Consider the following 429174-nt stretch of genomic DNA (forward strand, 5'->3'; position numbering starts at 1 on the left):
GTAAAACAGCCAGGAAAGCTACTATCAAAGAATCTTATTGTCCTCTTCAAACTTACAGAAAACATTTAAACTTTAGAAAATGTATATTCAGCTTCTTATATTTTACTACTATATACACAAAGTTAAAAGCAAAAGCAAATAGCATGGAATGGGATTTTGTTCATAGTGAACAACATTATCTCCAACTAAGTGGATTGTACTGAAGATGTAGAGGGAGAGGAAGAATCTCCCTTAACTTTTTCAGTATCTGGCCATAAACATAAACATCTGCTGCAACTGGCAGCACCAGAGCCAGCCCGATTCTTCTGTAAAGACAGTGGAAGAGGAAGGGCCAGCAACTCAACCTTGCAGAAGAATCCAAAGGGGACCTAACTCAAGCTTCCAGTTCCTAGCACCAGCACCACCCTGCAGAGCTTACAGCCCTATGTTTTGTATGAACAAAAATCAGACCAAAATTTAAAAAAAAAAAGTGATTGAAAGAGAAACCCAAAACCTATGAGAGCCACAGGTACTGAGGTATCAGGAGGGGAACTCGGTACATTCTGAGCTTACTGCATTAAAGAAGCAGCACTATCGACCACATTTCTTTTATGCTGCAGGATACACACTTCTTTCTGCTTTGTTTGAAAGCTGCATGTATACATATCTTGTTATACACTGGAAAACATTTTTTTTCTAAAAATCCTATGTTCAATGCCTATTTATTTTTTGGCTGTTCTTCAGAGAAGTCATATGCAAGCCTGTGTGCACATAACATACAAATTACCATGAATATTACTCAATACAATCGTATAATCTACAGAACAAATGTTTCATGAATATATGCTTCACCTTGTAGAGATAGCAGCTCTGGTCTTTTGGTTTTTCATGATGCCTTCTGTCACAAACCATAGTTCTGAAGTAGTAGGGAGTGCTTGGCAGGCCATGCTGCCATTAACATTAAGAGCTAAGTTTTCTTTATTTTTTTAAGGGATTCGTCAAAATCAATTAAGATAATCCGTTGGATTCTTTTGGATTTGGTGTCCTTTGTATCTCTCAATTACACATGCAGCATTTAAAAGACAGTCTGAGACCCTACCAAGCAAATGAGGGACTAAGTACTTCTAGTCATCCAAGAACAAAATACAGTGTTGTATTATTATTAGATTTCATATACATTTGAAGCGATGCATTTCAGCTTTCTATACCTTGATATTTGTACTGATATCTCCATATTTTTCTGTTACATTAACAAGAAAATAAAAAAAGCTCCAGCAGCTAGAAGAAAACACTCTCTAATTCCTCTCATTATTTGTCTGAAAATAATTGTTTTACAGATCAAAAATTAGTATGTATTAAATTTTTATGTCTGCTTCTGTTGTTTAAGCACCATTTCACACTAGGTTTAAGAAATAAACACAGTGGTGGAAAGCAAGATGTTGGAGGTGTTGCCATTCCCCAGCACCCACACAAAGCCGATTGTGTAAGATGACCAGTACAAAGTCTTACGCTTGAGTGGGCTGCTCCTTCTCCTGGGCACAGAGCAGCTCTGGTGAGTTAAGTTTGGTGCTCTCAACCAAACCTCCAGCAAACTGTGTCTGCTGAGGCCCAGCTCTGGGGAGACCAAGATGAACTGAAGGAGCAGAAGTAGCTTCTCCATTTTTGTGTGGGCCCATGGAAACATCTTTGCCCTCTTGGCTCCCTGCTGAACATCACCAATGAAGCCTGAAATTCCAGACAGCCCTGACTCAGTGGTCACCTTTGTAAATAAATGACTTTTGCAGGCCTGTTTGAGCTTTCAGTAACTCAACAGTCATCAGAGAACACGTGGACAAAGAAAGTTGAAGAGGCTATCAAAAACCAGAAATGTTTTGCTATAAACACTGAGGCTTTTTTGCTGTGGCTTTTGCAATGTGCCTCTTACAGATGAAAAAAAAAAGAAAAAGAATGTTTTAAACAAGTTATTGAAGTGAGAAAAAACGATACCTCACACTGTGAGTTTGCTCGTTGCGTTAACTGAGGCATGCCTTCCAATTAAAAGCTCAGGAAAGATAGCCTGCTATGCTGTCCTCTGCTTATTTATAGAGCTGTATGGAGCATTATTATAAGCTTACACCTTGTCTTTCCTTAACTGGCAGGAGGCAGGTCTGGCTAGTGAAGTATAATTGGTGATCTATTTTATGTATGAATAAAATACTCTTTGGAATGCTTTGCTGCAAGGTTCAGTTCTTGTTTGCTAGTCGTAAAATGTATTGTTTGAAATGCTACCACCAGCTATTCACTCTTTTTCTTAGCAGAATACCATGACAACCTTCACGTGACTGGCTACAAACATACCACAAGTCTCCAGGGCTTTGCTTTAGGAAGGCTCAGGCAGATATTACTCATGCTTTTTTTTTTTTTTTTCTTTTCTTTATTTTTATGTTTTTCCCTAAGCCCAGGCTCGGAGATGCTTTACTTTGTGTAAAATGCACTGAGCCTACCAGACAATTTTACCTTGTAGCAGTAAATATCTTCAGTTAAAATCGGACAAAGCAATGTACAAAGAGCACAGGAAAAGGGCAGGCACAATTGTTTGATAAAGAACAAAAGCCTTCATGAAAGAATAAGCTTACCTAAAAGCTTCAGCTCAGCTCATTCTTAGTACTGTTACGGAAGCTAACAGCCAGCAGTAAGTTACAAGAGACGTGTTTAGAGAATGTCCTACAAATATAGGTATGCTTTTGTGTCCATCTAAAATTGTCAGGATGATGTTCACCAGAAGTGAAAAAGACTGTCAGTCATCCGCTCCATAACACAGTACTGCTTCCTTTTGAAAATACATAAGCAGTGAATACAATCAGTGATGATTCAACTGTATTGCTACCTTAGGAAGATTGTATCACAATATAATTAGCTTTAATATGAAGAAGTAGTTCTTCATTATTTCCAGACGGGGTCTGTTTCATTAACTGTATAAAAATATCTTCCTTCCTTCCTTCCTTGCATTGTTCCCATAATTTGACTTGCAGGTGGAAAAAAGTTAAAGATGAGGTAGAGAACTGAATTTGAGATATTTTCCTAATCAAATTGACAATATTGAAATAAATAATTACATTTCCTTCTGGGTAAATTAACCTTGAGAGGCTTGCTAGGACGTCCGTAAGGCCGCTCAAACAGTGGCTCTTTTAATCCGAGGCACTGGTTGGAGTGCAGCTGAAATGCTCCCTGCAGCCATCATGCTTACAGATCTCTCCTTTGTTTGGCGCACAGAGCACTGCATGTACACACAGGGGCATTCAGAGGCCAAGAATAGAGGTTAGATATCGCAATGCTATATAGCAAAGAAATGTATTTATAGAGAACAAAACATTTCCCATGACTCAACTGCTCTTGGAGTAAACACAAGTGATCATTTCTGAATTTTTTCTTCAAGGAAAGCAAGTCACTCTAATGTTGGGCACAGTGTGGCCTACCAAGTGCAGGGTTGTGTTCTTTGCTGTGGGGTTCTCATCTGAAGCAAGCAGTGCCCAGTGGGACTGGCCAATGAGTATGTTTTCCAGGTACCCCCTGCCATGCTGGGGACACCGCAGGTCCCATCTGGCTGCCCTGAAGTTGCATCATGTCAATGGATAGAAAAGAAAATAATCATATCACTTTCACAGAAAGTAAAATTATGCTGATATGAATTCCGAAGAAATCTTGTTTCTAAAATCACTTCTTGCTTTCAGAGGTTGAAACAAACAGTGTATCTGTACATTAAAATCACATCTTGCATAATTATCACATTCTACTCTTCAGCCTGTTGAATAACAACCTCCTTTTACAAGGTGCATTTCTTAAAATTATATTTTTAGATATTTCAGTAGAGTAGTAACTCAGAGTGCCTAAAGAAACAGAGGAGATAGCAGGGCCAGAAAACAGAACCACCTCAACTCTCAGAGACTTGCCTAGTTCAGTTCCACCACCCAGCACAAACAGGTTACCTGCTTCTCTGCAGATCCACTTTCTTAGAGACAACTGCCACAAGCAAGCAGCTGAATGTTTTCACAAGAAGTTGAGAAGTTTTTGGACAAAGTTGGAAACTGCAGTGCACAGTCCCGATCAATTCTGTAAATTATCCACCTTGTTTATCACAGGCATCTCATGACAAAAATCATGGTATTGCTGCCATCCCTGCAGAAATCCAGCCAGAGATCTCTCTAAATCCTCTCACTCCAATCCCCATTGACACCATTTATTCCATGTGGTTTCTTCAGCTCAAGAAGACTCAAACTTTATTGCTCCTCCCCAGGTACTGCTATTGTTTTAACTCCATTAAAATAATTAGATCCAGAATTTGTTTTTAATGGTCTTTTTAAAATGCTAATAAGAAGATGCCTGGGAATAATTTCAGCACGAGTTGCTTTTAGTGCTATGTGCTGCTTCCTGGCAACATCCTGAATTTGCATCCCTCTGGAAAACCTGGCACAGCTCAGGAAACCTGGGGCTTTCTTACACTAGCTACAGATAATGTAATGTAATGTAATGTAATATTTATTTATTTATTTATTTATTCCTGCTGGTGAGGAATTATACCATTATTCATGGTGAGTCCACATCTGGGGTACTATGTCTGGGCTCTGGGCTCTTCAGTTCAAGAAAGACAGGGAACTGCTGGAGAGAGTCCAGTGGAGGGCCACAAAGATAGTGAGGGGCCTTGAGCACCTCCTGTATGAGGAAAGACTGAGACACCTGGGGCTGTTCAGCCTGGGGAAGAGAAAGCTAACAGGGAATCTTATCAATGCATATAAATATCTTGAGGGTAGGTGTCAAGTAGATGGGGACAGGCTCTTTTAGGTGGTGCCCAGAGACAAGACAAGGGGCAAAGGGCACAAACTGGAACACAGGAAGTTCCACACAAACACAAGGAAAAACTTCTTTCCTTTGAGGGTGACAGAGCACCAGAACAGGCTGCTCAGAGAAGGACTATGGAGTCTCTTTTTCTGAAGATACTCAAGACCAACCTGGACTCCTTCCTGTGTAACCTACTGTAGGGAACCTGCTTTTAGCAGGGGGGTGGACTAGGTGATCTCCAGAGGTCCCTTTTGTGATTCTGTACTGAAAACTGCCTGCCTTCTCTTAGAGTCTCCTTTATCCTAACATCACCACCACTGGAACCTGACTGCACCAGCAGACTTGGAACAGCCGCCTTTAACATTTTAATTTCCCACTACTCTTCTGAGCAAGTCTGGCTTTGCTGATATAATGAATCATATGTTTAGTAGGGTTAGTGCTGGCTAGCAGAACAGAACATGACAATTAAAAGATTTCCTGTAATGATATGCAAGGGTATTTCCAACAAAAGGGGATAAACATTCCTTTTCTGTTGCAGATCCAGGCAGCAAAACCCTTAGTGGACACAAGTGCCCGTGCAGCACACAGCCACCTTTATCTGAAGTGAGGGAAGCTGAAGGTGTTGTATTGGGTGTTTCACTACCAGGCTTACCTTCATCATCTCCTGTCATGGGAAACAAAGAGACTACCAGATGGCCAAAAATTTCGTGTTCTCCCTTCCAGTGACTGCTGTGACACAACTATCAGGAACCGTGGGTGGCACACTCCCAGCTGTACATTATTTTAACTTTTTGATTACTGATTTAATCAAACTGCTTCAGATTGACAAGCACTAAAGCATTCAAGTATCCTTTTAAAAGGTACTTCTGCATAATCATGGAAAAAAAATCACAAGTTCTTTTCATGTAACAGGAATAACACAATCATCAAGACGCACATGGAGCAATGAACTGAATAATAGGATGTTAACAGATTCAAAGCACGAGAAATAACAAAGGGTAGCCTTGACTGGCAATTATCCTTCAAAATCTTACTGCTCCCAAGAGGTGAATTTTTATTAAAAGATGAGAGTGGAAAATAAGTTGTTACCTAATTAGCTGCTTGTGAAAAGGAAATAACAGTTTAAAGAAAATAATTTTAAAAAGCACAGTAAAAAAAGATGACTAGCTAAACCCTTTTAAAGACTCAATTTATAACACGGTGCCCCTCAGGCAGTGGGAGCGCTGCCCATATAAGGACTTCAGAATTAATTTCCTTAAAATTGTTTATCATCACACCATGTGACATAATAATCCCCAGGCACTCTAAAATCATTTCACTATCAAAACAATTCATTTTTTCCCTGTGCATAAAATCACACGCTAAATTAGGATGTGGATTCAATTGCTGTTGTTACGTTTTTCTATTGCTGTAAAGATAGCACTGTTCAAATTCCTCTGAAAATGGAGAACTGCATGTAAATGTAAACTCACTATACATTAACAAAAGTAAACTGAACAGAGCAGGAACCTACTACTCCTCAACTAGTTCCTTTGACCTGGAAGTGAGACAATGGTCCTGATCTCCTTCTCATCCTACTTCTAACCAGTGTGGTCCAGAAAGAAAGAAACCACCTCCGAATGATGCAATCTTCCAGTAACCAGTCCTCTTCTTTACAGTCATTCTGTCCAGGTTAATTCAGAGTCTGAAGGGATTACTTAACACGTAAGAATTTAGGTACACTTATAGTACCTGCTTTGGTTACAAACCCTAGCAAACAAGGTGGGTGTAGTAGATGCATTAACTTCCAACTCTCACTTTTGACACTAAGTTATTTTACCCATTATAGTTCATTACAGGCATAATTGAAATTATTAACAGTGTCCATTTTAAAACTAAAGTGAGAAAGGCTAATCAAGGAAATCCTTCTAATGAAACTAGCTTGTACTGCCTCATACAGCTCCTTCCATTTGTTCCTAACACCCAGTGGTTGCTTCTCTTCCTTCATTAGCCTGCAGCCCTTCCAGGACAAAAATGGGCTGCAACTGGGCTGAATCTGAACATCATTTAATTCAACTACAGTTTGATCCAAAGCCCACCAAAGCAAACAGAAGGATGCACATTGACTTCAGAGGAGCCTAGATAAGTCCCATCAATTGTCTGTACAATGTTCATCACATTCCCAGGTTTTGATGAGAATCTGTGGACACTGCTATAGGCACAAAGAATAAAGATATCTCAGAATATACATCGACAAATATTTACAGAAATTCTGCTTATACTTATGAAATGCATTTACTGCGACTACAGGGAGGAAGTTTAGGGTCAAATTCACAGCACTGCAAAGTGTTTGCACTCAGGGGGTTACCTATGCAATGGTGAAAGAAAGGTTCTCTCAACGCTAGCACAAAGTTTGATCTAAGCACTGTCTGTCACGCTCTGTGTAAAGGTGATGGGGTGAACACTGTTAAGTACACACAATACATCACTGCTGTTTGCTGTGGTCTTGTAAAACCAGAGGTATTTCTGTATTCCTTCTGTACACAAAGTTGAAGGAAGATTGACTTTCAGTCATCAGAATACACAACCATTTGCTGCTGGAGAACGTGTCCTGCATCAAGAGAACAAAAGGACAAATGGACAACAAAAATGACTATGAAGGAAAAACATCAGCAGCACTATTTCTTTCTAATGATCAAGTTACCTTCCCAGTGACAAGTGTAGATAAGACAACCTGCCTTGTGAGGACACATTTTAAAAGACAGCCTTAGGTATAATCAGCAATTCAGCAAGCCATCTGCTTGCCCTGCCACACAAAATCCAATGCCTTTAAATTAGTTTCTCAGCTTAATGTAAGGAAATGCAAATATATATATATATATATATATATATATATATATAAGAGGAGAAAGAGAACATTGCCCTACTTTCAGGGAACTAAGTGAGGCAAACCTATTCTGCCTCAGCAAAGCTGTTGTTTTACTGCTAAGTGAGTCATTGCTTCTGACTTTGCCAGTTGTTCCTACAGACATCACTGGAAAGAGGAAGATCCAAAGCTTACAGATGAGCTGAAATAAAAACAGAGGGGAAAAAAAGAATTAAAATAAAAAAATATTTAAAAAAACAGGAACAGGAAGCATGCAGAACCCAAGATATAATTTACTCCTCAAAAGAGACTAAACAAAGTATACATGGAAGATTAATCACCACAGAGAGCCACCTCACATACTTTTGATTCATGAGGAAATTCACGTCAGTAGAAGTGTGCAGTAAACTAGTCAGCAGCAGGGACAGGCTCCTGAAGTGAAGGTAAAATCCAAGTTGTACAACAGAGTATAGTTTATATAGCTTAGGTGGTAGTTGTTATCTCTGGTGATTCATTTGCAGACTGCTTCATCACAGACTGAGTGCTCATCAGGCCCTAAAGTATTTCCAGACAGCAAAATGCAGCTCAGGTGCTGCTGACTTAGATACAACTCACTGCACTCAATGCTCAAGAATATCCCAACATTAGAACAGCGCCTTGGGAAGACAGGCATGATCTGAAATGAGTTTGTCATGTCCACATCATGCAAATCCACATCATGCCTTGGACATCATCCTCTTGTCACTAGTGACTAATACCCAGACCAGCACAAGCATCAACAAGCATCAGTAAACTGTGCTGCTAAAGGTATGATTCCAAAAGTTATGGAAGGAGAAGAGCATCTTCCTTCTTCCCGGTCCCTCCTTACAGAATTCAAGTGGCAAACTTACACTAGATCAACTCTGGCTTTTATCAGATCTCCCCACTACTTGACAAAACTTGAGAAAGCAGCAGAAATCTAACCAAACTATCCTGACAAAAACAAACAAACCTTTTCTGCCACTTTCTGCAAAGGCTCTGATGAATTCCAGGGATAGAGAAGACCACACAGCTGACAGCAGTGGGGAAAGGAGCAGGGAGAGAAAAGAAAAGAGCAAATCCTTCCTTTTCTGGTGGCAGTGGGAAATGTCAGCCTAAGAAGTCGCAGAAATCTTCCAAGGAGTTTGCAGTAATATGCTTATCTTGATTATCTTTGTATTTCCCATCTCAGTTCATCAGGTTTGTAAACAAAATAAAGGCATAAACCAAAGCAACTGAAACAGATTATTAAGCAACTCAGACACCAGTCATGTCCTCACCTACATTACAGCAATAAAGCAATTTCCAGGCTGTAGGGCTGGCACTAATTCAAGATAAAAGATTAAGCCCGCAGTTTTTCCTCCTGTAAAATGTACCAAATCTCCACATAGGCAGGGCTCTGTTTGGAAGGCCATGAACAAAACCTGTCCTTTTAAGGAGGATAAAAGGATTGGGTTGTAAATGTTGGTTAATGCAGATCACAGAGGAGAAAGTCCCTGTAGGAGAGGTATAAAAGAATTAGGCAAATGTTCCAATGACAGAGGATTGACAGATGTTTCATATTCTGGCTTCCTAGGCGTGGGAACATGAGTAACTGTTGAGAAGTTTGATTCTGTTTATATGTTTTTCCTTTCTAGTTTAAACAGAGACAAATGAAAGCAGAAGCTGCAAAGAGTGAACCTAGAGAACCATGCCGTGCTGGATAGAGTTACAAACTCCAAGCCTCAGTATCGAGTTCAGAGATGGCATGAGGATTGGCAACGGGCTGAAAAATACATGGCCAAAATTGCAAGATATCCTTGTGGGCGGTGTATATTGCAGAGCCAAAAGGTAATCCTGAGCTTCTGTTTTTCCTTCCCGTTTATTTCTGGATGGGAAGTGCACGCAGACAGCATTTTGCTGTGCTTTTGGATTTATATAGTCTCTTCCAAAATGTCCAGCAGACAAAAACATAATGGAATGGGCTCGCAACTGGCTGAAAGGTTGGGCTCAGAGGGCCTCACGGCTGGCTGACATGTTGCAGAAAATGAGGTCACATTAGGCTGGTGGCCACTCACTAGTGGGATTTCACAGGGTTCCATTTTAGGGTCAGTTTTCCTTAATGGTTAGTGATGGTGATAGAACAAGGGAAAATTACTCTAAACTAAGATGGGACATTTATGTTGGATCTTTGGAGGAAATTTTTCACTCAGAGAGTGGTGACACACTGGAATGGGTTGCCCAGAGAGGTTATAGATGCCCCATCCTTGGAGGCATTCAAGGCAAGGCTGGATGTGGCTCTGGGCAGCTTGGTCTAGTGGTTGGTGACTCTGCCCACAGCAGGGGGGTTGAAACCAGATGAGCTTTGAGGTCCTATTCAATCCAAACCATTCTATGATTCTGTGATAATGGTTTCATCTGTGACTGGGGGACAAGTGTATTAATTCTGTGAATGTGAGCCAGCAGTGTGCTGCAGCTCCCACAGGGAGCAGAGGGGCAGCGCTGAGCTCCGCTCTCTCATGACAGCGACAGTATCCAAGAGAATGGCATGGAACTGTCAGGGGAAGGTCGAGTGGGGGTTAGGGAAAGGTCCTGCACGAGAGGGTGGTGAGCATGAAACGGGCTGCCAGGGCACTGGGCACAGCCCTGACCTAGGGTTTGGATTTTGGGTGGTGCTGTGTAGAGCCAGGAGTTAGACTGAATAATCCCTAGAGGCCTCTTCCAACTCAGGTCATTCTGTGATTCAATGATATCATGACCCTCGAGTGCTTTTCAGATTTTATTTAGTTTTAGATTTTAAGTGCTGTACACTGTCAGACTATAATCACTTCTTATTTTCATTAGTAATGGAAATAAGTTTAAAAGCAACAGCAAAAACCAACACAAAACAGCTATATGTGGTATTAGCAGGCTTTCCCAGAAATAGAAAATTAACAGTCTTTAACTTTCCATGACTGAACTCTCTGGCTTTGAGCCTGCCAACTCACAGGCTCCCAGATTTCCTTGAAAACCAGAGGGAAGCAGTGGTGGGCAGCACTGCCCAGCAGACAGAGAGCTGGCATCACTCTGCCTTTACTCACCCCCTGCACCACCTTGAGCTACTGGGCCTTCAGGTGGTGTGTGTTTATTTGTGAGATATGTCCTCTGTCATGAGAGAATGATTCAAGTACATGGGTGTGGTTCAGACCCCGTACACCATACATTACCCTTTACCACTAGCCTGAGGACACTGAATTAAATCTTTTTGAAGCCTGTTCCTTCTGAACATATGTAGAAAGATTTTAAAAGATGCAGCTCATTCAAATCTACCTGAGGCTTCCTGAAGACAGTGCATGCCATTTCTTTTATCCCAGGACTATCCTTTTGCCATAGGATTTGGTCCCAGTTCTAACTTCAAACGATCTGCTCAGGAGAGGCAAGGCACTTGAAGGAAAACGCAATAAAAATAGTTCAGCATTAAAAACAAGAAACAGAACCTCTCACCAACTTTATTCTGAGACCATCTTGAATGCAACGATATCTCTTTTACTAACACTTCCCAAAACTATACAGTGTGAGGCAGAAAGCAAGGTAGAAAACATCAACCCAAACAGTTAGGACTTGATAAAGAAGTAAGAAATAATAAGAGAGACTTCCATTATAGAAAATACTAAGCAGCTTTAATTACTGTGGAGGTGTCATTACAAACAGAAGAATCATACTGAAAATAGTATATACGCCATAAAGTCAGGTGCTCCATAGTAAGAAAAAAATAAAAGTTATGGTAGTAAGTATTTTTCCCAGGGATTTCTATTTGACTGTATTTTTATTTTGGCTGATTTTAATAAATGTACAAATAAATTCTTATAGAGAAGTAAATGTAACCTGCAACCTTTCCTGTGTCAACTGTGCTCCACAATCAATTGGTACTAGAACATCTGTAAGGAGTTACCACTAGTAAATCCTTTTACCAGACTCCACTTCAGAAACTGCTGAGCCATTGTGAAGAATCATAGAGTCATTAAGGCTAGAAAAGACACACTAAGATCATCTTGTGCAGCTGTCCACCTACCACCAATGTTGCTCACTCCACATCCCTCAGTGCCACATCCACACAGTTCTTAAACACCTCCAGGGATGGTGACTCCACCACCTCCCTGGGCAGCCTGTGCCACTGCCTCACCACTCCTTCTCACAAGAAATTATTCCTAATAGCCAACCTGCACCTGCCCTGGCACTACTTGAGGCCACCACCTCTCATTCTGTTGCTGTTACCTGCAGAAGAGGCCAACCCCCACCTCATCATAAACTTTCATGTCACTGTAGAGAGAAGGGTCCCCCTTGACCTCAGCTGCTCCCCATAACACTTGCATCCCAGACCCTCATAGCTCCGTTGCCCTTCTCTGGACACAGTCCAGGGCCTCAGTGTCTTTCTGTAGTGAGGAGCCCAGAACTGAACATGGTATTCTAGGTGTGGGGTAACAATTACCTCCCTGCTCTTGCTGGCAACACTATGCCATCGGCCTTCTTACACAGCTGATCACACTGCTGGCTCATGTTTAGCTGAGTTTTTACTAACACAGCCAGGGACCTTCCAGCCAATCCGTCCCAAGCCTGTAGCAATACATGGAATTCTTGTGAAGAAAGTGCAGGACCCAGCACTTCATCGAACTTCATCCCATTGGCCTCAGCCCAGCAATCCAATCTGACCAGGTCCCCCTGTAGATCCTTCCTTCTGAGGCAGATCAACATTTCCTCCCCAGATTGGTGTCTTCTGCAGGCTTTCCTGAGGGTGCACTCTGTTCCCTCATCTTGGTCATCAATAAAAATATTAAACAGTCGCCAGCTGGATTTAACTCCATTCACCACCACCACGCTCTGGGCCCAGCCCTGCAGCCAGCAAAAACATTTGAAGGCTGATGGAAATATCTGCCACAGATTTCTTAAGCTAAACAGAGAAATCCAGTAAAGTTAGAGCTGAACACAGGATTGCTGGAAGTACTTGACAAGATCTGCAATTGTGCTACCAGGCAATTTCTCTTTTCTTTTATAGTTCACCAGTCTAGGGTCAATCTTTAACAGATGACAAGTCATGCTTCTCATAAGCCATTCTGCTCTCTCTCTGTTGCAATTTAAATACATAAAAGTAATAAATAAATAAATTTTAAATAAATATATAAATGTAAAGTAAATCATAGAGGCTTATGAAATCAAGGCATTGCCATGTTCTTTATTTTGTATATATTTATACCAATTTCTCTCTTTTCTGGCAGAAGGAACCATTTAAAAAGAAAACATCTAAAGAAGACAGAAAAAGAGAAAAGCATCTGAAAGAAAAAAGTGTGAAAAGTAAGATGACAGAAAAAAAAATGAGATCATCCTGGTCACCGGATTGGAGAAAAAATAGATTTGATGGATGTGCCACTAGCTGGATAAGGAAGGGAGGATAAGGAGTTGGCTGTATGGTTGTACAGAGAGATGCAGTCAACAGCTCAGTGCCCAGGTGGAGACAGGGGATGAGTGGCATTCTTCAGAGATCAGTGCTGGGGCTGGTGCTATTTAACATCTTTGTAGGTGACATGGACAGTGGGATCAAGTGCATCCTCAGCAAGTTTGCAGAGTGGTGTGGTTGACATGCCAGAGGGAAGGGATGCTGTCCAGAGAGACCTGAACAGGCTTGAGCAGTGGGCCCAAGCCTACCTCATGAAGTTCCACAAGGCCAAGTGCAATGTTGTGCATCTGGATTAGGGCAATGCCAAGCACAGATACAGGCTGGGCAGAGAATGGCCTGAGAGCAGCTCTGAGGAGATGGATTTGCAGGTGTAAATTGGTGAATGATTCAACACAAGCTGGCTATCCTCGGTTACATCAAGAGAAGTGTGACCAGCAGGTCTAGGGAGGTGATTCTGCCCCTCTACTCTGCTCCTCTACTCCGCTCTTGTGAGACCCCACCTGGAGTACTGCATCCAGTTCTGGGGCCCCCAACACAAGAAGGACATGGAGCTGTTAGAGCAGGTCCAGAGGAGGGCCACAAAGATGATCAGAGGGCTGGAGCACCTCCCCTGTGGAGACAGGCTGAGAGAGCTGGGGCTTTTTAGCCTGGAGAAGAGAAGGCTCTGAGGGGATCTTATAGCGGCCTTCCAGTACCTGAAGGGGACTACAGGAAAGCTGAGGAGGGACTTCTTAAGAGGGCATATAGCAAGAGGACAAGGGGATATGGTTTTAAGTTGGAAGAGGGCAGATTTAGAATAGATATTAGGAAAGTCTTCACTGTGAGGGTGGTGAGACACTGGGACAGGTTGCCCAGAGAGGGTTGCCCAGGCCCCCTCCCTGGAAGCATTCAAGGCCAGGCTGGATGAGGCTGTGAGCAACCTGGTGTAGTGGGAAATGTCCCTGCCTAGAGCAGTGGTGTGGAACTAGATGATCTTAAGGGTCCATTCCAACTTAATTATTCTGTGATTCTATGTCCACCACTGAAAGGGAAAAGACCAACTAGAATAAGAGAGTTCCAGAAATAGTATTATTCCAGTTGTCTCCTGTGAAAATTTAGGAAGTAGCAAAGGGCTCTTACTCAAAGTCCCTCTTGGGTAACTACAGGATTTGGAAATGTTGCTGTCCTCAGCTTTCTGCTTTGACCCTATTCTGAAAGTCTCTCCTTTTCTGGCATAGTCAACCAGTAGAACAGGGGTTCATGAATTGTTTTTGGGATTGCAAATCAACATACTTTGCATTAGTATTATTTGACTCCCTGGTCTTGTGAGGGTGATAACCTTTCATCTACACAGCTACTTGCAGCAAAAGTTGTAAAAGGAATTCCAGCATGAGCTGGGCTGCCTGGGGGAAGCAGGTAGAGTGAGCCATACAGTTTAGGATGCTGTGGTTTTAAGTATCCTATAAGAGAGTAGATATTAAATGTACAATGTTTTCATTACAGTGAAAAAAAGCAAAAGGCAAGATGACATAAAAGCCATTTCCTTTTATAATTACCAACAAAACTACTTTGCATTTACAAACGATGACGAAGGAGCCTTACTGGGAAAAGAACCATCACTGAAGAACTGTAGCATTACTAATAAATTAATCTGAGTAAGATTAGGGCTTTCTTTTTTCCTTGTGATGGTTTTCATCTCAGTATGAAAAACTCCCCAGTGGGAAGACCCAGCTGGAAGAATATAAATACTTCAGAGTGAGGGTTTTGAAATGTCTTCAGAGGCTCAATGAGCCTCTTCCTGCAAGGAACAAGGCTCAGTGGACCAACACCCTCCCAGCACAGCTACAGAGACCACTTCCTTCTTTACTCATGATTGTATGCAATTTTTGTGTCAGTCATGGTGATTGCATTCCCAGAGAGAAAATACTAAAAATACACAAGTTTTGTTTCCAGCTTCCCTTGTAATGGGATTTAGCAGCTTGAAAGAAAGAGAAACAGAACCACGTGACCCATAAGCTCTCTGCATGTTACAATCTACCACTTCTAGGCCATCACTGATTCAGCGTTCAGGTCACAGAAACTCATGTTCTCAAATGCACATTAGTCACTTTTTTAATTACCCTAAAGAAAATGTGTATTAAAATCCCAAAACAATCTCAGCCAAGCAAGGAAGCATCAGTCTTTTCAGACGAAGTGCCAAATGGAATGAAGCAGGAAGGAATAAACACCAGTTCTTGCTTTAAGTAGGATTTCATCTGTAATCATTTTGGAGGCTCACGACTTTTGAAATAGACATCCCAGCAATAACTGTTTGGCTCCTGGAACTTGAGAATGCTTTCTAAGACATTTTCTCCTTTCTTATTTTTACTTCAGTTCAATTAATAATATCCAAAGCACAATTGGTGACAATCCATTTCCTGAAAGCACAGAACCTCTGAAATACAAGACTACTGCACTGAATCTACTGTAGGAATTAAACAGCTATCACAGCCAGTCAATCTGCTATATAACAGGGAACTCCAGACTTCAGAAAATTCACAGCTTCCCATGGCAAGATCACACTTTGAGAGAAAAACTTCATCTCACCTGAGTGCCTGGGCCAAGAGCGTGAGAGGATCTCTGTTTGCCCAAAGCAACAGTGGGACTGCTCCCACGTGCTGTGGCAGTGCATCCAGTATGCCCAGACTCAGTACAGGTGGGGTGACCCCATGTCCAGCTGGTTGAGGCTCATCAAAAGCCACTGCCATGATGGGAGAGTGCCAGGGCGGGCAGGCTCATCCTTTATGGTGCTCGCCTATTCCCGCAGTCACATCAGGCAAGGAAAAGCCAGCTCTTCCATTCAACTGCAGTTTGTTTCTAAGAGAAAGGTCATGCATGCTTTAAGCAAGAGCCCACAGGACAGTAATTTAGTGAATCAAAGCTTCCCTCAGTAGCAGAAGGAAGAGGCTGGCTTGGCTTCGACAGATAATACTTTATTTTCTTCTTTTATGTAAATGTCCTATGTCTTTGTGGCTATAGTTAAACATGCACAAAGTCCTACACTTTGAAGGTTGAATCATCAGGGCATTCTGTGAGGGGCTTGCTCTCCTCAGCAAGTTATACGGACAGAAGCAAGCTAAAGCTTGAAATTGGAGGATAATAAGTTTGGCTGCATGCTACTGCTGTATAATTGAGTAAGTATGTTACCCTCTTGAAATCCGTGGCTCCAAAGTTGAAACATTCTGCTACTGAAACACTGGCGTGATTATAAACCAAACGCTTGAAACAAAACAGAACTAAGTTTCACTATTAAAACTACAAAAAGGTGTTGGGTTACCAGAAATGTTAAGCTGGGTGTCAAATTCTGCATCTGTTTTTACTGCTGCAAGTCCAGGCTAACAGTCTCTATTGCAATTAATGTGGATATAAAAACCTTACATTAAGAAATCATATCAAAAGAAATTTATAAAAAATGGGAGAGAATAGTTTTCCCCATGTTAGTGAGTGGAACCAGTTTGTTGAAGATGAATTTAAGATAAAGGCCACAGCTGATGCAATGAAGGAGTAAAGCCACTCCTTCAGTAAAGTGGAAAATAGTTACTCACTGCCTGGCAGTATTTAACACCAAAATAGCTCTTGTAAGGGTCAATAGAAACACATGGAGCATGGCAAAAACTGTCACCACTCAATAATCCCTACCGGTTACCATGGAAAAACAATGACTATGGACACAATCAGGGACTGTCAAGTTAGGAATGAGTAATCTAGTATTCACCACCACCACCCCTCTTCTACCTGGACAAACACCAAATACAAGTATATTCATCATATAAAAAAATATATATAAAAGTATATTCATTATTATTTCTTCAGACTTATCCCCTGTTTAGGAGGAACACAGCACATGTGCTTATATGTGCACTGACACAGTTTTAACTTGGATGTATTTTAAAACTTCAGCTGCAAATAACAACAACAACAACAAAAAGTGTAAAGAAAGCAGCAGAGTCTTGCAGCAACAGCCAGGGCTTTCTAGGACAGAGAACAGCATGGTAGTTTGTTGACACCTGCAGTTTATGCTGCTGATTTGGCCCTTCAGCATTAAAACACGTTTATCCCTCCATAACGTCTACTATGAGGGATGGAAATGTTACCTCTACCACTGATAAGAGGAACTCGGCTGTCATTTTAATCTGAGGGTCACACATGCACCTGACTCCCAACTCCCCATTTATACCTGCTTCCTGAAGGCCAGCTTACTTTTCAGAACAAGCCAGCTCCAAGCAAGGAGCTCTGCTATAAGAATTCAAAATCTACTCTTAAATATGAAACAAAATCAACTGTTCCTAGCCACTTGATTCTGCAAATTCCAGCACATTAAACTATAGGCAGGCAGCCACAAAGTTCAAGGCCTACATTCACAAGTCAGTGAGTGCTCAGAATACCATCCACAAACACCACTTCCTTGCCAACCAGAGATCCTTTCCTTTTCTGCAGACGGAAGTCTAGAGTCTGAGCAAACATATGGACCACAATGTAGGGAAGCACTAGAGCTCATTGGGCTACTGGAAGACACTACGTAATTTGTCATCCTGAAGCACTGTTACTGCTCTCCAAATTACAAGCCAACTTTCACAGGGACTTTGAATCAGGTAGCTATAAAATCATGCTGCTTCTATTCCTACTGCAGCATTTTCTTTCCCAAAAGCAGAGGAGGCTGCTTGTGCAGATCAAGGGCTGAGCACGTTAACAGGATGGCACACAGTTGTGTTCATGGCTGTGTGCACAGTGCACCAGGAGCAGAGATGGGCTAGGTGCAGGCATGTAGTGACAGTGACAGATTTGAGTCTCAGCCCCATGGGGCCGGGCAGAAGCAGAAAACTGGGCAAAAAGAGCAGGCATGGGGAGAAAGAGTGCTGCCAGGCTGGGAAGGAAGAAGCCTACAGGAAGGGAGATGGAGGTGTTGCAACCGCTCTGCTACTACTTCAGAGGTGCAGGCAATGACAAAACCTCCATGCCTACTGTTGTTTCAGCCCTTATGCATCATTCTATCCACCGCAGCCAAAGAAAAGTTAAATGAGGAAGGAAAGCTGGGATGGAACGTCCTGGTCACCTCCACATCTGGCGTCATCCACCATTTCCTTACTAGCCAAATATAACTCAGATTTGTTTCACTGTGGTATTTTCTTTTGAATCAGCAGATTCTTTGTTGTTCAATTAAAACAAATCCTGTCAGATCTGTAGGAAAACACAGAAGCTCAAGAGGCAAGGTTACCGCCACTAAACATGCACGTAGAAGAGATGTATTGCATTACCACCTCCTGGCAATTCAGCTGTCTGAAAAAGGGGGAATATTACAAAGTAGTAATGTCGACATATTTCTTCAGCCTACAGGTGTTTGAGATTTACATATGTTGGTAATGGAAGAAAAAGCTTCTTCACCTTCTTCAGTAAAAACAGAGATGGAGCCTGCACGGTAAATCACAGCTACTGTGTAAAAACTATCATAGTGTTTTCTTGTAACTTTTGAGCCCTTTAAGAATCTGATTAAAAAGAATCGCAAAACAGACAAGAAAGATGAGAGATAAGAAAGAACAAAAATCTTTATTTCAGCGATGCCCATAACCTGCCCCAAATTAATCTTCCATTCTGCATCAACCAGCAAATTTTGAGTTGCATTTCAATTTTAAAACTCAGTTTTCTTCATGAATTAAATATGGCACCTAGTAACATAATCACTGCAGCAAGGCTGGAATTTTCGTTTCAATAATACATTGATTAAACTCTGCCCCCAAGAGTTTCAGTTTTCCATATGACAAAGATTGCTTTGATTATCACATAACTGCATTATCTATGTATTAGGGTTTAAGCACAGAGGCATGATTTGGAAAGCATTTGGAATTGTGCCTGTCATATATAATCTATACACATATGCACAAATTAAAGCCCATTGAGCTGGATTCCCTGGTGCCTTTCTGGAGCTCAGCTGGCATAGCTGCACTGAAAATTGGTGCCATTATGAGGAGACAGACGACTGCTCCTGGCCCCACCTCCCCCTCCCTAGAGCTGTCCTTCGTGGCTCTGCTCGCTGCATCCTTTGTGCACTGCCAGCTCTTTGTTGTGGGGACTGTGGCCTTTGATTCGATCCCGCCGCTGTGTCAGAAACAGAAACTGGGATTTGCTGAACAGCGTGTTACTAATAATTACTTTAATTTCACATCTCCATCTCTGCCAGGCTTCTCATGCTCAGCAATGCTGGCTGGCTGCACAGCACAAGCTTCATTTTACTTCTAGAATCCTTACCGTGAGACTTAGCACAAACCAGAACACACACATACAAGTAGCTAACAGCACAAAAAAACTGGATCTTCACCTTCACATAACTTCATTCCCAGGGACAATGGGAACTGAATTTGGGGCCAACTGCTGGGGACATGTATGTAGCTAACTGCATGCAGCTGTAGCTGGGACACACCTGTGAGAACCCACTGTGAAAGGCAAGCAAAGAGGCTACAACCCTCAGGAAATACTGGTTACCCACTAGCCAGAGTCTTTGCAGCTTTGCTAGCTTACATCTTTTGCAAAGGTTTGATCTCCATTTTGCTAAGTGTGTTCATACAGTCCTAAAAGCAAGCTTCTTGTGTGAAATTAAAGTTCATATTAATTCATCTTCATTGCTGTTTTAACCTGAGTTAGTTAACTTGGAATAACTGGATAAAGCTCAGACCTCTAAAGGGGTTTTGCAGTACTCTTAAAACCTATATTGGATTCTGGATTATATTAGCAGCCAATAGCTGAAGTGTTTCACTTTCAGAGCTACAACCTAGGCTACACAAAGCACAGTCAATTGATTAACCTAACAATGTGAGAAGATGCACAAGTAGGCAGAAAGAAGCAGTCCAGACCACGGAACCAGTTCACATTCAGTGTTAGTGAACATATACCTGAAGTCAGCTCCCTGTCCCTCTGATTATGTTGGAACATCAGACAGTGAGCCTCGCCTCAACTGTGAGAAACTTTGAAACTGTGAGACTTCGCTGAATGTCGAAGAAGATGCCAGTAAATGGGTGCTAGCAAACGGAGCTGGCCTAGACTTGAACTAAGAGTGGTTTAAGTGCTTCAGGGATCTGAGCTGACTGCTCTATGCAACTAATTTCAGACTTTGATTCTGTGAGCTGTAGGCAAGAGTCGATTTCCTCTGTGCTGAATGCAGGTAGTAATAGCTGTAAAATAGCACTGGCTGCCTGACAGGACACAGCACTTTTATCCTCTGACCTTTCTGAGAGAAGGACCAAGGCTGGCATAGGTGCACACTTGCACATTTTTTCCATTGTATAACATATTATCCCAATTCAACTAAGTATTACACTGTAAACACGACTTTATGTTCATCATTTCTCAGACACTAAATGTCTTCTGCTTCTGAGTTTGCAAATATGTTCCCTTTAAAAAAAATCCTGCTTGTAATTGGGTCTTCTGAGAAGTTTAACTTTGCACGCCTTTGTTACCTCCAATATTAGAATTCAACACATTAATTTGGTCTGCATATCCTATGCAGTGAACACTCTCACCACAGTATGCCAAACCATATGAAAGTTAAAGGAAAAAGCAATCTGGAAGTTTAAAATCAGGTGCTCAAGTAAAAGATACTGTTTGAGAGCACCCTGTGCTTCCAGACCGAAAGCAAAACAACATCACACTAGCTTTTGATGGCTGGCTAAATATGGTTCTGCATCTTAATTAGATAATCAAATTCAGATTAAAACATTTGCCTCTATTTTCAAAACATTGCTTATCTGACCACAAGGAGCTCAAGCCATGAAAATCGAAGGGCGGGGAATTACATTAGGTTAAATCAGGCAAAGTTGACTTTGCCATCTCTTCCAGTACAGAACTCTCCTTGACTGCAGGGAGGGGAGGGACTGCAGGTCTTGTGGGGGGAAGAGGCAGTTGCAGGGGGACCTGGGACCTTCACAGTTCCTTCACATCTTTTCTGCACTCTCCAGGAGCTAGGTTGCCATCTGGCATGGGCTCGCAGCAGCTGCACAAAATAAACTTGAGCAAACATATGGGGACAGGTGTAACTAACAATTAGAGGGAGAAGTACTACATTTCAGTTTACCTAACAAAAGCTTAGGGGAATCTGTGCCTCTCAGCACGTGTCATGTCCCAGCTTTCAGCTTTATTCTTTGACCTTAGTAGTCATGAGGAGGCTTCAGCCACTTCACTGCTCCCAGACACATTTTGTGTTAAACTTTTAAGATAAAACTTTTTCCCTTAAAACATGCACTGTCTGGTCAACGTCAATACAATAAGCAGTAAAAAGCCTTGGATTTTTCTTGTTTACTTCAATTTATTAAACTTTAAAAGACAGCTCCTTGTCCTCTCAAAGAAGCATTCTGTTTAACTTGAAATATAATTTGGCTCAATTATGCAAATGGAGAAATAAATTTATTTGCACAGAAGAACACAATGAACAGTTTACAATTCTGGAGACATATTTTAATGCCCTCAGAGGGACTGGGAAGTTACTAAGTATAGCCATATTGTCTACAGAGGTGACTGAGATCGTTGCTGAATGCCATGTGTCTCTTGAAATACATATTGAGCAAATCTCATAAATAGAAGAGGAAATGACCATTTTCTCTTTACACAACAGAAATAAATTCCTTCTAGATTCCTGATTAGTGGGAACAGATTAGTGACTCACTTCTACAGAATGACCCTGTTAATTTGTGGCCAACGTGTGAAGGTCTAGGAAGTGGTTTTCAAATCCACAATTTCTGCAAGGCTAAGCACTTCAACTTAGCAGAGTTCACAAGAACGAAAAGCTCGAATACCAGAATGAGCTCATTCAGAAGACTGCACAGGGCTGCTTAGGCTTTAGAGACTGGGACAAAAAGTTGGAGAAAGCTGCCCCATGTGCATGGTTTTGTGTTCGGACAGGCCTGTCAAATCTGTTCCTTCCACCTCCCACTTGATTGCTGTTGTGGTTAACCTAGCATAGCCACACACGTGCAGTGACCTTGAGATACGCTGTTCTCAGCCTCAGTCCTTTCCTGTCATCTGTTTCATGCAGGAGAAGCAAAAATGACAGAGCATCATACAGAATCTGGCTCTATGGCAACTGGAGTTTTCCTCCTTCAGTGGAATTTCCCACTGGCTATTCGTAAGCACAACCCAATCCCACTCATCAATTGAAAAAATGAAATCTGATGATATAAAGCTGGCAACAAGGGACAGAACCCAGGACCTCTCTGCAGGCCACTCCTCAGATGCACAGGCCTCTAGACATAACCTACTGGGTCTGCAAAATCCCCAAGAAGGTTTTAAGCAGTTTAAGTTTTAAGCCTGCCTAGGGAGGTGGTTGAGGCACCATCCCTATTGCTGTTCAAGAAGCGTTTAGATGAGGTGCTAAGGGATTTGATTTAGTAGTTTAGTGGGTAGGGATGGTGATAGGAGGATGGTTGGACTAGATGATCTTGTAGGTCCTTTCCAACTTTATGAACCTATGAACCTATGAAGCAAGGTCCAGACAGAAATGAAGATCTGTATGCACTGTAATATTGGCTGAGTGAAGTCCAGTCAAATTAACAAACAGGTGAGGGCTTTGCCAGAACCAATGGGTAGGAGAAAGCATGCTAAAAGTGAGTCACTTAGCAAAGACCACAAAGCATACAACGGACGCACACAAGGCTGCTATATTATGCTTCCAAAGGAGTGCGTTACTCTAGAGGCTAGAACAACTAAGTCTGTAGTTAGAAAAAAATAGCTCTTAAGACTCGTGCCAAACCAACAGAAATGCCACTTATATTCTTGCTACCAACATCCAAATAACTGATCACATCTCATCACGAAGAAACATGTTGCTATCGCCTGAGGCAAGCACAGAATCTACTGAACCAAACAGGAACAAATGAGATATGAAGTCTGAACTCGACAAACAACATTCCAGTTGCTGCCATATTATTTTGGTGAGACGTGTTTTAAGAAGGCACATTCTTCTATTGGTTACTTTTTGTAGACTGTTTCTAACTGCAGTGCACCCCAAAAGATAGGTAGCTATGCATACTCAGGCACGCGTGCCCTTGCAAGCACCAGCAGCCACAACACTTTGAGAAATAGCACTGACAGGAGTGAAATGAAGCAATTCCAAGTGCATGTTAACCTAAGGCTCACAAGTCTTGCTTTGAAATAGTATGCTGAATAAAACATGGAGCTTGCTCTCAGCCCAGGTAAAAAGTCACCTGTTTCACATTTTGTGATCAGGATGAGTAGTGAAGTATGCTCCTATTTTCGTTACCAACTCAGAGACAGAATCAGATAAAACAATTTAAATTGCTCCTACAGTAAATGCAGCCAGTAATCACAGCTACAATATTGTTATTCTTTTGTTGTCTAAAAGGAGTGGAAAAATATCCTGAGCTTCTCAGAGCGCAGTGAATTAAACAGCTAAGGGATTACAGACTAGCAGCATTTCTAGGACTGTATTCATTACACATACCTCTGCTGCCTCCAGAAGGTCCCTGTGCAACTCTTCCATCTCCTTCCTGCCTGTGTTGAGCACTCGGTGTTTTTCTTCTTACTTGTCATACTTATTTCTCTCAACAGCATTGTTTTCTGTTGGAAGATAATGTAATCGTAGGGTTGCCATGTAAAATTTCAAGAACAGATGAATTAAGGATCCTATAAGCTGTCCATCAAAACCAGGTTTTTCTCTATAGACCTCTGTGGAAATGCCTGAAGCAACGATTGTCTCTCATCTCCTGTCTAATGGACAAACCACTGCAGTGACTCTACCCACTGACGCCTAAAACATTCCCTAAATTTTTTGTATTGATTGGGCATAGCTTTTAAGTCTAATACATCCAAGCTGACAGAGGGATAATACTATCTGTGGGGCCTCACAACCATGACCAGCAAACAAAACAGAGGCCTCACAGCAAAGCCTTGATGTAAACAGCATGCCACAGCCTTGGCTTTCCTCATGAAGCAACCACACATTGCAGGCACTGTGGGGCAGGGCTCCGCTATTTCCCTGCTCATTTCTCTTTTAAAGATCTCTAATATCACAAAAGATTGTCAGCTATTCACTCAGTTGCAAAATGCCAGGAACACTTGAAGCTTCTGACAGCAGTGTTTATACACAGTGCTGCCCCTTCATCCATCTGGAACAGAAGACAGGGGGTTTCACCCCAGCACAGCACTGGCTGTGCATCCCACCAGGTCTCCCCTCTCCCTCCACTCAGCACACAGGCAAAAAGGACCCACACTCGCAGAGGCACTTTCTGGGGTTGCAGCCCTCCCCTGCAGTACATCTTGATCACACAGCATAATATTGCTGAGGAAAGGCATATGACCCAAAGAGGTGTGCCCTCGCAGCACAAGCCACTGCCTGCAGCTTCCCACACTGCACAAGATGAAAATAATAAAGGCTACAGAAAGCTTTCTAATTTCCCATGGTACTCAGGACAAACACTTGGGGCTGATGCAACTCCCATTATCTGTTTGCCTACAAAAATAGAAGTGATTATTTCCAAACCTAAAACACTTGTGAAGAATTCATTAATCACAGTCAAAAAATGAAATGCCCAAGGAGCGGGGCTCTGCCTGCTTGGCCATGCAGAACAGGAGCTGAAGGTACCACTGCTGCGAGACCTCCTCGCCCCCTGCTGGCTCATGTCACTCCGTGGTCCCGTTTGCTTCCTGCACTCAGTGGGAGATATGATATTTCTCTGTTTGCTCACCACAAGAGGACAAGAATTATTTGTATGATCAGTGGATGCAGTGTCAAACAAGCACGGAAGATGGCAAACAGAAGTTATGCCCTTGTAAAGGCAGCTCTCAGATCAGAAGAGAGACTTTGTTTCCCATGCTCAGTCTTGCTTTCTGTTTGCTTATCTTCCTTCAGATGAAACAGAATTCATCCAGCTCTTGAAATTCTCAATATATCGATGTGAGGAATGCAGGTCCCGTCCGTAAATAAATCGCCTCAACGCTCATTAAACGGCGTTTAACAGTGACCCCTAGTGTTGTTCGGCACCACCTTGGCTTTCTGTTGGAGGATTGTTCCACGGCTTAACAAAAATTAAAATAAATGAAACGAAACGAAATGAAACGAAACGAAATGAAACGAAATGAAACTAAATTAAAATAAAATAAAATAAAATAAAATAAAATAAAATAAAATAAAATAAAATAAAATAAAATAAAATAAAATAATACACCAGCAAAAATTCTATTGGCACATAATATGGATATCTAAATGAGATTTAGATTACAGATTTGTTGATGACATTTTATTTTAAGAAAGAGTCACTATCCAATTCTTCTTCTTTTTTTTTTTTTTTCCAAGTCAGGCCTATTGCTACATATGGATCTTAATATTAATATTTTTATACCATTTATATAGTGCAACATGTCGTGGCATAATTATCTATAGTACAATATTTGTGGATAGGTCTTTCTGATGAAATACCAAAAAGGGAGAGTCCAAGCTGTATCAAAGGTATGGAGTAGGAGAGTAAAAAGCAAGAGAGGAATCTGGCAAGTCAGTAAGAAAAGAAACTTCAGTTCCTAGGCATAATGGCTGCATAAATAAACATACTTCAGTGGCAAAATGAAGCTTGAGAAGATCATCCACTACAATATTTTTGTTACTTGTGAGAATAACTGGGCCTACAGGAAAGCTGGGGAGGCACTTTTTATAAGGGCATGTAGTGACAGGATGAGGAGAAATGGCTTTAAACTGCAAGAGGGCAGATTTAGACTAGATACTAGGAAGGAATTCTTTACTGTGAGGGTGGTGAGACACTGGAACAGGTCTCCCAGTGAAGCTGTGGATGCCTCCTTTGTGGAAGCATTCAAGGCCAGGCTAGATGTGGCTGTGAGCAACCTGCTCTAGAGTGAGGTGTCCCTCCCTACAGCAGGGAAGTTGGAACTAGGTGATTTTAAAGGTCCCTTCTAACCCAAACCACTCTATGATGATCCTTTGAAACATTAAAGACAATAGGTACAGTTCTCCAAACACAATTGCCATTGCAAATCCACATTAAACGTGTAGCCATAACCTCATGTAAAGTATCTGGTTTGACTTGAACTTAACAAGGACTGCCATAAGCAAACCACAAGTAAAGAAAGAATGAATAAAAACACAGCAAAAATGTGGCTGAAGACAAGAGTCTGAACTTGTAAAGGGTGCAGCATTGCAGTCAGTACTGACTCCAGGGCAAGTGGAGGGAGATATGCTTCACAGGCACAAATGCTTGAATTTGTGTTGCCTTCGCCAGCTCAGCTTCAGTTCATTGTGCTGAGCTTAAATATACATTTTGCTATTCCGTGCACTAAAAATATGTAATTCCTAATCTTACTAGTCTTCATTTGAAAAGGATGTAAGGTGATCAGTACATTAAAAGCCTATGCAGTCTCTGCAAACAAAGGGTAAAACTAAAAATGCTGCTTTAAAAAAATACAAAAAAGTGGACAAACCAACAAACCAAAGCTAGCTAGTCAGGGAAAGGGAAGCATTTTATCCCTACAGCAATGGTCATAGCCCATTAGCTTCAATAGGAACAGAATTTCATTATTGGTTGTTGCTTTCTCATACGACAACTCCTTTTATAGCTTTAACAGAACATTTTTTCTTTTTCTTTTTTTTTTCAGCTCTTATTCTTCCCTCAGAAGCACTCGGTAAGTTTCCTCATTGCTGATGTTGCCATCAGTCAGGTTCCCAATTTTTCCTCTGTGTTCCAAAGGCAAGCTTAGTCAGTATGGATAAATAGCACTCTCTCAGTTATTCTTGGATAAGAACACCAAAGTTCATTCTTTTACTTCCATACAGTTGTTGCTTTTTGTTTGTTTGTTTGTTTGTTTTACTAGACCTATTCTGCTGTGTGATTTGCTTTGACACTTACATAGCAATTTGGAGCAATAGAAAATTTAATGCTATTATATGTCATCTTGTTTTGTTTTGTTTTGTTTTAAAATCACTACATAATAAATATCTTCACACATCTATTTGACCTGCTGTGGAAAATAAGTTACAAATGTCATCCTTCTTGAAAGATCAAGTGTGAGAGGGAACGTAATAATGGTTACAAGAAAGGAAAGTGATTTAACTCTGCAGATGACTACTGAAGGCTCAAAACAGCTCTTCATCTCCCTGTGTCATTTTCCACTTAGAATAAGGATCAATTTGTAAGTTTTCAGCTTTTCCAAAGACAGCAGAAATTCTCTCTCTCTCTCTCTCACACACACAATCGGGCGAGACAAAAATTGCACAGTAATCAGGAATGGCTTTAACACTAGAGGGCAGGAGAGCATCCTGTAAATCAAAGTCTTTCAATTTCAAGTTAACCCTCACCGGCAAAACTCCTCTTTGGACTGACAACAGAATGGAACTAATACTTCTAACCTTATGGCCTACTTACATCTAGTAAAAGTATCATGATTTCTACTTCTATTTGCTAGCACAAGCAGAGCTGTGCCAGCTGGAGCTGAATAGAATGAACACTAAAATGAAAAATGAACATTACAACTTGCTGTTTTTATCTCCAGCCAGCAATGTAACTTATGCAGTCACAACAGGCAGATTTAGTTAATGCTTAGTAAGGCTTCTCCTACTGAAAAGGATTTTTATATATTGTTTACATATTGTTGTATATTGTATATACATATCGTATGCATATATATATATACATACATACAATATAATATATTGTCGCCAACTGCAAATAGGTCCTTAGATTTACTGAACTTCCTTCCTTGTGCAGAGGACAATCAGGTTCTCCTCTCACTACTCCTTGATACAGATGTTCAGGACTGACACATATCAGGGACTGACAGCCTCTCCTGGCTCACAAGCACCTCTGTGTGCTGTACAATAGAGATGTGCTCTCACTCGACCTTGCTGAGAAGTTGTGTCTTTGACAGAACGTCAGAGTAGTTACTCATTTATAAGATGCAGAGACATGCCTATCTGTTGCATCAAGCATCTTTAAACCTGCAAACTGGCACTAAAGCAAAGAAACGATAAACAGTTTGGAACTTGAGGTTAATGTCTGCAGTAGTCAGTGGTGCCTTAACACAGGAGTCAGCAGAGCCCCCAGTGCAACCTGGGCTAGGGAGCTGCTTTGGCAGGGGGTTGGACTCCATGATCTCTAGAGGTCCCTTCCAACCCCTACAGTTCTGTGATCCTGTGAGGACTCCACAGACTCCTCTGTGAACCGAGACACCTCCTAGCCTGTGTACAGACACTCCTTAAACACAGCAACCCACGGTCAGTGTAGGAGCTACCGTGGACTCATTCAGGCTCCTGAACCAAGGCCAGTGGCATAATCTAGACAGGCAGCAAAGGAAGCCAGGAGCATTTCAGCTGCCTCCCAGCACATCCAGCTTGGCTCATTGCCTCAACTTATGGATTTTGCCTCTCCTTTGGTAGCCCGTATGGAGCCACATTACTTTGCATACTAGCCAACATAACCAATTCATATGCTTTACAGAAGAAATCTGAGGGACACAGAATTCAAAAGAAAATTTAATGAAGTAGAAAATATCTCTTAGAAGTAAGTCTTACTTCTATGCTACTTCTTTAAACTCTACATATGGAGGAGCCTATCCGTAGACAGTAGTAGAGCTTTGTAATAAATGTTGCCTTTTACAGTGCACTTTTTTTTTTAAGTTTATCTTGACAGCTTTATATTTTATTATGAGTAGCAAGAAGAAGTGAAAGAAGACTGAATTTTCTTTATGTATTTGAAACAACTTTCTCTGTAGACTTTTGAGCAAGAAAGATTAAATATCCTTAAACACATCTCTGGCACCTCTAGTAACCATACTGGGCCATAACTGCATGTGTGAAACAGAAGTCAGTTTGGAAGAGGACACTCTAAAACACTTCTAAAAAAAAAAGTATTGGAAAAACTGAAGCCAAATGTGATTTTGGCTATTTATGACACCAGCCACAAGACTCAATGGAATCACACTACGCTCACCACTACTGCAACAAATCAAAGCCTGCTGCAGAGAACAAATCTAAATACCAAGATGCTTTATTTTGGAAAATAATAAAATAATAAAATCAACAGGTTTGCATCATTCAGATAGCCATAAACAGCAAGCAGCAGCAGACCCAACAAAGGCTAATTTCCTAGAGACTGAGTCATGCATCCCCACAAGCTATTTGCCAAGCCTTAGCTTAAAAATTAGGGCAGTAAAAGGTCACTCACATGCATCAAAATCACATAAGATGGCTGGGGCTAGCATGGTCCTCTGGGTCCCTCTGGCCCAACCCCACTCCAACAGGCCCAGAGAAGGTTGCCCAGGCCCATGGTCAGGTGGCTTTGGGAGACCCAGCCTGTGCCAGTGTGTGGTGGAGCAACTTCTCTCCCCCTGTTAGGCTTCTTGGTGCTCGATGTGATTCATCTCCTTGGGCAGAATGTGGAGGACCAACATGTGAAGGGACTCCTTGTGCCTAGCTCCCTCTTGCCCATGGGTTGTGAGGGTTTAGATAGATTAGAACATTAAGGCATCCCCTCGTTGCATCTGCCTCCTGCTTCTCATCCCATTGCCTGGGAACAGTTGTGGAGTCAGTCATATCTTGACAGCCTAGTACATCTGTACCCAGACTGTGGCCCAAGGGAAGCAGTAGGAATTTGTGAGTTCAACATGTTCTGGGGTTCATGCAACTGGTGGCAAATACGAGAATGCTTTGCCATCCAAAGGGGCTGGTATGGAAAAGTATCTGTCAAAAGTCAATTACCTTGGACCCTATAAATAATGATTCTAGGGGAGATTCTTTGAGTTCTCATAGATCACAGTGGAATGTGATCAGTATCGCCCTGATGCTGGGACACCTCCAATGTACTAAGAAATCCTCAGGGCTCTCTATCAACAGTAGCCAGGGCAAAGTTGTCTCACTATACTCAGCCTCAGCCTTCACCCACTGAGGACTGCCAGTGTGTTGTGAGTACTCTTCTGAATTTGACTAGAGAAAAATATTAAGTATAGGCTAACTTACCCTTCTTCCATCCACCTCCCTACTCATATATGTTCTTTATTGATACCCATTTGTTTCCCAAGAGTGGATGTTGAGTTGTTTTGCTGGGTCCACATATCTCTGGTCATCTATGTGTGCTCATGTACTGAGTATCTGTTTCACATCCGTACATTTAGGATATCCAGTTAGTAAGTTAGTGCAAGTCTTGTCATTCATAAAACTGCAGTCAAGTTGCTGTTTAACTGTTACATATTTCAATAAATAACCTTATTAATCTCTAAATTAGTTAATGATTAAGCATTGACAGAATTCAATCCTTTGATCTATCTCATATTAACAAAAAAATCTTAAATCACTGCTAAACATAACTGGGTGAAATATATCATTTCATTCATATGTCATTTCCTGTGATGACACAGTGCTCTGTCACCTGCACAGCACAGAAGTGCTTCCTGATGTTCACATGGAAATTTTCTTCTTATCTGTACAAAACAGCTGAGTTGGAACTGCCTCTGAAACCATCCTAGAAAAACCATCTGCTGCTGAAGCATTTGAGAAACCTCTCCCACCACAACAGTCTTCTATTCCAAAGCTATAACGTACCACCTCACTTCAGTTAAAGCACCAAAGCCTGAAAAAACCCTTACTCTTCCAATATAAGACTTGTTCACATAAAAACATAAAAAGTGAACATGCACACTTTAACTGGAACCAGTTTACATGAATAAACACAAAGCTCACTCAGGAAAAAAAAAAAACTAAAGCATCAGCAGGAAGCTGTGTGCTAGTATGATAATATTGTACCTAAAGATATTTTTAGAACAAAAGAAAAAGAAAAGAAGAAGGTTCTCAGTGCAGATAAAATATGGAAAGTACCAAAAGTGAGGAGGTTTTAATATGACTGCGCAGCCCTCCCCCTCCTCTCAAGATCTGAGATGCTAGAATGCAAAGTTGTAAAGCATTTTGTAACTGACTCTCCCTGCCTTCACATCTCTGAGTACTACTAGCAAAGCAAGTATATCAACACCACTTAACATTAGAATAGTTTAGCACATCACAGTTTCCATTGGGACAGAGTTGATTTTTCCTTCATGGTGTCATGTTTTGGCTTGCAGAGAAAAACAAGGTTGAGAACATATCAATGTTTTAGTTGTTGCTGAGCAGTGGTGTACAGAGCCAAGGACATTTTGTTTTTTTCAGCTTCTTGCGCTGCCCTGCCAGCAAGAAGGTTGGGTGTGGGGGGGTTGGGCACATGGAGCTGGGAGGGGACAGAATCAGGACAGATGACATAAACTGGCCAAAGAGATATTCCATACCATATGACATCATGTGAAAAAAAAACCTATAAAAATGAGGGGAGTTGGCTGGACCAGCAGATGCCGCTTGGGGACTTGCTGGGCATTGGTCTGAGGGTGGAGAGCCATTGTATATATATGCTATATATAATCATCATTATTATCCTTTTTCCTCTTCCTTTTCTGTCTAAGTAGATAGTTTCTTATCTCAACCCACATATTCTACCCACAACAGCATATCACTATTTTTGAATTTGAAAGAGAAACTGATACAGTTGCGAAAGAACTTGAAATTCAGTTTTTTGCTCTCAACCAATACCTCTCAAATACAGTCTCACAGTTTGCTGTTGTCAGTGCCGTGGGTCAGCCTGCTTTGACCACACTTCTCCATCACTCCCAGAGAAGGACAAGCCTGCCTACGGACACTCTTTGAACAACAAGGTACTTCATGATCAGCAAGGCAAAGGCTCCCTTTTGTAGAAAGGAGCCTGCATCCTGCCTGCCCCAGCCCCACAGAGCTGCACTGCCTGAGCCCCCTTGAGCAGCTCAGGCACTCATGTCTCAGCTCCCACAGCAACTCATTTGGATAAGCCAAGCTTTCTTGAGAAAACAAGAAAGCAGCACAGAACGCACAAGCATTGCAGAGCAATCTGGGAAGATGAACTCTGCTTTGACAACATTAAGAGCTATAGAGATAAGAGAAGAACACATTTTGTGTGCGTTTCTGTGCCTCAGTTTTCTCACCTGAGCAGAGCACTCCTCGGGCCTCCCCAGGATGCTGTAGATGGCAAATCTTCTTCCCAGATCACAGCAGCTCCCCTTGAGAAGCTCAACACCTTCAACCACCCCAACAAGAGCAGACTCTTCCCTTCCAACCCCCACACTTCCTGTGTATCTTTTTTTTCTTCCCCAACCAAGACTTCTACCTTAGAGGTGTGCACCGGCTCCTATCTTTTTCTGTTCTGCCAAGACAGTTAAGTGTCCCTTGCTCTGTGCTCTGGGATGCATAGACTAGATAAGGTTGCCTGGGGCCCCATCCAACCTGGCCTTGAACATCTCAAGGGATGGGGCATCCACAACCTCTCTAGCAACCTGTTCCAGCACCTTAATACCCTTCTCAGTAAAAATCATCCTCCTGACATCCCATCTAAATCTCCTTCTGGATGCCACCCACTGCTTTACCAGCCGCACTGCTCAGCTTGGTGTCATCAGCACACTTGCTGAGGCCACACTCCATCCCATCATCTGTGTCACTGATAAAGATGTTAAAGAGCACCGGACCCAAGACGGACCACTGAGGTCCTTAAAAGCTGTAGACATGTGATCACAGAACTGTAGGGGTTGGAAGGGACCTCTAGAAATCATGGAGTCCAGCCCCCTGCCAGAGCAGCTCCCTAGCCCAGGTTGCACAGGTAGGCGTCCAGGTGGGTCTGGAACGTCTCCAGAGAAGGAGACTCCACCACCTCTCTGTGCAGCTGTGCCACTGCTCCCTCACTGCACTGGGAAGAAGTTCCCACAGACATTTGTGCAGAACCTCCTATGCTTCAGTTTGTGGCCATTTCCCCTCATCCTATCACCACACACTGCTGAGAACAACCTAGTCTCATCCCTTTGCCTCTTGCTACTTAGATATTTATAGACGTGGATCAGATCCCCACTGAGTCTTCTTTTCTCAAGGCTGAACAGACCCAGGTCTCTCAGCTGCTCCTCGTAAGAGAGGTGTTCCACACCCCGTATCATCTTTGCAGCCCTCTGCTGGCCTCTTTTCAGGAGATCCCTGTCTTATTAGCACCAGGGAGCCCAGAACTGGACACAGTACTCCAGGTGAAGGCTGGAGGGGGAAGGATCACCTCCCTCGACCTGCTGGCCACGCTCTTTTTAACGCACTCCACAGAGGTGAGAGGTCGGCAGAGCAGCAGGTATAAGTTAGAAACGAATTAACCGATTCTAAGGGAAACTACGGGCGGCCTGTAATACCCTCAACTCGACGTGAGCCGCCGCATCCCCGGAACGCAGTGTTCGGGGCGCGGCTCCCGTCAGGAAGGGGCCGGCGGGCGCTGAGCGTGGCCGGAAGGGGCGGTTCTGAGCGTTACACGGCACGGCGGGAGTGCTGCCATCGCGGCCGGTACGGGGGCGGCCCGCGGGAGGATGAACCTGGAGCGGCTGCGGAAGCGGGTGCGGCACTACATCGACCAGGTGAGGTGAGGGAAGGCGGCCCTTGGGCTGGGGCCTCACCGAGGCTCGGCGCGGGGTTTCAGCGGGCTGAGCCCTCGGCCCTGAGCGGAGCTGGAGGAGCGGGAACCGCCTGCTGGGCTGCCCCCGTCTCGCGTTGCTCCTCGGTGTCCTACGGGGGCTGTAGCACTGCCCCTTTCGCCCTGAGTTTTGGGCTTGTAAGGAACGCGAATGTCATTCACCATTCATTAGGCGCTGCCTCCGTAATCCGGCAAAATGCAAGCGAAGGGCAATCTGTTTCAAGGTAAGCCAGGAAAACAAGTTTCCAGTAAATGGTAATTATTATTTTTGTCCTTCCTTTACAGCAGCAGTATCAGAGTGCTCTGTTCTGGGCAGACAAAGTAGCTTCATTGTCTCATGGTAAGCGTTAGCATATTAGGTTGTTGTCCAGTAACTGCTTTCTGTCGGCATTGTTGTGTTTCCTGATGTTTGTTCTGAGTTGCTTGGCTGCATGTTGAAGCTTTGTGTTTGGGGCACGTGTTGTTCTGTGATCTTCAGGATGCCAGTTTTGTTTTTTTTTTCTTTCCTAATAAAGCAGGGCCAACCTTCCTTCTGTTCTAAAACAAAGTTCCAAACTAGTGTTTGGACAAACCTGCACTATGCCTGCCTTAATAGACCCCCCAAAAAGGGTGGGGATCTATTAAGAACTGCCACTGTGGTAGACAGTTCACCCACTTGGTTGCTCCAGGTGGCAAGTAAAACCCAGGTTTGCAGTGTGTTAGTGCTGGCAGCCTGTTTCTGCTTAGAGCCATAGCCTTATTAAATTTCTTAAAATGACTGTAGGGGTTTGATCACAAAAAAACCCCAAAAACCTAGGCTGCTAATGATTTAAGGTATTATTAAGCTCCGCTTTGGCCAGTATGGCATAGAGGTGCAGAAGTCTTATCAGCTTTCACTTCAATTAGGTTTCCACTGTGTTTAAAGATACTGTATTAATTGATGGTTTATAATTCCTTTATTTTTAAGAGGAACCCCAAGATATCTACTGGTTGGCCCAGTGTCTTTACCTGACAGCTCAGTATCATAGGGCAGCACATGCCCTCCGGTCACGTAAATTGGATAAGGTAAGTCACTTGTGACAAATTACTTTTGTTCCTTAGAGTTTGGTCTGCTAGGACGGAGTTAGTCTGCTTATAGACCTCTACTGTTAACCACAGTAGTTCTTCTCTGTCGGAGGTTAAGGCCTGCAGGAATATTGGTTATGAAACCTATATAATGCAGTTTACCTGAACCAAACATAGTGATAAATTTCAGACTAGATATAAGGAAACGTTACCATGAGGGAAGTGAAATGCTGGAAGGCTTCTTCATGATATGGGTGATGATCCGTGCCTATTGATGTTGCCAGGGCATTTGGGCAATGCCCTCAGTAGCATGCTGTAACCTCTCTTTAGCCCTGAAGTTGTCAGGTTGTGAGTGATCTTTGTAGGTCTGTCCCAACAGAACTGTTCCACGTGACCAAGGTGGGTCACAGAGAAGGTAAGGGGTCCTAAGATGGAACAGCAATAGGTATGGGGAGGTGGGGTGTCACTTAAAGTGTAGTTACTTCAGTTGTCTTTCTGTTCTGCAGAAAGTGTGGTTAAGACAAGAGTGAACATAGTGTTGAGTATTAGAAGTTACAGACATAAGTAGTCATTCTAATCAGGAAAGTCTAATTGGGTGAGAGCGTGGGAGAAGCTGTACAGTTATTAAATGAGAGAGCAAAAAAGAGAATAGCAGTGTAAGGAAATGTTCTCTTTTATTTACTAACATGAATGCAACTTCTCTTTCAGTTATATGAAGCCTGTCGCTACCTCGCAGCTAGATGTCATGTGAGTACACATTTTTATCTCTATTGGAGGCAAACTAAATATTCGGTGTGTCTTGGGAAGCTTAACTACCTGACTGACAGTATAGATGTTTGAGGCACTCATTAATGAGTTTAAATTTTGGGACAGTTGATTCCAACCTTTAGCTTTGTTGGAGTATTCCTTGTTGGAATATCCACTGTGGATAGTGCAGAAATCCTATTGACCATTTGTCCAGAAAAGAAAATATTCCTCTAATATTTTGTGGGGAAAGCATGTGAATGGTTTGGGTTTTTTAATTCTTTTTCAATGTCTGCATATTTCTGTTTTTAATCGGTTCATTGGTGTCCATCCAGAAGAGATGTGTTTAAAAAAAGTGTTTTCACATGATAGGTCTGTGCCTTTGAAACGTAACACTAGGTTTATTGATGCTTTATGTACAGATGTTTCAAATTCCAACCTTGTTTTTACACATACATGTTTGTGGTTAGTATGCTGCCAAAGAACATCAACAGGCCTTGGATATTCTTGATATGGAAGAGCCAATCAACAAAAGACTCTTCGAGAAGTTCTTGAAGGATGAAAGTGGATTGAAAGACTCTACCACAGACTGGGAGATGTCACAATCTTCTGTAAGTGACATTTTAAAAATAACTACTTTTATAAATAAAAAATACATGTGAAGTTGGAAAGCAGTTTTGCAGCTATATGAATTTTGAAAGTCTAGGTGTCTAAGTACTCCTTTTTGGATAACGTGGCTTTCAGAAATGCTGAATCTTTCTCTTTTCAACCCGTAAGTGAGGTGTTGGCTTGCATATATGAGGGGAAAACAAAACTTTAACTCTTCATTTTTGCAATGTCATTTACAAAAACATCCTGCAAAGTGCCTGTCAGTAATTTACGGAAGGATGTTCTTGATCTAGCATTGATTTTTAAAGTCTTTATAGTGCAGTTTCTGTCTTGGAAATGTGAACTAACATTACTTTAAGTTGTACTTCAGGTTCTGAGATAATGCAGGTTTTCCTCTCCTGTAGGTATTTTTTAATAATAGAGTTCCTTCCATTCTAATGTTCTTCTCAGTGCTGCACTGTCACACTTAGAAACGATGTGACAATTGAGTGAAGTTTTTTGAAGTTGCGGAAGAAATACTGCAATTCTCAATGGGATTCTCAGTGTGTGCAGGCTGAAGAGTATGAAGGGTTGTGCATATCTTGAATCATAGAAACATTAAGTTTGGAAAAGACCTCTCAGATCATGCAGTCCAACCATCAGCCCATCCCCTTCATGCTCACTGACCACGACCCTCAGTGCCACATCCACATGGTACTTGAACACCTCCAGGGGTGGTGACTGCACCCCCTCCCTGGGCAGCATGTGCCACTGCCTCACTGCTCCTGAGAAGGAATGTTTCGTATCCAGACTTAACCTCCTCCAATGCAACTTAGCTTGCTTGTCAAGTTGTAAACTGAAGTTCAATAGCTGCAACTGTAGTAGAGGGACTGACAAACAGACTTTTACCTGTAAAACTGAGCAGCAAAATGAGTTGAATTGTCACTGTGAACTGATTTCAGTTGTAATACTGCCTTATGTGGGTTTTACATTAAGTGGTTTAAACCAGAAGAGGATTAGACTTAGGCTGCAATGCAATAATTCATGGATACGTTTAAGCTAGCCAGGCTAGCAAAGTTAAAAACAGCTTTGGCTGTTCACTCTTTCTCCTTTTCTGTTTTCCCCCATTTTGTGGTACTCTTGCCCTAGCATCTAGGTGACTGACTGTTGAACTAAGAGCAATTATCTTGACTGAAAAATAACCCAGTCAAAAAACTCAATTTATTAGCCCTTATGTTCGTGAATGCTTATGATAACATAGTTCACGAATGCAGGGAGGGTAGGTTTGGTTTGCCAAAGGAGGAATCTAGTGAGGTTGGTACAGTTACAAGGAATTTGCATCAAACTCCTCACTAGATCGTGGCTTTTTCAGAATTTACTGATTTAATTGATTTGCACCAGTGCTTGTTCTAGACTTAAGAGTGACTGGCCTGTGAACTGGGAACAATATTACCCTTTATTTCTTAGCACCCTAGGTTCTATTTCATTTGTCAAAACAGCTGTACTCTTTCTAGTATCCAGACTTCTAAGGTAATTAATTTGCCTGGTTAGTGTGACAACATACATGCATAAGTTGCAACTTTTCTGTAAGTAATTTGGTGACAGTTCTGTAGCCTTCTGATTGAATTAAATTAAATTAATTTTATTTTGAAAGAACATGTTATTTATTAGGTGTCCTAGCACTTATTTGGTAGTAATTATATTTTCACTACTCTCTGTGTTTTAGATGGAGAAGAAAAATGTATTTACCTAGAGTAGCTGAGTCCACTGAGTTGGCCTTTTTCATCTTTACCTAAGACACTCTTGTCATACGTGAAGTGTGTTGCTTAAAAAGAAAGAGGTGTGTAGAAGTGTTCATTTCCCTATAAAGTGTGTGGAGAACGTAGTTTTAACTAGCTTACAACTCAGTGGCAGAGGGTTGGATGCTCCAAGTAGGAAATACAGACTCCTATCCTCCTTCTACATATTTCAAGCATGTATTTGTTTGGCTGTAAATAACCTCAAAATGTTAATTTGCTCCTTAAGCTCATAGAAACTATTATATTCGAAAACAGCTCTAGAAAACCAGGTTCCATCATACATGAATACTTTTTACTTTTCAGGGAGCCCATATGATTTGTGCTCAAAAGCAAATTGCAAATATTGATTGTCTTTGACCTCCAGCCCTGCTTTTCCACCAGATCAAGAGCTCTATATGCCTTTTGCGAGGGAAGATCTATGATGCTTTGGATAATAGAACCCTAGCAACGTACAGCTACAAAGAAGCCTTGAAGCTTGATGTTTACTGCTTTGAAGCATTTGATCTTTTAACGTCGCACCATATGCTGACAGCACAAGAAGGTCTGGATAGCAGTATTTCTCAAATACAAGTAAAATTTATCTGCTTTCTTAACATACTTCTTTCCTGCATTTAAAAAAAAAGAAAATACAGAGTTTAAAAGATGAAGTGAAAATTGTCCTCAGTTGCTAGGAAAGTACTAGATGATGGTTGTGTTAGAAGTTTAAAAAAATGGAGTATAAAAATTATAAGTTTGAGCAGATGATAATTGAACGTTAATTTCTAGTCTTTCAGTGCTAAGAATTAAAAAGAACAGAGTAACCCAGCTGTCTCATTTGTTAGCTGCAGAAGCTCCCCTGCTTTTTGCTCTGCCTGAGCAATGTTTTCAACTTTGCACCCTCTGGCTTCACAAAATTCTGCTGGTTTTTGCTTCTCTCTGTAGTAGGTGTTGTTTGATAGAGCATTCTGAGTGGTAAACTGACATCTAGAATAAATTACTGTAATGGCGTGTTATGTCACTAAGTTTCATTTAGAAGTCTAGAAGGAAGTAAGAACTTGATAATTTCCATAATTAATATTCTCATTTGAATGCATCTGACGCATCTGTACTTTTTTTTTATCTGAGTTCTTATATTTGATCTTGCCATGTTTTCTATAATATGACATTTTGAATTGTTCTTTAATTCCTATAGAAAAAGAACTTCTTGAGTCTCTACCTCTTAGTAAACAATGTACAGAAGAAGAACAAGAATTGCTGCACTTTTTATTTGAGAATAAGTTGAAAAAGGTAAAATCATAAGCTGACTAAAATGGTGATGAACTGTGTTTAAATCTTGACTCCAGGTTTGAATGTTCTTTGCTACTGTTTACTCTGGACTTTGGAAATACAAGTGTTTTGCAGTTTTGGTTATTATTCAATTTATGATGCAGTAGGTATCATTTTATGAAAGCTAGTATAATAGTTTTGTGTGATCCCATCTGGTTTAGCTTTATTTTCTGAGAAATTTTTAGGTGGGGAAAAGTACATTAACAATGTAGGCAAAATGTCAATTACCTGAAAATAATAGGTTATAACAACAATCTTCCAAAATCTTTTTCTCTGAAGAGAATGTGAAGCACTGGAAGCCAACTTTATCTAAGTCAATATTCATTTGTACAGCTTATACTTATATATAGACATTGTCAATGATCTGTTAATCTGTCATGTTCCAAATGAGAACCATTTTATCAAATACAGATTTTACACACTCAATTTAAAACAAAGAATGTTAAACTTTATGTAGCTATATTCTTTTAGAAATAAAACAATATTTATAGCATCTGATATTATACTGGATTTGCATGTTGTGTTTCTTTTGTCTTGCAGTATAATAAACCCAGTGAAACACTGATTCCTGAATCAGTAAATGGTCTTCAGGAAAACTTGGATGTGGTAGTGTCTTTAGCTGAAAGACATTATTATAACTGTGATTTCAAGATGTGTTACAAGCGTACTTCACTGTAAGTATACAAAGTGATTTTTAAGAGATTTTTGCAATATGACATGGAATATAATTATAACTGGACTGATTGCTCAATTCATCATAGAGTTGTTTGAGTTGGGCCCTTAAAGGCCATCTAACTCCTCTGCTGTGAACAGGGACACCTCAGCTCAGTCAGGGTGCTCAGAGCTCTGTCCAGCCTGAGCCTCAGTGTCTCCAGGGATGGGGCATCCACCACCTCTCTGCAACCTGTGCCAGTGCTTCAATTATCCCTGTCATAGAAACATCTTTTTTTTTCTTACATCCAATCTAAAACTTCCCTCTTTTAGTTTCTACTTGTCTTGTCACAATAGTCCCTGCTAAAGATTCTGTCTCCTTCATGCTTAAGCTTGATACAAAATTTCAGGTAGTTAAAATGGGTAATTTGTTCTCTTTCTGTGCAAAGTTATCACCTAAATATGAGCAAAATTATCCTAAGCAAAACTTCAGCTAATCAGCACCGTGCTGTTTTCTTCTGTTCATTCTCAGTTTTTCTTGTTATCTTCCTGCTTCTGATCTGGCCTGCAGAATGAAGAGATCTGGTTCAGTTGTTTAGTTAAGGGGTATGATTTCTCTGGCTTGTTAATTTAAATGTGTGGTGGAATTCCCTGTCAGTTGTTACATAGCCAAGGTATGCCCAGCTGTTGGGCTGTCAGATGGATCAGAACAGGGACTGTTTCTTAGCACAAGGCTCAAAACTTCTGGAATTATTTCATCTGCTGGGCTGATAGCTTCCTTTTTAAGAAAGCTATAGTTTTGTGTGTGTGCTGCATAGTCCCAGGTTGTGAGTCTTGTAAAATAAAAGGTTCAGTTTACAGAACAGCTTTTTCTTATCTCTAACAAACTGTCAGTGTAGAGTACCCTTTAGAACCCAGCAGAGGCAAGATTTAGATAGAAGAGAGGAAAGGCTGCAGAGAATGCTGACCACTTTGGGGAACTTTAGTATCTGAGAAAAAAACGTGATCCTGTTCAAATAAGTGACTCCAGTGAAGTCATTTAAATCATACTTTTTTTCCCTGAAACTTCATAATTGCCACTCCTCTAGCAGGAAATGGCAGGAGTACATGACTGTCAAAGAGGAGACTACCACAGATTCTACAGCTTGGAAATGGGAATCTTAGAAGTCCATAGAGTAACAAATGCTTAAAATCGTACAGGGAGCTTTTAATATCCATATTTTTCTAATTTGAAGTATTTTGAATTATTTTTAAATGTCAGCCAAGCTCTTAATTATGTGAAGGTGCAGTTCTTGGAGAACGGAGTCATAAATGTACTTCTGATATAAAAGATTCTGCAGATTTCGAGACATTTTCTTCCCTCTGCTTACTTTACTAGGTACTAGAGCATAGAAGAAGGGCACAAGCTTACAAGCCATGTCCTGCATGTAATCCATTTCTAAATGCCATTATGAATAAAAAATATTAAAACTGAGCTATGTTTCTTCTGGCATACTGCTTAATGGTGTAGAGCTATTTCCAGAAGCTCAGGAAGTACAGTAGTATTGCAGAAAAGTTACTGTCAAACCTATGGAACTTACAGAGCATAGAACAGTAATACTGTTGTCTGTTAGTTATATTAGAGGTGACCTACAAACAAACATACACTGTATTCTGTTGTTGTTTTTCTAACTGTATATTCAGCTTGCTAAAATGTTGTGTTAGTCCTGTATGCTAAATGAATGAATATTTTCCTTGTCTCAAGCCTTTATTCTGCTGATAATGGGTACAGCCTCGTTACAAATGGTTGTCTAATGCTGGAAGGGGTACTTAATTGGAACACTACACACTATAAAAGCAGCCTATTTTGAACACATTGAAGTTTTTGAAATGTACATTTCAGGTTTTTGTTTTTTGTTTTTGCTATTTTTTCAGAGTGATGGAAAAGGATCCTTTCCATGCAAACTGTTTACCTGTGCATATAGGGACACTTGTGGAACTTAATAAAGCAAATGGTAAGAAACACAAGGTTTATGAAAGTTAAAACAACACTGCCAGGCTTCAATTTTATGAAAGATTCAAATAAATGCCACGAAATCCCCCTATAAGCCATTTTAAAAATAGCCACTCCTAAGATTTGATGTGAAAAATGTGAAGAATTTTACTTCCTATTTGTAGTTTCAAAAGAGTAACACTAAGTAGAAAAGAAGGGAGTTGTAGAGCTAATGGTGAGGTTCAGGGAAGTAGTTGTGCAATGAATCTGTACACACTGGTGATCATGACTGTCACTGTCTTTTAACCACTGGGCTGTGTATCCAGAAAGTTTGTGAACCATGCTGCTTTGTTTCACTTGTTTGATTATGTTTTCAGTTGATCTTCCTAGAGTATCTACGTGTACTTTTCCCCAGTAGCAAAATAAAATATATGAATTTAAACGAAGAGGAGCTTTTCAGCAGTATGTGTGCTTAGGTGGTAGTGCTTTTTCATATTAAAAAGGTTTTTGTGCTCTCTCCTTGCCTTTGCTATTGCAAAGGTCTGTTTTTAGTTGAAATAAATCTATAGTCAGAGAGTGCCTTTGTCATTATAAGAATAGCTCACTTGCAGCTGGGGTTACTTTTTCTGGTTTTTAACTGCATCTGAACAAGCAAATCAAGTGAAGATCCCAAATGTCTTCAATACCAATTGACAGAATAAAGAGCTCATGTGTTTTGGAATCCCTCTAAGGATAGTGCATTGTAGTACACAAATAGGTCATTAGGTGTTTTTTTTACTTCCAGTGTTCAATTATTTTAAGTCTGTGTTGAGTTTTTTGTAAATAAACTGATATTTTTAAGCAGTTCTTCATATTTGTTTTTTTCTGAAGCAAAGGAATTGATGCAAAGCACTCAAGTACAGCACTCATCAATTTAAGAGGACCATGCTCCAAGGAAACAGTTGGCTTATGTACTCTAATGCAATTTCAGGAGGCATTAAAGTTGTTATCCTGTATCCAATTGCTTCCTGTAATCTGTAGACAGTTTTCTAACAGAAATGATTATAGTTATTCCATGCAATTACTTCTTTGAATAATGTAGTTGTTTTTGTCCTGTCTTTGGCACGTTAGTGCACAGGACTCTCATTTTGAAATTGATCTGGCCAATATGTTACACCTTTTTGGATACAGAAAGCTGAACTGTTTTACCTTCACACAACAGATTTAAGTGCAATTCTGCAGGCATTTAATTAATATATGATAGTGACCCAAGTTGTTGCAGAGCTATTAAGGAGTGGGATGTATAACTGCCTGTTTATGTATTGCAAAGGCACGTTTGTTTTTTTATCAAGTTGCAAAAGTGCCTCTATATTGAGTTAATGTGAAGCACGACCACTAAAACATTTTTGTCCATGGTGGATTAATAACACTAGATGTGCTGCAAATTCATGTAGGAAGCTAAAAGGCATGAAACATCTTAACATTTTAGCATATTTTAATTTTCTTTTCTTGCTTCTTCCCCTTTGCAGAACTCTTCTATCTTTCTCATAAACTGGTGGATTTGTACCCAAATAATCCTGTAAGTTGTTCTAAGTCTTCCTTACTAGGTAGTTTTCCTTAAATAAAAACAGCCAAGCTGGTAATGGTCAGTTTGAGATATGTATGTGTGTGTTGGAACACACAATTAGAACTGATTAAAATTGTTCACATCTTTTTCTGTGCATTGTAATTTTCTTACATAGAGATTTCTTGGTGTAAGAGTACTCATAAAATATTTAATATGAGGATTTTGCTTTGAATAATAGTAAAAAATGTGTTACAGTCATAAATAGAAAAGCTTTTCTGGGCAAACTGTTTCAGTGTTCACCTTCATTGTGAAAACTGTTTTCCTTTTATTCAGTCTGAATTCCCCATATTACAGGGTGTCCATGCTGCCTCCCATCCTGTCACTGTGCTCCCTGTGGGAAGAGGCTGGCTCTGTCTTCTGTATTCCTTCCCTATCATTAGATAAAATTGAGGGCAGCAATAAGCTCTGCACTTAACTTTCTCTTCTTGAGGCTGAACAAACCCAGTTAGTGATGCACAGCATTCTGTTCCCTGTTAAATATAACCTGTGATAATGTTTCACTAAAATCATTGTGGTGTATCTAATAATACTCCATCTTGGCTTGTGATTTGTAGGTGTCATGGTTTGCAGTAGGTTGCTACTATCTCATGGTTGGCCACAAAAATGAACATGCCAGAAGATACCTCAGGTAAAACTTGTTTTTCTAGTTTGCACATCTGTTTCTTATTTGCTAAGTAAATATTTAGTGTTGACAGTTGTCATAACTCAGAGTAAGCAGAAGACTTCATATGGTGGTTACTACTGCAGTAGTTCTGTTGTTTACTCTGTTCCTATGTCAATTTGTTGTTTACTCTGTTCCTATGGCAATTTAGATCTCAGCCTTACAGATAATTTAATATTTATTTGCAGACTTATTTGCCACTCACCTTCCTAATAAGAGAAAGTGTAGTCCTTTCATTCACTCATGCCAACGAGCTAACTACAGCTAAGTTATCCAGCCTCAGCTTTTAACTTTAAGGACACTTGGACATTCTCCCAGGTCCAAGTTTCAAATCTAAAATTGAAGAGTTAGACAGCAAATCCTGCCATTTGGCTGTCTGGTTCTCTGTTTGCACTAACAGCTTTGAACTTCTAGGCTGGCCAACCAGTTCCCTGCACTTCACGTGATGTGTATGTGTTGATTGTCAATGCTGGTTGGAGAGTGGTGAAGTATGGCATTTGTTTTGGTACTATAACCTTAAACTGAGATTTAACCTGTAATTGATTGATTGGGCTGGGGATAACTGTAGGCTAGGCAGTAGTTTGTTAGAAAAGTATCTGGAAATGCCATGGATAAAAACACAGGCTCCTATCCATATCACTGTTTTGGAGTCACAGGACATCACAGAACGGGGTAGAAGGTACATCTGAACTGTGCCCAGTATTATGTAAGGAAAGTGTCGTTCCAGTTGCTCTAGAAGGAGGTGTCTGCATGCTCATCTGCTCCTTCAGGTCTGGCAAAAGGGATAGGTTTTGACAGAATGTAACAACAAAGCTGTACTGTAATGTGTAACTGTCGACAAGTCAACGTGTAGAGAACTTGAGAGGAATCTGAGACACTTGAATTTAAGAGAATGCAGCAAATAAGCATTCTAAATAAAGTGGTTTATGGAGCAAGTTTTTTGAAGCAATATAAGCTGTCTAGGATATAGAGTTGAAAGATGCAAGTGTTTGTGTGTTAAGTTTTGTTCCAGAAGACAGAGAAAACTCTCCTCCAGGATCTGCAAGGTAGTAAGTTCAACTGTGACAAAGAAGATTTCGACACAGTGGTTGTTAAGGATGGCTTAGTAATCAAGTAGTTTACTTCTAAAATATGTCAGAAGCTTTTAAAAAAAATTTGACATGCTGTCATTAAGTTTTAATTTAAATTAATTTAATACACTGAGTTACTACTGACTTTCTATTGTTTGCCTGATATAATTATTTCTTTTCAGTAGTGTCAAGTAATTTTGATGTCCATGAGCAGCAATAGAAATAATACAGTGAATCCTTGAAAATGTATAATACTAGTAAGTGTTGAATAGTTCAAGCTTTTAAAATGATCTTTAAAATGAATATTAATATATCCAGTTGTTAAAGATTATCCTAATAGATACGTATTGTCATATGATGTTGCTACGTAAGTACTGTCTGAAGGAGGTGAAATTTGATTTCAAATGTTTGCTTGTAATCTGCTCTTATTTTTAGCAAAGCTACTACACTTGAGAGGACCTATGGACCTGCCTGGATAGCCTATGGACATTCCTTTGCAGTTGAGAGCGAACATGACCAAGCAATGGCTGCATACTTCACAGCTGCACAGCTCATGAAAGGGTATGTCACAAATGCCATATTCAGTAAAGTTAAAGCTAATCTGTAAGTACTGGAGAAAATTGACCTGTATCTTATGTATTTTCTTTCTAGCTGTCATTTGCCTATGCTCTATATTGGACTGGAATATGGTTTGACCAACAACTCGAAGCTAGCTGAAAGATTTTTCAGCCAAGCTTTAAGCATTGCACCTGAAGATCCTTTTGTTATGCATGAAGTTGGAGTGGTTGCATTTCAAAATGGAGAGTAAGCTTGCAAAACAAGATTAAATTGTGTTCAAGAATATTTAGATGTTGTACTGAGGAATATTGTTTAGTGGGAAATACTGGTGATAGGTGGATGGTGGGCTGGCTGATCTTAGGTTTTTCTCTTTTCCAACCTTGGTGATTCTATGGATCTGTAAATACAATTTTAAGAACAGATTATTCTGAAACATAATGTGCCAATATATCTATTAGAGTACTTTGTATGTTACAGCTCAATGTGCAGTATCTCTTGGTTTTGTTTAGGTAATGTTTTAGGTAAAGGCTTGCTTTCTAAATTGTTCTTCCTTGTTTAAGATGTAATGAGGGAAGAACTTTGAGCTTGAGAAACAGAGATGATTACTTTGTGTGTACTTTATGTTCTTGTCATTGAGTAGTTGCATGCCCAGAAGAGTTACATTTGCACACGCAAGTGTATACATGCTATCACATTTTGTGCAGCAAAGCATTTTGTCAAGACAGGAGACTTCAACTATATTCTGAAAAGATATAAAAGCCATTCACTGAACATCCTTGCTTTGCTTCTGGTTTGGTTTTGTGTTGTTTTTTTTTTTTTTAACTTATCAGCTATTAAGATGAATTGGCAAAATTACTTTATTTTTAATGATAATTGCATTCATATAACCAAATACAAACCAAATACAATCAAAGAACTGTTGATTGTAATACAGTTTTCTCATATTGCTAATTAGAACTCTGTGCTAATTTTCTTTTCTTTCTTTCCCACGCAATATTTAGCTGGAAAACTGCAGAAAAGTGGTTTCTTGATGCACTGGAAAAAATCAAAGCTATTGGAAATGAGGTATTTTTACTAGTAATATACATGATCACAAATCCATAGAACTGCAGGAAGTTTTGTACATTAAAGCATAAGCAACACAGTATAAAATTGACTTCAAAACCAGGACCATCTAGTTGTAATTATGTGTTCAGTTTTTAGATAAGAGTCATCCCACGTTATTTTCGGTGCTACTGGAAATGGCCAAAAGTATATTTTTCTTTGAAATTAAAAACAAATGACAGCAAAACAAAGCCCTAAGTGTTGACTGGGAAGTGGAACCCAGGTTGCATTTGTCTCAGTAGATGAATGATTTTTTGGCCTGAAGGTGGAACTGGGTATGTGTGTGGAAGACAGCTTCTACCATATGGAAGTGCATTCTTGAATCACTTCCAGTTTTGTTTGGAAGCCTGCAGGTGTGGATTTGATTTCTTTCTGCCAGATGGAGACTGTGTGGGGTGGGTCCAGGGACGCTTAACTAACTTCCTGAAAGTTAGCTGAGCTGTGAACTTACAGATAGCTTTCTAATGATTTTTAGCTTAAACGTATTTAATGAGGACACTACCTCATGTTGCAGTGGTTATTACCAGTGTATCTCCTGCCAAGATTATAACCTTGCTTCTGGAGCACAGCAAACCTTTGTCAAAGTAGAAAGCACTAAAAAACTACAGTCCTATGTGGACAAGACATAGATTTATTAAAACAAACTGGACAGATACTAACGTATGAACTTGCTACGATATAAATTGAGTTGTTTTATGTTAGTTCAGGTTGTACTGTTGTATGTGCAAAAGCCACGGACTATAGATCCGGCTTGAATTTATGCAGAAGCCTCAATTTTTCTGTGTGACACTTCTTTTTTACAGAATTATTAATTTTACACATGCATAAGTGCACACACAGGGTCTCAGAATTAGAGTAGGAAACACCTAAAAGAAATAGAGATAATATTCTATTGTAATACTTCAAAAATTCTCAAGTCAAATGACTTTTTAATTTCAGTGAAAACCATTCTGAGGATTTTGTTGGCTTACATAGTTTTCTGGGTGCTTTCTAAATGAGCTTATTTATTTAGAGCAGATGAAGTTAGACTGCGGAGAGTAGAAAGACTCAGCATTTATGGTTAGTTTGGTTTTTTAATCTAATTTGTGAATCTTAATTCTCCTAGGCTATGAGACCTTGAAATATGACTTGTTACTTATTTAACTAGAAAACAAATTTTGTTTAGTTTGTATTAAAGTGTCAGTGATATTACAACTTGAAAGAAAGGTAATCGGGTTTGGGGAATTAGTTATTGAGAATGGGTTCATTTTGAGTTTCAATACATTTATTGAAACAACTGAAATTTTTTGTGATGTTTTTCTTGTTTGTGATTGAATTGACTTGTTTGTTAGAGGGGGTGGAGTTTTCTTGTTTTTTTTTTTTACGTATTCAATCAGAATTTAGTGACAATCTTGCAAACTGCAATTACTTGCATTGCTGATTGTTTTGCAGATAACAGTTGATAAGTGGGAGCCTTTACTGAACAACTTAGGACATGTGTGCCGAAAACTAAAGTAAGTAGAGGGCATGGGAGCTTCAATTATCTGTAGTTGAACAGAAAACGTGTGCTCTGGGCCTCCTTGTTTTCATCAGGACTGTATACCACATGAGGGCAGTGTAGAAGCACCTTTATAAGAAAAGCAAGATTCCCTAGATCATTTTCTACAATTAGTACACAAATTGCTCCTTATATACGATCTTTCACATGCAAGATAAAATACTTAATGCAAAAGCCTTTCCCTAATTGTTGATGCATAGATAAAATTTGGTCATAGACTTTTAGCTCTTTGGATGGATCTGAAATCAAACTGGCTACTGTTGCAGTCCTACATTCTTGACTATGTCCACTGATCTAATTTAGCACAAAACTATATTTGTTGCTTGGATCAGTGCTTAAGCTTCTATTTTATTTTAGAGCAGTGTTCAGTGACCTTAACAATAAAATGTTATTCTATGGCTTTTAAGGACAGAGTTGGTTTGTATTTCAGTTTTTATCTGCATTCTGGGAAGAGAAAAATAAAATTCAAAGTACATATGAAAGCCTCAGCAATTTTAACATTGATAAACGTTCTCTCCTAAATTACAAACCAGTACCAGATATTTTTTAATGCTGTGGTTTTAACTGTAATTTGTGTTTCTAAGATGCCAATGGAAGAAATTCCAGTTAGATATAAGCTGTATGTCTACTCTGACAGTAATGACTTTGTGTTAGAATTGCCGATTCTTCTTCATTTTTGTTGGGAAATAGTGATGTATAATAGTTCCCTGCTGTCCCAAAATCAAGGAAAGAAGCACTGGTTCTGTGATTTACTCATAATTCCAGTTTTTTTCAAATATGTGCTTCAGTTATAGTACCTTTTGTTGTTTTTGATTTCTTGCAGTAATTTCTTAACTGCTCACATCACGCTCAGTTGACTTACATTTTACTCTTTGTTCAGGTTCAGAAAGCCAATCTAATATATTTTCACACCCTTGTAAACTGTCTTTCAAGAAAATGAGAGTTTAGGCAGCTGTACATACACTTTGGTGAGGTAGAATATATATCTGAAAAACTTACTAGTCTGTGTAGTTTGAAAGCAGCACATGAAAATACAGTGGTAGTTAGTTTGAAATTTTTGTTTCAGTCACATTTACCTATGTGAAAGTTTTGTGCAGCAGGGAAGCAGCCACAAATTTTTATGCCTTCATTTGTGCCTTTAACAACAACTGTGTATTGATGTTTGCTTAATTTCATTACAACTGGAGACATCAGAATTTCTTTGACTAGACAGTTGCTGTCTTTATTTTTGACAGATTGGTATTAAGGTGCTAAATGTGACACTTAGATTTTCCAGAGTAGTGTCATAACGTCCCCTTAATCCTTTGGTTTGAAATAGCACAGGCAATAAGCAGTCTAAGTAAGAGAGAATTTTCAAAGAGAGCGTGGCTGGTATTTGAAAGAAATTATGAATGTGTGTAAATCTTGCTCTTCTCTTGAAAACAGTGTCAAAGCAGAAGTAACAAAAGTACCAATATATTCAGCACTTAAGGGTTATGAAATTTCTGCTTGGGGAGCTTTTCTCATTTCAGACAATGAGCGATTCAGTCTCACATTGCTCCTTTGCTCCCCTGGGGAGGAAAATGAGAGCTACAGAAAGAAACCTAATTTTGCAGTGAGCAGCATTAAATATCTAAAGAAATTTACCATGTCAAATTGCTAGAATCCTCCCTAAATGGGACCTAGCTGCAGACAGCTATTGCACTACGTAAGAGGAACGGTGATTTCTCACTTATGCTGAGGCAGAAAATTATCAATATCCGTGACTCTTGTGCGTTCTTTTATGTTAAGAGTATGAATCAAAAACTTCAAAGTTCTTGACAGAATTGTCTGCCGTTCAGGTAAGGAAATTAGAATACAATAAAAACATCTTCCACTCTCAAGCTTGCTAATAGATATTCTGTACTTAACCCCATCAGGAAATACGAGGACGCGCTGGAATACCATCGCCAAGCTCTGGTACTAATTCCTCAGAATGCTTCTACTTACTCTGCCATTGGCTACATACATAGTCTCATGGGCAATTTTGAAAGTGCAATTGACTATTTTCATACGGTATGTATGCTGGAAGTGCTGGTCACAGGTTCTGTATTCACTGTTTCATTCTGTTTAGGTTTTGGAACATAGATGGCGTGTTTTATCCAACCCCCAAATTACTGTTTATTATATAATCTTTTTTTAATTCTTAAAATATTCCTTGGTTTTCTATGGGTTGAGTTTAAATATTTTTTTATTAATAAAAGCCACTTTTAAAAACTTTGTTGGTGGCTCCTTCTTCTTGTAAACCTTGAATTATCCTCTGCATAGTATGTACATTAACTTCTTTAGCTCAAATGGTTTGCAGTAATTCCAACCTATGCTTCAAAGAAGAACTTTTACAGTAAGTGCAGATTTTAAGAATAGGCCACTTTCTGTTGTCATGGCTTTATCTTTACTGTGTGATAATTGTATTCTGTTGCTTCCAGGGCAGTTTTGGTGATTTAATGTTTTCATAGGGTAACGGTGAATTTCAGTGAGTGCTAAATTTTTCAGCATTCAGGTTGACTAGGTTGAGAACTTAGCTGCAGTTATATTTACTCAGAAGCTTGTATCACATACATTTAGTTGTAATTATTTAAGTATGTCTCAGTCTATTTCATTATCAATTGTAGTGTAGCTATGCAAAATTAAGTTCCTGACAGCTTTTAGAATTATTTTAGTAGTGCATCTTCATGACTTAGAAATGTTTCTCTGTCTGGATACGTGCCCATTTCTGGTTGTTATTTTTGTGGTTTGCTTTCTTAAGTCAGTTCAGTTGAAAATATTTTGGTTGCACAATATTCTGATTTTACAGTAAGGACTACTTTGATCACACTGTCAACCAGCAAACTCAGAACAGTAGATTTAAGATGCAAATGGTTTTATGAGGCTAAAGACTTGTTCCTTTTTTTTTTTTTTTTTTTTTCCTCAATAGGCCCTTGGACTTAGGAGGGATGACACGTTTTCAGTCACAATGCTTGGACATTGCATAGAAATGTATATTGGTGATTCTGAAGCTTATATTGGTAAGTCATTGAATCCTTTGAGAGAAGTCTTGCATCAAGAAAAGGCTGTCTACCATCATCCTGCTTTTCCAGCACATTTTTCACACAATAATAGCAAATGTTTCTTCTCAATATTATCTTGTCAGTTAATACATCTGGAAGAACTGTGAAGCTTTGTTAAATACCTTGATGCAGACCATGTTGCATGTAAATTTAAACAATGAAGAAACCTTATAGAAAGCTGGGAAGGGAATTGATCCTAGTAACAGACTTTGAATCTCAATTTTACTTTTTATGTTTTGTGGTTTTTTTTTTTTTAACTAGGAGTTTGACAGATTTTGTCAGACCAACTCTTAGACTTTAGTTGTTAAGCAGCAACTCCTTATTCTGATTACAGAGGACCATAGTAGTTTCTTGATAATTATTTGAGATAGATAGGGATAGATAGGGAGTGTTCTCTTGGAATAAACTAATGGTTTGTCTGTTTTCCTAGGAACAGAGATCAAAGATAAATTAAGATGTTATGACTTTGATGTACACACAATGAAGACCTTAAAGAACATAATTTCACCTGCCTGGGATTTCAGAGAATTTGACATAGAAAGACAGACTCTGGATGAGAGTGGTATAGTAACATTAGAAACATCACATCAAAGGACAAATACGGATACCAGCCGTCCATTGGAAGAAACATTTGAGATTGAAATGAATGAAAGCGATATGATGCTAGAAACGTCAATGTCAGACCATAGTACATGACGGTAAATTCTGGCAGAGGGCACGTTTTGTCTTTGTTTTTGTTATAGTGTTATACTCCCAGGAATTTGCTATTTTTGTATGAATTTTAACTACCATGCTTTATTTAACACCAGAGGAAATAATGCTTGCCTTAGGGGTGATTAAAATATACACGATGAACTTTTCCAACTTTATTATTTCTACAAAATTAATCATATGTGATAAAGTTAAAAAAATAATTATTATTATGAAATCACAAATAAGTTTTTTAAACTGTTTACTGATCCTTGTGTCTGCCATCAGTAAGACTGTGAAGGTTTAAAGATAGTACCTAAAATGGAACAGTTTACACTATTGCTGAATGGATGAGCCAGGGTCTAATACAGTATTATTGTAGCTTCTGAGATTTCATCCTGTCTGTGAGGAATGCTCTCTTAGTAAATAGACCAAAAAAAAACCATGAGGTTTTACGCTTACTACTTCATAAATATGTTTTTCTTTACAGAGTGATTTCATTGAATTTCCATCACTTGACTCCAATTGGACATGCATTAAACTGGTGACAAAGCATGTTACTTTGTCTTCTCCGAATTATTGTTTACTTCTTTATTATTATTCTATATTTTGCTACTGAAAGGTCTTGTAAGAACTGTTCTTGGTAAGCTGATTGGACAACATGAATGGCAGAAATACCAAGATAAATCAGTGCTTCCTGCAATTAATTATATCTGAACTATTTTTTCAACAGTGTAATAATGAAGTTGTAAGCCACGGTGTACTTCTGTAGAAAACGCAGTCGTTCTCTTTACACACAGTTGGTCTATCAAGGCAGAGAATTAACTGAATAATACACATTTTTACAAATCTGTAGACACAGATTTCTAAATGTCATTAGCTCACTGAAAAATAATGAAGTAAAGCATATGTTTCTGCAGAAAAGCAGTGATTTGTCCATCCACTGAACAGAATAGGGTCTCTTTGCCTTCTTAGTATGAACATACTTTGTGTAAATTTCTTCCTTCCCTTTGTGCCTGTTCCACCTATGTCACTGTGAGGGGCTTAAAATTAAAAACATAATGCTACAAGCTGTCAGTGCTTTCTTCTGTGACTTCTTGCTAGATTTTGGCATTTAATGTTTAGAAAAGGTTCTCTGAGGTTTAGTAGCCCAGCCTTCAGTAATAAGTACTTCAGTGCTCAAAAGCTAACTTTTTTTTTCTGTAGATAAGGATTTTTCATTAAATTGGCCTTTTTAAAAATTATTTATCTTTTAATAAAATAAAAGGGCTGATTATAAAATACTATTTTACACTGTATTTCACTACATTTTCAATTTTATCTTTACCACAGAATGTGTGATTGTATAATTTTCATCCATTTTACTGGGACATGGTGTTAAAAAAAAGTCCCATACTGATGCAACTCATTACATATTTCCTATACTTTTTATTGATGCTTTACACGAATAAAAAAAGGGATGAATCCAAGCACATACATATTGAAATACTGCCTTTCTTCTTGCTTTCTGGCAGTCCATCTTTCTTCATTAGAAATCTTATGAGCTGTGACTGATAATAAGTTTGTTTATTTTTAATCTAGAGTAGGTAAATTTAAGATTCTAGTAATACATATGGGAAGTGGTTTCTACAGACATGTTGGCTAAACATTCTGGCAAATTTGGCCTTTTGCTGATGTCAGCCATTGACATACATCTGTTGGATTTTTTTCTCTTTTTTTTCCTACATTGTCAGTGAAACAGTAGCAAAGTATTTTAAAAAAATTGATACTATTTGATATCAGTTATGATCTGATGGTGTGTTGGCTCTGATGGCAATCCTTCTTAGTTGTATTTCCTGCACAGCAGTTGACTCACCCCTGTGCCACTTCCTCAGTTGTAATGTAAATTTGTGTGCTTGGGTTGTGAATCAGATATGAGAACTGGCCCAGCATTTAAAAATGCTTTCTGTCTGATTTCTCAGGTTGAGAGATTGTGTGAACTGCTGAGCTGAAGTGGGGGTTAGTGGAAAGAAAAGGGAGGATACAGAAAATGCTCCTGCTCTAAAGGCAACATGTCTTGACACCTCAGTTCTGCAGCTTTTTTTGGCTTTTTCTGCAGTTTTTTGGCAGTTTTTTCCAGTTTTTTGGCTGGTTGGTGCTAGCCATTCTTTATTGGCAGTAGAAGCTATCTAGAAGGAAATATTTTCAAAGTGTCTTAGACTGTAAATGATTTTTCCTGGACAACATCAGAGGAATTCTTGATGAAGCTTGGTTTGGCTTCCAGCCCTTCAGGCAGATATAATTAGGTTAGTGCTTGTTAAGCTAATGTTGTGCATGTCTCAGAGAGGACTTCAGCAAAAGCTTCTTTCCTTATTTCTGTTCAGTGTTTGCCTGTTCATGTTCTGTCCAAATCTTCATCTTTGCACCTGCAACTCCTGCTGTGCCTTGTAGCATCTGTCCTGCTCCAGTCCATGACTGTAAAAGCAGTGTTTTATGCATAACCTGCTCTCATAATCTTAACCCGGGGGCTGGGAGGACCTTGCTGTTGCCTTCAAGGTTTTAAGGGTAGATTTGAAAACTCATGGTCCCAAGACGTGTGAGCTGATGCAAGAAATAATGGTCCCTTTCACCACACTGGTGTCCATAGCACTGGCCTATTTTTCAGCCCTAGTCCCCTAGGACTAGGACAAAGGGGGATGGTTGGAAACTAGGAGATTTAGATTAGATGTCATGGGTTTTCAGCGAGAGGATGATGAGGCGCGCTGGTGTAGCTGTCCAGAGAAGCTGTGCTGCCCCATCCCTGGAGGTGCTCAAGGCCAGGTTCGATGGGGCCCTGGACTGGTGGGGAGCAGCTCCGCCCACGGCAGGCTGAGCCTTGAGGTTCCCTCCAACCCGAACTGTTCTGTGACTGTATGACTGCTGCTCCCATCCTGCAGGCGACAGAGCTCAGGCTGTGGCAGCTAGGGCAGAGCCGAGCATCCGCAGCCTGCGAGGTAACTGCGGGCTTGTGGATCACGAGGCTGCAGAACGAGGACGGGGATGCGTATGCATAAGGACACACGCGGTTAGGGATGCATACGACCACCGCCCCGCCACAGAGCGAACGTCGCCCCTCAGCAAAGTCTCGCGAGATTCCGCCCGGCAGAGGTCCAGATCTCGCGAGGTTTCCGCCTCGCCGCAGGCGGCTGTTCCATGCGGTCGGAACGGGAGCCCGTGCTGGGGCTGGGGCTGGCGAGGGGCGGCGGCCGCGAGAAGCGGCCCATGGAGGTACCGCTGCGGCGGGAATCGCCGCCGCGCCGCGAACCGGACACCGCACCCAACCTGCCGCCGTCCCCGGCGGCGCCGCTTCCCCCGGCGCCGGGTAAACAGCGAGATGAGAAAAGAACGGCGCTGAGCAAAGTGAGGGGCGCGGCGCGGCGCTCGGGGCGGCGTGGGGGCGCGGAACCGCCGCGCTCGGGGCGGGGGTGCGGCCGCTGTGGCACCGCGGCCCCGTGAGTTGCCGCGTCGGTGTGACTAGGAGCGAAATTGGCGTTGGGGAGCGGCGGGAGCGGACCGTCAGCATCGTTGTGGCCATTTTGCTGCTCCGTGCGGTGCCGTTATTCCGTCCCACGGCGTCTGGGGCGATGGCACGCCCCTTGGGGTCGGGGAACCGCGCTGTCGGGTAGACCCGTCTCCTCTCCTCGTTGGGACAACGAGGCTGAGGCTCCAGCCGGAGCTCCCGCTTTAAGGAAGAGCTTGTAGAAGGGGACTAACGCGATTTGGGCTTTTTTCACGCAATTTAGGCTGAAGATAACTCACTCTCGTATCTATGCAGGTGGTTATTCGACGGCTTCCTCCTTGTCTAACCAAGGAGCAGCTGGAGGAGCAGCTGCACCCTCTCCCCGCCCATGATTATTTTGAGTTTTGCACTGCTGATCCCAGGTGAGGATGAGCTGTCTGTGTAGGTTTTCAGGTGCTGGAAACCTGATTAAGGTAGTTTGGACATGCTAAAATACTTATTTTGTCCATGGAGCCCGTTTTGCCAGTTAAGTTAAAATGTTTGGATATATAGATGTCCAGACATAATGCATTCCTGTCCCTTCCTTTTCTACTTACAGTTTTAAAACAAAATTTCTGTGGGTGAATAGAGCATAGTTCTGTTTAAAACCCTCATCCTGCTTTTAACTTCAATTGGTGAAAAGCAATAGGCTGTTTATCAGCTGTGAAAAAGATGACCAAGGGAAACTATCATCAAATGTTTTGTGAGTGCCACTCAACCTTAATTTCTTTTTTGCTTATGTGTTTTTTTATTTATTTCATAGTTATTTTTTTTCTGAGTATTCCCCTTTATTTTTGTCTCATTCAAAACTAAAAAAAAATGAAACAGCGTTTGCCTGGCAGTAAGGTAGAATTTCTGGTGTGCTTATTTAATATACTGAGTATCACAGTGGCAAAGTACCATTCCCTTTTGAACAGAAAGATTTCTAGAACTTAACCATAAAAGTAAACAAAGCATCCTATGTGATATATCTCCTTGTGCTCAGAATAACCAAAGGATGTGATTCATCTTGCCCAGCTTAGCCTATCTTGGTGTGCGCTGAATCATCCTCCACAGGCATATATATATGTGCATACATACGTGTTCTCTCAGAGTCAGTTCTGCAAGGAGAGAGGAACCAGTATCTACTCAGTGAAGTTTCATGGCAGTTTGGTGCTTGCCTGACTCAGCCTGTTAGGTGTATGCACAGCCTCAGAACAACAAAGGATGTTAAGAAGCTAGACAAGAGCAGAATTTAGTCAGATTGAAAGCCTTTTTAGTTGTGTACATTTTTCTAGTGAGCCAAGTCATCCATATTTCCAAATGCTTCAGTCCCAACTGTTTATTTGAAAAGGGAAGAAGAAAGGCATGTCAGACATTCTCCAAAGAGTATATTTGTCCTAACTGCACAAACATCAGAAATAAGTTTAGAAATTAAAATCTTAACTTTCCAAAGCAGTTGTTGGCGTAAGAATCTAGGTAATCACCAGTCTTAAGAAAGGTAAGCAATGGGCAACAGTTGCCAGTATATGATTATTTGTTGGTTTACTGACCAGCATCATTTTGCCCATATTGCCCACCTCATGTTGTGTTTTCTATACATGGTCCTTCTGTCTTTCACTGATTAGTTCTTTGTAGGTCTCGTACCAGGCACATAGTAGCAGTCAGTGCAAAAAATTGAATGACAGTGAATTCACAGAGATTAAATGCTCCCAAGCAGCTACTCGGAGAGGAGGATGTTTTTGGAAGAGAAGGGTGCAAACAAATGGGCAGGCTACGATTCAGAAGCAGACATATTTGCTCTTAAATGCTGTTAGATGTCATTTTAACCCCATCCGTGGATTCCAGAGAACAGAAGTTATAAGAGGTTTATTCAGATTTCTTCAGCTGTGGAGTGCAAACGTAGTACTTTTTCACTCTTAAACTTTGCAACTCTGTCTGAAAATGGTGTCAGAAATGGAAGCTCAAAATGGTTCAGAAGCAGTTAGTTAAATACTTGGGCAAGAATTTATCCATGAAGACCTATTAAACACAAGGGTGCCAGTTCTGAATTACAAAGTCCCTGGGCTGCAAATGGCTGAAATGATGCACTAGGTAAAGTGTCGCTTTGTAGTATCCTCTTATTTATAGATTTCCTCTAAGCATCCGCTACCAGTTACACTCAGAGAGAACTTCTACATTTTCATTAGCAAGGTCATCTCGCCCCGGAGGATAGAACAAACATTTGCAGTGCTGCCTATATGCTTTTGGAAGATATGCATACATCTATCTACTCCAGTTTCACTGTTCTTGTGATAAAGGTTACTTGTAATTTTATAATCTCTTGTTATATGCAAACTGTAAAACTGTTAAAACTTCCGTATAACTAAAATGTCATTATTGTGTAACACTGATACATCCATTTCAGTAAAATCATTTCACAAAGTTTGACTGTTGTGTTGTATTTCATTCATTTTTTTCTGATACATTTGATTCACTGCATTACGTTCTGTTTTCTCTCTTGTACATTGATATCAGAATACAAGCAGAGCAGTGTTTTTGTTGATTCTGTGGCCTTTAGGTACGTTCAGTAGGCATTCTAACAGGTGCTGAAAAATAACTGCTGCTTCTGAGTATTGTTTTAAAGCTGCATGGAAGTGTTTCTGAGCCTTCTAAAACTCTAGTGCAGTGGTGCAGCTCTGGTCCTGCAGGGCTTGGGTCATCCCTCAGGACTGGTGCCGACTGCAGAACTCACTAAGAATGTTGCAAGAGATCTGAACAGGAGCTTTGCTTCTGTGAAAGCCAGTCAAGTAGTTAATGCCGTGCCTTGTATCAGAGACAGGAGTTAGGAATCTTGCAAACAGTGCTCCTCCTCCGCTGTCATAGGCGCTTCCCAATGGTTTGGTCAGGATTACTGTAGGCAAACGGCATTCCTGCTGTAGGATGGCAACGTGTGCACAGGAACTGAAGGGCAACACCTTCAGAGCTTCAGAAGAGTCACCAATGTTGTGGTAAAGGAGGAGTGGTTGTTGGTTGGTCACCACAGCTGCAGCGATGCTGATGGGTTTGCGCTGCTGGGTAAACCGTGCTTGTTTTATGTCTCTAAAAAGGGAGAGTTCGTTTGAAATGAGGTCACTGCTATCTGCCATGTGAATGCCAACAGAAGGTGGGAGGCAAGAATGAAGGCCAGTGGATTTTAGCATGGTGTGTAGACAGAGTTATCAATCAGAAATTATGCTTTATTGTATGAGTGGATGGAGGAGTTTACTAAACGCTCCAAGATGTATGTGTTGATAAATATAATGTGTTGATACATGTGTACATATATATGCACAAACACCACAACTGATAAGTTGGGAAGTAGTTTTACTAGGTTTTAGGTAACTACTTAACTTTGCCATCTCTTTTTACAAAATTGTGCTCAAAGATACTTCATAGAAAAAAGCTTTTAGAATATTTCTGTTGTTAAAGTTGTCATAAAAGGTTTCAAGGGATGTTGTACTTAGCATTTATAAAAATGCATATTACCTAAAAGACTGAATGCTCTGCAGAAAGCAAAGAAACTGTATGTTGAAGAAATGTGACCAGGCAGACTCTTCAGTTATGTCCATAGAAATCCCTCTAATTAGTATCACCAGCATCATCTAAGGTGCATCTGTGCAAGACACGATGCGGATGGAAAGCAGCATTATGGAAAGTAAGCATATGGGAAAAGAAAACCAGCTGCCTATTGGTAGCACTAACCATGCAGCCTCAAAACCGAGTTTCAGATCCCAGGTGGTGTCTGTGGTGGCAGATAATTGAAAAGAGGAGTCGTACAGGACCCAATGTCCCTCCTGTAGTGCAGTGATTGGGGAATTCAGGCAAAAGACAAAGTCCTGCAGAGCAGAAGCTGTTTTCTCCAGTGTCTGTGGAGAGCAGGACTGTTCATTTAAGCAATGAAGAACATACGTAGCATAAGGTAAGAATACTCCTTTGGAAGGGACAGAGGTTTGCTCCTTCCTGGGAGCCACCACTCACCAGACTTCTTTGCAGTCATGCAGCACAGAGGTACTTCTTCCAGCACAGCTATGAAGTGCCACGGTAAACTTGCCTTCTTCATGGACACTTGTAACTTTTTGCTTTCTAAAGAGTTTTCTAATATTAATTTATAACAGTATGTAATCATGAAAATTTAAATTTCATCTTTTTTTTCTTGCTTTGAAAGCAGTGAGCTGAAAGCTGGCTTGTTTCAGCTACATTGCATCTTGCTGATGACCCCACACACTCCTGGAGATGCCTTGTGTTTTGTGTGCAGACCGGAGGTTTGCAAATCTGATAATGCAGAACTCTGCAGGGTGTGCAGAAGAACCCTATGTCCATACGTCACCACGCTCATTTGGATGAGCTGTCTAGATTCCTGCAAGCAGTCTGTACCCTGATATGCAGCATCTGCATGGGCTGTGGTGGATAAGGAAGCACGCTCTATGTCTGCAGCATCTTTCAGCACTGCCTCGTGTGGACAGCATAGCACTAGCTGTGCCCGATCAGGCACTTCTATGGTAGCCTCCCTCCTTCAAGATCTTCAGAAGCCTCAAGGCCATGGCCCTGCACACCCTGCTCTGGGTGGCCCTGCTGGAGCAGGAGACCCAGAGGGCATTGCCAGCCTCAGCCATCCTGTTATACCTGCTTGCAGTTCATCCAATGCTATTCTCTTCCTAGAATGTCAAAATAGTGAATAAGTATGTATGAAGTAACAATTGCATAGAATTAGAAGGCACACCTTCTGCATGATTTAGGGGTGCCTTGTAAAAAACCTAAGCGAGGAAAGCCCTCTAGCACTTTGTTAAATAGCACTTTGTTAAATGCTTCTCCTGATTACAATGATAAGCACAAGTTCGGGGGTTGTACAAAATGGTTAGACATCAGCAACACTGCTCTCTGTGGTCACCTTCAAAATGCAAAGTGGAATCCACATGGACACACATCCGAAAATTGAAAAAAATGATTACTTGTAGTAACTCATTCTTTGAGATGCCACATGTATGTGACCCATGTCTTTGCTCTTGCTACTGGTTGTGAAAATCTGATTCTGAAATAGCTGTGATTTAAATCTGATTGTAGCCATGTGTGTTGGTTGTCTTCTGCTGCTGCTGAGTTTATCTTAAGACAGCACTTGTATGGCAGCGGTATTATGAACGCGGATGTACTAAAATTATGGGCTCACGTCCAAATCAAATATGTTCAAGTATATTAAAAAAGTGTATTAACATGTAGACATCATTAAAAGCAGATTAAGCCAAACCTTTTTACATCATAATTGTGTGGGAGAGAGAGTTAAGTATGCACCTGACACTTAGCTGATGAGTGGTAATGCATTACATTATCGCAGTTCCACTGGTGGAGGTGGTGTGCCAGCCCTGAGGTTTTGATCTGGCACGCTAATATTTAGAGTGGAACCAATGCCAAAAAATTCTTGAAGGATCACAATTACATTAGGTAAGTACCTGTTCTTTCTTTTGCTAAAAACTGTTTTTTCAGTAATTTTTCTCCACAATTAGACATTGCATATATATTCATGCACGTGTCAAATTGAGTTTGTTTATTTGTATGTAATGCAGCATATTATCTTGCTAAATACGAAGTTATTTAACCTTTCTTAAAGTTGAGAATCTCTTTAAATCAGTGATAGCTTGGCAACTTCCAGATCACTGAAAGCTTTTACTTCTGCTGTCTGGAAGACTTTCCTAACATGCTCACAAAGTTCCCCAAAAGCAGTACTATTATTCATCTTTCAAGTCACGAACAAATAGACTTAAAGCTTTGATCCTGCAAAATGGAAATGTATGCTACGCCGTTTAAGGAGAAAAAAGAAACTAGAAACATTTGTCTCCATTAAGAATAAATTTCACAGTTGCATCAGGAATTCAGTCACTGACTTGCTTTTTGTCGTAGATATAATTTTTATCTGTATGTAGAAACTTGCATGATTAAGCCATTTCCCAAAGAGAATGAGAGTTGCAATGTGATCCTTCTATTTCATTATTTTTCCAGTCCTGAACAGAATAGTAAATAACAGAAAATAATGTTTCTTGTTGCAGCCTTTATCCTCATCTCTACTCAAGAGCATACATTAACTTCAGAAATCCTGAGGACATCCTTCTTTTTAGAGATCGCTTTGATGGCTATGTCTTCATTGATAATAAAGGTTGGACTATTTGTAAGATATTACATGTGAATACGTACATACATACATATCATTTTAGAACATTAATTCATTTCATTTTTTCTAATTAAGCTTTTTTTTTTCTCAACATGCAGTAAATTACATAAAAGTAAATTACATGAAAGTACACTAAAACAAAATCTGGCTATTGCAAGATAGTGAAGTGAACTATTTATTTGTCCATGCAGTCCTACTTGTCTGCATGGTGTGCATACTTTATCTGCGTTTTTGTACCTCAAGCAGTACACTGTCAGGAGCCTATTAATTATCCTTTGTGAGCTTCACAATTCATCACAGTAGTGACCCAAAACATTGCAAGCACGAGCAGCTGGATCTTTGATGTGTGTCTGTGAGATAAAGTGGTGCTGTGTATTCCCCTTTTGAGAAAGCAAAAACAAAAACATTGTCCTCACCATTTTGGTTGCACAGTTTGAGATATGTATGCCTTGAGTTTTCAGAGAGCATTTATTTTTGACAGAACCTAAGATGTTTTCAGGCTGATTTCCATAACTGTGTATGCTCACCAGCATTTGTTGATAAGAGCATGGACTTCTTGAGTTGCAAGCAAAGGAGTGATGAGATTAGTTGCTGCCTTTGAAATGTTCAGTCTGCAAGTTTGTCCAGCAGATCTCTGTAATGAAGGAGTGGATACATTCTGTTCTACAGCAGAATCAAGCAGCCATAGCCAAGAAATAGTGTGTTCCCGTGACTGTTCCTTCCCTCACTCACAGATTGTGTTAAAAATTGCATGGATTGTATAAAAGGCATATTGATTTGTGGGTTTCATTGCACATTGTCTGATTTGTATACTGAATGTTGCTGAGATCCTGTGAAATAGTCCTGTCTGGTCTTACTGGAGAGTTATTCTGTATAGAAGCTGTCTGCCAAGCTAATACGTATCTCTGCAGCTCTTCCTGCCTCAGATGTTTTATATGCTCCGTCCTCGAACTGTTCAGGTTGGATGGGACTTTGGGCAGCCTGATCTTTAAGGTCCATTCCAACCCAAACCATTTGTTAATTCTGTGATAGGCTTCTAACTTGGATTTGGATAGAGTTTTCCAAAGATGGAAAGTAGCACATTCCTTGCAGTATATGGTTTCAAATTCTGTTGTAAAAGACGAGGCAGAGCAGCTCTGTACTAACAGAGTTCCCTAATATTCATGTTTTATCTTGCCTTCTTCTCTGGAACAGCTGGGTTGCTTTAGCTGAAGTAGAAATAAACTATTTTTATGATTCTTCCAAGACTTCACTATGTCTAAATTAGGCACGTTCCTCAATGTTGTGCTGGATTGAAGCCAGAATATTGTGTACATTACCAAGCTGAGTTTGGAGACAGCTGGTCAGTTTGGCACGGATGTTTGCAAATAACAAGCCCAAGTTTAGATTGCAAGGGCCTTCAAGTGAAGCTGTGGCAGCATCTCATTTATGAGGCTAAAACTAAAACGAGGATTACAAGGTTCAGTATGGTTAACAAATGGTAGCAGATTTAAATCAGATTTTCAGTAGACTTGAACTAAGTGTGGTCTTGAACCTGCAGTAAGTGGAAACCAGGCAAAATTCAAAAGCTACACGCTGTTCTCACAGCAATTAAAAGAAGATTCCAGGCTGCAGGGCACAACTCAAAACCAAAGAATATAGCCAGTAAACACTAACTAGAGGTTGTGTAGTTCATCATAAACAGAAAGCTGAAAGTAGAGTTTCACACAGTTGTACATTGTGAGTTTTAGAATTCTGAAAGAAGGCAGCATTTCTTTTGACTGTATATTGGCCAGCTTTTTTTTTTAATTTAGACTTCTGACAACAAAATTTTACAGAAGTAGCTCGATTGTTTAAGAGTCACTTCCCAGTAGTACTTACTCATTTGTCAGCATGAGATTTTATGCCAGTTTTTCTACTCAATAGCAATCGTTGAAGAATTGAATTATAAATGATAATGCAAGACTTCTTTTGTGCAATAGAACTCATCTTTATTTTGACAGCTTTTCCTAGCATGTCAAAATAATACTTTAATAATAATAATTTTTAAGTATGTGATTCATATATAAAAGTATTTTGTTTTTAATCCAAAATACAGCCATGTGCAATTTATCCTTAGAAATTTAGCATGGGATTTTAGAAACATTCACCTTTACTTCCAAGTCAGGCTACCCAACGCGAATTTGAAAAGTTTGGAAAACCTTACTTGAATATAAGGAATGCTTCCCAAAATAAGTGTTGATCTCTTTGAAGGTTTGGAGTACCCTGCAGTGGTTGAATTTGCTCCATTCCAGAAGATTTCAAAAAAGAAGTTAAAAAAGAAAGATGCCAAAGCTGGGAGCATTGAAGATGGTAAGCCTATCTTCTTGATGTCACAATGGAAAAGAGATTCCATTTCTGTAATACGAAGTACTAACATCATTCAAACATTTATCTTCACAGACCCAGAATATAGGAAATTTTTAGAAAGTTACTGTGCTGATGAAGAGAAAATCTGTGCCAATCCTGAGACTCTTTTGGGAGAGATTGAGGCCAAAACAAGGGAACTCATTGGTCTGTTTTCTTGACTTTTCTTATTTTTGAGAATATTAAATACGTTATTTTTATATCTTTAAGGTATTACCTGCATGCTATGACCTGTTCAGTCTGACAGAGGCTGAGGTTTTCACACTGAGAATTTTTATTCCCCAGCCAAGTAGTGAGAGGAGACACCTCTCCTGTCCCTTTGAGGCTCTGTGCATGGAATCACTTGACTTCACCAGAAGTTGCGCATGCCGATTGGCTTCAGTTAGGTCCTTCATACTTCTAAATGCTTACAGATGTGTTATTAGAAGATGCAAGATTTATTTTTATAAGATAATGTAGCTGAATACTTTACAATTACTCTCTGACGTTAGCTACTTTTACTGTGAAACAAGAAATGACCTCTGTTCTCACAGTCAAGGTTCTGCAAAAGCTTTGAAAGTAAGGCTATGCTTTATTCTCTATATGCATACAGCATGACTGTCACAGTCTCATGGGGAATCTTTAATAAGATACTGAAATCTTCCTGAATGAATTACATCAAATTTCAATTACAGGTTTCAGCAATAGGAATATTACTAGTTACAAGCACAAATCACGAATGTATTGTCAACAAAAAGCAAACTGTGTGCTCTGATCCACGTTGTGCTGTATGACAGAACTATGATGCTTTTTCTTCTTTTCAATTCAGTCTTTCAGAGAGTACCTTTACGGGACTGACTGCAGTGACTGTAACACTGCAGTAGTGCCATACTTTAGATAATTATTTGAATATCCGCAGATGTGTAAGGGAAGGCTGTTATTAGAAGATGCAAAAGACAGACATGAAAAGATGTGGGAAAAAAAATCAGATGAGATGAAATGCAGCATTCAGCACAGCAGTGATGACTGCTCACCTTTTTCTGAGGTCAGAATATCTTAATTGCTAGGACCATTAGAAAATTGAACTTCATAGAGAAAATTGAAGCTGCTAAAAGAGTGTGCAGCACAGACAGTGAACAATGAGGAGCAGTAAGCATTGCAAGAGGTGGTCACAGGTGATGAAACCTCTCTACCAACATGCTGAGGGCAAGGAGCCCTGTCCAGCTCTGGCTTGGAATAGTTTTGCACCTAGTACAAGTCAGAGCCCTTTCAGGACTCCTGCAGTACTGAGAGAAAATTTTCCTAGGATAGGAAAGACCTATTTTTCATTCCAGATGTGATGTAGAAGAATAGATGTGTTGCACAAGAACTTCTTTATGGTGAGGGTGACGGAGCACTGGCACAGGCTGCACAGGGGGGCTGTGGAGTCTCCTTCTCTGGAGATATTCAAGACCCGCCTGGACGCCTACCTGTGCCACCTGGTGTAGGGAACTGCTTTAGCAGGGGGGTTGGACTCGATGATCTCTTGAGGTCCCTTCCAAACCCTATGATTCTATGATTCTATGTGGTATAATCTTTTCAAAGCCTTTAAATAATAGTGCCATGTCACACTGAGAAACACAGATAACTTTGCAGAATACTGGAGCTTGGCAGCTGCCAGAACGCAGCTTTCAGGGTGGCAGGGATCACTGGAGTGCTGCACCTCTTAAGTGACAACATCTAGAGTGCTCACTCTGTCCCCTGGTGTGACAATTTGCTAAGAAAAAAACAAAACCAAACAAGCAAAAAACAACTTTTGCTGTTATTTCTTTACAATGTAAAAATAGCCTGCTCTTTTTCTCTCTCTCTTTTTTTTTTTTTTGGGGGGGTCCCTGCCTGTTACAAGCATTAATGCAAAGTGCCATTGGTTCTTTGTATGTGTAAATTAATTGTAGACTAGGAAGATGTAGAACTTAAACAGTTTAGAAGAAATTGAAGTTACTGAACTGTGGGCATTTAGTAAGTTCTGTTATTGGTAATATTGTTATTCTTCTCAATATGGAAGTTCCTCAATAATTTTTATTTACACCTACATCATCCTAGTATTTAAGAGCAGAGTAAAAGCAGTCAACTTTTTCTATAGTTTATAGTTTCCAGGAAAACAGATTAACTTAAAAATACTCTGACTCAGTGAAAATGATTAGTCTTGAGAGCTGCAAAATAAAAGTTGCCCGAGGGCAGCTTGACATAAGAAATGCTAACATTTTGTGTGTATTAAATCACAGAAAATCCAAACCGTTTGTTTTTGCTATCAGTACAAAAACAAAGATTACTAGATCTGGCAAGTTTGTAACAGAGGTATGTAAGACATCAGGTTACAGGTATGTCTAGTTTCAAGGGTGCTAATAACTACTTAAGTTAATGAAAAATATGCCCAGGACTTTGTTGGCAGAATTGGGCCTCACATTCTCAGCATTTCTCCAGGTAGTGTTGCTACTGCAAACCAGCATGGTTTGTGCATTACGTCAGATACATTAGCTCATCAATTTCAGTGTGACAGAGATATAAAACAGATTTTCTCTGTAACAGGATTAAGGTAAGCTCATTCTTCTGTCTTGTTTGTAGAAAGAAAGATAACATATAGAAGTTATTGCTGATGGAGTTCTTCATTTTAGAATCTCTTTTAACACTTCTTAAATGTTTGCAGAAAAAAAAAAACCTCTTAAATTTTCATTTAGATTAAGGCTTATAAATGAGGGGAGTAAGATTCAAATTTTATTGAGGAACATGTTTTTTCATATTCCTCTTCTGAGAGTACTCTCACACTGCCTCTCTTCTGTGAACTTCCATGTTGCTGTTTCTGATCCAACCCCTTGCACTGCATCCTTAATCATGTCTAGAGTCAGGTGCTGCAGTCCTGGTGTGGCAGATCCTTCCCCATACCTTCTGGTGATGATCTGTGGTCAATTCCAGCATGTGGAAATGACCAGAGATGCTCAGACAGGGAACTTACAGTGGCAGGAGAGGGCGGCACAGCTGCTGATGAGGGGGAAGGGAGGACAGTGAGGACTTAAAATATGTCAGAAATTATGGGCAGGTGGGAAAGAAAGAAACAGCACAGGAAGTATAGGGGTAGAGAGAGAAGTACCTCAAGTCAGCAAGTCAGTTCTGCTTGTCACTTTTGTTCATTGATATTTGCTAAAGATAATTACTGAATCAAATACAACCTTCCAAGTTTTTTTGTTTAGTTTTGGTTTTGCTATTAATTTATTTAGACATTCTAAACAAAAATGCTTTTGAGATATGTGGTTGTGTCTAGATTATGGCTACACCATTTTAAATTTGATTGAGAATTTCTTTCTTCTTTCTTCCTCTCCCTTTTCTATTCTTTCTTCCAAATCATATAATGTACAATTTTCTTCCAGTTTCAGAAAGAGTCCTGTAAAAAAAATGTAGAGCATTTTTTAGCTGTAGGTATTGTCTGTAACTCTGTCCTGAGTCATCTAAGATTGCCAACAGTCTTTTCAACTACTCCCAGCTATAGGTATGCAGGTTCAAATTTAATTCAGTGCTGACAGTCACAGATGCCATATATATGATAAAGAATTTGATGATGTATCCAAGCTGTAGAATTTAGGGATGGCTCAGGCAAGTGGCTTAGGCTTGATTTTGGAGTGTGGGGATAGCTCTGTAATATAGGGATGACTGTGTGATACAGCAGATGATCACCCAGATATGTTGTTTGGGAAACCAGAGCTTTATTGAATCTGTTGATGCTTTGTTGTGTCCTGGGACAAACTATTTATCTTTTGTTATTATTATTTTCCAATGGAATGGTGAATGCTAAATGGGAGTTAAATTGAAATGTTATATATGAATGAAAATGTTTCTTTCATAATGTACTTTGAAATCTGGGACTGAAGAGTGATGTGTGAGATTACAATAATGTGGACTGTACGTGAAGAGCAATCTAACTAGGTTTTGATGTACAAAAGTGAAAAGAGGAATAGATATAGTGGTAGGAATTAGATACCGAACACATTTATTTTCTGGTGAATAGCTCTTCGATGAGCAAGAGGAAAATGCCATTTTCTGAACTGAAAATATATGATTCTAAATTTAAAACTTTAATATTTAAGCAACATATCTCTGTTGCTTCTTATCCTATCAGAAAAAAACCCCACAACTAATAATGTGTTTCTAAAATGGAATGATGGGAATGCCATCCAAAATATTTAAAATAAATAGGTTTATAAATTATTTGGCTCCCTTGCAGATAAAGTTAGAAAGAAGGGATTAGTACTGAAGTAAAGAAATGAGTACATATTTTAGGAGTTGAACACTATATCACAAATTTTTTGTGTTTTAGCTAGAAGAACAACACCCCTTTTGGAATATATTAAAAATAGAAAATTAGAAAAGCAGGTACGTCCAGATTTTTGCCTGAAGTTCAACATTTATGTTTCTTGTGGTTTTCCTTTGGGCAATTTACAATTAATCATTTTGAACTCTTCAGAGAATTCGAGAAGAGAAAAGAGAAGAACGAAGGCGGAGAGAATTGGAGAAGAAGCGTCTGCGAGAAGAAGAGAAAAGGAAACGCAGAGAGGAGGAAAGACGTAAAAGGAAAGAAGCAGAGAAACATAAGAAAATTTCTGAAAAAGAAATAAGGATCAAGGTACCTAAAGAAAACAGAACAAAACCTCCTCTGTTTAAATTCAGAGGTTCTTTTGGTTTCATGCTGTTTATACAGTGTACTATGCTACGGTGTGGTGATAGCAAATTCATTTTTACTGGAAGGAGAAATAACGTAAAGCTTAGACTAAGCACTGTTGTTGAGAAGTCAGACTAATTACCTTAGATACAATGACAAATGCAGTTACAATGACAGGCAACTCCAAGTATACCCTTAAACAACGCCACATCCTGTGCTGACATAACCTGACAGAGCCAGATTGTTCTGAGCTAACACATCAGAGCATTAATGCAAATATGGTTTTTAACACTTTGTCATGTAAATCTAGCTGTATGTGCTGAGGGTCTCTTCTGTTTATGCTCAGAACTGATTTATTTTAATGGTATCCTTTATTAAAAGGTCTTGTTTAATTTATATGTAAGTATATATTTTAATAATGTTATACTTATACATTATAATGTGTAAATATAATATAGAACTGCTCCATAGTTATATACATATAAATATTTGTACTAATAATGTCTATTAATATCACTGCATATAATTTCATGCTGTGTTGTCTTTTAACAACCTGAATGGATGTGCTTTTAATGACTTAAGTGGGTGCATTTGCTGATATTAAGTCTCCACATTCAAAACCTTCTTTGTATAAGACAAGATACATCAAAACTATTCACTTCATGTAAATTTTGTGGTACTGGAAAGGTTTTGCAGACTTTTTGATTAAGTAAATTGGTAAAAGATTCTGTAGCCTAATACGAGGATGCACAGACTCACTCCAGATCTTGTGAGAGAGATGAGCCACAAAACTGTGTAGCTCTTTCCTCTTCCTCTTCATCCCAGACAACATTTGCCTTCATCTGGATGCACAGGAACAGTAAGTTCTGAAGCAGTTACACATTTTTCATGTGTGTGTAAGAAAAAACATTCTGGAACTTCAGAAGAAAAGGTACTTGTCCTTTAAAAGATATTACCCAAAATTTGTTGTCCAAAAAACCCCAGTGTTTATGATCTATCATCTGTGAGAATGTGACCTTGAAAACTAGTTTTGTCCCAGAGGGAAAGGAAAATACTACGTGAGGGAAACAAGTTAGATTCTTCTAGGTATTGAAGAAGAAAAACTTTTCAGAAAAAAAAATATGGTGGAATGAAAAGTTTGTTGAGATGTTCTTCTTATTACTGAAAAGTTAGAAAACTAATTGGAGTCACTTGGTCCTTCCATAAAGGTTATGGCTGTGATTCTAGATACTGCTCAAGCCTTGTTTGGATTATTTGTTGTGGGAGCAACAGGAGTCTTGGAAAGTTTATCTCCAGAGTTACAAAGTAATATGATATTTCCTGCTAAAACCTTAACTTTTCCTCAGTCTGTATTTTGTTAAGGTTATTTATACAAAGTACCTATTTCCCTACGGCAGCCTGTCCCAAATTGTTAGTGTGTCACACATTTTATATATAATATTTAAAGGAGTGATGTATTAATCCTGCTCTTTTTATAGAATTGTAGAGGTTCTGCTTTTTTTTATATTGGCAATGACATTGAGCTCTGTTGTTACATAATTTCTAAGAAATCATAGACTATACATAAAACTCAGGAGAGAAAAGTAGATAAGTGCTTTCTCCAATAGTCTTGATGTATTTTGAAGCATGCTGGTGAATGCCTGCTAGTGACTGTACCTCCTTACCAAAAGTACACTGCCCTTTAAAAATAACTTTTTAAAAGGTATACTTAATAAAAGATATTCACAGCATTTAATAAGATATCTTAAATCTTAACATGTCATTGTTATACTTAAAATGTTAAAATGTCTGTTACAACAGAAGATAATAAGTTTATGTCCTAATATAAACAAATATGTTTTAGCTTCTTAAGAAGCCTGAAAAAGGAGATGAGCTGGCCAGTGAAAAGCACAAAGACAAAGACGAAGAAGCTGACACTGAAGAAAACAAATGGGATAAATCTCCTGGACCTGGGAGTATAAGATCCAAATCATTGGAAGGTTCACTAAGAGAGCTTAAGGAGAAGTAAGTATTTATCTTAGGGGCTCCAAGTTCGATTCTAAATGCTTTGATTTGAAGGCTTAGTGATGGTGGAAGTGTTTGGCTGGGTGTTTATCAGCAAGGAGCTGATTTCATTTTGCTTGTGTGCAAATCTCTCACTGTCTTTTTTGTAAAAGGTATTTAGTTACAACTTACTGACCTGATGGCAGTAGTAGTGGATGCAGTTTATTATTTGTGAAATGCTTTGAAATCCCAGATTGGAAGGATTTCTTCGTGGGAAGTAATTGAGAGTTTCATTGTTATTTCACCTGTTCCATATCAAGAGCTTGGGTAAGGCCCAATTTCCATTACTGATGTCAATGTCCTCCAGTCCTTACTTTTCATCACACTTTCTTCGTTTTAAATTCACATTATTGTGTTTGATAACTGGGACAACGGCAAAATAGTTAAGGTGTGACTGACAGCCTTATGATAGATGCAGAAGGCCATCTCTCTCTCTCACTGCCTTTTGTGCAGCATATGCAGTAGCAGAAACAAGAGGTATAGCTCACTTCTGTAGCTACTGTATGCTCACAGTGTCTTGGAAGTGTTCAGCAGCTGGTTCTCTCTTTTATTCTTTGGCATGTGTGTCCCACTGTGAGCAGGATTCACCCACAGAGATGTAATGTAAGAGTAACGTTGCTAAGGTAAATAACACTTTTCCAATTGTGTTTTCCAGCCAAGCTCTCAAAAAAAGTAATTTGCAAAATGAAAGAGCTGCATCTGAGATGTCACGTATACGTGTAACTTGTACATATGGATGAACAGAGCATTTAAGTAACTCACCTAAGGTGGTATATGTAACGTGTCAGAGAAGGATTGGGATTGTGCTGTTGGAGGTCAAGAAGTTAAAATGTTACCCTTCTCACGTAGGTTCCATGTTCTTCAGCAAAGGAAAAACAGGAAAGGAAGGGGCTCCAAAAATGCTTGCAGTGGCAAGTCATTTTTTTTGCTAATAAGACTCTTATGGACTACACTTTGTGTTCTGCCATATAGCACTTTCAGAACTGATCCTGAAAGGTTAAGGAGGCATCACTATTGGTTTTCCTGGTGTAAAAGAGAATCCTTTTGGCTGTGCATGTACACTAAGTTACCTTGTCTTTCCAAGTGCTTGCTTCATCATGACTATTGATTATTAGGGTTAATAGATACTGTGCTATTGACAAAGAAATCAGTAAAAAAACAGAACTTGCATCTCTCCATGAGAGGCTCATTTAAAACTGGTTAGCTATAACTTTCTACCTTTACTTTGTAATCAAATTACTGCTAATCCCTGTTTCCACTCCTCTTCCTTATGACCAAACTTCAGTTAGCTGCTCCAACCACACTGGAAGTGTGGTTGAATCTAAATCTAAGAATCTAAATCTTCCGGGGAAGATTTAGATTAGACCTGAGGAAGCATTTCTTTTCTGAAAGAGTGGTCAGGCACTGGAATGGCCTGCCTAGGGAGGTGGTTGAGGCACCATCCCTAGCGCTGTTCAAGAAGCGTTTAGATGAGGTGCTAAAGGACTTAATTTAGTAGTTGGGTAGAGATAGTGATAGGAGGATGGTTGGACTAGATGATCTTATAGGTCCTTTCCAACCTTATGAACTTATGAACTTATGAACTTATGAACTTATGGAGCTGAGCTCTGTATCCCTCCCTTGGGCACAAGCATTCCTCCATCACCCACAGGAGGAGACAGCAGAGCACTGGGAAGCACTGCAGCAGTGAGTCTGGATGTGCCCCTGTCTTTGGAAAGGACAGGCTCCAGAGCCTTGCCAGGACTTTCCTTCTTCAATTTGAACCATCCAAATATATGAAACATACAAAAAGAAACTACCTGCGTTTGCCACTCTGAAAATCTAATCTACTCTGTAATCTTTCTTCATTATTTACAGTTTTCTTTTATGAGATAAGCACACGCTTGCTGAACTGGAACAATGAAGTGAGTTAGAGAGCTGAGTGTTGTATCAGGCAGGCAGCAAAATGCTGCAAACTAAGAGTCTTTGTAATATAAACCCACTGCAGCACAGCATAAATTAAGTATTACATTGTGATAAGGTAATGGTGGTTGCCCCCCCAAAAATATTAAGGTAGGCAAAAGTGTTTGGAGACACAATAAATAAATGCTGGGGGTGCAAGTATTCATTTTAACAAATACCTTCCAGAAGTTCCAGTGTCAGTGAATAATTTTTATTAACAAATGGTTACACAGTATAAGCACAGTTCCTTTGGGCCCTGAATGCTCCCGTTCAAGGCAGTACTCGTGTACACAAGTACGGGTCATCTCAAGAGCTGACACAAGACCTGGTTGTGCAGCACAAGATTATGTGAGAAGCACTCGGGAACCACTTAATGGATTGCAGAGGGGGATAAAGGCTGGAGCAGAGGCCTCCCACAGCAGGTGCACAGAAAGTAGATTTTACTTGCAAAGTTTTATCTTTTGGATCTGAATGCATCGTGGAGAGCTGGATATATGTGAGTGAGACATTCAGCAAAATTGCACATAACCCTTCTTTATTAGAGGAAAAACAGCCTTCACATACAACTGACATAAAGACTGTTGAAGACAAAGTAAGGCTTTGTATTCTATAGTGCAATAGCTTTTTTCTTTTAACTATTAATTGCTTGGATTGTCTTTTTTTTTCCTACATACTTATAGGTCACAAAATGATAGTGACAGAGAACAAAGAGATTTGGAGAGAAGATTTCGAGAAAAAGAACCTGAAAGGCAAAGGTATCGACTGGATGATGGCAGAAAGCATAGAGCTCACTATGAGTTCGACAAGTTTGTGAGAAGGAATGAAGAAGAGCTGAAATGGGGGAAAGGATACAACCAAGACAGAGGAAAGAAAGGGAACCACAACTACAGCTTCACTGTGGAGGCAGTAGACAAACTGGGTAAAGAGGACAAGTGTGATGACATGGCATCCAAAAAGGAGCGCATAAGAAATAAGGTTCTTTTATTCATTTAGGATAATATTTCATTAGTTAAATATGCTTCAAGATCACAGGTTTTACTTTTGCAAACTCAGCATAAAGATGCTTTTTAAAAAAAGCAATTCTTTATTTCATTTTCAGTAAACCCCCAACTTCTTTTTATTGCTGTCAGAAGACAACAGCATTTGAAATAAGTTACAATCTCTGCTCATTTGTATGAATCACGTATAACATCCTGTCTTACTTTCAAATCTAGCATTTTTAGAACGCTATTCTTGGAAGCTTTGTATTTTATGAGTGCACACTTGTTACACTTCTGGTTTGCAATGAAATTCAATAACTGTGGCGTGCTAGTCTTTGTGTTTCCATTGCCAGGACATCATTAAGGACATAACCTAAGTAAGGACATACCTAAATAGCTAATTCTGAAAACTGTGGTATTTAGAGGAATATCCAATTTCTTCTATGTTGTATACTTGCTGGTTGGAGAAAGCTGTTGTTTGGTTAGGACAAAACACGTTCGTGTTCAATGTCAGGGAAAGAACAGGTGCAAAAGCAGCGCAAATGGGGCTGGTAGCAGGGTGTGTGGCAGAGCTGTCCCCCTTGTCTCCCAGGGACGTGGGTATCATTTTTCTCAAGCTCTGATTTCATGGATGTACCAGAGTCTCTTCAGGAGGTGGTTATCCTTGTCAGCCTCACTCTCAATCTGTTCTGGTCCTAGATTTTCTACGCAAGATGACTGAAACATTATTTTGTTTAGAAATTAATTCAGCATGTGAATCTCTTCTTTCAAACCAAATTCCTGATATGGGGTGAGGGCTAGAGCTGACAAGGAGTGAGCTGGTCATGCGTGGCTTGTATGTATGGAACACATACCAAGCCAGTTGGGGCGGACTCGCTGTGCAAGCTGTGTTGGTCACTTTGTGCAAAAAAGGGCTGCTTTAAAATAGGCTGTTAATTTTGTTTGCAAAACTTAATACAAGAATTCGATCCAAAAGCTGTGGTTTCAGTGGATGTGTTGCTCCATACCATTAAAAATTGATATTTATGTCAGTGAAGTAAACAATCTACTAGGAAAAGACTTCTTAAAGCAGTGTTTCAATAATACATTTTATTATTGAAATTTTCAAGAATAAAAAGCGCTCTCAAGAGTTGTGGAACTTCCCATTTACAGGCTGAAGGTCTCTTTTCCTTGTACACTGCTCCTTCTTCCATTTCCCAGTGGTCAAATCAGAGCGTGTGTGACTGGGTCAGCAGCACTGAACACGTTCAGTTGAGGATAATTTCCTAGCTGTTTTCCACTAACCTGCACTCTGGTTTATCTCATTTTATTGTGCTTATAGTTAATATTTGTCACTTATCTGCCATGTTGCAAGTGTGCAGGCTGCTGTTCTTCCTCCTCTCTGCTGGTGAAGGTAGCAACATATTTCATGGTTTTACCTGGGCATGCACAGTAGTACTGTGTTTGATAATCAGCTGCAGTCTTTCTCCTTGTTTATGTCAAATGTGTCATAGGAGCTTTCTTTTTTACAGCTTTCTTTGCTTTTTCAAAATGCTTGGCTTTCGAGAATAGTGTTGAAAGCAAGACAGATAATAAATACTCAGTTCATTTTCATTACACTTCATTTTTTCCCCAGTTCTTATGATACGTAAAGTAATTTAACACAAAATCTGCTTTCTTCACAAAAACTTATCTCTGTAAAGCCCTACCTGTGTATCCCACACAGGTTTCTCAGAGAGTTAACCCCATCTGCTCCCCCCTAGGATCGCCCAGCCATGCAGCTGTACCAGCCAGGGGCTCGCATCCGAACACATACGGGGTCCTCGAGTAAAGCCTACGACTGCAGTGGGAAATCTTCTGAAGAAGCTCTTGACAAAAAGTATGAGGTGGATAACTCAGTGGGAGGTGGTTCTGAGAAGAGTGAGGAAGAGGAATAAAACAAACTGGAGGAAAGACCCGTGGAGAGGGATGAACTTCAGATTTATCATCATCACATAGAGCTGTTTCAGAAGCCCAGCGCCAATAAAATTGTCATCGCTTTCTCTTACTTCCTATGACAAAAAGGAAAGAGCGACTGGAGATGCGTGAAGTATTTTACAGCGAAGGAATATGGTTGCTTTTTTTTACATAAAGCAGAGCAAACGTCACTTGCCCAATGTAAAAGCTGTCTGATGTTTTATTAGATTCACCTTGAGGTAAGAAATCTCACCGTTATAAATGAATATTTATAGAAAGCTTCAGAAGCGATCTCACCTTTTCAAGTCTAAAGAAATGAAATGTGGATTTGTGTCAGTGTGAGGCCTGAAGTGCTTCCAGTGTGTTGGGTGCACAGCAGTCCCAGAGCCCCTTCCTGCAAATGGCAGTGCTGCCCAGCACCGTGTGCCCCGGGGAGCTCCGCAGCCAGCGGTGCTTGCAGGACACGGTGAAAGGCAGTGGGTGTCTGTACGTACCTCGTTGTGTTTACATTGTTCTTCAATTAACTACAGCATCAAGTAAGTGTTATTAAAGCTACAAGTGTGTTGTTAGAGTGTTTGTCATTTCTGAAGCCACTTCTGCCTTTTATGTTTTAATAGATTCTTGTACTTAAAGCGAAACAAAAGCTAACACAAACCTCAGCACTTAAACAATGCATCTGTTTTTCTTAAAGTAGCTGTTTTTTTATGGTTTTGACACTGACTTTTAAAAAAGTGATTGTACAGTGATGACTTTTTCTATGCTGATGTTTGATGTAAGTTGCAGTTGCAGGGTCTGCACAACGTATGACACGTGAAAGTTCTGGAGTTCGGTTTGTTTAAAAAACAAACACGAGTGCCAGCTGCAAAGTGCCATTTTGTAAGATCCAAGTCAAATTCTGCCCTCTGACACAGGCACATGTACACATGTGTGTGCATGTGTGTGTGTATGTGTTCACAGTGTTTCATCTGGGTTTCAACCGTAGCCGCATGTTTATGGTGGGGCAAAACTTACTCATCTTTTACAGCTGAAAATTGCCACAGTTGTCCAAAATTGAGACCTGCTTTGTTGATTGCATCGAATAGTAAGACATTAATTTCTTTTTGCATCCTCTTGGAGTATTTTGTTAAGCATAACATCTAGTTGTTCTCGACTGAAAAATTATTTATTGTATTTTCCAAGATACTAAGCATTACATGAATAAAAGCAACAAGATTTTCACTATGATTTTAAGAGGTGATCTTCTGTAATTTTTTTTGCCTGTGCTCTAAAAACACACAAGTAAGATGCTCTGCAACTCAGTATTCCTCAGAAGCAGATAAAATTATGGTTGAGGAGAATTTTAATATCAAACTGTGTGAGAGGAAGACAAAAAGTACTTAAAAGCTTAAGTAAAACAACTGTTGGAGAATCATGTGGTTTTATCTTCATCTCAAGTTGATCTTGTGCACCAGGTTTATTCTGACTGCCGAGAAGGGATTTGAGTTCATCTTCCTGGCTGAGTGAAACAGCCTGGCTTGGTCTGAGAAGAAGGAGACCTAGTCAGGACAGTTCTCCTGTGGTAGAACCATACAGGGCTGAAGCCCTCACCAGACTGGTGTCTGTGTAAAAGCAACCAAGCAACCATTTCCAACTCACTGAGGTGCCCAGGAGATGAGGGCAGAGCCCTGCTGGCACGAGGAGGGCTCTTGGTTGTGAGAGGAACCCGTAAGAGCAAGAGAAGAAGAGCTCGTGCACATCCTCACATACTTGGTATTTTGGGCCAAAGCTGGCTCCTGGGCTACTCTCTCACCTCCCCACAAGTGTCTGGGTTGTAACTATCTTTTGGTGGCGTTATAGTTGAGTAATTAAATACTGTTTATTTAGCTGTAAACTTCCACTTGAGGATTCTTATTTGCCACCTCTTAGTTACCGAAGATTGGACTTGAAACCTTGGCTGAGTAAAAACTGTCAGGGCTCGAACGTTCACATCTTTTGGGAAAAGCTGTCATCCCGACACTAACTAGGACACCTGCATCCTGTTTGATTGCAGGGAAGCTGGCCTTGGGTTTACACATCCGCATGACAGGGCATCCAGAACATTGATATTCACAGGGGAAGCCGGGCAGGAGGAGCTGCCACCTGCTCAGTGCTTGCTCATTTTCCTATGTGCCTCCTGATGACACAAAATGAATGCAGGCTTGCAGCCTGTCTTTGTACAGAGTCAGTGTGGCGTGAGAGCTTTATTTCCACAATAGCAACTTTGTTTTGCAAATTCAGCTTTGCTGAAAGTAGATCCAGCTTCCCTGAGAAATAGGATTGTATCTAGTTACATCACAGCTGATTTTGGTGCCATCTGCTTCCTTGTTTTTAAATTACAGCACTCTCTCTTTAATAAAAATCTTCACCACTTCGGTAGCCTCACTCAATTTCTGTTGTCCTATTTCTCATTGGATTCCGAGGTCATCAACATTTTGCAATATGGAAATCAGTTTGTCTGTCAAGATGGAGTTCAGCTCCATTCTGTCATGTCTATTGTGTCAGAGGAAACTGATGTGGAATATAAATATTCAGTAAAAGATCTGCACTCGCGCCTGTAGCAGTTTTAAAGAGAAGGTGCTTCAGTTCCCAAACATCACTCTGACAACTTCACATTCCATTTTTGAACACATTCTGCTGCTTATTTTTATTGAAAAACAAATGGCTGTAAGACATTTCCAGAGAGTGTTTGGAGGTATGCAGCTTACCTCTTCACGTTGCATGCATGCTTTGGGCTGGAAGACTTTTCCCAAAGGAGACTGGGAGAAAAGCAGCAAGCCTTAGCTTGTGTCCCTGTGCCTGCGCACAGAGAGCCAGGAGCTGACGACAAGTGACCACTGCTGTGTCCACGTCCTGTATTCAAAAGGAAATAACCCTGAAAATGATGCAGGATCCCCACCTGTGGCACCAGTGTTCCCACTGTGTCTACAGAGAGAAACCGCAGACAGATACTTAGCCACAAGTGCAGGAATACGTACTGCTTCTGCGTGGGCTGGATGTGTGATATGTGATGGATCACTGCTAAATGCCACCTGATGTTACAGCAGGTCAGGGAGACAACTACCAGCCTTTCAGAAAACGCTACAGGTATTATATAAAACCACCAAAACCAATGATTGAGCTCTTCTAAGGAGAGGAATTAAATTCTCATGTCTGAGTTGCTTTTAAAAACATCCTCGTGCCAGAGGACTTAGTAAAGAAAGCAAATTACTGCTGTCACCCAACTCTCAGCTATTTCATTTCTTAATTATGGGTGTTTAACTTCATGCTATTTTCTTCATATGTGCACTGCCCTGTGATGCACTATTGTTCAAAGAAAAACCACCAAGGACTTTCAAAAAGCAGAAGAATAGAAGTATCATAGAACTTCATGCTTGAAAAAGAAATGTAAATGCGTGCTTTCTCTGGAGAAATGCTTCCCGTCAGAATCCTGCTCAGCAGGCAGGAAAAAGCATTCAGTATAAATTACAGGATTTAAATGATGTCGCTTTTCAAAATATCTTTTGCCATTACTATAAAGTCAGAGCTGTCTGACAGCTTCCCAGGGTGCTGAGCAGTTTTAACACCAACAGAGATTTTCATTTCCAGAAGCGTAACAGCACAATAAACTTCTTCTACTTACTGGCATCAGTGCATGCTCGAGAGCACTCCTACATCTGGGCCAGTCCTGCCTCCTCACCTCTGCATCAGAGAAATGGTGGAAGCTTTGCTGAGTGAGGAGAATGACAGCAGAGCTCATGATGGGTCTCCTGCGGTGAGGACAGCATGATGCTCATCCCTCCTAACCTGCAAACAGCAAAACCAAACCTGTCTGCCAAGAGTGCTTCATCCCAGTCCTGGCAGGGTGTCCTCTCTCACAGCCCAATGGGGAGGTTTGCTGTTTGTATGAGCTTTGTGCCAGCAGAGATCCTGCTTCTCCAGGTGGACCACTGCTGGGAACGTGCAATGGAAATTTATGAGTCAAAAAAGAAAGCTCGCTCTAAAAGAACACCTGGAAGATGATGCCGATGAGAAATTTTCAACATGTGCTTCCAAATTCAGAAGAATTTGGACACATTCATATCTATTTCTTTATTTGTAGCTCATTTTTCAAAGCTTTCTGTAAAGTAGGCAGAAGTGTGAAAAGATGTAACTGTTCAAATCATGTTTGTTAATTATGGAAACATTCATGGGGATGGCTCAAACTACTTTTACAGTGTTTTCTTGACTGAAGGCACAGTAAGAAGCTCCATATGACAAATGTTTTTCTCATGTTTTACCATTAGAAAACATTTTTGAACATGTTTTTAAGAGATCTGTATGAAACCATGAGATCAACAGGCCAAAGCTAGTTCTGTGCAGACCTTGGCTCCACCAAGCATGCAATAACCCACCACTCAAGTCCAGTAACAGAAAAGAACTTGGCACTTGCCTCAGTCTGAACATGAGGACCTATGGCCAGCCAGCGCCTGGTTTGATGGTTCAACAGGCACTATGATGAGGATCTTTAAAACAGAAATCAGCCTGCAACACAGTTGAAAAATTCTGCTGTGTACTGCATTTTCTGGACGACTTATCATAGGAATAAATACGTCAAACAGAAAAAAAGATATGTTTCTCAACCATAGATGCTTTTTCATTTGATTTTAAAATGTTCTTTCACCCAGTGTGTTTGCTGACAGTGCTCAGGTGACAGTGTGATAGAATTTCCTACAAACATCCCAACATCCCAAGTCATTTTTTCCTAAACAAAATCAATACATCAAAGCTGGTAGTAATACAATCCAAAAGTTCAGACTATAACTTTTATTCCTACATACATCTGGACATCTGAGATTCTTTCACTTGGTACCATGATGGCATAGGGCAGCTCTTCACACTGGCTCACAGAATCTCAGAACTGTAGGGGTTGGAAGGGACCTCTAGAGATCATGGAGTCCAACCCCCTGCCAGAGCAGCTCCCTAGCCCAGGTTGCACAGGTAGGCGTCCAGGCGGGTCTGGAACGTCTCCAGAGAAGGAGACTCCACCACCTCTCTGTGCAGCTGTGCCACTGCTCCCTCACTGCACTGTGGCAAGTTCCCACATACATTTGTGTGGAATTTTGTACGCTTCATTTTGTGGCCATTTCCCCTCGTCCTATCACCACACACTGCTGAGAAGAGTCCGGCCTCACCTTTTGCCTCCTGCTCCTTAGATATTTATAGACGTGGATCAGATCCCCTCTGAGACTGACAAAGGGATCGTGACTTATGTATTACACACCATCTTCTCAGGTGTCACTGCAAGCAAGGCACTCATAGCTTAAAACAGCTTAGATGCGTAATTTAACGTAACACGGGAACGGAGCTCTTGGAAGACGAGGACCAGAGAAGGGCGTTACTCCATCACTCTGATGCCCGCGCGCAGGGGGCTCCCGCCAGCCCAGCCGCGCCGCTCCGCCTTACGGCAGCACCACATGACCGACGCCGCGCGCCGCCCGCCCGTCACGGCGAGAGAAGGCGGGAGGCCGCGAGGGGTGGGGCCACGCGCGGCGCCGGCGCTTCCGGTTGGGCGGCGGGCGGGCCCGGGGGGGCGGTGAGGCGGCCGCCATTCGGCCGCGCGCCTCCTCCTGGCGCCCCCCCGCCCCCTCCTCCTCCTCCCCGCCCCTCGCACGGCCCGAACCCGCCAGCGTCGCCGGCCCGGCCCGGCCCGGCCCGGCCCGCCCCGCTGCCGCCGCCTTTCCCTGGGCTGCACCCGGCCGCTGGAGGTGCTTCGGCGGTGAGTGCGGTCGGAGGGGGGCCCTCCCCGCCGCCCCTCCAGTGCCGGGCGGGCTCCTCTCCCCCTTGGGCGGCGGGCCGGGGCCTTCCCCTTGCTCGGGCGCCGCCGCCGCCTCGGGGCCGGGGGGTGGCCGCTGGGTTCGGGTCGGGGCGAGGCCGAGGGGGCGGTGACGCTGGTCGGAGACCGCGGGGCGGGATGGGAGCGTCGGGAAATAGCGCCGGGGCTGTCGGAGCCGGCCTCGTGCGGAGCCGGGCCCCGCGGGAAGGAGGGTCCGCGGCACGGGAGAGCGCCCGGGCTGGTAACCCGGCACTGCCGGCAGCTGGAGGCGGCTGCGGCGCGGGCCTGGTGAACGCTTTGCCGTGGGAGATGGACGTCCGGACTGCGTTCTTCCCCGAGCTGTCCTCACGTGGAGTTCTGTTTCGGTGGAGTTCTTAGCCCGAGGTCACCGCGGGAAGGGTATGGTGCAGCGTGGTTGGGTGTGCTGGTTGGCCCAGTGGTTCTTCATCCACTCAGCTCTGCTGCAGTATGTTTTTTGAGGTCAGTTTCAGAAGCTAGCTGGGTCATATTGCTAATATAGAGTCGGACTGCCTTATCACAAAACTGGAATTTCTTATCCTGAATCTCCATGTAGGTATGTCAGACACTTTGCGCTTTAGGTTGCCCTTAGGTCTTACATTAAGAACTCACGTTGCTCTGTAGACTTGTCCTTCTCTTAGCAAAGATGAAAGTCCCACGAGGTAGCTGAAGTGCTGTGTCCTTCGTGTTTCCGGAGCCATCGGCGTCAAGCATTGATGTCACTGTTCAACTGTCCTCTGACTTGAACCTCTTCTGGAAACATGGGACTGCATCATGCAACAGCTCCCTTTCTGGACCAGGTGCCTGCTCTCCCAGCACCTCTCTCAGTGTTGTTGGCTGGCAAGGTCGGGGTGTTGGAACCTTCTCTCCTAGAGTGGTTTTAAAGACTGGACTCGGTGATCACTGCTGAGGGAACACTGCACAAATGGGATGGCTGGTGGCGGGCAGATGGGCTGCAAGTGCAGTCAGGTTTCTGTGGGCTCTGCAGGTTAGCACGAGCATGGTGCTGCCTCTTGTTCCCTGTGTGCTGGAGCCAACCCTCGCATCTCCTCTGTGTGCATTGGGAAGTGCATGCTCTGCTGCACCACTGCCTGTGGGAGCTGAGCTTCTGTTTCTTGTCAGCCATCACACAGGTTCAAGAGAAGCATGGTGTTGCCACCAGGCTGCTACCATCTACTTCTTGGCGCTGCAGGAATGTGTCACTTTCCTTTTTGCTTAAACACAGCAGCAGTCTGATCTGCTCCTACTGGTCAAAGCACTGGTGCATCTGTATCCAGCTCTCTGGTGCTAGGTACTAACTTTACAATCAACCATCTTCATCAACAGAGGATGTGGCTGAAATCTTTGCCTGCCTGTTGTTGATGAAAGTGAACAGCCATCTTTCTTGTGCAGTGACAGGACTTGTCAGAGCAGAACTGTGATGAGTGGCACCCTATAAAAGTGGGAGGATTATCCGAGGAAGACATTTCTAGAAGTATGGGCTGACTTCACTCTTTGCCTGGTGAACTGATAGGGTGATGTTGTGCACTTGTGTAGGAGGTTGCTGGAAACCATTTCTTCATGCCAGTATGTCACTCATTTTTCAAGATTCTGTGGATGGCAGCACTATTTTTAAGTCCCACTGGATATGGAGAAGCCAGTGCAGGTGTAGGGAACCATTTAGAATTTATGACTTTCTTCTGAGGGCCTTTGAACCTGCACTGACATCCATGATGTGCTTTGCACATCCTCGTTCTCTGATTGTCTCTCATTAGGGTCAATTCTTTATCAGGAGGAAGAGAAGTATAACTCTTTCTGTGAGGTTTGACTGGTATTGAAGGATGATAGAACATTGCCATAGTCTTAAATTCTGTATGACGTGTTAAAAACAACCTGTAATTTTTTGTGCTCACAGGCAGTATAGATCTTTAGCTTTGAGCCCTTCCTTGCTTTGCTCTATCACTGCCTCACAGCAATCACAGCTTAGCTCCTGTATAGGATGAAAGCGGGGATGCACTAAATTTTGCAGCGGTGTAAAATGTTTCTTAAACAGATGTTTAGCTGTGGAATTGGAATGGGATTGAGAAGGGGAGACATTTTGTTAGTTGCCAGAGTCATTGTGTTGTGCCTAACACTGGGTTGATGTTTGCTGGTACACAGCGTCTCCTGCAGATTTGTTTTATGCCACTGGGAGGTTTGTGAGAGGCGTTGGGAAGAATGGCTAATCCTGTACTGGGATCCTGACGAACAATGAGATGCCGAATCCTGGAACTGAGTCTGAAGTGACCGTAAGTCCTTCTGGGGAGGAACTAGGAGATCTGTCTGCTTTCTGCTTAGTTTGGGCTCTTCCTGTTGCTCCACTTAACACAAACTGAATCCCTTTGTCAGATTTGTACTGTCCTGGATGTTGATTTGTGTCCCTGTAGGCCAGCAAAAACCTGTGGTTGAGCTAAGAGCTGAGCTGATACCGGTGCTGTTACCGTGCCTGATACCTGTGGTGTGGTGAGCTTGTGGACAGGAGCACTTTGCTGTTCAGATTCAGTGAAAATCTTCATGTCTTAAAGAAGCCTTGGCTGCCCTTAGCTGAAGTTTAGTATCACAAACTCCAGAATCCTAGTGGAAGCTTCTTTTGTTATCAGTACTTTGTCTTGAAGTAGAAGCAGAACGAGGGGATAGGGCAAGTATAAATGCTGGATTTCAAACTTCTGCTTCAGTCGTAATACGTTCTTACGTAGTTAATTCTTTTGGGTTGTATTTGTAGTTTGTACATCACCGCTCTGCATAATGAGGAAAGCAGGAGAATCCAGAGCACTGTGTTGTTGCGAAGCGGCATGAAGCCTCAGCTCCAGTTACTGTGGCACGGGGTGTCCTGCAGCTGTGGGTTGGGACCTGACAGAGCGTTCAGAAAAACTGCCCAGCAGTTATTTGTACTTGAGTGAATGGAGAAGCTGTGGATGCCCCTTCCTTGGTGGTGTTGAAGACCAGGCTGGATGGGAACTTGGAACTAGGTGGGTCCCTTCCAACCCAAACCATTCTGTGACTCTAAGATAGAGGAAGGCAGTAATTGTGGCTATGTGGAAGCATAGGCATTTTGAGCTCAAAGGGAGACATGAGTAGGGATATTAACAAGAAAGTCTTACAGACTTGACGTTCAGATACATGCTCGGTGAACCTGCTACATTTAAATGGCAGTGTGTTACTAGTGGCTCAGCACTGTGCAGATTTGTTACTGGTTTCAGAATAGCTACTTCAGAACTAGGTTCACTGATCTGTACAGTCATGGCCTAAGATGTGGCAGCACTGAGGATCTCTTGCTCAGTAGTATGCCTAAATGAAGTAGAGATGTCAGCAGAAGAGGCGCTTTCTGTAGTGACTGCCAGTTACCATGTGCCAGTTACAAAATCAAGAATGGTGAGTACAAGAGGAGGTATCCCAAATTCCTTAATGTTACCTCATATGTAGAGGCTTGAATGTCAACCTTTTAATATCTGGAGATGAAAAATGAGGAAGTGCCTGTAACTTTTCCATTTCTAGAATCACTTCCTGGTTTGAAAAGCAGCACCTGGGCTGGCTTGTGGAGGGGAGGCAGGGACTTTTTCTCACTATTGCATTTGAAAGAAAATGAAAATTTTCATTGTAGAGTAAGATAGGACCAAATAAAAGGAGAGGATGGGAGACTGGGTGAAGTAGAGTTGGGAGATGAGAGTAACAGGTAACTCCAGAAATAGCAGCATGTAGGTACTGTACAAGGAGGAGGAAAATCACGAGAAGAGTAGGAGAGAATACCTGGAAAATTGTGTTGTGTACTGTGAGAATTTCAGTTTTATTTTACTGTGTTCTCTAGAGGGAGAAAAATAAATAGAGAATTCAGGTTAATGCCAATTTTGTATTCTCTTCCAGGTCTGAAAATGTGATTAATGCAGTATGTTTTTATTGTCCTGGTTATGGTCTGCTGAGATTGGGTTAAAACTCATTTGTTTTCTATAGGTCCACGTGATCAGTTAATTGGTTTTGACTTTAAAAATTTCCTTTTCGCCCATTGATGCAAATCTCAGCCAAAAAAAGAGAACCTGAATTCCTAGGGAATTGTGGATCTTTTGGAGTGTTAGGACAAGGTTTGCTATGGGTTTTTCCAGCTGGCAAGTTGTTTGCTATTGCATGGATACAGGCCTTTGTATGGCTTCTCCAAGTGCTGGAATATAGTAACTTCTACCAAAAAACTCCTTCCAGTTCAACATGGGTTGAGAGTGATAAGGCAAGGGGGAATGGTTTTAAACGAAGACAGGGGAGATTTAGATTAGATGTCAGGAGGAATTTTTTCACTCAGAGGGTGGTGACATTGGAACAGGTTGCCCAGTGAGGCTGTGGATGCCCCATCCCTGGAGGCATTCAAGGCAAGGCTGGATGTGGCTCTGGGCAGCCTGCTGTAGTGGCTGGCAACCCTGCCCATGACAGGGGGATTGAAACAAGATGATCTTTGAGGTCCTTTTCAACCCAGACCATTCTATGATTCTGTGAATAACTGTTAGAGCAGTGCAGTCACTTCTCATAGATGGCACGTTCTTCTCATATGTGTAAAGCATGATTCATCTTCAGGCTCTGCCTGTGGACCTACCATGCTTCTTGACTGGAATAAGTGCTTGTTTTGAAGAGCTGCCTGTTCCTGTGGCTTAATGTGAAGTGCCTCGATACAGCATGTGCAAAGTCATCGTTCCATGAGCAACCACACCAGTGCACCTTTATTTCTTGTGAATGCATACCCTCTGTCCTTCAGCCAGTTCCTTCCTGCTTTTTGCTGTGCCCATGCCATCCTTCAGCAGTACTGCTAGTCTGCTTTTGTTCTGTCCCTGAATCTGTCCCTGGGTCAGACACTGCTTGTTCTGCAGGTTTTAAGACTGGTTGCGTACCGGCCACGTACTAATTACAGGCTAAACAAAACCAGTAACAGTTAAGTCAAATCTTCAACCTTTATATCAGCAATGACTTTCCTTTAGCTTTTTACTGCTCATTACTGTTTTTCATGGAACTTGTAGAAATTTAACCTGAGATTATATTGCTTTGTCCACTTTGATTGGTATTCACCGAGGGGCAATATGTTTGTGTGAGTCTCTTTATCCATAAGAAAAGAGGGTTAAACAAATCCGTTAGGAATAAATTGAGAATACTTGCGTTGGGTACATATTTTCTGACTAGTTATTTATATATATACACTTGGGCAGGAAAAATAATGTTAAATTGGCACACAGTCTTTGTATTTGGATGCATGTCTTACAAATTAGGTTGATACGGTAGCATGTAATATTCTTTAATTTGAATGTACAGGGGAAAAAAAAAAAGAAAGCAAAGTGTGCCATTTGCAGAGCTACTGAGAAATGTCCAAATATTCCTTTACAGCAGTGATAACATCCACGTGTAGGTGGAAGCTGGTTATAGAACGTCCTGTCATTCAGACTTCATTTTCTGTTTTCTGTGGTTGGCAATCAAGGTGGCTTCTGATGGAGGTGATGAGATGTAGCCAAATAGTTAAAAATGCTTTGCATTTCTGATGCTGCATTTCTGTGTTTTTGTTGGCTTTTACGAGGTCTCACGGAAGCAATAATTTTGAGACATTTCCATCCCATCTCGAAACAAAATATTTTGTATATGAGGGCTGGCACACAGCTTCGATAAAACTCACTGCTGTTAGATTTTTTGAGATAGTATTGTTGATGCTATTAGGGCAACAAGATGAAATAATGGCAAGATTGTTCTTACAATAGATAAAGTTCTTATGAGCAGTGGCTTTTATTTTTTCACGTAATTAGTGAAAGGAAAATAATGTTTAATACGGGAAGGCAGAGCGTAGGATTGAGGCTTCTGTTATCTTATTGAATTTTTTTGTTTTGTTTTGGCAAAAACATTTAATTTGTTCCAGAATTTTATGATGGAAAATGCAGTTTTGAAATGGCTTGTTTTTGCTGGCACTGTTTCACAGTACTTTCTGATTTCAGTTTACATGAATAACATAAACAAAACCACTTCAAATCTTGGAAGAAAGGACAACTGAGAAAGCAAGTCGTTTATCAAATGGAATGTGAACTTAACTGTTCATTACCTGGATTCTTTTCTTAGAGTTAGGTATTTTTTACATTATTAGGAAGGCCTGCTCTTAGGTAAAGCTTTGTTTTTTCAAGTTCTGCTGATGCAAGATGACTTGTAAATGCCAGAGCAGCCTATACTTGGATTTCTCTATGAAGTAGTTAGTACCTGTGCAAAACTTATGCTTTCCAAAATGATGGGGGGAGGGGGAAACGTAGTTATTTGACAAAGCTAAAATTAAATAACTGTACAGATTTTTTTTTCCTTTGTTGCAGGAACTCTGAAGCTTGCTGTGAAGGTGAAGTGCTGTGAAAACTATTAACGTAGAAAAATGGACATGTTGCAGATACTGCGTAAAACCACAGAACACTTGGAGTGTGATCACTGCAGCTTCAGAGGAACAGACTATGAAAACATACAAATTCACATGGGCACCATACACCCGGAGTATTGTGATGAAATGGATGCTGCTGGTTTGGGTAAACTTATATTCTATCAAAAAAGTGCAAAACTGTTTCACTGCCACAAATGTTTCTTTACCAGCAAGATGTATTGCAACGTGTATTATCACATCACAGCACAACACGCGGCACCAGAGAAATGGAACGAGGAGCAGAAAGGACAGGTAGAAGGAGGTTCAGATTCCTCCAAAAAGAATGGTGCTGCGGAGCCCCAGAAGTCTTCCCCTTCCCCCGAGTCACTCAAACCTGCCCTTTCTCCTGAAGTCCCCAGATCTGAATCCAAGCTTCAGAAATCATCGGTGTCCCCAGAGTCCCAGAAGTCAGCTCAGACATCTTCCTCTGAGCCGGAGAAGTCAGCCCAGATCATGTCCTCAGATTCAGAAAAGTCAGTTCAGGCTGTGTCTCCAGATCTGGAGAAATTAGTCTCAGCTGTGTCCTCAGACTCAGAAAAATCATCCCCTGATGCATCCCCAGACCCACAGAAGCAGTCCCCTGATGCATCCCCAGACCCACAGAAGCCAGCCCCTGCCGTGTCTCCAGACCCACAGAAACCAGCTGTGGCTGTGTCTCCAGAGCCCCGTCGCCATTCCCCTGCTGTATCGCCAGAGCCCCGTCGCCATTCCCCAGCAGTCTCTCCAGATCTCCGTCGCCATTCCCCTGCTGTATCACCTGAGCCCCGTCGCCATTCTCCAGCCGTGTCTCCAGAGCCCCGTAGATACTCCCCGGGTGTGTCACCAGAGCCAAAGAAACCTACTCCAGCTGTATCCCCTGAACCACGAAGGTATTCCCCAGCTGTGTCTCCAGAGCCTCGGAGGCATGCTTCTCAGATGCGTAGGCCTGCTTCTGCTGCTTCTCCTGAAAGCCGGCGGCCTGCTCCTGCGGTTTCGCCAGAGTCGTGGAGACCTGGTCCTACTGTTTCCCCCGAACCCTGGAGGTCTGCGCCTCATGAGATGCAGAAGTCTTCCACAGTTTCTCCCTGGGCTCCAAAGGCTTCCATAGAGTCCCGAAGGTCTGCCCCCGAGTCCCGAAGGTCTGGCCCTGTTGCATCACCCGAGTCCAGGAGGCTCGTATCTGACTCGTGGAAATCTACGACCTTTTCTGAATCCCAGAAGTCCACTCTTGTTTCTACTGAGCCATGGAAACCCATCTCATCTGTTTACCCAGAAGGCTGGAAACCCGTTCTGTCCCCTGACACGTGGAAGCATTCTTCCTCTGTTTCTCCTGAGCTTCGGAAGCCTAGTCATTCCGTTTCCTCTGACTCTTGGAAGTCTTCTTTCTTCCCTGAGGTCCGTAAGCCTGCTACTTCGGTGTCTCCTGAATCTTGGAAACTCTCTGAGTCCCGGAAATCTATGTTTTTTTCTGAAACTCAGAAGTCTTCCTCTGCTGCTTCCTTTGAGGTTCAGAAACGAGCCCATTTCCCTGAGCCTCGGAAAAGAGCTCTGTTCCCGGAGTCACGTAAATCTAATCCTGCTGTTTCTACTGATGTCCAGAAACGTGCTGTCTTTTCTGAGACCCAGAATAAGGTGTCTGCTTCTCTTGCTTCTACTGAAGGCCAAAAACATGCCTTATGTTCTGAAGCCCAGAAGTCAGCTCTTGTTTCTCCTGAGATCCAGAAGCATGCCCTATTTTCCGAAGCCCAGAAACTTGCTGCCATTTCCCCTGAACTTCAGGACCATACTTCCTTTTTGGAGTCTCAGAAGTCAGCTTCTCCTGAGATTCAGAAACACGGTTTCTTCACTGAGGCCCACAAACAGGCTCATTCTGTTTCTCCAGACGCACAGAAACAAGCTCTTTTTCCTGACTCCCAGAAATCTGCTGTATGCCCTGATATTCAAAAGCAAGCTGTATTTTCTGAGATGCAGAAACCTGCTGCTTCTATGTCCTCTGATGTCCAGAGACATACTGAAACTACTGTAGCTTCTGAAATCCCGAAAAACATCCTGTTTTCTGAGTCCCACAAATGTGTTCCAGGTTTTTCCTCTGAGCCCCAGACACCCAGCGAGTCTGGGGAGAGTGACTTTCTTTCTCACACTTTAGATGATCAGAAACCACTGGATGACTTATTCTCACCAGATGAACAATCCATATTAGCCAAAGAATCACCTGAAGACATGTTATACTCGTGCCCAAAAAAGAAGCCCAAGAAGGAAAACCAGGACAACTCGGATTCTGAACTGAATAGCAGCGAGTGTGGAAAAGCAGAGATGGACTCGATGGAGATGAAGGAGCAAGAATCCAACAGTGACCAAGAGCAATATGATATGGAGTCCTCTGATTATAGAGAGAGCAAAATAGATGCAACTACTCCCACTCAGCCGCAGTGTGTTCTTCAGTTTACCGAAGAGAAAGAGGCTTTCATTTCTGAGGAAGAAATAGCAAAGTATATGAAGCGTGGCAAGGGAAAGTATTACTGCAAAATTTGTTGCTGTCGTGCAATGAAAAAAGGAGCCGTCTTGCATCATTTAGTCAACAAGCATAATGTTCAGAGCCCGTACAAATGTAAAATATGTGGCAAGGCTTTTCTCTTGGAGTCCCTGCTTAAAAACCACGTTGCTGCTCATGGTCAAAGTTTGTTGAAGTGTCCTCGTTGTAATTTCGAATCAAATTTTCCCCGAGGCTTTAAGAAACACTTAACCCATTGCCAAAGCCGTCATAACGATGATACACCTAAAAAACATTTGGACAGCCTTGAACCACTTGAAGAACAAATTTAACTTGTATTTTTCCTCGTGTTAGAAAAGCTGAATTGACGACAGTGTTCAAAAGTGTTGCTGTATGTTAACCGAGTAGTTTAGCTGATCTGACAAGTCAGAAGATGCATGGTTTGTTGTACAATGTTTAGCTTGTCTTATAGCTGTTTGACTGAAATTATTTACTATCAAAAGTCATTTTAAATACGCGTCCATGTCTTTTTATTCCCCATCAGTAGAGTCATATTTTTTTGGATGTACTATGTTTTTGAAACCAAAATGGATACAAACTAGTTTTGTAAAGATTTGTAAAACGTACAGGCAATTAAGGACTGGAGTGGCAAGCAACCCATGTATTTCTGTGAAGAACGATCTTGGTTTTTTGCATTTGTTAGATGTCTTATTTTTAAAAATGTTTTTATCAAATTTTTAAGATGAAATTTCTTACCAAATTAAAGGTGAATGAGCCAGGCACGAGAAACTACCAACCCTTCTGGAATAACTTGGCCCCGAGGTTGTAATTGAGTGTGTAGTCATTTGTTGGAAATTTCTTGCACTCAATTCTGTCTTTCTTGTCTCAGTTTTAGAAGCATTGAGGTACTTACTTTGTGATTATGTACTTTGGCCATGTTTTAAGCATGAACTAATATACATTAAATTTGATGGAGTAACGTCAGACTACGTATAGCTCAACATTTTCTCTTGATAATTCTGATGTTTGTAATGTCAGGAAGGAATACATTTCTTGTATCTGGTAAAATGTTATGCTTTAATCTTTTAACAATAAAAGAAAACACCCAAACCTGGCATTGGCCGTTTCTCTTTTCCTCCAAAGCAAAAGCAGAACTTTTCATGTTCAACACATTGCCTTTGGCAACAGAAGATGCCAAATTACCCTAGGGTTCGACTCTGAATACTTCACATAGGTACTTCATAATTCAGCAGGAGCGTGAATTATAAATGGAGGTAGTATGAAGAAGGTTTCATTTTCCCTAGGCTAAATTATGGGTGGAATGAAGCAGCTGTAAATGTTGGTTTAGAATTGGAAGGTGGTAGTATTAAAAAAACAACCAAACCCAAAACAACAACAACCAAACAGGAAGCTATTGGACTGGAAGATCTCCATGAGTAAGCTCCTACCTACAAGCTTCAGAGTGATGTGATTGAAGCCTGTGTTGAGCCTGCTATCTTGTGTTTCAAGAATTCTGGAAAGGAGGAAAAAAGCATTTAAGGCTTTATACTTAAGATGTCTTCTTGTTGTCGAGAGCAAGCTTTCTTGCAAGGTGCTCTTGGGCTCAAGACTAGAATTCTAGGTTGTTTTTCTTCCTATGATTAACTACAGAGAAATCTAAGGTAAGAGTTCATCGATCTAGCTCTTGACTACTAGAAGCTCTACTAGTTTTACTTTGTGTAAAAGCTGCCTTCCTCCTCATCTGTGATTCAATCAGTCTTGGCACAGCCATTTGGTTAAAAATATGCTGTATACCATTGGAGTAACAGGAAGAAATCAAGGAAGGATTTGTTTGACTTGAGAGTGGTATGGCTCTTGGGAAACTGAAGGACGTTTCTGGTGTGTGCCTTTTGGTGTTCAGACTGCTGTTTCACCATACACTCTAGTAGTTCTGAGGTCCTTAAGATGCGTAGGAGGATCTGATGGGATTGAGTATAGCATATTGTGTCACCACAACTGTCCCTGAGCTCATGCATAATATTTTAACAAGGGTAGAAGAGAGGAAGAAGTTGAACTGCTTGCCATTGTGCTGCTGTTACAACCTGGTCTGAAGAGATTTCCATCTAAGTAAGTTGTGGTCAGATAATTGCACACACAGCTTTTGGTATTTACTTTCCATGGGGAGAGAGGTTGATGGAGGAAGTATCAGAGCTAGATAAATCAACTTAAAACTTGGAGAATGGAAGTGAGCATGTGAGACTGAGAAGGAAACAGATGAATGCATTGGGGTTGCAGCAGAATTCCAACCTATCTATGTATAGTTTGCAGTAATCTGAAAAAAACATGATTAATTACTTTTAAGGTACGTAACATACGTGAACAGTTCCTGGTGCAGGTATGATACTTGGCATTTTCTTTCATACAGGTTTATACAATGTAGTTTAGAGTGTACTAAAATTGGGCAAACAAAATGGTTTCTGATGGATTTCTTAGTCAAAGGAGAAGTCCAAAATGTGCTTTTTAACTACAGGCACAACCAAGCTGGGTCGCCACTTGGACATGGATCAGTTGTCTCTAGAGGTCACAACCATGTGTATCCTATGCATAATTAACACTGAAAATTATATAGAAAATATCAGTAAGTTTTCAGTGTATCTTGTAAAGCTAACAAGGCTCAGAAATGTCTTTGCTGCTGCTATTTGTACATAACTAAGCTGAATGCATTTTGAGGCTTTCTGCTTGGTATGTCCTGCAGACTGCATTTCAGTCTGGACTCAAGGGAACTGGAAGTCAACAAATGAAAAAACAAGTAATTTCCCCACGATGGCACAGAAATCGTGAAGGTTAGTTTTCTCTGCTTCCCACCTGTTGGGAAACACTTGGTTGTTTGCTTTTTTCCTGCACTAATGAACAACAATGCATGTTGATGTCAGCATAGTACGATCATTTCCCAACTTTGGTGCATACGCTCAGTTTGTAGTTGGGTACAGCACTCATAGCAATCAACATTCAAATTCTCTGGATTTTCTTGCAAGAACTGTTACTTTTTGCAGTAAACATTTTAACTTCCCTCAGCATTACCCAGGAGTATCTAAATATCTGTCCTGGTAGATCAGCTCTAGATTAAAGGAATCATCTGGGGTACAACCACTGCAACAAGAACATTTATATAATGCTAATGATTCTTGTATTAATGAGCAAGTAATTGTGGGAAAAAGCCACTTTTTTTTCTAATTGAGACCATTCAGGATTCAGTAATTCAATGTTGCGATAGACTGTGAGTTCTCCATGATCCCCTGTTCTGAGAAGGGGCCTCTAAAAGAAGTATTTATTTTCCATCCCTTTAATAGAAGCCAAATCAAAGTAATTTTTGCTTATTTTTATTGTCTGACATCTTTGGCAGACTATTTTTGTTTTCTCAGCTGTACAATCACGACGTTAGATCTATTTATTTTATTTCATTTTTATTTTTTACCACCAGCGATATGCTGTCCCTTCTGCCTTGTCCCACATGCCTTGTCCCTTCTTGGTCAGCTTAGGGTGGTATAACGACAGGCCCTTTCTGGAAAAGAAGTAGCAGTCTCTCCCCTGCCCTCACAGTACACCATAACCACCTTTCGGTCCACTTTGCAGTCATACAGCCTTGTGGCAACACAGAGCAGTTGGCTGATTCTGCTGGAAACTGGCTTCTGTTCCCTTGTGTTGTGGAGCAAGGGCAGCCTGCTGACCCAACTTGCCATGCAGCTACAGGCCTCCATTGCACTGGATGCTAGGGATGTTTCTTCTCAAAACAAAGGGCTGGGACAGAAGGGACAAAGGGATCACATGGGTTTATGGCAATGCTGAAACTACATCTGAATCCTGGACCGCATGGTGAGCAGCTTGCAGGAGAGTCCTGGCAGCTTGGCTGTGTGATTTCCTCACATCTACTTTCTCTGTCAGTTGTTTGTTGGATTGGTCTTTTCCATCAGTGCCTCCACATTCTTAGTCTGTATCTTCCTGGACACTCCAGGCAAGATACTTTTTATGCCCTGTGAAAGAGTGCCAAGACCATAAGTACAAATCCTAGGCATAATGGATATATTATGTATACCTGCTTATAGTCGTATTAGCTGAACCCTGAGCACTGGCTTCCCAGCTGAGCCTTGTATTAGTATTGGGAACTTGTTGCCTGATTACCTGTCTCAGATGCTCATAGCATCTGGCACAGGCTGCCCAGGGAGGTGGTGGAGTCACCATCCCTGGAGGTGTTCAAGAACCGTGTGGATGTGCACTAAGGGATGTGGTCAGTGAGCATGGTGGGGGTGGGCTGGGGTTGCACTGCATGATCTTAGAGGTCTTTTCCAACCTTAATGACAGTGTCATTCTATGGAAAAGCTAATAAAGAAAGGGAGATCACAACCTTTGTTTAAGTGAGAAAAACATTGGGAAGGAGTGGAAAATAAAAGACGAGGGCAGCATGGGACAGGAGACACCACAGGAAAAGTAACAAGGTGAATGGAAGCCTGCATCAAGTGTGTGCAATATGCACAAATGTTTGCAGCATGGCCAGCAAGCTGGAGGGACTCGAGCTACGTGTGATCTCAGAGCAATGCTGTTGGAATAACTGAAGAAAGCTCAAAGCTCCTTCCATTCTCCCAAATACATGACATGAAACACTCAGCATGCAGATGTAAGGCAGCCCACTGGTATGCTGTGCTGGTTTGTTCCAGAGAGCCAAGAGTGACTGGGTAAGGATGTTGGAGGAAATCAGCTGTAGCTGATACATCTCAGTATGTCAGTGACACGTATATTGGTGGAGCAGCTTCACAGATGGGACTGAAGGCTTAACATGAAGAGCATATGTACACTAAAGAGTCAGGGATGTGACCTACCTGCTGTAGGTCATGTTTAGGGGATTACTGCTCGCCTTAATCCATGCACCGTTCTCTACATTCTCATTGCTGGACAGCTCTCCTGTGTGATTCCCAGAGCAGAAAGAAGTCTGTAAAAAGTTTTGGCTGTAAATTTCTTTTTAAGGACCAGAATCATTTGCAGGTGTCTGGGTTTGCAGTTAAACAAAGCATTCTGCTGTGGTGCAGATTGGGCTTTAACTGCTGGAAGGGGCAGAGCAAATCAGGGCTGAATGGTGGCTAGGAACTACACATTGCTTAGCAAATGAGCATACATATCTGTGCATGGCCTACGTGGACCAACAGATTATTTCCTGGATGAATCCACTGCCACAAGCTGCCTCAGGTGCCCCCATCTGTGATCTGTGGGCCTTTTGTTAATTGAAATACTTTCTGCGTTGCTGTAAGGCATAGCAGCACTCACTTGAATGGCCAGTGCTGTTGCAAACCATTCACTGCATCAATTTGTGATTTCTGTAGAGGGCAAACCATAGAACCATTCAGGTTGGAAAAGATCTCTCAGATCATGCAGTGCAACCCCAGCCCACCCCCACCATGCCCACTGACCACATCCCCTAGTGCACATCCACACAGTTCTTGAACACCTCCAGGGATGGTGACTCCACCACCTCCCTGGGCAGCCTGTGCCACTGCCTCACTGCTCCTCCCTGAAGAAAGAGTCCAGCGTTTGCACTCTGCCAAATACTGTTTTCCTCTTGTTTCTGCCGTGTGCCCTGTCCACTGCTCTTCTTTCACTTCTAAAACAACACTGTGCTTTCAAAGTCAGCATATGAAATAATAGACAATGTAGGGTATTACCTTCTTCTAAATAAAAGCATTATCTTGGCTATGTGCAGGTGGGGCTTGGCACGAAGGATCAGAGTGAATCTTGCTGGTATGCATGAGCACGTGAGGTAGAGATGCGTTGAGCAGGAACTGACACGTGTGTGCAAATGAGATGTGGCTTTTATGGGTATCAGTTGTTCAGATGTGAGAGATTTTGTCACGGCTCACCCTCATGTCTGCCTTCCTGTGATTTTAAAGCCAAGATAAAGTTCAGAACTGAAGGCGGAGCAGCCTTTAGGCCATAATACATTTTTTAGACCCCTGATCCTAAGAAACTTCATTTTACCAGGTCTCAGCAGGTAGCAGAGCAATGCACCAGCTCTGTCCCCAGTGTCCCAACCTCTCCCGTCCCGCTGCAGCCCCTCGCTTCCTGCTTTAGCTGTGGCTGCTCCATTAAAGCTCTTAGAAGCAAAGCTGCTCCAGCTGCGGAAGTACAATTGAAGTGACGGGTGGACGAGGAGAGAGAAAAGCAGCGGCAGTGATAGTGCGTGTTACATCGCACCGAGTGCTGAATTATCGCATCTGCTGCCCCGAACCCCTTTCTGGACAAACGATCCATTAGAGGGAGCTGCAGAGCAACTTATCAGTAGATGTGCTTCAGGGCGTAGTTTTTAAACCAACTAAACATGCGTATGGAATAACAGCGCGTCAACAACAGGTTCAGTAATGAGCTCTGGGCTTTCCTCATTGTGGTGAATTAGTTTTGGCCCTACAGAGACCAACCACCCCACCGCTGTACCCAGAGCCCTAGGTTTTAAGGCACTTGTTTCTTTGACACCCCTCCTTGCTGTGCGCACATCCCATTCCCACAGCACGTGTGTTATTTATACCGGTATTTCAAAGATAGATGTCATCCCCGAAAAAAACAATCTGGTGACAGTGCTGAGGGCAATGGAAGGCCCAGACCTGGGAATTCTGAGGCACTATTTGACTTCTGAAGACTTCTATCATTAGATCTTCTGAAGCTGCTGGTAAGAAATCCCTCCACATGTCCCATTACAGAAGCCCAGGTGAAACCGTAGGGCTGTTTCAGTTCCCAGAGCCACAGGATGGCAGAGGCTGGCAAGGCCCACTGTGTTGCTGTGGCCCACCCTTCTCCAGCAGGACCACACAGAGCAGGGTGCCCAGAGCTGCAGACAGCTGGCTGCTGGAGATCCCCAAGGGGGAGGACTTGTTTTTATATTAAAAGCCATGTTCTTTATATTGCAAACAATAAATACAAAACAAACCACACCACTTAGAAGCAAACATTCTTTTAGCAGTGATGTCCTGCCGTGGGACAGGCTGACAAAATGAGTATGACAAATGATGTGGGGCGGGACCGCTGGCACAGCCCTCTCTGCAGCCTTGAAGCAGCAAGGATATGCTTGCATACCTCTGCGTTTGCAACACAACTGGAATGATTTATCTCCTCTGCTCTGTGTCAGGACATTTATGTCCAAACAGCTGAAGTGAAGATTCCAGTTTGGCTGATAAATCACACCGAACACGAAAACCCCACCACTGGCACGCCCAGCAGCGCTGACTGCTGTGCCACAGCCGAGCCGGGCATCCTGCAAATGCAGGGCAGGCACTTGGGGTGGTGCAGGCATCGGGTGGGACTCTGCCAGGGGACCCCACTGCTGAGCACAGCCCTGGGGCTTTCCCGAGCTGTCCAGCACTGTGGCAGCTGCTGGCTGGGCTGCGCTTATCCTGCAGCTGGCCGCTGGGATGTTCGCATACAGGCTGGCTGCTGATGAGGTGCCATTGGGTTTATTTAATTAAAGAAGGGGAAAAAAAATATCACCATGTAATTGAATTTAAACTCAGTGGTTTATGAGAGAAGAAGTTAATTACAGTCACCATCTGTCTCAAAACACCCTTCCTCTTTAAATACCTCCAATGTTGGCGATGTTTTAATATCATTTTGAAGTTTGCTCCGGTGGGGAGGGCTTAAATCAAATGATTTTGTCCCCCAGAATCTCCAGCAGCCAACAGAGCAGCACAGTGACTTTACAGCATGGCTTCTGCAAAGGGAACATGGCTGTGGCTCCAACCACGGTGAGCTCAGCTCTGTGCAGGAGCGTGGTTTTTTCCCGGGATGTATTCAAGGATATCTTTGCAGATGTGTTTCCGCAAGGAGCAAGCTGCAACCAGGAACAGCATTCCTTTCCCCAGCATCTCCTTTCCACTACCTGACCGTCCTGCAGAGTGCAGCTCTCCTTACGGTATTTACGCAGCCATGAGTGTGTTCTGATACATGAGATATGGGGCAGCTTGGGACAGTCCCCCAGTCCACCTCTAAGACACAAACTGTGGGAAAAGCACAGCATTCACCTCGCAAAGCTCCCGCTGCACAGCCGGGCTCCCTGCCCTCACCAGGGGTGCCCTCATGGTGCTGCCTTGTCTCCAGGAGGTGCTGAGGTACTGAAGTCAGTGTTGTGATGTCAGACTCGTGGTGGATGCAAGGTGACTGTGGGGCTGGCAACAAGAAAACCAAACCCACTGGATTCAATTATAAGCCCACTTGCCTCTTTACGTGCATGTTCTCTGAAGCATTCATGAGGTGGCAAATAGGCAGTGTTGCTGACTGAACATGCAGGAGAATGTGACATATGAACTCATGTGTCCTGTGAGTACAGAGAAAGCATGAGGGAGATTTATTCTACTTCTGGAAGGGAAAATTCTACGTCCTGCTTCAAAGAGAAACAACATCCCTTACTCTTGATAAGGAGGCTGTGCTGCTACCAGTCAAACAGCACAGTGACAGCTCCTTGAAGCCTCACTGCACTTACAGCTGGGATAAAATCTGCCCTAACGGGACCAATGCAGAATTAGGCAATAAGATTAGAGATTGTTCCCAGATCAGTCCACCAGGATTAGCCAGGCTTTGTTCCATGGCAACTCAGCTAAGAATAATTAGGGCTGCAAACAGCGCTGTTCCGGTTTCTTGGGTGGAGCACAGAGCTGCCGGTCTCCAAATGCTGTTGTTGGTGTGTTTGGCTGTTCTGAAGCATCCCTGCTGCCGTGCTGCAGCTGTTTGGTTGGAGCTGGTACTTTTACCACTATAGGTGATGTGTACAAAGTTCAAAATCCAGCAGACGTGCTGAGTTCATCAGCACGATGGTATGATTGTGTTTCCACATTTCAGTGGGACATGATTTATGGCGCTGGCAGTTCAGGGTGATTCCTGTCCCTGCCCTGAGTCACCAGTGGCATGAGAGGCATGAAGGAAGGCATGAGACACGGGCTGGGTGCTCCTCATGCAGGCTGGTCATCTACAGTATGGCTCAGCTGGAGGGGGAGCCCAGAACACTCTTCTCATTCACACTGCAGTGCTCACAAAGTGGTCCCCTTCCTGGAGCTGCTCAGCTGGGTCTGGGGAAGGGAACCATTGCAGGTGAGCAGGCTGGTGGAGTGGATTTTGGCAAGAAAGAACCTTGAGAATTTCATAAGAATCATAAATCAAGCCTTTCTTTATATTACTTTTGTATTACTATTTTAGTGGAGTTCGGCCTCTTCTCCCAAGTAACAGTGATAGGATGAAAAGTAATGGCCTCAAGTTGCACCAGGGGAGGTTCAGGCTGGGTGTTGGGCAGCATTTCTTCTCAGAAGGAGTGGTGCTGCACTGGTACAGGCTGCCCGGGGAGCGGGTGGGGTCCCTGGAGGTGTTCAAGAACCGTGTGGATGTGGCACTGAGGGACATGGTCAGTGGGCATGGTGGGGGTGGGCTGGGGTTGCACTGCATGATCTGAGAGGTCTTTCCAGCCTTGATGATTCTACGATTCTATAATTCTACCTCACATTGTAATATGTTTTTTTTTCAAATGCCCTTGCCTCCCTATCCTGTGCTTGGAAAATATTGTGCTTTCCCAGTCAACTAACCTAAGTGTGAATCATGTCACACGTTTGATTACGGTGGTGTAGTTATTTGGACAGTGATGACCAGTGTGTGTTTAACAGCCTCACTGCAGGCAGCACCAAGCACACAGGGCTCAGGAAGCACTTATCTGTGTATGCAAAACTGTAGAAAAGCACTCTGGTAGGAAAAAAACACCTCATTTGCTGGGTTCTGTTTTAATGCATATTTCTTAACTGCCTTTTCTTTTTTCTCTTTAAGCCAGCCTAGGCTCCAGAAGAAGGCACAGGGACACCATGTTTGTGGCAGTGTCTCCCTCATCAGTCCCTGCAGGGCAGAGCTGTGCAACTGAAGCCCTGTTCTGCCTCTCCTCATCTCATGCTCACTGGTGTTAATGAAGCAGCTGACACTGCTCTGGGCACCCAGGAGCCTCTGTTCACAGAGTCCTGGTGGATGGGGAGAGCAGGATGCATACCTTCTGGCATTAGCTATCTGGCCAGAGCCTGTTGTCCAGGCTCCCCTGTCAGTTCTGCCAGGGAAGGCTTGGCCTAGCAGAGGACCTGCATCTGTAAACTCTTCAAATACATAGTTTCATTGAAAGCTATTCTGGAGAGCCCATTTATTTTTAAAATAAAATAACAAATAAACATATAATTTGTGCTTATGCTTGTGTAGGGACTTTGCCTTTGAAGACCATAGATGCATAGCAAAAACCTTGCAGAGACATGGCAGATGGTCTTTATGGGCCATGACCGCTGGAAACTTAAATGCAAGTGCCTGAGTCTCTGACTGCAGCCACTGGGCTGTCATGGATTATCCATACATGTCAGAGCTGCCACATGCAGTGTGTTGGGCAGAATACTCATCCCACCTAGGAACTCCCCCAGCCCTGTGGTGCACCAGAAGACTGGTACATGCGAGCTGTGATGCTGTAGCTCTCACGTACCATCAGATTTTCTTGTTCCAGCAGCAGTACTGCTATGGGGCACACTTTTTCCATGAGGAAAAGTACACCTTGCTTCCATCTGTTCCCATTTGAACAAATTTTTTAAACAAAAATAGCACAAAGACTCTCCTTCCCTAAATTACAAGTGTTTATTCAATGCTTCATGCTCTTTTGCCAGGCTCATAAAGAACACCTCCTTTTTAATGCTTTGCAGGAGAGCACTGATTCTTTTTCCAGGGCTGATTTAATCTGTATATATTGCAGGCTGATATCCTGCAGATGTTTGGCTACATTCTGATAAACGAGCCCTAGTGAACCACCCTGGGAATTTTATCATAAGCCTCTGAGGAAAAAAATGGTCATCCCACGGGATGTGTCAGAGGTCAAGCTGAAATTGTAAGGATCTCCTCCTGGTTTTGAAAACAGCTATCATCTTAACTTCCATTTTCAACAAGTATATAAAGGTTTTTGTCAGCAGTTTGTCCTGTTATTTACGTGCTGGTAGGGTAACTAATTATTACAAGTTCCATACACTGCTAATCTTGCCATAATGGTATTTCTAGTATGACAACTTTCATCTGCTGACTAAACAAGCAGTGTCTTGCCTTTTCTCAGCGTGGCTCTGAGTCAAAAGCACTTCACTGGGATTTCAGGCCGTGAAGGCTTGTCTGTGCAGCCTTTGCACCAGTGTAATCAGGCAAGTTTTAGTTAAAGCAGTGCAGCCCCCAAGCATGGGTCCTTAAGTGCTCATATCAGCACAGCCCATGGGAATAAATCTGTGGCAGCAAGCAGCCCAGGCTAGGATAGCTGCACAGACCAGCTGTCCTCGTCCGACTGAGGCAGTCTCACTATTTTCACCAATGTACAGCAAGCAATATTCTAATATATCATCACCAAAACAGTTCTTAGAGGGCTCTGGAAAAAAGTATGAAGCAGTTTGTGCTAGGGACAGGGTGTTAAGGCCACAAAGATGTGAAAACAAGGGTTGAAATAGATACAGCAAACAATGAAGATGACATTTAGAATCACACAAAAGTGTTGTAATTCACTGTGAGTATCAAGTGTACTTCTTCAATCTGTCCAATCTAACATAAACAGTGCATACATCTGAAAGCACCTCTATAAAAACATTACAGATACTCATCTCGCCTTGGGGAGATGATAAGGGAAGAGAGCAAATGAGGTATGACAGCTGCTGGAGGCATCGTTTAGTGCATGGTTAGAAGGCATTCACATTCCTCTCTAATGAGCATGGTGAAAACATACCTAGGATAGCATAGGTGAGATGGGATGGGATGATGCTCATCACAGTTAACAACTGAAGCGTATTCACATTAAAGTTGCTTTTCTCAAAGTATTTTCTCCGCGTTTTTAAAAATGTTTTTCGTTCAAAATATGCATGTTCAGCATGAACAACAACACCATAAAAAAAGATGTAACATTTAAAGCTTCACTTTGGATGCTAAATTTATTGGAACAAATGTGAATGTTTTTATTGCCACTATCATATTTAAAACCAAGACTTCCTTCTGTCTGTTTTGTTGCTTTTTTTTTTCAATCTCATAGCAAGCTGTTATGGTTCAATCCCCCATCCTGTCCCAAACATACACAGCATTAAGCCAGCAGAGTCCCTGCATGAATCCCCGTTTGAAGGAGTAATTTTGGTTCAAATTGAAACTCTTTCAGGGAATCCTAGAGATGGTTTTGAAACAGCTTAGGCTAACTGATCACAAACACGATTTTCTTGGCTGATTATTGATGAACTCAAATGACTTTTGTCCTACCACCCCAATGTGCTATCAGCAAGTGAAGCATCAGGGTTTGATCTGACCCTCACTGAAGATAGGAACCAAGCTGCCATCTGACCTGAGCAGTGACTCTCTGGGCTCTGGCTGGCTCACAGATAATCTTACTCAAAAATAGAGGAGCAAGAACCCGGAATAAAGGCCCTCCAACACCTTAACATGCAGTGTGCTCTCTTCCGCATAGTGTTTCAACCTATTCTGGCGTCTTCTGTCCGTGGTCTGGAGGGAAGTACTTAAAAAACGATCAAACAACAGATTTCAGCAGTTGACCTCAGCAGTTCTTTGGAAGAACATCATTTCCCTGATGCTCATAACCCAGTTACTGGAGAGGACACAAGCTGGCTGGCGTTTGGCCAGATTGCTGGCTCCTCTGCATATCTCTGCAGTCGTTCCAGTCCGCTGCCACACGCACCACTGGCAGACCGAAAAAGCAAGGATATGTTCAAGATGCTTCGGTTTTCGTAACATTTTACTAAAGGAGAGCAAACAGCACATTGCTGATTTGGAGATTTAAGAAGCTGCAGTACTTAAGAGACAGATGAGGACATTTTCTGGTAGCTGTTTCTGCACAGACATTGTTCGTAACAGTGGTAAAGTGCTGTTGATTTTCTTCAGCTTCAGACCCAGCCCATGCTCTTGAGATGGCTCTAAGCTTCCCCTGATGGAGTTGACTGGCACTTACATGAGCAGGACAGCAGGGAGAAATACTGACCTATCCAGGGGGTTAGACATGTGCTCCCCTGGCTGTGTGATTGATGAGTGAGTGTATTTTTGTGGATCCTGCCCTCTTCTACTTGTGTTTTTACTCACACAACAAATTTGCTGGGATTCAAGTTCATTAATGTAGCAGAAAGCTTTCTCATTGACTTGATATTAAAAAAATGAGGCACAACTACGTCTTAACAAAAATGTATCAGAATATGGTGGGGCAGTATTTGTTACAGAGATAAAGGAGGCAATGTATTCTATCTTATTTCAACCACACTCTTACAATGCAGCTGCCCGGTAGACGTTAGATTGCTCTTTATTCTGCATTCCAGCCATCACTTCCTGTGCATTTTGCTCTAGCAGTTTTCCTTGTTAGGACAAGTGCTTGTATCTCCTCATGCATAAATTTGGGCTCCTTACTGGCTGTGCTGGCAGCAGCTAGAATCATTGGGGATCCACCACTGCTGTTAGACAGGGATATGCCCAAGGATGAGTTTCCTCTGTGCAAGGCACCTGGTTCTCATTTAATCAGCACTCCAAGGGTCACCAATGGCACTGTCACAGAGTCATTTGCTCTGGCTGTACAGAAGGCCTGGGACAGAAACAGCCAAGGGATTACATCAGAGCATTGTTGGACCTGTGTCAGAAATGTCCATGTTATGTATGTTAATTATTTCATATGTCCAGTTTGAGATACTGAGGATTCAGCTTTTGGAGCAGCTGGCATTTGACATTTTCTCTAATTAAACCAGGTAACCCAATGTAAGCCTTGTGGGAAATATTTTTTCTCAGCTTCTTTCTGGGACTCAAAATACTGGAGAGAAAAAAATCCTGGTCTGGGCTCCTCACCTGTACTCAGAATGGCCAAGAGTGCGAAGGAGCTGCATTTACAGAAGATGGTTTACCCAGCTCTAAGCTGGACCATGTTTCCAGAAAATCATAGAACCACAGAACATCCCGAGCTAGAAGAGGTCCACAAGGATCATCAAGTCCTACATTTGGCTCCATGCAGGACCACCCAAAAATCAAACTCCATGTCTGAGAGCATTATCCAAGTGCTTCTTGAACTGCAGTAGCTTGGGGATATGACCACTGCCCTAGGGAGACCCTTTGACGATGTCTCCCGTAACATCCTTGTAGATAAGCTTAAGAAATGTGAGACAGATGTGTGGACAGACAGGTGGACTGAGAAAGGTCTGAATGGCAGAGCTCAGAGGGTTGTGAGCAGTGGCACAGAGTCCAGTTGGAGGCATGTAATTATAAGTGTTCCCCAGGGGCTGATACTGGGTCTGGTCTTATTTAACAACTTAACTTGGATGAAGGGATAGAGTCCACCTTCAGCTAGTTTACTGATGATAAGAAGCTGGGAGGAATGGCTGATACACCAGAAGGCTGTGCTGCCATTCAGCGAGAGCTGCACAGGCTGCGGAGCTGGGCAGAGAGAAACATTATGAGGTTCAACAAGAGCAAGTACAGAGTCCTGCAGATGGGAGGAAATAACCACATGCATCAGAACAGGTTGGGGGCTGACCTGCTGTAGAGGAGCTCTGCAGAGAAGGATCTAGGAGTCCTGGTGGACAACAGGTTGGCCATGAGACAACAGGTAGGCCTGGTAGCCAAGAAGGCCAATTGGAATCCTGGGGTGCATTAAAAAGAGCATGGCCAGCAGGTCAAGGGAGGTGATCCTCCCCCTCTACTCTGCCCTGGTGAGGCCACATCTGCAATACTGTGTCCAGTTCTGGGGTCCTCAGTTCAAGAAAGACAGGGAACTGATGGAGAGAGTCCAGTGGAGGGCCATGGGGATGGTGAAGGGCCTGGAGCATCTCCCTTATGAGGAAAGGCTGAGACACCCTGGGGCTGTTCAGTCTGGAGAAGTCCGAGAACATACCCAGCCCATTTTTTCAGACAATTGTAACCTGGATATAGGCAAAAGCACCATTTCCCATCCAACTACCATTCCTTACTGCTGAGGATGGTGACACTGCAACCTTTACATATTTATTGACATGAAGTGATCCTTGGTGTTCTGCTAAAGTGACTGACCTCCCAAAGCTGACAAGAAAAGAGGCCGCCTCTTCCCCCTCCAAACATTTCATTAAATCAAACTGAAGTCAGAATGGAAAATTTCAGACCATCCGTTTAAAGTTATAAACAATTGAAACCAAGGTTATTTTCTGGCACGAGCCATGATTATAGTAATCAGGTTTCATTAAGTTTCTTTAAGCTATGTTCCTTTTTCTATCCGCAGAAATATTTGCAACCTAGAGCTCCAAATGCACTGGAAAAGGAAAAACAAAACAAACAAACAAACAAACATAAACCCACAAAGCTTTCCTTGCTGAATAGATGAAGAGGAAAAAAGTACTCTCCCAGAGCCAAAAAAAAAAGAGTTACTGCTCACTTCTAGGCCTCTGGTCTGTGTGACTGCCTATGCTTACAGAAGCTGCCTGCTTTCAGGTGGCACATGGGCTTGCTGCTGCCCTTGGCAGCAGATTGCTTTCATCCCCTATCCACAGTTCTTTGACATGAGAATCTGCAGCTTCGTTATGGCCTCAGTGCAGTTAACAGCACAGTCTGCAAACTTTAACAAATTAAAAAAAAAAAAAAAAAGGGGGGGGGTTAAATCTTTGGTGTTTTTTACTTTTTCCACATACTTGTAGTTACTGCTGCCTAACAGGTGACCTGCAGGGCAGTGTGTAAGCTTAAATGCTTTGGTGGCTATCAGATCATCAGTTTCACCCTCACCTAGCAGTCAGTCTCCACTGGAGAAAGTCCACCAGGGTGGGGATGATTCTCTAATTAACCACAACCCCAGTGCATCACCATTAGATAACACAAGGAATTGTGCTCACAGTTTGCTGCTTCATCATGATGTGGTGAGTCATTCCCCATTGGCTGGCACTGGGGCAGCAGAAAATCCTGAACTGAGAGCAGAGATGTGAAGGCAGGTGTCATTCCCGTGAGGCTTTTTCATACAGTGTGTCTCCCACACTTCTATCACAGCTGAAGGTTTGCTCTGCACTGCCCTGGGAAGACTGCCCTCCACTCACCTCTCAGTGTTGGAAATGTTGGCACTTGGGTTGGCTACTCAAAGGTGTGTGGTGAAGTGCAAATTTCTTGAGCTCAATGGCATCTGCCACCTCATGTGGGCATTAGCTGGCTTCCAGCCTCCAAAGCAGTAATACCCATTTCCCACTAACTCCTATTTCTGGAGGCAGTCTGGCAGCCACAGGGCTGTGTGCCTAGAAGAGGAGAAGCTAGGGCATGGCACCCCGCTTTGAGTGCCACATTCCTCACAGGGGATTAGCTACTCTCTGTGGGATTTCCCATCTGACCACAGCCATCTGTGTGCTGCTGCATCATCCCAGACCAGGGCCTGGGCTCCCCCCATGCCTGGGGCACAGCCACTGTGTGTAGGCATCTCCAGGAGATGTGTCATCTGCCTTGTTTCAGACACCCACCTCCATACAGGAAGACTAAGCAACCATTTTGGGATCAGATCATCCTACAAAGCTGTACTCGAGCAAGACACATCCACCTCTCTATGTTCAGAAATAAATCTGGAAAAATATTTAGCTTTACTTCTTCAAAGGGGAACTTGGTTCAGAACTGATTTATTACTAGAGAGGCGTTATCCTTATTATGCCTTCTCTCTGTCTGGTAACATAAAGAAAGAGAAGCAGAATTTAGCAGTATCTTTCAAAATGGCTCAGAAAACGCAGGATTTCTTGTTTCCCTCTGGAGGAGATTCACGTTGTGAAGTATCTCTGCATTTTTTCCAGCACCAGCATCATTCTGTCACCCACATGTAACCTGTCCACAATAACTGCAACATGATTGATGTAAGACTACGTGTTGGTTTAGGGTCTGTCACCTGCCTGTTAACAAATATAATGGGTGCATGAAGTACTGGCACCAGAACTAGGTGCTTTGAGTTAGTTCAGGGGCTCAGAATTACTTCGTAGGTTGCACTATATTTTATATCACTTCTGCAACACTGTTCTTTGCTGCTGTAATCCACAATTAGCTTCTCTTCCAAAGATTAACCTCTTCTATGTGGGTTCACTGTGCCCGTCTTTCCCTGCAAGCACATTTCCTGAAGAGGTGAAGTACTCTTCCAGCTCTTCCAGTGTACTACATATCTGACAGCTCCTCTCCAAGGAGGTATGCAGACCTTAAGAATTAGTTTCAGTACATGGAAAAATCCTAGATGCTGTGTTTTGTTCAGCCAGGGAGAGTGAACATTCCTTCCAGCAAGAAATAGTTTTTATGGTTTAGCCTTTGTAGCAGCATGCCTGTTAAATCCGTATTAAAGTGACCCAGCCATTCTTTGTCAGTATTTCAGAGCCAGATGGCAAGGCCTTATGCTGCCCTGCACTGAGGGAAATGCTACACTTTGATGTTCAGTGCTGCTTATCAGATGCTCCTGCCAAACTCCTCACCCCCAGCCCCTGCCCCTAGCACTGAGCAGGCTCATCAGCTGTGCAGGAGTTTGTCTTTATTCATTTTGCTGAAAGGATCCTCTTCCCTCCAAAGGGCGTCTCTTCTCTTGCACTGGCAGCACAGCCCAGTCTGCTCCAGAAACATGCCTGAAGATGTCTGGACGTGTCACACCTCTGCCAACAGATTGTTCAATGTGTATTAAAAGCCTTCCGATACTAACTGTGTGTGTAATTCAGGGTTTGGTTAAAACTCATGTCCCATCACAAAATTCCACCAGCAATGGCCACTCTATGTATGCTGTTTTTGCACAATATTTACTACATTTGTGTAGACCGTGCTGAGTAAAAGGATGAGAACCTCAGAGGTGCTCAACTGATGAGAGATGCAGAAGAGAGACTCTAAGGCATGGAGTGGACAGTGCAGGGTGGGACAAGCAGACAAAAGAGGGACTTGGCCTAAGTGCTGAGTGGGATAATAGTGTCACACTAAAATACAGTCTCCTTGGTAATAGCATGAGGTGGAAATGTGGCAGCTTGTCTTTCCAGAAGCCAAAATTCATAGCGCTGGTTGTAATTTTCCTAGGACATCTTTTTGTCTTTTCTTGTTAATAAGCAAGGCCTGTTGAACAATCGTTGCTCCTTATCAAGCTTAAGAAAGGAGGGGTTTTCTTCCTCTTTAGGGACATTTGTTCTACTTCTCAGCAGTACTCATTTCCAGTATACTGGCAGGTAATATAGACAGCAGGCTTTAGCAACAGATTTTCTACATCTGAGTCAGAGGATGTATTATGGAAAGAATATAATGTTCTTCACAAGGAATTAGAGTGTTCAATTTAGGACATAAGATATGTAAAAATTCTCAAAATAAGGAGGTGGCAACAGCTCACCACATTATTCTCAGAGAAAATATGGCCAAATTTGCTTCAATATCTTCTCAGAAAATATGCAACGTCTTTGTCATGTTTTATCATCCCTCTTTTTTGCACCAGTCATGACTTTTTGTTTGAAAGGCTTCATGACTTTCGTAACCTGAATTCCATTATTTCTCATACAAAGAAACAAGGCACTTGAGATGTAGTTCCCCATTGCACAACAGTGTGGAATACAGAAGTCCCATCAGTCCCATCAGTGGGAATTGGTTTGAAAGATCCATGCATTTTCCTATGTGAAAAGCCTATCTCTTTTGCTAAGACTTCCAGTCCAGCCTGCTGCTGTGCTGCTTGTTTGTGGAGGTGGTGGCTATCAGCTGTGGTTCAAGCGAGCAGAACTACTCCAAGCTCATCATCCTCCCACTCCTTGCCATCATCTTGCTCTCTCACTGGAGGTGGTAGCAGGCCTTTAGCTGGGTAACACCTAAACTGCTTCAAGTACAAGCGACCCCACTTCCAGTCATGGGGTTAGGGAAAATCCCTGGTCTGTGATCTGCTTCATGAAACATGAGAAGATGACCCAGGAAATGACTGCAGAATGATATTTATAAGAATTGTACAAAGCAACTATTCACATATGTGAGCAAACAACAGCAACAACAACGAAGAAATAACAGTAAGAGGCAAACCTTCAGTCTTGTGTCCTTTCTTTGTGGTTATAAATGCAAATCTTTGTGGAACTGCTGTACAAACAAACTTCTGTGATCATTTGACTAAACATGAAGAGGAACACTGGAAACAGAAGGCTTTTCAAGATACTTCTTGGTTTCTACATTTTTTTTTCTATGCAGAGGATAACTAAACAACATTTCACAACTCGTTTGTGTTTCTTCTGTATTGCAACCACGACTTTCTGCAGGACCCCTACCTGTGTGGTCTTATGCTGGGCTCTGAAGCACATTGAAGAGAGGTACCCAGACTCCTTCCCTTTCTCTTAAAAAGCCATTCCCCGCAGGCATCACCGAAGCCCCTCCCTCACATTCATTCCCCACAGCCCTTCCTTAAAATCCCACTCTGCCAGTGCTGCCTGGCAGCAGTAACAGTAGGCTAACCACTGCTGCCGATTGCACTGACTGCCTTTGTGTTGGCCTTTGATCACTCCCTCTTTTATACTGCCAACAGACTCCAAAGGGCTGGGGCAGTGCCTATCTCCTCCTTTTCTATATGTCACTTAGCTCAGCAGGGTCTAGTTCACGGTGAATCATAGAATCACAGGGGTTGGAAGGGACCTCAAGAGATCACCGAGTCCAACCCCCCTGCCAAAGCAGGTTCCCTATACCAGGTTGCACAGGTAGGTGTCCAGGCGGGTCTTGAGTATCTCCAAAGAAGATTCCACAACCCCCCTGGGCAGCCTGTGCCAGTGAAGGCTGTCAAGCAGATAAAACAGAAGAAATAAAACATACATATACTGCAAAGAAATAATAGAGTTAAACAAGGAAATAATAATGCCTCGTGCTTAGCATATTGTACATATTTTTAAATGCTTGCTAATGGAAAAGATCACCATAGAAATAATAATTGTTGCTATTTTTGCCTTGTCTGATCTTTTCATCTATAAATTCCTGAGTATGCTAATGAAAGACTTAGCACATATCCAAGAACAAATAATTCCCATCTGGAAAGAATGGGACACTGAGAGAGAAGTAATCTAATGCCAACAGTGTCCTCATGTGACATTATCAACACAAATCTGGGGGCTAGTTTCCATTTTTAATTATCTAGCACTCTTAGTTTGGCAGAATTAGATTATGCTCTCCTCTACCTTTTGATACACGGGCCTGTAGTCACTGTCAGATCTTGGCTGTTTGCTATGGGCATGTACCAGCAAATCTGTAACTTCTAGAGTGACTCAGTCATTGGCTGGAGACGCCTACGTGCTGCTCTGCTTGGCTTTAGCAATAAGGCTAAGTTTGGCTTCAGAGCTGAAGTTGGTAATTTCCTTCCCATTGTACCACACATTTTGTGTGGTAAAATAATTCCTCCCTCTAATTTCTTATTGACAGCATTAACATTTCAGCTTTCCCTCTGTGGATTGGCAAGCGTCTCTTCTCTGCTGGAAACAGCCAAGCAATCAGTGTCAGTACTAACACACACCTTTCCCTTAGAGTCAGGCTGCTGGAGTCCCAGAATTCAGTCTTTTTGGTAGGAAGCAGCAAGCTTTTACCTTACTTTCACTAAAACAGGTGATTAGATGACTTTTCACTTCGCCATGCACCAAAGGAAAGAGATAGGAAAGGTATGGACTTTCTCATCTCCCATGTGACAGCAAGGTGAGTGGTTTCCATACCTGTTTTAGAGGTTAGCAACCCTCCAAGAGACTAACTGCTCTCCCCATTTCACAAGCTAAGAAGATCTCTGTCATCCATGGGTCAGCTCTGAGTCAGCCCTGGGTTTATGCCATGGGCCTGTCATGAGGAGCCAGGCAGCCAAATAGGCAAAAGGTGCCACAGCCACACACTGAGCTCCATCCTTTGGTAGCTGTTCCAGCTGGAATTCCCTTTTCATTCTCCCCAGAGCAAACAGTGACTCAGACCCTCTTTGGGCAAGGGAAAGGCTTCACTCAGCTCTGCTCATCAAGCCATGATGCATCCTTCCTCGTGCCCAGCTGCTGGCCCTGATGCTGCCTGCTCAGGTGGCTCAAAACTGAGAAGAGGAACAAGAAGGAAAACTGGCAGATGGCAGCTGCAGTAGGACCAGATCAGAAGGCCTTACCTCCTTAGGGCAAGCAATATTAGAAGCTGTGTTTTATTCCTGGCTGTGCTGTGGTTGGCTATTTATAAAGTGTCCCTGTGCAGCAGACTTTGAGCTTCCTGCTTTAAAAAAATCCACAGCTTTCTGTGCCATTCTCCTCATCTCACCTGAGCTGTGGGAGTAAGGGCCAGCACCAGACATAGGGTAAAGAACTTGTGAGTGTGAAGCTCAGGTGAGGAGGCCCCTTGATGCTGCTCTGTGTACTGGCTGTAATGCTTTAGGTAGGCAAATTGTTTCAAGGGGTGATCAGTCTTTCCTGTCATGTTTGCTGCATGACCTAGGCAGTGCAAGATATGTAAAAGCCATTCCTGTGGCCTTCCTATGTTAACAGAAAGCTGGCAAAGCTGTTGGTAGCCCTTCCAGGTGCCCTTCTTGTGATGAAGCCACCCTGTTCTGCAAACACTGAATCAGCCAGGATAGCTGCTTTCATCAAGACCAGAATTTGCCTACATAAAGGGCTGGGAGCAAGTGAGTAAAAAAGTGGCAAGCAGGCCTGTGGGGACTGGCATACACCTATGCAGTGCTGTTCTTTATGCAGCCCAGAATACAATAATCCTTTTGTGAAAATCTGAGGGGAATTAGCAGAGGTGTTTGGTATCTGTTGCCAGCTGTTGCTTTTCCTATTTTTTTTTTCACTTGTCCTGGCTTGGAAGAAAAAGAGATCGAGTTTGGCTACATGGCTGGTGGCAAGTCCTTGGTTAAAGTATCTAAATATCTGACTTTTATCACTGAATTTTGCAATCAGTGTAGGATGAGAGAAAAGTTAATGGTGAGACCAGATGATTGCTGAAGCTTGCTAGCAAGACAAGAAAATGTGCCAGTGGTATCAAGTCAAACTCCAAGACCTAGATCTTTACTACTCAAACTAATTAGACAGCACTCCTAAGATCTATAAACCTATGGCTGCCACTCTAACCAAAGTCCCAGAGCCTGTGGTTGTGTTCTTGGCCCAGGACTGAAATGTGCCAGACAATCTGCAACGAGATCCCTGAGGAAAAGGAAATCTAGCAATGAAGTTTGCCAGGCTGGGGGATAACGCAAAATGATCCGAGTCAAAATTCTCCTTAATTACAGTAATAGTAGACAGTGGACAATCTGTTTCTCTTGGCTTTTGACCTGATCACCAGGTCTGCTACAAGTATTTCCTATCTTTTCATTTGGATAGATATTTCATATCTATTTTCATCTGGAGTGTAGTGTCTTGGGAAGAACAATATCCAAGTAAACTGAGCAGTGTGAGTGTTCCAAACACGAACAAGTTTTGATAAGCTTTCCTAATGCTGTTCTGATTGCTTCAGAAACAGTTTGCTTGGCAAGGAGCCATCTTGTTATATGACCTAAGGGAAAGTGTGTTAGCAAAAGTCCCTAGCTCATGGCAAGGGGCTTGGCTGGAGTAGGTAGACCACAGTGACATGTGTCTGGTCAATGGTTATTTTTGGAGCCTTTTATTGCAGTAGAAAATAAAAACTGGATTTAACATTTTGGATCCAACTAAAATAGTTTTTTGAAGTTGTTTAGAATTGTATATAGCCTTTTCTGCCTACCTATATCTCTATCATCTACGAGGGGCATTATCCTCGGCAGAGAGAAGGAGCTATAGGGAGCCCAAAGGCCTGTCTTGCTGCACAGGGTATGATCTGTTCTAGTGAAGGTAACTTCACACTATGGTAGGCAGCTTTCAAAATCAGCTCCTTACTGGGGCACCAAATTGGCTTCCAGCTCATTTGTGGAAATGGATGTGTCACAAGTAATCTTCCTAGAAGCTGTCTTCCAGCACGCGGTTGCAGATCTATAGCACGGGTCTTTGTCTTGCCATAGAGATGAAGAAATCCTTGCCAACTTAAATGTCACTGAGAGGGAAACAAAGTAGAGAAATGTCAAAACACAGTAGGAAAAAAATCTCTCCCTCTTAAGTAGACACAGAAGCAAGGGTGGTGATGAGCTTCTGTCTGAGGCACAAGCTAGCAGGGAGAAGTAGTCTTCAGCAGCTACACTGTGTTGGAAATTTCTATCCTGTGCCATGCTAAATTATGCAAGTGACACACTAATGTTCAAGGGCTGCTTCAAAAGCAGTGCCTCCTATTTCGTTGTGTTGACCCACAACATCAGAGGCGGATGTTGGTGGTATGGCAGAAGAGGCCGAACCTTCCCATCAACATTCCATTAAAAGTTGTTGCCATGCAACAGCTGGCAGCACTGGGGCAGCCTGACAGGACGGCATCTAACCTGGAAGTGAGTATGAAACAAAGGTGTGCCACTGAATTCCTCCATGCAGAAAAAATGGCACCCACTGACATGCACTGACGTTTGCTGAACACTGATGGAGACCAAAGAGTGGATGTGAGCGCAGTGAGATGGTGGGTGGTGTATTTTGGCAGTGGCAACAGTGACATAAATGACAAACCATGTTCCGAACAGCCACGTGTGGATGTCACATCACGAAATGCGGAATGTCTTGATCAGCTCACCTGCATGAATAGGCAGATTATGACCAAGGGACTGTATATGGAGCTGAATATCAGCTTCAGTATTTTGGAAACAGTGATGACAACACTGGAATATTGCAAAGACTGAACGAGGCGAGTCCTACAGATGCTCACATACAAACAGAAAGAATACTGTATGCAAATTTGCCAGGACCTATTGAACCAATACTGGGCTGCAAGTGACAGTTTCCTAGACTGCATCATTACTGTTGATCATAGAATCATTTGAATTGGAAGGGACCTTTAAGATCACCTAGTTCCAACCCCCCTGTTATAGGCAGGGACACCTCCCACTAAACCAGGTTGCTCAAAGCCCCATCCAGCCTGGCCTTGAACTCCTCCAGGTAGGAGGCATCTGCAGCTTTGCTGGGCAACCTGTCCCAGTGTCTCACCACCCTTGCAGTGAAGAATTCCTTCCCAATATCTAGACTAAATCTATCCTCTTCCAGTTTAAAGCCATTTCCTCCCCTCCCATGTTGCTACATGCCCCTATAAAATGTGGTGACTATGCTGACAGAAGTTACATGGTCCTCTAGGATAGCAGAGAGAAACGAAAGTGAGGAAAAGAGAAGTTGAAATGCAGGGGTAGGCTTTCACATCCTGCTGCTGGGATTAACTGGTGTGCTCCAAAGTCGTCTGGAGAAGTCAAATGAAAAATCAGAACAGCATATTTTTTACTCAAAGGCACTCAGTCTTAACATATACACGTGCATGGGAAAGTGTGGTGCCGTAATCTGGCTCTGTGCATGCCAGATCCCACTACAGATGTCATGTGGATCAGACCAGGGCACGTGATCCCTGTCCCACTGGGGAAGGAGGAGCATATGGCAGGAGATCTGTGCTGCTTTTAGGCTAGATGCAAGGGATGGCAGCTGACAGAGCATAAAGCTAGAGAGGTGCAAGCAGGTGATGCTAGATCTCATATAGAAAATTCTGCAACACAACGAATAAACTGTGAGAACTGACAGAGCAGCAAAGTCTAAGTCAGCACTTGCATTGTGTAGCGGCATCGTGTATGATTACCAGGAGTCCTAATGCTCCCAGGAGTGGATTTACTGTGCTGTGAAACCACAGGTATAGGTAGAGGAATGCAAATGAGTTCTGGCAGTATTCAGAGTTCCCAGCTCTACTGTAAGCACTCATCAGAATAGATTAACAGCTTGCCACGTCCAGCATCTACATGAAAAGCTGGGAAGGGGGATGTGATAAATTACCTTTCCATATTCTGCTCGCATCTAATTTGGTGACTGACCATCTGTCTACTTTGCTTAGCTTCATGTTATGTCTGCAGCATATGCACTGGCTTTCAAAATCACTTGCAGATGTAAAATAATTTCATATAACAATCCCTTTTATTCTTTCACATTAGGCATTCATGAGTATGGAATTAGATATTTAGATGTATGGGGTACTCAAAAACTGTTTTTGTTTTTGTTTTTAACCAATATCTTTTCTATCATCTTTTTTTCCTCGTTTTTTTTTTTTTTGGACGTGTGATCTACTCCAGAAGAAGAGATCTGTACCAGCCCTCCCAAGAGCCCCAGTCCCAAGTACAGCCACACACACCCATGTCCAAAGGGCCCACATGTGAGGAAGATATCAGTGTTGCCCCCAGTGACCAGATTCTTTGAATAGTTACAGGGGTTTCCATTGAGTGTCAGGCCTGCAGTGACAACAACCAAACATTTTATATGAGCAGAACACTAAATCCACATGGAATGCCAAGACTTTGCCTAAAATTTGGTTCCTGAGGATTTCAGGACAACAAACTCTCAAAACTCCTTCACTGGAAATGAAAATGCTTCCAAGCCAGCTGTGAAATTAATGCGTTTCTAAAGACGCTTCACCTCCTCTCATGTCCTTTCATTTTCTGGCTCAGCTTTATACAACCTGCTGGCACCATCCTTTCCCTACAACTCATCACAAGCAGCATCTTCTGCCTGCTGGCATTCGGCTCATGATTGAAATGAAGGATCACAAATATTTCCACTTCTTTCATCAGGAAGTTAAGAATCTCTGCGTTAAATTAGCAGTAATGAGAAATCTTCTCTGGAAGCAGGTTTTGGTTATTTGTCTGGAAGCAGGACAGCACAGATAGTGGGCATCCTGAATCAGAGAGAGCTCAGAAAAAGCAGAAAGAAAAAAAATATTTTTATTTGCATTGAAAGACAAACATTTCCGAAACAGATGGTGAAATCCAAAGGTTTGAGCAAAATAATTTGAGAATAAATGAATTACTTGATTTGACTTAAAACTTATCAGTTTTTCTGCTTTGAGTGTTTTCTTTCATACTGCATTTAGTAGGAAGCAAACTTGAAGGAAACATCGAAAGAGAAAGCTGAAAAGAGATGCATTTCATTTTGAAAGGAAAACAGAACTGAAACAAATGATTTTTTTTCCAAAAGGCAATTTCGTTTGTTTCTGACCAAACAATTAAAACCCAGCATTGTGACATTACTGAAGCCTCTTGTGCCAGTAAAAGAAGGGCCTCCAAGAAATAATTCCCACATCTGTCCATGTAAGTTGCTTTCCAGGTGAGAAGAGGAGAGAGAGCAGGAGGAGAACGCAAATAGCCATGAGGAGACAGCACTTGCAGGTTCTGCTGCCATCTCCTCTGGGGAAGGTCCTGGGGGCCCCAGCACTGGTTTGCTGGCAGGACTCACAGAGCAAATGAATGTGCCCGGGGCTCCCAGCCTGCACTGTGAGCAGATGGGGAAGTCTGGAGCTCGTGGGAGAAAATCAAAACCTCTTGTTCTGAAATGGCTTAAATCTGCTGAGGGAGAGATCTCTGTATGGATGGTAAAATAAGCAGAAACTCTTACTGATGGTATAACCCATTACTACTCCCATATCTTTGAGTTTAAGGAACAGCCATTAGATAACAGACTTTTTGAGTTCTCTTCCTACTTGTCAGTGACATCTGAGATGAAGGCTTTATTCAGGGCTAACTGCTTCTGCTTCTTTGGCATTTCATTTTCCTAGAAGTCATATTTGAATCTATTGTTTGAGTTTGAAGGGACCTTGCTGTCCTTGAAAGACCACTATCAAACAGCTGTTTGCTTCCATATTAGATAGGGAAGGCACAAGAAATTTCAGCCAAATACATGAGAGATTCTTACTCTCAGTTACTTAATGGGGAAATAGTTATTTCTGGAAAGAACAATCCCTTTGCAGAGCTGTCTTTACATTAGTATGATAGAAGGTATGACCACAGGAGTGTGTGTGATATAAAGGAATGAATAAGTATAAAGCCTTGAACCCATACATAATTCAATAGAAACATCCCAGTCCGAGTATTTTGGCAGCGTGTTATGTGGAAATGTGTTATGTTATGTGGAAAGGCATATGACTGCTTTGTGGTGTTTGCTTGCTCTCCAGATATACCAGGTACTCTGCAGATTGAAAAAACAATCTGTCTTGGCATAAGACGAAGGAAAGAAACAATAGCTTTAAAGCACAGATATTAAGCACAGAACTCCTTCTGGTGGCAACCACACCAAGCAGCAGGAGGCTCGCATTGAGCACAAAGGGTATTCTGGTACTGGCTAGAGAAGTTCCATTGTCATGTACAAGTAACCACATTTGAATGGTTAGGACGTCTTCATTCTTTTTTTGTTCTGATTTGCCTGGTCTCCTTGTGCTTATTACTCTCTGAGCAGGTAACAGACTGACCTGTGTTCAGTAACACAGTCCTTTCTTCATCAGGTCACTCTTCCATGCATTGCTGTTTGCTGAGTATTGCACTGAGTTCTTCCAACTCAGGAAAGGTGATCATAAAATTGTTAAGGCTGAAAAAGATCACCAAGATCATCTAGTCCAACCATCAGCCCATCACCACCATGCACACTAACCATGTCACCCAGTGCAGTGATGCTTCACTTGAGTTGGGCAGCAGAGGGAAGAAATCCATGCAGGCAGGAGAGGCTGGGCTAGCTAGAAAATGCTTTAGCATAAATAAGATGCAAATTTTAGGTTCAAAAATTGCACTTGCAAAATATGCCTCAGCCGGCTCTATCACTCCTCCAGAAAAGCACCAGGATTAGCACTCAGAAGAGGTGTAGGGTCCCACATGGGTGTGAGGGCTAGTGGAGGACTGGCACCTCCTCACCAGCAGCCAGGAGCACGAGGGCTGTCACACCCCAGCACCTGGGAGCTGACGTACTGTAATTGTGCAGCTCAGAGGCCATAAGGGCCAGTGCTTTCTGCAGGATTCACAATGCTGCACTGCTTTTTTTTCCATGTAGAACTTTTGAGTTTAGAGGGAAAACCAGTTTGTTGGGGGCACAGAGTAGGTACCCCTTAAAGTTAGAAGTGTAGGTGCTGAGCTGTTGGCAGGCATACTGTAAACAGCATCAGAAAAAGCTGAACCTTTGGACTGAGAATTACTCACCTCTGGTTTGCTTTTTTCTCCCCTCTCATGTTCTGTGAATCTGCAGAGCCACTGCTTCTCCTTATGTCATCAAACCCACGTCAAGTACACATGCTTTATCCCTTCCATGGAAGCTCAAAAAGGCAGAGAAATAATAGGAAGACAGTCAAAAATCTCATTCAGAAGCAACCATCAGTGCAGGTCACCACTGGCATAATGCATTTTTTCCACCTAAGTGTTGCTCTTTTTGAGTTGGTATCAGTGCAAAGCTGTATTTTGGAGCACAACAACATCTAGTGCAGTTCCTGCCCTTCGTGCTGCTGTGCCATCTGAACACTGGCTGCTGCTGAACTGTTTTGTAACCAAAGACCTGAGGTATTTGCATGGGAAAAGACCCTGGAGTCTAAGCAAATCTTGCAAACAGAACAGCTTAAAACTGCAATGTACATTGGAAATCCAGAATCTGTAGAAAAGGTTAATGTGAGACTCCTAGAACAGGAAAGATTTAGTCCCTTTTGATTAAATAGTATGAGGAAATCCCCATCTTTGCCTTAGAATGTTTTACCATAACTAATTGCAGATGACAGTCTTCTTGAACAGGACTAGCTCCAGCTCTGATCCTTCGTAAATACTAAAGCAATTAGAAAAGAATGAAAGAAGTAGAGACAAACTGCTGCATATAAAAAACTGCTCAAGAATGGAATGCTTTCCATGGTGAGTTTTTTCCTTTTTTTTTTAAAGAAGTCAAGTTCTTAAGTTCAAACTGGCATGTAGGGGCTGCAGCAATGTCAAAACCTTGGCAGGATAAAGAGCTCTGACTGAAGATTATTGCTATTATTCATATTCTGGAAGAGCTAATTGTGCAAGAGATTCTCCAAACAATTTAGAAGGGTGCTTTTTAATACCTTTACTTATTTTATTGCTCCTTTATACTTCAGACTGCTTCTGATTTCATTTTTTTTTCCCTGTCAAAACCATAAACATCTGGTTACAATGTGGTTAGTTCATCTCCAATTTTCAGTGCTTTCCTCCCAACCTTTCTTTCAAACTTTGCATGTGCAGTGGTTAACTCAATGGATCTGAGCTTCAGGCTCCTGTTCTTTGGGAGAACCAGAGCTTGATGCGACACTGGGACTGAAAACTGTGGAGATGTCAGGCTTCTGCAGACTCATCTTTTCAGTTTTTGAGCTTTTCTCCATCCTTTCCCACTTAAGGCTGTTCTGTAGTTTATGAGGAATGCTGTAGATGACCACTCTGCTGTGCTGGATGTATCAGCAGGACGAGCACTGCTTGGAATCACATCCCTTGTCCCGGCAGCTCCCCACCATGAACACACATGCCTAACAGGTTAATCCACCATGTAGTGAAGTGTGGTAAAGAACCACATCCACAGGGATCCTAAGAGAAAAGGCAAATAGATCTGGAAAGAGATCAGATGAAAATAACTGCAGAATAGGAAATGGAGAATTACTTCTATTTAGCCATACAGGATCTATTGCCCTGCTCTCTCAAAAAAAAAAAAAAATACCCTCACATGTGATCTTCGCAGCCCACTTTGGAGAGCACAAGGAAGAACTGTGTCCCCTATGGTTTTGGTATCTATTTCCCACTGTTCAAGTCCAAAGGTGCTTTCATAACCTCCCTGTCTGGCTGCTCTCGGCCCTGAGGTGGAGCTGGAGCTGAACTGCTCAAGCACTAAAGTCTCACTCTGACCTTAATTTATTTCAGATGCAGCGGAGGCCTGGTTTTCAGCTGGGTTGGCAGGCTGAAGGGTTCACCAGCACCATTGGTCAGTCCTGTGCAAAAGGCTGTGGGTGCACTTGGAAGTAGGATGGGGATGGGGCAAGGGTAAGCACTGTCTGTCTTGTGGAAGCCCAGGTGGGCCTGCCAGCCAAAAATTCCACATAAAATGACACCCGGGTGCTGTTTAGCTACTTTGGAGCTTTGCTGATGGACGAGATCCCCAAACAACTTTCTTGTTGAGTAATCTAGTGTTTCCAAATCAAGATAGGCACTTTCAACTTCGACAGAAGTTCTTAAGCCCTGAGACATGGAGTATTCTGTGGCAGTCCGTGTAGCGGCAGCACGTTACTAACACAGAGGTACAGTGCTCGTAAATTAATGTGGCTCTTCTGATGTTATGTCTGGCTGAATTTGCAAACATCAGAACATGATGCTAGAAATGAAAGTTGTATCGAATACTTTCTTGAAGTTGTTCTTTAGTCTGTGGACTGGCAACTGACCTGCTGTGCCATAATTTTATAGAATCATAGAATGGTTTGAGTTGGAAGGGACTCTTAAAAGCCATGTAGTCCAACCCCCCTGCAATGAACAGGGACACACACAGCTCAATCAGGGTGCTCAGATGCCTGCCCAGCCTCACCTCGAGTGTCTCCGGGGATGGGGCACCCACCACTTCTCAGGTCAACCTGTGCCAGTGCTTCACCATGCTTATTGTAAAAAAAACTTCTTCCTTGTTTCCAGTCTATATCTTCCCTCTTTTACTTTGAAACCATTTCCCCTTGTCTTATCAAATTTGCTGTAATGTAGTTCATGGTGTGCAAATGATGAACTCTGGTGCTCTCCTGAGTAATTACCTTAAAAATTTATGTTGGGTTAAAATTACTTGTCCTCAGAAAGTCCCTGTTCCCTGCTTTGACTGTAAAGAGATTAAAAAGAGTAACCGATACAGGTATTTAACCTCTTGATGACTGTATTACTAGTGTAGATCCTGCTCAATCAAGATGGCAGTGCTGCTGCTAATAACTAGTTAGCAGATGCATGCCAGCAGTAAATGTATTCCAGTGCTTGACATGAAAAAAGCACGGCTAAGGTTAATCATAAGGAAGTTTTAGTTAATCATTGCTTCTACTTCACACCCAGAGTTAAGTACATGAATTAGAGTAATACAGGGCAATTTTCAGAAAAAAAAAAAAAAACCCTAAAATTTTACAATTATCTCCCTGTGAGACTGCAATTTGTAATTTGCAGTGTAATTCCATCAGCTGTCTTCTCTGCTCTGTGCACAATCAGATATATCATCACTGTGTTGTTAAAGAAACAATTATTCTAACAACAGAAGTAATAAATGGCTTCTGTTAGACGCAGCATTTAGCCAGCAAACACAAATAGACCTTTTACATCAATACTAGCTAAGATGAACAGTGACATTTAATGTCACCCACTCATTCATGAATAGCTACGTTGTCACTGCAAGCCACAGGGTAGAGGAAAAGAAAAATGAGACAACTGCAGAAAATGCAAAGTTATTCATGGGAGTGAAGAAACCGTGCCTATTTAAAGATGTTAGTCAAAAAGTCTAAAGTTAGCAAATATTTGAATCCTACATGAATTCCATATTTAAGAACGTAGGATTGAATATTTAATAGGAATTTGGTTAGTGACTTGGCTTTTTTCCAGGTACAGTACATTTCCTACCTAGTCAGAGCCTTTCTGTGTTAACATGGACAACTCACGCAGCATTTGTGTGGCTCCTATTTCCTCAGGACTATAATATTCAGTCAAGTATTTTTTTACAGCAGTATTTCTCATTATTATGTGAGAACTGGAAGCAATGCAGTAGTGTCTATAGAGAATCTAGAGACATTGTATAGCTAGAAAACACTGCTGTTAGAATGAAACATAGGAACCTGAGAATTCTAGTTTTCTTCCTCATGTTTCATATACCCAAAAAACAGATCGTGGGGAAAAGCAAGGTTAACAGTTATGTAGTTGAAATTCTGCTTTGAAATTGGGCTAAATGTCAGTAATAACTAAAACTAAGTAAAAGAAAAATAAAAATATCCAGCATTCCCACCCTGAGGCCATGACTACTGCTGTAAGAGAGCACATAGCAAATAGATGAGGAAAAAACACAATGGACTATCATCAGATATCCAAAAGCTACTTTCTGTCCTGCAGCAGTGGCAATAGTGGTGATGGCATACAGATACCTGCTAATTTCTTACCACACTGCTGATGCCTCTCAGGATCTCTTCCTTTTCCCTTCTGGTTCATCAAAGGATGTTTGAGATGATCTCACAACAACTAGCAGGATCACCGTGAAACAGAAAATATTTGGAGGGTATAAAACAGTGAGTAGATCTTCATGACCTCATTTCTATTCATGCAGGCAGACCATTGGGCAGAAACTTTTCTGTGCTTCCTGAGACCTCCTAATTGTCCTGAAATACAGGTGTTCTTTCTTAAAACTGTCTGTGCCCTTTTTTCCTTTATGAAGCACTTTCAAGGCCAATTGTAGTTCCATGCTGGCCATGAGGTACAGTACCAACAGCAAAAAAACCAAAAACACAAACAAACCCAAAAACCAAAAATGAAAAAGAAACACTTGGTATTATGAGATACCACCTGTGAATTGGCAACACCATCCTGCAAGCTGCAGTAGTGGCATTATCAACAAAAGCTTTGACAGCTTAATACATTTCCTCTGTTACCAATCAATTAAATTCCATTCCCTCTGTGTCACTTCCACGTTGCTTCACTCAACCTCAAATCAAGAGGGATGATGAAAAGTTCACAAGGCCATAAAGAACTACAAAAGTCATGTTTGCATCGGTAACTCCACAGCTTATGGTAAAAACTTTATTCTAAAAAAACACTTGAGAAAATAATATATTAAAAAAATAATAAAACCAATCTCCAATGTTCTCCTGTCACTTGTTTCAGCCAGTAAGGTTAAAAAAAATATATTAAAAAAAAATACATATTTTAAGTATACTTAAAAAAAGAAAATGCAACACTAATATTTTCTGAGTAGACTGTTCTTCATCACTGACCCACTGAGATCATGGGTGTTTTCTGTAAGGTTGAGTGGGATTTAAACCAGGCATGGAAAAAAGACCCCTGAAGAACAGTATTATGAAATGGGGAACGCTAAAAGCATTCAGAGTTTAAAAGAAGAAGCTGTTGCCCTCCACTGCTTAGTCACTGTGTGTGCTGGCAAATTTCAAAGGCATTACTTTTTTTTTTCTTCCTCTTTACCTCACATGCTCAATTGGCAGGGTGTGTAGAGAAGCAAACTTGCAAAAAGATTAGTCATCTTTAAAGTTACAGTCTTCTATTGTTAACAGATGAGGCAAAGCTTTCCAAAACCTGGATTCATCTAGGCAGCTATCCAAAGGGACTCATCTGCAGGGGAGGATGAAGTGGGCACTTAGGCTACGTACAATTCCCACGCAGGGCCCATCATAAAATACAACAGTCCTTCATGGCTAATTGTATAGTCAGTGGAAATCTTGTTAGCTTGCTGTGGGAACATGAATCAAACTTTAGGTGAGAACATTCTGGGTTAAAGAAGAATACATTCTAGCAGACAACTGTCAGCGAGCCCTCTTCAGGATAGATAACTCTCATGCATTGAAAAGGCAACCTCAACAAATTGTGTAAAGAACAGGTATGATAATTCTGTGCTGATTCAAGCAATTCTATCAGTGGCTAAACAATAACTACATACCCAAAGCATCAATACACACTTTATAAAGTGCTTAGCACCACTTATATAAAAGCCTTCTCTGCACTCATTTCATCTTAAGTTTGGTTCATGCCATTGACATACAAAAGTGCAATACCTGTGTATATGTCACATCTCCTTCAAGGGAAGTACTTCAAGCAGCTTCAAAGGGCTTGAATGTCACTACTGCTACAACTCACACCATGCAGCTGCAGGCTGCATGGGGTGGTAGATCTGATAATGCAGTCTGTTCCACCCAGTCCACCTGTAATGGAAGGGGAAGGCAGAAGACAATGGCAAGACTGGCAGCTAACAACTCTTTCGTGGGAGGCTGTTGGACCATCAGGACCCAGCCACAGTCTCCCAAGTTAACAGTTACTTCCACTGGATATATCTAGGGTAAGATGGTACGTGATAGGCAACAAGGAAAAGAAATAGCAAGAATAAGTGTTGTTATTTTTTTTCAAGCATTACCAATGTTTTTTGGCATTTTGAGGCTTTATTATTCCATGCAAATTTATTTTCAGTTAACAGAAGACAGCTCTATAGGCTGCATAATGTATTTTGTCTTTCTGTATTTGAAACAAAAACAGGGACAGCTACACCTCAGTATGAAATCTCCCAGGCAATTTCTGTGCCTGAAGGCATCCTTTATCTCTTTCCAAAAAGCATAAAAACCCAAAAACCCAAAGCAAAAGCAACTCCCCAGGAACAGACACCCTCCTACAGCTTCGAAAAAGGTACCTACCAGTCATAGACACTCCATCACCATTTCCTCAGGCACCCCAAGGAACTGCTCAGGAGCCTGAGAACTGAGTAGAAAACTGAAAGGCCCCTAGCTTCAGGGGAAAAATACTGATAAAATTCCCAATCTCACTTTTCAAGGACAAGAATTGTAAGTGTGCGCACTATATATCTTGTTTAGACAGGCAGCAACAGCTTCACTGATTCACTGGCAGCAATGTGAATACATGCAGGGACACAGCTCTGTTGACTAGCCCTGTTGCCTCCTGACATGCCTGCCACAGGTTGGTGAAATACCTTGTGGTGAAATAAGTGTATGCTAAATTAGCTTCATATGACTCGCTAGCTTCATCATGATTTCTCCAATCAATGGGAGGAGATGCTTTACAGCTGTCCATATTGCCCATACTGATGCATGTAAACTACAGTGATTCACTCTACATAATCCATTTGAAAGGACACAGGATGCAGTTAAACCTTGACCAAAATATTATTTCCTTCTAAGGCAACTCTTCTGCATGGTGTTAGCAGCTTAACTCCTAGGAAAAATCTCAGAATAGGATTCCTTCAGCTTTTACCTTAGAAGATGGAATAGCTCCCCTGTAAGTTGTATCACAAACCAACCAACCCTGGTGACTTGGCTCAGCTTTTTCCAACAATGTCCGTAATTAGGATGCATCGGCACTGAGTTTGGCTCAACTGAAAAATGACACAAGGTAAACTCTGGAATAGTTGCAATAAATAAATAAATAGACAATGTGCTTCAGTGTAGCAACACTGAACATACAGAATCATCCTAATATTAACCTAAGGCTTCTTTCTCCTTAACACTCAGTCAGGGACTTGAAAAGAAAATGGCAGTATGTACTTATATTCCCCTTCACTTTGAGCAAAAAAAAAAAAAAATCCTCACCAACTCAATAACAAAACACATGACCAATTTTTTTTTTTTTTTCAGGATCAGGTCTCCAAAGTTTAATGTCTTCAGGCTCTCAAATAGCTTTGGCCACACAGGGCACAACAAATTAGAACTGCAGTCCCCTCACCCTTCCTTTCCCGTTAATGGAGAAATAGTTTAACAATGCAATGCTGAAGGGCTTCTTTCCCTCAAGTTAATTGGGATCAATCTGATACATAGGGACTCTCCTGCAACAGCTGGAGCTACACTCAACAACAGAAGAGTTGTTTGTATTTCTTGCAAACAGTATTAGCTACACTAGAAAATGTTGATAAGAGGACTGACAGAAATACTTGAAGTCAGACATTAATTTACATTAGGACTCTCAACGGGTCCTCTCTCCCAGGCATTACTCTGTAGCAGAAGGAATAGGTGTTTAGACAGAGCTTTCTGAGCAACTAGTCAAGCCATTGCACTATCAGCAAACCTCATATCCTCTCTCTCCCCACATAACCTCAGCTGCTTCCCCCACGTCCCCAGGAACACTTCCTCTTCTTCCTCCTCTCACTTCTGTTCCCAAACCACTGACTAGGGGCTGGTTGATTTGGAGCTGCATGCATCCTCATTGAGCAGCATGGCAACAGCTGAGCCTCTTTCCAGTCTAACCACAAATTTGGATGGCTTTCAATGGAGTTACCCGGCAGCATGTGGTTCACTAGATTTCGTGTAAGTTTTAGTAAGGCAATAACTTCAAAAGATTTGTAGGTACACCAAAATCTGACAGTCTTGCAAGGCAATGAAGTGAAATTTCCCTTTAGAGAACCTTCTGCCTGTAGTTAAGATGTTACAAAAAGCCTTAATCCTAAACCTTTTTTAATTAGGTATTGACCTTTACATAGTGGCAAAAACCTAGTATTAAATCTTCTCAGAGATTTTTAGTGGCATAGAAATCAGGTCAGGGTGCTATTTTAAGTCAAGCACCATTGCTCTCCCAGGCCCCTATTTAGATGCACTTCTCTACAAAAACCTTGCTGTGTCTTCATTTGCTTTGAAGCAAGCTATTGGAGAGTAACTGCTAAGGAAAAACAGTTACTGTCCAGCAAACAACTCCACTGTATCTTTTAAGTGCCTTACTCTTCTGTCATGCTAGTCAACATCAGAATCTCCACAGTAAAGGAAAATCATTAAGGTTGGAAAAGACTGATGAAATCACCTAGCCCAACCATAAAGCAGTTTTAGTATCCAGTACACAAGCAGTACTTAAGTATGTAGCACACACCAGTACACTCAAGCCTTAACAATTCATGGGCAACAAAAACTTGCAGATCTTAAACTCCTAACCGTTGAGAAAGACACCCAATAAAAAGCAGCATTAATGACAAGTGACAGGCTTCCAGGCCTCTAAAGTACCTCAAGTGTAAGATACAATAAAAGGTATCCAATGCTTACCTTGCAGGCTTGTTGCCTTGCACACTATCACAGGAAGTGAACAAACACATTCAGGCCATTCAAGTGTACTATTAAAAAGACACCAGTAAGTGCTCCAGTTTTCTGTACCATACAACTTTATTTCAAATTCACATATTTCTAGGCAACGTATCCAAAAATACTTGACTCAAGAGTACCTTTAGATTGCAAATATTCTGAAACAGGGCATCAAGCCTTTCCTATCTCCAAAACGAAACATAAGTTTCAGCTCATGTTATAAAAAGTAACAGCATGGAATGTGACAAGTCATACTGCAAAATCAAAGTGCTTCAGTCCTGCAGAGCAAACAGACACTAGTGGTTATCCTGCTATTTGTCAATGTATCTCTAACATCAACAGTACCAATTTTTTAGGGTTTGGACTTGCTGCAATGGCGCTTCACCTTGAGAAAGGCTTTGGACCATTATGATGAAATCTCATTAGCTAACAGTTAGTTGCACCATATGAGCTGGCAATTGGTTTCATTTAGACACTTGAAACAGTGAGTGAGAATGATGAATCTTTTTACCATTTTCCAAGTTCCCCTTGTAATTACCAAGTTGTACCGTGTTACACAAGATAAAACCATGTTCCAGTTAGTCCTTTAAAACCCAAGCTGTGCTATATCCCAAATCCCAAAGCATCAAAGCTCTGAAATAACTTCCCCAAATCCCAACAGCTAAGACTCAGTACTTATGAGCAATTATTTGCTATTCATATGTGAAGAGAGAAACACTTCACTCGACAAATCCTATGAAAAAACAGTAAGCAGAAAGTTGCTTTAATTAGATGTGCTCAATTCAGAAAGTGCCACGATGAAGAGAGCTCACGTTGCAAACATCCAACTGAAGACCTTTTTGCAGAAGCCTAAAAAGCTACGTACCTTCCATAATGAAGGAAGTTTAGGACTTAAGCATTTAATTATCTTCTCTGTTGTAAATGAACCCTACAGGATAATGTGTATGATTTTTTTCAGACACTCAATCACTGTATGAATTTACAGTCTAAAGAGGAAGGGCTGAGGGAAAATTTCTGGCCCTCCTAGATATAAAGACAAAGTGCTTTGCAAGACTGACCATATCCACTGTATTTGTAGCAACCAACCCAAAATGAAGGCACGTGAAATCTGCATTATAGCTATAAATTATAAATGAAAGCTGAACCTCTGTATAATTTCTAGTCTTTTTGCATGAAATTAATGACCAGCACCCATACAGAGTTTCAATTATTTTTAATGTAACTATTCCCAGAAATACTTAAACGTTTGCTGCATGTTTATGCAAACACTGACTTTTATTGGGTTTTGACACGAAGCGCAGATACTGGTAGTTTATCTGCATGGGAAGTCTGAAACAGATGAATTGCTGCCACTCCCTTCCTCTGCCACTAAAAGTGTAAGCCACCAGCAACAGCCACAGACAGCTGTTACCTTGAAAGTGCACCACTCCCAGCAGCAGTTTCCCCATGAAGTGCTCGAGCAGCTGAGGAACGCACTTCATCAGTGTCTCAGGTTTGGAATTTACCACATCGAAGTCTATGTACTTGCTGTTAACGTTACCTGACAGGCAGGCACAGGCATTCTGAGGAAGCCAACTTGAAACACACTCTGACAAATGTTGCATTGAAATTAGCAGTACCTTAACATCTACGCACAGCTGAACTTCCACCTTGAGCAGCAGTCAGGATCCAGGGTCAGCTTATTCTCAAGGAGAGCCTCCTAGGTTTCACTGGAATTGCTACCGCTAAAGCACAGAAATGAGATTCAAGGTCTCAGAAGGCTTTAGCAGACAGATAGCATGTTCAAAGCCTTGGTTATTATTTCTCTAGAAATGCAGGTTTAAAAGTACTCAAACACCACTGCCATCACTCACGATATCACACTGCTTTTACTGAGAGAAACAGAGCTTCAAAATTTCGGTTATTTACCTTGTCCTCCCTCCACTCTGCTTCTCCTCCTAGTTCTGCACAAAGTAAGTTGAAGGGATTGGCACCCAAGTTTTTAGCAATCACAGACCTGTACCTTCTACATTATGGGACCACATTAGAGTTTCATGAAGATTGCATGCAATGGTGTCTGTACTCTTTTCTAACAGAGAACAACTTTCACATGTAACACGTACAGCACACTTTTCTGGCTTCAAATGCAGCGAGTTACACAAACAACATTAACAAGACTTGACCAGACTTAATAAACAGAACTGTGCTAGGTCTGGCACTTCAGAATTCACAGTGATTAACATAAAACTACTTTGCCTAAGACAAAATAAGATACCAAACAAAAAGAAGACTCTTCACTTTTGTTGTATCAGTATCCCAACAGTGACAAGCAAGCTCAGTAGTACCTCAGACAGCAGAGACTTCAGCACATGGCTAACTTTACTCATTGCTTGCAGTGTAATGCTTTTTTTTCCTTTTTCTCCTTATTATTTGCAATATCAAATCAGGCAATTTTTGATGCATAAAGTCAACACAGGCTCAAGTCTTTGCTGGACTGAAAGTTGGATTCTGACAGGAAACTTGTACATCTGATCTCATTTTAGGTACCAACTCCACACCGTGCCAGGTGGTATTGCTGTTAAGAAGAAACTTAAAATACACCTGCATATGACTGAGGTGGTGCTCTTACACAGCAAGTTATGAGCAATTTATAGTACTAGTTGATAATGCACGAGTAGAGCATCTGCATTTTTCTTTCTCCCACTCAACTCGCTGATCCGAAGAGGTTAATGAAAACACCTTTCTGACCCAGAAGCACTGCAGAGTTTCTCAGCACACCCACTGCCCCTCGTTCCAGCACCAAGGGCCCAGCCAAGGCAGCTGCCTCCTCAGCAGCCACCAGCTGCCCAACTGCAGGTTCCAGTGAGACTCTGGGACCCTATCTCCCCCGAGCACACGAGTTCAGACGAGTGCCCGCTTTTGACCTACACCCTGCGGCACTCTGGTCTGGGCACCCACCTCCCCCTTGACCCTACCCAAAGATGTTGGACTTCGGCCTGAGCTTGAACGATGTCTTCAAGGATTTCTCCTCGTGCTCCTCCTCCTCAGTGTCACCGCGAAAGGAGGGCGTGTTGTGGATGATCTGAGTCCTGAAGCGGATCTTATTAAGCCGAGGCTTCATCCGCCCACTGCCCGAGGCTTTCCTGGCCATCTCCTTGCCCTTGCTCGGCACCGCTGCCCCATCGGCGCCCTCGGTTTCCTCCCCAGTGCTGTGATGGTGGTGGTGGGAGAGGCGGTAGCTCATGAGGTTGGAGGGCAACACCTTGGAGAGCCTCCAGCGCACGCTCCCGTTGCCAGCGGCTCCTTCCTCCTCTTCCTCCTCCTCGTCCAGGGCCCCCACCAGGCTCCGCATGTCCCCCGAGGTGCCCTGGTGCAGGTACTGGGCGGCCTTGCGCCCGCTGTAGTCACGGATGTCCACGTCGGCGTCGTAGGCGCCCACCAGCAGCTTCACCACCTCGGTGTGGCCGTGCATGGCGGCGATGTGCAACGCAGTGTGCCCGCCGCTGGTGCGCGCGTTGATGTCCACAGGCAGCTGGTGCCGCTGGGCGAAGTTGACCAGGGTGGCCAGCAGCTCCTGCCGCCCGTGCTTGGCGGCCCAGTGCAGCGCCGTGAAGCCGGTGATGAAATCCCTCTTGCAGAATAGCGCCGGCTCGCAGCTCAGCAGCCCCTCCAGCGTCTCCCACCGCCCGTCCGAAGCCGACAGCATCCACGCGTGCTCCAGAGGGTCCAGCGCCACCGAGCCCGTCGTGCTGCCCTCCTCCTCCGCGGAGGACGAGGCCACCGAGGCGCTGTCCGAGTCGCCGCCACCGCCGCGCCCGCGGGGCACGCCGCGCTTCAGCTGGGGCGAGCCGCTCCGCGCCGTCTCCCGCAGGCTCCTGCGGCCGCCCGCCGCCCCGCCGGACCCGTCCGCCACCGCCTCCTCCGCCGCTACCGCCGCCTCCTCGCCGCCGCCGCCGCGCCCGGGCGCCGGTCCCCTCCGGGAGCCCTTCCGCCGCCCTCCGTCCGCCGCCGGGCTCGGCCGGGGCGCCTCGCCCCGCCGCCCCTCGGGCTCCGCGCGGCCGCCGGCATCTCCGCCCGCCGCCGCCTCCCGCTCAGCGTCCGCCCGTGGGGAGGGCGGCGAGCTCGGCCGCTCCGCGCCGCACTCCGCCGCCGCCGCCGCCGCCGCCGCCGCCTCTGGGCTCACGGCGCCGGCGGCTCCCGGGGCGCAGTACCGGCGGCGGAGGCACACGTACTTGGCGCCGGTACCGGGCTCCTGGCGCACGGTGGCCACGGCGTTGACCAGCTCCTTGAAGCGCTGCCGGACGGCGGCGCGGCGCTCGGGCTCCGGGGGGCTGAGCCAGCCCCGGAAATGCTCCCGCAGCTCTTCGTGGCGCGCCCGCCCGCCCCGCTCCGCCAGGAACCGCACCACCGTCTCCTGGTCCGGTTCGGCGGGCTCCGCCATCACCGCCGCTTCTCCATCGCCGACTGCCGCCCAGGGCGCGGCGCGGCCGCCGCTGCCTCCCGGGCCCCTCCTCCGGGCGGTGCGCGGCCGCGCTCAGAGCAGCGGCGCCGGCGCGCCCTCCTCCGGCCGGGAGGGACCGGGGCGGCTCCGCGTCCGCCCGCCTTCCCCACTGCCCGTTGGGTGCGCGCTGCCCCCGCGCCCGCCCCTCCGCCGAACGGCTCCTCCCGGTGCCCGCTGGGGTTGCGGTGGACGGGGGTGTTCTGTCGCGGCGCTCCACTTCGCCGCTCTCCGTCCTTCCCGGGGCCATGGCTGTAAGTCTCACCGCGGGGAGCAGAGGGGGCTGCCAGCGCCTGCCCGCTGCGAGGGGAGCGGGGACGGGGCAGGGCGGGGTGCGGGTCTCGGGCAGCGGTACGGTTACGGTCGGAAACCGGCTGGAGTCCTCGTAGTTGGACAGCCGAAGCCGCCGGAGGGTTGCAGGTGTTGTGGAAGGTCTCAGAGAGTGGGGCTCCTCGGCTTTGAGGGCACGGGACCCGTCTGTTGTTAGGGTTTGGAATTCTGAATACGAGCATGAAATGGTGTCCTCTGCCGTGCTTCGCACCTTAGCGATGCAAAGCACAGATATAAGGCAGAGTTGAGAAGAGGTTGTTTGTTTTTTAGGGAAATTTCTTTTGCCTTGGCTGCGTTTTATTCCAGTAGGTGAAGCACCTGGTTGGGTGGCTCCGGGCTTCTACCCACCGTGGTGTCACGGAGTCTGGCTGTGTGGGAGGCTGCTCCGGGAGAGTGGCTAAGGGAGCTGGGATTGTTCAGCCTGGAGAAGAGGAGGCTCAGGGGAGTCCGTATCGCTCTCTGCAATGACCTGAGAGGAGGCTGTGGCAAGGAGGGGGGGGTGAGCGTCTTCTCCCAGGTAACAGCAATAGGGTGAGAGGGAATGGCCTCAAGTTGCACCAGGAGGGGTTCAGCTTGGACATTAGGAAACATATCTTCTCAGAAGGAGCAATGAGGCAGTGGCACAGGCTGCCCAGGGAGGTGGTGGAGTCACCATCCCTGGAGGTGTTGAAGTAATGTGGAGATGTGGCACTGATGGATGTGATTACTGAGAACAGTGGGGGATGGGCTGATGATTAGCCATGATGATCTGATCGGTCTTTTCCAGCCTTAACAATTCTGAGATTCTGTGAATGGAATTGAAATGAAATTGCACTTTGTGAGTCTTTCATAGAATCACTGAGGCTGGCAAAGATCTCTGAGATCACCAGGTCCAACCATCACCTAACAGTATGAGTCCCACCACTAAGCCTTAGTGCTGCATCAACACACCTCTTAAATACCTCCAGGGATGGGGATCCCACTTCTTCCCTGGGCAGCCCATTTCAATGTTTGACCATCCTCTCCGTGAAGAAATTCTCACTGATACTCAGCCTAAACCTCCCTTGGGACAACATGAGGCTGTTTTCTTGCATCCTGTCACTTGTCATACTAGGAAATAAGACCCAGACCTTGCTGCAGCTGGAGTAACTCTCCTTTGGGCCAGTTTGTGGGAGACCAGAAAGATGCGGAAAGGATTAAAACCTAAGAGCTGAAGTTTAATGAAGCACTACAAAATGTTTTTGCTGGCTGAGGTTGTATGAAGAGCATGAAGAGAGGCAGTAAAGCAGCAACAGTGAATGAGAGTGGGACTGGAGGGCCTGCTAGTGCTGTGGAGGGAAGAGGAGCACGGAGGTGGAAGGCTTCACAGAAGGGAGAGCTAAAAGCAGAAGGATGAGATTGGTCTGTCACAGAGAAGAGTGCTTTAGCCCTGGGTTTTTATGTAACAAAGCGACATCAAATGAGATTTCCTAGCTTGGCACATGCTGTGCAATCATTGAAGTGTTTCTGCCTGTGTTGTGGGAAGGGTTTTTTTCTCAGTCCTTTTCACAGAAGGAATGCAAAATCACTCAGTGCAGTCTGACCTTACCACACAATCAGACTGCACGCAGTTTGACACACACACATTCAGTGCTTCCAAGTTTTGAAATTTTGATTTCTGGGAAAGTTCTGGCAGCCGCTGTAGACGTACAGCAGCACACAATGCCCAGCATTGACTAATTAAAGGGGGGGAGAAGAAAGCAACCCACATTGCAGTCAGACACCCGCTGCCAGCTGCTGCTGCTTGCACCCAGGGCCCTGCTTGAGGTGTGGACAAGGGCCATGGACTGTGGCTGACTGCTGCTGTCCAGGAAACACAGTGCCCTGGTGGCTCACAGCCAGCCCCAGGCACGTCTGCTGAAGCAGAGAGGTCACCACATCAGTGCTGATTATTTTCTCTTATCGCAGACATCTCAGTGTACTGCTGCTGATTTCAGCTCCTTGCTTTGTTTTCTTCCTTATCTGCCACGCAGGAGGTACAGGTACAAAGCATGCCATGTTCTCAGGTTACTTAAACACCTGCTGTGAAAGAGAGCCCTTGGTGACATTTGCAGACACCTGTGAAATCACCTTCTCACAACTGGAAAATGAGCAAAGTGTTTCTGCTGTTTTGCTTCTTTGCTGCTAATTATCCTCAAATAGAATTCAGCAGTTCTTGCAGCAGCAGCAGCAGCACAGCGAGCTGCATGTCCTCAGCTGACATCACTGCACTTCTTGCTCTGCCCAGGGCATTGCTGAGCATCCAAGCAGGTGTTGTTTTAGACATTTCTTCTTGCAGAATCTTAGGGTAAAAATGTCTTTCATCTTACTTTTTTAAGGTTCTTAATAAGATACTTCTGTATATACATGTCTCTCTCTCTATATATATATATATATTCCTTATTTTTATCAAGGAAGTTTATGGTGCTCAATAGTTTAAGGCAGCCAGCTGCCTTGTGTGTTGAAGTGGAGTAGAAAAAAGAAGTTGTAGGTAAATCAGGTTACCAGAATGCTGTGAAAGAGGTCATTTGCAAGAGCTGTGAGAAGAAGTCTGTGCTCGAGATATTTTGGATCAGTCTCTAAAAGCTGGCTGCTGTTTCTGTCACATTGAATAAATCACTTGTTCACTTTTTGTGAAATTTCTCAAATGAGTTGTGTTTGAATCATCTTTAGGCTAATTATTTCCTTTTTGTATGCAACAGTTTTTGGCATATTTTGCTTCATATTTGACTCCTTGTGTTGCTTTTTATTTTACCTAGTAGGCTGATGTATTAATTCCATGTGATTTTTAGCATATTTCTTTTCTTACTCTGCATCTCCATGAGCTTTTCTTTGTGTTTTTGTTCTCCTATGTCACTCTCTTGTATTTGCTGTCCCCTTTCTTCTGTGTTACTTTGCCAAGGTTCCTTTTCTCTACTCATTCCACCCGCTCTGTCTCTCCTTCATGCATGTATCTGAATAGAGATTCACCAGCGGTATGCATGCCTGCATCTTCATTTTAGATTTTGACCACACAAAAACAGAAAATAATTTCCCGAGTAGAAAAATAAAATCTCTGTTTTGAGGCACTAGCAATGTTAATATTTATTGGATTAAACTTAATGGCATTAGGGAGGTAATTGATTGTAGAGGCATCGTGTTGCTTGGTATTGGGGAGTTAAAGTAAATGTTTTGGTTTAATGAACACCCGCAGCTGTTCGCTATGGTGGGAGACTTGGGACTCTGAACGAGTCACATTTGCTGAGCCTGCAGGCCAGCAGACTGCTGAGGTAATGGTTTGCTTGGACTGCGAGTCTGGTTCTGCAGGAGGCTTATCTGGGATACCTGTGTAAATCTGAGATGCAGCCTTTGATGTGGAATGGCCCAGGGTTGTGCAAGTTTAGTCTAAGATACGTGGCAAGGTTAAAATAGAACTTGGTTTCTGAAAGAAAAAATGTTAAACACTACTTTTGTCTCAGACGCTTATTTTTATTTGCACTCTGCTTCTAATGGGCAAGACCACTTTCTGTACACCTTTATACTCGAGGTACTGATTTTTCTGGCTCTATGAATGTTACACTACCAACCTTTTAAAAAATAAATAGGAAGGGAGGAGCAAGATGTGATTTGGGCCACTGCAACCTGCCTACATTGTTTTCTATTTTGATGAGACTATTAATTCTGAGAAAGAAATGACAAACAGGAAGAATTTATGGGAGTATTCCAGTCCTAGTAGCATTCAGACTGCAGGCTTTGAGTACTTTGCTGTATAAGTTTGGGTGATGAGCTGTCTTCAAACATCATTTAGCTGCTCCAGCCAGGAGAGGCTGATTCAAAAGGTCTAAGTCACTGGTACAGTGACTTAACTGCTTTTACATGATTTACATTTGGTAATATTTTAGTTGTCACCATTTTCCTAAACAGGTGATACAGAAGGAACTTGTTTTTCAACCAGATGACTTATTATTTCTTAGAAAAGTAGTAAGAGTGCAGATGTTTCATAATCAGGTTTGTGGATTTAGTGTCTCTGATATTAGATTAGATAGTAACACAGTGAGGCTGCATGGGGTGCTGCCACACAGGGAGAAACACATAGAATATTAAGGTTGGAAAAGACCACTAAAGTCATCTAGCTTGGAAAATTTTGGAAGTGGAAATGCAGCTTATTACTCTTTATATGAAGGGAATGTACCTGTGTTTGTCAGACTTAACAGGTCTACGAAGTTTTTTATTATAAGAGCATGATGGTTGCACCTCTCCAGATCAGGACAGTAGGTCTCAATGTGGTAATGTTTGCCGAGTGGAAAACAGAATTACAACTGTGCAAGGATAAATTCTTCTAGATCAGTGCGGCTGAGACTTCAACTGAAATTGAACTACACTGTATTTCTTGCAAGTTTAACGGCTAAGAGCTTTTACTGACACATTATTGATGAAACCGGTTCCTGAAGAGTCAGTTGAGTTTTAGAACTGCTATGTGAACAGATTAGTAGCAGTTAAAACCCCTCAAATACTGCACAGATTTTAAGCTTCGAAATAGACCCTGAAGATTCCAGCTGTTCATCAAACTCAACTATTAATGTAAATTTTCTTTCATGTGTACAATACCGAAAATCTTTTCCTTTACAGGTACTATGTTCAACGCAGCTCTGACCGTTTTCTTGGAAAGATGTAAATAGGCCAAGCTTTGTAATGCTATTTTTGTATAAATGGTTTTCAGGACTGAGTTATCCTGTTCTGATCATCTTTCAGCCTGTCAATCTTCACTTTAAAATAAGAACAGCAGGGCAAGACACATTTAAAACCTGTTCTCATGACTGATAAAGCGAATGCTCTTTGTGCTTGAAATTCCTGCTCTTACATAGTCTGTGGCCATGCATGTTCTCACTGTCAGGTCATGTAGAGCTGGTGAGGTGTGAGGTTTGGGGCGGAGGCGGTGGTTGGTGGTTAGCTTGTTGGTTTACCAAGTCATTAGCTCTGGCAGAAAGAACTGAGAAGAGCAATCTTGTGATGAAGGTTCTAAATTACAAGTGGGGGAAATATAACTCATGTTCTAGTGCTTATAGCCTTTTCCTTTATTATGCGTTTACAACTTACCAGGGCTTTTCTCTGTGGTATCAAGCTTTTGTGTGAAATGACACTGCGCTTGCTGTAGACTTTTGTACGTTTACATTTCTGGAAATACAGTTCTCATTTTCACTTGTAACTGTGTGATATCATTAAATTAACTTCTGTGTACTGAAGAAAGAGGAATTATGCTATTTTAAAATAGCAAACTTTCGGTGATTGTCTTGACAACTGCGTACATACTTGTTGCAGATGTATCTCTTTCCTGACAGAAACACATATCCACAAGTGGAGTTTTTGAGAGAAACTCAGAAACACAAAGAAATGACAGATGTTTTGAGAGTGAAACAGCCATATTGTTGAGTTGTAAACACAGCCATAGTTTTCTAAGCTAAGCACAGAGAAGGTGCCTTGTTTTGCACAATTATGATTTCCCACTGTCTTGTTTCACAGAAATTTTATCAAATTTCGTGGTAAACAACCAGTATAACAGTGGAAGAGAAGGTTGCTTTTCAGTTCCTTTCTCAAAGAACAATACACTTTTGTGCTGAATTGCTAGGTTGTGATTAATCACTTTCTTCCTTTCGAAAATGGAAGTTCCGGATTTACTGGCTGTTGAGGACTCCTGCCTGCTCTCCCACGTGCAGTGGGTACAGCTATAATATGAGGTTTTTCCACTCCTCCCTTGCTAGGCAGATTTAATCCTGTCCTAGTGTCTTGTGGGTGATGCAGTAGTTGTTTCTAGTGACTTGTGGAAGTGGCCAATAAACTTGTGGCTTTTGTTGGTTTGTCCACAGAAATTAAAGCAGACTTGAATGAAAAAAAAAAACCCTGCTCTGAGGCATTTTTGTGGAGAGCAACAAATGACCAGGCGGTGATTTTGAGGGCAGCCCGGCACAATTTTGATTTGATCGCCACATGATCACCTGGAGATGGAGGGCTTCTCACCAATCATGCCCTGGGGTGCACCAGACCCAAAGCTACCACCTGGGAAGGGGCTGTCCAGCTCTGCCCTGTGTGTGCAGCCTCACCTCCAGCACTGCGTGTGTGTGTGGGACAGGCTGCCCTGGGCAGTGGTTTCTCCTCAATGCATTAGTCTAAGCAAGAGTTACCTGACTACATTGGTCTAAATTGAGAGCTAGTGCAGTCTGCAGTCCCACGCAAGAAATCCTGAGCAATATCAGAAGAGGGGAACCATCTGCTCTAAGCCATGTCTTCATCCTTTTAGCTACATGCATCTTTTTGTATGCTCATTGCTTTGGTGTTGTGATGCAGGATTCTGGATATTTAAAACAGTGTGCTCCTCTAGATATTTCTAATGTTATATGTCATCTAGAGTTCTGCTGTGTAGGTAATGAAATAGTTACTTATATAACAATGCAATTCCAGCTACTCAGAATGTATTTTCATTGATAATTCTGGTGATTATGGTCCCTATTTTGAAATGTCTTGTAAGATTTTTTTAATAGTCTTCATTTCTTCGAGCAAATCAGCTGCAATTTCATATGCTTTCTGTGGTTTTCAGTTTCCATTTTCAGTTGGACTTGTTCAGTGTATTTCATTTATGTTCTCCCACACCCCTTTCCCCCCCAGAAAAAGGAAAAGATGTTCACTTTGACATTGCACATAGCCATGTAGAGTAAATCTGAGTATTTTCTCAAGTTACAGAGTAATGCTGAATTGAGAGATTATTTTTCTCCTGTACCGTTGCTTTTCTGAGTTCCTTCTAATTTGTAAGGAATGAGTTCTGGCTTACTAATAGAATTCCTTTCTTGCCGTTGTTAATTGCTCTCCAACTCACTTTGCTAACATATTCTTTTTTTTTTTTTTTAATAGCAGAATAATGGCCTTCGATCCTTATCCTTGTCTGGCCGTGTTGGTTTTGATACTTTACCTGATCAGCTGGTTAACAAATCCATCAAGCAGGGCTTCTGCTTCAACATTCTTTGTGTTGGTAAGTTCTATTTGGATGCAAGCTACGCCTCACCTTAGGAAATGACTTTTTAATCTTAAACGTGAACTATAGTTCCACTCTTTCCTCAGCTTTGCTCATTTGTGTCAATCCTTTGGTTTTATATTTAGTATTTTTATAAGAAGCAGGAAGACCAAAAAATGTTGAAAATGGACATCATTGATGTCATATCCATACATACGGATGTATGGATAGCTTCTTGGATTTGAGTTAGAAGGGCTACACAGTTTTTACTACAACAGAGCTTTAGACCAAAAAGTCCTAAAATCCACAGTGACATATTTCTGTGCTTACCAAATAAACACTTCTTTATAAAAATTCTGTGTCAAATCCTATAGTTTCACAGGGTGGTTTCAGGCTAGTTACTTAGCTTCTGAAGCCAATGGGAAATTTGTCTGCACTTTTGAAAAAACTGAAATCGGGGCAGTTCTACTTGTTACTCGTTATAGGTAAGTATTAACTGCCTCCTGTCTGTACAGTAAAAAAAAGGAAGGCAGCAACTGTTTTGTTTGTAAAAATTATTTAATATTTCTTGGTCAATATGTCAAGTTCTGATAACACTTGGTGTGCTCGGGAGGTATTTTATTTCATGTGCAAAATTTCTCCCCCATCCCTTCTTTTTAGGGGAAACTGGATCAGGGAAATCTACCTTAATAAACAGTCTATTTAACACCAGTTTTGATGACTCCGTGTCAACTCATTTTCATCCTAATGTAAGACTTAAAGCTCAGAGATATGAACTCCACGAAAGCAATGTTCGTTTGAAGCTAACTGTTGTGAGTACGGTGGGATTTGGTGACCAGTTAAACAAAGAAGATAGGTAAGTGTTGCCTTGTTGCTGATGTATGCAGAAGTCTTGGTCTTCAATTCCAGTTTGATTCTTCTTTGGACTTCGTAGTAAATATTTTTCTTACATATATTCTAAATATTTGGTTAACTGTTTTCTCTGTGTACCAAAGCAGATAATGTTTTCCTTCTTGTTTAGGAAACTGTTTTAAGAAATCAGCTGAAAACTGCTTCCTTCTATATGATCAAATCTTTCATGAATATGTGTAAATAAAAACCAGAGTTTGTTTTGAAGTGGAGGAGAACTGGCAGATGAGATTGATCCATGGAGACTATTTAAAATAAACTTCCAAGAAGTTATGATGTATATTGCATTATATAGAGTAGATCTATGTTTTGTTTTTTTTTTTTTTAATATTGTATCTTATTAAAGACTTCAAACTGAAAGGAACATCATGTGGACTCTTAAAGTCTTTTGTTTTTAAGTTGGTCAGCTTAATCAAAAGATACAGAGGTACAATGTTAGTTTTGTCTCTGCTGTTATGAACTGAAGATTTTACAGTATTGAACTGTATCTCAGCAGATTTTTTCTCTAATTGCAATGAATTCTTATAGTCCTTTGTGGTACATGGGTGCCTAAATTGTGGTAATTATAAATGAAGGTTAGAGAGTCAGGTTAAATTGCCATGAGATCGCTGTCCGATGATATCATGGGAAAGCAACTGATGCTAGAGACTTGGATGACTGCAACATATGTGGATACGAATATAGATACTAGAGATGTTGATATATTGTAAGAAGCTGCCTTTTTAACCCTTCATTAATTTTGGATACAACTACTGCTGTTTAATTTTGTTTGCATTTTATTTGGTCTAGTAATTTTTCGTGGCAGCAGAGCCATGAGGTCCTGCTGCTTGGACATCTGGCAACACTTTCTTTTTGAAAGCAGATTATAATCGTGTTTTAAGTAGGATGAAGTTTACTTAAACTGTACTGATATTGCAAACAGATTTTCATTCTTCTCTCATTCCTCCTTTCTGATTTTTATTGTTTAAGAGCTCTCTCATGTACAGTACTTCATCTTCAGAGGATACTGGAAGTCCTATTTCTTGGTAATGGTAATTGCATGTTCTTTCTTTTCTTGTATCTAGAAGTTCTGTTTGTCTTGAATCTAAGAGTTCTGTGCTTGCACAGCTTGACTGCCAAAGTTTGTAAAACATCACTTGAGAAGATCACTAATAAGCAAAAGTAACTTTACATAGCTTTTTTTTTTCCCCACCAATAGTAGCTAGAGAGTATTTTATCTTCTTTGGGTGCACAGTTCTTTTTGGAGTAGCCTCTCAGAAATTAGGATCAGTACATTTACTTTTCTTCTGTATTATGTAGCTGCACGAGCATCCTGTTCCATTGTAAGGTGAAAATGCACGCAACAATACAAGAGTAATTAATTCCTTAGCATGTTTGGGGGTAGCTAATGTCTAGTTGTTACATTTTATTTTATTTCTTGCAGCTATCAGCCAATAGTGGATTACATAGATGCACAATTTGAAGCCTATCTCCAAGAAGAACTGAAAATTAAACGTTCTCTATTTAACTACCATGATACTCGCATCCATGTGTGCCTCTACATCATTTCACCTACAGGCCATTCCCTCAAGACTCTAGATTTGTTAACCATGAGAAGTCTAGACAGCAAGGTAACACTTTGAAACAGCTCTTAGGACTTGTGTTTTCTGACTCATCTTGCAGCTTATAAGTCTGCTCCCAACTCTTCGTTCCATATCTGTGTGTTTGGTTTTAAGATATTGTATTTTGTTTGTTTCTTTTTTAGCTTCAGAACCACTTAGTTCAACTCAAAGTTTACAGTTCATGGTTGTTTGTTTACAAATAGGAAGAACACAGAGAGACTGCCTCTTACCATCTTATTGTGATAGGACAGGATATCCTCCATGAGTACTGTAGTGTTTATAAAGTTTGTTTCTAGTTCTAGTTTGTTTCTAGTTCTAGTTTTGAGGCTTTGGAAAACTGGCATATGAAAAACTTGGCAGCACAGTAAAGATCTTTTCATAAATAGCTGAAGAGGTGAGTGCTGTGAGCCCCAGCAGGCTGACATTTCCGTGATGGACTGTGCTGATGTTTTAAACTACACATATTGGTTAATTTTGAAAACTTTAAAAAATTTCTAGTGATTTAATGTTGAAATATTAGAATACTTCCGTGTTTTTTTTTTCTGTTCTCATTGCCTTTTTTATTCTATGTAACTTTTACTCTGTCTGCATTTTCTTTTTCCTGTATGTGACCCATGTCTACTTCTAAACCTGAAAACACCTTCAAATACACTCAAATCAACCAATAATCATTTCAAGTATATTTTTTCATTCTCTTATGGCATGAAGGGGCAACAGATGTTTTGAGATTAATGTGTTACTTGAAAATTGTAATTTAGAGAAAAGTGTATTTTCTGGGTGTGAGGAAAAAAAGCAATACTTCGCATATCAGACAGAAGGATATCAGATATGATATGAGGGGCTAAATTTGGTGCTAGCAAACAGGAAAACTAGGTGCATGGATAGAGTGTAACCTTTCTGCCAGTGGCTTTTTGTGGTCATCTTAGTTGAACTACTTTTAAACTACTTTTTGAAGTCAAACTTCAGTAAGTCTGCGTTGCTGTTGAAAGCAGCAGTCTCAGCTGCTTCTTCGCATTGTGCGTGCTTAAGTGTTTTCCTCAGTCGGTTTCCTGGATGAAGGCACTGATTTTAACTGAAAACTAAAGATTTTTGCTTGGCTAGGGAACTGATCAAGCTGAAAAGTAATATGTCTCCTTGGACTGCTGCACAGATTTTAGTTGTGTCTGGAAAGGAGCTGCTGCAGGCAAAGGGCAGAAGATCAAGACTGCTACTTCAGTTGTAACACTTTTAGGTGTTGACTTCTCATGTGGGGTTGAAGTGATTCTGTGTTAATGGCCTATGGCTTTCCAGCAGAATTCAGCTTTGTGCGGTTGGAGTTGTAATTGGGGAAGAGACTGAAAGGACTCAGCTGGTGCCCAGGTGAGCAGCAGGCATAGATGGAAGCACTGGGACATGGGACACATCTGAATGTGGTCCAACTCCATATAGTTCAAGTCTCCTGTCAGTGCAGTTCAGTGCATTGCTTTCAGTTAGTGTTGTTCTTGGGTGAAAATGCTGAGATATTAGTTGTCAAGTAAACCTTAGGAGCTGCAAGCAGAAATAAGTATTGTATAACAGATTAAACAAAAAAAGACTATTTCTGTTGCTTATCTAAAGCCACAGTAGTACTGCTTTAAACTTTAATGACAGGTGTGATTTAACATCAATATTGATAACTAGACTCAGTTTGCAGTGATCTTGCTTTTGCTTTGTTACTTGTCTCCACAGTGATCTTTCCCTGCTATTCATTACCAATCACTCCTAGTTAGAAAGGCCTGAAAACCTTTTATGCTGAGAAAGTGGAATGAAGGTTAATTAAAGTCTGAGGACTCTCTTTCATTCATTTTTAAAGCTGTGCAGTGGAAAATCTAAATCAATGTACCTCAGCTAATTTAGATGAAGCTTTGGATTTCTCCTTGCTGTCTCAGGTTGTTTATACAATCCTAAGTTATATCAGTCATCAAAATAAAAAATATAAATAGCATTTTGATTTAACCACATATATGCTTAGGCTGCATATGCCACACTATTAAGGAATATCACCAGTTAATCTTAGAAGTCATGCTTCAATGTTGATATGAGGAAACTGAGGAGGGAGGAGACTTAGAGGCAGGAAGATAAAGTGAGCGAAGGTAAGAGACTTCTAGTTTAAAAAAAAAAAAAAAGTTTGTTTTAATGATACTGATTTTGAGAGCTTTTTTTTTTCTTTTTTACCCAACTTGCAACACCATTTGTTTTATTTAGAATTAGGAGGACTGCACAAAATTCTTTTTCCTGAAATATTTCTGGAATGCTGATGTGCTAGGCCTTATATATAACTGCTTTTCAAGCACTTGCTAGCATAGCTAAGTTATCTTTTTAGGGAGGTTGTTTATTTGACTTAGTACTTATTATTACTTTTTCCTGCCCTCCTGACACAAGTCAGTGTTTTCTTGAAGTCTTTTGCTGTCTTTGCAATCTCAGAAAAATTTCTGAATGGATTCTTGAAATTCCATGGTTAGGAAATTCCATTCAGGCAGAATAGTTGGAACAATACAAAATGGGGTGTGTGTGTCTTTTTCTTCCCTTTTTTTTTAATGTGTATATAATCAAGGAACCACACAGAACTCTGAAATCCTCTGAAATCTGGGAGAATTGTTTGTAGTGGTGCACCAGAATTTTGGACATTAATCCTTTGTTTTGTGTTCAGAAAGGGGTGGTAGGAAGGTCATAGATGCTGAATTATTCCTAAAACTACCGAGTTACTGTCATGACTGTTTTAGCAGACAGGTCAATTTACAGCATTAGGATTGAGTTTAGAATTCTGAGTAACTACAGCAACAACTTGGAGACAGGATTCTTCAGTCGTAGACCTCCTCCTGCTCTCAGCAGATACATGACAAAGTCATCACTGTGCTAATGGAATAAGAACTATGGGTGACAGTGGTGAGATGAAGAGAACCTCATCGTACCTGAAGGGGAGCTGAAGCATTGGCAAACTTTTCTTTATGCATTTAACCTGCCAACTTTTGTTTAACACCTGAACCATTTTCCCCAGTGCTATCAACCAAACATTCCATTTTTTTTTTTTTAACAGATATAAATACTTCATGACATTTTGGTAACAAGTAGGCACTGCTGTTCTTCTGAGTAATATACTGTGTGTGTTCTCCTTCCTAATTCTTAAGAGTTTGTTATGAGGAATTATATTAAATAGTGTTACTGTTTTCAAATGGTGGCAGTAAATATATTTCAATTTTTTGATTACTGCTGAAATGAATCAGAAATTGATGAAAAAGTTTAGACTGAAGAGCTTATGACCAAACAAGTTTGTTAATGTTATAATCTGGAAATCTATGTCTTACAGATTTCATGTGATTTGTCATTAATAGGTGAACATTATACCAATTATAGGCAAAGCAGACAGCATTGCTAAAACAGAACTGCAGCAGTTCAAGAGGAAGCTCATTACTGAATTAGTTAGTAATGGTGTCCAGATATACCAGTTTCCAACTGATGATGAATCCATTTCTCAAGTTAATACCATCATGAATGTAAGTAAATGTCAATAATGTCAATATTTCAGTATTAAAACATCACTCTAACACTGATTCATGTCTGTTCTTTTGTGATTGTGTTGAGGCTTAGAGGTTTGTATTTGTTGCAAGGTGGTTATTTTATTTTCTCTCTCTTTAAATGACTCCCATGCTTTTGGGCTGCCTATACTCCCCCATGTTTCCCTGTTCCTTTACTGTTTTCAGGCTTTGGAAAGAGAATCTTGCTCATAAATGCTTTCTCTTGTGTCTGGATATTTAATATGTATCTCCTACCGTAGATAAATGGATTTGCTCTTTTCCATAGTGAACACTACCTTACATCTGTTAGGGAAGGTAGTCAGGTGCCGAATTTCTCCAGTTTTCTCTGGTCTTTATGTTTGCAGAGTTTTTTTCTGTTTGCTTTTTCCTTTTTTAGATGTTACTTTCCTTCCTAATTGGGACAACTTTTCTTTCAAAATCACAAGGTCAGGCGCACTCAGCTTTTTCACTGTTGTGCTTTCAGATCTGCCCTGTCAGCTTGAACTTTAACTGTGAAGCTAGGCCTAGCTGTTTTGAGCATTCTAGCTGCATTTGCCATTTGTGTGGTGGATTTTTTTTCCCCTTTGTTTATTTTTGGAGTGCTTGCTTTTTAGTTCTTACGTAAGAACGCTGAGAGATAAGGCTGTGTTGGTGTGACTCTTACAGGGGCATTTACCTTTTGCTGTAGTGGGAAGTACAGAAGAGGTGAAAATTGGGAACAAAATGGTGAAAGCTCGTCAGTACCCTTGGGGCATTGTACAAGGTAAGTGAATTCTCAAATGTATAACAGCAGTGGCTAATAACAGCCTGTATGAATATCAATGAATCTTATAATTAAAAAAGACCATAAAGAGATGCATAAGTTCATAAGTTCATAAGGTTGGAAAGGACCTATAAGATCATCTAGTCCAACCATCCTCCTATCACTATCTCTACCCAACTACTAAATTAAGTCCTTTAGCACCTCATCTAAACGCTTCTTGAACAGCGCTAGGGATGGTGCCTCAACCACCTCCCTAGGCAGGCCATTCCAGTGCCTGACCACTCTTTCAGAAAAGAAATGCTTCCTGAGGTCTAATCTAAATCTTCCCTGGCGCAACTTGTGGCCATTCCCTCTCGTCCTGTCATTACTTATCAGGGAGAAGAGGCCTACCCCCTCCTCACCACAACCCCCCTTCAGGAAGTGGTAGAGTGCTATAAGGTCTCCTCTGAGCCTCCTCTTCTCCAGACTGAACAATCCCAGCTCCCTCAGCCGCTCCTCATAAGACTTGTGCTCCAGGCCCCTCACCAGTTTTGTTGCCCTTCTCTGAACACGCTCCAGGGCCTCAATGTCCTTCTTGTAGTGAGGGGCCCAAAACTGAACACAGTACTCGAGGTGCGGCCGTACCAGAGCTGAGTACAGGGGGATGATCACCTCCCTGCTCCTGCTGGCTACACTATTTCTAATACAGGCCAGGATGCTGTTGGCCTTCTTAGCCACCTGGGCACACTGCCGGCTCATGTTGAGCCGAGCATCAACCAACACCCCCAGGTCCTTTTCCTCTCTACATTCTTCAAGCCATTCTGCCCCAAGCCTATAGCATTGCATGGGGTTATTGTGGCCAAAGTGCAGGACCCGGCACTTGGTCTTATTGAACCTCATCCCATTTTGCTCAGCCCAGCTGTTCAGCCTATCCAAATCCCTCTGAAGGGCCTCCCTACCCTCAGGCAGTTTGACACATCCTCCCAGCTTTGTGTCATCTGCAAACTTACTGAGGGTACACTCAATTCCCTCGTCTAGGTCATCAATAAAGATATTAAACAAGATGGGCCCCAAAACTGACCCTTGGGGGACACCACTCGTAACAGGACGCCAGCTGGACTTAACTCCATTAACCACTACCCTCTGGGCACGGCCCTCCAGCCAGTTCTCCACCCAGAGAAGAGTGAACCTGTCCACACCACGGGCTGCCAGTTTCCTTAGGAGAATACTGTGGGAGACCGTGTCAAAGGCCTTGCTGAAGTCCAGGTAGACTACATCAACAGCCTTTCCCTCATCTACCTGTCTGGTCACCCAGTCATAGAAGGAGATGAGGTTGGACAAGCACGACCTGCCCCTGGTGAACCCGTGCTGGCTGGGTCTGATCCCTTTATTGCCATGCACGTGTCGTGTGATCTCCCTCAATAACATCTGTTCCATAACTTTCCCTGATACCGAGGTCAGGCTGACAGGCCTGTAGTTCCCCGGGTCTTCCTTACGGCCTTTCTTGAAGATGGGAGTCACATCGGCAAGCCTCCAATCTTGTGGGACCTCTCCAGATAACCAGGAATGCTGATAGATGGCAGAAAGTGGCTCGGCAATCACCTCTGCTAGCTCCCTCAGCACCCTTGGGTGGATCCCATCTGGCCCCATGGACTTGTGGGAGTTCAGATGGAGGAGAAGATCTCTGACCGTCTCTGCTTGAATCACAGGGGGTGCATTATGCACCCCGTCCCAGACTTCCAGGTCAGGGCAAGTACCATTTGGATAACTGTCCTGTTTATTAAAGACAGATGTGAAGAAGGCATTGAGAACCTCAGCCTTTTCCTTATCGTCTGTGGTTATATTGCCTGCCTCGTTGAGTAAAGGAGGGAAATTTTCCTTAGTTTTTCTCCTGCTGTTAATATATTTGTAAAAGGGTTTCCTGTTCTCCTTTACAGCAGTAGCCAGCCTAATTTCAAGCTGGGCTTTAGCATTTCTAATTTTCTGCCTGCAGATCTTGGCCAGTTCTCTGTAGTCACCCCAAGTAGCCTGACCCATCTTCCAGAGGACATAGACTCTCCTTTTCTCTCGGAGTCTCAACAAAAGATCCTGGTTCATCCACACTGGTCTTTTGCTCCTCCGGCTTGACTTACAGGACTCCGGGACTGCCTGCTCCTGTGCCTTTAAGATTTCCATCTTGAAGAGCATCCAGGCTTCCTGGACCCCTTTACCCTTCAGGAGCGAGTCCCAAGGGACCCTTGCAACAAGTGTCCTGAACAGGTCATTCCGAAAGTAATGCCTCTTATTTTCTTGTGTTAGCCCATGATGTAAGAGGTGGATGCTGATGAGATGGCAGTGGAGGGTGAATATTCCTGCCAGTATTTATTTACATTTTATTGCTGTGCAATACTTGGCTGCAGAGGGACAGTGTGACACAATAGCATCTGACATGGAAATACATATGAAGCAAAGGTCTCTCTTTGAATTCCTCCGTGCAGAAAAAAATGACATGCGTTGATGCTTGCTGAACATTTATGGAGACTAAACAGTGCATATGAGCACAGTGAGATGGTGGATGCTGCGTTTCAGCAGTGGTGACAGCAACATGAAAGACAAACTGTGTTCTGAATGGCCATGCACCGTAGTTACTGCATTGAATGCAGAGCATTTCAGTCAGCTCATCTTTGTAAACTGGTGAATTATGACCAGGAAACTGTGTTTGGAGCTGAATATCAGCTCCAGTGCATTGCAAACGATGGTGGCAGTGTTGGAATATCACCAAGTTCCCACAAATGCTCATACAGGAACAGAAAGAATACCATACGCATGTTTGTCAGGACCTATTGAACCAATTCTGGTCTTAAAAGTGGCAGTTTCCTGGGTCATGTCATTACTTGCTATGAGATGTGGTGTCACCACTACTAGCTGGAGTCAAAACAGCAGTCCGTAGAGTGGCGATGTGAATTCCCTATTGAGAGAGTTCAAGACACAGCCCTCAGTGGGTAAAGTGATGTGCAGTGTCTTTTCAATAGGAAAGGGGTGTTCTTTCTGTTTTTTCTGGAGCCTGGACAAACCATCAACTGACAGCTACATTATTATTGCTGACCGAGCTGAAGGATCGAAGTTCCAGAATTAAGCCAGAGAAGATGTTAACCACACCCATTGCATAGTCCAGATTTGGCACCTCATGACTTCCATCTGTTCACACTGATGAAAGATGGACTGCATGGGCAACATTTTCCTAGCAGCTGTGAAGCCGTGGGTCACCTCTGGTAATGCAGATTTTTACAAGCATGGCATGAAGCCTCTTGCTTATAGCAGGTGAAAATGAATAGTGAGTGGTGGTGACTGTTGAAAAAGTGTATTTAGTAGCTGAGAATGGGCTCTGTCAAGTAGTGTTATTGTGCTCCTTGTATTTGTTGTCATTTCCATGGAAATAAATAAAAGGCATTACTTTTGGAGTGATCTGTGTATTTTTGTGGTCTTTTTTAATGGTAAGATTCATTGATATTCATATGAGCTGTTATTAGCCACTACTGTCATATTGGTTGTATTTTGTATAAGCAGCTTAGAGAACTTAGAAATTCATATCTGAAGTGTGCAGTAACTGGTAGTTCCAATGCTGATGCTTTCCTGGCATCAAACCATGAGGTGGTGTATGTAATACTTGGGTTGGCTGATATTATGGCAGTGCTTCTGGCACTACCAGATTGTAAAATTTCTTGATTGTCATAAAAGAAGAGAAATTAGTAGTCCTTCAATTCAGATGTGAAACCAGAGCATACTGGAACGTTTTCAATGATACATATGGTTAGTCCTTCAATGTGTATATTAAAAATCACAAGGAAGTGCAGGAGGTATAATAAATACAAATCCCTTTTCTTGGAAGTGTAGTTAGTAAACAAAATAAAAGGATCTTAATGCTATTTAAGAATATATTCTGACCATTTCTGTACTTGTGTATAACAATCCCTCTTTTTGATTAGTGGAAAATGAGAACCACTGTGACTTTGTGAAGCTCCGTGAGATGCTCATTTGCACAAATATGGAAGATTTAATAGAGCAGACTCACACATGCCATTATGAGTTGTACAGGCGCTGCAGACTGCAGGAGATGGGCTTCATAGACAGTGACCCTGAGAAGCCAGTAAGGTAAGAGTCTTAATGTACAGCACTGGCTTTCCACTGTCATTCATTTCAGATTTGACTGTATCAGCACAATACAGAACAGGGCTCATAGTTAGTTCTTATAAGAGAGTGAGAGAATGTTTTTAATTTTTATGTACATACCTGTCCATTCATTTATCTTCATGGAGCTTATATGAGCACTGCTTTTACAGGCATACAGGGTCTATTTCTGAAATATGTCTGTTTTATAATAAACCAGAGAATTCCAACTTTTGTTGTGGATGAATGTCTGATTCTGGGCAATGGTTTGGCTGTGCTTAAAGTTCAGGAGGAGCTGAAGCTAAAGTTTCTATGAAGCCATTGTTTACACTGTTAACTTTGCACCTTATCTGCTGTCATAACAAACATTTAACCTTTTCAGGTCAAGATCTCTATTATTAAGGAAGTTATTATTTTCAGGTTATTCCAGAATAGAGTAAAGCAAAGAAGTAGAGGCACTCAGTTGTTGCATGTAGTAAAGCTGTTTTCTGTAGGAAGTTTGTTTGATCTGTTACTTCTGATTCTCTCATCTCTCTCTTCCAATGTCCTTAGGTCATTTCATATTATAGAGCTGTATTTTGTAAGTTTGCAAATTGTAGTCATCCTGATGAGGAGAAACTGATGCTTCAGGAATCTTCAAAGTCATCACGATTTAGTGAAGTACTATTACTGCACAGACACTTCGAAAAATACCAACTTAAACCAGACAAGAAAACAAAATATGGCTTTGCATTAAAAACAGTTTTTAATACTGTGAGCCAATTGGATCGTTTGCTGGTTTCACATAGTGATCCAGAACCTAGTTAAGTGCTGTGGTAAAAATAGCTTTTTCTAACATTTTTATTATGAATATGTTGTTGTCTCAGGGAATGTACTTGTTTTGAAAGAAGAAAACTGATAGGCAAGAGTCTGTTGAAAAAAGGTGTTAATTTTTCTCTGGTGTAGTTGTTTTTCTGTTTTCGGAGATACAGTTTTTTCATCTTAAATGTCTGTTTCTCAATATGTGCAGAGCCTTCTCTTACTCCTCCCTTTAAGTGGGATATTCAGACCTTGCAGTTCTTGAACAAAAACATGATTGTTTTTTTCCAGTCTGAGACAGTCTTATCCTCTGAGGATGATGAGAGAACAGGAAGGATTCAATCGGAAGTTCACATTTAGAAGAACACTGATAACATTTAAATTGTCTTTTTCTAAGGAAGGAAAACACCATATTTTAAAGACCATTAGACTTCTTCCTCAAAAAGTCCTTTGTAATTGGAGTTCAGCTGACCTGATGAATGAGAAAATGTGTGATGGTTTTTTTTTTTCATATTTTTTAAACATGTAATTTGATGATGAGATAAATCCAGTGCCTGCAAGATTAATCTGTTGCTGATGTCAGGATACCTCCTTCAGTGATTTTATCTGATAAACTAGATCAGACTGAGTCTGAAGATGTTCACATACTGAAATAAAGGTGCAACTGCAGCATGTTAGTTCAGTCTAGTTTTTGCTTTAGCTTTTTTGCTTTATTACCCAAAGGTAATGTGATTGCTACAGAACTGTCACACATCGAAGTTGTTGGTGCTTGAATAACCTGTGCTGTAGCTTTATTGTTATTGCATATGCTGTCTGAACTCAAAGATAGAGTGAGTTAATACACCTGTGTGAAAACCATGCCCATGTTTTGAGTGGTAGATGCAATATTAGGATCTATGTTGATTAAAAAACAAACAAACAAAAAACCACAGCAAAGCAAAAAGTAGTTCTGCTGAACTCATTAGTTGTAAAGTATCACTCAAATATACTTTTATAGCAAAAGTGCTTTTTGACTTCGTAATCTTACAGAATTTTAAGTCTGCATGTGCAATTTCAAGTTGATTCTTCTATCTCCTTAGGTTATATTTTGAATAAAAGTAGGTAACTTTAGGATTGGGAAACTATCCAGTCATTTTAAATTTAAATACAGAAGGAAGAGATTTCAGCTACTTGTTGCTCTAAATAACTGAGTTTTTAGATGTCCTGTTTCATAAGTCTTTCCATTTATAAACCCCAACAAAAATTGTTAAAAACTAAGGGTGAGACTTCAAAGTTGGTACAAAAGTGTGTGTATAATGCATTTAGTTTTAAATATATAAAGCAGTAAAGAATACAAAGCATGTTTGCTTCTGTGGAATCTCGTGATTTAGAGAAGTTGTATGGAAAAAATTTTGTTGGGAGAATTTGTAGCACTAAGCAGGCATGCTTTCTGAAGTTAGCATGCTCTTTGGGATATGAGATACAGGTGTACACAGGCTGCATTCCTTTTTTCCCAAGCAGATCTTTGTTGGCAGAAAGTGGTGGTATATACCCTGGAAATATCAAATGTGTGATAGTATCTATATGAATTATCAGCATATTTTAATTTACTGTGATATGCTTGGATGTAAAGTAAATTCTCAGTTTTGAGTACCTGTTTTTCAAAGGAAAGAAAATCGCCTTGCATACCGGAGTGTCTATTAGATTAAGTTCAGAAAAAAATGGAAGGAGAGGCATGGAATACTGAAAGTGCTCATAGATGTCATCATGGGATCTATCTCAATTATTTTAAAGCAGTCTTGGGAATGTGCAGAGATCCCAGTTGACTGGAAACTGGCTAACGTTATTCCAGTTTTCAAGAAGGGCAGGAAGGAAGACTCTGATAAATTACAGACCTGTCAGTCTCACTGCAGTGCCTGGCAAAGTTATGGAGAATATTACTGTGGGAGTTATTCACAAACACCTGAAAGACAACGCAGTCACGGGTCACAGCCAGTGTGGGCTTACAGGGTAAAGTCCTGTTTAGTGAACTTAATCTCCTTTTATGACAAGGTTACCCACTCAGCTGACCAAGGGAAGCTGGTTCATGTAATCTTTCTGGATGTACACAAAGCTTTCTCATGGTATCCTTCTGGAGAATATATCCAACATGCAGCTAGATCAGTAACACCGTGGGGGAACAATTAGTTGTTGTGTCCAGCTGCACTGTGTTTGTAACATCCTGGGCTAAGGCTGAGGTTTCACAGTGTGCAAATTTTGGAGGGATTTTTCTGGCAATTTCGGTGTCTTGATTAATAACCAACTTCTGCCTCAAATGTGAGTAGTTTTTACTTGAAAGTTATAACTCCAGTGTTTTACAATGTGATATTTCCCAAGTGCTTTATTTACTTTGAAAATAAAAATCTGCAGGAGCTATTAGCTTCAATTTTTTTTCTTTTTCTTTTGCAAGGTTGTTTACTTAAAAATTAAGAAAGCTCAAAAACCTGTTTCTACTGAAGTTTATGAATGATTATGTGGAGAACTATGATACTTAATATTTCAGATGCGTTTGATTTGTTTAAAAAACGTTCCAGTAAGTTAGTTGTCCACATTGAATTGAATAGTGTGCTGGAGAACTGCTTATGTTTTTGGACTTCAGTCTACAGAAAGCCTACGAGGCAAAGAGGCGCAAGTTCTACCTTGAGCTGCAAGGAAAAGAGGAAGAGATGAGGAGAAAGTTTGTGGAGAAAGTGAGGGAGAAAGATGCAGTATTGAAAGAAGCAGAGCAACGAGTAAGTATGACTGTCTGTGTAAGTCTGTTTGCTGAGATTTGGAACAGTTCTTAGCAAAATCATAACTAGTTGATACTTGTAATTTTCTAATAGGTAGGAGTAATGCTTAAAATGGAAAGCAGATTGACTGCACAGATTAGTTTGGCAGAATGATTAGATGCTCGCAGATAAATGGCAAGCTTTTATGGAGTGAGAGAGGTTATGGTCTGCAGGGTTCAGCTGATTGCTGGGACAAGTCAACAGGAAGGAATATGGTAATGAATATAATGGTGTTTGTCGTATCAGCACAGCAGGTGCTTTTCAGGCATAGGTTGCTGGAAAGGCCTCTAAAAATCACATTACAGCAATTTATGACAGTGAACCATGGCCTAGTCACTAATGAATCATGCAATTGCAGTTATTATTTTTTCTCTGTTACAGTAGAGTTGAGTTCTGTGGTGAGATTTTAAACAGAAAAATATTGTTGTCTGAGATCCTTTCCCACCACATCCCACAAGGAACTGTTCTTCTTACTTGCAGATTGAAGAAGGAGCTCAGTCTTGTATTGCAATAATAGTAGGTTCATAGAATATGTTCAGATGCACATTATAAGTATGAAGGAGGCTTTATTTATTAAACCTGTGTAATCCCCTGTGCTAGTGGTAGAGAATATCAGGTTCAGTCTTCAGAATGAGGCTGTCCTGTTGGAATAATACTTACCCATGTTCAAAATAGACACAACTAGGTTCACCATGATACCCTTTGATATTTTTCCTTCTTTGTTTTATACCATGCAGTTTCTGTGAGCTCTGCATATTGCTACTGAACTGTGGGTATTAATATCCCCAGTTCCTGATGTGAGAAAACGATAATACAGTCACTTACAAAGAGTATTTGTAATATATTCTCCTGCTGCTCATTCTCCCAGAGGTGTGTATATGGAAATAAAAGAAAATCAGGAGTTTCTATTGTACTTGAGATGGCTTTTGTGTCCTTCCTTTAGAGGAAACTTGTACTTACAATGTGCAGCATTACTGCTCTGGAGAGGTACAATTGCTTTAGGACCTTATAATTTCTACCCTGAATTATTTTTTTATTGCAATGCATCAGATTAACTGTAGTAATGAAATAAATGATGAATAGTATACATACATATGCATCTATAAAGCCTACCAGCTCTATTGTATTAGGGTAGGCATACTGATAGATTTATAGTATAATTTCTTTGTTCTTTCTTTGTGCAAGATGGAAATAAATCTCAGTGATTTTTTTTGTACTCAGATTGAGTTATGCCACTTCTGTATTTGGGAACAGGTTGCCCAGAGATGTGGTGGATGCCCTGTCCATGGAGACTTCCAAGGCAAGGCTGGGTCAGGCCCTGGGCAGCCTGATCAAGCTGTGCATGTCCCTGCTTATTGCAGGGGACTTAAAACAGATGGCCTTTAAAGCTCTCTTCCAACTTTAAGGATTCAGGGGCACAAACTTTGTCTCTCAGCAAGCACTCTAGTTCACTTGAGTCTGAAGCTGTACATATAGATTCTGAATGTTTAACGTTCTCAGCTGGATCAGAGAAATGACATTGTTGAAATCCAGGAGTACTGTGGTGAGGCTGTAAGTTTTCAGCCAGATCAGTTGTCCACACTGATCAGTTGGTCAGAAGGACACTGAAGCAGGGCTGGGTGGGAGGTGAGGAAGGGAGACATGCAGTACCCCTTGGTTATCATGTGCGATTACACAGTATGTTTAAACAGATCGAATACATCTTATGGTGGAATAAGATGGCTTTCCAATGGTGGAATCCATTGATACATCAAAAGAAACAGATTTTTTTTGTTGCAGAAAAGCAGTTAACATCTGGCAGATAACAAGTAACTCCTCCAACCTAATTGTGTGTGTGCATACTAATACATGTATGTAATTAATAAACATATTAAAACACATACCCTATATAACAGAAGTAGGTATGGTTTCTTGCCCGCCTGGTTTTAGGGAAGTGGATTCTGCTTGACACATCTGTATGTAATAATTTGGTTTCATCTCTAAAGGAGTCCTTGTTTTTGATCTAACTAAGGTATATCCTACGGTAGATGTAATGCTCATGTGGTGTCTTCCATCATTTCTACCCTCATTTTGTGTGTGGTAGCCTGGCATCCCATGAGAAAAATACAATATAAATTTGATATATTCTTCTGGATTGCTGATTTTTGGGAAAGAACTGTTTGTTGTACTTGTAACATTAGCTGAGGTGGTTTTTACTGTTTAATTGCAGTGTTTTTGTGTTGTGATATCACCACCTTGTGTGACTAGTTGGAAATGCATTTTCTGTGCTTTCTTTCAACAGATAGAGGCTAAGTTTGAACATCTTATGCTAATGCATCAAGTAGAGAAACAGAAATTAGAGAAGAAGAGAACAGCTCTAGAAGATGAAATTGCTCTGTTTAACATGAAGAAAGCTAATGCTGAATTACTCCAAACACAGCCAATGGTCTCTACTCCTGTTACCTTGAAGAGAGACAAGGACTGCAAAAGGTAAGTGCTTTTGATAGTCATCAGAGATAGCAATAGAAAATTCTTTCAGTTCTGTAACACAAATTTTAGTCTTTTAGAGAAGATGCAGATGTGTTCCTATTCTTGTTATGTGCTTGAAATATCATGCTTGGATCTCTGACTCTAAAATTAACATTTAGAGTAATTGTTGTTTATTCTTTGAACATTCTTCCTTCCCCCCCCCCATGAAGGGAGCAAGGTTTTTGGCTTGAACTGCTGCGCTTTGATGTCAGAAATGAAGAAGTTGTGAATGTTCACAAACAGAGCAAGAGGGAGAAGGTAGAGAGGGAGAGAAATCTACCCAGGGAATTCCAGTAGTACTGACTGCAGCAGTATTCAGATTTTGAATGTAGGTTGCATTAGCTTTGTGAGGTGACTTGTCTGCTGCTGTCCCTTCATACTAGATTTGTCTTCCTATTACACTTCTGTGAGGAGCGCTTAATAAAACTGGCTCTAAAATTACACTATCTGTGGAGTATGGCCTGGTGCATGCTTCACTTGATGTTCCTTCCCTCTCCACGCTAAAATAAAAGCCTGAATAACTTCAGAAATTTTAGAAATGAATTCAGAACAACGAGCTCATCTTCATTTATAGACATTAAATTAAATGGTGTAAAAAACGGATGTTTTCAGTTTATTCTTTTCCATTCCTGATAGGTTACAGTTATATAAATGGACAGAAAAGATGAAATGAAAAGATAAATGGATGCCATTTTGTTGATTAATATCTCATGGCACTTAAAAGCACATCTTTTCACAGAATCACAGAATTGTAGGGGTTGGAAGGGACCTCTAGACCACATTGCACAAGTAGGTGTCCAGGTGGGTCTTGAATATCTCCAGAGTAGGAGTCTCCATCAGTTTGTGACCATTTCCCCTCGTCCTATTATGCTCCACTGAGAAGAGTCCAGCCTCGTCCCTTTGCCTTCCACTCCTTAGATTATAGATATGGATCAGATCCCCTCTGAGTCTTATTTTTTCAAGGCTGAACAGACCCAGGTCTTTCAGCTTTTCTTCATAAGAGAGGTGTTCCACGCCCTTTATCATCTTTGTGGCCCTCTGCTGTACTCTTTCCAGGAGATCCCTATCTTCTTTGTACTGCGGAGCCCAGAACTGGACACAGTACTCCAGGTGAGGCCTCACCAGGGCAGAGTAGAGGGGGAGGATCACCTCCCTTGACCTGCTGGCCACGCTCTTTTTAATGCACCCCAGGATCCCTTTGGCCTTTTTGGCCACCAGAGCACACTGCTTTTGTACATGACTTATGCATAACTGCTGGATTATAAAACCTTCAGAAGCTTTATGGGTGCATATACTTCCACAAATACTAGCAAGACAGCTTTGAAATTTTGGGACGTATGCTAGAAGCCTGCTTATGGTTTTCACTCAATTTTATTGCATTTCAAATAATGTTACTGAGTTTCTATTCCTAGACTTCTTTTTTTTTGGAAAAGGGGAATTACTGATGACAGAAGTGATAGTCTGTACTGTTGTGATTAACTCCCAAGTGCAGAGATTTCCACATGTTATCTCTGGTTTAGTCTTATTTCTTCGGAGTATGTTACATTTCATATGCTTGCTTTTGTTTTTCAGTTCCAGCTTTACATAATACCAGTGACAGAAGAATGATCATTTCTTTTGAAGAAGCTGTGATGCACAGTATTGTTTTGGAGGTCAAGGAGTGACATTTTCTTACTAAAGGAATTGGACAATCTCTCTTGTTGCTGCACGCTACGAGAGAGTTTTTAAGTTTGAGCTACATACACATGGTGTGGTAGTTACTGTCATTGTCTTTGGACTCTCTGGTGTGTGTCTGCCTTGATGCACACCTGCTTCATGTACTTGTGGCCAACTTCCATCCATTTTAAGTGCATTGTACCAAAGAGAAGATGTGTGCTTTGAACAGTTCCATTCATAGTATGAATGCCTAAGTACAAAAGTATGAATTAATATATCTTCTCTAGCCTTTCTAAAGAGTTATTTTCGTATGACGTATTAGTCTACTAAATATTATTTAATACAAGTGCTGACATAATGTAACTGTTTACTTATTTTCCTGACAGTGGTTTATTTATAAGCTTTTATTTACAGGTGCTGTCCTCCTCAGATGCAATCCATTGAGATACTTTATCTAACATTACTAACAATTTGGAAAGTACCTGCAACTTTTTGTTGATTGTGACTGCTGTTCAGTTGCAGCAGAGGTCAAACGTTGCAAAAACTGTTAACTTCAAGAGCTTTGGGTTAAAACAAATGTTTCTGATGATTTCCTTTATGTTTTGAGTAGTCATAGTAACAAATAAAATATGTTGGTTTTGCTTAAGTGTTGCTGTTGTTCTTCCTCTCCCTCCCACATTACTAAAGTCAAGAGGTAGGAAAAGCTTAAATGTATTGCATTTACGAATTGGAAAAATGTATGACTGCATACTGTGTCTGCAGGACAAGTGTGCTCACTGTATGCCTCTGTACTTAAAACCAGGACATTTCTGTTTTATTCAGACAGTGCTGCATTTGAGATTGCTTTCCTTGAGTTCCACAGCAATGGGAAGGAATATATAAGGTATGTAAGCACTTCACTGACCAGGGAAGGCTCTAGCTGTGTGTGTTTTCAGTTGTTCCCACAGCCCAAACAGGCTGTGACATAGGTTAAGAGGGGACATTCATTTAGTCCAACATGCTCTGTCAGCATGTATTTGACACTTCTTTCATGAGGAGAAAACTGACTGGGGCCAGGCCCTGTGGTTGTTGCTTGATTTCTCCCTCCTGAGCAAAATTTTGCTTGATGAAATGTACTCTCTGTTTACCTTTGTACTTTTGACTGGGCTGTCTGCATCTGTTTGATTTGAAACAGGGGACGTGCCCTCCTTGACAGAGGTAACAGCCACGTGAAAGAAGTCTGTTTGTTTTTTGAACTCAGCAGTGGGTGTCGACGTGTTCTCCCATGATCTTGAGTGGACTGGTTATAATTGTGTGATGTGTACCATCAGCTCAATTGTAGTGTGGGCTTTCCCAGCCACTGACTTAGTTCAAGTATGGTTCTTCATGTGCATTGCAAAACTGGAGATGAACTGGTTATAGTGGGTGCCACTGCTGGCTTGGAGATGGTTAAGCACTGGTAGACCTCAGTAGCTCTGTGCCTGGCTGTTACTGGAGGATGTACTCTTCTGTGAGGGCTGGGAACTGTGAGCAGTGCAACATTTTGGTTAGAGCTGTTTTACACCGAGGTTCATGTGTTAGCTTGGGAGTGTCTGCAGGGGCTCAGCAGCCAAACAGAATTGGGGTGGGGCTTGGGAACAAGGCAGGAGTTGCAGAGAGTTTCTTAACGGCACAGAATCATGTGAGAAGGCCAGTGGGTTTTTATTTTTCCTCCTGATATTTGCACAAGTAGTGAAGTCACCTGAAGGAGTGGGTAATTCTGTAATCATTGTGCATAAATTAGCCTAGAGATTAGATACAGGATAAGCACACAAGTGCACATCACAGTTGGACAGTCAAATGAAGTTCAGAGAATCACAAAGGAACAGCTAACTATATCTCCTGAAAATGGAGAATCAGTCAGGTTGCCCAGAGAGGTTGTGGATACCCCCTCCCTGGAAGCATTCAAGGCTAGGCTGGATGGGGCTGTGAGCAGCCTGGTCTAGTGGGAGGTGTCCCTACTTAGAGCAGGTGAAAAAATAACCTTTTTCCATAACAGCAGTAGCATCACATCAGTACAGAAAGGAAAGGAAATGAACTGAGGCCGCTGGGTGTCCAAACAGCAAAACAGTGTTAGGTATTGACATTCTCAAACTTTAAAACAGAAAAAAGACATCAGCACTATTCTCGCTAGGGTGCGCTCAAAGGACGTGGCTGCCGTGAGTAGCAGATGTGCGTGATTAACTGGAGGGGGTTGAAGTGGCGAAGAAAGCATTTTCTTGAGTGTTACCCTGTATCTGTTCATTATGAGATGTTTATTTATGAGCCCCCGTTTTTCGTTGGTGAGGACAAAATCCAGCTAAGACCAGGAATGATGGGTTCTGCTCTGGGTTTTTGCCCAATTTCCCCAAAATGTTGCCAGGGGTATTTTATTTCACCTCAGTCACAGTTTAGCATTCAGACCAATGTACTTCTGCTGTTTCCTGTGGGTTTATTTTCACATTTTCCTGACTTAAAAGCTTTCTGTTGTAGTAATGTGTTTACAAATTGCTTGAAGATCTCAGTTGTTTTAATTGCTCAGACTGTCATTCCATCCATGTCATCCATGGTTTTGACTAGGAAAGAGTTAATTCCCTCACTCAAATCTCAGGAACAGCAGACACCATGGTAATCTCCCATCTCTCTGGAGGAAAGTGAAAATCATTAGCGTGTTCAGAAGGAGGGAAAGAAGTGGCTAAGAGGGCACTGCTGGTACTTTGCACAGTCATTTGGGACTATGTTTTTCACAGCTTCTACTTACAGCTGTTTTCTTGGGATGGTTGCCATTTGCTTCATTTTGGAAATGCCAGAGGTGGAGAACCATTCTCCCCAGCTCTGGTAAGCACAGTGTGGCAGTGCAATGCCACACCACGGCTTGGGGAAGGGGGGGCTCTCCAGGCACATGGATGACTTTTAGATCTTCTGCACTTGGTGGCTCCAATAGTTCAAAGTTCTGGCGATGTTGCAAGAGGGAATTATAAACCTCCTTATCAGATAAAACTTCGGTAGGCCGGCAGATAACTATCTACGTAACTCAGAAACTGGTACATGCTTTAACATAGCATTGTTACAGCAGTTCTGAGGAAGTGGATCTGCAGACTTTTCGGTTTGCCAGTGTGAAGGTTTTTGCTTTTCTGGGGAGATGTGACGATCTCAGTGCATTTTGGCTGAGCTGTCTGGCAAGGTGTGCAGGCAGCTGGAGGGGTGAGAAGTGCTGAACATGAGTCACAACCTTTTCCTCTAGCATTTGTTAGCCTCCCTGTCATTCTGTTAAAGACTCATTTGACTTACAAACTCCGGTGAAGAATTCTTGCTAGCTGCCATCTAGAAACACAGCACATGAGACTGATGAACTGTACTGAGGAATACAAAACACAGCTGCTGTTTCATGACTGTGTTCACAGTAGATGAATGACACCAAAGCTTTGCCCCAAGGTCAAATCATTCTATATTCCTAATAATTGTAAATGTACAACTGCATGATGCAAGTATGTAAATGTAAACAATAATTTCACTGCCCATCTTGATGGGATTTGAGATTGGGATGTTTGTTTTGTCTCTTAAGTTACAGAAACTTTTTTTTGCTAATGACAGCTTCTCAAGGAAAATAAAAATCTCACGTAAGTTGTGGTACCTGACTGCTCTTCAGTCTTCACACAAAATGCATTCAGAAGTGGGAATGTTTCATTTACATGTTTAGGTGGAAGAGGAGATCCGTGGTGGGTAGGGCTTGGATTTTTAAACATAATTATATTTTTTTTCCTTGCACACGCTTTCTGAAAACGAGCAATGGAAATAAATCCATCATAGCTTTTAATATGCAATTACAGTCACACAGGAAGTCTGTGATGGAAATGGGTGCTAGGACTAACACCCTTTGCTGGAGCAAGACAGTGGCCTGCTTACCCCCTAGACTTGTATATCTTTCTCAAGCCTGCTCCTGTTTTGACTGATTAATAATAGACAGAAGCTTTTGTGTACGATGATCTACAGAAGAAGGAAAATGATGCAATCTGACTTCTCAATGCTTGTGGGTTACCTTTCTATCTGTGATTCTGGGATTTAAATGTCTTCTGCTGTTCCTTAGATTCCCTGGTCACTCATGTGTGAGAGGTACTCATGTACGTGTTTAGTGTCTTGCTCTTGGAGCAATGTGTGGTCTGTGATGTGGATGTGAAGTGTTGGTTAGTCTGCCCTCACTGGAAAATAGCTTGCCGCAGATAGGCCTGTAATCTATTCTGAACTTGTCAGTTCATCTTACCTCAGAAATTCCCAATCTTGTTGAATAAATTCATTGTCTAAAAGGTGTGAAGTTTCAAATCCCTGCTCCAAAATAGACAGAACAAGGACCTGGATTTAAAACCCTTCTCACACTGAGCTCTCTAAAACTCTTCTCACAGTTTTGTGTGAATGTGTTTCCTTTGGTTCCTCGTGGAGCAGGGTTTTGTATTCCTGCACCAAGACAAAACAGGAGTACTGTTAACCAAGTGCAGCCAGGCTTGTCTGTATGCAGGCTGCTCTCCTTCCTGCCTGGGCCTACCTCAGGCTCTTCCAGCCCTGCTGGTCCAGCCGTGTCAGCTGGGTTGTAACCAAGCAGTTAGCATCTAATGCAACCAGTTCTTCACTTGGATCACTTGAGCAAGGACGTAATTCCTATTTCAGTGGCCACCAAGCGGGTTGCCAATCTATCTGACCAGTGGTGTCCCGTGGCATGGCATGGCAGGGGAAGGGGATGTGGTCAGAAGGCATTCTTCTCCCTCAGAAATCTGAGTCCAGCCTGGACTCTTTACTCGAATACAACCTTAGGGCAAATGTGAGATAAACCAAGGCTCTTTGGGCCACCACAGTTCAGCATACCAGCTTTTAAAGGCTACCAGCAAAACTGATACTCTGTTTCAGTCATTTTTAAAAAAAAGAGGGAGATCCTAATTAAAAGATGATGCACCGTTTATCTTGGCATACAGGGAAATGCTTTCCTAACATTTTGCTGGGGCTGCAGAGACAGCTCAGTTTATGAATCCAGGCATTGGAAATATAATCGCAGAAACAACAGGACATCATAACCCATGTGGTAGATGAAACAGCAGACTTCCCCAGTAAGGCCTTTCATGCCAATGAGACATTTTGAATATTTCACCTCTCTTTGCCCGTGAGGTCAGGAGCGATCCTTACATTTTAGTGGATGATATCATGAAGTTTGTGTGTTGGCAGAGCTTCTTTTGTCAATAAATACAGATATTGCATTGTGACTACGTTGCACTGGGGATTGATAATGGCTGCAAACAGACTGCTGTTAGTGTCTAAGTATGCCAATAAAGTAATTAAGGCCCAGTGTGCTCATTGATAACAGCCATGTTTTACAACCTGCCTGCACAGGCTGTTTGAAAAAATCCCAAACCCATACAATCTTAACTCACATTTAAAAATGATTTGCAGCTTTAAAAATTTGATCAAACATACTAAAACGAGTCTCATATCTTGGGACACAACACCTGAAGCAGTAAATTCAGTGCTGTCTGACAGAAAAGCCTCCGTGCAGAAGTGTTAGCTTCAGGTTTTGGAAACCACCTCAGGAGGGTGGGGGTGGAGGAGTAAGTTGGACGTGTCGGTGACTTACAACACAGCTATTACAACGTGTTTGTCAAATGAAATGTTCTGATGTTTCAGAAACTCAAAGAAATAGACAAGATTGAGGAACAGTGTTTTTGGAAACACCACATCTGTTTGCTTGGAAGATTTCTTGTAAAGAACTCCACAGTTTTCTTGGAAATTGGAAAGGAAAGCTATGTCATGGTTGCTCTCTATCTTTTATTTAATACTTTTTTTTTCCTCATTTATTCTTTTTGTATTGTAAAGCCCATTTTTGCCTTGTTTATCCAAGTCGCCAGAGAGGGGTGCTAAGGAACTGCGCTGGAAAGGCTGAGGCCGTGTCCTGCTGTAAGCCCCAAATTAGGCTCGGGTGTAAAAACAAACCACAGGCAAAGAAAAGCTGTGAAAGTCCCACTTCATACAGCCTAAATTAAAGGACTGTCCAGAATTCACTCTCCAGAAGCAAATGGGACAGAACATCCTCAGGCAATTGAAGTCTGTGTAAGCATGGAGTTGGGCCAGAACTCAGCCACAGGAGATGTGAAAGGCCACCATGCAAGGCATTGGGTTTGAGAAACCCGGGCACCGAGCTGCCAGAGGAGGAAAGATGGGGCTGCTGGGGCAGGTGTGCTGTGCTGGAGATCAGGATCCCGGCATTCTAACACAAGGGGTTTCGTACAGTGTATTTTACAGCTTGGGTCCTCAAAATGGAAGACTTGAGATTTTTCTGTCTTGTGTTAGCTGTCAAATATGTGGGTTGTTTTTCTTTTTTTTTAGACTAGTTTATAGTGTATATTCATACAGTGCACAGTCTATTTTCTTATAATTCTAGACATAACCGCACATCCTTCCTTTTCCATCTTAGCTTCTTGCTCAGTAAATTTTCTTGTGACGATTCTCAGCCTCAAAAGCTGAAAATGCACTTTACCTAAGCACAAAGGAATGCTCTTTGGTAATATCTTCATGGTTTACATCATGAAAACATTCCTCAGTAAAAACTGCACAGCTGATGTCTTTGTCCTCTTGCATTTGCTGCCAGTGCTGGAGTAGGAAGATGTACTCTGGCAGGCACTGCACACTGTTCTGTACCTTAAGGCCAGGTGTGAAAGGTGGAGATGAGAGGTGTGGATAGATCCAAGTGAGACAACGCACATATCACAAGACTTTCCAAGTCCTGTAGTAATATTTCCCTGTGCTTACTTGTGTTGCTGACACCTCCTGGTTCCATACTGGCTCCAAACATAGCTTGCTAGTCTCTATAAAGAGTAACAAGATATCGGCTTGATATCTCCTGGGCTTTGTACCGGCACACGCTCCAGTGGGGCTGGTCAGTTGTTACACACCCTACAGCAACCAAATGGGGACAAAGCAGCGGGTGTCCTGCCTTACAGCCACAGCTGCAGGGTTGTGACTCACACTCATGCTGATGAGCAGCCAGCTCTGACCCAGGCAGGTCATGGTGGGCCCGTCATGTCAGAATCATGCCATCACAGAATGGTTTGGGTTGGAAGGGACCTCACAGCCCAGCCAGCCCCACCCCGTGCCGTGGGATGGGCTGCCCCACCAGCTCAGCTGCCCAGGGCTCCATCCAACCTGGCCTTGAGCACCTCCAGGGATGGGGAACCACAGCTTCTTTGGGCAGTGTATTCTGTTGAAAATATAAGAAATGCTTTAATAAACACAGGTCAATATTGTAGCAGATTAACTTCAGGAAATCAGACATAAAAAACAAGTTAAACTCATTAGGATACAATGGAGATTTCAGTGAGACATTGAAGAGATGTGTCCAGAACAATGTATTGGATTTGCTGTAACGGTATGAAACCAGTTAGGGGGTTCATGCAGAACTGCAGGCACAGGTACTGCCCTCGGTGGTGGGAAGGGGCAGGCACCAGGGATTTGTATATTCCTTTTATCCCATTTGGGAGCAAGAAGAGGCGATGCCTTAAATCAAGCAGAAAGCAGGCTGGTTTTACATCCCGAAATGATGACTGGCCTTGATATTCAGCACCTCAGAAGCAGATTTATGTTTAAATTACAGACCCTGCTCGGCAAGGATGGTAAATTTTCTACAAAGGTCTTTTGCACTGCACGCCTCCTGTTATTTTGGGGTCCCCTCTCTCCCATTGCATCTGCACCAGGCTGTCAGCAAAGCAAGCACCGCAGAGTCCTCTCCAGCTTGGTGGCAGAGGGACGCGGTGCCGCGACAAAGGCAAGTGCTAATCTGTGTTGAGCCTTAACGAAGTTAAATTTCACCTTAACTGCACGCAGTGCTTCTGCTGTCTTTGTTGCGTGCCAGAGGCCTTTTTCCTAATTGAAAATGATAGCTCCCTGGGTGCTGAGGAGTCACATGGCAGCCTTTTATTGCGGGATATGTTATGTGCCCGCTATATTTCACACACTGCCTGGAGAAATGCAGCGGGTTTTATTGGTATGAGGGACAGTCCCTCATTGGGTTGCTCTGCCTCATGTGTACATCCTCAGCGTTGCTCATTTCCAATTTTATTAACGTCTGGGAGCTGGCAGAAAGGCTTCCATACAAAAATTAGCAGAGGGAGCAGGGAGGAAAATACCCTGATGCTGGGCCTGCAGGGATGGATGCAGGCGCACCCACTTACACTCGCAGACACAGGTGTGTTTCAAGTAAAGGGATATGTTGGAGAAACAGCCCCTCAGCTTGTTTGACCGTGGAAAAAGGAAAAAGGAAATTCTTTTGTCCTTAAAAAAGGTTAATTTAGTCTATCAAACCAGGGAGATTAATGAAAGTACAAAAGCTCATGCAGTTTAGAAACTAAGTCAGTTTTAGAATGCGAGATAAGGCTAATGACAAAATAAATCACATCAGGACCGTCAGGCAAGTGCTTTGTGACTAATGAGCTCCTAGGCAGGTGTCTCCGTCCCTGCAGCACCACAGCTGGGCTGAATCTCACTTCGCACCTGAATGAGGCTGAGCTGCAGGGCAGAGCAGGTGCTGGGGACGCAGGACACACATCTGTGCTGCTGTCACCCCATCTCATCCCATCCCGTCCTGTCCTGTCCCATGCCATTCCATCCCATCCCGTTCCACTCCAACCCTTCCCACCCCATCCCATCGTTCCATCCTATCCCACCCCAGTGCCCCCCAAGCAGGGCACTGGAAGTGACACATGCCTTGGATGCTCACTTGGACTCCACTTCTTTGAATAATAAATGTCCATCAGAGCAGGTGTTGGCAGCCTGATCCTCCCCGCAGCAGTTGCCCCCTTCACTTTCTTGCTCTCACCTTATGAGTATTAATTTAGACAAAGAATAGCAGTGCTTTTCGCAAATTTCTCTGGAGCGGAATTTATGCTTAGTTGGTTGTGTGTTTCCAGAACACTTAACTGTCCCATGCTCATGGTAAATGTAATGCTGTGGCATCTCTCAACACAGAGTTGTGAGAAATGCTCAAGAATGCTCTTTCCTGCCTTAAAATTCGAATAAATGATGGCTTGTTTCTTGAAGGGCTCTTTTGTGAGGACTGGAGGGTTGAAGGAAGGATGACTTTGAATGTGCCTTCTCCAGAGCCACCTGATGTCAAATGAAAGTTTGAGCATCGTGGCATTTCTTCAGCGCTGGTTACTGTTATTTCTGTATTGCCAAACTTGTAGGACAGCACTGGAGTAGGCCAATTCCACACAGAGAGCCACCCGCTCGGCCCACAGCATCTCCTTCCCCCTGCTGCCGTAGGTGCACACCTGGAGCTCTGGCTGCATTTGGTGGTAGTAATGGTGATATATATATAAATCTATGCATACACACCTAAGTATTCTGTAACATTAATAAACTAATTGGAAGGATTTGCCAACCTGCCCTCAGTCCTCCCATGGTGTGAAGCATCCCTCGCGAAGGGTCCCTGTGAGAACCCACACCTGGGTGCCCCCAAAAAGGGGGTGGAGCCCATGATCTTGTAGGTCCTTTCCAACCTTATGAACCTATGAACCTATAAGTTGGGCTGCTGCCCCCACTCCTGGGTTGCCCTCCCTAAACACACCAATGTAAAAGCCATCAAAATGTTCCAGCGGCCTTCTTCTCATCCTGGATTTCAGTTGTTTGGCCGCCCTGTATTAAGCAACTCGGGAGCCCAACGATTTATACACAAACAACTTGTGTTGTTTGTGCAGATGTATTGCTTTTTTTCCTCCCTCGTAAAGGAGCATTTTTCTCCATGAGACGTATTTAAAACTGAAAATAAAAATAACACATTAATCCTTTCCTTCCTCTGCCTCCCAGATGAGCAAAACCATTGGAGGAAACTCAAAACTGTTCCTTAATTTATGGAGAGATGTAGGAACCTAAATCAAGCGCGGAGGCGATTATATCACAAATTTTCTGCGCAAGAAGTTCAGGGAGAGCAGTTCTGCAAGATGCTGAAAGCTCTCAGTTGTTGACCCCTTCTGAACTGCCACAAGTGCCTCTTTACTGCAGGATTAGGGTAAAGGGAATTACTGTCTTCCCTCTGGAAAAAGCCACGCTACACAGTGTGCTGCCCAGGTACCCACAGTGCAGGAGGCAGCCCCTCACAGTCACCCTCAAACTGGGTGCTGGAGCACTGTGTCTCATCAGAGAGGACATGAGGGAAGCTGAGGACGTACTGGGGTTGTGCTGGTGGCTCTTCGCCAGCTCAGGGATGTGCAGCCTTGCTGAAATACAGCTGGAGCACTGCAGCACTACATCTCATCTAAAAAATATCATTCGTGAAATGAAAACCCACGGCAAAGAGCTGGTGCTGGTCCATTAGAATAACATGTAAACACCGGCCCCACTGTTTAAATGTCACGTGTTTTGATAACCCTTATGAACAGAAAAGCAATTCTCTCCCCTGGCTGCATTATTATATAACCTCATCAGAAGATAAACAGCCTCCTTGCCCCCAAACATTTTGCAATTTGCATTTAGATTGTTCGGTGCCGACGTTCGGAATAAGATACTTCCCAGCTTCGTCAAACAAAACCCAGCTGTCATTTAGCACAGCAGCAGTCAATTTATGTTCCTATTAATGCAGATCCCGGGCAATTATCTGGGGAGAGGCGGGGGAGATCTTAATGTGTTGCCCCCACCCATTGTCAGCTTAATGTGTTGCAGAGGATGCAGCCACAGGGCACATGGATGCACCCATGAAGAAGAGCAGGTCAGTGTTCTCCTGCTGTTAGGGGGAAATGGGAAAGTATGGGGTACAGCTTGTAGGTCCTCTGAGTACTTCTGCATTAAAAGTGCTTTTCCCTCTTGGAGCGTTACCAGAGGATGGCCACAAGGATGGCAGAAGGAGCACCTCTCCTGTTTAGACAGGCTAGGGGAGCTGGGCTTCTTCAGCCTGGAGAAGAGAAGCCACTGCAGCCTTCCAGAACTTGAGGGGAGCTTATAAGCAGGAGTGGAACTGACATTTTTACACAGGGTGATAGTGACAGGACAAGGGAGAAGCTGTAGGTGCCCTGTTGCTGGAGGCTCTCAAGGCCAGGTTGGATGGGGCCCTGGGCAGCCTGAGCTGGTGGGGGCAGCCCTGCCCACAGCATGGGACTGGGGCTGGGTGGGCTGTGAGGCCCCTTCCAACCCAAACCATTCTGTGATTCATGACTATGAATTCTTCAACAAGCCCAGGGGATGCTGATTTCTTTTTATGGGTGGTGGGGTCTCACCAGGGTGGGGGGCAAAGAGGGGAGCTTATCCCCATGGGATAAGTATACATGGGAATGGGCTGAGCTGAGCTGCCCCTTTAAGTATGGGATGAGGACAGGACTTCAGTGCCAGCCACTGCCCGGTGGCCTGGCTCCTACAGCTGATAGAAACCAAGTGGTGTTCTGTGGGTGGGGAGACACCCACACCCAGTAATTAGAAATACATCTGTGGACGACTGGAAAGTTATTTTTGCTACATGAAAGGCTAGGACAAGAGGACAGGACCCTCTCCAGACTGGATCACTGCTTGGCTCCCCTGCCAGGACAGCTCATTTATTTGGGTTGGCAGCCACTCGCTAAGCCGCACGTCTGCCAGGTTCACCATGTTGTAAGGAGCTGCTGATGTCAGGAGGAGCTCTTGGATGCAGGACAACCCTGCAGATGTTGTCCAGGTGGTTCTGCTCTCTGCAAGCGTCTAGGAATGGCCAAACTGCGTAACAATTTTACGATTATTATTTTTCTTTCGAAACCCAGCTGGAATTGCTATTGCAGGAGCAAAGCATGAGGTGCGGGGCTGGGTATCAGGGAGGTATGTGGCCTCCAAGGGTGGCTGCCACACTGCTGGCACCCTGCAGCTGGCAAGGCTGAGAGGAGGAAAAGCTGCTGCCTGTCCTCATCTAAATTCTTGCAGTTCCCACATCTTAATATCCATGACTCGGCAGCCAGCCCTCCTGGTTCACCATCTGCGTGCAGCCCAGGGACACATTTCCTGTCCCTGCACTCTTCCTCTGGACCTGCCCCGTTTTCTTCACGTCTGAGGTAGGTGCTGACTTCTGAAGACCTGCTGAAAGAAGAACCAGAAAGAGATTGTGTCTTCTGGTCAGGTAAATTTTGCCGTTACTGGTCTTTGCTCGTGGGCAAGTTACTACTGAAAGGAAGCATTCCTGACGAGCCTCAGAGCCACTTACATTATTTGTTCACTTCGGCGTCTAATAAAAAAGACAGAAACCTCCATCGAGTTGCCTTAATGTTTATTTTACTTAAAGAATCAGAAACACAGTCATTGTAGTTCATTTGTACTCATATCCGCCAACATTTCCTAAATCACGTTAACATTCATGTATAACAAAAACATTTTCTGAGCTGTGCAAAGTTCAAAGGGATTGTTCAATTACTCGAATGCGCTTCTAGAACAGCGAACCTGGCGTTTTACGGTCTGAGGCCACCAGAAGGATTCTTCTCTTTGTTCCCCTGTTGTAGGAGATGCAGATCTCTTTCCCCGTTCCCTTGTACGACAGGTGGAAACGAGATCACAGCACACACCGAGCCTCTCTCAGTCCAGGGCTTTCCAAGTGGCTCTGGGTCACTTTTCTGTATCACCGATCTGCGTTGTGTTCTGCACTTGTGCTCCTCGCATGGAAGTGATTTGTCCAAGAAGATTACTCAATAACCCAAAGTGTGATGATAAACAGTAAAGAGGGGCCAGAAACAGCTGTTATCAAAACAAATCCCCCGTAAATACTTTTCTCTGCAGGAGGTATGAGCGGAAGGGTTGCTGTCCATTAGAAAAACAACATCTCCCTTGCAAAACATATTTTAAAGCACTGACTTCATGACACGACATCTGCGTGTTTTATTTCTCACATATCAACTTTTGTGCTGTTAAGCACTCAGAGGTGGAAATCTGGACTCATTTTCGATCTGGCTAAACACAACAGGCAGCAACCAAGCCGTCATCCTGTTTCATTTTTCTGCATGTAGTAAATACACCCATGGAACAGAATTTTAAGAGGACGTTAACTACTGTAAGCTGTCAGAAAAATCTCCTTGTGTCTGGCACAGCTAGCCCAGAATTTTTACTGGAATCGATAAGACACATTCTGACGTTTTCAGCTCACTAACTGTGCAGTCCTGTTTGAGGTGCAGTGATACCAGTTCTGATTTGGACCAAACAGACGGACAGATATGGCTCTATTCTCAAAGAAGTCTTTCCAGAAGACGTTTCTTCAATCTCCTATTGGTTATAAAAAGGCAATTTCCTCTCAACAGTAACTAAACTTCTAGTGGCTGACTCATCACAATCTGGAACACGAACAAATGCAGCGATGTTCAACATAAAAAGAAACACCCTGAAAATAATGCCTCCCTGTCGAAGGTGCTATACTTGGCCATGGACTGTGTTTCTGGGATCTGTTTGTTACGTGTGACGGCAAGAAGAAACTTATTTTTGCAGAGAACAAAGTCACAGAGCTGAACTTAAATAGGAGTGTTCACTGACGTGGCTTTTGATATGTACTAGAAGACACAGCTTGAACGAAAACAAAACTTACACCTTCGCATATGAAGTACTGTCAATGCAGCAACGATGTTCACCCACTGGGCCTCTTCATTTTAATAAGATCATCTCCAGGTTACAGTGCCTCCAACACGCTCCTAAATGACCACCACATGTTGGCTCTGGCCAACAGCCAAGGTACAGATACAGCTAAGAAAATTCTTTCATCACATTTCATTCAGCAAGAGCTCTTTTTAAGTACTCTCACAATTGTGTTATCGAACTTTTCTCATTCTGCTTCGTAGGAATAACTGACTGAACTCGCTTTACACTTATTGCACCTTTAAGTCCCTGGTAGATGGAAGCTTATATTGCCTGATACGGTTTGTATTGTAGCTTGACCATTATAAGGAATTGAACAGTCTCCAAAACTGTACATTTCTACAGTAAGAAATCACATTTCGATAATGCTAATTACACCCACCACAGATCAGCTCTCATCTCCGTGATGCAGCGACAGAGGAAAACGCCACGGTCCCTGTGCAAGCTAGAACCTGCAGTGTTCTTCTTATTGCCATGAAAAAGTCAATTTAAATGACTCCTCTAGGAATTACCTCCAGTTCTGGAGTCATTATCACTCTCCAGACAGAGCGCTGTGTTTCAGCATGGGTCTTCAGACACTACAAATAGGCAGGAGAGAGCACACGTGTGCACGGGCACGCTCCTCCCAGGGTATTTATCAGTGACCAAGCAGCTTTTTCTCTTTTCCTCTATGAAGCATGAATAGATCTTGATCTTCATGTACTTTTCTAATTTCGTATGCTGAACGCAAATCTTGTTGCAGCCTCTCTGTTTAACCAAACCGGATCTTTAACAGTTAAAAAAAATAGCACCAGATGTATGAAAAAAGAGGAAATGTCTGATCTAATAGGAATATATATAAAGTATAACAATTCTTACAGTAAAAAGGTACGTCATACAAAAAAGCAATGGAAAGTGATACTGAAGGACAAAAATCCATGCTGCATATAATAAGGGCAGAAGACAGGCAAAGGGGATTCCACTGGAATAACCACAGTTTGATGGTGGAGCTGTGCTTCCTCCAGGATCTGCCCGGCGGGAGCACCGGGACGCACCGGGTGATGGGGACTCTGAGCACTGACACACCTACTGACAAACTCACGCAGCATTATCTCTGAGGTATATAGAAAGCATGACGTTAACGTTTTGGGCTCCTCGCTCTCTCTTGCATGACGATACACGAATCCTTAGCCGGGGTTTTTCTCTACCCTCCCCTCCCTCTTTTTCCCTCAGGAAAAACAAAATCCCAGTTTAAGAGCTTCCTAGCACAGCTCCGTGAACTCTCAAATCCATCTTGCATAGGCCAGTAATAAGAACACTGCAGCTCTGACAAATAAGTTACAGCAATATAACAACTTTCCTCTTAATTCTTTTTTAAAGATATTTTCTCTATAATTTACACAAAGGGTTAACAGCCGGAGTTTAGGCTACGTTCAGTCCGTGTGGGCGTCCTTTCAGTCTGTGATTCCAGGTGGAAGGCACTACTTCAACATACCACCGTATGCACCGCGCGATTCCAGAAGCACAGTGGGGTGCTGTGTCTCCGAAGCTGTGGACTGAAGGGCCTGGGGGAGTCTTTGGAAATAAAAATGGCAGTGGTTATCAGTCCGGTTTCCCTTTGCTGTCTCTTCTTGTGCTATGCAGTTTCCCCTGAAAGCTCCTCCAGTCCAGAGAGCGGCGATCCGTCCTCAGAAGCTCTCCACAAAGCTCCCGGGGAAGAGTCCCGTCCTGCCATTCCTCTGTAGCGTCCCTTTGTACCAGCCGTCCTCACGCTTCTTGTGCACAAACACAATGTCACCCTCCTTCAGTTCGATCTCGGCCTCGCTCTGCGGCGGGTAGGGGACCACAACACGATACCTTCAGAAACAAAAGGGCAAAGACCTCGTCAGACACCTGTCTGCCCACCAGCTGCCTGAAGCCCACGCGGGGCCGAGCTGCTCCAGGAGCACACCTGTGCAGGCTCAGTTCCTCGGGCCAGCCACCCCAGGGGCTCACCCAGGTCTAACTTCCCTTGGATTTAAGGAAAACCGCTGTGGTTCAAGTCAGAGACATTGCCTCGCTTCTCTCGTTCCCTCACTTCCTGTGAAAAAGAAATCTTGAGGAAAAATGAGTTTGGAAGCTTCCTGGCCAGCCTGACTGGTGGCTGTGCTTGGGACATACCATGTAGCCAGGCTGTGACAGCAGGACGTGTTGTCAGATGCCTGGGGTGACAGCCTTGCACACTGCCTCAGCCACGCCATCCCAAATTGGAACTGGCAGTGCTCTGGCCAGATGCTCTCGATATCAGCAGTAACTAGCTAAAGTATTCACAATTTTCTTCTTACCATGTATCTTGGGAATGCACTTTGGGTCCCTCACACCTGGAAGGGAAACTAAGTTGGAAAGATACTAAATGTGTTTCGAAGCACTCTCTAAGCCAAGAGGGAGCCCTTACCCTGAGCCATCTGCAGGGCTCTCCAGGAACTGGGTTTTCATGTGTCACTCCATTTACTCCATTTCAGTGAAGCAGTGGTGGTTCCCATACAGCTGTTTGCTCTCAGCCTCATCATCCTTGGAACACAGACTGGGCCGTGTTACATCAGTGCACTGGTGTGCAGGGCTGGGAATGTATTTCTGCTGTACTCTTCTTCCTCAGTGTACACACTTTCACTGTCCACCGGCATTTGATTATCAATCAATAACTGTCTTGCTAATTGCAAAGTAATTAATATGGTAAGATAGTTAAAAGATGATAATTGACTATCCAAAGCTTCTCTCCTGAGGATTCATATTTCCGCAACCACTGGATGGCTCAGTCATCTTTTTAAAAGCCAAGTCTTTATTTAAAATAACATCCTGTCATTTAGGACTGATTTCAACACGCACTGAAGGATGTGGAGCACCCTCTGCAGCCATTCCATTGGGGGAAGTTCTTTATAGATAAGAGAGGTGAGGTGCTGGAACAGGCTGCCCAGAGAAGCTGCATAAATCCCACCCCTGGAGGAGTTAAAGACCAGGTTGGATGGGGCCCTGGGCAGCCTGGTCTGGTACCAGATCTGGAGGTTGATGGCCCTGCCTGTGGCAGGGGGTTGAAACTTGATGATCCTTGGGGTCCCTTCCAACCCAAGCCATTCTGTGATTCCTTGTGAGATTGTACCAAAGCAAGGGGCTCTTGAGGAGCAGCTGCCAATAGTGAACACTGTTCTGAAACTAGGGACCCTACTTTGTTTTGACATGACAGTGAAAATGACAGATTTGCCTACATGTTTGGACACCTCCATGGACTTGGAAATGCATTCATTTCCATCTGGAATGGAGGTTCTGCTCTAAAACCCCATAGTCATGTACAAAACAGTGTTCAAGTGCCATCAAAAATCTGTTGGTCATCTCGGTTCCTTGGCCAGTAAGTCTAGTTGTTACTGTCTTTCTCTGTGGAAAAGCAAATAGCACAGGTTGAAAAGTGTGCTTCTGTCTGGCTGTGGGAAAATGGTCTATCAAGCTATCATCTGTAGAACCGCTATACTTATATTATGAGGCTTTGCCAATTACAGCCATTATGCAAATGAATGCACACATTATTTCAAACACTCTGCCGCAGCGTTGATTAATTAAATTATCAGAGTGGAACAATTTTAGCTAAGACGATGCCAAGTTTCAGATCTCCCAACTCTATGTACAATCACAGTGCACTCGAGCTGTGTTTCAGGGTCCCGAAAGGCTTTGAGAAGGAGGAGGGATGGACCTCAACTGCAGCTGAGAGAAGCAGAGGCAGCCCCAGGCTGTTGTGGCAGTTCAGTTAGAAAATACATAAGAAGGTTTAGTCTGGGGTAGGGTCACACCAAGAACCCAGCTGGGACTGCCAACACCTCACACGTGAAGTACACAGCCATCCTTTTAAAGACAGGGTACACCTGAGGAGCGCGGAGTCGCTGGTCCCTAAATGGCTCACATGAGGAGGGAGGTGACCATGCTCAGTAAGAACGTGCCCATCTTCATTAAAGGGATTCTCAGAGCATTTCCTTAGAGAGTTAAAGAAGTAAATCTCAGCCACTGCCTCGCAAAGTGAAGCACTTCTTCCCATTTAAGGAAACCCCAAGTGCCGTGGTTTAAATTCAATTAACTACGGTACTTCATGGGATAACATTGAAGTGTTTTTGATAGAGTAACAAAATCTTAGATAAAAAAGACCTTGCAAATCAGTTAAGAATTCCTCTGTGAGAGACAAAAAAGATGCTTGCGTTTTTTCCCTTGTGAGGTTTTAGAAGCAGTGCCAGGCACAGCCAGAACAATCAAGGTTGCAACGTGCAGAAAAAATGATCACACGGCCCGGCTGCCAGCAAGGGGCTCGCGGGCACCATAAATCGCTCCCGTCAGAGCGTGTGCTGCCACTCGGAGACCTCCAGGTGGCATTTCAGCCTCGATTTTTTTTTCCCCCGGAACTTCACTGCAAATACATATATTTTTTTGGCAGAAAAGATTTTTTCCCCTTCCCTCGCAGACATCCTCTCTCACTCCCAAAAAGGCAGTCCAATGTGCTTCTATTTATATCCCCGCTCTTCATTTCCCTTTTTGTCCCCTTGTCTTTGAGAAGCCACGATAGCTTTGCAGGTTTTCTCACCCCAAATCGCCTCCTGACATCTTAGACAGATCTCAGAAACACCTCTGTTTTATCCACGTCACATTGCACCTCTGAATTATGAACATTTACAAATGCTAAGTAGCTGGGAAACAAACCTGATACAAGTAAGGCCAGCACCTCCGCCTGTGGTAAATGATGTTGGATATTTTCTCTTGCAAACTGCACCTTCAGACACTTGTTCCTCTGCCCAGCCTTCTGACAAAGCCCCGTGCTTTGGCCCTGCTGGTCAGTCAACAGTGGTGCTCCTTCAGAAATTCACCTGCTCAGGTTCAAAATGCCCCCAAAGGGCACATGTTTAGTAGAGGGTCAGAGGGCAATGAAGTTCAGATCTCTGCTGGCTGACGTGCTAAGTTGTACTAGCTCTGGGGGACATCAGGAGTTGCGTTTCTTCTTTCTCAGCAATGGACTTCTGTCTTGTTCTTTCAGGGCACAGACTGCACCGACTGGATTGGGCACTTCAAACTCAGAGGGGACAATAACGTTTGGGGAGGGACCTCAGTGCCCAAGAGAAAATACATAAGGGGAGGCTGGGCATGGTACCATCAGGGGTAAGGAACTGGTTTGCCTAGGCACTGGTGAATGGGGGAAGGTGAGAGAGGGGATCAGAGAGCTGAGTAAGAAATTAAACCCATGGCCGTGTCCTTACAATGCTTGCCCTTGCAGTCAGCCATCCCATCCCGCTCTCCCTTCACTATCACTGCTGACATGTGCAAGGTAAAGCTAAGATTCCTGACCTCTGATATGTGTTACATGATGGAAGTTCTGCTTTCACTCCTTTTAAAAAAACAAGAGTGACTCAAGATGTCAGACATGCAGACGCATTGAGACACCTTAAAAGAGCAGGAACGTTTCATAACCATACATCTGAGAGGAAGAAACAGGAGACTAAGATTGCCCATGACTTCACTGTTGCTTGCATTCAACTGAGCCTTCAATTACATATTACTTTTCCCATAGGATGCCTGCCTCATTTAGTGCACGCAGTGTCCTGCCCTGGATGCAAGTCAAAGTTCTGACATGAAAGAGATACGTGCTTGCTGAAGCCACCTCATCTTCTGCAGAGGTTGGGAGATGTCTGGTGAGCAACCCCAGAGAAACTCATTGAGAAGCACAGGTGTGAGGCACATGGATTGTCTGACTCCTCCAGCTGCAGGGCTTCGTGCCACACTTTCCACAGAGCGAGCCTCATCTCATACACTTCGGCTGCGTAGGAATCAGTTGCCAGCTCTAAGTTGCTCATGCAGGCTGACAACGTGAACAGGCAGGCATGGAATGGTACTGATCAGAACCCAGCAGTAAATAAAAGCTGGGCTCAAGGCTGGACATTGAGGAAAGAGACAAATAACAGAATATCTTCTCCCTGAGCAAATATGCGTGTTTAGTAGACTGATGGAGCTAAAGCGACTGCAAGAATAGAGCTGCAACAAGGCAAACTAGGACTCTGATCTGGATCCATTTACAGAGCTCGAGTTTGAATGCTTAGTCTGAGTTTCTGCTTGTATGAATATTGCACTGAGAATAGGATTCAGGAATCCAGTGCTGTGAATCCAACAGATCCCTTGTGTGCTTGGGATGTGACATTGCTTTGCGAGGGGTAGTTCACCTGTGACAACAGAGTATCCAACCCAGTTAACCACTGATCCTGCTCATCAGTGGAGCTGTTTCTCCATCCTTTCACTGACCCATTGCAGAGACTTACAAAGCACTTCTGCATACTACGAGCCAGAATCTGCTCCATTTTACAGCATTTGAACCAGCAGACTCAGAAGAACAAACCTCAGCTGGATCCTTCACCCTCTACTGGAAGCACTGCGGGATTCAATTTCTGAGATGGCTGACCCCAGTTTCTCAATCTTGAGGCAAGCACCCAAGGCAGAGAAGCACTTAACTGTGTGCATACATGTCACTGCTCAGTCAGAACATACTCCTGGGGTCATTTCTCTGGTATCACTTTCCAGGAAAGAAAAAAGCCCTTCCTTTGCTTTCCCTTTTGGCGAAGAAGATATACGTGCATGACAAAATTGAAGTCAATGGGCGTTAAGCACATGCTTGAATGCTTCCTTGAACGGGGAGCTCAATTTCTAATGTGGCAGTGATTTGTAGAAAGGATAGATGGAAACGTGGAGGGGTTCCATTTTAAAGGTCACACTCACTGCTCCTATCTAATTCTGCAGCACTGCTGTGGTTACCACTTGTTCAAAGGCTCCCTGAAAACCATATAAACGCCAGGCAGATACTCCAGTTGTGACAGTAAGTCAGGATACAACCGCTCTATCAGACTATAACATGGCAGAATTAGTGCCAGTTACTAGAAAAGAGTCAACAACGCGTGACATGTTCTACTCAGGTTTGCATCTGGGAATGGTGCCAGCCAGTGAGGGGAACATGACTCACGCACATACACTCAGCTCTCCCATTTTGCTTTAACGTACAGTCATATTTTCTTGAAGGGGGTGGCAGGGCAAATGTTTTGCTTTGGATACCCCTCTCTTCCACGTGAGCCACCAGCGTCAGGGGGATGGGGGTGAGTCTGTAGCTGCCTGATGGCATCCCTGCACGGGATCGGCCGTACCAGTGCTGTTTCTTGCACAAGCAGCTGCTGGATGGAGTGGCTGCTGGCAAGGAGCGTGTGGGCACATGCAGTATGATGGGGTACTCACTTGACAGTCAGTCGCTGCAATGCAAAGTGACAAGGACACCACCTGGGAAATTTCTCTGCTCTGCTGCTCAGACTGTGGAATGCTTTAGAGCAGAGAGCAGCAAAAGGAAGGTGGTTTTAAAAAGGTACCGTGGGAAGCTACACTCAGAAGGTATAGATGGGCACTAGCTATCCCAAAAACCCAGTTAAATATCGAGGGTATATGAGCAAGGAGGTAGGACCATTTTCCTTTCCATTACAGCCACTCAGGCAGGTTTTGGAAGTATCAAATGAGATAAGATAAGGTACTGTATCCCTTGCTCTCTCCATGTACAAAAAATGAACGACAGCATAAAAATGAGCAGCATCTCTACAGCAGTGAAGCTCAGTTCACCTTCCTTTCTGATAGGCTGCGCTCCCACGAAGGGCTGTGCTGTCAGGCAGCAGGACAGGCAATTCTGCTAAAGCTGCAAGCAATTAGGGCTTCGTAACTCATCTCCGATACGGCTAGCGGCACGTCTGCTTGGTTTCCATCGGTAGCCTGCACATGGCAAGGGCCAGAGATGCAAGCCAACCCCTATGTGAGAAGTAGCCGTGCTCTGCTGCCTGTGTGAGCCTCATTTCGAATGCTGTAAATATTAAGGAATGTGCTACTTCTTCCAACCTTCCAGTGCTGTGTCTCTGTGTGCACAGATGGGCGTTGGGAGACAGAAAGCCAAGTACAGCTAAGTGCACTGAAATGCTCTGCAGCTTTTTAAAATTTCAGCCAGCATCTGAATCTGTTTATCTAACCTTTTTTTTTTTTTTCCTCCTTTTCTTTCTCAGAGAATTGCTCCTACTATGCAGATGAAATGCACCAAAATGCAAACAAGCAAAATATGGAGCTGAGTGATGCTGAATGCAAGTTCCTCCACTGCCAGATGTGAAGAGAACAAGTGGTCTGAAAACTGTAATTTGTTTTTTTTTTAAATAATACAGTACTTCTGAGCAATTTGATGATTTAATGAGCACAGATGGATGTGGGATGAATTTCTAAGAGACAAGTGTTTAATGTATCTGCTCGGATTATTCTAGGCCTAAGCATTATCCTTCCTAGTGCATGAAGGTAATTAATATTTCCCATTATGGCACGAGAAAAAAGCCCGTATGATCAGTTAAGGCATGCAGATACACCAATGATATGGAAGTTAATTCATAAATCAATTAGAGAATCTTGCCTGCTGTGTATAATTATGGTTACTTCAATTATAGCTTATTTTCAGATTTAAGACTTGAGAATCAAAATGCCTAAAATGAGAGGAAGTTCCTTACCACCATATACTGCAATTGGAAGTATTTGCACAGTTGTAGCAGTCTAAATCTATTTACTCCTCATTCCAGCAAGGCTGAGCACGTCCCTCTGGTTCTATTCTGTCTCACTGTGGCTGCTTAAAACTGTCATTAGTTGAATGTTTCACTGTCAGGACCCCCCTGAGGTGAAATGAGAAATGTGTAGGATATGGGACTAGCCTTGGCATATTAAGCAATGTGCCCAGATCCCTCTGCGTGGAAGCCTGGATGGCAGCACCTCAACAGCCAGCTCCAAGGCACCAGGGAATGCTCTTCCTGGTCTCTTTTTGCAGCTACGTTTAACTAAAGGTGCAGCATTCCACTGATGTAGTTACACCGGTGCTAAATCTGGTTTATATTGATTTAGCTTTTCTTATAGCGTTAATCTAAACTGATGTAGACCAAATTAAGTGTGCCTAAATAGGGATTGGTTTTTCACTCTTTTCACTAAATTGGTTTTTCATGGATTTTAGAGACAAGAGACTAGTGTGATAGTCTGCTCTCACTGCCTTCATTACAATGCCGAAGGATCTGTCTGCGTTTATTTCTGCTTCCAGTGTAATAGCTGTGCTCAAAGTACAGCATCTCTTTTAGACAAAACTCCTGCCCCAGAATATAAATAATCCCAATCCTGTTCCTTCTGCAGTCTCTTACAGTCAGATCCCAAGCTGTTCCTAAGCCTGCTCCTTAAGAGATGCGATAGAGCTCGCTGTATCACTCCCAAAAGCACACTGTTTCAAGTCTTCCACTGTTGTAAGGATGCCCTGTGCCCACTCCAATTTGCTTTGAATTTGGCTCTTATGAAACACGCTGTTACTCTGTGTTCTTCTTTATGAAAGAGTTGAATTAGCTCTGTACCATTGGGTCTGCTCTCCTCATGACTGTATTCCCACTTTAGTCCTGCAAACAGCAGAAACTTTATGTTGGAGAGATGAGGTTTCAAAGCCCACCTCATTTTTCTAGGGACTCCTGAGTTACAGCCAATGCCAAATAGGGAATCAGTCTGCAATCTACTTACTATTTGCCGGTCAGTTGTGTACAGTTCACTCAGCATAATGCTCTGTGGTTCTCATGCTAGATGCCTTAGAAAAGTTTGCTATGGCATCATTGTCACCTTCCCAGCCAAACGCCAAGCTGTGTGCTGTAAAGCACTGTGTAAGGTGTGGACTGTCCTCCAGTAGCCCTTACTATACCCTGCATCAGCTGCTCTGTAACACTGACTCAGTTCAGGGTCAGACAGATTTGCCCTGTGCATTTCATTTGGCCTCCTTCATACAGTCACATAACAACAGCTCCTTTCAAATCTCTGCAGGTACTGTTCCAGAATTGCCATGTGACAGCTCCATGAATTTATTAAAACATTGAGATCCATTAAAAAAGAGATATTTGCTCACAGTATCTTTGCTCTTTGGGCTGAGAAAGCATCCTTGTCCCCACTGCTTAGATGAGGGCTGTCATGGCAAGGAGCTGCTCTCCAGAAGCACATTTTTAAATGGATGGAAATTAAACCTGCACTATGTGACAAAAGGGTTTCAACGGACATAGGCTCAACCGTTCACAGTCAATCTACAGAGCTGCAGAACTGTAACAACCCTTGAGCAAGTTAAACGTGCAGCCCTCCTCCAAATGCTCCCTTAAGGATGCAGCGAACTCCAGAGAGATGCAGCTTACCTTTCCCGGGGCAAAGGCTTGGGCTCTGGCCGAATAGCTGCCATGGAAGAGAGGGGCTGCCTGGCAGGAGAAGGGATGGAAAAATTCAAATCCAAGGAGCCTGTTTTCCTGTGCAGAGGCTCCAGCCCCATAGCTCCCTGCATTTCGCTCTCGATAGGGCATGAGCCTGCCCTGCCGTGGCTGGAGAGAGAGGAGAGCTCTGGTCCCACCGCCCCTTGGAGGACTCCTTCGATGGCCGCCTGCGGGTCGTGCGTGGGAGACACGGATGGCGGTGAGCGCGACTTCTTTTTTGTCGATGCTCCTGCTAGAAGCTTCAGCAGCCCGCTCTTCTTCTCCTTCTGCAAAGCAACAAAAGGAAATGTGGGCAGCGAGCAGACATCCCTCGTCCTTTTGTTTTCCGTTTGGAAAATCTCATTCTGCGGCGGGAAACTTCCCCAGGCTGCCTTGTGTAGGGGTGGATTCAGGTAGAACCTGAGCCTTTGTTAATAAAGATTCTATGAAAATCCCTCCCCATCCAGCAGTGCTGGACTTGTTCAGCAGAATGAGGACCTAGCATAGACAATCTCTATTTTCAAATCCACCCAAGCAGTGATCATGAACCTCTTGAAAGAAATGGTGCAGTTGGTGGGACAGCAAAGGCACAAACTTCCCATGCAGAGAAGGAGGCAAACAGACTGCTGCTCTCTCTCTTCCAGGGTACCCCTGTTCTCCAATAGAGAAACTCCCCCGAAGTAGCACAGCATGGTGCTATGCTGAAAAACCTCCAGTGGAAAAGCAAGCGAACCGCTCACCAATGCCTCCTCATTTGCTGATTGCCATTTTACTGCTTGATGTAGATTTACTTCACAGAGAAGGGAGGCACGAGACAGTATTTTAATACTTCTTTGCAGAGCATTAAAGAGCCTCCCCATCCTGCATTACCACTGCTGCTTGTTCCCACATCTCCCTCCCAGAGGTAGGTCATCTCTCCTCTAGTGTCAAGGTGCAAGTGTTGCCTTATGGTTGAATACAGACTGCAGTGTTCACACTTGGCAACCACAATGACAGTCTGAAAGTTCTGCTGTGGTTCCTGATACAAAGTGAAGCAAACAAGACAATAGTGCTCTTTCAATTAATGTGGAAAAAAAAATGCTCAACCTCTTTTACTGAAGGAATGCATTGGACTTTGCATGTTTTACAACAGTGTGAGAAATTCTGCTATGTGTCCATCTCAAGCACACACAAATACGGGGAGGGAAAAATGTACCACAATACTGATGGAACAGGAAAGATCTCTCTAACTTTGAGCAGGAATGCTCTTTGGAAATACAAGCCAGCAATTCATTTGTTTGTAGACAAAATGTCCCATGCGAGGCTTAAAATGATGCACATTTATGTGCTGACTGCTGAAGTCATTTCTCAAAGCAGCTTTAAAGAATACCAGGACTACAACAAAACAAATATAAGCTTTTAGAAGAAGCTGTGAATATAAATCTACTTGTAAATGTACTCAGAGTATCTGATGTCTCTGCTGCTGCACTCTTTACTGTCAGGGACTGGTCAGAAAGCAGAAATACCTCAGATGTTAAGACCTGTACATGCAAAAGTAAAGAACAGTTGTTATTTCCATGTCCAGTGATTTCTGAAGAGCAGAGACTGAACTATGCTTCCAGGTGCCAGTCTCCTAGGACCCATTCCAACTATTAAGGTCTTTTGTCACTTATGGGTTACTTCATAGATAAAAGGACCCGTCCTGCCAAGATGTTCACCCAGGCACAATCTACGGGAGTGAAGGGAGGGCCATATGGCACCATCAGGTCAAAGCCACCAACTTCATTCCCCTGGGCATAGCAGAGAAGACCAAACGCCCCTGAGAAACATATCCTCTCCCTGACCAGGTGGAAGAGCTCCCCTGTGCATGATGGAACTCACTTCAAGAACCAGAAAACATTTCAGCGTTCCTTTTCTCTTTCTGATTAAGAAATATTGCTGCTGTCATCATTAAATCAAATTGTAAAGCTCTTCACAAAATTGAAAACCTCTCCTTTCCTCATAGCTCACTGAAACAATAGCTCAAATGATCCCAGCATACTGTGTCAATACACATTTGAAGGTGCCTAAAGGTCAGTGACAGAATACAATAGCCATTGTGGGACTCTGGAGAAATGACTATTGTGCAGCAGTGAGCACTTTGAGCCTTTTTAATTGGCAGCTTTGCACATGCAAAGTAACTACATGAACTAAAGCCTTGTATAATGAACAATTAATATTCCTATGTGGTAGCAGCTTTTCTAATTTTTGCTTCTAATTTAAATACCTTGGGCAATTTTCATTTGAAAAACCTTGTATGACTTAGACCACTTAAGGCATAGAAGCCAAAATCTTTGGAAAGAAGGAAATACATACATTCACAACCATCTGTGCATTAAGCAAATGAGTCTGGCAGTCAGCTAATTTTGTTTACAGGAACAGCTCCCGCCCTACAAGGTTACTACTGACATAAATTTCTGTACTGAGGCTGCTGTCCCTCAGACAGCAGAGAACTATAATAAACTCACTGAGGTACCCTTTGTTCTACTTTAATGAAAGGGAAAATAAAGAATTGATTTTTAGCCTCCTCGTAGTCAACTGTGCATCTTACTCATCTTTTGAAACTAAGACCTATGGTTTTCAAAGAGTTGACATGTTGTACTTCATTTGCTAAGCCTAGTCAAAAATCCCAAAAGGCCCAGTATGGCCTTGGAGGAGACACTTGGAGGTGAAAAAATACAGAACGCCTTGGGTGCCTGGAGTGTAGACATTGATTTCAGCTTTCCCTCCCTTTGAGTCTGCCAGATGTTCTCAGCCTCTTCTGGTACTGCAGTGTCAGACCCTCTGCTGATGCTGCTCAGAGCAAACCAAAGGACTGCTGGGAGCTGATGATTTGCTGTGATGTCTCTCACGAGAAACACACTGGTTTTGAACCTTCTGCAATCAGTAGTTCAACCTAAAACCCAGCAGGCCCCTCTCATCTGTAAATGGTCCTAAGTTAAGACTCCCTGTGCTATGGGAATTCATTAGTGCTCCAATGCTACGAAGTCACACGCTTCTTTGAGAGCAACCAGTCGTTTTCCATGGCTTTAACAGCCAAAGAAAAAAAAAGGGGGAATTTGGAACTGAATGTTAAAATGCAATCCCAGTAATGATTTATTCCAAGTGTCCAAGTATTATGAATTCATTTAATATTTAGTATAATAGCAACCATCCTTCATAAGAAATTAATTTAATATTTATATGGCTGTCCAAGACAGTCCTTTCTGCAGCAGTTTCACTGTAAATCAGATAAGCACTAATGGGCTGTACAGCAACGTTCGCTGGTTGGTTACAGACACCATGGGTTTTGAGAAGAGAGAAGTTTACAGAGGACATTTCTGACGACTGTAAGGAATTACGTTTCTGAACAACAAAAAAGATGCTTTCCCTTTTCCATTCATGGGCTGCGGTTGTATTGCTTTCTAGGAAATCTGTAATCTACCGAAGCAGCTGTGTAATTATTGAGTTTTCTTTGTCTGGTAGCTACGTTTCCAATTGACTGCAAACTGTGTTTGACGTCCCTGCCTCCTGAACCCACCAAGGTCAGACCTTTGTGTCTCTGTTGATGGATGGGTTCACAGTCCTGACGGCACTTCTCGCATCTCCTGGCTACTGCCCACACGTCCAACTGAATTTAAATCATCACCTTTGTGTTGTGCAGGTTTTATTCTAGGAGGTTCACAGCCAAAACTTCCAAGCCATTAATTTTGTAAGGATCAATACCTTCTTTAAAAAAAAAAAAAAGAGAAAGAATGAAATGAATCCCAGGCTGTTTCTACTTAAGAAAAAAAAAAGGACTGTGAACACAGACAGTATATGTGTGTCAGAATTTCTTACTTCCCTCACGATGTCTAAGCTCGAGACTCTGTTCCTGTGGTGTAGCACAAAGGAATCTCAACAGAAATCGGTCTCTGGTGATGCAGAAATAGTAAAGGCAACACTTCTGTGACCCTGAAGCCCACATTTGGGAAGCCAACACTTACACAGGTGCAAATTCCCCTTGATATTTTGCTGTGGGAACATTTTGAAAAGTGAATACAGTCTGAGCTTAAGAATCCATGAAAGACTAGATCAAAATTAAAGTCTCTGATATGTAAATGTTGAAATATTTTGCTTCACAGTAATTGGGGATGATTTTTCCCCTCATTAATAACCCCACTTGAAGATAATAACCAGCTCTTCTTTCAGCTTCAGAGATGAGATGAGCACAGAATGCAGCTACTTTGTTGATGACTGCATGATAACAGAGTCCCATATCTGCAAAGTAATAATCATGCCATAATTCGAAAACCAATTATACGTACTGGTTTTATTAATACAGATATTTTCTTTCTTCTTCTTTTTTTTTTTCAAACCACCCTAATGAACAGAAAATTCTGTTTTAGGGTTTTTGGGTTTTTTTTTTTTTTCATCTGCAGTTCCTAATACTCCATTTCCTACCTATCTAGTTTCATTAAGTAAATTAGGAGACCTTACTGCTGCTGATAGAAAATCTGGTTCCAGCCATTGAAAAGAGGCAATTTCTCATGCAACACCAGCAACATCAATAGATAACAGAGCCAGAGGGAGAAAAAAAGGTTTCACTTAAAAATGAAGAAAAAAGAAACAAAACTGCTTAAATGCTGCCCTGAGCACCGAGGAACAAATGAGGAACTCACCAATCAGTCAGTACCCCCAAACCAGCTCTTTTATTGCTTGTTTAAGTTGGCCAGTACTTGTTCCAGTAAATTTAAGTTAGTGTCTAGAGAGTACTATGTTTTTATTCTGATTCTAAGTTGGTTACTGGTGATTGATGCTTGGATTAAAAGAGTAGGGAGTATTTTGAACTATGTATTTTAAGGAAAAAGCTATTCAGGTTTTTAAAATCCATAAAATTATTTGATTTGAGATTTTGATAGCTATTTGAAAAACACAAAAACCAAACCAGAATCATCTCAAATGAAATCCTCATGTTTGTGAAGTTTGAGATTTGGATTTACCATTTGTAGTTTGACATTATTTCTGATGAGGTGTAAGTGATATGCTAAAGGACTTAATTTAGTAGTTGGGTAGAGATAGTGATAGGAGGATGGTTGGACTAGATGATCTTATAGGTCCTTTCCAACCTTATGAACTTATGAACTTATGCTGAACAAGACAACAGTAATTACTTTTAAGTAATCACTGTTAAGCAATTACTACACATGCTGCTTTTAAGGAGGACTAGTTTTGTATAGAATATTATGTGGAAATGTGAGGATCTCTGGAGATCATCAAGTCCAACCCTCTGTGCTGAAGTAGGATCCCTACAGCATCTTGTAGATGAAAGCATCCAGGTGGGTTTTGAATTTCTCTAGAGAAGACTCCACATCCTCTCCTGTTCCAGTACTCTGTCACTCTCACAGTAAATACTTCTTTCCTCATCTTCATTTGAAATTTCCTGTGTTCCAGTTCGTGCCCCTTGCCCCTTGTTCTGGCAGTGGGCACCACTGAAAAGAGCCTGGCTCCATCCACTTGACGCCTGCCCTGTAGATATTTTTAAGTGCTGATAAGTTAGGCCTCACAGGGCATTTCATATGTTTCAAAAACCAAACTGCAAAAATAAACAGAAGTTCAGATCAGTACAGCAAAGCACACAGGCACTTAATTGCATGCTTGAACTGAGGTGGATGCAAGGCTCTACAGAGTACTAAAAGAGACGCAGAGGGAATCTAATAATACATCTGAATATTCAATCTATATGGAATGTTAGATCTTTTAAATACTGGAGCAAAGTTAAAGGCTAATATTCAGGGAGAAAAAAGCTGAAGTGGAAGCAGAGTCTCAGCTATTAGTGGGCTTCCTGGAGCCTAGTGCATTTATAACAAGCAGAAGGCAGAAGGAAAAACTACTGGTATGTTATGCAGGGAATAGGTGATGGTTGAAAAGGGTGGAAAGTTTTAAGATATGCAACTTATTTCATGCCCTGATTACAGTTTGTGATTTTGTTTTAGTGTGAAAGAGAGCACCAGGGAACTGAAAACTACCCAATACTTTGATAAAGTTACTCTAAATTGTGTGCTGACATGGTCCTAGCCAAGTCCATGGCAACATTTACACTTATTTACAAGCAGCCAGTATCTTTGAAAGTAACTGCAAACTCAGATGGATGTGTTTTATTCCTGAGTTTAGTCCATTGCTTTCCTTGAAGTGTGAGCAACCTCTCTGGATGCTCAAAACGAGGGAGTAGACATGATATCTTTGCACACGTTTGGCATTCATTTCTTTTTCTCGCTCAACAATCCAACACAACTATTAGTTCATGCTCAGCCTTACAAGGATTCCTCATCTTGTACTTCTAGAAGGAAAATCTGGCCCATTGTAGATCTGGGCACACGCAGCAAGTCCCAGGTGAAAGCAGGTCTACAAAATACATCACTGCACAGCGCAGGTGACTTGGGAGCAGATCGGTTGTTTCTCACAATGCAGGGATTAGAGGAAGTGTAATGAGATTATCAAGCATATGGCTGAAACAAAAAGGATAGGAAGCGCCTTTTCACACAACACATAATTAAATACAGAATTATCCTGCACACAGGATTGTGGAACAGTAAAATCAGGTTCAAAGGGGATTAGATAAATTAATGGAGAACAGATCTAGTAAAGGCTGTTAAAATAATGGTAGGGATCCAATCTCTGCATAAGGAAGTCTCAACAGGTAGATGAGAGTGTATACAGGGTGCCCCCACCTTGCTACAAAGACATCATAAAATCAATAGGAAACAGGACAAAGCCAGGAACAAGTCCTCCCCTGTACTGTTCCAGTTTTGGAAACTCAACTGTTTAGAAACTTACAGCTGCAGGTGACTGAGAGTGCAAAAGGCAGCCAGCAGGACACAGTGTCAGCCAAGGAAGAGACACAAAACATTTGGAAGTGCAACCCCAGAGTACTTTCACAGCTCTGCAACGACAGATTGCTCAGCTCCATCTCTGTTGGGCAACACAGCACAGAACAAGGGCTGCAGAGCTCACCAAGAAGCCACAGAAGTACTGGCAATGGGGCTGGTGATGCCCTGCTGTTTCCAGGAGCACACCTTTCCTCCTAATCCAGCATCACACCACCGCTGCACATACCAAGGGTTTACTTGGAGAAGAAATAGAAGTCTCCTACATTATTCCTGACCAAGTCTAAACTGAAGCCCAGAAAATTACAAATCTTTTAAATTTTATTTTAATGTATAAACCAGGTATGAATGAATGATTTAGGATGCTCTGGAAGACTAACTGCAGTTTGTAGAGAATTTAACAGATGGACAGACTACGAGCACCCTTCAGAAAAGTTAGACTTATTTATTCATGCTAGAGGAAAATCTATCACAGCTTCACTGACAACACAGGATTCTGAAATGAGAAAAATATGTACACAGTACATTTTAGACTGCTAAGAATTAGTATTTTTAAATATGATGATTTAGACTGACTGGTTAGTTTGCTGCTCCTTGTTTTCTGTAAAGAAATGAAGAAGATTTATTGCTCTTGGGGAGTATTGGGGGCAACAATCACATTTTGCAGAAAGCCAGAGCAAGCTCACTCACCAAACACTTGAATGAAAGAGAACCAATGGCAAAATTTAGGATGTGCTTTGATATAGTCCAATCTTACACATACTTAGCTCTGGCTCTTCCCATTCACAAAGGATGGATTTCATTTCAAAAAGCAAGCAGTTAAAATCACACGGTCTTGCTCTGTAATCTTATTAAATAAGAGACAACTGAGATTTATATTTCTATGGAAAGCAGAAGCATGTGGGTAAAAGATTTGGATTAGTGGAGGTCATCTTGTCCCTTGTCACTGATGAGCCTATTCCCACTTGGTTGATATTGTTGCAGCAGCCATGCCACCTCAGGCTGTAATTTTCAGCACTTCCAACAAGCTAAATAGTTTCGGGGTGGCTGGCACTCAGAGGGAAGATTGCTTGTGGAAAATTCAGGCATCACAGCAGGTATATTTTTCTCTCGAAATCAATTCCCCACAGAAGGGAAAAAGGGTTGCCTGTGGACAATGAAAAATTGGCAGGATTTGTGTGTACCAGACACTGAAGTACATTACAGTGAAATAATTCCTACAAACAATTCACCAGTTCATAAAAGATGCATTTATCTAGAGACTGAGGAGACAGCTGAGACTGGCAGAACTTATCACAGCCACACGGTCTCTGGCCCAGAGGCTACAAATGCAGAAGCTCCTATTGCTTGGGCAACGTCTTTCTGAAAATAAATGCTAGGCTTTGCAATGCTTGGGCGGGAGGTGGGAAGGAGAGGGCCCTGAAGGCTCCGTGGTGATCTGACATTGTAGAAGCAGGTTTTGGACACAATCAAAGCCATGAACATGAGCATTTCTCTCTCTCGAAAGGTTGCCCTCCAGTTTCAGCAGCTCCCAAGGCATCAAATTGGAGCATCCAAAAAGCACTATTCTTAGTGCTTTTCATATGGAAAAAAATCAGGTCTTGCCCCTGCTTCCTTCTGTCCTCATGAGCATCCTCTAAATGAATGCTCTTTAAAAGATAAAGAAAGAAACCCAGAATAATTTTAAAGGATTAAAAAGTGGCTGTCGATGTCAGAAGGATGCCAGGGCATGTAAATGACAATTTCTTTGATGAAGTAACCAAGACTCTGTAGCTATCCAAATGTCACAACACTTGGGTTGTAATTACTGCTAAAGCTCTGTGGTAGTAAAAAGCTTGCTAGAAGCTGCTTATGACCAGGCACAACTTTAAAAGCAGCATCCTCTCTTTGGCAACAATCAGGTTTCACCTTTCTACTTTTGTCTATTTTCTACTTACAAAATAAAAATGGAGACAGTAAAGACAACTTGATAAAAAAACCAAACAAACAATAAAGCAATATCCTTATGCCAAATTCAGGACTTGGGAAGAATAATATTCTCCTTTCTTAAATTAAAGATCAGAGCGAGCAGGATCAATGAAAAGAACTCAGACTGCTGTAAACCAAACAGAACAACCAGGATGCAAGTAGGGAAGGGGAGTCCATAGCATGGTGGTTTTTTTTTCCAATTTGTGCTAAGTTCATTCTGTTTCATTCTACCATCCATCCTATCTTCCTTTCCTTCGTTGGTTTTACCCAGTTTTTCTTCCATGATACATGACCTAGAGGTAAACCAGGTAATTAAATACAAATGAGTTAAACTGGTAGGCAATGAGGTGATGTTTGCTCAGTGTTCTTCTATGTGATCACTGCACAAATAACCAGCAACAACAACAGGTACACAGCACATTTCTCTTTGCTCTACCAACTAGTTGCCTGATAGAGAAGGGGACAGAGTGACCTGAAACTGAAGGTGGATCCTGCCAACTACCTGAAAAAATTGGTCAATTTTAAAACAGAGCCTCAAAAAGCCTCTGTGAAGGTGTTGGTGACATAGACCTCATATCTGAAAATGATAGAAACTATATGAAGATAAAATCATGGCTAAGATGGAGCAGAAATGACAGCTTTGTCATAATAGTCTGTCTCACAGATGAAGCTGAAAAACCCTTTACGTAAGGCAGATGTAAGTGCTAGACTTCCTCTGACCATAATGGTTGATCAAATGATGTTGCATAAAGACCAACAGCCTTTCTTATTTTCATTTTAGGAGAACAATGTAGGTAAACATTGATTTAGGATCATCCTATCCTCAGTCTGACCACAGCTGATTGCAACATCTCTGCTTGTAAAGGTAAGAGAATTAGTAGACCATTAGTTAAAGCAATCATGAATACTACTCCAGCTTTTGTACTTATGATTACTAGTGACGTATCTGACAGTCTTCCTACAGTACAGCAGACAATATGATGAGGATCTTCCATGGGCTTGTCTTTTCAGCTTCCTCCTGCTAGGACAGCAATGCGTATGTTTGAAGGATCCCTTCCAGGCTTGCGCACTCTCTCTTTTAACTCAGCAGCACATGTACAAGAAGTCAAACTGCAGACAGACAACCAGCTGCTGCCAGTTGCTTTGCAGTGTGTTCCGAGTAATGATTTCCTGTCAAATGGGAGAACATTTCAAATAGGTGCCAACAGGGCTTGTCTTAGGCCCAGTGCTGTTCAATCTTTTTGTAAATTACGTGGTAAATGAGCCAGAGACGCAATTCTAAAACCTACACTGAGTGAGTCAGTCTACTAGTAGTTGAGAGGACAAACAAGAATAATTTAGAACAATTTTCCTAAAATGCAGAAATGGTTCGAAAACAACATAGTGAAATCTGGAAAGACAAGCTTGACATGCAAGTGCCTGGAGGGGTAAATCAAATGCAGAGGTGCAAAACAAGGACTGACCAGTAAGCTCTGCGGAAAGGGACCTGGGAGTTTCAGTGGATCACAAGATGAGTGTCAAGATGCTGCTGTGAAAAATGCAAATGGCACCTGGATACACATTAAGAAGCACTTTATGTGCACACTATAGTAAGTTCTTACTTAATTCTAGTCACCACTAGCAAGGTCTCAACTGAACTCCACTCTGTGGCACTACGCTTTCAGACCGCAGTAAGCTGCACACTGTCCAGGGAACAGCAGGAAGCATTATCAGAGACCTAGAGAACAGTATGTGTGAATAAAGTGTAGAACTGGGCTGTTAGGATGAAGAAGAGAAACTGCATCTAAGCCTGCCAAGCAGAAGTATCTGGTTTAGGCATAAAACCTGTCCAGAAAAAAATTAAGAAGTTGGAAAATCAATTTTGTCTTTTATGTCGCGATCAAAGCTTGGGTTATGAATTTCCCTTGCCACAGCAGGCACCATCCTGTTGATAGGCTCTGCCTGCCTGGCCTCACCCTCTCCTGTCTCAAAATTTATAATATGAAGAATAACATAATGTGGTATGGGAGGGAATTGAGAGCTCTGAAGTCATCAAAAAAGCCAGCTAGTTCCATTTTTAAATATGTCAGTTCTGAACTGATTGTGAACAGGGATTAAAAAGCACAGTACAGAAAATTTACTTTACTGTAAAATAAGTTGGCCATGGACCCATATTAAATTACTTCTCTCCCTGGGGCATCTGGTGATGAAGCCCAATGCCAGTCTGCTGCTAGCGTGCTGAGCACAGTTTGAGGTGAATGAATATTTCAGCTTCTGTAGTCTTAACTTAAAGTCATATACCAGCAAACATGAACCAAAGAAAATATATGCAAGAAAGTAAAACAATGAGTTCTGTCTTTATCATTTATTATTTTTTTTAATGATAGACTGCTTGACACTCCATATTCATTGATTACAGGCAGTGTGCAGATCTAGTGCCTGAAAAACAACTTCTGCATGGTGTGTTCTCTGAATTCCTTAGGACAATCTTTTCCCTAGAGGGCATAATAACAGTATTTTTCTGTAGACCACCAGGGACAAGCACTGGCTCTACGTCCTGACTTGGTCTGAAGGGAATCACTTGATGCATGAAACATTCAGACCAGGAAAAAAAAAAAAAAACAACACAGCAAAACACAACAACAACAACAACAAAACCAACAGATTGACTTTAGAGTGGCCATTTGGCAAAATAAAAGCTGGGAACTGGTGAACCTTTCTGCTGCTACTGCACAACACAAAATAAACAAAAATGTAGAAAATAAGAAAAATATCCCTCTGCTACAACTTGGTTATGCCCTCAAGTTACGCAATAAAAACAGAAACACTGCAGATATCTGCTGTTAGCTACAAAGTGCTGTTTCTATAGTGCTGATGTTTGACAGAAACTGCAATTTCATTTAGTTTATGTAATTCTTCTAACAGAGTTGATTGAAATATTTCTGCGTTGCTCCTAGATATTTTAACCCACCTATTAAGAGTAGCTATAGAGCAAAGCAAAGAAAAATATCAGTACCTCTGGGGCCAAAAAGATGAACGTGGACACTGAAATGCTGATTACAGTCAGTTTTCACAGCAAGGTCTGAACTTTGTACCCATTGAGCAACTGTATTAGGGCTTGAGATATTTGCATTTCAGTGAATAATCTCTGTTCCCTCCTGGCAGTTTAAAACTTGCTGGCTTGTTAATTCACAGTTGAAAAATCACTGGAGAAAGAAAATGGGACCTGAGTCTCTGAGATGCCACCAATTCTGATGCTTTGCAGGTTGCTTGCTAGACTTGCTCTGTGCTCAAGTCATCCGCTTTTTCAGTGTGGTTTCCTGCTGGAACAGTTTTATCCTTGTTGGAAGTGATGGGGAGGTGACAGGCACAATATTTGCACTGTTTTTTAAGCTACGTAAGGGAATTGACATTAGAAGAAGGGGTTGAGGGATCCTCAGGAGTGGGGCAGGGAGAGGGCACAAGGAGCTGCCCACCTGCAGGGTGCTGTGGCCTGAGGTGGAGAGGAGGAAAGTAGTAGGGGACAAATAGAGGGTGGGGGAGAGAACTGCCTTTACCTTCTCCTTGGATGGCCCCTGAAATGCCTTAGCAGCCAGAATGTATCAATGTCTTTCATCAGTACCACAGCTTAAAGGGCAAAAATTTCACCTGGCTAACCCAAGGGGATGCCTGCCATCCGCTCTCCCAGCACAGCCGGATCCAGCCTGCCAGGCCTGTGCCATTCCCTCTGCTGGCATGGGAATGCTGGGGAAAAGCCAGCACCATGATGCTCATGTGCAGAAGCACACACACGCCTACAGCCTTCTGTCTCCAGCACTCCCTTGCACGCTCTTTCTTTTGTCAGCCCTACTTTTTTCCACATCAGCACTAAGGATTTTGTAAAAACCTATAGGTCTTGTGTGTTACAAAATTAGGTTTCTCTAACTGCCAGCAGAATGCTGCTTCTTGGCATCCAAGCAGCTTCACTTCCATTTAGGAGATAAACTGAATTTCCTCTTGACGCTAAAGCACTCTCCATCCTCTCCTTCCCTGGATCTGCTTCCCCTTATGGCTGCAGAGTACAGCACAGAGCCACTTGAAACAGTGTAAGAGAAATCCACTGCAGCCACTTCAGGAATCCTGCGACAGCACTACGAGGCAGATAAGCAGGGGGGAGAGAGGGGAGAGAAGAGGAAGAGCTCTCAGAGCCTGCTTGGCAGCAAAGCCAACACTTGAAAAATCTGTGGGGAGTTTGAAAGCATTTCCTAACATCAAAAATGCAAAGAAGAAAAAGAAATTTTGATCAATGGCTTATTGCCCTTGATCTAAGTAAAAGAATCCTAGCCAGTCAGAAATAACAGAAATCTGTTTTATTGTAAAGCAGAAGTTTTCTATGTTTTGACAGCTGGGACTCACGCTTTTGGCTGGGTTATCTGCCAGCCTTAAAATATTTATCACTGAGTTGCCAGGCTTTTGTCTTTTCAAATTGAACTCTAATGATGAAGGAGAAGGTGCTGGAGAGATGTAAAGCACGGTATCTCTTGCCCTAGAGCAGAACCCTGTGGCCTGAATTCACATGACCAGAAAAAGAGGTTTCCACTCTCTGGCCAAGTTTCTGGTGAATCACTTGCCAGTCACAGAGCCAAGATCTGCCTTCTGGAGCATGGGAAGCAGTGGTGCATTTGTGATGAATGCAGCTGAAAGGAAATGGATTAACAGTATGTATTCTGCACACAAGTCTTCAGAGGATTGGACTAAAATATTCCAGATTAAAGAATCTGTCCTGAAGAATGAACTGGAACACACAGGCAACAGAAAAGTCAAATGTGATTCTGAAAATGATCAGTGAAATGATGGTGGTGGTGGCCAGGATAAACTCAGACATCTTACAGACTACCCAAACTAATTAGCTTCACAGAACTTATCTTTGGTCATTTCCATGAACATTTTTACAGCGTTATTTCAATGTTGCCTCTTCTTGATGCTTTCTACTTTTGATATACTCACTGTAAGAATTCAAACCAGACTATTCTGCTCCTGTGCAATTTGTTCATGTTAATGTCCCACTCTGCTTTCATTTAGTCACTTGGCTGTTATTCCATTTCATACTCGTACGACTTACAGGGCTCTCTTAGGTGAAGTGGCTACAAAGTGAAAAATATTAGCTGATTTCATATCTACTAGGAAGATGGAATTTCTCTTCCAAAACTTCAGGGTCACTCATATTGACTTTGTATTTGAAAAATCTACTTCCATCAACTCTGTCCCTAGCTGCCTTTATTCGTCCCAGGGTGACCACTATTTTTGTCATGTCGTTTTATATCCACACAGTCCTTGCAAGTGTTCAGTGCTCTACTTCTGAGACTGATCTTCCATTTTCCGGATAAGGAATTCAATTTCTCTCACAGATGAGAAGTGATAACAAACTCCTCACTCAGGGACAAGTTAATATGAGAAGTCACAATACAGACACTAACAGTAAATGAAAACTGAAGGTGCACTACCATATAGAATCACTTCCTTTAGGCACTTTTTGTTTTACCAACTGATAGCCACACAGCTTTAAAGTGAAGTAAAGCCAAAGAGCATCTGAGTTTACAAAACCAAATACCAAAGGGCCTTTGACGTAGTCTGCAGCCCTATGTAAAGTCAGAGTGGGCTATTAAGTGTGGGCTCTAGGCTGCAAACCAGGGAAGGCAGAGGAAAGCACTGGCAGAAAGGAGGAACAGCAGAAAGGGAACTATCTCTACTCATGTCTATACTGGCATGTAAAAAAAGGCCAGGGTTTAGAATCAAACCCTGGTCTGCAACCAGTAATCTCTGTGAGCCTGACTCTCTCAGGTCAGAGTGCGGGCCATGCCATGTACCAGGACTGTTCTTGATAAACAGTCTGGATGAAGTCAGTTCTATTTCTGATGGGGAAGGAAGCTTAGAAATATGGAAGCCTTAGCTTGTCCTACTTACAACTTTATAACATAGTCCTTACAATTACTATCAAGCCAAACGCTGTACCATTTGAGGACTGCAGCTGTTTTGAGCAGAACCAGTATTTGGGAATGTGAGTGACACCAGAAAGAAAACAGATCATTACTGGTTCAGTCTTCACATGCAAAACTCTTGGTGTGTTTTCAAAGTCATTTTCTGAAGAAGTTTCTTGCTATATTAACATCAGTAAACAGTAGCCCAGTGTGCCTTCTAGTTTGTTGTGACTCGCTTATCCAGCCCCTCTTTATATTCCAGGAATAGAGTTACTAATTTTAAAGCTGCAAATAGATTTTTTTTTAATCTCAGCACAGTTATAAGAAACAATTTTACACTGGCAATTTTTAAACATTTCGTTATACTCTGGCTAGGTAAAACAGTAAGGAGTTGGTGTAGCACAGTGATGAATTAATGAGTTGCTCACTAGAGCAAGTTCTTATTTTCCTCTTAAGCAGATACTGGGCCAGATATTTTGGAAGAGCTTAATCAAAATCCTCATCAAAAGCCAAATGAGTGGATTTTAAAGAAAGTTTAATTACAGTGGTCTAACCACCCTGCAAGATTTGCTTGATTTGATTAACGTAATGAGGAGCACATTTAATGAGAAATACATTAATTCATTCAAACAAGTGGTTTTATCTGAGGTATTAAGTATCGGCCCAGATTATGTACAGCAGAAACTATTACAGCAAAAATTGGCTGAGGTCAGAGCAGTAGTCATGTCATAATTACAAGCTCTCAGCTGTAAGCTGAGCTTGCACAGTGCTTGTCATGACTGACAAAGCAGGATTCTCACTTTTAAAAAGCCCCCCAGACATGGGGCTTTGCTTCCATTCCACAGATGGGATCTCCATCCTTTGCTTTTGGATGTTCAGAAAATTAAGGAATTGGAATGGCATTCTCTGAATTTCATACGGTTACACATGCAGACATTATGAGCAAGCAATAAAACTGGAGCTCAATGGGCTCCTGACACCACCCACAACCCTAGAGCAAACTGTCTGTTCCCCATTTTCATTCTGTTCTAACCCTTTCGTGCCCTTGCCATAGGGGATTGTATCCATCCCTTCTCTGCTGCCCAGCTGCATCTTCCTGCCAATGCTAATGTCCTTCTCTTCCCCGTGTTTCCCTGACCATGTTACCTCCTTGACTTCTGCCACGCTCCCAGGCCTGCATTCAGTCTCTGGCTTGTTTTTCCTGTGGTGTTTGCTCTACCTCTGAGTGAGCTGCCTTTCCTGTTGCTTTGTGCTGTGTCCACACAGCCCTGAAACTGCTTAGATTTTCAAGCACAGTTGCACTGTGGACTTAAGCACTGTCTATTGCTCAGTCTTACCTCAGCTACCACCAGCAGCTTTGAAACTGCTCTCTAACAGGGCAGGAGGTTGGTCCAGCATCCTCCTGTGATAAGCGCACACTGACAAGTGCAGATAGGCATGAAGGCCATGTTTTGCCTCTTGCTTATCTCCCATTTAAGTCAGCACAAGTGTGACAGTCAGACACTATTATAAATATGAACCATGGTGCCAAATGTTACCTGCAAGTTTGAAACTTCTGATGAAGACCGTAAAAAAATAAGCTGAGGTGGAAAAAAAGAATCATAAAAAACCAGACCTAAAGATTTCTAATTTTTTTTCAGTAGAAGATGAGCAAGCAAAACATTCCGACTGAACTGAAAAACATAATTCTTGGGATTATTTCTGTAGCTCATCTTTAGATCACAAGGAAACAAAAGCAAAAATTGGAATCAGACTCCCCTGATACTAGGGAAATTCTGAAATGTGCTGCGTCTGACTGCTGCACACCAACTGAAACTGAAATATCACTGGTATAAACTATTTGCACAGGGAAAGCATAAGCAGTGAGTACCTCAGCAGTACACTCAGTAAGGATGTTCCCAAGGTAAAAGCAATCCCTTCTTGGAATAAGCTACCTAAGTAGCATACACACACTTCTTTAAACAGCTGCCCCTTGATGTCATATGAGGTACCACTGTGTGGAATCTAGGCAGGAACTCACAAAACACAAATTAATGGAGGATCATATCTTAAGATGCATTTTCCCACTATGTCTCAGCCCGGCCTCAAGGAACCAGCCAATCTTTCTAAACTTGTCATCTGAAGAAAATTTCCCAAGGATCAATGCCTCTGACAATGTCAGAGTGACAAATGCAAAAACTGTTTGGCTCTATGGCCCCCACAGAAAACACCTGCTACAATAGAACCATGACACCCAGTGGATCCTTAGCATGGCCATCCCAGAATATAAACTACTAAGTACTTCTTCCTACACACTACATGAACTCAGTCTGTACTACAGTGAACTCGCACTGACAATCTGTGTGAAAAGGAAGAAGTTAACAACAGGAGAATGTTTCTCAAAACAGCCATTCTGCCTCTGATTGCTCAGCCCTCACTCTCCATAGAATCATACAAAAGAAACTGCAAAGACAAAAGTCAGGATTAAAATTCAAAAAAATGACCGGATACCAAAAAACACTGAATCCAACAACAATGCTGATTTTGTGGCACCTTGCAATTTACCTCAGACACTGCTTGCTAATCTCATTTTCTCAGGAGATAATTACCTGTGCATTTCTCCCAGTCTGTGTTCAGTAGAGCTGAAGACCTTATTATGACTCCTCTTTCTAACATCCCCTCTGTTCCTTTCATCTTGAAGTACCTGACTGATTATTATAATGAAACTAAACTCAGACAAATTGCTTCCAGTCTTTGCTTATCTGGCAGTTTGGTAGTTATGTGCCTGCTTCTGTTTTTTGCCTCTCAACCTTGTCTGTTTTTCTCTCCTAACAGGTGTAGCAATAACACATATTACCTCTCTCCACAGATATTCCTTCTGAGTGTTATGGCTGTTCCCTGTATCCCCAAACTTGCTCAGCCAGCCTCCACTTTGGAAATACTGAGCGTGGTTCCAGATGCAGCTCCAGTTCTGATTCACAGATTCCTTTTTGAATAGTATCAGGGCTTTTAGTCTGATGCTATCCAAGTTCTCAACAGCTTCAAAGAGATATTTGGGTTTGATTTGGATTATGCAAAGATTAGAAGCACAATTTAACTGGCCAAACATCAGTCACTATTTCTAAAAGGAAAGGAAGCATCATTAGTTAAGACCTTCCTAAAATGAAAGTGAAATATGACATGGAAGAGATTCAGGAACATACTGCTCAATACAGTTGAGCAGTTTTGTACCACTCTATTCAGCCAGAGAAAGCAGATTTAACATCACTTCTCTCCAGTACATCCCAGGTACTATACTGATCTCTACTCACTGCAGTTATATTGTTTGCTTCTCCTCTTCATCTGTGGAGCTCAAAAATCATAACATTACTTCCCTGCATTCAAATCCAGTATAGAATCATAGAACATTAAGGTTGGAAAAGACCTTTCAGATCACCCAGTCTAACCCCAGTCCAGCCCCATCATGCTCACTGACCACATCCCTTGGTGCCACATCCACACGGTTCTTCAACACCTCCAGGAATGGTGACTGCATCCCCTCCCTGGGCAGCCTGTGCCAATGCTTAAAGGTGTAACCGTTTGGGAATGGTTAACCAGTATCTTATGTAGAAACTCAACATAAATTTGCCTAGGTCTCACGTGGGCCTACATAACTGCATGCTAGTTTTAGAAAGTATTAAATGTGCCACTAGACAAAGCTCTGAAGCAACATGCAAAGTAGCACCATGGCTGAATGCTATACGATTTCTTTAGTCTGAAGAAAAAGCAAGTACTGTATTGCTCACTCACCGGTGAACACTTCTTCAAAAGCAAGTCTAAACTTCATATGTAGGATAGCAGTTTATACCTTTCCCCTTTCATCAAAAGACAATCAAGAGACAGTTCAGGATAGGATTACAGAAGCAATTTTACAACTTGTATTTCTCATCCTGAGAAACCAGAGCCAGTCTGTGGGCAGTCTGTGACCATGACCACGTGAGAGATCTGCAACCTCAGTTTTACCATGTTCTGAGTAAATGTTTACCCTATATGTGCCTGTCACCATGGAAAAACGTGGGAGACATACAAGTATATTTGCAGGCCCAAAGGAAGAACAAGCCTCTACATCTCTTCTTCCTACTGCAATACAAACCAGGAGTGTGATTCCAGCAGGCCATTTGATCAGTGGGCTCTGCTAGGCAGTATGGAGATAATTCTCATCAAATAAATGAAAGATGTTAACCCAAGGAAAACATCTGGTGAAAGCATAAACCCAAAAGGCAGAGAGCTGAGAAAAGCTCTCTGCGCCAGCTCTGCTCAGCCAGGTGCACAGGGGGACAGAAGCATGGATGCCAGGGCTGGCTCCTCCAGGGCTGGCCCTGATGCTTGCTTCAGTGAGACACATCTCATGCTCCTTCTCCGTTCTCCTCTGTGCCAAGGCAACGACATTTTACACAAGAAACCCAGATATTTGCAAAGTAGTAAGATAGCTCCAATCGTGTTTCTACAGGCAGCATTAGTGTGTCTGTATCACCTGAAAATTTCTACTATGTTGTTTGGCAGATTGCTTGTGACTTGTCCATCTGTTCTTGAGGCCTGAGACTGTTACAATATCTTTCCACAAACCTGTGCTGGTTGTCAGAAGGAATAGACAAATTCAGCAGGAGAGCAGCTCTGCTCGCTTCTCATCCCAGTGGGCAACACCAAAGCAGTACCAGGGATGGGTGGAGAAAGGATGAAGCATGAAAACAACCAGAGGCATGGCAGGTGATGAAAACCAACTTCTGCACGCAACAGCAGCCCTTACCTTCTCGTTTTTCCTCTCCTCGGCCTTGCCAGTAGCGCTGGGGCTAGCGGGGCCACCCAGGGGGCCACCACCTGCCTCACCGTTGAGGTGGGCTGCGCTGACGTTGGGCGGCGTGATGGCAGCAGCAGCAGAGGTGAGGGGGATGAGGGGCCGGGCCCCCGGCGTGGGTGGCTGGTGGCCGTGCTGTGGGGAGATGGCAGAGTGAGGCCGGATGGTGGTGGCCGGCAGGCGGGAGGGTGAGCTGGGCGTCCGCAGCGGTGAGACGGTGGCGGTGGGACGCTCTGGGGCTGGCACCGGCGGGTGAGCTGTGAAGGGAGGGCAGAGTGTGGTTAGGTGGGGATCAGACTCACTGTTGTAAGGATGCTGAGGCCTGACGGAAACCTACAGCCTGCATGGAGGATACCTGAGCCTGAAAGTGTTATTGGCAAAACACTAGAAATCCCTTTCCCAGCTGCAAAAGGCCTGTCTGTGGTCAACAAAATGGCTATTCCTCTCCAGTGCTGTCCAAGGGGAACAGCCTTGCTATCCACTGCAGCTGGGAAATAATTCAAAAGTCAAACTGATCTGAGCTCTTTTCCAAACTGGCAAGACACCCTCCTAATGCTGCTCTTAACTCCCTGAAATGCTAGGGGGTAATAAAGCACAGGACCTAAAGGGTTAGCCCACATGATCCACAATGACCTTGCAGAAGGCAATTACAAATGAAGGTCTCCTGTTTCAGCCTTAACAAAATGATCAGCGGCACAACACTGAGCTGTGCAGGATAAATTAAACAGGAATCCACAGGAGAGCTTCTGAGATCACCCTCATCTATGCCAGCAAGGTCCCTTAGAGGCTGTGCAGTGCCTTTTAGTCTAGATTGCCCCGATGAACACACCCCGATTGTAACCAGTAGGAACCTGGAACTGCTGCTCAGCTGCTTAAAGGTGACCACAACTCACTGCTGAGGTCACCTCTCCAGGGATCTGGGAGACTGTTGCATCCCCTGCGTTTCAAAAATGTGATCAAACTCCAGGTCCTTTCCCACAACCATGTTACCTTTGACTTCCAGGTTGGTTGACTGCTACACACACGTAATCCACACACAGCTTCCCTTCAGGTAGGTACAGAGGAGAAGCTGTGTCCACACTCAGACATTCCTCCACTTGAATTATTCAATAGTAGAACTGGCTGGCAAACACCCATTTCACAAGTAATTTCAAGGTTTCATAACCTAGTTCAGTTCTGCATCAGTGCAACATCTGAACATTTGAACATTCTTCTGAGCACAATCTACTCACCCATAGGCCTTTCCGTTGTCAATAGCATCCACCTAGAATGTGAAAGCACATGACCTAGTATCTGGGCACTCACTGCCTGTTCCAGGCAGAGAACCATCTATCCTCTCGTTCTTGCTGCAGCTTTTTGGATGAAGTCCAGTTGAATTACACCTATTCCCAACAAAAACCTTTGATTTCAACAAGACAGATTTCTTTAACCAAGATGATTTCTGACCTGCCTGAAATCTGTGGCTTTCTTACAAATTCATTTAAAGGACACATTTTAATGTAGGACTAAAAGCAGCTATTGGAATTCACTCCATCTAAAACTAAGCAACAATGCCAGAATAACTCAAACCACTATTTTTTGTTTCTATAGTTAGCAACAGCACCCATTACCAGGCATTAAAATGACAAGGAGTGTCATTTGTCGCACTGACTATGCCAGCTGCGTACTCGTGTGGTTGGGAAGGAATTTAATCCTTCAGCTTTATACCATATAATGCTGAGCCTGCTGGGCAAGAGATCATCAGATTAGCATCTCTAAAGGTTACACGTTTCTTCCTCACAGGAACTTTATGACCCTACAACTTCTTTTTGTTAACGTTGTTCATAGAAAACCAACAAAACTATCATTAACTGGTCTTAAACTTGACATGAGAAAGGGCCTAGAAGTTTTTACTAGAGACTCATTCAAGACTGCTCTTATTATTAGTTACCAATTCTTTTTTCCTTGGATTACCAAGAATGTGTATTGGAAAGTGCAATCCATTTCTGGAGAGCCAGAGTATCACTCGTTATCTTGAACTGACTCTCCCCTTATTTGCCTGTTTGATGCTTGTGTGATGAGCATTCTCAGCAGCTAGGAATCCAATTTTCTGGGGTAGTTAAGCTTGCAGGGTCAAGGTTTTGAACTACTGGTCAAGGGAGGAATGGCTTTCCTAAAACAGAAGGAAAAGCACTATAACAGAATTGCACTGCATGTATCTGGATGTGGAAGACTAATTTGATAATTATATTAGGTACATTACTTCTTCCATATAGTCCTCAGTGTTTATAGAATCAGAGGAATGAGAAAGCAAGAAAATCAGCAAAATAAAAGGCCTGAGAAAAATCAACTGTGAGCAAGGCTCTCACATTTTTTTCTGTAATTTCATCTGCTTACTGTTACAATGTATGCCTTTGCCCTGGGATCTTTGGATCTGGACTGTGCTGCATCAAACATGCTATTAATTAGCAATGCTCACTGAAGGCTATTTTTGTTCTACACCACTCATATTTCATTTTGGGTGTATTCCTACATTAGTGGCCTTGTGCAAAATTGATTTGTTACTCATACATATTGCAAGCCAACAAAAAATGTGATTTGAATACTGTGCCAGCTTCCTTCTCCTGGAAGGCTTTTCAAAAAGAGAATGTGTACTGCCCTGTCCTGCAGGACTTTACAGACTTTCTTGAGAGGCAGTGGTCCACTGTATATCAGTCAGGACATCCATTACAGAGAAAAATACTTCAGAGGAGCCCATCTGCCTGTCTACATGGGCAAAAGAGGCACTGGGAAACTCCCAGAAGCTGTGCTGACAGAGATGCTCTCCCTTAGTACCCTGCAAGCCCTCCACAAGAAGGAACATTCCTCCTGCCTTTGCACTGCAGGAGCAGAAGGCATTTTGATAGTGCGCCTTGAGGGGAAAGCAGCATCCCTCTAAACTACACAAAAAGAGAATAAATAGATTATCCCCCAGTGTGATATGGCTGGCATGTAAAGTCCTGCTGTTGCCTGCTGAGCAGAAGGAGCTTGCTCTGTTTGAGATTCAGATTCACATCTATTTGATTACATTTTTTTGTCTTTGGCTAGGACTGTGCAGGAAGTGAGATTAGATGGTCACTGTGGTCCCTTCTGGTTTCAAAAGGTATGAATCCATGACTTACACTACACTGGACTGTTCATTTGGGTTTGCTTTGTTTTGTACTTAAGATCTCAGTTTTCTGCAGACACAGCCTTTGCTGATCTGCCTTTGTAAACACCATGGCTCACATCCCTATAAAGGATCAGAAACAAAATGTTTTAAATTTTTCTGTGAAGTTCCACCGCAGGATTTACTTTTACTTTATTCAACATCAGAGCCGCTTAACATCAGGGAAGGGAGAATAAATTGTGCTCCAGAAAATTGTGCCATACATCAAAAAGGAAACCCAGAAAGAACAGAGCCCCCCTGGCGTGAGAAGCTCTTATTCTTGTTCCAAAAAGGTGGCAGTATTATTCAGATCTCTCGCTTTATCACTAACACCGGGTCCCCTTCTGCCTGCTAAATACCTTTCATCCCTGCAGCCCAATGAAATGCTTCTTAATTTTAAGATGTGCGTTCCTTGCTCTGTGATATGGGCAGTATTTCTCCCGTCAGCGTGCCAACCGGACTTGGGACTGTAATCTCCTTAGTATGCAGGGTGCTTGCTTTCGCTCAGATAAATGGAATAAATATTTGTAAACACCATAATCTATTTCAGCTGTAGCAACAGAACGATCTGATAAACACGACGCGGTTCCCGGAGATCAATAGAAGCCTATAAATATTACAAGCAAATAAAGCACGCTCTATTCCACGTGGAGCTGCGCCGGAACCGGTGAAAGCAAGCTGCAGGGTCGGGCAGCCTGGGGAGGCTGTGGAGGCTCCTGCAGGAACACATACGTACCCATCTGCATGGCACTGCGGGTCTGGCTGGCGGGTTGCTGGGTTGAGTACCTCAGGCAGTTGTTCAGCTGCGGAGAGGCCGCCTGTAGCTGGGGATGTGCCTGAGGAGTTGTGATGGGGACAGCTGGCCTGACGGCCGTGGCAGCAGCAGCGGCGTGCACGGGCCCGACAGGGTGGATGGCTCCTGGGGCTCCTTTCGGGGCCTGGGCTCCCCCAGTTGTGCTGGTCCTGGGCTGCCCGGCTCCCACTGGCACCCTGTGTGGAGATGGAGATCAGAGACCTCGTCACTTGGGCAACGTGCTGATGGGAACCCCCAATTATTCAACGCAGTACTCCCTCAAGTATTAAACTGAGCTTTATTTGTATCTTTCCAGGACACAGTAGGCACACTGGGGGACATTTTTACCCCCTACATCCCATGAGAAGAAGTGTAGGGTACAAACATAAAAGATAATTTTTCCAATCGTTTTTTTTTCTTAAGCTACGCTTCTGTCTCTATAATTTCTACTGAAAATGCAAATCTAAATTCAGAAGAAATTAGTATCTCCCAAATGTTGTTTTATGGTCCAGAAGCTATTTTACAGGCAGTAATGGAGCAGTAATTAAAACAGACTAGGAGATTTCTCTTAGGACTGAGCCTGCATACAACCCCACATGTGGAAAACAGGATGGATGGCAGCAAACTGGTGTGTGGCTTTTGAAGGGGACTGCTGAAAAGCAGCAGGCTTGGCAGGGGTGGGCTTGTCTGAACTCCTGCTCTGCCTGTGCAACCAGCCCTAGATTAGACTTACTAAAGAGATACAAAGGACAAGAGAATGCAGCTGACCTTACTGGGAAGGAAACTCAAACAATAATTGGTCCCTGTTTTCCTGCTATCTTAAGCTGCATGTATAACCCTCATCTGAACGACCATGAAGACCTCAGCAGGGAGGAATGAAGCCATGCAGTGAGTTCAGTCTAAATCACATCTCATTCCACTTACCACGGAGCTAGAAACTCTCTGACCAGGGCAGGAGGACAGCAATGGACAAACTCGCTTGCTGCTCAGCAGCTCTTGCTGAGTTTCTTACTCAGGTTTCTGAGTAATTTCCCAGCAGAAGACACTATGAAGCAGAGGCATTGTTTTGTGCTGTCCTCCTCTCCTTGGCTACTCCACGTACCAAGGGCCTCCACCAGCAAAGGGCAGCAAAGGGGATATGATGCAGAACAAATTGTGGAAGAAATCGAAATATGACAGTGTAGCGTGTCAGCCAAGGAGGAGGGTATAACAGAAAGGGTAAAAGATCAACATATGGGAGTGGGAATGGGAAAACTACTGGGGTCCCAAGCAGTTGTGTGGGAGCAGCAGGAAGAGGGAGCATGCTGAACAATCAGGTGCAATTCAGAGGATAAGACAGAGAGGAGAATCAACCCCGAGAAAAGAAAAGAACCAAATGAGTGAAATTCTGATAGAGAGGCCAAAGAACAGAGTGGAAGATACGATTGGAAAGTTTAGAAAATAGCTGTCCCCTCTGCCCTTTCCCTCAAAAAGAGAAACACAGGAGGAAAAACAACACTGTGGTGTTAATGTCATATGAAATCTAGGCAGGGTTTGCTTAGTTTACATTTTACTGAATGACTCTAATTTTTTTTCTTCCAACGTTTTTCATCAGCCTTCAGGTAGGAAGAAGCTAGGAGTCCCACCAGAAAAATCCCACAGAAATCTTAACTGCCTGTCATCTGCTGTGAAAAGCCAGCAGAGCAGGAGCAAGGTTCAGCTGGAGCTGGCTTAGCCATCTGTGCTAGATAGGGTTTGCCAGAAAAGAACACCTAACAGTCCACTGAGAGCTGCCTTTGGGCAAACGTGCACCAACAGGCACATAAACTTCATTTGTGACTGCAGTAGAGCTGGATGGAGGTTGAATATGGCAAATTTTCCTTGCTGCCCTTTGCCTGTCAGTCTACCTGGAGGGGCTTGCCCTTTTCCCACCATGCTTTCCTCACATGTGCTCTGACAGCTTGTAAATCTAGTTCAATGTTATTACATTTATGGTCAACTTCTTTTTCTTGAGTTTTGTAAGGAGTGGCAGAAAACCATGTATGAATCTAACCCTCTGCTTTGCTGTCAGAATGAAGGAGAACAAAGCAAGTTAAAAGTGCAGCAAATAAGGTATTTTGTTGCTAGCAGATTTTTCTTGCTGTTCTCAGTGAGAGTGATTTACACGAGAACTTAATTAGCTCAGAGGATCATAAATACAATCATAAAGCTGCTTTTGGGCTTTGTGGAAAGGACTTTTGCCCTTTAGCACTTTTGTGTCTTGTTCTAGCTGTGACATGCTGCATTTAATAAAGTCTTGCTGATTCAGATCAACAACACTTCAGCACGAATCTCTTTTCTAATTAAGAGCTGAAAAGGCAAGGAGTGAAGGCTGCCGAGGGCCTCTATAAGAATCAGGTAAATACATTTAGGTTGATGAGCAGTGAAGACCCCATGAAATAATGCCTTCTTCAATTTTTTTATTATTTTTACTTTTTTAAGCTAAAATGCGGTATTGGGACTGTCAGCAGGATTAGTCATCGTCTTCTCATCTGCTCTTAATTTTGTTTTTGCCCAGTCCACATATTAGACTTCACATAAACTGAAGATGGGAAAAAACTGGATCAATTTTTGAAGATCAGCACTCTCTAAACGGTGGAATACCTTTCTCTGCAGAGAAACAAAAGATGGGGGGGGGACTGTGTGCCTACGGGAGAATGCACTGATGGCATGTGAGAAGTGAGCTCAATTTGCAAACCCAGAGTAACTCTAAAGGAGAGGTGGGCATACACATAGCAACATTTGTCTGCAAGGAGCACATGTGGTAAAGCAGCTGGGGACACTTCTGAACTTTCTTCTCAGCTTTCAGACTATTTCACAGCAGGATATGGATCAGAGACACTCTGACTTGTTTTTCTCCAGTACCAAACTCTGACAAATGGCCTTCCTCCTCATACATGTTATTCTTTCTTTTTCTCATCTCATGCAACAGACAAAGGAGGCTAAAATGGAATGATCTGCTGAACTCTCCTATCGCTTCTGAATGCTAATGGTTCAAACATCAGTCTTGTTCTCAATGATCCAATAGCTCTAAGTTTGGAAAAACAAAATACAGGTGAAGAGCTACTACAGAGCAAGCCACAAGCATCCATTGCTTTGTTTAGTCCTGGTACATGACCAGTAGTTATGTAACTAGCAAATAGATCACAGAATCATAAAATCACTTAACTTGGAAAGGACTCCTCAGCAACGAACAGGGATGCCACGCTTATACCTTGATCAGGATGCTCAGAGCCCTGTCCAGCCTGGCCTTGAGTGTCTCCAAGGGAGGGGCATCCACTCCTCTACAGGCAACCTATCCCAGTGCTTCACCATCCTTACTGTAAAAAAGCCCTTCTTTTCTTGTATGCAATCTAAATCTTCCCACTTTTACTTCGAAACCATCTGCCCTTGACTGCTAAGAGTCTGTCCCCTTCTGCAGAATAAATAAAAGCTGGGAACATCAGACTCTGTGAAGTTGGGGGCTGTAAATGCTGTCACCTAATGTAACCAGTGAAGTCTTCTGAGAGCGTGGATAACTGATGCTGCACCAGCAAGATGCATTACCCAAGTCTGCAATGGACTAGAAAATTTCAGGTGTGGGGAGCACGATTTAAAAGCAGAGCCACCTTGTTTCCAGCATCCTCCAGACACAGAATCCTTCCTACCCTATCTCAGACACCTTGGCTTGCGGTCCTCACCTGGAAACAGGTGTCACATAGTTCCCAGGAAAGACCCCAGACATGCCGCTCCTCAGAGACGTCCCCTTGAACCAGCCATCCTGGCACTTCTCAATGACCCGGTACATCTCCCCCTTGCGGAGCTCCAGCTCGTCGTTCTTCTGGGGCTTGTAGGCGTACAGGGCTAGGTAGCTGCAGGGAGAGGTCACACAAAGAAAGCTCACAGCTGCTATCAGCCACCATTTGTCCCACCTCAACTCCATCCCCGTGGAACAGAAGGTGAGCAGAAACACTGTACTGAAATTATAGCTGAAAAAGGACATCATTACAGCACAAGGAATGAGGAACGGCAGAGACAGTTCAACTGTGTGCTGAGACAGTAAGAGAATAGCTAATGAGATTAAAGGGAGGGGGTAATTTAGAGATTAGCAAAGCAAATTTCCCACATGGGGTGCAACTGAAGCAAAACACTGCCACAAAGCATCACTCAGCTCATGAATTTAGTAGCAATCTCAGAAGGAGGAGCAGTTACAGTTAGAGCAACCAGGACCCGGGCAAGAAGGCTTCTCAAAGCCTAACATCTGGACGAAGCATACTGCAGGGTGTGAGCCACCTCTACTGTGGAATTTCAGAAGGAACTTTTCTTATGGGTAGGCTACCTCACAAGTGTTAAAGGCTGCTTTTCTTGCACTTTTCTCTGTGCTACTTATGCTGGCTAGTTTTAGAAACAACATGCTGAACTTCCCTGATACAGTTTGGTAATACTCGTACTGTGTGGGCAGAGCAAAAAGTGACAGGGGCTGACATAGCTCAGTGGTAGAATTTGGCTTTTGGATGTTTTGTATGCAAGTATACTCAAATATTTAATGCCAGTCCCGATATGTACAGCCTTTTATTTATTTAATTACAGCTTTTATTTATTCCCTTTGTTTAGGATCTTTCTTTTTATCTCTCTTTTGTTCTTCCTCTGCTACTTTGGGGATGTGTTTAATGTTGTGAAATGACTATAACTCAAAGTCCCTGAAGGTATTCTCTCTGCTAAGAGAGATCCTTGTTGAAAATTAAGAATGATTGCTTGCACTTTGGGAAATAACAGGAAGTCTGGATAGGGTAGCACGAATGCACATGCAGAACGACACTTCCTTCGTAAACACCAATTTTTTTTGGTACTGTCACCTTTATACAAATGCACAATGGGATTTCTGGTGATTCTTGATCAAGGTTGTACACCGAGTTTTTGGTTTTCTTTGGTCTTTGTGTTTGACAGGTACAGAGAGATTAGGACAAATGGGGAAACCCTTATGGGAAGTGCATTTACACTACAAAGTGAGCAGAATGCTTTTAGGATCAGGGGTGGGTGAGGTTTGCTGCCCAACTATAGTTGCAAACCAGAGAAATAATGAAAAATAAAGCCATTGTAATTTTAGACTTGCAGCCAATAAAAATGATACATGACTTTTCACATTTGCTTTCTAGGAAATATAATTGCTGAATAAATCCTGTTAGAATTCCTGATTCTACTCCCTTGTATCACCAGCAGATTTCTTTACTTTTATTCAAAAGGCAATAAATAAACAGCAGTAATGAGCAGGATATGAAATATTTGGTAACAGCTCCTTGGGGCATCCTTAGGGTGATGTGCCTGGCCATATTTACCACGTGCAGAGGGTACAAAGACCTAATCAGAAGCTGTATTTCATTAATCAACAGATGGGAGAAAGCATCTTGCACATCTTTTGCTTAGTCTATAAAATCAGATGATCCTGAGCAGGTCTGTTGTTGTTCACCTGAAGGAAAACTTGAGGCCACATCTGAAGTGCACTAAAACATTAAAACCTGAACATTAAAATGCACCACCTTGACAAGAAATAAGGTGACATGCTTCAGTGCCAATCCTTCAGCACAGAGTTCTGCTAGGACATAATGCAAAGTGCTAGGAACTGCACACTCTCAAGGGAGCAAAAAGCATGGCTTCAAATTCCTCCTTTTAAAATCACTGCTTAAATTTGGCCCATATTCAGGAGCTAGGGGTAAATCAGGGGTCAAGGACATTACATTTTAGACAGTCACACTCACTTAGTCCTTTTCTCAAAGGACTGTAGGTAATAATGTAATTTACAGGTTGAGATGCTGGAGGAAGGTTCAAAGAAAATTGCCCTCATGTGGATTGTAGGCTGCTTTCTTTTGCAGCTGTCTCCAGCTCTCCCAGGAGTTTCTTTCTGTTTCCCTTTGCAAATTCCCCCAACTCAGTTCTCTAAAAAAATCTCACCCCAACTCAGCTCCCTAAAAATGTCTAAGAAAGAGCAGAGCTCACAGTCTTGGCCTGGAGGAACAGTCTGTGACTCCAGTTATAACACAAAACTCCCACAGCTCTATTTAGGGCTATGCTACTCCAGGTCTGGTATGGCCTTCAGGTAATGCTAATTCTTTGCCTGGAGCTTGGCTTGTAAATACAAAACTCTGAGTGTGTGATGAGGCTGCTTCTCAGGGGAGATGACAGGCATGGAAGGGAGCAGGGTAGGGCTGCTGAGGCACAAGGGCAGAAGCATTGCCACAGAGCCTGATTCAGCACCTAATTATCAGAACTGCTAGTGATTAATGACACCATTTGAAATAAATTTTTGCCCCACTGTGTGTCACACAGGCTCCAACCAGGTGTCTGCAGGGTGATGATGTGACCTCTCTGTGGGGTACCCAGTGATGTGTAGTACCTCACAGGTGTGCAGACCTTACACTGGTACCCAAGAACAGCTTTTCCTTTGCCCTGTTCCAACTTCACCATTCTCCTTAAAGCTGACTTCCTATGTTATTTTAGAAGATAATTTCTGAATTCAGATATTATTATACCCATGAAAAAAAAAAAAGCCCTAAAATACTGGTATGCATGTGCATGTGTTTGTATAGTTCCACTGCTTACATGAAGCAAATGTGATCAGAAGGAAGGGTTGAGTAGTTAGACTCCACAGATACCAAATAAGCCAACTGGACTGGAAGAGATTTATTATAATGAAGGCTATCATTTTGTGCTGTACCTAGTCAACTTTCTGGTTTTCCACACAATATACAACAAACTCACATGCCCATGATACCCTTGAACTTTTTACGTTTGTTTGATACCTTTGTTTGTGGCACTGAAAAAAATGCAGATGGTTCATTTTTTCTGGTTAATGATGAATATATCAGATGTTCATTTACCTAGGACTACACCTTTCAAAGAGCTTTAGCTGAATGAAAGAGGAAGATTTTCTCTAGCTAAGAGGCATTCCATTTCCTTAAGGTTGATTCACGTAGCTGCAATAAATATATCAGGAGTCTACAAGGGCTCATAGAGAAAGGGAAGTCTTGCTTTTCGTGATTCATTTTTCACCTTCATCAGAGGCTGAGTTATGTAAGAAACTGTGGTATCCCTCTTCTCAGTGCTCCTGAGCTGAGATTCATGCTTGAAGATTTCAAACACGTGTACACACGCACATGATTGGAAACAAAGAGTAAGAAGTGAGTGAGATGAGCTGGCTGCTTACATATTGAGGGGGAGCTGGACCTTCGGTGGTATTCCCTGATCTCCAATTATTGCACTTGTCCTGGGACCGGCCACTGTGGCTGTTCCAATCGACGAGGAATCCTGAAAATACACAGTAACATACAAGGATTAAGGTGAAACCCACTGTTATCTGAAACAGAAATGAAGGCACATTATTTCTCAATTCCCAGGCTTTCTACTTTCATAATGCCGCATTTAAAAAGACATCTTCTAGCTTTTCACATCCTAGAAACACATTTCTGACACAAGGGACAGTAGCTTATTAACTGCATTTCTATGTACATGTCAGAGAAATTCAGTTGTGACCTGTGTGCAGATCTGAAAAGTTTTAGAAAACAGAACTACTTGACTGCTCTGTAAAATCAGTTCAACATGTTCATCTCTGCAATAGTAGTTTTTCTGATAAAGGTATCCTTTTCCCTCAGCAGCTCGTTTTTTTTCTCCATTTTAGCTCCTTTGGTTAATGATTTATGGATCTATGGAGAAGAATATACTAATCCATTTCCAAAATGTAGTCACATCTCTGTATATGGTTCTTGACCTGAGGAATACTATCCTTATGAAAGAGACAGGTGACAGCATAACCCATAACAGGAAGACCTCCGAATGGAGAAACTACAAGTCTGATCTTCTTTTACCACAGCAAATAAAACACCACTCTCATACAGAGAATCAGGCAGGTACATTTTCCAGCTACTGATGTTGAAAGGCAAATTCAAGTATAATAATACGTCTTTCAAAATTTAATACTGAGCTAAAATAAGTAGGGCAAACCCTTTTGAGTTGTCTCTCCAAAGTTCCTATTCATCTGTGGCAAAAATGAATCCTGCTCAAAAACTTATCTGAAATAATAACAAAGGCTGTAGCAACAGATCTTTGCTTCAAATATAGGGCAGAGCTATACTGATGGGATGAGCAATAGTTTACCTGAGCAGAAGGTATTTTTCTAAGTCCAGCCAAATGCTGGATGCACATCCTTATGTAGAATGGATCTACAAATCCAAGATTTATGTGCACACTGCAGGTTCAGACACAGCCTCTTCCATACAGCAAAGATTCTGAGCAGTTAACAGACCTCCAGTGCAGCATTTTTCTTTCCAAATGCTATCTAACAAACAGTAAATTTTTGTCTATTTTAGGAACAGAAACACAGAGACATTTCTTTGCTCTTACAAATGACACTGAATTAAACCAAGACACACACTGCTACTTAATTAAAGGATTTCAAGGTCACCTCATTCCAAAGAAGCCCACATAATTATTACAGTGCCATGTCTTGATATTTCATTGCTAATTTATATTGCTTTGCTGAATATTAACACAATATCATTAAGAAATCAAGCAGTGAAATATGAAGACTCTGCTCTGTGACTCCTCAGCTTTTGGCAACAGGCAGCAAGCTGTCTCCTCTCTCACCAACAACCACACTCAATCATGAAGTTGTAGTGACAAGTACATCTCCTTTTTCTCATTATTTCCCCACTTTCTGGCTGCACATTCAAACAAGGAAGGTTCCAGGCAGCTCTTAGTCTTCTGTGTAAAAATAAGTATTCTTTCCAGTTCTGCAGCTAAGGCTCTATCAATCCTGCCTGTCACGTCAGAGACATAGTAACAACCCACCCAAAAATGTAGGGATAGCTGTGGCATGATCCCTCCCTTGTTTTGAGCTTGTTAATGGGTAAGAGTCTGAGGAATATGTTTGGCAGAGAGACATAGTACATGTTTCACCCAAGACACTACTGAGAAATCGTCTGGAGCAAACCTCTTCATATTGTGCCACCAGTGCATGTCTTATGGGAGCTACAGGAATTGCCTCCAAGGAAACAGAAAATACATCAGTCGCTGCCATTCTCTACTAAGACAAAACTCTTTGTCTTCACCTCACCTGAAAATCCAGAGCTAAGCAAACAACCTCAGGGTACAGCAAGAGATGTGTTATCCTCCCTGTAGATCATCCAGCCCTCTCTCTGCATACCTCTGCTCAACCCCAGGGAGTAGTAGAGCTGTGTTAGCATCAGCCATTTGCTTGTTTGTGCTGATGGTGACTACTGCAACATCACTGCTGGAAGCACAAGCCCAGATGCTTTCTATTTGCTATTATGCTTGTGCTAGCATACAGTCCAAGAGATTAAGACATAACTGTCAATCTTTCTTTCTTCCCTTGACCAATTCTGAAGAAATCTGCATAGCCCTCTATGTTTTCTATCCCCTTGATTTTGAGTTTCTTGCTTCTGGTCTGTAACTGTAAGACTGCTGCATCTGGTGTTTCTGCCCTGGAACCTACAAACTATTCATTTTTGCCACTTTGCTCAGACCAGTATCATATGCATCTGAACTCTAAATCAGTGCCTCCTTCCTGATCAGTTTTTCTATTGCTGCTCCCCCCTGCAGGCTTTGACATGATGGAGTTCTTGCCAATCTGCCTACGTCCCAGCCTCTTATAATCAATTTCCACAGATTTTAGTACAACCTAATTAATAGGACTAATTTCTGAAAATGCCTTTTAGTGGCCCTCTGTATCCTGTAAGCCTCTAATGCCTTTAAATATTTGGCCACTGAGCTTCCAGACGAGGCCTGTTGTGTAATCACACTGCTCATTAGGAGGACATCTATCTAATGATGGTGTGTAGCTCTCTGAGGTTGGCTCTGCCAACTCTCATCCCAGGTACTTAGGCCACTACACAACCACCTCTGACCTCTTCATTTCCATCTGGCATCCTCCAGATGGACTCACCATAACCCTCCAGCTCAACAGCAACAGCTCTTCTCTGCTCCAGGACCACCTGGCCTAGCTGCTTGCACAAAGGCACACTGAGGCACACCTCTGGACACCTCTATGCCAATCCCTGTTCCTTCATGTCCAGTGCAGAGATTAGAAAACAAGATTTATGAGATGTTTAGGGCACTGGGACTGTTTAGTCTGGAGAACATAGGGCTTGGGAAACCTCCTCTCTCTTTACAACTTCCTGAAAGGAGGATGTAGTGAGGAGGGAGTTAGTTTCTTCTCAGGTGATAAATGAGAAGATGTGAGGCATCACTTCCTGCATCTCTAGGGGAGATTCTGACTGGATGTCAGGAGTAATTTCCTCACAAATAGGGTGGTCAGGCATTGGAAAAGCCTGCCCAGATAGATGGTGGAGACTCCATCCCTGAAGGCACTTAAGAGTATGGACACGCACTAAGGGACAACACTTAGTGGTGGGACTTAGTTTGGTGACTGCACTTGGTGATCTTGAACGTCTATTCCAACCTCAATCATGGTTGTATGATGTGCTGCAGAGTTATGCCACTGTATCCTGGAACTCTAAATATGGAGTAAAACTTCCAGCTGACTTATACAGTTTTTAGATGCTTAAATAAATAATGGCACCAGGCACTGTCCTGGTCACATCCAAAACAAAGAGACTCACAGCTGGCTGACAAAACTGAAGTTTCCAGATGACTGTGCAGCCCGAGGGTCAACATTTCCTGGTGAGAATGAATAGTGCAACATTCACAGAACCCACCGTGACATGCCTTAGCTCAGATGGGTCTCATTCCTCCTCCAGCTGATAAGTGTTATTTACAAGAGAACTACAGGAGCATCAAAACAAATCACGCTTTAATGTATATGTAATGATATAGTTCTATTACAGTTTATAGCATATTCTCCTGAGTAAATAATACACTACTGAGATGTTGTTGCCTCTTGTGTCAGCTCTGACATATATTTAAAAACAACCAGAGAGGCAAAACATTACTGACAAGCCCACAGAGATCAGGAAATTAAAGGTAATAACTACTCATCCGAGCTGGAAGTTCATTTCAAATTCATTCCCTTTCTCTCTTCCTACCCACACCTCTGCAAAAGCAGAAGGATTCATTCTCTGGACTTCCAGCATAAACTATCCTTTTTCTCTCCCTTGTAGATTCCCCCTTTAGATTCCCACTAGTACTTTGAGGCCATGTTTGCTGTTTAATTTGAAAAGACGTAGTGCCTGCAGGGATTAGGGATGTGTCTTTCAAAAGCAGAGGACTCAGTCTTGGAATGGAACAGAAGCCATGAAGACAATGATAAAAGTAGGAACAGGGTACAGGGATACTGCAGGTTACAGCAGCCTTCGTGGAAAAATAATTGCTGCTGCTATCAGGTGAATATTCTATCGCTGAGAAAATCACCAACCAGAAACCTCTATTTTGACTTCAAAGCAAATCCAGCACTGTCTCACCACAGGGCACTTATCTCATTCATTAATTCACAGGGAAATTTCTTTTAATGTCTTGAATGCATATTTACAGCTTACTTAAAATTTCTCTTTAGTATTACTTTATAATAAGAGAAAAACATTCAGACATTCAGCTCACATAGGCTGATGTACTGTCCTCTGGAAATACCACAAAAATAGGCTAATGGTCTTTAAGATTCCTGTGACTCATTTCTCTAATTCACTGACTCCATAAAACAATGACTGTGGCAATCACTCCAGGCCTTAATGTTCCCAGAAATAATGTATAAGCACTTAATGCATGGTGGTGCCACCAAGTATTGATGGAAAGTGTTACACCTAAGACCAAGTAGCCTCATCAAATGCTAATTACCACAGCAGGAGCTGAAATGGACTTTCCAACTCTGAAGTAAGACTTTTTCTTCCTTAATGGTATGTGTGTAAAAAATAATAATATATCTATGAACAATGGCAGCTGCAGATGCATAAATAGCTGCATAAATTTCTAGTTTCTTCCTGCAAAAACAGGAGCTAAATTTATAAAATTGAGTATTTACAGAGGGGTTCTTACAATGTGTGCCTATGGCTGTGGATGGTGGTGAGGCTGAATATTAAGCCATTCTGTTGGCCCTGATTATTTTTTTGGCTCCTAATACTTAAAAATTCTAGACCGTGTCTTCTGTGAATAGATCATGATGTTAAGAAGAGACCAAGAAAAGTCACACAAATGTATTCCTGGAGCGTCCAAGAAGCTGCAGTATAAAGATGGTTGTGAACTGGGAGAAAAAATCCCAAATATGTTTTGCCACCTTCTTCCAAACATTCCTCTGACATCACCATCCGTAATAGCGCTGATTATCCTGGTTTGCAGCTTCTCAGTTCCCCCAGTTGAGGCCTAATTATGCATTATGTGGGTGAGCATCAAAAGAATTACATTTTACTCAGTCGTGTTTTCTTTCAGAGTAACCCTTTCAGCACCAAGCACTGGAATCTAGCTCTCCCCCCTGGGCTTTAAATGGTTTTACAGCAAATAGGTTCTCACAGTTTTGAGATCAAGCAACATAAAAATCCAAAGGCAGAAAGACAGGGAAGATTTAAGTGAAGGCTTGACCTCTAAAAGATGTTAATTTAATCCCCAGTTCATAATTATCCTCTTGATAATTGAACAACAAGCTTATCAGGATCCTGTGCAATTGCTCCTGTAGTAAGCTCTTCTCCAGAGAGATTGTAGTGGTAAATAAGTAAATAAAAATCCTGCACAAACAAGAAGTGAAAATACACTCTTGGATCACTTCTGCTAAAATGTCATGCATGTACACATGGAGTATGTCGGATGGGCAGTGCTTTGTAGAGTAGTGCAAATACCAAGAGAGAGCCTTGCTTGCTCTTGAATCAGCAGCTGACTGGCAGGTAGTGTGAAGCCTCGGGACTACCCCTGTGCAAAAATGATTTCAGTGGTAAAGTGTTTTTGGGTTAGTACCCTGAGGAGTAGCTGGGAAAAAAAAAAAAAACAACCAACTTGTTTTTGTTTTACAGGCAAGAGGATTTCATGCACAGTTGAATAAATGCTTTTCTAAAACACAGCCTTCTCTGCTTCGATTCAGTCAAAAATTAGATTTTGTGGTTCTTGAAAGATCTTTCAAAACGTATTCACGATGAGACAAATCATAGGACAAAGAGACCACGCTGTCTCACGCTGGTAGGGGATTCTACTTTGACCTGGATCCTCAGTAGCTTATGTGTCTCATTTGGAGCCATTTTGACAAGTAATGTAATATGTCCTAATAAACACAGAGTATATTTAAAGATCTATTAGTAGCATACAAAATGCAGCTTGCATGCCTGCCTGAACTTCTGCTTAAAAAACTCAGCTCCTTCCCGCCTCCTAAGCCCTTCAACAGGAGTTCTCTGTGAAGTAATTTAAAATTGAGATGCAACAAATAGGCAATGTTCCACTCCAGTTAGAAGCAATTCAGAGTAGAACTGGGACTATTTGAAGACTAGGAAACAATGTAGGTTAGACTTTAGCAAAGTCTTACACTGCTTTTAGGACATACGTGGATCCAAATAACAGGAACACAGGTCAGACCAACTAATATTACTTCTCTTGCCATTCTGACCAGGGCAGCCCCTTGAGATAGCTGCCACTTGTTTCAGCTGTCCAAATCTCATTACTGGATGTCCGGTTTGTTGTCATTTACAGCCAACAGCAGAGCAGGTTGGATACCATTTGGAGTCCAGACCGAAGCTGAAAAATACATGAATTTGTCATCTTTTCTCAGAGCCCATTAGGCAATTGAAAATTCAAGGTTCATAGTCAGTCCCCGGATTTTAAACAGAATCTGTATGCTGCTCATGGCCAGCACATTTAGGCTATCAGCCAAGGCTCAACCAGAGTTCTGCTATTACATTTTCTCAGCTAAAATCCAGTGCTTCTAAGTAACTGATAAGGAGTCACACTTCCAAATGATTTATACAGGGAGACACTTCAAGGAAGATTTTTCATTTCAAATGCTGCTGCTGCCTGGGACCGGGAACGTGCAAGACATTGTTCTCAGCTTTTCCTGAACATGTGGCCTCCGGTTAGGAGCCCACTCTGACACCCACAGATACTAGCGGATTTCCTGTGCATGGTGATGAGTTGTCTGAAATGCGTGCACAAGTTCCTCCTGCCAGGATCATCCTTTCTTTCCCTCTCAGTTGCTGTCCTGGTGTGCATGCAGATACACTTCATTATTCATGAGAAGCATTTTCTGCCTAAAACCAGGGTGTTTGGCATGCTACTGACCTCTGACCTTTCCAAACAGCAGGGACGAATAATTCATAAGGGGTGCAAATGGAAGCAGGATAAGCCATCTGAGGCCTAGGCATGATTGCTGTCTGGGGAGACCTTTCCTGCTCCCCTGGGAATCTTGGTGCTCCTCTGCACACATAACCTAATTCAGCTTCTGCTCCATTACAGGCATCTCACTTCTTCAATAAAAACCCATGATGGGGCATTCTGCACAGTGGACTGATGTTATCACCTTTCAGATGGAGGTCTTATGTTCAATGAGTGACACTTGGCATGCAACAAAAACCACAGAACAAACACGGCTGCAAGCAAAATGAAGATCCCAGAATTGCCCCTTTGAAAATAAATGCGTTGTATCTTGACTACTGTGGTTTCCCAGTCACTGTTTTATCCATCTGAGGTGGTCTGATTTGATCCTGCTTTTCAGCATCCCTAGGTTGGCAGTCAACGAAGATATCTTTTAGACTCTCAAAACGTATCTTTGGTATTGGGAAGCAGTTGACTAGGTGTGCCTTAAAGAATGACAAATGTGTCATCAGAAGCCTGTGGTCTGCAATTATTGAATTAATAATAAGCAGAAGTGCTTTCAAAGCCTAAGATTTCATACCATGGTCTGCATGTCAGCGCTCAAGATGCAGAGATCTGTGCCCTCCTGGAGAAGCAGGAGGCTTATTATAGCCTAACAACTCATAAAAACAGAAAACATGTCAGCTCCGCATGAAAGCCTGGTTTCAATCCACAAGTAACGACGCACACAAAAAAGCACAGGAACATAGAAAATAGGCACATTTACTGAAATATCTGAAATGTGCACCTAGATTTTAAGTTCTTACAGCCCTTAACACCTGTTTCCTCTCCAGTTGGCAGGGAGAAAGGAAGAGTCCCAGATAGAAGTGGCTCCAGTCTATAGGGAAATGGATGCTGGTTTTCAGAAGGCCATTCCACCAGGCACTGGCCCGTTGCCTGAGGTAGGGCAGTTGATGCTGTTCAATAGCTTCTGTGATTGAATTCAAAGAATCAGATTCATAGAATGGTTTTGGTTGTAAATGACCTCACAGCCCACCCACCTTCGTGCCATGGGCAGGGCTGCCCCTCACCAGCTCAGTCTGCACAGGGCCCCATCCAACCTGGCCTTGAGCACCTCCGGGGATGGGGCATTCTGCTTGTTCAGAGGACAGGCTACCAGAAAAAGTGCATGTCAAACTTTTAAAAAAGGCAGAATCTCCCTTCCAGCTAGACACTGATCTTGGTATGTAATTATAAAACTGAACAAAATTCCTCTATTTATTTTCATGAAAAGATGAATTTAAACAAACAGCGGTGAATTGTCTGAAAATTTCAAGGTTGTTATTTAAGGACACAGTAACAAAAATTTGGAATCTAATGGTGAAAAGAGAGGTATAAATTTGCTCAACAATCAGCACTGAAACTGTAAATTCATTGTTTCCTCTATTAAAAAATATACTGTGGCTGAATTTGCTGTGGCAGGCTAGCAGGGGCCTGAGATGGTTATAGAAAGGGCTGTGAAGACAACTTGCAGAACAGACAGGTCCCTCCCCAAGGGAGGAAGAACAGAGTGACCCTGCTTCCCATGGCTGAGCTCGGTGCTGTTTGGTGGCAGCAACCCTCTAGTGGCAGAGACAGCGTGTGGGCTGTCAGCATGTCAGATCCCTAATAAGACACACAGGACATTTCACCTTAAAAATGCCAACTGCTTTCAATAACAAAACAATCCGAAGACAAGACTTTTTCTGCTCCAAACACCTCAACTTGGCAGCGCTGGGGTCCACTGCTTGTGCTGTTTTGGCTGGCATTCAGCTATGCTTGAACAAAATAAAGTTCTGAGCCAATCTTCTGTCTGAAGCTGTAACATCGTCAATTGTTTTGGAGCAGCGTCAGGTCTCAGCAGACAGCAGAGAAGGAGCTGAGTTTCTGATACTGTGATTTAAAATGCAACCTCTACAATTATGGATTTAATAGATACATAAATATAAATGCACAATTTTAATGCTCATTATGTACAAGGCAGATTCTGAGCTCTCTGCAGACCTCTCTAGAGGTCTGGAAGTGGATGAAGTCATGTTAGTATCTCTTGTGATTTTACTGCAAGTCTTGAAGCAGTGAGGCATTTTTCTGCAGAAAGCTCCTCCAGTCAGGAGAATAGAGTGAGAATGTCAGTTCCACTTTTTTTTTTTTTTCCCAACAGATTCCTAGCAAAGTTTGAAAATGTGAATCTTAAAATCCCTCAAATCAGACAGCAAACAGTAAGGCCTCCAAAAGCAGACAGACACAATCACACATGCAAATGCCACTCTGGCAGTGGCTGGATACTCAGGACTACAATATTAAGTTTTGACAGAGGGAAGGGCAACAAAACTAGTGAAGGGTCTGGAGCACAAGTCTGGAGAATTGGCTGAGGGAACTGGGATTATTTAATCTAGAGAAGAAAGCTCAGGGAAGACCTTATCACTCTGTACGACAACCTTAAATGTTGTGGTGAAGTGGAGACCAGCATCTTCTCCCAGGTAACAGAGACAGGATGAGAGGGGATGGACTTAAGTTACACCAGGGGTGTTCAGGTTGGATGTTAGGAAACATTTCTTCTCAGGAGTGTTGAGGCAGTGGCACAGGCTGCCCAGGGAGGTGGTGGAGTCACCATCCCTGGAGGTGTTCAGGAACTGTGTGGATATGGCACTGAGGGATGTGGTTAAAGAGCATGGTGGGGATGGTTTGGAGGTTGGACCAGGCAACCTTAGAGGTCTTTTCCAATCTTAATGATTCTATAAACCTCTTTTCTTCAAGGTTGAAATCAGCAAGCAAGACTCTTCTTCCCCTCCCTGGGTTTTGGCCAAGATCACTTTGGCCAGCAGTGACAAAAGCTTGTCCCCAGCTGCCTTGCATGCCTGCCTCATCTGAGTCCTGATGCCAAAGAACTGGGGCACAGCACCATCCCTGTGTCTGCCCATCCCCACTGGGTTAGCTTCACTGCACTCCAGCCCTAGCTGTGCCTCTCACCGTGACATAGTTTTCATGTCCTTCTCTCAGTGTGAAGGACACAGCTAACCTCCCTTCAGCATTCATTTATAGCTCTTTATGGGGAACACTTATTCCTTCTTGGCCCCAACTACATGCATACAGACACCACAACAGTCTGTGAAATGAGTGGAGATTTGCACACCAGTTGTTCTGTCAAAGCAGGGGAGGGTAATTAAAGCACTTTCTGCTTTCTAGTCTAATTTTTGTACTGTGCTTAGACTGAGCCTTCACATGACTCTAGCAAAGTGTGTGCACGCTTTTCTCTTTAGCAAGTACAAGAACAGAAAAGCCACAAGGCTGTCACATCTCTGCAAAGTCCAAATGTGTCACTCAGAGTGCCAAAAACCTGTGTGTCATTTACTTGACGAGCCTGGGACCCTCACTCCCATGTAGAGTTCGCACTGAGTCGCAGATGTCCCAGTACATCTTGGCACAAATGCTGTTTCCAACGTGGGCCGTATCCTTAGCTTCACACTCTTCAACAGTGAGGTTTGGGACAATTATCATTCTCCATTTTCTTCTACACCTCCAAACTGAAAACTGCCATTTGGACTCCCGTCTCAGCATAAGTAGTGGGTGTTTGCACAGGAATTCAGCATGTCCCTGTGAGCTTTGCTCCTGCTCTGTGCACGCCTTGGCAACAGTAGCCCAAAAGTGCTTTGGATCTGCTGGGATTTTTGAGCAAGGAAGAAGTGAAGGGCCACACATTAGCACGTGTGCCTATCGGATACCTTGTTGAGTGATTTGGGGCAGCAGCTGCTAACCAGGTACCAGCCACTTGATGAACTACAGCACAGTTGTCTGTCTTGCAGTGATCTGTACAGAAATAATCACTCTACAAACTTTTTTGTCCCTGATACATACCAAATACGTGAAGTTCATAATGGTAATGTCACCCTGAGTGGGGGCAAATAAAGTACGGAGTAAGGATAGCAGGATCACTCAAGACTATCCCTCTCTGTAACAGAAAGTGATGGAATACTTACATGCTGTAGGATTATATATATATTTTTAATGTAGGTTAAGTCAATAATTACACCCAGGAGGAGGTCACCAAAGTTAGTAACAGCACTGGAAGGCATGTGCTAAGGCTGTCTAAGCTAGAGAAGAGGAGGCTGAGAGGTGACCTCTGCTCTCTGCAGCTCCCCTAGAAGGGGAAGCAGAGGGAGGTGCCAGGTTCTGCTCCTGGGAACCAAAGGTAAGATGCAAGGGAATGGCACAAAGCTGCACCAGGGGAGGATCATATTTGGCACTGGTAAACATTTACTTACCATGAGGGTGGTCAAACACTGGGACAGGCTTTCTTGAGAGGCAGGCTAATGCCCTGTGCCAGTTCAGGAGGCGTTTGGACAATACCCTCAAGAACATGCTTTATTCCAATTAGCTTTGAATCAAACCTAAAATGATTTGGCCTTATTCTCCAGCTCATCATGCCTGCCCACTCATTAACGCACGGATGGCAAAACTGCTGTGCTAAATCCTGTCAAAGAAGAGAGACAGCACTCTGCAGCAGCTGGCTCCAGCATGTGTTGTTTGCATGTGCCTTCGAGGCTGTGCCTTCGAGCTGTGCCTTCAGCATGTGCCTTCGAGGCTGCTGGGCCGGGCACAGTCCCTTACTCCTTACCTGGGCAGGCGCGCTGGAGGACAGGTGTGCTAGGTCCCCAATCCTGGCGGCTGCCCGTGGGTCGCTGGAGCTGATGAGAACAGGAGCGCTGATCTCCATGGAGTGCCTGTTGCTGGTAGCCTGGGAGGACTTGTGGGTCATGCTGAGGGCGGTGAAGGAGTGCCGCTTCTTGGCATTCTTCTTGCCCTCCACTGGCCGTGGAGCTGCTGCCGTTGCTCCCGCACTGCTTGGTGTGGGACAGGGCCCCAGCCCCACTGCTGCAGCTGGGTCTGGTGGTGCCTCGCAGCCAGCAGCAGCTGCTGAGCAAGTCTTGTCCATCTCAATGAGCTGCTTGGCAGAGTCGTTGAGCTGGGTGCAGGGAAAGAGGACAGAGAGGAAGGAAGGAAAGGAGGCAGAGGAAGAAAAGGAAAAAGGAACAAAAACAAAAAGAAGTGGCAGGAGAAGAAAAGAAGAAGGGGATAGGGAAGGGGAAAGGGAGGGGAGAAGAGAGAAGAGGCAAGGGGAGAGGAGAAAAGAGGGAGGGGAAGGGAGGGAAGGGAAGAGGAAGAAAAAAGAACAGGGAAAGAAAGAAAAAGAAGGTAGAAAAAGAGGAAAATGAAAAAGGGACAGAAAAAGAGAAAGGCAAAAAGAAAGGCAGAAAAAGAAGGGAAAAAAAAGAAAAAAGAGAAAAGAAGGAGGGACATTAATGACCCATCAGAGCTTGATGATGGCCGCACCTAGACCACTCTCATCTGAGCACCCTGATCCTTTTCCCACAAAACAGATGCCACAGAGATGCTGAGCCTGCATGCATTCCAGTCCCAGCAAGGGGATGACACTGGTCACCAAGGTGGGGGTGGCCAAACCCAGGCAAGAGTGAGACTCAGGCACCAAGGTGCCAGACATCACAAATCAGTGCACAACTTCAAATGCTTCTGATTTCCATTCCTTGCCACCAACCTCATGCAGGCTATCCCCCACGCAAAAGCAATATGAAGGCATTCTTCCCACTGTACCATGTCATCTGGAGGGGGGGCATGATGACCCTTGAAAGAATTGTTTGGGATACAGCTTAGAGAGTTTGTATAATCAGTCTATGTGATGGGTTTATAAATAAGTCTGAAATCCACAGAGAGAGAAGAGCATTGGGATGTCCAGTCTAGCTTTTTGCTTACAGTTCTTTGTTCAGTTCATTCTTAACCTCCTATACAGGCAAGCTACTTCTCTCAGAACTGAATGGTTTTTAGACACACAGTTGGAGTGAGTCCAGAGGAGGCCATGAAGGAGATCAGATGGTTGGAGCATCTTTCCTACGAAGAAATGCTGAGGAATTTTGGCTTGTTCATCCTGGAGAAGAGAAAGCTCTGAGGAGACCTCATTGCAGCCTTCCAGTACTTAAAGGGGGCTTATATAGAAGATGAGAATGTGACCTTTTACTCAGACAGTGACAGGACAAGGGGGAATAGTTTTAAACCAAAATAAGGGATATTTGGATTAAATGTTAGGAAATACTCAGAGAAACTGCCCAGAGAAACTGTGGATGCCCTATCCTTAAAGTCATTCAAAGCTAGGTTGAAAGGGGCCCTAAGCAGTCTGAGCTGGTGGGTGGCAGCTCTGGCCATGGCAGGATACTGGGACTGGATGATCACAGAATCTCAGAACTGTAGGGGATGGAAGGAACCTATGGAGATCATCTAGTCCAACTCCCTGATAAAGCAGGTTCCCTGTAGTAGGGTTGCACAGGAAACCATCAGGGCAGGCTTTGAGTATCTCCAGAGAAGGAGACTCTACAGTCTCTCTGGGCAGCCTGCAGTGCTGTCACCCTCAAAGGAAAGAAGCTTTTCCTCATGTTCACACTTCCTGTGTTCCAGTTTGTGCCCATTGCCTCTTTGTGCTGCCACTGGGCACCACTGAAAGGATCCTGGCCCCATCCAATTAATTCCTGTCCTTTATATATTTATAAGCATTGGGAAGGTTTCCCCTCAGTCTTCTCTTCTCCATGCTGAACAACCCCAGGTCTCTCACCCTTTCCTCATAATCATCTTTGTGGCCTTCCACTGTACTATATCTAGTAGTTCCCTGTCTTTCTTGAGCTGGGAAGTCCGAAACTGGACACAGTATTCCAGATGTGGCCTCACCAGGGCAGAGCAGAGGGAGAGGATGCCTCCCTCAACCTGCTGGGCACACACTTTTTAATGCACCTTAGGAAACCACTGACCTTCTTGGCCACAAAGGCACCTTTAAGGTCCCTTCCAAACCAAGTCATTTTGTGATTCTATGGTTGCATGATACACGGAGTAGACCCTGCAGGCAGCAGCACTCTCTGCACAGCACTCATTTCCAGTAGAACTTCCCATGGGGGGTGCTAACAGCTGAGGGAAAATGCCACATTTTGCCAACAGACCTCTGTATCAAATTGGTATGCAATGCAATATGTTTGCATTTAATGAATAAAAACAACATATGAAAAAGGAAGCCACGGCTAATGCATACATGCTTTTGCGTGCACTACTATTCTGAGACCCACATGAACCATGTGGCAGTATTCTGGACCAAAACTAGGCTATTTTTGTTTCTATGACCACTGTATGAATGATGGCAGCATCCAAAAAACTCAGTCAAGGACAAGGCCTCCTTGGGCTCCCCAGAAAAGAATACTTGCTACTTGCTGTCAAGCCAATTTAAGAACCTATTACAAGTGAATACAAGAAGAGAAAAGAGAGGGATAGAAAAGATAACAGTACAAGTGCACAGTTAAACAAATGCGTAACTGAGAGGTTTTTATTGCTCCAAATCACTGCCAGCATGCTGCAAACACAAATGAAAAATAGATATTGCCAGCCTCATGCCAGCCCTCCTAAATCTGAGAGTACTTCTGACTGCATGAGGACTCACTTCCACAAAAAGCCAACAAACACTAGCACCTAGAGAAATATCTACCTGCAGGTTCCTTCATTCAGTGACAGTCACCATCAAGGCAACCAGGAGCCTCCAATTAGCGATGCTCCATGGCTGTCAGAGCCCTGGGAGACCTACTACCATTCAATTAGCAGGCCATTTTCCCAGCTGCACTCTCCAATGTGAGATCATGCTTACAGTCAGCATAGTGCACTGCACCTGCCAATTTTTGCCAATAACAGCTGATCCCATTTCAGAATCTCCAAGAATGTCCATTATTTCCCACTTCATCATGCTTTAAATTGGTACAAGCTAATATTTGCCAGCAGGCTCCAAGTTGCAGGAAATCCAGATGGTTCCCCTCCCTTAAGTAGGTGTTACAGCTCCGCTTACCCAGCTGATGGAGATTGTCTAGTTGGATTATTTCAAATATTAAGGAGGAGAAAGACATCAAATTCACACAATACTTTTCTACAACAGAGGTGAGGTCTTTGCTAGTCAACTTCAAGTAGGATAAGAATATATTTTAGCTCTTTCACGTAAGAAAATATGAAGAGTTAAAAAAAAAAAGAACTTCCTAAATTTACAGCAGTGCTCCATACGGACAAAGTGCTCCAGCTCTCAATATCAAAACTGATTTGTTTTTTAAGAATTAGATAATAAATCCCAATGCCTGGAATCCAGCTTAACAATGAGACTGGTCTTTTTAAAACAACAAAACCCATTATTCTTTTATTCAAAGTAAAATCTAGTTAAAAAGGTCAATAAGAGATCTAGCATCTAAACAAAGAGTGATAAAAAACAGCCTCATACTGATATAAACAAAGTCATTTTCATTACCGGTAGAAGATTAAAGGCAAAAAGAAAACCCTTTCTCAAAACAGTCAAGCTAATGAACTTCGGGGAATGTCAAAGTCTTCCTGAAATACTGAGAAAAAATTATTTTAGTCTGCCAAGATAACAAATGCTTTACAGCTTTACCACTTTATTTTTGTAGAGAACTTTGTTTTTAAACAGCTTTGCCATGGATGCTGGAAAGTACTTCCCAAATAGGCTATGAGCACCAGAGAAAAGGTTCTGCTTACTACTTTGTAAAAGCAAATTATGCTGTCCCTTCACAAAGAACTAATAGAAACCCTTTTTTAAACATAAACATGACTGCAAATTTCTTATTTTAAACTCTGACTATGTAAACAAGCATGGCTTTCTGGTGTCCGTCATCTGATCTTCAGGCAGATCTGCTTCCAGAGGAGAAGCTTAATGGAAAGTTCTGACCCACAGTCAGTCTCAGGAATTTGACATTTCTGAAGACTGTAGATCTTACAACAAACCCAGAGTGCAGCTTTCTTGCTTGTTTCTGAACTCTGAAATTTTGGCCCAGCTAATCCCAAATCATAAAATGTCCTTGAGACTGCAGTAATAGGACGCCCCAAAAAACTCAGGATACAATTCAGGGGAACAGGGCTTGGCTTCAAACATCAAACCAAGCAAACATTCCCAGAAGCCCTGCGTTCCCTGGGAAGGCAAAAACCTGCATGACCAATCTGAGTGGCTGCTAAGGGATGCTGTCACATAAAAGGTGCAATGAAACTCTGAGGGAGAGTGTTTTGATTTTCTTCTTCTGGCTTTTGGACAGGATATTTTAGATTTTCTACTTGAGACTTTACCATATGAGGAGCAAAGATGTCAACATTAAGCTGCCTCACTCAGGACTTCTAGCTGCCAAAATTATTGCCTTAGTTGTCTCATGGCAAACCCCAATTTTTAGCAGAATGCAATATGATGACTTTCTCTCCCTCTCTGTTGCACACACCTACACACATACATGTGCACACAAAATTCTCAACTGGCTGTTCCCAAGGACTAAGTCTGCCCTGTGTACCACAGTGTGATGAAATGAAATTAAAGTCTCAAAGGGCAACTACTTACACAGCCAATTTGGGAAGATGAGCGAGGGAAAAGCTACCTCTTGGCCAGTGTGTACTTGGTAGGGACCTAATTAATCCTGGCTTTAGTCAGAAAAACAAACTGTTACTGTGGAACTTACTATGGAACTTGATGAGTATAGGTCAAATTAAAACAATTTTTGCTCTTCTGGTCTGTAATGGAAGCATTTTGGCCACTTATATGTTGGTGCAACAACAGAATCAACTGAATGCTCCTAGTTCTCTAGGCACTGAGGATTGGGTGAAGGATTCACTTGTGACTCATATCTGTCCTGCCACAGAGATGGTCCTACTCTGTCTCTGGATTACTAGCATACTTGGGTGCATGCTTCAGGCTGGGCACAGACCAAAGTGCCCTGAGTGGGACTAAAACCTCATTCTTTCCTGAATAAGAAAGGATTGCTTACATTCTCAGCGTTATGCACGTTCTTAAGTATTTTATTAGACTGGCGCCAGTCTGAACCAGAAAGTGCCGTTCATTAGGGTTCACAGGAAAACGCTGGTTCATTTGCTCTATAAGATTCTTTCTGTTTCTATAGAAAGAACTGTCCAAAGGATGGTGCTCTTCAAATACAGATTTAAGACCAGAAATGTATTACTTCAGGTCCCCTTCGGAAGTTTGCAAAACTCCCTGAATCACTGCATACCTGATGAAAAGAATAAACTGATCAGAAAAAAAAAAGATATAATGCTTAAGGTTTTAGAGAGGAATCAATAAGGGGAGAAGAAAGGAAAACTAAGATTGTTAATAAAAGCTCTTCACAATGCCTCTCTGAAAGACTGAAAATACTTCCACCCAGGGACTGCTAATTTTTACAATTTACAGTTCATAAATATTGAGAAGATCACGCACATCCCTATTTTGTGCCTTGCAGAAACTTTGGCAACTTCAAGTTCCAGAGCTGATTCTGTGATTAAAATAAAGCAGTCTGAATTTATTACTGTGCTTTCAGTTCAGAGTAGTTACTTTCAGGAAATATTAAGTTCTCATGCCCTCATTAAATTAGTTTTGCTAGTATTATAATTTATGCTTTGAAACACAGAGAGGTTATTAAATAAGTATAAGGGCATAACTATACAGGAACCCCTGTCCCTGGTAGTTTCCTGAGAGGACTGCATCTGTGAAAGCATTCTCATCTCCAAAAAGCAGCACTTCAGAAAGTTAAAGCAGTTTTTCTTCTCGTTACCTCTACTGGCAAATGCAGGCTACAGCCCTTGTTCTAGGGTAACCAAGTAGTAAAAACACCCTTTAACTCAAATGGGCATCAGAGGAAATGTATGTAACACCTCACCTCATACTGAAATGTTCATTGGGTAAGTTAGCACCGGCAACACACCACACTTCCAAAGGTTTATTAATGGGATATTGGAAGATTAAGCTGTGCCAGAGGCTCTTCACTAAGTCATACTGAATGCACATATACTTTACATCTTGTACGCGTTTCATAAATTCAGATTAAAAATTCTTTAGAGGAAACCTCCCAAGTTCTCCATCGGGCAGAAGCTACAAGACCGTATCTCAATCACTCTTGCACCATCTTCTGATGAAGAATCATTAGTAAGGCACAGTTCAAGAGAAAATATTATAGCTAAAACAAAGCACTGTTGAATGTTTTTGTGTTAATCATTTCTGTAACAATCCAGTACCGCCTTCTCTAATTTACTGCCAGGGAGGAACAAGCAAATGTGGAACAGATTTTCTGCAACTGGTTCAGCCATCATAGAAGACAGATTTCTGAAACCCCACATTGTGACTGAGAGTAGAGTTACTCCATGTGCCCAGAAAACGCAAGAAGTGCAATAAAGGCATTTGCTCCAACACATTCACAGGGCATGATAGCTGCAGAAATACTTTGCTGGGACACATCTCAAACTGCAAGTGCCATGTTCCTTCACTCACAGGCTGAGGCCTAAGTCCTGCTCCCTCTTCCAAAAGCCTGATAAAATGCCAGTTTCAAGGAAGGAGGAGAAATCCCGAAACATACAACCACTTAGCAGATAGCCTACCTAGTCAGGGTCATATACATGCACATTTGTGTGGAATCGAGAAAAAGCAAGCCAATCATTTTTTACTACAACATGGTTCCTTGGGAAGCAATGATACTCAGCAATCTATTTCCCTGTCCTACAAGACCTTTCTTATTTAGCAGCAATGTCACTTTTAACGCACTGAGAGGCCGAAGGAATGTAGTATATTAGAACAGCATGTGCTTGGACGAGCATGTCATCATGATCTTGCAGAATGAAAATAAATGATGCGTGCAGCAGAAGTAAACACTAAACCTTGGGTGGTGAACTGGGAATTTTTTTTCTTTCCCTTTTTCCCAAACAGTTTTAAGATGGAAAATTGTTCACAGTGATAGAGAACAAACACATGGCTTGGTGAATCCCAGAAAAATGTGTAGTTTGCTGCAAAGTCTGCCCAGGAGCAAAGCGTAGCTAATAACCTTATGGAAACTCATGTCCAAATTGCTGAGAAGAAAGCAGAAAAAAATATAAGCAATGGCATTAAAAATAGATGAAATCATCAAAAAGAGGTATGCTTTCTGCATCCCTCCCCATTTCTAGCTATCTAGCCTTCAGCTCCAAGTATGAGGACTATTTTACTCTGATCTGTCATCTCTGAATCTCAGATCTGCAGTGTCTCTTCAATGTGCCTCAGGATTTCCTTCTCTTCGCTTCCTGCCTGTCCTCTACGGACACTATTTTTCATAACAAGATGCTCATGATGGAACCAAAACTCCTTTGAAACCAAGAAAAGTAACAAAGTACAGCTTTACTCAACATCAGAAAGACTGGGAGAATCCAGCCTATTTTTGCTTATAAATTATTCAGAAAGCTAAATAAGAAGTGCAGTCGTGAATTCATGGGCTTGATCCTAATTCCTTTGAAGTCAGTGGCAAAACTCCAGCTCTTTTCGACAGTGGAAGGTCTGGTGCCCATCTGGCACCAATTTCAGCACCAGTAGAGACCCTGTTGGAGACTGTGAGGAGTTCACTGACAAACTGGTTTATTATCAGAAAATAAAATTAATCGGAACTGAAGTACTTTCCTACAACATCCTAGTTTTGAAAAGATGTCCACCACAAAATTGTTTTCTGGATCACGTTTCTCAGCTAAAAAAACACAAGAATGACCAAGACTGCAGTCCTGGTACATGCATGCCGGGCTGCATAGCCCTGAGCTGAGGAATTGCCACTGGAGACCTAAGGTGACATTGCCATTTTCTTGGAAGGAAGCTGCTGGGTTTCTGGCTACACGAGGCCTCCCTCACTCTTGCTAACTCCAAATGGGAAGCCTTTGTGCCTCTGTAAGTACAGGTGTCCATGTGCACAGTGACAGAAGATGTTCAGAGGTACTCCTCTTGCCTCACTGATGCCTGGCAAGTGTATAAGTCCTTTACAGTTGCTGCCAGATACTGCAAAGAGGGATAACAGTCCGAAGCAGCTTTGTGCTGAAACCTAGAAACACCTTTGCTTACAGAAGCTGAGCCAGCTGGATGTCAAAACCACAGCATGGGTTAGGAAAGATCCTGCAGTTCCTGGAGCAGAGCTGTGCGAATGGCAAGTGATCTCAAAGCAACACCTGCAGAGCCTACCTGCTTTAAGGAGAGCCAAGCCTCATGTTTTCAGTGTTTTCTGGAAACTTTCTACCCCTTTCCCTCATGTTCCACAAGGCTCCTGGTGCTAATGTTCTCTTGGATGCTCAACAATACTTGTAATGTTTTTAATTAACTGAAAATTAACAGGTTAAATACAAATAGCTAAGGCAGAGGATCTCTTTAGAGTCAATGCACACAACAAGCCTGTGAGCCTCAAAGCAAATAACTTTCAAAAATACAGTGTGTGACCCCAAGTAATTATAAATGAATTTGTGAACCAGGCAATACTGTGCTCACACTGCTACATGGACCTCTGTTGCTTACACTGTGACATGGATCCACTAGACACCACATCATGCCCTTCTGCTCATTCCCTGAGGATAATTCCTGGAAATACTGTGACTGAAGAAGCTGTATTTGTAATCTTCAGTGTTGTTGCGAAAGAAGCAGAAATATTATGAAGTCTTTTTTTAAGGAAATAACTTCCAGCGTCATGTGAAAAAGGAAATGGATGAAAAAATCATTAAAATAGATATAAATGCTGAAGTCCTTGCTGAATTTGATTACAAAAGTGTTCTGGTGGATGCTAAGAAAAAGGCCTGCATGCACCCCACACAATGCAATTTTATCCGCAGGAATCATGAAGTTGGATAAATCTAAGAAGTCCCTGGAATAACAGTACAAGGAGCATTTGGGAAAGCTGAAGTCATTTTTCAAGTACTGCAAGCCTTTGCCTGTACTGCAAGAAGCCTTTGCCGAGGTGATTTACAGCTTTGTGTAAAATAAGAAATCTCATGCAATTGGAGAAAATTAAGTTTTATGTGTTGCAACTGAAGATTACCTGTGGGGAATCACACACAAATAAATGTGCTTCTGTTTCTATCTCTGATTAAGCAGTGAAATGAAGAATGAAATCAAACGGCAAGAAAATATTTTGGCTCAATTGCTTGTAAAAGGAACCAAGGTACATGTGCTGCAAGCAGACATCAGCATTAAAGGGTTGCCATAAACAGTCTTTGCCCTGCGTGTACTATATATAGGAAAGAGACATTTTTGACTTCATACTGCTTTCCAGACATGAGACAGAGAAGGACTTTTGGATGTGGAACAAGCTATTTGCAATAGAATAATGTCCCATGGGGCTGTACGGTTAGATGTTGCATGCACAGAGCTCCTGCTAAAGTTGGTTACAAAGCAGGGCTGTTGACTGCAGTGGAGAAACACAGCAGCAGTGTGGGGTCACACTGTGTGATACCCTGGGAGCAGCCAACTTCAAAGGATGCCAGCCACCAGACATGAAAGCTACTGCATCATTGGAGAGCTGTGTCCAGTCTTCGGGTTTGCCATTTGCCAATCTAGGTGAAAATACAGATTCTGAGACATGATACGCTGCTGTTTCACCTGGATATCTGATAACTGCCAAAATGGAAGGTTGTGAGGTATTCCTCTGAAATGTGGGATGAACTACATGTGGTCTTGATGGGCAGAAGCAAACTGCTGTCCCATGACAGGCCTTCTTGTCCTCACTCACGGACAGAAAACAGATAAAGTTGTTTCAAGAGAGGTATAACTTACCAGCCTGAGTTTGCATCTCACAGTTGCCCTATCCTGTGTCTATTACAGTGAAAACTGCTTGAAATTACTTGTGCGTTTAAAATGCCTCCATCCCACAGAGATGATGCCTGGTACAGCAGCAGAGCTCTCTTTTCCCTCAGCAGGTACACTACTTTACATCCTTCTTCACTCTATGCAGTGAGCAATTATTTTTAAACAGTTTTCACACAAGGTTGTTTTACCTTGGAGTCCTTTATTCTTCTGTCATATTTGGGAAAAGGTGGGTAACAATTCAAGAGGGCACTTGGAAGCAGTGGCTGTGGCACAGGCTGTAATCATGCACATCTCATCACGTAGGAAGCCTGAGCAGTAGCTGACGGCTCTGAAAGCCAGCCTGTGAGATGAAAGTGTGTTTCCTATGCTACACGGTGATGTAATTGGGTTCACAATCCTCCCCCCTCATCTTCTGGAAGAAAAATCCAACAAGGCTGAATTGTGACAAATTCCCTCGACTGCAAACTCTTGACTGAAAATGGCAGCATTCAGCCTCACATTCACAAGTGTGAGCGACTTCCCCTTGACTAGAGGAACCATTTGCAGCCTTCTCTGGAGAACTGGAGACATTACAACATGATTGGGTACACATTCAAGGTCAGACTTTCAACTGACTTGCCACTGGCCGCAGTTAAGGAGCTCATTGAACATTCTGCTGTCAAACTAGAAAATGCTATTTGTTCAACCTTGGGCATTTAATTTCTGGTTTAGAGCAAAAGACATCCACCCAGTGTCGTTGAGTCATGCAGTGAAACAGCTAACACCTTTCCTCCTGTGCACACAGGCAGCTGATGCACGCTCTGCTGTCTCTCAAGGCCTGCTCTGCCCTGGGTGTCACTGCCTAAGGAGTGTCTCTTCAAGTGCCAAGCACCTCTGAGCAGATCCCTTAGGATGCTTGGGCACATGTGCCACATTACTGCACTCAAGTACGATGACTGCTGACATTAGTCATTTTTATGACATCCATATGTAAATGCTGTTTATGATAGCATGTTACAACTGGAAGGAATTTGGAAAACCGCTGCTCTAGGCCATGCTGCTTCAGTTCTGAGATGGCAAAATTAATGGGCTAACAAAAAACCTGCACAGTAGGGAACCCTTCTGAAAGTGCAGAACACTGGCTTTTATTTCCCCCCTGTCTGTTGAAATACTCAAGCCCAAATATTTTCCTAGCACATTCCTTCCTGAAAACAGATTGCCCTGGGTTGCACCTACGTTCTGCAGGCAGAGAGTCAAGTTGTCCTGAGGGAACTCAACTTTTGCAAGCTGACCGAACCATGTGATGCAGTCACATAGAGACATTTGTTAATAATACTTATTAATTTTGCCATTAAATGCTGAAGAACTCCCACCATGGATCACAACTCCATTGCAAGTAGTGTTACACAAACAGAGAGGAAAACAACAGCTCTTGGTCCTAAGAAAGTATGATTAAAGATGTGGTCAGGACACAATATATAGATATAGACAAAGTATACAATGAGACAGTCTTCTCAGGGGGAAGGACAAAAGACAATGGACATGGTAAATCTGGAATCATCATAGTCAAGAACAATTTCATAGAAGAGTCTGAAGATGCAATGCCAATGCAGCTGTCCAGATGTCTTTGAAGCATTTTTTACAATGAAGAACAGAGTACTACAGAAGAAAACAAGAATTTGAGAAGAATGAACAAGGACTGGCATCACTGACTGATCCAAGGCAGGAACTGATCTTTCAGTAGTAAATTAAAGACAATAGAGAGAGAAATGAATAATCAAAGGTTTGCAAGCTTGGGCAAGTTGTATGTGTTCAACAGGACAGCAAAAGTGATCCATCAGAGGGAAAGAAGTGGCAGAAGATAAGCAATGTGGATGGTAATGAATAAGGCAGGTCTGCATTTGTTATGCATAATGCAGAAAGGATGCAGCCTTAGTCAAGATACATGATGACCAGAGTTTGATCTTCGAGGATGTAAAACAGTCAGGTTGGCCTAAGACTAGGTAGAGCTGCCAAATATATGGGTGAATGGAGCCAGGTGTGAGGAGGCAACTGCCACTGGCAATGTCTTTCTAATTTCCTGCAAAAGCACATCGATCCCTCTTTAATCAATGACCAAGAGGGAACAATAATATATTTAACTCTGACAGTGTGCTGCATGGAAAGCTCAGGTATGTACTGAGCCTAAATTGCTCAGGGCAAAAGTAGACAGATTCATCCCTGGAGTGGTTTCAAGCTGCCATTGCTATGACCTTAAACTAAGCTAAGCTCTTAGGAGCAGCCTTGTGCCAACAGGGACAAAAACTAGAAGCAGTGCTTGAGGCAGAGCATGGGTCCGAACAGCTACTGAAGAAAAGCCACCCAACATCATCGAGACCTCCCAGACCGGGTCACAGCTCAAGAAACTGCCAGGAATGGAGTGACAAGCACTTTATAGCCCTCCTTCCATCTCAATAATTCATGTACCAAGGGAAAGGAAAAAGCAGGCACCTCCTTCTCTTGGGCAATGTCCCTACTGAAGGAAAAGGATTTAGCTTGGAAGGAGCATTCCTCTCTAAGTACTAGACCAGAGCTGCAGCTATTATTTCTGATCCCAAAGGAAAGGCACACAGACCTTCCCACTGGCCTAGGAAAAGAGAGGAGGGAGATGAGGAAAACATTACTGTAGATTTCTTACTTTGCTGCTGAAGTAGACACATATCAGAGGAAAGGGATCAAGGAGATCCCCAGCAAAAAACATATAACTGTACTTTTTACACGAACAGCAGTGAAGGCAGGGTTTGAACTAGAAGTTCTTTCCCCATTTTTGCTTTCTTCTCAAGAAACAGCAAAACAGAACAAGGTTTCCTCTTCCCTCAGTTTCCTCTCCTGAGAAGTGGGGCAAGAGAACCTCTCCAGCATGAGTCCACCACTGCCTTAATGCTCTAGTGAGCCTCCTGCTTTGTCCCAAGGTTTCCAGAAAAATTCTGTTATGGAAAAATTCTATTAGGAAACTTCTCTCATGAAATTTCCTGTCAATTTGATTCAATTGTGTCTAAGCAGATCAGAAAATTTCAAAGTCAGATTTAGAGCAGGACACTCCCTCCAGCCTTACTTAAACCAAGGGTAATATGATTAGCCTTGTTTACAGAATAGCTAGTGCTGCTTTGTCATAAAATTACAGCTTAATAAAATAATCAGATAAATTGAGGGATGACCAGGAAGAAAAAGAGGTTGCCTGTACAAAGACCCATGTTCCTCACCTCACTGTTTCAGTGTGATGGTTTAGAGCACAATTCAACAGCAGCATTGCCTCAAGAGTATCTGCAGAATGAGGGCTAGAGCCCTGGTCATGCTTTTCTGAGGTGAGCATGAGATGCCACATGCCCTGCTTTCCCATCTTCACCCTTTGTGTCCTGTATCTACATGAATGCTCAGGTGACTATGCAGTAAATGGGATGATGGAATAGATATGACTGGAACCTAAAATGGCAATGAAAGCTTAAATGAATAGCATTCAATGGGATGAGTTCCCCAATCCATCTCAGCACACAGCCAGAAGTCTAGTAGTCCTGGAACAAGTAAAGTGGCAGGAAAGTGTTGTCATGGATGAGGCAAAGGCAGGACAATCAAAAGGCAAAGGCTGGCAGCAGCCCTTGTTTTTTGCCAGATTAAAATAATGACAGTATCACACCCAAAAAACAAGTAATGAGAGATCTATTTTGTAAAGGAAAGAAGTACGCAAAATCAAAGACTTGCATGCAATTTCTTCTACAGGATAAGCTAAATACAAAGAGATGAGCCTTCAAGAAACCTACATTCTGCAGAAAATGTGGAAAAGATGAAGATCCCCAAATCAATTCCAACTCTCACCCTCTGTTTCTGATTATTGTTTTTAACTCGCTTGTATATAGTCCTCCTCTACTCTTGTGAACTTAGTATGCTCAATATTCAGCACTAACACCTAACAAAATGTTAGGGGATTTGAGACTTAACATCTGGTTTTGGCACAGCTAATGATATTTTTCAGGCTAAAAATCAAATTCGTATGTTATTTTAGTTGTTTGAAGCAAGTATTCAGTACACATACGCACTGCCGTGTCTCTATGCATAGTATGAAGATAGCTGGAGCATTGCAGGAGTTGACACAGTAAGAAATAAGGAAAGAGGTAAAACACTTCATAGCTTCATCATATTAACAAACTACTGTTCGTGAAATAATGCTCTCTGAAAGTTTAGAGGGTCAAGCTTAACCAAATACTTTGTCTTTCCACCATGGGAGAAGAATATTTATGTAAGATGCTCTCTTCTGAAAGAGAGATGCCACGAGAGGTGGCCCTAGATAGCACCTCTCACACCTCCCAGGATATCATTTATAGTTTCACTGACACCAGATGTTTATCCTGTCCCTCTGATGGAAGTAATCACACCCATCATAGGCAAAGCAAAGGATAATGTGCCTTCAGCTCTTCCAGCCCTTTCATGGGGTACAATTTTAACACTGGACCCACTTTCCTTTGACCAGTGCCACAGCTGGCGTGTGAACGCATTACTCCTTCAGCTCGGCAGGCTGTTGCTGCCAGCAGAGTAGACAGCCACTAGGCTAGGGCTCTCCCCAAACCCTTACACTGTCCTTCTGTGTCTACATTTGGATCCCTGATCTGCAGCTGCACAGCTTTGCATCACAAGGAAAACTCCCCAGGAAGGAAGCTAATTAAGATGTGCAATACACACTAATAGCAACAGCAGGAAATGAAGTGAAGAATGTGTGAGAAATAACAAAATCCTTTAGGATTTTATTTTTCATTAACTGCTAGACAAATCGTTTCTCTGTTGACATATATCTCCTTAATATACGTTCATGCATTAGTTCTAGGTAAGCGAGACTGGAAGAGATTTTCTTTTCAAAAGGAAAAAGATGTCAAGAATTCAGCACTGCAGAAGTGATCTTTAGAAGCTGTCAGAGGCAATCAATGACTGGAAGTGACAAAAGCCTATTCCTGTGCCTTCCCTACAGAGTGCAGGTTTCTGACAGTGTGAGCCACCTCAGGACCTGGGGTAGTGGGTATGCTTCATGGGAGGTGGCACAGATACCCATAGAAACCTGCACTGTTTTAAAAGGTTTCTCTCCAATGGATAGGTGCTATGAGAACTGCTGGGAAGTCCAAAATAGTTAATAAAAACACACGGGCAGAAACTAACCTCAAGTTATATGCCATCTCTTTAATTGGTCTTTCAGAATAGGGACGGGGCAAAGATACAAATACTGTGCTAGAAGTATATTTCCACTAGAAATACTGTAGGATCCCAGCAACATCTAATTTTTGTTTGGAGCAGCCTCAGCTCTTCCAGACGCAGAATAAGGAAGGCATCGCTAGTAGAGGGTACATCTATGCAGTCCCCAGATTTGCTGTACATGTGTTTAAATACTGTCAAAAGGTTTTATCTGAGATGGCTAAGAGATGTAAGAGATGTGACTGAACAACTTGCTGCTTCAGAAATACACAGCTTTAACACTACCTAACAATATCAAAACAAACACTGATAGCTACTTGACAGAATTATACTTTTATAAATTGATAAATATTGTCTACAGCACATAAGAGGGGAGACTTAAATGTTAGGTGGAAATTTTTTACTCAGAGGGCAGTGAGGCACTGGCTGCTCAGAGAAGCTGTGGGTGCCCCATCCTTGAGGGTGTTCAAGGCCAGTAGGTGGGGCCCTGAGCAGCCTCATCTGCTGGGTGGCAGCCCTGGCCACAGCAGGGGATGGGACTGGATTTTCTTTAACGTTTCTTCCAACCCAAGCCATTCTATGATCTCAGATAATCTGGAAGAGTATTTCCCATTCCAGAAGAGGTACTGGAGGCAGAACTGTCATTCTGTTCCTGTTCTGGTGCTGTATAGTGTGACTCACCAGTGTGACTGGGCTTCAGCATATGACTCTTCTCTTACAATGTAACTGAAAACGTAGAAGTTTAAAACGGAGGAAAAAACGATGAAAGGACTGTAAGTGGAAGGAAACGTTAAAATGGATGAGAAATATCAGTAAGAGGGAACACTTTGTGGAGAGATACTGTTCTCCACCCAGGGAACACTGGGATCATCACCAGTGCTGGTTTTGTAACATAAGCAACTCAAGCAGCACACTAGCAGAATAACATCAATTTTGAGGCAGAAAACAAAATCCTGTGTGGAAATAGCACAACATGACAGTACAGTGCCCAGGACTGAAAAACATGTATTCAAGCACAAGCATAGTTCAGGAGAATTGGAAGTAAAGGAAAGGTTTTATGAATGCTGTATGCTGAAAGCACATGTAAAACACAGCAGGTGAGTTCCCACTCTTCTTATTGTGGGTAAAAACAGTAAACATGATTTTGCAGGGGAAATGTTGGAAGTCCATAGTCTAGGCATATCTAGAGACAGTGATCTTGTTATCACACCTAGAGAATCAGTCCCTCTTACTTCGGTATCTAATTTGCACTTCCAATTTTTGTACCTAGTAGGCAGAACTTCAAAAATGCCCCACACAGATATCAAAGTGATATGTATGGATTTAAAAGACTCAGAAAATGATGTTTGCCAAGGCTGCGTGCCTAAGTCGGCAGCACTGGAGGCTGCCTATAAATAACTCTGGAGAGTTATTTTTATAAAACAAAATCTAGGAAACTCAGTGTTAATGTGGTGGGTGAGAAAGATGTTTCTGATTGCGACAACTTATTTTCAACAGTGCCTGAAACCTTAAGAGATGGTAATAGTCTATATGTGGTTTTGATGAGTAGGAAGATTGGCCACAGTATATAAATCTGAACAACTTCATAATGAGTTCATTTGTGTGTAAGCAGGCATAAGGACAAGCAACAGAAGACCTGTAACTAAAACTGTCAATTTCCAACAGGCATTTCTTTCATAACCCAGGGCTATGTCTAAATTTATGTGCAGACTCTCAGCAAGGCTCACCACAGGTCTCATGACTGTCTGGGATAGATGACTCAAAGGTGACAGTGCTCCCACTCACATCAGAACAAAGACTTCCTCTTTGTGGCACCCACTCAAGATGAACTTTTGATGTAGGAGGAACGTGTTCCCCCATGCAGAAAGCAGAAGGTAATCCTGCACCAACTTGTCCAGAAATAGCCTACGGGGAGTGAAAGATTAAATAAAGGTCTACAGAGCTGAGGAGCTCTGTAATTCCAAAGGTGACAACGCCAGCTCAATTTTGTATCCTGAAGATGGAGGAAAATCTTATAGGATATGCATGAAGGATGCTAGAAACTAATAGAGAACCTAGAAGAAATTACTTCAAGATTAAGAAAAATGGGAAAACAAAACGATTGCCCAGAGTTATGTTAACACACATAGGATATTAAAACAAAGAGCAAATAGTTGTTTATTTACATAACTAAAAGGGAAAGGAAAAAAAAAAAGACATTGAGTTTTATGCAGAAAAGGTGGGATTGGGATTAAAAATAATGCATGTACGACTCTTGAAGTAGTGAAGTTCCTAGTCCAGTAGCAATATAAGATGCAAATACACTGACTGTTGTGAAGACTGACTGGCTTACAAAAGGATAGTATATTACTGAGTCATGCACAATAGATGGAGCCTGCTTAAGAATAATGACTGCTCTATGTCCTTAGTAATAAAGTAAATCTGTATTTAGAGTGTCAATCTGCAGATCTGAGAAATCCCAGATCTGTGGCCATTGCTTTAATTTTGGACTTTCCAGTCTCATCTGGAAAGCACAAAAGTTTCTGCCAGCAGTACTTCCAGAACAAGGTGGAAAGAGTGGAGCATGGTCTATACAATTTATAAACTAGAGAGACTGCAAGTGGCTAAAGCAGTGAAAACAATTCACTGAGAAGATGGATGCATTCCAGAAATGTGCAACAGACACCCAAAGTTTCCCTTAACGAACAGCAGCACATTTGAATGTTTAATCTCCTTTTCCCTTCTGACTGCTAATACTCTAAGCTTTGCTGACTGTCATCACAGCTATTTGAACTTATTTAAATTATTTTACCTTGTATGTACGTGACAGCACTTTAAATCAGTAAGTTTTATCCACTGATTGACGTGAAAGTAGCAGTAAGGATATAGGTTCTTACTGAGGTCTGTCTTGCAGCTTGCAACACAACTTCTGCAACTATATTTTATACTCCATGTAAAAATTTGATGCCAGAAAGTATCCTGCAATACTCAACCATCTTCTGTGGAAGAGGAAATCAAGTAGCACCAACTTCTTAGAAGCTATGAAGGTGCAGGAATGAGAGCCTTAAAACAATGTAATAACAAAATTTGAAAAAGCATATCAGTAAAGCTTCTCAATAGAAATTAGCCAAACACCTCTTAGAGCTTACATTATTGCCTGCTTTACAAGGTTCTTATTCCATTTTTAGCTGACACACAAAGGGAGAGAGAAAAGAAATCAATTCAGACGTTAATGGGTATAATTCTTAACTCATTAGTGTTACACCTACTCACTATGGAATGAATTTGCTCCTCTGAGATTCAGTAAGTCAGCTTTTCTAAAATCACCTACTGTTTCATTTTATCCGCTTCTAGAAAACCTCATTTTTTATTAGCATTAAATGATAATAGCAAGGCTAAAATTTTTGGCAGTCCTTCAAAACAGATAATGCAGGGTTTTTCTGACAAACCTTGCTATTGAATGCTCCCTTGTTTAGAAGGTTGTCATAAAAGGGACTGTGAAGGGTGCAGATTTGCTGCAAAGAGGAAGCGTATCTATAAATGATAGGTCACGCTTCAAGGCTGAATGCACTGTGGGAGTCTCACAGGGATCCATCTGTCCTGCAGCTGCATGAGAAACCAAACAGGTTGAGGAACAGGAAAACACAGACAAGAAGTATCTATAATGATATTTGGATCTTTGGAACTCAGCTGGGAACCTGTAAGTAGTGAAAAAAAAAATGAAATCTATCATCTGGACAGAAACATCAGACCATGGCCACAGCACCAGGAAAACACTGAACAATGTCGAAGCGAAGCAAAGCTACAGGCTGGGCTGTGGGAAAGGCTTTGCTGTCTTCAGACTGGCTCTCTGGAACACGTGGCTTTCACGTTAACTTAACACACACACACAGGTGTGCTAAATCCTAGCCATTTGCTTTCATCTGGTGGCTAATTAAGGGCTGCCCTCAGCAAAACAGTTATACAGTGAAGGAGAAATTCTGCTGGAAAGATGGGTCTCTGTGACGCTATGCAATCCCCACAAGCTGGGATCCTGGCAAATGTTCTTGGGTAGCCCTGTATGGGGTAAGCTGTTTTAAGGTGACTGGTAGATTCAGTGCTACAGTACAAAGCTCTTACATGTGGTGATGTGCACAGCAAAGCTAATTCTGGAATGAAAAATCATTGTTTTAATTAAGAAATACATTTGGCTTCGGATTATTTTTTTTCTTTTGGCTGCCCTCTTTCTAAACACAGACTCACAAGACTTTTTTTCCTCTGGGTCTCGAGGGAACCTTCTAGATCCACACTGCAGGGCATGGAGACCATAAGGTCAGCCCGTTCTCCTCCTCCCTCTTTCTCCGAGACCTCCTTTTTACCTTTTCTTTCTGACTGTGAAAAACAGGAGAAGATCCCCATTATTCTGCTTCGCTGCTCTGTAAAAAGACTTTTAAAACTCCTAATATGACTTAATCACAGCTTTCAGTGCCCCTGCTGCCATAAAACATTATTACAATGGGCTGGCACTTCATCAATTGTAATGTGCTGATATTACAGTCACAGCCGTGCTCCACATAATTGCCCTGCTCCACCACAGACTCTAAAGGCTTCTCCATCATGGGGAATGCCTCTGCTCTAGGACTGCAGGTTGGGATTCTGGTCTAACTGCTCTGCTTTCTGTAGTTAAGAGTTCCTGGCCATCAAAGCAGGATTCGGACCTTCCAATACTCAATGCCTTCAAATTTCATCCATGCACACCCATATGTACTAGGACACGCTATAATCTTCATTATTCTCAATTTTACATGTAGCAGCTCTATACTTATAACTTCCAAACAGAGATAATAGCAGTTATTAAGAATGAAGGAGCTAGCTCAGAGACTGTAAAATAAAAGAAATCTAGTTAGGACTTTGAATTCCTTACAGGTCCTAAGCACTTCATAGCAAGAATAGAACTGCAGACCATACAGACTATTAATAAGATGTTTATTTCCAGGCAAAAGGCACCTTGAGAATCAGTTTGATTGTGTTGTGGGTTTTTTTTTTTTCTGCTGACAAATTAGAACAAAAATTATCAACTCAAATGACTTCTACTGGAGATAAGTACGACAATAAAGTAAGGGAAAAAAAAAGGTGTAAACTCCCCTTGACAACATACTGTGTGTAACTCATTCTGTAAATGTCATCATTGTGAACTGTAAATAAATATAAATCATACTATAGCAGCTTCTGTGGTTTGGGGCAGAGATGACACCACAGAGCCAGGAAAAAGCCTCCCTGCAGTGAGCTCTCAGGCACAGCAGGCGTACAAGCACCCTTGCTGGACACTGAAGGAATAAAGCATAAAGAAATGTCACATTACACGATACATCTGGACAACCACACATAATGCTGAAATAACAGACTTTCTAGAACACTGTGGGGTATCTTTCTCTAGCATTTTGTGGCACTGCTTTGTGACACTACAGTCTTGCTCTGGAATTTGCCCTCGCAGGCACAGAAGTTCAGTATCCATGAGCCATCAGCTCGTTTTCCAGCTGCTGTACAAGTGAGAGCCTTGTTTGGTCCATGGGAGCAGCTGAGGACACTAGAGCCTGCCATCAGAGATGGACTCAGGGCTGGGATTTGCTCCATCCACAGCTTAGGGTGGCAGGCAAACTCCCACATGCTTCAGCTGATCAGCTCACACAAGAGAAAGGCTACCGTGTGAGTTAAGCTTTGCTTATTCTGCACATTTTGCCAAGATTCTGAAAACCACTTAATGGACTTGGACAGACTCAAGGAGTGTTTTTAGATGGAAGTACTACTTGTTTAATGGATTTATTTTATAAACATTGGCACTGAGACTTTCAAAAATTCATTGGGATTTGGCCTGCTGATTCCTCCTAATTTTTGATGTAAAGTAACATCTCAACCTGGCAACAGTGAGATAACTATAAAACTCCAATAGCTGCATAAGCACTTCTCATACTAGGAAAAAGGCCTCCATCCACTGGGATGCGGATGAAATAAGTGGCTGATGTTTACATCTGGAGGATCATTTCCCTTTAGCTTTACAAACCATGGCCCGTGTATTACATCCATGTCATCCAAGTGTCACATTCAAAAATGCCCTTCAGATCTTCTGATTTCAAATTTATGTAGATACAGTATGTGTGTGCAAATTCATGTAAACAGGTACATGCAAGTGCACAGCTGTACATTTTTTTATATAAGTGTGTGTCCATATATGAACCTAAACACACACATATTCCTACACACATTCTTCTTTCTGGGTGCTGGACACCTGGATGTTGGTACCTCTTTAGAAACTTCCAATATTAATCTTCTGACTACAACCATCCCTCTTATTCCTCCATGGTTGTCTGGGGCATACTTAGTGCATCGTCAGCTTCAGTGAGACAACACTGCACTTCTTCCCAAAGAGCTGCTCAGCTGAGGCTTTGAGCTCTCCATCCTACAGGAGCAGTAATTAAATAGAAGGGATACCTAGGGGTGGGAGAGGGATAGGAATGTTGGATGGCGTGTAGGTAGTGCAAGCACTTGTAGCCTGCAGGTGAGACTAGAGCTGTAGAAAGGTGGCAGGGTGTAACCGTGGCTGGCTGGCAGAGATCCCCTATTCATTCTTTCCATAGCAAAGTTCAGTACAGTCACATTACACCCTCAGGGACTTGAAAGACGACGGGAAAAAGGATGAAACCTGGGAGAAATCCTAGTTGTCTGTTTTAATCACGACAGAAAGGCTCATACATGCTCAGAATAGAAGAAAACTAGTCATTAACTTATGGGCAGCAGCTGGTTTTTCAATAACGGCTCTTACACTTTCTGGTTTTAATATCATTGGTCTTGTCAACTGTGGGAATGCAATGTGTATTAATGATGGCTTATTCCAAATTGGTCATTGTTGGAGTTAATAATTAGGTACTCAGGCACTAATTATCTCTGTTTTGTCTCAAGCCATTAACTAAGAAATCTGGAGAAGTAATTTGGGATGCAGGCATCAGAGCTGCATGCAGTAGGGCTTGGGCGGGCTCTGCTGTGTCTGTGTATGAGATGCTTTGCCCTGGAGATAAGCAATAGCCTACACCAATGCTGCTGGGTGACCTTGGGATCATCAAGCAACCAGTGAGGAATGGCAGCACCTACCCATCAGCTCTTTGCACCTCTGGTTCATCTATGAGGGAGAAAAGCTCCCCAGAAGTGCTTGGAGAGAGCAGAGCAGCTCCAACAGGGCCACAAAAAGGGCATCCTGAACTCCTTCCCCTGGAGCCAGCAGTGGGACTTGATGATCCTTGAAGGTCCCACCCAATTCAGGATATTTTGTGATTCTAAGACATCCTGCTAAAATAACTCCACAGATCGCTGGCTGCTTGAATTCAAACTGACCAAGGTAAGAGTGTATCCTCAGTGAGCAAGGGCAAAGCAACAAAATTTCCCTTCTCAGTTATTCTAGTATACTTTGTTCCTCTCATTCACGATTTTCCAAGGTTACCCTGCCCTTGTCGGCGGGAAAATAAATGTGGGACATTCACAGAACCACGCACCTCCATCTGTCATGAGCTTACCTCAACATAGAGGATAGGGAAAATACCAATCTTGTCGCCCAGCATTCCTTCTGCCCAATTGTCATCTACCCTCCTGATGACCGTCAAGATTTCATCCTAAAACCAGAGAGACACAAGATATATCATCAGATTTTTCCACTAGAAAGATGTCAGTTTGTACAGTTACCCACATAACAGCTCAGGGAGAGAGCATTTGAAGAAGGCCACAAGCCACGTAGAAATGTTCCCTCAGTCCTGGGCCCAGCATCCAATGGCAACTAGACTACACTACCAATACACTGAATGTAAGTTTTCCATGATGAAAATGCAAAGCAGGTAAAAAGGCAAAAATAGCAATTAAAAACAAGTTGCATTCAACTGTTGGCTCAGCTTCAGCTGAGATACAAGTTAGTTTTGTAAAACAAATGGTGTTACAATACCACAGTTAATCTAAGACATCTTGCAAAAAATCTCAGTTGAAGATGACCTCCTTTTGTGATTATTAAGTGGGAGAAAAGAAAAGTGCAGGTAAGTAAGATACTGCTCAAAGTTTTTTGTCCAGTACATTAAAACCGAAGGCACGCTAGTTATTACAAAAGCTCACACGACTAGAAACAAACTGAATGTTTGAGCAGCTTAGCTCATTGTTAGATCTGTGCTGTCACAGCTGTGGGCTGGGACTGCAACTGCTAGACAGGCTCTGCCCCAGCACTGCTCGTTACAACTGCTGCTGAAGGCAGTCCTGTGTGCCCAGATCCCACTGAGGCTTTCCTGCAAGTGCAGGAAAGGAGTGGGCTGAGAGAATCTGTGAAGCCAAGTTTGCCAATATGTCAATCCTGTTATGGCATCCAGGCATCCTCCGTTCCCATACAAAAATCTGTAAGAAAGTAGATAATGTCTTTCCTCTAGAAAGCTGAGATAGAGTTCCTTGTCTTTCTCACTTTATTTTCACCACTTTCAACACCTTAGGAAAATAGAAGCATATTTATACACATGGTACACAATCCTCCATGTAACAAGCTATCCAAGTTAACTGCTCAGGTGAGAGTAGACATATGTTTTGCAGTTAGATCTCAAATAGGAAAAACTCCTAATTCCTAATCCAGGCTGTTCAGACAACAGATTTAAATTGACAGAAAATGACCAGAAGAGCGATGGGCATATTCTGCTGTTTTGAACGTGTGCATTGTGAACATGTGGACTTTCAAACAATTTAAATGTTTCCTTTTAATTATTCATCTGTACAATCCATTAGGGGAAAGCTAAGAGAAACAGCCACACACTGAATCTTTCAGCTATTTATTACAGCTGGAAGGATGCAAAAAGAATTTGTGCATTTAATTTCCTGAAGAAAAAGATAGCGTTCCCTTCCAAAGCTGTGTCTGCACAGACCATTTTTGATCTGCGTAAAGAACTGATGGTTATGTGTCTCTGCAAAGTTTCCACATGCTCTTACAAAAGGCTGACTATCATAAATTTAGAATCTAGGTAGAGGGTAAATGAGGAAAATGGAAGACTGCTTCAAGAACCTGATATTGTTCTCCTTCCTATATTTTTTAACCTGTTTTCTTAAGACTTTTTACAAAACCCAGAGTGTGATGAGCCTACATTTTTGCTATATGTCTGTGTATACATTCATGAGTCTTCCATGATCCATACATACACATGCACAATTAAGAAATTGAGAAAAAAAAACTTTTCAAAACCCCATAAAACTCCATAAACCCTTGACTAGACTTCATGCTGGAGGAGCTGTGCAGTCTCCACCCCGGGGCATGCTGGACAGGCACATGGCAGGAGAGGTGGATCCTGTGCTGATCCTGCTCAAGGATGGGACAGGGAACAGGTGAGCCTTGAGTATCCCTTCCAGCTTCGCTTTCTACAGACTTACAAAATCTGGAAGCATTTCCACTCCCTGATTAGTCGAGCTCTGCCAAGACTGGCTGTCAAACGTGGCCACATATGAGAAAATCAGATTGTTGCACATAATGAGATATGCTGACTTCCAAAATGTGCATCTTTGTGGGAGAGCAAAGTGCAAATCCTCGAGAATGCTTTCCATTACAGAATTCATTTTCAGAAGGGTGCTGAAAATCTCCAGGAATTACAGCAAAGCCTGAAACATCTCTTAACATTCTTTATTAATAGAAAACTTCTTTGAATTCACAGCCCACAACATCATTCTACACACTGGGCTGGCAAAAGCTTTGACGTTAAAATAGTTCATGTCTTAAATTAGTTGGATAGCTGTGATACCTATAAATTCTTAGAAAGGTTCCCAATAGTATCATGAATAGTAAAGAGCCACAGATCTCTTGCCATATCACTTAAACTTTCTGAACCTCACTATTTCACATACAATAAATTGATTTCCAGGCAGCATTAAGTGAATCCAAGCTTGAAGACTCATTTCAAAAGCCAATGGTGTCCATTGTAGGTTGATAAAGACACTTTGTGCTCTTTCTATGCCTGTTGCTAAAGTCTCTAATTATTTGCTCCCCTATTACCTGCTGAAGTCTCTCCCTGTTCACCAGCATGGGGCAGCCTCGTTCCAGCCAGGTGTGTAGGAGCAACTCTGACAGTTTATAACGATTATCAGAAAAGAAGTAAAAGATAAATCACACAAAAAGCAATCTGATTGATGGCAAAATGAACCCTTTTGCTGAAAAAACAGCACAAAATTGTGTCCAATAATAGTCATGACTCACAGCCTGATTTTTACTCTCGTCATTAATGGCCACTAACAAAGCAACATCAAGCAGATGCTCCAGCTATTCTGCAAAATGACAGCTCCATCTCCAGCTGCAGGGAGATCCTGGCACTGGCAGGATGGCGGTGAGCATCTCTGTTGACAGCTACAGCATGGCAGTCTCTCTCAAAGGCAAAGTCTGCCAGTGCTTGAGTGCTAAGGGTCTACTATGCACAGGCACCAGTAAAGGATGTTACGGGTGCAGGATTGGCACAAGACTTGTTAAACATCGGTGTGGGCTGGGAGAGAAAATGACAGGAAGGTAAATAAAGGACATAGATGATGGGGTTGGAAATGTGATGAGCAATGAAGTATGGCAAACAGTTGATACCTTGGGAGGTTTGAAGCTCATATGACACTGGGACTCAGCTTCCAAAGGGCTACCCTGAACTCACGCACACAAATGTGGTCAAACACCAGAATAGAACTGGGCTGAATATGGACTCCATCTAAGGCTGGAGTAACAACACAGCTACCCCGCAACATGATTGCTCCAGGTGTGCAGTGCTGTAGCTGAAATCAGAGTCCTCTTGTATCAGAAATCCCGGCTAAGGAAGGATGGGTCATTTTTTAAAAGAGATAGCAGGAGCCCAGGCTCATACAGCAGTATCACCTAAGGAGACATTAGCAAGCTGCATTCAGTGAGCATATCTCAAAGATCTGCAGCAAGATGCTCCATGCTGATAGCAACCACATTAGACAGAATCAGGAGCTACTGGACTTAAACCGACTGAGGGATGCAGCCCATCATCACAGAGAGCAATGTAACAGCTCAGTGGTTGGTCTGGCTGATCCCTGCTAATCACTGAGGAAAATGTATCTTAAATTGTGTACCCATGGTGTTTTATTCTCTTATGGTCCCTGCAATGGTAGGACCTTCTGCCTTTAACTTTGGCTGATTAGGGAGGAGTTAGGGAAGCAGTGCACACAGTGTAAGAAAATGGCAGGTTTGTTTGATGCCCTGGATGCTCAGGATGCAGGTTGGTCCGTCCCTCCCAATTTTACATCTACAACCACATATATACAACTATTATCACTTATTTAGCTTTGGCCTTTTCTCTGTAGAGTGTTCTGCAGATAGAAGGAAGAAACAGGTAAATGGCAGAAGCCCTCTCAGGATCAGTGAACAGCGTCCTTCACTTCCTTGCACTCCACCTCTGGAACAACAGAACATCTTAATGTCGAAAAACACTACCAAGAGGAAAGTCCAAGTATCTTTCTTTTGTTTCTTTTATTGCAACTAACAAATATCCTAGCTGCATCGTAACAAAGAGGATGGGGAAAAGCAAAGTCCAGCAAACAAGTAACAAAACGTGATAATACAGAAGATCTCTATGCTTTTTTTTCTCTTCCGGTAGTTTCTGTCAAGAACAAGTTTCTCCTTTATTATATGCTTATAAATAAAATCCAATTATAAATGGTGTCTGGTAGCATTAAATGATATCTGGGACAGAAATAGGTTGTGCCAGTTTGTATGAATGGAAAGTTGATGCAACCGTTCCATCTGAGAAAAAAGAAAACAGTGTAAATGAAATTGAGATCCAGCATCCTCACATCCAAACTGGGACATTCAAACGATAACTGCTACTCCAAGTGTCAAATCATATCTACAGCAATGCAGTGCCCGTGACTGTGCAGAGGAAGTGGCTGCATCAGCAGATGATCTAAAATCTGAGCTAAACAGGAACCTTCATCAGCGCAGGTGACAGCTAAAATTAGCATTGGGAAAAGCGATGAAAACACATGGTAAAGTCCCATGACAAAGAATAGATTATTCACTGTCAGAGAGAACAATAGGCAAGACATAAAAACAGTTACAAGGTGACAGAGAGCATAGTGGAAGGAACTAAAGAAGAAAACAGCAGCAGAAGTGAAACCAAACCCCCTCTGGGGAAAACACAGACACCAGGGATAAAAGGATGCAGAGAGTAACAAGAGGGGCGAGAAAAGGAAAAGGAGAGATTGAGACAAGAGCTACACGGCAGAAAGAAATGCCTATGGGAATGGACAGCCAAGAAAATGAGAACTATCAGTATACAAAGGCAGTTACTGTAAAGGGAGGATACTAATAAATGGCACCACATATACCAAACACAAAAATACCCAAGACAGCACCCACTGGAACAACAACAACAAAAAACAAAACAAACCAACACTGCTGCCTGCCATATCAAATGCATTGCTTCTATCAAGCAAGTGACGAATAGCTCAAGCAGATGAGGAAAATAAGCCACCACTGTACCTCTATCTGGGCAATGTGCCAGCAAATCTGTCTCAGTATATTTGTACATATACAGTATCAATATATATATAGCGTCTCAGAGGTAACTCCTGGCTTTGTTAGTGCACAGCTCCCACTTCCCAACAAGCAGCACATTTACCCAAGATTTCCACAGCGAGGCTGTGTAGTCACATGGTCTGCAGTGTTTGCAATCAAACACTTTGCTCGCTGCAGAGCAAAAAATGCTTACAAATCTTTTGTTAAATAGGTATGACAAAGAATACGTTCTAGGAAATGGCATTCCGCTGAGAGATGTGGCACAGTTGAAAAAGATGTTACATTTGGTGAGAAAATTATATGCTGCAAATAATTCATTGAGCTGTAATAAGTAGCCTCCAAAGAGGAGGTCAGTAAAATCCTGGTGAAGGATATTTTTATCATCTATTTCATATTCATTTCTAGCGTAAGTGTTATTACTTTATGTGATACTGTAACTACCACAGACAGCTAAAATAAAATAGAAAATGACAATGAGCAGGTTCTCTGTGGCGTTCGGTGCCATAAATCAACGTTAGGAGATACGCTTTATTTTACTATGGGTTTCTTGATATCCATGAATCCCATATAAGTTCAACACAAATTGCAAGGAAAGGGTGAGTGAAGCAGAAAGCAGGAGGGGAGGTGGGGAAGAATGGGGAAACGTGGCATTTCAGTCCCAACAGAAATGACAGTATCTTCATTTTCTCTAATTCCAAATTGAATTTATCAAACAGTTCTGTTTTTAGAAAAAAAAAAGCACAAAACAACAACAACAACAAAAAGGCTTTGTTTTAAATGACTGCTTTTAACGTGTTTTTGTCATTAGAATAGGAAATGCTGCACATGATACACGATGATGCGTGTTTCAGTTGCTAACTGGGATACACTAGAATGAAACAAACATTTTGAAGCTGTATGGCATTTTTAAACAAAAATTACTGAAACATCTGATTCAATAAGGAACAGTAATGAACACACTTCCATTAGTTTTTTGTGTTTTTTTTTCTGAGATTTGGAGATTCTTCCATAACATTTTGATGCAGGTTAGAAAAAAACAAACAAACAAAGAAACAAAAAAAACGTTGCCATGAAGTGCATATCCTCTTCTACTTGTTGAGTTGCACTGGCTTTACATTAACCACGTAGTACCTGCCAAGAGTTATCCCAGTGGCCTGCCCTTTAGACAAAAAGGGAACAAATGCCCAAGGATGCTGCCCTGGGGCTTGGCTCGCACACTGCAGGACCAGTGATTGAGCTCTGCCTCACAGGGAGGAGGAGATATCAGGAAACATCAATGGCCCTCAGCATGAGGAGGCACCACACTTAGTGAAGGAAACCCAGGCAAAGTTGCAAGAGCCACTTTCCAGAAGGTGGGTTGTTTTTCGTTTTTTTCTCCTACCTTGGTGAAGGTCAGGCAATCCTTGTCTTGATCTTTATCCTTTATTTCAAAGTCGTAAAGTGCTTTGCCCTGAGGTGGAGCTTGAGGGAGCGGCTTGATGCACTGGATGTAGCTGGCGGGGAAGAAGCCATGGTTCCCATTGAGCTCCCCATGATACCAGTTCTCATCCACCTTCCGCCGCAGTATGATGATGTCCCCTTTGTTAAACTTGAGGTCACCAGGCTCTTTTCCCTCGTATGTGTAGAGAGCTTTGCCGTAGGGAAGCTGAGAAGCACTCTGGGAAAGCAAAATACACACCAGCGTAAGAAAAATTCCAGCTAAAGCCAATTTCCTTTCTAAAACACTTGGAGTTAGATACATCATGAGCAAATGACCCCAAGAGCTGCAGTGACCAGCTATATGACACAGGACCCCAAATCCTACACAAAAAGGAGGATGTGTGTGGTATTGGGATGGAGGAAGTAAGTGAATAACACTGGAGTCAGCAGTGTGGCAGCGGAGGGGCTCAGCAGTGCTCTTGGGGTCCTGCTGAAACCCACACACATTCTGTCCACTGGCACAGGTTGCTCTAGAAGCAGGAATCAAATGAGTAGAGCGTGGCACATATGAAGGTAAAGTAGCAGATATTTTGACCTTTGGGACTGCTTTGGTTTCTGTGGTACAGCAAGATAAATGAAACAAAACCAGCTTGAAGATTCACACAATTTTAGAAGTCGGCAAATTAAAACATTATCGTGATGTTTGTTTGAGGAACTCTAAACATCTTTAAGTTAGAAGCTTTTAGTTTAGCTTTTGATTCTGTAGCCAAATACCCTTCCTTCTTTCAAAATCTCCAAGTCTCACGCTGTTCACTGAGGGCTACTGTAAACAGTTATAATATTCTTTGTTGCTTATGAATTAACGCCCCTGGGGAAAAGTGGAATAGACAGAATGCGTCAGATCTTTCTTTCAGAACTGAAAAGAGCTCTGAGGCTTTTGCTCTCATTAAAAAAAAGAAACAAACTTAAAATAAAATAAAAAACCCAAAAACACAGTGCAAGAGCAAAAAAGCCTAAAATCAGTGTGATAGAAAACAGAAACCTATTCTGATGGAAATTCCTTGATTGTGAAGAATTCACCCCAGGGGTTGATTTGAGCCGGTGCAAGACTGCCTTGCTCTCGCTGTGACACTTCTTTTGTGGCAGTGCATCTTGCTCAGCTTGTGCCTTCCCCTTCCCCTTCATGGCACGGTCCAGGGAGCAGCAGTGGGACGGGCAGCTCTGTGACAGTCAGAGTGGTCCATACAGGGGGTCTGTAAACAGGTCCATGTCCCTCCTGCACTGAGGACTTTCCACATCTGGCACAGTACTCCAGGTGAGGCCTCACCAGTGCTGAGCAGATCACCTCCCTCCACCTGCTGATCATGCTGCTTTTGATGCAGCCCAGGATGGAGTTGGCTTCCTGGGCTGCAAGGATACACTGCTGGCTATCTTCATACACAGGCATTAACCTGCTTGTCTTGCTAGGACAGGACTTAACAGCTGTACAGGTCTTGGTAAGTGTGTGAATCTAAAAGCTCCTGCTTCCATCACTCAGCAAAGGAGTCAGCAAAGCAGCTGCAGCCATATGGAGCTCAACCTGTGCTCCCTACACGGGGATTTGATCTCCCTTGGATGAGTCCCCAGCCCTGAGTTTTCTCATTACCAGTTTATTGTTTCTCTTTGTTTCTCTGGGTTCTTCTTGGCTTTGCTGTATATGAATGAAGGTACCCACTTGAAAACCAGCATATTGGAAGCACCTTCAAACACAGAAAGCGTAAAAACCACAAAATCAGCATCTATAAAACAGCCTCTGCCAAATTAGTGGCAGCATCCCACTGATACCCTTTTTCTTCAGTGCCAGGACACTTATTTCCCTTGACACCAAAGCTTTGTTTCTCCTCCTAGCATTTTAAAGTTTAAGCACACAGTACCACCTTAAGCAAGGCACAGATTGTATCACCTATCTTAAAAAATTATTAAGTTGAAAGACAGACTGTGCAACTTTGTGGTAAGTTAGAAATTAAAGATTTATTACCTTAACTCATGCTGGGAGAAGACAATTAATCAAGCACAGAGCAAGACTTCTGCCAGGTGAGCAGTGAACCATTGCTGATCCAGGTACAAGCCTGGCAAGCATGCTCTGGATCACCTGCCCAACAGGGCCTTCCTATTCCTGACATCTTTGTAGTGAATCAAGGTCAGGTCACTTTCTTTTCTTTTTAACCTTTCGCTCCCAAGCTTCATTTTTGCCTTGTTAAAAGCAAACAGTACCCAGAATCACAGAAAAAGAAATCTGGTTTTATGCAGTTTCACAAGTCATTGGCTGAATTCTTACACAATATGTGCTGGGCCTCTCTTGTTAATTAATTGAGCTGGCTTGAAAATGATTCAGGTGCTTCTTTATTCCTTAATCTGATGAAAATACAGACTTTTAAGCAAAGCAAGCAAATTGTAACACAACAGCTTGGATCCAAAATCTGGCATTGTTTTATGTGGAAACCCTAATGGGGCTTTCCTAGGGAATTAGCAGTTCAGGTGCTTTGTGCTCCTGTTCTCTTTTATGGACCTTGTTACAGACCACGTCATCTGGTGGGGGACTGTCCTGCTCACAGAATGTCTGCACAGAAGTACTGAAACTGCAATTACCAGTGGTAAGGTGCTTCCAAAATGAAATGTTTCCATTACCACCTAACAGTATTTCTTATTCTGAGCCACAGCTTTTCAATCAAAAAACCAACAACAAAAAACCCAGTCCTTCCCCCTTACTGTTTGGTCAAAAAGATAGCCTCCCACTGAAAACCAGCTGTAATGCAGGCATTTCCCAGCCTTTCTCTAAGGCCAAAAGTACCCATTTTTACTAAAACAACATAGATAAAGCTTGTGTTTACTGCTGCCCAGGCAGAGGTAAAAAATAAAATAAAATAAAATGACTCCTCTAAGAATTCTCCAACAAAACAGATTTTCCATTCTAAAGCTCTAAGTGCCTGTGCCAGTTAGTTGAGGAGAGAAACTCAAGATCACAATTATAGAAAACAATAAGAAAAATCACAAAATTAACCCTTGAAGCTTCTTCATTCTCACATTCTTCTGGCCAAAAGGTCCAGCTATCAGTAGACTTTCAGTCAGTTAAATAACATAATGAATTCAGGTCTGTAAGAAGCAATCTTGGGGCAGTTCATTATTGTTTCTACTTTGGTTAATCTGTACGTGCCTAGAAAACAGGATTCAGAAAGTTCCTCTTCATCTATGAGAAGTGAGCATTAAGAGTGTTTCAAAAACAGAAATGAAATGAAGGCTGCTGCTCTTCCGTAGTTGTAACATCACTCCCAATCAACACTCAGGTAATTCCTGGAAATCTTCATGTCACTGAACTTTGCCAAATCTTTGTGCAAGGTACTTTTGGCCTAACCACTCTGCTCTCATTCACTGGACACCCCTAATCCAGAGGTGAGGGCACTGACCAGGACTCATGGGCAGTCCTCAGGCCCTACTGGGGAATGAGCACTCCCCACTTTCTCTTCAATACCTCAGCCTTATGCCTTTTCCCTGTTTCTTCTTTACCCTGTCCTCTATGTAACAGCATTCTGGTCTGACATCATCATCCTCAGCATGTCCAAAAGGTTCACTGTGCCAAACCTTCTCCCCTCACCAAATGGAGCACCTCCCCTGTGGCATCCCCTACACTGGATCAGCCGAATGCCCCCCTCCCATCCCCCCCTCCTGTTCCACTACCCATACCCAGCCACCACAGGACATGGTCAGGCATTATGCTGGCAGCTTCCAAATGAAACAGCCTCAGACTCTGGCCATGTGTTAAGAAACCAATTTGCCCCTTGATTTATTGTTATGCTAACTGGAATTCAGCTAGGATGCGTATTAAATTTCAGTACTTCATGTGGGCGTGTATAGAAATAAAGAATGCAAGAAAGAAAGGAAGGAAGGAAGGAAGGAATGAAGTCACATCAACGGCAACGGCCAGTTTCTGTTTTCCTGCCAGAAAATGCTGTTTGGCACAGTGCTGAATGCTGCCAAAGGTTTCTTTTCACTAGCAGCAATCAATAGTGACGTAAAAGCCTGAAGCGTTAATATGCTGAAAAGCCCCTCACAGAAGACTTAATGATATGTTGGCAACTCAATCATTCTGCATTTGTGTTTCAGCAACGTCAAATGGCAGCAGTTAAGCAGAAACCTGCTGGCAAATTGACAAACAACAGCCATGAAGCAATTAAGTGGCAACGCTGGAGAATTTTTCATTACATATCCCAAAGAACAAAAGGAGGGGGAAAAAAATCCACAAGCATGCTTATTTCCTATACATTCTCTCGGCAGAAAGCTTTGTAGAGCATGAGCTGCACAGGTAGAACAAATGTTGAGTTTCCAAAAGTTGCAGAAAAGAGGTTTTCTCAGTACGCTCAAAGGCAATGTGAGCTTCAAGCCCATGAGCTTCTGTGCCCAGAACCTGATAGAGGAAACACTCTAGGAAAAATGACACTTGGATGTTTTGTAGGTACTTTTGCTGCACTAGGGCTTTTCCTATTTCACACTCTTTGAAAAGGGAAAATAAAAGCCTTGCTGTATGCGATCGGTTTTTCCTGAGATAGGAAACAGAGTTCTGGATGTCTGAGTTGAGTATGCATATAGTTTCTGGGACTATGCCCAATTAGGGAAGGTGGACACCAAACAATGCATCAAGACTCCACGTGCAAAATCATCAGAGAAGCTGACTAAGTTCACTAGCTCACAGACGTTCAAGAAGAAAGTCCAAGACTAACTCTCGGTACCAGTACATTGCATTATGTAAGAACTCAACTGTATAACACAGAAGGGAAAAACCTCCAGTTTTCCTCCAGCACAGACAGAAATGCTACTACTCAGCATTGTTACTCTTCATGCAGATCAAGTACGCACGTGAATTCCCCAAACCCAAGAAAGCTCTTGAGGCTACAGCCACGGCTCCCCTCTGCAGCAGCAGAGCAGCAGACAGATTGTTCATCACAACTGCCCCTTCCCTCTGCCCTGTGGCTCTGTTCACAGCCAAAGCTATGGTAAAGCAGGAATGAAACCAAACAGTTCCAGAACATGCTGCTGTAGCAGCCAGGGAACACCATTGCTAAGGGCAGATAAATTGTTTTAGGCTGTCATTTAAGTCATTTGAGGAAAATACAGAGAAGAAAAAGATGCAGAAGTGAAAAAGTCGTGAAAAGTGCATATTTGTAACTAAACTAATTAAATGCAAGTCACTTCTAGAAGGTATAAATAATAATTAAAACACACTGTGTTAATTTCTTGCCTCATTTACTCTGAAGCATCACACAAATCTCAGGCTACGTAGAGATCTGGTGGCAGTACATGGGTTTGTATTTCTGTCTTCCGACCTGCAGGAAACTGCCTGTGGGCAGAGGGCAGCAGTAGAGGGTCTCCTGCCACACACAGCAGCTTCTCACAAATCACATCAGCTGTGGTGGAGAGGACAGGGACCACATGGTGGAGAGCAGACCAGCAGGATCTTCACGCTTACCCTTACTACCACCTGGACCTCTGCACTGCAAGTACCCATTCAAGTCAAATGACTTAAATCTCTCAGCTCCCTCAGGGATAGGGAAGTGGGGAGCAATCTCACAAACTGCTGGTGCCCTCTACACAGACTGCAGCAGCCAGCAGCAAGCACAACAAGCACCTTGGTCATGGTGGTGGCCTGCTGGCCAGGGCAAAGGACAAGGCAGGGGGAAGTAGGGACTGTTCACTGCCTCACTGCTCTTTGCCATTCCCCACACAGAGCCATCCTGCCTACGTCCTTTATCTCCTGGGCATGAACTCACAACAGCTGCAGATGCTGTCAGAATAACACCTTTCTAGAGCATCTCACTTAATAACCTACAGACATACTTTCTGGTTGAGTCAAGAATTGAACTGAATCTCCTTAATCCCAGACTACTGCCTGTAGCTACAGAAACTGTGTGTCATCTGGGCACAAGAGTCTCTGGCAGACTGGATGAGGCACTTATCCTTTCTGTGGCTTCTGAAAATGGGGAGCACCAGAAGAGGGCAAGATCTTCCATCCTCATTTTATGGATACAGAAAACAAGGCAGGGAAGGCATAGGGAGGAAAGGGAAAGAAGAGAAGAAGAAGGCAGGAGAAACGTTAAAGGACTTGCACGAGCTCACATGCAAACTCGGTCACCTGATGTGATATCTGTGACACTGCCACACTCTCTTTCACACAAAGTTAATGATAGGAAAATTAATCAAAGATAATCTAATTTGATATAAAGTAGCGAACAGGAAAACCAGCAACGCACTGTTAGTCCGCTCAGTGGGAACAGTTACTAAGAGCCTGAAAAATCATTTTGAAGGTGCAATCTTTCCAAAATAATCTTTGAGAATATAAATAGTTAAGCTGACAATAAAAGCAGCACTTTATGAAATAAAGTAGTTCTTCACAAAGCAAAAAATTGAGTCTAATGATTCATATACTCCGTACAGTGGTCATGCTTATTATTAAGAAGTAATAAATCCCAATACAAATAAGGTTTAAATTAAAGCTTTATTGTTTCCTTTAACCAAGGACTTAGACGTAACCATTAGGTCCCGATCCTGGCTGCTACTGCTGTGAAGCACTGCAGTCCCACAGACGCAATACACGCTGGCACTATGCCCAGGTCCTACCTGGAACAGGAGGCAAAATGCTTCTCTGAAACTGTCCTGAGGTTCTGGGAGGTCTAGGGAACACTTTGGGGGTGTTCTCTGCCCAGACAGCTTAGGAACCTATCTCCCATTTCCAGGAGTGTTTTCTGCAGTTAGTAGGAAGACACCATGCTAAATGCTCAGCAAATTGAGACTAAACAAATGCAAGCCAATGGAGCACCACTCCAGCCCATCGGCTAAACCAAAGAAAGGAAAAGAGCAACATTCATCACACAGATAAGCAAAGGACAGCTTTAGTCTTCTTCAGCAGTGGGTTAACAGAACACAAACTACTCTTTAAAGAGAACAGCATCTTCAAGGTTATTTTGTAGTTTAGATAGAAAACAGGCCTAACACATTTTACCTTGAAAGGTCCACCTTGGGACACACCAAGATTAAAAAAATCTTTCAGACTGCAATCGATGCCTGCAACACAACTGAGAAAGAAACAGCAGGCTTTCCGCTGCACAGCTTGTCAAATAGGTACGTTCAGGATCCTCTGCTTCATCAAAATAGGAGTTCAGTTTTATGATGCAACGCCATCTCTCTTAGGACATTTAAAAACTTGCCTGTGAGAATGTTCCATGCTGAGCTCATCTGATTTCACAATCACAACTAAAATAGCTTCACACATCCTGCACATCTCATGCTGCTTCAGCCAATCATTTAATGCCTATCAATATTTACACATCCAAAGATCTCTCTTGCCTCATAAAGCGCTGTTTCAAGCGAGGTCCCCTCAAGCTGCATACACTTCTGCTGAGCACCAAGTGAGTACTGGGCTCAGGTTAGACTTCCTGCAGTGCATTCACAGCCATTGCAGCTCAGAGGATCCATGCATAACATCAGCCAGCTGTTTAACCATGATAGAACAAAGTCCCTCATGCTCTGCAAAACCTGAAACTTTCCAGATTCTGTGTTCATAAGAAACTGTACTGTCAATACAGGGCTGGCATTGTAGGTCCAATTCTGTTTTCAGTTAGACCACTTTAATCCAGTTAATCTTGATGAAACGGTGTGGATATACAAAAAATTCCAATGCAGTATGGAGCTTTATCTTACAAGTAATCTCCTCTGAAACAAAGCTGAATGGCTGGCAGCCTCTACCAAGGAAAATATTTTGCAATTTTTCACATGTTGACTGTAGGTTTTGCAAAGCCAGGTCTGAGAAACTGTCTTCACCTTCCAAGCAGAAAACAGTCTCCTATAGGCTACATTCTACCCCATCATCCTGGTGTAAGCAAAGGGTGCTGCAAATCGGTGTTTGAGAGCAGAAATTTTTCTGATCAAGTCCAGCTCACAGAATCATAGAATAGTTTGGGTTGGAAGGTACCTGAAAACACAGCCTAAGCATGCAGCACAGCCTCAGGAGAATCCCCGAGTCACAGAATCATTAAGGTCCTTGTACAAAAAAGAAAGGTACAGCCTCAAAAGATTCCAGCAGAAGGCCAGAAAGGTGATAAAGGCCATGGAACACCTCTCTCACGATGAAAGGCTGAGAGACTCGGGGCTGTTCAGCCTTGAAAAAAGAAGACTTAGAGGAGATCTGATCCAGGTCTATAAATAACTAAGGAGCGGGAGGCAAAAGGATGAGGCCGGACTCTTCTCAGCAGTGTGTGGTAACAGGATGAGGGGAAATGGCCACAAACTGATGCATAGGAAGTTGCACTCAAATGCTCATGAGAACTTCCCAGTGCAGTGAGGGAGCAGTGGCACAGCTGCACAGAGAGGTGGTGGAGTCTCCTTCTCTGGAGACGTTCCAGACCCGCCTGGACGCCTACCTGTGCAACCTGGGCTAGGGAGCTGCTCTGGCAGGGGGTTGGACTCAATGATCTCTAGAGGTCCCTTCCAACCCCTACAGTTCAGTGAAGGTTGGAAAAGACCTCTCAGATCACTTAGTCCAACCACCAGCCCATCCCTGTCATGCCCCCTGACCATGTCCCTCAGTGCCACATCCACACAATTCTTGAACATCTCCAGAGATGATGACTTCACCCTAACCCTTGGCAGCCTATGCCACTACCTCACCAATCTTTCTAAGAAGAAATTGTTCCTAATATCTAATCTGAATCTCCATTGGCACAATTTAAGGCCATTCCCTCTCTCCTATTGCTGTTACCTGGGAGGTCAACTCCTGCTTTGCCAGTCTCCCTTCAGGTCATTATAGAGAGCAATAAGGTCTCCCCTGAGTCTCCTCCATACTGAACAGCCTCAGCTCCCTCAGCTGCTCTCCATAAGACCTGTACCCCAGACCCCCACACCTTTGCTACCCTCCTCTGGACATGCTCCAGGGCCTCAGTGTCTGTCTTGTAGTGATGGGCACAGAACTGAACACAGTACTTGAGGTGTGGCCTCACCAGTGCCAGGTCTGCAAGAAGGACTGCAGCAACCAGCAGTTGTTCAAAAAAGAAAAAAGCAAATAACAGAAATAAATGTGTTGCTTCAACTTAAGTGGGCAACCTCACTGCTGTGCACCACTTGGACAGGTCAAAGAGAAAAGACAGCAAAGCCTGGCCTGTCAGAGAGCAGGAGTGATGCTATAAAACAGGTCAAAGGTGTATGGAAGGAGTTGAAAGCCAGGCTGCCGTGCAGTCATATGTTTGTTTTTTTTTTTCAGGCTGCTTCACCTCCACAACAGCAGTATTTACAGATGTGGAATTTTACACAATTCTTTATGCTGTATGTCACAGAAAGGAAAAGAAAAAAAAAAAAAGAACATTTTGGAGAAAAGAGCAAAAAGTGTTGCCTGAAAGCCCACAGGACGCAGCTCTGCTGATGGCTTCATTTGATCTTTCCTTGTGGAAGCAGACAACACATGGGACAGCTTACATTTTCCAGCAGTGCCTCTGTAACCTTGCCACCCAGCCCGATACCTTTGGTTTGCTTTCCAGCCTTTCCACATCTTTCTGCTTGGCTCCCTGCCTCGTGACTCAACCATTTCCTCCGCAGCAGTGCTCTCCCACCTCCACCCCAGAGAGGACCTCTCGGCCCAGCTCTGCGGCAGCTCGTTGGAGCTGGGTTTCCTCCTAATAGATACCACGTCTAGGATATGCTGCTCGTGCACCTTGCTTTGCATCACAATTTTGCTTCTCTGCAGGGGGAGAGGGGCACAGAAAGGTCTGGAGATCGAGCTGCCCAGGACAGAGCAGCAGCTGTGGTGCAGGGGAAGGCACTTTCCATCTGGCGAGGCTCCCAGAACTCAACAGAGGGAGCCCCACTCCGTCAAATCTTGCCAGCAGGGAGCAGGCCTCGCTTTGCTACATAAATACACACACTCACCCAGAAAAATCTTACTTCTTTCTGCCTCCCCCACTTCCCGGTAACTTGAGGATTGCGTAAAAGCTGCTGCTACTAGCAATTCAATCACTGGAAATCAAGAAAATCAATGACACAAGCCACTTCATCATCTGCAGCTTGCAGGCTCCGGCACCCAAACAGCCTGCGACAGATAACGGGAGTCTGCTGGCAGCAAAACACAGAACAACCCCCAGAACTCAAAGCTTTTCTTTTCTTTTTTTTCCTGAGGTGAAACAGGGTCAATCCAGAACAGTGTCAAGGCCTGAGGATTCCCTGAGGGTGTCAGTGTTACAAGGTTTTGGGGTGGGTTTACACAGCCAGGGCTGCAGGGGGGTGAGGCTGGAAGAGAAAACAAGCAGCCACAAAAAGCCCTCTGGTGTGGCAGTGGGGTGAGCAAGTGCCTGCTGACAGCAATGGGAAAGCAGACTCAGTGCTTATTTCAGATAAAGAGGACGATCTGAAACTCCTACTGAAAATCCAGCAATGCTTTATGGTAAATAAGTGCACTGCAGAGGACCTGCCTCTTTCTGCTGTGCCTTGCTCACTGTGTGTGACCACAGAACAGTCTTGCACTGAGAAGCCAAAAATACATCCTCTGATTTCCTCTTATTCCAAGTTTTCGCAAGGCAGCTTTTAAAAACATGCTCTAGGAGGACTTTCTGAAGTGGTATTAACAGTTTCATAAATACTGCATTACCTGAACAAGGCCTTTGCTGACCTGACAGGGCATTTGATGAATGCACCGCAGGCTGCATACACAGCGAAGCTAAAGAACATGTTTCCTCAGTAGCTCAGTTGTACATTTCAAATAGGTGGATAAATTCCCATGTCATCACAGAATATTTACAACTGAATCTTATTTATCAACGGCATACCCTTACCAGCAGCCCATACAAATCCTGTTATACAAAACCTGCTACGGGTCTTTTTTTGTGGTTACATTAAAATTGCAGAGGCTTCTTCTGCACCAGGACAGGCTTTGTGAGAAGAAATGGCATCAGGAGATGCTAACGCTGAAATATTCTCAGCTTAAAATGTCAGTGGAAGAGGAGTTAACTCATCTACATCTGTGCAAGCAACCTCCTGGTCCCTCCGCTGCCAGGGACCTTCCCAAGTACGTTAGGTTCCTCCACTCTCAGGTCGTCCCAAGCAACAAACACACCGACCCACTGACCAGGAATTTAAGGGAGATTATTTCCCTTCATATTGCTGTGGCTAGTAAAGTTGAAGTATCTGGTATCCATTAGGAATGAAAGAAACATGCTTTTTAAATCACAAGAGCTTCAACTCTGTTTATTGAAAGGGATACCATGGTTACTATTTCCCCCAAAAAGAACATTTCTGGAAGGATGCTTGCCCACTCCCTGCCTTCTCATACCCTGCCCTGATGGCTTCATCCTCCCATCCAGGTCTCTCACTTTGAAATTACTCATTAACTACAATCTACCAACATACTCTTTCTTCATAGAGATCATTAGGAATCACTTTCAAGCCCAAATCCCGCTGACAGCACAGACTGGCACCTTCCCGCACCAGTTCTGAACCAGCTTGTAGCCAGAAGGGCTTTAATCAACTCTGGCTTTGATAAGCACTGGGCAGCAGGACCAAGAAGGCCAAGGAGCATCTCACACCCCAGCATCCCCAGATGTTGTCTCCTCTGTGATAGGAAAGGTCCCCTGTTGCTTTACACTCCCATTAGTAGCAGGTCAGCTCCTCCACCAAACCCCCATGTGTTTTGATGTTACAGAGCAACAGTAGTCGAAGCAGACAAGGAAAACATCAAGGAAGATGCAAGGCTTCAGAATGCAAATCACGCTTTTATGCCATCCTCCTGAATCCCCTCAGGGGAGAGGAAAGTTGATTATCTGCAGAATATGGGTCACAGTTATGCCTCAAGGATCTTTTGGTGCTTTGACTGCTGCTGACATACTACAGCGCTCCTTGGTGCCTTTTCAGGTTAATGCTTTCAAAGTGCTGTCCCTGTGCATAATAATAATAACACTAAAAAAATATTATTTCTTGCACCCACTTCCCAGGAGTTCCCCTCACTCTGAATATAACTGATACTTCCTCCTGCACTCAGGCATGATTAAAATGATGGCTATGCATGTTTGGAAGCACCACAGATTTCTAACTCTGCACGATTTCTAATTAAAGGGACATACACACAGGATGCTACATTTTGCTCCTCTGCGTGGCTATTACTACTACATACATTTGACTAGAAGTCAAAAGAATTTCTCTACTTCCCATAATAGGATCCTGATTTAGACTGGATAGGCACAGGTCGTTAATGTGGGTGAAAAATGTCTTTAGGGAAGGAAAAAGAAAGGCTTAAGATTCAGTTAGCCCTCTGACACAGACACTAATATTAATGAATGAAGTGTTTGAATTTCTGGCTAAGATGGAGTGCATACTGTCCAATATTAACCACCAGTTCTAATGAGGTACAAAAAAAAAAAAAAATCAACCACCCCATCAGCTACAACAAAATCTGCAAGGACGCATACAAATGATTAAGCTGTCTGTGTTAAGATCTCGGCTGCTGCAGCCAGCACACTTGTTTTTAGGACTGACTCTTCTCCAGGGTGAAGTGCATCAGTAAACTTGTTACGCTCTCAATCATACGTCTGAGTATGCAATACATCTTGGAACGTTATTGACATATTTGACATATCCTTCTATCATCAACAGATGCGTTTCCACAGAGCATGGTCAAAACCACAGACACGCTTAGCTCAAGATTTTGGGAGCCATCACCCCACACATTCTCTGCTTCAGGATACAGTGTGGTGCTTGCCAACCCCTCTGCATGGCTCAGGCACACAGCAGCAGTTTGGCATGCTCAGCGTTGCTCGTGTACTTTCCCCTCCCCTCGTGGTGCAGGCACAACCAGAGGTGGAACCTTGCCCCAGTTACACTTCTGTGCCATCAGCACCTACACCTGACATCTGCAAAGCTGCACAGTAAGGCCAATGACACTGTTTTCCTGTGAGAAAAATACAGGGTTGCAAACCTCAAAGGGGAAGGTATTTCAGATTTATTTGCTATTAATATAAAGCCAGCTCATAAACTCTATCTTGCAAAACTGTACGCTAATTTTGAAAACTGCAGCTACTCCTCACTAGATGTGATAATGTTTTTTCCAAGGCTCGCTTCTGATTTTGCCTATATGAATATATATAAATCAGGAGCTCTCCCACTGACCATAATGACAGCACCACTGACTGTCACTGCTGTGATAGCACAGTCAAGTTCCATGGCAAGTGACAGTGAGGGCAGTTCCATGTCAGTGAACCTATGCAGCACCGTGTGCATCATTTACCACCTAGTAATACTTAAAATATGGGACTCTTTTGTTTATAGAATGTCTTGTAAAATGCTACATGCTATAAATAATTCAAAACAATAGTAATGGGATGCCTGGGCATTTCTTTCCAGGTTTAAAGACAGTTCTCAATCTCGGTGGAATAAACTGCTTTTACCAAAATAGTTTTCAGAGCTGATGAAGAAATGGATCACAGAGCGATACACCACATATTAGCATATAAAAAAGAGACTTAACAACAAAACAACGTAGCGCTGGTGTATATTCATCTCCTGTGTGGTTCTGAATCTCTTCAGAAGAGAACTGAATTCCTGTGCCTCTACCCTGGGCTATATAATTGCTGAGACATTGCATAAAGCAGGAGCACTGGCTTCTCCTCTAGCCATGTCTTGAGACTGAAGAGCAATTTGGTTTTCAAAGACAGATATCAGACCCCTGACTTCAGGAAAGGACTATGGCATCTCTCAAAAGAAGAGGCTTTGGCTGCTGAGAGAGGCAGAAGAAAGGCATACTCCTGTCCTCACCGCTTTCCTAGCAGCTAGTTCAGCACACTAGCTTCACCACCTCTCTCCTCCTTCACCAGGCCAACACTTCAGGATCCCAGCCTGCCTTAACTGTTTTTCCTAAGTGGTAAGCTTAGCTGACTATGTCAGGACAGCGTATTCTTATATGGGATGAGACACCTGCAAAACGAGTGTGACAACATTGAGCTTCTGGGGTTAAGTATAGAGTGAAGTATTGCTTTGCAAAAACAAACACATCCTGAAAAAGACAACATCCTATTTTTACATGTCATCAAAACCGATTAAGCTTTGTTTCCCTGCCCATTATTATTAATTACCCCAACATACCTCCTCCAAAAAGCTATTCATAGTTACAGATGTCACACAAATTCAGTACCTCTTTCAAGATTAAAGATTTACACCTACATTTTGTGAAAGTGTTTGGGACAACATGGTCAAGCAGTCACATTCTGAGCCATCCTCCTTGGCAGAACTGCTGAAGAAAACTTCAGTCCCCCCAATGCTCTCTGCTGGTCATTGCGTTGCAATGGAACCTTCAGAAAAGACGTGGAGAAAGTGCTGGCTGAGGGTGTGACTTAAAGACAAGGGTAAGCCCAGCTGTAGGCACTCAGTGCTGGTTACTTTATCTGTGGGGTCTGCTCCCACGATCAACTCATCAGGCTACAAGACAAGCACAAACTTGTCCCACAGGGAAGATAGTGGGATTACACACCAGATGAGAGAGTTCAGATATAGCTAGAGCCCCCCCCCCCTTTTTTTTTTCCATTAACATCCTCTGTAGGCTCAGCCATGCCATAAAACCACATCTTTGGTAAGTGATGGAGCTGTAAGTCTGCCAATGAGTGCTGGATCCGTCACTTGAGCAGATTGGAATTTCTCTGTTGAATTTCAAAGTAAAGGAATTTACTTTCCTTGCTATGCCAGTGCTTTCTTTTCACCACCTCATCCCTTTGCCTGCCAAAACCTCAACTGAAGAGCTGTCCACTTCCTGGTTTGAATGGAGTCAGAACTTGAAAGATTATGCCTGTGCTTAAAAATTATGTGCAAGACCACTGCAGAACAGCAATAATTCAACTGTAATTGCCTAATGGTCTAGGCTGCAACCAACCAAATATGAACAACTCCAGCATCTGGGCAAGCCTGAGAAAAGACAAGAAATGATGAACAGTGACCCCTGAGAAACAGCTGGACCACTGAGTCTAGCTCTTTGCAATCAACAAGAAACACTGCAATAGATACATAGTCCTCAGCTTCTCTAACATTTTTTCCACATGCTCTAGTTCACCGCAGGAAACAAAGCACTTCCCAAAGCCTGAAGTTAAGAGTTAAATACCAAGAATGACCACAAGCTCTAACTTTTTTAATATGAAAAGTGCAAGAAACTTGGATAGCTCTTGCTTTCAGACAAGGTGATTTCAGTAGAAGTGTAAGTGTTGATGATGGTGAAAGATTCTATAGACTGAAATCTAGAAAACAATCTGTGTTCATGATGTCCAAAAGAAGTGACAGGAAATGTTGCTTAAAGGAGATCAAGCCCATTATACCCTTAAGCAGATATTACATGAAAGAACAACGGCGGCTTCCTTCCATGTTTGCCATTACTGACCTTGTTCAGACAAATTATGAGTGTCTGCAGTTCCTCTGAACTCCCATCATTATGAGTGCACACACATACTCCATGTCTGATATGCATACATTATCGACATGAATTAAAACAACTCGCATTTGTACGCTGAGCAGCTGGTCTGAAATTTACTCCAGCATGAAATAAAAGAACTCCAAAAACTATATATGCAGCTGGGATTGCTTATGAGTGAAAAATGTGGTATCTTTATAGCCAACAGCATATGTATTCAGTACGCAGATCTACAAATATTGAATTCACTGCCAAAATCATTGTTAAGCAAACTGGCTGACTCTCTGCATCTTCCTGATGAACTAGAAGGAACTTGCTGATGAGCAGGAGACAGAGCACTCCGTGAGTATTTCAGATCACATCTTTACGGTGCTCACAAGGCAATGCCCCCCTGGCTAGTCCCAGAGGAGCTGGTACGTCCACATGGTGTGGTGTATTAGTGATTGGGATATGAGCTCAGGTCCCAGGAAGATGCCAGTGCTGCTGTGATGCCCTGCTGGGGTGGCAGTCATGTCACAAACTAGACTGACTTCCTGGAGGAAGCTCAGGTATCTTTTCCTGGAGCTGTGGTGAGAGCTGCAGACCCACCAAATAGCATCCACGCAGTGACAGTGGAATGAGATGCTGTTTCCAAAGTGATTTAGTGGCCTCCTGAAGTGCCCGAGATGACACACACAGCAGCCTCTGTAACACTTAACCAGAACAACAGCCATGTTGCTTAATTTTTGCAAGATTTAAAAAAAATAATAATTAAAAAATCAGTCTTCATTTATGTCTTTCTTTGAAACATTAACAAACACTAAATTCCCAACTTCTTATTCCAGATAATAGAATCTGTGTAATGAGAATCATTTTTAATAGTGCCTCTCTGTGTTTTTACTTAGGGCATATTTTTACCCACTGCGAGGAGCTGACTTTGCACATATTCATTCTGCTATTTTAGCAGTAGGAGACTAGGTTAACACACCAGTCACTCACTCCTGGAGATCTGGATTCAGTTCCTGGCCTACATGACAAGTGATAATGAGTTTGGTTATTGAATCTCCAGGGGATATTTGTTCACATTACTAAGCAACCGCATAATTTGGCAAGATGTGTTAAGTATGTGCTAAGGATAAGACCAGGGGCCAATTGCTCAAATGACTGACACTATGCAGCCTCGCTCAGATCACTACACCAAGCTCCTCCTCTGTGTAATTCTGTCAGGGATCAGGAGAGCTGTGCAGGTTTTTCCACGCTCCTGTCTGTGTTAGTTTATACTGAAAGAGGCCAGTGCACTGCACTGCAGGTAGGAGCCAGGTCTTTAGATGTACAAAGACGCAGGGCCTATGTCCCTGCTATCGATCTCAGCACATAACTTAGGATTACTTTAATCAGCTGTGCCACATTATTTTCAGCACTCACAGCAATGCAAACCCCAAGCAGAAAAACCAAACCAAACCAAACCAAACCAAAAAAAGCATATTGCAAGCTGAACAAAAATCTTGAGATTTAAAAAATCATTACATAGTAGTTATTTGTGTTTGCCCTTTGGTAATCAGCTCTCTAGGCTTTGCATCTTAAGGCTTTTCTCTGCAAAAACAATCACAGAATCACAGAATTGTGTCTAGAAAGTTTCATTTTAACCAAATGCATGATCACAGATCACCATGAAATGGTATGATGGCCACTGCAAGCACCAGTAACAAAGCTATGTCCTGTTGGCTATGCATTTCAGGACTGAGTTCCCTTAAAATGGGCATATTGCTTCTGCAACCAATGTGGCAAAGGTAGCCACTTATCATTTGGCTGCTTCCAGATCTTTTGATCCCAAGAACCTTGCCATCTGATGACTGTGTCCCAGCTTCAACAGGAGGCAGGTGTTGTCCTCCAAACTGTTACTGTGACCATCAGGAAGGCAGATTGGGTCTTTCAGGGATTGGTACTTATATAATCACATTATTCTTGAGAAGACTGGCAACCTTCTTCCCGTGGCCCACTATATAACAGAGACTAATATATGTATTCTCTATATAATAAATCTAATAAATATATAATAGACTATATAATAGCTTGCTTTCAGGAGCACATCTAAGAACCAGATTCCTCCCAAGACTTGGGAAGGGCTGACTTTGCCTGACTCTGCATCAAAGTGACGTATCAGTTGGTGCTTATATACCCTTTGCCCAGGCTAGCAGGGCTGTCTGCATGTTCCTGCACCTGTGGACCTTGGAAACTGTTAAGCCAAACTCTGAAGTTCACGGGGAGATTTGGATAGCTAAGGAGTAAGGTGTCTCCTTAGCTTATCCAAATCTCTCTTAGTAAGGAGTAAGCTAAGGAGTAAGGTGGTGATAGATCGCTATCTGGGACTTTAATGTCTACATCTCTTAAGTAAGAGAAAGAAAGAATTCTGAGTCCTTTCCTGTATCCATACAGCATCGAGGCAGTAAGTAATAACCCTTAGTCATGAGCCACAACCACGTGCTGCAGGTAGGGTTCAGAAAGGTTAACACTTCCAGATCACAATGTCACATCATTGCATAGTTACATAACAAAAGTCAGAAGTCCTCAATAGCTTCTCTGCAAATTAAGGTTCAACATCTGGCAGGTTTAAACACCTAACAAAGAAGAGAAAACCAGCAGTAAATCTGCTCCCCTTCCAGCAGGTACAACGATCATTGTGGGGGTGGCTGGTAGCTGAGTGAATCTGGAATGACTGCAAGTCAGGAAATGACTTGTCAGACAGCTCCAAGTCTTTTTTTGGCACACAAGCCTCCTGGGGAGGACAGTGGCAAGAGTGAAGCATTTATGTCTGATCACTTGGGAATTTTATGAATAAAAAGATAAAGTTCACTTGCTCTGAATCACAGAAAACCAGAAAATTCTCCCTACAACGACCAAGAAAGTGCATGAAAAAAAATGTCATTGAGGAGAAGCCATGGCAGAGCACAATGTTACAGATAAAAGCTGTTCCAGTTACGTTCCCCATGAGCTGGGGGCACAGCTACTAATTAAAGAGCTCCCACTTACACTGGAAATAATACACTGCTGCAGTCCTCACTGAAGGTCTGTACAGTGACAACATCTGGGCTGTTGAGGGAAGGTGAACATGAGCCTTGTGTGCACTGGGCACAACGCAGACCCGCTCCCTACTGTGTGAGTGGTGACTCCGAAGCCAGTGGCGGGAGTGAAAGGAATGGTACATCCTACCTAATTTGGCAGCCTGTCTACACAAACCTCCAATAGTATCAGAAATGACAGAGAAAACATTTTCTTTGATGTAGAGCTCCTGCCTGCTACTGAGGGGATGCCAGAGACTGAGGACTGTGAAAAAAGAGCAAAGTGAGGATGGCAACTAATCGAGCACTTGCATTTATTTTATATGTATTTTTCCCTCTTTTCTCATAGCACTCCACCTTCCCCAGATTATCTTTAAATCAAACTCTGCTCCAGTTCGATGTAGTTCTTTGGAGCTGTATAAACCTGTCCGCTCAAATGCTCTGCCAGCAAAAAAGCTATGCCAGGTTTAACTTCATCAAACCAATCATAAATCTTACACCCGTCAGAAAACACTGCTGAAATGCCAAAGCAAACTGCATTTCCCAGGTCTACGGCATGGAGAATGAGACCTGAACCCCAAGTGAAGGCTTTTAAGAATCAAGTAAAGCTATGATTACTTTTTGCTAATTGGAAGACCATGAATAGAAACATCACTTTCCTCATGCATGAAGCTAAATTTTCTCCTGCCAGATTCTCTCTTAATGACCGTATCTCCATTTATGAGACCACTAAGGTGCAATCACCTCCTTCTAAAAAGCCCAGCACCACTATGACAGGAGAAATATGGACACACATGAGGTAGGGTGGGCTGAGAGGCCAGCACTTTGTTCTGGGCACCTGCAGTAGGATGTCCAGAAGGCATCCTACAGCCCAGCCAGTTTGTCCAGCAGCCAACAGATGCCTGACCAACAACAGTGTGGTAATTGTTGGCACAGCTGCCCCAAATCCCTGGTGGTCAGAACTCATTATCTACTGACAATGACATAAATGAAACCTAAGCCACTGCTGAAAAGAGGGTCCAAGGGAAATGAGAACTGAGAGACATTTTGCTTTTGGCACATGAGATGCTAAGATATTCGGGAAGATGTTAACAAAAGATCTCTTGAATTTATGCCACCATGTCGTGTGAAACACGAGCCATAGCAAATTTAAAAATTCTGGCCTGGTCCTATTTATGGGGTTAATTGGGATAATGCTGATGATATCGTCAGAGTTACAGCAACTTACGCCAGCTGAGGAAATGCCCCTGTATATTGCATAGACCATGCCTGGACATCTTTGGCTCCTAGACACTGCTGAAGCAGCATCTGTCACAGGTCAGCTTTCAGCCGCAGTGATTAGGCAGCTCAGGCAGCCCGTAACAGGATATGGGCTTCTCTGTCCCACTCCTGGATGGAATTCAGCCCAGGTTCAGGTTGACCTTTGTGAATGAATGGTTGTAACTTGGCCATTCACGGCATGCCAAGGGAGTGACCCCAGCTCTCTTGCTTCCGGCAGACACGCTTCTGCTTCGTGAAAGCACAGCTTGGCCAATTTGCAGTGAAAAGCTGGTAGGGATGCTGCACAAGTGTCCCGTCTGGCCCTCAGAGCAAGGAGGTCAAGGCACTCCGGTGAGACAGGTGAAGAAATGCACAAGGTATCCCTTCCCCAGGTGGAGTTGTAGATACATTAGCTCAGTGTATTTTAGCCAAACGAAGGCTGGCATTTTCAAGCAGCTCCTGGGAGACAGAGACATTCAGAAACATTTTATTGAGGCAGCAAAGTAAAATCTATTTTGTTGAAGCAGCTACCTCTGCCGGAATACAGAGCTCAAAAACTCCACTGATGCTATCTTTGAATGTCAAAAACATCCTGGTTAACTGAACAGAAGAAGGAATCTCCTAACTTTCCCTCCGTGAACAGGGAGAACTCAGCAAAGAACAAACAAGCATTACGGATCAGCAGGCTGCTCTGGGTAGGCTCCCCAAGGCACGGTGGCTCCGTTTCCCTCTGGGACTCCTTTTAGAGATGCCGAGGAGTGGTCGCAGCCCTGTAACCTCAATTTTGGTGTGAGAGGGAGTGCAGGATAAGGGTATGGGGCTGGGGAAGGGGGCAGCTGGAGCACACTGGGATGGCTGGCCGAGGTCCTCTGCAGCTGCAGGAGCAGGATTTGCCCCAGCGCGGTGAGGTAATGACACAGTTGAGGTCTGCTGAGTTTTGTAGCTGGAGCAAGAATTTTTCTGGAACTGCTTGCTGCTTATAAATGTAAAAAAGTAGCGTGCTTATACAATGCCGAGACTGAAGGCTTGAGCAGTGGGACAGATAATATAATACTCCTTCTGTGGCAGTGTCATTAAATAGAAGTTTGTGTAGAAGCCAGCGCAGCACTGCAAATCTCTCTCTCCCTGGCAAAATCCTCGCTGCCTGCATTTTTCTGTATTACTCATTACCACCAGGAGAATGATTTATTTTGAAATAGGAGGGAGAGGAGATGCTTGGCACTGCAGCTTTGAAGAGTTCCAGTCTTCTCCTTACTGCAAAAAGTATTCCGGCAAAATACTGCCAGGGAAAAAATAAAATAAAGAAGAACTACACGCTAAAAGTACGGAGAAAAAAAATTGTACAGTGTGAATTCCAAAATGATTCACATCCTGTTCCCCCTTCCTCAACAGAGGTCTCTATGGTAGGATGACGATCTGCAAGCAGTCTCTCCTCGATGCTGCAATTCACTGAGGAAGGTCAACACAAGGTTTATGCAAACCTGAAAAGTCCCCCTCCCCCCACCCCCATGTTATTAGCGCTGATGGGAGTGATGGGTGGAAGCGAGGCAGCAGATAGCAATTGCCTATCAGCCAGGGAAAGGATGGGGGCAGTCAACGGGATGGCAAATGTTGGCATAAATTCTGTGTGCATGACACATACGACATCTGCAGCAGGGAGGGCATGAGACAGCTGGATACTCCTTGGTTTGAGAAATGAGAAACTCGAGTTAATTAAGCTGTAGTGACCCCTCAGCAAGGCGGAAAAGATTCTCCCTTCCTGCAGAATCTTCTCTCTATTTTTATGCAGCTCCCTGAGGGGTCTATGAGCACGTGTGTGATGCAGCAGCTCCCCAAATTCTTTTTATAAATGCCCCAAATGAGTACAATTTTTTGGCTAACCCAACACAGTAATAATCTCCACACCTGAGAAAAAGATAATAGTACCCTTAAAACACATTTCCTGAATTTAGTTTTAATTTCCTATGAAACCTAACGATGTCTAAAAGCACACTGTAAAGGTCTTTGACACCAAGAGCCTTTAAGGGGCTCTGTACAAACACTGTTGCTCTGGGTCACCAGCAGGACACTGTGGATGGCCATTAAATTGCTCCCAATCTCTGCAATTACTGCTTCCCTCTCCCTCTCTTATATTCACATGCCCAAGGAAATGGAGCCTTGAAGACTGTCTGAGAAGTGCGCAGAAGATGCTTCAGACACTTTTTTGCTCTCCCTCTCAGCAACACGCAGCAATCCAGGAGGTCCTGCCTGCAGCTGGGCAGCATCTGCCCTCATTAGCCATGCAGGTTGTCACTGACTTTTTCACATTGTTATCTTCTCGACGGGCAGCTGTCAGCTTGCTGCTAGCCCTGCTCCTGCTAAGCAGCCCCATGGGGCAGCGTCACGCTAGCAGCCCTTCCCCTCCCCTGGTCCGTAGCAGGGCAGGGCTGGCCCCTTGTCAGGAATCAATCACAGCCCACCCTGTACCGCTCTTCTCCATTTATTAAAAGGAAGCTGTCGCTTGATTGTGTCCGTGTAGGACGGCCGTTTTAATCGGACTGACAATCCGCTGCCAGCTCCATACAAGGGGAAATGACAGTGCTGACAATATGACAGCTCTCCAGCAAGGCACCTATGGGACCTGGATGAGGTGGCTGTGGACAGGTTATTAGAACGAGCCACGCTACAGCCACAGAAAATCCCCCTGCAGAGCAGTTTAACTACTACAAACACCTTACAAACTCATCTTCTTTCATTAGATTTTGTCTAATCTCATTAAGCTAACATCCTCACCTATGGAAATAAACTGCTCTCAACAATCAGGGTGCGGCTCTATTTGGGATTAATAGCAGATACCCGCCAGCCCCTTGGTGCATCAGCAAGGTGCAAAACTTGCTGTAGAGACCCCTGCTTGTGCAAACAGTCTTTACAGGCTCTAAAAGTTCAGAGAATGAGCAGTTTTCCTGCTAACCCCGAGTGCTGGTGCACATCTCCAGCAGCTGGGTGAAGAGATCCCTGTGCTCCCTCTGGGATGCTCCTACAGCTGGGGAAGCACCAGCCTGCAGACGCACTCCTCCGCTCTGCGCCAGCACCGTCTGTCACTGCCAGCAAGGCACTCGCCCCCTTGTGTGGAGCTTTCACATTCTTTAAATATTGCACGAGGTTCTGTTTCCATCTCCAAAAATGATAAAAATTGGCAAGGCACGCCAGATTTACTCGCTCAGGTTTATTCTTGTACCAGCAGCGGTGAAAATCTGCCTCCGTGCTTTACTATTTGAAGCACCATTTGTGAAATTATTCATTAGCACTTCATTTATAAGTCAGACTTCTAAAAAAAATTACTGGCAGTATCTCCTTCTTTCCAATTCCGAACTTTAATAAAAATAGATTGCTGTTTCAGAGATCTTTGTATATAATATACCTAGAAACAACTTTCTGAAATGCTTTTAAAAATTTGACTGCCAGTCTTCACCACTCGCTTTCATTTACAAATGGCCCACGTGCCTTGGAGCACAGGTTTCATTTAAGAGGAAGCATGTGCCCAGGATGACTCCTTTTGAGCCACTCATCATTTCCTCAGACTGCTGTCCCATGTAAAGATGTGCTTCACCTTCCATAGCTGCCGGGTCCTCTAGGTGACCGCTCTCAGCAACTCGGGTCATGGCTACGGGGTTGGATGCAGTTGGATCCCACCACTACGGTTAATGTTCAATCTGCAGCCTCAAGGAAGGGCGAGAGCTTGCTAATGTGACCAAATCTGACAATGTGCCAAGCTCCCATGCCTCCTTTCCCACTTAGAAACACATTTGCACAACGTGAATTTTGCTCAGTAACCATCTGAGAAGATTAACAAATGAGGAGATTGATCATGCAAACTATTACTCACAGGAACTCTCCCCGCACCCCTGCCGGTGCCAGATCTCATAAATCCATTGAGACCTTCCAGATTTCCATCTTCCCTACAAGCCCCCACTCCTGTTGCCCCACGGAAAGGAAGATCAACGGGTGGCCTTGATGAGGCCCCATCCATCAGCTGCTGCCCCCAACAGATACACACAGAAGCTGGGGGTGAGTTCCCCATTGATTGGACCTGCAGTAGCGAAGCTGTATTTTAAATAATGATGTAATTTCATGGATCAGGAAGGCTTGAACTCAGATCATCAGAGAAGTGAGTCCATAAAGGTTGTCTACCTAAAACTGCAGTGGCGATACACCATCAGATAATTGTACCATCTGACAAAGAGGTCATATTCTGCTGAAAAAATTAATCTCACAATATGTGCATTCATTGTACAGATTTATTCATTTTACGGAATACTTGAAAAAACAACCACAGCTATTCATCTGATGCCTTAATCAAGGAATTAAAATCGCCTGGGAAATACACATTGCTGTTTACTATTTATAACTGCTAATAAGCCACATCCTATGAAGTAAACAATTTTTCATTTCCAATCCAAAAGATTCTCTCCAATGAAAGAAAAAGCATAATCTAATTCTCAAAACACACCAAAAATGGCCTGAATTAGGCAACTATTATTTAGTTCAGGAATTTCCCTCTCACGTGCTAATTCCCATCACTTGTCACCGTATTTGACACATATTTGCATGAGTAGAAGTCGATTTACATGGCATATTCGCTCCAATAACTTATTAAATTAAATGGCAAAAGGAGGGGAAAGAGAGGCCTTACGTGGGAAGAGAGATTTAGAGTAGATCCAAGAAGAAAGCACAATGCGAGACAAAAGATAATCGTAACTGGGGCACTTCTGTAATCTGTTTTTGAAGTAACAGGAATTTAAATTTTAGACACAGCCTTTGATCTAGCTTTTCTGGGCTTTTTAAAAGAAACACATATAGTACAACAAGCCGTGAGCAAGAACAGCCTTTAATTTCTGGTGGATAGAGGACTATTTGATATCAGAATTTGCAGGGCTTCCTTACTTTGCCGAGGCAACATTTGGGGAAAGTTTTGTGGTTTTGGGATCTACCCCTTCTATCAGCAGTGCTTTCTGGATGAGCATCACCAGCCTCTTCATGCTATAAAAATGGGCTATAATTGTCAAACTCGGCTCTGGGTTTCCCTGAGGCAGGAGTTCTCCTACTGAGTGAAGCAATGTTATCTAGCTTCTGCTTCCAATGCCCTGTTTTGCCGTTTGTCTGCGCTTGTTTTACCACCAGGAGGGTGAAATGGAAAAATGTCCAAATACAGAAAATCTGTCTGTACACAGAATAGGGCCATGTACCTATTGCACTACTGCTGTGACAACAAATGTGTGTGCAAGTAAGAAAGTAAAGAAATGCTGCAGACAACGGAGCAGAGCACCCTCTGCATGCAGTATGATAGGGCTATTGTTTAAGATCCATTCTAGCAGATGAAAATACTTCTCTGGCACTGCTGAGAAGGTAGAAACAGCTCAAATTATCTGCTGTGTAAGCACCATTCACATGAATGAAATATGCCCAGGGACTATGAATCTTGTCACAGACTTCCCTAGCTGTATTATCCATAGCACTCTCTTCTTCTTAGATCGGAAACACATTTCTCTGCTCCTTTATGTTTACCTTGTTGGTTTTTATGTTTCTATTTCACATTACTCATGTCTGCTGGGCAGACAGCTCTGTTCTGATGATATAACTGCAACAGACAATTTCAGAGCCATGTACCCTTGCTCCGAGAAGAAAGCAGCTTGTGTGTATGTGCTCATGAGAAATCCAAGCTTGTAGGCTCAGCTATGAGCACAGTCCAATCACTTTCTGAGAAGCACCATGGACATGCACTGTGCTTTCTGTTTGGAAATGTTCTTTGCATGGCTTGTCCATAATCATGGTCAAACCATCTTCTGGGATGTACTATGGGCACACGCTATGACATTCTGGGTGAGAATGTCCTGGTGTATATAAATAAAAAGGACTTCTGTAAGTGTTATTAATTCTTCTCTTTGGAGATTTGAGTCAGTGGGTCCCATCCCTCATGCCCTTTGCCATCTCTATGCACAAGCCATAAAGACAGGAAGCGGCCAAGGGTGACAGTGGGCCTCTTCCCCTCTGCTAACTCCCACACTGGATGCCAGCCCTACCCTGCCACGGACACAGCGCATCCCACAAGCACCAGGAGGACAAAACATAGGTATATGAGGGCAGCAGAGAAAATAACGGATGAAGGAATGCTCTGCAGATGAGGGAAAAATCCAAAGTCCTTGCTCCTGTGAACAGTGACTATAATGGTACAAGATGAGAGCAGAGAAGAGCCTTTTTCCCAGGGAACAGAATAACCTTGTTTTTCCAAAGATAATTCTACAAGTCTAAACCAAAAAGGTATGGAGTCATCACATCCACTCCAAAATTTAATCCACTACATACTCATAAAATCATCACACTTGTATGAAATCAACCTCTCCTCTTCATCCATCTAACTTGTTCTCATGAGTCACATTTGAAGAAGAGAAAATGTTTTAGGATTCAAAATCTGAAATATTTGAAGATATCTAAAAATAGGAACCTTTGAACAGTTCAAAAATACACAACATACTAAACCAAACACACTTTTTACCCTGGTTTAGTATCAAATTCCAACCTCTCTTGGCAAATGCTACTTGGAGGATCACCTCTGCCCTATTAAGTCTGATTCCTGCTAATTGTCTGCTGAAAGCTGAATAAATATGCTTTCAGTGGAGCCAATGTGCTTTGAGGATTTTGGCTGTCTGCTGATATGAAGGATCCAAATTTTCCTCATTCTTGGTTTTTTTGGTTGTTGCTGTGGTTTTGAGAAAGACTGTATTAATATTTTGAAAGCAATCCAAGCCTTCATTTTACTTGAGTAATTATTTCCACATTATCCAAGACTTCCAGCCTTGGAAATATTTCCTGGGTTCCTGCTGGTGGTCATCTGTCCCACAGTGTAACAGGGGGCCAATTTGTTCCATTTCTTTTTTGTTAACTGGAAGGTTGTAGCTACCTGCGGAACAAAATTACTCCCAAACCAGCCTTGGCTCAATTTCAGTTTCTAAGTTATTTCTTACTTCCACATAGCATTAATTTTGGGATTCAGCAAATACTTAAACTTGTCCTGATTCTGAAATCTGACTCAAGGATTTTAAATGTTATTTTGATTCAGCCTGCAGTTGATCCTTGTACTTAAAGGAAACTTATACTACATATTTTCAACCAGTTTGAAGCTTAACCTCATAAAAATCTCCTTGAGGTGATGACCTTCACACAGATCCATTTCCATCATAGGTGATGGAATTACTTGAGCGTATACATCGCTTTACTTTCCTGTTGGGCTTGGCCTCAAAAGCCGGTGTTTTGTGGCGGATGAGTTTCCGACGTAAGGTTTGAATGATACCATAGAAGTTAGAGAGATGTGAGCAAGATCTTAACTAGGATTCCGGAGTGCTGGGCAGACCTAAAAGGAGAAGGAGCTGGCACCACACAAGTCACAGCAGGGCGGACCCTGCAGGCTTCATTCACAGAAGTAGGCCAAGGCCCACTGGTGCCGCTCAGTGTAAGGATTACAAGCATTAGCTCAGCAGCTGGCCAAAAAAGCTAATCTTTCCTGCTCAGTTTTCTACTCCAAGTTGTGCCTTAACCTATATTGTGTTATTTTAGCATTTTCACTTGCAAGTCAGAAGAGTTTCCCTCCAACTTCTGAAACGTTGTCAGCAGACCTGGGCTCTGCAATGTTTTAATTGGCTCACTTGGGAGCCACCCAGATTTGAATTCCTGATTTATGTTAATCACGGACTGAAAATTCTCTTTATGCTGGAGAAGTCCTCTATTCTGTCCTCACTGAATGTCATAGCAGGAAAATATATATGAATGCGATTAACTCGACTTGGACAGAAAAAGAAATCTCATATAGTGTGAAATCTACCATTTCTGTTTTCAAAGAAGAATTAAGTAACTCAGGCTTTCGAAAATGCAAAGGCAGAGGCTGTGTAACCATCACTTCTACTTTGTGGTCTCAGATGCTACATGAATATATCTGGCAGATAAAAAGAAATCAATAAGAAACCAAAGGGCTTAAAGATGTACATTAACTCCCTTATTTCTGGGATTATCACCCATTACATTTCAAAAAGTTAGAAGGAAAAAACTTTTCTCACATACAAGTCTACTGCAGCCAACAGAGTTTATCAGGTCACTTTGGAAGAGAAAAGCTCTGCTTACATCAGCACAAATGGAGCAATATAAGAGGACTGGAAGAATGGAAGAGTTGGCGCTGAGGACCTAAAGACCATGAAGTTAATGTCTTGTGAGCTTTACTTTGGAGGAGGCTCTAGTCTACTGCCGTGACTGAATGCCCACTACCAGCTGGAGTGCCTGACATGTTGGACTGCAAATCGTCCCATTTAGTTCCCTCTGAAACAAAGTAAATTTCTGTGACCACCCTGAACTCAAAGTAAGTGGGATGCTAGGGGGAGATGCTTCAAATGTACTCTTGGTCCCAATGACAATACCAAAGCCAGACAAAAGCCAGAAGTAAACTTCTGCATCAAGAAACCTGACAGAATGTCAAAAGCGTCTTACAACAGCCTCCAGCCCTTGGCATGCAGCTGCAGCAGACTGTGACAACCATTCCTTCCCCAAGGCTCATGCTGCTGTGCTTGCACCAGTCTCAGCACTGGAACTCCCAGTTCCCACCAACTCGTGCCAATACTAGCCTCCTTCCTGCATGCTGCTCCTCAAGATGCATGTGCTTTGCTTGGGCTCGCTGCCCAGTAAACACACGTCACTCAGCAAGGCAGTACTTGTTCAGTTTTTTCTCATGAAAACTGGCTCTTTTTCATCAAATACAATGCTGATGAAAGCAGAAGTCCACCAAAAGGGAATATGGTCTGATGTGTTTTGTTTTTTTCGCAGACTTGCAGACATGGCTCCATTATTTGCTAGCACGTGTTAGGCACAAATCTCATATTGAGTCTGTTAACTTGTATTGGAAATAGGTGAAGCAGGAGCTGGTGTTCTTGTTTCATCCAGTGAGAATTTAGTGCAAATCAGTCCTGTCACAATCAACAGATTTACATCAACATGAGAGCGAAGCAGTTAAGCCTCCAGACCCAGCAGGAGCAGCACCCCATTGCTGAGATCTCCAGCCCACTCAGGTAATCTCACACAACTTCCAGCATTTTCCCTGGTAGAACTCATCTCGCCATGATGACACCCCATATATCACCACAGTAGTTCAGCACTCCTTCCTCACTTTTTATACTGTTCTGTGAAGAGCTGTAATTGTACTGCTGTCATATTGTGGAAAGATGGGTGGGAGCAGCAGAACCAGATCAGATCAAGCAAGCACTCATCTGACTGCCTTCTACAAGTGGAAAAGAGGAGCCCATGGCTTTTTTTTTTTTAAGATGCATGGCCACTTCAGGGGAAGGCCCATGCCAAGCTTATTTTTCCTGTGGTGGGACACAGGTAGGGAGGACTGTTGCTAATCAAGCAATGGGAGAAATAATATAATGAAGTCTGCTCAGTCCAGACTTCCCAACTGACTCCCCCATGCCTCCCATTGCCTCCTGCATAGCAGGGTCTCATCCTGAAAACCTCTCCTGAACAAGCAACAGCCTTCTACGTTCCTTGTCCTTCAGTTACTTGAGAGCATTGCATTCTCCCATTAACTCCAATCCACCTAAAGCAGTGATTTTTTTATCAGTCCTTCCCACTCCTGCCTGGTTTGTTCCCCAACAAGGCTGTTCCAGTTCATTTAGTTGCTATGTCTTCCTTCTTTGCCAATATTGTATTTGAGTTCTAGCTAGGTGCCCCTTAGTTAACTCATGTTTATCTGCCTCTCGTGTCCCCTACCCCTGAAGGAGGGCAATGGAGCTTTAAAAATGCAGAGACTGTTTTTAAAAAACCTACTCAATTTGTGTGACATTCATTCCAACATGCTGAGGACCAATTTTGTCTTAATAGGGTCTTAGGAACCCGGAGAACCTGAACAGGACATATGAAGTGAAATTGCTTCATTTCTAATAACCCAGACACAGAGCAAAGTGCTCTGAGAGTCATTCATTCAGCACTTATTTACTGTTCATAATTCACCTCCTTCTGACAGAGAAGGGCATGACAAAGCTAATTTAATATTTCCATGGTCAGATTCCATTCATATTTGAGTGATATATCAGTAAATAAAACTGAAGCACCATTTATTAGGCTTCTGAAAGTGTCACAGGTTAGGTTATCAAATACATTGCGTGCCGACAGCATAAAAATCAATTCACAATTCTACTCACCAGTCAGTGGCCAAGGAATCACTCAATCCAGGTGACCAGTACTGTTGAAAGAACCTACGCCCTTCCACAAATATGGCCTGACTAAAAAGTCCAGCTAAGATAAACGAGAATCAAGTGAATATGCCACTTTACACAGAAGTCTTTAATGGAGCTCAGAAGAGCTGGTTTGTTATGGCGTTTTGTTCAGAGAAACATGGAATGGACCTGTGTCAAATTGTTCCAGGCCACTAAAGATGAAAATCTTCTCATTCCCAGAAAGAAGATGTTCCATTTCAGCATTTACCAACTGAAACTGAGTTGATTTCATACTTTTTTCTTTACAGAGACTTATCAACTTCAATCATCATCTAACAACTGGCCGCTGCCAAGTCCGGGCTCTGCTGGAAGATGCCTGGAAACACTGAGAACCTTGGCTTTGCTTGGTGTTTGCAAGTCCTGCAGGCTCTCTGGCTTTCAGCAAGTTCACTAGAATTTACTGAGAGCCAGAAACCTGAAAGGTCTACATAAGGACACTTCAAAAAGGCTAGGAAAAATAAAGAGTTCCACTGCAACTTCTAGAATCAAGGTAGATCTGAACTCACGCTGAGTTTCAGAAATACTGGAAGAAACATTTCCTTCCCCTTTCCCTCAGTGCATACATTGTTTCAGCTTCCTGCAACATCGAAGTGGGAAATTATGGAAATCGCATAAGAGAAAGCTTGATCTCACAGTATTTCCAGCTGACTTTGGCAACTTCAAGAATACTGCGTGGGCTGCTGAATTACTCGATGTACATCCAGTCTGACCCTTTGAAGTGCACACATCTGAAGTCTGAAGTGAGTCAGAGTTGAATAAAGGGCTTAACTTAACTTGTCTTATGTTTTGAATTCTCAGGGGTCAAACGCCACATTTAATTTGACTGCCGCCAATGAACTGTGATAGACCTTTTTTGAGTCTTTAAAGACACCAGAAGTCTCTCAAGACTGAAAATGAGGGCTTATATGACCCAAGAACTACTACATCAACATTTCCTACTTTATTGCTCATTACGAAATAAAAGGAGTTTGCAAGGAATATAATGAAAGCAAAGGAAATAAGAGGAAGACACAAAATAGGAGAGCTAGTCTTAGCTGAACTCACGAGTTTGGGCTGTGATTTATTCCACTCTATGTGTCATTCACTGGACTGTCATAGTCCATCTCCAGTTAGTGCTATTTACCAAATCAAGTCATGCAAAGAACAGGCAGGGAAGGATCACTCACTGTAATACAGTACATCAATCAAAAGGGTTATTTTCATGGACTTGGTCTCTAATCAAGCAGCAAATCATTCTCCAGTTTTTCTATCAAGGACCATTACTTTTAGGAAGTGCTTAATCTGAAAAAAAAAAGCATCTATTTGAAGCTACAGTGTGTCCGGTAAGATATAGTGAAGACAGAAGAAATGAAATATGTGCCACACAGTTTGCCCTCTCTGTAGCATTTTATGAATAGCTTATTTGTGGAGAGAGAGGAAAGTTGCTAGCAAGACAGAAGAGTTCTAGCTTTCTGTTTGCCTGGTTTGTTGAGTTATTACGAAGGTCACTTCTGCACTTCAATTATCTTGACTGCCACTTCTGATGGGAGAATTTTCAAATTATATTCAAGGTGCTTCAAATATTTGCAAAAGGCTCCAGGGTACATGTGCCTTTTTAATTTAAGTACCTAGATAAAATTACTGTTATGTATGCATGTTAGAGCATTTTCCCATCAGAGGTGGGATAAGAGTCTGTAAAGACTCCACGTGGTACCATCCAAATGGGGCTGTCTTCCTTCGGGATAAAAAGCAAAGCATCCGAACCAGATCATGCTACTCCATCTGAATCTGCTCATATCAGAGAGACACTTCACAGGATCACAGAATCGTCAGAGTTGGAAGGGACACTTAAAAGCCATCCAGTCCAACTCCCTTTCAGTGAACCAGGACGCCTACAGCTCAATTCCTCAGATCCCTGTCCAGCCTGACCTCGAGTGTCTCTAGGGACGGGGCATCTCCTATCCCTGTAGGCAACCTGTGCTACTGCCTCTCCACCCTTACTGTAAAACTTCTTCGTTATATCCAGTCTAAATCTCCTCTTAGTTTGAAACCATTTCCCCTTTTCCTTTCACAACAGATCCCACTAAAGAGTCTACCCCCTTCCTTCTTACAGCCTCCTCTGGACACTGAAAGACTGCTATCAAGTCTCCCAAAAGCCTTTCTCTTCTCCAGGCTGAAAAGCCCCAGCTCTCTCAGTCTGTCCTCGGATGAGAGGTGTTCCACCCTTTGGATCACTTTTGCGGTCCTCCCTGGGATTCATGCCAACAGGTTCATGTTTCTCATCTGGATGCAGTACTCCAGGTGAGGCCTGAACACAGCAGAGTAGAGAGGCAGTCCCTTGACCCACTGACCACAATCCTTCTGATGCAGTCCATTTACTGACCTGGCAATAGTCACCTGGGAAGTCCAACCTAAGGGATTTAAAAACGCAGAAACAAGCAAAAATATCAAGATCAATAGGAGTTAACTGACAAAACATGTTCATCATCTTTTCACATGCAGTTAGAACTTTGCAGAGCTTAGTCTAGACACGTACACTGCGTGGAGAGCTGCATAAGCTGATGGGCTACAGAAGCCGTGTGATGCACAGGACTTGCACCATCTCAGAAACGCCTGCTCTTGTTTGCCGTGAGCTTTTGCTTTCAAGGACAAGGTGTTCTGAGCAGTCAAAACAGGCCACCGTGCCCCAAACAGACAGCAGAGCTGCTAGTCAGCTTCCCGGTGCTCTCCGTGGTAGGAAAACAGGATGGAGCGTGGACGTAACAGAACTGACAAAGCCTCGTGCTCCAACTCCCAGATTCCTGTTTTCAAACACCAGCTTTGTTCATCAGAACACCTTGTTCCAGGAGTGAGCTCTCTGGAAAAGCAGGCTTTCATTTTTTCAAGCATGGAAAAGGCAAGAGGAAAAAGAAACAAGCAGCGGGTGAAAGCAGCACAGCCCCTTCTCATGCACATCTTCTTCCTTCAGATTTCTTCCATGTTTCTAAGTGAAATCTTTCACTACAAAGTGTTCTCAACTGCTTTCACAAAGGAAGAAATTCATGCGCTGTTGAATGACTCCCATTAGTAACCATTCTTTGTTATACATAATGCACGGGCAATATAGAATTACTTTGTAATGGGCACTCAAAATGTGATCTAGATAATGAAACACATGTTAGATGGATGTGTCTTAATGCCTACTCCCTGCTGCCAGCCACTCGCTCTGCATGCTTCTGCCTGCTAATGCCTGACACTGAGGAAATGCTTTTCTTCACTCACCATCAGAATCACAGGATCAGCTGAGCACATACGCACTCAAACACCCAGAGGAAACCAGGTTTTGGATACAGTGCTGAGTACAGATAATCAACAAAGCGCACCTTCCTTTTTCACGTATTTGTTTCAATTAGGGCTTATTGAATCATCTTTGCAGCCCTAGAGAGAGCTCAAGAGATCATCAGTGCTGCTCAGGAGGTAATTCAGCATGCCGCCTAGAATATTTGTTCTTTTTAATCATCTGCCACGCACTGCTCTTTTAGGATGTTGTCATTCAGGCGCTGAAGAACAAAAAGGAATATTAAACTGAAAGGGTGTCTGCTTGAACGTGGCAGTTCCCTGCATAAAAATGAGTTCCATTAACAGGAAAGCCCATCCTGTCTCATGGCAATATTTCAAGTCCTTGTCTGTCTGTAACCTCAGAGGATTTTAATTCCTTTATATTATTTAAATTATACACCAGAGAGTGAAATTATGAGGTACTGCCCATTCAAAATGCTTTCTTTTAAATATATAATTAAAAGAGCCAGCAACCCTTCTAACTGCGATTTCATCAGGGCAGTCTGAAAAAAAACCAAAAACACCTGATATTTATTGGCATTTCTACAGCGTCATTTTGTTCTACAGACTTCAGCAAGTAAGCCAAGGCTTAAACAATTGCAGTCACGGTCTTATTCTCTAATACCTAAGCAAGTACAACCAGTAAGTGAAATGCCAGCAGACCAAAAAAGGCAAAGGAGCCCTAATGGGAGATAGAGAGTGCTCACAGGCTCCTTAGTTCAAAAACAGAACTGTATTCAATGGTTTCCCACTTCCTAAAGCAGCATGCCCAGAACGTGGATGCTGCCTGGTTCACGAGCCCTGGGGACTGAGGCCTGGGCCAGGCTTTTTATCTCGGTTATCCAACTGCAGATCCAAAGCAGCTTGTTGGTCTCAGAGGTGTTATTCCACTTTATAGGTTAGAAGCAGTTCTGCCTGAGCAGTGCACACTTTTAAAAAATCCCTCTCTGAATTGAGCACTGGTTCAAACAACTTGAAAATCAGCTGTACTGCTAGAAACCATCACAAATAAGTGGGACTGCAGTCAGTAACATATGTGCCCTGTAACTACATACTTCTTGCAACAATACTTTCCATTTTATTTTATTTTTTTCCTGCAGGAATCAACTATTTCACTGTTCTACAGTTCTGTATGAAATAGCACCTCTAAAATCCACAGCAGGTCCAGTACTGTAAAAGCCATACACCACCAGAACACTGGAAAAATACTAATGCTAAGATTAAAACGTTTCTTCCTCCTGAAAACAGCAGGGATTAACTGTGTCTTCAAATGGTACAGAATACTTGTGTGAGAGCTTGATCCAAAAGGACTCCAAAAAGAAGAGAACTCACCACCATCAAGAAACAAATACCTTTTGGCTTTTCCTCTTACATTTATACAAAAACAAAACAAAACAAAACAAAAAGTTCTTCTCTGACAGCAAGGCTGTGCAGAATTTCCAGCAAGTACTTATACAATGTTAAGATCGTTTCTTTGGGGGCATTCTTCAGCAGGGGACTATGTTCAGAAGGGATTTGAACATCACTCACAAAATGGAAAGAGACAAAGTATCTCCAGAGGGGAACATAGAATGGCTTGGGTTGGAGGAAACCCCAAGGACCATCAAATTCCAACCCCCTGCCACAGGGAGGGCCACCAACCTCCAGATCTGGTACCATGACTTTGACTCCCCTCCTTTTTATAACCCCTTTTTAAATACTGGAAGGCTGCTATAAGATCCCCTCAGAGCCTTCTTCTTCTCTTCAAAAGAACCCCAGCTCCCTCAGCCTGTCTTTGTAGGGGAGGTGCTCCAGACCTCTGAACATCTTCGTGGCCCTCCTCTAACAGCTCCACATCCAACATGCCTTTGAAAAGCAAAGTAAACTAGTTCAAATTCATTCTGTCTCCGGATAGCCAGCCAGCACACAGAGGATGGATGCTACTTATTTGTTTGCTTATTTATTGGCACGGTTCCACTTTCTATAAAGCACACGCTCAGTGGAGCAGGAGTCCATGTAGCTCCCTTCCCAGCTCTGACACAAGCGGAATGAAGACTTACTCTTTTTCTGCTCTGGTGAGTATGTTTAGCACTTCCCAACAAAACACTTGCAGGGCTAATGGCTCAGAGCAACCTTGTCGGTGCTCAGGGCACAGCCCTGCAAGAGGTGAGAATTTCTCAATTGTTTCCTTCACTTTTTAGCTGGGCTTTCAAACCATTATTTGCTACTGCCATGTGCCTACCCCTCCAGCTGCCTTAGTGGCTTTTAGCCTGCTGGGCACTTTCAGCAGGGAGAGAGCTCAAAGGGGCCATGATGGCCACGCAGAGCTGAACCCACTGCAGCAATGCAAGTTGAAAGGGAAGGAAAAATAATAACCTTTTGAGTTCTTGCACACAGAAGGAGCTTCAGCCCAACCATGTATTAAGAAAAAACAGCATCCATGGGGCAGAACAGCTCTGGCTGAGGAGGGGATTCTCTGGTGCCTACTAAGGGATGAGCATGCCTTGCAGCTGCAGCTTAATTCAGTTAAAAGTCAATCAACCAAGAGACACGAATCCTTTGGAAAGTAGGTGTCATTAGTTTTGCTGCTCGTGGAGCTATCTGATTATTAGCTGAGACAGCACCTCTCTCCACATAGTGCTGCCAGATAAATTAATCCCAAAAGGAAAGGAAGATGGGGGCACCCAGGTTTAACAGTAAAGCCCAACCTGAGAAGCTAATACTACAAGCAGAACACAAGAAATTTAGCTTGTCTTTTCCATAATTAAAACAGAAATAAGAGAGTAGTGGAAACAGTTGACTTCATAAAGCAGAGAATTGAACTCAACTCGTTCACCCTGTAAGTAAATATGAACATAAGGCTTCTGCACCTCCCATTTCAAGGTAAAAATGTATTTTGTCCATTCTGAAGGAGTAGAAATGCAATCTGATTTCTGAAACAAACACTATTTGAAGCTTAATTTCATTTCTAAATGTTTGTTTTGGATTTTTCATCTGACAGTACTCTATGATATAGTTGTTAAAGGCCTCATCAGTATTCTTTAAATACAAACCTTCCTGCTTTGTTTCTAATACTGATGTGAAGGCAATTTATCTGTATACTGTATGACCTATACAGACTGGATATAGTTATTCACTAAGATGTTAGCACGGCATTTTTTGTTTAAAACAGTTTTTTTACCCAAGGAGAGTCCGTATACCAACGGCTCATTTTAGCCACCCATTGTCTGCTCTCAGGTTTGCAGGCAGAACATACTCCTACTTATGCCAGCTAATGAAGTTGCCTTCAGTCCTTTAGGCTTTCAAACTCCTTTACAGAAGTGCTGAAAATTTGCAAGGAATGGAAATGTGATCCTTTTGTAGTAAAATTAGGTGAAGTACTCTCTGTACAGTGTCCAACCAAGTCTGTGTTTTAACAAGGTAAAAGCTACCCTCACAACAAATTGAGGATATTTCTTCAAGTGCTATATGATATGAGCACAACTGTGAGAAACACAGCCTCTCAAAAGGAATCACGACTACAGTGAAGTCTGAAAGCATCAACAAATATTATAAGGGAGCCCAAATGCCCACAGCAGTATTTCCTGTGTAGGTAATACAAAATTCCTTGATAATTCCATTACTCCCCGCAGTCATAAACATGCCCATTTCCCCAGCTTTGTTCTCTAACAGCACAGTGAAAGCTCATGATAAAGCTGGGTTGTTTTCCCTGGAGCACACTGTAAGTCCAGCACTTTCTACTTCTCCAGCTCTCCAAGATTTCTAATTTATAAATTACAAAAGTTTAGCTTGAGAACCTCAGCTATAGTGCGTTAAAGGAAATTTCTCTTCCTCTTGGCAAAATATGACTTATGCATACACACGCATGTAACTCAAGCTAAACTCCTCATAGTTCAGGAATGTGCAATCTGCATAAGCAAGCTACACTGAGCTGGGATAGTAAAGCAAACAGTACTCAAGCCCGACACTGCTGAGACTTCAGTTTGGTTTTTGCACTGCTAAGCTTAAAAAATTTTGATTATTTATTTATTTTATCTATTTATATTTATTTAAAGGCCAAATGACTAAAGTACTTCAGATTAAAGAAAGAAAGAAAGAAAGAAAGAAAGAAAGAAAGAAAGAAAGAAAGAAAGAAAGAAAGAAAGAAAGAAAGAAAGAAAGAAAGAAAGAAAGAAAGAAAGAAAGAAAGAGAAAGAAAGAAAGAAAGAAAGAAAGAAAGAAAGAAAGAAAGAAAGAAAGAAAGAAAGAAAGAAAGAAAGAAAGAAAGAAAGAAAGAAAGAAAGAAAGAAAGAAAGAAAGAAAGAAAGAAAGAAAGAAAGAAAGAAAGAAAGAAAGAAAGAAAGAAAGAAAGAAAGAAAGAAAGAAAGAAAGAAAGAAAGAAAGAAAGAAAGATTGAAAAGGAATGCACTTCTTTCCTTGCCAACACTCAAACAAGTGCCAGGAGGCAGGGCTGGCAGAGCAGATGAGGCTGGAGCAGCTGGGAGAGAAGGTCTCACAATCTTTTTCCCCGTTATGAATGAGTTTGAGTCCCAAGGACTGCTCTGGGCCCGACTTGGATAGAGCAGCTAGAGGGTAAATGTTTATTTAAGCCTATGTCAAACACTTAGAATTTTTTCAGTATACAAAACCGAGCTAGAATGTCATGAGTAAGTGAATACTGGGACATGGCATTTCCTCCTCTGCTGAAAAGGCAATTCATTTTTGAAATACAATTTTGGTTCTGATTAAATTTGGGCAGAAATTCAGGCGAGTTCTTTATTAATGCATATGAGTATTTCCATTTCCTGAACTTAACTACTGGACCCCCTAGAAAAAGAAATAAACTCTGTTGCCCCCCCCCCACACACACAGCTTTTGCTACAAGTGCTAGCAAGAGCAACAGGCAAGCTTGCCTTTTAGCAAGCAGCCTGTATGTGGACTGGGCAGGCACTGCTTCTGGAAGCTGATGAGGCTTTAGAGGAAACCTCACCTGGCCCATGAGACACACCGGACTTCGGGAATGTCATAAAAGGGCTAGGATGAAACTGAGCTCTGGAGGCTGGAGGGGAGCTGAGGAATGCAAAGGGCTGCTGGTTGTCACCAATATTCCAGGTCAGTGCACTAATTTGGCAAGTGCCTTGTCTTCCTTCTCCTACGTACCAACAAGCTGGCATCACGTTTTGCATCCTCTACCCAAAGTACCTTGCTCAAATTTTCCACTCCTAAGAAAAATCCTTTGGAGCTGAAAGAAGACTTAAACCTAGACCTCCTCCTGCTTCCACTCTGATTGCCTGAATGACAATCTTGCAGTAATGTGGAAGTCATAGTTTTTTCAAATTTTATTGCCAATAGAGAAAAATAGTCTTAGTACTACAGGGCTCCTTCATAAATTAAGATAACATCAACTCTGGAGTGTTCTTACAAAGACAGAAAAAAACCCTCTGCTTTTCATCAAGCAGTATCTTTCAACTACAAACCTACTTAACCATTTCCCAAGCGAGCAGGCAAAACTTTTCCCTAGTTCACATCCTGCCAATTAAGGTTTCATGCAGGAACAGTTGTTTGAGTAATGCATGTGTCAAGTAGAACTCTTAAAAGTCCTATCATGGCTGTGTCTGCACAGACTGTGCACCCACTGCACATCTAAGCAGCCTCAGGAAGGAGATCACCTTCCCATCTCTCTCAGGGTCAAGATTAGAAAATGAAGGATCAAAGAGAAAGAAAGAAAGAAAGAAAACAAACATTTTTACTAAGCTGTTCGAATACATACTCCAAATTCTCTTCGCACTGTTGATTTGTGTAAGGTGACAAATGGAACTGTAGCTTACTCATTAGATGCACTGCATCACTGCAGTGTCACAAGATTAGCAGCAGCCCTCGTGCACCCCAGGTCCATATGCTTCAGGACTTCTTCCCTCACTCTGCAGCACAGTGAATTCCATTTTGCCACTAACATTTCTCTTATGGTATATTACTACTCTTGGCATCAGGCTGTACATCCTTCAGGGTACAGATTTCTCTTTATTTACCTACAAAGTACTTGCTATTTGTTACTGACAAAAATAGGGGGAAGGATGCATAATGCATTGTGCTCTGAGGTCCTCTGAAAGGTGTCAGCATATGCACAACAAGCGCATCCATGTGTAACGATAATGCAGTAGTGTGTGATGTCGACATTTGCTGATCAAGTGAAAATAATCAGCAAGGGCATTCATTTTCATGGCTCACTAATCCAAGACCAATACATTCATGACCTGCCCAGGGCCAAAAGCAAAGAAATGCAGAGCTACTTAAGCTCGAATTTCACTCACCTTCCGGACTTTCTGGGCGCAGATGAGGTGATCTGATGTCCACCTCCTTCCCCTGTGCTCTACCTCTCCTTTGGTCCTTGCTCCCACAGTACCCAGCTTAGAGCTGATTTAACACAAGCACCCAACCCAATGGACAACTACTTGCTTTACTCTGCATGCATTTCAATATCCTCGTGCTGGCTGAGCTGTGTCACCAAAGTGCTCCCTAAAAAGGGGGGACAAAGACAATATGGCATGGCTAAGGCCCCCATTGCTCTCAGCAGTTCACAGAATCACAAAATCATTAAGGTTGGAAAAAAACCTCTCCGATTATTCAGTCCAACTGTCCACCAACCAGCAATACTGGCCACTAAACCATGTTCCTTAATACCTCTATACGTTTGTTGAACTAGCTGTGCTCCACGCTAGTGGTGCTATGAAATCCTATGATCTGCCTTGGCTCTCCACCACTAAAAGATCTTGAACCAGGGGATCTCAGAGGTGATCCAGAAGAAGGGTGACATTAAGAAAGATAAACACCAAGTTCAGTGTCGTACTCACACAGGGAGAGCTGCCCGCCTGGACAACATGCCCAAGCAGATGGCTGTATGCTGGAGGGCATGTATGAGCATTCTGTGTGAGAAACAGTGAGACCAGGAGAGGTTAGTAAAGGTCACTCAACTACAACATCAAATAAAATCTCCGAGTTTTGGTCCAAAAACCAAAAAGGGTGACCAGAAGCAGATACCCATAAAATTGGGTAAGACTAGGACCAGCCTGGGCATCATTGCCTTCAACTCATCCTCCCTTTTGTTTATCAAGCACAACAGAGGCTAATTGTCTTCCCAAGCCCCTCACAAGCTATTTTTGGTTCACTTTTAAGCTGGAATGGCAGTGCTGACCTCCACAGTGATGGCAATGAAACACTCCAAAAGTAATTAACACTGAGGGGAAAAAAAATGGAAAAACAATGGCAGTACGGAAGAGGTTCTTTTCTTGACCTACAGAAATGAGAGCAGTGTGCCATCTGTGTCGGCTCAGAGAGCTCTCACTGTGTACGACCTCTCAATGATATTAAATGGATGTGATATTTTTAGTTTACGCATTTCTTCTTCTTGTAAAGGCTCAGAAAATCCCCTGCAGTCTGATGGAAGTGATTTTGTGGCAGTATAATTTAATGGGAGTCCAGTGAGCCTTCCATGAGCCACAGCAACATCAACACAAGCAAAAACACTGTCATTTGCCAACCAGGATAATTTTCTTTATGCCTTTGGTAAGCCCACTGTAAATTCATCAGTGTACTCAAAGATACAGTTAGAGACAAAAAAAATGCCATATCCCAAGCTTTGCATGTACAAGTACCAGTCAGTTTTACAGTACCACCATCTGTTTTTTCACATACAACCATTACAACTTCCAGAAGCCCAGTAAAACACTAAGCCATTAAACTTCCTTGTAGCTTTAGACCATCTGCTTCTGCATCCCAAAGGCTTCCCTCCCCACCTACATTTTTTTTTCCCCAACTGAGGATGAGAATAGAAAAAAAAAGTCTTCCTGGGTTAAGTACAGGTTTCAACACACACGGGTTCGTGGGTACAGTTACAACAGGTGAAAAAAAAAAACTCTTGGAGAAACTGTGATAAAATTCTGTATTTTCACAACCACACATAAGGGTAATGTGACATGTGATGCCTCTGGGAACACACGTAAGGCTCAAAACAGCATTATAGTGGATTCCCAGGGAAATCATCAGCAGAGTTTTTTTCTCTTATTCATTCCTCTAGCAATGATGTGTTTTAAAGAAGAGCATAAAAATGCGTAGACCCCATGGCGTCTAGAGAGAAACCAGATCTTTGTTTGTATACTTACTAATACAATTTAGATCCCTGGTGATAAATGTCTTATGGATTATGCCTTTTTATGCCTGAGTTCATTGCACTTTCCCACTGAGAAAATATTCTGTCAATCAACTTAGGTCCTGCTTCCTCTTTGTCTTATGCCAATTTTCTTTCATAGTGCCAAATCCTGAGCTAAAAGCTTACAGCACGGAGAACAGATGGGCAGACAACTGCCCTGTGCTGTGGAGATGCTGCAAACTATTTTAAACAACACAACAACAACAACAAATATATATAAATGCTTTACAAAGAGGGTTTCATGTGAAAGGCGGAACAGTCACATCAACATCTTCCAGCTATATCATCTGCGTCCGCAGTGAAAACAGTAACTTTAGGGGCTGAGTTTAACTTTTACTTAATTGTAACAGATTTGGATGCCAGCGCCCTTCCCAGCTCCTAGCACTACTGCATATAAAGTACTCAATGGGCCTTGGAGCACAGGAACCCAGCACTGCCATCATATCCTTCCAGCCTTATTTTTTCCCTGAGGGGCTTGGGGACTTCTATGTTAAATCTTAATCTTTAGTTGGAGGGAGCAGAGACCCCAAGGTAGTCCAAGTCTCACTCAGCTACAAGGCTGTTTTGCACCTATAGGCTTCAGCTTGGAAGCAGCTTCCCTAAATGGTGCCTCTGTGTGTTAACCAGTGTAGCTTTTCATGTTATGAATGCTGTATCCATGAGTAGGTACTTTCAGGACTTATTTTTTAACACCATCTTAGCTTCTTGAAAGCCATTTCACCACATACAAACTGTATAAATCAAATGAAAGATTTTGATTCAAAGACCTTGAAAATAAGAATAATTTGCTACCAACACACAAATCAAACAGTTGGGAAGGGAAAAGAGATAAATAACAAGAATAAGAAGTACATTAACAAGCACAGAAAGCAAGCAGGCAATGGCATAAATGAGATAGCAAGAAAAGTTCTCACTGCTTTGGGAAATAGGATTTTCTGTGTACCAAGAAATTACATCACATGAAAATATTGATGCAAAATACTGTTGGTTGTGTAAGCCAGGCTTAAGAAAATGGTGCCTCTGAGTCTGTATAGTCAGTGCATTAAGGATTACATGCAACCTCATAAAATTAGAAAGCCTCGCCCAATGCTTTTTGTTAAGTTTCTCTTGGTATTGTGCATAGGTAATTAAAACTGGTAAGAGTCCTTACATATGCTTACTGGATCCCAGCTTCCTAATATACTTTTTTTCTTAAGATTATATTGCAAGGCCCTTTCTTTCTCTTGCGCCAGAGATACATCAACTTAAAAAAAAAAAAAAAAGGCTGAAAAAGGCAATGTGATCTGCCAGACAGGTCATTTAACACATCCTTTGCTTAACTGATCAGAAAACCCAGCTGTTTCTTGGACAATTGACTTGGACAGTGTAGCTTCAGTAGCGACTCTGATGTTTATCAGCCCAACTGAGCATTTGGACTAAAAAACCTTTTGTCCTTTTGGTTTTGTTTGGCAGAGCTGTTTTCAGCTGGATTACTGCGGCAGGAACCGGCACAACCCGCTGCCTGTGTCAGTACCTCACAGAGATGCAGCTGCCCAGCGGTCAGATGCTCATTCTTATCCCGAGAACAAGAGAGCAGATAAAAGCAAAGCAGATAAAAGTTTCACCACAAACGTGAAACTGTTTCCTCTAGCTACATCAGAATAGGAAAACATTTCCATCTGCAAACGTGTTAGCTAACTTGTTTTAAATAATGTAATTTTAAGTCTGACTTGACATGCATGTGGACAAGCCACACACAGGCTCCCCCAGTGGTCTACCCACAAACGCAAAGTTTCTAAACAAAGCTTGTCCTTGGTTGCTTCCTGCACTCCTAGAGTTTTCCTGGTTTGCACGTTCAGATTCACGGTAGGAGGAATAAAGCAGGACGTGCCAGACCCACTCAGAGCCCTCGTGGTGCTAGGCCTGGCCCCCCTCACAGGCACTTGGCACCTGGGACCTCTACCTGCTGCTGTTTCTACATCACTCTAGTTGGTAGCATCTCTCTGATAGTGAAAAAAAAAAGAAGTGAGGATGGCCAAAATTCAGAGCTCTGCTTTCATATAGTAAAGGGCTCTGTATAGGGAACTTGGGTAGTATAGCAGGAGACCTCAGCCCTGTTTCTCCAATGCCAGAAGGAAATCCACACCACGTTTCAGCAGGAGGGAGACCCTGGTTCACTGCCTCGGGCAGGCAGCATACACAGAGATATGACACCAAAGTAAGAAGACATGCCTTTAATCTCCTGAATTTAAAAGGTTTTGTCGTCTTCGCAACAGACAGATGTTGCCTGACAAATCTAGTAATGAAACTTTCATAAATCGTAACATGTTCTTCTGTAAAGCACAGCTCTCCGAGGCTACCAGAGAAAGGGTAAATGAGCTCCCATCCCCATTCAGAGTGCATGAAAACATGCTCTGACAGTGAATAAAAACATGTCTTTATCACCAATCTCCACCATTAAAATGAAAGCCTATGACCTGCTACCCCAGCTGATAATAGCTTTACCTTTCAGGGGGAAAAAATACAAAGAGAAAGCAAACCACCAAAATGAAACTTGGAAGACAACCAGCTGCACGTGCTTTAATGCCAAATACAAAGGAGAGCATCTCTATGCCTGTCTTGCAGAGGCGTGATACTAACTCCAAAGGCTGTTTAATATGGCTATTAACAGTTTATTTTTACCCCTCTCCCCCCAGTACATGCAAACAATAATTCCTGTGAGGACTGGGAAGCATGCTGGGGCCTGAGGGCTTTGCTTCACAGCCTTGCTTCCCAGGTCCTACTATCTTCTGCAGCCACAGCCTCCCTTAGAGTGTCAAGAAGCTGCTTCAGGGTCCTGCCTCTATCTAGCTGTGAGAACAGGAGGAGAGAAAACTGACTGCATTTTGATGCCACCTGTTGTAAAGTCCAGAAACAATACACATTGAGACTTGCAGCTGTTTCCTATACTGCATTCATTTTTAATATTGTGAATCCAGAATTCCCCAAGTATTAAATCAGACTGAATTTAAAACAACAAACGAAGCCACGGCTGCAGTGCAATTTAGCAGAAAGCACAGAAGCAAACGCTTCACACTGAGGTTTACTCCTCACTACACACACACGGCCTGGAGAGCACACCCGAAGGAACTTGTCCATTCAGTCCCAAAAAGCAAGTGGGATCACACTCACAAAGAACAGACTGAGTTTGGCACAGGCTCCTCCTAGTGAAATCATTTTGGCAGAGAAAAGGTGCTCCAGTTACTTCAATACCATTCTGGACTTTCTACAGATGTGCCGCTCTTCTAATTAAATTATTTAAAATCCATCTTCCGAACCTCAACTAAAGGTTTCACTGAAATAAGTACTTAACTTGTGCTATCAACAAATACTCTTTTTCTGCACAGGACACATACGAACACAATTCAATCACTATGTGTTATGCTATCAGTGCCTCTTCCTCCCTGTCCTGAAAATATTCCATGTTGTCTATACACTGTGGTTGTGTTTAAGTCCTCCCAATCATTTTTTGAAAACGCCTCACAAAAAAGCTGATGCCTATCAGCAAAAAGAGACGTGAGAAGCGTCCCTGGTGCAGCACTGACAGCAGCAGCGGCATCCCACATAGCCCTCCCTGCACTCACAGCCCCTGTGGCATCTGCTGGGACGCCAAACAGTGCCATCAGTCTGAGCTGCAGCACAAAGATCTGTTCAAAGGTTAGGTCATCCCATTTAACTCTCACACAAAGGCTCCAACATAAAACCCTACCCTGATTATTTATAGCATAAATCAAGACACTGTCCAGAAAGCCCGAACAGTCCCAAGCTTGTCCCAACTGGCCTTATCAATAGCTTGTTGTCTTGCCTTATGCCAGGCCTGTCTTCAATGCCATAACCATGCAAATCAACAGCAAGTCACGCATATATATTTGTAATTTATGTGTTTAGGGTTAACCCAACACCTTTGGTGAAACCATGGAAGAAGAACTCCAGCAAAACAGAACAAAATTCAAGGATGTCCGCAGCAAAACACACTTATTTACAGCAGAAAATGCTGTGAAGAAATATTCCCAGCAGCAATTTTTTAAATACTCAGTTAGCAGTAAATGGATTAAGTTTAATGCCATGCCTCCCATCATTTAAACTATTTATATCCCTCATTTTTGTAATTTAAGTCTCTTTTACAAGGAGTTAAGAAATCTTACTCTACATTTTAACAGCAACCCTATATTTTTATAAAGAAAGATGTACATTCTTCATTTTTATTAGTGTCTGTCACATATTCTATTTAGGGTTGAAAAGAGAAGAACTCAGTGCTGTTGAGGTCTGGCTGGACAATATGATGCAGTGCTGAGGCTGGGCACAGCTTTCAACTGTAAGCTATTTGTTGAAATAAAATGAAGACTCAGCACCACATAAATGTTTCATGAATTTCTATCAAATTTGCTGAATTGTTAGCTTCAGACAAAAAAAAAAATCAGCGAAAAATGGAAAGGCTTCATTTTGACATTTTGAAAATGAAAGGTTCTGATTTTTTCATTTGAAGTTACTTCTGTATACAAATTTTCCTTATTTCTTTGAGTGCGTGAATTTGTCTGAAACCAAAATAAATCCTTTCTTCTCATGTCAGACAGAATGTTTCACTCGGCCCAAGAACACTTTGGAGGCTGTGGGGTGAGCTGGGCGTTAGCCCTCTATTTTCTGAAAATTGTGTCTAATTCACTCAGCGAGATGTGGAACCATCCTTCTTTTCTCCCCCAGAGACACTGATAAACACAAAGGTGTTGCTCTCCATCCTCTGCTCAGAGGGAATTTTTCACACCAAGCGTCTGATATTCTGCAAAAAGGCCTTAACACAGGCAAGGCCTTAGAAGTTTAAATACTTGCTACTGATAAGCAAAAGAATCAATTGTAATAGTGACAGAAATGTTTGGTTAATTATGTTTTCTTCCAATCTGTAACAGCTTCCTTAGGATTCTCCTATTCCAATGTCCAGGAGGTTAAGTCTTATAGTATTATTTAGCATAGCACTGGGATTCAGAAAGCCCTTAAAATCACCAAACTTATCAGCTGTAACAGCTGCGGCACTATCACACAAGGTGACCTTTCTGCATCACTCTGACTCTGAAGACCAGACGTGTCTCATTCAGCCCTAAAAAGCAGGCAGCTGGCTTTTATGGCAATGGAGGGGCTGCCTCTCCGGGCAGTTGAGAGAAAGAGGCAGTTCAAAGAGGTCATTTTATTCTGGGAGACCTATCTCAAGAGGCAAGCAGAACAGGCCTTTGGAGGTGTCCTACCATTAGCACACGACTACAAGGACAGATTGCCCACTCTATCTTAGGCAGGTGACCAGTTTTAAAACAACTCTGGTCCAGCACAAACCCAAACCTCTCAAAGTCCCTCTCCAATGAAGGGAAATGAAATGCCATCGGGCCATCCAGAAGCAGGCCAGAGGTGCCACATTCCTGGATGTCAGCATTTTCTCCATTATCGCCTCACAGACAGTTGTGATTATTGCTGTTGGTTTTTCTTCTCCTGTTGGCTCCCCCAAGAGCTTCCTGTGATTTAAACCTTGGAGTGAGGCAGAATAGTATCACCCAGCTTCACTGAAGTCCACATCATTCATAAAAAAGCACTTATTATCCTCAGTACTTTCTCACTGAGAGCACGCCTGGGCACATTTCCATTTACTCTAAGAAAAATAGAGAAAATGGTTATTCTAAAGCCAAAGATGAGTAACAAATCCACTCTTCTGTAAATAAGAATCTTCCCAACACAGCACTTACAGAGGAATTCTAGTTTCAGGAATACTCAAATGAAAAGACTAGTACTATGCAATAAAGTTCATTTTATTGTTTTTCTCTATTTTCAGTACTATTACTGCAGATTATTTGTGTATAATCGTTACTTATCAGTCTTGTTACATGCCAAAAATCTGCACTAGTATTGCAGCAGATCAGATAATGTGCAATGAAACTGTGCAGCCACACACCCAGCATAATGACTTCACCATAAGATGAAGAAAGAAAAACAACTGAAATGTAGGCATGGGGAGAGATAAGTGATATATTCTCCTAGTAAATATCCAGTGTGCGTCTTACAAACATGTCATATTCTAAAAGTTTTTTATGATACTCAGATTTCTTTTTAAGAAGCTACATGAAAATGCATTTCTTTTCTGTTTTATTAAACACGTATAATTTGCTGAGATAATTCAAATCGTTTTACATTCTGCACTTTACATACATTATGGGTAGTGTGTCTAAGAGGATGAGCTACAGAAATAGAATTATCTCTTTCAGGACTAATTGGAAGGTATCAGAATTCTGATGATTATTACAGAAGCCATTATCTTTACTCCTGTGTCTAAGTAAGAATCAAATGTAAAATGTTAATTCCTAATTTAGTCTGAATCTCTGTTCTGTCTCTTCCGGTTATATGGATGATTTACCAGTTTTAAAATACACTTGCTGGATAATTAATGCACTGGCAGAGCTTTAGTGCCTTTCTCAAGCTCAGTTAATTTTCCACATGTTCATATTCCAGCCATAAAATCACCTTTTAGTGGAGTTCACAGTATAATACGAAAGAAAGGAAAAACACCCCAAAAGATTTATAATTCATGTCTAACTGTGGCTGCACGGGCATGAAATTAGCAGAAGCACAAGTAGAGTCATTCTGACTTGTCAACTGTCAGTAATGCTTGTCACATTTCAGATCATTGGTATCAGCTCTATGTCCCTTTTCCCTGCAGGTACAATGCGTTTGCACTGACAGATAGTGCAAAGGAATGACACGTGTCTGTCTGCATCTCCTAAGAGTCGCCCACAGCTGTTACACTGACGTTTCACAACTGTCCTCATTCCTGTCACCGTGTGAAGCACAAATGAGAGAACTCCACATGAAACTCTACCACTTTGTGAGACCTTGAGACTCATCAAGACAATACCCACTTTGAATGGAAATAAAATGCTTTGAAAATACATAAAGAGGAATCGCATATGGAGGGGAATTGCCAAAATGACACATCAGTATGTGAAATACTCTTCCAACCTACTCATCTGAACAATTTGAAAGTTGCTCTTTCACTGCTAAGACAGACTTGACTGTGAAGACGTAAGAGCAATTCTTTTGATAATTACTTCAGCAATACGCATATAAATAGCATTACAATTGAATCTTGCTCAGAAAATCCTTTTGTGTATTGGCAGAAGATGGATTTATGACAGCAATGTCTATAGAGAGAAGGAGGCAGAACAGCAAAAGAAGAAGACAAGTTAAGAAAAAAACCCACACAATTCAAGCTAGATGTATTTATAATTTGGGGTTTTAGGTTAATAAGAGCGACCTGAAGTAACTGCTTTGCCTTAAATGCCTACTTGAATGTAATAAGCACTAATTAGAGGTAAGGACCGATATAAATTAATTTTTAGAAGCTGTCTCTGAACAGCAGAGCTTCAAAACATGATGTAATTCTACTCTAATGCCCCCAAACCAGAGGTCTATTAAAAAAAATAAATAGCAAGGCTTTAAAACAACTCTTACCATGATGTCTTGACTCAAGAGTTCAAGAGTCAACTCAAGTACAAAAGGATGGGGTTAGCAACAGAGCAAGCCTCGAGAGGCAGAAGAATAACCTGCAGCATTGTTCTGAAATCTGGCACTGCTGGGAACAAGCGGGTTCAGAAGGGAAAGCCACAAGGTCTTGGTGACTGCAAAGCCACATCAGAGAGAAGGAGGAGCAGCAGTGTTAACGCTAGCCCTGTGCGATTTGCTGCACGGAATCAAGAGACCCAGATAATGACCAATTTTCTTCAAACACAATCATTCTTCTAACAGGGAAGCCCAGGAGGGACATCAGCTATAAATATTCCTAGCTGTTAAATTACCTCATCCGTTAACAGGTTTTTATTTTTGTCCTGACATCATTTAATAGTAACTACAACAAATGACCCTATGATTTTTTTGCGCCATCTTCATAAATGGGGGAGATAATTTCTTCTGTAGAACAGTTGTCAGTAGCTCTGCGGTGATGTACATGTGATTAATGAAAGGGGGATCTAGAAATGGGAAGATATTATTGTCAGTAGTTTTCATCTCTTACCACTGCTTCAGCTCCCTAAGTGCTTTCAGCACAAGAGCAGTGCTTTATGGAAGGATTACTGAAAACATATTCAGTGTTGCAATCGCTGCTGCTATGAAAACCAAATGGCAGCAAAGAAGGGCAGAAGCTGAGCACCTCCGAGAACGTCATCACAGAGCTTTATGCCACTTCACGTAACATCTCAGTACAATCTGCTGCTTAACTGTACTCATGTGGCCATGCATACCTTCCCCTTATCCAGAGTAAAGCCCATTTCCAGCTGCATGATCCAACCCAAGGAAGAACCGTTAGTGGCCGTGATTCCTGAGTCTGAACTTTGCTTACAGCATGGCCCCTTCCCAATCCTCTTGCAATTCAAGAAGACATGAATTACCATAAGCAACAAATAAATTCAAGAAGACATGAATTACCATAAGCATATAAACTGAAGTCTGTAAGTCGGTCCTTGCAGACCCCTTAACAGTCAGAGTACAATCACAGTAACTGAAGGAGGAAGAAAGAGAAGATTCGGAGATACAGAGGATTTAAGATCAAAAGGAACTGAACAATGCACCTACATTCTTTGGACTTTTAACTATTACCAGTCATTTCTGAATTGCATCTGAAAACTTGCATTTGTTTGAATTCTACTTCATCTCAGGTTAAAGGAAGTCTTCCACACAGTCATCAAGTTTTGGTCTTAAGTGAGTAGGAGAGGAAGAACCAAAGACTTCCTAAGGCAGTTTGATTCAATGGCTCAGTTGCATTCACTACGATTAATGTGATTTCTCACTTGATGTGGCGAGACTTCAGCTCCCAGACATTGACTCTTGACAGCCTTTTTGCTGATGCCTTAAGGAGCCTGTTAATAACCCCAATTTTTTTTTTCTCAAACAGAAATAAAGACCTCTAAAATATTCTTTTGGAGAGCACAAAAAGATTAAGATTGTTTAGTTTCTCAGCATAAGGCATTTGTTTCAAACCTGCAAATTATTCTGTTTCCCTCTTCAACATCCTAATTTTTTCAACAGCCCAGACCTGTGTGTTAGTCATCCCAACACCGATTTCATCAATACCACTTTTTGATATAAAATCTCCCGTGTATTTAATAATTTTTCTAGGTTTCCTCTCACTTTCTCAACAGCTAACTATAACCACCTGGATCTTACAATATACCGTAATGTCCTAAGTCCCATCCACATATGAACATGTGTCCTGTGCTCACTGCCTTCATTCACAAGGTTTCTCTGTATTGGGAGATATTCAATGTGAATGGGCTTGCTTAGCAAGTGATACGGATTGTAAATGTGCCCTAACCTGGTAGGCACTCAATGTCATCTTTTGTCATCGCTGAATTGGAAAGCACCTTAGAATCACCACCAGATTCAGACATGTAATCTTGCGGGTTTTTTTCCTAATACAAAATAGAAATGCTTGTTGATACATTTCTGCATCACTGATGACTTTTGCCACCTCCATCAAGCAATGCCTCATGCTATTGCTAAGATGTCTGTTCTTCCTTACATGCTTAAATGATCTTTACTGTCCCCAGCTCTGCTAATCATTGATTTTGCCCTGATATCTTTAGCTTCCCTCATCAATTTTCTACACTTCATAACTTCTTACTTACATTGATTACCAACTCTTACTCTTTTTATTTTTTTTTTATTTTGCTCTAATATTGCTTCTTCTTTTCTAATTACTGCTTTCCTAATAATCCTGAAACAAGATGGGCTTCTGGATGATAGCATCCCATTCTATCAGAGAATCAATAGCAGTTCATTCAATAAAATTCCCCTTTAAAACTCTTCTTTGCATTTTTATAGCAAAATATTCTTTCAGAGTTAACTCCTAGTTTTCCTTAGCTTCGGGTATACATAACTTGTTCATTTACGCCACACATCTGCAAGCCAATGCTGAATGCAGTCAGGCTATGATCACAGGTTCCTCACCAGCCACTAAGGCAGAACACCTTTATCCTTGATATGAAGATTTTAAGAAGGCAGTTACTTCCTTCTCATCCAACCTTTATTCAAAGTTAATGTAGCAGCTTTTGATCCCTGTTTTAACATAGCAAGCAGTCTGAGGATCACCAACACAATTCTTACCTAGGCTTTGCAGATCAATAGTGATGCTTTCCGGATGCCAAAATTTGAGCTATCCATATTCATACAATACACAGCACTGACTTCACACAGGCTATGTAACACTAATCTGTCTTTCATAAACAAAATAAAATCCTTGATTTTAATATTTCAGTGTTAGGAACAAACCTATCCGTTTTTAGAAACAACGTTTACACTACCATTGCATCTTTCTCAAGGATAATGTTGCATTCCTGTGGCTTCTCTGAACTATTCAGTTTCCAAGAATTAAGATAATTGCTTTATCTGACGTTCTTTACCACTTTAATACAGTTTGTTTGCAAAAATCTAAGTCTGAAGTCATTACTGTTCCCTCTTTTGTTCTTAGTTTTCTATCTTCCTTGATCCTTTGCCTGGTTTCCAGGAAAGAAAACCAGCTCCTCTTCCTCCCACTTTGTAGGAACAGGATTCTGATCTGAGTGGGAAGTGGCACAACGTCTTCCATAGAACCTGAACTTCCTGTCTGACCTCAGAAATGGAGCCTACTGTTCAAATCCTGTGTCTCCCACATTCTGTATTTATTTATCTGCATGAAATGGTATCTAAAAAAGATACAATATCATAAGCTCTTCTCCACGTCCTTGCCCAAAATCTTTTGTAATCTACATAATTTGACATTTGCCCAAATCATTTCTTCTCTTGTTGACAACCACTGGTGGAAACTTGCCAGCCTTTCAGTTTCACTTCATCTTTTTACACTAGAGAGACAGTTAAGAGATTTCCTGTTGAATTCACTACTTATTCTCAAAAACACAGCACTTCCTGATAGCTGTATTTTAGGAAAGTTGAAGAACCTTATAGAAGAAGATTCCCCGCTCCATAAGCTGTGCCCCTTCAAGTATCGTTATCCCAAATAACTATCTTTTATGCTCTGCAAGATGTTCTCTCCCTATTCTTCCTCATCTACTGACCTCAGTAGAACCACGCTGTCTAAATTGTTCACTGTAGTGCTGTATGCTGGTGAGACCCAAGCACCTCAGATCATGCATGCTGTCCTTCATTATGACAGTAAGATCATATTCATTCATTGGAAATGTCACATCTGATGGAGACAAGTCAGTCCGAAATAGCTCACAGTGGTCATTTCCTGGCTGGCTGTACTTACTGCCTGCTGTGAACTCATTCTTGACACTCAAGATCCGTTTCCTCTTCCTACACTCTCACTGAGCTTGCTGCCACTGTTTTCCTGCGTGAGGACTTACTGACATTTCCCCAAAGCAAATTAAAGCCATTAAAGATCAGGGTACAGTTACACATATGGGCTTTGGAAACCCATTCAAGGCCCCAAAAATATGGAGGCACCCTTGCCTCCACACTTAGCTGATGAAGAATGGCATATGTTACTCCCCTCAACTATACAGAAGGGACCCCAGTGACATGTGTTAGGTGGGATGGTCCCTCACAAAGGCCAGCAGCTAGCAAATACCAGGGGAAATACTTAGCAATGGTTTGCCTTATTTGAGTTACAGCATTTTCCTAAAATAGACTGGTCAGCTTCCTTCTGAAGAGCTATTTCAATTGTGCATTTTCCTAACAGCCAGCGCTTGTGATTCTGCTCAGACACAACCAGTGATTTGGTGAGTTAATAACACCTTGGTGCTAAGGTAATCTAAGAATATAAAATGTGGATGAAGTACAGTGTTCCAGCCTTAATGTACTTTTCCTGAGGAGCCCTGCAAGAGGGCCAGTTGTTAAGTGTTGTTATGACACACTCCTGCGCTTTCACTTCGACTTCTTTTCACATCTTGTTGAGTTTTCCAGTGCCTGAAAAGGCCATTTCAATGTGCTGAGGTCATATGTTAAAGAGCTGAAAGCAGAGGCTCTCACTAATGGTGCTCTGAAAGCAATTGTTTGGCAGTTTATCACATAAATCACTCTATACTTTTTTAAGTTCGTAAAAGGAAAAATTATACTTGGTCCTCTAAGGAGGCAATACAATGACGATGTCCAAGAACCATTGTTCATCCACTGAGAGCTGGAAGGGGGACTGGAATAAATGGGTGGGGAGAGAAAAGTCCATTAGCACCAGCAGAGCATCCAGAAGAGGACTGGCAGAGAAGAGGAGGGGAGAAAGGAGGCAGAGACTTTGTAAAGAAAAAAACAACCAGGAGAATCAGGAGTACTCCAAAAAGCAAGTACAGAGGGAGACAAATCCGTCATCTGTGAGGCTGACAACATCAAACTTTTGTTACATGACTTTCGTAACTTCCATTTAAGAAGTGTGCAAATTCTGGTTTGGAAATGCCTGTTTGGTTTCAGAATAGTTTGTTTCAGCTGAGGTGGAACAAAGTACTCAGCAGTTTAAACCAAGCAAAATAACGTTAGTTAAAACCAACAGAAGAGATTTCCCACAGCCAGCAATACTCCAGCTGCTCTGACTTAAGGACATATTTAAAGTAAACAATGTGCTTATTTATTTTCTTTATATATTTATCTTTCTTACCTGCTAGGAAAAAGTTTTCTTCAAATGCCCAGATGTTGGGAACAATGTTTAAGGTTGACAGTTCGCAGTAAGTACAAAAAGGAACCCCACAGATAAGTAAGGTTTCCCATTCAAGCCTTTTCTTCCCCAAACTGGTAACAACCTTGTAGAACCTTGTTTCTAACCTTGTAGAAACAGTCCACAGACACTTCCTCCCTTTATGCACAGAGGCAGCATGCCTCAAGTCATCCCAGAGCAACATTCAGGATGACCTGCCTCCTTGGCAGGAGGCAGAGCATTCAAGAATCATCTAAAATGCAATTACATGTGTGACTAGTGACATGCTGCACAACTACTGCTCAGTAAAGCTTGGGGATAAAGTGAAATGGGTTAAATAGAAAGCCTGTGCATAGAAGTACCAGATAGGGTTGGCACACAGAAGGCAATCATGAGAAAAGTCAGACCAAAATTTACAGAGGAAGCACAAGCAGTTCAATTTGTTTGCTTTTACAGTCATCGCAGGCAAAATAGAACTGCTAGCAAGAGTAAGAGAGAGCAAACAGGATTTTTGGCAAGCAAGGCCATTTCCCTTGTGTTCTGTTTTGTTTCCAGTTTTCCATCTCTGTTTTATCTGCTTACATTGCAGACTTGGGATTGCAGAAAAACTAGGAAAGTGAGACTGGTATGTATTCTAGTCTACAATATGTAAATGTTTCGGTATCTTTGAGTCTGATTTTGAAAGCATCTTTATCTCTTTGCAAAGAAAGACATATTTATGGTTGCCCACCTAAACAGTGCCACTGACAGCAGAACAAGTTGTGAAAGCAACAGGAAGCACCGGGGAGTCTTTCCAGAACCAACAACTTCATAAGCAAAATCTCTGCCAGTTCACAACCTCTTAACACATGCTGCACTTCCTACTCTATCCTTAATTAGGGTTTGAGTGCCCATAAATTAAGGTATGCATTATTTTCGTATGGATGGGTATTCACGCTGTGCATCAATTGTAAAATACTTCAATGCCCTGTGCAGTTGAAGATGACATCAGACCTTCCGAAATGCATACTAAACCTCCGGATTGCAATTCAAAGCATATGTTCTGCCTGGTCTGCTGAGGACATAATGGTACAAAATTAGGATGCTTTTAATGAATAAAACACCAGTCACTGATACCATGTGCATTATACATACTTTCCACTTCACAGGAAAAGCAGTTATAGCTCTCACTGCCTGAAGCCATACTACATTGCACTGTGACTGCATCATATCTAAGAACGTGAGTACATCGGGCCGCTGTGGTCCTTGAAGGGGAAATGTTTCAATGAAACTCAAGGCACTGCACACACTGCTGCTGATGACTCCAGATCCAAATCCAACCTGTGGCTCCAGCCCTTCCAGGAGAAGCAAAATGCTTGCCTACTGTCACCTCTGCTCAGAAAAGTTGTCACCAAACTTCCTGAACAAGCAGCAGTGTTCGCTTGGGTTGCCCGGCCAGATTTCACATTACAGGGCCATACCCTGCCCATCAGTTTTAAGTCTGTATTACAACCTCACTATTTTCTGCCCTAAACTATCATTTTATATCCCTCCACACTGCTAAAATAACTACCATGATCCCTGCCAGAAATGACTGTCATTCCAGCAATTCTCAAAATCAAATTAAGGCTTTATCCTAATCTTCAGAGGGGTTAATTTAAAGTGTCTCAGCTCAGGCCTGGTGGTTGCACCAGGAAACAAAGCCAAGGTGGATCTAACACAAAAGGTTAATGCCCATTAGGAGCCAAAGGGGGATCTACCTGCTTTGTGTCTGCCTAAGAGCATCCTTGCGCTAATGAAGGCCTTCTAAGGCAAGACAAGCCAGAGATGCAGGTGGAATTGGCCCCTGCTCTGACAGCACTGACAGAATAACGCTTCATCAGTATGCACATGGATTTAACCATGTTTATTCCAAGTTGTTTTCTGGACAAATTTAATGCAATTTGGAAGCAGTTTATTTAGATAAGGTGTCGTAGGGGAGAGTGCCTTGCTTTGTGACTGTGGGACAACAAATAAATATGTATTTTTTTTTCCCCAGGGTTTAGCTAAATTGAAATAAAGCATTAATCTGGTAAAATATGAACGTTAACAGCTAGACTTGCAACACTCCAGATAAAACCAGTGCTAACACTGATGTGCCGATCTCTCAGCTCCCTTCATTCATGGTGTGATGGGAGATGTAATGTGTGAGATAAGCTCCTTATTTTTTGTCTTTCTCCTCACAGCCTATTCACAAATCATTCACAGGCTTGTGCTGGACATAGTGTAAGGTCTCTGAGCTTTTCCACACACCTGTACTCCAAACTGAGGTTTGAGTTAAACAAGTTTTGCACTGAAGTAATTAACTTAAGTTTGGGTTTTTTTTTTTTTTTTTTGCTATTTTTGTATAAAAGCTTCAAGTTTAGCCCCCTTTCTACACTGCTGAATATAAACACTGCTTATCCATTCTTCCTATTTCCAGTGGGGTGTGTTTAAGAAGACAGAATGATTCTGCTCTCACATCATCTATATAAACCAGTGGTAGCTTCATTGAGTCAATGCAACTGCCTTGAGGAAAGTTAAAGGAAAGAAGGGGACAGAGTCTTCAGCAAGGTCTGCTGCAATATGGAACAAGGGAAAATGGCTTCAATCTCAAAGAGGGTAGATTTAGGTTAGATATAAGGAAAAAAGTCTTTTATAGTGAGGGTGGTGAGGCACTAGCACAGGTTGTTCAGAGAGGTGGTTGATGCCCCATCCCTGGAAACACACAAGGCCAGGCTGCATCATGCCCTGGGCTACCTGATCTAGATGTGATGTCCCCGTTCATTGCAGGGGAGATGGACTAGATGGCCCTCAGAGGTCCCTTGCAACTCTAAGAATTCTATGATTCTGGAGTTTGAACACTCTATTTCAAATTACTTTGACACTTCAGTCACTTCACAAGTCATGCCTCTATTTATTCCCATGGAAACTTCAAGAGATACAAAGAGCACAACACTGTGTGACAGCAAATTCATAGCTACGTAACACTCTTTCTCAACAGTCACCACCATTAGCTCAGCATTTTCACCAGCGATGATCAAGAGCCTGCATGTTACACTGGGAGCAGTCTGCACCAGTGGAAGTGACCCATTCTCACTGTCACCACTTCTGAAATGCACTACTCACCACCACACTCTGCTCACATCCACTCTTTGGTCTCCATCAATGTTCAGCAAGCATCAGTAAATGTCAGTGGGTGCCACTGTTTCTGTGTGGAGGAATTCAGCGACACACCTTTGCTCCATATACACTTCCACATCAGACACCATTCCGTTAGAATGCCCTTCTGCTGCCATCTGCCTAACAGCAACAGCATGTAAAGGGATATTGATGGGAAGGTTCAACTCTACAGCTGAACCAACAACATCTGCCTCTGACATCATGGACCAACAGAATACAAAAGACGTGCTACTTTTGGAGCAGACCTCACAGAACACAGTTTATGCAATTAAGCTTAATCTCACAGAAGTTTCAACCTTTTCTTGAAAGAAGAGTATTCTGATTTCTATTTTTCCCATTTTCATCACCTCAGCAGAGCAAGTACTTTTAGATGAGGCCTAATAACCAGGCTTTCCTAAGAGAATTATGGTGAAGCCTATTTCCAAAGTGCTCAGCTTTCCATTTCCTGATCTTGACATTTCGTTCGCTTTTCAGCCCTGATTTTTTTCCAGAGACCTCATAATCCAGCTCCTTTTTCCTGGACGATACACATCCTACTTCATTTAGTGTATAAGGTAGAACTTGCAGAAATTCAAAGCGGATAGCTTCTTCCTCCCCTGTTCTCAAGGCTACCCTTTGTCATCCACATGAATCTCAACAAACTCAGAAAAGCTCCCTTTTGGTTTTTTGGCTTCACGTAGTGGGAATTATTTTGAAAGAAATTTATAAATATTTGCTCTGAATGCCTGAACAAATGAGTTATTTCCTGTGCCTTGCCTCTTGATACCTTAAATCTGTTAGCAGTTTGGCATCACAGCCTCTGCTCCCTCAGTGTCCCAGATCACAGCGCGAATTGACGGCTTAGGAAAAAAAAAGGAGGAAATAATCTCTGGAAAGACTGAAGTAGAAGGAGAAATTAAGTAAGAAATAAGACAAGAGAGCAGCTCCAGCTCACTGGAAATGGAGGCTACACTGAAGAAGAGCTAGCAGTGCCGATGGCTCTGTTATCCCTCCTGCTTGCTCATGTCCTTCCTACAGCTGCGAAGGGCAGGTCTGCAAAGACTGCGTCAGCTCCCGGACTGCGGCCGCCTGTTTATGAGAGCCCCTCTGCAGAGAGGTCAAAAAACACCCAACGGGAGCACAAAGAATGTCGGGCATTTACTGCTGCTCCTCCACCCTCCCGCCTGGGCTTTCCAGCAAAGGCCAGCCTGCCCCTGCTAGCCTGCAATCCTCCCAATTACGTCTGCAAAATATATTGGATACAGCGATGGTTTGCAGGAGGTGCATCCATTGTGCTTCATGAAAACGCCAGCTGGAGGGGCTGGACATCCCCCAGGCAGCAGCAGAGCATTGCGCTGAATGCGCTCACCACTTCAGAGCAACCCAACAACAGCTTGGCACAAAAAAAAAGAGGAAAAATCTCCACTGCCTGCTTTTGGTCTTTCCTAAAACAACTGCGCTACAGAAGTACTAACAAAGAAGCAGATGTAAGATTTTCTCTGACTTATCACTGAGGCAATTATTTATAAATCTTCTTGATTCATTATGTGCCAAGCTTAAATTCATCTCCCAGTTTAACAATAGAAATGTATCTGTAGCCCTGTACAGTGCAACCAGTAGTGCATGCTAGGCGTTTTGCTTTATAGATTATTTTGCAGAGCACAAAGCTATTTTCCCCTTTTTGAATATCTTGAGGAGAAAATTAATTTTCTCAAAGAAGAGACCCTGTCAAGGGTCAGCTCCTGCTGCCAGATCTTGTATCCAGCTGCTTCCGAGGGCTTCCGAGGGCCAGAGGAAGTCGGCAGCATATGTAGTTGAGACCTGTGCAGAAAAACCAGGTGGAGACACACATGCATGTGGGCACACATGCAGTTATACAGAAAGCTGCAAACTATATCCTCCCCTCTCTACTCCCTCCCACAAGAAAGTAAAATTAAATGGCACAAGGCCCTGCAGATTAATGTTCCCCAGGCTTAGTTATTTTGCTTATCCAAAAAACATCTCCCTGCTCATGGCCAGAGGCAGCATGAACCACGAAAGGCAGGGAAGCTGGCAGGCCACTGAGCAGTTTTGTCTGTGCTCTAACCTCTGTACAATAGCTGCAGGCTTGGAGAGGGCATTCCTGTTAATTGCACCCTGTGTGTCACAACTTCTTGCTCCGAGTGTTGGGAAGACACGGAATCAAAGAAACATTAAGGTTGGAAAGACCTCTCAGATCATGCAGCCCAACCAGCAGCCCACCCCCACCATGCCCACCGACCATGTCCCTCAGTGCCACATCCACACAGTCCTTGAACACCTCCAGGGATGGTGACTCCCCCACCTCCCTGGGCAGCCTGTGCCACTGCCTCACTGCTCCTTCTGACAAAGTATTTTTTCCTAATAACCCAACTGAACCTCCCCTTAAAGCCATTATGTTTAAGAGACTGATATTTTCTCCTCTTCCCCTCTACCCAAGCAGTGTTCTTTCTTTTTAATGAAAGCGAGGTACAAGATTTTAATTTAAGCTGTCAGTCAACAGTAATGCAATAGCTGGAATGTGTTACTCTGCTCCTGCTCCATGTGTGTACAGCTACCTTGTGTGGTGTGTTCCAACGTGAATGAGGAAGGACAGACCAGGGCCAGGATAATTAGCCACTAAGCCATATCAAGGACAAATCTTGTGAGAGAATAAAGCCTCCAGTCATGGTAACAGATAACTTTTTTCCTGTCTTGTTACAGTAACTGCCAGATTACTTCCACAGAGGGCAGGAATAACCTAAGGATACGCCCCGTGGTTCTGGCAGGGTGTGAGGCCTGACTGAGATGAGTGACACAAAGCTGAGGATGCTGCTAACCCGCAGGCAGCCCTGCAAGCCACAGGAGTGCCTGCATGTGTGCTGCCACCCATGGCATTGGGCCCGTCAGGGATTCTTCCCTCTGGGCTTGCACATCTGAAACCAAATTTGAAGCAGCACACTGCTGTGGTGTAAACCACTTAAAGTGAACAAATAGGACAGAAAAACAGCTTTAATTTCCTCCATGATTTTTAATTACCCTTTAGAATGAGAATCTGCAAATGAGCATTTACTTGAGGGGAGGAGACAGCACCTCGTCCATCCCCCAAGCAACTGGTCCACCGATGTGACAGGGCTGCAGGTCTGTATGGGAGCAAAGAGCAGTCATGTCCCTTCCTCCATCCCCATCCTTGTCCCTGCATGGGCACCCACCCTGTAGGCCTTGGGCACGGAACTGCTCCCAGCACCAGGTCAGTATCCGCAACAGGTCATGAAAGACATGTGAAACTGGTTTATGCCTTCCCAGCTCTTCATGATGCCATTTTTGGAGGGTCTTACAACCTATTCCCCTCTCATCTATGGTGCACATTTTTTCTCCTGCCTGTCCATCCTCTCAGGATTTCAGCAGGAAGCACTGTCTGGCTTTATTGTCTGATATTCGTTTCCTATATGGCGTAGGAGGACCACATCTACACAAAGCTATACCTTACATCTACGTGTGTCTCATAGGCGGAGATATAACTATGCCTTAAATGAGATGCAAGGCAGGTCTTTATTAAATTGCCACAATACTTACGTTTGACATCTTATAACCTCGAATAACAGGAAAATGGAAAAAAACGTGTAAGTAAGGTCCATGCAAATAGGAAGGACAACATTATGTATCAGGCAGAATTAGACTTCAATCATTTTGGCCGATCAGTTTGACTCACTCAGTTGCTTTGTCAAAAGCCCACACATCCAACTTTCTTCTGACAAGCAGCAGTCTGGGAACCTTTCCCTGCCATTTTCAGTGTTATTAATTCTGGCTGCCTGAACATTTTCATTACAAGATGGAAAGGAGGAAACCAAAGATAACTTATCAAGCATTGTTCCCGTTTAGGTGCTCCTCTGAGATTTCCTTTTGACTAAATGTATTTCATTAACTTGGGGATGTTCTGGCATGGATGTCTAATTAGATCTGCTTAATGGATTTCATGTCACATAGGCATGTAAATCTTTCCACAAAAGGAAAGCTCTGTATGGAGAGATACAGTCTTTTATTAGACCTCCTGATACAACTGAAAGGAAGGGACAAGATTTTCAGCTTTCTTTCTTACCTCTTTGGATACTCAGCAATACAAAGACACAAACACTGCAGTCCAGTCCCTTCATGGTCCTCATGTATCAGCATACACTCCCTTTTTCACTAATTCACTAATTTCTTCCAGAATTTCAGTCTTCAGACATTCAGCTGCTTTTTAGGGCCTAATGCATGGTTATATCTTAGCAATGTTTATATTTGATGTTATCTATTTAGAGGTGGAATGGATCTCTCTGAGAGATGACAAAACACGCTCACTGCAGGTCGTGTGTTGTCATCTACTTGACTTAAACATGTATTTGGCAGTTGCATATTTCTGTCATTTTGTACTTCAACAGTACCCTTTAATTGAACACTGTTCAGTCCCCAGAACTTAAGCAATAAGAGACAGAGGAGTTTGCTGTGCCTGGCTTGGTGGCTCACCTGTTCTTGTGAGAACAGCTCAGAAAGAATATCTACAGTCCATTTCCATCCTTCTGCTTAGGTTTTATTTTCCTGATGCTGGAGGTATGGAGATATTTAAGTAACTGGCAAAGCACACTTCACCTTATTAGACCTTGTGCAGGAATTTGTAGCTATTTTTTTTTTTGTTGTTTGAAGCCTAACACCAGTAATGCTAATATAGTCTGCAAAACATGCAGAATACATTACGACAAGTTAGAAAAGTTCAGATCTTGGAATAATTAGTTTGGTATACTATTTGAAATCCTAGGATGCTTATAATTCAACAGAGATGTGGAATCCCCAGCAAATCTTCTGCCTGCCAGACACCACAAATATTCTGGATCATTCTTCCAAGTCTCCTCATAAACTTCCAACCTCTCGTTTAATACTGCTAAGGCGAGGTTTCACAGACATCACGTGGCATGTTTCATGGGTTTACTCTTCTTGGCACAAAATCATATACCAAAACCACCATGTTTACCTTCAGAAAGATTTGTGTGCTTGTTTGTAAGTTGTGAAAACATACAGAAAAAAAAAAAAAACAGTATTGGGATACATTATGGAAAAAGTGGGATGTGAAAAACTTTCTTAACTGTAGAGACTACAAATTAATTACCTTGCACGTAGTTTTGTTTCACAAGGGAACAGGGGAGGAGACATTACACCCCTTCCTCTTAAAAGATAACTAAAGATAACTTTTGTTTTTTTAAGCACAACCACATGGCTGAAAACTGAAACCCTCCTATTCGGGATAACTCAAGGTTGATTTTCAAAGGCTAGGTAATAAGAAACTTCTAACAATCAGAAACCCTCTAAAAGATCCCTGGAATTTGGTACCTGAAAACAGAATCTATGGCAGTGTTTTCCTTATGAACTTGTATGAGTTTTGATTAAATGCGTGTCTATTACAACTTAAAATTAAGCACATCTGATTCCTATTATGTCGTCACTTAAAAATAATACTGCCTTTTTATTTTACAAAATTGCATTCTTTTCCAAGTTCCCCCAAGGAAATAAACTTCCTCACTGCATATCGCTTTATTCCTTTTTCCACTTTGATAACAGTTATTCAGAACAATATATGACTCTTCACAGAGATGGATGCAAAAGTAGGTTCTGGTATATGGAAGACGAACCAAGCAGATTTGTAAAAAGTGAGTGCATGCTGATTTAGCAAAATCTTTAAATTGGGAAATTGTCATGGTCATCTGTTATCTCCAGACACAAAACCCATACAGGGTTCAATAAGGTCAGCACCAGCAGGGACTTAAACCCATCAGCACACCTAATGGCTGCTCGGGGCCAGTGTGTGCTGATGGTCTGAGCTCGGTTCACACTGGCTGTGTGGTCACAGCACACAGCTCCAAATGGGCAGTGGGCAGACAGACAGATGTCCCCACATCCTAGCACTGTCAGTTAGCTACTCCTCTATGACACAAAGCTCACTTTCTGGAGGGAGCAAGAAAAGAGTCTGGAGCCTCATGATAAGCCCAAGGGATTAAAAAAGGCAGTTTGGTGTGTAGGATAAAGTAGAGCCTTTATCACCTGCAGTTCAATATACCAACTTAAAAATACATGAAATCACAGCACCAGCTTCAACAGCACATGAAATAAAAAGCTAAAAGGAAGTCGGTACTTGTGGACACATTCTAAAAGATAAAGAAAGGATTCCCAAGACTGAAGGTCATGTTAGGGATTTTCCCCCACCCTGTAAAGCTTAAGTACTGAATATAGTCTTGTAGTAACACAAAGAATAATAGTTGCCAGAGATTTTCTTTAAGAACACAGACGAGGGACAGGGATAAGCCCAGGAGAGAATCTCAGCTTCGAAGAAGTCAGGGAAGTTATAAGCTTTCAAATTATCTTCTGTTTGCCAGCTGCTTTGGACACTTCATTTTTTTTTCCCTGAAACTTAAAACTTCTTTCTAAGCCTCTAGTTTCTTCCAAGCTCATTTTATTGCAGTCACATTATATTTTGAAATGCTCTAAAACATCAAGGCAGAATGGAAAGATGAACCCCATTTAATCCCTCTATTGCACTGCAGTAAGAGCAAGCAGGCAGGACAGTGTAAGTTTAGGAGGAGAAATGGGATGGGGTAATCTCCTTGCAACTGGGTCTGAAAATCCCAAAAACGCAATGGTAATCTCCCAGTGCCCAGCTGACTGGTTGTGAAGGAGAAAACCGTTTTCAACCTTAACTTGACATCATTAGGCATTTTCTTAATTGACAGAACGCTGAACATGCTGTTATGCTGCACAGCTATGAATTATGTACCGCAAGAGAGCCTAGCTGCAGCGTGAGCCAAGTGCAGACATCAAAGGCTAATATCTGGATGCAAAGAAGTGAGAAATAAGCTGTAATTCTCATGATGAGGAAGCTTTATCAAACCCCAAGTTCTATTAGGAGTTACATAACAAAGCTCAGCTACTCTGCTGGCTGCCAAACAGCTCTCAAATATTAAAGAGCAAGAGGGGTGCACAGGCACTGTGCAGCAGCCTTGATGCACACGTGTGAATAAGAAAGCCTTCACACTGGCATGGGTCCCAAAGACCAACAAGGGAGTTACATGGGACATCTTCACCTTCTAGTTTGCCCCCTCCATCTCTCCTAGTACTCCCCAGGATGCAGGCAAAGAGACCAGGCTGGATGGAACTGGGTAGAACTAGGTCAGGTTTTGTTCGAAGCCCCTCTGTCCATGAAGTTAATGGGTTGCTAGAGATGACGGGCCATTAATAACAAGTCCTTAAGTCACAAAGGTAGACGGGTAGCAGCAACATCAATTCTCAAGCAGCACAGACTTTCTGAGATCCAGTCGTGCAATGATATGAAAATCTCAGCTTTCCCTTTCAAAAGCAGCTCCTTGTTGGGCCCTGTGATTGAAGTCATTTTTGCAATTTTAAACTAACCTGTTTATTCCCTAGATAGACAGAAAAGAAAAGGAAACTGCCTTCTGGGTTCTTGACTCTTGGCACTGGCAGTCTTGGGTTCTGCCTAGAATACCCAAATCAAGTGTTGGGAATACGATGAAACACAGTGAAAAACCTCTTTTGAGCATCTTCAAGACTTAACTCCAGTTTAAATCTACTTTCTTGTAGTGCTGAGTTAGCAGGGAGGTAAGCCCTCATGACAGTGGATGAGACTTTTCAAGTGGATCAAAGCTCTGGAAAGCAAAGAGGAGTGGGATGTTTCCACTGAGTTCCAGGTGGTTTTGTAATAAGAAGTATAATTTGATTCCTTTTGTACTCTGTGCTGACATAGCCATTTTCACAGAGGGAATAAAAACAACTTCAGGACTTGTGGGGAGCAAGGCAAAACTGCTGACTGCTTGATTTCAAGTAGTTCACCCATTGGTATAGCCCGATCAGAACACACATGGGACAGGTATGCAAAGAAATGCACTACAGCCAACTATATTTCTGGATTTCTGATCCTGGAGAAAAGGAAAAGAAAAGGAAAAAAACAGAAACTGAAGAATATGAAAAAAGTGTTAATGCAATATAAACAATGCAGAAAGTAATTTTAGAGCGCCCCAAAATGTGACATAAATAAATTCAGATGTCACTGCCAGATTGGCTGAGATTTGAGTGTGAGACATGTTTAGGATCCATAAATGTGAAGCTAACATAGTCTGGATGGAACTACAAAAACTAGAGAGGAATTATCACTGAATTTACATTTAAATTGTACCTACTTTCCCAACATACAGAAACATACTGATTAACCAAGGCTTTGCTACATGTAGATGTTGAAATTTCTGTATGCCAAAGGCTGATGACATTAATGTGGAGAACCTTGCTTTGCTTATATACCATTCAGTACTGTGTGTGTGTAAAGTTTCTTCATTTATCCAGAAGTTCTTGCAACAAGAAAAGTTCCTCGAGAATTTCTGAAACTTTATCTAGTAAAAAATGTTTTAATTTGCTAACAAGCAAAAGGGATTAATATCATTTGCTAATGACTGAAGTCAGCAAAAATTTAGTGGGGAACGCTTAATGAACGAGAAAATGAAGGCTCAAATATTAAAAATCACATCTAAATCAGTTGTTTAAATGATCCCCAAGAACCAAAAAGCGGAATAAGAAAAAAGGCAATGTGAAGAAGTAAACTGAAAGTGTTCTCTTCTGAAAGGGAATTAATAAATAAACAAGAACCCATCAACAGAAGCCTCCTTGGATAAAAGGAGAAATTATCCCATGAGAGTCTCTCCAATATGCTTTGCAACTTCTTGCCTAAGTTTTCACCATGCTAAGCTGCTCATTAACTGCCCATTCTTGACATACCATCTAAAACCCAAAGGCAGGCATTAAATGCCACAGCAGCACAACCCATGGCCATGGCCATGTTTCACACAGCAGTCCCCACCTTCACAGCATCCTCCTTCCAGATCCGCGCCTGATCCCAGCCCATGCCCAATGTCCAATCTTGGAGCAAGCCACGTCCCGTGCAGCAACACATTTATTCTTCTGCTTTCTTCTTCAGTATACGAGTTTCATAGAATGACAGGATGGCTTGGGTTGGAAGGGACCTTCAAGATCATCTCGTTCCACCCACTCTGCTGCAGGCAAGATTGCCAACCACTAGATTGGCAAACACACAAAAGAATTAAGTTTGAGGATTAATGCCCTAATTATGTAAACAACAGCAAGCCTTCTGCACTGCAAAATGAAAGCCCACCAACCTACAGCTAGGTTTAATTTGGCAGTGCTTGCCCTAAATAACTGCACTTTAATGCTAACCACTGGCATCACAGCTACACTCACCCAGTTTAATAATTCAGCCAAAGTCACTCCTTTTATCAGGCTATTCAGTGCAGGAATGTTCTTTTTTTCCACAAATCACCTGTGCCTTCAGGGTTTCTTTGGATGGATTTTCAATAGACATAAGCCATGCTCTGAATAGAGTATTAGAGGACATACCAGTAAAAGAGTGAACTCTCCCTCTGTAGGTTTATGGTCAAGAGATGCTAATAAAGAGAGTACAAAGAAAAATTTCTTTTTTTTTTTTAAATACCACTTAAAAGAGCCATCTTTTCCCCGAAGCTCAGGTACTGAACTTAGATGAGCCAAACAAAAAAGAAAATTCAAACGATAACAGTAGAGTGATTTACAGCAGGCAACTCCACATTAAGCACATTACAAGTTGGGACTCTGACTCTCTGCAAAAGTCTGCAGAAGACCCCCACACTGCTTTCCCCTTCATGTTTGAGGGTGCCTTGCTCAACAGCCAGACGACTTTTGCTGCAATTTCTTTTGCCTCTCTGGAGGATGATCAAAGACTCAACAAATAATTCTTCTAGCTCCACACAATCTCAGTCTGAGTATCAACTTTTCTTTCATGGATGCTATTTGTACTTCATTGTTTTCAACAATGCACTAAAAGCCAACTGGCACAGGAAGGAAGGATAGTGCAGAGGATATACATATTTTCTATTCCAGACATGTTAAACCCACAGCTCTATTACGCCCAGCACTTCAGAGACATTAAGTAAACCTTTGCTGAACATCTATCTTAAACACTGTCAGTTACGCTTCATTTCCAGTATCCCGTTTTAGTTCCATGAGGTAAAGTATGTCTTTTCCTATAATAACGTTACAAAAAATTAACAGAAACCCCAACCACCCCACATGGCTGCAGGGCACACAGCACAGGTCAGTCTGCAATCAATTGCTCTCCTCCCTTCGGTGTTCTGACTCAATTTTCAAGAATAATTCTTTTTTTTTTTTTTTTTCTTCTTCTAACTCATTGCTTCTCCTTTACCCACACACAGCTATTGTATGCACTTGGGCTGATATCTGGGTTTAATTAACCATACTTGTATAATGTAGAAATACAATTTCGATATGACTGCTATGTTAGGAATAGTGGAGTAATATAATGGTCTACTGAAGCGTAGCATTGTCTGTTAAATTGAAGGTGCAGCATCACCTAAAACACAGCAAGCAAAGCCACCCACATACTTCATGTACTATTAAAACTCCCTTATTCAATTTCACTCTCAAATAGTCTTCTGAAAAGAAAAAGTGTATCTTGTAAAAACATAAGGTGGTCTGAAATTGAATGTATATTGGTTTAAGATGAAAAAATGCCCTCCTGTCACCAGCTGGAGACACTATCCACTTGGCATAGAAAATGTATCAGGAGAAAGGAGTGCAGCAAGGAAATTCACATCATTAGATTGGTGTGAGAAATGTTACAGTTCATGTACACAGTCTCCTATTGCTTGATATCTCCCTACATTTCCTCATTTTGTTTATTTTTATGATCTCTAATGTGCAACACATATGCATGCACAAAACAGCAGATGTTTCATCTGCTCTGTATTGATCCACACGTTTCAAAACATTTCTCAGTCCAAGTACACAGGTAACATTTTTGCTGACACAACTGAGAGGAAAGTCAGAGCACTAAAGCTGCATGCGCAGATGAAGTCAGAATGACAAAAGAGGGATTATGTTTAGGCAAATTATGTTTAGACATAGTTAGGGATGTTTAAAGTCTTCAGGAATCCGAGTGCTGGGGCCAACTCGGAAACAAATGTTCCTTCCTCGACTGTGGTAAGATCAACGTGCTGCTGGGAAAATTCTTGATGAAAACAGTCAGAACTTCTCCCCCATTGCTCTAAAGTAAAACTGAGGGGTTCTCAGGACCCGCTGGATGTATGAGCTTTGCAATGAGGCATGTAGTACCCTACTGCACAGCGCTGACAGAGATCTTTGGGGTTTCACACTACAGACTGCCAATGAGATTTAATACCTGGCTGTGCGAAGTCTGAGATGCCAAGTGAAAAAGATCTGGAGAGACAGATAAAGGAATGAAATGCTAAAAAAGCAGGTGAAAAGACAGGGCTTTACAATCTTAGCCACACGCTGCTCTTTCTATCTTCCAGCAGGTGGTCCCCGACACTACTGCCTTTCCCATGACTCTTCCTTCAGCATCATTTCTCTGAAGCTCTTTCACTATTTACAGTAAGAACTTAAAGCAACTAGCCACATTCTTCCAGCTATGGAATTTGAAAGCAGGAAAACCAAACAATTCTGGACATGGCCATGGTAGGCAACAGAGCTCCCAACACCCGCCTCTGTGCAAGGCAATCCTAAAGAAGAGTTCGATGCAAGGCAGTGGTGGTGAAGGGAGGTTACTTTCTGCTTCCCCCTTGCAAACCTGTGTAATGGTTGTAACAGGATATACAACATTTAAGCAAGATTTATCAGATGGTCGTATGGATACAGAACATCCCAGAAAGTACCCAGATAGCATGAGTCTGGACACTCTGAAAAGGATTGTCAAGCATCTTGTGCAGTGTTTAACAAGGAGCAGGGTTGAAGTGCAGCTGGACTGACAAACCTAGAACATAATGCAATCAGTACATGCCCCTTTGATTTTGTAACCAAAATATTTAATTCAGGGATGCTATTGTTCTATGATCCATCAACATGTGTGTTAGGAACCCCAATAGGGCATGGCCTGAACAGCAGAGGGGCTGCATTGGCAAGGTACCATCTCCACAGCAGGGACTTCTTCCAGTGTTGGCACTGCATATACAGGACCATGCCATTAAGGACAGGACAAGAACCACTTAATAAAGCCTAAGAGCCATCTAAAACCAGCACACTGCAGTTTTCCACTTTAAACTCAACAGTCAAATGCAAAATCCCTGATCGCAGGGCTCGTCACTTTGCAGATGAACCTCCAATTAGTTTCATTAGGGCAGCTGCCAGGCTGGCAGTTGGGATGTCACTTGCCAAGCCACAAACTCTAACTGGCAGTGCAGCTTTATCTGTTTAGAAAATAGGGACCTTAGCTCTGAGATGTTACCAGAACAGGATGGAAAAATGAAACATGGTGTTCAAGTGACTCAAGACTGCTTGTATCACTTGAAAATCTCTGTCTGCGCATCAGTTCCCCCCCCCCCCCCCCACTTTTTATTTTCTGTCCAGCACAGGTGCTGGGAAGGATTTAGAAGGAAATGAGCAAAACTTCTGGCCAGTCTTATGTTTTTCTGATTCAAAGTTTTGTCAGTCAACCAAAATCCCTACAGTTAGGATACAGGTCCTGTGTTCCATTGCTCTACTTTTCTACAAGCTATTAAATAGCTGCCTTTACTATAGACGGGAGGCCAGACCATGACTAGAATCAAATCAGCGTAAGTACGGAGTTAATTAATTGCGTTTTAGACAATGAAGATTGCCTAAATTCACAGTGATGCAGAAGAAAAGGCCCCAGCCAGCTTCTGCTCTTCCAGTGGGGGAATGCATGACCAGCAGCTTTAACGCTGCCATTAGGTGCCTGAGGGAAAAAATGCACGTTACCACCGAATTCAGAAATAGTCTTCACCACTTAAATATGGCTCAGTAAAAGAGTAATTTAGGGAACATCAGACATCTCGTTTTGCATTTTGTGGACAATAACAACCCGTTTTCACTCTCTGATTTATGGGTTTGCTTGAAGGTATTCACTGCTAGCTCTATAGCCCAGTTAAACATGATTTGTACTGTTCTGGAAGCCCAGAAACAACACAAAATAGACAACTGAGGATTCTTTTCACACCAGGAAATTCTCATTTGGCACAGAACCAGCGTAGCCAGCTGTACGCAGTGTATGGGACCTGTCAGGGACACTGCTGAGAGAAAAAGGCGTGATCAGACTACAAATCAGAGCAACCCAGTTGCTGTTTTTAAGGTTCCTGACTCCACTTCACCTATCTTTGGGTCTTGCACAGCGATCAAACACAGAAGGCGGCACTGGCAAAGCTGGGCCTGTGCGAGGTGTGCTGTTCATGTGGAGTTTCTCCCCTGGATGTGGTTGGCATCAGGACTGAGCTGCCTGTGTGCTGGGCCACCTTATTCACAGAGTGGGTTTTGGCAGGGCAATGGTGCCCACGCTGGGAGGTTTGGCTGGCAGAGCTGCCACAAACCTATTCCCACCTCAGAGCGACGCTGGTGAGAAGTCACAGCTAGGCCAGGGCCAAGCCTCCCCAGGGTGCGGTGTTAGCGTATACAGCTGGGATTACTTCAGACCTGGAAACCCAAGCACTGACTAAAGCTTGTGAGCTGAGAGCACCAAAATACACCTCACACCATCAATATAACCAGTACTGAAGCTTATCCTTAAAAACAGCATCATTTAGCACATCCAGGTAAAGAGCTGCATTTTGGGAGCTCACAGGAAAGTTTGGGCCCCCAAAGCCTGTAAGCTCTGCAGCACTGTGGATTGCTTTAGAGTGACAGGCTCCCACTGTCAGGTGTTGGTGTCTTCTTTTTCTTTTTTAAGGGTTTTTATTTATTTATTTATTTATTTTGAGAAAGCAGATGCTTTCTGCTTAAACGTTCTGGCCAAAATCCCAATGTTTTCACAAAAATAGCTTTGAAGGAATTTTTTTTCAGCCTGTTTCATTAAGCGCACACATTCAACTTTCAAAACAAGATTGTAAAGAGATGCCCAACTGTCAACCATGTGCTTCCTCAGATTAGAGATGCTTCATTTTAACCAGAGATAAAAGCAAGTTTAGCTTAGCTAGCTCGGCAATTTTGAACAGGCATGTGGATAAAAGAAACCTAAATTAATGTAATTGGGTACATGTTCCCCACAACCTTTCCACTATCTGGTTGCATCGATGTCAGACTCCTGCTCACTGGGCTCCCCCTGGGCTCTCCTCACACCAAGCAGATTACCCGTATGCTGTTTGGCTTTGACTCGGCTCCATGTGGTTTTCCAAAATAGTAAATAAAAATAGTAAGATCATATACAAAGACCATACTGTGAAACAAGAGCACAACAAGTAATTTCAGAAGAACTGCTCTAGAGGGAACACACTATTAGAGCCTGCCATCTCTTGATTTTATTTTCAAAACAACCATCTTTGTAAACAAATGTTGAATTTTAATCTTTTGATCTTTTGTTGTCTGCTATCCCAGGGCAATAAAAAACAATTGCATATGCGTTAAAATAATCAACTGTCTACCAAGTTCTTTTTTTAATATCTACACTAATGCCCACTAAGATATCAGCTAGCTCCAAGAGACTGATTTTCAACAAACGTCCTTAAAATTTAGCTCCAGGAAAAGCACAGTCAAAATTCAGTCTTTTGGAGGCAGATACTTTAAAGTTGTTACTTTCTCAAAGCATTCAATAGGAAGGTGTCTTAGTTTCAGCTGGGACAGAACTGTTTCCTTCTTATGTCTGCTATGATGCTACGTTTTGGTTCTACGAGAAAAACAATGTTGATAACACACTGATATTTATGATTGCTGCTAAGCAGTGCTGTACAGAGCCAAGGCCATTCTCAGCAAAGCGCCCAAGGAGCTGGTAGGCAACAGGATCAGGACAGCTGACTTAAACTGGCCTAAGAGATATTCCATACCATATGACATCATGCAGAAGGAGTTTTGAAGGGGGGTGGAGTGCATCTTGCTCTCCTCTGCTGCTCAGGGGCTAGCTGGGCACTGGTTGAGGGGTAGTGAGCAATCGCTTGCAAATCACTTGTCTAGTAATACTTATTATCCTTCCCCTTTCATCTATCTTAGTAAATAGTTTTATTTCAACCCATGAATTCTTGGTTATTTTTCCTTTCTCTCTTCCATCCCACTGGGAAGGAGAGGAGTGAGCGAATGGCTGTGTGGTGCTGAGCCACCTGCTGGATTAAACCACAACAGAGGGAACTCAAAAACTTTCAGCAGTCCAATTAAAACACTACATTTGAAAAGCCCAACTATGGAAAATAAGCTTAAGCATGAGCACTGGAACACATATGACATTTTGAAGACTTGCAGGAAACATCACATTTACAGCACATCCAACTTAATGTTTTACTAGTGTGACCTCAGTTTGCAGGAAGTGTGAAAATGAACCTTAAACATGTGAACTATTCATCTTTTCAGCTGAAATACAACTATTGGATAAAGAATGTAAATTGCTTTTCCACTTTCATCCTCATAATTATCAGCGTGCAGCTTTAGTACTTCTAGCTCATTATTAATATCCATTTGAAATGTTTTTAACTATGCATAAAGACCAGAATGTATTAGATTTTTTTCTTTCTTTTTCTCCATTATGCAGGGGCAGGTTGAAATCATCTGCTGAACTCTTTTCAAAATGCCTCCCTGGAGGATGATGCACACACAGACTGTGCCTCCAGAGTCTTGTGATCTTGCTTGTGATCAGCACTTACACTCCTATTAAAGAAGCTAAATACAATGGCATGAGAAGAAGAAAAGTGGAGGTCAACAGCAAGCAGTCCTGACAGAAATCAACAAAAACCTGTATGGGGACAAGACCAGCAGTCACAGAGGGTCTGTGGAAAAGAAGTCAACAAGACAGTTAGGATATGGGCCAGTCAGGAGTGAGCCAGCTCCTTATGAGGAAGCAGGCAGGACTGGTAAGAGTGTTATCTCTGCTTATAAGAAAGTAATACCCTTATTATGAAAGAATCTTGCTAATGAAATCAGGTCATAGTCAGCAAGCAGAGCTGCACTACAGCATCACATGAAGCACACAGTCCTCTCCATTCTGGCAAATAAAGTGTTCACTGAAGTTTGTTTCAAGCACAGAGCCCTCACGGAAAACAGTTTTAATTGTGTGCATTCAAATAAGCAATTATACTTGAGGCTATTATGCCAGTTACCCCCAAATAATATAAACAGTCATCTCACTGACAGATAAAACACACGGTGCCAAACTTCTTATAACAACAGGACAGGTGATTAATCATGTTCAGTTTTGATGATTTAATGCCACAGAATTTCTGTTCATGTTACTGACAATTAACACAGCTTGCAGACTGAGAGAAGAAAGCTTTCTGTTCAAGGGGAGTAAAATTTCCATGTAAATGTGGGACAAAGGTTCCGAATGGATGGCAACCCTGAAAAGGAAAGATTTACAGCTCGACGTGCATTTTGGCAAAGAAAATGTTTTTAATAGTAGTAATAGCAGAGAAACGTCCTGCCTGTTCACTAATTGAATTTGAGCAATTCAGACACCTTCATTTATACTGAAATGGTTTTCCTGCCTTCCCTCTTCTCAAGCCCGACAGATGGACTAGGCAGAAACGTGAAATTCATGCAGTCATCGCTGCTCTTAGCCCACTTAATTCACATGTCTTTGTCAAAACTTCTTTAGTCAAGATTAAGACAGGGGGTACCGTATCTACCATAACCATCTGGACCGAAATTTGCCAATCTGGACTGATTGGACAAAAGCCTAAGTTATGCTGAAGCCTATTTGGGCTTCGCTGGAGGAACCCAAGGCACAATGGCCACCAAGTACACCAGGAGCCTGGCACACCCATCCCTGCTCCGCATCGTTCAGCTCCTCCTGGAAGCAAGTGAAAAATGTTAATAAATCTAAAGGTTAGCATTTTATATTCTTTTTTTCTTTTTTCTTTTTTTCTTGCCAACTGTCAATATTTATACAAAGGGGTAATAAATTAGCATAGCCCTCACTGTTCTTTTAAAAATGAGGAATCTATTAGCTGAAGGACTGTCAGAGCATCATGCTTCAGACAGAATAAGAAAATTCTTTGTAATGTAAGCATACTGCAGATTGCTGGGGACAGTTAGTGTATTGACTATACATTTAGCATCCGAGAAAGCTCCGACGTGCTCAGACTACCTCCAGCACGGGGAAGAAAAGCCAGTCTGAAGCGGCTAGGGGAAAAAGGATCAGGCTGGCTTGGCCAGTGGGTTACTTTATGTCTGATTTCATCTGTCGATAAGCCATAGTCCCACAGATCCCTGGGCTCCTCATGGTTGGAAAATTAGCATCAGTCCTTCAGAGAACATTTGAAAAATGTGTGTACATCTTCTCTCATTTACATGCACCTCTCCACAGCTATCCCCAGCTTTGCAGCCTCAGGGTAAATTATCACAGCAACCTCCACATGATGCAGCACTCAAATACCACCTGCAAATAGCAACAGGAGAGTATCAGGTCTGTGGGCTTCTCATTTCCACCCTGTGCAGATGTTACTCTCTTGACTTTGTCCCCTTGCAGCTCTGCAATTGAAGCAATCACCTTCAGTGCTAGATCTGGTTCACAAATAAAACTAGGTATTGTCAGGATCGGGCTACAGATTTTGCTTTCTGCTTGGTTTCCCCCAGAGAGGTACTGAGTGAGCACTGGTTATACTATAAGCTTACCAGTTCTCCCAGGCTTTTCTTGAAGCTTTGAGTGGCAGGTTGGTCAGGGGCACGTTGAAGTCTCTAGCAAAAGCTATCTGTTTTAAATAAAATATATAGCAACCTGGCTTTTTTAATAATTGTAGGAAACATGTTTGGATTTTAGATGGGTGAAAATTGAATATACATATGTAAATAATGAGATAACTGAGATAAAAGAGCTATGGTTTGTTGTTTGTTTTTTTTTTTTTCCTTTGTAATTCTTCACTGGGAAGTAAAAATTGGAAAAGCTGGGGCAAGCAAAGCTTTCAGAGGAACACTTTCCCTCACAGATGCTCTGTTTTCAGTTGATGAGAGCTGAACTACTGGCAATGCACCAAGAGGTAGCACATCCTCAGAGGTCCTTTCACACAAAGTGGCCAGATCCCAGGAACCCAACTGAGCTGCAGTGCCTCCCTTCCCATCCACCAGCAAGTTGCAGGAAAGCTGCAGTGACATGGCCATACATAGCTTTACTACATACATCTTTCAGCCAAATTCCTCTTTGTTGTCATAGCTAACTCTTCTCAATTTCAAATCCTGCTTCAATTTGAAAGAGAGATAGGAAGAGAAGTAATTCAAGTGTTATTAAAGATGCTATCATGTCACTGATGGGTGCATCCAGCCCCCCAGAGTGTATGACAGAGCTGCCTCTCTCCTTCCATCCTAGTCACTCCACAAGATGCTCCACCATTTTTAAGGTGAATATTCTCCTGTGGGAGTGCAAGGGCCAGAGTAGCTCCTGTAGCATCTCCATTGAAACGATGAAATGGTGAAATGGTGATCAAGGGATCCAGGGAATGATTGTTTTGGTTTGCTAACTACCAACCCCACCCAGCTGGATGGCCACACTGCAGCTCTAACCTCTTCATAGATGCCACCTCAACATCAAACACAAGGCTAGGATCCATGCACAAATTAGTACAATTATGCTTTGACGTAGGGTCCTCTAGACAAGGCAGGCCAGAAAACCACTCTCTCCCATCTGCTGCAAGCTGGGACACAAGTGCTCCTTGGCACCCAGGCTCTGAGCAGAAGGCCTCACCCAACAGCTCAATTCAGAAAGCAGCTCGTTATCAAAGGGCACAGGGAGGGGGACCAACATCCTCCCTTGAAATTGGTCCAACACAACATGGACTGGCAAACAGAGGGAAAACCATGAAACTGTTAAACTGTTAGTGTTGTTTTCAAGGGCTGTCCAATCAGCGGACAAGTCACGCGGAAGGCAGTAGGTCTCGTTTCCCATTAAGCAAAATCCCTGGGGTATGAAACCTCCAGGTTTGTTTCAGTACCACCCTACACCGCAAAACCAAACACAGAGAAAGAACCACTTGTGTAGCATTAGAGCCAGACTTTCCAAAGTGAACAGTACTATAGCAAAGAACCTAACGCTGTTAAAGACACTCTCACATGTTGTGCAGATCTTATAGAATCATAGAAACATTAAGGTTGGAGAAGCCCTCTCAGATCATCAAGTCCAACCACCACCCTACCCACACCGTACCTACTGACCACATCCCTCAGTGCCACACACACACAGTTCTTGAAAACCTCTAGGGATGGTGACTGCAATCCCCTCCCTGGGCAGCCTGTGCCACTGCCTCACTGCTCCTCAGAAGGAATGTTTCCTCATATCCAAACTGAACTCAAAGGCACTCCCTCTCATCCTATTACCGTTACCTGGGAGAACAGACTGACTCCCACCTTGCCACAACCTCCTTTCAGGGTGATGTCAAGTGAGATAAGGTCTCCCTGGAGCCTCCTCCAGACAGAACAATCACATCAGACTACTGCGAATTTACATTACATGGGATTCTGTTATCTGAAAATGTGGTGCCTAAGCATAGAAGTATTCTAAAAATCTGCTCCTCCAGTAAATATATTTTTGTACAAAATGTGACGTGCAAGACACACACCACACATGTCTAACATAAAGACTTTTGAAACTTCAGGCTGCATATCTTATCAGATATTCAGGGTCGTTCAGGGCAGGTGACTCCACTGACTTGACAAGCTTCTGAACACCCCAAGTCTGATTTTGCTATATCTTACTTTAAATAAAATTGTCTAAGACTCACTTTATTTAGCAAAAATGTTTTTGTTTGCATAATAAAACTGATCACCTAGACAGTGATGACTAAAGGACAAAACACATGGAAGTACAGATAAAACTGGTACTACCATAAGAATTCAGAGAATGTCTCATAATAACAACATGTAAATATTTTATTGTGGCTTATCTGTACCACCTAACATCCCTATAAGCTTTGCATATGCATTTAGGTATCTACAAATGAGACCGACAACCACTGTTCTTTTCCAGAGGAATTACAAATGATATCAAAACACAAATCTAAGAAATAACTCACTGCGTTAAGTACACGTAAAAAGAAACATATTACAAAATATTTTTACTGGCACAACATCTGGAACTCCACAGGAGGGATCAGTTTCCTTTTAGCTACGGAATCAGGGAACAAAGCACAATTCAAACATGTCAGGCAAAGTGGGAGGCAAACAGAGAAATAAAGACTGGGGCATGAACAATAGGCGCATGTACAGGGTGCAAATATAGGGATGTGGTCTCAGCAGCCGTAAGTGACCACCTGCACAATTAGAGTACCTAGTAGAAATGATGTGCTCACGTCTATAATGAACCTGTGAGCTAGCAAGATGGTATCTTCCACAGTTTTTTCTCCTGGTAAATGAGACTGCATGGATAGAGGGGGCTATGTACTTAGGGGGAAAGCAGATAAGTAGTTATTAAGAGAAGAACAAAGATAAGGTTATACTTGAGTGATATAATAAGCTGATAAAGCTGGGGGAGATGTCTCCTATCCAGCGTGTTTCAAAGCCCTTGATCACTGTTGCAGTGCTAACCAGTTAATTAGAGTTAGGACACATGTAGTAATTTACCGGGAAATGAAGTTTCAAGGTGCCTTAAAGGAAAATGACCCAAAAAAAGAGGTTTTTCATAGCACTGTTTTCAGACTGCTTTGATGTTCTGCTGCATTTAAAAAAATATATGAGAAAAGCAAAGGAATAACTTCCTAAGGGAGGGGAAAGAGAAGGAAAGACACTTCTTGTACAAGAGCTGGGTCTCCCAGCTGCAGCGTCCAGTGTCTGGGTTAGGACCTGCCATCTCTGGCTGCAAGCCCCATGGCCAGGAACAGCCATCGCCCTTCCTCCATCCCTGCACAGTCATAATGTAGTTTGGTATTAATGGGTCCCAAGCCAGCTCTGAGGCAGACAAGAAGCCTGCAGGCACGGGGAGGTTCATTAGCTGTGGTCTCCTAAGTGGGACAACCTGGGGTTGAGGTGTGCTGCAGGCCCCATGCAGTCATAGTGCCTATTTAGCAGCAGGCTGATGAGCCCTGGACCATGGCTCCCTAGGCACTGCTCTACACCCGGCTCCATCATAGGGAGCTTGCTTGTTCCTTGCTTAATGAATATTTAAGTAGGCTGTGCAAAGTGGGAACAGCATAGGCAAAGAAAAGAGTATTCTGGGATCGGCTGCTCCCCTTCACATTTATAGGAACTGTTCCTGGAAATAGGTTCAAGTGCCTCCAGGCAGTAAAGGGAATTGAGCCTCCTGCCTCTTGGGTTAGTGGTATAATTATGTGCAACTGTGTAAAAAGGCAGTGGGTTCACCCTTCCTCTCTGGTTTTCTAACCTGGGCTTTTATCTCATTTGCTTTTATTGCAGAGCTTGAAGATGAAATGTGACACAGAAAGAGGAAACACTGGAACAGGAGGTGTGTGTTGTTTTTTTTTTTCTTTCTTTCTTTTTTATTTTTGAGCAAGAAAGAATTGCTTTGGGTTGATTTAAACCATTTTTTTCTCCAATTGCTTCCTCTCAGTCAGAGAACAGAAGAATGAGTAAGTGCCCTATCAATTTCAGTTTGGGATTTTATATCAAAGTCTACAATGCAAGCAATACACGCACAAAGCTGCTAATAAATTTACAACTAAAAGTAACATAAAATAATTAAAAGCTACTGAAGACACAAATTAAAAAATCCTCAGCATCTTCTTTTCATTGTCATTCTTTTTTAAAGGAGAAACTATACATCACCATATCTATACATCCGTATATCACACTTCAAATGGTATTTGAAGACATTACATTTCTTTGGGGAAATAAATAAAGAATTGCAGATGATCTTAAGTTATTTTTGAAAGTCTTTTAAGTTAGAGCATAAAGGGGAAAAGAATCACTAAGGAAGAAATTTCTGCTTCTCCCTGGGCATCTCTCTTTCTTGCCAAGGAGTATGTGGGAAATGTCATTAAAGCTAGTTAATACGGCCTTATCTGTCTCAGCGAGACCTGGCAAACTTCACGAGCAGAAAGCTGAAAGCGCTGCTTATAATTTGTCTTTGTATTACAATCACGTTGCTGGACTTGGCTAGTTACACCAGGCTATTAAAATAAAGTGGCAGATAGGAATGAGAACAAGAAAGGGAAGAGGAGAGTGAGGCGGGGGTCAGATGCAGCAGGCACCTGGTGGGCAGAGAAGGCGAGAGCGGCTACACAGCTCACAGCTCTGCACATGCCAGCCACAGGGAAGGAAAAGCAGTCACCCTTCACCCTTCAGTGGGTCTCTGCCTGAGAAGAAGGCAAATAAAACAAATGGTGGGCAAAAACCTGACAACATCTTTACTGTTCAGCTGTCCAACCATGGAAATGGTCCAATGATGGCTAAGTGTGTCACAGATGAGCAGCCTTCCTGTGGGCTTGACTCAGATTAACACTGCTGCTAGCACCAATGCAAAGGTGAAATGGGTAAAACTGGGAGAGCAACTGCAGGAAAAAGGTTCGGAGAGACAGAGCTGTGGACAGCCTGCAAGAAGTGAGGTATCCTCCAAGTATAGCAAGTCTGCCCACACACACGTTAGTCATTTTGCAGTCTGAACTCTCCAGTCTTCACTACATCTCCTGTAATGAACGTGGGAATGAGAGATGTTCGTTGTGGTCTAAAATGGATCTTCCCTCCAAACTCCTTCACTCTGGGGGCTGAAAACAATAGTATGCACGAACACTGGCACAGCAACACTGCAGCTGAGCACTACTCATGCCTTGGCTCATTCTTACTACCTCTACAAAACATGTAGATGCCCCTGGCTTCCAACCCTGTTAATAAACTCTGCCAGAGGATAATGAAACTGAACTGCACAGGTCAGACATATCATCACTCCTCCTATCAAAGAGCTGGTCCCATGCAGTGAGTGGCCGAGATAAGGCAGAATGAACAATGTGCACCACTTTGCACTGAGTAGATTTCTGGGTATTTTAGCATTATTTCCCAGGACACGTCACTGTAGTATCTTCTGAACAACCATGCAAATATGGCTGGGAAATGCTCATTCTGCAGTGTCTATAACCTCAAAGCAGTGGGGCACTTATGTCACAATGTGCAACAGGCATTTACTGCCTTCTGCAGAGGGCTAGATTTTCAAATAGGCACAATGAGATTGCACGTCAGTGACAATTCTTAATCCGATGAATTACCAGTTAACATGGTACTGATGCTGTAGTACAATTCTAATGATTCAAACATTTCCTCCTAACTCTTTCCATACATGTCCTGCTAAACATCCTAAACTAAAGTGTTCAGATGACAGAGGAGCTGCCAGGAGGCTCAGCAAGATCTCTTTAAACAGACTTTTTTTTGTTGTTGTTATCATACACTGCTAGCATTGAACTCTTGTGTTGTCATGGAAATCCTCTCTTTCCCCAAGATGTTTAAAGTAAACAGCCATGCCTTTGCCTTTCCTCAGTTTTCATGAATGACAGCTTAACCACCACTGCCACCACTTACCCACAGGTGATTTCGGCATCTTAGGGAGTAATTCTCCTATTTTTTCACAGAAGTTTGGAACAGAGGTCATGACATTCCTCTCCAATCACTGACCTTCCTTCCCCTCAATGTCTTTTCTATACCAGCCACAAGAAAAAAACGCAGTGCTAATCATTCATTGATATCCAGAGTTGAGGACTTATCAGTTTGAAAGCTCCCACCTCTCAAAAGGAAATTTGCATTTAAAACTCTTCCAAGTGGAACCTTATCCTCTTCTTCCAGTGAAGGGCAGAGGAAAAGGACAATCATCCCTCTGTCAGTGAGTAACATCAGCACCTTCCTTCACCATGGCTGCTTGTATCAGGATGGCCAAATTTTCAGACAGCATGAAAAACACTGAAATCACTTAGAGAAACGCCATGTAAAGTCACAACTGACTCCAGCACAAAATGATTTTTTCAGAGGGTTCACTAAGACAAACAGCCATGTAGATAACATTGCAAGTCATTTCTTCCTTGCGCACACCTCCATCAATACCGTCGAATATGAAATACCTTGACATCCTGTCTGTATGAACTACATATTTGATTTTGACTGTATTTTTCCTCTGTCCTCAGTGCTGTAAAAAAGGAGGTCTGCTTAGATGGACATCCTGTTGATGCAAATCTACATTCTCTGTATTTTAGAAAGAAAGAAAACAAATTGCATGGAAACCAGTAGCACCACACTTGCTGTTTTCCCATATTACATTACACATTCAAAACTGAGGGTGTATCCCTAAAGTACCCCAAGACACTTGCAGCAAGCAGCCACAGGGAAGACGCTTCTGAAGGAGATGTGGCTTTGCAATGAGGCATGCAGCCACCCATTCAGCAAAATCAAACCATAAAAATCAACAAGGAAAGTTTCAGTCTCAGCAAAAATCTCTCTATGGCTGGAATGAGTGCTGCTCCTGATCATGCTGGATCTGCATTTCTCATGTCACAGGTCTCTTCCCTGTGCTTTTGGTTCACATTAAGAAATAAGAGACAGAGAAACTTCGCAGAGTCAGCCAGAGCCTCAGCAACTCTGGCTATAGGAAATGCCAGTGCCTTGTTGCCACTAACTTGCTCTCATTTAGCATAAACCACACTGCTCAAATACATCTTCCCAGTCTCCAACATCCTCATGGCTCAAGACAGAAACTTTGAAGGAAACTTGGTCATTGTTCCCTTTATGTGCACCCCAAATTTTGGCTTTATGGTCATTTTGTAGTTTGGCTTCAACCTGGTCACAAAGCACTGAATGGTGATCAGACTCCATGCTCCATTTCCGTGTTCTCAGCAGAGTCTCACTGCAGGCTGGAGAAAGGCTTTGCTACCGTAAGTTCAACAACAAATGTGCAACTTTTTTAATCATTATGCAAGATCTTAGCCATCACCAATTTGAGCTATCAGACTCCGCTGCTAATGTCACTGGCCACCCTTCACGTCATGCTTAAAGCCCACACACACTTGGGGACACGGAGCAGCTGAATGCATCCTCAGTTTTGTTTGCCAAATCCTCTGGTTTTCAAATTCCATGCATATACACCTGGAACACCGCAAACACAAAATTGTACTTTTACTTTCACTGTGTGTTACCATCAGCTCAACTCACAGAAGCACACCACAAAACACCTGAAGCACCATTCTGCTCTACAGTAATGTCCTAGACTCATTTTGGCTAGAGGAGTTACTTCTTCAGGTTGAAATGAATGGCAAGCAGACTTGGTAAAGACACAGATATTTCAGTTGTTTAAATATTTGTCCCACCAAAAACCAAATCATTGGACAAGACAGTGATTCAAGGTGTCTAATGACATTGAAGTCCAACTTACCCAAAGGCCCTTCACCCTTTTCCTCTAATCTCAGGTAGATGTTTGTAGTCATGCCTATGGATTGCTTGATGTGAGAATGGTGAGGCAGTGGCCATGAGCAAGAGGGGACACAAAGATCTAAGCAGCTGGATTTTGCACCTTTGTGGTACACAAAACTGCCAATGAGAGCTGGAGCACACATGACAGCTTTCTGATGAGACTTAAGCTCTTGGAAACCCCAAACCTGTCAGCTGAGTTGCTTTCGTTTAGACGCCATTTCTTCAGCTCTCATCTATACATATGAAGCAGACATTTTCTGTAATGCGTTGGCTAGGTCAAAGACTTGGACATTAATGGAAAAACAAAGGTAATGAACCACTTTCCCCTGCTGTTGAGTAAATTTCATGCCTGTCTGCTCAGTAACTGATTTCTACCTTTGCTAGAATCAGAATAACAGTGCCTTCTCTGTCTGCAGAGGATGTCAGGAAAGCACTTTCACATCATTGGATGGAAAACTGCTATGGAAATTCACTTAAACAGAGTATGTTCACTGCAAACCATGTAATTAGACAAAAGAATGGAATAAGTGTCTCAAACAAATCTGAAGCAGTACCAAAGTCAGACCTGCTTAACAATCATTGCCATAAATTTTATTTTCACTCAGGAAGGTTTAACACAGGGTAAGGAAAGGTAACAAAATTGGAAAGATTAAGGCACAGAATGGCATCCTCAATTATTTATGAATTATAATGCTAACTGGAAAAAAAATGTGTTGGAAAACAACTGTTGAGTACATTATACATCAAAACCAATTCCACTTTTGGGTTCTGAGACTGGAGTGCTTCGATTTTCACACTCTAAACCAAAACCACACTATAGCTTTAGATGCTCCAGATGGAATGCCTTTTTTAAAGCTTTTGAAATCAGCACTATGGTTGGGCTTCACAGATGAATTTCGGTTGGTGTGTTACTGCAATCAGTAATGCTGAAACAGTCTGTCAAGCTCTCTAGCAATGAGAAGACAGAAGAGAGAACTCAGGGGAAAAAGAACACACACAAACACTGTTTAAAAACGCGTAATTCGTCATGTCTTTTTTTTTGAGAGCGTGAATTTAGGATTAAAGAAAAGGCAGACACTCAGGAATGGCTGTGCCAGTAAACTGCAGGCCATCATTCCACACACTTCCAGATTTATGGATAAAAGTTGGAAGGAAATGAATAAATCCTGTGCATAATAAACCCCAGTCTAGAGTCCCATTAAGTATAATGCAAAAAAAAATAATAATAATAATAATAAATAATAATAAAATAATATAATATAATATAATGTAATATAATATAATAATATAAAAAATGTAGAATTGGTTCCCTTTCATTTCAAAATCTAGTGATTCAAGTCATACTTGTAACTAGAAGCTGATAGCATAGTTAATTCTATTCCATGTGGTTTTACAGGAAATAGGACTCGTTTAGAAAAGTTACTGCCATTTTCTGTCAGTTAACCAATGGAAGACACCTACTGTCTGTCCCACAGTGAACTTCCACTAGTCATGGAGATTCACTTGCAGTGAGAAATCGTGACATTAAAAGCTCTTCCACAAAATCGATGAACCCAATGCTAAGTCGATTTTAAAAGTGCTGGCAGTGCATTCACACACATGAATAAAATCCCTCAATCAGAGTGGGAGTGGGATTCATTATCCAACAGCAGCATTTTTAATGGAGTCTACAGGGATCCTGTTTCTGACACAGTGCTGCTCTATATCTTTATCAATAATCTGAAAGAAAACACAAATCAGTGTTTGGGAACAGCTGGAGAGAAGCAAAAAACTGAAGCACATGGGGAACGAATACCTCTGTGGCTGTGCCAAGCACAAGAGTGGAGCAGGAAAGCTGAGTGCATGGCTGAGGTGAAGTCATTACTGGAGGACCCATCCTTTGGGGACAGGATTGACAGACTGGAGCCAGCTCAAGAAAATGCTACAGAAATTATCTGAGATTGAGGAAATAAAACAATACCAAAAGACTTTCTATTTGCCCAAGAGACAGCTCAGAGGTGACTCATTAGCAGCATTCATGTAGTTAAAGAGGAAAGAGGTTTCCAGAGATAAAGTACGCTTTAACCCACTGGGAAAAGGCATAGAAGTGTGTAAAGGCAAGTCTAAATTCATGCTAAAAAGCAGAATTCAACACTAATAAGCAGCATTTAACATCCCAAGACCCTTCCCCAGGTAACAGAGTTTCTCGTTTGCTTTGTTCTTTTTGAACAAAAAGGAGATACTGCACTAATGTGGTAGAGCATCTGTTAGAAACGAAATCAACTTGCTTTAAAATAATATAAATAAATAAATAAAACCTTCCCATTTTACGGGCATGCAAACTTCTTCAGGGCCTAGAGCTGCATGAACCATCTCAGTCAGAGATGGATTTCCTGAGCAAGAGCAAGCACCACGTAACAGGGCCATGATGGGAGGCCGCAGGGCAGACCAGACCTGTGTTTGGCTGCAGGGCCCCGCCAACTGTTCTGTGAAGTGTCTGCACTTAACTCATTAACTCTCCAAGATTAGCAGAAGGTGTGCACCACAGCCAAGACCAACACAGCCAAATAAATGCGGAGTTTGTGGGCCAAGTCACAGAGCTGTGACAAGCCAATTTTTTTTTATTTTTTTTATTTTTAATGAGGAAAACATTCGCTAAGTGCTTTTAGCTCTTCAGACCTTTGCGAAGTGCTTCAGATGACTTGCCTCAAAATTCCCAGGATGAATAAGAACGATCCTAGATCAAGTTCCAACACAGAACTTCATGAAGACGTTTTATTGTAGTGACATTATTTCTGAGTATATAAAAAGCCAGGTTCACAGCAAAAGGTCAGCTTCAAACTCACCTACGAAAAAAAGAAGAGTACATCTGAAACAGACCATCACAAAGAGCAGCCAGGCCAGGAAAGCAACCGGATGTGGGAGAAAAGGGTGAAACTTCGGCTGCCTGTGATCCCAGGCGTTCTGAGAAACCAGTTATGCCTGCCCAGGGCATGGCAATCATCCAAAAATACCAAGCCAAAGAGTGCTTCTAAGCCAATAATCTCTTTACATCTGTTAACATTATGGTCACCACAAGATATTTCAGTCATATTGCGAGACAAAACAAACACAGGCCTGTGTCAATGGCTTCAAGCTTGCTGAACCACCAAGCATCAGGCAGGTCTGGGTGCTTCTACACATGCATTCTGCATTAATGAGTTGCCCAAGGAAATAATAAGTTAGAGAGTTTCCATGAAGCCTGTGTGGCTTTAAGATATGCGTGCACACGAAAGCACAAGGACATCTCACACAGGAGGACTTGCAAACAGGCAATGTCCTCTTGAAGCATTAAGTCTACACTAGGTGGCCAGTAGGCATCTTCTTCAGCATCCCCATCCAGTCCAGCCCCAACCACGAGGTCACTATACATGCTCCCTGTCCCCACTATTCCAGCTCCCTGTCTCACCAGCAACCAGGGAACCCCACCTCTGGCTCAGAGTGGGGCAGGACTGCTCCATCTTCAGGATACAGTCCTTTACTGTCACCTGGATGCAGCTAGTACCACATGAGCCCAAGGAGCTTAGTTACCAGTGCTAGGTGCTGGCACCCAGTCAAAGCTGATGGGAGCATTGGGGGAGGACCCTGTGTATCAGGACAAAGCAAGACAATTCAGTGTGCTTGAGGTAAAACACCATCATGCACAGCATTATCGACCTCACCTTTTTCCAAAGAATGAAAATAACAACCAAATTCTAAGAACTCTGTTCCCTAAGAAGCTCTCCAAGTCTGCGCTTTCCAAATTATGCCATTTACTTAGTAACTTCCTAGAAAAATGATACTGCTGTTGCATAACCACTATGCGTTTGCAAAAGGTTCATATTAAAGTTGTATGAATACATTCCTATACCTGAGGTTGCGCATTAAGATGCCAATAGTTTCTGCAAATAAACAGGCAGAGGTATGCAGGTTGACAGCGAGCTCATCTTTTAAATACTCAAAAAGTCCCTAGGGAACTATAAAACTCTAGAAGTATTATGCATTATTTCAAAAAAAAAAAAAAAAGCAAGAAAAAGTAGAATTCCATATAGAAAGTGACACATAGTAAAGTGTAATTCACACAGCAGAAGAACACAAAAGCATGAATAATAACCTAGTATTAAGTATATATAGAAGTTATTATTAGGAGAAATCACATATTTTCTTTATATTACAAATTTGGAGACTTCTAAAAGGAGTTTGGAAAGTGACAGGACTTTATTCAGAGAACTTTCTCTCAAATTGAGTTTAAAAAAAATTCCTTAAGAATAAAAAGTGTATGTGCTCCTTCTACTGCTGCAAAGCCATTCAGAAGCAAGGCTGATGCTTGGAGAGAGTCAGGAAGGTATCCCAGACCTATTAGCCACCATCCAAAACATGCTGAGATTCGTCATCCCATTCCCATCTGTTCAGCCTATACCACCTCATTTGGGCCATGCTCAATTAATTGTGAGACAACCGATTCTGTAACAAGGGCCATCAAAACTGGTATGTTATCACCCCAATAATTACACTGCAGACTAAAACATGCATGATACTTTCTGTGCTAGGAAACAGGAAAAGGCAGCGAATACCGCACTGGATAGAATTATGCCAGCTCACTGCACTGTTTTTTGTTTTTTCTCCTCCTTTGGTTTTCCAGTTACCTTCACCCCACACCTTCCCTGACCATCTCCCTTGAGTCCCAACGCAATGTTCTGGATTGTCAGCTTTTAGGTGTCAGAGTATATCAAAACTGGCAAAGGAGACACTTCTGAATGCTGGCAGGCATGACCACACCGCAGAAATAACTCTTTGCCCTCAGCTACCTATATCTGAAGTATGATTCTGAAAGCTAACTGTATGTTTAAAACTGAATCCTTCCAGTTATACTGCTGGCAACCATTCAGTAGCCGCTAGGAATACATACATCTACATCTATCCCTTTCTTTTTCTGGTTGCTCAAAACTTGCTTTTTAAAACCTTTGCATAAAAACTCTGATGTTTTTAAGTATTACCCATAAGCAAGGAAGAGGAGAAAAGCATCAATACTTCTGGGGATGGAGTTATGGGTGGATTTTCCTAACCGATTTCAATACAGCAGAGAATACACAGATCTCTGACTCAGTGTTTGCCACTGAAATACCCAAGCTGCTGTCAGATCTGTAAACTGATGAGTACCACCGTGGAGGCTCCTTATAAACATGCTGATTACTACCATGCTGGTGACAAATGCAGCACTTCAGACAATATGAGCACTAGGTTGCCAAAATTGGAGAGCTCTCACTTTAGGGTTTATAATTAACAATATTGCTTCTGATAGCCAAACCAACAAAGTAGTAAAAAAGATTATATTTTTTCACTGGATCACTGAAAACACTTGCCAGAAAGACTGCACTAAAATCTGTGCAGTTATATTTCTAATTCACAGCCACTAAGCTTAATCCTAGCTCATGAAACAATAATATATAAAATAATGGTATTATATCAAGTAAGCTGCCACAAAGGCCTTTCACAATATGTGGGAACTGTTGAATCACAGCCTGAACCACTGATTGATCACCTGAGGCAAACACTGAGTCAGCCGCAGGAGCACAGGTGAAGGTGATATACCTGTGTGACTGGAAGGGGTGGAGTATGGCTCCACCTCTCCCAGACCCCATTTAAGGGCTGACCACCACCAGGGAAGGATCTCTTCTTGGAGATCCCTCCTGTGTGGAGTCATTGGTGAGCCTCAACCATTGTAAAAGGTGAGCCACCCTTTACTTACCAGTAGTCTGTGCACCATCTATATAAAGCCTTACGGAAATATACCATCCTCCACGATAACTCTTCTGAATTCCATCCTTTCAAATTATCCACCCTACACACAAAGAGATGTCTTTTCCCCAGACTAAGCAACTCCTTATTCCCTTTTATCCAACTTATTTAGAGTTGCTCTATTGAGAGAATGCTGTGATTCAAACCTAAAAAAATCTGCATCCTAACAGCTGGCTACAAACCAGTGACTACATGGATCCAGATACATCTCCTAATGTCTCTAGCATGCAAAGAAGCCTTTTGTTTATTTGTTTCTCCCAGACGAGGCAGCAGAAAGGACTCTGGAGGGTCAAATCTTGTGTGAGGTACTCAACACTCTCTCAGTCTGAAGATCCTAGAATTGCACAAAAATAAGTTTTTCCAAATATTTTAAAGCTTTTGTGCTTAAAGAAATTGACAAAAAAAAAAAAGTATTAACGCTGAGACACAGAATACAGTTATATCTTCAGTTTGACATCTGATTTAAAAAGCGAGAAAATCACTCTTCTTTTATGTACTGTCACTCCAGCCTAAAAAATTAATACAGACAATGAATGGCAAGATTGCACGCCGAGACCCACATGCAAATTGGGAGCCAAAACCTAATCTGAACCCAAGGTAAAACTCAGAGAATTGAGAATATCTTCTGCTTTCAGCTACAATTAGCTGCTCCACATTTAGGACAAAGACTGTGGAGAATTTGGCCTGTATCTCCCAGGAGATATCTGTGCTGTTAATAAAACGCATGTATTTTAAGATTTCATTCAATTTCTTTGAGCAGACTAATAATCTTGAGATAAAAAACTACAGAGGAAGAAAAAAAACCTGCACATATCAACGAAAAGCCATCAGGGAATGACAGAGCATTAACCTGCCCGATAACTGCATTAACCTTTGCCTGAAGGACTTTTTCTTTGAAACTGTGACAAGTTGCCAACATGTCTGAATATCAGTATGCAGGCACCATGCCACTCTATGCCTTTTTGTTGTAAAAGAGCAGCAATTATAATAAAGCAACAGCTTAAGATGTGGACAACAGTCACGGTACTGACCATTTAACCAGGGAATTTCCTCACAGGCAGGCTTATAAACATGGCAATCCAGAGTCTTTTCAAAGCCACTAAGAAAAAATATTAATTATCTTCCATGAACTACCTTCATGGCTGCCTCTGTAAACTGACATCCAGGAACCTTGAGGATTAATTACAAGTAATGAAGCTTGCTTCTGCTTTGCACAGTTAAACACAACTCCCTCCAAATGAGTTTGACCTTTCCTACACGGTGTGCTCTGGAATTTCTTACCCAGAATGAGATTGCCTGCAGTCAGCGTGTTCACACGATAACCACTACTGGTTATTAGCCATATCAACGCTGAACGTGAAATAGGTATTTAAAATAAAGTGACTTTTAAGTAGATATCACTGTATGAGGCACCATTAAACTGACTTGCTGTAGAAGACACTTCCTGACACTTGCAGTCTTGCAGACACATATGGAAAGTTTACTTGCACACATGGCTCAGTACAGAGAGACTCAAGTTCTGATTCTTGAAGCTGCCCAAAATCAGAATGTTCCAAGGTCAAGATTACTGTAAGAACAAGTTAAGAAGCAGATACACTGTCGATGAACTATTGAGATAAGTTTTAACACTACCTAAAAAACATTTCCATGTTCTCAAGTCATGCCATTTAATAATTAACGTTATGAAATTCTATCATGCATTCTGTGTTGAGATTTTTTGGAAAAGAATCAAGATGATGAGATTATATTGCAATGTTTTGTAAAATTAACACACACACAAATATTCTATAATTGCTCATTCCTTCGAACTTACAGGACTTCTGTTAACCAGTTATGCCAAAACACACTGTCTGCGCTTTCAAACGATGCAGGAGCCAGGAGGAGCTCAGGACTTGGAGTCACGCAGAAGACAAAAGGAAGTGCTCATCAAAAGGTCTCACTGGCTTCAAACATGTTGTTTTGTGTCAACTAGCAGTGCTGTGGAAGAAAACTAGAAAAAACTAATTTTTCAAAGTTTTTCTCCAAGGCATGAAATCATAACATGAAATCACATCTGACAGGAGAATTTAAAGATGCTGATGGAATTGATCTTCATGAGCAGGGGAGGCCGTGCCCTTGCCATGGATAAAGTGAATACCTCTTCCTTCAATGTGCTCCCTTCTAAGTCTGGGAATTGCCAGCGGCTGACAAGTGTTTGGCGGTCAGCTTGCATTTCTGTAGACTGTAGCTGCTGCCTTCAGTCATCACTGCCAGTAGAGAAGAAATAGTTCTGAAATGCCAGAAAATTGACAATCTCCACTCCTGCAGAGGGAAGCCACTAAATCTAACATCATTTCTCATCACCAACCCTTTATAGGTCAGACATGTCCAACTGGAAGTTAAGATTAAAAATGGCTCTGCTACTAATCTTAGCACAAACGTTAGTGCCGCTCCAGAACCCCACACTGTACAGCAGCAGGGCAGATGAAGTAATCAGCTATCTGGATGGCCTCTGACCTTGGCTTCGAAGAACCTGCAGAGAGAGAGTAATATCACAGACGTGTTTAATGATCTCTGCTTGTCTGGGTCAAATTTATTAATAATGACAACAATAAATGTGAGTCTTCTCACTTCAAATCTGTTAGAGGATGCTGGATACAATTTTGATTTACGTTATTCACAATCAAACAAGCACCACTTAGACTCTGCCACCTGAAACAACAGTATCTCCTGCTTTCTATTGTGTCTGTTCAGTGATTTGGGACAGATTTAACAAGTCTGAACAAACAATTACACCATCCAACTTTCCATATGACTTTAATTTCATTACTGTTATTATCTCTGGAGATATTCACGTGCACATCCCACTGGAGCATTTCTAACTTGGCCAAGGATAACATGTTCGGTTGTAAGTATTCAACTGCATTCAGCATATGACAGTTTCCGGTGGTTTCCCTAAGGATCTGTTCCCTGGGTGCATTTATTTTTAAACAAAAACATAACTTCATCACAAATGAAGAAGTGAGATGAAATCTGTTTCTTCCTTCTGTGCATCTGGGTGTCTGCAAATTATTAAAACTTCTTGGAAAATCAGTGACCATAACAAGATCCTTCTGCACCCCTCAATGAACAAAACCATCAGTGAGTTGTGAACCAAATTTACAGACCAAAAATACTTGTCAACTTAATTTGGGGAAAAAGGTTTGAGGTGTAGGAAAAGCACCAAGATAATGACTTACATCATATGGAACCCCTCAGCTCCATTCTCTTTTAATCAGTCATCATATGGAGACAATGTTTTCTTCTGTTTCCTTCTTTCAACTTTTTTGGGATGAGTATTTTTGCTGTATTAACTACAATAGTGAAAATAAAAGAGACTCCATAACTCACCTGACAAAGTGTTAGCTCTTTCTGCTTATGGTCTGTACACTCAAAGCACCAAATCTTAACTATCCAGCTAAGTCAACCACTGACGACATTAAAAGTCATATTAGCAGCAAAAGTAAAACATATGTTTTGTTGCCATCATCCCAGCAAGCACTGCAGAGTTACGGGATGCTCCTTGCTGCTGCTAAAATAGTTCAGGGTCACAGCTAGCTCATGGATAGCTGTGACTGGAAAAACCTGCACAGATGTTTTTTGCCTGAGACTCTTCGGTAAGTTACATTTACATTTGCTTAAGGTTGGGAGAAAACCAGCAATTTTACTGTAAAAATCAATGGATGTATGTTTTATTTTGCTGTAATAGTTTCCTGTAGGTTGACTTTCCTACTTGTGTGTGGCCTAGTAGATAACAGACAGTGAATGTTCAATATCCACAGTATGCTCTGCTGTGTAAGGCTATTCACAAAATAAGACTTTATTAACATGCTGGAGCTACAGTTAAAAGAAAACAGAAGTTTCCTGGGAGGAGGATGGCCAAAGTTTAAAGTGCACAGAGTAATAATCCTAATAAGGCCACTTTTTGTTCAGGTGATTGGCTCCAACCTTCACAAGAACAAACCAGGCCGATCCTATGCTTGATGCCAGTGCAGACCTGATGATTTAAATAATTTAGATATTCACCTTAAGGTGATACAGAGCTCTCAGAATGCTGCCTCACATGGAAGATACGACTAGAAGCCTCCCTGAGGTCATTCAGATAAAATAAGTTAATTCTGTGGAGAGAAGCAGCACTGAAGACCATCAGACTCAGCCGAAGGTCATTTGCTTTCTGCTTCCCAGAGACAGCAGCTGGTGAGGACGGCAGCAGAGCCTGCAGAGATTTTTCTTAGCTCCTAGGCTACCCTCATCCTGCTGTACCCACGCTGACCCACTGCAAGCTGTGGGGATCTCTGCTTGGAAAGCCTCATGGAGCGCTCTCCCATCCCAATTACATCCTGCTGACAGTTTGCCAAAGGGGCAGGGGAGCGTTAATCACTCCCAGTAGCACTAGCTACAGCACCAAGCACTCACAGCCCTGGGGCCACCTGTTCTCCTCCTAAATTTGAACAGTATCCATCCACAAATGTGTAACCTAGGCTATCTAGGGATTTTTCCTTTGATATTTCTTGAGTATTTTTTATTCCTTGAGCACTGTTAACAGTAATTGAATAATCCAACAATCCTCAGCAGCCACGTATAGTTTAGTCTCTTTCTAATTTGAGTATCACGTAAATGAATTGGGGTGAGCCAAAAAGTAAAAAGGCATTTCAGGCAGTAATGAAATCTAAAATGCTTGCCTGCATCAATTTATTAATGTCACCACAGTGCAAAAAGCAATACAGTATCCAAATGATGCTGCATCTGCATCTCGCCTATCACTGATCGCTCACACGCATGTGCTCTCCACCTTAATGAATGGCTGCAAGGCTGTTGTACAGGTTCCTCCTTACTGAGCTCTCTCAATTATTTCATGTATAACCCAGACAGAGATGCTCTGATAAAACCTCAGCAGAAACAGAGCACGAGCAGTGTGCCAAGAACCACACAGACTTGGCCTGTGGACAAAACACAAATCCACAGCAGTGGAAAGGAAAACAGAAACGAGGACAGAAAACCAACTTCTCTTTCATTCTGGGATATGGAAAATAGCAGCATGCTTTTCAGCAGCCGCTTGCCTACATGAAATATTTAAAACTGGCTCTCTGCAGCACAGGCAGTTGTGTTCCAGAATCAGGGCCACATCTGAGGTCACCAGACTCCTTGAGTAGCGCTTGAGTGCAATAAGGAATTACAAGAATCTCCGAAGTTGCACCAGTGTAACAGTTAATCTTTGGGAAGCAAAACCTTTCCTAGGAGAAATCCCCAAAGAAACTGTCACAGACTTAGCCTACACCTGTTTCAGCTCCTATTACAAATAGCAGGGAGTTATTTTGACAGTGGGCCAGATTTTTGAGAAAAAATGCTTACGAAGTACCTGTCTGCATAGCAAACTACCACATCTCAGTCTATGAGGGTTAGCTATTTGATAACCATTCTTTTTTCTAATGGCATGCTGCGTCCTGAGAGACTAACTGATGGTCCCACCCTGATTTGTGCAGCCTTAAAGGATTTTTATGGCATAGGCAGCACTTCACTTTTACTGTATAGTGTTTCCAAGAATTCATATACATTTACTTAAACCTAGATTTACATGAGAGCATTTCATGGTGACAGTACTATGCCTGAGCAACAGAACGTCTTGGTTTTGACATGACTATGATTTGAGAAATGCTATTTTAACCATGAGAGAAAAGTTGGAAGACAGGCAGAAAGAATGACATCATGAGCCTTTCCCTTAAAAATACTGAAGTGCAAGGCTGGAATTAGGCTGACTTAAGTAGCAGGCATTGGTATCTGTGTATGTATAGGTTTGCAGGTATACATATTGCTCAGCCTTCTCCTGAAAGACTGGAATACACTGGGCAACAATTTCAAAGACAGATAAAAAAAGTTTTACTTGTTTGTTCCTACCGTTTTTCCAGCCTACAAAAATAAAATAAAATGAAAGTGCCAAGAAAACTGCTTTGCTTGAATCAAGAGCTGAATCAACTTACTTTGCTTTTTTCTATTATTTAGTTTACATCAACATTAGCAGTTTTGAAAAGGCAGAGCCAATTCATCAGTTGCCCTGTTTTACATTCAGTTGCAATTTTTGGTATTCAAAAGAGTGGACCAAAATATTTTACTCAGTTTTATATGTAAGTTGCCAGACGGTCACTGCAAACTGGAGATTTTATGGCACTCGAAAAATCACCCATAACAGCAAGGCAAGCTGTCTGCCTTCTTGGGGTTCACCTCTTCTGTTTCCTGCCCTGCTCTCCGACAGGTTACTGCTGTGGCTTCCCAGCCTCAGGCACTCTAATTCCATCTATTCTCAGATGTAATCTCACTTCTTCTACATCCTAATTGAACATACAAAATCCACCACATAAGAGGACTGAAAATTAATTACGCTATACCTAAACGCATACAAGGTTCATACACCTTGTGTCACAGTGACCCAAAAGGCATTTACCACATAATTCAGGTTCATTAAAGTATACCAAGCGAACAGTGAATGAATAGCTAAAAAGCTGACAACTTGTAAATTCCTTAGCAGTAATGAAATAAATTCCTCAATTGTTATCCTTATAGTACCTGTGAGTGCCTACTGCAAACCATGAGCTACAAGCCTCGTGCAAGGAACCCCACAAAAATCTGACTTTTTATAGTTCAGCATAATAACTATAAAAGGAAAAAGTAGCACTGACATATTAGGATACAGCACCAATCATGCTAGCTATTCAGCTAATTAGTGCTTATTAGTGCTTACTTTTTACCAGGTCCCCTTCTGTTCCCACAGTGGAATTATGGAGGTGGCAGGCTGGCCGTGCTAAGTGTCCGAAGTCCTTGGGGAAGGGTCTGCTGGGAGGGCAGGAATCACTCAAGCAAGACAGGAAGGACACTGAGACAGCACATTTAGAGGAACAACAGTACAAAGCTCATCACTGGGTTGCAAGTGTGCAAATGTGCAGGGACAGAAGCACCCAGCACCTGGATTTTGACAAAAAGTTCCACCTTGAAAGCTCAGAAATAACAGACCTGTTCAATGGCAAAACTGGGTGCAAACTCCACTGGTGGCATCTTGGTTTAAGCATCAGGATTTGTGATTTACTTTCAGACCTCCTCTGTGTCTAACACCAAAATGTGCCCACTATCAAACCATGCTGCAACTTCAGTCAGTTCTCTTACGACTAAACGTTGCCATGTCTATTCACCATTTCAGGTGTTTCAGTAAGTTCCCATGTGCCACGCTCCCATGTGATGATGGTCATGTCCATCCCAAGTAAACATCATTTTATGTGAGATTTTGTGAAACACAATGTCAGATGTCCAGCCACTTAATCAGAAGATGATCTCTTATTTGTAAAGGGCCAGTCAGCAATATAAATATACATATGCAAAATGGCCCATCATCTGTACTGAAGCAGCTGCTGAGGAAATACAGAATTTCCTTGACTTAAAATAACCAAAGGATTTCTATCAGGTGGATAACAGCTTCTGTGAAAGTTTTGCATCATGTTTCGTTGCTCTACATTAACCTGAACAAAGTCAAGAGAATGAGGGATTTCTTAAAAATAATTTCAGCGGATGCCTTGAGTTTAAAAAAATCCCATTCCTCCTGGCCACATGCACATTTCACTCCCCACAGCTCTCTGTTCCCACCAAGGCAGCCTCAGGCCCATAGCATGCCTTAAGCAAACAGTGAAGTGAGGTCACCCCAAGGAGCCATGCCAGCCTCACTCAGCCCAGGACAGCCCAGGGGGAACTGCTGAGGCTGGCAGCCCTGACTGTGCTGCTTGCAGATCCCCTTGAGTCCCTGCCAGCACCTCTGCCTTCTGTGAAAGCAAAAATTATCACAGCTAAATGAGTGAGTCCTGCATGCCAGGTGATTCTCAAAAGGCGCTGCATGGGCCTGAGATACGAAGAGGAAAAAATTAATGAAAAACCCCTGTGAGTGCTTTCCTGTGTGAGGCATCCCTCAAAGGCAGCCCCACTACCACCGTGAAACTGGAAGAACTAACACCTGACACGGCCACTTCACACCCTTAACTATGTCCTGTGTTCACACATAGACTACCAGCAGTGAGCTCCTTCCCACTGCCAAGCTACCAGCTACCAAGAGCACAGCCAGGTCTGTAATAACTGGCCTCAAAGATCTGCTGGCACCAAACACAGTGGTCAAGCACAGCTCATGCTCAGCCTGCGAAGAGTTCTTCCAGATTCGTTTCAAAGAAGGGAAAATAAATCTGCATTATTTTATCTTCGAGCTGGTCTGATTATCTACCAGTTCCAAGACCAGGAGGCTGCAGATCTGCTATACTGGCAGATACGTCCATTCTCATCATGAAACCATCCTGCCTGCACATCCAAGGTTCAATCTTCTGAGGCTGTAGGGGAATCCAGTAACCACAGTATAACAGCCTAGAACAATCATGGTGCAAATTCTGCATTATCATAAAATCACAGAACAGCCCAGGCTGGAAGGGACCTCAAACACAAAGTCCAACCTTTTGCAGGAAAAGGGAATGCAGATAAGATTATCAAGTACCCTGTCCAGCTGCATCTTGAAAACTTTCAGTGATATGGATTCCACCATGTTATTCCAGTGATTCTTGTCAAACAATTCTTACACTGATGTAAAAATCTCTCCTGCTGCAGCTTGTACTCACTGTCCCTTGATCCTCCACATAGATCCCTTCATCTCTTTGCAGCAAACCTTTACATACTGGAACACTGTGATGAAATCTCCTCTGAAGACACCTCCAGGGTGAAAAGATCTCATTCCTTCAGTCTTCCCTGTAGTGCAGGTCTTCTGATTCTCTTTTTCTTTTGTTATTCCAGTTCTTTATTAGAGTATCATTTATTATCCTTCCATCAACTCTCAACTCACTATTGCAAGGTGCATATATTATGAATAAATATGATTCTCCTGAGGTGACTTTAAATGTAATCTAAGGGTCACCCACTTAAAATCATTGCATGGTACCAACAATTTCTAAGTAGCAACTGAGCTTTTACTGAGCAGTTTACTGGGCAGAACAAGAAAAAGGCTGAGGACAAAGACAGGCAAGGGTATGGAAGTTCTCCATGCAGGAAGACACAGAACTTGGACTAGGCAGGATATAAAATAGAGATGGACAAGAAATTGGTAATACCACTACAGTAAGTAGGAATTGATCACCTAATGACTTTGCAGTTATTGCAAGAGAACAAGGATGCATGTCGTGAAAAACAGTTAACAGGTCTAAAATAAAGAGAAGGATTGTATTCTCAAGTAAAGTGTAATTACAGTTTTGAATTGCTTTTCAGGACGTGGTCCTGGTCAAAACTGTAAGGAGGTTCAAAAAAAGATTATAAAATGTTTCTCAGAGATAAATCCCTTACTGATCACCAAAGGCAGTGGTCTACATACAGCATCCAGCAAGGGAAACTCTCACACTGCTGGGGAGGATTGCTTTCCAATGGTCCCTCATTGTAACCTGCTCCCTGAGCTCCTGCACAGTTCAGCATCAGGGAAATGTTTCTGTACTACACTCAAAATCTGGACTACCCTCAAGAAAATTACACCAGGAGAAAAACAACATTGGTGCTTGGTATATGCACCTATAAGACATTTGCATTATAAATGCAGTACGTTTGCCATGACTTAAATATTCTTACTTCCCTCAAGTAATTCAGAATTGCCTTTGAGAAGGCAAGGCAAACAGGTGGGGAAAGAAAAACCCACACAGATTGAAAAAAGTGGGCTTCTTGGGAGGGTTTAGTTGGTAGAACCTTCCTCCCTACCCCTCCTGAAGATGCACAACCTGCCCCTTCCCATCCTGTTCAGGAAGCTGGCTGGACTTCATGTTCCTCCTTCTGGAGGACACAGCCTCCAGGCTCCTTCAGAGTGCCTTCTCAACCCTGCTCCTTCCCACAGACACTGCCGCTGCTCACCTCCCAGCTCCAGGTAACATTTCCTCTGACGAAAACACAACTAATTTCACTTTCTTTCCTGCAGAACACAATACAGGGGAAGAGCTGTGCCTGCTTCCCGCTGTCCTGGGCAGCACAATGCCCAGGGTGTATCCCTCGAGGATCCCTCAGGATGCTACCTTTATTTTTTGTACAGTGCCAGCCGTGACTGGGAAAACACCGAGCCCACTCCTGACAGGGTGTGCGTAGGTGTCAGAGCCAAATCCACAAGTTAATTAAAAACTGTATTTTCTATGGGAAAACAACACGGCCAGCATAATAGAGCTATAATTATATACAGGTTTCCACTGGCAACTTGTTAATTGAATCTTATTCTGTTTCTTGAAGGCGAGCGGGGCTGCTGTCACGCCCTCCTCCATTCCTGCTGGTATAATTTCTCCAGCAATATTCGCACTGAGATGTCAATACATTCATGTGCCTGCTCTTAAAAAGGGGCTCGGCATAATGTTCCGTGACATGCGCATCCCGAAAAGGAGCCGCTATGCTGCACGGCAAATCACTACATGTGTAATTACCTGCGTCGTTTCATATAGATTTTCAAAAATGAAATTGGATAAGTCTCTTCTATCTCCAGCCCTGCACCGTTGTCATAGCAACCGGACACTTTTTCTCCCCACTACTTTTTCCCAGGGGACAAAGAAAGCCACTGTAGGCTTCGCAAATCGGCACAGATTAAGCACAAACAGTTTGCCAAATGCATTTGTTCACTGACATCTCTTACTTTGGTAATTGCCTGCGTTGTGCTCACCCCAAGTGTGCTGCTGCAAACACAGCCGCCAGCTTCCTGCCCCACCGCATCCCTGCAAAGCGACCCCAACCTCCCCTCCTTTGCCCCTGCCTCCCTCCACAACACAAATGCATTTGAGTCAATTAGTTTTGGGATTTTTTTAAGTTGTTGTTGTTCTCCACAACCATTATTTTTCATTTTAAATATCTCATGTTCCCTCACTCAGAGATAAACAGAGGTGAGCACAGTGCATTGCTGATTCCTAAATAGTTCTGGCGAGCAACAGGTGGAACTGCACGCCTGTGTCCTGTCGGCACTCCACTGATGTGTGACATGCTAGAGAGAAGAGAGAGGAGATCCAGCTTTTGTGACCATGCATACATTTATATGGGAAAGTTAGAAGAGAATTACACAATATCCCAAATTGGAAGGGACCTGTGAGGTCCAACGAACGAGTCCAACTCCCGGCTCCACACAGCACCACCTGACATTCAGATCCCATGGCTGAGAGCTGTGCCCAAACACCCCTTGCACTCCATCACTTGGGACCGTGCCCAGTGCCCTGTGCAGGCCATGACCCTGTGGTGCAGCACAGTCCCTAACCCCCAGCTGCCCCTCCCCTCACAGCTCCATGCCGTTCCCTCGGGCCCTGTCGCTGTCACACAGAGCAGAGCTCAGCGCTGCCCCTCCGCTCCCTGGGAGAGCTGCAGCCGCCATCAGGCCTCAGCTCCTCTGCTCTGTGCTCAGCACACCCAGGGACCTCAGCCACACCCCACACACCTTGTCCTACACACCCTTCCCCATCTCCGTTGCCACTTACAAGCTTTTTACATTTCATATGTCTCTTTTCATTCCTGTGAACTTCCACCTGCATTTGAGCACTACAACCACCCAAGCCATCCATCCACATGACATCCCAGCACCCTGCACAGCACAACCAGTCCCCCACAGCAATGCCCTCTTCCGGATGAACAAGGCTGCTTGCTGCCTTCAGCACAAATGAAGACAAAGTGCTGAAAGGATGATGATGACCTCTCATGCCAGCTGTCAGGAGGCGATGTGGAACGTGAAATCGAGCATAAAGACTTACTAGTGCTGGGCGCCAGCCCTGTCCACTTGCCACTAAACATTGTTTTCACAGATGTACCAGGCTCTGTCCCATCCCAGGCCATAATGAGCTGCAGATGTGAGACATTTCGTATTCTGAGCCTGCAGCGATGAAACACAGCACATAGATGCTTCTGCCACATTTTTACTTGCTAATTTTTAATAATTACAATTTAACATCATTGTGCATTTCATATACTGCGAAGGCCAACTCAGCAATCATTCTAAAGGACTCTGATTGCTTAACAAATCTTGCAAATAGCTTTCCAACGATCTGTATAAAACAGATATATTCTGAAACTTCAGTGTCACTTTGATAGTTCTTGAGGGTGAAGTAATAAATAATTAGGAGGCACCAAACTCGGGAGATACAGAGCTAATGTTTCAATTATAAGCATCTCTACACTGCTTTTAAAGAACTTCAAAATCTGTATGGAAAAAAAAGCTGGCGCAATCTGGAATATATTTACACACATCAAAGAAAAAGTCACAGGGAAAAGCTTAATTAAACTGAAATTCCGGCTGATAATTTAATCAGACTTTTCAGAAGGGAAAAACACCCTATATAACTCCCAGAAAATATGGGAAATGTTGGAAAGCCCAGAATTCCCCAAATGATGCTGAAATCAAATCCCTTCAAAGTTGCATTATTCACTCTATCAAAAAAACCTTAACACTTTTCGTTTAACTCTTTCATGTAGTGATGTAGCTCCAGTTTTCTGGTCACTTTTGGCACAGACTTAAAGCTACTCAGTCTCCTGTGGCTCCTACTGTGGTTAAGAGCATGGGGAACACTGTATTAGAAACAACCCGAAGCTACCAGCTACAGCTCTTCTATACCATACTCCAGAGCTGCTTTCCAGTACAATTTATTTAACATTAGCCAGGAATATATACAGTCTATAATGGTTCTCATTTCAGGGATGGGATGCAATAACATAAAGCTTTGCAGATGCTTGAAACACAAAGAGCAAGACTTCTGCAAGTTATGCCTGGATATCGTTGCCTCTCAACATTCATGAAGGTATATACATTTTCGAAAACAGTAATGAAATGCTGTATAAGAACACATCTTGTTCAGAACCAAGAAATGACATTAAGTGAAACAGAATTCTACCTCATTCTGCCCCAAGGGACTTGCACTTTGATATGATCTGTTTTCAGCTGCTTACCAGTTGAAGTTATAAGACCAACGGAGGAAGGGTCAGGTGATTAAAAGATACACACATCATACTCAGAAAGGGAACATGTACACATACATTTTGGGTGCATTTTTCATGTATTTCTGTCTTCAAGGCTTATGTTTCAAGTGAATGCATGCTCTTCAAGCTTAAGGAGAGGACTTCTGCCTGGGAGGAGTATCTAAAGGCAAGAGCCTTGGATTTTGTATATTAACATATACTTTGCATATGTAAGAAAAAAAATCACACGTTTTTTTCTGAAAAACAAAATCTCCTTAACTTTTCTAAGTACTTCTTAATATTCTATGTGATTCACCCACTTGTTCCAGAAAAAAAATAATTCTGCATTATGAAAAGTTACGGTGTGTGAAGCATCACGTTAATAAGTTCATTTTGGTGCATTTATAGCAGATAGGAGGTTAGAGACTGAGAAATCAAGCTCAGTGCAGAAAACGAGTTCTGACTTTAGATTTGGAAGGGCAAGCACTCCTCGGTAACACAGATCATCACAGAGTATTTATTTCAAGGAATAAGGACAACAAGTCAAAACTGGTAATGGTGGTAGGTGCTAAGAGTTTAAAATCTAGGTCAGAGGAAGAAGCTAAACAAACACGACACATCCTTTTTCATTAGCCTCTCGATTGATTGTGTGAAAGTCTCATCTCCTTCCACACTTGTGCACAGGTGACACTAACTGCATCGCAGCAGAGCCAAGGCAGGCAGGAGAGGGAATGACAGGAATGTTAAACAAAGGGAGCTCAAGGGACACGTTCAACGAAGCATGAGATATCACATCAGGGTAATAACACACCTGACTATACTAAAGTGAGCTCACTTCTGGAAGAATTCATTCATAACAGATCCTGCAGAAAATTTACTTTTCTCAATAAACATAAAGACCAAGAAGTAAATGGTGATCCCCAGTGGAACTGCGTTCAAGTTAAAGCCTAATAATACAGAAAGCAGCTACTGCATTTCTTCACAGACATGCAAGTGGTTCTTACACCCCAAATTTTTATGATACTCTATTTGCAAGCCTCATTCTGCTGCTCAGCCACCTGATTTTTCATTTACAGATGGCTTTGAGATCACAGTTTGTTATTTTATTCAAACATAATTAACAAACACATTTCATCCTTATATCAACAAAGATCTGACTCTCCATGATAACACAGCTAAAATGGAAAACTTCAGTAGACAAATGCCTTACTGCTTTCTGTCATCCCCTTAGGGATGTCTTCAATACCTCCCTCTATCCATGCTGTCTTCAGCATAAGTCCTTTCCAATTGTATAGGGGACACAAAAAGCAATAGGGACTTAAAGTCACTATAATTTTTCTCATCTTTAAATACAAAAGCAAATTAACTGATGAATACATCTGTTATTTCCTTATCTTTTGTGTTCAATTAACCACTATAATTCTGAGTGACAAACACTGTCTCTTACCATCTGCCCACAACAAATCTGCCTTATGAACATTTCCCATCATTTATTAATCCCTGTAAATCATCACGTCTTTTTCCTAATTCTTAAGGTAGTGTCTTTGCTTTACTTCTGGCTTTTGCTCTACCACAAAGTTTGCAGCACCCTATGTGAAGGGAATAGCACAAAAGTAATGTCCTGAATTCTCAGCCCTCCCACTGCACTGCACACCAGAGCAAACAGGACAAGAACAGATTTGAAGGCTGAATAAGAATACACATATTAAAAGTTTTATTTCTAGTATCTTGCACCCTCCCCATCCTTGAAGACTTAACTCATGAGGTGCAAGGAAGCAGGAGAGCAGAGAGGTCAGACTTCATGGTGTTTTCCATGCCACCTTGCAGCAATCGAGGATGATTCCCATGTGGCACATGGCAGCCTTTAGCTCAGCCTGGCTCCATTCTGCTTACTGGGAACCCCTCAGCTCCTCAGGGCTGAAATGCCTTTCTTACTTGACCTCTTCTGTACTTCATTGTTGCTGACATTGGAACTTGAACAATACCCAATCCTGCAAAGCAGCTGTAAAATCCTTTTCTCTTGGAGAAGATACACTGGTTAGCTCAGCAAGTGAACTTTCAGGCTGCGCAGCAAAAGCCCGTGTGGGCCTGAGGTCCTTTTGATGGAAAACACATAAAAAACAAACAACTGTTCTGTTAATAATAATTCCTTACTCACAAGGATTTTGAGGATAAAAACATCTGTATCTCCTCATATGTTCCTGTGTATTGTTTCATATACTACAAGGAGGACCCATTTGCTGTCATATGGAAATACAGCACAAATTTGCAAACCCAGCATCATGCTCCCAGTGCAGTCACTCTGTAATGCAACATCATCACAACTCTGCTTCAACTACTAAATGGGCAAGTTTACATGTAAAACTCCATGGAAAGAATTAAGGAGGGTAAATCCACTCGGTCGCCCTGACTGAGAATGGTGTACTGCAAAGAATCATTAACAAATGCAGGGGCATTCCCTTTTCAGAACGACATCTCCGCCTCTGCAGGATTTTTATTCAAATTATGTAAGAAAACAGTTCTGCATTATTTCTACACGAAATAATCTCTATTTCGTTTCTACACGAATCTCCTTTCATGTTATCTCAGTTATTATTTCAATCAGTACCAGAATAATTAAAAAAATCTTCAGTGTCCAGGATTTGTCTGGTTTTGTTTTCAAACGAGCTCTCCTTATCTGTGAAGAGATGTTCTCTTCTATTTTCTCAAACTGTAGGAGATTTACAATACTGAAGGATTACAGCAAGGTTGGATGGTTCTTCGTTTTTATTTATCAACCTCTGCTCTCTTTTCCAGAATTCTTAAATACCGTCCTCTGTAGATGGCGAACTATCAAGTTATGTTTATCATTCTTCCTTCTGCTTTAATTTATTTGTCCCATGTCCCATTTTTTTCTAATTCTTTTTATAAGAATCTATAAAAGAACACAATATGCTGAGGAGAGATAACTATAAAATGTATTCCAGAGAAGATTTATCTATAATTTAGCAAGTTCATTTCAAAATAATTCCATTTAGATCATTTTTATTTCAATCCTGTATAGCAGTCATCATCAAAATATTATTTACTACTTTCAAGGGAAAACTGTTACCATGGCATTCCCATTACACTTAACACAGGGACTGGGGGAAAATTGTTAAGCTCCCTAGAAAATTTCTGTACTCCCAAGACAGAGGTCTGCAGGCAGTGTTGCTGCAGAACTTCCACTTGCTTGCAGCAGGAGGGCATGACAACAGTCAGCCACCAGCAGCAGTTAGTTCTTCCAGCTGGAGAGACTCCTTCCCTCACTGCAGTTCCCATCTGTTTTCCTGAATTATGGCCCCATTTGGGCAAACACCACCTAAGTTTCACCGTGGCATGGCATCAGAAAAATCAGCCCCTATTTTGTCTGTTCTCATTTGAATTTTAAGTGCTTCATTTGTCTCCAAAGTTGATCAGATCTGCAGGCCCTATTATTCAAAAATGGAATTTTGAGTCAGAACAGCTACCTGTTCTGACTTGGTGCTATGGCCTGGCTGAACCATCCTGAGGAAAATATGGAGCAGCATCTGTGAGAAGAATGGCATTAGTGAAAGGCCATGGGTTATAGAAACATGATTCACTGACACAGTCACAGCCAGAGAGAGAACCTACACTCCTGCAGTGCTCCCCATGACAAGCAGGATTTCTCTTCAAGGGGCAAAGGCTTCGGTGGCTGACAAGCAGCAGGGCTCATTTGTTTCTCAGTTCGAGAAAAGAAGGCAAAAAAAACCCCACAAAATGCTGGATGACATCCTGACTGAAAAACCTGGCCTTCTTCTGAAGACTCCTGATGGGTCTCGTCCAACTCCAGTTATTCTACAACTTCTTCTGTGGTAGAACAACCTCTGCTGGGGCACGTGGGTCTCAGTCCTACACAGAGCTCTGCCCTTGTTCTAGGCACTCAGTACTTGTGTCCTCTGCAGAAGCTGAAAGCTTCCTTTGCTTAATGTGACAGTTTAAAACACAGACTTTGGTTCAGCTGGTGGTTTACGTTTTCTTCTATTATTCCCTGGGGCTCCAGGCAACACGTCCTCCACACATTTATTCCAGACATGACACATCACCAGCTGTTGCAATCTCACTCGGGACATCCTACCATCAGAAGACCCACGGTGACAACAGGGGCAGTGAAGAGCCACAAGCCCTGCCAGCAGCACAAAAGGCTCTACCACATGTTTGCCTTCAGGAGAACCCAAACAGGCACCAAGAACGGGTGTCTTCAGATATGGTTATATATTTAGTGGTTAGAAGGGAAGCTTCAGCTTAAAACACTTTCTGCTCCTTCTCATATTCAATCAAGCATAAGTTTGGAACAACATTTACAAAAGGAGAAGTTATCATGATTTTTTGGTTTCGAAAATACCAAAGAGAAATGATTCAAACTATCCAAACTTATTACCTCGGTTTTACATTTAGCCAAAATGATTCAGAAAGCAGACTGAGATGCCCTAAAGCTGTATTTCTGAAGAAAAACAAGTCAGTAGGAAAGCATTTTTTTGCACAGCTCTCGCCTGGATTTGGCTTCCTGCAGCTCTGTCTTTGCTGCAGCCTTAACTTGAATTATCTGCACTTATGCCACCCTCTCCAGCTGAGCTGCCACACTGTGAAACAGCAGCATGCAAGTGTCAGGATTAGTAAATGGTATGATTTTGCTAGCAGAGCAAATGGGCTACAGTGCCAACAGTACAGCCAAGGGAAGTTTCTTGGATGAAGTATTTATTTGTCAAACAACACAGTTTCAGAAGCAGTAGAGCAATTCACAACTTCTACTTGAATTTAGAAAATAATCTGGTAAATATTTGATATGTATTAAATGGCTAAATGTTTCAGAGACCTCCAAGTGCTCTTTCCCTACTTTCAATTGCTTTTTAAATAAAATGTTTCTCATCTTTCAATTTGACCCACTTTTCAGGAATGACACTCAGCTCTTGCCAAAGGTCTCAGAAGATCATTTCCCACCAATATCGATGCCATCACCACTCAGACCAGCTGTTTCCATGCGTGACCTGAACAAGTCTCACAGCCAGAGACTGCTTACTTGTGTTGGCTGCAGATACACTGCAGACCTCCTGCTGGATAGCATCCAGGGTGCCGCAGCCTTCCCTGGGGTGACAAGGAATTGGTTTTCCCCTTCCTTCTGACAAAGAACCAAGCAGTCCCAGCACCTCTGGAGGCAAAAGAAAGTATAAGTGCCCAGCAGAGCTCTGCCACTAGCTAGTGGAGCAGAAGACAAATATTATCATTTTCCTTATGGCTCCTCCCATGTTAACCTTGCCTGAAGCCTGCAGCAGCTGCTGCAAATGCTCCTTTCTCCTTACCTCTCCAACCACTCCCTCCTCTGCCCAGACACCAAACATCATCCCAAGGCACAACAAAGGAAGGGGACAGCTGTGTTGAAGCAAAGCCTGGAAATGTTTCTGTGGCAGGAAGAAACAGCTAAGCTGTTGCCACTGGGCAGGAGAAAAAAGGTGAAGTCCAAGGGATGGCTGATTTGCTGCTGCTGGTCCCCATCACAGTAGAGCTGGGGACAGAAAGCTGTAAATTTTTAAGTCATACTTCAGTGAATCACCACTGCACTACTCCTCTGTATTACATATTTTTAACATTGTTGTGGAGTAAATGTTGAATAACTGATTTACATCAAGCAGGCAGGTGGCTACTAAATCCTTCTCCCTTTTTCCGTATCCTATAAAAGTGAGCCTTGTATATTCTATATATACTCTGTGATATCAAGAGATTAGAAATATTTGAAAATAACAGTGGTTAAAAAGCTGCTGGGCTTCAACATAGTCTCAGAAAAGTAAAATTTTGGCACTGAAACTACACCAGAGCTGTTCCTCAGATCTCAATGGCAAAACACCACCCAGAAACTGAACAGCCAAGCCAGACTCAAAACTTCTCTGGAGGCCCTTCTGCACAGTAGGAATTGAAAAGGATAAAACTTCAGGATACACAGCTGCCTGGATGCTGCATCCCATCCTCCCTAATTCAGGTCTTCCTTAATAGGACTGCAGAGATGGAGGCTCCAAAAAGGTGGCAGTGCCTGTTTTCCCCAGTTGTGTCCATGGGGAAAGATGGCAATGCATAGCCAGGAGCTGCAGGGACAGAGCTCTGACAGCACCCCAGGGGAAGTGCCCCCAGGCTGGCCATCCCCCAGCCGCCCGTATCCTTGGGACACACTGGAAGTAGAAGAGCATATGTGACAGCCACACTGGCTGTAGGGATAGGGTCTGGAAGCAAAGTGTGGAGATAAGCTACTAAGCAGAGCAGATTCACCCCTTTGTCCATGGAGACGTACTAAAGAGCTTTCCTTGCGTGGAGAATAAGTAATAATAAAAGAATCTTTCTTACTATGACACTGTCTTCAAAGAAGAGCTTTTCAACAACCCCCAGGCATTCACCAGCATCATGAAATCTGGTCTTTCATCAACAAGGTAGAAGCGTAGAGCTACTTGAAATCAAGGGGAAGCTGCTTGTAAAGCTGACTGCACAATACTACCCTCGGTCTTCACTTTAGCATTAGCCCCAAGTCCTTTGCTCAGATTTATCACCCAAAGTGACAGTTCACTGACCTCAGAGCTGCAGCAACCCCAAAGGCACTGTTGCCAGCTGCATCGTGCTTTTTTTTTTGTCATTGGAAAAGGTCAGCAGGCTCCTGCAAGAACCACAGGAAGGACTGCTAGAACAGAATGCCAGCTTGGGAAAGCATTATATTATGATTCCTCAGACTAGTTTTATCTTACAGCGGTTGATTTGCGTGCAAGGCACAACAGAAAGGAACAGACATCTCAACAGTTCTCAAATGCTTTTCATTTTCAGAGGACCTACAACAGCCATCATAAACTGTAATATCAGACTAGCAGGTACAAAGATAGTCTCAGCCTTGCTAGATAGTTTTGCTAGGCCCTGAAGATGTATTAATGCCACTGGAAAAAGCTGTAAATCAGAAACGTAGGTCTCATGGGGTAACTGAACACTCTTGAAGAGCTGCTGAGTTTGGATATTAGTAGTCCTACACTAATAAAAAGTTAAATAACTTTACTCTGAGAAACAGAGGTAAAAAAGCAGAGTACCAGAAGAACACAAACCTTTTGTTTTGCTTTGCAGCATTAAAAACCACAACCACCTAAATATCAGAGGCCCAGATTTCCTCTCCCTGTCAACAACTATTAAAATCAAATTATACCGTTTAAAAACAACAAACGTCTGCATCACACCGAAATTTGAAAACCAAAAAGTCTGCATCCAACATTTACGAATCAAAGCATGCCTCAGGAGGCCCTTCACAAAACTTCTACCATGCAAATGGATGATGTGTTTGCAGAGGCAGCGAGCAGCAGGAGCTCAGCCATGGAGACAGCCTGATGTGCTACCACAGTCTGGCAATGGAAGAGCTTGCAAATGTTACAAAGGACCTTCCTTCTGCACTGATTTGAAGGAAGTGCCATCTTCCATAATTAAATTTTACAGAAGATTTCTAAGGAACTTACAGTGAAAGAAATGCAATTACATTCTTGCTGCATGCATATATGAATCAGATCTGTACCAATAGTCTTCGGGGTTTCCCTTGTCATTTCAGAAGCCACACCTGCACCCTTCCATCACCTGACTCCTGAAGCCCATCTTTTCACCCATTTACAGCTATGGTAAAAACCTCCAGGAACCTGCTGCCCATCCTGAAATCTTTCCTTCTAGCATTAAGAGCTATTTTTAAGGTTTAGCAGTGTAAGTATGTATTTTCTTCCCACCACATGCATGGTATATCAGTAAACATCAGGCTGAAAGCCTTGCACGCTCATAAGTGTTCCAGGAAACGTGTATGAACAAGACAACAGAACCTGCAACTAATGAGGGATGCAATGGCAGTCTCTGAATTCTGTGCATTATTCGCATGGCAGTGGGCATAAAACCCACAACGTTCCATCCTGGTGAAAAATTGTATGATATGTGGCTTTGCAGTTCAGACTGAATCACGCTTAGCAAAATAAAAACCCTGAGAAATTTCCATAAAGGTTCAACATGCTTTATCCAACTGTTATTGCCTGTAGGTGGAAATTATTCAACATTTTTCCCCTTAGTTATGCAGGCTTCATCAAAAAGATCTTAAACGCTATTTAAATGTGAACTTACATAAAGGGTCTACTTCAGAAAACAGCAACTAAGAATGATCATAGTATCACAGAATCAAAAAAATATTCAGAGTTGGAAAGAACCCGTGAGGATCATCAAATCCAACTTCTGGACCACCCAAAAAACATATGATACATCTAGCCTCCTACATTCCTTATAGGGAAGAAGATATGGGGCCCCTGTTACATGTTTATATGGCTCTGCCCCTTTTTATTGCTCAAAGGGCTGGAAAGCTGCCCTAACCTGTAAGGAAGCACAGGGAGTGCCCATGGAGTGATGAGCAAGGGAGGGTCCCTCATTTGCCAACACAGCCTGCTCTGGGCAGTCACAAATGACACAAAATGTGATGGAGTTTCCAGTACTTGAGCGCTAAACGCAAAATACAACATGAAGCACAGTCAATCTTTAAATTGGGTAGCTTCATCAGTGTATCAAAGGTGAAAGTTTTTATAAAAAAGGTTTTGTATTTCTGAAATAATGATACAATATTTACTACGTTCAACTAAGAAAAAAAAGAGGCAATTTATTGGAGTCTACAAGATCCTAGATTATTTCAGTTTATAAATAAATCATGATAATTGCATTCAGTTGTTTTGCTATTAAAAAGTCTCGATATTGTGTTTGTTTCTATTAAAGTAATGACTTATAGAGTACTCATTACATTAAAACCGTTACAGAAACATCAATTTATCAGTGAACTCTAATGTACAAATAAACTGGAGACAACATGTTCAGTCCAAATAAGATTTAGCCTATTATTGGCTTTCAAAGTAAGGATACAGAAAATTGAACCTTCATATATTAAACAATATTGTAAGCAAATGAAGCTTACTGCATTGTTAGCTATGTTTTAATAAGCAGCCATATCCCCTCACATTGTAAATCCTTAATTCTTTGTTGAATTTGAAACAAGAATACAGAAAGATGATACAGGTGAGCTAGCTAGTTTTAGATTTTATTTCCACTGCAGGCAGTACATTTCAAAAGCCTCAAAGAAGGAGGGTGATCTTATACAAAGTTCATAGAAAAATATTAAGTATGAGCTGCTAATTTTTCCAGCCAAGCTTACAAATTTTCTGGGACTAGCCAGAAGTAAGTGAACAACAGCTTTCTTGAGGATAACACCAGTTCTGGCACCAAGGAGCAGCTTCCAGCAACCAGGTGCAGAGAAGACCAACTAGGAAAGAGCTAACAGCTGTTTAGAGAGCCACAATTTATAGCCATCCTACAAACTATGTTTTGCCAGCATTCAAAAGCTAGGCCCCACCTCAGAAAAAGGAAATCAATTGCTCCCCACAGTGAGTGAGCAAAATATATCCCTAACTTGGTTTCTATCTGAAAAGCCATCTTCACATTCCCACATGTGGGCAGCTCAGTTCACCCCTCATATTTACCAGCACAGATTCCCAGCCAACTTTTCCATCATGTTTTTCAAGTTTTTAATCAACTCCTGCTAAGACGAGAGCTGTTATCTTCTATTTTAGCATTGCTTTCTTTCTACAGCTATGAGTGAGGCCTAAGAGGCTATCTTATTCCTAATTCCTGGTTTAAGCACTGTAGGATGAATACCTGAATGAACAGTACCCTGTAGGGCGATGAACTAAAATGAGTAATACCCAAACAGAATAACCAAGATTGACAGTATATTTTTGGATGGATTATCCAAATGGTATAAAGACACCTGATAAATTAGGAAGGACTCACCTGTCACTGAAGGTCCAGGCTCACCTGGAACACCACACAAGAGCAATCTCCAGCAAGAGAACCTTCCCCAGTGGAGGTCAGCCCTTAAATGGGGTCTGGGAGAGATGGAGCCAGACTCCACCCCTTCCAGTCACACAGGTACATTACCTTCACCTGTGCCCCTGCAGCTGACTCAGTGCTCGCCTCAGGTGATCAATCAGTGGTTCAGGCCATTATTCAACAGTTCCCATACAAGCACCAACACTTATTAAACCATTAACTTAAGGTTATGTTCTCCAAGCTCACCTTGCCCATGTAAACAGAGGGGGTCGGTGCAAGGCAAAGGGTAGCACTGAGGAGAGCCTGCAGGAGGAATGGTTCTGGGGGGTACACTCCCTCCCACGTGGCCCAAGTGCAGCATCACCGCTTGAGATGAGTTTGTGAGTTTCTGACTAACAAAGTGCATCAGGTGAATTGCTTTGTTTTTCATGAATGCTAAAATTAGTTCATGGGAAAGATGGTGTCATTCATGAGTTCAAAATGCTTGGACAGAAAACACGAGAAACTTGCTGTAGATTACCATGAACTGAGCCAAAACAAGAGCTGGCATTTCCGGGATTTCTGGCATGCCAGAAAGGAACCAGGAACGAGAGGAGCTCCAACCCCAGGGAAGAGTCCTGCAAACTGCTCACAAAGAAAAATGGTGCAAGTCACCTTCCTGCTGCATCACCCTCACAGAAAGGCAAACAGATGGGCAGCTAGTTTCAGTGCGCAGGAGTAGGAATTTCCTCTTATACACTTTGTGAGCTGTCAAGAGGCATTCAGCATTTCAGATGTGACCAGGAACCAAGCAACTCGGCAGCACATGCTGCTCTCTGCAATCAGCAAGAGCGAGATGTGGCCATGCAGCTTCTCTGGCTTCCTTGCATCATGGCAGCAGCAAGTCACAGTGTGAACTGCAGTAGGTATCTGGATATATTTAATGCAACTCTGATCAGCCTTTAAAATGTGCCTATCCTACTGTTTTCTAAATGGATTTAAGGGCAACCAGCAGTTCCTGCTGACTACTTAGCTCACCTTTATTTTGGAAGACACTACGGACGTACTGAAAAACTGCACCATAAATTCACAGATATGTTCTCGGGCTAGGTAGGAAGCATTTTTACCGAAAACTTTACTTTGCTGTTACCTCACAGGCTGATATATGATTAGCATAGCAATAACAGCAACACATCACCAGCTATTTGGTTGCATAAAGGTACGTCTTTAATAAAGCCACAGCTGCAAGTAGCAATTATCAAGGCCTTTGGCACACAGTAATTCTCAGCATACTGAAGAGAGTCAGAGCCTAAGAACTATGCAAAGGATGTGTCCCTTGGCCACCTCACCTGACAAGTCTTTAATCAATTACAGCAATTAATTATTAGCAATAATTGTTACAATTAATTACAGACAGGCAACATCTATTTCCTCAAAACTATTAATTATTAAACAGTGTATTACTAACACAAATGTTTATAAAAATTCACTTACCCTCACCATGATGGAATTTCAAGCAATTTACTCTGTTACTGTTCATTTCTAAACAGTTTAAATAAGGCACTGGCAAAATAGGAATCAATCTCAGACCAAGAGCCTGAAAAAGCAATTGAGACATCTGCTGCAGCCTGGGGCTAGGCATGTGAATCTTCCCTGAGCTCTGCTCCGCAACCAAAGAAGGTCCATTCCAAACCCGTGCTCCCTCAAGCCAGGCTGAATGCTGATCACTGTAACAGACTGCTGGGAGACGTGATGGTGAAGCAAAAACTGGGCATCTCAGCTACTGAGATTACTTTTTGAACTAAAATAAAACCAGTGAGCAACTTGGCAGTTCTGCAGTTGGCACATTTTAGGAAAGGGGCAGCTGAGAAAGACTTACTTTGCAGACCCAGCGAGAGTGATGTGACCAAGTGCATGAGCCCACAGCCAGTGCCGGGACTGTTTGCTCAGGATGTTGGACTTCAGCAGTTCAGTCCAAGCTGCTGCTCGCTGTGCTTGCTGGGCATCCAGAAATGCAGCAGATAGAAAAAAGACAGTGTAGAAATTACTGAGTAAAGAAATAGCCTACCAGGAATACGAGAAGAGGGAGAGCTGGCAGGTGTGTGCCTGTTTTGCTTACATCTTTGAACTCGACAAGTGTAGCTGGAACAAACCCAGTGAAGTGAAAGATGTCAAAAAGCAAGAAAGAGGTAACTGGTCAAATTCTATTTATGTGAGTGAAAATTAAATGCCTAGCTGCTGTGTGTGCCTTTGAAAATCTCTGACCTAAATTGAGAGAGAAACGTCCTTTGCAGAACACACAGCATGCCAAACACAGATCTTGGATTCATCTATGAAAATAAAACAGATTATGTTACTATCAGAGGGAGTACGGTAAAGCAGCAACCTTCCCATAAACCCAGATGCATACATACATACATAAATAAATCCCTGACCTGACAAATTTCCTTAGCTGATATAAACTGTTTTTTAAGATATTTCCATTACATGAGTAAACATCACCTCCTATATTTTTTGTCTTCTGAGTGCAAGGATTTAAAGAAGACAAATCAAGTTTATTTTAGATTCCCCAAGGAAAAACAAACCCATCTGTCCTCACTCCTTCCCTGCTGCTTTATAGTGTTCACTATTAGTTATTTCCAAAACATACCTACATTTATCCTTATCTTCAGGAGGAACGTTTATCTCACAAATATTCCTGTCAAATACCTCTAAAACGACAGCAGATAAAACCAAAAAATAAAAAATAAAAAAAAATGATCCCCTTAAAAATGAAATATATGACATAGCAAAGGAATAAAGATGAGACTTAACCTGAGGAGCCCACAGCTGGTCCCTTTACAACCCTCATGCAGGGTGGCATGCCTACATGGGATGAGTGGAAGAACAAGTATGGAATCAGAATCCTACAATGGTTTGGGTTGGAAGGAACCTTAAAGACCATCTATTTCCAGCCCCCTTGCGGCGGTTGAGTTGCCACACAATAGCATAACAGACAACGAATTGGTCTCGGGGCCTCTTTTACTAAGTAATGCCATGTTTGTTATGCTAACAGTGCTTTTTAAACCACCAATAAACAAGGGATCCAGATACTCACTTCAATGACCAATATTTCGATTTCCCTACAGCTGACCCAGCCATTCAGGCTCTCAAAGGCCAGTGCAGACAGACCAAGAGCCAGCAGCCAAACTCAATTTGAAACTGCTTTCATATGTCTCCCTTCCAGCTCCTTGGTAAGGCAGACAAAACCCCATAATGCACTCTTAGGATGTTATTTCTGCTCTGTACAGCAGTGATGTGTAACACAGTGTCTGTCATGCTATTGCCCTATGACTTGGGACTGGAGTCCTTACCCTCATTTCCACCAGCACTGCCAACACTCATGCCACGCACAGACGTGGAATGCATTGCTACCCCACTCAGGAGGTGTGCAGAGCAGCACCAGGGCTGGCAACTGCACTTCTCCAAAGCTGCTCGCTGTCTGACTTCCCTCAGCATTATACAAGCCTCCAAGGCACACGCTCCCGCATCAGCAGAGCTGGTGAATCTCTCAAGACAGTTTTGTTTAACACAAGCACTGAGCTGTGCCATTTCATTAACCTCAATGACAACATCTAAACTTACAGGAGCTGCTGGTTTACACTGCCCTGGACTGACAGTTGGAACACAATTCTGTTTGTGTTCAGGATTATCATAGCTCCCACTAGTCTTTGCTGTGAGACAAGGGACCTCCTGGAAAGGGTCCCCATAGTATGGGATCAAGAAATAGAGACTGTGTACCAAAAGATGAGGCTTTTCCAATAGCCTGAAGCAGACCAAGCTATTTCAGACAATCATAGAATGGCTTAGGTTGGAAGGCATCTTAACACACTACATGGGCAGGGCTGCCCCCATCAGTTCAGGCTGCCCAAAGCCCATCCAACCTGGCACTGAGTGCCTCCAGGGATGGGGCACCACAGCTCCTCTGGGCAGCTGTGCCAGTGCCTCACCACCTTCTATTCCCATTGGAAGCATAAATTCTTAACAGCCAGCCTACAAGAGCGTTGGTTAAGATGAGGTTCATTCTGCCTCTGCATTGTTTTTTTTCTTCAATCTATCAATAGAAAAAGCATTTCAGTGAACTTTGAACGTATGACAGATGTCATGATAAGCACTCCTTCTGTTACACTGCTGCTCTACTTGGAAAAAAGATAAATAAGTTCAACTAGTGCTGATTGTACGTTTGCTTTCCATTTGGCTTTATTCTGAAACCACAGTAGTCTTTGTAATACCGACTGAGAACAGAAAGATATATAAATTGTTTACATAATTCTTCCTTTTATTTGCTTTGATTTATTTAAAAACAAAAACATGTGACATCCTTAGCATTCTCACCAGAAGCAAACACAAACAGCTTGCCTCTGACTTAAATGGAGCCCTATTTAAAGCACACCACACGGCTAATTTCTTGTACTGGCAGCACCATGGTACTGATAACCACATCATGCTACTGAACCCAACTGTGGTTTCCAGAGAAAACAAAACGGCTGAGGAAAAATGCATCCACTTCTGAATAGAAGCATTCACACTGCTCCTCAGGTACATTAAATGAGCATTATAGTACACGCATCTGCAGATGTACGTGATGTGGGCATAACATTATTCCCTCTGTAAGAATGCCCCAGCAAAGGTTTACTTTACCCTTGAAAAGACAAATACAATACTTCACCTTGCACTAAAAATGGCTTCTATATTAAAAACACAGAAATAGTATCAGATTTCATTTTCTTTACTTCATTTTTCCATAATTCCTGCAGCCTGCAAGACCATAGGACAATTCTATCTAGCCCTCAAATGACTTTCCATAGCCGTGTAACATTACTAGTTTTTTTCCATCTGGCTCTATGAGTAAACTTCTACAATTTAATCCAGCCTGTGGTGCACCAGACCCAGCAATGCAAGTTTCCAGGACTGAGATGACACCTTGACTGTGTTTGCTCCTGCTGACACAGCATCCCCTCAACCATCACACTCTAAGTAAGCAACCGCTTATTTAGTTGGGGTTTAGAAGGGGCCTGAGTGTACTTTTCTAATTATCTTCCTCTTTCAAGTTTCAAACACATAGTTTCAAACTGAGGAAACTCCAGTGTACATCAAATAAAACCTTTGCAAAGCTTCAGGTCCACTGCAGCAGCAGGCCAGATGGTAAAAAAATAAAAATAAAAATAAAAAATCCACGGCTTCATTAACCCTGATAGGCAAAAAGTCTGATCAGACACATCTCCCTGCCAATATACCTCTGTGTTTAGAATGTCTATTGAAACCAGTGACATGCTTTTTCATTGTGACAGCTATAAAAACACAAAAAACTTAGACCCACTGACACCAGTCTTGCTTTCCATTTCACTGCAAGAACAGCAAAAGAAGCGTCAATGGCAGATCTCTGCAATAAGCATGGGACTGGATTGTCCATTCAAGACCACAACCAAACCAAGTGAACACCATGGAAAATAAATGACAGCTACAAAAGGAAAAATTTCCTCTCAGAAAGAGAGGACAGGCACTGGAAGAGGCTGCCCAGAGAGGTAATAGGACTCACCATTCCTGGAGACTTCCAAAAAGAGGGCAAGGGTAGCACTGAGAGACATGGTTAGTGGGTATGGTGGTGATGGGCTGACAGTTGGACTAGATGATCTTTGTGACTTTGTCCAACCTAATGATTCCATGAAAGGTTGCTCCTCCAGCAGCAAAAATTACCTTCTAGTTACTTCTAATGTTTCAAAGGAACCTTGTTGCTGATCTGGCTTATAGAAGCTTGAGAAGCTGCTGAAGCATGCTAAAAGATGGGGAATATGAGGCCACAGCAGGAGCCAGTGACATATACACAGGCACCTCAAGTTCCTGGCCCCATTCAGGTAGCATGCTGAACACTGAGCTCCCCTGCATGGCTAACACATCAAGCTCCTTGAAATTTACCTATGTTACTGTGCTTCTCCTAGAGGCAGACGACAAGAAGATTTACCTTGAGTTAGATAACATGCACAAGTCCCCAAGGGGTACTGATACCATCACCAAATGGGAAACATCAGGCGCTGTGCCCTGTAAACAGGCTGAACAAGCTTCTGGAATGCACACAAAATGCTGAAGGTAATGGCCCAGCAGTTACCCATCACTGTGACAATTACTTCAGTAAATTTAAATACCAGATTTTTGGTAGAAAAAAATACTACCACATTTACAGAGTTTTATCATTTTTCACCCCCCTTTCTCACATCCTTGTTTTTCACGAGTCGTGGTAAACTCCTCACTAACTGCAGTGGTGACAGCTTACAGTAGCAGCAAAATATCACTACTGTTCACCTTTCAAGCTCTGCTTCAAGCTTCATCAGTTCCCAGATCCAAAGGCAGCAGAAATGAAAAGCTGTTTCAGAGTATCAGAGAAAAAGAAGGGGACTAGATATCAAAAAAAACAAGGGTAGGATTTGGTACCATTCAGTACAGCTCCATTTTTCACAACCTTTGTAGATTGGTGTTTCACAACCGCAAGAATAAAACCTCACCTTACAGACATACAAATTAGCACTTGAAAAGTCCTCCTTCATATTTTCTATTTGTCAGCATAATCCTGTTGATGCATCCTTGTAAAGCACCTCATTCCTTCACCCCCTGCGCCTGCAGCACGTGCTGCGTTCACGCAGTAACAATCCCATTAGCCTTAAGCAAAGCGTCATCAATTTGCTGCAGAATTCAGCCTGCCGAAGTGTGCTGTGCTCTGCAAACAGATCAGCCAGGCCTCGCCCCTCGGGACTGCAAATACTGCCTATTGCCAGCTACATATCTCACTTTGCACCTGAATTCACAGCTGCTCCCAGGTAGCCCAGTCCAGCCCTTAGACAGCATGCATGGCAGCAGAGGTGAGAACGTGAAGTTCTTGATAAAAAAAATCCTGTGGCAGGTCTCTGGAAAGAAGTAACTGCACAAGCAAGAAGAAAAAAAACCCATACCCATCATATCTTTCTGAAAGGCAAATTTACTTAGAGAAAAACAAAACAAAACAAAATTACCACTCCTGCAGAAAAAGCTAATTTTGAGCAGTATGACCTTTTTACTTCACTTCTCAACAGTCCACTGCATGAGCAGCAGAACCATAGAGGAGCTCTAGGCTGAAAGTTCCACACTTAAAGGAATCTTCACGGAGTCTCCTCTTGAGAAGAAAGTAAAATAACTTCATAAACAAAGGAACTGACATAAGGGGAAGCCCGCTGCCTTGGCACAGCGGGGAAGCTGCTCAGCTTTACTACTGCACTACATCTGGTCATCGTTACTAGTAACACTTCTTTACACTACATCCTACTCACACAGGAGCCCGCAGGTAAAACCAGGTCTTGTTTTTTGGGTGTTTATGGTGTAAGTTACACCAGAAAATGGCAGTGACAGTATACGTACAGATACAGTGAAAGCACGTGAGCACAGGTACAACAAGCAGAAGACATACAGTGTGAGGGCTCTGGATGCATTTTCTCATCCAAATGGGGAAGTTTTAAGCACTTCTCAGAAATGATGTTGATACAGTTAAAACACTCGTTGGTCTTCCCTGAAACTGCCCAAACCAGGTGGCTAAACCCAATGTAGGGAAAAACAGCACAGAAAGCAATACGACTTCTGGTGAGGATGCATGTCCCTTGCTGTTGTCCTAAGGTTCCCTGGAGAAAAGAGAAAGTATTATAGGAACCTATTAGGTAGGATAGGTAGATGAAAGACTTAAGCTTTTCTTTCTCACAAGCCAAACAGAGGCAGTAGGGAAACAAGAGAAGACAGATGCACTGGGTAGCTTTGGGGTCCCTGGTCCCCCAAGGTCTCTTCTCACTCCCTTTTCCCCTTGGACAATGCACTATCATCCTGCATCAAATTCTGCCTCCTTCTGAAGGTCACACCCTTAAATGTAGGGAAGCAAAGACAAGGAGCTAGCTGTGACCCCCCCAGCGTGCACATCTGGGGCACCAGATCACCTCCTACCCACCCCAGATCACTCACTGAAGAACAACCTCTTGGCCACACAGCTTCCTGGGCCTTCTCTGTAGACACGTGGAACCTACAGGCATGTGCAAAACTTTATAAGAGAGGAGCCTTTAAAAAACAAGTATTATTAGAGTGCAAAAAACACCTCTGCCTTTACAGGGTAAGATTTACTATAGAAGCTAACTGACTGTAAACACCACAAACAGATAAGCCTCAGAGTATTTTGTTTGACTTTCGTCTAACTACCTCCAGCACTTTTAACTTATAACCACAAAAAGGAAGGGCAAGACTCTTTTTTAAAAAAACTAACTTTGTCAAGACGTGTGTATTTAGAAACAAAATAATTCAGTTACTGTTTCTGTTAGACCCTCAGGCTAGTAAAGCATGGTATAGGGTTTTAAATATACATATAAAAAAGGTTGTTAACAGACTTCTACCTTCACTCAGTTTTCTAGATCCAGGGCCTACTATGAACCCTAACAAACTTCCCACCACAAAAATGCCTTCCTGCAGCCTTTCAAAATGCTTCCTAAATGCTGACTACTGTTGATGTAAATCAAACAGGAGTGTGTACAGAAATTGTTTGTACAGCATCAATTACAATGGGCTTCCACAGCTTGCAGTCCTCTTGTTGAGTAAACAATATGACAAATAAGAATGCATTTCTTTTCTGAAAATTAATGCAGTGGCCAACAGACTTCCAGTATTCACCATAAACACCATTCTTCTTTTACCGAATTGAGAGCACATTCTCAGTTGAATTAAACCCAGAGCTTTCATAAGAATTAATTCGGAACCCAAGAATGGAATTGGCGTTAGCCATCCATTAGCACGTTTGTGTTGTGTGTGAAAAATACTCTCAGAAGCTCCATTAAGAAACTCGAGAACTTATCCTCCACACGGGGGCTGAATCGCAGCGCACCTATAACCAGGTAGGAGCAGGAGCCCATTAGTGGTTGCTTTCATCACCCATGAGATCAGCTGTTGGGAGATCACAAGAGCACAGGGCAAAAAGACGCGGAAAGGAGAAAAATACAATCGTTTGTAAAATATTCCCTTTTATGTCACACTGTGCCCACTAAATAATTAATTACAAACACATCAGACGCCGTTAAAAGAATAAAGGAACAGAGTGGAAAAAAAAAATCAATGATAAGCTCAAAAATGGAGTTAATAAGAGAAGTACAAGAAAGACTGCTGTTCAAAAATGCTCAGGTTAAATACTGAAGAAAGTACTGCCAGCAGCAATCGCCTGCAGGCATCCCAAGCGTGATTAGTGACTTAGTGCCAGATACCGTGAGTTGGAGAAACTCTGTGACCACAGCATCGTGACACCGGGAGCTAATTGAAAACCGTGTAATCACCTGCTCCAGATGGCTGTGCAGCACAAAGCCCCATGGCCTGCACCCAGCCTTCCCAGAGGGTGGCACCACGCTGGTCAGGAGGAGCCTCAGTCCTTGCTCCCTTTTGTCAGCATCACCTCAAATTCCTCCTAATGGTCTGGGGATTCTATCGGGAAATAAAAATTTCCATTAGAATGCCTTGGAGGGACCACTGTTCCCCTCGTTAAAGATGTGAATTACAGATAAATACCCTGCCTATTAACGTGATTTTCCGTGAATACAAAATGGTTTTCAGAAACTATTGCACATAAAATATGAATGTCGTTATTCTGTGAAGAGGAAATTGCTGCTGTGGAAGAGTTGCCCTCCTTTACCTCCATCCAGGCCACAGCAGAGACAGGCACAGCGTGTCGTTGAGTTTTCACATGGCCACAGATTGAGCTCTTTCACCATACAGGGGAGAGAGCTGATCACTTGCTACCTGAAAGGCAACCATAGGGGCTGCACACTCTCTGAAAAAGGGAAACGACTCAGACAAGAGAGATCACAGTGGTTAACCTCCTGGAACACATTAGCTACACCAACTCCCAGTTGCCCAGACTAAACAACTCTGAAAACCTCTTGGTTTTATTCACTAACAGGAAATGATTCAGATATAGTTCTGCAAAGGCAGTCAACAAGAAGAGGTAAATTGCACACATTTACTTGACTACAATTTACTATAAAACAATCGAGAATAAAAAAATTTCTGCTCAAGGTAAATTTTCCTCCTTCCTTCCTTCTAGTGTTTTGCTTTAGGTTGGTACATCCAAATACAGCTTGCGATGCTTCTATGTTAAAGATCAATAAACACCATTTAATTTTTTTTAAAAGCAGATATCCTACAGACTCCTGACAGAGAAATGCATCGCCAAGTGTGAAACCAAGACATCAACCAGGAAACCTGCTTCTAAATAATAATGAGAACCAAAGCACTGTAGGTTCTGGGGCTATGAAGAGAGAGACTTTCTTTTTACATTAAAGCTTCATTTTCATAAAAGAGATTTACTTACCAGCATGAAATGTTACACGCATATCACAGAACCAGCACATAAAAGGATCTAAATCTTTTTTGGCTCCACAATTCATCCCAACCACCCCATGAAGCATAGCTATGGTCGCAAACCCAAATTTGCCTATTCCTCCTCAAATTACAGTGTGCCAGCAGTAGAACAGTCCTGTTACCCCAAAATAAAGCCCAATCTCCTTTGTTCTACATTCGTGTGCATGACTGAAGGGCCCAGACCTCACGTGGTACTTACCACGATAAGGCAGAGTTCATACATTTTGCAAAACTTTATCTATACTGACCCTACGTGTATATATATTATAGTCACAGAGTAGGCTGAGGAATATTTGGGAAAAGCCACCAGCATTCATGCATGTTCTCCTGGTCAAACAACATCTTCTACATTGACTTCTTTATCAAGCACCTGGAGCGCTGCTGTAAGCAAGGACAAAATAGACCTAACAGCCTGTCCTACCATGAACTCCTGACCTTGTGGATGCAGATTACTGGCAATTATTTCTCATGGTCCTTACCTAGGAAAAAAAAAAGTCCCAGAGGGTCTGCTAAAAGCCCTTTATGACCCATATGACCCATCACTGTATAAGGCTTTTTAAGATCTGCAACCACATGTTTACACTGTGTGCAGCCTGCACAGAGTGGCTCAATCTCCATTCTTCTCCTGAGGCAACTTCTGGAGCTTCTCATGCCAACAAGCCCTACCTCAACAGGATGGGGAACTGGCTGAGCAATCTGAACCCAAATGCAACTCTATGGGCTGCAAAAGGATAAGAAAGCAGCAATTTACACGCTCATACGCTTCAAAGTCATGGGAGGAGGCTTCTCACAAAACGGTGGTTTTAAAATATAGGTTTGGCAGTGTCTGGCTTGATAAACAACTGCTGCTAAATGGCTTGCAGCCTCTACTGAACCAGCGTACAGGGAGGCACATGGCTGCTGACCTATCCAGAACAGACATGATTCTGGATGTTTTCTCTCACAAGAAGAGGCTGAAGGTGATGCCCACATGGTCACCCCTAGTCCCTTCTTTGTGAAACTGCTTGCCATTTCGTCAGTTGCACCAGAATAGACCTCTGGGGACAGAAACAACTAAGGCATCACTTAAATAATTGGCCATGTGTGAGGTCCCTGCTTTGGGAACTAGAGGCCAGGAGCACTCTATTGCCTTACTCAACCTTCAAGAGCCAGGAAAGGAACATGCAAATCAGCAGAATGACCAGGTCCTGCCTGGCTGTGGTATCAGTGCCACTCCTGAGGAAGGAGCAGCCCACAAGGCCACCCAATGTACCCAGCCTGGCAGGCCAGCAGCAGCTGCCAGGGAGGGTTATTAGACCGAGTGAAAACATCCCACAAGCAGATTCCTAAGTCATCTGGTTAAAGTGAGACTTAAGTTCAGGACTTTTTTCCTAAAAACAGTCATGGCCTGGCTCATAATGCCATATGAGGAGGCCAAGTATGACCATAGCTAAATGTGCCTGCGCTTGAGGGCACCTGTCTCTGAGCACTAGGGCTGGGCAAAGCAAGAAGATTCATGGGCAGCCTGGAAACAAGCAGAGAAGGTGGCAACAGTGCTCAAGCAAGTGCTAGTGTTCCCCAAGACTGCTGACCAGTGCAGCACTGTACTTCAGAGAGGTTATTCTAGTCCAGGAGGCAAGAAATGAAATCCATGAATTACCCAGAGAGGAGGGGAACAGGATGATGGTGCAGATGCATTCATTGAGATAATGCCACGCTTCCTCCCTTTCACTGCCCTGCTGTGACAGCACTACAGCTCAGGGCCAGGACCAGGATGCATACTGAGCCAACAACAGCCTCTAGTACACAGAAATGAATAATGACTGCCCTCAGGGGTACTGCTGGGCTGCACCTAAGTAAGCTACATTATTAAAACAACAGACCCTCCAAGTCACACTGCTTGCATCTTGCCTTTCCCCGGCACGTCCAGAACAATCCCTCCGTTCATCACTCTCCACCTGTTGCCAGTTTTAAGTTTAGCATTCCTGTTTCTAACACAATTGTAACGTAAGCGCAGGCAGTAAAAAATACAGCGTTAAAACCAGTTCCTCTATTTTCATGTTAGTTTCAGTCTGGAATTCACACAATTTGCTAACCATATGCTTTATGGGACTTACCAGTCCTGCAAGGCTCACAGGACTCATCAAACCTAAACTGAAGAGTACACTAGCTTTTGTTATTTTGCAACACTTCTGTTTTACTATAAATCAGTGCCTCTGCTCCCCAGCTGCTCATCAGAAGCCAGGATTTTTTTTCACACTTGCAGCACTTCTTTAAGACACAGCTACAGCAATTGCCATGGAGGAATGGCTTATCAGAGAAAAGGAAGCACATCAATGAGAAAATCTATGAATTTTTTTTTCAGTAAATGCAGCAATCATTTTGCCAGATGAAGAACTTGCTGGGGGAATCACTGTGTTGATATTTAAGAATAACCTTTCTTCCTTCCAACAAGAACTTTCACACGACGCATCCCTTTCTTATGAATATTTCAGCAAGTAGGCCATAGATAATTAAAGACACCTGTGACACTTGAAATGCTCATCCTCCCTGCAACAGCTGACAGAGAGCAATAACCCTGGCATTACGTGTTATAGTTCTGCTTCTTCGCAGCTCCTTCAGCTGCTCTTCTATGCATTAGTGAAGTTCTCTAGCCATGTTCTTAATTCCTGACATGAGGACACAAGCCACCACAGCACCCGCTGCCTCCTTCTAAATAAATGCAGAGAAGTCCAGCTAGAACAGAGCCCAGAAGCTGCGCAGAGAAAATTCTCTCTAACCTCAAGTCAGCTGTCTAGTTCTGCAAAGGACATCTCAGACACATGCTTAATGGAGAGCATGCTGCTATAGTTAACCACAGGCAAAAATGTTTTAACGGAAATTAACACAGGTATGCATTAAAGCCCCTGCTGAGATTAGACCTTATGTGAGCACCACGCTTGGGAACAGACGATTATTGCCAGAATACCTGTATTTGCAATGGGCTGCTGGTAGCTGCCTTCCCAGTTGCTGCTGAAAGACTCTGTTTCCAAATCCTACTATCAACTTCACTTTGGAAGCAATGGATTTAATTTAGGGAAACAGTTCAGCAAAACAGATGAGCTGTGTGTCACTTCTGGGTTCCTTCAAGATCCGTTTCCTCCCTGCGTTTTGAGGAAACTCACGAATACCTATGGGAACAACAGCTATGAACCTCATATGCTTCAAATACACAGAATGCCTGTATTTGAGTATAAAGCTGTTTGGCAAGCCCTTCGTACTAATGTTTCTGAGGAAAACTACGCTTTAAGACTTCTTGACCTCTTTGTTTATCATATCCATTCACTCAATACTACCGACAAAGTGACTGCTTTCTTTGATGGTTTGTGATGAGCCTTGCCAAGTTAAATAAAGGGCTCTCTGCTATTAATCTGCCCTACTGAGGTCTCTTATTTGGCTGAACCTGTTTGTCAAACAACTATAATAGCTATAAATACTTCAGATAAACTCACAGTAGCCCCAAAGGAAAGACAAGCTATAAATTTCCAGGACAGGTGACAATTTCCCAAGTCTGAAGAAAAGACAGATTCTCACAGATAAATGATGGGAGTGATGGTTGCACTTCTCAGCTCTGCTTTCAGTCACCAGTAGCACAGATACAAACACAAAAAGCACACCCAATCAAGAACTACCTGAAAACCTTTGAAGTTTAACAGTGGGGTTCAATTCCTAAGAATACAGGAGCAACGGATCTATAGTTTTAAGGATTGCTTACTTCTAAAGGCATTGTCTTCGCTGCCAGGATCAGGTGCATCCATGCTGCATTGATGTACTGTTCAGTATCTGTGGATTCTGGTCTTGGGCACCCTGCTCAGGAAAGCCCTGCTTGAGCACCAGTTGGACCAAATGGACCCTGAGATTCCTTCCATCTCAGATGTTCTCTGATTCTGCCATCTACCAGTACTGTATGAGGACATACTCTTCCTGTTAACACCCAGATTCTACTACTCAACACTGGAGGGACTTCAGCTGCTTTTCTAGTGCATTTCCAACACTTCTTTCCAGGCATCTATTAAGGAGTCTTTTGGCTGTTTCTGTCCTACCAATTATACACGTTCCTCAGTGCACCCAGGGGTCCAGGTCCCCCAGATACAACCTGATCTTTCCTACAAATGCATGATTATAAGTAGTGAATGTGATAACTCTATCATTTATTCTTAGCCCAGCTAGCAGATTTAAGTGAGTTAAATGAACAGATAGTAAAAGATAATTCAAGAAATTTTAATAGTACACACTTCTACTTAACAAGCCTATGTGTAGAAGTTACGGCCTGTGTACGCCCAGCTCAGCTTTAATCTCTTCAATAGGAAATGAGACAAACAGAATATGATTCAGAAGGAATTAAGCCAGGGCCTTTCCATGGGCAAAAATGAGAGAACCAGACTGATCACAAAAAGCCAAGAGAGAGACTGCATCCCATGTACAGAAGAACCAAAAGACTGCTCACATTAGCTACAGATGACTTTGTTTATCTTAACAGACCAACAATTTCCTATCAGGAATGTTGGTCATTTTGTAGGGGTAAAATAACAATGTTTTATACTGAAATAAAATAACAAAACCGAAGTTTCAGGCAGTGTTCCTACAGCAATGAACTTGTCATGAACATTAATTTTCCATCTGCAGAAACCAAAGTTAAGTTTGAGTTCAAGTGAGAGCAACATTTCTTTCTTCACAGACTGACCAATTGCTATCAATCTTCAAAGAAAAATGTTTTACATCATAGCATTTGTACTCGTTCTTGTCTGCTCCCCTTGTTGCAAGAGCCACTTTGCCATCCAGTGGCTAGCAGACGACCATCACTGCTTACACACATGATATTTAAGGGCTACGCTCCAGCTCAGAGCCGCTCTTATGAGGAAAGGCTGAGAGACCAGGGCCTGTTCAGTCTTGAAAAAAGAAAACTCAGAGGGGATCTGATCCACATCTATAAATATCTAAGGAGCGGGACGCACAGGGACGAGGCTGGACTCTTCTCAGCAGTGTGTGGTAATAGGATGAGGGGAAATGGCCACAAACTGAAGCATAGGAAGTTCTGCACAAATGTGCGTGGGAACTTCTTCCCAGTGCAGTGACGGAGCAGTGGCACAGCTGCACAGAGAGGTGGTGGAGTCTCCTTCTCTGGAGACGTTCCAGACCCGCCTGGACGCCTACCTGTGCAACCTGGGCTAGGGAGCTGCTCTGGCAGGGGGTTGGATGAGATGATCTCTACAGGTCCCTTCCAGCCCCTACAGTTCTGTGATTCTGTGATGCTGGGAGTCAAATCCTATCCCTGTTAGAGGGAAAGGTTACAGTCTCATCAAGAAAAAGCAGCAGAATATCGTTTTATGTGTTCCTGACTTCTGGGGAGGATTTTAACATGACTGGATGGTGCGGATGCAAATGAACATCTCCCAGGAAATAATTACAGTATCTTTAAACAGAGATGAGAGACACTGTTGCTGTCCCTTCTCCTGGCCTTTCTGAAGGACTGTGAAATCCATGGATAGAGTTTACTCCAGGCAAGCACTGATTTACACTCAAGTTATGCTTTTACTGTAACTGTCCTATAAACATGTGATCTGTAAGAGGGAAGAAAAGATTTTTTTTTAAGTTATTCTGTTTCAGATTTGTAGAATCTGAAAGCTCTGATGCTAACTCTTATGCAGTCGTTTATTCATTGGCTTTCTAACACTGGCAATAATCTCTGCCAGCACAGATGAACAAAATGTACCAAATGGTCAGTATTTTTGCTAAACATGACCTGTGTTCCCCTTGGAGACATATCTAAGAGCATTGGTTCCTATGTTAGACAAACTCATGGGGAACTCCCCCATATTTTATCTGCTGCAGTAGGCACCAAAGGGCAGGATCACATTTCAGATGCTTAAGACCTTCCTCCCAAAACCAGGTATTTTCTCTTTCAGGACTTCCATGAGGGCCAGGGAAGAAATCTAAAAGTGAAGAGCAGCATCCTCTATTGGAAGCTTCTCAAAAGGCAACCATCAGCATTCAAAACTCCTTGAGGAGCACCAAAATGTGCACTCAGCAGAGGCAGTATCGCCATTTCAATGCTTTCCATCTTCTCTGGATACAGAATACATTCTCATAATAATATAAAACAAATCATTATTTAGCAAGAAACGTAAACTGTGGCTGTGTTTCATCTTTTTCTTTTGCCAACGCAATGAAGCTGTCAGTAATAGAGCCTTGAATGTTTTCATTTTCACACATTAACCCTTTTAGCACTGTAAATGTAACTCATCTTTTTGTCTCATGGGGCAGAAAGTGCATTTTAAACCTCTGAAATAATGGACTGAAGAAATTTTAATTAAAGCTCTAATAGTACACAGGCACAAACAACCCTCCCTAAACAAAGAAGAGTACGTTTTAAAATTAAAGTTATCATGCTGAAATTATTAACGTAACTCCTGGGAAAAATGCATAATCTTTGCCTATCAAATGCCAAAATGACTAACTGAACCACGTTTAATAAATATTATGTTTTCCTTTGAGTTCATACACTCAGTTAATCACATGCTGATAGGTGAAAAATATTTTTAAAGCTTTAAATATTGCAAAAGTTTTAAATCTGACTGCAAAGGTCCTCGGGACGGAAGCCAGACAGAACTACTTGGAGATCTCAAGTCAACAGTACTTCTACACAGCTGCCAATTTCTATTCTGCTCTGCTTCTTTTAGGGCAACCACTCACTAGTTAAATTTGCAGAGTCCCACTGCATGCTGACAGACACCCCAAGCTGGGGGCACAGCCTGGATGACCTCCAGTGTTGCCCATGCCACCTGGCCATAATGCAGCCTAAAGATCCCTGCATTTATGACCCCTCCTCAACCCTGCAATCACTCTCGACCAGCCTGTGGCTCACATTATATCCAGCCACAACTCAAGGTACCCCATTAGGGGCTACATTCATCCGTGACACCCACCTGTCTCCATTCTCTCCTCCCAAAATCCCTCCCAAAATCCACTTGCAACCTAGTTACAAAAGTCCTCAGCCATAACTCAGGTTCCTCTGTGAGGTCTTTTACCATGGGATGCTGATCATGGTTAAGCCAGTCACCTTAACAGCCGAATGTCATATCTGTGATACTTTAGCATAATAATAATAATAAAAACAAGTTACGAACACGGTTGTGTCATTTAACAGCTATGTACATAGCAGCTGTGTTTAAGAGTAGCCACTACCATCCAGTGAAAGCAAATTAATTATTTAGATGTATTTATAGGATTTATGGAGCAACCAAAGGCAAAGCTAGTTAATTGAAATCCTGATAACAGATTGAAGCCCGTGCTAGATCCTAAAGTCTTTATTAAATAAAGTCATTAAGGCAGATGATAATCCCTGTGGCCTTAAATATGAATAAGGTGTAATGTAAATAATAGAAGGCAAAAATCCAATTTGCATATAGTGAACTTTCAAATACTCCACTGTTTTCCATTAAATTACCTTTTATTCAACATACTGTAATGGCACTGAGGGCACATCAGGCTCCCTCGTAATACAATTATTGTTCAGCATAAAAATTAGTTTTTTAACTTGAAGCAGCAATGAGAAAGAATTTATTTGTCTTCTCTGATATGTCAATTGACGTAAAAATTGAGAATAAACGCTTCATAGATGCAATAAAAGAGAAAATAAGCAAGGGAAAAAAAAAACGTGCAAACAAAGAAGGTCCAGAATGTGAAGACAAAAGGAAATAAGGAACATAATAGCTGCTTTCCAGTTAATTTTACAACATTTTAGAATTAGGAAACCAAAGAAGGAAACACCTTCAGTAACTGAAGAAACTAAACTTGGATGTAGGACAAATGGAGCTACAGTACACAGGGAAGTAGGTGAAACTCACCACAGCAAGACCTGTTATGAAATGTCTGTTATGCTTCTTCCAAACACATGAATGACAACAAGAGCTCGAGGGCATCAAGGGCCACAGCAGCAGTGCCTGCAGCCTGAGGTCATGCGATCTCTGTACATCTCCACCCTAATGCTAGCAAGCTGCTCTGTGCTTTAGTTTCTCATCCAAAAAAGTAACACTGATTCTTACTATTTATTTTCTATAAAGCATTCTGTGCTGTTTAGAGATATTAAATAAGATAACTGTATTTATTAAAGAACTGAAATTGTAACTTAAGGTCAAGATTTTACTATCACTGCTCAGAAACTAGGTATCTCCACTGGGAAATTAAAACAATCCACTAAGTATGAGACTATACTTTGGATGTTGAACAATTTTTCCACTCTAAACCTTTCTGCAAATCAAAGAGTTCCTCTAGCAAAGCTGCAATGAAATAAAAGACACAGGAATGACTCTGTATTCAATTTCTGTATTCAATTTGGAAGTAGTTTACCCAAGGAAACCTTCCAACACAAAAATGAAATCTTCCTTAGAGCATCCTCACTGCATCAAGACAACTGAGGAATCAACAGCAGTGCTCCTCTCAAGCTACTGTAACCTTTCAAAACATAAATACCTGTGGTTTGCAATATTTACTTTTCTCTGCCTGTGGCTGTGTCTGCTAGGTCCTGTCTTCTGTGCCCATTTTCTGGTGCACCTCTGCCCTGACACTGCTCATGTACAGGAGGAGCAGGAGGGATATAGGATGGCTGAGAAGCAGCTCAATGTGCAAAGACTCTTCTGGAATTCAGAGGGGACAGGGACAGGAAGAGGGACAATTCCAAGGGACAGGTGGCCTGGAAGGAGTTGTAATTAACAAGAGGGAAATGCCCAATTTGCTCACTGCACTCAGAGCCAAAACCACAAACACAGGGCAAAACCACAGCAAAGCAATAGAGCGACTCTATCAGCATCTTGAATAATATTTGTACCAAGTCAATGAAGCAAAGCCAGCCAAATGCCATTCCTCCAGTTTGCCTTTCTAGGAAGGGTACTTCTCCAACAAAATGAGTCTGCAGAGGTGCCACAGTATCACCGCTTGTAGTACTGATTTCTCACACCTCCCACCGGAACTCAGTCATGATCCCAGGAAACACAGTCCCCAAGGCTCTTCTATGCCCCCAAGAACAGTTTGGGCATCACAGCTCTTTCACACTTATCTTAGAAATCTGCGGTCCTTTTGGGCTGTGAGGTTTGAGGGAAAGAGGAGGCGGAAAGGAAAAAAAAAAAAGAAATTGATTCAACCTTTCTACTACACTGCATAGAGGGACTTTTGCTCCCTTATCACATGCCTAGCAATGCTGCCAATTAGCAGACTACTCATTTTCCTTCATTAATCACTTAAAAAAAAAGCTGTGAAAAACAAAATGGTGTAAATGGTGTTTATCCAAAGTTCATTCGGACAAAGCAACTGAACAATGAACATTACAAAGGGTAACACACAACTGCTTTCTTGGGTCTGAGCCACACAACTTTAAAAAGTTAAATGCTGCTCACAGAAGCACCTTCCAATGCTATTCATCAGCCAAGAAAGCTCTTCAGGAAAAAAAAATAAAAATAAACAAACAAACAAAACAAAACAAAAAACATTTACTGTCTCGACTGAGATTCACTGGTCTTTACCTGCTCACTATCAGTCACTCTGGGTTTCCACAGCAATGAGACAATTTCAGGCTGGCCACATCTTTTGCTGTGTTTTTGGCTTCTGTTTATCCCACCAGTACAGGGAAGACATCGCTGATCTGGTGAGCTGGCATCACTGTTTGAAAACTTTTGTTTCTCAGTCGTGAGTTGACTCGCAAAGGAAGTGCATGTTCATGGAAAACATCAGGGCAACTGAGGAATCTAAACCCCAGCTGGTTCCCCACAGTCACTCATTTTGCAGGTGAGCTCTGACTCTTCTAACTCTATCAGCCCTGTGGTAACAAAAAAAACCCATGCCCCCTGCCTTTTCACCTCTAGGCACCTACGGGTGGTGGCCTGCATGAAGAGTGCCCACAGCAAGGTTGAGTCCAGGGAGTGTTACCTCCACAGCAGACAGGCCCTAGCACAAGGCACTTCACTGTAATGTGAGGAAGATCACAGAATCGTAGAATCTAAGATGTCCATCAGCAACCTCTGGGGTCTCCAGCTTGCTGAGGGGGAAACACCAGCTCTAACCAGCCTTGAAAGCACTCATCAAATCTTACTGACTACACTCAGCAGTCCCAAGTAGCAGCAGAGCCAGGGCAAATCCTTCGTAAACGCTTCCCTCATACTTTTAAGATGAGACCTATTCCCACAGGAAACAAAAGCATCCAGAATGATCCTCCCTTGTCTCTCACAAGACATGAAACCTCTCGGCATGACTAACTGCCATACGCTCACCATGGCCACCGCCCAGCACAGCCCTCTCTCAGGGTCCCTGACCAGCAACAGCACCCGCACCATTTCAGCCCCCATGTGCAAGGGCCACCATCTTCTCCAACCCACTCTGCACCTACCGCACAGGCAGCAGTGACAACACCTGCCTGAAAGCTGGGCTCTGCAGTATGGGCTAGAATACGTGCAGATACGTGTGTTTATATGGACACACACCAAAGATTCAAACATGTGGGCATGGCACTAAGGGATCTGGTTTAGTGTTGGGACAACCTAGGTTCATAGGTTCATTAGGTTGCAAAGGACCTACAAGATCATCTAGTCCAACCATCCTCCTATCACTATCCCTACCCAACTACTACTAAATCAAATCCCAAACCTGACCTACTCTGACCTGCTGTCAGGTTGATGGCTGGACTCAGTGATTTTGATGGTCTTCTCCAACCTAGAGGACTCTGTGGTTCTGTAATCTGTTTAGGAGATTAACACAACCACCCATGCCATCACTCTTGAAACTCTGTATTCTTCCTCTCAGGGAAAAGGCTAAAACAATGCTTAGCAACAGAGGCTTAGGCGATCTAATATGAAACAAACACTAGAAACAAAGAAACGGAGAAGACCCACGGCTCTCTGCACCTCAGCATTTCAGCATGCTCCTGTGAGACAAAGGGAGGAAGACACAAACCTTCCCGTGGAACCACTGATTTCCTGGTTTTCAAGGCTTGGGATGAGTGGGAAATGTCCGTTCAGCTCTGGCTGCTTAGTTGCTGTTTGTTATTAAGGACAAAATGACCTCTCCCTGTCTGCACAGTGTTATTACAGATGCTGAACCCTGCTCAGCCCCTTATGTAAAATGTGCTAAATTATTTTAATAGGAATTACAGCAGTGATAGCCTCAACATGGAAATTGATAAAAGTGAAACTGACTGAATACGAAAGGAAGTCCTGTGTTTATCAGAACAAGTCAAACTCAAGCTAGCACAAAAATAAAGTTTCCTCTCTGCAATACAGCTCAAAACTACAAAACTTTCATTGTAAAATGTACACATTTTTCATTATTCTAAAGATACGTCTGACTCTGATCTTACATTGCTGCATGACTGCAAAATGTAAACAATCAGATGTTTTCCACTGTGACCTACCCAGAAAAAAAACAAGAAACAAAAAAAAAATTCATCTCATGGTTGTCACTTATTATTTTACTCTATCTTATGACACATGCATATGACTGAATTCTCCGAAGGCTTTGCTTCTATGTGAGTTAGAAGGGAAGCATGCAAAAGAAAGGGATTTTGGAGGAAAGCTGCTGACTGAACTCTGTAAGGGACGGCAGACAGATCAGTGCCCAGCCCCAATGATGCTAGGGCTTCAGCCTATCATTTTCACTTTTTCCCATCCAAGTGGGGCTCCATCCTGGAAAAAGGGTGAAAAAGCAGTGGGATCCATGTATACATGAGCATGGGGCACACACAGGAATGGTTTGGGAAAGAAGGGAAAGAAGACCAGTTACCCGATGAGCGTAGATCTGTTCTTAAGGTATGCAAGAGGAGGCTGCTAATGCACACACACAACATCCCTCCTGCAGTGCCAACCCTTCTGGGGGATGCTGGGTGTGCATTCAGAGGTGCCAGAAGCCACAGAACCAGGACACAATGTGCACCTATGTCTATGATGTGGTGACAGCACTGCACAACTCACTCCATTGCATGCACAGAGAGACAAGAATGCAGAAAAGACCCTTCCCTGTCAAAAAACCTATAAATTCTGGGATATATATTTAGTACACAAGCACGTACATATTTACATTTGTGTGCCCTTATTTACAGATAAATAAATGCAAAATTTATTTAAGTCAAACTTCTACTTCCTTCTACTTTACTGGGTTAAAATAACTAAAAATTCATCAATTATTACTATCAACTCAAATGAAAATGCACTGATTTTCTTATAGGGATGACAATATGGCAAACCTGAAGCAAGCTGCAATGAAAGCACTAGGAGGCACTTCAGCCAATAAAAGAAGCAGTATGACAGAAGCTGTTTCAAAATGAAATTAGAAAATAAAAGTAAATTCATCTTTTTACTGTAACTCACCAAGGAGATTTTTATTTGAATTAGCCTGAAATTAATCCACAATCAAACATGTTCAATGATATTCACTGAAAGTATCATTCAGTAAAGTAAATACAATAGTGCCTAGATTTATCTGATGTGTGGCTGTCAACCAGAAGGAATCGGGACGCAGCACACCAGGCACAGCAGTTCCCTTCTCTTTGAGGTCAGGACCATGGTATCTTCACCCATAGTACACACTCAAAACTTGAGCTCTCTTTGTCATGCTCTGCCCGTCTTGTACCTAAGCCCATGATCATGATACATCAGCTGCAGCATGTAATGAACCTCTGTCCAGAAGGGGACAGACTTTAACAGCTTAATGAGATAGTAATACATATTAATATCAATCTTATTTAGATGATGTGTCTATTCTAGTCCTCCCTCTGAAAATAACTGAGGCTTCAGGAGAACTGATCATTAGCATTTTGATAACAATCTAGTCAGCCTCATGTTAAAATATTTTTTTCCTTCATCTAAAACTGGGATTTGTTATCTTCTGCAAGCAGACCATTCTAAAATTAGCAATGGCGAATTCATATTGGCATGGATCAGATTTAAAAAAAAAATCTCAGGAATAAAATGAATGTTAACTTGCCTGAATAATCAGTCTCTCCCTCCTGTTGCTGTAGCAGCAGAGAGGCACTTCAAGCATTGAGTAAGAAACAACCTCTTCCCATAATTACCGATTCTGTACACAGTAAGGCACTCATTCACCATACACAGCACTAGTGTCACTTGTGTGGTAAATGATATTCCAGATGACAGCCAACAAGAGGAACAAACTCTGCTGACACTGATCTGTAAGGAATACCAGACAACAGGACCGAGCTGTGAACCACAGTCCTCAGCGAGCTGAATACGCTCTGCACCTCTGCATCAAATGATCTGCATCAAATCATGCCATTGCCGTGGCAAAAGTGCACAGTTCCACCCAGCCCTCCTCTTGATCAGTGTCTTCTGCAGCCGTCTCTCACCAAACCCAGCACTGCAGGGCACCCCAGCACCGAGCCCACGACCCCAGCAGAGCAACAGAGCAAGGGCAGATGTTGCATACCCCATCATGGGCCATTTTTCAGTGTGTGACTGTGCAAATACCTGTGTCACCTGCACACGGGCTGCAACGCACAAGGAGAAAAAGCAGCCAGGGGCAGGCACAGGGGCAGTGGCTGGTGCCCATAGCTGTGCATTGCTGGAGTTTGTGTGCACACAGGCAAAGTGCACTGTGAATGCTGCAGAGTTTGTGTGAGCTGCACTCAGAAAACCATGCAGACAGTGTTCTTCATTTCAGATGTTTCACATTTTTCCCTTGACTTTTAACAACAAAATGTCTTTTTAATACCCAAAGTAATACTACTTCCTTCCGTCCTTCCCCTGGGCTGAGAAGCATCCCGTGTGCACGTATCAATAAAAATGATCACATTACACACAAGGACTATTAGATTAAACTATACACTGTGGGGCTTTTTTAAAGCTCTTCAATTTGAAACGTTCATCCATGAGTTCTCTGTCAACAGAAGCAGTACTTTCCTCAAAGAAGAGCTAAGCAGCAAGTTTAACACTGCTACTGAGGAGTGTGGCATTGGAGCCAAGCAGAGAGAGCGCAGCCACAGCCTCCCACTGCCCTGTACGGTCAAGAGAAAGCTCAGGCAGTAAGAGGAACCCAGACCAGTGGAAGAAAGATCAGGAGCTAGGGAGAGGCCTTGCTTCCAGGACCAGCTCTGCAATGTACCAATGAGACATTTTCTTAACTTTTTCCACTTTCCTTTGCTTTTTTTTCCTTAATCTTTACTTTCCTTTTCTCACAATGGTCCCGCTGGCTGTTTTCCAGCCCAGGGCAAGGCAGCAGGCTGGCACGGTGCAGGGCTGGGGAGGGACCCGCAGCTGGCATGGCTCTGTCCCACTCCCAGCTGCAGGCACGCAGCTGCTGTGGGAGCTGGGGCGAGGCCAAGGTCAGGCAGCTTTCTCAAATACCGCAGTTTATCTTCATCCCAGCTCTCATGTCCTATTAGGACTAATCTTGGGTTCTTCCCATGACAGCTTGACCCAGACAGGGGAAACCTGTTGTAAAATATCAGATTTTAACAAGACTGCATTGAAAATACTTGCTAGAACTCAGCCTGGTATGCAATGAGGGATCGCTGGAAAGCTGACACCTGGAACATCCTGGAGAGTTTTACTGTGCAGAAGTCACCAAGTCTCTGAAAACTGAACAAATTCAACACAGAAGTCAGAAATTACAATCCTTAGAGATGTTAGAGTGCAACATTCATTATTATCGGCCTTTTATGGGTTAAGGAGAGGCATCCAAGGGAGAGTGATCCCTGACTTCAGAAGGAATTGGCTTCCCATAGTCACAGATATTACAGGCGTGTTACAGGAGTGCAAAAGGGAATTAGGGGTTTATCTGAAACTTAAGCAGTGAAAGCAGTACTTCTTGATGGAGACAGCGTGAAACGCTGAACAAAGTTGTGAAACTGCATGGAAAACTCCAGGCACACTGTTCAGATTGAAACAGCAATCAGATTATTAACCTGAAGTTCTGAGACAGCATACTAACATAATTCCAGACTCTAAGAGAAGATCTTCCCATCCCCTACAGAATAACTCCAAGTTGTTATGGCAGCTCGCATGCGAGAATCAGAGAGCACACACAGCAGCTGGGACCTCCATCACAGAGTGGCTCAGCCACCCGATGGGACCCTGCGTCCTGTCCCAGCAACGCTCAGGCCTTGGCCTCATGAACACAGCAACCTTGGCTAACCACGGAGCAAACACTAGTGAGGAGAGCTGGGCAAAGCCTGCCAGAAATAAAATGTGCACAGGGCATCGCTCTCACCAGTTTGTACATTTTCTCTCTGAGCAAACAGCTGTTGAACTCCAAAGACTGTCACATGCTATGTACTATCACCATCCATGAATCACTCAGAGGGATGACACACAGAGATTAAACTTAGCATCCACATCTGATGGCAAGAGGAGGCACTGAAGGCATGCCACACTGACATACAATACTAGGGCTGGTGGCACAATGCCCTAAACATGGCCCCCAAGCTCTCCCAGGTGTCTGGCCACCCAGGAGCATGAGGGAAAGTCCTAAGGGTTGGTACTGTCACCCTCTGGCCACATCAGATCTACTACACATTTTCTCTTGAGCACTGGCACAGGCTGCCCAGAGCGGTGGTGGAGTCTCCTGGAGTCGTTCCAGACCCGCCTGGACGCCTACCTGTGCAACCTGGGCTAGGGAGCTGCTTTGGCAGGGGGTTGGACTCGATGATTTCTGGAGGTCCCTTTTAACCCCTATAATTCTGTGACTCTCTTGATTACAAGGAAGCTAACGATAATGCCCAGTGTTAGTTAAACACTGCATTTCACTAGGGCATAATGGGCATCAAGGTGACACCTGCAAATGGCTGTATGGCTGAAAAACTAAGAGCTCAGTGAATCCTGAATGTATAAAGTTCATCTTCTCAGCAGTCCCCTCTCCTACACTCTCTCACTTCTGCAATGACATTCTTAATTGCTGGGATTTTAAAACTCTTGGTAACATCCTTTACAATATTCTTTAGTGGCCTTGGTAATCCCATGCAATCAGAGGTACCTAGAATGTATATGTAAAAGTACTGTTTGGATGACTTGGTGTGAAAACTCACCCATTGGCCAACAAAACCAGAGGATATGTCTGAGAGTTCAGGATTCTCATCTGACCGACAATGCATCCTCTTAGCCCCTTGGCACCTTCAATGGACATACACACATATAAAAGCAAGACTTCATCCACTTCCCCTTGCATAACCCACAGTAGGATCTTCACGTAACAGAAAGTGGCGACAATAAGGAGATATCACAGTGGAAAATTTCCACACCTTCTACTCCACAGTTAACCCACTATATCCTTAAAACATACAGACAGTGCAGGATGAGACAGGGCTCTCATAAAAAGCAATGGCTTGATGCCTCTTTTAGGCAAACTGTGAAAAGACTGAGTAACAAGCCAGCACTGCTCCCTCTGCTTGTGAGGCTGAAGTCTCAGAACCTTCCTCCTGGGCTAGCAAACTACAGCATCCCACTTGAGGCAGTGAAACAGTTCTGCACATGCACTAGGCAGGAGAAGTACCCAGTGAGAGGCAGAGCACAGCCCATCTGTCACTGCTGACACTGCACTCCCATTATGCTGCCCCTCACTGCCACCTATCCCACCTCATGGGAACGCACCCCATGTGGCTCTGCCACATCGGCACAATCTCTTCTGGGAAAACAGAGACACATCTTTGGTTTTTAAGGGTTGTTGCTTTGTTATATGAATGCTGCTGTCAGCTTATATTTGGAGTAACTACACAGTAAGCTTTGCACGTGGAGTGGAAGATGACTGGTTTGGGAGGAAATTGATGAAGACTTGCACACATTTAGCTGACTATTTGATCTTGAGAACTCCTGAAAGATTCTTAAGTGATACACTCCAACAATTGTTAAAAAAAATAAAACTCGCTCAGTAAGGAATCCAGATTTACCATAATGCCTCAGCAGTCTGAGGGAGCCATTTACTTTGACAGAACCTGAATTCCCCCAGCGGTTCTACAGTGGTAATGGAAACAGAGGAGCCAATAAATTACAACCTTGTGTGTAAAGCGACTACCATTATAAACCACTCTCAGCCTCCCGTGTTATCCCCAGGGGTGGCCACTCTAACAGCTTCTGGATTTTCTTCCCCTCATCCTTCTGCTGTGCTCTTTCAGCTTTCAGACCCTATAACCATGCTCTGCATATGCATAGTATCATTAATGTGAGCATCCCAAAAGATACAGTGCAGAAATAATTATTTTTACAGGCTGGGGCAGGCACTGGGAGATTGACAGGCTTAGCAAGGGCACACGTCGCTGCATGTTGGGACAATCACAAGTATCTTTCAAGCCTAAATTTGCAGGTAAACAACACTTCCAGACCTCTCACACTGAAAGTGTGTGTCTTAGGTACTTAATACTGCTGAAGGCTGGCCTTGGTCAACTCTCCCAGCTGCAATTCATCCCCAGCTCTTCTCCCCGCACGTTTCAGCACTCTGGAGAGACCCAGTCCATGCTAATCTATTGGGAAAGAACCACCCGAATACAGAGAAAGATACACAAAGCTCTGAGTTTTTCCAAAGTGTCAAACAACACTCACTGGTTTTTGAAAATACCAACTCTGCAAAGCAGACTTCCTCCGGGTATAAGACGTATAACGGCCGAACATGGACATGATAATTACATGGAAGCCAGCTCTGCTCTGCCTTCTAAGGTTAACTGAAATCTCACAGAAAAACATCCCTGGAGTGATGGTAACACTAACACACAGAGCTCTGAGGGTCTGCGCACAAACAGAGCCTGATGGAAACACCTTGTGACAGCAGCTTCCTTCCTAACCAGAACCCCACATCGGTATGTCCCAAGTTATGTATAAAAATGAAAGGTATTAATTAATTAGCAAAACACTATCATTTGCATTCAAGCCTCAGGCAGTAAATCTATACCAATTTCTGGAATTAAAAAGAATAATAATACAGAAATACAGATAGAATCACAGTAGCTGTCCCCACAAGAGCTAAGCTGTCCCAGTCCCACTCTAGGATCAAAATGGGTGGACGCAATCCAGACCTATACAGGATTGGGAAATGGTTCTGCTCCAGCCCGGTGCAGGCATGTTTGTTCCAGCGCCTGTCTGGGGAGGAGAGGTGCTGCACTGCCTCCAGGACAGCTCAGCAATCAGCTGTATCAGCAGCTCCGAGGAGGATTACTCTCCCCTGCTGCTTTTTTTAAAAGCAGATTAGTTCAGACTTTCTCTCCCTGTAATGAACCTTGTAAGGATCAAGCACGCTGCACTGATTTGCAGGGTGCAGTAGGGAGCTCAGTCAGAAGCCATGCGAACAGCCCCCAGGCCCCCAGTAGCATCCACTCACCCCAGCTGAGTGGAAGCAGCAGTTGTTAACCATAACAGCCAAAATGTGACCCTCAGGTCACGTGCCACTTTGCTTTCTACCAAAATCAGACAGCAACCCACACAGACACACCACAGAAGAGGCGACGCTCAGCAGTGCGCTGTTCAATCAAAGTCAGAAAAGGAAAGGACGTGATGTGTTATCACTTACTGTGTGGCAACTGGCACAGGGGTTAGGTAAGTGACTCCTGGGAAACCTGATTATGGCAAAATAATAAAACCTCAACCTCTATGAGAATACTCACATTCTCAGGTCACTCTCAAGTTAAGTTTTCCCTAAAAGCATCTCCTTATATGTGCATCCTCCACAGTAACAACCCACGGCAACTGGATTAACAGATGGGAGAAGCAGAGCCTGTGCTGCCAGGTGCCCACAAATGCTGCTCAGGGCACAGGACCCTGCAGGTGCAACAAGCCTTCCACACAGCCCCTACTTCCAGCACCGCAGTGGGGTAGACACAGTGTTCCGAACAAGCACTGAATGCAAAAGGCCTTACGGGGATGGAGGTTCACTCCAGGTGCTGACAGCTGTCTGCCGTGACAAAGCAGCGAGCTAAGCTGAGCTGAAATTGAAGGCACAGAAAAGCAGAGGGTGGCATCCCACTGCCCTGCTTCTTCCTAAAGCTCAGCAAATCTTTATGAAATACTTGAAGACGACGGTAGCCCGCAGCAAAGTAATACAAGCTCTGCCCTGACACAACTATTGCTGAGCGCGTTTAACTCCAAAAACTGTTTTTTTATGGAACAATGTGTGGCATTTGCCATCATTTCCTGCAGGCAAAACTTTGAGACCTCAGGACAGGTCTATCGGTTCTCTGCAGGAGGAAAAAAAAAAGAAGAAATAAAAAGGAAATGAATTCACCGAAACATCCACGGCAGTGACACAAGTTCACACGGCATCTCCGCAGTGACCTTCCCGAGGCAGAATCCCGAGCACCGAGGTACGGCTCAGGCACGTTCCGTGGGACCACGGATAACCCCATCTGCCCGCTATAAGCGCGACGACAGAGATAAGATAAAGTTCTCCGTCCGTCTTCAGAGCGTCTCCGTTCTGAAGTCTCCCGGAGCGGTCCGGCAGTGAATTTCATCACTCGGGGTTATGCCACACGGAACACGGGGAGGGAACCGACCTCGGTCAGCCCCGCTCCGAGCGGACGCAGCCTTGTGCCATCGATTTTAAAGGCAGCGAGACCGGGCGTTGGACTGCGGGTTCCGAACAAATAACCGCATTCGCTGCGGCGCTCCCCCCTTCAACAAACCGCGCACCTCACACGCGGACCCACGCTCCCTGCAGGGCAACGCCAGCCGGCGGCTCCCCGCACCTGCCGGGCAGCGGGGCCGGACGCGCCGGCGGGAACGCATCGTCCCGCTCCCCGCCGGTAGCCCCAAGCCCGGCTCTGCCCTCCCGTCCGGCGCGGCCCGCACCCACCTTTCCCAGCAGGGCGCTGCGGCTGGCGGCTGCCAGCTCCCTCAGGCTGGCGGCGGCCGAGGCGGCGGCGGCGGCGACGGCGCTGGGGGCGGCGGCGGGCTGGGGGTACGCGGGGGCCGCGGCGCTGGGGCTGCCGCTGGCGCCCCCGGCGGCGCGGGGCCGCTGGCGGATGCCGTCCAGGAGACGGACGAGGAGGATGTTGGCGGGCAGCTCGTCCACGCCGCAGCCCACCAGGATGCGGCACTCGGGGCAGCGCAGCTCGTGGCGGGAGCTGACGATGCTCTCCAGGCAGCGGCGGCAGAAGGTGTGCTGGCACGGCAGCACCTTGGCCGTGGTGTCCAGCCGCTCCAGGCACACGGAGCACTCCAGCAGGTCCAGCAGCGACGACTCGTCCATCGCCGCCGCGCCGCCGCCGCCGCCGCCGGCTCCCGCTCCGCCGCCGCTCCGCCGCCCCCTCGCCTCCGCCTCCGCCCCCGCCCCGCCGCCGCCTCCGCCTCCCCTCCGCGGGGCAGCGCAGGGCCCCGACGCCCCTAGGGCCGCGGCGGCCGGCGGCGGAGGCGGCGGGGGGGGCGCGGCGGCGGCGCGCCGAGGGCCATCGGGGAGGCGGGGGGGCCGCGGGCAGGCGGCGGCGGCGACGCGGGGCGGGAGTAGGGCGCCCGGCAGGACGCGGAGCGCGGCGCTGCGGGGCCCGGAGCGGCTGCGGGGGGCCAGGGCGGCCGGGGCGGGGCGGGGAACCCCGGCAGGCGCGGCGGAGCTCGCCTCCCGCCTTCTTCCTCCTCCTCCTCCTCCGCCTCTCGGAGATCCCCTGGAGGAAACGAGGGATGGGGAGGAAGGGGCCGCAGCCCGGCGTCCCGGCAGGATCCCAAGCTCCGGAGCACGGCCAGGCGGGACGGGACGGGACGGGCTGTGACGGGGCAGCCCCTGTGCGGGCCGCCGGCCGGGACACACCATCCCTGGCGGCGCGGCGCCCCCTGGTGCCTCCGCGCGGCCGCGAGCACCGCGGGATGCGGAGGTGGGATGGAGGGGTCGGGCCCCGGGGTTTTGTTCACGGCTCCGTGTCACCGCCGCGGGCGTTAAAAGTAAGCTACAGCCGCTGCGCGTGTGGGATGCGAGGGCTTGCAGGAGCCCTCTCCTGTTCCTCGAGCGACGCCTTTAAAGTAGACTTCTTGTAAGAGCTGCTCACAGTCAGCTGTGGGGCTCCACAATGCAATTCTGACGTATAAAGCAAGATGAGGACTATGTTGTCATAAGATTAATCCAGCCAGTATGGAGTAAAACTTACTAAACATCAGTGTGCAAAGAGCACTGACTTTCTGCTGCTCCTGTGGTGCTGCTGAACAGAGAGCGCAGCACCACAGTGAAGCCCGTGGTGCAGTCAGGTCATTGCTTGCAGTGCCCAGTAATCCAACCCACGTCCTTGTGGAGAGAAATCCCAACCTCACCAGTTTTAAACTGTAAAAAGTACTGATGCACAGGGAAATGTGAAATACAGTACCAAGGTCTTGGGCTTCTCTGGAGTAAAACTTTAGTTAAGAGAAGGAGGAAGAGAGGGCCTTAAGAATGAAAGCGTCAGCAGGGAGGGAGAACTGGAACGTCTGTAAAGAGAAGCATGATCTCTTTGGCATCTCAGGTTCCTCCCTTCAGAGGTGAAAATGGTCAGAGCATGTAAGTGGAAAGTGCTCTTGTTTGAACCAGTGTAAAGCCAGAGCACACCTGGTGACGTGATGGATGTGTTTCATCTGTCCTGTCCAACTTGACCTGTCACCAGGTCTCACGGAGTTTCATAGAATCATGAAAATTGAAAAAGGCAATCAGATCATAAAGTCCAACCCCAGCCCACCTCCTCCATGCCCACTTACCACATCCCTCAGTGCCATACCCACATGGTTCTTGTATACCCACATGGTTCTGAGTACCTCCAGGGACAGTAACTCCACCACCTCCCTTGGCAGTCCGTGCCAGTGCCTCACTACTCTTGAGAAGTAATTTTTCCTGATATCCAACCTGACCCTCCCCTGTTGCAAATTAAGGACATTTCTTCACATCTCCATTACCTGTCCTCAAACCAGGGAAACCACTGGAGAGAACCAGAGGATGGAGGGGATGGCAGGTGCAGAGGTGTAAAATGTACTTGGATTGTTACAAATTTTGGAAACAAAGAAAAGATGAAATATGCAGAATCCCGGGATAAAACACATAAAAAAGAACGGAAAGAGATACTGAGGATTTAACAGGTCTTGGTTTATTTTAAAGAAATGTGGATTTTGTTTAATTTCCCTGTCTCAGCTGCCAAAACTTATACCTTCAAATTATAAGCGCAAAGTGATTATTTGTGAACTCATTAAATAATGTGATTAGCACGGCTCTTAAGCAGAGGTGCTGCCTTACATGCAGTGATGGGGTGGCACATTTTGCTGTACATCCCTGCATTTGGGCGTCTGAAGAGATGGCTGCTGAAGAGTTCCTGTTTCAGGCTGTGGAGTGACTTCGTTCCCATGGTGGATGCAATAAAATCCTTTGTGGTGCATTAACTTTGAAGGGTACCTGCAAACAGAAAAAGGACTCAGGAAGGCAACATGCTGCTACAGGGGAGCAAAAACTGTTGAGACATTCTAGGACTTCATTTGCAGTTTTCCTGAGTAGTAATAATGTACCAGTTACTGTTTAGTACCTCAGAAAAGTGGAAGGGGGAAGGGAAGGGGAGCGGGGAAGGGAGTGACTTTTCTACTTTTTTTTTTCTTCATGACCCTTCATGCTATTCAGTTCAGAACAAGATACAGGGACAGCTTTTTTTTCTTCTCCATGCCTGCATCTATATTGATTTTTAAGGCATTTTCTGGGGACAGCTTGTGTACTTCACACCTTCAGCTTTGCTTTCATACATTTACACGCTGCTCTTGAAAATGGCTACCTTTTTATCAGACTCCTACCAAATGAGAAATTACAATCATTGCTTGTATTTTTTTTCTTTGCATGTAAGGGTGTACAGCACAATACCAATTCAATTTGCACAGCTAGGGAACACTTGAATACTTGCCTTCTGAATGACAAGCAATGGGTGGCTCTTATTTTTATGATTCTTCAAAAAAAAAAACCAAAACAGTAAAGCATTATAGAAATGCTGGGCATTATTATTTTAGAATGAGACGGTGTAGTTAAACTTGCAGCAGAATACACATCAGTCCTCTTTTGCTATTGAATTTTCCCTCATTGTCTAAATGGTTGTTCAGTTATGCTTACATTACTTGTGTTATTTGCATTTAGAGTAAAAAAATCAAGGTGCACTTAGACTTCTGAACTGAATAATATTAATATTCCATGAAGGGAAGTGGGGGTGCTGTCAGTTCTGTTTTTTCTTCCTTCTGTTGAGCTTAAACAATGCTGTGTATCTGGCAATTGTTCTCAGGCCGTGGTAATACTTTTGCAAAACAAGCAAATTTGAGGATGAGCTCTTCGATCTGCTCCTTTGGATGGAGGTGAGATTTTGGATCTGGATAAATCTATCTATCTAGCTCCACATCCCCTTCCATTGTTGAGGCCTTGCTACTCACACTGGGAGAATAAGCTCTCTGTTGTCTGTCAAAAGAGACAGAAGTGGTGTCTGCAAATCCTTACAGAAGCAATAGCAGAACTGCAGTCCCAAAAAAACTGTGGGTCATATTCTAATAAACACTGAAACAAGCAAATAACAGCAACAAAACTTTGTTTTGTGTTTAACAACAACACTGAAATCAGGAAGTTAAGAAGCATATTCACGTATCTCCTCTATCTCCTTGCATGTAGGCTGGTCACATTGGCCACAGGTCAGAAAGATGTGTACCTACCAGTGCCGTTTGCATGACAGTAGATGTTTAGGCAGCCCGACATCTGTCCTGCCTGATCTTCCTCAACAGGCCTGGCAGGATGTTCAGTTCCCTCCTCTCACCTATACATTCAGCATCTCTCCATGCAAATATAACCCTGAAAAGAAAAAAATCTACAGAGTTTTGACAATAAAAATGACAGATCAATGTGCAAACTCTATACATTAGAAAAATGACTGCATTATATTGTGGTTTTGATTCAATAAACTTGTGAATTAAAATGGTACTTCCTCGCAGACTGCACTGTGTCCATTGCCAGCCTTAGTTCACCAGCCTATCAAACCATGGCATTTTTTCTGCAAGTTTTATCACATTCTGTGTAGCATGGTCTTATAATGATGTGGATGTAGACTGGTCAGGCATTGCCATTTGTGCAGCTCTCCCTGCACGTCCAGCCCTCCTGATAAGGTGCTGCACTTCCAGCACACTTATACAACATTATTCTACATGGGTTTCAAGACGCATCTTGGGTTTCTGAAAAATTAAAACTTCAGCTTTAACTATAACTTTTTTTTTTTTTTTAAGGAATGAAAGGTAGCTTCAAACATTTATAAGGTTGCCTTCTTTGCAGTAAATTATATGTAAATTATGCAGATGGTTTTTAATCTTGGTGGAAATCAGCTTGCTGTCATAAAATGATGAAGAGAAATATTGTTCCAGTCCCAAGGAGCTTTTGCAGGTCACGAGCACAGTGTCAACCTGTTAGGTCTTTGCACTGTCTAGGAATCAGTTACAGTTTCATAAGATGGCAAAAAATACGTTCTATTTCTTCTCTCTTCTTCTTGGATTGTAAATTTGATTAAATTGTCTTCACTTAAACACTCAAATTCTCTTTAAAATGGAAAGTTACTCCTGCTAGTGGCAAATTCATTTAGCCCATTCATCAAGACACTTTTTCTGGCTCATTGGTTTCTTTGTATTATTCCTTCTCACTAATCCTTCCCACTAACTCGCGTGTAAAATTAACAGGATCTTTCTTGGAGGATATCTGATAAAATGGCTTCTTGCAATCCTTAACAAGATTCCATTCTGCAATGGGGAGAAGGCCCCTTGTTTAGCAAAGCTGCACATCGTGCTGTCACTGTAGGATCACCTGGCCCACAGAGGCACAGTGTGTGTCATCAAGAGTTATTCCTCTGTTGTGATCACCACGTCACAACCAAAAGACAGGTAACTCCATCAGTGTCCCACCAATAACCACAAGAGATTGCTGTGGTTAATCTATATCTTTCTAATTAGTAGGTTTTTAGAGATTAAAATTAGTTGTTTAATCTTCTTGTGTTGCAATTGTTTTCAAAGGCTCAGTAGCTAGGCCTGCTAGCTGTGTGCCCTCGTAGACACTGAACTGCGTTCAGTTGGGGATGCTCAATATTTACAGCTTTAATCAGGGCTACTCAGATACTGAGCTTGCAGCAGGCTGCCAAGGCAGCTGTTTTGCCCAGAGCCCTAGTTGTTCTGAAGCCCATCTTGCACAGCAGTTGTGTCTGTATTTGGGAGACCACAGAGGTTCCCTGGTGGCTAGTTCCCACCTGCTGCCAGCAAAGGCCTCAGGCCCCTTGTCACCAAAGGGCCAGGTGCTGCTGTTCTGAATGACCAAGTTTTTACTGTGTTCCTTGAACTTTAACCAGTACTATCCGCCTGCAGAAACTGCTACTGTAAGCAAATCGATGCATCAAGTTATTAACAAACCATCTGCAGCTAAACCATGAATTGGAAGAATATTATGAACTATGAAATCATTCGATTCACTATCAAACTTCTGACCAAACAATTTTTTTTAAAGGAGAATTAATTTTGTTTTCTTGCATATGGTTCAGGAATAACTTTGACTTTTATTTGTAAAAGTTGGAAGAATAATGATTAATTACCATACATACGAGAAAACATGTTCTTTCAATCAGCATTGACTTATTTAAATCAAAGAGGAAAAACAGTAACCAACAATGCTGCCAAAATAAATGTTTAATGGAGCACAAGGCTGTAATTTTCTGTATAATGAGGCATACCATCTCTAGGAACAAAATGGGTACCATCTCTGCCGACAGGCGTGCACTTGGAAACATAAAGACGTAATACACAGAGAAGTCTTCGCTCTTTCAAGCTACAGACAATACAGACAGTGAATAACTCAATAGACTTTATTAATATTCAAACAAGCAGCTGTCAACACTTCATCCCAGAATAAGCTGAAGCTCCTTACATAGCTTTTACTACTGTAATAGCTGGGTTCACTGGCAGTAGATTGGAAAACATGTAATACTAATGAACCCTCCTGATTCCCTTGGCCTACCATTTACTCCTTCCTAAAGTGAAAAACATTTACTACGTGTGCAATACCACGCTCCCAAGAGGCTTAGGGTTAAAAAGAGGCATTCCAATTTTGTTTCTTAGCAACATATATCCAATAAAAGTGAAAGACTGTAGAAACTGTAATCTGTGTTGTTTTAGTCTATAATGCAGTACTTCGCCATTGCTAAAGAGGTATGCCACTACAATAGCATTACACTGTCTCTTACCATTAGACATATGTGGTTTTATTTTCCTATGCTGGACTGCCTGCTGCAGAAGATATTTTTGAAGACATTGTAGTATTTTCATGAATAATGAATGAAGAGGTAAGTCCTGCTCTAATAAGGCCACACTTGCCAGGATTATGATGCGGTCTGTTACATCAGAAGAGATCATTTGACGTTTGGTTTACAGGCAGCATTTGTGCAACTTATAAGGACTTAATTTCTAGAATGAGTATCTGCCATCCTTCAGTCCTCTTGGGCTAAAGGATTTGTATAGGACTCTTTTCATGGAGGGACAGCAGGCTTGCCTCTGTAATGTCTTCTCCCTCTTCCCATTCCCTCATTAATTGACTCGATGTGACTGAAAGATGTGTTACAGTTTCTTGACTTTAATGGCGTGTTGAGGAAGAAGAGGAGCCAGCCAAGTCCCCCCAAGGCACATAGAGAAATCTGCCCTGCAGAATAGCTTTCAAAATGTCACTCACTGCAGCTGTATGGCTCTTTCCTTCAGTTATTTGGTGTAATACTTCCGCAGTGCCTACAAAGATAAATAGGAAAGATGTGGTATTTACTGTCTTCCTATGTCTTTATCCTTCACCATATATTTATCTTTAAAATTCAGAAATGACTCATCTCTAAACAAACTCTGCAGTGCTTAGTTTTGTAAGTGCTTGGTAATAACAGCTCCAGAGCACAAACACTACATTTTCAATAGGCAAGCTTTAGAAAGGTGGAAATAACAACAACATTTACTCTATAAAGAAGTGCCGTCTTGTTATTTCATGCAGCAGGAGAGCCAAAATAAAATAGCATATATGGTGTCCCATTGTCCAGTGCCTTGGAAATACCCAGTTCAAGTAAAGCTGCAGCACACCCACTTCACATCATGACTTACCTCATCAAGGAACCTTCCACTCCCTGTCCTCTTTGTGCTGATTTTATGCTTCATCTTCCTGCAGTTAGGCACTTCTGCAGACTAACTTGTATTTTCCAGCAGTGTGAGCTGAAAAAGCAGTCTGATATTTTCAAAGAAGACTGGTCGAGGAAAGGCAAATAAGTATCTAGCACCATAGGAGTAACTTCTCAGGTATTTAACATTGAAGATGGCTAAAGAAAACAATACCACGCAGAAGCACCAGGTGGAACTAGGAGAAGAGGGAAGAAGGAAAGGAGAAAAAAGTCCTTTTCAGTTTGCTAAGTTTTCTGAAGAAATACTTTTTCCAGAAGTAGTCTCAGCAGAAAATAACTTATTTACTTATATTTCACTAATTATCTACTTCTGTGGGTGCATACAAAATTAACAGGCTGAACGACTCTTTAGAGCAAAGAGGCAAACATTCAATTCAGAAATAATGAACATGATTGCTCAGCCTAAACCGATAACCCAGCTTGACGCCTCCCTTCTCAGGCAAAAAGCTGGGGCAAGGCATAAAGCTTCCTTGCGCTGTACTCTCATTACCTGAGTTTTTGCAAAAGCTGAACGCTTCATAGCTTTTGCTGAGGTCACCTGAAAGTTGTGGTTCATGCCTGCCTTTGCAAATGAGGTTATGAAAGTCAACAAGCTTCGTCAAAGTAGCAGAGGAAATGAATCTCATGGTGAAAGGCCACAGTTTCTCTCTCAGAAACAGCTCATTCAGCTGACTTTAGCCAACTCAATAACACGGAAGGAGGCTTTCCCCTAGCAGAGGCCATTGCAGTGCATGTCCTTGAGGATCAATAGCCACTCCTTCATTTGCACTTAAACCCCAAATAGGAAATGGCCCTCAGCACAGTGAGATGCTGCCTATGTGTTTTGCAGAGGCTGGGCAGCCAAAGGCACTGCTCACAGGGAGTTTGTGCACAGCCTGCTCTCCTGGAGGGCGTGCTCAGCAGAAGCAGCTCCAAACCTTCTCCCTCTGCAGTCAATGGCAGTGCTGCTCGTATGCCTGTACAGAGAGAAACTGTGTTAGGAAGGGCTTCAGGTTTGCTATCATTAGCTTTTGCTTCCATGGGAAACACATCTGTGGGATTCGGCAAAAGGGGCATTCAAATCTGATGCTGCTGCTCATTTGCATTTCTGCTCATTTTTATAACTTTGTATGAGCTTAAACACCCATTCAGATATCACTATTAAACTTCGAGACACTCTCCAAGTTGAAGTATTAAAATTTCTTCCTATCGAACAATCCAGGACACATCTAAAGGTGTTTTAAAACATTAATAGAAAAACCTTAAAAATTATGCTTCTGTCGATCAGGAAAATTTAACACAGACATTATGTATCAAATACACAGTCTGTACTACAGTAATAAATAAAGCAGTCTGTGCCTAGCATTCAAGGTATGAGGTTTACACAGAGGCACTTGCAGTTTCTGAGTAGAGAAGAGCAATCACCAGCCCTGGGCTTTCTCTGTGAGCAGCAATTCACAAATCAGCATTCACTCTTCACAGCTTCTCTGGGATTTACCTGCCTCTTGAGCATCACAATCAGAGCACCTGTTTGCTGGATCGCTTACAGAAAGAAAACACAAAAGGGTATTGAATGCAATCAAAGCATATTTTCTTTCATTTGCAGAAATATTCTCTACATACCCAGCTTTCTATTTACCAAAAAAAGTGATTCTTTTGACTCTTTTAATTTTCCTTTCTCTGATTTCCCACTGAGAGGTCAAATTGCAATAGCTGATAACTGAAAGGCCAGCTCACACTGCCTTACTCCTGTAATAACTTGCTCTTGTGCAAAAAACGTTAATGTGGAGCAGCAGAGCAGCATTTATACCCCATTTGCGGAGCATAAATTATATAGCCCCAAATACTGCAGATTAGATTTTCCACCCCATAACTTAAAACTAAACGTAATCAATGAAATTACAAGACTACAGCGTTGACTTTCCAGACCATATTTGCATGTCACTGGTGTTACTGTGTCTTGTAAAAATCCACAGAGGCAGGAAATGCTGGTGCGTGAAGTCAAAAAATGTGAGCGAGGATCTTTTCTCCCAGGAAAAGTGTATCATAGACTGATTGCTCCAAAGTTTTGGCTGGACACATGTAGAATGTAAAAGGGGTGTTTGTAGCCTAACAGCAGTTTACAGTAGGTATACAAGTAGCAGTATTTAATCATTATCACTAGAAAGTGATACACTTTGGTCAGAAGTCAGGTTCCTCTTCAGGAGCAGCACCATCCCATGCTTGGTTTTACCAATCACACAACAAAAATGTGAAAAGACAGTGTAAGATGGACCTCTGTGGCAGTGGGTCTGTACTGGCTTGATTGCTTCCTAATGAGACAAGCTGTCCATTTATGTGAATGGGTCAGACAAGTCTTATAATATTAACACTGTGTGTCAAACTACTAAAAATATTTCTGACAAAATGAGCTGGGAAAAGAGATACAGCTTTGCTGCTTCCTGCTTTTACTTTACATCAGTGTGTTCTCAGATGTTGATAATATGCTAAAATGAAGCCCTTGGATTAAGAAGGTTTCCCATCATAGAATCATAGAATCATATAATCACTCAGGTTGGAAAGATCATTGAGTCCAACCATGACTTAACCATACTACCATAACTCTAACAACCCTCAGCTAAATTATGTCCCTGAGCATCACATTCAGACTGATTTTAAACACATCCAGGGATGGTGACTCAACCACCACCCTGGGGAGCCTATTCCAGTGCTTAACAACACTTTCTGTAAAGAAGTGTTCCTAATATCCAACCTAAACTTACCCTGGCACAACTTAAGGCCATTTCCCCTTGTCCTGTCACCTGTAACCAGTGAGAAGAGACCAACCCTGCTCTCACTGTGAGCACCTTTCAGATATTGGAAGAGAGCTCTAAGACCTCCCATCAGCCTCCTTTTCCCAGACTAAACAGCCCCAGTTAATTCAGTTGCTCCTCATAGGGCATATTCTCCAGGCCCTTCTTTGGACCTGCTCCAGCACCTCCATGTCCTTTCTGTGCTGAGGTACCCAAAACAGAACACAGTACTCAAGGTGAGGCCTCACCAGTGCCAAGTACAGGGGCAGGATTACTTCCCTAGTCCTGCTCATCACACCATTCCTGATACAAGCCAGGATGCCATTGGCCTTCTTGGTCACCTGGGCACACTGCTGGCTCATATTCAGCCAACTGTCCATCAGTACATCAAGGTCCCTTTCCATCAGGAATGGCCTGCCCAGGGAGGTGGTGGAGTTACTGTCCCTGGCAGTGTTCAAGAGGTGCCTGGATGAGGAGCTAGGAGATACAGCTTAGTAGCATGTGGTAGCAATGGTAATGGGTGGACGGTTGGACTAGATGATCTTGTAGGTCCTTTCCAACCTTGTGATTCTGTGATTCTATGATTCTATGACTTGAGGAGACTGTGTCTCCTCAAGATATGCTGTCCAGATACACATGTATGAAGATGCTGATGATCCCCCAGGCATATGAGGGAAGGTGAAGAGCAGCAACCGTATCCATCACCGCTGCAATAGAAGGAGGTGGGACGCAGTGGGTAACAGCTATTCCAGTCTTGTTGGTGCTCACACAGAAATCAGAATACACCTCTGAAGTGTTGAGTGGGCACACCAGTGAGGCATTTTTCCTGAAGCAGGCACCTGAATGTGAAGCCTTAGCTGTGGAGGAGCACTGAGTAGCAGCTTGGGCTGATGCTGCCATCAGTACCTTGAAAGTGCCGGAAATATAAAGCTCCTGCCTGTGGGGTCAGGTCCCTTTTGGTGAATTCTTGCTAAGCAACCTCCATGTATTTTGAGGAAGAAAAGGTCTGAGCAGTTGAGCTCCTTCCTGGCAGAGGAAAAATGAGGTCTAATACCTCCAAACAGGACTTCCTACAATATGCAAGGCTGAGTTGGGCTCTGTTATCTATTTTTATTAAAGATCGATGAAGGAAGCACCGGTCTCTGCTTTCACAGAAATGCAAATTAGCATGTTTGCTTTTAAACTACCTTGTGTGGCAAAAATACAAAGGAGAAAAGGCTTTGAGATGAATGGATGCCAAGAAAAATCAAAGAGAACTGAGGGCAGCAGTGGTTCAATCTGCTCTGGCTAAATGAACAGCTTAAGCACTACTGTCTGACATTCCTTTGGAGGCATATCTCTGCCAAAGACGCTATGGACACCCATGGCACTGCAAGCAGTTCCCACAATAACAAAAGAGAAGGATGTTTTGCAGAGTGTGCCTCAGCAACTTGAATAAATGCCCAGCTCTGGAGGAGAGGGTCCCCAGCTCAGTGTGCATGGTATCTCTGCAAGCAGCTGGTACCCTGCCTGGTGCTGGCAAAGCAGCTGCCTGCCTCCAAGACGGATCTCCCCACAGCACACACACAGTTTCTTTCTGCTATCAGCTCTTTTTCCATCACCCTCCTAAGCAACCCTTCATACTAGCAGCATGCCCTCCTCTGCCACCACCCTCCAGGGTAATACTGCAAGCACACGCTCCAAGACAAACTCACCGTAGCCATACTGCAGCTGCAGCTGCTCCACAAGCACTAAGCCACAGACTGGTTGGTCTGGAGAAACCATCTACAGGGAGGTACTGGTAGCACAGAGGTCTCACCACTCAGGCAGAGCTATAGAGCCGTGTGAAGAGCTTTGACTGCTGGCTGCTAACAGTGAAGCACATTTTCAGTGCTTATCACTCTGTTCTCACAACATCTAATGAAGTGGAGTGTGAAGATAATAATGTAATAGAACTTCTGAAAAAACATTATTTATTCACCATTTATTTTTTCCTTTATTAGAATGAGCTGCTTTCTGCCTCAGAAAACAAGTAGGAGGCTTCTGTAGGCTTGCAAGAGCTGTCTGTTGCTTGCAGAAAGGAGCACTCAGAAATCATCTGGGTTTTAGGGCAAACCACCCTGCAGAAAAAGGAGAAGTGAGCTTTCTGAAAACTTTGCATAAAAAGGAACTGCTATCACAGGGAGAGACCGGAGCAGCTTTATTATCTCCTCAAAGAAGCGCTTGCCAAGGTTTTTAAATGGCAGGCAAAGGGAGAGGGACATCTGCTGGGGAGGAGATGAGCACAGCACAGGTGGGATCTCTTTCCACAGCCCCAGTGAAACAGGCAGAGATGTGCTTAGGGACAGCACTTTGTCAAGAGCAGTCTCAGTGCAAAGAGTGGGGTGGATGGGGATGCATAAGCCCAGTGGTATCATATCCCAATGTAATGCACAAAACAATCACCTGTGTGAAAACCAGCAGGAGGCCAAGTTAGTGCTTGTCTTAGGTACTCAAGGGCTTCAGGGGCTGGTGGCTCAGAGAAAAGGGAAAGATTTATCACCACAGCACAGTGTCATTACATTTAAGAGACCTGTTTACCACACAAGTAAACAAGACGATCATATGCCATTGATGAGAGGATTTGGTATCTAGTCAGTGACCCACTCCAGTATGGGCAACAAGCAGCTATGGATGAAAAACAAGAGTGTGCCTGAACTTGGAAAAACATCTCTGAGATCCATATATGTTAGGGCCAGACCAATGCCTTCATGCTGCAAAAGGTGTGAGAGGAATCAGACTGACAGAAACACCAACAGAAAACCTGATGGTTGGACGTGTTTCCTTCTCAATTTCCTCTACTCCAAGATAGGTTTGAAAAGAGGCATTCAGCTTTCCAGGCTGGGTATGTCCTGACCCAGCTGAAGTAATTCCAGCTTATAGGGACAGGATTCTCTTTTCCACATCTGAAAAGTGTGGAGAAGAGTTCATAGAACCAGCAAATGCTACTTGTATTGGGGATCATTTTGAGTCTAGGGAGTTAAATTCCAGAAGTATCTTCTCTGGGAAAAGAGCTTCTACCTAATAGATCATACGATGCTGGTGAAAGCAGCGAGGCTGAAGACAGGTGCTTTCCCTTGGGAAGCAGTCTGGCAGCACTGAGACAGTGACACTTTTTACAGCTCTCAGACAAAATTCATGGAAATTGCTCTAGAAATTGCAAAGCCCCAAGCTCATCAATGCCCAAAGCACCTGGTAGATGATCAGCCTATTCCTGAACATCAATTCAGGCTTTCTTTTAGTGCTTCATGTCAGCAGTGTGTGCTTTCTAGACTATCTGAAGACCACTACATGAACAAGCTAATGGAAAAGGAAAGCAAGTGAACTAGGAGCCCAGCACCTCACACTGACAACAGTTCCTATTCTACACCTCCGACTCAGATGTTTCCCTCCACTCCTCTCTCACATTAAGGTAGGTGAAGGCAGAGGAGCAGAGGGCTGGAAGGAACCTGCTATGCTGCTGAAGCCAGTGCAGCTATTAGAAGTGGCGGAGGCTTCATTCAAAGGGCTGTTTCTCATGCCCTCCACAGACGAAGATCCTGCCATCAGACAAACAGTAAAAGACAGTTCATGATACTTTTAATGCAGCAGGTTAAAATTAGGAGAAACTGAGAGTATTCGCAGTTCCTGCAATCACAGGGTTAAATTGTCGGTATAGATGTACACACTAACCACTCACCTTGGGTCCACGTGAAGTTGTGAGTGCCTGTCTGGGCCCTCTTTCCCACTTTTGGAAAAGAAAAAAAACAAAAAAACAAAAACAAAGCAAAACAAAAAAAACAACCCTCAAACTGAATTATGCATGCAAGTGTTAAAAAGGATCACCTCTTTGTTCCTTACAGGTGATCCTTACAGAACAACCTCTTCTGTTGCCAGTAAACCTCCCTTTCTGTTTGCAGCTCTTGCTGTGAGAAGTGGCTAGGAGGGATGTGGAGCTGTTTGATGAAGAATGAACCTGAGAGTTCATAGTAGTTCAAAAAAGCTCTCACTGCTCGTAAGAGCAGAGCCTTGACAAGCCCTTCTGCTTCCACACTCAAAGGACTCCTTCAGACACCAAACTCCAGGAAAACAAGCTTGTATAGGTCTCCTTCATTTATTTTTAGAGAAGAGAAATAGGCCAAGCATCTTTCAGACATGCTCAGATTGCCTGCCACTTACTGAGATTGCAGCCTTACAAGGTGAACCCACACCCAGTCGTAGGGGATTGGAGCGTGGAAATTGGGATGCTTTCTCTATCCCGAGCCTTTCTGAAAAAAATAAAATCTTTCCACACTTGGTATGATAAGCACAGCAGAAAATAATGAACCTTACCCAACTCCTTTTAAGTACAGTCCTTTGATTGTTTAGTTTGGAGGAGTCTTGGGGGGGAGATTGCATCACTCTCTACAACAGCCTGAAAGGAGGCTGTGTTGAGGTGGGGGTATCCCAGATAACAGCAACAGGACAAGAGAGGATGGCCTTGATTCGCACCATGGGAGGATAAGGTTAGATGTTAGGAAAAATAACTTCTCAGAAGGAGCAGTGAGGCAGTGGCACAGGCTGCCCAGGGAGGTGGTGGAGTCACCATCCCTGGAGTCGTTCAAGAACCGTGTGGATGTGGCACTGAGGGACGTGGTCAGTGGGCATGGTGGGGGTGGGCTGGGGTTGAACTGCATGATCTGAGAGGTCTTTTCCAACCTTAATGATTCTATGGTTCTATGACACTATGATTCTAAGTAGGACTTAGTGCTCAGATTATTCCTACATATGCACCTACGCAGTATTTGCAGATGTGTATATGTGTCTCCTGCAGTAGAATTACACAGCATCTTGAAGAACAAACATCACGTTTGCTGCTGATGAAGAGATGAGTTTGCATGCAAGCCCTATGTTACTCATGAGACTCCAGACGTATGAGTTTTGAGAGAACTAATATTTAGGAAAGAAAAAGAATGACATCTTCACTCCGAAACTCACAATGAACACACATGTACTGGTTTTAGTGATGTTATTACATCCAATAGTAGAAATTGTGCTTTATCCAGTCACGAAATCAGCATTCATTTATCACAACGATTGACTGAAGTGATCCTAATGATAATGAGCTATTACATGGAAAGTAATGGAGGGTCAATTAGTAACATTATGAATGTCAATAATTAGAAATTAGAATAAGTCTTCTTTCTAGTAAATTTATTTCTTTCAGCAACTCATTTTGACTTTCGTATCTCCTGAACTAGAATTAGTGATCTTACTATGTTTTTTACTACTCAAATTATAGTCTGTCTTTTTCTCCATAGCAGGGTGTTTCATTTAGCAAATTAACATCCAGACAAGATGATTATTTAATTTAACAAGAAATCTTTCTATGGTTGCTTGAGGTAATAAAGAATGTTAATTCTTAGTTACCAATGTACATAAAAACTCAATGAAAGGTTTGCCTTTTATAAGAACCAAGACATCTCTGTTCAAAAAACCTGCTGCTCTCCTTTCTGTGCCTACTTTTTATTCTAAAAACCCTAGGGTTCCTACAGAGCAGCAGAATCACAGCATTATCTGCAGAAAGTAGAATTTGTACATCTGATTTCCTATTTTATCATTCACAGGCTGATGTAGTTCAAATTAATAAAGACATTGACCTCTTGTTTGAAAAAAAACCCCACAACTAATGGCTTTAAAAGACTTGGATCTACTGGATTTATGAGAGACAGTGGAGATTTATTTAAGAGAACTAATTGTATGTTTTATGCATAATGAATACTTTTCCGATTAATATTGTAAGAGCAGAAATTGCTGGCTAAAAGAATCCAATCACACAAGGAGCATGCTTCTGAATGGAAGGGTCCCTTGTGCATGGCTGCTGCTGAGCAAGCAAAGCAGATCCCTAGAGAAGGGGCCAGATCCAGCAAATCTTTACTGAGGCTACCCCTAGCAAATTATATCACTGTCTGTCTCTCTGTGTCTCATATATAATGCTGGCTTTACAGGAAATGTAATGAGACTTGTAATGGACTTCAGATACCTTTTAATAATGCCGTGCTTGGGAGAAAATCATTATGAAGGGCAAAATTGTTACTATGACAGATTTGACACAGGCAGGAGCTGAAAGGCAGTAATCTATGTAATACAGCTGTTTGTTAAAGAAATATATAAATATAATATATATATATACATATAGCCAGGAGAAAATATACTTTGAGGGCTTAATCCTACAGATTTTTCATCCTGTGCTGAACCTACTAAAGTAAATCTATATGTGATTTACCGAAATAGGTTGTTAGTATTTTAGTCAAGCATCACAAAAAAAAAAAAAACCAAAAAACAAAAAACCTTAAATGCTATTAGAGCACATGTGTTTTCATGGCCATCTCTTGTACTAAAAATAAAAATAAAAAGAAGATGCTGATAAGCTCATTTCCATCTTAAAAGACATACTGAGATGGAATCATAGTGTCAAGCCCGCAGCCTGGGCCCAGATCCTGCAGTCCACCATGGCCAGGCACATATCCCAGGTAGACCATGCATGCATCTTGTCCTGCTGCCACAAGACTTGTAATGGCAGCCGATTTTCCCTCCTTGGGACCATGGTGAATGTTGAGATGGGCTACCAAGCTACTTTGTTCCTCATTAATGAAGGAGGTAAAATGATAACACTGATTTATCTTGTCATACTCCTCTATTTTATTTGGTTAATAAAGGTGATATTTAGAAGGCATATATTTGAAGGCAAAAAATATGTATTTTATATCTTCAGAATCCATAGCCTGTATAAAATATAACCAACTGATTAAAACCAAAACAACAAAACCAAAAAACCTGTATACTGAATATCACTGTCCAAAATGTTAAGTTATGGTTAGAAGTCCCAGAATATGAAAATAGACCTCTGAGCTGTAATTACCACTCTACTGATATCACAGTAGAAAAAGACTTTTTTTACAGATGACTATTTCACTCGATTTCTAGATTGAAGATTGATTGTGCAACATTCATCAATGATTTATTCATATGAATGTCATTATCAGTCATTTTAGCACCAGAGGCAAAGCCAGTACTGTGGGCAAACGTCAGTCTAAGGCTCACTGAAGTATTTATGGAATGAGATATTTACTTCATCTCTGGAGCAGGCTAAAATGTGAGCTCCACAGTGTAGAAAACAAGCAGATCCTCTTCATGCCTGGTTTAATCGAGTGCACTGAACATCTATTTAAGCCATTCTGATTGGCTTAAATATAAGGCTGTAGTTACAATAGCTGTAGTGTACTTACAGATATCACAAACTGTTCAGGATTAGAATGGATGGATTATACAATTCCTTAAAATATATATGAATGTAATTATAATGCCATACTCTGTGCATTTTTAACTTGTATTTACTGCATGTGCTATAAACCTGCCATGCGTTTTCTGACTTTATTTGGTAAATGCTGCTTTCCCCTCTGGCCTGGACATAACTATACTTTGTTAGGGCACCACAAAAAAGGCTCATGTTCTCAGAAAGTTTATAGGAACTTTTGTCTCAAACACAAAGGTGAAAAATGCATCTGTGTTTTCCATTTTAACAGACAAAAAAAAAAAAAAAAAAGAGGAAAAGGGCCAAGGAGGAGAAGATAGAAGACCAAAAGTGACCAAAAGAGGGCAAATACAGAAGTTTTTATACTGAGTTCCCTTCTCTCCCCAACCTTGACATTGTAGCTCCGTGTCAAGTAGAAAATTTGCATAAAGTGACAGATTTTAGTGTTATTGTTTGTCTTAACAGTTTCAGAAGTAAGGAAAGAGCTCTAACAGGCAGCAAGAGGAGGAGTCTCTCTATAGCCATCTAATCACAGCTACAGAAGATGTTAAGCAGATCCAGTCTTCAAGGTTTTGTTAAATGGCTCTGTCACTGTTTATGAGTGAGGAGAGATAAGGGAGCAAACTCACTTGCAGCCTGTTAAATCCTGAGCACATTTGGGAATACATCTGGACATCAGATATTGATTTAACATGGGAAGGTACAAAATAAACTCTGTGGAACAACTGTGCCAGAATACAACAGAGTAAATCGAGGCTCAGTACCCTGCCATATTAAGGAACTGTGCTCCTTGTACTTTACTTGCTGTGGGTCTGTTACGTTAGATAGTAGAAATAAATTGATTTTTGTAGAGATACCTGCAAGATACCTGCAAGTAAATAGCATGTGCTCTGCTGGGAAATTCCACGTTCCCAGAGGTGGCAATATCCTTTATGGAAAATTTCACACAGAGAGAAGGAGGGGGATATGATGCCTTTGAAAGATCACGCTGCACAGGAGACTGATAATGAGTAACATGCATTTTCTCCATACCCTACTGAGACAATTTCTTCCTATCAGGAAAAAGTGTTTTATAAATACGTTTGAAACTCTTTCTTTTAAATACAGTTGTAAGGTGAAATCCAGCATAGGTGGAAACAGAAGGAACTATGAGAACTGCCAGCACTTCCCAAAGAAAGCTATCTAAGTTGATGTCCCAGCAGGGGAAAGACACATTGTGTACTTAGTGTGCATTCTCCCACTGACAGTTATTGAAAGCCATTATTAGCTTTGGAAGAGAAAGTGGTTTGGATGCATCTCTCACAGCACACTAACACCAGTCAAGTGGATTCTTGAAAGAGGCTCTGTACAAAGTGTATCATTACTTCCTCTTGATTTTTTATTGTCTCTACTCATTAATAAAATACATGAATACGTATCCTGGGAGGAGAGAGCTGAAACAACAGCTATTTGGAGAACACCACTAGATTAAATCATCACAAATACATTTCTCAAAGTCAGTACAGATTTGCCTTTAGATAGACACTAAAACTGAAAGTATATCACACTGACCCCAAGTCTTCGAAGTGTACTATGTCAGAAGTTAATACCCAGTGATGGGCTTCCTTAGCTAAGCCATACCAGGAGGGGATTGCCACCACTTTGGAAATCAGCTCCATCTTCTCATGATCCCAATCAGATGGCCATTGCACAGAAAGGATGGCCACCAACACCTCCCTGCTGGAATGAGGCACAGAGAGTGGAGTCTGACTGGGCAGAAGTGATAGGATATAATAAAGGAATGCTGGAGTTTTAAAGCTGAAATGGCAGGTCTGGTGGTGCAAGTCTTTAAGACTACCACAAGTGAAATGGCAGAAGACTTCCCAAGAACATCTTGCACAAGACAGTCACTATCTATTCTCTGATGGATGCTGGGAAAATGTTAGCAAAAGCAAAAGGGCTCTAAGCCAAGGAAGACTGATAACGATTCTCCCTAGTCTCTCCACCTTCATAATTAAAAGGAGAAATGGAAAAAGGATTTAGAATGTATTGAAAGGAAAAGGCACCAGGGAGCAGATTCAATTTTTGAGCCATCACAGAAATTCTCTAAAATTCAATTACAGTGATGTAGATCTGACATAGGATGTATTATTATAGTACCCAAGAGAAGGTCAATAAAGTGTATTGTAAGGTCTCCACAAGATTTCATCAGGACTATAATATAGATAAGTCTCATTATTTCACATGTTTTGCAGCTACTCTAACTTAATTTTCAGGGGTGCCATCATACAATTATCAAAGATGATTAAATTTTATGCCCTCAGATCTTGCAGGTTATGTCTACGGGGAAAGAGTTCAAACCTATTATATAATAGCAAAGATATAATTAGACTCTGGAAAGTGAATAAATAAATCATGCTAAGCTAAAAAGGGCAACATACCTACCAACAGACCAACACATTTATGGCTGAAGTTAATGTCATATGATGAAAAGACCAATTTAAAATGCTGTGGATTTGAGGGTATTTTATAGAACTTTGACTTTTAACCATTTGCCAATAAAATAACTCTATTCCTCTAGACACAAAATCTATCCACACTGATGTTTTTGTCTTCTCTACAAATACAGATGGGCTGCGTTGACTTAATATTGCATATGTGGGCCAGATTTTGCCTCCAGCATTCATTGTGGAATTGTGAGTTTACAAGATTTATGTATTTTTAACTTCACATTAAATTCACAAGAAAAATAATGAAAGACATGGTTGGTGGGGCTATGTTGTTTAACCACAGGTCCTGACTGCCATCTGACGTGCCCCAGATATCTAAGGAACTTGAATGGATTTTGTGAGAGGTCTATTCCCCCATGAAATAGCAGTTAATGGCGGGAAAAGGGGGCTGATAGGATCTAAAATGGCCTAGAAGTAATTATATTTTAGCACCTTATTTTTTTTTCCTGAGGGAGTATATGTCTGTAGAGTTTGATCCACTGCCTGCCAAAAGACTCAGTGTTCTGGTCACCAGGCTGGGTCTCAAGATAATTTTAATCAGGGCAAGGATTTAAGATGGGACTATCCTTTATCAGTCTACAACTTTTCTGTGGTATGTGAATAAATTTAATATCGCTAATCTTGGTAACCTCACCTTAAATAAATTTGACAGAAATAGTGATCGAGAAATGATAAAATCAAGGAGGAACATGCAAGACTAACCCATCAGTGAGTGGAGAGGCATATGAATGATGTTAGCCATCCTCTATGACTACTTGAAGACAAGGTGCCATCTGATGTCAATAACAGGCTAAAGCTGTGGAAAATTCTGTGCATTAGGAAATGTGCCACAGTACTCAGTTGTTTAAGCTAATTCTGAAGCGTAAGATATCAAGTACTTCCTGGGCAGGATATTGGCCTTTAGAAACCAAACTTACAACTCTCTGCCAATTCAAGAATTTGTGTGCAATAGCTGTGCCAGATACATTTGTGGCATTAGGTGAGAGGAGGATGTTTAGAGCATTGAGGGGACTTCAAGAACCTTTCAGAAAATGTAAATTTTGTAAAGAAGTGTACGTTTATTTGCAGATTTAACTGGAGTACAGCTGGTGCTGCTTGGATGAGGCATTTCTGAGAAAATGACTAATTTATCATTGCTGGTTCTACCCAGCCCCTTTATATCTCAGCTTGTTTTAGTGCAATATAACTCCAATAAAGTAGAAGTGATAAAGGCAGTTAAAAACATTTGCATTATAAACTCGGATTTCCAGTTTTCTTTGTCTTAAAGTACCACTTTTGCCACTAGTAGTATGTGGATAAAGTCTACACGGCAAAACCCATTTTGCTGCGAACTCAGGCTCTTCAGCCATGTTGGGCCAGCACTGGGATTCCCAGGTAACCTCAGTTCTCCCTACGCTGGCACTGGCTGCAGTCATTATCTCAATGACATATCTCACATCTGCAGAGCCCTCGGCACTCTCTCCACCAGACCCGGCTCCTCCTCCCTACTCACCTGCCACCTCCCATTCCACTCAGTACCTCCATCCCTCCATGTTCCCTCCACTAACATCTCACCCAGTCTCCGTCTCAGCTTAGCTCTCATTACCCATGTTGTTGCCCAGCTCCCAGTCTCAGTTTCCCATTCCTTCCCTCCTCAATCTCAAATATTTCTTTACCAAGTTTTTCTGTTAATCTGCTTTTACATGCCCATCGCTTACACCTTACCCATTCAAGTTGTCATTTTTCTAGGTTTCCTCAGCACTGGCAAGGCTTCTGAAATTGCCAAGTATGTTCCTTCAGTGCTAGAGCACACTTATTTTATACCTAGAGATGAGAATCTCAAGTGTGATGCCCTAGTGGGGATAGAAATGACTACATTAGTCTAAAGAAAGAAGTAGAAAAACGTTCAGCAAGACTCAAATCCCAAGAGCAATGAATATTTCTGAGGCTTTTAGAAAATGAACAGTTTGGGAGTGATTTCTGGATGTATTTAAAAGAAGAGTGATATTAGACATTTCTGAAATGACTTTCCATCCAGAATCTCAATATATGCCAGTCCTTAACTAAGCTCACAGTGCTCACAGAAAGCAGAGGTTCCATCAAGCCAATCAAGCCAAACAAGCTGTAGAGGTAGGAGGTGCAGAACCCTGATTTCAGGTGGTATCTGAATGACTAACTTTAACATTCTTATTAATTCTAAAGATGCAGAGAAAATTGTCTGCATATTTACCTCAGTATCATTTTCTATACTCTTTTAGTGTAAAGATGATGTGTGGATATGTTTAAATTACATATTATATTTATGCATGTGAATCAGATTTCTTACATGTAGGAAGAAATCTGCTCAGATGTTGTACATGTGATACAGAAAACACTTGGTTCTGTATTTGACCTAAGGAAAGAAATCCAGAACATTAAGTCTACACTCTTCTGTACCTAAACATAGTTCAGAGAGCATGCTGGGTCAGTGACTTTGCTAGGCATTTACATTAACTTTTCTTAACAATTATGGTAATTAAGTCTCCACTAAATAACAAGTTAAGATCAATTCTATGTATTATTGGAGCAAAGGTGGTAGTAGCAAAGAGGAGGGAACAAAAAGGTTACCAAGACCTCAATTACTCATAGTTTTGCAGGTGGAATGACGTTTTTGCAGACCATGCTGTACTGTTGCTGTGGGTGTGTGGTGAGAGGCATCTCTGCAGTATGTCCTGGTCACTGTTTCCTTTCCTGCAACTCTCCCTGTTCTGTGCCTAGCTAATTGAGCATCTGTAAGATCTCAGGTGCACTGAAGTGATGGGGCGAGTTTGCTGAGGCTTAGGCCTCTTGTTTCCACATCATTCATTGATGACTGAGATAACCCTCAACCTCCCCGTATTTCCAGGAACACATCACAGAATCATGGAATCACGGAATCACATACTCAATCACAGAATCAATCACAGAATTGTAGGGGCTGGAAGGGACCTCTAGAGATCATGGAGTCCAACCCCCTGCCAGAGCAGCTCCCTAGCCCAGGTTGCACAGGTAGGCGTCCAGGTGGGTCTGGAACGTCTCCAGAGAAGGAGACTCCACCACCTCTCTGTGCAGCTGTGCCACTGCTCCGTCACTGCACTGGGAAAAAGTTCCCATCACATTTGTGCGGAACTTCCTATGCTTCAGTTTGTGGCCATTTCCCCTCATCCTATCACCACACACTGCTGAGAAAAGTCTGCCCATGTCCCTTTTCCAACTTACACCCATCTGGCTTGCTCCAGATGTGAGCCAGGCCACAGACCAGTATATAAAGCATTACGATAAGGGGGATTTGGGCTTAAATAGAAACTTGACCCTCAAGTCAGCGTGCAGTAGAGGTACAACCATTGGGAAAAGACTTCACTTTTGTTTGACCAGTGTCTGCCACAATAGAGAGTTCACAGGTATATGGTGAACTTCCAGACCAGATCTGCATCATATTTGGTCAGCAAACAGATCATTTGTCTTGTTACACTTTTTGGTTAACAGAATAAAACAGTATTGCAGTAAAAAGGTGAACGACATAAAACATTGTGAAGGGAGTTGGAGGAAAGAGAGGAAGTGGTGTATTGAAACCAGAGGATTTAATTTCTGATAAAGATTTACAGGTGGGAATAGCTCTCTATCTTTTAAGAATATGAAAACAAAAGAGGAATTGCAGACCCTGAATAAACTGTAGGAAGAAAATGTACAAAGGAAACCCATGAAGGAGTTCAGCCAATATTTGCATAGTGAATATCAATATGACTGATTTACTTCCACATGGTTTGAGTTTGTTCAGCCTAGAGAAGAGAAGGTTCCAGGAAGACCTTATAGTAGCCTTCCAGTACCTAAAGAAAAACAGTGAGGGTTCTTTATCAGAGAGCATAGTGATAGGACAAGGGGTTTAGATTAGATGCTGGGAAGAAATTTTTAGTATGAGACTGGTAAAGCACAGGAATAGGTTGCCCTGCCCAGAAAAGCCTGGGTATGTTCAAGGTTGGTTGGATGGGGATTTGGACAGCCTGATCTGGTGGAAGTTGTCCCTGCCCATGGCAGGGGGATTGGAATTAGATTGTCTTTATGGTCCCTTCCAACCCTGTGGTTCTGTGAAAGTAAATCAGATAGCATAGATGCTATAGTGACTGGCACAAACAAGATCTATAGGCCCAGCACCAGATATGGCCTCATGACCCTCATTCTCTTTTCCCACATTTGACAAGATTGTGAATGTGTTTACCAAATCAATTTAAGACAGAAGAAAAAGTGTCAAATTAACTCACTTATCTTTCTCTTTAGATACAAGGCATTAAGATGCCAGCGGAGTCTGCCAGCACAGAGATCTTTTCCACTGTGTCCTTGAGCAATGGTTGCTACAGCAGTAGTTTGTTGAGTTCATGGATAAGATTTACATACTTACAGGTGTTAATGAGTAGTGTTGCCCAGAGTGGTCAAAGACCCTGAGCCACAAAAAAGATAAAAAGATACAGCAGTTTAAAACAAAATCTTTTGCTTTTGCCAACACCTCAATCCAGTTTTCTCTGTCTCCACATTTTTGTTTAAAAATAAAAGAAGATAAAAGCCTTTAACCAGCAAGCAGGGAAAGTAGTTGGAAGAGCTCTTGTTGTAAGCCACCAGTTTATTACATACAATTTTTTGAATACTTCTACTGGCTGTGCTGGAAAGGGAAACAAACAAACATTAATCTCACACACCTACATATACTTTCTATCCTGAGGATATTTTCTCAGGAATTAGCATTTGAAAAAATCTTGGAAAAAGCTTTGGATTCCTTTTGTGAGAGAATCTTACACAGTTTGGGTGATACACTATAAGAACTAATAGCAAGGTAGATTAGTAACTTAGATCTGTCTCTGAGCCAGTATGTGGCCTTACAATTCACCTTTAGAATGGAAACAAGAAGGGTATAAGGAGAAGGCCCTGTTAGAAAGTGACATTGCTCATGTGTAGATGATGGAGCCTTCTGATTGCCTGTTAGCCTTAAATCATCTGCATTCATATTGATATATTATTACAAGGCTGGAATTGTTCTTTTTAACCAGCTGACAGACTGAATTTATTATGTGTTCCGCAAGTTAGTAATGTACCACAGTCATACATTGCAGGTGATATGACACCATATTAAAATATTAATCAAATCTGCAATCCATCTACATTCATGAAGGCAAATAATCTGCCAAGGAAGAAGTTATAAACAAAAAGGAAATTCACTGCATTATCTTTGAAAGATGTGCTACAAGCTAAAATATACTGATATTTGGAAGAGCATCCTGCATGCTTCCTCTTAATTCAACCTTCCTAGATTAAAGATGTATCACATATATTAAGACTAAGGAGGGTGTAATTGATTTTCAGGACTGTGAATTTAAACTCTGTCACTTGGAAGAAAGGGCACTGACACCAGCCAGGTAGTGAATTGAGTGTGATATTCTACCAGACCTAACCATTTGTTTTGGACAGACTCGTGACACCTAAGGCTGTTTATTTTTATTTTTTCCCACTGTTTAAGTGACAAATTGCCACATTGTTGTGGTCAGTTTTACCCATAACTTTATAATGCAAATTTCAATTAGACTTTGGGTTTGAATCAATGTCTCAAATCACCACCAATTTAAAAACATCAGTTTAAAACACGATATATCAAAGCTATCATTGCCTTGTTTGCAAGAGCAAACAACAACGTTCTGTTAATTACATGGCTTTTTACTAGACTTTGTGTCATCTGACACAATGTACGAAGGAGAGAAACTCCTAATCACAAAAGCTCTCAATGGCAGAAGCAAGGGGCTGTGTGGGGTGAAGGAGCATTTTCATCCTTCATGCAGCTGGACTCTGTCCTGGACACTGCCTCCAATGTGACCTTGCCCTGGAACCTCAGGGTCTTATTATCCTGTGTCCCATGAGATGGGCAATGCAGGCCTGACAAAGAACTAAGCTCCTGTGCTGGCTGCCACTGAAGTCACTGCAAGCTCCTCTGAAATATATCAAGTGCTGTGTACTATGATGCAGCCTGAAAAGTCAGTCCTGAGACATTTTAAATCAAACACCCGAAATTACTGGGCATTTTTGATCATCATTTCTCCTGTCTCCTTCCCTTCTCTATAAAATCAGGCTAACACCAACCATTTCAGCCAGCAGTTGAAGATAAAATCAATATTCCTTGCAGAGCTCTAGAATACTGTTTTACAAGAGACATCCATAATATCTTGGCAGCATTCATAAGAAAGTTAATACATGTGTAGCAGGGCTTGCTGTTTTGTCATTAATAATATTTGTGCTTACACACTGCATAAGGAATTAAAAAAGGACTGCCAAAAGATCTGCCTGTTCAATGTGCACTGACTGAGACAGGTACACAGCTGGTGTCTAGGGATTAAGATTACACAGACAACTTTCATTGTAGGCATTCCTAAAACTCTAGCTTTGCAGTGTTAATTCAGGTCTATTAGCTAGTCCCCTCTTCCCTTCACAAGCAAGTGTGGGGGTACCTACATGTCCATCCATATACGTACCAATGTAAGAAGCTTTCATGTTTTAATTTCAGATATCAAAAGAGAAAACTAACAAAATAAACATGCACCCCTTGAAATTATACTGACCTTTGGTCACTCCCAATTTTCTCTCTCCCCCTCCCTCTGCAACTTCCCTCATCTTGTTCTTAATTCTCATCACCTTCTGCCTTTTTTGTCTTAACGATTCAGTCCTTCTAGCCTGCTACTGCCCCTTCTGTTCTCTCTTCTCTCCAACATAATTATTGCTCTCTTCCTTTCCATCTCTTCTTTCTTCCCTTCAATTGCATTCAACTTTCTTTCTAACTCTTGTATCCTTCCTATGCACCAGAGACGGGCCATTAAAAGCATAATAGGAAGATTTCCTATCAGACATGCACTACAGTGCCAAGAGCCTTAAAATAAATAATTATAGAGAGAAAAAAAAGAAGTTTATCCAATTTCCACAGGGAGAGTGTTTGGATAACTGAATACCTCACTTTCCATTGTGTGAAAGTAAACAGCAATTTTCTGATTCTATTCTCTAAAATCAGTGTGGACTATAGCAAAAAGCTAACTACAAATCTTCCTTTCTCCAAAATGTAAGTCAAAACTAATGAAAGAATTTGCTAAATGTTTGCACAGGCAAAAATACCTCCCTTTCTTGTAGTGTAGCTAAAGAGCCTTCAGAATTGTCTCTGACATTTTTATATCAAAGTTAGATTCACTGATAAAACGGGACAGTTTTGAAAAGATAAAGTACAAGATCAGCTCACATTTTCTCATTGAATTTGGACAGAATGTCAGCATGTGTGTAACTACTCATAACTTCAATTGAATATATACACATCCTAAGGGTGCCCCTAAAGGATAGAACAATAAAGAAACTGACATTGGCATTTTCTGTATTGGACAATTTCAGCGAAGAAAATCTGAAATTTAATAAGGTTGGCAAGAAAATCAAATTAGAAGATGGAAGAAATTTCTTACAGTACTCCCAAAGTTTGATAAAAAAATAAATAATAAATCCAAAAGAATCAGAGATATGCATTCTTTAATATCCATAGTCCTCTCTTCTTCTTAAATACTCCCACAAAATTTGATGAAGTTTTAGAAATATGAATATGGTAAGAAAAAGAAAGCAATGGCTTGACAAGCCTCTAAAGAACATGCATCAAGTAACAAAGCTAAATTATACAATATGGAAAGATTCTGGTAAAGCAAATAATTTTCAGACATTAAGTACAGAAATGTCAGTGCGTAGAAAGGGAGATCATAAATGCAGAGGAAAAAAATGAAATGCAAGACAATACATGTAAACAGAGATATCATGGAGAATGAATCTACAGAGTGAGACTGATACGTTGTTTACTATGTAGAGTAGCACAGTAAATGGCCAGTGATCCGTACTTTAAAACTTAAGAGCAAAAATAAAGACATAAAATTGTGATGTGCACCTTGGTTCATAATCACGTGTAGTCATCAGTTAAACAAGAGTGAGATCAGCCTTTGGAGCAGGTAGAGTGTTTAATGGAAGAAGGAAACTCTTTGTGGATGTGTGCTTGCAGTTCTGTATTTTTGGGAAATAACTATAAGCTTGGGAAGGGGGCCTTTTAACAAGCACACCCTCTAAGAAGTGCTATCTTTTCATTCCTAGGATGTTCTCTTCAATTATGTTACTTCTTCGTTTTACAATATTTTGCACCAAAGTAAACTTCACAATGTCTGTGTCTTCAGATATAGTTTTCACGCTGCTCATCTTTAGGTAGGCAGCAGATGATTTTCTACCAGGTAAGAAGAAAGGATCTTTGAAGACCCAGACCCTGCAGAATTCCAGGTGCTACAGAAAAGGGAGAGTCCTATCAGCCATACTAGATTGATGGCAGTATGAAGAACATGCACAAGGCAAAACCACTGTCTGTTTTAGACACGTAGTACAGATCCTTTTCTTGCCCTCTCTACATCTCCTATGACTTAAGGCATGAGTGTCCAACCTTTTGGTTTGCCTGGGCCTCATTGAGTAAAGAAGAGCTGTCTAGAGTGGTTGCTCCAAAAGTAATGCCTCTTATTTATTTCCATGGAAACTACAATTGCTACAAAGAACACAATAACGCTATTTGATAGAGCAAATTCTCAGCCACAAAATGTTATTTTTCAACAGTCACCTCCGTTAGCTATGCATTTTTGCCAGTGATGAAAAAAAGCCTACATGCCATGCTTGTCAAAACCTGCTCCAGTAGAGATGGCCTTCTGTCACTGTCACCACTGTTGTAATGCACCACATACCACCTCACTGTGCTCACATCCACTTCATACATCTGAAGCATTTGTGTCATTTGTGCCCCTCTGCTACCATCTGTCACACAGCAACAGCATGTAATGGGGTACTGATGGGAAAATTCAACCTCTACTGTCATACCACCAACATCCATCTCTGACGCCATGGGCCAACATAGTAACATAGGAGGCACTGCTTTCAGAGCAGTACTTGTAAAATAAGCAATATTGTTAACACATAAATAACAAAACAGTTTACATTTTAATATTTTTTATTAATACATTTAAAAAGAAGAGAGCAAAAAAGCATAAAACCAGTAAGGTATGTGGCATCAGTCAGGTTTGATGGTGGTGGCTGCAGTTCTCAGTGAGCTCTCCAGGTGTTCATCAAAGATTGTTGATGAATTCTTGCTCTTCCGGTATTTCATCCTTGAGAACAGTTGCTCATAAATGTGCGTACTGCCAAAAGTGATGTCATGAATAAGGTGTGACTGTGAAGTGAGGGATATTTTTCTCTGCTGAGAGGGCTTATAGAAGTGTGGTAGAGAGACGTGGTAACATTTTTGAGTTGAATATCCGATGCCGACTCCATACATTCCATGTGAAAGTTTGCAGATAATTTATTTAAAAACTGAACTGCAAACATGAATTGGTGATTTTTTTGCGGTCCTAAAATGTATTCTCAAATTCATTTATCGCAACAGAAAGCATGGCAGCATGTTTTTCTTTGTTCACAGGACTATGTTTAGCCAGTGTATCAAAACGCATACAATTATTTGCCATAACTTGAGTCAGCACTGCACTGTGCCCTCCCCTACCGTGGTTTCAGCTGAGACTATGCTAATAGCACTCTGATGTTTGATTGCTGCTGAGCAATGAATGAGTGCACTCCCAGGGCTGGGCCGGGTTGCTCAGCAGGGAAGAGCCAACACCATGATGGTGTGGGGCAGTGGGTGGCCACAGGATGGGCTGGCATGGGTGCATGCAGCCCATGTGCTGAGGGTTGGACACGTCTGACTTAAGGGAAGACACAGACCCTTAGAATGAATGTAAGGGGTATTACAGTGACATGCCCCTTCTACATACTGCATCTGATGTAAGGGCTGTCAAGTTGCTGACAGCACGTTCTGGCTGTGGGTTTTGATTTCTTTCTGCTTAGAAACTGGGACTGGGAGAAACAGAATGAAAAACAAAATAATTTAGGCTAAATATGTAAAACATAACATCCTCTGGCACCCCTCAGATCCATGATGTGATAAACCATCCTCAGACAAATATCTTACACCAGAAGTACTGTGACTTTACTAATGAATCCTGATTTGTGTCTTGTGGGTTGACTGACTTGTGTGGTCTGAGAAGATGTATGCTTTTTGGGTGGCTGGAGAATGTGTGAGGTCTTGCTCCACATGGATTTGTTGCTTTCTCATAAGGTGCATTCATGTGGTGATTTTCTTGGATCTGGGCAACAAACTGGGGACGACCATCTTTAACTAGCTGTGTATTGCTACAGATTTCTTCAGACATATCTTTGTTGAAAAGTAGATTCAAAAGATTTTAGGAGGAAACAAACACTGAACACATGAACTTTGTCTCTACAGGAAAAAAGGCTAAAAATCTACCATTCTCCTGCCTTCTGCTCCAAATCTTTTGCCTTTCATGGCCTTGCCACCTTTGTTTCTTCTTGGGAACAGTTCTATCCTGTGGGCTGTAGGGAGGCAAGCTTGTTCCTTGCTCATTGTATCATTTCCAATTAACCTGCCCTGCTCACCTGTTCCTACCTTCATCCTTGTGTCTCACCTAAGCTACTGTAGCAAGGAACTAAATTCAGAAAGTAATCACATGCTGCTAAGAGCAGCTGCCCCTTCGGAAGGTCAGCAGGCTCAGCCGTGCTCTATTGTGTCACTGTGTCAACTGTAAACTCTTCATCTCTGCAGGCAAAAAAGAAGCCACGTGCAATTCAGGTCTGGGGTCAGTCTTCACTAACCGAAGCCATTACATTGGATTGTCTTCTTGATAAAATGAAAAAGTACCCAATTAGAACTTAATGTTGAGTCACAACATAGGGTTTGGTATATGCTGGACCAAAATATATACACCTGTTTTTGATGCCCAACAGAGTGGTGACACTCATGTCAACTGTGGAGTATCGTATAATAGATAATGCAATTAAGAAATATATTAGATAATAAATAATATATCATTATAGATCTATGATCTGTTATATCTATATAGGTATCTATTATCTTACATTTTACATATTAGATAATATTATCTATTATCTATTACATATAAAGTGCAGATTTTATGAATCTTGTTTCCATACATCATTGACAGATTTCCCTTAAAAAATATTTTTCACCGATTTATCAACCAATGTCAGCTTTCCACGCCAGATGCTGCGTGCTCACAAAACTGGCCGCAATGTTGATAGGTTACAACTTCTGAGTTAACTGCATTACTTGCACTCAGGCCAATTTGCAGGTGTTATTTTGTTTGGTTGGTTGTTACTTTTTTTAATCACATTTTCACCTCGGTGTTAAATAATGTTATCTGACTAAGTTATTTCACGTTCCTTGATTTTAGGGAGCTCCAGCTCTGCAGAAATAACTGGCATTCCCTCAAGCACAGCTAGCTGACAGCTAGAATTTGCAACCTGTCAAAAATTTAAACATCGTAAGAATATTTCTTTTTTGTGTGTGTTGGAAGAAAGGAATCAGTGGTTTAGAAAGGTAGCTGTGACATTTTCCATCTGGAAAACATCAAGGTGATTATTTCAGAGAGTATTTTTTAAGTGAGAGGGAGCTGTGCATGCCCTGAGCTGCCTGTAGCTCCAGGGGATCCACTGATTTTTGAGGTCTCCCAGGCTGCCCCATGGTGCAGTCCTGCAGGAAGTCTGGGGCTCCCAAACCTTTTGCTGAAGAACAGGAAAGTGAGGGAGGGAAAGCTCTGGGAGATTGCACATCTTGACATCAAAATCCAGATGTTCATAGAATCACAGAATGGCTTTGGTTGGAAGGGACATCAAAGATCATCCATTTTCAACCCCCCTACCATGGACAGGGTTGCCGACCTCTAAATCACCTGCCAGCTCAGGCTGCCCAGGGCTCCATCCAGCCTGGACTTGAATGCCTCCAGAGATGGGCCATCTCTGGGCAGCCCATGCCATCGCCTCACCATCCTCTCAGTGATAAATGTCTCCATGATGTCAAATCTGTTAGTGCAAAACAGTTTAATTTTGACATACCAGCACTTGCAGATGGAAACCAGTCCGATCAGCAAATTGCCTCCTCGTTCCTCCTATCCCAGGCACCTGCCCAGAAATGTCCCCTTGCTCCACGTCCCGGGATCTGCCTCCTTTTTACGAGACAGAGCCGGCAGAAGCCGCTTCTTTCGCTGCTCCCGAGTGAAACCCCAATCCATGCGGAGAGGAGCAGGCGGACGGGTCGGGATGCTGAGCGCTTGCTCGCCCCGCACCTCTAGGTGGGGTAGGCGAGTTTGCTCAGATCGGAGCCCCGTCCCGCTCCCTGCAGTTCGCAAAACTTCTCCAGCAGAGAACAAGCAGCCAAGGAGAAGCTGGGAAGCCCTCCGAGCCTGCGAAGGCAGCGCCGGGTGACAGCTGAGGGCTTGGGCGGGTCGGAGACCCCTGGGATCCTTCTGGGGACATTCATGCCAAGCTCCGCGAGAAGAGGACACACGTGCTGGCTGTGCTCGAGCCTCGGCACCTGTGAGAGCCCGTCCGAGAGCTCACCCCGAGCCCTGTGCCTGCGGGAGGACCTCGCCTCCGTGCTGCGGTGCTGGGTGACCCCATCTGTGAGGTAGGCTGGCGTCGGGTGGGTGCCACCAGTCCCCAGAGCTGGTGCGGATCTCTGCGGACCTGCTGTGCCGCAGGTCTGGTGCTGGGACTACGTACTGGAAACTCGGTGGGTTTAGGACAGTGTGCTTCTCTGCTCCCAGCACTAAAGAACTGCTTTGTCTTCTTGTCGTTTTTTTGTTGTTGTTGTTTGGGGTTTTTTCTCGTTTTTTTTTTTTTTTCTGTGGATGCCAGAAAGTAGCTGGAGATCTTGGAAGCATCTTTGATTCAGAGTGCTTTTGGTGCATTTATTATGAGAAGTCTTGATGCTCTGACCTGCTCACGAATCTGAGTAAGCCCGGTGATCCTTTTCACGCGAGTGGAGGTCCTCATTTCTCCAGAGGATGAGGGTACCGCTGGTTTGGGTTTCGTGTTAATGCTGCAGACTCATTTGCCTGTGCATTTTAGACTGCTACTAAACACTGGAAATTATGACCAGATACCACAGCACCGGCAGCGTGGAGGCTGGCTGTGTATGCATGTGAATACATGTTCGTTGCATGCCGATTTTTATTTCCCTTGCTTCCTCAGTCTTATTGCATGAGCGCTGAGGGACTGAAGTCTGCAGAGGAAAGCTCACCTGCTCTGGACACCGCGCCCTGTACCTGTAGTTCATGAGCAGCTTTACATGCCCACCTCAGCTGCCTCTGTGGGAGTGGAGTGATCAGCCTGAGCTAACACCCACCTCAACAGCAGAGCCAAGCGGCCCATGTGTGCTTTGTGTGGCTGTGGCTGCTCCTGGTACTAAGCTGGTTGTCTGCTGCCACAGTTACAGCACAGGTGCTGGGGATTAGCAGAAAGGGCACTTGTATGCCCAAGAGAAAGAGTGTTGTCATTTTTGCAACCTGTGACATTTTAGATGTTGCATGGGTGGGGCACTGGGTAGTGCTTTGGATCTATTCCCTGTGCACCTTATCTAGTGTAGTGGTACCCAGGAGCTTGGGGGTGCCACCCAAAACCTCTTTGTATGCCTCCAGCTACAAGGAAAGCTTCCAGGCCTGTGGCTGCTGTTTGTTGGAACAGGTGAGGCCTGTGGCTAACGCTGCCACTCCTGTACAAGAGAGGAGGGAGATGATGCTGTGAATTGCTATTTTGTATGATGGATCTTGAAACGTTTGGGTCAAATGTTCAAAATGTCTGTCATCTCTATGAAAAACAAACAAACAAGCAAGAAACAACCATGAGTGATGATGAATTTGAAATGGAAATTATTTTCATTGTGCAAAATGCCGTCAAACCCCATGCCTATGATCAGTGTTACTCTGTCCTTCTTTCTCTGTCATAACTGTCTAAGTTGTAAAAAATGGAAAGAAAGTCTAGGCATCCCCTACTGAAGAGCAATACCACTAAGAAACTAATTTTGAAATGAAAAAAAATAGACTGATCAGATGAAGTAGATATACTATTTTCATCAGCAGACAATTTGGCTCTGCACCACTCAAAATTTCTGCAGAGAGCCCAGCTTCACTGGAGGTATCTGACAACTGAAACTCTTACCACACATTGGCCTGACTCTTTTGACTTCCAGGGTACAACACTGGTATGCTGCTGTTCGTAAAAACGTAGCCTGAGCCCAACAAAGAGCTCAAATGACAGTGAGAACATGCCCAGAAAAAAGACAGTATGCTTTTTTTTTTCTTTTTTAAAAGAGATTTTACAGAGAACTACTATTTTTTTTTCTCAATTGCACCTAGATGGAAAATGTGATGTTTTAATTTTTCATGTCAGACTTTGAGGTGGTCGTTTTCAAGGGATCATACTGAATTGTGTTCGGTGGAAATCGCCTCACTGAAAATGTCGAGCTGAATGCAATTGTACTGTAACGGTGTTTAGCATTCCTCTGGAAACGGCTTCATGTGAAACATGGCAGCATTTATGTGTAAGGGTGACATTTCCTGGAGGACTAGAGTATTTTGACATGTCTACAGTTTCTAATCGAATCCATTTAGCTGTACTAGATAAATGGTCCAAGTCTCAGTTTTCAAAAAATAGCAGCATAAGCTTTTGAAGATAAGATTAATATTAAGATAATGTTTTTCTCATGTTGTCATCAGTAGAGGAATTCCCCTCTAATATCCTTAACAGAGTTGTTTCCTTTAACTGTGCTATGATGGAACTGGGTTTCAGATAGTATCTACGCCGCTTCTCCTCTCAGCTAAAAGGTTAGATAAATTGCAACACGAGCTTCTGTCTATGGAAGAATAAACCCAGAGGTTCCAGCAAGGCCACACCCTGCATGAGTCATTTGTGAGAAGCTG

General features: G+C 42.5%; 7 protein-coding genes across 16 annotated transcripts; 5 read left to right on the top strand and 2 right to left on the bottom strand.

Annotated features, from left to right (window-relative positions):
- The first annotated feature begins 2447 nt into the window (after positions 1–2447).
- Positions 2448–9363, top strand: CFAP97D2 (CFAP97 domain containing 2). The gene is given in 4 exon segments (XM_065740774.1): positions 2448–2540; positions 5333–5397; positions 7292–7514; positions 9295–9363. Coding segments are annotated over 4 exon segments (450 nt in total).
- Positions 9364–33414: 24051 nt separating this feature from the next.
- Positions 33415–52725, top strand: CDC16 (cell division cycle 16). Its single transcript, XM_065741034.1, has 18 exons — positions 33415–33512; positions 33854–33908; positions 34515–34612; positions 35321–35359; positions 35827–35967; positions 38125–38284; positions 38915–39009; positions 39589–39722; positions 41614–41693; positions 43180–43229; positions 43832–43905; positions 45444–45569; positions 45660–45812; positions 46568–46631; positions 48102–48163; positions 50106–50241; positions 51140–51230; positions 51703–52725. The coding sequence occupies exons 1-18, from the start codon at positions 33465–33467 to the stop codon at positions 51966–51968; spliced, it is 1872 nt and encodes a 623-aa protein (XP_065597106.1). The 5' UTR covers positions 33415–33464; the 3' UTR covers positions 51969–52725.
- Positions 52726–55118: 2393 nt separating this feature from the next.
- UPF3A (UPF3A regulator of nonsense mediated mRNA decay) lies at positions 55119–75638 on the top strand. Of its 2 annotated transcripts, XM_065741087.1 has the most exons (10): positions 55119–55340; positions 55756–55862; positions 61518–61624; positions 63872–63970; positions 64061–64171; positions 68352–68407; positions 68499–68657; positions 70537–70697; positions 73358–73652; positions 75400–75638. In XM_065741087.1, the coding sequence occupies exons 1-10, from the start codon at positions 55134–55136 to the stop codon at positions 75571–75573; spliced, it is 1476 nt and encodes a 491-aa protein (XP_065597159.1). In that variant the 5' UTR covers positions 55119–55133; the 3' UTR covers positions 75574–75638. The 2 variants fall into 2 exon arrangements, with proteins under 2 accessions (XP_065597159.1, XP_065597158.1); XM_065741086.1 differs by lacking the exons at positions 55119–55340; positions 61518–61624 and having other exon boundaries at positions 55735–55862.
- A 5655-nt stretch (positions 75639–81293) lies between these two features.
- On the top strand, positions 81294–91429 carry CHAMP1 (chromosome alignment maintaining phosphoprotein 1). Of its 5 annotated transcripts, none has more exons than XM_065741039.1 (3): positions 81294–81344; positions 83559–83686; positions 87752–91429. In XM_065741039.1, exon 3 carries the CDS (start codon positions 87808–87810, stop codon positions 90649–90651), a length of 2844 nt encoding a protein of 947 aa, XP_065597111.1. In that variant the 5' UTR covers positions 81294–81344; positions 83559–83686; positions 87752–87807; the 3' UTR covers positions 90652–91429. The 5 variants fall into 5 exon arrangements, with proteins under 5 accessions (XP_065597111.1, XP_065597113.1, XP_065597114.1 ...); XM_065741038.1 differs by lacking the exon at positions 81294–81344 and adding an exon at positions 81827–82219; XM_065741041.1 differs by lacking the exon at positions 83559–83686 and having other exon boundaries at positions 81300–81344.
- A 36297-nt stretch (positions 91430–127726) lies between these two features.
- On the bottom strand, positions 127727–131385 carry SOWAHC (sosondowah ankyrin repeat domain family member C). 2 transcript variants are annotated; one of them, XM_065741069.1, is made up of 2 exons: positions 129862–131385; positions 127727–128631 (listed from the first exon to the last, which is right to left on the bottom strand). In XM_065741069.1, the coding sequence occupies exons 1-2, from the start codon at positions 131325–131327 to the stop codon at positions 128607–128609; spliced, it is 1491 nt and encodes a 496-aa protein (XP_065597141.1). In that variant the 5' UTR covers positions 131328–131385; the 3' UTR covers positions 127727–128606. The 2 variants fall into 2 exon arrangements, with proteins under 2 accessions (XP_065597141.1, XP_065597142.1); XM_065741070.1 differs by lacking the exon at positions 127727–128631 and having other exon boundaries at positions 128868–131384.
- A 130-nt stretch (positions 131386–131515) lies between these two features.
- On the top strand, positions 131516–169592 carry SEPTIN10 (septin 10). 4 transcript variants are annotated; one of them, XR_010622477.1, is made up of 11 exons: positions 131517–131638; positions 138594–138711; positions 139354–139549; positions 141026–141212; positions 144554–144715; positions 145403–145499; positions 149444–149609; positions 153040–153172; positions 155493–155680; positions 163040–163159; positions 169321–169592. XR_010622477.1 is itself a non-coding variant. In XM_065741073.1 (10 exons), exons 1-10 carry the CDS (start codon positions 131633–131635, stop codon positions 156014–156016), a joined length of 1380 nt encoding a protein of 459 aa, XP_065597145.1. In that variant the 5' UTR covers positions 131516–131632; the 3' UTR covers positions 156017–156254. The 4 variants fall into 4 exon arrangements, 3 of the variants coding, with proteins under 3 accessions (XP_065597145.1, XP_065597146.1, XP_065597147.1); XM_065741073.1 differs by lacking the exons at positions 163040–163159; positions 169321–169592 and adding an exon at positions 155890–156254 and having other exon boundaries at positions 131516–131638; XM_065741074.1 differs by lacking the exons at positions 163040–163159; positions 169321–169592 and adding an exon at positions 155890–156254 and having other exon boundaries at positions 131516–131638; positions 138597–138711.
- Positions 169593–169608: 16 nt separating this feature from the next.
- SH3RF3 (SH3 domain containing ring finger 3) lies at positions 169609–394807 on the bottom strand. The gene is made up of 10 exons (XM_065741060.1): positions 394412–394807; positions 252809–253084; positions 246422–246517; positions 223674–224021; positions 211995–212095; positions 208495–208665; positions 204740–204993; positions 200790–201094; positions 181207–181544; positions 169609–172807 (listed from the first exon to the last, which is right to left on the bottom strand). Exons 1-10 carry the CDS (start codon positions 394805–394807, stop codon positions 172639–172641), a joined length of 2454 nt encoding a protein of 817 aa, XP_065597132.1. The 3' UTR covers positions 169609–172638.
- Positions 394808–429174: the final 34367 nt, after the last annotated feature.

The sequence above is a fragment of the Cyrtonyx montezumae genome, unplaced genomic scaffold (genome assembly GCF_038088225.1).
Source record: "Cyrtonyx montezumae isolate F1298 unplaced genomic scaffold, pur_monq_1.0 scaffold_3, whole genome shotgun sequence".
Classification (NCBI taxonomy): Eukaryota; Metazoa; Chordata; class Aves; order Galliformes; family Odontophoridae; genus Cyrtonyx; species Cyrtonyx montezumae.

What these genes read in the sequence shown, in the direction of transcription:
- CHAMP1 (XM_065741039.1), top strand. Translation starts at nt 87,808, where the DNA reads ATGGACATGTTGCAGATACTGCGTAAAACCACAGAACACTTGGAGTGT.
- UPF3A (XM_065741087.1), top strand. Translation starts at nt 55,134, where the DNA reads ATGCGGTCGGAACGGGAGCCCGTGCTGGGGCTGGGGCTGGCGAGGGGC. An exon ending in AAAGAACGGCGCTGAGCAAA is followed by an intron (nt 55,341 to 55,755) that starts GTGAGGGGCGCG and finishes GTATCTATGCAG; the next exon opens with GTGGTTATTCGACGGCTTCC. An exon ending in CAAAACAAGGGAACTCATTG is followed by an intron (nt 64,172 to 68,351) that starts GTCTGTTTTCTT and finishes TTTGTGTTTTAG; the next exon opens with CTAGAAGAACAACACCCCTT.
- SH3RF3 (XM_065741060.1), bottom strand. Translation starts at nt 394,807, where the DNA reads ATGGACGAGTCGTCGCTGCTGGACCTGCTGGAGTGCTCCGTGTGCCTG. An exon ending in ATTGCCTGACCTTCACCAAG is followed by an intron (nt 246,518 to 252,808) that starts GTAGGAGAAAAA and finishes CTCTGGTTTTAG; the next exon opens with GATGAAATCTTGACGGTCAT. An exon ending in CCGCAGTGCCATGCAGATGG is followed by an intron (nt 201,095 to 204,739) that starts GTACGTATGTGT and finishes CTCCCTTCACAG; the next exon opens with CTCACCCGCCGGTGCCAGCC.
- SOWAHC (XM_065741069.1), bottom strand. Translation starts at nt 131,327, where the DNA reads ATGGCGGAGCCCGCCGAACCGGACCAGGAGACGGTGGTGCGGTTCCTG. An exon ending in CCGAAGTCCAACATCTTTGG is followed by an intron (nt 128,632 to 129,861) that starts GTAGGGTCAAGG and finishes TCTGTGCTTTAG; the next exon opens with CGGTAGCAATTCCAGTGAAA.
- CDC16 (XM_065741034.1), top strand. Translation starts at nt 33,465, where the DNA reads ATGAACCTGGAGCGGCTGCGGAAGCGGGTGCGGCACTACATCGACCAG. An exon ending in TGCGGCACTACATCGACCAG is followed by an intron (nt 33,513 to 33,853) that starts GTGAGGTGAGGG and finishes CTTCCTTTACAG; the next exon opens with CAGCAGTATCAGAGTGCTCT. An exon ending in TTGAGAATAAGTTGAAAAAG is followed by an intron (nt 39,010 to 39,588) that starts GTAAAATCATAA and finishes TTTGTCTTGCAG; the next exon opens with TATAATAAACCCAGTGAAAC.
- SEPTIN10 (XM_065741073.1), top strand. An exon ending in TGAGAAGTCTAGACAGCAAG is followed by an intron (nt 141,213 to 144,553) that starts GTAACACTTTGA and finishes TGTCATTAATAG; the next exon opens with GTGAACATTATACCAATTAT. An exon ending in CCCTTGGGGCATTGTACAAG is followed by an intron (nt 145,500 to 149,443) that starts GTAAGTGAATTC and finishes CTTTTTGATTAG; the next exon opens with TGGAAAATGAGAACCACTGT.